Here is a 576,716-nt window from a genome sequence, read left to right as displayed (position 1 = left end):
TATATATTTATCCCCGATGTGGTTATAGTTAGCGTGTTTATCAACCGATTTTCTTGAAATACCGTACATCCAAATATTTTATGAATCTCGAAAATCTTGCAAAATATCAGCCAAATCGGTCCAGATTTAGATATAGCTCCCATATATATCTTTCGCCCGATATGGACTTATATGGCCCCAGAAGCCAGATTTTTGGCCGAATTTGGTTGAAATTTTGCACTAGAAGTACAATTAGTAGTAATGTCAAATGTGCAAAATTTGATTGAAATCGGTTCAGATTTAGATATAGCTCCCATATATATCTTTCGCCCGATATGGACTAATATGGTCCTAAAAACCAGAGTTTTGGCCCAATTTGGTTGAAATTTTGCACAGGGAGTAGATTTAGCATTGTAGCTATGCGTGCCAAATTTGATTGAAATCGGTTCAGATTTGGATATAGCTTCCATATATATTTTTCGCCCGATATGGACTTATATGCACTAGGAGTACAATTAGTAATATAGTCATGTGTGCTAAATTTTATTGAAATCGGTTCAGATTTACGTATAGCTCCCATATATATGTTTTTAAGATTTCGACAAAAATGGTCAAAATACCAACATTTTCCTTGTAAAATCGCCACTGCTTAGTCGAAAAGTTGTAAAAATGACTCTAATTTTCCTAAACTTCTAATACATATATATCGAGCGATAAACCATAAATAAACTTTTGCGAAGTTTCCTTAAAATTGCTTCAGATTTAAATGTTTCCCATATTTTTTTACTAAAATTTTGTTCCACCCTAGTGTCTATAGGGTGGGTCTATAGGTTTTGTAAAAGTCTATCAAATTCTGTCCAAATCGAGTGATATTTAAATGTATGTATTTGGGACAAACCTTTATATATAGGATGTGATATGGTATCGAAAATTTAGATCTACAAAGTGGTGCAGGGTATAATATAGTCGACCCCGCCCGACTTTAGACTTTCCTTACTTGTTTTATATAAAAATTGGTATAAATTTTATTTTTATCGAAAATTTTATCAAAATTTTATATATATATATATAGAATTTGTTGTCAACATGTTATTTCTATAGAATATTTTGTCAAATTTTTATTTCTATAGAAAATCTTGTCAAAATTGTATTTATATAGAAAATTTTGTCAACATTTTATTTCTATAGAAAATTTTAGCCAAAATATTATTTCTATTGAAAATTTAGTCAAAATTTTCTTTCTATAGAAAATGTGGTCAGAATTTTCTTTCTATGGAAAATTTAGTCAAAATTTTATGTCTGTGGAAAATTTAGTCAAAATTTTATTTTCTATACAAAATTTAGTCAAAATTGTATTTCTATAGTACATTTTATTTAATTTCTATAGAAAGATTTAGGCAAAATTTTATTTCTATGGAAAATTTAGTCAAAATTTTCTTTCTATATAAATTTTTGTCAAAACAGTTGCTTTGCACCACCAAAGGAGTTGTCCTAACAATGTATATTTCAAGATTTTTCCTGGCCAAGAAAGAACGAACGCCATTCATGAAATCGGACGATAATTTTTAAATTTTCGCGAACGCTTCAATTTGTTTTGATCTATCGTTCCTTCTCTATTTTAGTCCAGTTAAATGGCATATATTAAATTACAAACCAAAAGTCAATCGGTTTAGAAATCAAATCTGCTTATTCGTTCATACATATATAGTTATGGACCGATAGTGGTCAATTTTGGCATAGTAATTAGAGAACAAATACCCTATAGTCAAAAAGGATACAAAATAATGGTCATGCTTTGGTAAGTTGCAATGGAATGACAGAACAGTCTTAGTGAGCCTAAAATAGCCGACTGCCACTCTACCCAGTGTTGCCAGGGAAAATTTTCGGTTTACCCTACAAGAAAAAAGAAAAAAAAAATGCCTACATTCACAAAAAATTTACCCTAGAATTTCCCCTACAATTTGTTGTTAAATTTAAACAAAATATACAAAACAAAATGGTTCTATGTGTTTTATTATCTTAAAACATTAACGTATATTAATAAATTTGTATTACCACAACGGTTGTCGCAGTTGGTAGAATTCTACCAAAACTTGTCAATTTTTTATGTTTGGTAGATTGGTAGAATTCTTGATGTTTTGGTACATTAAATCTATACAGAAATACAATTTTGGAAGAAGTTAATATAAAAATAAAAAAAAAAATCCACAAAAATAAATTTTTGTATAGAAATAAAATTTTCGCAAAATTTTCTATAGAAATAAAATTTTGACAAAATTTTCTATAGAAATAAAATGTTGGCAAAATTTTCTATAGAAATAAAATTTTGGAAAAATTTTCTAAAAAAATATTTTTTTGTTTGTTATTGTTTGTTTCTCTTCAATCATTATTGTTGTTTTTTATCTCAGCTTATTGACTAAACTACAAGTGAAGCTTAACCAACAGAGAAAAAGTATGCTAGTCAAATTCTTTTGGGCAAAGCCCTATAGAATGCAAGATGGTTGGATGTACAGCTGTTTCGGAATTACCACATTCCTCATCAGCATCCTCTGCTTGCAGCAAAACTATCAACCAATTATCAGAATAAATTCGGGTAATTCACTCAACCCATGAACTACACTTGAACCTTGCGGAAAAAGGTTTGATAGTCGGCTATTCCTCAAAAACAACAATATTGATTGAAGAAAATACAACAATAACAAACAAAACGAATGAAGATAGAGGAAGCACGCTCAAAAACAAACCCATCCAACTACATTCAAATCGATGATTTGAGTTTGGCAGAGGAAAAGAGATATGCTTGCAAATTTGTTTAGGCAGTAACTTTTTTGGCAAAATTTTCTATAGAAATAAAATTTTGGCAAAACTTTCTATAAAAATAAAATTTTGGCAATAAAAGAAATAAAATTTTCACAAAATTTTCTACTGAACTAAAATTTTGAAAAATGTTCTGTATAAATAAAATTTTGGCAAAATTTTCTATATAAATAAAATTTTGCAAAATTATTCGAAAAATGTTCTATTGAAATAAAATTTGGCAACATTCTTTATAGAAAATAAAATTTTGACAAAATTTTCCATATAAAAATAAAATTTTGTCAAAATGTTCTAGAAGTAACATTTTGAGGAAAAAAGAACAGAATCAATTAAACACCTCTTGTGTGAGTGTCCTGCATTTTGTGTAAAGCGCAAGCAACTTTTAGGAGCATATAGCTTCACATTACTGGCGGATCTGGAAAACGTTAATTTAAGCAGTCTGTTAATGTTTTTGGAACAATCTGGTTGGTTCAACAAAGAAAAATAATCAAGAAGGTTCAGCGGTTAAAACTAGAAGTGCCCATATGTAATAGGTATTTTTAGTTAATGTGGTATCACAATGGACTGAATAGTCTAAGTGAGCCTGAATCTTAATCGGGCTGCCACTTTAACCTAACCTAACCTAACATTTGAAAAAATTTACTATAGAAATAAAATTTTGACAAAATCTTCTATAGAAATAAAATTTTGACAAAATCTTCTATAGAAATAAAATTTTGATAAAATTTTTGGCAAAATTTTCTATAGAAATAAAATTTTGGTAAAATTTTCTATATAAATAAAATTTTGACAAAATTTTCTATATAACTAAAATTTTGCAAAAATATTCGAAAAATGTTCTATAGAAATAAAATTTTAGCAAAATTTTCTATATAAAAAAATATTTTGTCAGAATGTTCTAGAAGTAACATATTGAAAAAATTTACTATTGAAATAAAATTTTGACGAAATTTTATATAGAAATAAAATTTAGCAAAATTTTCTATAGAAGTAACATATTGAAAAAATTTACTATTGAAATAAAATTTTGACGAAATTTTATATAGAAATAAAATTTTGTCGAAATTTTCTATAGAAATAAAATTTGAGAAAATTTTCTATAGAAATAAAATTCTGACAATAATTTCTGTAGAAATAAAATTTTGAAAAAAAAATTCTATAGAAATAAAATTCTGACAATAATTTCTGTAGAAATAAAATTTTGAAAAAAATTTTCTATAGAAATAAAATTTTGATAAAATTTTCTACAGAAATAAAATTTTGACAAAATTTTCTATAGAAATAAAATTTTCTATATAAATAAAATTTTCACAAAATTTTCTATAGAAATAAAAATTTCCCAAATTTTCTATAGAAATAAAATTTTGAAAAATTTGCTATCGGAATAAAAATTTGACAAAATTTTCTATAGGAATATTTGGTAGATTTGTGGTAAGATTTTCTTCAAATTTTGGTAGATTTTTTTGGCACGTGTGGTTACCACACATTGTTAAAGACAAGCCTGCTAAGTTGTAATTTTTTCCTCTTGAGCCACCAAAATGTAAAAATTAGCGTCTTGTGTCCCTACAAGACGCTAAATATTAGGAAAAAAACATACATGTAGGGAATTTCCTCTACTTCTCTCTGTGATATTTATGCTTCAAATTATTTATTAAATGTTCAATTTCAATGAACTTGAGTTTCGAAGGCAGTATTCAGGAAATATTTACACTCTTCTATGTAAACGAGTTAAACTTCAAATTTCACCTAAGTTTGCAATAGTTTTCACTTTTAAATTATTCCGTCATTTAAATGCTTTTTTGCCATATCCTCTCATCAATTATCAGAACTAATGGAGACAGAGAGAGGGAGAGACATACATATTTACCCGGAGCAAAAACTCTGCATGTGTTGACAATGATTTAATTACAGCAAAATGTTTGTTATTTTGAAACTCAGTGAATGGTAGCGCAAAGCTTTTACGAATATGCTATCAAACTCAGTAGCATATCAAAGTCCTTTGGCCCGCTCTACCTCCTACCTCGTCCCATCTAGCGTATTCATATTTGCATACTTTTACAGCTAGTAAAAACTGCATAGACAACGACGACATCAAAAGCTCTACTTCTTCTTCTTCTTCCTATATCTGTTGGTGATGATAAACAATTTTTGATGTCAATGTCTGCTATTTGGTTGCTGTAGAACAATTTTCAATTCTGACTAAAACTGTTGATGATAATTGCCACCGATAAGGAGGAGTGTAAGGATTCGGGGAAATGGCAACATTTATATGAGCATATTCATGAGGATGTTAGAAATGTATGCGAAAGTGTTAGTGTGTGATTTTCCCACATAGTGTTAGTCGGCGTGTGCGTGTATGTAAATTGTTGTAATTAAAACTGAAAGTATACCAAACACATTTATACAGTCATGTTACCATGTTAAATCGAAAAGAAAACTAAGTAATTTTGTTTAACAAATGATATGACAATTTCATAAAAAAATTAAAGTAAATTGAAATACTTGTAATTTAATATTTAGCCTTGCCTTCAAATGTAAGAGTATAAAAAGAGCAAATTGGGTCGTTACATATCCCAGACCGTAGGAGTTTTGTTTTTAGAAAGAAGCATTCCATGCGACGTGGACAAAATCACGCTAACTTGACACAAGAAGCTATTATTAATGTAGACCGGATGGTTTTGCGAATGGGCCCTATTGGACCCCATATAAATCGAACTCCAGATTTGGTTTGCGGAGGCTGCCAGGAAAAAAAGCGTCGCCAACACATAGAAAATTACTATTGGTATAGAAAATTTCGACAAAATTTTATTCCTATAGAAAATTTTGTCATAATTTTATTTTTATAGAAAATTTCGTCAAAATTTTATTTCTATAGAAAATTTTATCAAATTTTTATTTCTATAGAAAATTTTGTCAAAATTTTATTTCTATAGAAAATTTCGAAAAAATTTTATTTCTATTTGCTAGTTCGGCTTGAGGTGAATAAAAACAGATGTTGTTGTTTTTTGAGTTGTATTTTTATATTTAAAATTTTCCAATATTTCGAGACATCTCCGATGATCGTCTTCAACAAAAATTTATTTCTATAGAAAATTTCGACAAAATTTTATTTCTATAGAAAATTTTGACAAAATTTTATTTCTATAGAAAATTTTGTCATAATTTTATTTCTATAGAAAATTTCGTCAAAATTTTATTTCTATAGAAAATTTCGAAAAAATTTTATTTCAATAGAAAATTTCGACAAAATTTTATTTCTATAGAAAATTTTGTCAAAATCGTATTTCTACAGAAAATTTTGACAAAATTTTATTTCTATAGAAAATTTCGGAAAAAATTTATTCTATAGAAAATTTCGACAAAATTTTATTTCTATAGAAAATTTTGACAAAATTTTATTTCTATAGAAAATTTTGACAAAATTTTATTTCTATAGAAAATTTTGATAAAATTTCATTTCTATAAAAAATTCGACAACATTTTATTTGTATAGAAAATTTCGACAAAATTTTATTTCTATAGAAAATTTCGACAAAATTTTATTTCCTAGAAAATTTTGACAAAATTTTATTTCTATAGAAAATTTTTACAAAATTTTATTTCTATAGAAAATTTTGACAAAATTATATTTCTATAGAAAATTTTATCAAAATTATATTTCTATAGAAATTTTCGAAAAAATTTTATTTCTACAGAAAAGTTTGTCAAAATTTTATTTCTATAGAAAAGTTTGTCAAAATTTTATTTCTATAGAAAATATTGTCGAAATTTTATTTCTATAGGAAATTTAGTCAACATTTATTTCTATAGAAAATTTCGTAAAAATTTTGTTTCTATAGAAAATTTTGAGAAAATTTTATTTCTATAGAAAATTTTGAGAACATTTTATTTCTATAGAAAATTTTGACAAAATTTTATTTCTATAAAAAATTTCGACAAAATTTTATTTCTATAGAAAATTTCGAAAAAATTTTATTTCTATAGAAAATTTCGACAAAATTTTATTTCTATAGAAAATTTTGACAAAATTTTATTTCTATAGAAAATTTTGACAAAATTTTATTTCTATAGAAATTTTGATAAAATTTCATTTCTATAAAAAATTCGACAACATTTTATTTGTATAGAAAATTTCGACAAAATTTTATTTCTATAGAAAATTTCGACAAAATTTTATTTCCTAGAAAATTTTGACAAAATTTTATTTCTATAGAAAATTTTTACAAAATTTTATTTCTATAGAAAATTTTGACAAAATTATATTTCTATAGAAAATTTTATCAAAAATATATTTCTATAGAAAATTTCGAAAAATTTTATTTCTATAGAAAATTTCGACAAAATTTTATTTCTATAGAAAATTTTGACAAAATTTTATTTCTATAGAAAATTTTGTCATAATTTTATATCTATAGAAAATTTTGCCAAAATATTATTTCTATATAAAATTTTATCAACATTTTATTTCTATAGAAAATTTTGTCAAAATTTTATTTCTATAGAAAATTTTGTCAAAATTTTATTTCTATAGAAAATTTTGACAAAATTTTATTTCTATAAAAAATTTCGACAAAATTTTATTTCTATAGCTAATTTCGACAAAATTTTATTTCTATAGAAAATTTTGTCAAAATTTTATTTTTATAGAAAATTTCGTCAAAATTTTATTTCCATAGAACATTTTGTCAAAAATGTTATTTCTATAGAAAATTTCGACAAAACTTTATTTGTATAGAAAATTTTGACAAAATTTTATTTTTATAGAAAATTTCGACAAAATTTTATTTTTATAAAAAATTTCGACAAAATTTTATTTCTATAGAAAATTTCGACAAAATTTTATTTCTATAGAAAATTTCGTCAAAATTTTATTTCTATAGAAAATTTTATCAATATTTTATTTCTATAGAAAATTTCAACAAAATTTTATTTCTAAAGAAAATTTCGACAACATTTTATTCCATAGAAAATTTCGACAAAATTTTATTTCTATAGAAAATTTTGACAAAATTTTATTTCTATAGAAAATTTTGACAAACTTTAATTTCTATAGAAAATTTTGACAAAATTATATTGCTATAGAAAATTTTGTCGAAAGTGTATTTCTACAAAAAATTTCGACAAAATTTTATTTCTATAGAAAATTTTGACAAAATTTTATATCTATATAAAATTTCGACAAAATTTCATTTCTATAAAAAATGTCGACAAAATTTTATTTCTATAGAAAATTTCGACAAAATTTTATTTCCATAGAAAATTTCAACAAAATTTTATTTCTATGGAAAATTTCGACAAAATTTTATTTCCTAGAAAATTTTGACAAAATTTTATTTCTATAGAAAATTTTGACAAAATTTTATTTCTATAGAAAATTTTGACAAAATTTTATTTCTATAGAAAATTTTGATAAAATTTTATTTCTATAGAAAATTTTGACAAAATTTATATCTATAGAAAAATTCGAAAAAAATTTATTTCTATAGAAAATTTCGACAAAATTTTATTTCTATAGAAAATTTTGTCATAATTTTATTTCTATAGAAAATTTTGTCAAAATCGTATGTCTACAGAAAATTTTGACAAAATTTTATTTCTATAGAAAATTTCGAAAAAATTTAATTTCTATAGAAAATTTTGACAAAATTTTATTTCTATAGAAAATTTCGACAAAATTTTATTTCTATAGAAAATTTTGACAAAATTTTATTTCTATCGAAAATTTTGTCGAAATTTAGTCAAAATTTTATTTTTGTAGAATATTAACAAACAAAAAGAATTCTAACTATCTAACAAAAAAAAAAAAAAATCAACCATTTTTGGTAGAATTCTACAAATCGTTTTAACCGTGGACCATACACCAAAAAGTTGGAAGGTTTTCAGTTGGATAGGCTGTTAAAATTTTTTATAAGTGTTTCAATCTAACTCGGCTCCGGCTTAAAACGTATATCCCCTGTCATTCAGATAAACATTGGATCGGGTAGCTGTTTTTGAAAAGAGAGAAATTCATCACCATAAGCGTAAAAAATTTTTGGTCTTCTATATTTCTTGTGTATTTTAAGTGTGGTTTGTCAAGAAAAGGTATCCTTCTCCTCAACTTATCTGAAAATTAAGGACTATATTATAATTACATACAAAGAATTACTGTTTCCTATCCAATAAATCGGAAAAAGCAAAAGTAGTAAAAATTTTACCACATTAACATTTGCTAAAATGTTGGAAAATGATGCACCCTCTACGTTGGCTGCCAATTTCATGTAAATTGTAGTTCTTTACTAAAAAGAAGCCTGTGCAAAAATCATAAAATTATGTACCGAGTTCCCATTTACGGACAACCCTCTACTTTCAATTTAAGAAAAAAAAAACCGACAAAAGGGAACCCTCTCCCCACCTTCGCTCTACTCCGACCTGATATCGCACTATCACGTACCCTATATTAATTTCAAAACTACTCACTGGTCCCTATATATTCTATCGAAGTAAAACGACAAAGTTTATTTCAATTTTCCCCTTCCCCAACGAGATATCGAAAAATCATATACTAATTTAAAAATCATGTATAAATTTAATCACCTCCTCCCATGTTCCTTGTAAATTTCAAGTAGATCGGCGATGTTTACATTTTGCTCTATTGTTTTAAAGGGACATCACTTGCCCCGATACAATAACGACAAACACCGTAGTGAATAGCACCCCCTAACCTTCCCTGAAAATTCTTGAAACTTTCCTTCAAGTGTGGGGCAAGGAAGGTTGCCACTTTGTTCACAACCTTCCCCACTGCCTTTGTAAATTTCAAGAAAACTTAAGAATTTTTGTTTTTTTTTTTGCAGTTTTAGAGGAGGACCTCCTCCCCAAACAAATATCGAAAAGTTATGTAGCTTATCTTTTGTAAACGTCCCAGAAAATGTCAAGCAAATTATAAGCCTAAAGGGGCGGCCTCTTTGCCGTCCAAATATCACAAAATCAGGTATCAACTATTAATATCGTAACCTCTCCCCAGTCCTCTTTAAATTTCTAGTAAATCGGTAAAGTTTAATTGTTTCTCTGTATGTACTTAAGAGAAGCGGATGTTTCCCTATGCCCTTTTATTTTTTTTAAGAAAATCAGGAACCTGATATACATTTCATAACCTCACCCATTTTTTCCGTAAAATTTCAGTCGGGGGAATTTAGTTTTGTTTTCACTATACTTTAAACAGAAAAGTCGATCAAAGGGGTGGTCCCCCTCCCCGACCAAATATCGGAAAATAATGTAGCGGATTTTTGTCTAGATGCCAACCCCAACATTCAATGAAAATTTCAAGCAAATCGCATAATTTTGTTCCAAGTTTCAAAAAGTAGGGCAAGGGGGAGGTCTCCCTCCCCGTCCACATATGAAATCATCAGGTACACCATATTAATTCCATAACCTCATCGCATGTTCTCTGTAAATCTCAGATAATTTAGAGAATTTTCAAAAATTTCCCATCTAATTAAGCTATCAGACCTAAGGTTGTTTTCCGCAAATAAAAAGACTTTTTTTATTGCATTGTTCCCAACGTTGCGACAATTTTTGTTGTCTTCTTCAGGGGTGTTCGTCTATTAAATAAAAACACATTATAATTTTGTGCCTTAATTTAGATTTTTCACTGTACTTTAAAAAAAGTCGAACAAAGGGAAGGCCCCCCTCCGGCATCAAATATCGAAATATGAAGTAGCGGATCTTTGTCTAGATGCCAACCCAACCTTCAATGAAAATTTCAAGCAAATCGGTCAACTTTGGTCCAATTTTCAAAAAGTCCGACGAAGGGGAGGTCGCCCTCCGCGACCAGGTGTCAAAAAATGAGGTACCCTATTTTCACCACATGAACGCCCCCTACGATCTCTGAAAGTTTCAAGTAAATCGGTTCAGCCGTTTCGGAGCCAACTCGGAACATACAAACAAATAAACACATAGATTGAATTTTATATATATAGAAAACATTATTTGAACCTATAAACTCAGTTTATTAATTTTTAGCTAGGGGGGCTATAGCCCCCCTAGGGAAATTGTCTAGCTACGCTAATGTTCATCACATGTGGTATTACATTGGACTGAATACTCTAACTGAGCATAAAAATATTGCCCCGCCTATGATCTAATATAACTTTTAGTTCATATGAATGTTAAATTTCGATATAGTCTATAAAGGATCGCTAGGGATATTTGTATAAGTATTGCACTTAGTCCTTAGCGATGAACATATTTTCTAAAAATACGAGTTAGAACATTCTTACCTTTACGCATTGTAGCAATGATGACTGTCTTATTTTTCTAAGCACTCGTCATTACACTATCATGAGACGATGATAATTATCAACTTATGCATGAATGCTCATATTTAGATTTACATCTGAACTAACATATGATAAAAACCAGTAAGGAAAGTCTAAAGTCGGGCGGGGCCGACTATATTATACCCTGCACCACTTTGTAGATCTAAATTTTCGATACCATATCACATCCGTCAAATGTGTTGGGGGCTATATATAAAGGTTTGTCCCAAATACATAAATTTAAATATCACTCGATCTGCACAGAATTTGATAGACTCTACAAAATCTATAGACTTAAAATTTAAGTCGGCTAATGCACTAGGGTGGAACACAATGTTAGTAAAAAATATGGGAAACATATAAATCTGAAGCAATTTTAAGGAAATTTCGCAAAAGTTTATTTATGATTTATCGCTCGATATATATGTATAAGAAGTTTAAGAAAATTAGGGTCATTTTTTCAACTATTCGACTAAGCAGTGGCGATTTTACAAGGAAAATGTTGGTATTTTGACAATTTTGTCGAAATCAGAAAAACATATATATGGGAGCTATATCTAAATCTGAACCGATTTCAACCAAATTTGGCACGCATAGCTACAGTGATAATTCTACTCTCTGTGCAAAATTTCAACTAAATCGGAGTTAAAAATTGGCCTCTGTGTTCATATGAGTGTAAATCGGACGAAAGCTATATATGGGAGATATATCTAAATCTGAACCGATTCCAATCGAATTTGGCACGCATAGCAACAATGCTAATTCTACTCCCTGTGCAAAATTTCAACTAAATCGGAGCAAAAAATTTGCCTCTGTGGTCATATGAGTGTAAATCGGGCGAAAGCTATATATGGGAGCTATATCTAAATCTGAACCGATTTGGATGATATTTTGCAAGTTTTTCGAGACTCATAAAATATTGAGATGTACGGAATTTGAGGAAGATCGGTTGATATACACGCCAATTATGACCAGATCGGTGAAAAATATATATGGCAGCTATATCTAAATCTGAACCGATTTTTTCCAAAATCAATAGGGATCGTCTTTGAGCCGAAACAGGACCCCATACCAAATTTTAGGACAATCGGACTAAAACTGCGAGCTGTACTTTGCACACAAAAATACATCAACAGACAGACAGACGGACAGACAGACAGACAGACAGACAGACAGACAGACAGACAGACAGACAGACAGACAGACAGACAGACGGACATCGCTAAATCGACTCAGAATTTAATTCTAAGACGATCGGTATACTAAACGATGGGTCTCAGACTTTTCCTTCTTGGCGTTACATACAAATGCACAAACTTATTATACCCTGTACCACAGTAGTGGTGAAGGGTATAACTAACAACGAATCAAAGAAATTTCATTTTAATTTCCCTCTTTGTCTCTCTCGCTCTCTCTCTCTCTAAAAGCAACTAAGTAAGTTGGGTGAAAGTGTTAAATGTAGAAAATGTGAAAGTTTGCTTAAGGTTAAATTGGTAAATTATCAAATGGAATTTTGTGTCTGTCTGTCTGTATGTCTGTGTGTTGCATATGTTTTTGATTACTCTGACATCTGTACTAATTGATATGAAACAACTAACGGGTATTTGGTAAAATCAAATGTAACTTTGATGTTATTTTAAAATAAAATGCTGCCATCGCTTAGAGGATTATCAGAAGGAAATTTTGTGGGATTATATGAGCTTAACTAAATTTTCCAGGTTTGAAATAGAAGAATGTAAATAAAACGTTAATATGTACCCAGCAAAAAAAGCGTCGCCACAAAAGTAGTGAACATTTCTTTTTGGATCCGCAAGTAGTGCAAAATTACTGCAGAAGGGATGATTTAACGTGGGTTTGTCTTAGGACGGATGTCTACCATTTCAACAGACGTTGCACTGAATTTGCATCACTTGACGCCAATCCAGTTTTTTTAATATGAATTACGAAAATTTTGTGTTATTTTGACAAATGAATAATTTTCATGATTATTTATGGTTTTTAATCCATTCCAACTCTTATGTGGAATGTTTAACATCAAATGTTTTAAAAAATTCTCAATTTTTCTAGAACGGATTTAGCATTTATTCGGCAAAATTTAAACAATTTGTATTTATTATTAATTTTAAATCAGTTCTTAACCAACTTGACAAAACGACTTATAAACAAGTATATACGGCCGTAAGTTCGGCCAGGCCGAAGCTTATGTACACTCCACCATGGATTGTGTAGAAACTTCTACTGAAGACTGTCATCCACAATCGAATTACTTGGGTTGCGGTAACACTTGCCGATGGCAAGGTATCTTAAAACTTCCTAACACCGTAATATATACCACATAGTCCATACGTGGTATATATTAAACTAAACAAGTATATACGGCCATAAGTTCGGCCAGGCCGAAGCTTATGTACCCTCCATCATGGATTGCATAGAAACTTCTACTGAAGACTGTCATCCACAATCGAATTACTTAAGTTGCGGTAACGCTTGCCGATGGCAAGGTATCTTAAAAACCTCCTAACACCATCTTCTAAATTGTATGTAAGTCCATACGTGGTATATATTAAATGAAAAAAGATCGATCCAATACGTATATAATTCAGTTTGACAAAGTAGACATAAAATTTTGACAAAATTTTCTACAGAAATAAAATTTTAACAAAATTTTCTATAGAAATAAACTTTTGACAAAATTTTCTATAGAAATAAAATATTGGTAGATTATTTGTGGCTCGAGTGGCAACCATGATTATGAACCGAATAAAATTTTCTATAGAAATAAAATTTTGACAAAATTTTCTATAGAAATAAAATTTTGAAAATGATGAAAATTTTATTATGAACCGAATAAAATTTTAACAAAATTTTCTCTAGAAATAAAATTTTGACAAAGTTTTCTATAGAAATAAAATTTTGATAAAATTTTCTATAGAAATAAAATTTTTGTAGATTATTTTTGGCTCTAGTGGCAACCATGATTATGAACCGATATGGACCAATTTTTGTGTGATTGGACCAATTTTGGTATGGTTGTTAGCGACCATATACTAACACCACGTTCCTAATTTGAACCGGATCGGATGAATTTTGCTCTTCCACGAGGCTCCGCAAGCCAAATCTGGGGATCGGTTTATATGGGGGCTATATATAGTTATGGACCGATGTGGATCAATTTTTGCATGGTTGTTAGAGACCACATACCAACACCATGTACCAAATTTCAGCCGGATCGGATGAAATTTGCTTCTCTTTTAGGCTCCGCAAGCCAAATCTGGGGATCATTTTATATGGGGGCTATATATAATTATGGACCGATGTGGACCAATTTTTGCATGGTTGTTAGAGACCATATACCAACACCATGTACCAAATTTCAGCCGGATCGGATGAAATATGCTTCTGTTAGAGGCTCCACAAGCCAAATCTGAGGGTCCCTTTATATGGGGGCTATACGTAAAAGTGGACTGATATGGCCCATTTTCAATACCATCCGACCTACATCGATAACAACTACTTGTGCCAAGTTTCAAGTCGATAGCTTGTTTCGTTCGGAAGTTAGCGTGATTTCAACAGACGGACGGACGGACATGCTTAGATCGACTCAGAATTTCACCACGACCCAGAATATATATACTTTATGGGGTCTTAGAGCAACCACATAGTGGTCAGGAAATAATAAGTTTGATCGGCCAAAAAATTTGCCTACCAGAAATATTGATTTTATATATACCCCATAAAATATATACCGATCGACACTGAATCACCTCCTGAGTCGATCTAGCGCTTGGTGTCCGTCCGTCCGTCTGTCCATGTATTTGTTGTTCACAGGATTCCGGTCGCAATTATTAACCGATTTTGATGAAATTTGGTACAGGGAATTTTTTGGCACAAGAACGAACGCTACTGAATTTGGAAGAAATCGGATCAAATTTAGATATAGCTCCCATATATATGTATCGGCCGATTTCCAAAAATGGGTCACGTTGCGCGTTTTTTCAAACGGATCATCACCAAATTTGGCAAAAGGTAATCTTTTCCATCGCCCTTCAAGACTACAAAATTTCATCCAAATCGGTTCAGATTTAGATATAGCTCTCATATATATGTGTCGCCCGATTTTCCCAAATTTGGCAACAAACCTTTATTTTATCAACCGATCTTACTCAAATCTGGCTAAATGTAGTCTTTTAGAGCACTAACTATATGTGCAAAAAATCATCGAAATCGGTTCAGATTTAGATATAGCTCCCATATATATGTATAGCCCGATTTTCCCAAATTTGGCCATAGAACCCTTATTTATTAACCGATCTTACTAAAAGTTGGCTAGATCCAGTCCTCTATAGTACTAACTATATGTGCAAATTTTCATCAAAATCGGTTCAGATGTAGATATAGCTCCCATATATGTATCACCCGATTTTGAAAAATTCTCCCCTTATAACCTTATGTTTGGCCATACAGACCTCATTTCTTAACTGATCTTACTCAAATCTTGCACAAGGTAACCTTTTGTGGTATTAATCAAACCCGCAAAATATTATGCAAATAGGTTCAGATTAGATATAGCTTCCATATATATGCATCGCTCGATTTTCCCAAATTTGGCCATAGTACTCTTATTTATTTACCAATGTTACTCAAATTTCAAATTTTGATGTACTAGCCGATCGTACTTATACGTACTTGTAGCTCTTACATAAGAATATTGCTCGATTTTTACAAATTTGTATTTATTACCCACACTAATTTAACGATTTTCTCTTTTTTAATAATGGGCTCAATATTAGTGGCATACTAACTTCGTAGGCGCAATATCAACACAGCCAGTGTTGCTAGAAGTAGGGGAAATTCCCTATATGTAGGGTTTTTCTAATATTTAGCGTCTTGTAGGGCCACAATGCAGGACTTTTTCACTCAACACAATTTAGAAGCCGGCAAGGCTTGATCTTTAACAATGTGTGGTAAACTTTATTTCTGTAGAAAATTTTGTCAACATTTTATTTCTATTGAATATTTTGTCAAAATTGTATTTCTATAGAAATTTTTTTCAAAATATTATTTCTATAAAAAACTAGCGTAACCCGGCCCGCTTCGCTGCGCCTTCCGAAGCATATTTGGAGGAATATTTTGCGTTAACTTAGCCAACTATATCCTTTGTGCTGAAAACCAAATCGAAAAGATTTGAATTCTTTTAAACAAATCGGACTACTTGATTTTTCGTTTATAGGTGCACATACGGCGGGAGAGGGTGTACCTTCTTCTATATTTTTTGTGAATTTTAAGTGTGGTTTGTCAAGGAAAGGTATCCTTCTCCTCAACATATCTGAAAATTATGCTCTATATTATAATAAAATACAAAGAATTACTGTTTCCCATCCAATAAATCGGAAAAGCAAAAATAGTAACAAATTTGACCACATTAACATTTGCTAAAATGTTGGAAAATGATGTACCCTCTACGTTGGCTGCCAATTTCATGTAAATTTAAGTTCTTTACTAAAAAGAAGTCTGGCAGAAGCCTGTGCAAAAATTATAAAATTATGTACCGAGTTCCCATTTACGGACAACCCTCTACTTTCAATTTAAGAAAAAAAAAAAACGGACAAAAGGGAACCCTCCACCCACCTTCGCTCCACTCCGACCTGATATCGGACTATGACGTACCCCTATATTAATTTCACAACTACTCAATGGTCCCTATAAATTCTATCGAAGTAAATCGACAAAGTTTATTCAAATTTTCCCCTTCCCCAACCAGATATCGAAAAATCATATACTAATTTAAAAATCATGTATAAATTTAATCACCTCCTCCCACGTTCCCTGTAAATTTCAAGTAGATCGGCGATGTTTAAATTTTGCTCTATTGTTTTAAAGGGACGTCACTTTCCCCGATACAATATCGACAAACACCGTAGTGATTAGCACCCGTAGCCATCCCTGAAAATTCTTGAAACTTTCCTTCAAGTGTGGGGCAAGGAAGGTTGCCTCTTCCACCACTGCCTATGTAAATTTCAAGAAAACTTAAGAATTGTTGTTTTTTTTTTGCAGTTTTAGAGGAGGACCTCCTCCCCGACTAAATATCGAAAAGTGATGTAACGTATCTTTTGTAAACGTCCCAGAAAATGTCAAGCAAATTATAAGCCTAAAAGGGCGGCCTCTCTTCCGTCCAAATATCACAAAATCAGGTATCAACTATTAATATCGCAACCTCTCCCCAGCCCTCTGTAAATTTCAAGTAACTCGGTAAAAGTTTAATTGTTTCTGTGTATGTACTTAAGAAAAGCGGATGTCTCCCTATGCCCTTTTATTTTTATTAAAAAATTAAGAACCTGATATAAATTTCATAACCCATTTTTTCCGTAAAATTTCAGTCGGGGGAGTTTAGTTTTGTTTGTACTTTCAAAAAAAAAAAAAAAAAAAAAATCGGGCAAAGGGGTGGTCCCCCTCCCCGTCAAATATCGAAAAATAATGTAGCGGATTTTTGTCTACATGCCAACCCCAACATTCAATGAAAATTTCAAGCAAATCACATAATTTTGTTCCAAGTTTCAAAAAGTAGGGCAAGGGGGACTCCCCATCCACATATGAAATCATCGGGTACCCCATATTAATTCCATAACCTCACCACATGTTCTCTGTAAATCTCAGGTAATTTTGAGAATTTTAGTTTTTTCACTGTACTTTAAAAAAAGTCGAACAAAGGGGTGGCCGCCCTCCACCTCCAAATATCGAAATAAAAAGTAGCGGATCTTTGTCTAGATGCCAACCCCAATCTTAAATGAAAATTTCAAGCAAATCGGTCAACTTTGGTCCAATTTTCAAAAAGTCCGACGGAGGGGAGGTCCCGCTCCTTGACCAGGTGTCAAAAAATGAGGTACCCTATTTTCACCACATGAACGCCCTCCACGATCTCTGAAAGTTTCATGTAAATCGGTTCAGCCGTTTCGGAGCCAACTCGGAACATACAAACAAACAAACAAACAAACAAATAAACAAACATAGATTGAATTTTATATATATAGATAGTCCGTACGTGGTATATATATTAAACTAAAAAAGGCCGATTAAATACGTATGTAATTAACTTTGATAAAATTTTCTAACGAAATAAAATTTTGACAACATTTACTATAGAAGTAAAATTTGTACAAAATTTTCTATAGAAATACGATTTTAACAAAATTTTCTATGGAAATAAAATTTTGACAAAATTTTCAAAAGATTTAAAATTTTTCAACATTCTCTATAGAAATAAAATTTTGACAACATTTTCTATAGAAATAAAATTTTGCTAAAATTTTCTATAGATATAAAATTTGACAAAATTTTCTATAGGAATAAAATTTTGACTAAATTTTCTATAGAAATAAAATTTTTACAAAATCTTCTATAGAAATAAAATTTTGACAACATTCTCTATAGAATTAAAATTGTGACAACATTTTCTATAGAAATAAAATTTTGCCAAAATTTTCTATAGAAATAAAATTTTACAAAATTTTCTATAGGAATAAAATTTTACAAAATTTTCTATAGGAATAAAATTTAGACAAAATTTTCTATAGAAATAAAATTTTGCTAGATTATTTTTAGCTCGAGTGGCAACCATGATTATGAACCGAGATGGACTAATTTTTGTGTGATTGGGAATCGGCTATACAACTATAGACCGATATGGACCAATTTTGGCATGGTTGTTAGCGGCCATATACTAACACCACGTGGCAAATTTGAACCGGATCGGATGAATTTTGCGCCTCCAAGAGGCTCCGGAGTTCAAATCTGGGGATCGGTTTATATGGGGGCTATATATAATTATGGACTGATATGGATACATTTTTGAATGGTTGTTAGAGTCTATATACTAATACTATGTACCAAATTTCAGCCGGATCGGATGAAATTTGCTTCTCTTAGAGGAAACCAAATCTGGAAATCGGCTTATATAGTGGCTATATATAATTATCGAACAATATGGACCAATTTTTACATGATTGTTAGAGACCATATACTAACACCACGTACCAAATTTCAACCGGATCGGATGAATTTTGCTCCTCTAAGAGGCTCCGGAGTTCAAATCTGGGGATCGGTTTATATGGGGGCTATATATAATTATGGACCCATATGGACCAATTTTTGCATGGTTGTTAAAGACCATATACTAATACCATGTACCAAATTTCAGCTGTATCGATTGAAATTTGCTTCTCTGTGAGGCTCCGCAAGCCAAATCTGGGGATCGGTTTATATGGGGGCTATATATAATTATGGACCGATGTGGACCAATTTTTGCAAGATTGTTAAGAACCATATATCAACACCATGTGCCAAAGTTCAGGCGGATCGGATGAAATTTGCTTCTCTTTGAGGCTCAACAAGCCAAATCGGGGGATCGGTTTATATGTGGGCTATATATAATTATTGACCGATATGGACCGATTTTTGCATGGGTGTTAGAGACCATATACTAGCACCATGTACTAAATTTTAGCCAGATCGGATGAAATATGCTTCTCTTATAGGCTCTGCCAGCCAAATTTGGGGGTCCGTTTATATGGGGGCTATACGTAAAAGTGGACCGATATGGCCCATTTGCAATACCGTCCGACCTACATCAATAACAACTACTTGTGCCAAGTTTCAAGTTGATAGCTTGTTTCGTTCGGAAGTTAGCGTGATTTCAACAGACGGACGGACGGACATGCTCAGATCGACTCAGAAGTTCACCACGACCCAGAATATATATACTTTATGGGGTCTTAGAGCAATATTTCGATGTGTTACAAACGGAATGACAAAGTTAATATACCCCCATCCTATGGGCGAGGGTATAAAAATTCAAAGCTCTTCTTGACCCATCTTTGAAGGGAGACACTGCGTAATATTTATTAAGCCATCCTTATTTTATGAGCCCAATTAGCAAATCGTTTATGATCGTTAACCGTTCATATTGAAGATAAATTTCTCAATTTAAGCCATTTTAGCAAACATTTCGATAATATCAGAAGCGTTTATACATCATTTATAATTTCTAATTTGACACAATTTATGAGGGCCCATTTAAATATTGAACGTAAAAAAGGGGAAACTGGATAACATTTTTATGGTTTCAAATTATTACAGTGATGAAGACAGTTTTTTTAAGGTTCTTTTTCGTGTTTTTTTTTTTGTAGTAATAAACAATAAAAATACATCATCATTTTATGAGACAAAAAAATATTGACTTAAATGCTTTGTTCACGTGTAGCCCTCCCAAAAAAAGAGAAATCCCATCATACAGATATATAGCCATAAATTTCTTAAATATCCCTCTGCGAATGGTGCAGAGAAGAGGGGTAGCAGACAAGGCAAATAAAAATATATTGCCAGGAAAATATAGGCCACGTTCCCTCCGCCCTCCAACACCAGTAAGGCCATGATAATGATAACCAAATGTCCCAAAGGATATGTGACCATCGATGGTTGTTAAATATCCAAAAGGACATGTGTTCTTTTACCTATGCCAGTCCTGGATTATTGAACTATGGCCAAATAATCTGCTTTTGAGATTTATGAATGTACGTTTGGTAGGTTTCTTTTAAATATGCGATTTTACATTTAAATGTCCAGAATAATATGGGACAATCTCAATGTTATTTTAAAGGATCAGAGAACAAAGGTTATTACAGGATGCAAAGGTTAGGCACGAATTTTTGGTCCTTCGAGTAGAGGTGGAAATCAATTTTCTCTTAGTTATTTTGTGATAGCCAATGGTTAGGATGACGGGCTTTATAGATTAACGGTAATTGGTATCTTTGCTGGGATTGAGGTTATCATGTCTACTGAGGAATGGTTAATATCACTACCTGGGTATACGTCGATTAGTAGATGATCGGAAACTGGTATCTTCGCTGGGAGGAAGGCCATCGGTAGTTGATTGTCGGATCTTGGTTGGTTTACAGTTTGAATCATAGGTTGATGAAGAATTTGGTTAGTCGATGATCGGCAGTTGATCAGAAATTCATCAGGTTATACACGAATTTTTGGTCCTTCGAGTAGAGGTGGAAATCAATTTTCTCTTAGTTGTTTTATGACACCCAGTGGTTAGGATGATGGGCTTTGTAGATGATCGGTAATTGGTATCTTTGCTGGGATTAAGGTTATCATGTCTACTGAGGAATGGTTAACATCACTACCTGGGAATAAGTCGATTAGTAGATGATCGGAAACTGGTATCTTCGTTGGGAGGAAGGCCATCGGTAGTTGATTGTCGGATATTGGTTGGTTTACAGTTTGAATCAAAGGTTGATGAAGAATTTGGTTAGTCGATGATCGGCAGTTGATCAGAAATTCATCAGGTTATGCACGCTTTTTTGGTCCTTCGAGTAGAGGTGGAAATCAATTTTCTCTTAGTTGTTTTGTGATACTCAATGGTTAGGATGACGGGCTTTATAGATGATCGGTAATTGGTATCTTTGCTGGGATTATGGCTATCATATCTACTGAGGAATGGTTAAAATCTCTACTTGGGAAGACGTCGATTAGTAGATGATCGGAAACTGGTATCTTCGCTGGGAGGAAGGCCATCGGTAGTTGATTGTCGGATCTTGGTTGGTTTACAGTTTGAATCAAAGTCGTTAGTCGATGATCGGCAGTTGATCAGAAATTCATCAGGTTATACACGAATTTTTGGTCCTTCGAGTAGAGGTGGAAATCAATTTTCTCTTAGTTGTTTTATGACACCCAATGGTTAGGATGATGGGCTTTCTGATGATCGGTCATTGGTATCTTTGTTGGGTTTAAGGTTATCCTGTCTTCTGAGGAATGGTTAACATCACTACCTGGGAATAAGTCGATTAGTAGATGATCGGAAACTGGTATTTTCGCTGGGAGGAAGGCCATTGGTAGTTGATTGTCGGATATTGGTTGGTTTACAGTTTGAATCAAAGGTTGATGAAGAATTTGGTTAGTCGATGATCGGCAGTTGATCAGAAATTCATCAGATTATGCACGAATTTTTGGTCCTTCGAGTAGAGGCGGAAATCAATTTCCTCTTTGTTGTTTTGTGGCACTCAATGGTTAGGATGATGGGCTTTGTAGATAATCGGTCATCGGTCTTTGCTGGGATTAAGGTTATCATATCTACTGAGGAATGGTTAAAATCTCTACCTGGGAAGACGTCGATTAGTAGATGATCGGAAACTGGTATCTTCGCTGGGAGGAAGGCCATCGGTAGTTGATTGTCGGATCTTGGTTGGTTTACAGTTTGAATCAAAGTCGTTAGTCGATGATCGGCAGTTGATCAGAAATTCATCAGGTTATGCACGAATTTTTGGTACTTCGAGTAGAGGTGGAAATCAATTTTCTCTTAGTTGTTTTATGACATCCAGTGGTTAGGATGATGGGCTTTGTAGATGATCTGTAATTGGTATCTTTGCTGGGATTAAGGTTATCATATCTACTGAGGAATGGTTAACATCACTACCTGGATATACGTCGATTAGTAGATGATCGGAAACTGGTATCTTCGCTGGGAGGAAGGCCATTGGTAGTTGATTGTCGGATATTGGTTGGTTTACATTTTGAATCAAAGGTTGATGAAGAATTTGGTTAGTCGATGATCGGCAGTTGATCAGAAATTCATCAGATTATGCACCAATTTTTGGTCCTTCGAGTAGAGGCGGAAATCAATTTTCTCTTAGTTGTTTTATGACACCCAATGGTTAGGATGATGGGCTTTATAGATGATCTTAATTGGTATCTTTGCTGGGATTAAGGTTATCATGTCTACCGAGGAATGGTTAACATCACTACCTGGGAATACGTCGATTAGTAGATGATCGGAAACTGGTATCTTCGCTGGGAGGAATGCCATCGGTAGTTGATTGTCGGACATTGGTTGGTTTACAGTTTGAATCAAAGGTTGATGAAGAATTTGGTTAGTCGATGATGATCGGCAGTTGATCAGAAATTCAGCAGCATTACTGAGAGGGGAAAATCCAACGCTGAAAAATGTTTTGGTCGAAACTGTTAATCCAAGTTTCGACCAAAACGTTATGACACCTTGTATGCAAGGTGGGCGTGCCAACCATTGCACCACGGTGGCTCCCATGATCGATAGTTGATGAATACTCCCATTTGTTAATGATCCAAAGTTGACGAGGAAATTCGGATCGTACATAATTGGAAATTTATGAAAACTTTAGTCCATTAGTAGTTTTTGTTTTGTAGCCCTTTTGATATTTACGTATGCAAAAAACAAAGAAAAAGGACACACAAAAAACGACAAAACAATATCGATGAGTTTGATATTTAAACATCTACAACAAGTTTAAGGAAGCGAACTGTCTTTACAGGATGAGTTCAGAGTCAAGTTGGTTTCAGTTCTGTTTGGATTGCAGGACATACAAAGAGATGCCTGATACGAGACGAATGTCCACATAATTAGGGTCATTCATCTTGAATTACTGCGATCGTAAGTGAGAGGTAACTGTTTAGGTAGCTGGAGATGCCAAAATCGTAGCGCTGCGATACACAGATCTGGTCTCTCTAGACTCTGGTCATTGCAGACAAAGTGGTGGTATTCTACGCAGCACAATACTGCACCGAAAGGAAGATATTGCCTTCTGAAAAGCCTCAGTGTGTCCTGCATCACTGTCATCGCCGATCAGGTGGTTATTTGATTACAAATCTTTTCTTGGCTCGTTTAGATGGTGCTCACCAAGAGTTGGCATGGTTTGCAGAATGCTGTATTTATTGATAGGTAGATAATTGGTCGTTGTTGTTGTAGCCCCTGGTAATTTATATATGAAAATAAGACAAACAAATAGGGAAAAGACAAAAAAAACAAATTATTGGGATTAGACATTTAAGCATTAACATCCAGCTCGAGGAAGCGAGCTGCTAGTCTACTGGATGAGTCCAGAGTGAAATGGGTGTCACGTCTGTCAGTTTTGCAGGACACGCGAAGAGATGCCTCGTGATGTGAGGCGACTGTCCACAATGCGGGTAGACATCCTGGATTGCTGGGTTCAGAAGGGAGAGGTAACTATTCAAGTACCTGGAGATCCTCGATCTTAGATGAGATAGCACCGACCTGGTTTCTCTAGGAAGCCGTCTCTCATTGTCGCTGATTGGTGGTGGTGCTCTTCACCCCAGTACTATTGTCTTCTGAACCGCTGCCGTGTGCACCGCCCTCAATGCTGTCCTTATTCCCTCATCACTGTCATCGCCGATGAACTGTTCTATTGACTGAATATCCTTTCTAAAATCAAACCGAATGGGCTTGCTTCTTTCGGTTGGTACCCTCCTGGATGTGGCATGGTTTGGGTGCTTTTTCCTCCTGCACTTTATCAGGTTCTATTGGGTGAGTAGGGTGCAGTGTTGACTCACCGATAGCATTTTGGCCTCATGTTGCAGATGCTGTTCTGGTGTCTTAGAGTGACATCCAGTGACAATCCGCAATGCAGTATTTTGCACCGTCTAGAGGTTTCTCCATTGCGTATCGCTAATACTGGGAGACCACACAGGGGCTGCATAATCGATAAGGGGACGACCAATAGACCCGTAGATATTTGTATCGTATCTTTATCTTTCCCCCAGGTGCTACCAGCCAATGCCTTCAGAATCTTGTTTCTACTCCCAACGTTCTTAGTTACCATTTCCGCATGTTTACCAAAGAGGAACAGACTATCAAACGTCACACCAAGAACCTTGGGGTTCTTACACGAGGGGATAATCTGGTCACGTATGTGGATACCGAGTTCCAGGTTCACTTCTTTGGTCCACGATGTAAAAATGGTCGCTGTACATTTAGGGGCAGAACATTTCAAATTCCTGTTGACAAAGAAATCCCTAAGTACAGGTAGGTAATCATTAATCCTCACCTCAAGGTCATCTGGTGATGGTGGGAGATGCAGCCACGTAGAAATTGAAGAGGAGGGGGGACAGTACACCGCCTTGAGGTACGCCTTGTTTATTTCTCCTAGGCGACGATCTCTTTCCTCTGAATTCCACATATGATTGTCTGCCGGCCATGTTGTTCACCAACCATCTCTTAACATTATTAGGGAGGATGTTTCCCATAATATCGTGGTGTGGTTCACTGTATCAAACGCCTTAGACACTACGAACGTTTATGTGGCGTCTTCTTCTTATTCAATCCCTCTGCAACGTTGGCTGTTAATTCACACAATGCAGTGGTCGTACTCCTGCCCGAGCGGAAACCATGCTGATGTTCTGCCAACATTCGATGGCAGTAGAATAGCTTCCAGAATCTTCGTAACAGGGGAAAGTAAGAGTAATTGGTCGATACGAGTCTCCAAGATGTGCATGTTTCCTTGGTTTCAGAACGGGAATAACCTTCCCTATTTTCCAGATGTCTGGTATTTCGAGGGTGCTGAGACAGACATTGAAGGTATGAGTCAGATATCTTACGCCATTCTCTACAATGTGTTTCAGCATCCTCGTAGCCAGGTTATCTGGGCCAATTGCTGTGGAGCTTTTGGCAGCCTTTATCGCTGTCTCATTGTCCTATCGATTGTGGATGACAGTCTTTAGTAGAAGTTTCTACGCAATCCATGGTGGAGGGTACATAGCATTCGGAAATATTTTGTTGATATTTATTTCTTTGTGGGTTTTCTGTTTTACTGGACCATTCAAAGGGATTCGATACCGTCAATCACTACTTATTATCCCTGAAATGGGAAAAGTTCAGCTTCAACTTCTCTTCACGTTCTGTCTGTCTGCTGAATTCATATTTAAGCCGAAAAAACACAATCGGACGTGAGTATTTATGCCAATGCTAATATCCCTAATGACCCTCCAGGTATCCTTCGTCCTCAAGGCAAACCTAAATCGGTTCGAAAAATATGCCGATTTAGCGTGCTTTATCAGAGAATTGACATGTCTTCTCGCCTCCCGAAACTCATCATGAAGCGTCGCAGTCCTGAATCGTTTCCATCTCGAGTAGAGCAAATCCCTAGCATCAATGGCCCGTCTTATATCGTTCGTAAACCACGGATGAGACCTTGGTCTCGTAACCAAAGTCCTAACAGGGACACACAATTCATACAAATATACTATATTATTCTGAAGAAAAGATATCTGCTCATCTACATTATCCATCAAATATATCTGAGACCAGTCGATGAGATCAAATTGAGAGTAGAGGTTTCCAAAATCTATATTCCTGAAATCTCTGAAGGAAAATCTCCGTTCCACTCGCCGCATCTGTACATCGTACGATAAGAAAATGAGGTAATGTTTGGAAAAGGTATGCCGATAACGTTCAGGTCTATATAACATGGGATTCAGGATTCTGATTCAACCACGAAATTAATTGATCCAATTAATTTTTTAATTGAAATGTCTTCAATCACAGAAATGATAGTATCAATTAAAAAATTAATTGATCCAATTAAAAAATTAATTGATACTATTAATTTTTGTGATTGATTTTTGTATCAATTAAAATACTTGTTGAATCAATTAAATTTTTAATTGAATATTTTTTAAAACTCAATTAAAATTTTAATTGGAAAATTTTTGGTGAAATTTTTTCTGTGCGAGTATACTCCTTAGACTGCAGTTACGCAAATCGGTTCTGGACTCTTTAGGTTAGGTTAGGTGACAGCCCGATGTATCAGGCTCACTTAGACTATTCAGTCCATTGTGATACCACATTGGTGAACTTCTCCCTTATCACTGAGTGCTGCCCGATTCCATGTTAAGCTCAATGACAAGGGACCTCCTTTTTATAGCCGAGTCCGAACGGCGTTCCACATTGCAGCGAAACCACTTACTGAGGTGGAATAATCCACCGCTGCAAAACTTTTTGGTGTTCGGTCGAAGTAGGAATCGAACCCACGACCTTGTGTATGCAAGGCGGGCATGCTAACCATTGCACCGCGGTGGCTCCCACCTGGACTCTTTAGTCTTCAGATATTTTTTTCTATTCCACTAGAAAATTCAATTCAGTTCACGAGGTATTCTGAAGCCTTTTCATATCGTTCCTATTCTTAAGGCATACTATCCCAGTTTTATAGATCGCTGATGATTGTTTTTAGGAAGTCTTTAAACAGCCAACACTGCATGTGGGGAAAGTAACTTGAATTTAATAACACTTCATGTTGAAGTGGAAAAAAGAACAATGAACATTTCAATTTACAAGATATAATAGACTTCTCCTACTCCACACTACAATGTACTTGAATGATTGCAATGCATGTTGAACATGGTAGTCATACATGTTGCAGCTTCACATCACCAGACCAGAGTGTGGGGTTTCAGAAATAATGGGGCAGCAGCATCAAGAGTCATTGGAATTGCAATAACAGAAATATTTGGCTTGGTGCCCATTACAGTGAGATGTGTTTGTTTTTATTGGATCACAAGTAGGGTTGGGTTGCATATATCTCTCAGGCATATAAGGGAAGTTTCCTATATCAGGTTGCTTTTTTATATAAAAAAGTGAGGAATATTAAAATAAATACGAACAAATACATGCCTAGTCCCTTTTTCCTTTAAATCAATGATTTTTATTTCATTTCTATATTTAGTGACTTAATCTCAAAGGCTCATCCCTTGATCTCATATTTGGTTTCAATTTGGTCTCCCATGAATTTTCTCTTCAGCCTATGTATGTATGAGAAATACTGGTCCTTTTCCTCGTAACTCCCCTCTTTGAATTCGATTTCAAAATCCCTTTCAATATCATCAATTTATAAACATTACATTCTCGTAGCTCGTGACACAATGGCATTTTAAGGGCTTGGCAAAAGCTTTTGTTTCCCCATGTATCGAAAAAAAAAATAAATAAAATAAAAAAAAAACTATTTCTGGGAGATCCATCCATTCTGAACTGGATAGCTGTTTGTCTCATGCTTCTCCCCTTCTCTTTGTGACACTTTGTTGGCATTGCATTTTCATTTTAACCGACTTAACACTTTTACTTTATGTAACATACTCTGGTATTTTCACGCATCGTGCCCATTTCATGTGACCGAGTCCTATATATTTTAGGCTTCCCATTCAGCTCAACACCCTTTTCATCCTTGTAGTAGCGAGGGAGAGAGAGAGCTCATGTACAATGGGACATAATAAGAAATACTGGTATATACTCAATGAGATATTTCGCGAAATAATTGACAAAATTTTCTATAGAAATAAAATTTTGACAGAATTTCTATAGAAATACAATTTTGAGAAAATTTTCTATAGATATATAAATTTTAACAAATTTTTCTATAGAAATACAATTTTGACACAATTTTCTACAGAAATAAAATTTTGACAAAATTTTCTAGAGAAATAAAATTGTGACAAAATTTTCGATAGAAATAAAATTTTGACAATATTGTCTATAGAAATAAAATTTTCACAAAATTTTCTATAGAAATAAAATTTAAAAAAAATTTCGATAGAAATAGAATTTTGACAATATTTTCTATAGAAATAAAATTTTGACAAAATTTTCTATGGAAATAAAATTTTGACAAAATTTTCGATAGAAATGAAATTTTGACAATATTTTCTATAGAAATGAAATTTTCACAAAATTATCTATAGAAATAAAGTTTTCACAAAATTTTCTGTAGAAATAAAAATTTGACAAAATTTTCTGTAGAAATAGAATTTTTTGACAAAATTTTCTAAAAAAACAAAATCTTGACAAAATTTTCTATAGAAGTAAAATTTTGACAAAATTTTCTACAGAAATAAAATTTTGACAAAATTTTCTACAGAAATAAAATTTTGACAAAATTTTCTATAGAAATAAAATTTTGACGAAATTTTCTACAGATATACAATTTTGACAAAATTTTCGATAGAACTAACATTTTGACAACATTTTCTATAGAAATAATATTTTCACAAAATTTTCTATAGAAATAAAAGTTTGAAAAAATTTCCTGTAGAAATAGAATTTTTGACAAAATTTTCTAAAAAGCAAAATCTTGACAAAAGTTTCTATATAAACAAAATTTTCTATAGAAATAAAATTTTGACAAATTTTTCTTCAGAAATAAAATTTACACAAATTTTCTACAGAAATACTATTTAGACAAAATTTTCTATAGAAATAAAATTTTGACAAAATTTTCTATAGAAATAACATTTTCACAAAATTGTCTATAGAAATAAAATTTTGACAACATTTTCTATAGAAATAAAATTTTGACAAAATTTCTTATAGAAATAAAGGTTTGATAAAATTTTCTATAGAAATAAAATTTTGACAAAATTTTCTTTGGAAATATAGTTTTGAAAAATTTTTCTATAGAAATAAAATTTTGAAAAAAATTTCTATAGAAATAAAATTTTGACAAAATTTTCTATAGAAATAAAATTTTGAGAAAATTTTCTATAAAAATAAAATTTTGATAGAATTTTCTATAGAAATAGAAATTTTGGTAAAATATTCTATAGAAACAAAATTTTCTATAGACAAAAAATTTTGACAAATTTTCCTATAAAAATAAAATTTTTACAAAATTTACTATAGAAATAAAATTTTGACAAAATTTTCTATAGAAACAAAGTTTTGACAAAATATTCTATAGCAATAAAATAGTAACAACATTTTTTATAGGCGTAAAATTTTGACAAAATTTCCTATAGGAATAAAATTTTGACAAAATTTTCTGTAGCTATATAATTTTGATAAAATGTTCACAAAATGTTCTAAAGAAATTAAATTTGGACAGAATTTTCCATACAAATAAAATTTGGCAAATTTTAATAAAATTTTCACAACATTTTCTATAGATATGTAATTTTCACAACATTTTCCATAGATATACAATTTTCAGAAAATTTTCTATAGAAATAAAATTTTGACAACATTTTCTATAGAAATAAAATTTAGACAAATTTTCTATAGAAATAAAATTTTGACAAAATTTTATTTGGAAATATAGTTTTGAAAAATTTTTCTATAGAAATAAAATTAAAAAACAAAATCTATAGAAATAAAATTTTCACAAAATATTCTATAGAAATACAATTTTCGATAGAAATAAAATTTTGACAAGATTTTCTATAGAAATAATATTTTCACAAAATTTTCTATAGTAGTAAAATTTTGACAAAATTTTCTATAGGTTTGATAAAATTTTCTATAGAAATAAAATTTTGACAACATTTTCTTTGGAAATATAAAAAAAAATCTATAGAAATAAAATTTTGACACAATTTTTTATAGAAATAATATTTTCACAAAATTTTCTATAGAAATTAAAATTTGACACAATTTCCTGTAGAATTAGAATGTTTGACAAAATTTTCTAAAAAACAAAATCTTGACAAAAGTTTCTATAGACACAAAATTTTCTATAGAAATAAAAGTTTGACAAATTTTTCTACAGAAATAAAATTTAGACAAAATTTTCTACAGAAATAAAATTTTTACAAAATTTTATATAGAAAAAACACTTTGACAAAATCTTCTATAGCAATAAAATATTAACAACATTTTTTATAGACGTAAAATTTTGACAAAATTTTCTATACAAATAAAATTTTGACAAAATATTCTATAGAAATAAAATTTTGAAAAAATTTTCTATAGCAATAAAATTTTGATAAAATTTTCACAAAATTTTCCATAGAAATAAAATTTTGACAAAATTTTCAAAAAAATTTCTATAGAAATAAAATCTTGAGAAAATTTTCTATAGAAATAATATTTTGAAACAATTTTCTATAGAAATAAATTTTTGACAAACTTTTCTATAGCAATAAAATTTTGATAAAATTTTCACAACATTTTCTATAGAAAATAAATTTGGACCAAATTTTCCATAGAAATAAAATTTTGACAAAATTTTCAGAAAATTTTCTATAGAAATAAAATGTTTATAAAATTTTCACAACATTTTCTATAGAAATAAAATTTTCACAACATTTTCCATAGAAATAAAATTTTCAGAAAATTTTCTATAGAAATAAAATTTTTACGAAATTTTCTACAGAAATACAATTTTGACAAAATTTTCGATAGAAATGAAATTTTGATATAATTGTTTATACAAATAAAATGTAGACAAAATTTTCTATAGAAATAAAATTTTGACAAAATCTTCTATAGCAATAAAATATTGAAAAAAAAATTTATAAACCTAAAATTTTCTATAGAAATAATAATTTCAAAAAATTTTCTTTAGAAACAAAATTTTAACAAAATTGTCGATGCAAATAAAATTTTGACAAAATTTTCTACAGAAATAAAATTTTGACAACATTTTCTATAAAAATAAAATTGTGACAAAATTTTCTATAGAAATACAATTTTTACAAAATTTTCTATAGAAAGAAAATGTTGACAAAATGTTCTATAGAAATAAAATATTGACAAAATTTTGACAAAATTTTTTATAGAAATAAAATTTTGACAAAATTTTCTATAGAAATAAAATTTTGACAAAATTTTCTATAGAATTAAAATTTTAATAAAATTTTCACAAAGTTTTCTATAGAAATTAAATTTGGACAAAATTTTCCATAGAAATAAATTTTTGACAAAATTTTAAGAAAATTTGCTACAGAAATAAAATGTTGACAAAATTTTCTATAGAAATAAAATTTTAATAAATTTTTCACAACATTTTCTATGGAAATAAAATTTGGACAAAATTTTCCATAGAAATAAAATTTTCAGAAAAGCTTCTATAGAAATAAAATTTTCAGAAAATTTTCTATAGAAATAAAATTTTGAGAAAATTTTCTATAAAAATAAAATTTTGAAAAAATTTTCTATAAAAATAAAATTTTGACAAAATTTTCACAACATTTTCTATAGAAATAAACTTTGGACAAAATTTTCCATAGAAATTAAATTTTCAGAAAATTTTCTATAGGAATAAAATTTTGAAAATAAAATTCTATACAAATTTTGACAACATTTTCTATAGAAATAAAGTTTTGACATATTTTTCTATAGCAATAAAATCTTGGCTATTGATTTCAAATTTATTTATTCACTTTGATCCCATGGTACGTACAATGCATTTTTATGCAACTTGTATGCTATTTCCCCTCTTCAGTTTGTATTTTTTTTTTATGTTGCATATACCAAGGCGGTAGTTGTTTTGTCGATTTTCAATGTATGTACATCTGTAATAAAACAGATCTGAGTTTTTGTTTTTTATTTCCATTTCTGAGATACATGACAGAGGATTTCGTTTTTTATTTGGAGCTTCATTTTATGTTTTTTGTATTTTATCGTCCTTTTTGGCAAAAGAATTGAGAGTAGTTGGTGGTTTCATTGTCATTGTTGGTGTCATTACAATGACAGTATTTTCATGAGGGTGTATGTAAGAATTAAATTCTATGTGATCGCATTAGGTGGTGAGTAGAGCAGGTTGTGAAGTAAGAGGCCTCCATGATGATTATAGAGTTTTTATAGCCTAAACAACGTAGTGGACCATTCCTTGTAAAATCGCCATTCCAAATTCGGAATAATTGTATGAATGCCTCAAGTTTACCTATACCTCTAATTCATATTTATTACCCGATAAATCATAAAAACAAAATTTTCTATAGGAATAAAATTTTGACAAGATAACAATTTTACAAAATATTCTATAGAAATAAAATTTTGTTCTATAGAAATAAAATTTTACAAGATGTTCTATAAAATAACATTTTGACAAAATGTACTATTTATATTAAATTCTTGATAACATTTCCTATAGAAATAAAATTAAAAAAATCTACAGAAATCAAATTTTGACAAAGTTTTCTATAGAAATCAAATTTTGACAAAATTTTCTATAGAAATAAAATTATGAAGAAAAATTTAGATTTGCCTATACCTCCAATTCATATGTATTATCCGGTAAATCATAAATGCGTGCTTGCAAATTTTGTATAAAAATGACTTTATATTTCCTAACCCAGGGGTCAGGGTATAATAACTTTGATCTGCCAAAAAATGTGCCTACCAGAAAAATTGATTTTAGACCTATATAGACCGTTCGATTCAGAATCATCTCATGAGTCAATCTAGCCATTGGTGTCTGTTCATGTTTTTGTTGTTCGCAGTATTACGGTGGAATTATAAACGATTTTGATTAAATTTTGGCACAAGGATATAGTTCCCATATACACGCAAAAAAAAAATTATATTTTCCTCCAAACGAAATCTCAGACAAACAAATATCGTTTCCCTTTTGCTTTTCGCAGTAAGGATTTTTTTTGGAAGAAAAGTATGGACTTTTTGTGATAAACTTTGATTCTTTTACATGAACATTAAAACGAAAAAAATGTTTTTTTTTCTGGCTATTGTATCTTTCTCACTTCCACGAGTTTGTTTTTATTTGTAAGCACCTTTATCTGTAATACAAACAATGTAGAAGAAATTATTCAATTTCGCCTGGACAGAGAATCGAACCACGTACCATAAAGTTTGTAAGCCAAGACACTATTCACTGACCTACGTAGCTGTTATTGTCATCAACGAACAATTATCGCTATAACCACCAACGTACAAGCAAAGTAAACAGTCAATTAGTTACATTTATATAGTATAGTTTTAGGCGCCCACGCACCGATGTAAAAAACTTTAGTATGTACGCTTTGCATACAAAGGGTCGTGGGTTCAATCCCTACTTCGACCGAACACCAAAAATTTAGTTTTTTGTACATATATTCCCAAAATATTCGGTAGATTCCGAAAAGATGTTCGACATGACATAAGACTATATTATATTTTTACTATGAAACTTCAAAATGTGTCTTCTTAAAGGCTTAAAGTCAGAAAAGCACAGTGCTGTATATAAACTAAAGGGACTGTGCTTTTTTGTTCGAAAACATGTTTTTTTTTTTGGGCGAAAATAAACATTTTGTAATAAAAAAATTTTTTGGTGATAAAGGTTTGAAATTTTCAAAGAAATTAAAGAAAACTCTAACAAAAGAAAAACGCTTACTGTTTGGTTGAATTCTTGAAGTTTTGGTATATTTTGCAAAATATTCCCCCAACTAATTGTGTATAAAAATAAAAATTTGATAAATTTTCTATAACAATAAACATTTGACAAAATTATCTATAGAAATAAAATGTTGACAAAATTTTCTACAGAAATAAAATTTGGAAAAATTTTCAATAGAAATAAAATTTTCTACAGAAATAGAATGTTAACAAAATTTTTTATAGAAATAAAATTTTGACAAAATTTTCTATAGAAATAAAATGTTGACAAAATATTCTATAGAAATAAAATGTTGACAAAATTTTCTATAGAAATAAAATTTTGACAAATTTGCTATAGAAATAAATTTTTGACAAAACTAAAAAAATAAAATTGTGACAAATTTTTCTATAGAAATAAAATTTTGCAAAATTTTCTATATAAATAAAATTTTGACAAAATTTTCTATATAAATAAAATTTTGACAAAATGTTCTATATAAATAAAATTTTGACAAAATTTTCTACAGAAATAAAATGGTGACAAAATTTTCTATAGAAATAAAATGTTGACAAAATTTTCTATAGAAATAAAATGTTGACAAAATTTTCTATAGAAATAAAATTTTGACAAATTTGCTATAGAAATAAATTTTTGACAAAACTAAAAAAATAAAATTGTGACAAATTTTTCTATAGAAATAAAATTTTGCAAAATTTTCTATAGAAATAAAATTTTGCAAAATTTTCTATATAAATAAAATTTTGACAAAATTTTCTATATAAATAAAATATTGACAAAATTTTCTTTAGAAATAAAATTTTCTATAGAAATAAAAATTTATATAGAAATAAAATTTCCTGTGGAAATAAAATTTTGACAAATTTGTCAAACTAAAATTTTGACAAAACTAAAAAAACTAAATGTTGACAAATTTTTCTATAGAAATACAATTTTCAAAAAATTTAAAAAATAATAAAATTTTTTACAAAATTATATATAGAAAAAAAATTACAAAATTTTCGATAAAATTTTGACAATGAAATGAAGATTAATTAAAAAAACTTATGTTTATTAATTCAATAGGGGTTATATATATATATATATATATATATATATATATATATATATATATATATATATATATATATATATATATATATATATATATATATATATATATATATATATATATATATATATATATATATATATATATATATATATATATATATATATATATATATATATATATATACCACTACTATGGTACAGGTTATATATAATTTTGTGCATTTGTATCTAACGCCATGAACCCAAGACGCAAAGAAACCCATCTTTTAGTATCTGATCGTCTTAGAAACAGATTCTGAGTCAATTTAGCGATGTCTATCTGTCTGTTCACGTAGTTTTGTGGTGTGCAAGGGACAGCTCGCATTTTAAGTCCGATCATCTTTAAATGTGGAATAGTGGCTTACGTCGGCTCAAAGACGATCCCTTATGATTTTGCAAAAAAAAAAAATCGGTTCAGATTTAGATATAGCTGCCATATATATTTCCCATATATATCTTTCACCGGATATGCACATATATGTCCCCAGAACGCAGACTTTCTTATTGATTTCCTAAAAATTTTGCACAGAGAGTAGAATTGATAGCATGGCCAAGTGTGCCAAATTTTGTTGAAATCGGTGTTGATTTTGATATAGCCGCCATATATATTCTCCAAATTTATACAGGTTCAAATTCCAGCGGGGATGAATTTTTATTTTTTTTTATTGATTTTCTATTTTTTTTTTGCGAAATTTAACTGTTCAAAACTTAAATTTTCACTTAAAACGGCCTAATTCCGTACTTTCTAAGACTTGTCCAAAAGGACTGCATCGGAAGTGGGAAAAAATCGATAGGGGATCCCGGGATGCGCTTTAAAAGAAATGTATGTGAACTTGTCCAAAAGGACTCCATCGGAAGTGGATACATTTTTCTGGGGGATTCCGGGATGCGTTTTAAAATAAATTCTTGTGGAACAATTTCCAATTTTTGTTGCTGGGTAATTCTATAGGGGTGGTTTAGGGTATGATATAGTCGTCCGCGTCCAACTTTATACTTTACTAACTTGTTTTCGTCATAAAGTTTTTTATTCCATCAAATATTTTCCCTTTAAAATATTTACCTGTAAAACTCTATCTTTGAAAGGAGTATATCTTAAGGCCTTTAAATATAAAGTCTAACAAAATTACCCTCCCCCACCACTGTTTTCCTGTATTCTTGTCCTTTTGGTATCACCATTTATTTTGGGTTACTATAGCTCCCACCCGTATATGAGATGTGTGATGGCAGTAGTAGTGGTGGTGGTGGTAGCACTACTGCTGGGTCTAGTGAGGACTTTGGTATTTTGTTAAATTGGAAATGAAGAGTGAACATTGTTGTTACAATTTTATTTAATACGTTTTTAATATCATTTGACCATGTTGGTCGCTTGTTTACATTGATGGCAACTCTTGTCGCTTCCCTAGTTGGGTTGATCGTTGTTTCTTTTTCTTTAATGGCCTTGAAGTGAATGACTATGCATTTTGCGATGAAATGACTCGAAAGTCTATCTCGGTAAAAAAAAATGTTAATGATTTTTAAATGCTCTTCGTTAATGGAATTCGAAGAGAGTTATGCATATACTAAAATTTACCAACTACAAATAGGTTTTAGTGCTATACATTTGGAGTTGTGAATTTTGCACTGAATTAAAGGCTTCAATAGCACGGTTGCCACAGTTGGTAGAATTCCACCAAAAATGGTAGATTTTTTACTGTTTGTAGAATTTTTAATGTTTTGGTAGATTTTGCGAAATATTCCTCTCCAACTAAGAGGCACTATAATTTCCTATAGAAATACAATTTTGACAAAATTTTCTATAGAAATAAAATTTTGACAAAATTATCTATAGAAAAAAAATTTTGAAAAAATGTTCTATAGCAATAAAATTTTGGTAAAATTCTATAGGAATAAAATTTAGACAAAATTGTCTATAAAAATAAAATTTTGACAACACTTTCTATAGAAATAAAATTTTGAAAAAATTTCTATAGAAATAAAATTTTGACAAAATTTTCTATAGAAATAAAATTTTGACAAAATTATCTATAGAAATAAAATTTTGGTAAAATTATATAATTATACATAGATATAAAATTTTGACCACATTTTCTATATATATATATATATATATAAAATTTTGCCAAAAACTTCCTGTTTAAAGCGGTTTCTTCTATTTTTTAATGAATTGTTTTCAATTTTCTTGAATTGTATTGAGCTATGTTTAGTAATAAGTTGTATGAATTTCAACCATGTAATATTAATATCCCATTATTTTATTGCGTAAATATGGCAATGAAGCAAATCACTCTCTTGTTGGGAGGATGATGGGTTGAAACCGAGGCTTCTTGGTGCATTAACGAAGTGGACTCGCTCTCTTTTCATCATCACCGCCCAACATAGAGGTTGATTTCCTTTACCAGCTCACAATTGATCATAATATGTAAGTAAGAAGTCTCTAATGTACACACAAACACCCTCAATGAATATATAAATTGTGAACTCATACCTCCTCGTCTTTCATTCCAAAAGGCAAATTATAAATCTTCTCCATTTAACGAATATTTCGAATGTCTCATTTTCGAAATATTTCTATAAAATTTTGTGTTTACAAGTTTGGTCGGTTCAAATTTACTTAAATAACTACAACACCGTAGTCTACATTTTTCTTCGTATAATTTTATTCCTAATTACAAATATATTTGTTACAATCCCGTAAAAATATTGAACACTTTCTATAGAAATAAAATTTTGACCAAATTTTCTATAGATATAAAATTTTGACATAATTTTCTATAGAAATAAAATTTTGCCAAAACTTTCTATAGAAATAAAATTTTGAAATTTTTTCTATAGAAATAAAATTTTGAAAAAAAATTCTATAGAAATAAAATTGTCACAAAAATTTCTATAGAAATAAACTTGTCACAAAATTTTCTATAGAAATAAAATTTTAGTAAAAAAAAATTTTGTTTCTATAAAAAATTTTGTCAACATTTTATTTCTATAGAAAATTTTGGCAAAATTTTATTTCTAGAGAAAATTTTGTCAAAATATCACTTCTATACACATTTTTTGACAAAATTTTTTTCTATACAAAACTTTGTCAAAATTCTGTTTCTATAGAAGATTTTATTTGTATAACAATTGTTGTCAAAAATTTATTTCTATAAAAAATTTATTTTATTTGAAAAAAAGGAACTTTATTTCTATAGAAAATGTTGTACAATTTTGGGAAACTTTGTCAAAAAATTATTTCTATAACAATTTTTTTTTTAAATTTTATTTGTATTGAATATTTTTTTAAATTTAATTTTACAGAAAATTTTGTTAAAATTTAATGTCTATTAAATTTTTTTTCAACATTTTATTTATTTTATTTATTTGAAAATTTTGTAAAAATTTTTATAACCTCCATGGGGGCATATTAGCTTTGTCATTCCGTTTGTAACACATCGAAATATTGCTCTAAGACCCCATTAAGTATATATATTCTGGGTCGTGGTGAAATTCTGAGTCGAGCTGAGCATGTCCGTCCGTCTGTTGAAATCACGCTAACTTCCGAACGAAACAAGTTATCGACTTGAAATTTGGCGCAAGTAGTTGTTATTGACGTAGGTCGGATGGTATTGCAAATGGGCCATATCGGTCCACTTTTACGTATAGCCCCCATATAAACGGACCCCCATATAAACGGACCCCCAAATTTGGCTTGCGAATCCTTTAAGAGAAGCAAATTTCATCCCATCCGGCTGAAATTTGGTACATGGTGCTAACAACCATGCAAAAATTGGTTCACATCGGTCCATAATTATATATAGCCCCCATATAAACCGATCCCCCAATTTGGCTTGCGGAGCCTCTAAGAGAAGAAAATTTCATCCGATCCGGCTGATATATGGTACATGGTGTCAGCATATGATCTCTAACAACCATGCAAAAATTGGTCCACATTGGTTCATAATTATATATATGTCTATCGGACTTAAATTGTGGGATGCACTTTGAACAGAAAAATAAACAGACAGACAGAAATGCTATGTTTGGGGTAAAATGCATATTGGTAAAATCTTGAAGGACATCTTATGGACAAGATACAAACAAATCATAGAATTAAAAAAACAAACAAAAACAAGTAAGGAAAGTCTAAAGTCGGGCGGGGCCGACTATATTATACCCTGCACCACTTTGTAGATCTAAATTTTCGATACCATATCACATCCGTCAAATGTGTTGGGGGCTATATATAAAGGTTTGTCCCAAATACATACATTTAAATATCACTCGATCTGGAAGAATTTGATAGACTTCTACAAAATCTATAGACTCAAAATTTAAGTCGGCTAATGCACTAGGGTGGAACACAATGTAAGTAAAAAAACAAGTATATGCGGCCGTAAGTTCGGCCAGGCCGAAGCTTATGTACCCTCCACCATGGATTGCGTAGAAACTTCTACTGAAGACTGTCATCCACAATCGAATTACTTGGGTTGCAGTAACACTTGCGATGGCAAGGTATCTTAAAACTTCCTAACACCGTCTTCTAAATTACAAGGTAGTCCATACGTAGTGCATATTTATCTAAAAAAGGTCGATTAAATACGTATAGAATTAAGTTTAAAGTTTCTATAGAAATAAAATTTTGACAAAACAAAATTTTGACAACATTTTCTATAGAAGTAAAATTTGGAAAAAATTTTCTTTAGAAACAAAATTTGGAAAAAATTTTCTATAGAAATAACATTGTGACAAATTTTTCTATAGAAATTAAATTTTGACAAAATTTCCTATAGAAATAAATATTTTACAAAATTTTCTATAGAAATAAAATGTTGACAAAATTTTCTATAGAAATTAAATTTTGACAAAATTTCCTATAGAAATAAATATTTTACAAAATTTTCTATAGAAATAAAATGTTGACAAAATTTTCTATAGAAATGACATTTCGACAATGTTTTCTATAAAAATAAAATTTTGGTAGATTATTTTTGGCTCGGGTGGCAACCATGAATATGTACCGATATGGACCAATTTTTGTGTGATTGGGGATCGGCTATATATAACTATAGACCGATATGGACCAATTTTAGCATGGATATTAGTGGCCTTATACTAACACCACGTTGCAAATTTCAACCGGATCGGATGAATTTTGCTTCTCCAAGAGGCTCCGGAGATCAAATCTGGGGAACGGTTTATATGGGTGCTACACGCAAAAAAATAATTCTTTCCTCCCAAACGAAATTTTAGACAAACAAAGTTCGTTTCTCATTTGCTTTTCGTTGAAAGGAAGTGCATTTGGAAGAAAAGTATATACTTTTTGTGATAAACGTTTATTCTTTTCCAGGATGTAAAAACAATTTCATAAAGACTAACTCAAAAAATTTTTTTCTGGCTAATTGCATTTTCCCTCACATCTTTCTCACTTCCACGAAGTTTTTTAGTTCTTAGCACCTTTTTCTGTAATACCAACAATGTAGAAGAAATTATACGATTTTATAATATTTTATATTTTTAAAATTTTTTTACCTTTCGCCTGGACGGAGAATCGAACCGCGGACCATGCACTTTGTAAGCCAACACACTAACCACTGAGCTATGTACCTGTTATGGTCATCAATAGATAAATATCCATATAAGTTATATTTATATAGCATAGTTTGCGGCGCCCACGAACCGAATAAACAAAAATTATTTAACAGAAACAAACATTTAGTTTGGCACCGTGGAGCAGTGGTTGCTACGTCAGACTTGCCTGCCAAGGGTCGTGGGTTCGATCCCTGCTTCGACCAAAGTTTTTTTTGTATTTTTTTTACATATATTCCAGATATGTTCGGAAGATTCCGAAAAAATGTTCAACATTACATTGTAGTATATTAAATTTTGAACTGTAAACTGTGTCTTAGTAAAAACCTAAAGTCGGAAAAGAACAGTGTTTGATATAAACGAAATGGACTGTGTTGATGTTTCAAAAATAACTTTTTTTATTGAAAAAATAAAAATTTTGTAACAAACAAATTTTTTTGGTGATAAAAGTTTAAAATTTTCGAAGCAATTCAAAAAACTCTAACAAAAGAAAAACGTTTTCGGTACACGTTTTCCAAACGTTTTTTTTCTTTGCGTGTATATATAATTATGGACCGATATGGACCAATTCTTGTGTGTTTGTTAGAGACCACATTCTAACACCATGTTCCAAATTTCAACCGGATCGGATGAATTGTGCTCCTCCAAGAGGCTCCGGAGGACAAATCTGGGAATCGATTTATATGGGGCTATATATAATTATGGACCGATATGGACCAATTTTTGCATGGTCATTAGAGAACATATACCAACGCCATGTACCAAATTTCAGCTGGATCGGATGAAATTTTCGTTTCTTAGAGGCTCCGCAAGCCAAATCGGGGGATCGTTTTATATGGGGGCTATATATAATTATGGACCGATGTGGACCAATTTTTGCATGGTCATTAGAGACCGTATACCAACACCATGTACCAAATTTCAGCCGGATCGGATGAAATTTGCTTCTCTTTTAGGCTCCGCAAACCAAATATGGGGATCGGTTTATATGGGGGCTATATATAATTATGGACCGATGTGAACCAATTTTTGCATGGTTGTTAAAGACCATATACTTACACCATGTACAACATTTCAGCCGGATCGGATGAAATTTGTTTCTCTTAAAGGCTCTGCAAGCCAAGTCGGGGGATCGGTTTATATGGGGGCTATATATAATTATGGACGGATGTGGACCAATTTTTGCATGGTTATTAGAGACCATATACCAACACCATGTACCAAATTTCAACCAGATCAACCAGATGAAATATGCTTCTGTTAGAGGCTCCAAATCTGAAGATCCTTTTATATGGGGGCTATACGTAAAAGTGGACCGATATGGCCCATTTTCAATACCATCCGACCTACATCAATAACAACTACTTGTGCCAAGTTTCAAGTCGATAGTTTGTTTCGTTCGGAAGTTAGCGTGATTTCAACAGACGGACGGACGGACGGACATGCTTAGATCGACTCAGAATTTCACCACGACCCAGAATATATATACTTAATGGGGTCTTAGAGCAATATTTCGATGTGTTACAAACGGAATGACAAAGTTAATATACCCCCATCCTATGGTGGAGGGTATAAAAATCGTGAGATCGGTCTATATGGGGGCTATATCAAAACATGAACCGATACACCCTATCTTCGACACACCTCTTTATGGTCCTAAAATACCCCTAGATTCCCAAATTCACGCAAATCGGATGGAAAATACAGTTTCTAGACGCCCAAGAAGCAAAATCGGGAGATTGGTCTATATGGGGGCTATACCAAACCATGGACCGATACGGACCATTTTCGACACACCTCTTTATGGTCCTAAAATACCCCTAGATTTCCAATTTCACGCAAATCGGATAGTAAATACAGTTTATAGAAGGCCAAGATGCAAAATCGGGAGATCGGTCTATATGGGGGTTATATCAAAACATGGACCGATACCCCTCATTTTCGACACACCTCTTTATGGTCCTAAAATACCCGTAGATTTCCAATTTCACGCAAATCGGATGGAAAATACAGTTTCTAGACGCCCAAGAAGCAAAATTGGGAGATTGGTCTATATGGGGGCTATACCAAACCATGGACCGATACGGACCATTTTCGACACACCTCTTTATGGTCCTAAAATACCCCTAGATTTTCAATTTCACGCAAAACGGATGGAAAATACAGTTTCTAGACGCCCAAGAAGCAAAATCGGGAGATCGGTTTATATGGGGGCTATACCAAAAAATGGACCGATATGGACCATTTTCGATGCACCTCTTTATGGTCTCAAAATACCTCTAGATTTCCAATTTCAGGCAAATCGGAGAGTAAATACAGATTCTAGAAGCCCAAGAAGCAAAATCGGGAGATCGGTCTATATGGGGGCTATATCAAAACATGAACCGATACACCCCATTTTCGTCACACCTCTTAATGGTCCTAAACTACCTCTAGATTTTCAATTTCAAGCAAATCGGATGGAAAATACAGTTTCTAGACGCCCAAGAAGCAAAATTGGGATATCGGTCTATATGGCGACTATACAAAAACATGGACAGACACGGACCATTTTCGACACACCTCTTTATGGTCCTAAACTACCTCTCGGTTTTCAATTTGAGGCAAATCAGATGGGAAATACAGATTCTAGAAGCCCAAGAAGCAAAATCGGGAGATCGGTCTATATGGGGGCTATACCAAAACATGAACCGATACGGACCATTTTCGACACACCTCTTTATGGTCCTAAAATACCCCTAAATTTCCAATTTCACGCAAATCGGATAGTAAATACAGATACGAGAAGTCCAAGAAGCAAAATCGGGAGATCGGTCTATATGGGGGCTATATCAAAACATGGACCGATACGGACCATTTTCGACACACCTCTTTATGGTCCTAAAATACCCCTAGATTTCCAAAACATTCACCGATATGGACCATTTTCGACACACCTCTTTGTGGTCCTAAAATACCCCTAGATTTCCAATTTAACGCAAATCGGATGGAAAATACAGTTTCTAGACGCCCAAGAAGCAAAATTGGGACATCGGTCTATATGGCGACTATACCAAAACATGGACCGATGGGCACCAATTTTGGCAAACCTTTTTATGGTCCTCAAGTACCTCTAGATTTTCAATTTCAGACAAACTGGATAAAAACTACGGTTTTTATAAGCCCAAGACCCCAAATCGGAAAATCGGTTTATATGGGGACTATATCAAAACTAGGACCGATATAGCCCATCTTCGAACTTGACCTGCCTGCAAACAAAAAACGAATCTGTGCCAAATTTCATGACGATACCTCCATTATTGAAGGCAGTAGCGTGATTACAACAGACAGACGAACAGACGGACAGACGGACATGTTATATCGTCTTAGAATTTCTCACTGATCAAAAATATATATACTTTATATAGTCGGAAATCGATATTTCGATGTGTTACACACGGAATGACAAACTTATTATACCCCCATCGCCATTCTATGGTGGTGGGTATAAAATTTCAATAATTTTGAGGATTCCTATCTAAATTTTAATGCAACATTTACCTCACTTTTAAAGATTTGCCTTTTATTTATGTCAATTTAAAACTAAAACGGATGGTTCAACAATTGTTGGTCAGTTAGAAAAAGTTTATATCAGACAAATGCGTCTTCTGTTTCTGATTCATATTTTAAGGACAATAAATTTTTGTACTGACGGCAGCATTTGTTCAGTGTACCACACAACTGGTGAAGACTATAAAAATTTTAAATAAACATTTTTATTATGTCCACATGAAACAAAGTCAAAATTTAAATTTTTGCACCCATACAGATAGTTATCCTCTCTTCTCTTGCACATAATAAACCGACTACACATATTGGTGTACATATCATCTTCTCAAAAGTTTGTATTCTTTACCTTAAAGTCATATTATCATAGAAAATACCATAAATTCTTAACACTTCACAAAATCCTATAGTATTTTAACTTTAATAATAGTATTGTTGGATAACACCTGACTTTATAAGGCAAACACACCACACATGAAAAACTTTCTTATATCTATTATTTTTTATTTCAATTGTTTCCAAATTAAAGTGATTTTATCACACCTCAAAAGAACGTAGAAACAAACAAAAAAAATAAAATTTCTTGTTTTCACTAAGTTCTGAGAAATTTTCTAATTTAAACTTTTCTATTTTGCAAATCATTGTTTGGTTATTGTGAAATTTAGAAAATGTTCTACATGCCTTTTGGTTTATATTTTGTTTGTGTACCCTTCATCATATAATGGAGGTATATTAATTGTCTTATTCCGTTTGTAATACATAGAAATATTGGTCTCAGACGTTCTCATAAATAGAAAAAATAAGAAAAATTTTTATATAAATAAAATTTTGAAAAAAATTTTCTATAGAAATATAATTTTGAGACGATTTTGTATTGAGATAAAATTTGAGAAAATTTTCTATGGAAATAAAATTTTCCACAATATAAAATGTTGAAAATTTTTTCTTTAAAAATAAAATTTTGACAAAATTTTCTATAGAAATAAAATTTTGAGAATATTTTGGAAAGAAATAAACTTTTGAAAAAAATGTCTATAGAAATAAAATTTTGAGATAATTTTCGATTGAAATAGAATTTTTTTGGGAGGTTCCAGAGTAGTCCACTTTGGGTTTAGTGAATTGCCCGAATTTTTTTCTGATAATTGGTTGATAGTTTTGCTGCCAGTAGAGGATGCTGATGGGGAATGTGGTAATTCCGAAACAGCTGTCCATCCAACCGTCTTGCAGTCTATAGGGCTTTGCCCAAATAAAGTTGATCAGCATATTTTTCCTCTGTTGGTTAAACTACACTTGTAGTTTAGTGAACGCATGGTTTTAAGCTGAAATCCAAAACAACCGTAATGACTGAAGAATAAACCAACAATAACAAACAAGACAAAAGAAAATTTTCTATAAAAATAAAATTTTTTGAAAATTTAGTTTAGCAAATAAAGTTTTCTTTAGCAATAACATTTTGAGAAAATTTCTAAATATAGAAAGAAAATTTTATATAGAAATCAAATACTGTCCAAATTTTCTACATAAATAGCATTTTTAGAAAATTTTCTATAGAAATAAAATTTTGAGAAAATTTTCCATTAACCTTTAAGAAAATTTTGCATAGAAATACAATTTAGAAAAAACTTTCTGCACAAATAAAATTTTTTGAAAATTTTCTATAGAACAAAATTTTTAAAAATTTTTCTATATAAATAATATTATGAGAAAATTTCGCATAGTAATAAACCTTTGAGAAAATTTAGCATAGAAATGAAATTTTAAGAACATATTCCATAGAAATAAAATTTTGAAAAAAAAAATCTATAGAAATAACATTTGGAGAAAATTTCCAATGGAAATAAAATTTTGAGAAAATTTCCAATTGAAATAAAACTTTAAGAAAATTTTGTACAGCAATACAATTTTGAGGAAATATTCTATAGCAATAAAATTTTTAGAAAGTTTTCTATAGATGGAAAATTTTAAACAGAAATAAAACTTGGTCTATTTTTCTATATAAATAACATTTTGAGAACATTTTCTATAGAAATAAAATTCGGAGAAAATTTTCTATAGAAATAAAATTTTTAGAAAATTTTCTATAGAAATAAAATTTTTAGAAAATTTTCTATAGAAATAAAAGTTTGATAAAAATTTCAATAGCAGTAACATTTTGAGAAAATTTTATATAGCAGTAAATTTTTAATAAAATTTTGACCAAGGAATAAATAACATTTTGAGGAAATTTTCAAAAAATATAAAAATTAAAAAAAAATCTATAAAAATAAAATTTTAAAAATTATTCGATAGTAATACAATTTTAGAGAAATTGTCATAAAAGTAACATTTTGAAAAATGGAAACCAAATTTTGGAAAAATTGTCTATAGCAATAAAATTTTTGAGAAAATTTTCTATAGAAATAAAATGTTGAGAAAAATGTCCAATAGAAATGAAATTGTGGGAAAATTTCCAATAGAAATAAATTTCTAAAACAATTTTGTATAGCAATAGAACTTTTAGAACATTTTTTATGGAAAGAAAATTTTATATAGAAAAAAATTGGACATGTTTTCTATATATAACATTCTGAGACAATTTTCTCTAGAAATAAAATTTTGAACAAAATTTCTATAGAAATAAAATTTTGAGAAAATTTCCAATAGATATAAAATTTTGAGAAAATTTCCAATTGAAGTAAAAATTTAAGAAAATTTTGTAAAGAAATACAATTTTGAGAAAATATTCTGTAGCGATAAAATTTTTAGAAAGTTTTCTATAGAAGGAAAATTTTAAACAGAAATAAAATTTTGACCAAGTTTTCTATATAAATGACATTTTGAGAAAATTTTCTATAGAAATAAAATTCAGAGAAAATTTTCTATAGAAATAAAATTCGGAGAAAATTTTCTATAGAAATAAAATTTGGAGAAAATTTACAATATAAATAAGAATTTAATATAGCAATAAAAGTTCGATAACATTTTCAATAGCAGTAAAATTTTGAGAAAATTTTAATAAAATTTGAACCAAGGAATAAATAACATTTTGAGGAAATTTTCAATAGATAAAAAAATTAAAAAAAAAAAAATTCTATAGAAATAAAATTAAAAAAAAAAATATTCGATAGTAATAAAATTTTAGAGAAATTGTCTAGAGAAATATAATTTTGGAAAATGGAAATAAAATTTTGAAAAATTTTCTATAGAAATAAAATTTTGAGAATTTTTTTTTTAGAGAAATAAAATGTTGAGAAAAATGTTCAATAGAAATAAAATTGTGGGAAAGTTTCCAATAGAAATAAATTTTTACAAAATTTTGTATAGCAATAAAAATTGAAAACATTTTTTATAGAAAGAAAATTTTATATAAAAAAAAAAAATGGACAAGTTTTATATATATAAGATCCTGAGACAATTTTTTCTAGAAATAAAATTTGAACAAAATTTCCATAGAAATAAAATTTTGGAAAAATTGTCTATAGAAATAAAATGTTGAGTAAAATGTCCAATAGAAATAAAATTGTGGGAAAATTTCCAATAGAAATAAATTTTTAAAAAATTTTGTATAGCAATAAAACTTTGAGAACATTTTTTATAGAAATAAAATTTTATATGGAAAAAAAAAAATGGCCAAGTTTTCTATATATAAAATTTTGAGGCAATTTTCTCTAGAAATAAAATTTTGAACAAAATTTATATAGAAGTAAAATTTTGAGAAAATTTTCGATAGAAATAAAATAAATTTCCCATAGAAATAAAATTTTGGCAAAATTTCCTATAGAAATGAAATTTTAACAAAATTTCCTGTAGAAATGAAATTTTGACCACATTTTCTATAGAAATGAAATATTGACAAAATTTCCCATAGAAATAAAATTTGGCAGATCTTCTTCTTCTTCTATATATATAAAATTAAAAGAATGTTTGTTTATTTGTTTGTATGTTCCGGGTAAGCTGAACCGACCGACGGCTGAACCAATTTACTTGAAACTTTCGGAGATTGTAAGGGGCACTCATGTGGTGAAAATAGGATACATCTTTTGTTAACACCTGTTCACGGAGGGGTCTTCTTAAGTACATACAGAGAAACAATTAAATTTTAAACATCCAATTTATGAAATTAATATTGGATACTTGATTTTGTGATATTTGATCGGAAAGAGGTGCCGCCCCTCGCCCTTCTTTTTGAAAATTGGGCTTTACACTTTCTGGGACACAAGATACGCTACATTACTTTTTGATAATTGGTCAAAGAGGGGGACCTCCTCTAAAACTGAAAAAAACTAAAATTCTCAAGTTTTCTTGAAATTTATAATGGCCGAGGGGGAAGGTTATGAAATTAATGTGGAGTACTTTTGTTTGTTTGGAAGGGGAGAGAAACTTCTCCTTGCCCCACACTTGAAGGAAAGTTTCTAGATTTTGTTAGAATTCTCAGGGAAGATTAAGGGTGCTATTAACTTCGGTGTTTGTCGATATTTTATCGGGGAAAGCGACGTCCCTTTAAAATAATGGAGTAAAATTTAATCTTCTCGGATCTACTTGGAACGTGGGAGGAGGTTATTAAATTAATACATGAATTTTAAATTAGTACATATTTTTGAATATCTGGTTGGGGAAGGGGGAATAGTAAAATAAACTTTGTCGATTTACTTGGAATTTATAGGGACCGTTGGGTAGTTTGTGAATTTAATATAGGGTACGTGATTTTCCGATATCTGGTTGGCTTGGTGCGAAGGTGGGGAGAGGGTTCTCTTTTGTCCGGTTTTTTGAAAATTGAAAGTAGAGTAGAAATTGTCCATGAATGGGAACTCGGTACATAATTTTATGATTTTTGCGCAGGCTTCTGACAGACTTCGTTTTAGTAAAGAACTTAAAATTACATGAAATTGGCAGACAACGTAGAGGGTGCATCATTTTTCGGTGTATGTTCGGGAAAGGCATGTTCTCTTTGTCAAACATTTTGACAAAGGTTAGTGTGGTAAATTTTTTAAGTACTTTTGCTCTTTCCGATTTATGGGACGTGAAACAGTGATTCATTGTATGTTCTTGAAATATAATGCTTAATTTTCCGGTATGTTGAGGAGAAGGTTACCTTTCCTTGACAAGCCACACTTAACATAAAATTCACAGGGAATTTAGAAGATTGCCCAACTACTTGAATTCATAACATAAAAATAAAATAAAGTAAAAAATAGAATTTTGACAAAATTTCCTATAGGAATGAAATGTTGGCCAAATTTTCTATAGAAATACAATTTTGACAAAACTTTTATAGAAACGAAATTTTGACAAAACTTTTATAGAAATAAAATTTTGACAAAGTTTTGGCGAAATTTTCTATAGAACTAAAATTTTAACAAACTTTTGAATAGAAATAAAAATTTGATAAACATTTTTATATAAAAATACAACTTCGATAAAATTTTCTGTAGAAATAAAATTTTAACAAAATTTACATACAAATAAAATTTTAACGAATTTTATATAGAAATAAAATTTTAACAAAATTTTCTGTAGAAATAACATTTTGACTAAAATTTTATATAGAAATAAAATGTTAACAAACTTTTGTATAGAAACGAAATTTTGAGAAAATTTAGTTTAAAATTTTGACCAAATTTTCTATATAAATAATATTTTGAGAAAATTTTTGATAGAAATAAAATTTCTGGAAAATTTTGTATTGTAATAAAATTTGGAGAACATTTTCTAAGAAATAAAATTTTGAGAAAATTTTGCATAGAAATAAAATTTTAACAAAATTTCTATAGAAATAAAATTTTTGACAAAGTTTTGACTAACATTTTCTATAGAAATAAATGTTAACTAACTTTTGTATAGAAATGAAATTTTGTTAAAAAATATAATTTTTTCTTTATTTTTTTAAGAAATAAATTTTATTTATATTTACTTATTGTTTATTTTAATCTTACAGTAAATGTATGATAAAAAAAAGAAAACTAGCATTGGCTGCTAAGGCCATCAGCTAGAAATAAATTTTTAACCAAATGTTCTATATAAATAACATTTTGAAAATAAAATTTTTAAAAAATTTTCTAAGAAATAAAATTTTGACAAAATCTTCTATAGAAATAAAATTTAAATAAATTTTCAATAGAAATAAAATTTTGACAAAGTTTTGACTTTTTTTCTATAGAAATAAAATGTTAAAAAACTTTTGTATAGAAATGAAATTTTGAGAAAATTTTGTTAAGATATATATTTTTTTTAATTTTATAAGAAATAAATTTTTAACCAAATGTTCTATATAAATAACTTTTGAAAAAATTTTCGATAGAAATAAAAGTTTTAGAAAATTTTCTCTTGTAATAAAATTTGGAGAACATTTTTTAAGAAATAAAATTTTGACAAAATTTGCTATAGAAATAACATTGTAATACATTTTCTATAAAAATAAAATTTTGACAAAGTTTTGACTAAAATTTTCTATAGAAATAAAATGTTAACAAACTTTTGTATAGAAATGAAATTTTGAGAAAATTTTGTTTAGAAATATATATATTTTTTAATTTTATAAGAAATAAATTTTTGACCAAATATTCTATATAAATAATATTTTGAAAAAAATTTCGATAGAAATACAATTTTTAGAAAATTTTCTATAGTAGTACGAATTTGGAGAACATTTTCTTAGAAATACAGTTTTGACAAAATTTGCTATGGAAATAAAATTTTAATAAATTTTCTATAGAAATAAAATTTTGACATGGTTTGGCTAACATTTTCTATAGAAATAAAATCTTAACAAACTTTTGTATAGAAATGAAATTTTGTGAAATTTTTGTTTAGAAATATATATATATATATTTTTAATTTTATAAGAAATAAATTTTTGACAAAATATTCTATATAAATAATATTTTGAAAAAAGTTTCGATAGAATTACAATTTTTAGAAAATTTTCTATAGTAATACAAAATTGGAGAACATTTTGCATAGAAATAATTTTTTGCATAGAAATATTTTTTTTTTTTTGAAAATTTTCTATAGAAATAAAATTTTGACAAATTTTCTTATAAATTCAATTTTATAGGAAATTTATATAGCATACCCAAAAAAAGTGCAGCTGACAGGAGTGGTAATTTATTTATTAAAAGAGAAAACAATTTTATTCAAAAACTTCAAATAAAATTTTTTTAATTTGGTAGATTTTTGCTACATTTCTTCAAAGTTTGGTAGATTATTTTGTGCGAGTGGCAACCGAGCTTGTGTATCGTCTTGGATGAGTCTTGATGCGATTTGGACAATGTAGAAATCTATACGCAATCCATAGTGGAGGGTACATAATATTCGGCCTGGCCGAACTTTCGGCCGTATTTAGTTGTTGTTTTTTCGATTTTGTGTTAAATACAGAAAAAGCCACACCAATTCGTAGACAACTGCAATGCCACATTTCACTAATAGATGCCATGGTAATATTAGAGTGGGTATAAGTTGTCATTCGGTGGCAAACTCAACGGAATATATGATGACATATTTTTCCGATGGACATAATTATTTTCTCCAAATTTAAATTTAATCGAACATAATTTTTTTTAATACTGCGCTATGGTGTAATTTTTCCGTGATATAAAAAAGGAAAAATATTTTTTGTACCAATGCCACAGCTATTAATATTTCCCACTCTAGATTTGGACCAGCTTTAAGTTCTACAATCAATTCTATGGAGGGGATATTAGGCATGTTATGTGATGCTATTGTGAACAAGACCTACAAGCGATGACGATTAAGGTCTAAAAGTGAATAAATCCATTATATAAAAATTTTCTATTTTAAGTAAAATCCTTGTAATTAAATAAATTATATAGAGTTTAAAATATTTAATATGATCGTTAATATATCCATTACTAATATACTTTTTTTTAATTTTTTATTATTATTATAATAATTATTTTGTTTTTGTTTTCGTTTTTTTTTGCACTAAATCTCTTTTGCCTATTTATCATATTCAGTGCTTTGCTTGTATTATATGTTATGGGAACCACATATACAAAACCATGTCATTACATTTGTATTTTGACCTAAAAAGATATCAACAAAATATTGGCAGACCACTTAATGGCAAATTGGGTCGAGTTCGAAACGGATATCCATGTGGAGGATTTTTGTTTAATCAATTCGTAGTGCTTTTAATTTCATTTAACCACATGTATTTGTATTAAAGTCACTACTATTGGCATAGAAAAAGTAAGTCAGAAATTTAGTTATATTTTTGTTTTTTATTTATCGACATAAAAAGTCGCTTTTTTACTTTTTTCAATTTTTGGTAAAGGAAGCACTTCGAAGAACTTTTTAAAAATTTAGAAAAGTCGACTATTTGAGTTGTCGAATTTTTCAAAATTTGGAAAGTCAACATATAGAAATTTCGATAAAATTAAAAAAAAAAAAATAGAATTTTCGATATTGTAAATAATTAAAATTTTTAAGATGCGGTTAATCCGAATCATTTCGTACAGATTCACCGTATGTTTGTATATAGTTTTTGAATTTTCAAAAAATTTTCAGAGTCGGCATTGCCATTTTAAAAAATTACAAAAATTGTCGAAGCTTTAAACTTATCACATTTTAAAAATTCTTAAAAAAAAAAATAAAATTTGTATGGTTTTTAAAAAATTTGGAAAATTTCGACTTTTGATAATAAGGAAAGGTGGATTTTCCACCTTTGGACTGTTTAAAAATTAAGAAAGGTCGATTTTGACTATATAGGAAATTGGAATAGTCGACTTTACTAGTATTACACCCATTTCCATGAAGCTCCGTTAGTGCCACGTTAGCTAACGTGATATCTACATATCTGTCATCTTGCGTATATATCCCATATGCCAGCTAGAAACTTTACTGCTGAAAATTTTTCAGTTAAAGTTAACCGGAGAAAAGATATTTCCAGTTTTCTTGAAATGGAATGAAAATGACCGTTAGTCTTTTTCAAAAGATGGAAAAATTAACTTTTCGACTTTTCCAAAACTTGGAAAAATTAATTTTTGAGTTTAAATTTTCCTAAAATTTGCAAAATTGACTTTTCGAGTTTTCGACTTTTTCAAAATTTGAAAACATCGACTTTGGAATTGTCGAATTTTCGAATTTTTGAATTGAATATTGAATTTTCGCTTTTTCGTATTTTTTTTTAAATAAAAATATGAAAAAGTCGAATTTACAACTTTTTAAAATTTTGGAAATGTCGCCTTTACAAATTTTAGACTTTTTCAAAATATGGAAATAACAAAATCATTTCTATAGAAACGAAATGATGAGAAAATGACAAACGGAAAGTAATTTGCAGAAAAATTTTTTCCGAAATTAAATTTTGACAAAATTTCCTATAAAAATGAAATTTTGACAAAATATCCTATAAAAAGGAAATTTTGACATAATTTCATATAGAAATGAAATTTTGACAAAATGTTTTATAGAAATGAAATTTTGATAAAATTTCATATAGAAATTAAATTTTGAGATACTTTCCTAAAAATTCAATTTTGATAAAATTTCTTATAAAAATGCAATTTTGACAAAATATTTTACAGAAATGAAATTTTGATAAAATTTCCTATAAAAATTAAATTTTTACAAAATTTTCTATATAAATGGAATTTGTACAAAATTTCCTACAGCAGTTAAATTTTCAGAAAATTTCATATAGAAATTGTGACCAAATTTTTCTATCGAAATGAAGTTTTGACAAAATTTCGTGTACAAATTAAATTTTGACAAAATTTCCTATAAAAATTAAATTTGACAAAATTTCCTATAGAAATATAGAAAGGAAATTTTGACAAAATTTCCTATAGAAATGAAATTTGGACTTAATTTCCTACAGCAGTGAAATTTTCAGAAAATTTCCTATAGAAATTTTGACACAATTTTTCTATCGAAATGAAGTTTTGACAAAATTTCGTGTAAAATTAAATTTTGACAAAATTTCCTATAGAAATGAAATGTTGACAAAATTTCCTATAGAAATGAAATTTTGACAAAATTTTCTATAGAAATGAAATTTTGACAAAATGTCCTATAGAAATGAAATTTTGATAAAATTTCTTATAGAAATGAAATTTTGACAAAATTTCCTATAGAAATGAAATTTTGACAAAATTTTCTATAGAAATGAAATGTTGACAAAACTTTTCTATCGAAATAACGTTTTGACAAAATTTCCTATAGAAATGAAATTTTGACAAAATTTTCCATAGAAATGAAATTATGACAAAATTTTCTATGGAAATGAAATGTTGACAAAATTTCCTATAGAAATGGAACTTTGACAAAATTTCCAATAGAAATGAAATTTTGACAAAATTTCCTATAGAAATTAAATTTTGACAAAATTTTCTATAGAAATGAAATTTTGACAAAATTTTCTATATAACTGGAATTTGTACAAAATTTCCTACAGCAGTGAAATTTTCAGAAAATTTCATATAGAAATTTTGACAAAATTTTTCTATCGAAATGAAGTTTTGACATAATTTCGTGTACAAATTAAATTTTGACAAAATTTCGTGTACAAATTAAATGTTGACAAAATTTTCTATAGAAATGAAATTTTGACAAAATTTCCTATAGAAATGAAACTCTGACAAAATGTCCTATAGAAATGAAATTGTGATAAAATTACCTATAGAAATGAAATTTGGACAAAATTTCGTATAGAAATGAAATTTTGACAAAATTTCCTATAGAAATGAAATTTTGACAAAATTTCCTATAGAAATGAAATTTTGACAAAATTTCCTATAGAGATGAAATTTTGACAAAATTTTCTATAGAAATGAAATTTTGATAAAACTTTTCTATCGAAATGAAGTTTTGACAAAATTTCCTATAGAAATGAAATGTTGACAAAATTTCCTATAGAAATGGAACTTTGACAAAATTTCCAATAGAAATGAAATTTTGACAAAATTTCCTATAGAAATTAAATTTTGACAAAATTTTCTATATAACTGGAATTTGTACAAAATTTCCTACAGCAGTGAAATTTTCAGAAAATTTCATATAGAAATTTTGACAAAATTTTTCTATCGAAATGAAGTTTTGACATAATTTCGTGTACAAATTAAATTTTGACAAAATTTTCTATAGAAATGAAATTTTGACAAAATTTCCTATAGAAATGAAATTCTGACAAAATGTCCTATAGAAATGAAATTGTGATAAAATTACCTATAGAAATGAAATTTGGACAAAATTTCGTATAGAAATGAAATTTTGACAAAATTTCCTATAGAAATGAAATTTTGACAAAATTTTCTATAGAAATGAAATTTTGACAAAATTTTCTATAGAAGTGAAATGTTGACAAAGCTTTTCTATCGAAATGAAGTTTTGACAAAATTTCCTATAGAAATGGAATTTTGACAAAATTTCCAATAGAAATGAAATTTTGACAAAATTTTCTATATAAATGAAATTTTGACAAAATTTTCTATAGAAATGAAATGTTGACAAAACTTTTCTATCGAAATGAAGTTTTGACAAAATTTCCTATAGAAATGAAATTTTGACAAAATTTTCTATAGAAATGAAATTATGACAAAATTTTCTATAGAAATGAAATGTTGACAAAATTTCCTATAGAAATGGAACTTTGACAAAATTTCCAATAGAAATGAAATTTTGACAAAATTTTCTATAGAAATGAAATTTTGACAAAATTTTCTACAGCAGTGAAATTTTCAGAAAATTTCATATAGAAATTTTGACAAAATTTTCTATCGAAATGAAGTTTTGACAAAATTTCGTGTACAAATTAAATTTTGACAAAATTTCCTATAGAAATGAAAATTTGACAAAATTTTCTATAGAAATGAAATTTTGACAAAATTTTCTATAGAAGTGAAATGTTGACAAAGCTTTTCAATCGAAATGAAGTTTTGACAAAATTTCCTATAGAAATGGAATTTTGACAAAATTTCCAATAGAAATGAAATTTTGACAAAATTTTCTATATAAATGAAATTTTGACAAAATTTTCTATAGAAATGAAATGTTGACAAAACTTTTCTATCGAAATGAAGTTTTGACAAAATTTCCTATAAAAATGAAATTTTGACAAAATTTTCTATAGAAATGAAATTATGACAAAATTTTCTATAGAAATGAAATGTTGACAAAATTTCCTATAGAAATGGAACTTTGACAAAATTTCCAATAGAAATTAAATTTTGACAAAATTTCCTATAGAAATGAAATTTTGACAAAATTTTCTATAGAAATGAAATTTTGACAAAATTTTCTACAGCAGTGAAATTTTCAGAAAATTTCATATAGAAATTTTGACAAAATTTTCTATCGAAATGAAGTTTTGACAAAATTTCGTGTACAAATTAAATTTTGACAAAATTTCCTATAGAAATGAAATTTTGACAAAATTTTCTATAGAAATGAAAATTTGACAAAATTTCCTATAGAAATGAAATTTTGACAAAATTTTCTATAGAAATGAAAATTTGACAAAATTTCCTATAGAAATGAAATTCTGACAAAATGTCCTATAGAAATGAAATTTTGATAAAATTTCCTATAGAAATGAAATTTGGACAAAATTTCGTATAGAAATGAAATTTTGACAAAATTTCTATAGAGATGAAATTTTGACAAAATTTTCTATAGAAATGAAATTTTGACAAAATTTTCTATATAACTGGAATTTGTACAAAATTTCCTACAGCAGTGAAATTTTCAGAAAATTTCATATAGAAATTTTGACAAAATTTTCTATCGAAATGAAGTTTTGACAAAATTTCGTGTACAAATTAAATTTTGACAAAATTTCCTATAGAAATGAAATTTTGACAAAATTTTCTATAGAAATGAAAATTTGACAAAATTTCCTATAGAAATGAAATTCTGACAAAATGTCCTATAGAAATGAAATTTTGATAAAATTTCCTATAGAAATGAAATTTGGACAAAATTTCGTATAGAAATGAAATTTTGACAAAATTTCTATAGAGATGAAATTTTGACAAAATTTTCTATAGAAATGAAATTTTGACAAAATTTTCTATAGAAATGAAATGTTGACAAAGCTTTTCTATCGAAATGAAGTTTTGACAAATTTTCCTATAGAAATGGAATTTTGACAAAATTTCCAATAGAAATGAAATTTTGACAAAATTTCCTATAGAAATGAAATTTTGACAAAATTTTCTATACAAAAGAAATTTTGACAAAATTTTCTATATAACTGGAATTTGTACAAAATTTCCTACAGCAGTGAAATTTTCAGAAAATTTCATATAGACATTTTGACAAAATTTTTTTATCGAAATGAAGTTTTGACAAAATTTCGTGTACAAACTAAATTTTGACAAAATTTTCTATAGAAATGAAGTGTTGACAAAACTTTTCTATCGAAATGAAGTTTTGACAAAATTTCCTATAGGAATGAAATTTTGACAAAATTTTCTATAGAAATGAAATTATGACAAAATTTTCTATAGAAATGAAATGTTGACAAAATTTTCTATATAACTGGAATTTGTACAAAATTTCCTACAGCAGTGAAATTTTCAGAAAATTTCATATAGAAATTTTGACAAAATTTTTTTATCGAAATGAAGTTTTGACAAAATTTCGTGTACAAACTAAATTTTGACAAAATTTTCTATAGAAATGAAATTTTGACAAAATTTCCTACAGAAATGAAATGTTGCCAAAATTTTCTATAGAAATGAAATTCTGACAAAATGTCATATAGAAATGAAATTTTGATAAAATTTCCTATAGAAATGAAATTTGGACAAAATTTCATATAGAAATGGAATTTTGACAAAATTTTCAATAGAAATGAAATTTTGACAAAATTTCCTATAGAAATTAAGTTTTGACAAAGTTTTGTATAGAAATGAAATTCTGACAAAATGTCCTATAGAAATGAAATTTTGATAAACATTTCCTATAGAAATGAAATTTGGACAAAATTTTCTATAGAAATGAAATTTGGACAAAATTTCCTATAGAAATGAAATTTTGACAAAATTTCCTGTAGACATGGAATTTTGACAAAATTTCCTATAGAAATGAAATTTTGAAAGAATTTTCTATATAAATGGAATTTGTAAAAAATTTCCTACAGAAATGAAATTTTTAGAAAATTTCCTATAGAAATGTTGACAAAGTTTTTCTATCGAAATGAAATTTTGACAAAATTTTCTTTAGACATGGAATTGTATAGAAATGAAATTGTGACAAAGTTTCCTATAGAAATGAAATTTTGACAAAATTTCCTATAGAAATGAAATTTAGACAAAATTTCCTATAGAAATGAAATTTTGACAAAATTTCGTATTGACATGAACCTTTGACAAAAATATCGTATAATCATAAAATTTTGACACACTTTCCTATAGAAATGAAATTTTGACACAATTTCCTATTGAAATGTGGATAAAATTTCTAACAGAAATAATGGAAAATCGACTTTTTGAGATTCAGATTTTTTTAGCAATTTGAAAAACATGACTTTTCGAATTTTCCAAATTTTGGAAAAACAAAAGTTTTGAGTTTACAACTTTTTGAAAATTTGGAAAAAGCAACTTGTCGTGTTTTCGACTTTTTCAAAATTTGGAGAAATTCACTTTCGAGTTTTTGCCTTTTCACATACTTGAAAAAATAGAGTTTTCGAGTTTACTACATTGGAAAGTTGAAATTTTGGCTTATTTTAAATTTGGAAAGGTAATTGTTGAGCTGTCAACTTTTTCAAAACTTGTATAAATTAAAAAACAGAAAATAGTCGATTTGCAAAAATGTGGAATGGTCACTTTTCAAAACTTGACGAAATCGACTTTTTGAATTTACGATAGTTTTAAATTTTCGACTTTTTATACCCTCCACCATAGGATGGGGGTATATTAACTTTGTCATTCCGTTTGCAACACATCGATATATTGCTCTAAGACTCAATAAAGTATATATATTCTGGGTGGTGGTGAAATTCTGAGTCGATCTGAGCATGTCCGTCCGTCTGTTGAAATCACGCTAACTTCCGAACGAAACCAGCTATCGACTTGAAATTTGCCACAAGTAGTTGTTATTGATGTAGGTCGGATGGTATTGCAAATGGGCCATATCGGTCCACTTTTACGTATAGCCCTCATATAAACTGACGCTCAGATTTGGCTTGCGCAGCCACTTGGAGGAGCAAAATTCATCCAATCCAGTTGAAATTTGGTACATGGTGTTAGTATATGGTCTCTAATAACCATGCAAAAATTGGTTCACATCGGTCCATAATTATATATAGCCTCCATATAAACCGATCCCCACATTTGACCTCCGGAGCCCCTTGGAAGAGCAAAATTCACCTGATCCAGTTGAAATTTGGTACGTGGTGTAAGTATATGGTCTCTAACAACCATGCAAAAATTGGTCCATACGGGTCTTAATTATATATAACCCCCATTTAAACCGATCCCCAGATTTGACTTTCAGAACTATTGGAGGAGCAAAATTGATCCGACCCGGTTGAAATTTGGTACGTGGTGGAAATTGGTACATTGCGCTAGTATATGACCGCTAACAACCATGCCAAAATCGGTCCATATCGGTCTATAGTTTTATATATAACCGATACCCATAAAAATTTCTACCAAAATTTTTTTCTGTAGAAAATTTTGTCAAAATTTTACTACCATAGAAAATTTTGTCAAGATTTCATTTCAAAATTTTTAATGCTATAGACATTTTTGTCAAAATTTTATTTCTATATTTACGTATTTAATCGGTGGTAAGAAGTTTTAAGATACCTTGCCATCGGCAAGTGTTATCGCAACCCAAGTAATTCGATTGTGGATGGCAGTCTTTAGTTCAAGTTTCTATGCAATCCATGGTAGAGGGTACATAAGATTCGGCCTGGCCGAACTTACGGCCATATATACTTGTTTCCTATTGCCTTTTGCACGAGTACAAAGCTACTGTGGCTTTTCTCGCCCTTTCTTCAATATTAAGCTTAAAGTTCAGCTTCCTGTCCAAAATAACGCCAATGTATTTTGCACCATCACCAAAGGGAATTTCAATACCCCCTAAGGATATGGGCTTAACCATGGAAATTTGGCGACTAGTTTTGTCTTTGCAGGATTTACCCCAAGACCATTCTCTTTCGCCCATTTCTCAGTCATCCGTAGGGCTCTCTGTATAATATCTCTGATTGTGGATGGGAATTTTCCCCTAACTGCTAGCGCCACATCATTTGCGTATGCCACCACTTTTATCCTTTCTTTTTATAGGGAAGTTAATTTTTTAATTGACTGTCTGTTCAATGTCAAATTTCCTAAAGAAATGAAATTTTGATAAAATTTCCTATAGAAAGGAAATTTTGATAAAATTTCCTATAGAAAGGAAATTTTTACAAAATTTTTATAGAAATGAGATTTGTACAAAATGTCCTACGGCAGTGAAATTTTCAGAAAATGTAATAGAAAATGTATAGAAATTTTGACAAAATTTTGTATAGAAATGAAATTTTGACAAAATTTTGTATAGAAATGAAATTTTGACAAAATTTCTTATAGAACTGAAATTTTAATAAAAATTTCCCATAGAAAGGAAATTTTGACAAAATTTCTATAGAAATGAAATTTTGATAAAATTTCTTATGGACATGAAATTTTGATAAAATTTCTCACAGAAATGAAATTTTGATAAAAAATTTCTATAGACATGAAATTTTGACAAAATTTCCTACAGAAATGAAAATTTTACAAAATTTCCGATATGGAAAATCGACTTTTTGAGTTTCCAATTGTTTTTTTTTTTAACAATTTGGAAAATATGACTTTTCGAATTTTTCAAATTGTGGAAAAAAAGTTTTGAGTTTACAACCTTCTGAAAATTTGGAAAAAGCAACTTCAAAATTTGGAGAAATTCACTTCCAATTTTTGCCGTTTCCAATACTTGAAAAAAAAAAATTGACTTTCCGAGCTTACGACATTGGAAAGTTGAAATTTTGACTTATTTAAAATTTGGAAAGTTGACTTTTTGAGCTGTCGTCTTTTTAAAAACTTGTATAAATTAACGAAATCTACTTTTTGAATTTACGATAGTTTTAAATTTTTGGGAAAAGCGATTTTTCGATTTTTAATAAAACTGGGAAAAGTTGACATTTTGAGGTTTTGACTTTGACAAAGCTTTAGTGAATCGATTTTTGAGATAAGGTAACAATTTGAAAATCTGTTATTTTTAAATACCTAATTAGGCAACATTTTTATTAAAAATTTCTTAACGGGAAATAATTCAAACTTTTGCTAACGGAATATTCTTGAAATATATATAGTCTTATAAAAACTTGTTTTAAATTATTGATGATTTAAAATTTTAAATGCTTACAAATTACAAATTAATATATAATAAATAATTTGTTCTTAGCCCAATTTGAATCGTGATTCCATCATTAAACATTTATTTTATATTATAAATTAAATTTGTTTGTATCTGTGTAATACATTAATCGTGCATCATAATCTTTTAAAAATAATTTAGAGACTTTTCTTGAATTTAAGTTCATACATACATATATACTTCCTAGTTTTTATTGCCATGAATCATATCTAAGACAATTTTCATGTGATTCCAAAAAAAGATTTCTCTTCTTTTTTTAAATCCTGACACTCGCATTTTCCACTTATTTCCTGTTACAGTTTTATTGTGTTTAGCAACACAGCAGTTTCGTTTCATTTTTGTCTTCATGTTTTTGTTGTTGTTGTCATTGCGTTCTTTGTCAAAAGCAATTAAGTGTTGCTCTTATAAACTGCCTGCACAACTCCTCGGCAAACATGCATGCAGTGAGCCGCAGCCAACAAAAACATCCTCGACAAGAGCAACAACAAGGGCATCCTCTACATTATAGAGAAATATTAGACACAAAAACATGTATGTGGACATACATATGGAGATTTCCGTTCAAAAATTGTTGAAAAGTTTCAAAAATTTTTAAAAAATTTTCTATAGGAATGAAATTTGGTCAAAATTCTCTATAGAAGTGGAATTTTGCTAAAAGTTCCTATAGAAATAAAATTTTCACAAAATTTCCTATAGAAATGAAATTTTGACCAAATTTCCAATAGAAATGGAATTTTGGCAAATTTTTTTTATTGAAATGAAATTTAGGCAAAATTTCCTATAGAATGAAATTTTGACAAAATTTCCTATAGAATCGAAATTTTGACAAAATTTTTTATAGGAATGAAATTTGGTCAAAATTCTCAATATAAGTGGAATTTTGCTAAAAGTTCCTATAGAAATGAGATTTTGACAAAATTTCATACAGAAATAAGATTTTCACAAAATTTCCTATAGAAATTAAATTTTGACCAAATTTCCTATAGAAATGGAATTTTGACAAATTTTTTTATTGAAATGAAATTTAGACAAAATTTCCTATAAAATGAAATTTTGACAAAATTTTTCTATAGGAATGAAATTTGGTCAAAATTCTCTCTATATATAATTGACAAAATTTCCATAGGAATAAAATTTTGACAAAATTTCATACAGAAATGAAATTTCCTATGGAAATCAAACTTTGAAAAAATCTACTATAAAAATTAAGTCTTGACAAGATTTTCTTATGGATATAAAATGTTGACAAAATGTCCTATAGAAATGAAATTTGATAAAATTTCCTATTTAAATGAAATTTTGACAACATTTCCTATAGAAATGGAGTTTTGACAAAAATTTGGTATAAAAATGAAATTTATACAAAATTTCCTATAGTAACGAAATTTTGACAAAATTTCCTAAAGAAATGAAACTTGGACAAAATTTTCTATAGAGGTGGAATTTTGCTAAAAATTCCTATAGAAATGATATTTCGAAAAAATTTCATATAGAAATAAAATTTTAACAAGATTTCCTATAGAAATGAAATTTTGACAAAATTTCCTATAGAAATGAGATTTTAATAAAATTTGCTTTAGAAATGAAATTTTGATAAAATTTTCTATAGAAATGAAATTTTGACAAAATTTCCTATAAAAATGAGATTTTAATAAAATTTCCTATAGAAATGAAATTTTGACAAAATTTCCCATTGAAATGAAATTTTCAAAAAAATTCCTATAGAAATGAAATATTGACCAAATTTCCTATAGAAATGAAATTTGGACAACATTTTCTATAGAAGTGGAATCTTGTTAAAAATTCCTATAGAAATGAGATTTTGACAAAATTTGTAGGTATTATCTAACCCGGCCCGCTTCGCTGCGCCTCTCGAAGCATATTTTCGTTAACTTAGTCAATCATATCCTTCGATCTGAAAACAAATTCGAAAAGATTGGAACTCTTTTAAAGGGTAGAGTCAGATGAAGTCTGGCATAAAAACTGAAGTACTATTTAAGCACTCCATGGTTTCCAAACACGTGTCCCGTACATTTCAAAAAATCGGACTACTTGTTTTTTCGTTTATATACAGAAATAGGGCGGTTATGCAGATGTTACAACGACCGGCATAACAAACGTCGACCAATTTTTATACCCACCACCATAGAATGGTGACGGGGGTATAATAAGTTTGTCATTCCGTTTGTAACACATCGAAATATCGATTTCCGACTATATAAAGTATATATATTCTTGATCAGGGAGAAATTCTAAGACGATATAACGATGTCCGTCTGTCTGTGTGTCTGTCTGTCTGTCTGTTGTAATCACGCTACAGTCTTCAATAATGAAGCAATCGTGCTGAAATTTTGCAAAAACTTGTCTTTTGTCTGCAGGCAGGTCAAGTTCGAAGATGGGCTATATCGGTCCAGGTTTTGATATAGTCCCCATATAAACCGACCTCCCGATTTGGGGTCTTGGGCTTATAGAAATCAAAGTTTTTATCCAATTTGCCTGAAATTTGAAATCTAGAGGTATTTTATGACCATAAAGAGGTGTGCCAAAAATGGTGAGTATCGGTCCATGGTTTGGTATAGCCCCCATATAGGCCGATCTCCCGATTTTACTTCTTGGGCTTATAGAAACCGACGTTTTTATTCCATTTACCTGAAATTGGAAATCTAGAGGTACTGTAGGACCACAAATACGTGTGCCAAAAATTGTGGGTATCGGTCAATGTTTTGGTATGGTCCCTATATAAAACGACCTCCCGATTTGGGGTCTTGGGCTTATAGAAACCGTAGTTTTTATCCAATTTGTCTGAAATTGGAAATCTAGATGTATTTTAGGACCATAAAGAGGTGTGCCGAAAATGGTGAGTATCGGTCCATGTTTTGGTATAGCCCCCATATAGACCGATCTCCCGATTTTACTTCTTGGACTTATAGAAACCGCAGTTTTTATTCAATTTACCTGCAATTGGAAATATAGAGGTATTGTAGGACCACAAATACGTGTCCCCAAAATTGAGAGTATCGGTCCATGTTTTGGTATGGTCCCCATATAAAACGACCTCCCGATTTGGGGTCTTGGGCTTATGGAAACCGTAGTTTTTATCCAACTTGTCTGAAATTTGAAATCTAGAGGTATTTTATGACCATAAAGAGGTGTGCCAAAAATGGTGAGTATCGGTCCACGTTTTGGTATAGGCCCCATATAGACCGATCTCCCGATATTACTTCTTGGGCTTATAGAAACCGCAGTTTTTATTCAATTTACCTGAAATTGGAAATCTAGAGGTATTGTAGGACCACAAATAAGTGTGCCAAAAATTGTGAGTATCGGTCCATATTTTGGTATAGCCCCATATAGACCGATCTCCCGATTTTATTTCTTGGGCTTATAGAAACCGCAGTTTTTATTCAATTTACCTGAAATTGGAAATCTAGAGGTATTGTAGGACCACAAATACGTGTGCAAAAAATTGTGAGTATCGGTCCATGTTTTGGTATGGTCCCCATATAAAACGACCTCCCGGTTTGGGGTCATGGGCTTATAGAAACCGTAGTTTTTATCCAATTTGTCTGAAATTGGAAATCTAGAGGTATTTTAGGACCATAAAGAGGTGTGCCAAAAATGGTGAGTATCGGTCCATATTTTGGTATAGCCCCCATATAGACCGATTTCCCGATTTTACTTCTTGGGCTTCTAGAATCCGAAGTACTTATCTGATTTGCTTGAAATTGTAAATATTCTGGTATTTTAGGCTCACAAAAACGTGTATCGGATTAAGTTATTATCGGTCCATTTGGTAATGCCTCCATATAGGCCGACTTCACTTCTTGAGGCTGTAGAAGGCACACTGATCATGAAAATTGGTTGAAACTCAATGTAAAATTTCCAGATTTTACTTCTACAGATTTAAGATTTCAAATCAAGACGTTATTTTATAATTTTCTTGCACACTTAGAATCTGATATAGTCCTCATGGGTGAAATCTTTAAATTTATCTTCGGGAAGTGTCCTCAAGTCCTCAAGCCCTCCTGAAATTTCAAAGGAAACCCTAATATTTGGTTTATGGTGGTGGGTATTTAAGATTCGGCCCGGCCGAACTTAGTGCTGTATATACTTGTTTTTTTTTTTTTTTTTTAATTGTTCTGTATTCAAATCGGTGCGCAATCTTCTACATTTCCTGTGAATTTCAAGCGTGGTTTGTCATAGGTTAGATGTATTAGGCTCACTTAGACTATTCAGTCTATTGTGATACCACATTGATGAACTTCTCTCTTATCACTGAGCATCCCGATTGCATGTTAAGCTCAATGTCAAGGGACCTCCTTTTTAAAGCCGAGTCCGTACGGCGTTCCACATTGCAGTGAAACCACTTAGAGAAGCTTTGAAACACTGAGAAATGTTACCAGCATTACTGAGGTGGGATAATCCACCGCTGGAAAACTTTTTTGGTGTTCCGTCGAAGCAGGAATCGAACCCAGGACCTTGTGTATGCAAGGCGGGCATGCTAACCATTGCACCACGGTGGCTCCCACGGTGGTTTGTCATACTTCTCTCAACATACCGTCCAATAAATCGGAAGAAGTAAAAGTTCTTAAAAATTGACCATATTAACATTTGTTAAAGTGTTGGACATGGAGAACATGCCTTTCCCAAACATATACCGGAAAGTGAAGCACCCTCTGCGTTCTTGTCAACTTCATCTAAATTTAGGTATTTTACTTAAAAAAGCCTGTGGAAAAAGCATAAAATGATGTACCGAGTTCCCATTTATGGACAATCCTCTACTTTCTATTGTCAAAAAATCGGTCGAACGGGAACCCCCTCCTTCGCTCCGCTCCGCCCCGACCAGATATCGTAAATTCACGTATCCTACATTCATTTCACAAACTACTACCTACAAACTACCCTTCCCCAACCAGACATCGAACAATCATGTACCCTGTATAAATTTAGTCATTTTCTTCCAATTTTAAGTGAATAGGAGAAGGTTAGATTTTGCTCTATATTTTGTAAAGTGACGTCACATTCTCTGCAAATTCCAAGAAAATCTGTAAACTTTCCTTCAAGTTTCATCGTGTGGAGCCACGAGAATGTTCCCGTCCAAATACCCAAAAATCAAGCACACCATATTGATTTCATAACCTTCTCCTACGGCCTTTGTAAATTTCAAGTAAACTTTAGAAATCTAGTTTTTTCTTCAGTTTTAGAGGGGGTCTCCCTCCCCATCCCAATATCGAAAAATGATATAACGTATATTGTGTAGACGTCCCAGAAAATCTCAAGCAAATTATATGCCCAATTTTTGAACAGCAAGGCAAGGGGAGGCCCCTCTACCCTTGCGAATATCACAAAATCAGATATTCATTATAATAATATAACCTACCAAACATCCTTTGTAAATTTCAAGTAAATTGGAAAATTTTAATTGCTTCACGGTATGTACTTGAGAAGAAATGAAGTCTCCCTGCGCCCTTTTATTAAATATTAAAAAAATATATACCTCATAATCTCCCCCAAGTTCTCCGTAAAATTTCAGTAAGTCCACAAATTTTAGTTTTTTTCGTGTACTTTAAAAAAAGTTGAACAAAGGGGAGGCCTCCTCCTTGACCAAATATCCAAAAATAAAGTAGCCGTATTTTGCCTAAACGCCCCCTTCAATATTCCCTGAAAATTTCAAGCAAATCGAATAAATTTGTTTTCAAAAAGTCGGTCAACGGGGAGGTCCCCATTCTCGTTCAAATATTAAACAAGTAAGGAAAGTCTAAAGTCGGGCGGTGCCGACTATATTATACCCTGCACCACTTTGTAGATCTAAATTTTCGAGACCATATCACATCCGTCAAATGTGTGGGGGGCTATATATAAAGGTTTGTCCCAAATACATACATTTAAATATCACTCGATCTGGAAGAATTTGATAGACTTCAACAAAATCTATAGACTCAAAATTTAAGTCGGCTAATGCACTAGGGTGGAACACAATGTTAGTAAAAAAATATGGGAAACGTTTAAATCTGAAGCAATTTTAAGGAATCTTCGAAAAAGTTTATTTATGATTTATCGCTCGATATATGTGTATTAGAAGTTTAGGAAAATTAGAGTCATTTTTACAACTTTTCGACTAAGCAGTGGCGATTTTACAAGGAAAATGTTGGTATTTGACCATTTTTGTCGAAATCAGAAAAACATATATATGGGAGCTATATCTAAATCTGAACCGATTTCAACCAAATTTGGCACGCATAGTTACAATGCTAATTCTACTCCCTGTGCAAAATTTCAAATAAATCGGAGCAAAAAATTGGCCTCTGTGGTCATATGAGTGTAAATCGGGCGAAAGCTATACATGGGAGATATATCCAAATCTGAACCGATTTCAACCAAATTCGGCACGCATAGTTACAATGCTAATTCTACTCCCTATGCAAAATTTCAACTATATCGGAGCAAAAAATTGGCCTCTGTGGGCAAATGAGTGTAAATCGGGCGAAAGCTATATATGGGAGCTATATCTAACTCTGAACCGATTTGGCTGATATTTTGCAAGTTTTTCGAGACCCATAAAATATTCGGATGTACGGAATTTGAGGAAGATCGGTTGATATACACGCCAATTATGACCAGATCGGTGAAAAATATATATGGCAGCCATATCTAAATCTGAACCGATTTTTTTCCAAAATCAATAGGGATCGTCTTTGAGCCGAAACAGGACCCTATACCAAAATTTAGGACAATCGGACTAAAACTGCGAGCTGTACTTTGCACACAAAAATACATCAACAGACAGACGGACAGACAGACAGACAGACAGACGGACATCGCTAAATTGACTCAGAATTTAATTCTAAGCCGATCGGTATACTAAAAGATGGGTCTATGACCACTATTTCTTGGCGTTACATACAAATGCACAAACTTATTATACCCTGTACCACAGTAGTGGTGAAGGGTATAAAAATCAGGTAAACTCATAACTACACGGCGTGTTCTCTGTAAATATCAAGTAAATCAGAGAATTTTTGTTTTTTACTGTACTTTAAACAAAAGTCGTATAAAGGGGTGGTCTACCTCCGCGACCAAATATAAAACAAGTATATATAGTCGCAAGTTCGGCCAGGCCGAATCTTATGTACCCTCCACCAAGGATTGCGTAGAAACTTCTACTAAAGACTGTCATCCACATTCGAATTACTTGAGTTGCGGTAACACTTGCCGATGGCAAGGTATCTTAAAACTTCCTAACACCGTCTTCTTAATTGTAAGTAAGTCAATACGTGGTATATATTAAACGAAAAACGGCAGATTAAATACGTTTGTAATTCAGTTCGACAAAATTTTCTATACAAATAAAATTTCTACAAAATGTTTCTATAGAAATTAAATTTTGACAAAAATTTTCTACAGAAATATAATTTTGACAAAATTTTCTATACAAATAAAATTTTGACAAAAATTTTCTACAGAAATATAATTTTGACCAAATTTTCTATAGAAATAATATTTTGACAAAAGTTTCTATAAAAATAAAATTCTTGACAAAAGTTTCTATACAAATAAAATTTTTGACAAAATTTTCTATAGAAATAAAATTTTGACAAAATTTTTTATAGAAATAAACTTTTGACAAAAATTTTCTATAGAAATAAAATTTTGACAAAATTTTCTATAGAAATAAAATTTTGACAAAATTTTCTACAGAAATATAATTTTGAAAAAATTTTCTATAGAAATATAATTTTGACAAAGATTTTTTATAGAAATAAATTTTGACAAAATTTTCTGTAGAAATAAAATTTTGACAAACATTTTCTATAGAAATAAAATTTTGAAATTTCCAATGGAAATAAAATTTTGACATTTTCTATACAAATAAAATTTTGACAAAATTTTGTACAGAAATATAATTTTGACAAAATTTTTTATAGAAATAAAATGATGACACAATTTTCTATCGAAATAAACTTTTGACAAAAATTTTCTACAGAAATAAAATTTTGACAAAATTTTTTGTAGAAATAAAATTTTGACAAACATTTTCTATAGAAATAAATGTTTGGCATTTTCTGTAGAACTACAATTTTGACATTTTCTATAGAAATAAAATTTTGACAAAATTTTCTATAGAAATACATTTTTGAAATAAAATTTTGACAACATTTTCTATAGAAATAAAATTTTGACATTTTCTAAAGAAATAAACTTTTGACAAAATTTTTTATGCAAATAAAATTTTGACAACATTTTCTATAGAAATAAAACTTTGACAAAATTTTCTATAGAAATAAAATTTTGGTAGATTATTTTTGGCTCGAGTGGCAACCATCATTTTTGTGTAATTGGAGATCCGCTATATAAACTTTAGACCGATATGAACCAATTTTTGCATGGTTGTTAGAGACCATATACTAACTCCACCCACCAAAGTGCAACCGGATCGGGTGAATTTTGCTCCTCCAAGATGTTCCGGAAGTCAAATCTGGGGATCGGTTTATATGGGGGCTACGTATAATTATGGAACAATATTGACCAATTCCTATATGGTTTTTAGAGATCATATACTAACACCACGTACCTAATTTCAATCGAATTTTGCTCATCCATGAGGCTCCGGAGGTCAAATCTGGGGATCGGTTTATATGGGGGCTATGTATAATTATGGACCGATGTGCACCAATTTCTGCATGGTTGTGAGAGACCACACTGAAAAAACATTGAACCCACCAGGAAGAAAACTTTCGGTTAATTTTAGAAAATTTTGAATATTTGTAGAAAATTTGAACTAAACAGTATTAAAAACGTTGGCATCACGCCGATGTCATAAAAATAAGTAAATATTTTTCGACAAATTCAAGAAAATTTATTAGACATAACTAAGTTTTTTCACTTGTTAAAGAAAATTTTGTAGTTTGAAGGAAAAATTTGGAGTTCAAAATTGCAAGAATGTCTTTAGTGACATACGAAGTTCATGATGGACGCATTTTTGGTAAAATTTACAAATTTAAAGAAATTCTGAACTATTTTGTGGAAGACACGAATTTAGTTAATCTTTATGCTTCATTTGAGTATATTTTTTTCCTCGGGTTTAGTTAATTTAACTAACGTACACAAAAAATTATTAAAGTAAAGAAAACTTTCTCCAAACATAATAATTCTATGAACTAAAATAAAGTTAAATTGGCTTTAGTGAAATAGAGAGTTTACTTTTTTTTGAGTGCATATACTAACACCATGTACCTAATTTCAGCTGGATCGGATGAATTTTGCTCCTCCAAGAGGCTCCGCAAGCCACATCTGAGCGACGGTTTATACGGGGGCTATACGTAAAAGTGATCCGATATGGCCCATTTGCAATACCATCCGACCTACATCAATAACAACTATGTTACTTGTGCCAAGTTTCAAGTCAATAGCTTGTTTCGTTCGGAAGTTAGGGTGATTTCGACAGACGGGCGGACGGACGGACATGCCTAGGTCGACTCAGAATTTCACCACGACCCAGAATATATATACTTTATGGGGTCTTAGAGCAATATTTCGATGTGTTAAAAACGGAATGACAAAGTTAATATACCCCCCCCCCCCCATCCTATTGTGGAGGGTATAAAAATAAAGTAGCGGGTCTTTGTCTATACATCACCCCTAACCTTCCTTGGAAATTTCACCCAAATCGAAGAACTTTGGCGCAATTTTGAAAAAGTCCGGCAAGGGGGATGTCCCCCTCCCCGAAAGATATGAGGTACCCTTTTTTTGTACCACATGATTACCCTCTACTTACTCCGAACACTTTTCATGTGAAAAAATAAAATTATTTTATAACAAAAGCAACTGCGATGAGTTCAATTTATGAATTTTTGTAATGTGCGCTGTACGTAACAACATATTTTCCCGCTTTTCCGTTAAAACTTTTCTTGAATATTAACCTCACAGAGCCCGAGACCATTCCAACGAATGAAAAACCGTGGAAATCGGTTCGTGCGTGGAGTTGCATCAGAGATGACGCTGTATATAAAAAAAGATTTTCCCGCTTTTCTGTTGAAATTTTTTTTGAATATTCTTTGCTATAAATTTTACGGAGCCCGATACCTTTCCAACGAATCGGTTCATGCGTTCTGGAGTTAAAGCGTCAGGAAGGAAAACTAGTCTTATTTTTATATATTAGATGAAACCTTAACAAAATTTCATATAGAAATGAAATTTTGACAAAATTTCCTATAGAAATGGAATTTTGACAAAATTTCCTATGGAAATAAATTGTTGGTAATATTTCCTATATAAATTAAATTTTGGCAAATTTTCCTATAGAAATAAATTTTTACAAAACTTCCTATAGAAAGATTTTTGAAATAATTTTCTATAGAATTGGAATTTTGACAAAAATTTCAAAAAAAAAATAAAATTTTGAAATAATTTCCTATAAGTTAAATTTTGACAAAATTTCCTATAAAAATGAAATTTTCATAAAATTCATATAGAAATGAAATTTTGAAAAAATTTACTATATAAATGAAATTTTGACAAAATTTCTTATAAAAATGAAATTTTGATAAAAATTCCTATAGAAATGAAATTTTGACAAAATGAAAAAATGCAATGAAATTTTCAAAAAATTTCTTTCAGAAATGAAATTCTCAAAAAATTTCGTATGGAAATTTTGACAAAATTTCCTATAGGAAATGAAATTTTGACAAAATTTCCTATAAAAATTAAATTTTGACAAAATTTGCTATAGAAATGAAATTAAAGAAAATTCTATAGAGATGCAATTTTGACAAAATTTCTAACTTTGAAAAAAAAAATTCTATAGATATTAAATTTTAACAAAATTTTCTTTAGCATTAAAATCCATTGAATTCTAGTCTTTTTAAGAAAATGCCCATATATGCATTCACCATTGTATGCCTGGATATTTAGGGGTGATGCTGGTCGCTCGGTTGGTTAGATAGTTGATGCATACATGCAGAACATTGTGCCCCTAAAACAAATGCGGGTTTTCGGTTTCATTTTTATCCTTCGCCCTCAAATTTTTTTTCTACTCCTTGTCACAATTGTTCTCTATGTCGAGACGAGGTTCTATGCCTAAATGTCTGTGTAGTAAGTAATACGTGCCAGGATTTTCTAACTCTCTCTCTCCCTACTATACATAGATATGTGGGTACGACTGTCACACACGCACACACCTATATACACTTTCTGGCATACATCAACTCGTATCTATGTGAGGTTTGTTGCAAATGGAATGCAAAAAAAAAAACGACAATGACAACTACCACAAGTGCAACAGAAAAAGCGACCATCAACCAAAAAAAAAGGATGTTAAGGTTACAATTTGTACATGAAATTAAATGTGTAATTACATCATGGAATTGTTAAATGTTTATCCTCCTCTTCTTGTATGACAATGGATGTCACTACCAGTAAGTATTTGGTAAGGATGTGGACGTTAGAGTGGGTCGGAAAATCTACAAAAAACCAATAAAGTTTTCTTGAAGCAAATAGAAGTTAGCTTGATTTCAATAGAATGACAGACGCATGGACCCAGCTACACCGATTCAGAATTTCACCACCAAGATTATACTTAATGGGGTCCGGGACATATATTTCCATGCTTTTCAAACGGACTGACAAAATAAATATATTTCCCTCCTATGGTTCCTGTTAAAAATGAAGAAAAAATTTTGGGATTTGTTCAAATTTTATTGTTCTTCATTTCGTTCCCATCTAATATTTAATGGTGGTGTCCTACATGTTTTAGTACCAGCATAGATTTTGGTTGAGCTCTCTCTCTATCGTGTTTATACTATTTGACATTAAAGAGAACAATGTTTAATTTAATTTTTACGATACTTTTGCAAATATTAAGTTAACATGTAGAAATTAATGGGAATGGTTATATTTTATATGTAGTCAAACTGTAAACACTGTAGGGGCATAGTGTAATAAATTTGATCTGCAAGAATATATCTACTGATACATCTATTTAGTCGATAGAGGAGTATTTTAGATCAATAACGAGCTTGTTAAATGTGTTTTATATGGGTCCATGTTTTGATATAGAGCCCAAATAGAGGGATCTCCCAATCTTTGACTTCTTTAAATTTAAAACAAATAAGGAAAGTCTAAAATCGGGCGGGGCTGATTATAATAAAGGGTGATACGGTCAAAATTTGGTCAAGGGAAAACGCATGTAAATCGGTGAAATCGTTTATTTAAAAAAATCAAATTAAAATTCTTTTTCAAGCTCAATTAGTATAAAATTCAGGAAAAATAATCAGTTAGGCTTTCGCTTTTCCATATCCGAATTGCCGGGCCTCACGCTTGACACCTGCCATCAGATTTTGTACAGCCACCTTGTCCACCTTCTTCGCCGCAGAAAGCCAGTTTGCCTTGAACTGCTGCTCGTCCTTAGCAGTTTTTTTGGTCTTCTATAGGTTCCGCTTGACAATAGCCCAGTATTTCTCAATTGGGCGGAGCTCTGGCGTGTTGAAAGAGTTCTTGTCCTTGGGAACCACCTGCACGTTGTTGGCGGCGTACCACTCCATGGCCTTTTTACCGTAAACAGTACGGAACAACCGTGTTTCTTCAGGAAAGGCAGCAGACGTTTATTCAAACACTCTTTCACGTAAATTTCTTGGTTGACAGTCCCGGAAGCTATGAAAATGCTGCTTTTCAAGCCACAGGTACAGATGGCTTGCCAAACCAGATATTTCTTTGCGAACTTTGACAGTTTTATGTGCTTGAAAATATCTGCTACCTTTCCCCTTCCTTTTGCCGTATAAAACTCCTGTCCCGGAAGCTGCTTGTAGTCGGCTTTGACGTAGGTTTCGTCGTCCATTACCACGCAGTCAAACTTCGTCAGCATCGTCGTGTACAGCCTCCGGGATCGCGCTTTGGCCGTCGTATTTTGTTTATCATCGCGATTTGGAGTCACTACCTTCTTGTAAGTCGATAGTCCGGCTCGTTTTTTGGCTCGATTCACGGTTGTAGACGATACACCCAGCTTGTTTGCGGCATCTCGGAGAGAGAGGTTAGGGTTTCGCTTGAAACTACCGGCAACTCTCTTTGTCGCCTCAGCGGCTTCCGGTTTTCGATTTCCCCCCGATCCAGACTTCCTGACTGTCGACAAACGTTCCCCAAATACTTTAATTACATTTGAAATGGTTGATTTGTAAACTTTTAGCGATTTTGCCAGCTTTGCGTGCGAGTAGCTCGGATTTCGCGATGCGCGAGCAAAATTTTGATACGCTGCTCTTCTTGCTTGGACGGCATTTTGACAACTGAAGAGTGAATTCCAAAATCAAAATAGGAGCAACATTCTACACACACACACCTTCAAAATGAGGGGTGTTCAGGTTTTTATACCCACCACCATAGAATGGTGACGGGGGTATAATAAGTTTGTCATTCCGTTTGTAACACATCGAAATATCGATTTCCGACTATATAAAGTATATATATTCTTGATCAGGGAGAAATTCTAAGACGATATAACGATGTCCGTCTGTCCGTCTGTCTGTCTGTCTGTCTTGTAATCACGCTACAGTCTTCAATAATGAAGCAATCGTGCTGAAATTTTGCACAAACTCGTCTTTTGTCTGCAGGCAGGTCAAGTTCGAAGATAGGCTATATCGGTTCAGGTTTTGATATAGTCCCCATATAAACCGACCTCCCGATTTGGGGTCTTGGGCTTATAGAAATTGTAGTTTTTATCCAATTTGCCTGAAATTGGAAATCTAGAGGTATTGTAGGACCACAAATACGTGTGCCAAAAATTGTGAGTATCGATCCATATTTTGGTATAGCCCCCATATAGACCGATCTCCCGATTTTATTTCTTGGGCTTATAGAAACCGCAGTTTTTATTCAATTTATCTAAAATTGGAAATCTAGAGGTATTTTATGACCACAAATACGTGTGCCAAAAATTTTGAGTATCGATCCATATTTTGGAACAGCCCCCATATATGCCAATCTCCCGATTTTGCTTCTTGGGCTTATAGAAATCGTAGTTTTTATCCAATTTGCCTGAAATTTGAAATCTAGAGGTATGAATGGAGAGTATCGGTCCATGTTTTGGTATAGCCCCCATATAGACCGATCTCCCGATTTTACTTCTAGGGCTTATAGAAACCGCAGTTTTTATCCAATTTATCTGAATTTGGAAATCGAGAGGTACTTTAGAACCAAAGAGGTGTGCCAAAAATGGTGAGCATCGGTCCATGTTTTGGTATGGTGCCTATATAAACCGACCTCCCGATTTGGGGTCTTGGGCTTATAGAAACCGTAGTTTTTATCCAATTTCCCTGAAATTTGAAATCTAGATGTATTTTAGGACCATAAATAGGTGTGCCGAAAATGGTGAGTATCGGTCCATATTTTGGGAGCCACCGTGGTGCAATGGTTAGCATGCCCGCCTTGCATACACAAGGTCGTGGGTTCGATTCCTGCTACGACCGAACACCAAAAAGTTTTTCAGCGGTGGATTATCCCACCTCAGTAATGCTGGTGACATTTCTGAGGGTTTCAAAGCTTCTCTAAGTGGTTTCACTGGAATGTGGAACGCCGTTCGGACTCGGCTATAAAAAGGAGGTCCCTTGTCATTGAGCTTAACATGGAATCGGACAGCACTCAGTGATAAGAGAGAAGTTCACCACTGTGGTATCACAATGGACTGAATAGTCAAAGTGAGCCTGATACATCGGACTGCCACATAACCTAACCTAACCTAACCATCGGTCCATATTTTGGTATAGCCCCCATATAGACCGATTTCCCAATTTTACTTCTTGGGCTTCTAGAATCCGAAGTTTTTATCCTATTTGCCTGAAATTGGAAATCTAGAGGTATTTTCGGGTCATAAAGAGGTGTGCCGAAAACGGTGAGTATCGGTCCATATTTTAGTATAGCCCCCATAAGAACGATCTCCCGATTTAACTCTTTGGGTTTCTAGAAACCGTAGTTTTTATCTGATTTGCCTGAAATTGTAAATATTCTGGTATTGTAGGCTCACAAAAACGTGTATCGGATTAAGTTTTTATCGATCCATTTGGTAATGCCTCCATATAAACCGACTTCACTTCTTGAGGGTGTAGAAGGCCAACTGATCATGAAGATTGCTTGAAACTCAATGTAAAATTTCCAAATTTTACTTCTGGGGTGAAAATCTACAGATTTAAGATTTCAAATCAAGATTGTAATGGAGAGAGGCAGTACCAACTGCTTACAAAACATTCGAATAAGCGCTGATTAGGCAGGAATGGTTGTTAACGGCCATACACTAGCACAATGTACCAAATTTCAACTGACTCGGATGAAATTTGCTCCTCCAAGAGGTTTCAAAACCAAATCTCGGGGTCGGTTTATATGGGGGCTATATATGATTATGGACTGATATGAACAACTTTTGGCATGGTTGTTAAATATCATAGAATAACACCACATACCAAATTTCAGCGGGATCGGATGAATTTTGTCTCTCCAAAAGGCACCGGAGGCCAAATCTGGGGATCGGTTTATATGGGGGCTATATATAATTATGGACTGATATGAACCAATTCCTCCATGGTTGTTAAATATCATAGACTAACACCACGTACCAAATTTCAAACGAATCGGATGAATTTTGCTCTTCCAAGAGGCTACGAAGGTCAAATCTGGGGATCAGTTTATATGGGGGCTATATATAATTATGGACCGATTTCGACCAATTTTTGCATGGGTGTTTGAGGCCATATGTTAGCACCACGTACCAAATTTCAACTGAATCAGATGAATTTTGGTCTTCCAAAAGGCTCCGGAGGTCAAATCTGGAGATGGGGGCTATATATAATTATGGACCGATGTGGACCAATTTTTGCATGGTTATTAGAAACCATATACTTACACCATGTACCAAATTTCAACCGGATCGGATGAAATTTGCTTCTCATAAAGGCTCCGCAAACCAAATCTGGGGATGGGTTTATATGGGGCTACATATAATTACGGACCGATATGGATCAATTTCTGCGTGGTTGTGAGAGACCATATACTAGCACCATGTACCAAATTTCAACTGGATCGGATGAATTATGCTCGTCCAAGAGGCTCCGCAAGCCAAATCTGAGCGTGGGTTTGTATTAAGGCCATACGTAAAAGTGGACCGATATGGCCCATTTGCAATACCATCCGACCTACATCAATAACAACTACTTATGCCAAGTTTCAAGTCGATAGCTTGTTTCGTTCGGAAGTTAGCGTGATTTCGACAGACGGACGGACGGACGGACACGCTTAGATCCACTCAGAATTTCACCACGACCCAGAATATATGTATACTTTATGGGGTCTTAGAGCAATATTTCGATGTGTTACAAACGGAATGACAAAGTTAATATACCCCATCCTATGGTGGAGGGTATAAAAATATGGGAAACATTTAAATCTTAAGCAATTATTAGACAACTTTGCAAAAGTGTTTTTATGATTTATCGGTCGATAGACATGTCTTCGAAGTATAGGAAAACTGAAGTCAAATTTGGTATGCATAGCTATAATATTAATTCTACTGCCTGTACAAAATTTCACTTAAATCGGATTAAAATATGACGTTTGGCGTCATATAAGTCCATATCGGGAGAAAGATATATATGGAAGCTATATCTAAATATGAACCGATTTCAACCACATTCGGAACACGTTATGGCACTATCACTTGGACTCCTTATGCAAAATTTAAAGCAAATCGGGCTGAAATCAATAGGTTTCTATTCTGACGCAAAACACATATTTGTGCCAAATTTGAAGTCGATTGGACTTAAGTTGCGGCCTAGACTTACTTTAATCACAAAAATGTGTTCACAGACAGAGGGACGGACGGACGAACAGACGGACAACGCTAGATCGACTCAGGGGCCAGCCCTGAGCAATATAACCAATGACATCATATGTCTAGATCGTCTCCTTCTGGTGTTGCAAACATATGCACAAACTTATAATAACTTGCTCCACAGTGTGGTGCACGGTATAATAAAATTTTGACAAAATTTCCTATAGAAATAGAAATTTTGACAAAATTTTCTAGAGAAATAAAAATTTTGAAAAAGTTGTATTGACAAAATTTTTATAGAAATAAATTTTTGACAAACATTTCTATAGATTCTTTATGTTTTGGTAGATTTTGCCATAAGAAGAAATAAGTTTAGGTTATGTTAGGTTAGGTGGCAGCCCGATGTATCAAGCTCACTTAGACTATTCAGTCCATTGTGATACCACATTGGTGAACTTCTCTCTTATCACTGAGTGCTACCCAATTCCATGTTGAGCTCAATGAAAAGGACCTCCTTTTTATAGCCGAGTCCGAACGGCGTTCCACATTGCAGTGAAACCACTTAGAGAAGCTTTGAAAGCCTCAGAAATGCCACCAGCATTACTGAGGTGGGATAATCCATCGCTGAAAAACGTTTTGGTGTTCGGTCGAAGCAGGAATCGAACCCACGACCTTGTGTATGCAAGGCGGGCATGCTAACCATTGCACCACGGTGGCTCCCGATATGAAATTTTGACAAAATTTTCTTTAGTAATAAAATTAAAAAAAAAAAGATTCTTTAGAAATAAAATTTTGACAAAATTTTTTACAGAAATGAAATTTTGACAAAATTTTCTATAGAAATAAAATTTTGACTAAAATTTCTATAGATTCTTTATGTTTTGGTAGATTTTGCAAAGGGGAGAAATAAATTTTTGACAAAATTTTCTATAGAAATATAATTTTTAACAAAACTATCTATAGAAATAGAAATTTTGACAAAATGTTCGATAAAAATACAATTTTGACAAATTTTTTATAGAAATAAAATTTTGACAAAATTTGCTATATAAATGGAATTTTTACGAAATTTTCTAAAGAAATACAACTTTAAAATTTTCTAAAAAATACACTTTTGAGAAAATTTTCTATAGAAATAAATTTTGAGAAAATTTAGATTTTGCAAAGAGGAGAAACAAAATTTTGACAAAAATTTCTATAGAAATAGAAATTTTGACAAAATTTTTTATAGAAGTAGACATTTTGACAAAATTTTTTATAGAAGTAGAAATTTTGACAAAATTTTCTTTAGAAATAAAGTTTTGAAAAAATTTGTGTAGAAATAGAAATTTTTACAAATTTTTTTATAGAAATAGAAATTTTGATAAAAATTTTTATAGAAATAAACATTTGACAAAATTTTTTATAGAAGTAGAAATTTTGAAAAATTTTGTTTAGAAATAAAGTTTTGTCAAATTTTTATAGAAATATAATTTTGACAAAATTTTCTATAGAAATGAAATGTTGACAAAATTTTCTATAGAAATGAAATGTTGACAAAATTTTCTATAGAAATTAAATTTTGACAAAATTTTCTATAGAAATAAAATTTTCTATACAAGTAAAATTTTGACAAAACTTTCTATAGAAATAAAATTTTGACAAAATTTTCCATAGAAATAAACCTTTGACAAAATTTTTTATACAAGTAAACATTTTGACAAAATTCTCTTTAGAAATAATGTTTTGACAAAATTTTTATAGAAATAAAATTTTAACAAGATTTTCTATAGAAATAAAATGTTGACAAAATTTTCTATAGGAAATAAATTTTTGACAAAAATTTTCTATAGAAATAAAATTTTGACAAAAAATTCTATAGAAATAAAATTTTGACAAAATTTTCTATAGAAGTAAAATTTTGAAAAAAATTTTCTATAGAAATAAAATTTTCTATAGAAGTAAAATTTTGACAAAATTTGTTATAGAAATAGAATTTTTACAAAATTTTCTAAAGAAATACAACTTTAAAATTTTCTAAAAGAATAAAATTTTAAGAAAATTTTCTGTAGATTCTTTATGTTTTGGTAGATTTTGAAAAGAGGAAAAATAACATTTTGACAAAATTTTTTATAGAAATAAACGTTTGACAAAATTTATAGAAATAAAGGGTGATTCTTTTGAGGTTATGATTTTCATGCATTAGTATTTTACAGATCACGTGGGATTTCAGACATGGTGTCAAAGAGAAAGATGCTCAGTATGCTTTGACATTTCATCATGAATAGACTTACGATCTGCCACAACGTCGAATTTTCAGTGAATGGGCCCTAGAAAAGTTGGCAGAAAATCCGCTTTTTTATCGACAAATTTTGTTCAGCGATGAGGCTCATTTCTGGTTGAATGGCTACGTAAATAAGCAAAATTGCCGCATTTGGAGTGAAGAGCAACCAGAAGCCGTTCAAGAACTGCCCATGCATCCCGAAAAATGCACTGTTTGGTGTGGTTTGTACGCTGGTGGAATCATTGGACCGTATTTTTTCAAAGATGCTGTTGGACGCAACGTTACGGTGAATGGCGATCGCTATCGTTCGATTCTAACAAACTTTTTGTTGCCAAAAATGGAAGAACTGAACTTGGTTGACATGTGGTTTCAACAAGATGGCGCTACATGCCACACAGCTCGCGATTCTATGGCCATTTTGAGGGAAAACTTCGGAGAACAATTCATCTCAAGAAATGGACCGGTAAGTTGGCCACCAAGATCATGCGATTTGACGCCTTTAGACTATTTTTTGTGGGGCTACGTCAAGTCTAAAGTCTACAGAAATAAGCCAGCAACTATTCCAGCTTTGGAAGACAACATTTCCGAAGAAATTCGGGCTATTCCGGCCGAAATGCTCGAAAAAGTTGCCCAAAATTGGACTTTCCGAATGGACCACCTAAGACGCAGCCGCGGTCAACATTTAAATGAAATTATCTTCAAAAAGTAAATGTCATGGACCAATCTAACGTTTCAAATAAAGAACCGATGAGATTTTGCAAATTTTATGCGTTTTTTTTTTTAAAAAGTTATCAAGCTCTTAACAAATCACCCTTTAGAAGTTTTGACAATTTTTTTTTTAGAAATAAAGTTTTGACAAAATTTTTATAGAAATAAAATTTTGACAACATTTTCGGTAGATTCGTTATGCTTTGGTAGATTTTGCAAAGAGAAGAAATAAAATTTTGACAAAATTTTCTACAGAAATAAAATTTTGACAAAATTTTCTCTAGATATAGAAATTTTGACAAAATGTTCTATAGAGATACAAATTTTGACAAAATTTTCCATAGATTAAGAGAATTAAATTTTTGACAAAATTTTCTAAAGAAATATAATTGTTAACAAAACTATCAATAGAAATAGAAATTTTTACAAAATATTCTATAGAAATAAAATTTTGACACTATTTTCTATAGAAATAACATTTTGACAAATATTTCTAAAAAATAACAAAACTATCTATAGAAATAGAAATTTTTACAAAAAAATTTTATATAGAGATAAAATTTTGACACTATTTTCTATAGAAATAACATTTTGACAAAACTTTCTAAAGTAATAAGATTTTGACATCATTTTCTATAGAAATAAAATTTTGACAAAATTTTCTATAGAAATAAAATTTTGGTAGATTAACAGGTTGGCTGATAAGTCCCCGGTCTGACACATAGATGGTCGCTAGTATTAAAAGCATATTAATTTTATTTAGTACCAACCTTCAAATTATTCGTGTCAAAATTTGACATCTGTAAGTCAATTAGTTTGTGAGATAGAGCGTCTTTTGTCAAGCAACTTTTGTTATTGTGAAAAAATTGGAAAAAATGAATTTCGTGTTTTGATAAAATACTGTTTTCTGAAGGGAAAAAATACGGAGGAAGCAAAAACTTGGTTTGATAATGAGATTCCGGACTCTGCCCCAGGCAAATCAACAATAATTGATTGGTATGCAAAATTCAAGCGTGGTGAAATGAGCGCGGAGGACGGTGAACGCAGTGGACGCCCGAAAAAATCCACAAAATGATTTTGAATGACCGTAAAATAAAGTTGATCGAGATAGCAGAGGCCTTAAAGATATCAAAGGAACGTGTTGGTCATATCATTCATCAATATTTGGATATGCGGAAGCTCTGTGCAAGATGGGTGCTGCGCGAGCTCACATTTGACCAAAAACAACAACGTATTGATGATTCTGAGCGGTGTTTGCAGCTGTTAACTCGTAATACACCCGAGTTTTTCCGTCGATATGTGACAACGGGTGAAACATGGCCCCATCACTACACTCCTGAGTCCAATCGACAGTCGGCTGAGTGGACATCGACCGGTGAACCGTCTCCGAAGCGTGGAAGGACTCAAAAGTCCGCTGGCAAAGTAATGGCCTCTGTTTTTTGGGATGCGCATGGAATAATTTTTATCGATTAACTTGAGAAGGGAAAAACCATCAACAGTGACTATTATATGGCGTTATTGGAGCGTCGAAATCGCGGCAAAACGGCCCCATATGAAAAAGAAAAAAGTGTTGTTCCACCAAGACAACGCACCGTGCCACAAGTCATTGAGAACGATGGCAAAAATTCATGAATTGGGCTTCGAATTGCTTACCCACCCACCGTATTCAACCTAATCTGGCCCCCAGCGATTTTTTCTTGCTCTTAGACCTCAAACGGATGCTCGCAGAGAAAAAATTTGGCTGTAATGAAGCGGCGATCGCCGAAACTGAGGCCTATTTTGAGGCAAAACCGAAGGAGTACTACCAAAACGGTATCAAAAAATTGGAAGGTCGTTATAATCGTTGTATCGCTCTTGAAGGGAACTATCTTGAATAATAAAAACGAATTTTGACAAAAAATGTTTTTTTCTTTGTTAGACCGGGGACTTATCAGCCAACCTGTTATTTTTGGTTCGAGTTGCAACCATGATTATGATTATCTATAACTATAGAGCGATATGGACCAATTTGGGTATGGTTGTTAACGGCCTTATACTAACACCACGTTCCAAAATTCAAACGGATTTCGCTCCTCCAGCAGGTTCCGGAGGTCAAATCTGGGGATCGGTTTATATGGGGCCTATAAATATATAATTATCGACCGATGTGCACTAATTTTTGCACGATTGTTAGAGACCATATACCAACATCAGGTACCAAATTTCTGTCGGATCGGATGAAATTTGCTTCTCTTTGAGGCTCCGCAAGCTAAATCTGGGGATCGGTTTATATGGGGGCTATATATAATTATGAACCGATGTGGACCAATTTATGCATGTTTGGTAGAGACCACTCTACCAAACATGCATAACATCATGTACCAAATTTCAGCCGGATCGGATGAAATTTGCTTCTCTTAGAGGATCCATAAGCCAAATCTGCGGGGTCCGTTTATATAGGTCTTTAACATTCATGCAGGAATTGGTCCATATCGGTCTATAATTATATGTAGCCCCCATATAAATCGATACCCAGATTTGACCTCCGGAGCCCACATATAAAGCGACCCCGATATTTCAATTCTGGCTCTATAATTAGCGCACAAAAGTTCTTATAGGTTCGTAATTATTTCTTCCCTATATATACCGGTCAAGAACTGAATATATACGTATTTAATCGACCTTTCTTTTGACTACTATATATCAATCATGGACTAACTCACAATTTAGAAGATGATGTTAAGATGTTTTAAGATGCCTTGCCATCGGCCCAACCCAAGTAGTAATTTAACGGTGGATGACCGTCTATAGTAGAAATTTCTACGCAATTCATGGTGGAGGGTACATAAGATTCGGCCTGGCCGAACTTACGTCCGTATATACTTGTTTCCTATTTCACTAATACTTACCAATTTTGTAAAACAAATATAAACAATTGATAATTTATTTGCAATTTGGTACTGGTATTTTATTAATGTTGTTTTTTTTTCTGGGATATGCATTTTTACAATTTGCCATGATTTCATTCAATAAATAACATTTTTTTCAAAACCTTTCTATTGGGGTTTTCATTTTACAATATACTAAGCAATATATATTTTTTTTTTATTTTGGTGAAAGTGTACATAATGCAATGCCAAGGACGGGGAATGAGAAATATTTGCAATGTATTGTTAATTAACAAATAGCCACAATGAGCAAATAATTTTTTTTATAATAATAATAATATACTTAAAGAAAGAAAATTTTACAATATTAAGTTTTTATATATTTTATGTATATTTTTGTATATAAAATAAAAATATATTTTATGTTGGTAAATATTATACAACAAAATTAGATATTTTTTTAACGAAAACATTTTTTTTTGTTTGTTTAATTATAAAGCTTTAATTTTGTTTCATTTTATGAAATTGTGTTTAACCATTTTATGTTCATAGAAATAAGCTAGCTTGAAAAAAAAATTATAAAATATATTTGTAAATTAAGTTACAATATTCTTTGTAGTTATTTATATAAGTGAAAATATTTATTTTATATAATAATTTTTGCAACAGAAATTCATGAACATATAATTGCAAAATATTCTAAAATTCTTTTTTTTTGCTTCTTATTATTTGGATTCTTTGTAATCTATGATTAATGTTATCCATGAAATTACATACATATATCATAGTATAATTTTCAATATATAATATATATATTTTTTCTGGTTGTATGATTTTTTTCTGGTTTTGCAATTTTTTAACAGCAATAAATATTTTTATATGTTTATTATACCATATGTTTCCTCTTAATAGCAGACTCATTAATTTCTAAATTTTATTTATTTTTTTTTAGTTTTCTTTAGTCTATATTTTAAATTAGATATGGTAAGGATTGTATGGATATTTTTATTTTATCAATTCGATTTAATCTACAATGGGTCCTTATAATAATTTCTTAAAGTACGATATAATTTATTTTATTTTATATTTTATATACAAATTTGTTGGGATTTGATTATACATGAATAAAAAAAACAACTTCAGATGGAAAAACGGAAACACAAAGCCAAAAAATTATAATAAAGGGACCTATTTTTAAGCTGATATGATATAAGAACATCGTCGAACTATGTTAAACAGCAAAGGGAATGACGCAATAAAATTGTGGATTTTTGTGGAGAGCATGGAAAAAATTTACTCATAACTACAAATTTAATAATCTAGGGTGGTCTAATAAATACCTTCAAACGAAGACTAACTTTAGTATCAGATATAGTATTTTCACAATTTCATTCGTGCGATAGAGGAGCTAGAACTTTTTTTGTTCGACTGGTTTTTGGACCAAAGAGTACCACTTTTATATCAAATGCAAAGGATGGTAACTTTCCTATTCACCCATCAGAATGAAATCCTAAGATGATGTACAAAAGTCAGTCTGTCTGTGGTAATCTCTTTCCAGTCTTCCATATCGTACTGAAATTTTGCACAAATTCGTCTTTTAACTGCAGACAGGTTATGTTTGAAGATAGGCACACTGCTCCTTGTTCTGACATAGCCTCCATATAAACCGATCTCCCGATTAGATTTATTGAAAATATAAACACCGTTGCTTTTATCCGATTTATTTGAAATTTGAAAACTGGAATTATTTTCAGTTAGTTAAGGGCTATGCTAAATTTAGGAAATTGCGGCAAATTGCCACTATCGGACCCTATCACTCTTCATATTAAAATCTTATTGGATCTACATATTTAATGAAACACAACAGCATGATTTAATATACAACTAATATCAATAGTTTTTGGTGAGATTCCAATGCTCAACATGTGAAAGGTTCGTAAAAGTTTGTCCTAGACTTATACCACACTTCGTAAAATTTTACCTAAAATTGTAGATTTTTTAACACTTTGGTAGTTTAGTGGAATCCTTGATGGTTTGGTAGATTTTTTCAAAACATTCCTCTCTAATTTAGAGGATTTTCAAATTTCTATAGAAATAAAATTTTGTTAAAATTTTCTATAGAAAGAAAATCTTGACACAATTTTCTATAGAAATAAAGTTTTGACAAACTTTTCTATAAAAATAAAATTTTGACAATTTTTTTTTTTTGGAAATAAGATATTGACAAAATTTTCTATAGAAATAAGATCTTAACACAATTTTCTATAGAAATACAATTTTGACAAAATTTTCTACAGAAATAAAATGTTAACAATTTTTTTATGGAAATAAAATTTTGTCAAAATTTTTTATGGAAATAAAATCTCGACAAAATTTTCTATGGAAATAAAATTCTGAGAAAATTTTAAGTGGAACTAAAATTATTACAAGATTTTCTAAAAAAATAAAATTGTGTCAATTTTCTATAGAAATGAAATTTTGACAAAATTTCCTGTAGAAATAAAATTTTGACAAACTTTTATATAGAAATAAATTTTTGAAAAAAATTTCTATAGAATTAAAATGTGCAGAAATTTTTCTATAGAAATATATATATATTGACAAAAATTTATATTGAAATAAAATTTTGTTAATATTTTCTATAGACACGTTGACAAATAGAAATTTGACAAAATTTTCTTTAGACATAAAATGATGACAAAATGTTCTTTAGAAATAAAATTTTGGCAAAATTTTCTATAGAAATAGAAACTTTGACAAACATTTCTACAGAAATAAAATTTTATTAAAATTTTCTTTACAAATAAAATTTTGACAAAAATTTTTATAGAAATAGAAATTTTGAAAAAAGTTTCTATAGAAATAGAAATTTTGACAAAAGTTTCTATAGAAATAGACATTTTGACAAAAATTTTTAGAGAAATAAAATTTTGACACAATTTTCTATTGAAATAGAAATTTTGACATAATTTTTTTTACAAATAGAAATTTTGACAAAATTTTCTATAGAAATAGAAACTTTGACTAAAATTTCTACAGAAATAAAATTTTATTAAAATTTTCTATACAAATAAAATTTTCTATTAAAGTGGAAATTTTGACATAATTTTCTTTAAAAATAGAAATTTTGACAAAATTTTCTATAGAAATAAAATTTTGACAAAATGTTCTATATAAATAGAAACTTTGACAAAATTATCTATTGAAATATAAATTTTGACAAAAATTTCTACAAAAATAAAATTTTATTAAAATTTTCTATACAAATAAAATTTTATTAAAATTTTCTATACAAATAAAATTTTGACAAAATTTTCCATAGAAATAGAAATTCTGGCAAATTGTTCTATAGAAATCAAATTTTTACAAAATTTGCTATAGAAATTAAAATTTTTCAAAATTTTCTATAGAAATAAATTTGCGACAATATTTTCTATGGAATTAAAATTTGCATAATTTTAATTCTAACAAACTTTACAGAAATAAAATTTTTACAAAGTTATTTATAGAAATAGAAATTATGACAAAATTTTGTATATAAAAAAGATTTAGACAAAATGCCCTATTGAAATAAAATTTTGAAAAAAATCTATAAAAATAAAATATTGACAATATTTTCTATAGAAATTGAATTTTTACAGAATTTTCTATAGAAATAAAATTTTTAAAAAAATTTCTATAAAATAAAAATTTGACAACATTTTCTATGGAAATAAAAATTTTGACAAAATTGTCTATAGAAATAAAATTTAAACAGAATTTTCTATAGAAATAAAATTAAAACAAAATTTTCTTAAAAATAAAATTTTGACAAAATTGTCTATAGAAGTAAAATTTTGACAACATTTTCTATATAAATAAAATTTTGACAAAATTTTCTATAGAAATAAAATTTAAACAAAATTTTCTTAGAAATAAAATTTTGACAAAATTGTCTATAGAAGTAAAATTTTGACAACATTTTCTATATAAATAAAATTTTGACAAAATTTTCCATAGAAATAAAATTTTGACAAAATTTTCTATAGAAATAAAATTTTTAAAAAATTTCTATAAAATAAAAATTTGACAACATTTTCTATGGAAATAAAAATTTTGACAAAATTTTCTATAGAAATAAAATTTTCACAAAATTTTCTATAGAAATAAAATATAAACAAAATTTTCTATAGAAATAAAATTTTGACAAAATTGTCTATTGAAGTAAAATTTTGACAAAATTTTCTACAGAAATAAAATTTTGACAACATTTTCTGTAGAAATAAAATTTTGACAACATTTTCAATATAAATAAAGTTTTGACAAAATTTCCCATAGAAATAAAATTTTGACAACATTTTCTATAAAAAAAAATTTTTACAAAATTGCCCAGAAAAAAAAGCGTCACCAAAAAAGTAATGAAAATGTCCTTTTTGGATCCGGAAGTGGTGCAAAATTGACGCAGAAGCGATGAATTTAACATGGGCTTGTCATAGGATGGAAGTCCACCATTTCAACAGCCGGTGCACTGAATTTGCATCACTTCTTTAGATGTGATCCGAATTCAATGTTTTGGGTGTAAATTAAAAAATTCTGTGATATTTTGTCAAATAAATAATTTTTATAAATTTTTATAATTTTTAATGGATTCTAACGCTTGTCTGAAACGTTTGGCCTCAAATATTTTCAAAAATTCACAATTTTTTCAGATTGGAATTAGGATTTTTTTCGACAAAATTTAAACAATTTTTACCATTTTATGAGTTCTTAAACTGTTTTAAACCAATTTGAAACAAAAAAAGTTAAAATTACCCATTAAAATATGAAAAAAGCATCCCAGCAAAAAAAGCGTTGCCAAAAAAGTAATGAAAATGTTCTTTTTGGATCCGAAAGTGGTGCAAAATTGCATCACTTCTTTAGGTGTGATCCGAATTCAATGTTTTGGATGTAAATTAAAAAATTCTGTGAAATTTTGTCAAATAAATAATTTTTATAATTTTTTATAATTTTTAATGGATTCTAACGCTTGTCGGAAAGTTTTGAACTCGAATATTTTCAAGAAATCACAATGTTTTCAGATTGGATTTAGCATTTTTTTTTCGACAAAATATAAATGATTTGTACCATTTTATGAATTTTTACTCTGTTTTTAACCTATTTGAAACAAAAAAGTGAAAATTACCCATTAAAAGTATGAAAAAAACAAGTTAGAAAAAATTGAATTAAAAGAACTTCCTGGGGAGTTAAAATAAAGAACATCATTGGGAGTGCATCTTCCCGAAGTGCTTTTAAAGTTGTTCCTTTGGAAGAACTTCCAAATTTTTTTGCTGGGATGTTATAAGAAATTGAATGAAAAGAACTTCCTGTGCAGTTAAAATAAAGAACATCATTGGAAGTACATCTTCTGGAAGTGCTTTTAAAGTTGTGCCTTTGGAAGAAGTTCCAATTTTTTTTGCTGGGTGTCTAAAGAAATAAAATTTTGAAAAAAAATTTCTAGTGAAATACAATTTTGCAAAATTTGTACAAAATTTTCTATACAAAATTGTCAAACTTTTCTATAGAAATTTATCAAAGTTTTCTATAGAAATAAAATTGTGTCAATTTTTTATGGAAATAAAATTTTGACAAATTTTTTTATGGAAATAAAATGTTGACAAAATGTTCTATATAATTAACATTTTGACACAATTTTCGATGGAAATAACATTTTGACAAAAATTTCTATAGAAAAGAAATTTTGACAAAATTTCCAATAGAAATTAAATTGTGAAAAAAATTTCAATAAAATAAAATTTTGACGAAATTTTCTATAGAAATAAAAAAAATTTCCTATAGAAATTAAATGAAATATTTCCTATAGAAATTAAATTTTTCCAAGTTTCCTAGAGGAATAAAACTTTGACAACAATCCCCAAGGAAATAAAATTTTGACTTAATTGTCTATAGAAATAAAATTTTGACAGCATTTTGTATATAACTAAATTTGACAAAATTTTCGATAGATAAAAAATTCTGTATAAATAAAATTGTGATAAAATTTTCTATGAAATTTGGCTAAATTTCCTAGAGGAATATAATTTTCATTCGTTTTGTTTTGTTATTGTTGGTTTTTGTTCTTTAATCATTGTTGTTGGTTTTTTGATTTCAGCTTAAACCCATACATTGAGTAAACTACAAGTGTAGCTTAACCAACAGAGGAAAAGAATATAATTTTGACAACAATTTCCATGGAAATACAACTTTGACAAAATTGTCTATAAAAATAATATTTTAACAAAGTTTTCTATACAAGAGGAAATAAAAAATTTTCCATAGAAATATAAATTAAACTTTTTTTGGAAAAGAAATATTAACAAAATTTACTAAGGAAATAACATTTTGAAAAAAAAAATTTCTATGGAAATAAAATTTAGACACAATTGTCTATAAAAATAGAAATTTTCCAACATTGTCTTTAGGAATGAAATTTGTACCATGTTTCCTATAGAAATGAAATTAGGACAAATTTTCTATAGAAATTTTCTATATTTTACAAAATTTTCTACAAAAATATATTTGTGACAAAATTTTCTATAGAAATACAATTTTGACGAAATTTTCTATAGAAATAAAATTTTGACAAAATTTTCTGTAGAAATAAAATTTTGACAAAATTTTCTGTAGCAACAAAGTGTTAACACTTATTTTATGGAAATACAATTTTAACAAAATTTTCTATAGAAATATTCACAAAATATAGAAATACAATTTTTGCAAAATTTCTATAGAAAAAAACTTTTGACAAAAGTTTCTATAGAAATAAAATTTTCTACTACTTTTTACTACACCTTAAGTAGAGGAACACAATTAATATTTGAGAAATTATTAAAATCTTTAAATCGTTTATTTTCAATTCTAATTGTTTTTTTCCATCTTTGTACTCAGAATTGATAGAAATAAATATTAATTATTGTGTTCTATAGAAGATAGGATTTTTACTAGTGGGCCAAAAGTTAATTTACTTATTTTCCATTCCATGACAAATACAAGATAACTTAAGGATATCTAGTTCTAGGTAACAAATAAATATTTACATAAAAATGTTTAGTTGTAAATTTGGTTCTCTAGTTTTTCTTATTTGTTTAGCTTTGTAAGCATATTTATACATGAGTTTTTTTTTTATTTTTGTAGGTGATATGACTTTCAATTAGGGTATATTAAATTGATGATATGTTTTGGGGAAAGATTAAAAAACAATAATTTATTAACACATTCATGTATTTTAATTTTGTTTCATAAGATATGAAATAAATATGGATACCCGACCTATGACAAGCCCATGTTGAAATAATAGCTTCTATGGCAATTTTGCACCTCTTTCGTATCAAAAAGTAAAATATTTACACTATTTTTTTGTTGCTGGGATACTTAATGGGATCTGAGACAAATATTTAGTTGCAGAATGACAAAGTTCCTATACCACGATCATATGGAGTGGAGAGTATACAAAAATAATAATAAGAATAATAAAAATAACCATTTGTAATAATGCCAAATTATTAACAAAACTTGCTTAAATTTAACTAAAGTCTTATGCTCATATGCAATATAATTTATTGACAGATCGAAGGAATTGATATGGTAAAAGTAGGCTAGAAGTTTTCTTTAACTTTTTTGCATATGGGGGTGACATAGTACTCTTCGATATGAATATATTGTTTTTTTTTTTTTTTGTTTTTTTGGTATTTTCAGGAAAATGCTTCTACATAAATTCCCAGTTGTTGAATTTTCTTGTTTCATTCATTATATTTCTTTTAGTTTATATTTTTTTTTTGCAAATTCTATAGATCATTTTTAGTCTTTATTATGAAATTAGTTTTTTTTTTGTTTTGTCTTTCATGCTATAACTATACTATTACTATTATTTATATATTTTCTATATATCACTAAATGCAAAAAATTTGATTAACTTTCTTTTTTCTCTTAACACTAATGGGTCATATGTGGGATTTATTTGGGATTTTATACCAATAGATAGACTATAATATTTTTACAAGTAATTTATTTAATTTTGAAGATAGCAAAAAATATCATTACACTAAAATGAAAATATTAACCAATGAGTAATTCCTCCGAAAGCTTAGCCAGCCCGAATTTTAAATAACCATCAACATGAATAAAATATAATAATAGTTGTAAGAAACTCCCTCGTTTGTAGCATCCTACTTGATAATATATAGAATTTCTGATGAATTTAGTAAAACATATTCCTGATGAAAATTGCTCTAAATGGTACGGTTTGACGAAGATAAGTTAAAAATTTCAACATACCGAGACTATATATACAATTCTGGATTTTTGTTTGAGTTTTAGATGAATTTGTATTTTTCATCTTATTTGCTCGCCCAAATATATGGAATGCCAAAACTTCTGGGTATATAATGAATCCCATAATTTGTATTCAGTCCACCGTTGCCAAAATTGGTAGAATTTTACCAAAAATTTTAGATTTTTTTACTGTTTGGTAGATTGGTAGAATTCATATTGTTTAGGTAAATTTTGCAAAATATTCATTTCCAACTAAAAAATACTTCAATTTTTTTTTTTCAAATAAAATTTTGAATAGAAAAGAAAACTAAACAAGTATATATGGCAGTAAGTTCGGCCAGGACGAATCTTATGTACCCTCCACCATGGATTGCGTACAAACTTCTACGAAAGACTGTCATTCACAATCGAATTACTTGGGTTGTGGTATCTTAAACCTTCTTAACATCGTTTTCTAAATTGTGAGTTAATCCATACGTGGTATATATTAGACAAAAAAGTTATGTATAGTTAAGTCTACAAATAATTACGAATCGATATGGACTTTTTGCATGGTACGTAGAGAGCCAGAATTGAAATATGGTGGTCGCTTATATCGGGGCTATATAGAATTATGAACTTGATATGGACCAATTTTTGTGTGATTGGGGATCGATTTATCTGAGGGCTATATATAACTATAGACCGATATGGGCCTAGTTAGGTATGTTAGTTAACGGCCATATACTAGCACAATGTACCAAATTTCAATTGACTCGGATGAAATTTGCTCCTCCAAGAGGCTCCTGAGGTCAAATCTGGTGATCGGTTTATATGGGGGCTATATATGATTATGGACTGATATGGACCATTTGTGGCTTGGTTGTTAAATATCATATACTACCAACGTACCAAATTTCAACCAGATCGGATGAATTTTGCTTCTCCAAAAGGCATCAGAGGTCAAATCTGGGGATCGGTTTATATGCTATATATAATTATGGACCGATATGATCCAATTCCTGCATGGTTGTTGGATACCATATACTACCACCACGTACCAAATTTCAACCAGATCGGATGAATTTTGCTTCTCTAAAAGGCACCAGAGGTCAAATCTGGGGATCGGTTTATATGGGGCCTATATATAATTATTGACCGATTTCGACCAATTTTTGCATGGGTGTTTGAGGCCATATATTAACGCCACGTACCAATTTTCAACTGAATCAGATTAATTTTGGTCTTCCAAGAGGCTCCGGATATAATATATATAATTATGGACCGATGTGGACCAATTTTTGCGTGGTCATTAGAGACCATATACTAATACCATGTACCAAATTTAAGCTGGCTCGGATGAAATTTGCTTCTCTTAGAAGCTCCGCAAGCCAAATCGGGGGATCGGTTTATATGGGGCCTTATATAATTATGAACCGATGTGGACCAATTTTTGCATTGTTGTTAAAGACCATATACTAACACAATGTACCAAATTTCAACCGGATCGGATGAAATTTACTTCTCTTAGAGGCTCCACAAGCCAAATCGGGGGATCGGTTTGTATGGGGGCTATATGTAATTATGGACCGATGGCCCATTTGCAATACCATCCGACCTACATCAATAACAACTACTTGTGCCAAGTTTCAAGTCGATAGCTTGTTTCGCTCGGAAGTTAGCGTGATTTCAACAGACGGACGGACGGACGGACGTGCTCAGAGCGACTCAGAATTTCACCACGATCCAGAATATGTATACTTTATGGGGTCTTAGAGCAATATTTCGATGTGTTACAAACGGAATGACAAAGTTAATATACCCCTTCCTATGGTGGAGGGTATAAAAATATCAATAAAAATAAAATGTTAATAGAATTTTCTATAGAAATAAAATTTTCACCTAAAATTCCAAAGAAATAAAATTTTGAAATAATTTTCTATAGAAATAAAATTTGGCAACATTTTCTAGAGAAATAGAATTTTTTAAAAAATTTTCTCTAAAAATAGAAATTTTTACAAAATTTTCGCTAAAAATAGAAATTTTTACAAAATTTTCTATAAAAATAGAAATTTTGATTAAATTTTCCATAGAAAATTTAATCAAAAGCCGTACTTGGGGTCGTATGAGTAATTCGTAAAAGTAGCGTATACGCTACCCTATCCGTCAAAATCTCAAAAACTTTTATAGCGGCGTTTTCAATGAAACCTTACCAAATACGATGTACTTCTATCGAAATATTATTTTGAAAAAATATTCTATAGAAGTAAAATTTTGACAAAATATTCTATAGAAATAAAATTTTGACAATATTTTCTTTAGAAATAAAATTTTCACCAAATTTTCTATAAAAATAGAAATTTTGACAAAATTTTTATAGAAATAAAATTGTGACAACATTTTCTATAGAAATAAAATTTTGACAAAATTTTCTATAGAAAAACAATTTTTACAAAATTTTCTATAGAAATAAAATTTTGACAAAATTTTCTATAGAAAAACAATTTTGACAAAATTTTTTATAGAAAAACAATTTTGACAAAATTTTCTATAAAAAAACAATTTTGACAAAATTTTCTGTAGAAATAAAATTTTGACAAAATTTTCTTTAGAAATAAAATTTTGACAAAATCTTCTATAGAAATAAAATTGTGACAAAATTTTCTATATACATAAAATTTTAACAAAATTTTGTATAGAAATAAAATTTTGCAAAATTTTCCATAGAAATAAAATTTTTACAAAATATTCTATAAAAATAAGATTTTAACAAAATTTTCGTTAGAAATAAAATTTTGACAATATTTTCAATAGAAGTAAAATTTTGACATACTTTTCTATAGATATAAAATTTGGCAAAATTTTTTATAGAAATAAAATTTTTTACAAAATTCAGTATAGGAATAAAATGTTAACGTAATTTTGCATAGACATTTTCATTAGAAATAAAATTTTGACTAAATTTTCATTAGAAATAAAACTTTCATAAAATTTTCTATAGACATAAAATTTTGACAATATTTTCTATTTTTGACAAAATTTTCCACAGAAATAAAAATTTTGACAAAATTTTTTATAGAAATAAAATGTTTCCATAGAAATAACATTTTGACAAATGTTCTATAGAAATAACATTTAAACAAAATTTTGACGAAATTTTTTATTAAAATAAAATTTTGACAAAATTTTTTATAGAAATAAAGTTTTTACAAAATTTTCATTAGAAATAAAATTTTCACAAAATTTTCTATAGAAATAAAATTTTGACAAAATTTTATATAGATATAAAATTTGGCAAAATTTTCTATAGAAATAAACATTTTGACATAATGTTCTAAAGAAGTAAAATTTGTTATAGAAATACAATTTTGACAAAATTTTCTTTAGACATAAAATTTTGACTAATATTTCTATAGAAATAAAATTTGTACAAAATTTTCTATAGAAATAAAATTTTGACAAAATTTTTTGTAGAAGTAAAATTTTGCAAAAAAAATCTATAGAAAAAAATTTTCTATAGAAATAAAATTTTGGCTTTGAGAAAATTATCTACTAAAATAAAATCTTGACAAAATTTTCGATAGAAATAAATTTTTGAGAAAATTTTCTACAGAAATAATATTTTGACAAAATTTTCTACATATAAAATTGTGACAAAATTATCTACATATAAAATTTTGACAAAATTTTCTACATATCAAATTTTGACAAAATTTTCTATAGAAATAAAATTTTGACAAAATTTTCTATAGAATAAAAATTTTGACAACATTTAGTATAGAACTAAAATTTTGACAAAATTTTCTATGGAAATAAAATTTTGACAAAATCTTCTAAAAAAATAAAATTTTGAAAAAAAAATCTATAGAAAAAAAGTTTGACCAAGTCTTCTTTAGAAATAAAATTTTGATAAAATCCTGTATAGAAATAAGGCTTTAAAAAAAATATCTACAGGAATACAATTTTTACAAAATTTTCTATAGATATTAAATTTTGACTAATATTTCTATAGATATAAAATTTAGACTTATATTTCTATTGAAATAACAATTTGACAAATGATCTAAAGAAATAAAATTTGGACAAAATTTTCTATAGAAATTAAATTTTGACAAAACTTTCTATAGAAATAAATTTTTGACAAAATTTTCTATAGAAATAACATTATGACAAAGTTTTCTATATAAAAATAAAATTTTGAAAAAAAAAATTCTATATAGAAATAAAATGTTGACAAAATTTTCTATAGAAATAAAATTTTAACAAAATTTTCTATAAAAATGAAATTTTGACAATATTATCTATAGACATAAAATTTTGACAAAATTTTCTACAGATATAAAATTTGGCAAAATTTTCTATAGAAATACAATTTAGACAACATTTTCTTTAGACATTAAATTTTGACTAATATTTCTATAGAAATAAAATTTTTAGAAAATTTGCTATAGAAATAAAATTTGTCAAAATTTTCCAAAGAAATAAAAATTTTGACAAAATTTTCCATAGAAATAAAAATTTTGACAAAATTTTGAATAGAAATAAAATGTTGACAAAAATGGTATAGAAATAAAGTTTTCACAAAAGGTTGTATAGAAATAAAATTTTGACAAAATTTTCATAAAATGTTCACAAAATTTTCATTGGAAATAAAATGTTCACAAAATTTTCTATAGATATAAAATTTTGACAATATTTTCTATAGAAATAAAATTTTGCCAAGTTTTCTATAGAAATAAAAGAAAATAATAAAAGGAATAGGAAAAAAAATAATAAAAGGAATAGGAAAAAAAATTTTGTCAATATTATCTATAGAAATAAGACTTTTACAAAATTTTCTATACAAATAAAATTTTGACAAATTTCAACAAAATCGTATGAATGCTGCTCTTCCAAGGGGCTACGTAAATCAAATCTGGAGGGCGGTTTATATAGGCCAGAAGTTTGATAAATTACAAGTCAACATTTTCACTACTTTTTTTTAAATGAATACTAAAATTGAAAAACACAAAAGATTTTTATAAAACACCCAAAAAAAAAAAACTTTTTTTGAACAAATTAATTCTATTTCCAAGAGTGTGTTTTTGGCTATACATTAAATGTATTGGCCTAGGTAGAATATTCAACATTTTTTGTTGGTTCAATTTTCAATTTTTCCTTACACCAATTCACTGTTTTTTCATTGAAGTTATATTCACATTTTGTTCATTGTTGCGTATGAAGTACATTTCTTATATTATTTTGATTTGAATAACATATACGTCACCCAGTCCCTCAATAATTGTTATAACTTATACGTAACGGGGAACATGAACGTAGAAGTTGGCTACCCTTTGAAAAATGGAAATGTAATAAACATGTAATTTCGTTTTCATTTTCATCGTGGAAATCTATTTGGCTTAACTTTTTGGAGCATTTGAAGAACAATTCCATTGGGGACCATTAACGAAAGTTATAAAAAAAAAAATTAATAACAGTATCATTAAATCTAGAACATAGGTAAATATATATTTTTTTCGTTTTTTTTTCTACAATATTTTTTACTTGTGACTATTTTCATGTTGTACAATTTTAATAATTTTTGTTTTCTTTTGTCTTTGATACAAATCTCAAGGAGATTTCCATTATTCGGCTTAAAACGAAATTTCTATGAGACTAATTTTGTGTGCATGAAATTGAGCATATTCATGCTGGATGTGGGGGCAATTTGAAAGTTTGCCTTATCTTAAACATTTCATCTAGAATTAAACGATATTGTGGCGGTGAAGGTAGTGTTGTAACATGATGAGCTCAATTGAGAATTTGGTGAATCAGATGATGATAAAAATGACCACATTGTTCTCCATGTCCATAAACCTAATAATGGCAAACAGGATGTTGGCGACCATAGGAGTAAGAAAATTACTCCTAATGTTAAGAATTTAAATTTTGAATGTGATTGAATGATGTCCATAATCATAGAAATGCTCGTACATTTCCCTACGTGTAAAGGATGGCTTGAATTGCCTTCACACTTCCAAGGACTGTTTTGTATTCTAAAGGATTTTGTTTTTCTGGTTGACCAATAATGTATCTCTTTGCAGAATTTTAAATTAAAAACCATATTTAAAATAGTCCATGTAATAGGAGGCAAAAGGTGTACCATCGAGTCCTTTGTTTCACTGCCTTGAGTTATTATCACTTTCGGCCTCATTGTAGCACCAGCACCAGCAACATCCTTATCACCTTTCCTCAGACATTTGTTTGCCTTCCGTTCGATGATAGTGTTGTCGGTCTCTTGACAGAGGCTTTTTCCAGTTGCTCCTCGATTCTTGACATATGTCTCTGGCGACATTTCATTGTCATGGAACATTTTCAATTCATTTGCCATAATAAGATTTTTACGCATCGTCTCCTGTTGTTGTGCATAATGGGACTCATGATGCTCGTGAGATTCTTGAAGGCCCCGGCAATGTTCGCAGCAACTGCTGTGTAAAGGAAGTGTCGATTTTATCGAACAACATTGACATAGCTCGGCAACAAATGCTGCACAATCACTACGAGTACACCACAATGAATGGATGAGGTCCTTTTGTATTCCCTGCACGTCCTCATGGTGGTGTACTTGGTGTTTTATTGATGTTACCATCTCCCCGCTAGCTTGAGATCTCCTGGCAATGCTCCTCTGCAGCCATGTTCTTGCTATTGTTGAAAATTTATCGACTGTTGCTACCATCATAAGAAGTCGTGTTGCCAGTACCGCTTGGCTGAGTTTTACATTTGGCGTCGCTGCCTCCATTGCCTTGGCGTCACCTACAATTGAAGTGGCTTCTTTGATGGTTTGAATTAAATTCGTTAAACGCTTGAAAATCCCACATGATTGCGTTTTAATCGCTTGAATTATTCTGGCAAGTGGATTATGCTGTGCCAATGTTCCTGCCGAATTGTGAAAAGCATCGGGTGGATTACGCATGGGAGACTGATTGTTATCGCCTGAATTTCCTGTAAAGAAGAAGAACAACAAAAACAAATGGAAGAAAAGAAAAAGACATTTTTGTTTAGATAAGCAAGACAGAGCAATTCTTAGGGAAATTCTATTAATAAAGATAGGAAGTTATTCTATAAATTGGAAATCATTATCTAAATTTTACTTAAACAAAATTATGTTCTATCCGAGAAAAATCCATTTTAAGGATTAACAGCAAAATTAATGTTCTATCCGAGAAAAATCCATTTTAAGGATTTAGGTTATATTTATAACTTGAAATTAAATAATCTAATAAAACAATTTAAATTAAATCTCTTTGAGTGAAAAATATCAGTCTAAGGCCATTTTATATTAAATTTCACTATCAAATCATTGATATAATATGAACAAGTAAGTAAAGTCCAAAGTCGGGCATGGCCGATTATATTAAACTCTTCACCACTATTTAGATCGAAATTGTTTATAGCATCTCAACTTCTTCAAAGTTTACACCCTTATATACATATATTTAAATCTCAACCGATTAGGATAATTTTTTTATACCCTGCGCAACACTGTGGAACAGGGTATTATAAGTCAGTGCATATGTTTGTAACACCCAGAAGGAGACGAGATAGACACATGGTGTCTTTGGCAATAATGCTCAGGGTGGGTCCCAGAGTCGATATAACCATGTCCGTCTGTTCGTCTTTCCGTCCGTCTGTCTGTCTGTGAACACATTTTGTGATCAAAGCCTAGGTCGCAATTTAAATCCAATCGCCTTCAAATTTGGCACATGTTCCTAATTTGGTTCAGAATAGAACCCCATTGATTTTGGAAGAAATCGGTTCAGATTTAGATATAGCTCCCATATATATCTTTCGCCCGATATGTACTAATATGGACCCAGCAGCCAGAGTTTTATACCGATTTGCTTGAAATTATGTACAAACATAACACTTAGTCGTATAGTCAAGTGTGCAAAATTTGATTGAAATCGGTTCAGATTTAGATATAGCTCCCATATATATCTTTCGCCCGATATGGACTTATATGGCCCCAGAAGCCAGATTTTTGGCCGAATTTGGTTGAAATTTTGCACTAGGAGTACAATTAGTAGTATAGTCAAGTGTGCAAAATTTGATTGAAATCGGTTCAGATTTAGATATAGCTCCCATATATATGTTTCGCCCGATATGGACTAATATGGTCCTAAAAGCCAGAATTTTGGCCCAATTTGGTTAAAATTTTGAACAGAGAGTAGATTTAGCATTGTAGCTATGCGTTCCAAATTTGATTGAAATCGGTTTATATTTAGATATAGCTCCCATATATATCTTTCGCCCGATATGGACTAATATGGTCCTAAAAGCCAGAATTTTGGCCCAATTTGGTTAAAATTTTGAACAGAGAGTAGATTTAGCATTGTAACTATGCGTGCCAAATTTGATTGAAATCGGTTCAGATTTAGATATAGCTTCCATATATATCTGTCGCCCGATATGGACTAATATGGTTCTAATAGCCAGAGTTTTGGCCCAAGTTGGTTGAAATTTTGCACAGGTAGTAGATTTAGCATTGCAGCTATGCGTGCCAAATTTGATTGAAATCGGTTCAGATTTATATATAGCTCCAATATATATAGCTTTCGCCCGATTTACACTCATATGACCACAGAGGCCAATTTTTTACTTCGATTTAGTTGAAATGTTGCAGAGGGAGTAGAATTAGCATTGTAGCTATGCGTGCCAAATTTGATTGAAATCGGTTCAGATTTAGATATAGCTCCCATATATATGTTTTTCTGATTTCGACAAAAATGGTCAAAATACCAACATTTTCCTTGTAAAATCGCCACTGCTTAATCGAAAAGTTGTAAAAATGACTCTAGTTTTCCTAAACTTCTAATACATATGTATCGAGCGATAAATCATAAATAAACTTTTGCGAAATTTCCTTAAAATTGCTGCAGATTTAAATGTTTCCCATATTTTTTACTAACATTGTGTTCCACCCTAGTACATTAGCCGACTTAAATTTTGAGTCTATAGATTTTGTAAAAGTCTATCAAATTCTGTCCAAATCGAGTGATATTTAAATGTATGTATTTGGGACAAACCTTTATATATAGCACCCAACACATTTGACGAATGTAATATGGAATCGAAAATTTAGATCTACAAAGTGGTGCAGGGTATAATATAGTCGGCCCCGCCCAACTTTGGATTTTCCATACTTGTTTATTTATAGAAAATCTCCAGACTTACAATTTAAATCGGCTAACGCCCTGGACGACACACAATGTGAGTTAAAATGTTAATTTTGCTCTATTGTTTTAAATTTTGCTCTATTGTTTTAAACGGACGTCCCTCACTTTCACCGATAAAATATCGATAAAATATCGACAGTTACACCATATTGATTTCAAATCCTTTCCCCACGTCCTTTGTAAATTTCAAGAAACCTTGAGAATTTTAGTTCTTTCGGTTTTAGAGGGGGAACCTCCCCGCCTAAATATCGAAAAGTGATGTAGCCTATCTTATGTAAACGTCCCAGAAAATTTCAAGTAACTTAAAAGCCCAATTTTCAAAAAGCAGGCCAAGGGGCGGCCCCTCTTCCCGTCCAAATATCACAAAATCGGGTATCCAATATGAATTTCATAACCTCTTCCCACGGTCCTCTGTAAATTTCAAGTAAATTGGAATAGTTTAATTGTTTCACTGTATGTACTTAAGGAGAAGCGGATGTCTCCCTATGTCCTTTTCCCCGACAAACTATTAAAAAATCAGGAAACTGATATGAATATCATAACCTCACCCAGTTTTTCCGTAAAATTTCAGTCGGAGGACTTTAGTTTTGTTTTCACTGTATTTTAAAACAGTCAGGCAAACGGGAGGTCCCCGTCCCCGACAAAAAATAAATAAGCCATTCTTTGTCTAGACGCCCCTTCACCCCTCCCTGAAAATTTCAAGCAAATCGGATAATATTGTTCCAAATTTCAAAAAGTCGGGCAAGGGGACGGTCCCCCTCCCCGACGACATATGCACATATCAGGTACACAATATTAACTTCATAACCTCACCGCAAGGTATCTGTAAATCTCAGTTAATTTAGAGAATTTTATTTTTTTCACTGTACTTTAAAAAAAAGTCGAACAAAGGGGAGGTCCCCCTTCGCGATCAAATATCAAATACTAGAGTATTGGATCTTCGTCTAGATGCCAACCGCAACCTTCAATGAAAATTTCAAGCAAATTGGACAACTTTGGGAGGTCCCCCTCCGCGACCAGGTATCATAATATGAGGTGTCCTATTTTCACTACATGAGTGCCCCCTACGATCTCTGAAGATTTCAAGTAAATCGGTTCAGCCATTTTCGAGATTACCCGGAACGTACACAGAAAAAAATATCACCAAAATATTTCAAATTAAAAAATTAATTGAAGTTGAAGATGTTTTCAATTAATAAATTAATTGATACAATTTATTTTAATTTTAAAATTTTTAATTAAAAAAACAAGTATATACGGCCGTAAGTGCGGCCAGGCCGAATCTTATGTACCCTCCACCATGGATTGCGTAGAAACTTCTACGAAAGACTGTCATCCACACATTTCAACTCACATGGTTGTTAAATATCATATACTACCACCACGTACCAAATTTCAAGCAGATCGGATGAATTTTGCTTCTCCAAAAGCACCAAAAGTCAAATCTGGGGATCGGTTTATATGGGAGCTAAATATTATTATGGACTGATAGGAACCAATTCCTGCATGGTAGTTGGACCGATATCGACCAATTTTTGCATGGGTGTTTGAGGCCATATATTAACATCACGTACCAAATTTCAACTGAATCAGATGAATTTTGGTTTTCCAAGAGGCTCCGGAGGTCAAATCTGGTGATCGGTTTAAATGGGGGCTATATATAATTATGGACCGATATGGACCAACTTTTGCATGGTTGTTAGAGACCATATACTAACACCATGTACTAAATTTCAGCCGGATCGGAAGAAATTTGCTTCACTTATAGGCTCCGCAAGCCAAATCGGGGGATCGGTTTATATGGGGGCTATATATAATTATGAACCGATGCGGACCAATTTTGTTAGAGACCATAAATATCGGAATCGGATGAAATTTGCTTTTCTTAGAGGGTCTGCAAGCCAAATTTGGTGGTCCGTTTATATGGGGGGCTATACGTAAAAGTGGACCAATATGGTCCATTTGCAATACCATCCGACCTACATCAATAACAACTACTTGTGCCAAGTTTCAAATCGATAGCTTGTTTCGTTCGGAAGTTAGCGTGATTTCAACAGACGGACGGACGGACGGACATGTTCAGATCGACCCAGAATTTCACCACGACCCAGAATATATATTTATATACTTTATGGGATCTCAGAGCAATATTTCGATGTGTTACAAACGAAATGACAAAGTTAATATACCCTCATCCTATGGTGGAGAATATAAAACTATGAGAAACATTTTAATCTGAACCAATTTTGAGGCAACTTCGCAAAAGTATATTTATGATTTATCGGTCGATAGATATGTATTAGAAATGGAGGATATTTGGTCATTGGGTATTTTGGTAATTATTGCCCAAATCGGAAAAGCGTATATATGGAGGCTATATAGAAATCTGAACCGATTTCAACCAAATTTGACATGCATACTTAGTATTTTAATTCAACTCCCTGTGCAAAATTTCACGTAAATCGGACTAAAACTACACTGAAAAACAGTGAACCCACCAGGAAGAAAACTTTCGGTCAATTTTAGAAAATTTTGAATATTTATAGAAAATTTTAACTAAACTGTATTACAAACGTTTGCATCGCGCCGAGGTCATAAAAATAAGTAAATATTTTTCGACAAATTCAAGAAAATTTATTAGACATAACTAAGTTTTTTCACTTGTTAAAGAAAATTTTGTAGTTTGAAGGAAAAACTTGGATTTCAAAATTGCAAGAATGTCTTTAGTGACATACGAAGTTCATGATGGATGCATTTTTGGTAAAATTTACAAATTTAGAGAAATTCTGAACTATTTTGTGGAAGGCACGAATTTAGTTAATCTTTATGCTTCATTTGAGTATATTTTTTTCCTCGGTTTTAGTTAATTTAACTAACGTACACAAAAAATTATTAAAAGAAAGGAAACTTTCTCCAAACATAATAATTCCATGAACTAAAATAAAGTTAAATTGGCTTTAGTGAAATAGAGAGTTCACTTTTTTTTGAGTGTATGAACTCTGAGGTTATATGACGGAAAATCGGGCGTAAGTTATATATGGGAGCTATATCTAAATCTGAACCGATTTCAATCAAATTGAGTACAATTAACTATACTACTAATTGTACTCCTAGTGCAAAATTTCAACCAAATTGGGCCAAAACTCTGGCTTCTAGGACCATATTAGTCCATATCGGGCGAAAGATATATATGGGTGCTATATCTAAATCTGAACCGATTTCAATCAAATTTGGCACACATGACTATATACTAATTGTACTCCTAGTGCAAAATTTTAATCAATTTTGGCCAAAACTCTGGCTTCTGGGGCCATATAGGTCCATATCGGGCGAAAGATATATAAGGAATCTATATCTAAATCTGATCCGATTTCAATCAAATTTGGCACACATGACTATACTACTAATTTTACTCCTTGTGCAACATTTCAAGCTAATCAGGATAAAACTCTAGCTTCTGGGTCCATATAAGTGCATATCGGGCGAAATATATATATTGGAGCTATATCTAAATCTGAACCGATTTCTTCCAAAATCAATAGGGTTCTATTCTGACCCATAAGAGTAATTTGTGTCAAATTTGAAGGCGATTGGACTTAAACTGGGACCTAGATTTTGATCACAAAAATGTATTCACAGACAGACGATCGGAAGGACAGACGGACATGGCTAGATCGACTCAGGGACCCACCCTGAGCATTATTGCCAAAGACACCATGTGCCTATCTCGTCTCCTTCTGGGTGTTGCAAACATATGCACTAACTTATAATATGTTAAAACTGTGCTTGATACTATGGTATAATTTTCGTGATTGAAGACATTACAATTAAAAAATTAATTGGAGCAATTAATTTCGTGATTGAATCTGAAAAGAGAATTTTTGTGTTTATTGAAGAATATACAAATCTTATTTCGATATTATTGGTATAGGTCAAAACGAAATCATTTATCTTTAAAAATTTCTCACAATTATCTTTTCCAATCAATGATCATTAATAATTTCCAAGGTGAAGGTTATTTAAAATTACATTATAACTGTATTTACAGTATTTTTATATTAAAAAAATAAAACAAAAAGTCTTACAAATATTCTACTGGTTTAATGCCTTTGCTATAACCAACCATTACATTCATTGTGTCAGCGAATGATGGAAGTGATAATAATGATGGTATGCAATTTGATAAATTGCTTGAATGCAATAAAATAAATTAATGTTGGCATCTAGTTTTTGTGTGAACAAGTATATGTATGTGTGTGTTTGTGTGTATTTGTGTGCTGCCTTCACATTTCATCACCGTTAACACCGACATACGCAAATGCAATTTAGAATCCATTTTTATTTTAGTCCTGCTGCCACAGCTAGCCTTCAATGTGTACAGGAGCTGATTGGATAAGTGGTCACGACGGATGGTTTGTATGGCCGAATGTGGTGGCATTGTGGCAAAATGTTTAGTTTTGAATTGTGGCATAAAAAACCTCAAAACAAAAAAAAAAAAATATGTATGTTATATGGAAAGCAAGAAGAGTAAACATTAACCTACACACACTCATACCTTTAGCAGGTTTTCACAATGCTTTTGGGTGGTTCTATGGAGTTTGTTTCACACACACACACATTGATGTATATGAAATTCGTTACACTCGCGCATAAATCAAATTGAAATTCAGTGTTTTTTGTTAAACGATGTCTAACGAAACCTTACATAGATCAGAGGATTTTTTTTTCGTTTTTGTTAAGGTTACCATTAAAAATCCTCCCCCAAAAAAGGACTCAAATAAATGGGTCCGAAAAAAGCTATGCTAATAGATAGAGCATGAAAACTGAATAGCTATTTCTGTCGTAGTAACAATGAAATGGATATTGAATGCATCTTGCAAATACGTATAGAGAATTGAATTGGTTTATTGAAATCTTAACAAATTGGACCGCAAATAGCCATCATATACACAGAAAAAAATATCACCAACATTTTTATACCCTCCACCATAGGATGGGGGTATATTAACTTTGTCATTCCGTTTGTAACACATCGAAATATTGCTCTAAGAACCCATAAAGTATATATATTCTGGGTCGTGGTGAAATTCTGAGTCGATCTAAGCATGTCCGTCCGTCCGTCCGTCTGTCCGTCTGTCCGGCTGTCCGTCCGTCTGTGGAAATCACGCTAACTTCCGAACGAAACTAGCTATCGACTTGAAACTTGGCACAAGTAGTTGTTATTGATGTAGGTCGGATGGTATTGAAAATGGGTCATATCGGCCCACGTTTACGTATAGCCCCCATATAAACCGATCCCCAAATTTGGCTTGCGGATCCTTCCGGAGCAGCAAAATTCATCCGATCCGGTTGAAATTTGGTACGTGGTCTAAGTATACGGTCTCTAACAACCATGCAAAAATTGGTCCATATCGGTCCATAATTATATATAGCCCCCATATAAACCGATCCCCAGATTTGAGCTCCGGAGCCTCTTGGAGGGGCAAAATTCATCCGATCCGGTGGAAATTTGGTACCTGATGTTAGTATACGGTCTCTAACAACCATGCAAAAATTGGTCCATATCGGTCCATAAATATATATAGCTCCCATATAAACCGATCCCCAGATTTGACCTCCGGAGCCTCTTGGAGGAGCAAACTTCATCCTACCCGATTGAAATTTGGTACGTGGTCTAAGTATACGGTCTCTAACAACCATGCAAAAATTGGTCCATATCGGTCCATAATTATATATAGCCCCCATATAAACCGATCCCCAGATTTGACCTCCGGAGCCTCTTGGAGGGGCAAAATTCATCCGATCCGGTGGAAATTTGGTACCTGATATTAGTATACGGTCTCTAACAACCATGCAAAAACTGGTCCATATCGGTCCATAATTATATATAGCTCCCATATAAACCGATCCCCAGATTTGAGCTCCGGAGCCTCTTGGAGGGGCAAAATTCATCCGATCCGTTTGAAATTGGGTACCTGATGTTAGTATACGGTCTCTAACAAGCATATATATAGCTCCCATATAAACCGATCCCCAGATTTGAACTCTGGAGCCTCTTGGATGAGCAAAATTCATCCGATCCAATTGAAATTTGGTACGTGGTGTTAGTATATGGTCTCTAACAACCATGCAAAAACTGGTCCATATCGGTCCATAATTATATATAGCTCCCATATAAACCGATCCCCAGATTTGAGCTCCGGAGCTTCTTGGAGGGGCAAAATTCATCCGATCCGTTTGAAATTGGGTACCTGATGTTAGTATACGGTCTCTAACAAGCATGCAAAAATTGGTCCATATCGGTCCATAATTATATATAGCTCCCATATAAATCGATCCCCAGATTTGACCTCCGGAGCCTCTTGGAGGAGCGAAAGTCATCCGATGCGGTTGAAATTTGGTACATTTCGTTAGTATATGGCCTCTAACAGCCATGTAAAAATTGTCAAATTTTATGTAAACGTTTTGTAAAAAGTTTATTTTTATAGCAATATTTGACAACATTTTATTTCCATATAAAATTTTGTCAAAATTTTATTTCTATAGAAAATTTTGTAAAAAATTTATTTCTGTAGAAAATTTTGTCAACATTTTATTTCTATAGACAATTTTGTCAACATTTTATTTCTATAGAAAATTTTGTCAACATTTTATTTCTATAGAAAATTTTGTCAAAATTTTATTGCTATAGAAAATGTTGTCAATATTTTACTTCCATAGAAAATTTTGTCAACATTTTATTTCTATAGAACATTTTGTCAAGTTTTTATTTCTATAGAAAATTTTTTCAAAATTTTATTTCTATAGAAAATTTTGTCAAACTGAATTATATACGTATTTAATCGGCCTTTTTTTTTGTTTAATATATACCCCTTATGGACTAACTTACAATTTAGAAGACAGTGTTAAAAAGTTTTACGATACCTTGCCATCGGCAAGTGTTATCGCAACCCAAGTAATTCGATTGTGGATGACAGCCTTTAGTAGAAGTTCCTACGCAATCCATGGTGGAGGGTACATAAGATTCGGCCTGGCCGAACTTACGGCCGTATATACTTGTTTCAATTAAAATGTGGATTAAATTTGAATTTCTTTTTTTTTTCAATTAATAAATTAATTGAAACAATTAGCTTTTTAATCAAAATTAAAACATTAGGTAAATAAAGTCAATGACTGAAAAGTTTAAAGTTTTTAATTAAAAAACAAGTAAGGAAAGTCTAAAGTCGGGCGGGGTCGACTATATTATACCATGCACCACTTTGCAGATCTAAATTTTCGATACCATATCACATCCGTGTGTTGGGTGCTATATATAAAGGTTTGTCCCAAATACATACATTTAAATATCACTCGATTTGGACAGAATTTGATAGACTTTTACAAAATCTATAGACTCAAAATTTAAGTCGGCTAATGCACTAGGGTGGAACACAATTTTAGTAAAAATGGTATAAATATGGAAAACATTTAAATCTGAAGCAATTTTAAGGAAACTTCGCAAGAGTTTATTTATGATTTATCGCTCGATATATATGTATTAGAAGTTTAGGAAAATTAGAGTCATTTTTACAACTTTTCGACTAAGCAGTGGCGATTTAACAAGCAAAATGTTGGTATTTTTACCATTTTTGTCGAAATCAGAAAAACACATATATGGGAGCTATATCTAAATCTGAACCGATTTCAATCAAATTTCGTGCACTTGACTATACTACTAATTGTACTCCTAGTGCAAACTTTCAACCAAAATCGACCCAAAATCTGGCTTCTGGGGCCATATAAGTCCATATCGGGCGAAAGATATATATGGGAGCTATATCTAAATCTGAACCGATTTTAATCAAATTGTGCACAATTGACTATACGACTAAGTGTTATGTTTGTACAAAATTTCAAGGAAATCGGTATAAAACTCGGGCTGCTGGGTCCATATAAGTCCATATCGGGCGAAAGATATATGGAAGCTATATCTAAATCTGAACCGATTTCAATCAAATTTTGCACATTTGACTATACGACTAAGTATTATGTTTGTACAAAATTTCAAACAAATCAGTATAAAACTCTGGCTGCTGGGTCCATATTAGTGCATATCGGGCGAAAGATATATATGAGAGCTATATCTTAATCTGAACCGATTTCTTCCAAAATCAATAGGGTTCTATTCTGACCTAAATTAGGAACATGTGCCAAATTTGAAGGCGATTGGACTTAAATTGCGACCTAGACTTTGATCACAAAAATGTGTTCACAGACAGACGGACGGACGGACGGACGGACGGACATGGTTATATCGACTCAGGGACCCACCCTGAGCATTATTGCCAAAGACACCATGTGTCTATCTCGTCTCCTTCTGGGTGTTACAAACATATGCACTAACTTATAATACCCTGTTCCACAGTGTGGCGCAGGGTATAATTAATTGATACAATGTACTTTTTTATCAAACTCGGAAGACTAAGTCAATTGATAAAGTGAAGGAAATTTTTAAATTTTTAACTAAAAATGTATTTCAAACAATCAATTTGTATACCCTCCACCATAGGATGGGGGTTGTACTAATTTTGTCATTCCGTTTGTAACACATCGAAATATTGCTCTTAGACCCCATAAAATATATATATATATTCTGGGTCGTGAAATTATCGGTGAAATTCTGAGTCGATCTAAGCATGTCCGGCCGACTGTTGAAGTCTCGCTAACTCCGAACGAAACAAGCTATCGACTTGAATCTTGGCACAAGTAGTTGTTGTTGTTGTTCGGATGGTACTGCGAATGGGCCATATTGGACCACTTTAAAGTATAGCCACCGTATAAACCGACCACCAGATTTGGCTTGCGGGGCCTCTTAGAGAAGCAAATTTCATCCGATCCTGTTGAAATTTGGTACGTGGGGTTAGTATATGATTTCAACAACCATGCAAAAATTGGTCCATATCGGTCCATAATTTTGTTTGGAGGAGTTAAATTCATCCGATCCGGTTGAAATTTGGTACATTACTCTAGTATATGACCGCTAACAACCATGCCAAAATTGGTCCATATCGGTCTATAGTTATAAATAGCCGATCCCCAAAAATAATCTACCAAAATTATATTTCTATAGAAAATTTTGTCAAAATGTTATTACTATAGAAAATTTTGCCAAAATGTTATTCCTATAGAAAATTTTGTCAAAATTTTATTACTATAGAAAATTTTGCCAAAATTTTATTACTATAGAAAATTTTGCCAAAATTTTATTACTATACAAAATTTTGTCAAAATTTTATTTCTATAGATAGCTTTGTCAAAATTTTATTTCTATAGAAAAGTTTGCCAAAATTTTATTCCTATAGAAAATTTTGTCAAAATTTTATTACTTTAGAAAATTTTGCCAAAATTTTATTCCTATAGAAAATGTTGTCAAAATTTTATTACTATAGAAAATTTTGCCAAAATTTTATTACTATACAAAATTTTGTCAAAATTTTATTTCTATAGAAAGTTTTGTCAAAATTTTATTTCTATAGAAAATTTTGTCAAAATGTTATTATTATAGAAAATTTTGTCAAAATTTTATTACTATAGAAAATTTTGCCAAAATTTTATTACTATACAAAATTTTGCAAAATTTTATTTCTATAGAAAGTTTTGTCAAAATTTTATTTCTATAGAAAATTTTGTCAAAATTTTATTTCTATAGAAAATTTTGTCAAACTGAATTATATACCAATATTATATACGTATTTAATCGGCCTTTTTTTGTTTAATATATACCCTAATTTACAATTGAGAACACGGTGTTAAAAGTTTTAAGATACTTTGCCATCGGCTAGTGTTACCGCAACCCAAATAATTCGATTGTGGATGACAGTCCATAGTACAAGTTTCTATCCAATCCATGGTGTAGGGTACATAAGATTCGGTCGGGCCAAACTTACGTCCGTATATACTTGTTTTGTTTAATATATACCCGGTACGGACTAACTTACTATTGAGAACACGGTGTTAAGAAGTTTTACGATACCTTAGCATCGGCAAATGTTACCGCAACCCAGTGGTCAGGGTATAATAAAAATGTGCCTACCAGAAACATTGGTTGTAGACCCCACAAAGTGTATATTGACCGACTCAGAATCAGCCTTTGGTGTCCATTCGCCCGTCCCATGTATATGTTTTCGCAGGGTTCCGGTCTCCCTATTAACCGATTTTAATGAAACTTGGTACATAGCTTTCTTGGAATTGGAAGACATCAGAATTTGGAAGACATCAGATCTAAATCTGAACCGATTACACAGACAAACGGACATGGCCAGAACGACTCAGGAGCATGGTTGCAGTTGGTAGAATTCTACCAAAAACGGTAGATCATTTATTGTTTGGTAGATTGATACAATTTTTGATGTTTTTGGTAGATTTTGCAATATATAACTACACCAATTTTCTACAGAAATAAAATTATTACAAAATTTTCTAGAGAAATAAAATTTTGACAAAATTTTCTATAGAAATAAAATTTTGACAAAATTTTCTATAGAAATGAAATTTTGAAAAAGTTTTCTATAGAAATAAAATTTTGACATAATTTTCTATAGAAATGAAATTTTGACAAAATTTTCTATAGAAATAAATTTTGAAAAAAAAATTGTCTATACAAAAAAAAAAAAAAAAAAAAATTGGCAAAATTTTCTATAGAAATAAAATTTTGAAAAAAAAAATTCAATGAATTTGTATACCCTCCACCATAGGATGGGGGGTATATTAACTTTGTCATTCCGTTTGTAACACATCGAAATATTGCTCTAAGAACCCATAAAGTGTATATATTCTGGGTCGTGGTGAAATTCTGAGTCGATCTGAGCATGTCCGTCCGTCCGTCCGTCTGTAGAAATCACGCTAACTTCCGAACGAAACAAGCTATCTACTTGAAACTTGGCACAAGTAGTTGCTATTGATGTAGGTCGGACAGTATTGCAAATGGGCCATATCGGTCCACTTTCACATATAGCCCCCATATAAACGGGCCCCCAAATTTGGCTTGCGAATCCTCTAAGAGAAGCAAATTTCATGCGATCCGCCTGAAATTTGGTACATGGTGTCAGTATATGGTCTCTAACAACCATGCAAAAATTGGTCCACATCGGTCCATAATTATATATAGCCCCCATATAAACCGATCACCAGATTTGACCTCCGGAGCTTCTTGGAAGACCAAAATTCATTTGATTCAGTTCAAATTTGGGACGTGGTGTTAATATATGGCCTCAAACACCCATGCAAAAATTGGTCGAAATCGGTCCATAATTATATGTAGGCCCCATATAAACCGATCCCCAAATTTGACCTCCGGAGCCCCTTGGAAGAGCAAAATTCATCCGATTCGGTGGAAATTTGGTACGTGATGTTAGTATATTGTATCCAACAACCATGCAGGAATTGGTTCATATCAGTCCATAATTATGTATAGCTGCCATATAATCCGATCCCCAGATTTGACCTCCGGTGCCTTATGAAGAAGCAAAATTCATCCGATCTGGTTGAAATTTGGTACGTGGTGGTAGTATATGATATTTAACAACCATGCTAAAAGTAGTCCATATCAGTCCATAATCATATATAGCCCCCATATAAACCGATTCCGAGATCGGAGCTGCTTGGAGGAGCAAATTTTATCCGAGTCAGTTGAAATTTGGTGCTAGTATATGGCCGTTAACACCCATGCCTAACTAGGTCCATATCGGTCTATAGTTATATGTAGCCTTCAGATAAATCTATCCCCAATCACACAAAAATTGGTCCATATCAAGTTCATAATTGTATATAGCCCCCACATAAGCAACCCCCATATTTCAATTCTGGCTCTCTACGTATCGTGCAAAAAGTCCATATCGATTCGTAATTATTTGTAGACTTACCTACACATACCTTTTTTGTCTAATATATAGCACGTATCGACTATCTCACAATTTAGAAAACGATTTAAGATACCACAACCCAAGTAATTCGATTGTGGATGACAGTCTTTCGTAGATGTTTCTACGCAATCCATGGTGGAGTATACATAAGATTCGACCTGGCCGAACTTACGGCCATTTCTTATAAATTTTTTTTTTTTAATTTTTTATAGAAATAATGTTTTGACAAAATTTTCTATAGAAATAAAATTTTTGACAAAATTTTGTTTTTAAAATTTTTTGTAGAAATAATATTGTTGTTGTTTTTTCTGATTTTAGCTTAAAACCATTTATTGACTAAACTACAAGTGTAGCTTAACAAACAGAGGAAAATAATGTTTGTCAAATTTAGTTGGGCAAAGCCCTATAGACTGCAAGATGGTTGGATGGACGCACGTTTCGGAATTACCACATTCCTCATCAGCATCCTCTACTTGCAGCAAAACTATCAACCGATTATCAGAATAAATTCAGGCAGTTCATTAAACCCAACAATGAACCACACATGAACCTTCCGAAAAAGGTTTTGCATGATAGCCGGCTTATACCGAAATAAATTCGTACAAACATATCTCTTTTCCTATGCCACTGTCAAATCATCGATTTGAGTGCAGTTGGCTGGGTTTATTTTGAGCGTGCTTCCTCTTTTTTTCTCATTTGTTTTGTTTTGTTATTGTTGGTTTTGTTCTTTAAGCTTTGTTGTTGTTTTTTGTTTTCGGCTTAAAACCATGCATTGACTAATAAAATTCTGCTAAAATTTTCTATAGAAATAAAATTTTGCTAAAATTTTCTGTAGAAGTAAAATTTTGCTAACATTTTCTATAGAAATAAAATTTTGCAAAAATTTTCTATAGAAATAAAATTTTTCTATAGAAATAAAATTTTGACTAAATTTTCTAAAAAAAAAATTTGCAAAATTTTCCATAGAAATAACATTTTGACAAAATTTTCTATAGAAAAAAATTTTTGACAAAATTCTCTGTAGAAATATTTTGATAATAAAAATGTTGACAAATTTTTAATTTAAAATTTTCTAAAATTGTGTAGATTTTTGGTGAAATTTTCTAGAAATTTTGGTAGAATTTTTTTGACACGAGTGGCATTTGTGCTCAGGGGCCGGTGCTGAGCATTTTTGACAAAGATACCATATGTCTATCACATCTCTAAACATATGTGCTATCTTATAATATCCTTTCCACGACAGGGTATAAAAATAAGCAAAAAAAAAACCAAATAAATTTTCTGCAATAAAAATAAGCTAATTTTAGCATCAGTATAACAACGAACTTTTTTTCGGTGTACCTTATAGTTTGAACGGGAAACTGTCACATGACGAGGTTTGTCATAATATACCTCGAAAACTTAGCAGAATTTATTGGAACTCGTGAATTTCATCACGATCAACTTTATTTTTGAAAGCAATACATCGAAATGCTTTAGTAAGTTTGTAAACAATTAAATCTACTGTCACTTGAATAAGTTTTTATGACAAGCCGTTTAGAAATGCCAGCCACTTGAAATTGTTTACAAAACATATTAGCCACACTGTATAGCCATGTCATTTTTTGCCATTCGCAAACCATACTATACAGTTGCATTGAACTAGCGTCACGCATAGCTCAACCCCATTGAAATACTCCCTTCCACCGTAACGGTAATATAACGTTCAATTCTTGGTTTGATTGACACTGACATTGTTGCAAAATGGCAAAAAAAAAACTCCGACCAACATAACCCTAGTCCAGATACCATCACGTAGCGACTATTCAGTCAATTGTCATACAACGAAATTTGTAACAAAATTATTTTATATTGCCACCATGGTCATAGCACTGTTCTTTGGTCTTCCATTTGGTTGTTTTGCGAATGATGGTCACTATGTAAATTTCTGTAACTACACGAATGGGAAATGCAATGCTAGGAATCCCAGAAAAAAAAAGAAAAATTAAAGTCCAGGTAACAAGGTATTTTCTTTTTTCTAGAGGGGAAAAATTATTGAAAAAAATCTTTATCAATATGTTTTTCCTCTCACACTTGAATATTTATTCACAATTGCAATTATATTGCATATGTAAATATTTATTTAATATTTCAAATGTCAATACAACTAAATGAAATTTATACAATGGTATACAAAATTTATGGATGTGTTATTTTAGTACTTGTTTTCATATCACACTAAATACAAACATTCATCACATCATAGTCAATAGGGCGAAAGAGAAGGAGAGAGAGCGAGAGAATGAGAGAAAAATATAATAGACTTAACGTTTATGTGATGAGAGATGTCCATTGTAATACAAGTGGTGAATTTCTCTTTTATCAATGGGGACTTCCTTTTTAAAGCCAATGCCTTTTTTTCTCTGTGTAAAATAAAATCAACTGGAATAAATTCCCGCTGAATATGGGTGCAAAATATGATATTTTCTACACTGAAAAATTTTTTGTCGTGAAGTCAAATATTTCATGTCCTTAAAATGCTAATTTTGCTTAGCATAGAAGACGCATTTCTCTGATATAAATTGTTTTTTCTTGTGTAAAAAATCGATCAACTTTTCAATGAATTCGTCGTGTGTAGTTAAGTGATTCGACTTAAAAATCGATATCTTGACAAGCAAGAAAATTGTGTGTTGACTAAAGTCAACTTGGAAAATGTACACCTTCGATTTGCCGTAAGATATCAAGCGCCGCTGATGTTAATGGTGGGTAATCGCCTTAACACCTGATGGTTGTCCCCTGTAGGTATTCATCGACCCTGCGGTAGAAAAAAAAAATGCCAATCATTATCGGGAAAATGCCCTAAAGATCGTGTTGAAGCCCTGGACAGGGCAGACCAGGAATGTTGTAACAGGACTCAGCACCATCGCATTCAGAATGTACCAACCAAAAAGGCTTAAAAAGGACGATCTTTGCTTCCTTTATACTGCAAAAAATATCCGAATTAATTATTTAATTGAACTTTTGCCCCAGCATCATTATTGAAAGTATAATTGGCTCCCAAAGTCTCGATAATCTCAAAACGTCGCTTCGCAAGTGGCATGAACCTAAATGGGGTAAATCATCTTTAGTGTAATGTGTGCTGACTAATTCGACCGCCGAAGTTAGTAAATCTAAATTGATAGTAATAATTTTTATTATTTCCAATATTTTGGCATTAAAATTAAAAAAATCAAGAAAATCTGTCAATTTTAAATCAGGTTTGATGAACTCGGACAGGTAGTTCGTTCATCTCCCGTTCATATATCGAAGACTGAAAATCAGAGAACTTAAATTTTTGAAAATAAGGCCTCCCCCTTTTCTTACTTTTCGAAAAAAATGGAGTTCTCCTATTTTCAGTCTTCGATATGTGAACGGGAGACCAGATATTAACGAAAATCAAGTACCCAATATTACTTCATAATATGTCCCCACTTCCTCTCTTAGCAAAAGTTTCACAAGAGATAGAGAGAGAGAGGTTCCTCTCCCTGTACATCAGGTCTGTCAATTTTGTCGATTTATCGGCATTTTGACGATTTTTTACTCAAAAACAAGTAAGGAAAGTCTAAAGTCGGGCGGGGCCGACTATATTATACCCTGCACCACTTTGTAGATCTAAATTTTCGATACCATATCACATCCTATATATAAAGGTTTGTCCCAAATACATACATTTAAATATCACTCGATTTGGACAGAATTTGATAGACTTTTACAAAACCTATAGACTCAAAATTTAAGTCGGCTAATGCACTAGGGTGGAACACAATCTTAGTAAAAAACAAGTAAGAAAGTCTAAAGTCGGGCGGGGCCGACTATATTATACCCTGCACCACTTTGTAAATCTAAACTTTCGATACCATATCACATCCGTGAAATGTGTTGGGGGTTATATATAAAGGTTTGTCCCAAATCACTCGATCTGGACAGAATTTGATAGACTTCTACAAAATCTATAGACTCAAAATTTATGTCGGCTAATGCACTAGGGTGGAACACAATGTTAGTAAAAAAAATATGGGAAACGTTTAAATCTGAAGCAATTTAAAGGAAACTTCGCAAAAGGTTATTTATGATTTATCGCTCGATATATATGTATTAGAAGTTTAGGAAAATTAGAGTCATTTTTACAACTTTTCGACTAAGCAGTGGCGATTTTACAAGGAAAATGTTGGTATTTTGACCATTTTTGTCGAAATCAGAAAAACATATATATGGGAGCTATATCTAAATCTGAACCAATTTCAACCAAATTTGGCACGCATAGCAACAATGCTAATTCTACTCCCTGTGCAAAATTTCAACTAAATCGGAGCAAAAAATTTGCCTCTGTGGTCATATGAGTGTAAATCGGCCGAAAGCTATATATTGGAGCTATATCTAAATCTGAACCGATTTCAACCAAATTTGGCACGCATAGCTACAATACTAATTCTACTACCTGTGCAAAATTTCAACTAAATCGGAGTTAAAAATTGGCCTCTGTGGTCATATGAGTGTAAATCGGGTGAAAGCTATATATGGGAGATATATCTAAATCTGAACCGATTTCAACCAAATTTGGCACACATAGCTACAATGCTAATTCTACTCCTTGTGCAAAATTTTAACTAAATCGGAGCAAAAAATTGGCCTCTGTGGTCATTTGAGTGTAAATCGGGCGAAAGCTATATATGGGAGCTATATATAAATCTGAACCGATTTCAACCAAATTTGGCACGGATAGCTACAATGCTAATCCTACTCCCTGTGCAAAATTTCAACTAAATCGGAGCAAAAAATTGGCCTCTGTGGTCATATGAGTGTAAATCGGGCGAAAGCTATATATGGGAGCTATATCTAAATCTGAACCGATCTCAATAAAATTTGGCACACTAGACTACACCACTAATTGAACTCCTAGTGCAAAATTTCAACCAAATTGGGGTAAAACTCTGGCTCCTGGGACCGTATTAGTCCATATCGGGCGAAAGATATATATGGGAGCTATATCTAAATCTGAACCGATTCCTTCCAAAATCAATAGGTATCTATTCTGAGCCAAAACACATACTTGTGCCAAGTTTGAAGTCGATTGGACTTAAACTGCGACCTAGACTTTGATTACAAAAATGTGTTCACGGACAGACGGACAGACGGACAGACGGACATGGCTATATCGACTCAGGAGCTCACCCTGAGCATTTTTGCCAAAGACACCATGTGTCTATCTCGTCTCCTTCTGGGTGTTGCAAACATATGCACTAACTTATAATACCCTGTTCCACAGTGTGGAGCAGGGTATAAAAATATGGGAAACATTTAAATCTGAAGCAATTTTAAGGAAACTTCGCAAAAGTTTATTTATGGTTTATCGCTCGATATATATGTATTAGAAGTTTAGGAAAATTAGAGTAATTTTTACAACTTTTCGACTAAGCAGTGGCGATTTGACAAGGAAAATGTTGGTATTTTGACCATTTTTGTCGAAATCAGAAAAACATATATATGGGAACTATATCTAAATCTGAACCGATTTCAATCAAATTTGGCACACATTACTATATTTCTAATTGTACTCCTAGTGCAAAATTTCAACCAAACTCTGGCTTCTGGGGCCATATAAGTCCATAATCGACTCAGAATTTAATTCTAAGCCGATCGGTATACTAAAAGATGGGTCTATGACCACTATTTCTTGGCGTTACATACAAATGCACAAACTTATTATACCCTGTACCACAGTAGCGGTGAAGGGTATAAATAGCAAACGCCGATTTTCCGATTTTTGCCCCCAAAAATGACGATATTAGCTGCGTTCAAAAATTTTGACTAGAAGCTGTTCGTTTACACTCTTAGAGCAAGCAAATGACCGAATACATTTAACAGTTGCCAGAAAGAGAAATTGCGAGTTTTTGCTAGAGATTTCATACATGTTGGAGCTATACCTCATTTTACACCTACAGTATTAGTATCACGGTCGCCACTCGTGCCAAAAATACTCCACCAAAATTTGAAGAAAATTTTACCAAAAATCTACCAAATAAAAAAAAATATTTTTAAGTCGTTGATTGAATTTTTGTGGTTAGTATATAAAAAAATTGTTTTATTCGAAATGTTTTATATTGAATTGATAGAAAATTTTATTTTTACAGAAAATGTTGCCAAAATTTAATTTCTATAGAATATTTCGTCAAAATTTTATTTCTATAGAAAATTACGTCAACATTTTATTTCATGTTTTATATTGAACATTTTATTCGAAATGTTTTATATTGAATTGATAGAAAATTTTATTTTTACAGAAAATGTTGCCAAAATTTAATTTCTATAGAATATTTCGTCAAAATTTTATTTCTATAGAAAATTACGTCAACATTTTATTTCTATAGAAATTTTTTTCAAAAATTTATTTCAATAGAAATTTTTGTCAAAATTTTATTTCTATAGAAAATTTTGTGAAAATTTTATTTCTATAGAAAATTTTGTCAAAATTTTATTTCTATAGAAAATTTTGTCGAAATTTTAGTTCTATAGAAGATTTTGTCAAAATTTTATTTTTATTGAATACTAGCGTAACCCGGCCCGCTTCGCTGCGCATTCCGAAGCATATTTGTAGGAACAATTTGCGTTAACTTAGTCAACCATATCCTTCGTGCTGAAAACAAATTCGAAAATACGGAGGATATTCATATGTAAAACGGTTCGTCTTAATAAATGTCTAGGAGAGGGTGTACCCTTTCCTCCAAATTTTTTAAATAATGTTCTGTATTCAATTAGTTGGACAATCTTCTATATTTCTTGAGAATTTTAAGTGTGGTTTGTTTGAAAGGTATCCTTCTCCTCAAAATTAAGCACTATATTATAATAACATACAAAGAATTACTGTTTCCCATCCAATAAATCGGAAAAAGCAAAAGTAGTAAAAAAGTTTACCACATTAACCCTCTATGTTGGCTGCCAATTTAATGTAAATTTAAGTTCGTTACTAAAAAGATGTCTGGCAGAAGCCTGTGCAAAAATCATAAAATTATGTACCGAGTTCCCATTTATGGACAACCCTCTACTTTCTATTTAAGAAAAAAAAAAACGGACAAAAGGGAACCCTCTCCCCACCTTCACTCCACACCGACCTGATATCGGAATTATAAGCCTAAAGGGGCGGCCTCTCTTCCGTCCAAATATCACAAAGTCAGGTATCAACTATTAATATCGTAACCTCTCCCCACTCCTCTGTAAATTTCAAGTAACTCGGTAAAGTTTAATTGTTTCTCTGTATGTACTTAAGAGAAGCCGATGTCTCCCTATTCCCCTTTGTTTTTATTAAAAAATCAGAAACCTGATATAAATTTCATAACCTCGCCCATTTTTTCCGTAAAATTTCAGTCGGGGGAATTTAGTTTTGTTTTTGTTAAAAAAAAGTCGGGCAAAGGGGTTGATCCCAACCCACCCCCCCCCCCCCATCCAAGCAAATATCGAAAAGTAATGTAGAGGATTTTTGTCTAGATGACAACCCCAACATTCAATGAAAATTTCAAGCAAATCGCATAATTTTGTTCCAAGTTTCAAAAAGTAGGGCAAGGGGGAGGTCCCTCTCCCCGTCGACATATGAAATCATCAGGTATCCGATATTAATTAAATAACCTCACCGCATGTTCTCTGTAAATCTCAGATAATTTAGAGAATTTTAGTTTTTTCACTGTACTTTAAAAAATGTCGAACAAAGGGGAGGTCCCCCTCCGCCACCAAATATCGAAATATAAAGTAGCGGATCTTTGTCTAGCTGCCAACCCCAACCTTCAATGAAAATTTCAAGCAAATCGGTCAACTTTGGTCCAAATTTCAAAAAGTCCGACAAAGGGGAGGTCCTCCTCCGCGACCAGGTGTCAAAAAATGAGGTACCCTATTTTCACCACATGAATGCCCCCTACGATCTCTGAAAGTTTCAAGTAAATCGGTTCAGCCGTTTCGTAGCCAACTCGGACCATACAAACAAACAAAAAGTCGCTTAAGGTGAGGTACCCCCTCCCGATCAAATTTCGAAAAAAAAAATTGCGAATCTTTGTCTAGGGATCACCCCCTACTATCCCTGAAAACTTCGTGCAAATCGGTCAAGTTTGGTTTAATTTTCAAAAAGTCGGACAAAGGGGAGGTTCCTCTCCGCGACCATATGTCAAAAAATGAGGTACCCTATTTTCAGCACATGAGTGCCCCCCACGATCTCTGAAAGTTTCAAGTAAATCGGTTCAGCCGTTTTCGCGCCAACCCGGAACATACAAATAAACAAACAAACAAACAAACAAACAAATAAACAAACATAATTTGAATTTTATATATATAGATGTTGTCAAAATTATATTTTTATATAAAATTTTGTCCAAATTTTATTTCTATAGAAAATTTTGTCAAATTTTGACAAAATTTTTTATAGAAATAAAATTTTGACAAAATTTTCTATAGAAATAAAATTTTGACAAAATTTTCTAAAGAAATAAAATTTAAAAAAAAATCTATAGAAATAAAATTTTGACAAAATTTTCTATAGAAATACAATTTTGACAAAATTTTCTATAGACATAACATTTTGACAAAATTTTCTATAGAAATAACATTTTGACAAAATTTTCTATAGAAATTAAATTTTGACAAAATTTTCTATAGAAATAAAATTTTGACAAAAATTTTTATAGAAATAAAATGTTGACTAAATTTTCTATAGAAATAAAATTGCTATAAAAGTTTCCATAGACATAAAATTGCGACCAAATTTTCTACAGAAATAAAATTTTGACAAAATTTTCTACTGAAATAAAATTTTGACAAAATTTTCTACTGAGATAAAATTTTGACAAAATTCATTTAGAAAGAGAATTAAAAGAAATCAAAATAAGTGTTTTTAATTTGATAGATTTTTGTTAAAAGTTTCTTCAAATTTTGGTAGATTATATTTGGCACGAATGCAAGGCCGTATTCAGGGGGGGGGATGAGGGGGATCAAACCCCCCCCGAAATGAATGAATATTTTTATATAAAGAAATATATATTTTTAGCTGCATAGGTTTTATTTTGAAAAACGCTTACCTATAAAACTTGCACAAATCATAGAATACTAGTTGAAAAGCCCGTCAAACGACGGTCGAAAAAATCAAATTGTTTTTGTTCTCGCACTACAAATTTCATTTTTGGAAAATGTATTTCTGCTTTTTATGTGTGTTTGTTGTTCTTTTTGTGAACATGACTTGCTTTGTTCGGCCATAGCAACAACAACGAACCAGCCAAACACACATGTGTAAATGAAATGGCGCAAAACCTGCGAAAAGAACCTGCCTAATTCAGCGATGGAAGCACTTTGAGAGTGCAATAAAGAGATATTTCCAAACGTGCATATTCAATTTAAAAATTTTGGTCACTTTGCCAGTTACTCAGGGATGGAAAATACAATTTTTAAGAAAGTACAAAAAAGGTATTTTTTGAGCGGAAAGGTACTTTTTACTAAATTTCAACAAAAATGTCACTGGAAGATTATTGTCAAGAGACTGAATTTTAAAGAAAATAAAATTTTGACAAAATTTTCTATATAAATCAAATTTTGACAAAATTTTCTATATAAATAAAATTTTGCAAAAATTTTCTATAGAAATAAAATTTTGCAAAAAAATTCTATAGAAAAAAATTTTGCAAAATTTTTTCTATAGAAATAAAATTTTGCAAAATTTTCCTATAGAAATAAAATTTTTACAAACTTTTCAATTGAAATAAAATTTTGACAACATTTTCTACCGAAATTAAAAATCGATAATATAGAATCGCATTCTTTTTTCGACTAAAACATTCCTGAAGTTCAATAAAATCCTGTTTTTGACTATGTCTTTTACAAAATCGAGATTTTCTTCGCACATGAACATGTCTGTTTTGCCATATTTGTAAAAGATTATTAGCAAATAAGGTTGACAAAGACTTTCTCAAAATATTAAAATATTTTGTCAAAGCTATTGTACCATAAATCTGATATCGACTCAAAAATGTCTACACAAAAGGTACTAAATCATTCGCGGGGGTACTACGGTACTGACCGGGGTGAAAAAGTATTGAAAAAAGTACTTTCGTACTGCATTTTCCATCCCAGCAGTTACTACACACAAAAATTTTTTTTTCTGATTCAATCACGAAATTAATTGATCCAATTAATTTTTAATTGAAATGTCTTCAATCACAGAAATGATAGTATCAATTAAAAAATTAATTGAAGGTCAATTAAAAAGTTAATTGATCCAATTAAAAAATTAGTTGATACTATTATTTTTGTGATTGATTTTTGTTTCAATTAAAAAATTTGTTAAATCAATTAAATATTTTTTAAAACTCAATTAAAATTTTAATTGGAAAAATTTTCGTGAAATTTTTTTGTGTGTACGTGCTCATCCGAACGTTCATTTTCAACAATGAAGAGATTAAAGACGTATCTTAGAAATTCGACTAGCGAGAGTAGACTCAATGGATTGGCATTAATGTCGGTTCATCGCCAAATAAATGTGCCGACTGAAAAAGTCATTGATTTATTTGCTGCCCAAAAAGCCCGTCGGCTCAATTTAATATTATAACAAGTATATACAGCAGTAAGTTCGGCCGGGCCGAATCTTAAATACCCACCACCATGAACCAAATATTAGGGTTTCCTTTGAAATTTCAGGAGGGCTTGAGGACTTGAGGACACTTCCCGAAGATAAATTTAAAGATTTCACCTATGAGGACTATATCAGATTCTGGATTTATAAGAACCATTTTTGTTTGAGTTTTAGAGGAATCATCAACATCTCTTGCAAGTGTGCAAGAAAATTATAAAATAACGTCTTGATTTGAAATCTTAAATCTGAAGATTTTCACCCGAGAAGTAAAATCTGGAAATTTTACATTGAGTTTCGAGCAATTTTCATGATCAGTGCGCCTTCTATACCCTCAAGAAGTGAAGTTGGTCTATATGGAGGCATTACCAAATGGACCGATAAAAACTTAATCCGATACACGTTTTTGTGAGCCTAAAATACCAGAATATTTACAATTTCAACAAAAATCGGATAAAAACTACGGAAACCCAAGGAGTTAAATCGGGAGATCGTTCTTATGGGGGCTATACTAAAATATGGACCGATACTCACCGTTTTCGGCACACCTCTTTGTGGCCCGAAAATACCTCTAGATTTCCAATTTCAGGCAAATTGGATAAAAACTGCGGTTTCTATAAGCCCAAGACCCCAAATCGGGTGATCGGTCTATATAGGGACAATACCAAAACAAGGACCGATACTCACCATTTTTGGCACACCTTTTGATGGTCCTCAAGTACCTCTAGATTTTCAATTTCAGGCAAATTGGATAAAAACTACGGTTTCTATAAGCCCAAGACCCCAAAACGGGAGGTCGGTTTATATGGGGACCATACCAAAACATGGACCGATGCTCATCATTTTTGGCACACCTCTTTACGGTTCTAAAGTACCTCTCGATTTCCAATTTCAGGTAAATTGGTTAAAAACTGCGGTTTCTATAAGCCCAAGAAGTAAAATCGGGTGATCGGTCTATATGGGGGCTATACCAAAGTATGGACCGATACTCACCATTTTTGGCACACCTCTTTATGGTCATAATATACCTCTAGATTTCAAATTTCAGGCAAATTGGATAAAAACTACGATTTCTATAAGCCCGGTTTATATGGGTACTATATCAAAACCTGCACCGATATAGCCCATCTTCGAACTTGACCTGCCTGCAGACAAAAGACGAGTTTGTGCAAAATTTGAGCACGATTGCTTTATTATTGAAGACTGTAGCGTGATTACAACAGACAGACAGACAGACAGACAGACGGACATCGTTATATCGTCTTAGAATTTCTCCCTGATCTAGAATATATATACTTTATACAGTCGGAAATCGATATTTCGATGTGTTACAAACGGAATGACAAACTTACTATACCCCCGTCACCATTCTATGGTGTTGGGTATAAAAATATTGTATACATACCTATGCATAAATAAAATTTTCTACACATGAGATTATATGAATATTTTTTTCTAAAGTTGAACCCCCCCCGAATTAAAATCCTGGCTACGGCCTTGCACGAATGGCAACCGTGGTCTTAGCACTTTAAATTGTTTAAAGACATACACTTCCTTTTCAACTAAAATTAAAGCTGGCAAAATTTTCTTCGTCCGCTTTGCTTGGACCAGGATATTCATTATTTGACTTTTTGGTTTTTGTTTTCTCGTCGTGTTTTTTTATTCGGAGGCGATAGCAAAAAAAAAAAACCTAAGAACAAAAGTGCACATAAATAATACTTACCGGCACCATCACGCCACTCTTCGACACCATAGTCCGGCACCGAATTTGAGTCTAATTTATTTTTATTGCGTCGTTTGCCATCTACTGTTGGTTTTTATTTTGTTTTATCCGAGATTTTATTTTAGGAGCAATGTAGTTTGTTTTTTTGTCAGAGCAATTGTGTCCAGATGATGTTTATTTGTTGTATGCGAAAGTGTGTGTGAAAGTGAGTAGATTTGTATGTTGTAGAGAAAGAGAGAGTACCGTATTTCGTTTTTAGGGTGGTGTTTATTTAACATTATTTTGTTTAACGGTTGTTCAAATACAAAAAAGGGGAAACGGATATGGATAGCAGGCAGTACCACCAATACCAATTCAAACACAGTAACACAAGCGTTGAGGCGACGAGATGAATGTTGCCGTGGACATTGGTCGTGCATAAAAAGAAATTTGTTTTTCGTTGTAAAGACCCCGAGACCAGAAAACAACACCAGTCACAGAAGGATAATAGCAGCGATTTTTTTTATTTCATTGTTTTATTTGTTTGGAGAAATGCAAAAAAGGGATCCATTGATGGATGTTTTTTTTTGTGTTTGTGTGGGTTTTTTTTCGGTTGGTTGTCATCATCAACGACAACGGTTGTAGGCCGATGGAAGTTGTCCATTGAAGATTGTTAACAAATATTTTAAGTGTCCAACATGTAGGTAGGCGTTTTGTAGGTTTTTTTTTGGTTTTTAAGAAAATATGAAAAGAAAAGTTTTTTTTGGAAAATTAAATATAATTTTGTAATAAATGAATAAAAACACAATGAAATAATATTGATTTGAAAAGTTTCTAAGAAATTAACCATTAGACAAATAATAAAATTATCAAATTAGAAATTCTAAATAAAAAAGCAAGTGCAAATGAAATGCCAAATATGAGAAAACATCACTTTTTAAAGCCCACTGTAGATATATAATGTAACAGCTACATATTCCTTATGTAGGAACTATCTCAAAGGGGTCTTAAGTCAGACTAGAGATAGGTCAACATTTCCTTTAAATGATAAAGGCTAAGTTTTTGAGGGAAAGCTTTGAGAAATCTAATTAACCTTTAAATGCATAAGATCGCTGATTCCTCCGAAAAATATGTATAATATGCAAAATGGTTCAAAAAGAAAATCTACATATCAAATTAAAAAAAAACAAGTAAGGAAAATTTAAAGTCGGACGGGGCCGACTATATTATACCCTCCACCACTTTGTAAATCCACATTTTCGATACTATATCAAATCCGTCAAATGTGTTGGGTGCTATATATATAAAGGTTTTTGTCCCACATACATACATTTAAATATCACTCTATCTGGACAGAATTTGATAGACGTCTACAAAACAAGGAAAATGTTGGTATTTTAACCATTTTTGTCGAAATCAGAAAAACATATATATGGGAGCTATATCTAAATCTGAACCGATTTCAACCAAATTTGGCACGCATAGCTACAATACTAATTTTTCTCCCTGTGCAAAATTTCAACTAAATTGGAGTTAAAAATTGGCCTCTGTGGTCATATGAGTGTAAATCGGGTGAAAGCTATATATGGGAGCTATATCTAAATCTAAACCGATTTCAACCAAATTTGGCACACATAGCTACAATGCTAATTCTACTCCGTGTGCAAAATTTCAACCAAATTGGGCCACAACTCTGGCTAGTAGAAACATATTAGTCCATATCGGGCGAAAGATATATATGGGAGCTATATTTAAATCTGACCCGATTTCAATCAAATTTTGCACACTTGACTATACTACTAATTGTATATTGTATAATACTACTAAGTGTAGTGCAAAATTTCAACCAAATTCGGCCAAAAATCTGGCTTCTAGGGCCATATAAGTACATATCGGGCGAAAGATATATATGGGATCTATATCTAAATCTGAACCGATTTCAATCAAATTTTGCACACTTGACTATACGACTAAATGTTATGTTTGTACAAAATTTAAAGCAAATCGGTATAAAACTCTGGCTGCTGGGTCCATATTAGTGCATATCGGGCGAAAGATATATATATAGGAGCTATATCTAAATCTGAACCGATTTTTTCCAAAATCAATAGGCTTCTATTCTGACCCAAATTAGGAACATGTGCGAAATTTGAAGGCGATTGGGCTTAAATTGCGACCTAGACTTTGATCACAAAAATGTGTTCACAGACAAACGGACGGACGGACAGACGGACATGGCTATACCGACTCAGAAGCCCACCCTGAGCATTTTTGCCACAGACACCATGTGTCTATCTCGTCTCCTTCCGGGTGTTGCAAACATATGCACTAACTTATAATACCCTGTTCCACAGTGTGGCGCAGGGTATAGATATGGGAAACATTTTAATCATTTTTGCCCAAATCGGGAAAGCATATATATGGAAGCTATATAGAAATCTGAACCGATTTCAACCAAATTTAAGATGCATACTAAGTATTTGAATTCTACTCCCTGTGCAAAATTTCACGCAAATCGGACTACAACTTTCAACTCTGTGGTCATATGACGGAAAATCGGGCGAACGATAAATATGGGAGCTATATCTAAATCTGAACCGATTTCAATAAAATTTAGCAGACTTGGCTATAGTACTAATTGTACTCCTAGTGCAAAATTTCAACCAAATTTGGATAAAAATCTGGCTTCTGGGGCCATATAAGTCCATATCGGGTGAAAGATATATATGAGAGCTATATCTCAGTCTGAACCGATTTCAATCAAATTTAACACACTTGACTATAGTACATATTGTTCTCCTGGTGCAAAATTTCAAGCAAATTAGAGTAAAACAATGGCTTCTGTGGCCATATAAGTCCATATCGGGCGAAAGATATATATGGGAGTTATATCTAAATCTGAACCGATTTCAATCAAATTTTGCAGAATTGACTATACGACCAAGTATTATGTTTGTACAAAATTTCAAGCAAATCAGGGTAAAACTCTGGCTGCTGGGTCCATATAAGTGCATATCGGGCGCAAGGTATATATGGGAGCTATATCTAAATCTGAACCGATTTCTTCCAAAATCAATAGGGACATACAGACGAACGGACGGTTAGATGGACATGGCTAGATCGACTCAGGTTCCCACCCTGAGCATTACTGCCAAAGACACCATGTCCCAAAGACAGGAACTTGTGCCAAATTTGAAGGCGATTGGACTTAAACTGCGACCTAGACTTTGATCACAAAAATGTGTTTACAGACAGACGGACCGACAGACGAACATTTCTAGATCGACTCAGGGATTCACTCAGGGCATTATTGCCAAAGACACCATGTGTCTATCTCGTCTTCTTCTGGGTGTTGCAAACATATGCCCTAACTTATAATACCCTGTTCCACAGTGTGGCGCAGGGTATAAAAATGTGTTTTTTTTTTTTAATAGTGAATGTATCTTAAAAAATACAGTGAGCATTAAACTAAGTCTTTATTTACCAATAAATAATTTAGTTTTAATAGAGAAAAGAGATATTTTTACATTAGACAGTTTTTTAAATTAACAATCCCTTCATATCTGGTAAATATTATTTAACTTTCCAATTTGTAGTTTTTGAATTTTTTTGTAAAAATTTGATTTTCAATTTTGACTTCAGATTTTTCGAACTACTACAAATTTTGCGAAAAAAAAAAAAATTTTTTAGTAATAACGTTATGACGTTTTAATTGATTTCATAGCATTCGGTAAAAATTTTGAGACGTAAGAATTTTTTAAATACAATTTCTATTATAATTCTATATATTTGGTTGATCAGACACTACATTAAACGGCCCTTCACTTTAATAATTTTTAGTTCATTTTAGCATAAAATTTTTCTAAATTTGAAATATTTCAGAATTTCATAAATTACGAAAATTTTAACAAAAACGCATTCATATTGGACTTTGTATGGCGCTGAAGACAAGTTTGCAAAATCTGATCCCACACTCAAAAAAAAAAGTTTACTTAGATCCAAAGATGTTGTCCTTCCCTTAAGGATTTTGGTATTGATTCCGAGGCAAAGATTCGGCTTCTTGAAAATAAAGAAATTTTTACCTGGCCTTAAATCTAAGACCAATAAAATTAAAATTAGGATACAGATCTCATTTATTAAATTTTCATTCTCTTTTCGCGGTTTATTAATAAAGGCACTCACGTGCAAATAAATGCCATTTTAAAAATCCAAATTATATCGGATACTTTAAAGTAAAAAATGTTTTCTTAATTCCCAACTTTAAATCAAAGACACTAAATCAAAATTTTCTACTGAAATAAAATTTTGACGAAACTTTCTACTTAAATAAAATATTGAAAAAATTTTCTATGGAAATAAAATTTTGACAAAATTTTTTGTAGAAATAAAATCGTGGGAAAATTTTGTGCAGAAATAAAATTTTGACAAAATGTTATATAGGAACAAAATTTTGACAAAATTTCATATGGAAATTAAATTTTGACAAAATTTTCTATAGAAATTAAATTTTGACAAAATTTTCTATGGAAATCAAATGTTGACAAATGTTCTCTAGAAACAAAATTTTGACAACATTTTCTACTAAAATAAAATATTGAAAAAATTTTCTATGCAAAATAAAATCGTGGGAAAATTTTCTATAGAAATTAAATTTTGACAAAATTTTCATAGGACTAAAATGTTGACAAAATTTTTTATAGAGATAAAATCGTGAGAAAATTTTCTGCAGAAATAAATTTTTGACACAATTTTCTATAACAATAAAATTTTGACAAATATTTCTATAGAAATAAAATTTTGACAAAATTTTCTATAAGAAAAAAATTTGACAAAATTTTCTTAGAAAAAAATTAATGATGACAAAATTTTCTATAGAAATAAAATGTTGACAAAATTTTTTCATAGAAATAAAATCGTAAGAAAATTTTCTGCAGAAATAATATTTTCTATGGAAATCAAATTTTTAAAAAATTTTCTACGGAAATAAAATATTGAAAACAATTTCTATGGAAACAAAATTTTCTATAAAAAAAAATTGACAAAAATTTCAATAGAAATAAAATTTTGACAAAATTTTCTATAGAAATTAAATTTTGACAAAATTTTCTACTGAAATAAAATATTGAAAAAATTTTCTATAGAAATAAAATTTTGGCAAAATTTTTAATAGAAATAAATCGTGAGAAAGTTTTCTGCAGAAATAAAATTTGGACAAAATGTTATATAGGAACAAAATTTTGACAAAATTTCATATGGAAATTAAATTTTGACAAAATTTTCTATAGAAATTAAATTTTGACAAAATTTTCTATGGAAATCAAATGTTGACAAAATGTTCTCTAGAAACAAAATTTTGACAACATTTTCTACTAAAATAAAATATTGAAAAAATTTTCTATGCAAACAAAATTTTGACAAAATTTTCTATAAGAAAAAAAATTGACAAAATTTTTTACAGAAATAAAATTTTGACAAAATTTTTTATAGAAATAAAATCGTGAGAAAGTTTTCTGCAGAAATCAAATTTCGACAAAATGTTCTATATAAACAAAATTTTGACAGAATTCTTATAGAAATAAAATTTTGACAAAATTTTCTATGGAAATCAAATTTTGCCAAAATTTTCTTTTGAAAATAAAATTTTGACAAAATGTTCTACTGAAATAGAATATTGAAAAAACTTTATATGGAAATAAAATTTTGACAAAATTTTCGACAAGAATAAAATTTGACAACGTGTTCTATAGAAACAAAATTTTGACAAAATTTTCTATAGAAATTAAATTTTGACAGAATTTTCTATGGAAATCAAATTTTGACAAAATTTTCTTTGAAAATAAAATTTTGACAAAATGTTCTACTGAAATAAAATATTGGAAAAATTTACTATGGAAATAAAATGTTGATAAAATTTTCTATACGAAAAAAATTTGACACAATTTTCTATAGAAATAAAATGTTGACAAAGTTTTCTATAGAAATTAAATTTTGACAAAATTTTCTATGGAAATTAAATTTTAACAAAATTTTCTATGGAAATAAAATTTTGAAAAAAAAAATCTACAGAAATAAAATTTTGGCAAAATTTTTTATAGAAATCAAATCGTGCGAAAATTTTTTGCAGAAATAAAACGTTGACAAAATGTTCGATAGAAACAAAATTTTGACAAAATTTTCTATAGAAATAAAATGTTGATAAACTTTTTTATAGAAATAAAATTTTGACAAAACTTTCTATTGAAATCAAATTTTGACAAAATTTTCTATGAAAATCAAATTGTGACAAAATTTTCTATAAAAAGTGACAAAATTTTCTGTAAAAAAAGAAAATTTTGACAAAATTTTCTATTGATATAAAATTTTGACAATATTTTCTATGGAAATAAAACTTTGACAAAATTTTCTATAGAAATAAAATGTTGATAAAATTTTCTATAGAAATAAAATTTTAACAACATTTTCTATAGGAAAAAAATATTGACAAATTTGTCTACAGAATTAAAAGAATGAGTTTTCGCTTTGGGTATAAATACTTGGTATTTTAAAGGTAAATTTCTAAATTATGCGACTATTGCTGAAGATTTTAAGACATGGACCTATTGAAATTTGGTCCGAGATATTTAATGTTTTTTACTATAATTTATGTTTGTTTTGAATGATTTGTAATGAAAATATGATTATAGTGCATTTAATTGCTTATATTAAAAATATATCAACAACACTCAACATAGTGAAATAAGAAAACTTAAAAAAAATCTTATACAGAGAATTTCACAACTCTACATATAATTAATAAAATGGCAAAAAACAAACAAAAACATACCAAAACTTCGATTTAACATGGCCATTTCCGATAAGATTGCTGTGGTTGGAGCAGGCATTTCTATAAAAGATAGGAAAAAAATTGTAAACAAGCTTTGAATTTTTATGAGATCAAAGGAAGAAGAAAAAAATATTATAACACTTAAAAATGTCAATCAACGGACGAAATGAAATAATATCACGAAATTTTTTTATTATCCACGAAATTTTATTGATTTTTTTTGTACTGGGCATGAAATCAACTTCACGTTTTTGTGAATTTAGTCTTAATTTCTTTACCGAAAAAAAAACATTGCTTCAATGAACGTTTTTTAGACGATATAAATTTCTTTGAAGACAAAAACTTTAAATTGAAATTTATTTGCATTTGGAAAATTAATTTCCCATTCCTTGGTTTTACAGTGGTATAAAATTTGTTTACAAAATAATTCTACTTAGATAAAAAAAAAAACTTATACTGGCCCATTATTTCCACTTTGCCCATAAATTATTTTGGTTTTTTTTTTTAATTTCCCTCATACTCCCAGAAGTATCATTCAACTCACCATCCAATTTGATATTGCCATCCGTTTCGCCCAATGAATTTTTTGCCACGCATCGATAGGTTCCGAAATCATTGGGTCCCACATTACGAATTTTTAATTTCATATGCTTCATGTAGCCATTGACTATTGATGCTGTTTCATATTTATCACCAGCACGAGATGTATCTGTTAAGAGAAAAAAAAACGTGTATAAAAATTGTAAAAAGAAATTTTTATTCTTATGTAAAAAAGTCAATTGACATTGTTTTTTGCATAGAGTGTCAATGTTGATCCTCTCTTAAATGCTTTATTAAGAGATTATCAATAAAATTAGATCCGGCGAGGTAAATTGGCCATATAAAATGTCTGATACACTGGAAAAATATAACCTTAAATACAAAGATTTAATGTCCATAAATTATGTATAAAACAAGTAAGGGAAGTCTAAAGTCGGACGGGACCGTCTATACAATACAGTATGATACCTTCACCATTATGTAGACCAAAACTTTTGATACTATCTCAACTCGTTCAAATTTGTAAGGAGCTATATAAAATTTCGACAACATTTTCTATAGAAATAAAGTTTTGACAAAATTTTCTATTGAAATAAAATTTTGATAAAATGTTCTATAGAAATAAAATTTTGATAAAACTTTCTATAGAAATAAAATTTTGATAAAATTTTCTATAGAAATAAAACTTTTACAAATTTTTCTGAAGAAATAAAATTTTAACAAAATTTTCTATAGAAATAAAATTTTGACAAAATTTTCTATAAAAATAAAATTATGACAAAATTTTCTATAGAAATTAAATTTTGACAACATTTTCTATAGAAATAAAATTTGACAAAATTTTCAATAGTAATAAAATCTTGACAACATTTTCTATATAAATAAAATTGTGACAAAAGTTTTTATAGAAATAAAATTTTGACAAAAATTTTATATAGAAATACAATTTTGACAAAATTTTCTATAGAAATAAAATTTGGCAAAATTTTCAATAGAAATAAAATCTTGACAAAATTTTCTATAGAAATCAGATTGTAAATAAAAATTTTATGGAAATAAAATTTTGACAAAATTTTCTATAGAAATAAAATTATGATAAATTTTTTTATAGAAATAAAATTTTGACATAATTATACCCTTAAATTTCTTTTTCAAGTTCAATTAATATAAAATTCAGGAAAAATATTCAGTTAGGCTTTCGCTTTTTCCAAATCCGAATTGCCGGGCCTCACGCTTGACACCTGCCATCAGGTTTTGTACAGCCACCTTCTTCGCCGCAGAAAGCCAGATTGCCTTAAACTGCTGCTCGTCCTTATCAGTTTTTTTGGTCTTCTTTAGGTTCCGCTTGACAATAGCCCAGTATTTCTCAATTGGGTGGAGCTCTGGCGTGTTGGGAGGGTTCTTGTCCTTGAAAACCACCTGCACGTTGTTCGCGGCGTACCACTCCATGGCCTTTTGAACGTAATGGCACGATGCCAAATCCGGCCAAAACAGTACGGAACAACCGTGTTTCTTCAGGAAAGGTAGCAGACGTTTATTAAAACACTCTTTCACGTAAATTTCTTGGTTGACAGTCCCGGAAGCTATGAAAATGCTGCTTTTCAAGCCACAGGTACAGATGGCTTGCCAAACCAGATATTTCTATGCGAACTTTGACAGTTTTATGTGCTTGAAAATATCTGCTAACTTTCCCCTTCCTTTTGCCGTATAAAACTACTCTCCCGGAAGCTGCTTGTAGTCGGCTTTGACGTAGGTTTCGTCGTCCATTACCACGCAGTCAAACTTCGTCAGCATCGTCGTGTACAGCCTCCGGGATCGCGCTTTGGCCGTCGTATTTTGTTTATCATCGCGATTTGGAGTCACTACCTTCTTGTAAGTCGATAGTCCGGCTCGTTTTTTTGGCTCGATGCACGGTTGTAGACGATACACCCAGCTTATTTGCGGCATCTCGGAGAGAGGTTAGGGTTTCGCTTGAAACTACCGGCAACTCTCTTTGTCGTCTCAGCGGCTTCCGGTTTTCGATTTCCCCCCGATACAGACTTCCTGGCTGTCGACAAACGTTCCCCAAAACTTTAATTATATTTGTAACGGTTGATTTGGCAACTTTTAGCGATTTTGCCAGCTTTGCGTGCGAGTAGCTCGGATTTTCGCGATGCGCGAGCAAAATTTTGATACGCTGCTCTTCTTGCTTGGACGGCATTTTGACAATTGAAGAGTGAATTCCAAAATCAAAATAGGAGCAACATTCTACACACACACACCTTCAAAATGAGGGGTGTTTAGGTTTTTTAAATGCAAAATTGAAAGAAAAACGTCAAGTTTATATTGACCAAATTTTGACCGTATCACCCTTTACTGTGGTACAGTGTATAATAAGTTTGTGCATTTGTATGTAACGCCAAGAAGGAGTAATCATAGACCAAACTTTTAGTATACGGATCGGCTTAGAATTAAATTCTGAGTCGATTTAGCGATGTCCGTCTGTCTGTATGTCTTTTGATGTATTTTTGTGTGCAAAGTACAGCTCGCAGTTTTAGTCCGATTATCCTAAAATTTGGTATGGGGTCCTGCTTTGGCTCAAAGACGATCCCTATTGATTTTGGAAAAAATCGGTTCAGATTTAGATATAGCTGCCATATATATTTATCACCGATCTGGTCATAATTGGCGTGTATATCAAGCGATCGTCCTCAAATTCCGTACATCCGAATATTTTATGAGTCTCGAAAAACTTGCAAAATATCAGCAAAATTGGTTCAGATTTAGATATAGCTCCCATATATAGCTTTCGCCCGATTTACACTCATTTGCCCACAGAGGCCAATTTTTTGCTCCGATTTAGTTGAAATTTTGCATAGGGAGTAGAATTAGCGTTGTAACTATGCGTGCCAAATTTGCTTGAAATAAATTCAGATTTGTATATATCTCCCATATAAAGCTTTCGCCCGATTTACACTCATATGACCACAGAGGCAAATTTTTAACTCCGATTTAGTTGAAATTTTGCACAGGGAGTAGCATTGTTACTATGCGTGCCAAATTTGGTTTAAATCGGTTCATATTTAGATATAGCTCCCATATATATGTTTTTCTTATTTCGACAAAAATTGTCAAAATACCAACATTTTCCTTGTAAAATCGCCACTGCTTAGTCGAAAAGTTGTAAAAATGACTCTAATTTTCCTAAACTTCTAATACATATATATCGAGCGATAAATCATAAATAAACTTTTTCGAAATTTCCTTAAAATTGTTTCAGATTTAAACGTTTCCCATATTTATACCCTTCACCACTACTGTGGTACAGGGTATAATAAGTTTGTTTTTTGCTAACATTGTGTTCCACCCTAGTGCATAAGCCAACTTAAATTTTGAGTCTATAGATTTCGTAAAAGTCTATCAAATTCTATCCAGATCGAGTGATATTTAAATGTATGTATTTGGGACAAACTTTTATATATAGCCCCAACACATTTGACGGATGTGATATGGTATCGAAAATTTAGATCTACAAAGTGGTGCAGGGTATAATATAGTCGGCCCCGCCCGACTTAAGACTTTCCTTACTTGTTTTCTATATAAATAAAATTGTGACAAAAGTTTTTATAGAAATACAATTTTGACAAAATTTATAAAATAAAAATAAAAAATAAAATAAAAATGACTCTAATTTTCCTAAACTTCTAATACATATATATCGAGCGATAAATCATAAATAAACTTTTTCGAAATTTCCTTAAAATTGTTTCAGATTTAAACGTTTCCCATATTTATACCCTTCACCACTACTGTGGTACAGGGTATAATAAGTTTGTTTTTTGCTAACATTGTGTTCCACCCTAGTGCATAAGCCAACTTAAATTTTGAGTCTATAGATTTCGTAAAAGTCTATCAAATTCTATCCAGATCGAGTGATATTTAAATGTATGTATTTGGGACAAACTTTTATATATAGCCCCAACACATTTGACGGATGTGATATGGTATCGAAAATTTAGATCTACAAAGTGGTGCAGGGTATAATATAGTCGGCCCCGCCCGACTTAAGACTTTCCTTACTTGTTTTCTATATAAATAAAATTGTGACAAAAGTTTTTATAGAAATACAATTTTGACAAAATTTTCTATAGAAATAAAATTTTGACAAAATTTTCAATAGAAATAAAATGTTGATACAATTTTCTATAGAAATAAAATTTATTTGTTGTGTTATTGCTGGTTTGTATTTCAATCATATTTGTTGTTTCGATCTCAGCTTAAAAACCATTGCGTTGACTAAAATAGAAGAGTAACTTAACCAAAAGAGGAAAACAAATGTAAAATTTTGACAAAATTTTCTATAAAAATAATATTTTGACAAAATTTTCTATAGAAATACAATTTTGACAAAATTTTCTATAGAAATAACATTTTGACAAAATTTTCTATAGACATAAATTTTGACAAAATTTTCTATAGAAATAAAATTTTGACAAAATTTTCTATAGAAATAAAATTTTGACAAAATTTTCTATAGAAATAAAATTTTGACAAAATTTTCTATAGAAATAAAATTTTGACAAAATTTTCTATAGAAATAAAATTTTAACAAAATATTCCATAGAAATAAAATTTTGACCAAATTTTGCTATAGAAATAAAACCTTGACAACATTTTTTATAGTAATATACTTTTAAAAAAATGTGTAAAGAAATAAAATTTTGAGAAAAATCTCTATAGAAACAACATTTTGACAAAATTTGCTATAAAAATTAAATTTTGACAAAATTTGTAAGTTTTTATAGAAATAAAGTTTTGACAAAATTTTCAATAGAAATAAAATTTGACAAAATTTTCAATAGAAATAAAATTTGACAAAATTTTCAATATCTTAACAAATCTTGACAAATTTTTCTATAGAAATAAAATTGTGACAAAATTTTTTATAGAAATAAAATTTTGACAAATTTTTTTATATAAATAAAATTATGACAATTTTTTTTAGAGAAATAAAATTATGACAAAATTTGTTAGAGAAATAAAATTTTGACATAATTTTCAATATAAATAAAATTGCGACAAAAGTTTTTATAGAAATAAAGTTTTGACAAAATTTTCTATAGAAATAAAATTTTCAATTGAAATAAAATTCTGTCAAATTTTCAATTGAAATAAAATCTTGACAAAATTTTTTATAGTAATATACTTTTACAAAAATGTGTAAAGAAATAAAATTTTGAGAAAATTCTATAAAGAAACAAAATTTTGACAATTTTTGAAAATTTTTCTATAAAATAAAATTTTGAAAACATTTCCTATAGAAATAAACATTTTACCAAAATTTTGTATAGAAATAAATTTTTGACAAAATTTTGTATAGAAATAAATTTTTGACAAAATTTTTTATAAAACTAAAATTTTGACAAAATTGTTTATAGAAATAAATTTTTGACAAAATTTTCTATAGAAAAAAAATTTTGAAAAAACTTTCTATAGAAATAAAATGTTGACAAAGTTTACAATAGAAATAGAATTTTGCAAAATATTTCTAAAGAAATAAAATTTTGACAACAATTTCTACACAAATAAAAACTTGATAATATTTTCTACAGAATTAAAAAATGTACTAAATTTTCTATAGAAATAAAATTTTGACAAAATTTTGCTATAGAAATAAAATCTTGATACAATTTTCTAAAGTAATAAAATTTTTACCAAATTTACTATTAAAATAAAATTTTAACAAATTTATCTATTTAACTAAACTTTTGACCAAATTTCCATATTGAGAGTTTTACAAAAGAATTTAATAAATTGAATAATAACTTTAATTTGGACTTTTCAGTTTCTCTAAATAAGTTTATTAATACTTTAGATTTAATTTATTTAAAACAAGTATATACGGCCGTAAGTTCGGCCAGGCCGAAGCTTATGTACCCTCCATCATGGATTGCGTAGAAACTTCTTCTAAACACTGCCATCCACAATCGAATTACTTAAGTTGCGGTAACGCTTGCCGATGGCAAGGTATCTTAAACCTCCTAACACCATCTTCTAAATTGTATGACAAAATTTTCTATAGAAAGAAAATTTTGGCAAAAATTCCTACAGAAATAAAATTTTAACAAAATCTTCTATAGAAATAAACTTTTGACAAAATTTTCTATAGAAATAAAATCTTGGTAGATTATTTTTGGCTCGAGTGGTAACCATGATTATGAACCGAATAAAATTTGAACAAAATTTTCTATAGAAATACAATTTTGACAAAAATTTCTATAGAAATAAAATTTTGACAATGATGAAAATTTTATTATGAACCGAATAATATTTTAACAAAATTTTCTCTAGAAATAAAATTTTGAAAAAATTTTCTATAGAAATAAAATTTTGACAAAATTTTCTATAGAAAAAAATTTTGGTAGATTATTTTTGGCTCTAGTGGCAACCATGATTATGGACCGATATGGACCAATTTTTGTGTGATTGGACCAATTTTGGTATGGTTGTTAGCGACCATATACTAACACCACGTTCCTAATTTGAACCGGATCGGATGAATTTTGCTCCTCCAAGAGGCTCCGGAGGTCAAATCTGGAGAACGTTTTATATGGGGGCTATATATAATTATGGACCGATATGGACCAATTCTGGCACGGTTGTTAAAGATCATATACTAACACCATGTTCCAAATTACAACCGGATTGGATGAAATTTGCTTCTCTTGGAGACTTCGCAAGCCAAATCTGGGGATCGTTTTATATGGGGGCTATATATAATTATGAACCGATGTGGACCAATTTTTGCATGGTTGTTAGAGACCATATGTCAATGTCATGTACCAAATTTCAGGCGGATCGGATGAAATTTGCTTCTCTTTGAGGCTTTGCAAGCCAAATCTGGAGATCGGTTTATATGGGGGCTATATATAATTATGGACCGATGTGGACCAATTTTTGCATGGTTGTTAGAGACCATATACCAACGTTATGTACCAAATTTCAGCCGGATCGGATGAAATATGCTTATCTTAGAGGCTCCACAACCCAAATCTAGGGATCGGTTTATATGGGCGCTATATATAATTATGGACCGATATGAACCAATTTTTGCACGGTTGTTAGAGACTATATACCAACACCATGTACCAAATTTCAGCCGGATCGGATGAAATATGCTTCTCTTAGAGGCTCCACAAGCCAAATCTGGGGATCGGTTTATATGGGGGCTATACGTAACAGTGGACCGATATGGACCAATTTTCGCATGGTTGTTAGAGACCATATACCAACACCATGTACCAAATATCAGCCGGATCGGATGAAATTTGCTTCTCTTAGAGCAATCGCAAGCCAAATTTGGAGGTCCGTTTATATGGGGGCTATACGTAAAAGTGGACCGATATGGACCAATTTTCGTATGGTTGTTGGAGACCACATACCAACACCATATACCAAATTTCAGCCGGATCGGATGAAACTTGCTTCTCTTTTAGGCTCTGCAAGCTAAATCTGGGGATCGGTTTATATGGGGGCTATATATAATTATGGACCGATGTGGACCAATTTTTGCACGGTTGTTAGAGACCATATACCAACACCATTAACCAAATTTCAGCCGGATCGGATGAAATATGCTTCTGTTAGAGGCTCTACAAGCCAAATCTGAGGGTCCCTTTATATGGGGGCTATACGTAAAAGTGGACCGATATGGCCCATTTTCAATACCATCCGACCTACATCGATAACAACTACTTGTGCCAAGTTTCAAGTCGATAGCTTGTTTCGTTCGGAAGTTAGCGTGATTTCAACAGACGGACGGACGGACGGACGGACGGACGGACGGACATGCTTAGATCGACTCAGAATTTCACCACGACCCAGAATATATATACTTTATGGGGTCTTAGAGCAATATTTCGATGTGTTACAAACGGAATGACAAAGTTAATATACCCCCATCCTATGATGGAGGGTATAAAAAGACTTAAATAAATAAATAAAATAATATTTAAATTTTTTTTTTGTAAGCTTGGTAGATTTTTGGTAAAATTTTCCTCAAATTTAAATTTGGCACGAGTGGAAACAGTGCTTACACTACCAGCTATACTATGCACACACAAATACATATACAGACGGAAATCGTTAAATCGACTCAGAATTTAATTCTAAGACGATCGGTATAATAAACGGTCTTGGACTGGTCCTTCTTGGCGTTACAAACAAATTCCTAATTTGTTATACCCCAGTAGTGATGAAGGGTATAAATATGGGAAATAAAAAGGTAGAGAGATTTTGATCATTAATCAGCTTTACTCCCGTTTTACTCCCAAAAAAAAGGAAAAACATTCCAGTTTCCATAATAAATACCAAAGCTGACAAAAAAAACAACACAAACAAAATTACCTTAATGTTTAACCAAGCATTAATTTAAAAACCATTACCACAAAAATTTAAATTAAATTGAAACACACATTTTGTTTTGTTTGAAATTCCTGCAGTTGAAAATATCGTTGTAATTACCATTCATTAAAAATTATATGCCACACATATCCTGTGGTCGGTCAAAATTTAATGAATTTATTTAGCAAAGCCTAAAATTAAATTGGTAGTCGGAAAATTAAATGAAACCAAATTGTCCAAATTACCAAAATCCGCTTAAATTCATTGATTGCACATTTTTCCAATCTATTCCAATCTATTGTAAAAACTATTATTAATTTCCACTAAGTCCTTTTTGATTGCCATGCAATCTGTGCATCTACATAGCCCAAAGGCTTGTCCTATGGTAATGCTATTTAACATTTACATAGGTTTATATTTAATTTGCTTTTAACAACTGTTTATAGATATTAGGCTAAAATGCAAAAAAAAAAGATACAAGTAAGGAAAGGCCAAAGTAGCTTAACCAACAAAGAAAACAAATTTGACATTTTTTTTCTCTGATGATTAAGCTACTCTTGTAGTTTAGTCAACGCACTGGTTTTGAAGCTGAGATCAAATCAACAAATATGATTGAAATACAAACCAACAATAACAAAACAAATAAATTTTATATCTATAGAAAATTTTATCAACATTTTATTTCTATAGAAAATGTTATCAAAATTTTATTTCTATGATAAATATTGTCAACATTTTATTTCTATAGAAAATTTTGTCATAATTTTATTTCTATAGAAAATTTTGTCAAAATTTTATTTCTATAGAAAATATTGTCAAAATTTTATTTCTAAAGAAAATTTTGTCAACATTTTATTTCTATAGAAAACTTTGTCAAAATTTTATTTTTATAGAAAATTTTGTTAAAATTTTATTTCTATAGAAAATTTTGTCAAAATTTTATTTCTATAGAAAATTTTGTCAAAATGTTATTTCTATACAAAATTTTGTCAAAATTTTATTTCTAAAGAAAATTTTGTCAAAATATTATGTTTATAGAAAATTTTGTTTAAATTTTTTGATCAAAAATATTTCTTCAACATTTGACATCTGTTTTCCTCTGTTGGTTAACTTGCTCTTGTAGTTCAGTCAACGCAATGGTTTTTAAGCTGAGATCAAAACAACAAATATGATCGAAGTACAAAACAACAATAACAAAACAAATAAATTTTATTTCTATAGAAAATTTTATCCACATTTTATTTCTATAAAAAATTTTGTCAAAATTTTATTTCTATAGAAAATTTTGTCAAAATTTTATTTCTGTAGAAAATTTTGTCAAAATTTTATTTCTATAGAAATTTTTGTCGAAATTTGGTTTCTATTGAAAATTTTGTCAAAATTTTTTTTTATAGAAAATTTTGTTTAAATATTTTGATCAAAGAAAATTTTGTCAAAATTTTATTTCTATAGAAAATTTTGTTAAAATTTTATTTGTATAGAAAATTTTGTCAAAATTTTATTTCTATAGAAAATTTTGTCAAAATTTTATTTCTATAGAAAATTTTGTCAAAATTTTATTTCTATCGAAAATTTTGTCAAAATTTTATTTCTATAGAAAATTTTGTCAAAATTTGATTTCTATAGAAAATTTTTTCAAAATTTGATTTCTATAGAAAATTTTGTAAATTTTTTTTTATAGAGAATTTTGTCAAAAATTTTTTGCTATAGAAAGTTTAGTCAAAAATGTATTTCTATACAAAATTTTGTCAAAACTTTATTTCTATAGAAAATTTTGCAAAAATTTTTTTATCAATAAAAATTTTGTCAAAATTTTATTTCTAAAGAAAATGTTGTCAAAATTTTATTTCTAAAGAAAATTTTTTCAAAATTTTATTTCTATGGAAAATTTTGTTGAAATTTTTTTATCAATAGAAAAATTTGACAAATTTTTTTTTCTATAAACTTTATTTCTATAGAACATTTTGTAAATATTTTATTTCTATATAAAATATTGTCAAAATTTTATTTCTATAGAAAATTTTGTCAAAATTTTATTTCTATAGAAAATTTTGTCAAAATTTTATTTCTATAGAAAATTGTCTCAAAATTTTATTTCTTTAGAAAAATGTCTCAAAATTTTATTTCTATAGAAAATTTTGTTAAAATATTATTTCTATAGAAAATTTTCTAAAAATTTTATTTCTATAGAAAATTTGGCAACATGTTATGTCTATAGAGAATTTTTTTAAAATTATATTTCTATACAATTTATTTTTTCTAAATGTTATTTCTGTAGAAACTTTTGTCAAATTGCTATAAAAAGTTTTGCCAAAATTTTATTTCTATAGAAAATTTTGTCAAAATTTTATTTCTATAGAAAATTTTGTCAAAATTTTATTTCTATAGAAAATTTTGTGAAAATTTTATTTCTATAGAAAATTTTGTCAAAAATTTATTTCTATAGAAAATTGTGTCAAAATTTTGCTTCTTTAGAAAAATTGTATTTCTATTGAAAATTATGTCAAAATTTTATTTCTATAGAAAAATTTGTCAAAATTTTATTTTTATAGAGAATTTTGTCCAAATTTTGTTGTTTAGTCAAAAATTTATTTCTATACAAAATTTTGTCAAAACTTTATTTCTATAGAAAATTTTGTCAACATAGAAAATTTTGTCAAAATTTTATTTCTATAGAAAATTTTGTCAAATATTTTTTCTTTAGAAAATTTTGTCAAAACTTTATTTCTATAGAAAATGTTGTCAAAAATTTATTTCTGTAAAAATTTTTGTCAAAATTTTATTCAAAACCAAATCGGAGTTCGAGCAAAACTCTTCCATGGTTCTTGTTACATTGCTTAGTTGGACGTTTATTTCACGAATTCAGCGTTGAATCGGTATTGTACAGCCCTTCTGCACTTAATACGATAATTTAAAAAATTATAAATTTCCTTTGTGCCACTATTATCTCTTTAACAAAATATTTTTCCACATTTACAATTAATTTTTAATATATGTTCATACAAATAGCCATATGTTTGACATACAAATATTGTTGGATGCATGATAGTATGATATTCTGTAATACAAATGGCCCCCAAGGTGATTATGTGGAACAAGGAATTGCATTACATTTAATTATGTAATAATAACGCATAAAATTGTGGCTTAAATGATAACGCATACAATGTACAACATTTGTTTATTTGGCACACATTAACATGACTGTACACACAATTTTACAAACATGGATATTTAAGGGAGTTTTGCCGTATGGCGAGAAATATGCAAGTCTATGAATGATGAATGTTTAATTTTTAAATTTTTGGCTGATTTACATACCCTTTTCAAAATGATTGAAAAACACAATATTTTATCTATATTTGCAAAATTGTAATTTTGTATGGACGGACTCAGAATTTCACCGAAACCTCCTCCCACCTATGAGGCGATTATATAACTAGTACCCGTGAAATTAATTGCTCTATTATTCTACATAGAATCTACTGTTTGGCCTTCCATAGTAGTAAAACCTATTACCTACTGGGATAATTTTACTTTCAATTCGTACAGGCAAACAAGAGCTATGAGCGTGATGGCTTAAACATATGCATTTATGTCATTCGCGTGGCAAATGAGAAAATTGTTGGCTGTAAGCAAAACCAAAAAAAAAAAACCAACAACAAATATGGCTCAATGCCACATGTATTCATTAATTTTTTAGTAAATGTTGTTAAATAGTGCAGCACAATTTGCTACATGGAAGCATTTACGCATGCATACACAAAGCAAAAAGAGACGTTAATGGATTGCAGCCTAAAGATATGCTACGATTATGTCTATGCATTTTTAAACAGAGGCGATAAATGCACTGCAAGAGTTATAAATGTGTGTGTGTGCATGAGTGTGGCAGAGCAGAGAAGGTATAAAGATTTTGGGTAACATTTTCGCAACATTGATAAATCGAATACAGGGTGGCTGATATATATTTAAACCGTTTTTCAGAGAGCTGAATGATTTATTCCAGCTACAGTTGATTTTATTGTTTACAAGTTTACAAAAACATTGCCGTCTATTGCCTTCAAAAATAAAGAAATTCGTGATAGAATTCAAGAGTAATAGTGTGATGACTTTATATTTAGATGGCAAATCACAAGTGGCTATAGTTAGAACCCACCAGCATTTACATGTGAATAAATCCATTGCTCGTTACCGTGATACAGTCAGTGTTGTAATAAAATTGACAAAATTTTCTACATAAATAAAATGATGATTAAAATTTCTATAAAAAAAATGATGATAAAATTTTCTACGGGAATAAAACAAGACTTTCTACAGGAATAAAATTTTGAAAACATTTTCTATAGAAATAAAATTTTGACAAAATTTTCTATACAAATAAAATTTTGACAAAATTTTCTATAGAAATAAAATTTTGGCAAAATTTTCTATGGAAATAAAATTTTGACAAAAGTTTTTATAGACATAAAATTTTCTATAGAATTAAAATTTTGACACAATTTTCTATAGAAATAAAATTGTGACAAAAATTTTTATATAATTCAAATTTTGACAAAATTTTCTATAGAAATGAAGTTTTGACAAAATTTTCTATAGAAATAATATTTTGACAAAATTTTCTATAGAAATAAAATTTTGACAAAATTTTCTATAGAAATAAAATTTTGACAAAATTTTCTATAGAATTAAAATTTTGACAAAATTTTCTACAGAAAAAAATTTTGACAAAATTTTCTACAGAAAAAAATTTTGACAGAACTTTCTATAGAAATAACATTTTGACAAAATTTTCTATAGAAGTAACATTTTGACAACATTTTTTATAGAATAAAAAAGTTGACAAAATTTTCTATATAAATAAAATTTTGACCAAAATTTCTATAGACATAAAATTTTGACAAATTTTCTACTATTTACAAATTTTCTAATAAAATTTTGACAAAAACTTTTGTAGACAAAAATTTTTCTGGTATTAAAATTTTCGCAAAATTTTCTATAGAAATAAAAGTTTGACAAAATTTTTTATAGAAATAAAATCTTGACAAAATTTTCTATAGAATTAAAATTTTGACAAAATTTTCTACAGAAAAAAATTTTGACAGAATTTTCTATAGAAATAGAATTTTGGCAAAATTTTCTACAGAATTAAAATTTTGACAAAATTATCTATAAAAATAAAATTTTGACAAAGTTTTCTATATAATTAAAATTTTGACACAATTTTCTATATAATTGAAATTGTGACAAAATTTTCTATGGAAATAAAATTTTGACAAAATTTAAATTAATTAAAATTTTGACACAATTTTCTATAGAAATAAAATTTTGACACAATTTTCTATAGAAATAAAATATTGACAAAATATTTTATAGAATTAAAATTTTGACAAAATTGTCTATGGAATTAAAATTTTGACAAAATTTTCTACAAAAAAAAAAAAATTGACAAAAATTTCTATAGAATTAAAATTTTGACAAAATTTTCTATAGAATTAAAATTTTGACAAAATTTTCTACAGAAAAAATTTTAACAGAATTTTCTATAGAAATAAAATTTTGACAAAATTTTCTATAGAAGTAACATTTGACAAAATTTTTTATAGAATTAAAATTTTGACAATATTTTCCATAGAAATAAAATTTTGACAAAATTTTCTATAGAATTAAAATTTTGACAAAATTTTCTACAGAAAAAATTTTAACAGAATTTTCTATAGAAATAAAATTTTGACAAAATTTTCTATAGAAATAAAATTTTGACAAAATTTTCTATAGAAAAAAATTTTGACAAAATTTTCTATAGAAATAGATTTGACAAAATTTTTATAGAGTCAAAATTTTGACAAAATTTTCTATAGAATTAAAATTTTGACAAAATTTTATATAGAATTAAAAATTTGAAAAAAGTTTTCTACAGAATTAAAATTTTGACAAAATTTTTTATAGAATTAAAATTTTGACAAAATTTTCTATAGCAATAAAATTTTGACAAAATTTTCTATAGAATTAAAATTTTGACAAATTTTCTATAGAATTAAAATTTTGACAAAATTTTCTATAGAATTAAAATTTTGACACAATTTACTATAAAAATAAAATTTTGACTCAAATTTCTGTAGAAATAAAATGTTGACACAATTTTCAATAGATATAAAATTTTGACAAAATTTTCCATAAAAATAAAATTTTGACAAAATTTTTTATAGAATTAAAATTTTGACAAAATTTTCTATAGAAATAAAATTTTGACAGAATTTTTAATGGAAATAAAATTTTGACAAAATTTTCTATAGAAATAAAATTTTGACAAAATTTTCTATAGAAATAAAATTTTGACAAAATTTTCTATAGAAATAAAATTTTGACAAAATTTTCTATAGAAATAAAATTTTGCCAAAATTTTCTATAGAAATAAAATTTTAACAAAATTTTGACAAAGTTTTCTATAGAAATAAAATGTTGACAAAATTTTCTTTAGAAATAAAATTTTGACAATATTTTCTATAGAAATAAAATTTTGACAAAATTTTCTATAGAAATAAAATTATGACAAAATTTTCTATAGAAATAAAATGTTGACAATATTTATCATAGAAATAAAATTTTGATAACATTTTATTTTTGTTTATGTTTGTTTGTTTGTTTGTTTATTTGTATGTTCCGGGTTGGCGCGAAAACGGCTGAACCGATTTACTTGAAACTTTCAGAGATCGTGGGGGGCACTCATGTGCTGAAAATAGGGTGCCTCATTTTTTGACATATGGTCGCGGAGAGGAACCTCCCCTTTGTCCGACTTTTTGAAAATTAAACCAAACTTGACCGATTTGCACGAAGTTTTCAGGGATAGTAGGGGGTGATCCCTAGACAAAGATTCGCAATTTTTTTTTCGAAATTTGATCGGGAGGGGGTACCTCCCCTTAAGCGACTTTTTGTTTGTTTGTGTGGTCCGAGTTGGCTACGAGACGGCTGAACCGATTTACTTGAAACTTTCAGAGATCGTAGGGGGCGTTCATGTGGTGAAAATAGGGTACCTCATTTTTTGACACCTGGTCGCGGAGGGGGACCTCCCCTTTGTCGGACTTTTTGAAATTTGGACCAAAGTTGACCGATTTGCTTGAAATTTTCATTGAAGGTTGGGGTTGGCATCTAGACAAAGATCCGCCACTTTATATTTCGATATTTGGTGGCGGAGGGGGGCCTCCCCTTTGTTCGACTTTTTTTAAAGTACAGTGAAAAAACTAAAATTCTCTAAATTATCTGAGATTTACAGTGAACATGTGATGAGGTTATGGAATTAATATGGGGTACCCGATGATTTCATATGTGGATGGGGAGGGGGACCTCCCCCTTGCCCTACTTTTTGAAACTTGGAACAAAATTATGCGATTTGCTTGAAATTTTCATTGAATGTTGGGGTTGGCATCTAGACAAAAATCCGCTACATTATTTTTCGATATTTGGTCGGGGAGGGGACCACCCCTTTGCCCTACTTTTTTTTAAAGTACAGTGAAAACAAAACTAAACTCCCCCGACTGAAATTTTACGGAAAAAATGGGTGAGGTTATGAAATTTATATCAGGTTCCTGATTTTTTAATAAAAATAAAAGGGCATAGGGAGACATCCGCTTCTCTTAAGTACATGCAGAGAAACAAATAAACTTTACCGAGTTACTTGAAATTTACAGAGCACTTTGGAGAGATCGTAACCTCCGTCAACCGTAATAGTTGATACCTGATTTTGTGATATTTGGACGGAAGAGAGGCCGCCCCTTTAGGCTTATAATTTGCTTGACATTTTCTGGGACGTTTACAAAAGATACGCTTTTCGACATTTGGTCGGGGAGGAGGCCCTCCTCTAAAACTGCAAAAAAATTTAAGTTTTCTTGAAATTTACAAAAGCAGTGGGGGAAGGTTATGAACGAAGCGGCAACCTTCCTTGCCCCACACTTGAAGGAATGTTTCAAGAATTTTCAGGGAAGGTTAGGGGTGCTATTCACTACGGTGTTTGTCGATATTGTATCGGGGAAAGTGACGTCCCTTTAAAACAATAGAGCAAAATTTAAACATCGCCGATTTACTTGAAATTTACAGGGAACGTGGGAGGAGGTGATTAAATTTATACATGATTTTTAAATTAGTATATGATTTTTCGATATCTGGTTAGGGAAGGGGAAAATTGAAATAAACTTTGTCGATTTACTTCGATAGAATTTATAGGACCCATTGAGTAGTTGCGAAATTAATATAGGGTACGTGATAGTCCGATATCAGGTCGGAGTGGAGCGAAGGTGGGGGGAGGGTTCCCTTTTGTCCGTTTTTTTTTTTTTTCTTAAGTTGAAAGTAGAGGGTTGTCCGTAAATGGGAACTCGGTACATAATTTTATGATTTTTGCACAGGCTTCTGCCAGACTTCTTTTTAGTAAAGAACTTAAATTTACATGAAATTGGCAGCCAACGTATAGGGTGCATCATTTTCCAACATTTTAGCAAATGTTAATGTGGTAAAATTTTTTACTACTTTTGCTTTTTCCGATTTATTGGATGGGACACAGTAATTCTTTGTATGTTATAATAGAGTGCTTAATTTTCAGATATGTTGAGGAGAAGGATACCTTTCCTTGACAAACCACATTTAAAATTCACAAGAAATATACAAGATTGTCCAACTACTTGAATACAGAACATTATTAAAAAAATTTGGAGGAAAGGGCACACCCTCTCCCGCCGTATTTGTACGAAAAATCAAATAGTCCGTTTTGTTTAAAAGAATTGAAATCTTTTCGAATTTGTTTTCAGCACGAAGGATATAGTTGACTAAGTTAACGCAAAATGTTCCTCCAAATACGCTTCGGAAGGCGCAGCGAAGCGGGCCGGGTTACGCTAGTAGGAATAAAAATTTGACCAAAGTTTTTATAGACATAAAATTTAAAAAGAAAAAAATTCTATTGAAATAAAAATTTGCTAAATTTTCTATTGAAATAAAAATTTGCAAAATTTTCTACAGATGTAAAATTTTGACAAAATTTTTATAGACATACAATTTTGTATGGAATTAAAATGTTGACAAAATTTTCTATAGAAATAAAATGTTGACAAAATTTTCAATAGAATTAAAATTTTGACAAAATTTTCTACAGAAAAAAATTTTGGCAGAATTTTCTATTGAAATAAAGTTTTGAAAAATGTTCTACAGAATTAAAATTTTGACAAAATTTTCTATAGAATTAAAATTATTACACAATTTTCTATAGAAATAAAATTTTGACATAATTTTCTATAGAACTAAAATGTTGACAAAATTTTCTGAATATATAAAATTTTGACAAAATTTTCTATAGAAATAAAATTGTGACAAAATTTTCCATAAAAATAAAATTTTGAGAAAATTTTCTATAGAATTAAAAATTTGACAAAATTTTCTATAGAATTAAAATTTTGACACAATTTTCTATAGAAATAAAATTTTTACACACTTTGCTATAGAAATAAAATTTTGACAAAATTTTCTATATAATTAAAATTTTGACAAATACTTCTATAGAATTCAAAATTTGACAAATATTTCTATAGAAATAAAATTTTGACAAAAGTTTTTATAGACATAAAATTTTCTACAGAATTAAAATTTTGCCCCAAATTTCTATAGAAATAAAATTTGACAAAATTTTATATACAAATAAATAATCTACAGAAAAAAAAATTTGACAAAATTTTCTATAGAATTAAAATTTTGACAAATATTTCTATAGAATTAAAATTTTGACAAAATTTTCTATAGGAATAAAATTTTGACAAAATTTTCTATAGAAATAAAATTTTGACAAAAGTTTTTATAGACATAAAATTTTCTATAGAATTAAAATTTTGCCCAAAAGTTATATAGAAATAAAATTTGACAAAATTTTCGATAGAACTAAAATTTTGACAAAATTTTTTATAGAATTAAAATTTTGACAAAATTTTCTACAGAAAAAAAATTTGACAGGATTTTCTATAGAATTAGAATTGTGACAAAATTTTCTACAGAATTAAACTTTTGACAAAATTTTCTATAGAATTAAAATATTGACAAAATTTTCTATAGAATTAAAATTTTGACACAATTTTTATACAAATAAAATTTTGACACAATGTGCTATAGAAATAAAATTTTGACAAAATTTTCGATAGAAATAAAATTTTGACAAAATTTTCTAGAGAAACAAAATTTTGACAAAATTGTGTATAGAAATAAATTTTTGACAAAATTTTCTATAGAAGTAACATTTGGCAAAATTTTCTATAGAAATAAAATTTTGATAACATTTTCTATAGAAATCAAAATTATGACAAATTTTTCTATAGACATACAATTTTGACACAATTTTCTATAGAAATAAAATTTTGACAAAATTTTCCATAGAAATAAAATTTTGATAAAATTTTCTATAGAATTAAAATTTTAACAAAATTTTCTATAGAATTAAAATTTTGACAAAATTGTCTATAGAAAAAAAATTTGATACAATTTTCTATAGAAATAACATTTTGACAAAATTTTTTGAAAAAATTTTCTATTGATATAGAATTTGACAAAATTTTTTCAGAATTAAAATTTTGACAAAATTTTCTATAGAATAAAACCTTTGACAAAATTTTCTATAGAAATAAAATTTTGACAAATTTTTCGATAGACATAAAATTTTGACTAATATTCCCAAAAATTACTAATATCCCCAAAAATGTTAGAAATGAAAACTTAAGGATTTAAGAACCAAAAATATATTCAATTAAAAAATGTTATATAGAAATAAAATTTTGACCAAGTTTCCAATAGAATTAGAATATTGACTTCACAATAGTTTCTTTTTAATTTGGACGAAAGTGGTCAGTTGCGGAATTTTGGTAGCCTTTGATGACAAGCAATTCAAAATTGAACATTTTGTAAATAACAATAATGATCGGGTTACTTTAAATTAATCAGTCCGACAGATGGATTGTTTTGGGAATCAGATTATTTATCGTACCACTGATGTGGTGCGGGGTATAATAAGTTTGTGAATTTGTATGTAACGCCAAGAAGTACCAGTCTAAGACCCATCTTTGAGTATATCGATCGACTTAGAACTAAATTCTGAGTCGATTTAGCGATATCTGTCTGTCTGTTCATGTATTTATGTGTGCAGCTCGCAGTTTGGGTCCGGTTGTCCTCAAATTTGGCATATGGTTTTAATTTGGCCCAAAGACAATCGCTCTTTGATTTGGGAAAAAATCGGTGCAGATTTAGAAATAGTGGAAGTGGTGCAAAATTAACGCAGAAGCGATGAATTTAACATGGGCTTGTCATAGGACGGAAGTCCTCCATTTCAACAGACGTTGCACTGAATAAAATTAACCATTAAAAGTATGAAGAAACCAAGTTATAAAAAATTTAATTAAAAGAACTTCCTGGGTAGTTAAAATAAAGAACATCATTGGGAGTGCACCTTTTGGAAGTGCTTTTAAAATTGTGTCTTTGGTAGAACTTTCAAATTTTTTTGCTGGGTAGTTCTCACCGATCTGGTCATAATTGGGCCAAGTATAAACAATTTGTGAACCCACCTCCTATACATCTTCCCAACAATTTCAATTCATTGTCTAAAATTTTATGTCTTCCATATACATACACGCTAATGGCAAAATATTAAGCATTGTATTATGCGGTTGCCTTTGAGTTAACGGATCCGTATCTTTCAACGCCCAACCACGGTTGCCATAGTTTGTACAATACTGCCAAAACTAGAAGATGTTTTACTATTTGGTAGATTGGTAGAATTGCTAATGTTTGGGTAGATTTTGCAAATTATTCCGCTCCAATTAAGAGGTACTTCACTTATTTTCTATAGAAATTAAATTTCGACCAAATTTTCTATAAAAATAAAATTTTGACAAAATCTTCTACAAAAATAAAATTTTGACAAAATTTTCTTTAGAAACATACTATTGAGAAATTTTTCTAATGAATTAAAATTTTGATAACATTTTCTATAGAAATAAATTTAAAAAAAATTGCTAGAGAAATAAAATTTTCAGAAAATTTTCTATAGAAATAAAATAGGACTAAATTTTCTGCAAAAATACAATTTTAACTAAAATTTTCGATAGAAATACTATTTTGCCAAATTTTCTATAGATATAAAATTTTTACAAAAATTGCTATACAATTAAAATTTTTACAAATTTTTCTATAGAAATACAATTTTGACAAAATTTTCTATAGAAGTAAAATTTTTACAAAATTTTCCATAGAAATAAAATTTGGACAAAATTTTCCATAGAAATAAAATTTGGACAAAATTTTCCATAAAAATAAAATTTTGACAAAATTTTTAATAGAAATAAAATTTTGACAAAATTTTCTATAGAAATACAATTTTGACAAAATTTTCTATAGAAATAAAATTTTGACAAAATTTTCTATAGAAATAAAATTTTGACAAAATATTAAATAGAAATAACATTTTGACAAAATTTTCTATAGAAATAACATTTTGAGAAAGTTTTCTACACAAATAACATTTTGACAAAAGTTTCTATAGAAATAAAATTTTAAGAAAATTTTTATAGAAATAAAATTTTGGCAAAATTTTCTATAGAAATAAAATTTTGGCAAAATTTTCTATAGAAATAAAATTTTGACAAAATTTTCTACACAAAAAAAATTTGGCAAAATTTTTTATCGAAAAAAAAAATTGACAAAATTTTCTACACAAATAAAATTTTGACAAAAGTTTCTATAGAAGTAAAATTTTGACAAAATTTCTATAGAAATAAGATTTTGAGAAAGTTTTCTACACAAATAAAATTTTGACAAAAGTTTCTATAAAAATAAAATTTGGACAAAAAGTAAATTTTGGCAAAATTTTCTATAGAAATAAAATTTTAAGAATATTCTTATAGAAATAAAATTTTGGCAAAATTTTCTATAGAAAAATATTTTGATAAAATTTTGACAAAATTTTCGACACAAATAAAATTTTGACAAAATTTTCTATAGAAATAAAATTTGGACAAAATTTTCTATAGAAGTAAAATTTTGACAACAATTTCTATAGAAATAAAATTTTGACAAAATATTATAGAGAAATAACATTTCGATAACATTTTTTGTAGAAATAAAATTTTGACAAAATTTTCTATAAAAAAATTTTTGAGAAAATTTTCTATAAAAAAATTTTTGAGAAAATTTTCTATAGAAAAAAATTTTGACAAAATTTTCTACACAAATAAAATTTTGACAAAATTTTCTATATAAATAAAATTGTGAGAAAATTTTCTGCACAAATAAAATCTTGACAAAATTTTCTATAGAAATAAAATTTGGACAAAATTTTCTATAGAAGTAAAATTTTGAGAAAATTTTCTATAGAAATAAAATTTTGAGAAAATTTTTATAGAAATAAAATTTTGGCAAAATTTTCTATAGAACAAAATTTTGATAAAATTTTGACAAAATTTGCTACACAAATAAAATCTTGACAAAAGTTTCTATAGAAATAAAATTTGGACAAAATTTTCTATAGAAGTAAAATTGTGACAAAATTTTCCATAGAAGTAAAATTATGACAAAATTTTCTATAGAAATAAAATTTTCTACACAAATAAAATTTTGACAAAAGTTTCTATAGAAATAAAATTTGGAAAAAATTTTCTATAGAAGTAAAATTTTGACATTTTCTATAGAAGTAAAATTATGACATATTTTTCTAAAGAAATAAAATTTTCTATACAAATAAAATTTTCTATAGAAAAAAATTTTGAGAAAATTTTCTACACAAATAAAATCTTGACAAAATTTTCTATAGAAATAAAATTTGTACAAAATTTTCTATAGAAGTAAAATTTTGACAAAATTTTCTGTAGAAATAAAATTTTGAGAAAATTTTCTGTAGAAATAAAATTTTGAGAAAATTTTTATAGAAATAAAATTTTGGCAAAATTTTCTATAGAAAAAAAATGTTTATAAAATTTTGACAAAATTTTCTACACAAATCAAATCTTAACAAAAGTTTCTATAGAAATAAAATTTGGACAAAATTTTCTATAGAAGTAAAATTTTGACAAAATTTTCTATAGAAGTAAAATTATGACAAAATTTTCTATAGAAATAAAATTTTTTACACAAATAAAATTTTGACAAAGTTTTCTATAGAAGTAAAATTTGGACAAAATTTTCTATAGAAACAAAATTTTGAAAAAAATTTTCTATAGAAATAAAATTTGAACAAAAATTTCTATAGAAATAAAATTTTGAAAAAAATTTCTATAGAAATAAAATTTTGACAAAAGTTTCTATAGAAATTGAACATTTTCTAGAAAAAAAACTTTTGCGAAATACGATTGTTTTCGTGTGGTAGATTTTTGGTAAAATTTTCCCCAAATTTGTTGATTATTTTGGGCTTGAGTGGCAACCGTACTCTCAACACAAATACATTTACACAGTCCGCACATTTTATGGATAACAAGGACTATGCTTGTGATGTTTCTACATCCTAATGCTCATTCTGAATACTAACATTCATGCATGTCTAATATTTTCACAGCACACACACAGATTTCCATTTTGGCTGAGTACTTCACCACCAATATGGTTGATAAGAATCAAAATAATTTCCGGTCTTTACGCACTCATGGCAGTACAAATTCATGTTGCAAAATAATGCGTGTATTTCGATGGGAAAATTCTCCTCACTTCTCGTACCACTTAAAAACTCATGTGATACAGATGCTGCAGCAAAACTATTCTCTAATATGAGTGCTAATGATGGCTCTCATATGCCTCAATATGGGGGGTAGTGGATAAATGGCATGGCATGATTTTCATTTTTAGAGTTTTGATATTAACAACTAAACTCAAATGGATTTTTCTTGTTTGGTTTGGTGATCCTTGTTTAAGTCCCCCTCCAATTTTTGTTGGTTATAGATTTACAAGTCCTTGTTTTCATCAACGTTGAATGATTGTACTTTCGGTGGAATATGGATTTTTGTCAGTAGCGGAAAAGTGACAATGTTATATGAAACTCACAATTTAACATTAGCGAAGTATTTTACTGATGAAGAGTGGCTTACTAAAATGAAAGTAATTTCATTGAAATTTTTACTTTTATCCATCGTAATGGATGAGTTTTATTCGTTTATTATAAATTTTTTCAACATTTTATTTCTATACAAAATTTTGCCAACAGTTTATTTCTATAGAAAATTTTGTCAAAATTTTATTCTTATAGAAAACTTTGTCAAAATGTTATTCTTATAGATAATTTTGTAAAATTTTTTTATTTTTAGAAAATACTAGCGTAACCCGGCCCGCTTCGCTGCGCCTTCCGAAGCGTATTTGTAGGAACATTTTGCGTTTACTTAGTCAACCATATCCTTCGTGCTGAAAACAAATTCGAAAGGATTTGAATTCTTTCAAACAAATCGGATTACTTGCTTCTTTGTTTATAGGTACAAATACGGCGGATACGCATATGTAAAACGGTTCGTCTAAAAAAATGTCGGGGAGTAGGTGTACCCTTTCCTCCAAATTTTTTAAATAATGCTCTGTATTCAAGTAGTTGGACAATCTTCTATATTTCTTGTGAATTTTAAGTGTGGTTTGTCAATGAAAGGTATCCTTCTCCTCAACATATCTGAAAATTTACGGACAACATTACGGGAACCCTCTCCCCACCTTCGCACCACTCCGACCTGATACCCCATATTCATTTCACAACTACTCAATGGTCCCTATAAATTCTATCGAAGTAAATCGACAAAGTTTATTTCAATTTTCCCCTTCCAAAACCAGATATCGACAAATCATGTACTAATTTAAAAATCATGTATAAATTTAATCACCACCACCCACGTTCCCTGTAAATTTCAAGTAGATCGGAGATGTTTAAATTTTGCTCTATTATTTTAAAGGAACGTCACTTTCCCCGATACAATATCGACAAACACCGGCAAGGAAGGTTGCCTCTTCGTTCATAACCTTCCCCCACTGCCGTGTAAATTTCAAGAAAACTTAAGAATTTTTGTTTTTTTTTTGCAGTTTTAGAGGAGGACCTGCTCCCCGACCAAATATCGAAAAGTGATGTAGCGTATCTTTTGTAAACGTCCCAGAAAATGTCAAGCAAATTATAAGCCTAAAGAGGCGGTCTCTCTTCCGTCCAAATATCACAAAATCAGGTATCAACTATTAATATCGTAACCTCTCCTCAGTCCTCTGTAAATTTCAAGTAACTCGGTAGAGTTTAATTGTTTCAATAGAAAAGTTTAATTGTTTCTCTGTATGTACTTAAGAGAAGCGGATGTCTCCCTATGCCCTTTTATTTTTATTAAAAAATCAGGAACCTGATATAAATTTCATAACCTCACCCATTTTTTCCGTAAAATTTCAGTCGGGCGAGTTTAGTTTTGTTTTCACTGTACTTTTAAAAAAAGTAGGGCAAAGGGGTGGTCCTCCTTCCCGACCAAATATCGAAAAATAATGTAGCGGATTTTTGTCTAGATGCCAACCGCAACATTCAATGAAAATTTCAAGCAAATCGCATAATTTTGTTCAAAGTTTCAAAAAGTAGGGCAAGGGGGAGGTCCCCCTCCCCGTCCACATATGAAACCATCAGGTACCCCATATTAATTCCATAACCTCACCGCATGTTCTCTGTAAATCTCAGATAATTTAGAGAATTTTAGTTTTTTTCACTGTACTTTAAAAAAAGTCGAACAAAGGGGAGGTCCCCCTCCGCCACCAAATATCGAAATATAAAGTAGCGGATCTTTGTCTAGATACCAAACCCAACCTTCAATGAAAATTTCAAGCAAATCGGTCAACTTTGGTCCATTTTCAAAAAGTCCGACAAAGGGGAGGTCCCCCTCCGCGACCAGGTGTCAAAAAATGAGGTACCCTATTTTCACCACATGAACGCCCCCTACGATCTCTGAAAGTTTCAAGTAAATCGGTTCAGCCGTTTCGGAGCCAACTCGGTACATACAAACAAACAAACAAACAAATAAACAAACATAGATTGAATTTTATATATATAGATTGACAAAATTTTAGTTCTTTTGAAAATTTTATCTAAATTTTATTTATATAGAAAATTTTATCAAAATTTTATTTCTATAGCAAAATTTTGTCAAAATTTTATTTCATTGTTGTTGTTTTTTTGATTTCAGCCTAAAACCATACATTGACTGAACTACAAGTGTAGCTTAACCAACAGAGGAAAAGAATGTTTGTCAAAAATTATTTGGGCAAAGCCCTATAGACTGCAAGATGGTTGGATGGACGCACGTTTCGGAATTAACACATTCCTAATCAGCATCCTCTACTTGCAGCAAAACTATCAACCAATTATCAGAATAAATTCAGGCTGTTTATTACTCCCAACAATAAACCACACTTGAACCCTCCGAAAAAAAGTTTTACATTGATAGCCGGCTTATGCCGAAATAAATTCATACAAACATCTCTCTTTTCCTTTGCCACAATCAAATCATCGATTTCTGATAATTTGTTGATAGTTTTGCTGCAAGTAGAGGATGCTGATGAGGATTGTGGTAATTCCGAAACGTGCGTCCATCCAACCATCTTGCAGTCTATAGGGCTTTGCCCAAATAAATTTGACAAACATTCTTTTCCTCTGTTGGTTAAGCTACACTTGTAGTTTAGTCAATGTATGGTTTTAAGCTGAAATCAAAAAATTACACAACAATGATTAAAGAAAAAAACCAACAATAACAAAACAAAACGAATGAAAATTTTATTTCTTTAGAAAATTTTGTCAAAATTTTATTTCTATAGAAAATTTTGTAAAAATTTTACTTCTATAGAAACTTTTGTCAAAATTTTATTTCTATTGAAAATTTTGTCAAAAATGTTTCTAAAGAAAATTTTATTAAAATTTTATTTTAAAGAAAATTTTATCAGCATTTTGTCCATAAAAAATTTTGTCAAAATATTATTTTCATAGAAAATTTTGTCAGAATTGTATCTCTACATAAAATTTTGTCAAAATGTTATCTCTATAGAAACTTTTGTCAAAATTTTATTTCTAAAAAAATTTTTGTTTAAATATTGTTTCTATAGAAAAATGTGTCTAGATTTTATTTCTATAGCAAAATTTTGTCAAAATTTCCATTCTATAGAAAATTTTGTCAAATTTTTTTTTCTTTAGAAAATTTTGTCTAAATTTTATTTCTATAGAAATTTTTGTCTAAAATTAATTTCTATAGAAAATTTTGTCAAAATTTTATTCCTATAGAAAATTTTCCCAAATTTTATTTCTAAGAAAATTTTGTCAAAATTTTATTTCTAAAGAATATTTTGTCAAAATGTTATTTCTGTAGAAAATTTTGTCAAAATTTTATTTTTATAGAACATTTAGTCGCAATTTTATTTCTATAGAAAATTTTGTCAAATTTATTTCTATAGAAAATTTTGTCTTAAATTAATGTCTATAGACATTAATTTTAGTTTTGTTGGAAATTTTTTCAATATTTTATTTCTATAGAAAATTTTGTCAAAATTTTAGTTCTATAGAAAGTTAGGTTAGGTGAGGTGGCAGCCCGGTGTATCAGGCTCCCTTAGACTATTCACTTCATTACGATACCACAGTGGTGAACTACTCTCTTATCACTGAGTGCTGCTCGATTTCATGTTAAGATCAATGACAAGCGACCTCTTTTTTATAGCCGAGTCCGAACGGCGTGCCACATTTCAGTGAAACCACTTAGAGAAGCTTGGAAACACTCAGAAATGTCACTGCATTACTGAGGTGGGATAATCCACAGCTGAAAAACTTTTTGGTGTTCGGTCAGGTAGGAATCGAAAACACCGCCTTGTGTATGCAAGGTGGACATGCCCATTGCACCACATTGCTGCCAGTTATATAGAAAATTATGTCAAAATTTTATTTCTATTGAACATTTTGTCACAAATGTTTCTATCGAAAATTTTGTCATAATTTTATTTTTATAGAAAATGTAGTCAAAATTTTATTTCTATAGAATATTTTGTCTAAATTTTATTCCTATAGAAAATGTTGACTTAATTTTATTTTTAAATAATATTTTTTCAATATTTTATTTCTATAGAAAATTTTGTCAAAATTTTATTTCTATAGAAAATTTTGTATAAATTTTATTTCTGTAGAAATTTTTATCAAAATTGTATTTTTATAGAACATTCAGTCAAAATTTTATTTCTATAGAAAATTTTGTCAAATTTGTTAAAGTTTTATTTCTAAGGAAAATTTTGCCAAAGTTTTATTTCTATAGAAGATTTTGTCAAAATTTTATTTCTATAGAAAATTTTGTCAAAATTTTATTTCTATAGACAATTTTGTCAAAGTTTTATTTCTATAGAAATTTTTGTCCAAATTTTGTTTCCTTTGGAGATTTTTTCAAAATTTTATTTCTATAGAAAATGTTGTCTAAAATTAATTTCTATAGAAAATTTTGTTAAAATTTTATTCTTATAGAAAATTTTCTCAAAATTTTATTTCTAACGAAAATTTTATCAAAATTTTATTTTTCTTTCTATGGAAAATATTGTCAAAATTTTATTTTTATTTCTATGGAAAATTGTGTCAAAATGTGACTTCTATGGAAGTTTTTGTCCAAATTTTATTTGTCTAGAAAATCTTCTGAAAATTTAATAAAAGTTTTATTTCTAAGGAAAATTTTGTCAAAGTTTTATTTCTATAGAAGATTTTGTCAAAATTTTATTTCTAAACTACAAGTGTATCTTACCCAACAGAGGAAAATATGATTTGACAGTGGCATAGGAAAAGAGATATGTTTGTAGGAATTTATTTCGGCATAAGCCGGCTATCATGCAAAATTTGTTTTCGGAAGGTTCAACTATGGTTCATTGTTGTGTTTAATGAACTGCCTGAATTTATTCTGATAATTGGTTGATAGTTTTGCTGCAAGTAGAGGATGCTGATGAGGAATGTGGTAGTTCCGAAAAGTGCGTCCATCCAACCATCTTGCAGTCTATACTGCTTTGCCCAAATAAATTTTGACACACATTCTTTTCCTCTGTTGGTTAAGCTACACTTGTAGTTTAGCCAATGCATGGTTTTAAGCTGAAATCAAAAAAACAACAACAACAATGCTTAAAGAACAAACCCAACAATAACACAAAAAAACGAAATTTTATTTCTATAGAAACTTTTGTCAAAATTTTATTTCTATTGAAAGTTTTGTCAAAAATGTTTCTAAAGAAAATATCAAAATTTTATTTTTAAAGAAAATTTTGTCAGCATTTTGTCCATAGAAAATTTTGTCAAAATATTATTTTTATAGACAATTTTGTCAAAGTTGTATCTCTACATAAAATTTTGTCAAAATTTTATCTCTATAGAAAATTTTGTCAAAATTTTATTTCTAAAAAAAAATTTTTAAATTGCATTTCTTTAGAAAATTTGGTCAAAATTTTATTTCTATAAAAACTTTTGTCTAAAATTAATTTCTATAGAAAATTTTGTCAAAATTTTATTTTTATTTCTATACAAAATTTTGTCAAGATTTTATTTCTATGGACATTTTCGTCCAAATTTTATTTGTGTAGAAAATCTTTTGAAAATTTAATAAAAATTTTATTTCTAAAGAAACTTTTGTCTAAATTTTATTTCTACAGAAAAATTTTCTAAATTTTATTTCTATAGCAAAATTATATTTCTAAAAAAAATTTTGTCAGCATTTTTTCTATAGAAAATGTTGTCTAAATTTTATGTCTATAACAAAATTTTGTCAAAATTTTATCTCTATAGAAAATTTTGTAAAAAATTTATTTCTAAAGAAAATTTTGTCTAAATTTTATTTCTATAGAAAATTTTTTCTAAATTTTATTTCTATAGCAACATTTTGTCAAAATTTCATTTCTATAGAAAATTTTATTTCTATAGAATTTTTTTGTCTTAAAATTTATTTCTTTAGAAAATCGTGTCAACATTTTTTTTTCAATTGAAATTTTTTCAAAATCGTATTTCTATAGAAAAGTTTTTCAAATATTTATTTCTTTAAAAAAAAAAAATTGTCATATTTTAGATTCTATATAAAACTTTCGGAAAATTTTATTTCTATATAAAACATTCCCAAAATTGTATTTCTATAGAAAATTTTGTCAAAATTTCATTTCTATAGAAAATTTTGTCAAAATTTTATTTCTATTGAAAATTTTGTCAAAATTTTATTTCTATTGAAAATTTGATCAAAATTTTAATTCTATTGAAAATTTTGTCAGCATTTTTTTTAGAAAATTTTGTCAAAATTTTATCTCTATAGAAAATTTATTAAAAATTTTATTTCTAAACAAAATTTTGTCTAAATTTTATTTCTATAGCTAAATTTTGTCAAAATTTCATTTCTATAGAAAAATTTGTCTAAATTTTATTTCTATAGAAACATTTTGTCAAAATGTCATTTCTATAGAAAATTTTGTCAAAATTTTATTTCTATAGAATTTTTTTCTTAAAATTAATTTCTATAGAAAATTGTGTCAAAATTTTATTGTCATTGGAAATTTTTTCAAAATTCTATTTCTATAGAAAATATTCTCAAATTTTTATTTCTGTAAAAAAATTTGTCATATTTTAATTTCTATATAAAACTTTCGCAAAATTTTATTTCTATATAAAACATTCTCAAAATTTTATTTCTATAGAAAACTTTGTCAAAATTTTTTTTCTATTGAAAATTTTATCAAAATTTTATTTCTATTGAATATTTTGTCAAAATTTTATTTCTATTGGAAATTTTGTCAATACAATTCTATCATTCTGCAAAACAGTAAAGAATATCTGCCATGCTCGGTAGAATTCTACCAACTATGGCAACCGTGTTCAGGACGTCTCAACCCAGAATGGCTTTAAGCAGGAGGTCTCTTGCTCCATTTGTACCGCACCATGGCCATTAAAATCTGCAGATCTTAATCATTTTGTATTGTGCGCCTTTGGCATTTTGGAGAGTAAATTTGGCACTAAAAAATACCAAAATGTCGGTCATCTTAAGACGAGACATATTCGTATATGAGAGCTATATGTAAATTTAAACCGATTTGGATGATTTCTTGCAGGCTTAAACGCTTAAATTATTTTGTGTCAAATTTGAAGACGATGGGTTAGTAAGTAAACCTTTAAAGCTCTTATCCTTTAAAGCGATAATAAATGCGACCTGACTCTTGCTAACAAAAATATATGGAGGACCCACACATGCACGGACGAAAGGACGAACACCAACGGCAACATCCACTCAGAAGGTGATTGAAGTCGATTACTCGTCCTATTATGTTCAGTATATAAAAATATTATCCTTATTCGACTGGACACATTTATTTTTAGAATCTTTGATTTCCACAACAATGAAAACAAATTTAAATAAATAAATAAAACAAAAATAACTTGAAACATTGGAATTGAAAACCTGTCATTATTTTAAGGAAGCTACATCTTGGGCTTGGAATCAATATCAAACTCTCTAAGCAATGGTCAAAATCTTTGGATCCAAGTAAATATTTTTTTTGGTGCAGATTCGTATGGTTCTAAATATAATGGGAAATCTACGAATATCATATTTTTGTCTAGTATGTTGAAAGTTAAATAAATGTCTATTAAATTTCTTATTTACCTCGATGCTTTATAAAGAAAATGGTTTAATTTTCGTTTTTTTTTTTTTAATTAAATGAAACAACGTAAATTGATTCATACTTGATATTTTCAAATATTAAAGACTTGGCACAGCAAATAAATACACGTCACCACTCCCCGCCTCCATGAAATAATAAATTCTCGTATATTGTTTCCCGGGTTTCTGGTTTCACATGCCAATAGTTTTTTGTGATATTTTTTTTCTAATAAGCCATATGCCATCGCATGTGCATGCAACATATGAGAGTCAAAACATGCGACATGTTCGTTTGTTTGACAGAGAAAACTTTTGCCCATGGTACCATAACATTGTGTGTGTGTTTTTTTTTTTTTTGCTTTCATATCCTCTTTGTACCTTTTAAATCATCAAGAAGAGTACGAGGACATTTACCAAAAAGGAATAGAACGCAAAAAAAAGATTCTTTCACAAGTTTTGTTTGGTATTATTACGGCAATAGGAATATGTGTACGAAAATTTTAGGTTTTTTTTTGTTTGGAAGAATGAGCAATGTCATGTGAGGAACTTTTTGTCAATATTAAATGAATATTTTTGTATTATAACTAAAAGACCTCTTTTCGGAGTTAGACCAACACGCATTTGATTTCATTTATTATTTACACTGAAATATGGAAAAGTTGCAGTTAAAAGTGAGTTACATCGAAGTTTTAGTTTTACAGATATTCGTAGATTTTTTTTAGGCATATATTTTTCCATCAACATGGAAAGGTTTCTTGTCATGATAGAGAACTCAAACGTTAGACGATCTTAATGTAGTTGAAATAAAAAATACCGAATTAGATTGGAGGATATATTGACACTCATTTACGAACTTTTCTATTAATTGTGATCTATAGAAAGAATTGAAATATCAATATTTTAAGGAAGTATGTTCGTTTTACGTAATATAATTTTGACAAAATTTTCTATAGAAGTAATATCTGGACAATATTTTATATAGAGAACAATTTTGACAAAATTTTCTATAGAAATAAAATTTTTCTATTGAAATAAAATCTTGAAAAAACTTTCTATAGAAATAAAATTTTGACTAAATTTTCTATACAAATAAAATTTTGACAAAATTTTCTATAGAAATAAACTCGTGACAAAATTTTCTATAGAAACAAAATTTCGATAAAATTTTCTAAAGAAATAAAATTTTGAGAAAAATTTTTAAAGATATAGAAATTTTGCGAAAAATTTCTATAGAAATAAAATTTTGCAAAAATTTTCTGTAGAAATAAAATTTTGCAAAAATTTTCTACAATAAAAAAAATAAAAAAAAAATCTAGAAATAAAATTTTGTATAGATATAAAAATTTTACAAAATTTTCTATAGAAATAAAATTTTGAGAAAATTTTCTATAGAAAAAGAAATTTTGAAAATATTTTCTATAGAAGAAGAAATTTTGAAAAAATTTTCTATAGAAATAAAATTTTGACAAAATTTTCTATAGAAATAAAATTTTGACAAAATTTTCTATAGAAAAAAAAATTCTTTAGAAATAAAATTTGGAGAAAAGATATAGAAATACAATTTGGACAAACTTTTTTATGGAAATAAAATTTTGAGAAAATTTTCTATAAAAACAATATTTTCTTTAGAAATAAAGTTTTGATAAAATGTTCTATAGAAATAAAATGTTGACAAAATTTTCTGCAGAAATAAAATTTTGACAAAATTTTCCATCTATCTATCTTCTATCTATCTATCTATATATATAAAATTCAAATTATGTTTGTTTATTTGTTTGTTTGTTTGTTTGTTTATTTGTATGTTCCGGGTTGGCGCGAAAACGGCTGAACCGATTTACTTGAAACTTTCAGAGATCGTGGGGGGCACTCATGTGCTGAAAATAGGGTACCTCATTTTTTGACATATGGTCGCGGAGAGGAACCTCCCCTTTGTCCGACTTTTTGAAAATTAAACCAAACTTGACCGATTTGCACGAAGTTTTCAGGGATAGTAGGGGGTGATCCCTAGACAAAGATTCGCAATTTTTTTTCGAAATTTGATCGGGAGGGGGTACCTCCCCTTAAGCGACTTTTTGTTTGTTTGTGTGGTCCGAGTTGGCTACGAAACGGCTGAACCGATTTACTTGAAACTTTCAGAGATCGTAGGGGGCGTTCATGTGGTGAAAATAGGGTACCTCATTTTTTGACACCTGGTCGCGGAGGGGGACCTCCCCTTTGCCCGACTTTTTTTTAAAGTACAGTGAAAACAAAACTAAACTCCCCCGACTGAAATTTTACGGAAAAAATGGGTGAGGTTATGAAATTTATATCAGGTTCCTGATTTTTTAATAAAAATAAAAGGGCATAGGGAGACATCCGCTTCTCTTAAGTACATGCAGAGAAACAATTAAACTTTACCGAGTTACTTGAAATTTACAGAGCACTTTGGAGAGATCGTAACCTCCGTCAACCGTAATAGTTGATACCTGATTTTGTGATATTTGGACGGAAGAGAGGCCGCCCCTTTAGGCTTATAATTTGCTTGACATTTTCTGGGACGTTTACAAAAGATACGCTTTTCGACATTTGGTCGGGGAGGAGGCCCTCCTCTAAAACTGCAAAAAAAAATTTAAGTTTTCTTGAAATTTACAAAAGCAGTGGGGGAAGGTTATGAACGAAGAGGCAACCTTCCTTGCCCCACACTTGAAGGAAAGTTTCAAGAATTTTCAGGGAAGGTTAGGGGTGCTATTCACTACGGTGTTTGTCGATATTGTATCGAGGAAAGTGACGTCCCTTTAAAACAATAGAGCAAAATTTAAACATCGCCGATTTACTTGAAATTTACAGGGAATGTGGGAGGAGGTGATTAAATTTATACATGATTTTTAAATTAGTATATGATTTTTCGATATCTGGTTGGGGAAGGGGAAAATTGAAATAAACTTTGTCGATTTACTTCGATAGAATTTATAGGAACCATTGAGTAGTTGCGAAATTAATATAGGGTACGTGATAGTCCGATATCAGGTCGGAGTGGAGCGAACGTGGGGGGAGGGTTCCCTTTTGTCCGTTTTTTTTTTCTTAAATTGAAAGTAGAGGGTTGTCCGAAAATGGGAACTCGGTACATAATTTTTGATTTTTGCACAGGCTTCTTTCTTCCAGACTTCTTTTTAGTAAAGAGTGGGTTCCCTTTTGTCCGTTTTTTTTTTTTTCTTAAGTTGAAAGTAGAGTGTTGTCCGTAAATGGGAACTCGGTACATAATTTTATGATTTTTGCACAGGCTTCTGCCAGACTTCTTTTTAGTAAAGAACTTAAATTTACATGAAATTGGCAGCCAACGTATAGGGTGCATCATTTTCCAACATTTTAGCAAATGTTAATGTGGTAAAATTTTTTACTACTTTTGCTTTTTCCGATTTATTGGATGGGACACAGTAATTCTTTGTACGTTATAATAGAGTGCTTAATTTTCAGATATGTTGAGGAGAAGGATACCTTTCCTTGACAAACCACACTTAAAATTCACAAGAAATATACAAGATTGTCCAACTACTTGAGTACAGAACATTATTAAAAAAATTTGGAGGAAAGGGCACACCCTCTCCCGCCGTATTTGTACCTATAAACGAAAAATCAAGTAGTCCGTTTTGTTTAAAAGAATTGAAATCTTTTCGAATTTGTTTTCAGCACGAAGGATATAGTTGACTAAGTTAACGCAAAATGTTCCTCCAAATACGCTTCGGAAGGCGCAACGAAGCGGGCCGGGTTACGCTAGTATATATATAAAATTCAATCTATGTTTGTTTGTTTGTTTGTATGTTCCGAGTTGGCTCCGAAACGGCTGAACCGATTTACTTGAAACTTTCAGAGATCGTAGGGGGCGTTCATATGGTGAAAATAGGGTACGTCATTTTTTGACACCTGGTCGCGGAGGGGGACCTCCCCTTTGTCGGAATTTTTTGAAAATTGTACCAAAGTTGACCGATTTGATAGAAATTTTCATTGAAGATTGGGGTTGGCATCTAGACAAAGATCCGCTAATTTTTATTTCGATATTTGGTTGCGGAGGGGGGCCTCCCCTTTGTTCGACTTTTTTTTAAGTACAGTGAAAAAACAAAAATTCTCTAAATTATCTGAGATTTACAGAGAACATGTGGTGAGGTTATGGAATTAATATGAGGTACCTGATGATTTCATATGTGGATGGGGAGGGGGACCTCCCCCTTGCCCTACTTTTTGAAACTTGGAACAAAATTATGCGATTTGCTTGAAATTTTCATTGAATGTTGGGGTTGGCATCTAGACAAAAATACGCTACATTATTTTTCGATATTTGCTCGGGGAGGGACCCAACCCCTTTGCCCGATTTTCTTTTTGAAAGTACAAACAAAACTAAACTCCCCCGACTGAAATTTTACGGATTTTGTGATATTTGGACGGAAGAGAGGCCGTCTCTTTAGGCTTATAATTTGCTTGACATTTTCTGGGACGTTTACAAAAGATACGTTACATCACTTTTCGATATTTAGTCGGGGAGGAGGTCCTCCTCTAAAACTGTAAAAAAACAACAATTCTTAAGTTTTCTTGAAATTTACATAGGCAGTGGGGGAAGGTTATGAACGAAGAGGCAACCTTCCTTGCCCCACACTTGAAGGAAAGTTTCAAGAATTTTCAGGGAAGGTTAGGGGTGCTATTCACTACGGTGTTTGTCGATATTGTTTCGGGGAAAGTGACGTCCCTTTAAAACAATAGAGCAAAATTTAAACATCGCCGATCTACTTGAAATTTACAGGGACGTGGGATGAGGCGATTAAATTTATATCGATATCTGATTGGGGAAGGGGAAAATTGAAATAAACATTGTCGATTTACTTCGATAGAATTTATAGGGACCATTGAGTAGTTGCGAAATTAATATAGGGTACGTGATAGTCCGATTTCAGGTCGGTGTGGAGCGAAGGTGGGGAGAGGGTTCCCTTTTGTCCGTTTTTTTTTTTCTTAAATTGAAAGTAGAGAGTTGTCCGTAAATGGGAACTCGGTATATAATTTTATGATTTTTTGCACAGGCTTCTGCCAGACTTCTTTTTGGTAAAGAACTTAAATTTACATGAAATTGGCAGAGGGTGCATCATTTTCCAACATTTTAGCAAATGTTAATGTGGTAAAATTTTTTACTACTTTTGCTTTTTCCGATTTATTGGATGGGAAACTGTAATTCTTTGTATGTTATTATAATATAATGCTTAATTTTCAGATATGTTGTGGAGAAGGATACCTTTCCTTGACAAACTTCACTTAAAATTCACAAGAAATATAGAAGATTGTCCAGCTACTTGAATACAGAAAATTATTTAAAAAATTTGGAGGAAAGGGTACAACCTCTCCCCGACATTTTTTAAGACGAACCGTTTTACATATGCATTTCCGCCGTATTTGTACCTATAAACGAAAAATCAAGTAGTCCGATTAAATCTTTTCGAATTTCTTTTCAGCGCGAAGGATATAGTTGACTAAGTTAACGCAAAATGTTCCTCCAAATACGCTTCGGAAGGCGCAGCGAAGCGGGCCGGGTTACGCTAGTAGAAACTAAAATTTGGAGAAAAGTTCGTTTAAAAGTAAAACTTTTAAAAAATTTTCTATAGAAATAAAGTTTTGACAAAATTTCCTATAGAAATAAAAATTTTACAAAATTTTCTGTAGAAAAAGAAATTTTGAAAAAATTTTCTATAAAAAAGCAAATTTGACAAAATTTTCCACAGAAATTAAATTTTGAAAAAATTTTCCATAGAAATAAAATTTTGACAAAATTTTCTATAGAAATAAAATTTTGACAAAATTTTCGATAGAAAAAAATTCTTTGGAAATAAAATTTGGAGAAAAGTTTCTTTAAAAAGAAAGCTTTTAAAAAGTTTTCCATAGAAATACAATTTTGACAAACTTTTTTATGGAAATAAAATTTTGAAAAAATTTTCTATAAAAACAATATTTCTTTAGAAATAAAATTTGGAAGAAAGTTTCTTTAGAAAAAAATTTTGACAAAATTTTCTATAGAAATAAATTTTGACAAAATTTTCTATAGAAATAAAATGTTGACAAAATTTTCTATAGAAATAAAATTTTGACAAAATTTTCTATAGAAAAAAAATTCTTTAGAAATAAAATTTGGAGAAAAGTTTCTTTAAAAATAAAACTTTTAAAAGATTTTCTATAGGAATAAAGTTTTGACAAAATTTCCTATAGAAATAAACTTTTAACAATATTGTCTATATAATTAAAATTTTAAAAAAAATTTCTATAAATATAAAATATTGGAAAAATTTTCTATAGGTATAAAATTTTGAAAAAAAATTTTGTGAAATAAAATTTTGACAAAAATTTCTATAGAAAAAAAATTTTGGCGACATTTTCTATAGAAATAAAATTTTGGCAAAATGTTCTAAAGGAATGAAATATTGACAAAATTTTGACAAAACTTTCTATAGAAATACAATTTTGACAAAATTTTCTATAGATGTAAAATTTTGACTAAATTTTCTATAGAAATTAAATTGTGAAGAAAATTTCTATAGATATAAAATTTTGGATAAATTTTCTATAGATATAAAATTTTGGAAAAATTTTCTATAGGTATAACATTTTGAAAAAAAAAAAAATTGTGTAGATATCAAATTATTGATTAAGTTTTTTATTATATCCTTAATAGAAAATACGAAATCCAGATCTTCTTTTCACATTCTCTTTATATTATGTTGCATGCTATCATATAAATAACCCCCCGTCGCTTAGTATGTATATTCCAATAAATGTGTTAAGATATTTTATTTTGGTGAAAACGAAATTTGATCAAGCAAAACAATATAACGATTTTTTTCTCTTTTTTTTAATGACTTATTGTTGTTCTTTAGCTGAAACTCAAAACGTCCATACCAACAGGAAAAGAACACTTTGCCTTCAGTAAATACATGGAGAAATTATTGAGGGACACCATATGCTTCAACGTTTGCAGAAATTCCATTTCCTTGGAATGAAGAAAAAAATAGTATTAAGGTCAGCCTAGATATTCATTAAGAGAAGTAATGTGTAAATATTGAACAGTGGGATCATTTTTAAAAGAAGGCCGATATTACAGTTATATACACTTGTTTCTAGTTTTAAAGAAAAAAATTTCCCACTGTGCATTAGTGGCATAGAAAAGAAGTAGAACCCCGCCCCTCTGTTCGAAATAACACTGATATGTGCCATAAAAAAATGATATAATTTTTGTTTTTATACGTAAACGTATGAATCGTCTAGAGTTCCAATTGTGCCTATTTGAAGGGGGAGAGGTGAGAGTACAACTAAATCGAAAAAGAAAAATTTGCCTCCAAAAAAAACGCCGAATCGTTTTTGTTTCTATGACTAATTTTTCTTGAAAAGACAATATTTCTTACATTTTCTATCTCTCTCTCTCACACACACACTCTCTCTTATATTTTCTAAATAGAAAGAAATGAGTTTTTAATTCATTTTACATATGCATGTGTTAGAATGTTTGCATGCATGCGTGTATGTAAGTCTCCCCACTTCCTTTGTGGGCTACTTCCGTGATCCTTGTTTTGTTTTTGGTGGGAGGAAATTATTGAACAAACAATGGTTTATTGTCGTTAGTTTTATTTCTTCTTTCTTGTATTGGTTGGTGTCTTCGACATAATGTGTGCCATATGAGATGTAGACAGGACGAATATAAGAATGAGCGAACAAACGAATGTTCTTTTGGTTATTAATGATGGCTCCGATGAAAAAACAAACAAACAAATAAAAAACCTATGTTAATGACGTCAAAAAAGACATAAAACATTGGACATAAATCACGCCAGGATTTTATTGCAATAACAAGAAGATGATGTAGAAGAAGAGAAAACAAACCTTGTCTGTTTTTAATGTTTTTTGTTTGTTTTTTTTCTGGAAAAGTTTGTGTCGAAACTTTATTTCGAGGATGACGTGAAATCTTAAATAAACTTCTGAATGTAATTTCTATAAAGGTGGTTTGATTGTATCTGCTATTAAAAAGAAAAACTAAGATTGTAGGATTGGTAGTATGGGAAAATAACTAATTTTCTAGGATATAGGAGCTTGAAGTCATGTTTAGTCTGCTTAATTCTAGTTTCCATATCTATATATATAAAATTCAATCTATGTTTGTTTATTTGTTTGTTTGTTTGTTTGTAAGTACCGAGTTGGCTCCGAAACGGCTTAACCGATTTACTTGAAACTTTCAGAGATCGTAGGGGGCGTTCATGTGGTGATAATAGGGTATCTCATTTTTTGACACCTGGTCGCGAAGGGGGACCTCCCCTTTGTCGGACTTTTTGAAAATTGTACCAAAGTTGACCGATTTGCTTGAAATTTTCATTGAAGGTTGGGGGTTGGCATCTAGACAAAAATCCGCTACTTTTTATTTCGATATTTGGTGGAGGAGGGGGCCTCTCCTTTCTTCGACTTTTTTTTAAAGTACAGTGAAAAAACTATAATTCTCTAAATTATCTGAGATTTACAGGGAACATGTGGTGAGGTTATGGAATTAATATGGATTACCTGATGATTTCATATGTGGATGGGGAGGGGGACCTCCCCCTTGCCCTACTTTTTGAAACTTGGAACAAAATTATGCGATTTGCTTGAAATTTTCATTGAATGTTGGGGTTGGCATCTAGACAAAAATCCGCTACATTATTTTCCGATATTTGGTCGGGGAGGGGGACCAACCCTTTGCCCAAATTTTGTTTTTGAAAGTTCAAACAAAACTTAACTCCCCCGACTGAAATTTTACAGAAAAAATGGGATACGCAATTTATATCAGGTTCCTGATTTTTTAATAAAAATAAAAGGACATAGGGAGACATCCGCTTCTCTTAAGTACATACAGAGAAACAATTAAACTTTACCGAGTTACTTGAAATATACAGAGGACTGGGGAGAGATCGTAACCTCCGTCAACCATAATAGTTGATACCTGATTTTGTGATATTTGGACGGAAGAGAGGCCGCCCCTTTAGGCTTATAACTTGCTTGACATTTTCTGGGACGTTTACAAAAGATACGATTTTCGACATTTGATCGGGGAGGAGGTCCTCCTCTAAAACTTCAAAAAAAATAAAGTTTTCTTGAAATTTACAAAAGCAGTGGGGGAAGGTTATGAACGAAGAGGCAACCTTCCTTACCCCACACTTGAAGGAAAGTTTCAAGAATTTTCAGGGAAGGTTAGGGGTGTCGATATTGTATCGGGGAAAGTGACGTCCCTTTAAAACAATAGAGCAAAATTGAAACATCTCCGATATACTTGAAGTTTACAGGGACGTGGCAGGGGTGATTAAATTTATACATAATTTTTAAATTAGTATATGATTTTTCGATATCTGGTTGGGGAAGGGGAAAATTTAAATAAATTTCGTCGATTTACTTCGATAGAATTTATAGGGACCATTGAGTAGTTGCGAAATTAATATAGGGTACGTGATAGTCCGATATCAGGTCGGAGTGGAGCGAAGATGGGGAGGGTTCCCTTTTGTCCGTTTTTTTTTTTTCTTAAATTGAAAGTAGAGGGTTGTCCGTAAATGGGAACTCGATACATAATTTTATGATTTTTGCACAGGCTTCTGCAAGACTTCTTTTTAGTAAAGAGCTTAAATTTACATGAAATTGGCAGCCAACGTAGAGGGTGCATCATTTTCCAACATTTTAGCAAATGGTAATGTGTTAAAATTTTTTACTATTTTTGCTTTTTCCGATTCATTGGATAATATAGTGCTTAATTTTCAGATATGTTGAGGAAAAGGATACCTTTCCTTGACAAACCACACTTAAAATTCACAAGCAATATAGAAGATTGTCCAACTACTTGAATACAGAACATTATTAAAAATTTGGAGGAAAGGGTACACCCCCTCCCGCCGTATTTGTACCTATAAACGAAAAATCAAGTAGTCCGATTTGTTTAAAAGAATTCAAATCTTTTCGAATTTGTTTTCAGCACGAAGGATATAGTTGACTAAGTTGACGCAAAATGTTCCTCCAAATACGCTTCGGAAGGCGCAGCGAAGCGGGCTGGGTTACGCTATAATATATAAAAACAAGTAAGCAAAATCTAAAGTCGGGCGGGGCCGACTATATTATACCCTGCACCACTTTGTAGATCTAAATATCACATCCGTCAAATGTGTTGGGGGCTAAATATAAAGGTTTGTCCCAAATACATACATTTAAATATCACTCGGTCTGGACAGAATTTGATAGACTTCTACAAAATCTATAGACTCAAAATTTAAGTCGGCTAATGCACTAGGGTGGAACACCATGTTAGTAAAAATAAAATATGGGAAACATTTAAATCTGAAACAATTTTAAAGAAACTTCGCAAAAGTTTATTTATAATTTATCGCTCGATATAAAGGGTGATTCTTTTGAGGTTAGGATTTTCATGCATTAGTATTTGACAGATCACGTGGGATTTCAGACATGGTGTCAAAGAGAAAGATGCTCAGTATGCTTTGACATTTCATCATGAATAGACTTACGATCTGCCACAACGTCGAATTTTCAGTGAATGGGCCCTAGAAAAGTTGGCAGAAAATCCGCTTTTTATCGACAAATTTTGTTCAGCGATGAGGCTCATTTCTGGTTGAATGGCTACGTAAATAAGCAAAATTGCCGCATTTGGAGTGAAGAGCAACCAGAAGCCGTTCAAGAACTGCCCATGCATCCCGAAAAATGCACTGTTTGGTGTGGTTTGTACGCTGGTGGAATCATTGGACCGTATTTTTTCAAAGATGCTGTTGGACGCAACGTTACGGTGAATGGCGATCGCTATCGTTCGATGCTAACAAACTTTTTGTTGCCAAAAATGGAAGAACTGAACTTGGTTGACATGTGGTTTCAACAAGATGGCGCTACATGCCACACAGCTCGCGATTCTATGGCCATTTTGAGGGAAAACTTCGGAGAACAATTCATCTCAAGAAATGGACCGGTAAGTTGGCCACCAAGATCATGCGATTTGACGCCTTTAGACTATTTTTTGTGGGGCTACGTCAAGTCTAAAGTCTACAGAAATAAGCCAGCAACTATTCCAGCTTTGGAAGACAACATTTCCGAAGAAATTCGGGCTATTCCGGCCGAAATGCTCGAAAAAGTTGCCCAAAATTGGACTTTCCGAATGGACCACCTAAGACGCAGCGGCGGTCAACATTTAAATGAAATTATCTTCAAAAAGTAAATGTCATGGACCAATCTAACGTTTCAAATAAAGAACCGATGAGATTTTGCAAATTTTATGCGTTTTTTTTTTTTAAAAAGTTATCAAGCTCTTAACAAATCACCCTTTATATGTATTAGAAATTTAGGAAAATTAGAGTCATTTTTATAACTTTTCGACTAAGCAGTGGCGATTTTACAAGGAAAATGTTGGTATTTTGACCATTTTTGTCGAAATCAGAAAAACATATATATGAGAGCTATATCTAAATCTGAACCGATTTCAACCACATTTGGCACGCATAGCAACAATGCTAATTCTACACCCTGTGCAAAATTTCAACTAAATCGGAGTTAAAAATTGGCCTCTGTGGTCATATGAGTGTAAATCGGGCGAAAGCTATATATGGGAGCTATATCTAAATCTGAACCGACTTCAACCAAATTTTACACGCATAGCAACAATACTAATTCTACACCCTGTGCAAAATTTCCACAAAATCAGAGTTAAAAATTGGCCTCTGTGGTCATATGAGTGTAAATCGGGCGAAAGCTATATATTGGAGCTATATCTAAATCTGAACCGATTTCAACCAAATTTGGCAAGCATAGCTACAATGCTAATTCTACTCCCTGTGCAAAATTTCAACTCAATCGGAGCAAAAAATTGGCCTCTGTGGTCATATGAGTGTAAATCGGCCGAAAGCTATATATTGGAGCTATATCTAAATCTGAACCGATTTCAACCAAATTTGGAACGCATAGCAACAATGATAATTCTACTCCCTGTGCAAAATGTCAACTAAATCGGAGCAAAAAATTGGCCTCTGTGGTCATATGAATGTAAATCGGGCGAAAACTATATATGGGAGCAATATCTAAATCTGAACCGATTTTAACCAAATTTGGCACGCATAGCTACAATGCTAATTCTACTCGCTGTGTAAAATTTCAACCAAATTGGGGTAAAACTCTGGCTTCTGGGACAGTATTAGTCCATATCGGGCGAAAGATATATATGGGAGCAATATCCAAATCTGAACCGATTTTAACCAAATTTGGCACGCATAGCTACAATGCTAATTCTACTCGCTGTGTAAAATTTCAACCAAATTGGGGTAAAACTCTGGCTTCTGGGACAGTATTAGTCCATATCGGGCGAAAGATATATATGGGAGCTATATCTAAATCTCAACCGATTTCAATAAAATTTGGCACACTTGACTATAGTACTAATTGTTCTTCCTGTGCAAAATTTTAAGCAAATTAGGGTAAAACTCTGGCTTCTGGGGCCATATAAGTTCATACCGCTTTTCCGTTTAAACTTTTAATGAATTTTCTTTGATACAAACCCAACGGAACCCGAGACCTTTGCAACGAATTCAAAACCGTGGAAATCGATTCGTGCGTTCTGGAGTTATTGTGTCAGGAAGGAATGCCTGACTTATTATACCCTCCACCATAGGATGGAGATACCCCCCATTAACTTTGTCATTCCGTTTATAACACATCGAAATATTGTTCTAAGACCCCATAAAGTATATATATTCTGGGTCGTGGTGAAATTCTGAGTCGATCTGAGCATGTCCGTCCGTCTGTTGAAATCACGCTAACTTCCGAACGAAACAAGCTTTCGACTTGACACTTGGCACAAGTAGTTGTTATTGATGTAGGTCAGATTGTATTGCAAATGGGCCATATCGGTCCACTCTTACATATAGCCCCCATATTAACGGACCCCCAAATTTAGCTTGCAAATCCTCTAAGAGAAGCAAATTTCATCCGATCCGGTTGAAATTTGGTATGTGGTGTAAGTATATGATCTCTAACAACCATGCAAAAATTGGTCCACATCGGTCCATAATTATATATAGCCCCCATATAAAACGATCCCCAGATTTGACCTCCGGTGCCTTTTGGAGAAGCAAAATTCATCCGATCTGGTTGAAATTTGGTACGTGGTAGTATATGATATTTAACAACTATGCCAAAAAGTGGTCCATATCAGTCCATAATCATATATAGCCCCCATATAAACCAATCACGAGATTTGGTTTTGGAGCCTCTTGGAGGAGCAAATTTCATTCGAGTCTGTTGAAATTTGGTACATTGTGCTAGTATATGGCCATGTCTAACTAGGTCCATATCGGTCTATAGTTATATATAGCCCTCAGATAAATCGATCCCCAATCACACAAAAATTGGTCCATATCAAGTTTATAATTTTATATAGCCCCCATATAAGCGACCCCCATATTTCAATTCTGGCTCTCTACGTACCGTGCGAAAGTCCATATCGATTCGTAATTATTTGTAGACTTACCTATACATACCTTTTTTGTCGAAGATAGACCACGTATGGACAAACTCACAATTTAGAAAACGATGTTAAGAAGTTTTAAGATACCACAATCCAAGTAATTCGATTGTGGATGACAGTCTTTCGTAGAAGTTTCTACGCAATCCATGGTGGAGGGTACATAAGATTCGGCCTGGCCGAACTTACGGCTGTATATACTTGTTATATATTAAAAGATTTTATCAAAATTTCAGTTCTATAGGAAATTTTATCAATTTTGTCAACTTTGGTCGCACTTTCATTTCTGTAAGAAATTTTATTAAAATTTAATTTCTATAGAAAATATTGTCAAAATTTAATTTCTAAAGGAAATTTTGCCAAAATTTCATGTTTATTCGAAATTTTGTCAAAATTTCATGTTTATTCGAAATTTTGTCAAAATTTCATTTTTATTCGAAATTTTGTCAAAATTTCATTTTTATTCGAAATTTTGTCAAAATTTCATTTTTATTCGAAATTTTTTCAAAATTTCATTTTTATTCGAAATTTTGTCAAAATTTCATTTCTATAGGAAATTTTGTCAAAATTTAATTTCTATAGGAAATTTTGTCAAAATTTAATTTCTATAGGAAATTTTGTCAAAATTTAATTTCTATAGGAAATTTTGTCAAAATTTAATTTCTATAGGAAATTTTGTCAAAATTTCATTTCTATAGGAAATTTTGTCAAAATTTCATTTCTATAGGAAATTTTGTCAAAATTTAATTTCTATAGGAAATTTTGTCAACATTTCATTTCTATAGGAAATTTTGTCAAAATTTCATTTCTATATTTTTTTTATTCGAAATTTTGTCAAAATTTCATTTTTATTCGAAATTTTGTCAAAATTTCATTTTTATTCGAAATTTTGTCAAAATTTCATTTCTATAGGAAATTTTGTCAAAATTTCATTTCTATAGGAAATTTTGTCAAAATTTCATTTCTATAGGAAACTTTGTCAAAATTTCATTTCTATAGGAAATTTTGTCAAACTATAGTAAATGTTGTCAAAATTTCATTTCAATAGAAAATTTTGCCATAATTTCATTTCTATAGGAAATTTTGTCAAAATGTCATTTCTATAGGAAATTTTGTAAATTTTTCATTTTTAAAGAAACTTTGGTCGCAATTTCATTTTTATAGGGAATTTTATCAAAATTTAATTTCTATAGAAAATATTGTCAAAATTTCATTTCTATAGGAAATTTTGTAATTTTTTCATTTTTAAAGAAACTTTGATTGCAATTTCATTTTTATAGGAAATTTTATCAAAATTTAATTTTTATAGAAAATATTGTCAAAATTTCATTTTTATTCCAAATTTTGTCAAAATTTCATTTTTATTCCAAATTTTGCCAACATTTCATTTCTATAGAAAATTTTGCAAATTTTTCATTTTTAAAGAAACTTTGGTCGCAATTTTCTTTTTATAGGGAATTTTATCAAAATTTAATTTCTATAGAAAATATTGTCAAAATTTCATTTCTAAAGGAAATTTTATCAAAATTTCATTTCTAAAGGAAATTTTATCAAAATTTCATTTCTATAGGAAATTTTGTCAAAATTTCATTTCTGTAGGAAATTTTGTCATAATTTCATTTCTGCAGGAAAATTTGTAAAAATTACATTTCTATGGAAAAATCTTGCCAAATTTTCTTTCTATAGAAAATTTGTTTCTATTAGAAATTTTGTCAAAATTTAATTTCTATAGAAAATTTTGTCAAAACTGTATTACTATGAAATTTTGTCATCATTTCATTTTTATAGGAAATTTCTATAGGAAATTTTGTCAAAATTTCATTTCTTTAGAAAATTTTTTTCTATAAGAAATTTTGTCAAAATTTCATTTCAAAATTTAATTTCAATAAGAATGTTTGTCAAAATTTCATTTCTGTAGGTTAGGTTAGGTTGGGTATAGTGGCAACCCGAGATTTCAGGCTCACTTAGACTATTCAGTCCATTGTGATACCACAGTGGTGAACTTCTCTCTTATAACTGAGAGCTGTCCGATTCTATGTAAAGCTCAATGATAAGGGAGGGACCTTCTTTTTATAGCCGAGTTCGAACGGCATGCCACATTGCAGTGAAACCACTAAGAGAAGCTTTGCAAAACTCAGAAATATCACCAGCATTACTGAGGTGGAATAATCCACCGCTGAAAAACTTTTTGGTGTTAGGTCGAAGCAGGAATCGAACCCACGACCTTGAGTATGCAAGGCGGGCATGCTAACCATTGCAACACGGTGGCTCATTTCTGTAAGAAAATTTGTAAAAATTTCATTTCTGTAGAAAATCTTGCCAAATTTTATTTCTATTGAAATTTTGTTTCTATAAGAAATTTTGTCGAAATTTCATTTTAATAAGAAGTTTTGTCAAAATTTGATTTCAATAAGAAATTTTTTCAAAATTTCATTTCTATAGGAAATACCGATCGACTCAGAATCACCTTTAGAGTCCATGTAGCCCTTGGTGTTCGGTCGACTGACCACGTATTTATTGTTCGCAGAATTCCTGTCGCAATTATCAACCGATTTTGATGAAATTTGGTACAAGGTGTTCTTATGCAACAAGTCTATGGGCAATTTTGTTTAAATTTTATTTCTGTAGGAAAATTTATACAAATTTTATAAAAATTTTATTTTGTCAAAATTTTATTTCTATAGAACATTTTGTCAAAATTTTGTTTCTATAGAAAATTTGATGTACATTTTATTTCTATAAAAAATTTAGTCAAATTTTATTTTTATAGAAAATTTTGTCAAAATTTTATTTCTATAGAAAATTTTGTCAAAATTTTATTTCTATAGAAAATTTTATTTCTATAGAAAATTTTATTTCTATAGCAAATTTTGACAAAATTTTATTTCTATAGAAAATTTTGTCAAAATTTTATTTCTATAGAAAATTTTGTCAAAATTTTATTTCTATAGGAAATTTTGTCAAAATTTTATTTCTATAGGAAATTTTGTCAAAATTTTATTTCTATAGAACATTTTGTCAAAATTTTATTTCTATAGAAAATTTTGTCTAAATTTTATTTCTATAGAAAATGTTGTCAAAACTTTATTTCTATAGAAAATGTTGTCAACATTTTATTTCTATAGAAAATGTTGTCAAAACTTTATTTCTATAGGAAATTTTGTCAAAATTTTATTTCTATAGGAAATTTTGTCAAAATTTTATTTCTATAGAACATTTTGTCAAAATTTTATTTCTATAGTAAATTTTGTCAAAATTTTATTTCTATAGTAAATTTTGTTAAAATTTTATTTCTATAGAAAATTTTGTCAAAATTTTATTTCTGTAGAAAATTTTGTCAAAATTTTATTTCAATAGAAAATTTTGTCAAAATTTTATTTCTATAGAAAATTTTGTAAAAATTTTATTTCTATAGAAAATTTGTTTAAATTATATTTCTTTAGTAAATTTTGTTCAAACTTTATTTCTATAGAAAATTTAGTCAAAATTTTATTTCAAAAAAAATTTGATCATAATATTATTTCTCTAGAAAATTTGGTCAACATTTTTTTTATATCGAACATTAAAGTACTATTTTAGTCAAAATATTATTTCCATAGACAAATTAGTCATCATTTTTTTCTATAGAAAATTTGGTCAACATTTTATTTCTATCAAAAATGCGGTCAATATTTTTTTTTCTATAGAAAATTTTGTCAAAAATTTATTCCTATAGAAAATTTGGCTAAAATTTAATTTCTGTAGAAAGTACCTCTTAATTGAAAAGAATGTGTTGCAAAAACTTACCAAAACATATAGACTTCTACCAATCTACCAAACAATAAAAAATCGACCATTTTTTATATATTATTCTACCAACTGTGACAACCATGGTCGTGTATGCTCCATTGGAGAGTGTGTCAACGGTGATCACAAAAAATAAAAAAATTATATTCTTCCTAATAAACTCTTTTTCCAAATATCCATTGTTTAAATTTCTTGGCTAATCTCTGGCCAACTATGTAAATCCTCTATCTGCATTTTTTAGTACATTGTCATTACCGTAAAATGTATGCTTTAAATACATTCTTTAAGTTCTTTATATATATTATCCTAAAATAAGCCTTGATCGATTTATAAAATATTCACACTTACCTGATATAATCATATCTCCTCTTTCGGTAGTCCAATAATTGATCGAAGCCGGATATGCTTCGGTATGACATTCAAGTGTTACATCTTGTCCAATGTAGGCTCCTTCCAATTGATTTGGTATTGAAAGCATAGGAGGAACTGAAAATACACACAGAGATGCAAACCAAAAAATAATCAGGTTAACCAAACAATTAATACTTGTAGCAAAATTCAATTCAATTCAAGCAATTGCAAAAGTGTAATAAAAGTGCAAAACCAAAATGACTTTTAATTGAAATTTTCTGTTTTCGTCATTTCATTTCAATTTTATTATTTCCGTTTCCTAAAGCTTTAGCATATGAATGCATACCCAGTTGGTGGTGTGCAATGGTTCGAACGTCTTTTGAACTCGAACCATTAGAACAATTAATAGTTTTTGTTGGTTTTTGTTTCTTTTACGTTACCATTGACCACAATTTATTTCTGGTATTTTTTTTTTTGTATATAAATAAATTTGTTCGAAATACTTAATTCCATTAGTGTTGCATGGAATGAATAGTTTGCAATACCCCGAATAGAAGGAAGAGTACAAAACTAAAACCAAATCAATTGTCCTGTCAGTAACAGATTCAATATGGCATAGCTTCGATTGGGGAATGGAAGTTACCAACAATCAACTCATTGATAACAGTTTTGTTTACAATAAATACAGAGAAATAAATTGAGAAATGTTCGTGTTTTTTCCAAACCAGAATTTTTTGGGCAGTTAAGATAATTAAGTGAGAAACCAGAGGAATGTTTAAGACAAAACGAAAGAAATATGTAATGAATTAAACATCCTCAAGATATAAATTTAAACGTCCGAAAACTTCAAAAAAACAAATTTAAAGGAACCCTGTTTTGAAGTTTTTTTTTTTCAATATTTTATTTCTAAAGAAAATTTTCTCAAAATTTTATTTCTATAGAAAATTTCGTCATAATATTACTTCTATAGAAAAATTGGTCCACACTTTATTTCTACAAAAAATTTTGTAAAAATTTTGTTTTATTTCTATAGAAAATTTGGTCAACACTTTATTTCTATCGAAATTCACAAAACAAATTTAAAGGAACCCTGTTTTGGTTTTTTTTTCAAAATTTTACTTCTATAGAAAATTTTCTCTAAATTTAATTTCTATAGAAAATTTTGTCAAAATTTTATTTCGATAAAAATTTTTGTCAAAAGTTTATTTCAATAGAAAATTATCACAAAATTTGATGTCTACAGAAAATTTGGTCAAAATTTTGTCTTACTTTTCTGTCTATAGGACATTTTCTCAAAATTTTATGTTTATGTTGAAAATGTTATTTCTATAGAAAATTTGTTTTAAATTTTATTTCTATCAGGGCTGTGGAGTCGGAGTCGGAGTCTGAAGATTTTGCTGGAGTCGGAGTCGGAGTCGTAAAAATTTTGCTCGACTCCGACTCCGGCTAAACCAAATTTTTTAAAACACTTCACATATTTGTAACTAAGCAAGTTTTTACGCAAATTAGTTTCCATTGCGTTATTCATTCGATCAATGTACAACATGATTGTAAATGAAAATCAACTTCCAATTACGGCTATCTTTTTATGTTTCCTAGAATGTTTGACTAGCAGATGGGCTGGATCGATCCATTTTAATGCCCATATCAATTTATTTGAAATGTTTCGAACAATCGATATTATTTTTATTTTTTTAAGGCAATATACATATGTGGAATATTGGCAGAAAATTTTTTCAAAGTTGTTTTTATAGAAAATTTTGTCAAAATGTTATTTCTATAAAAAGTTTTGTCAAAATTTTATTTCTATAGCAAATTTTGTCAAAATTTTAATTCTATAAAAATTTTATTCAAAATTTTATTACTATAGAAATATTTTTATACCCTGCTCCACACTGTGGAACAGGGTATTATAAGTTAGTGCATATGTTTGCAACACCCAGAAGGAGACGAGATAGATACATGGTGTCTTTGGCAAAAATGCTCAGGGTGGGCTCCTGAGTCGATATAGCCATGTCCGTCTGTCCGTGAACACATTTTTGTAATCAAAGTCTAGGTCGCAGTTTTAGTCCAATCGACTTCAAATTTGGTACAAGTATGTGTTTTGACTCAGAATAGATCCCTATTGATTTTGGAAGAAATCGGTTCAGATTTAGATATATCTCCCATATATATATTTCGACCGATATGGACTTACATGGCCCCAGAAGCCAGAGTTTTACCCTTATTTGCTTAAAATTTTGCACAAGAAGAACAATTAGTACTATAGTCAAGTGTGGCAAATTTTATTGAAATCGGTTCAGATTTACATATAGCTCCCATATATATCTTTCGCCCGATATGGACTAATACGGTCCCAGAAGCCAGAGTTTTACCCCACTTTGGTTGAAATTTTGCACAGGGAGTAGAATTAGCATTATAGCTATGCGTGCCAAATTTGGTTGAAATCGGTTCAGATTTAGATATAGCTCCCATATATAGCTTTCGCCCGATTTACACTCATATGACAACAGAGGCCAATTTTTTGCTCCGATTTAGTTGAAATTTTGCACAGGGAGTAGAATTAGCATTGTAGCTATGCGTGCCAAAATTGGTTGACATCGGTTCAGATTTAGATATAGCTTCCATATATATGTTTTTCTGGTTTCGACAAAAATGGTCAAAATACCAACATTTTCCTTGTTAAATTGCCACTGCTTAGTTGAAAAGTTGTAAAAATGACTCTAATTTTGCTAAACTTCTAATACATATATATCGAGCGATAAATCATAAATGAACTATTGCGAAGTTACCTTAAAATTTTAGACTTTCCTTACGTGTTAAATGTATGTATTTGGGACAAACCTTTATATATAGCCCCCAACACATTTGACGGATGTGATATGGTATCGAAAATTTAGATCTACAAAGTGGTGCAGGGTATAATATAGTCGGCCCCGCCCGACTTTAGACTTTCCTTACTTGTTTTCTATAGAAAATTTAGTCAAAATTTTATTTCTATAGAAAATTTAGTCAAAATTTTATTTCTATAGAAAATTGAGTCAAAATTTAGTTTCTATAGAATATTTTGCAAAATTTTATTTCTATAGAAAATTTTTCAAAATTTTGTTTGTTACACAAAATTTTTTTTTAAAATTTTATTTCTATTGCTAATTTTGTTTCTATAAAAATTTAAGTTAAAATTGTATTTCTATAGAAAATTTTGCCAAAATTTTATAGTAATAGATTTTTTTATTAGAAAATTTGGTCAAAATTTTATTTCTACAGAAAATTTGGTCAACATTTTATTTCTTAGGAAATTTTGTCAACATTTTATTTCTATAGAAAATTTAGTCAAAATTTAGTCAAAATTTTGTTTCTGTAGAATATTTTGCAGAATTTTATTTACTACACAAAAATTTTTCTAAAATTGTATTTTTATTGATAATTTTTTCAAAATTTTATTTCTATAAGAAAAAATTGTCAAATTTTATTTCTATAGCAAATTTTCTCAATTTTTTTTCTTACTGATGCTCACTGATACACCCTCAAAAAAAATCGCTTCTTTAACATATGTTCCAAACATATTTTGCAGGAAGCACATATATTATTGCATACTGCCGAAACATTAATATGTTTGTTTTATGTGAACATATTATATGTTTGGAAGCATTTTGAGCCAAAAATATTATATGCTTGGAAGAATTTTTCCCAAACACGATTGTGCTCATTCCCTAACATACTCGTAATTTTCACTTCCACGAAATTTTTTAGTTATTGGCACCTTTCTCTGTAATACAAATAATGTTGAAGAAATTATTCACTTTTATAAATTTTTTAAATTTTACCTTTCGCCTGCACGGAGAATCGAACCGAGGACCATACAGTTTGTAAGCCAACACACTATCCACTGGGCTACGTAGCTGTTATAGTCACCAGTAGATAATTATCGTTTTAAGTTACATTTATATAGCATAGTTTGCAGCGCCCACGAGCCCATGCAAACATAACATTATTTAACAGAAACATACATTTGTTTGCCACGTGGAGCAGTGGTTAGCATGTCTGCCTTGCATGCAAAGGGTCGTGGGTTCAATCCCTGCTCCGACCGAACATTTTTTTTTTTTTTTTTTTTTTTTTTTTTAATTTGCACATTTATATTTATACTATATTATTTTTTTTTAATGAAACATCGAAATGTGCGTTATTAAAGATTTATAGTCAGTAACAGTGCTTGATATAAACGAAATTGAATGATTTTTGGATAAAATATTATTTTTTATTGCAAAAATAACAATCTTGTAATAAAAAACTGTTTTTGTACAAAACTTTAAAATTTGGAAGGAATTCAAAAACTAACAAAAGAAGAACGTGGAGTCGAGTATAAACATACATACATAATTTTATAATATAAACATAAATTTATTTAGGAGTGAACAGTTTTTTACTAGCATTTAACACCATCGCTCTAAAATTCCTTTTATTTTTCTTTAATAATTCATTTTAAAGAAAATAAACTTTTTAAATTGTTTTAGCTGTAAAAGTCGAACTTAATGCCCGCTTTTATATTTGATGGTGTCCGTCAACTCCTCGTGGACTAGGTTAGGTTAGGTTAGGTTAAAGTGGCAGCCCGATAAAATTTCAGGCTCACTTAGACTATTCAGTCCATTGTGATACCACATTTAACTAAAAGTACCTATTACATATGGGCACTTCTAGTCTTAACCACTGAACCTTCTCTATTATTAACTTTTGTGGAACCAACCAGATTGCTCCAAAAACATTAACAAACTGCTTAAGTTAACGTTTTCCAGGTCAGCCAGTAATCTAAAGCTATATGCTCCTAAAATTCGCTTACGCCTTACACAAAAAGCAGGACACTCACACAAGAGGTGTTTAATTGATTCCTTTTCCTCCACGTCATGACAGCTTATACAATAGTCATTATACTTCGCACCTATAGTTTTTGCAAATTCGCCTATCAGGCAGCGACCCGTTATAGCAGATATTAGGAGTGCTATCTGACGCCTTGAGAACACTAGCATATCTAGTGTGCGGTTTAAGTTTAAATGGGGCCATATTTGCTTGGTGTCGTTACAACCCTTGCAATTTTCCCATCGAATATTGGCCATCATAACGTGGACTACTTTTTAATAAAGAGAAACTAAACTTTGTTTTTTTACATTTTACTGTGTAATTTTTCACTATTTCCTCCTTATTTCATTTTACCGTCCCAACTCTAAAAAGAGTATAGTGCCCTTTCGTTATTTTTATGAAGACCCCTGATTTTTTTTAACGAACCAAGAAAAAAATAATGCCAAAATGATAAACAAAACACATGTCCACACATACATAAAATGCTGCTCTCAAGGCGAAAACATAAGCTGTTTGTTTTTCAAATGTCTATTCTCTTGGTTCAGAATGTATATTCTCTTTATTCAAATTAAATAATATTTAGACTTAAACATATCAAATTTTTGGCCTTATCATAAAACAGTTTTCCGAAACAACATACAAGCGGTTTCACAGAAATTGTTCTCTTTTGACTCTTTTGCTGTGTTATATTGATATCTTTCGTCAACTCTCCCGGTTTCCATCTCTATTTCTCTCTATACTCTCTCTGTCGCTTTGAATAAAATATCACAACATATGTATGTTTAGTTGAAATTTGTAAATTTATATATGTTTGTATTCACACATATGATTTTTATGAAACATTCATGCCCCAAACATAATATATTCTAACATATTAACATAGATGTCCCAAACATTTAGTGTTAGTTTAGGAAAATTACATGTTCGCACTTAAATATATTGTGGTTTAAAATCGTGCCCGAAACACATTTTGTTTATATCGGAACATATGAAAAACATATTTTTCTAACAGTGTACTCACTGCTATAAAAATGTATTCAAAATTTTATTATTATAGAAATATTTTTTTCTATATAAAATTTAGTCAAAATTTTACTTCTATAGAAAATTTAGTCAAAATGTTGTTTATATAGAATATTTTGCAAAATTTTATTTCTATAGAAAATTTTGCAAAATTTTGTTTGCTACACAATTTTTTTTAGATTGTATTTCTATTGATAATTTTTTAAAACTTTTTTTCTATAAAAAATTTTGTCAAATTCTATTTCTACAAAAATTTTATTCAAAATTGTATTTCTATATATTTGGTCAAAATTTGATTTCTATAGAAAATGTTGCCAAAATTTTATTTCTATAGAAAATTTAGTCAAAATTTTGTTACTGTAGAAAATTTTCCAAAATTTTATTCCTATATAAAATTTTGCAAAATTTTATTTACTAGACAAAAATTTTTCCAAAATTGTATTCAGTGAGCATACAATTTTGGAAAAATTGCTGCTAAGTCGAAAGCTTGTAGAAATGACTCAAATTTTCAAATCATAAATGCATTTTTGCGAAATTGTCTATACAATCTATATATATAAAATTCAAATTATGTTTGTTTATTTGTTTGTTTGTTTGTTTGTTTATTTGTATGTTCCGGGTTGGCGCGAAAACGGCTGAACCGATTTACTTGAAACTTTCAGAGATCGTGGGGGGCACTCATGTGCTGAAAATAGGGTACCTCATTTTTTGACATATGGTCGCGGAGAGGAACCTCTCCTTTGTCCGGCTTTTTGAAAATTAGACCAAAGGTGACCGATTTGCTTGAAATTTTCATTGAAGATTGGGGTTGGTATCTAGACAAAGATCCGCTACTTTTTATTTTGATATTTGGCGGCGGAGGGGGGCCTCCCCTTTGTTCGACTTTTTTAAAGTACAGTGAAAAAACTAAAATTCTCTAAATTATCTGAGATTTACAGAAAACATGTGGTGAGGTTATGGAATTAATATGGGGTACCTGATGATTTCATATGTGGATGGGGAGGGGGACCTCCCCCTTGCCCTACTTTTTGAAACTTGGAACAAAATTATGCGATTTGCTTGAAATTTTCATTGAATGTTGGGGTTGGCATCTAGACAAAAATCCGCCACATTATTTTTCGGTATTTGGTCGGGGAGGGGGACCTCCCCTTTACCGATTTTTTTTTGAAAGTACAAACAAAACTAAACTCCCCCGACTGAAATTTTACGGAAAAAACGGGTTATGAAATTTATATCAGGTTCCTGATTTTTTAATAAAAATAAAAGGGCATAGGGAGACATCCGCTTCTCTTAAGTACATACAGAGAAACAATTAAACTTTACCGAGTTACTTGAGGACTGGGGAGAGGTTACGATATTAATAGTTGATACCTGATTTTGTGATATTTGGACGGAAGAGAGGCCGCCCCTTTAGACTTATAATTTGCTTGACATTTTCTGGGACGTTTACAAAAGATACGCTACATCACTTTTCGATATTTGGTCGGGGAGGAGGTCCTCCTCTAAAACTGCAAACAAAAATTAAGTTTTCTTGAAATTTACAAAAGCAGTGGGGGAAGGTTATGAACGAAGAGGCAACCTTCCTTGCCCCACACTTTAAGGAAAGTTTTAAGAATTTTCAGGGAAGGTTAGGGGTGCTATTCACTACGGTGTTTGTCGATATTGTATCGGGGAAAGTGACGTCCCTTTAAAACAATAGAGCAAAATTTAAACATCGCCGATCTACTTGAAATTTGGAGGGAACGTGAGAGGAGGTGATTAAATTTATACATGATTTTTAAATTGGTATATGATTTTTCGATATCTGGTTGGGGAAGGGGAAAATTGAAATAAACTTTGCCGATTTACATCGATAGAATTTATAGGGACCATTGAGTAGTTGTGAAATTAATATAGGGTACGTGATAGTCCGATATCAAGTCGGAGTGGTGCGAAGGTGCGAAGGTAGGGAGAGGGTGCCCTTTCGTCCGTTTTTTTTTTTCTTAAATTGAAAGTAGAGGGTTGTCCATAAATGGGAACTCGGTACATAATTTTATGATTTTTGCACAGGCTTCTGCCAGACTTCTTTTTAGTAAAGAACTTAAATTTACATGAAATTGGTAGCCAACGTAGAGGGTACATCATTTTCCAACATTTTAGCAAATGTTAATGTGGTAAAATTTCTACGTTTGCTTTTTCCGATTTATTAGATAATATAGTGCTTAATTTTCAGATTTGTTGAGGAAAAGGATACCTTTCCTTGACAAACCACACTTAAAATTCACAAGAAATATAGAACATTGTCCAACTACTTGAATACAGAACATTATTAAAAAAAATTGGTGGAAAGGGTACACCCTCTCCCGCCGTATTTGTACCTATAAACGAAAAATAAAGTAGTCCGATTTTTTTAAAAGAATTCAAATCTTTTCGAATTTTTTTCAGCACGAAGGATATAGTTGACTAAGTTAACGCAAAATGTTCCTCCAAATACGCTTCGGAAGGCGCAGCGAAGCGGGCCGGGTTACGCTAGTTATAAATATTTCCAAAATATTGCCCGAGTTTTGTAGAAGTCTGATTTGAGATTTTATCAAAATGTAGATCTAAATACAAAGTTGTGCCGAGTATATTATAATCGGCCCGCCCGACTTTAGACTTCCCTTGCATTTTTATTTTTCGTTAAAATTGTGTTACGTCCCATAACGTTAGATTTAAATTTTAAGTACATAGATTTTGTAGAAGTATATACAATTTTGTCTTCAGATTCAAATTCATGCATATGGAAATATAAACCTTTATATAGCTCGCAACAAATTTAAAGGATTTGAAATAGTATCAATAATTTTGGTCCACAAATACATATACTGTAGGTATATTCTCATATTATGATGGGTATTTATATCATTATTTTATTTTTTAAACATTGCCATTAATTCGAAATATAGAATTCAATTGGCGTCTAATGTGAAATTAAGATCTTTTTTGGCACACATAAATAAACACGATACTTTATATCGTCCACTTACGGTACCCCCACAATAGAACTACAAATTAGTGGTATTAAAATGAGATTTAGTTATATTACCCGGAGTCGACTCCGGAGTCGGAGTCGGAGTCGAGCTGATGAAATATGCTGGAGTCGGAGTCGAGCAAAATTGGCTCGACTCCACAGCCCTGATTTCTATAGGAAGTTTTCGCAAAATTTTATTCTATAGAAAATTTTGTTAAACTTGTTGTATTCTCAAAATTTTATTTCTATAGAAAATTTTGTCAAAATTTTATTTCTATAGAAAATTTTATTAGAATTTTATTTCTATTGAAAATTTTGTCAAATTTTTATTTCTATAGAAAATTTTATTAGAATTTTGTTTCTATAGAAAAATTTGTCAAAAGTTTATTTCTATAGAAAATTTGGTCGACACTTTATTTATATAGAAAATTTGCTCAAAATTTTATTTCTATAGAAAATTTTGTCAAAAAAATATATGAATGTTCTTGAGCGTCTTTAAAGGAGACCATTTCACGAAGAAGAAATTGGATAAATTATCCTGGGGAATCTCAATGGATCTTTAGTGGTCTAAGTGGACGGCCACTAGAACCAATCTTAACCGAACCTAATCATGTACTGCGAATAAAATTCCCACTGAACACAAATTGAGGGGAGCTTTCCAGTCTGACGTCAGCGGGGTTGCTGGTTGTGACAACTGGTAGAAATGAGAATGGGGACTCCCATTGAAGCTAGGTAATGGACTGTATGGTGTTTGCTATAAGCTTATTTGTTCTCTCACGGACGAGAAGTAATAAGTGTAAATTGATTTCCAATTTTTGACCCCAAAATGAGAAAGTATATACGGCAGTAAGTTCGGCCAGGCCGAATCTTATGTACCCTCCACCATGGATTGCGTAGAAACTTCTACGAAAGACTGTCATCCACAAATTTCAACTCACATGGTTGTTAAATATGATATGCTACCACCACGTACCAAATTTCAGCCAGATCGGATGAATTTTGCTTCTCCAAAAAGCACCGGAAGTCAAATCTGGGGATCAGTTTATATGGGAGCTATATATTATTATGGACTGATAGGAACCAATTCCTGCATGGTTGTTGGATACCCTATACTAACATCACGTACCAAATTTCAACCGAATGGGAAGAATTTTGCTCTTCCAAGGAGCTCCGGAGGTCAAATCTGGGGATCGGTTTATATGGGGCCTATATATAATTATGGACCGATTTAGAACAATTTTTGCATGAGTGTATGAGGCCATATATTAACATCACGTACCAAATTTCAACTGAATCAGATGAATTTTGGTCTTCTAAGAGGCTCCGGAGGTCAAATCTGGTGATCGGTTTATATGGGGGCTATATATAATTATGGACCGATATGGACCAATTTTTGCATGGTTGTTAGAGACCATATACTAACACCATGTACCAAATTTCAGCCGGATCGGATGAAAATTGTTTTTCTTAGAGGCTCTGCAAGCCAAATCGGGGGATCGGTTTATATGGGGGCTATATATAATTATGGACCGATATGGACCAATTTTTGCGTGGTTGTTAGAGACTATATACTAACACCATGTACCAAATTTCAGCCGGATCGGATGAAAATTGTTTCCCTTAGAGGCTCCGCAAGCCAAATTGGGGGATCGGTTTATATGGGGGATATATATAATTATGGACCGATGCGGACCAATTTTTGCATGGTTGTTAGAGACCATATACTAACACCATGTACCAAATTTCAGCCTGGTCGGATGAAATTTGCTTCTCTTAGAGGCCTCGCAAGCCAAATTTGGGGATCGGTTTATATGGGGGCTATATATAATTATGGACCGATGTGAACCAATTTTTGCATGGTAGTTAGAGACCATATACCAACACCATATATCAAATTTCAGCCGGATCGGATGAAATGTGCTTCTCTTAGAGGCCTCGCAAGCCAAATTTGGGGGTCCGTTTATATGGGGGCTATACGAAAAAGTGGACCGATATGGCCCATTTGCAATACCATCTGACCTACATCAATAACAACTACTTGTGCCAAGTTTCAAGTTGATAGCTTGTTTCGTTCGGAAGTTAGCGTGATTTCAACAGACGGACGGACGGACGGACGGACATGCTCAGATCGACTCAGAATTTCACCACGATCCTATGGTGGAGGGTATAAAAAGGGTATAAGTATGGATATCGTGTGTTTTATTACGAAGAGTAGGGATCAAGTGGATGCTCACCTTGATGGATACGAAGTAAAACAGAACCAAATTCAAGCGATATTCTATCCATCAAACCTATGATTTTAATATTCGTTTGATTGACAATTCACAATAAAATGCACTCGATAACAATTCAGCTATATATAAATCAATAAAAACTCACAATAGAGAAAATTAACCAGAACTGATAATTCAAAAAATTCATTTAGTGGGAATTCATAAAAATATAAATCCTTAAATCTTATATCATAATTTAAGGACAAATTAAATTTGTCCACCCACAGTAAAGCACATCTCATTAGATGGTATTGAAATTCCTTTGGGTGAGTGTTAGGAAAGGAGACTAAAAAGCCCAATTAGCCCTCTACGGCAATGATTAGACATATATTGTTGTTTTGTTTGGTGATCTGGTGGTTGGCTCTTCAAAAGTCGACAAGTTTAGATAAAGGTCAGCGAATCTATCTCCGCATTCAGTAAGACATGAACATAGTCTCTTAATGGCATATTGCATCTATTGCCTTTTGACATATTGCCCATACAGCTAGCATCAACAGCGGCTGTACGGTTACGCGAGCTTCCTCTTTAAATGATATATGTTCATATCTGATAATACGGAAAATTGGTATATATGAATCGAATTATTGACGAATTTCTTTATAAACTGTTTACTACTTAAAAAAAAAGAAAATAATAAAACCCCAATATTTTAAATTTATTGCATAAATTTTCAGAAATTTTTCAATCCCTGATACTTACACTGTACTCTCAAGTTGACCCGTTTACTGATAGATGGGGGTACTCCATTTGATGCAACGCACAAATAAGCAGCCATATGCAGGCGACTCACTTTGGTTATGTGCAAATGTTCACCATCCACCACATTCACTGTGAAACAAGAGAAGAACAGAAGGAATGTTGGAAAATGTAAAGCAAGGCATTTACTCAATAGCAACGAATTATACGTTAACAAATTTTTTTATTGAAAATAAAATTTTTCTCTAGGTCTTACCATGTTCACCGCCAATCAACATTTCTTCTCCATCTTCGCGACGCCACATAACATAGGGTTCTGGATATCCTTTTGCCTTACATGTTAGCGTTACATTTAGTCCTTCTCTGGCTACAACATCATGGCTGGTTAAACCTTCCACAATCATTGGGGGCACTAAAATTATAAATATAAGCGAGTGCGAAAATTGTTTTAGTCAGATATAAAGAATTTATAAAAATATTTTTCTTTTCAAACTAACGGCGTTTTCGATTCGCACAAAATAGGTTGCCTTGGTGTTACACTACTTTTTCCCTCATTGTGATTTCGCCCAAATGATAGTGCCATTCCAAAGTAATGGTTAATTCATAATATTGTGAGGGTTACATGATCCAAAATCAATGACAGTGTCCTTTATATTTTGCAATCAATTTCGTGAATGTTGCACCTTTTTCCCCAATCGAAATCGCCATAAATTTCAATTAATCGACCAATATAAATTATTTACAATTAATTTTAACGTAAATGTTTTAATTATTAGTGAAGTAGGTTTATCAATTTGGTGATTGAAGCTAAAATAAAAATTCTTATGAATTTTTTACTTAAAAAATTTAGGCTGTTTATATTACTGAGTCTTTCGTCCTTATGGACTCAAAGCTGGGAAAAATTATTGTTATCACTGGGATGTACAATGTAACCATTATTGGGGATTTCCCAGCAAATTTACCTTCTTAGCATAGTAACCTGACCTACATTCTACAGAAAAATTTCTCAGCATTCATTCAGTCTGTACGCGTGTCCTCTTAAAGACATTAAAATATGAGAACACGGTTGCCACCCGCGCCAACAAAACTGTAACCGAATTGAGAGAAAATTTTACCAAAAAACTACCAAACAAAAAACGATTTTCTACTTCAATAGACAATTTTGTCAAAAATTTATTTCTATAGACAATTTTATAAAAATTTTAATTCTATAGAAAATGTTATGAAATTTTTTTTTCTATAGAAAATTTTGGCACGACTTTATTTTTATAGAAAATTTTGGCAAAATTTTATTTCTATAGAAAATTTTATCAAAATTTTTATTCTATTGACAATTTTATCAAAATTTTTATTCTATAGAAGATGTTGGTACAATTTTATTTTTATAGAAAATTTTGGCAAAATTTTATTCTATAGAAAATTTTGTCAAAAATTTATTTCGATAGAATATTTTATCAGAATTTTATTTCTATAGAAAATGTTTTAAAAATTTTAATTATATAGAAAATTTTGTCAAAATCTTGTTTCTATAGAAAAATTTGTCAATTTTTTTCTATAGAAAATTTTTGTCAAAATTTTATTTCTATAGAAAATTTTACAAAATTTGATTTCTATAGAAAATTAAATGAAAATTTTCTTTCTATAGAAAATTTTATTTTTATAGAAAATTGTGTCAAAATTTTATTTCTATAGAAAATTTTGCTAAAATCTTATTTCTATAGAAAATTTTGGCAAAATCGTATTTCTATAGAAAATTTTGGCAAAAATTTAGTTCTATGGAAAAATTTCTCCAAATATAATTCCATTATTGGGGATTTTCCTCCCAAATTTCCCTTCTTAGGATAGTAACCTGACCTACATTCAACAGAAAATTTTCTCAGCATTCATTCAGTCTGTACACGTGTCCTCTTAAAGACATTAAAATATGAGAACACGGTTGCCACCCGCGCCAACAAATCTGTAACCAAATTGGCAGAAAATTTTACCAAAAAACTACCAAGCACAAAACTTTTTCCTACTTCCATAGACAATTTTGTCAAAATTTTATTTCTATAGAAAATTTTATATAAAATTTTAATTCTATAGAAAACTTTATGAACATTTTATTTCTATAGAAAATTTTGGCACAATTTTATTTTTATAGAAAATTTTGGCAAAATTTTATTTCTATAGAAAATTTTATCAAAATTTTAATTCTATAGAAAATTTTATTAACATTTTATTTCTATAGAAAATTTTGGTATAATTTTATTTTTATAGAAAATTTTGGCAAAATTTTATTTCTATAGAAAATTTGTAAAAAATTTATTTCGATAGAATATTTTATTAGAATTTTATTTCAATAGAAAATGTTTTAAAAATTTTAATTATATAGAAAATTTTGTCAAAATTTTATTTCTATAGAAAAATTTGTCAATTTTTTTCTATAGAAAATTTTGTCAAAATTTTATTTCCATAGAAAATTTTACAAAATTTTATTTCTATAGAAAATTTAATGAAAATTTTCTTTCTATAGAAAATTTCATTTTTATAGAAAATTATGTCAAAATTTTATTTCTATAGAAAATTTTGCCAAAATTTTTATTTTTATAGAAAATTTTGGCAAAATTTTATTTCTATAGAAAATTTTATCAAAATTTTTATTCTATAGAAAATTTGGGAACATTTTATTTCTATAGAGAATTTTGGTACAATTTTATTTTTATAGAAAAATTTGGCAAAATTTTATTTCTATAGAAAATTTTGTCAAAAATTTATTTCGATAGAATATTTTATCAGAATTTTATTTCTATATAAAATGTTTTAAAAATTTTAATTATATAGAGATTTTTGTCAAAATTTTATTTCTATAGAAAAATTTGTCAATTTTTTTTATAGAGTTTGATTTCTATAGAAAATTTTATAAAAAGTTTATTTTTATAGAAAATTGTGTCAAAATTTTATTTCTATAGAAAATTTTGCTAAAATCTTATTTCTATAGAAAACTTTGGCAAAAATTTAGTTCTATGGAAAAATTTGTCCAAATATAATTCCTGTGCAAACATTTGTCCAAATTTTATTTCTATTGAAAATTTAAACAAAATTTTATTTTTATATTTCTACTTCCATAGACAATTTTGTCAAAATTTTATTTCTATAGAAAATTTTATTTCTACACGGACGAAAAAGACTGTTTTTCATATGTTTGGGTGTAAAAATTATATGTTTGGAACTCAAATTTTTAAACACAATATTTTTAAGTGCAAGCATATAATGTTCATAAACTAGCATATTATGTTTGGGACATATATGTTAATATGTTAGAACATATTATGTTTGGGACATAAAATGTTTGTAAATATAATATGCTTGGATGCAAACATATATTAATTTAGAAATAGACTATAAACATATATGTGTTTAGAAAGAGAGACATAAAGTGTATGCTGGAAATAAAATAATGAAAGTAACCAATTGGCGCCTTAAAAATATATATACACAAAGAAAATTCCATTAAAGACTGGAAAAATACTATGAGCGAATATAAACAAGTATAAATTTACAAATTTGGAGTAAACATATATATGTTGTGATATAAGACCGCCAAAAATTGTATATGCTTAAGTAAAAAGATTAAAATGAGTATTCGGAGAGAAAATTCATTCGGAACCAAGAGAAAAGACATTTAAAAAAAGCATGAGTTTTGTTTATCATATTCGCATTACGGGCACTTTTTTTGTTTCGTCAAAACAAATCAGAACGTACACTGAAAAAAACAATGAACCCACCAGGAAGAAAACTTTCGGTTAATTTTAGAAAATTTTAAAAATTTGTAGAAATGTTAACTAAACAGTATTACAAACGTTGGCATCACGCCGATGTCATAAAAATAAGTAAATATTTTTCGACAAATACAAGAAAATTTATTAGACATAACTAAGTTTTTTCATTTGTTAAAGAAAATTTTGTAGTTTGAAGAAAAAATTGGAGTTCAAAATTGCAAGAATGTCTTTAGTGACATACGAAGTTCACGATGGACGCATTTTTGGTAAAATTTACAAATTTAAAGAAATTCTGAACTATTTTGTGGAAGACACGAATTTAGTTAATCTTTATGCTTCATTTGAGTATATTTTTTACCTCGGGTTTAGTTAATTTAACTAACGTACGCAAAAAAGTATTAGAGTAAAGAAAACTTTCTCCAAACATAAAATTTCTATGAACTAAAAAAAAGTTAAATTGGCTTTAGTTAAATAGAGAGTTCACTTTTTGTTTTTAGTGTAGGACGAGTAAGTCAAAATATTCAAACAAAGGTAATTAAAGGGATCTTCACAAAAACTAACGAAAGGGCACTATACACTGAAAAATAGCATGCCCGGTTCCAAAGATTGTGTCTCTATTTTAAAAATTTTGGTATTGATTCCGAGCCAATGAAGCCGAGAATTCAAGTAAGGATACTTTTAAGACACAATTCTCTTTTAAATGTGGGTTTTGTGTATTTGACTCTATGAAGCAAATTTTATTTTTTCGCTTTTTCAGCTTTTTTCATGTGCTCTAAAAAGTCCGTTAAAAACAAGACAGTAGAAATTGTGCTATGTTTCAAATAAAAACGTCTTTTAAATAAAGTGCTCTTTCGAAAATAAAAGCGGGCATTGAGTTCGAGTTTTGCCGCTAAAACTCGAATCGGTAAAACCAGAATAACATTATAACTCTTTTCGGCAAATTGTATTATAACTTGGTGGGGAATGATCCAAAGCAACAATTGAATAATAAAATAAAATTAAAAATAAATTATTAAAGAAAGCAAACAATTGTTCACACCTAAATAAATTTATTTGTTGGTTGTAAAATTATTGTTTAGAATTTAAATATAATGTGCTTTTGAATGGTTATCGTTAACTTTAGGATTCGATGGAAAAATATTTATATATTAGTCGACTTCACATTCTTCCTTTGTAAGAGTTTTTTTGAATTTCTTCGAAAATTTCAAACTTGTGTACAAAACCCTTTTTTGTTACAATTTTTTTATTTTTGCAATAAAAAATAATATATGATTTGAAATCAGTCCATTTCGTTTATATCAAGCACTGTTCTTTTCTGAATTTACGTCTTTTATAAGACACACTTTACAGTTTCGTAGTAAAAAGTTAATATGGTAGTATGTAATGTTGAACACCTTTTCGGGATATTCCGAACGTATTTGGAATATACGTAAAAAATATGTAAAAAAAATAAAAAAATGGTGTCGATCGAAGCAGGGATCGAACCCAGGACCCTTGGCATGCAAGGCGGACGTACCAATCACTGCTCCACGTCGCCAACAAATGTATGTTTATCAATGTTATGTTGTTAAACAATGTTATGTTTGAATCGGCTCGTGGGCGCCGCAAGCTATGCTATATAAATATGACTTATAACGATAATTATCTCTTGATGACCATAACAGCTACGTAGCCCAGTCGTTAGTGTGCTGGCTTACAAACGGTGTGGTCCGCTGTTCGAATCCCCGTCCGGCAAAAGGTAAAATTTAAAAAAATTTAAAAATTTAATAATTTCTTCTACAATGTTTGTATTACAGAAAAAGGTGCTAAGAACTAAAAAACTCATGGAAGTGAGAAAAATGTGAGGGAATATACAATTAGGCAGAAAAAAAATTTGAGCACAATCTTCTTTGGGAGAAAATTCTTCTAAGCATATAATATTTTTGGGTTCAAAATGTTTCCAAACATATTATATGTTCACATAATAACATATAGTTTTTTGGAAGACAACATAATTGAATTTGGATGGAAAAATACAAAAATGTTTGGAACTTAGACTACCCAAATATATTATATTGTTTAGACCAATATGCTTTCAAACATATTATATATTGGAAGAAATCAAACATATAAATGTTTGGGCAATACCCAAAAATTTATATGCTTGAAGTAAAATGTGTTTGGGAGTATATGTTACAGAAGCTATTTTTTTTGAGGGTGTATAGAAAATTTTGTCAAAATTGTATTTCTACAGAAAACAATTTCATTTCTATAGAAAATGTTGTCAAGATTTTATTTCTATAGAAAATTTTATGAACAGTTTATTTCTATAGAAAATTTTGGCACAATTTTATTTTTATAGAAAATTTTGGCAAATTTTTATTTCTATAGAAAATTTTGTCAAAAATTTATTTCGAAAGAACATTTTATCAGAATTTTATTTGTATATAAAATGTTTTAAAAATTTTAATTATATAGAGAATTTTGTAAAAATTTTATTTCTATAGAAAATTTTTTCAAAATTTTATTTCTATAAAAAATTTTATAAAAAGTTTATTTTTATAGAAAATTGTGTCAAAATTTTATTTCTATAGAAAATTTTGCCAAAATCTTATTTCTATAGAAAATTTTGGCAAAAGTTTAATTCTATGGAAAAATTTGTCCAAATATAATTCCTGTGCAAACATTTGTCCTAATTTTTTCTATAGAAAATTTAAACAAAATTTTGTTTTTATAGAAAATTTTGTCCGAATTTTATTTCTATAGAAACTTTTGTTAAAATTTTATTTCTATAAAAAATTTTGACTAATCTTTAGTTATTTAGAAAAGTTTATCAAATTTTTATTTCTATAGAAAATTTTTTCAAAACTTTTATTTATACAGAAAATTTTGTTAAACTTTTATTTATATAGAAAATGTTGTAAAAATTTTATTTCTATAGAAAATGTTTCAAAATTTTATATCAATAAAAATTTTGTCTAAATTTCATTTCTACGGAAAATTTTTTCATTTTTTTTTTAGTATTTGTTGGTTTTTGGTTTCAGTATAAAATCATGCGGTGACTAAATTACAAGTGTAGCTTGTCAATGCATGATTTTAATTAAATTAAAAAACAACAATAATGATTGAATAGTACGCCAAATTTTATTGCTATAGAAAATTTTATAAAATTTTATTTTTATAGAAAATTTTGTCAAAATTTTATTTCTATAAAAAATGTTTCAAAATTTCATTTCTATCGAAAATTTTGTCAAAATTTCATTCCTATAAAAAATTTTGTGAAAATTTTATTTCTATAGAAAATTTTGTCAAAATTTTATTTCTATAGAAAATTTTATAATTGTATTTCTATAGAAAATTTCATAATTGTATTTCTATAGAAAATTTTGTCAAAATTTTATTTCTATAGAAAATTTTGTCAAAATAACTTCTGGTAATTAATGTTTTAGGGGAGTAACCCCGGCCTAACTACTATAGAAACTTTTCTGGGCATAATTTTAGGCGGGATTTGAAAATATTATGATAGTTATTGACAAGACACCGAACCCATCCGAATCTTAACGAGATTTGGGACAACAATTTATAAACCAAATATTGCAGAATACAAGGCATTAATTGAAATGTGGTGTAAAATAAAGCAAAACGATGCTACAAAAATTTAGAAATTACAAAAATTGGCTGTATACTTACCCACAACTTGTAGATATCCTTTGCGTGATCGCATTGGATCCGTATTTACTTGACACATATACCACCCTCGATCACTTTCGTCCACTTCTTTGATATGTAGGTACCATGAGCGATGGTCATTATAGGTAAGACTGATACGATTATTTTGTATAATGACATTGTGATGAATGGACAAGATAGTTTGGGTGTCGACACGTACCCAAGCAACCTGAAAAGTGGATGAAACAATTAAAGAAGAAATTAATATTAACAGGAAATTCCCTGATGAAGAATATAGTGGACAAATATTTTATGGTTTCAATTAGAGGTCTGCATCGAATAACTTTTCACTGCATGTATGCAATTCGCTGTCGAATATAGTAAGTACTCTGTCTTTCTCTCAGAGCGCAAGTAGTGAAGTGAAGAGAACACTTGCTTGTCAAATACCACCAAGTACTTATCCGAAACAATATGTGTTCCGAAAAAAAGGAACAATAAAAATGTAAGTACTTGAGAAAAAGTACAACATGGATTCTCTTCATTTCACGTGGTACCACAAGTATTTCTCAGTATGTGCGAAGCAAAACTTTCCATTATTATTAATCATAGATATGTATGTATATCACATATTTCATATATTTATGTATGTCACACACTTACCTTAACGTTTGCCCCTCTTTATAACTAACCAAAACATATATTATGGAGACTAACTGTTTTTTTTTGTATTTCTGAAACTGCATGTGGTACATGTAGTACTCTATGAAGTTTTGTTATCGCAACATACTCGACGTGATCACTCTGAGTACACTTCAATAAGAGAGAAAGAGGAATATGTGTTTGTTGGTAGTGAAGTCATCAGAGTAGCAACAAGAAGTTACTCGTGGCTTTTGGTGTTCATCAAAATGTGTACCAATTGTTTTGCGAATCTCTCAAATAGATGTACTCATGTAGCAAGTACACGTGTACTCTGCATTTACAAATGGAATTGTGCAGACCTCTAGTTTCAATCACGAAATTATTTAATGCAACCAATTCTAATTGAAATGGCTTCAATCACTGTATTAATAGTAACAATCACCGAAGCAAAAAAGTAAAAAAAACAAGTAAGTGAGGTCTAAAGTCGGGCGGGGCCGACTATATTATACCATTCATCACTATGTAGACCAAAATTCTCGATACCATCTCAATTCCTTCAAATTTGTTGGTTTACATTCCTATATACAAATATTTAAACCAGATTCGATTTGGAGAAACATTTTTAATCTTCTACAAAATCTCTAGAGTTTAAATTCAAATACTCTGGACCTCTTCTTTATTTTTTCGGACTTAAGGTGAACTTCTTGCATAGGTTCCCAGCAAAAAAAGCGTCGCCAAAAAAGTAGTGAAAATGTTCTTTTTGGATCCGGAAGTGGTGCAAAATTGATGCAGAAGCGATGATTTTAATATGGGCTTGTCATAGGACGGAAGTACTCCATTTCAACGGCCGTTGCACTGAATTTGCATCACTTCTTTAGGTGTGATTCGAATTCAATGTTTTTGACGTAAATTAAAAAATTCTGTGATATTTTGTCATAAATAATTTTTTTTTTAATTTTTAATGGATTCTAACGCTTGTCGGAAACGTTTGACCTCAAATATTTTCAAAAATTCACAATTTTTTCAGATTGGATTTAGTATTTTTTTTTTTCGACAAAATTTAAATGATTTGTACCATTTTATGAATTCTTACTCCGTTTCTAACATTTCAAACAAAAACAAGTATATACGGCCGTACGTTCGGCCATGTCGAATCTTATGTACCCTCCACCATGGATTGCGTAGAAACTTCTACGAAAGACTGTCATCCACAATCGAATTATTTGGATTCTGGTATTTTAAAACTTCTTAACATCGTTTTCTAAATTGTGAGTTAGTCCATACGTGGTCTATATTAGACAAAAAAGGTATGTATAGGTAAGTCTACAAATAATTACGAATCGATATGGACTTTTGCACGGTACGTAGAGAGCCAGAATTGAAATATGGGGGTGGCTTATATGGGGACTATATACAATTATGAACTTGATATGGACCAATTTTTGTGTGATTGGAGATCGATTTATCTGAGGGCTATATATAACTATTGGCCGATATGGACCTAGTTAGGCATGGTTGTTAACGGCCATATACTAGCACAATGTACCAAATTTCAACAGACTCGGATGAAATTTGCTTCTCCAAGAGGCTCCAAAACCAAATCTCGGGATCGGTTTATATGAGGGCTATATCTCATTATGGACTGATATGGACGACTTTTGGCATGGTTGTTAAATACCACCACGTACCAAATATCAACTGAATCAGATGAATTTTGGTCTTCCAAGAGGCTCCGAAGGTCAAATCTGGTGATCGGTTTATATGGGGGCTATATATAATTATTGACCGGTGTGGACCAATTTTTGCATAGTTGTTTGAGACTATATACTTACACCATGTACCAAATTTCAGCCGGATCGAATGAAATTTGCTTCTCTTAGAGGCTCCCCAAGCCAACTCGTGGGATCGGTTTATATGGGGGCTATATATAATTATGCACCGATGTGGACCAATTTTTGCATGGTTGGTAGAGATCATGTGCTGACACCATGCACCAAATTTCAGCCGGATCGGATAAAATTTGCCTCTCTTATGGGCTCCTCAAGCCAAATCGGGGGATCGGTTTATATGGGGGCTATATATAATTATGGACCTATAAGGACCAATTTTTGCATGGTTGTTACAGACCATATACTAACACAATGTACCAAATTTCAGCCGGATCGGATGAAATTTGCTTCTCTTAAAGGATTCGCAAGCCAAATTTGGGGGTCCGTTTATATGGGGGCTATACGTAAAAGTGGACCGATATGGCCCATTTGCAATACCATCCGACCTACATTAATAACAACAACTTGTGCCAAATTTCAAGTCGATAGCTTGTTTCGTTCGGAAGTTATCATGATTTCAACAGACGGACGGACGGACATGCTCAGATCGATTCAGAATTTCACCACGACCCAGAATATATATACTTTATGGGGTCTTAGAGCAATATTTCGATGTGTTACAAACGGAATGACAAAGTTAATATACCCCCATCCTATGGTGGAGGGTATAAAAATTTAATGTTAACCCATTAAAAGTATGAAAAAACCAAGTTATAAAAAAATTGAATTAAAAGAACTTCCTGGGTAGTTAAAATAAAGAACATCAATGGGAGTGCATCTTCTGGAAGTGCCATTAAAGTTGTGCCTTTGGAAGAACTTCGAAATTTTTTTACTGGGTTATCATATGAACTCTTTTACCAAAGTTTTTTTTAAGCTATAAAAAATTTCGTTTATTCCCTTATATCACCACTAAATATCAAAGTTTTAACCATGTTTAGTTTTTCTCAAATTATCTCCCTGAAGTTATATCAATTATAAACTCTTCGAAAAATCATTGTGGTTTTTGAAATATTGAAGTTCTACTGCATCGAATAGTCCTCGTTACAATTAAATTTCACCAGCTCATATATCCATCCATTCATCCGTCAATATGTATGTATGGTAGACAATGCATCAATTTGCATCATTAGGGAATTCCATGTTGCCCGATGATTGAATGCAATATTGATGACTGATGAAGTTTTGCATGACCCTAGTCATCATCATGGTACACATCGCCCCATCTACCACATTTCAATGGTAATGGTGAATAATTAATAACACAAGGAAATGTCTTGTGGAAGTTCCAGCCCCTTCTCCACTCTCAAATTTCACATGAGTTTAAAGCAATTCGTTCAGTGCATTCATTATTGAGGCTGACAATCAAATTACAAAAGTTTTTATTATCGTTATAATGGATGTGTTTTTGTTTTATATGAGGAGAAAAAAGTTTTGCTTTGGTTTGGAGTCTCTTTCCGGATGGAAATATACTCCAAAAGCAAGAATCTACAACGGTGGTCCAATAAGTAAAATTAGAGAGAAGTTCACCAATGTGGTATCACAATGGACTGAATAGTCTAAGTGAGCCTGATACATCGGGCTGTCACCTAACCTAACCTAACCTAACCTAAGTAATTATCTTCAAGAAAACATCAGTTGGGCCAAGCCAAAGGCGAATTATTCTCGCTGTTATATATCTTTTCCCATTTCCCTGAAAATCCCTGCCGACATGGTGGTTTTACTATAGAACTGTCTAAAAGTATGCTACACTAATATACAACAGCAGCATACTTAATTGCTTAATTTCTATCAAGGAAGTCATAAACAACCCACCTAAGGTCCAGTGTGTCTGCAAAAAACTTCAGCTAGCTATCATTTTTAAACCGCTCAACTGACAGCCAACAGATTTATTCCAGTGACAGTTCATTCTATTGTTCACAAGCTTACAGAAGAATTTTAATCAATTGTACCGTGTCCAAAAAGTGAACGAAAACAAAAACAACATCAGAAATTGAGCTGAACATATAGCGAGAATGGATGCAACACGAATTGAAAAATGAGCTAGGACAAAAGCCACCGTGGTGCAATGGTTATCATGTCCGCCTTGCATTCATAGGGTTGTAGGTTCAATTTTATTTCTATAGAAAATTCTGTTATAATTTTATTTCTATAGAAAGTTTTGTCAAAATTTTATTTCTATAATAAGTTTTTTTCAAAATTTTATTTCTTTACAAAATTTTGTCATAATTTAATTTCCATAGAAAATTTTGCAAATTTGTTGTTTTCATAAAAAATTTTATCCAAATTTTTTTTTTTTATAGAAAGTTATGTCAAATTTTTATTCCTATAGAAAATGTTCTCAAAATTTTATTTCTATAGAAAATTATGTCAAAATTTTATTTCTTTAGAAAATTACGTCAAATCTTTATTTCTTTAGAAAATTTTCTCACAATGTAATTTCTATAGAACATTTTTTCAAAATTTTATTTTTATAGAAAATTTTGTCAAAATTTTATTTCTGTAGAAAATTTTGTCTAAACTGTATTTCTATAGAAAGTAGATAGATTTTTTTTATAGATTTTATTATTATAGAAAATTTTGTCAAAATTTTATTTCTATAGAAAATTTTTTCAATATTTTATTTCTATAGAAAATTTTGGCAAAATTTCATTTCAATAGGAAATTTTGTAAAATTTTATTTTTATATAAAATTTTTTCAAAAGTTCATTTTTATAGAAAGTTTTGTCAATATTTTATTTCTATATAAAATTTTGTCAATATTTTATTTCTTTTGCTGCAAGTAGAGGATGCTGATGAGGAATGTGGTAATTCCGAAACGTGCGTCCATCCAACCATCTTGCAGTCTATAGGGCTTTGCCCAAATAAATTTGACAAACATTCTTTTCCTCTGTTGGTTAAGCTACACTTGTAGTTTAGTCAATGTATGGTTTTAAGCTGCAATAAAAAACAACAACAACATTTTATTTCTATAGAAAATTTATTTAAAATTTCATTTCTATAGGAAATTTATTTCTATAGAAATTTTTTTCAAAATTTCATTTCTATAGGAAATTTTTGCAAAATTTTATTTCTATAGAAAATTGTCGCAAAATTTCTATTACTTTAGAATTTTTTTTTCAAAATTTCATTACTATAGACAGTTTTGTCAAAATTTTATTTCTATAGAAAATTTTGTCAAAATTTTATTTCTATAGAAAATTTTGTAAAAATTTTATTTCTTTGGAACATTATGTAAAATTTTTATTTTATAGAAAATTTTGACAACATTTTAGTTCTATAGAAAATTTTTTCAAAATTGTATGCCTATAGAAAATTTTGTCAGCATTTTATTTCTATAGGAAATTTTGTCAAAATTTCATTTTTATAATAAATTTAGTCAAATTTAGTTTTATAGAAAAGTGTGTCAAACATTTTTATACCCTTCACCACTGCTGTGGTACAGGGTATAATAAGTTTGTGCATTTGTATGTAACGCCAAGAAATAGTGGTCATAGACCCATCTTTTAGTATACCGATCGGATTAGAATTAACTTCCGAGTCGATTTAGCGATGTCGGTCTGTCTGTCGGTCTGTCTGTCGGTCTGTCTGTCCGTCCGTCTGTCTGTATATGTAATTTTTTGCACAAAGTACAGCTCGCAATTTAAGTCCGATCGTCCTCAAATTTGGCATAGGGCCGTTTCTTGGGACAGAGACAATCGCTATTGGTTTTGGAAAAAATCGGTTCAGATTTAGATATAGCTGCCATATATATTTATCCCCGATTTGGTCATAGGTAGCGTGTTTATCAACCGATTTTCTTGAAATACCGTACATCCAAATATTTTGTGAATCTCAAAAATCTTGCAAAATATCAGCCAAATCGGTTCAGATTTAGATATAGCTCCCATATATATCTTTCTTCCGATTTAAACTCATATGTCCACAGAGGCCAAAGTTTACTACCGATCTTCGTGAAATTTTGCACAGAGGGTAGAATTGACATTCTACCAATGCTTGGTAAATTTGACTCAAATCAGTTCAAATTTAGATATAGCTCCCATATATATCTTTCGTCCGATTTGAACTTATATGGCCACAAAAGCCAGAGTTTTGCCCTGACTTGCTTCAAATTTTGCACAAGGAGTACGTTTAATAGTATCTTTAAGTGTGTCAAATTTTGTTAAAATCGGTTCAGATTTAGATATAGCTCACATATATATCTTTCGCCCGATTTGGACTTATATGGTCTCAAAAACCAGAGTTTTGCCCTGAATTACTTCAAATTTTGCACAAGCGGTACTTTTAACGATACTATTGTATCTGCCAAATATGGTGAAAATCGATTCAGATTTAGATATAGCTCCCATATATATCTCCGATTTGAACTTATATGGCCTCAAAATCCAGGGTTTTGCCGTGATTTGCTTCAAATTTCGCGCAAGGAGTGCGTTTAGTAGTATCGGTAATTGTGCCAAATTTGGTTGAAATCGGTTCAGATTTAGATATGGCTCCCATATATATCTTCCGTCCTATTTGCACTCATATGACCAGGGGGGCCAAAGTTATACTCCCATTTACGTGAAATTTCGCATAGATAGCAGAATTATTATTCTAACTATACATGTCAAATTTAGTCAAAATCGGTTCAGATTATATATAGCTCCCATATATACGTACACCAGAGTTGGGGAAATATGGTAGACTGTTACACACATTTTGGCCTACATAGGGGTGAAGGATATAATATAGTCGGCCCCGCCCGACTTTAGACTTTACTTACTTGTTCCATATAAAAATATTATCCAAATTTTATTTTTATAGAAAATGTTGTCAAAATTTTATTTCTATTAAAAATTTTGTTAATATTTTATTTCTGTAGAAAATTTTGTCAAAGTTTTATTTTTATGGAAACTAGCGTAACCCGGCCCGCTACGCTGCGCCTCCCGAAGCATATTTTCGTTAACTAAGTCAACCATATCCTTTGATCTGAAAGCAAATTCGAAAAGATTTGAACTGTTTTAAAGAGTAGGGTCAGGGGAAGTCTGGTACAAAAACTGAAGTACTTATTAATCACCCCATGGTTTCCACACACGTGTTCCGTATATTTCAGAAAAATCGGACCACTTTCTTTTTCGTTTATATACAGAAATAGTACGGTTTTGCAGATGTATTTTTTTTTAATTTTTCTGTATTCTAACCGTTGGACAATCTTCTACATTTCCTGTGAATTTCAAACATGGTTTGTCAAGGCGAAGTACACTTCGCTTCAACATACCGTCCAATAAATCGGAAAAAGTAAAAGTACTTAAAAATTGACAAGATTAAATTTCAAGTAAACTTGAGAATTCTATTTTTTTTCCAGTTTTAGAGGTCCCAATATTTCCCTCCCCGTCTCAATATCGAAAGATGATATAGCGTATATTGTGTAGACGTCCCAGAAAATCTCAAAATATCCATTATAATAATATAACCTACCCCACATTCTCTATAAATTTCAAGTAAATTGGAAAAGTTTAATTGTTTCACGGTATGTACTTGAGGAGAAATTAGCTCTCCCAGTGCCCTTTTAATTTTCCCCGACCAAATATTAAAAAATCATATACCTCATATAAATTTCATAATATCCCCCAAGTTCTCTGTAAAATTTCAGTAAGTATTTCAAATATTTCAAAATCAGATACCCCATAATAACTTCATATCCTCACGGCGTGATCTCTGTAAATCTCAGGTAAATAAGAGACTTTTAATTTTTTTTTTTGTTACTGTACTTACAAAAATCGTATAAATGGGTGGTCCACCTCCGCGTCCAAATATCGAAAAATAAAGTAGCAGGTCTTTGTCTAGACATCACCCCTAACCTTCCTTGGAAATTTCACCCAAATAGGAGATCTTTGGCCCAATTTTGAAAAAGACGGGCATGGGGATTTCCCCCTCCCCTACCAGATATCAAAAAATGAGGTACCCTATTTTCACCATACGATTACCCCCTATGTTCTCCGAACATTTTTCTTGCGAAAAAATAAAATTATTTATAACTATATAAATTTTTGTAATGTGCGTTGTATGTAAAAAAAAGATTTTACCGCTTTTCCGTTGAAACTTTTCTTGAATTTTCTATAAACCTCATAGAGCCCGAGACTTTTCCAACGAATGCAAAACCATGGAAATCGGTTTGTGCGTTCTGGAGTTATTGCGTCATGAAGGAAACCCCGTCTTATTTTTATATATTAGAAGATAATGTCCAAATTTTTTTCTATAGAAATTTTTTACAAATTTCATTTGTATAGGAAATTTTCAAAAAATTTTATTTCTATAGAAAATTTTGTCCAAATTTTATTTTTATAGAAAATTTTGTCAAAATGTTATTGCTATAATAAATTTTGTCAAAATTTTAGTTCCATAGCCAATTTTGTCAACATTTTATTTCTATAGAAAATGTTGTCAACATTTTATTTCTATAGAACATTTTGTCAAAATTTTATTTCTGTAGAAATTTTTTTACAGATTTTATTCCTATAAAACTTTTGTCAAAATTTTATTTCTATAGAAAATTTTGTCAATATTTTATTTCTATAGAAAGTTTTGTCAACATTTCATTTCTGTAGGATTTTTTTGAAAATTTCATTTTTATAAGAAATTTCGTCAAAATTTTATTTCTATAGGAAATTTATAAGATATAAGAAATTTCGTCAAAATTTTATTTCTATAGGAAATTTTGTGAAAATTCCATTTCTAAAGGAAATTTTGTAAAAATTTTATTTCTATAGAAAATTTTGTCAGAATTTCATTTCTTTAGGAAATTTTGTCAAAATTTCATTTCTATGGGAAATTTTGTCACCATTTTATTTCTATAGAAAATTTTGTCAAAATTTTATTTCTACAGAAAATTTTGTTTAAATTTTATTTCTACAGAAAATTTTGTTTAAATTTTCTTTCTACAGAAAATTTTATCAATTTCTATATCTCTTTTCATTTTATATTATTTCTATATCTTCTTTCCTATCAATGTATCCATACAAACAATAAAACCCACCTAATGTATATTCAATGATAGTTTCTTTACATTCTCCAAAGACTTGCAATTGCGGTGATAAAGTTTTTGAATAATTAAGCAAATAAATTTGATCATTTTCGGAAATTACTTCTTCATTAACTCACTGACATGAAGAAGAAATTGATTGTACTCTGCTGTGGAAATTTTTGATTTGTTGTTTCGTTTTTTTTTTTTTCAGGCTTACCTTGTAGTTTTTAAGATTTTCTACAACACACGCCAGCAGAGCATCTCTACCCAAAGACACTGTTACATTGGCGACAGGTTCGGCAAAGCGAGGCATATCAAGATCTATGGATGAGAGGAATCAAAAACGAAAAAAAAGGATTTGCGCAGTTGTAAGTGGGCGATACATTGCGAATCAATCAATCAATTATTTAGGCAGAAAGTTAAATTACCTTCCAGTGATGTATGTGATTTATCATTTGCATGTGAATGTTTGCCTGAAAATACAAAAAAAATTGAAATTAAACAAGTTAATTAGATTTAGTTGAAAACGTAAGTTTTTCTGATTGTATTTAATAAATGCGAAATAATTTTTAATATTACAAAAATGGTCCTTAAATAAATTTGTTTTTAGTTACGGAAATAATCGGCTTGTCAGTAAGCTCACGAGTTTATTTATCCATTGAAATGAAAAACTGCTTACCAAGAGATTTTGTGTCATAACCACGGTTGCCACAGTTGATAGAATTCTACAAAAAATGGTAGATTTTTTTCTGTTTGGTAGAAAATGGTAGAATTATTAATTTTTCAAAATATTCTCCTCCAACTAAGACGCACAAAATTTTCTATAGAAATTAAATGTTGATAAAATTGTCTATAGAAAACAAATGTTGAATTTGTTTATAAAAATTAAGATTTGACAACATTTTCTATAGAAATAAAGATTTGACATTTTTTTTATAGTAATAAAGATTTGACAAAATTTTATATAAAAACAAGTAAAGAAAGTCTAAAGTTGGGCGGGCCGACTATATTATACCCTGCACCACTTTGTAGATCTAAATTTTCGATACTATATCACATCCGTCAAATGTGTTGGGTTCTATATAAAGGTTTGTACCAAATACATACATTTAAATATCAATCGATCTGGGAAGAATTTGATAGACTTCTGCAAAATCTATAAACTCAAAATTTAAGTCGGCTAATGCACTAGGGTGAAACACGATGTTAGTAAAAAACAAGTAAGTAAAGTAGAAAGTCGGGCGGGGCCGACTATATCATACCCTAAACCACCATTACAGAATTAGTAATCATAAGCATTTGTGGGGTAGCATATAGGTCTGGGAGATAAACCGCAGTTGCATATTTAAGAAAATTAAGGGGTACATGTCTATGGGTGCTTTGTGTCAATCTGACTATAGCTCATAGTCAATGTTGCCAGGGAAAATGTTCGGTTTACCCTACAAGGACAAAAAAAGTTCCCTACTTTCCTATACATTCCCAAACAATTATCCCTACTATATTTTTCGTTAAATTTAAAAAAATTTACAAAACAAAAATGGTTCTAAGTACTTTATTATCTTAAAACATGAATATGCAACATATATGACTTAGAATATAAATTTGTATTACCACCACGGTTGCCACAGTTGGTAGAATTCTACCCAAATTAGTAATCTTTTTTGTTAAATCTCTATAAAAATAAAATTTTGGAAAAAGTTTATATAAACAAATTTTTGTGAAAAATTTTTCTATAGAAATAAAATTTTGAGAAAAAATTCCACAGAAATAAAATTTTGAGATTTTTATAGAAATAATATTTTGAAAAAAATTTCTATAGAAATACAATTTTGACAAAATGTTCTATAGAAATAAAATGTTGACAAAATTTTCTACAGGAATAAAGTTTACCACACATTGTTAAAGATCAAGTCTTGTCGGCTTCTAATTTCCTCCTCTAGAGCCACGAAAATGTAAAAATTATTACAAATTGTGTTGAGTGACGCTAAATATTAGAAAAACCCTACATATAGTGAATTTCCCCTACTTCTAGCAACACTGGCTGTGTTAATATTGCGCCTACGGAGTTAGTATGCCACTAATATTGAGCCCATTATTAAAAAAGAGAAAATCCTTAAATTAGTGTGGGTAATAAATACAAATTTGTAAAAATCGAGCAATATTCTTATGTAAGAGCTACAAGTACGTATAAGAACGATCGGCTAGTACATCGAAATTTGAAATTTGAGTAACATTGGTTAATAAATAAGAGTACTATGGCCAAATTTGGGAAAATCGAGCGATGTATATATATGGAAGCTATATCTAAATCTGAACCAATTTACATAATATTTTGCTGGTTTGATTAATACCACAAAAGGTTACCTTGTGCAAGATTTGAGTAAGATCAGTTAAGAAATGAGGCCTGTAGGGTCCAGCATAAGGTTATTAGGGGCGAATTTTTGAAAATCGGGTGATACATATATGGGAACTATATCTACATCTAAACCGATTTCGATGAAATTTTGCACATATAGTTAGTACTATAGAGGACTGGATCTAGCCAACTTTTAGTAAGATCGGTTAATAAATAAGGGTTCTATGGCCAAATTTGGGGAAATCGGGCTATACATATATATGGGTGCTATATCTAAATCTGAACCGATTTCGATGATTTTTTGCACATATAGTAAGTGCTATAGAAGACTACATTTAGCCAAATTTGGGTAAGATCGGTTGATAAATAAGGGTATTATGGTCAAATTTAGAAAAATCGGGCGAAACATATATATGGGAGCTATATCTAAATCTGCACCGATTTCTATGAGTTTTTGCACATATAGTTAGTGCTATAAAAGACTACATTTAGCCAAATTTGGGTAAGATCGGTTGATAAATAAGGGGTTTATGGCCAAATTTAGAAAAATCGGGCGATACATATATATGAGAGCTATATCTAAATCTGAACTGATTTGGATGAAATTTTGCAGACTTGAAGGGCGATGGAAAAGGTTACCTTTTGCCAAATTTGGTGACGATTCGTTTGAAAAAAACGCGCAACGTGACCCCATTTGTCGAAATCGGGCGATACATATATATGGGAGCTATATCTAAATTTGATCCGATTTCTTCCAAATTCAATAGCGTTCGTCCATGTACCCAAAAAACTCCTTGTACCAAATTTCATCCAAATCGGTTAATAATTGCGACCGGAATCCTGTGAACAACAAATACATGGACAGACGGACGGACAGACGGACGGACAGACGGACGGACAGACGGACGGACAGACGGACGGACAGACGGACGGACACCAAGCGCTAGATCGACTCAGGAGGTGATTCTGAGTCGATCGCTATATATTTTATGGGGTCTAAAATCAATATTTCTGGTAGGCACATTTTTTGGCCGATCAAACTTACCCTGACCACTATGTGGTTTAGGGTATAAAAAATATGGGAAACATTTAAATCTGAAGCCATTTTAAGGAAACTTCGAAAAAGTTTATTTATGATTTATCGCTCTATATATGTGTATTAGAAGTTTAGGAAAATTAGAGTAATTTTTACAACTTTTCGACTAAGCAGTGGCGATTTTACAAAGAAAATGTTGGTATTTTGACCATTTTTGTCGAAATCAGAAAAACATATATATAGGAGCTATATCTAAATCTGAACCGATTTCAACCAAATTTGGCACGCATAGCAACAATGCTAATTCTACTCCCTGTGCAAAATTTCAACTAAATCGGACCAAAAAATTGGCCTCTGTGGTCATATGAGTGTAAATCGGCCGAAAGCTATATATTGGAGCTATATCTAAATCTGAACCGATTTCAACCAAATTTTGCACGCATCGCTACAATGCAAATTCTACTCCCTGTGCAAAATTTCAACCAAATTGGGCTAAAACTCTGGCTTCTGGGACCGTATTAGTCCATATCTGGCGATAGATATATATGGGAGCTATATCTAAATCGGAACCGATTTCAATAAAATTTGGCGCACTTGATTATAGTACTAATTGTTCTTCTTGTGCAAAATTTTAAGTAAATTAGGGTAAAACTCTGGCTTCGGGGGCCATATAAGTCCATATCGGGCCAAAAATATATATATGGGAGCTATATCTAAATCTGAACCGATTTCTTCCAAAATCAATAGGGATCTATCCTGAGCCAAAACACATACTTGTGCCAAATTTGAAATCGATTGGACTAAAACTGCGACCTAGACTTTGATCACAAAAATGTGTTCGCAGACAGACGGACGAACGGACAGACGGGCATGGTTATATCGACTCAGGAGCCCACCCTTAGCATTTTTGCCAAAGACACCATGTGTCTATCTCGTCTCCTTCTGGGTGTTGCAAACATATGCTCTAACATATGATACCCTGTTCCACAGTGTGGCGCAGGGTATAAAAATAATAATTAGATAATTTATGCACTTGTTATTTAAACGTATTCCTTTTAAGTTAATGTCATTTGGAAATGATGCAAAAGATCCTTTCAAAGTCTGATTTATGTTAAAAATTTTACATAAATTACTCGATGGGAGTATATGCGCACACATTACTTTCTTGTTGATTATGGTCCATTCCCTTTTTCATTTATTTTTCCGAAATACAAGAATGAATGTCTTCGTTAAACATGGGCAACTTAAAAAAAAAAATATTCATATAATCTCATGTGTAGAAAATTTTATTTATGCATAGGTATGTATACAAAATTTTTATAATATTAAATTGAGCCGACGGGCTTTTTGGGCAGCAAATAAATCAATTACTTCTTCAGTCGGCACATTTATTCGGCGATGAACCGACATTAATGCCAATCCATTGAGTCTACTCTCGCTAGTCGAATTTCTAAGATACGTCTTTAATCTCTTCATTGTTGAAAATGAAAGTTCGGATGAGTACGTAGTAACTGCAGGGATGGAAAATGCAGTACTATAGTACTTTTTTCAATACTTTTTCACCCCGGTCAGTACCGTAGTACCCCCGCGAATGATTTAGTACCTTTTGTGTAGACATTTTTGAGTCGATATCAGATTTATGGTACAATAGCTTTGACAAAATATTTTAATATTTTGAGAAAGTCTTTATCAACCTTATTTGCTAATAGTCTTTTACAAATATGGCAAAACAGACATGTTCATATGGGAAGAAAATCTCGATTTTGTAAAAGACATAGTCAAAAACAGGATTTTATTGAACTTCAAGAATGTTTTAGTCGAAAAAAGAATGCGATTCTATATTATCGATTTTTTATTTCGGTAGAAAATCTTGTCAAAATTTTATTTCTATATAGAATTTTTGCAAAATTTTATTTTTATAGAAATTTTGTAAAAATTTTATTTCAATTGAAAATTGTGTACAAATTTTATTTCTATAGGAAATTGTTGCAAAATTTTATTTCTATAGAAAAAATTTTGCAACATTTTTTTCTACAGATTTTTTTTTGCAAAATTTTATTTCTATAGAAAATTTTGTCACAATTTTATTTTCTTTTGTCTCTTGACAATAATTTTCGAGTGAAATTTTTGTTGAAATTTAGTAAAAAGTACCTTTCCGCTCAAAAAATACCTTTTTGTACTTTCTTAAAAATTGTATTTTCCATCCTTGAGTAACTGGCAAAGTGACCAAAATTTTTAAAAGAATATGCACGTTTGGAAATATCTCTTTATTGCACTCTCCAAGTGCTTCCATCGCTGAATTAGGCAGGTTCTTTTCGCAGGTTTTGCGCCATTTCATTTACACATGTGTGTTTGGCTGTTTCGTTGTTGTTGCTATGGCCAAACAAAGCGAGTCATGTTCACAAAAAGAACAACAAACACAATTTTTTGTGTTTGATCCCCCTCACCCCCCCCCCTGAATACGGCCTTGGTGGTATATATTAGACAATATTACAAACGGAATGACAAAGTTAATATACCCTTATCCTATGGTGGAGGGTATAAAAAAAATATTTGAATTAATTTAATTTTAAGTAAATTTACATATCAATTTTGATTCTAATTTTTAATTACATTCTAGTTTTATTTTATTTCTTTTTATTTTAAATTTTTTTATTAAAATTTTTATACCCCACACCATAGGATGGGGGGTATATTAACTTTGTCATTCTATTTGTAACACATCGAAATTTTGGTTTCAGACCTCATATTTAAAGTCGATAGTCGATTTTAAGTAGAAGTGTAACAAATTTTGTCCAGATCGCGTCACATTTAAATGTATGTATTTAGGACAAAAACTTTTATATATATAGCACCCAACACATTTGACGGATGTGATATGGTATCGAATATGCGGATCTACAAAGTGGTGCAGGTTGTAATATAGACGTACCCGCCCGACTTTAGACTTTTCTTTCTTGTTAAGAGTAACTTAGCTACCAGAAGAATTAATTAATTTTAATTTTAATCTTATTTGTAATTTTTATTTTTATTTGAATTTATGGCATTAAATAGGCCTCACTAAACTTTATGGTGCGCGTCAATATATTTTGTTCCTCTTTCACTGAAATCTTAGCGAGGGAGTTGTGTGAGTATGTGTGATATGGTCGTCCCGTACATTCCTGTTCCATTGAATGTTTAAGGATGCAATGCCATCATGAAATATTCAAACCTCTTTCGGGTACACTTGGCTATATAAAACCGAGTGCTATTGCAACAGCGTTGGGACCATTATCTGGTGCCCAAAAATTTGTGTGTATTTCCTTTCCCAGATTCATGAGCATGTTGATAACCACTTGTGGACTATGGCTACCATATTCACATGTCGTGTTTGTTTTTATATATTTTATATTAAAAAATTTGTACATGTTACCAAAAAAATAAAATTTTATTTCATGTATCTATATGAACATCAACATCATTATAAGAAATCAGCGAAATTTTTCAAAACTCAAAAGGAATTGCTTTATCTTTTTTTTGTTCTGTTGGTTCACAAAGTGTTAAACTATCTTGGTAAGGGTTCACATTTTTATGCTACTCGTTTTATTATAAAAAAAACAGCTTACAGTAACGATAACAATTTACATATTTTATATCTAAGAGAGAGAGAGAGAGAGACTGAACAAAAGCTTCCCTTATTGGAGTGTCCTATAGTACACTTTCTGAATATACGGTGTTGATGATATGTGTTGCAACTAACATCAGGTTCTATCATTTCTAAACCGCTAATAGATTTATTCCAATGCAAGTTCGTTTACAAGCTTACAAATGCATTTTGATTTATTTCATTCGAAAAAAAAAAAAATAAGTAGAAAGTAGAAAGTCGGCCGGAACCGACTGTTTCATAAACCCTAAACCACCACTACTGAATTGGTAAACATAAGCATTTGTGGGGTATTATTTATTTTTATAAAAAATTTTATTTCTATAGAAAATTTTCTCAAAATTTTATTTCTGTAGGCAATCATCTCAAAATTTCATTCTATAGCAAATTTTCTCAAAATTTTATTTCTATAGAAAATTGTGTCAAAATTTTATTTCAATAGAGAATTTTGTTAAAATTTTATTTCTATAGAAATATTTATCAAAATTATATTTCAATTATGTAGAAAAATTTATCAAACTTTTATTCCTATAAAAAAAAATTCTCAAATAGCAAATGTTATTTCTATAGTAAATGTTTTTAAAATTTTATTTCTATAGGAAAATGTTCCCAAAATTTTATTTCTATAAAAAATTGTGCTAAAACTTTATTTCTATAGAAAATTTTATCGAAATTTTATTTGTATAGCAAATTTTCTCAATATTTTATTTTTATAGAAAATTTTGAGAAAATTGTATTCTTATAGAAAATTGTGTCACTATATCATTTCTATAGAAAATTTTGTCACTATATCATTTCTATAGAAAATTTTTTCAAAATTTTATTTCTATAGACAACTTTGTCAAAATTTTATTTCTATAGAAAATTTTGTCAAATATTTATTTGTGTAGAAAATTTTCTCGAAATTTTATTTATATAGAAAATTTTATTGAAGTTTTATTTCTATAGAAAATTTTGTCAAAATTTTATTTCTATAGAAAAATTTTATTTCTATAGAAAATGTTGTCAAATATTTATTTGTGTAGAAAATTTTATTTATATAGAAAATTTTCTCAAAATTTTAATATTATAGAAAATTTTGTCAAATTTTTATTTCTATTTATTTTTATTTTTATTTATTTCTATTTCTATTTATATTTATTTCCATAAAATAAAATTTTGAGAAAATTTGCTATAGAAATACAATTTTGGCAAAATTTTCTATAGATTAAAATTTTGAGAAAATTTTCTATTCAAATAAAATTTGAAGAAAATTTTCTATAAAATAAATTTTTGACAAAATTTTCTATAGAAATAAAATTTTTCTATAGAAATACAATTATGACAAAATTTTCTATAGAAATAAAATTTTGAAAAAGTTTTCTATAAAAATAAAATCTTGAAAAAGTTTTCTATAGAAATAAAATTTTGACAAAATGTTCAATAGAAAAATTTATTTGTATAGACAATTTTCTCAAAATTTCAAAGCTATAGAAAATTTTGTCAAAATTTTATTTTTATATATTTTATTTTATTTTATTTTATTTCTATAAAATAAAATTTTGGGAAAATTTACTATAGAAATACAATTTTGACAAAATTTTCTATAGATTAAAATTTTGAGAAAATTTTCTATTCAAATAAAATTCGAAGAAAATTTTCTATAAAATAAATTTTTGACAAAATTTTCTATAGAAATAAAATTTTTCTATAGAAATAAAATTTTGAAAAAGTTTTCTATAAAAATAAAATCTTGAAAAAGTTTTCTATAGAAATAAAATTTTGACAAAATTTTCTATAGAAATAAAATTTTGACAAAATGTTCAATAGAAAAATTTATTTGTATAGAAAATTTTCTCAAAATTTCAAAGCTTTAGAAAATTTTGTCAAAATTTTATTTTTATTTATTTTATTTTATTTTATTTTATTTTATTTTATTTTATTTTATTTTATTTATATAAAATAAAATTTTGGGAAAATTTACAATTTTGACGAAATTTTCTATAGATAAAAATTTTGACAAAATTTTCTATTTAAATAAAATTTTGAGAAAATTTTCTATTTAAATAAAATTTTGAGAAAATTTTCTATAGAAATAAAATTTTGACACAATTTTCTATAGAATTACCATTTTGAGAAAATATTCTATAGAAATAACATTTTAAGAAAATTTTCTATAGAAATAAAATTTTGACAAAATTTTCTATAGAAATAACATTTTGACAACAACATTTTAAATATATAGAAAATTTTGTAAAAATTTATTTTTTCTTGTAGAAAATTTTCTCAAAATTTTATTTCGACGGACGGAGGCAGAATTCAAAATTACCATAGAAAATGTTCTCAATTTTTTTTTGGTTTAGAAAATTTTATATATAGCAAATTACATTTCTATAGAAAATTTTCTCAAAATTTTAATTCTATAGAAATTTTTGTCAAGATTTTATTTTTATACAAAATTATCTCAAAATTTTATTTCTATAGAAAATTTTTTCAAAGTTTTATTTCTACAGAAAATATTGTGAAAAATTTATTTCTATAGAAAATTTTGTCAAATTTTTGTTTCTATAGAAAATTTTGTAAAAAATTTATTTCGTTAGAAAATTTTTTAAAAATTTTATTTCTATAGAAAATTTTGTCAACATTTTATTTCTATAGAAAATTTTGTCAAAATTTTATTTCTATAGAAAATTTTCTCAAAATTAAATTTCTATAGAAAAATTTCTCAAAATTTCAATTCTATAGAAATTTTTTTCAAGATTTTATTTCTATACAAAATTTTTATTTCTATAGAAAATTTACTCAAATTTTCATTTCTATACAAAATTTTGTCAAAATTTTATTTCTGTACAAAATTTTATCAAAATTTTATTTATATACAAAATTTTGTCAAGATTTTATTTCTATAGAAAATTTTGTCAAAGTTTTATTTCTATAGAAAAGTTTGTCAAAATTTTATTTCTAGAGAAAATTTTGTCAAAATTTTATTTCTAGAGAAAATTTTGTCAAAATTTTATTTCTATAGAAAATTTTGTCAAAATTTTATTTCTACAGAAGATGTTGTTAGCTGAATGCATATGTTATATTCGAGTAACCGAAAACATGGAGGCAACTTTAGAATCTTGAGACATTCCCTTTTCGTTAAATTCTTTAGGCATCTTATGTTTTCTAGGGTTCTAAATAATTTAACCATTCTTTGAATAACACTTTTGAGATAACTCAAATAATGAAAGAATTTTGTAACACCCAAAGCCATTGGTTTTTGTAATCTCACTTATCAGACACTCAATTAGGTGGTTCCCATTGTCTGGCCGACGAGTAGGCAGACAATTGCCTACTTAGCATATAAATAAGCGAAATAAATACAATGTCAATTTACAGAAGGTGGTCAAAAGCAAACAAACACCTTATCCTTAAATCAACAATCCGAGACTTAAAAGACACTCTTGTAAACACCAAGAAAATCATAAAAAAGCATCAGCCTTAAGCTGTTGCAAAGTTCTTTAGATTGGCTATATGCCCTTTAGTGGCAGATATAAACGATTTGGGATATTTACTTAACAGGACCACCTCTCCTAAGGGGGTGGTGGGGAAATACCAAGAAAGAAAGAAAAAAATCACAACGCATCAGAAAAAAATACAAACAAAAATCTTCAAATGAATTTTTCAAAATGTCTATCGCTTAACAGTCGTTGTGACTAAGAAGTGGCAAAACTCCGTGGACCATAAGCGAACACAAAATTCAGAAGAAGATCTTAATGTCAGGCAGCGGTATGAGTAGACACAACATCCTTCTCACACGCATAAATTCATTTTATGGTCATGTTCGTTACACTCAAGTGGAGCCTTAGCGGATTTGGGCTATGAATTGGCTTCCACAAGTCCGTGTTTTTTTCTTACCTATAAGACTTAACCACAACATTAAGAAGGACGACCAGTGTAAGGCCCTTAAGCAAGCAAGGCACATCAAAGAGGAATCATTTTGTTAGTTTTACTTTGGCTTTGGAGGATTTGTTGTTTTTTCGGATATGGCTTTGGAATAACCCAGCAAACATTTTTTTGGGTCTAAATTATTACAATCATAAGAAAGTGGTTCTTATTTTAATGCAAATCCCCGATTTAAAAATGGGAATTTCTGCCAATCATGCGAAATCATTGGCACAAAGTTATCAGTACTGGATCATTCCGAACAAACAAATGGGTCAGATCCATATGACCATATGACCTAGAGATACCAAAGTAAAAAAATGGAAATTTCTACTTTAATTTTTTTTCTATAGAAAAGTCGAAAACCAAAGCCGACTTTTAGTAATCTTAAAATTTTACTACATAAACTTCAACTTATTTTTTTGAAGACCACAATTCACAATAATTGGCAGGAAGTTCTCAGTACTGGATCAGCCCGAGGATTCCAAATCAGCAATGCGAGTCACCAGCCAGAAAATGGGTAATATCCGTTTCACCAGCCAGAAAATGGTCGTATCGGTCCGTCCATCCTAGGTATAGAAAAATCGAAAATGAACGTTTCAACAAATCATGCGAAATTCTTAGTACTGGATAAACCTGCAGACTCCAAATCATTCTCTAGCGACTTAAAATGAATCGTAAATTAAATCTTATTGATGACCATAATTCAAAATAATTGTCAGGAAATTCTCAATACTACATCACCCCGAGGAATCCTAATCAGCGATGTGAATCAGAGGTTAGAAAATGTGTCGTATCCGACCGTCCATAGACACTTTCCAGATCCGCAAGTATGTTATACTCCACCAAAATTCGCAATCATTGGCAGAAAGTTTTCAGTATTGGATCAAGCTGATAAGTCCAAACCCCCCTTTCATATATGCGGTTTTATCCGTCCGTTAGATTAGATTAAAGTGGCAGTCTGATTTGATTCCGGCTCACTTTGACTATTCAGTCCGTCCGTTTGTTCTACCGATATAAAAGTGAAAATGAAAATTTCGACAAATCAATGTTTCTTTGTCGAAAGTCGAAAAGTCAAAGTAGTCTTCTTGTTATGTTCAAATTTGATTGGTCGATTTTTGAAAATCTTCCAATAGAACTTTAACAAACAGTCGAAAATTCGAAATTATATTAAAAAGGGAAAATATTACTTTGGCATCTTTGAGAATATGCAAGTTTGTTGATATTATTTATTTTGAAAATTGTTTTAAAACTGAGTTGTATGGGCAGACATGCGGACAACAGGATATGGGTGGCTGATATGTAAGGCAACAAAGAAAAGCGCAATATTTTTATATATTTTATTTTATTGTGCAAAAGCAAATTTTCTATAGAACTAAAATTTTGACCAAATTTTCTATGGAAATTAAATTTTGACAAAATTTTCTAAGGAAATAAAATTTTGACAAAATTTACCATAGAAAGAAAATTTTGACAAAATTGTCTGTAGAAATAAAATTTTGACAAAATTTTCTATAGAAATAAAATTTTGACAAAATTTTCCATAGAAATAAAATTTTGACAAAATTTTCCATAGAAATAAAATTTTGACAAAATTTTCTAAAGAAATAAAATTTTGACAAAATTTTCTAAGGAAATAACATTTTGACAAAATTTGAAATAGAAAGAAAATTATGACAAAATTTTCTGTAGAAATACAATTTTGACCAAATTTTCCATAGAAATAAAATTTTGACAAAAGATTCTAAAGAAATAAAGTTATGACAAACTTTTCTATAGAAATAAAGTTATGACAAAATTTTCTATAGAAATAAAATTTTGACAAAATTTTCCATAAAAATAAAATTTTGACAAAAATTTCCATAGAAATAAAATTTTGACAAAATTTTCTATAGAAATAAAATTTTAACAAAATTTTCTATCAAATAAAATTTGACAAAATTTTTTAAAGAAATAAAATTTAGACCAAATTTTCAATAGAAATAAAATTTTAACAAAATTTTCTATAGAAATACAATTATGACAAAATTTTCCATAGAAATACAATTTGGAAATAACATATAGAAATAAAATTTTGACAAAATTTTCCATAGAAATAAAATTTTAACACAAAATTTCTACAGAAATAAAATTTTGACATAATTTCCTAAAGAAATAAAATTTTGACTAAAATTTTATAGGAATACAATTTTGACTAAATTTTGTATAGAAATAAAATTTTCACAAGATTTTCTATTGAAATAAAATTTTGACAAAATTTTCCATAGAAAAAAAATTTTGGAAAAAGTTTCTAAAAAAATAAAATTTTGACAAAATTTTCTATAGATATAAAATGTTGACAAAATTTCCGATCAAAATAAAATGCTGACCAAATTTTCTATATAAAACAAAATTGCACAAAAGTTTCTACACAAATGAAATGTTGACAATGTATTCCATAGAAATAAAAATTTGACAAAATTTTCAATAGAAATAAAATTTTGACAAAATTTCCTATAGATATAAAATGTTGACTAAATTTTCTATATAAATAAAATTTTACAAAGTATTCCATAGAAATAAAATTTTGATAAAACTGTCTACAGAAATAAAATAGAAATAAAATGTTGACAAAATTTTCTATAGAAATAAAATTTTGCAAAGTAAACCATGGAAATAAAATTTTGATAAAACTTTCTACAGAAATAAAATTTTGCCAAAATTTTCCATAGAAATAAAATTTTGACAAAAATTTCCATAGAAATAAAATTTTAACAAAATTTTCTATAGAAATAAAATTTGACAAAATTTTCTAAAGACATAAAATTTTGACAAAATTTTCTATAGAAATAAAATTTTAACAAAATTTCTATAAAAATAAAGTTAGACAAAATTTTTTATAGAAAATAAAAATTAGAAAAATTTCTATAGAAAAATTTTGACAAAATTTTCTATAGAAAAATTTTGACAAAATTTTCTATAGAAATAAAATTTTGACAAAATTTTCTATAGAAATAAAGTTTTGCAAAGTATTCCATAGAAATAAAATTTTTATAAAACTTTCTATAGAAATAAAATTTTGACAAAATTTTTCATAGAAATAAAATCTTGACAAAATTTCCATAGAAAAAAATTTTTGACAAAATTTTCTATAGAAATAAAATTTTAACAAAATTTTCTATAGAAATAAAATTTCACAAAAATTTCTAAAGAAATAAAGATTTGACAAAATTTTCTATAGAAATACAATTTTAACAAAATTTTTTATAGACATAAAACAACAACAATGCTTAAAGAACAAAACCAACAATAGCAAAGCAAAACGAATGGAAAAAGAAGATGAAGCACGCTCAAAATAAACCCAGCCAACTACACTCAAATCGATGATTTGACAGTGGCATAGGAAAAGAGATATGTTTGTTTCGAATTTATTTCGGCATAAGCCGTCTATCATGCAAAACATTTTTTTGGAAGGTTCAAGTGTTGTTCATTGGTGGGTTTAATGAACTGCCTGAATTTATTCTGATAATTGGTTGATAGTTTTGGTGCAAGTAGAGGATGCTGATGAGGAATGTGGTAATTCCGAAACGTGCGTCCATCGAACCATCTTGCTGTCTATACGGCTTTGCCCAAATAAATTTGACAAACATTCTTTTCCTCTGTTGGTTAAGCTACACTTGTAGTTTAGTCAATGCATGGTTTTGGGCTGAAATCAAGAAAACAACAGAAATAAAAATTTGACAAAATTTTCTATAGAAAATAAAAATTAGAAAAATTTCTGTAGAAAAATTTTGTCAAAATTTCCTATAGAAATAACATTTTGACGAAATTGTTTAAAGAAACAAAATTTTGACAAAATTTTCCATAGAAATAAAATTTTGACAAAATATTCTATAAAAATAAAATTTTGACAAAATTTTCTATAGAAATAAAATTTTGACAAATTTTCTATAGAAATAAAATTTTGCAAAGTATTCCATAGAAATAACATTTTGATAAAACTTTCTATAGGAATAAAATTTTGACAAAATTTTCCATAGAAATAAAATTTTGACAAAATTTTCTATAGAAATAAAATGTTAACAAAATTTTCTATAGAAATAAAATTTTGCAAAGTATTCCTTAGAAATAACATTTTGATAAAACTTTCTATAGGAATAAAATTTAGAAATAAAATTTGAAAAAATTTTCTAAAGAAAGAAAATTTTGACAAAATTTTCCATAGAAATAAAATTTTGATAAAATATTCCATAGAAATAAAATTTTGATAAAATATTCCATAGAAATAAAATTTTGACAAAATTTTCCATAGAAATGAAATATTGACAATATTTTCTATAGAAATAAAATTTTGGCAAAATGTTCTATAGAAATAAAATGTTGACAAAATTCTCTATAGAAATAAAATTTTGCAAAGTCTTCCATAGAAATAACATTTTGATAAAACTTTCTATAGGAATAAAATTTTGACAAAATTTTCCATAGAAATAAAATTTTGACAAAATTTTCTATAGAAATATAATGTTAACAAAATTTTCTATAGAAATAAAATTTTGCAAAGTATTCCTTAGAAATAACATTTTGATAAAACTTTCTATAGGAATAAAATTTTGATAAAATTTTCCATAGAAATAAAATTTTGACAAAATTTTCTATAGAAATAAAATGTTAACAAAATTTTCTATAGAAATAAAATTTGACAAAATTTTCTAAAGAAAGAAAATTTTGACAAAATTTTCTATAGAAATAACATTTTGATAAAACTTTCTATAGAAATAAAATTTCGACAAAATTTTCTATAGAAATAAAATTTGGCAAAATTTTCCAAAGAAATAAATTTTTGACAAAATTTTCTATAGAAATAAAATGTTGACAAAATTTTCAATTTTTGCACAATTTTCATATCGGTTCTTGGCCTATAATAATGACAATTTGATAAAACTTTCCATAGAAATAAAATTTTGACAAAATTTTCCATAGAAATAAAATTTTGACAAAATTTTCTATAGAAATTAAACTTTCCATAGAAATTAAATTTTGATAAAACTTTCTATAGAAATAAATTTTTGACAAAATTTTCAATAGAAATAAAATTTTGACAAAATTTTCTTAGAAATCAAATATTAACAAAAATTTTATAGAAATAAAATTTGACAAAATTTTTTAAAGAAACAAAATTTTGACAAAATTTTTTATAGAAATAAAATTTGACAAAATTTTCTAAAGAAATAAAATTTTGACAAAATTTTCTATAGAAATAAAATGTTAACAAAATTTTCTATAGAAATAAAATTTTGCAAAGTATTCCTTAGAAATAACATTTTGATAAAACTTTCTATAGGAATAAAAAAATAAAATTTTGACAAAATTTTCCATAGAAATAAAATTTTGACAAAATTTTCTATAGAAATAAAATGTTAACAACATTTTCTATAGAAATAAAATTTGACAAAATTTTCTAAAGAAAGAAAATTTTGACAAAATTTTCTATAGAAATAAAATGTTGAAAAAATTTTCTATAGAAATCAAATTTTGCAAAGTATTCCATAGAAATAACATTTTGATAAAACTTTCTATAGAAATAAAATTTCGACAAAATTTTCTATAGAAATAAAATTTGGCAAAATTTTCCAAATAAATAAATTTTTGACAAAATTTTCTATACAAATAAAATGTTGACAAAATTTTCAATTTTTGCACAATTTTCATATCGGTTCTTGGCCTATAATAATGACAATTTGATAAAACTTTCCATAGAAATAAAATTTTGACAAAATTTTCCATAGAAATAAAATTTTGACAAAATTTTCTATAGAAATTAAACTTTCCATAGAAATTAAATTTTGATAAAACTTTCTATAGAAATAAATTTTTGACAAAATTTTCAATAGAAATAAAATTTTGACAAAATTTTCTTAGAAATCAAATTTTAACAAAAATTTTATAGAAATAAAATTTGACAAAATTTTCTAAAGAAACAAAATTTTGACAAAATTTCCCATAGAAATAAAATTTTGACACAATTGTCTAAAGAAATAAAATTTTGACAAAATTTTCTATATATAAAATTTTGACAAAATTTTCTATACATAAAATTTTGACAAAATTTTCTATAGAAATAAAATGTTGACAAAATTTTTTATAGAAATAAAATTTTGCAAAGAATTCCATAGAAATAAAATTTTGACAAAATTTTCTATAGAAATAAAATTTTGACAAAATTTTCTATAGAAATAAAATTTTGACACAATTTTCTATAGAAATAAAATTTTGACAAAATTTTCTATAGAAATAAAATTTTGACAAAATTTTCTATAGAAATAAAATTTTGACAAAATTTTCTATAGAAATAAAATTTTACCAAAATTTTCTATAGAAATAAAATTTGACAAAATTTTTTATAGAAATAAAATTTTAACAAAATTTTCTATAGAAATAAAATTTGGCAAAATTTTCTAAAGAAATAAAGTTTTGACAAAATTTTCTATAGAAATAAAATTTTGACAAAATTTTCTATAGAAATAAAGTTTTGACAGAATTTTGCATAGAAATAAAATTTGGCAAAATTTTCTAAAGAAATAAAATTTTGACAACATTTTCTATAGAAATAAAATTTTAACAAAATTTTCTATTTGTGCACAATTTTTATATTGGGTCAATATTTTCCTGGCCTATAATAATGACAATTTGATAACAAACAAAATTGTTTGCTGGGATTTTAGTTAAATCCATGTGAAAAAACCCCCTTCAAGCCCATAAATATATTTGCCTAAAGAGCAGTACATAAGTTATCAAGCTCCGAACACTGTATATAGTATATCGTTGTAGTATCTTTCTCTGTCTCAGTGTGGAAATTGTTCCCCAAAGGCATAAAACTAAATTGGTCTTTTCAGGCAGTGTGGAATTATGTTTAGTTCTATTGTGTCTGCTCTCTTGTCTTTGTTATTCACGATTATTCATTGTGATTTGAGTAATTTTGTTAAACAGTGCCTTAGTTGTGATTTCTATGATACTCGGATAAACTGAAGTGGGATTAAATCTGTGTGGAGAAAGAAGCTTGTTAATCATAACTTATAATTAATAAAATTTGGTCTTACATTTAATCAAATTGTTGTAGCGCTTCAGTGCTGTAAAACAAAAAATATCTCAAGAGATGATACTTAGTGATGATTCAGGGAGACTGATATGTAATGCAACCAACTTCAAGCCATCATAGCTATCATTTCCCAACAAAACATTTTTCCAAAAGCACAACTTTAAAAGCACTTCCAAAAATGTCCTCCTAAAGATATTCTTTATTTCAACTACACAGGAAGTTCTTTAAATTAAATATTTTTATACCCTCCACCATAGGATGCCCGTCCCTCTGATTGTATAATTGGGTTCTAACTCTACTCCAAAAAATATATCCTTTGACTTCAAGGGAAGGATTATCCATCAAGTTGTTTTCTCTTATTTCTTTTTGAAAACAAAACTTATGACAACATTTTCTCGTCACGGACTAAAGTTAACATATTACACTGTACGTGAACATTAACTCACAAAGAAGAAACAGAAGAAAAACGAATAGAAACTCATATTTTGTAGCTCATTTGTCCATTTAACACTGAACGTGACTGTGACACCTCCACAGGACTGCTGAAAATTATAGCAGTAGTAAGGTGTCTATGCACACAAGGCATGTGGTATTGATCCGAAAAAAATATAAAGGTAAGTAATTCTTCAGAAATGAGTGTCAATCCACAACATATGCGGGGGAATTGAAAATCACTTTTCTTTCCACCGCAACCTTTCTTTATTTCAGGAACTCTAGGTCTCAAATTAAATCCCTAAATTGTTTCCAATCCCTGTTTCTCAGCTGAGTCAGATCCCGAATCACCTCTTCACCGATATGGTTAACTCTTTGCCTAGTAAAAGCAGGACAGTGAAAACGGTAGCGTTACAAGGTCTCCTAATCCTCTAAACACGCTCTACATTCACCATTTTGAAAATATTCCTCTGCCAAAATTTTCGATAGAAATAAAATTTCAACAAAATTTTCTATAGAAATAAAACTATGTCAAAATTTGAAAAAAAGACATTTGGCAAAAATTTCCATAGAAATAAAATTTTCCGAATTTTTCTATGGATATAAAATTTTGGCAAATTTTTCTATAGAATTTAAAATTTGGCAAAATTTTCTATATACAAGTAAATAAAATTTTGGCAAAATTTGAAAAAAAATATTTGGAAAAATTTTCCATAAAAATAAAATTTTTTGTAAAATTTTGTCAACTTGAGTCAATTTGAAAAAAAAAATATTTGGCAACAATTTCCATAGAAATAAAATTTTCCTCAATTTTCTATAGAAATAAAATTTTGGCCAAATTTTCCGTGTTTTTCTATGGAAATAAATTTTTGACAATATTTTCTATAGAAATAAAAATTTTGCAAACTTTTCTATAGAAATAAAATTTTGGAAAAAATTTTTACAGAAAAAACATTTCAGCAAAATTTTCGATAGAAATAAAATTTTGGCAAAATTTTCTATAGAAAAAACAAAAAATTGGCAAAATTTTCTATAGAAATTAAATTTTGGCAAAATTTTCCATAGAAATAAAATTTTCCGAAATTTTTCATAGAAATAAAATTTTGACATTACTTTCTATAAAAAAAAAATTGGGAAGCGTTACAAGGTCTCCTAATGCTCTAAACACACTCTACATCCACCATTTTGAAAATATTCTCCTGCCAAAATTTTCTATTGGAATACAATTTCAACAAAATTTTCTATAGAAATAAAACTTTGTCAACATTTGAAAAAAAGACATTTGGCAAATTTTTTCATATAAATAAAATTTTCCGAATTTTTCTATGGATATACAATTTTGGCAAAATTTTCTATAGAATTTAAAATTTGGCAAAATTTGAAATAAAAATATTTGGCAAAATTTTTCATAAAAATAAAATTTTTTGCAAAATTTTGTCAACTTGAGTCAATTTGAAAAAAAAAATATTTGGCAACAATTTTCATAGAAATAAAATTTTCCTCAATTTTCTATAGAAATAAAATTTTGGCCAAATTTTCCGTGTTTTTCTATGGAAATACATTTTTGGCAACATTTTCTATAGAAATAAAATTTTTGGAAAATTTTCTTTAGAAATAAATATTAGAAAAAAATTTTTACAGAAAAAAAAATTTTGTAAAATTTTCTATAAAAATCAATTTTTGGCAAAATTTTCTATAGCAAAAAACAAAAAATTGGCAAAATTTTCTATAGAAATAAAATTTTGGCAAAATTTTCTATAGAAATAAAATGTTGGCAAAATTTTCTATAGAAATAAAAATTTGCCAAAATTTTTTATAGAAATAAAATCTTTGCAAACTTTTCCATAGAAATAAAATTTTGGCAAAATTTTCCATAGAAATTAAATTTTGGCAAAATTTTCCATTGAAATAAAATTTTCCGAAATTTTTATAGAAATAAAATTTTGACATTACTTTCTATAAAAAAAAATTTGGGCAAATTTTGTATAGAAGTAAAATTTTGAAAAAATTAAAAAAATATTTGGCAAAATTTTCCAAAGAAATAAAATTTTCCGAAATTTTCTATAGAAATAAAATGTTTGCAAAATATTTTATAGAAATAAAATTTTCCGAAATGGCAAGATTTCCTATAGAAATACAATTTTGGCAAAAGTTTTTATAGAAATAAAATTTTGGCAAAATTTTTTATAGAAATAAAATTTTGGCAAAATTTTCTATATGCATTTTTTATTTCATTTTGGCAAAATTTTTTATAGAAAAAAAAAATTTGGCAAAATTTTCTATTGAAATAAAATTTTCCGAATTTTTCTTGGGAAATAAAATTTTGGTAACGTCTTCTATAGAAAGAAAATTTTGGCAAAATTTTCTATAGAAATAAAATTTTGGCGAAATTTTCCATAGAAATAAAATTTTCCGAAATTTTCTATAGAAATACAATTTTGGCAAAATTTGCTATAGGAATATAATTCTGGCAAAATTTTCTATAGTAATAAAATTTTCCGCAATGGCAAGATTTTCTATAGAAATAAAATTTTGCAAAAAGTTTCTATAGAAATAAAATGTTGGCAAAATTTTCTATAGAATAAAAATTTTGACATTTTTTCTTTTAATATAAAATTTTGGCAAAATTTTCAGAAGAAATAAAATTTTCCGAATTTTTCTTGGCAAATAAAATTTTGGTAAAATTTTCCATAGAAATAAAATATTGGCAAAATTTTCCCTAGAAATAAATTTTTGGCAAAATTTAAAAAAAAAAAATAATTTGCAAAATGTTCTATAGAAATAAAAATTTTCTGAAATTTTCTATAGAAATAAAAATTTTTCGAAATTTTCTATAGAAATAAAGTTTTGGCAAAATTTTCTATAGAAATAAAATTTTGGCGAAATTTTCCATAAAAGATTTTTTTGTTTGATAGTTTTTTGGAAGAATTTTCTCCAAATTTTGGTAGACTATTTTTTATAGAAATAAAATTTTGGTAAAATTTTCTATATGCATTTTTTGTTTCATTTTGGCAAAATTTTTTATAGGAAAAAAAAAAATTGGCAAAATTTTCTATTGAAATAAAATTTTCCGAATTTTTCTTGGGAAATAAAATTTTGGTAACGTCTTTTATAGAAATAAAATTTTGGCATAATTTTCTATAGAAATAAAATTTTGGCGAAATTTTCCATAGAAATAAAATTTTCCGAAATTTTCTATAGAAATACAATTTTGGCAAAATTTGCTATAGAAATATAATTCTGGTAAAATTTTCTATAGAAATAAAATTTTCCGCAATGGCAAGATTTTCTATAGAAATAGAATTTTGCAAAAAGTTTCTATAGAAATAAAATGTTGGCAAAATTTTCTATAGAATTAAAATGTTGACATTTTTTTCTATAAATATAAAATTTTGGCAAAATTTTCAGAAGAAATAAAATTTTCCGAATTTTTCTTGGCAAATAAAATTTTGGTAAAATTTTCCATAGAAATAAAATATTGGCAAAATTTTCCCTAGAAATAAATTTTTGGCAAAATTTGAAAAAAAAAAAATAATTTGCAAAATGTTCTATAGAAATAAAAATTTTCTGAAATTTTCTATAGAAATAAAAATTTTCCGAAATTTTCTATAGAAATCAAATTTTGGCAAAATTTTCTATAGAAATAAAATTATGGCGAAATTTTCCATAAAAGATTTTTTTGTTTGATAGTTTTTTGGAAGAATTTTCTCCAAAGTTTGGTAGACTATTTTTGGCTCGAGTGGCATTCGTGCCTCTGAGTCGATCTCGCCATATCCGTCTTTTTGTGACACATTTTTTTAAAAAGTCTAGGTCGCCATTTTAGTCCACTCGACTTCAAATTTGGCGTAAGTATGTGTTTTGGGTTAGAATAGAACCCTATTGATTTTGAAAGAAATCGGTTCAGATTAAGATATAGCTCCAATATATATATTTCGCCTGATTTACACTCATATGGCCACAGAAGCCAAAGTTTTACATCAATGTACTTGAAACTGAGTAGAATTAACATTCTGGCTATGTATGCTAAATTTCATTGAAATCGTCTCCGATTTAGATATAGCTCCCATATATATCTTTCGCCCGAATTACACCCATATGACCGCCGGAGGCCAAACTTTTATTTCGATTTACTTGAAAGTTTGTATTGAGAGTAGAATTAAGATTTTAGAAATGTGTGGCAAATTTCGTTAAAATTGATAAATATATGAAGAAAGTTCCCATATGTTTGCCTGATTTGGGGAAATATGGTAGAAAATTCCATATTTTACACCCATTTTCAGCTCGAATTGATTTTATTTTATATACACAGAACAAAATATCACCAAAATTTTTCTGATTACATTTTTAATTAAATTAAAAAAAAATATTCAATTAAAAATTTGATAGGTTCAACAAATTTTTTAATTGATAGATAAATCAATCACAACAAGTATAAACGGCCGTAAGTTCGGCCAGGCCGAATCTTATGTACCCTCCACCATGGATTGCGTAGAAACTTCTACGAAAGACTGTCATCCACAATCGAATTACTTGGGTTGTGGTATCTTAAATCGTTTTCTAAATTGTGAGTTAGTCTATACGTGGTATACATTAGACAAAAAAGTATGTGTAGGTAAGTCTACAAATAATTACGAATCGATATGGACTTTTGCACGGTACGTAGGGAGCCAGAATTGAAATATGGGGGTCGCTTATATGGGGGCTATATACAATTATTGATATGGACAAATTTTTGGGTGATTGGGGATCGATTTATATGAGGGCTATATAACTATAGACCGATATGGACCTACTTAGGCATGGTTGTTAACGGCCATATACTAGCACATTGTACCAAATTTCAACTGACTCGGATGAAATTAGCTCCTCCAAGAGGCTCCAAAACCAAATCTCGGGATCGGTTTATATGGGGGCTATATATGATTATGGACTGATATGGACCACTTTTGGCATGGTTGTTAAATATCATATACTACCACCACGTACAAAATTTCAACCAGATCGGACGAATTTTGGTTCTCCAAAAGGAACCGGAGGTCAAATCTGGGGATCGGTTTATATGGGTGCTGTACATAATTATGGACTGATATGAACCAATTCCTGCATGGTTATTGGATACCATATACTAACATCACGTACCAAATTTCAACCGAATCGGATGAATTTTGCTCTTCCAAGGGGTTCCGGAGGTCAAATCTGGGGATCGGTTTATATGGGGGCTATATATAATTATGGACCGATTTCGACCAATTTTTGCATGGGAGTTTGAGGCCATATATTAACACCACGTACCAAATTTCAAATGAATCAGATGAATTTTGGTCTTCCAAGAGGCTCCGGAAGTCAAATCGGGGAATCGGTTTATATGGGGGCTATATATAATTATTGACCGATGTGGACCAATTTTTGCATGGTTGTTAGAGACCATATACTAACACCATGTACCAAATTTCAGCCGGATCGGATGAAATTTGCTTCTCTTATAGGTCTCGCGAGCCAAATCGGGGGATCGGTTTATATGGGGGCTATATATAATTATTGACCGATGTGGACCAATTTTTGCATGGTTGTTAGATACCATATACTAACACCATGTACCAAATTTCAGCCGGATCGGATGAAATTTGCTTCTCTTATAGGCCTCGCGAGCCAAATCGGGGGATCGGTTTATATGGGGGCTATATATAATTATGGACCGATAAGGACCAATTTTTGCATGGTCATTACAGACCATATACTAACACCATGTACCAAATTTGAGCCGGATCGGATGAAATTTGCTTCTCTTAGAGGCCTCGCAAGCCAAATCGGGGGATCGGTTTATATGGGGGCTATATATAATTATGGACCGATGTGGACCAATTTTTGCATGATTGTTAGAGACTATATACTAACATCATGTACCAAATTTCAGCCGGATCGGATGAAAATTGCTTCTCTTAGAGGCCTCGCAAGCCAAATTTGGGGGTCCGTTTATATGGGGGCTATACGTAAAAGTGGACCGATATGGCCCATTTGCAATACCATCCGACCTACATCAATAACAACTACTTGTGCCAATTTTCAAGTCGATAGCTTGTTCCGTTCGAAAGTTAGCGTGATTCCAACAGACGGACGGACGGACGGACATGCTCAGATCGATTCAGAATTTCACCACGACCCAGAATATATATACTTTATGGGGTCTTAGAGCAATATTTCGATGTGTTACAAACGGAATGACAAAGTAAATATACCCCCCATCCTATGGTGGAGGGTATAAAAATTAATTGGATCAATTAAGTTTTTAATTTACGTTGGTGGGTTTTATTATAATTTCTGTGATAAGAGACATATCAAGTAAAAAATTGGATCAATTAATTTCGTCATTGAAGACAAAAAAAAAAACTTTTTTTCTTTGTTGAACCACTTAGAAATATCACCAGCCTTATTGAGAGAAGATAATTCAACGTTGAAAATTGTTTAGTGGTCTATCCCCTCAACTATAAACTTAGAAAATGAGAAAATAATATTTCGACTACAAATGAATGATTAAATTTTTTATTTTTTTTTATAAAATTTTCCGCTTAGATCAACGACTTGTCCCATACTCCTAGATATTTTATACTTTGTGATACTACCCATAAAAACAGGAAGTTAATTTCTCCTACTTTTTTTCTTATTAGGTGCATCCTTCGTCTTGTGGCAAAGGACAAGGAAAGTTGGAAAAATGTTTTCCATATGTCTTCTCATACCTGTACACTAACCTTGCGTGTATGAAAACTTTATTCTTTGTTTTATATTCATATACTCTCTTAGTTTCTTCGTTTTTTGGTAGTTGTGGTGGCAGCAAACTTTTTTATTATCTCCTTCCTGTAGTTTCATATAAACAAAACCAACGAAAAAAAACCAACCTCTGAGTGAAATTACCGGAAAAAATTGGCAAAGAGGGAAATGCCATAAAGGATATGATTAAAATTAACTCAGGGATTTTTTTTCTTCTTCGTCATCGCAAAAAAGGGTGATGATGGTACGTAACCATGGGTGATGGGTATTTAGCACAAAAAAAAAAAACAAAAACAAACAAAACAAAAAACGGAGAGAATTTAATTTGTTATGCAAACTTGTGAAGGAGATTTATTAAAATGAAATATGTGTGGGGTTCAGCAATCTTTATTGGAATTAAATGGTATTTAAGAATTATCGGAGAAATTTCTTTCTTGAATTCTTAAGGGAAAAATTGTATTTAATAAGGAACATGCAAAACAAAATCTTATAAATAGAAAGTCAAGACTTTTCATTAAAGTTCAACAACAACAAAATACAGAGAAATCTCTCAAACATGGACACTATGGAAACAGGACGACTTTCGAACGTGGACAGTTGGAGTGAAGCCAACGCGTCACATTAACACATTAAAATTATCCTCTCATGAATGTATACCTCCCAAATTTCTAGAGGAAATTTGGTGCAAATTTTATTTTTATAGATAATTTTGTCAAAATTTAATTTCTATAGGAAATTTTAACAAAGTTATATTTCTATAGAAAATTTTATCAACATTTTAAATATATAGAAAATTTAGCCAAAATTTTAAATCTAGAGAAAATTTTGTCACAATTTTATTTTTATAGAAAATTTTGTCAAAATTTTATTCCTACAAAAATTTTGTCAAAATTTTATTCCTACAAAAATTTTGTCAAAATTTTATTTCTATAGAACATTTTATCAAAATTTTAAATCTAGAGAAAATTTTGTCACAATTTTATTTCTATAGAAAATTTTGTTGAAATTTTATTTCTATAGAAAATTTTGTCAAAATTTTATTTCTATAGAACATTTTATCCAAATTTTAAATCTAGAGAAAATTTTGTTACAATTTTATTTCTATAGAAAATTTTGTTGAAATTTCATTATACCCTCCACCATAGGATGGGGGTATATTAACTTTGTCATTCCATTTGTAACACATCGAAATATAGCTCTAAGACCCCATAAAGTATGTCTATTCTGGGTCGTGCTGAAATTCTGAGTCGATCTGAGCATGTCCGTCCGTACGTCTGTTGAAATCACGCTAACTTCCGAACGAAACAAGCTATCCAATTGAAACTTGGCACAAGTAGTTGCTATATCGGTCCACTTTTACGTATAGCCCCCATATAAACGGACCCCCAAACTTGGCTTGCGGGGACTCTAAGAGAAGCAAATTTCATCCGATCCGGCTGAAATATGGTACATGGTGTCAGCATACGATCTCTATCAACCATGCAAAAATTGGTCCACATCGGTGCATAATTATATATAGCCCCCATATAAACCGATCCCCCGATTTGGCTTGCGGAGCCTCTAAGAGAAGCAAATTTCTTCCGATCCGGCTGAAATTTGGTACATGGTGTAAGTATATAGTCTCTAGCTACTATGCAAAAATTGGCCCACATCGATCAATAATTATATATAACCTCCATATAAACCGATCTCCCGATTTGGCTTGCGGTGCTTCTAAGAGAAGCAAATTTCGTCCGATCTGGCTAAAATTTGGTACATGGTGTAAGTATATAGTCTCTAGCTACTATGCAAAAATTGGCCCACATCGATCAATAATTATATAGCCCCCATATAAACCGATCCCCCGATTTGGCTTGCGGAGCTTCTAAGAGAAGCAAATTCCATCCGATCTGGCTAAAGTTTGGTACATGGTGTTAATATATGGCCTCAAATACCCATGCAAAAATTGGTCAAAATCGATCAATAATTATATATAGCCCCCATATAAACCGATCACCAGATTTGACCTCCTGAGCCTCTTGGAAGACCAAAATTCATCTGATTCAGTTGAAATTTGGTACATGGTGTTAATATATGGCCTCAAATACCCATGCAAAAATTGGTCAAAATCGGTCCATAATTATACATAGCCCCCATAAAAACCGATCACCAGATTTGACCTCCGGAGCCTCTTAAAAGGCCAAAATTCATCTGATTCAGTTGAAATTTGGTACGTGGTGTTAATATATGGCCTCAAACACCCATGGCAAAATTGGTCGAAATCGGTCCATAATTATATATAGCCCCCATATAAACCGATCCCCAGATTTGGCTTGCGGAGCCTCTAAAAGAAGCAAGTTTCATCCGATCCTGTTGAAAGTAGGCACATGGTGTCAGCATATGATCCCTAACAACCATTCAAAAATTGGTCCACATCGGTCCATAATTATATATAGCCCCCATATAAACCGATCCTCCGATTTGGCTTGCGGAGCCTCTAGGAGAAGCAATTTTCTTCCGATCCGGCTGAAATTTGGTACATGGTGTAAGTATATTGTCTCTAGCAACTATGCAAAAATTGGCCCACATCGGTCAATAAAACCGATCCCCCGATTTGGCTTGCGGAGCTTCTAAGAGAAGCAAATTTCATCCGATCTGGCTAAAATTTGGTACATGGTGTTAAGATATGTTCCCAAACACCCGTGCTAACATTGGTCGAAATCGGTCCATGATTATATATAGCCCCCATATAAACCGATCCCCAGATTTGACCTCCGGAGCCCCTTGGAAGAGCAAAATTCATCCGTTTCGGTTGAAATTTGGTACATTGTGCTAGTATATGGCCGTTAAAACCCATGCCTGACTAGGTCCATATCGGTCTATAGTACATTGTGCTAGTACATGGCCGTTAAAACCCATGCCTGACTAGGTCCATATCGGTCTATAGTTATATATAGCCCTCAGATAAATCGATCCCCAATCACACAAAAATTGGTCCATATCAAGTTCATAATTGTATATAGCCCCCATATAAGCGACCCCCATATTTCAATTCTGGCTCTCTACCACATTTGGACTAACTCACAATTTAGAAAACGATGTTAAGAAATTTTAAGATACCACAACCCAAGTAACTCGATTGTGGAAGACAGTCTTTCGTAGAAGTTTCTACTCAATCCATGGTGGAGGGTACATAAGATTCGGCCTTGCCGAACTTACGGCCGTATATACATGTTTCTATAGAAAATTTTGTCAAAATTTTACTTTTATAAGAAATTTTGTCAAAATTTTACTTCTATACGAAATATTGTCAAAATTTTATTTCTATAGAAAATTTAGTCAAAAGTTTTGTCAAAAGTTTATTTCTTTAGAATATTTTATTTCTATGGAAAATTTTATCAAAATTTTATTTCTATTTAAAATTTTGAAAATCTAGAGAACATTTTGTCACAATTTTATTTCTATAGAAAATTTTGTTGACATTTTATTTGGATAGAATATGTTGTCAAAATTTTATTTCTATAGAAAATTTTGCAAAAGTTTTGTCAAAATTTGATTCCTTTAGAATATTTTGTCAATATTTTATTTCTATAAAATATTTTGTCCATATTTGACTTCTATAGAAAATTTTGACAATTTCTTATATCTATAGAACATTTTGAAAAAATTTTATTTCTATCAAAAATTTTGTTAAAATTTTATTTTAATAACAAATTTTGCCCAGATTTTATTTTTTTAGAATATTTTGTCAAAAATTAATATCTATAGGAAATTTTATCAAAACTTTATTTCCACACAAAATTTTGTCAAAATTGTATTTCTATAGAAGATTTTGTCACACTTTTATTTCTATAGAAAATTTTACATAACTTTATTTCTATTGAAAACTTTGTTAAAATTTTACTTGTATAAAAAGAGTTTTCAACATTTTATTTCCAGAAAAAATTTTGTTGAAAGTTTATTAGTATAGAAAATTTTATCAAAATTAAATTTTTATAGAATATTTAATCAAAATTATAAATCTAACTAAAATTTTGTCAAAATTTTATTTCTAACTAAAATTTTGTCAAAATTTTATTTCTATAGAAAATTTTGTAAAATTTGTTGTCTATAGACAATTTTGTCAAAATTTTACTTCTATAAGAAATTTTGTCAAATTTTTATTTCTATACAAAATTTAGTCAAATTTTACTTCTTTTGAATATTTTGTCAAAATTTTATTTCTTTAAAAGATTTTGTCCACATTTTATTTCTTTAGAAAATTTTGACAAATTCTTATTTCTATAGGAAATTTTGACAAAATTTTATTTATATCGAAAATTTTGTTAAAATTTTATTTTAATAAGAAATGTTATCAACATTGTATTCCTGCAGAAATTTTTGTCCAAATTTTATTTTTTTAGAATATTTTGTCCAAAATTTATATCTAGAGGAAATTTTGCCAAAATTTTATTTACACAGAAAATTTTGTCAAAATTTTATTTCTATAGAAAAATTTGTCACAATTTTATTTCTATAGAAAAATTTACATAACTTTATTTCTATTGAATACTTTGTTAAAATTTTATTTTTATAAAAATTTTTTCAACATTTTATTTCAAGAGAAAAATTTGTTGAAATTTTACTACTATAGAAAATTTTATCTATATTTTATTTTTATAGAAAAGGTTTTGAAAATTTTATTTCATTAGGATTTTATATCTTAAATGCATATATCATCTGTGATGCGCATTTAGACTGATTGTCTGTACGAAGTACACATAGTGTACCGTAGTACATGTAATGATATAATGGCATTATTTATTAGCCCATAATTACCGGTTATTTTTATGGTGTATGGAAACGTGAAAATGTTGTTCAAAATGGTTGGGAAGACAGCTGTTTCGGATTTCCACATCCTCATCAGTTCCCTTTATTGGACGATCTACTGATCTCAATTATTAGACTATGTTGGTAAGTCATTCTTCTATTGTAAAGAACTAGCTTAAGCAAATCCAACATGTCCAAAAAAAGAAATGCAATAGAAGAATGACTTACCAACATAGTCTAATAATTGAGATCAGTAGATCGTCCAATAAAGGGAACTGATGAGGATGTGGAAATCCGAAACAGCTGTCTTCCCAACCATTTTGGACAACATTTTCACGTTTCCATACACCATAAAAATAACCGGTAATGATAGGCTAATAAATAATGTCATTATATCATTACATGTACTACGGTACACTATGTGTACTTCGTACAGACAATCAGTCTAAATGCGCATCACAGATGATATATGCATTTAAAAACAAAACGACTGAACGAAAACAACAAAAGCAAAGGATTTTATATCTTTAAGAAATTTTGTCAACATTTTAGTTCTTTAGACAGTTTTGTCAAGAGTTTATTTCTATAGAAAATTGTGTCAAAATTTTATTTTTATAGAACACTAGCGTAACCCGGCCCGCGTTATGTTAACTTAGTCAACTATATCCTTGGTGCTGAAAACAAATTCGAAAAGATTTGAATTCTTTTAAACAAATCGGACTACTTGATTTTTCGTTTATAGGTACAAATACGGCGGGAGAGGGTGTACCTTCTTCTATATTTCTTGTGAATTTTAAGTGTGGCTTGTCAAGGAAATGTATCCTTCTCCTCAACATATCTGAAAATTAAGCACTATATTATAATAACATACAAAGAATTACTGTTTCCCATCCAATAAATCGGAAAAAGCAAAAGTAGTAAAAAATTTTACCACATTAACATTTGCTAAAATGTTGGAAAATGATGCACCATCTACGTTGGCTGCCAATATCATGTAAATTTAAGTTCTTTACTAAAAAGAAGTCTGGCAGAAGCCTGTGCAAAAATCATAAAATTATGTACCGAGTTCCCATTTACGGAAAACCCTCTACTTTCAATTTAAGAAAAAAAAAACGGATAAAAGGGAACCCTCCCCCCACCTTCGCTCCACTCCGACCTGATATCGGACTATCACGTACCCTATATTAATTTCACAACACTCAATGGTCCCTACAAATTCTATCGAATAAATCGACAAAGTTTATTTGAATTTTCCCCTTCCCCAACCAGATATCGAAAAATCATATACTAATTTAAAAATCATGTATAAATTTAATCACCTCCTCCCACGTTCCCCGTAAATTTCAAGTAGATCGGCGATGTTTAAATTTTGCTCTACTGTTTTAACGGGACGTCACTTTCCCCGATACAATATCGACAAACACCGTAGTGAATAGCACCCCTAACCTTCCCGGACAATTCTTGAAACTTTCTTTAAAGTGTGGAGCAATGAAGGTTGGCTCTTCGTCATAACCTTCCCCCACTGCCTATGTAAATTTCAAGAAAACTTAAGAATTGCTGTTTTTTTGCAGTTTTAGAGGAGGACCTCCTCCCCGACTAAATATCGAAAAGTGATGTGGCGTATCTTTTGTAAACGTCCCAGAAAATATCAAGCAAATTATAAGACTAAAAGGGCGGCCTCTCTTCCGTCCAAATATCACAAAATCAGGTATCAACTATTAATATCGTAACCTCTCCCCAGTCCTCTGTAAATTTCAAGTAACTCGGTAAAGTTTAATGTTTCTCTGTATGTACTTAAGAGAAGCGGATGTCTCCCTATGCCCTTTTATTTTTATTCAAAAATCGAGAACCTGATATAAATTTCATAACCATTTTTTTCCATAAAATTTCAGTTGGGGGAGTTTAGTTTTGTTTGTACTTTCAAACAAAAAAATTCGGGCAAAGGGGTAGTCCCCCTCCCCGACCAAATATCGAAAAATAATGTAGCGGATTTTTGTCTAGATGCCAACCCCAACAATCAATGAAAAATTCTAGAAAATCGCATAATTTTGTTCCAAGTTTCAAAAACTAGGGCAAGGGGGAGGTCCCCCTCCCCATCCACATATGAAATCATCGGGTACCCCATATTAATTCCATAACCTCACCACATGTTCACTGTAAATCTCAGATAATTTAGAGAATTTTAGTTTTTTCACTGTACTTTAAAAAAAGTCAAACAAAGGGGAGGCTCCCCTCCACCATCAAATATCGAAATAAAAAGTAGCGGATCTTTGTCTAGATGCCAACCCCAATCCTCAACGAAAATTTCAACCAAACCGGTCAACTTTGGTCCAATTTTCAAAAAGTCCGAGAAGGGGAGGTCCCCCTCCGCGACCAGATGTCAAAAAATTAGGTACCCTATTTTCACCACATGAACGCCCTCTACGATCACTGAAAGTTTCAAGTAAATCGGTTCAGCCGTTTCGGAGCCAACTCGGAACATACAAACAAACAAACAAATAAACAAACATAGATTGAATTTTATATATATATATAGATTTTGTTTAACTTTTATTTCTATTCAAAACATTGTTAAAATTTTACTTTTATAAAAAATTTTGTTAACATTTTATTTACATAGAAAATTTTGTCAAAATTTTATTTCTATAGACAATTATGACAAAGATGTATTTCTGTACAAAATTTTGAAAAAAAATTATTTCTATAGAAAATTTTGTTAAAATTTTATTTCTATTGAAAACTTTGTTAAAACTTTACTTTTATAAAAAAAAATTGTCAACATTTTATTTGTATAGAAAATTTGGCCAAAATTTTAGTTCTTTAGAAGTTTTTATCAAAATTTTATTTCTATAGAAAATTTTGTAAAAATGTTATTTTTATGGAAAAGTTTGTCAACAATTTGTTTCTATAGACTATTTTGTCCAAATTTTATTTCTGTAAAAAAAATTTGTCAAAATTTTATTTCTATAGAAAATTTTTACAAAATTTTATTTCTATAGAAAATTTTTACAAAATTTTATTTCTATAGAAAATTTTTACAAAATTTTATTTCTATAGAAAATTTTTACAAAATTTTATTTCTATATTTTTGTGGACACCATGCTCTAACCAGTCCTAATTTAATACGTAGCTCATATACTAAAAATCGGGATTTTTTTTGTTCCATATATTCTTCCAACCTCCAGATTTGATTTCCAGAGCCTACTAGGGGTATCGTTGGTGGCATCCCTCATATTTTATAATGTTTTAATCAAATATTATAGTGATGGCTACCGCAATGCTTTTCATTTCTTAATAAATTTTCAACCCACATACCGAACGTGCATAAATTGCACTTTAATATTCCAATTGAATCCTTGCACTCCTTTCCACTTCGATACTCTCCAGTTCTTACACCTTTAGTGCCGCGAATGCTAAGTAATTATTTATGATGAAATGGCATTGGTGTCCGTGGTACAGGCGTACCATTTAGGGCTTTTATATGGAGATGATTGAAACAAGTGGAAGTGGAAAGTAACGAAATTGTCCAGTGTAGCTACTGTCACACAACATTGTGTGACACGGTGTGTCCCACTAATGGCTAAAATGAAGCAAAAGTGTCATGTGTGGCAAGTGAACATTGTGCAAAAAATCATACATGTTCTATTAGAAAAGAAAGGATATTGAGAGGATACACCAAAATAGAAGTGTATAAAATATGGCACACTGGCAGAGGGGCTTGGTGAATTTAAATTTTAATTTAGTTTAAATTAAATTAAAACACATAAAGAAAGTCTAATGTTAGGCGGGGCTATTGTACAGTTAACCCCGCCTAACATTAGACTTCCTTTAAATTTATTTGGAACTAACTGAAATCTGAACCGATTTCGACCAAATTTAGCATGCATTGTTGGAATGTTAATTCTACTCCCTGTCCTAAATTTCACATAAATCAGAGTAAAACTTTGGCCTCTGTGGTCATAGTAGTGTAGATCGGGCGAATGAAATATATATAGCAGCTGTATCCAAATTTGAGCCGATTTTTTTAAAATCAGTAACGATTGCATTTGAGTCATGTAAGGCCCTCTGGCAATTTTGAGGACGATAAGACTTAAACTGCGAGCTGTATTTTGCACACAAAAGTACAGGAACAGACAGATATGTTAGACGGACATCGCTAAATCGACTCCGAATCACGGTTGCCGCTCGTGCTAAAAATAAGTACTTAACTTTAAAGAAAATTTTACCAAACTTCTATCAAATTTAAAATAAAAATCTGTATAAATATCTCCTGGATTGTAAATGTGTAGAATTTTAAATGTTTAAATGATTTTAGCTTGCGGTTAAAATGGGAAAGTTACCACTTCTACAAAAAACAGGAGAACGTACTCATCATGGAAGTTTGATACTATAATTAAACGCGAAAATTAAAATATTGAATTTAAAGAAAATTTTGTCAAAATAATATTTTTAGAGAAAATAGTGTCATTATTTTTTTTATAGAAATTTTTTTCTACTAAAAATTTTATCAAAATTTTAAATTTTGTCAATTTTTTCCTATGGAAAATTTTGTCAAAATTTTATTTCAGTAGAAAATATTGTCATTTTTCTTTTTATAGAAATTTTTGTAAAAAAATTTATTTCTATAGAACATTTTGTCAAAGATTTTCTTCTATAGAAAATTTTTTTCAAAATGTTTCTTCTATAGAAAATTTTGTCAAAGTTTTATTCCTGCAGACAATTTTGACAAAATTTTATTTCCTTAGCAAATTTCTTTAGAAATGTTTATCAACATTTTATTTCCACAAAAAATTTTATCAAACTTTTATATCTAAAAAAAATTGAACCAAATTTTATTTCTATAGAAAATGTTGCAAAAATTTAATTTTTAATTTTTCTTAATTTAGTTTTATAATTTTCTTTTTTATTAATTTTATTTCAATAGAAAATTTTGTCAAAATTTTATATTTATAGAAAATTTTTTCAAAATTTTATCTTTAGAGAAAATGTTATCAAAATTTTATTTCTATAGATAATTTTGTCAAAATTTTATTTCTATAGAACATTTTTTCAACATTTTATATGCACAGAAAATTTTATTTTAATAAACAATTTTGTCAACATTGCATTTCTGTATAATGTTGCAAAATTTTATTTGTATAGACAATTTTGTCAAAATTTTATTTCATAATAAACTTTTGTCAAAATTTTATTTCAATAGGAATTTTATCAAAATTTTATTTCTATAGCAAATACGAGTATTGTCAAAGTTTTATTTTTATCAAAATTTTACTTCTATATAAAATTTATCAAAATTTTATTTTGAAAGATAATTTTTGTCAAAATTTTATTTCTATAAAAAATTTTTGTCAAAATTTTATTTCTATAGAAAATTTTGTCAAAATTTTATTTCTATAGAAAATTTTGTCAAAATTTTATTTCTATATAAAAAATTTTGTCAAAATTGTATTTCTATAGAAAATTTTATCAAAATTTTATTTCTATAGAAAATTTTGTCAAAATTTTATTTCTATAGAAAATTTTGTCAAAATTTTATTTCTATAGAAAATTTTGTCAAAATGTCATTTCTGTAGAAAATTATGTCAAAATATTATTTCCATAGAAAATTTTGTCAACATTTTATTTCTATAGAAAATATTGTCAAAATTTTATTTCTTTAGATAATTTTGTCAAAATTTTTTTTCTATAGAAAATTATGTCAAAATTTTATTTCCATAGAAAATTTTGTCAACATTTTATTTCTATAGAAAATTTTGTCAAAATTTTATTTCTATAGAAAATTTTGTCAAAATTTTATTTATTTCTATAGAAAATTTTGTAAAAATTTCATGTTATTTCTATAGAAAATTTTGTCAAAATTTGATTTCTATAGAAAATTTTGTCAAAATTTGATTTCTATAGAAAATTTTGTCAAAATTTTATTTCTATAGAAAATTTTGTCAAAATTTTATTTCTATAGAAAATTTTGTCAAAATTTGATTTCTATAGAAAATTTTGTCAAAATTTGATTTCTATAGAAAATTTTGTCAAAATTTTATTTCTATAGAAAATTTTGTCAAAATTTTATTTCTATAGAAAATTTTAAATTTTATTTCTATAGAAAATGTTGTCAAAATTTTATTTCTATTGAAATGGGAGCCACCGTGGTTCAACGGTTAGCATGCCCGCCTTGCATACACAAGGTCGTGGGTTCGATTCCTGCTTCGACCGAACACCAAAAAGTTTTTCAGCGGTAGATTATCCCACCTTAGTAATGCTGGTGACATTTCTGAGGGTTTCAAAGCTTCTCGAAGTGGTTTCACTGTAATGTGGAACGCCGTTCGGACTCGGCTATAAAAAGGAAGTCCCTTGTCATTGAGCTTGACATGGAATCGGGCAGCACTCAGTGATAAGAGAGAAGTTCACCAAAGTGGTATCACAATGGGCTGAATAGTCTAAGAGAGCCTGATACAGGTTCAGATTTAGCTATAGCTCCCATATATATGTACCGCCCGATTTTTATAAATTTGGCTATAAAACCCTTATATATCAACCGATAGTGCTCAAACTTAGCCAAATGTAGTCTTCTATAGCACTAACTGTATGTGCAAAATTTCATCGAAATCGGTTCAGATTCACATATAGCTCCCATACATATATTGCCCGATTTTGAAAAATTTGCCCCTAATAACCTTATGTTTGACCATAGAATCCTCATTTCTTAACTGATCTTACTCAAATTTTGCTCAAGTTAACCTTTTGTGGTATTAATCAAACACGCAAAATATTATGCAAATTGGTTCAGATTTACATATAGCTTCCATATATATGCATCGCTCGATTTCCCCAAATTTGGCCATAATACTCTTATTTTTTAACCAATGTTACTCAAATTTAAAATTTTGATGTACTAGCCGATCTACTTGTAGCTCTTACATAAGAATATTGCTCGATTTTTATACCCTCCATCATAGGATGGGGGTATATTAACTTTGTCATTCCGTTTGTAACACATCGAAATATTGCTCTAAGACCCCATAAAGTATATATATTCTGGGTCGTGGTGAAATTCTGAGTCGATCTAAGCATATCCGTCCGTCCGTCCGTCCGTCCGTCCGTCCGTCTGTTGAAATCACGCTAACTTCCGAACGAAACAAGCTATCGACTTGAAACTTGGCACAAGATGTTGTTATCGATGTAGGTCGGACGGTATTGAAAATGGGCCATATCGGCCCACTTTTACGTATAGCCCCCATATAAAGGGACCCTCAGATTTGGCTTGTGGAGCCTCTAACAGAAGCATATTTCATCCGATCCGGCTGAAATTTGGTATATGGTGTTGGTATATAGTCTCTAACAACCATGCAAAAATTGGTCCAAATCGGTCCATAATTATATATAGCCCCCATATAAACCGATCCCCAGATTTGCCTTGCGAAGCCTCAAAGAGAAGCAAATTTCATCCGATCCGGCTGAAATTTGGTACATGGTGTTTGTATATGGTCTCTAACAATCATGCAGAAATTGGTCCACATCGGTCCATAATTATATATAGACCCCATATAAACCGATCTCCAGATTTGGCTTGCGAAGCCTCAAAGAGAAGCAAATTGCATCCGATCCGGCTGAAATTTGGTACATGGTATTGGTATATGGTCTCTAACAACCGTGCAAAAATTGGTCCACATCGGTTCATAATTATATATAGCCCCCGTATAAACCGATCCCAGATTTGGCTTGCGAAGTCTCCAAGAGAAGCAAATTTCATCCAATCCGGTTGTAATTTGGAACATGGTGTTAGTATATGATTTTTAACAACCGTGTCAGAGTTGGTCCATATCGGTCCATAATTATATATAGCCCCCATATAAAACGTTCTCCAGATTTGACCTCCGGAGCCTCTTGGAGGAGCAAAATTCATCCGATTCGGTTCAAATTAGGAACGTGGTGTTAGTATATGGTCACTAACAACCGTACCAAAATTGGTCCAATCACACAAAAATTGGTCCATATCGGTTCATAACCATGGTTGCCACTAGAGCCAAAAATAATCTACCAAAATTTTATTTCTATAGAAAATTTTGTCAAAATTTTATTTCTATAGAAAATTTTGTTCAAATTTTATTCGGTTCATAATCATGGTTGCCAGTCGACCCAAAAATAATTTACCAAGATTTTATTTCTATAGAAAATTTTGTCAAAAGTTTATTGGTATAGAAAATTTTGTTAAAATTTTATTTCTGTAGAAATTTTTGAAACATTTATTTCTATAGAAAATTTTGTTAAAATTTTATTTCTGTAGAAAATTTTGTCAAAATTGTATGTCTACTTTGTCAAACTGAATTATATATGTATTGGATCGATCTTTTTTGATTTAATATATACCACGTATGGACTTACATACAATTTAGAAGATGGTGTTAGGAGGTCATCGGCAAGCGTTACCTCAACTTAAGTAATTCGATTGTGGATGGCAGTGTTTAGAAGAAGTTTCTACGCAATCCATGATGGAGGGTACATAAGCTTCGGCCTGGCCGAACTTACGGCCGTATATACTTGTTACAAATTTGGATTTATTACCCACACTAATTGAGCGATTTTCCCTTTTTTAATAATGGGCTCAATATTAGTGGCATACTAACCCCGTAGGTGCAATATCAACTAAAGCCAGTGTTGCTAGAAGTAGGGGAAATTCCCTATATGTAGGTTTTTCTAATATTTAGCGTCTTGTAGAACGTAGGGCCACAATGTAGGGACATTTTCACTCAACAAAATTTGTAATAATTTTTGATCTTTAACAATGTGTGGTAACAACAGTTACCACTCGTGCCAAAAAACTAATAAAATTTCAAGATTACCACAAATCTACCAAACAAATATTTCTATAGAAAATTTTGTCAAAACTTTATTCCTGTAGAAAATTTTGTCAACATTTTATTTCTGTAGAAAATTTTGTCAAAATTGTATTTTTATAGAAATTTTTTTCAAAATATTATTTCTATAAAAAATTTTCTCAAAATTTTATTTGTATGGAATTTTTTCTCAAAATTTTATTTCTATATAATTAATTATCAAAATTTAATTTCTATAGAAAATATTTCTCAAAAAAAAAAAATTGTTTATAGAAACTTTTTCCAAAATTTTATTTCTATAGAGATTTAACAAAAAAAATTACTATTTTTGGTAGAATTCTACCAACTGTGGCAACCGTGGTGGTAGTACAAATTTAAATTTAGGTTATATACGTTGTATTTTCATGTTTTAAGATAATAAAGTACTTAGAACCATTGTTTTTGTTTTGCAAAATTTGTTTAAATTTAACGAAAAATATTGTAGGGCAAACTGTTTTGAAATGTATGGGAAAGTAGGGAACTTTTTTGTCCTTGTAGGGTAAACAGAACATTTTCCCTGGCAAAACTGACTATGAGCAATAGTCAGATTGACACAAAGCACCCATAGACATGTACCCCTTAATTTTCTTAAATATGTAACTGCGGTTTATTTCCCAGACCTATATCAATGTTACCCCATAAATGCTTATGATTACTAATTCAGTAGGGTGGTTTAGGGTATGATATAGTCGGCCCCGCCCGACTTTCTACTTTACTTACTTGTTTAATAATGGACTCAATATTAGTGGCATACTAACTCTGTAGGTTCAGAATCAACTATAGCTCCTGGTATCAGATATTTCTGTTCAGATTGTGATAAAACTCCCATAACAAAGTACTTCAGTTTTTGTGCCCTGATCTTACTCTTTAAAAGAGTTCAAATCTTTTCAAATTTGTTTTAAGATCGAGGGATATGGTTAAATAAGTTAACGAAAATATGCTTCGGGAGGCGCAGCGAAGCGGGTCGAGTTACGCTAGTTTCTATATAAAATGTTGTCAAACTTTTATCTCTATAGAAGGGAGCCTCCGTGGTGTAATGGGCAGCATGACCGCCTTTCATACATGGGTTCGATCCCTGCTTCGACCGAACACCAAAAAGTTTTTCAGCGGTGGATTATCCCACCTCAGTAATGTTGGTGACAATGTGGAACGCCGTTCGACTCGGCTATAAAAAGAAGGTCCCTTGTCATTGAGCTTAACATGGAATCGGGCAGCACTCAGTGATAAGAGAGAAGTTCACTAATATGGTATCACAATGGACTGAATAGTCTAAGCGAACCTGATACATCGGGCTGCCACCTAACCTAACCTTCTATTGAAATTTTTCTCAAAATTTTATTTCTATGGAAAAATGTCATTATTGTATTTCCGTATCATTTTTTCAAAATTTTATTTGTATAGATAATTTTGTCAAAATTTTATTTCTTTAAGAAATGTTGTCAAAATTTTATCTTTGTAGAAATTTTTGTCAAAATTTTATCTCTATAGAAATTTTTGTCAATATTTTATTTCTGTAGGGAATTTTATCAAAATTTAATTTCTATAGAAAAATATTATAAAATTGTTATATCTACAGAAAATTTGGTCAAAATTTTATTTCTATAGAAAATTTTGTCAAAATTTTATTTCTATAAAAAATTATGTCAAAATTTGTTTACTATAGAAAAATTTTGTCAAAATTGTATTTCTGTAGACAATGTTGACAAAATTTTATTTCTATAGACAGTTTTGTCAAAATTTTATTTTCATACAAAATTTTGTCAAAATTTTATTTTCATACAAAATTTTGTCAAAATTTTATTTCTATTTAAATTTTTGTCAAAATTTTATTTCATTATTATTATTTTATTTTATTTTATTTATTTTTATTTTATTTCATTATTGTATTTCCGTATCATTTTGTCAAAATTTTATTTGTATAGATAATTTTGTCAAAATTTTATCTCTGTAGAATTTTTTGTCAAAATTGTATCTTTATAGAAATTTTTGTCAATATTTTATTTCTGTAGGGAATTATATCAAAATTTAATTGCTATAGAAAATATTGTCAAATTTTTATATCTACAGAAAATTTTCTCAAAATTTTATTTCTATAGAAAATTTAGTCAAAATTTTGTATGTAGAGAAAATGTAAATATCTCTTTATTGGAGAGGAATACATATATCGTTAAATCTATCAAACCATCAAAAATTCTGCCAATCTACTAAACAGTAAAAAATTTACCAGTTTTGGTAGAATTCTACCAACTTTGGCAACCGAGCTCCGACTTCAATTCTAAGACCATCAGTATATTAAACGATGGGTCTAGGACTGACCCTTCTTGTACAAACTTATTATACTGTGTACCACAGTAGTGTTGAAGGGTATAGAAGTACAAACTGAATAAAATTAAAGTATTTTTCCGTTTTTAATTTAAATTAAAATTAATATGTAAAAAAAAAACTAATTAAATAAAATGCAAAAAAAAAATAATTCTCTTGATGTAAATTAAATTAAATTAATGTATGTTAAATTTTATTTCTGTAGGAAATTTTAAACAAATGCATTAAATTAAAATCACTACACAATAAACCACCACCTAATAAAATCACACAATATGGACATTTTGTACACACCACGAAGACGTGGTTTTGTGGTTTCATGCAGTATAATAATCCATTAATGAAAAGTAAAGATTTCAACTTTAATGTAAGTGAACCCTATGATTTTATTTCGCTAATTTCCTTTAATCTGAAACACTTAAGGAATTTCTTCTGGTTTCCCCCTTCATTTCATATTTTTGCGAAAACTTTCACTTAAGCACATTAAAACTTTGTAGACGCTTTCAGTGCCAGCCAGAACTTCAATTAAAAAGTAAATCAAATTTACGAAATACAAACGTAGTGTTGGCCTTCAATCGACTTCAAGAGGGATAAAGACAACAAACTAACTTTTAAGTCGATAAAATTAATTGCTTTTAAACACTTTTGCCTTAGAGGTATACAAATTTTGTACAGTGGTTTAAAAAGTAGAGAATTTATAGGAGTGTAGAAATGTTGCCCAAATCGGTTTGGATTTAAATTGGTATATTTGGGTATATAAACCTTTAAACTTTCTATACAAATCCAATATGACAAAATGTTCCATATTAATAAAATTTTGAACAAAATTTTAAAAACAATGTTGACAAATTTTTCGATAGAAATATAATTTTGACAACACTTTTTATAGACAACAATTATTGATAAAATTTTCTATAGAAATGAAAATTTGACAAAATTTTCTATAGAAATGAAAATTTGACAAAATTTTCTATAGAAATAAAAATTTTACAAAATTTTCTATAGAACTAAAATTTTACAAAATTTTCTATAAAAATTAAATTTTGACAAATTTTTTTATAGAAATAATATTTTGACAAAATTTTCTATAGAAATAAAATTTTGACAACATTTTCTATAGAAAACAAATTTTGATGAAATTATCTATAGGAATAAAAATTTGGACAAAATTTTCTATAGAAAACAAATTTTGATAAAATTTTCTGTAGAAATAACATTTTGACAAAATTTTCTATAGAAATAAAATTTTGACAAAATTTTCTATAGAAAACAAATTTTCACATAATTTTCTATAGAAATAAAATTTTGACAAAATTTTGTTTAGAATTAAAATTTTGATAAAATAGAAATAAAATATTCTAGAGAAATAAACTTTTGACAAAATTTTTTATAGAGAACAAATTTTGACAAAATTTTCTATAGAAATCAAATTTTGACAAAATTTTCTATAGAAATCAAATTTTGACAAAATTTCTATATAAATAAAATTTTGCAAAAACTTTCTACAGAAATAAAATTTTGAGAAAATTTTCTATAGACGCAGATTTTCTATAGAAATAAAATTTTGACAAAATTTTTTATAGAAAACAAATTTTGACAAAATTGTCTATAGAAAAAAAAATGTTGACAAAATTTTTTATAGAAAACAAATTTTGACAAAATTTTCTATAGAAATAAAATGTTGACAAAATTTTCTATAGAAATAAAATTTTGACAAAATTTTCTATAGAAATAGAAATTTTGACAAAATTTTTCACAGGAAGAAAATTTTGACAAAATTTACTATAGAAATAAAATTTTGACAAGATTGGCTATAAAAGTAACATTTCGACAAAATTTTCTATAGAAACGAAATTTTGACAAAATTTTCTATAGAAACGAAATTTTGACAAAATTTTCTATAGAATTTAAATTTTACAAAATTTTCTATAGACATACAAATTTTGACAAAATTTTCTATAGAAATAAAATTTTGACAAAATTTTGTATAGAACTGCAAATTTTGACAAAATTTTCTATAGAATAAAAATTTTACAAAATTTTGATAAAATCTTCTATAGGCATGCAAATTTAAACAAAATTTTATACGGAAATAAAATTTTGACAAAATTTTCTATAGTAATAAAATTTTGACAAAATTTTCTATAAAATTTACGATTTGGTCCTTCTGTGCAAGGATCCTTATTATTAAAATAGGCCAAAGCAATTATTAACTCTCTATTAGGGTACACAAGGAAGCAATAACACTTCAAATCGTTAATGATTAAATCAAATTTGGTGGTGGAAGTGGATGCGTTGGTGTGAGCGGATAAGCGCGTATTGATTGATAAAAGGGAATCTCCATTTTCATCGCCATCATCAACACCACCGCCGTCAACAATATGGAAAATAAACTTTGCCTCGATAGAGATTAAGGAGAAGATTTCCTTATTCAAGGAAATAACAAATTAACTCTTTCTACAGACTTTACATTGATTTTAATGAGGGTAGTGCAAAAAAAAAAAAACAACGCAAGCTAAAGGATTAAATATTACGACCCTGGCATGGCACAAGATGGCAGGAAGTACTTAAGGAGGTAAATGGCTTTCAAAGGGTGTTGTGTTGTGTTGAAAAATGGGTTTCTAAAGCTCAGTTCACAATCGAAGGGAAATATAATGTTTCTAAATGATGAAGTTAAATATAGAGTGGGAAGATTCCTGTTTCCTTGCTTTCGCCCTTCCTACTTCATCCCCCCCAAACGAAGAGATAATGTTAATGATAATAATAACTTGATTATCCTTTGTAAAGTCTTTTTAGCCTTTTTGTTGTTATTTTTATCTTGTTATTGTAACAATTGTTGTTGTTGTTGCTATTTTTGTTGCTTGGTGATGATAAGACAAAAAGAAATTGCCCCGAAGAAAGAGAATATGTTTTTGATAAAGCGATTAAAATGATTTTCCTTTTAAATGGCCTTTGTTGTTATCCATTTCCGCGAGGCAGCAGGTTTCCTTTTGTTTTGAAAATTTATTAAGAATATTTTAATAATTTGTCAAAAAGGATTTCACCACTTAATTAAAATGAGAACATTAAAGAAATTCCGTACACAAGAAAATTTCAAGGATAACTTGATTTCACTTTCAAGTAATAAAAGTGATAAGAATTTTACTACTTTGGAGCATAATTGAAAATATCATGAGACTTTAGAAAAGCAAATTTATTTTCCGGCTCTTATCTGGGAAAGTATTTGGTGTTTACCGGTTACAATTAGAGCACTGAAAAAAAAAAAAAACAAAAATATCATAGCAAGCATACACATTTCAGGGCTTTAAATTATATATGCCATTTTTACTTACGCAAAATTACAGTCGGCATTTTGTGACACGAAATTTACTATAATTTTAAATAATTATTTTTAATAAAGAAATTTCAATTAAAAGAAACTTTATAGACTTCGCTTTAAATATTTTTTATACCCTGCGCTACACTGTGGAACGGGATATTATAAGTTAGTTCATATGTTTGCCCCATCCAGAAAGAGACGGGATAGACACATGGTGTCTTTGGCAATATGGCTCAGGGTCGGCCCCTGAGTCGATCTAGCCATGTTCGTCCGTCCGTCTATCTGTGACACATTTTTGTGATCAAAATCTAGATCGCAGTTTTAGTCAAATCGACTTCAAATTTGTTACAAGTTTCTGTTTTGGGTCAGAATAGAACCCTATTGATTTTGGAAGAAATCGGTTCATTTTTAGATATATCTCCCATATATATCTTTTGGCCGATATTCACTTATATTGGCCTAGAAGACAGAGTTTTACCCTGATGTGCTTGAAATTTTGCACAAGGAGAACAATTAGTACTGTAGTCAATTGTGCCAAATTTGTTTGAAATTGGATCAGATTTAGATAAAGTTCCCAGATATATGTTTATCCGGATTTACAAATTAAGATATTTTGGTCGAATTTAGGAAAATCGAATGACACATATAAATGGGAGGCTATGTGTAAATCTGAACCGATTTCGAAGACATTTCGAGTACTTGAAGAGTTCTCTAAACAAATACTTTGTGTTGATTTTGAAGATGATCGGTTAGTAAATAAGCGTAATATGGTTTTAATTATCGAAATAGAGCGATACATATATATGGGGGCTATATCTTAATTTGATAAAATTTTTTCTAAGTTTAATCGTCCTTGTCCTTGTGGGGCCATATATAAAATTCCATCAAAATCCATTAATAATTGCGACCGGAATACTGCGAACAACAAATACATGGGCAGATGGACGGACACCAAGGGCTAGATCCGCTCAGGAGCACGGTTACAACAGTTGGTACAATTCTACCAAAAATGGAAGATTTTTTACTGTTTGGTACATTGGTAGAATTCCTGATGTTGTGGTAAATTTTGATAAATATTCCTCTACAACTAAGAAGTACTCACAAATTTCCTATAGAAATAATATTTTGACAAAATTTTTGTATATAAATAAAATTTTTACAAAATTTTCTATAGAAATGAAATTTTGACAAAATTTTTATAAAGAAATAAAATTTTAACAAAATAAAAATTTTACAAAATTTTCTCTAGAATTAAAATTTTGACAAAATTTTCTAAAGAAATTATATTTTGACAAAATTTTATATTTTGACAAAAATTTTTGTATAGAAATAAAATTTAGACAAAATTTTCTACAGAAATAATATTTTGACAAAATTTTCGATATAAGCAAAATTTTCATAAAATTTTTGTATAGAAATAAAATATTGACAAAATTTTCTATAGAAATAAAATTTTTACAAAATTTTTCGATAGAAATAAAATTTTGTATAGAAATAAAATATTGACAAAAGTGTTTTAAAGAAATAAAATTTTGACAACATTTTCGATAGAAGAAAATTTTGATAAAATTTTCTATGGAAATAAAATTTTGACAAAATTTTCTATAGAAATAAAATTTGACAATATTTTCAACAGAAATAAAATTTTGACAAAATTTTCTATAGAAATAAAATTTTTACAAAATTTTTGTATAGAAATAAAATTTTGACAAAATTTTCTATAGAAATAAAATTTTGACAAAATTTTTTTTATGGAAACAAAATATTGACAAAATTTTTTTATAGAAATAAAATTGTTACAAAATTTTTTATGGAAACAAAATATTGACAAAATTTTCTATAGAAATTAAAATTTTGACAAAATTGTCTATAGAAATTAAATTTTAATAAAATATTCTATAGAAATAAAATTTTGACAAAATTTTGTATAGAAATAAAATTTTGACAAAATTTTCTAAAGAAATGCAGTTTTGACAAAATTTTCTATATAAATAAAATTTTTGACAAAATTGTCTATAGAAATTAAATTTTGATAAAACATTCTAAAAAAATAAAATTTAGACAAAATTTTGTATAGCAATAAAATTTTGACAAAATTTTCTAGAGAAATAAAATGTTGACAAAATTTTCTACAGAAATAAAATGTTGACAACATTTTCGATAGAAGCAAAAATGTTGATAAAATTTTTGTATAGAAATAAAATATTGACTAAATTTTCTATAGAAATAAAATTTTTACAAATTTTTTCTATAGATATAAAATTTTGTATAGAAATAAAATATTAACAAAAATGTTTTAAAGAAATAAGATGTTGACAACATTTTCGATGAAAGAAAATTTTGATATAGAAATAAAATTGTGATAAACATTTTTTATGGAAACAAAATATTGACAAAATTTTCTATGGAAATAAAATTTTAACAAAATTTTCTATAGAAATAAAATTTGACAATATATTCTATAGAAATATAATGTTGACAAAATTTTCTATAGAAATAAAATTTTGACAAAATTTCCTATAGAAATAAAATTTTGACAAAATTTTCTACAGAAATAAAATTTTGACAAAATTTTCTACAGAAATAAAATGTTGACAACATTTTCGATAGAAGCAAAACTTTGATAAAATTTTTGTATAGAAATAAACGATTGACAAAATTTTCTATAGAAATAAAACTTTTACAAAATTTTTGTGTAGAAATAAAATTTTGACAAAATTTTGTATAGAAATAAAATTTTGATAACATTTTTATGGAAAAAAAATATTCACAACATTTTTTTATAGAAATAAAATTTTGACAAAATTTTTTATGGAAACAAAATATTGACAACATTTTCTATAGAAATAAAATTTTGACATAAAATTTTGTATAGAAATAAAATTTGACAAAATATTCTGTAGAAATAAAATTTTGACAAAATTGTGTATAGAAATTAAATTTTGACAAAATTTTCTACAGAAATAAAATGTTGACAACATTTTCGATAGAAGCAAAATTTTGATAAAATTTTTGTATAGAAATAAATAATTGACAAAATTTTTGTATAGAAATAAAATTTTGATAACATTATTATGGAAACAAAATATTCACAAAAAGTTTTTATAGAAATAAAATTTTGACAAAAATCTTTATGGAAACAAAATATTGACAAAATTTTCTATAGAAATAAAATTTTGAAAAAAATTCCTATAGAAATAAAATTTGACAAACTATTCTAAGAAATAAAATGATGACAAAATTTTGTATAGAAACAAAATTAAAAAAAAATTTATGGAAACAAAATATTGACAAAATTTTCTATAGAAATTAAATTTTGACAAAATTTTCTATAGAAATAAACTTTTGACAAAATTTTCTATAGAAATAAAGTTTGACAATATTTTCTATAGAAATAAAATTTTGAAAAATTTTATATAGAAATAACATTTTGACAAAATTTCCTATAAAAATAAAATTTTGACAAAATATTCTGTAGAAATAAAATTTTGAAAAAATTTTTGTATAGAAATAAAATATTGACAAAATTTTCTATAGAAATAACATTTTTACAAAATGTTTGTATAGAACTAAAATTTTGATAAATTTTTTTATGGAAACAAAATATTGACAAAATTTTTTTTATAGAAATAAAATTTTTACAAAATTTTTTATGGAATCAAAATATTGACAAAATTTTCTATAGAAATTAAATGTTGACAAAATTGTCTATAGAAATTAAATTTTGATAAAATATTCTATAGAAATAAAATTGACAAAATTTTGTATAGCAATAAAATTTTGACAACATTTTCTAGAGAAATAAAATGTTGACAAAATTTTCTACAGAAATAAAATGTTGACAACATTTTCGATAGAAGCAAAAATTTTGATAACATTTTTGTATAGAAATAAAATATTGACTAAATTTTCTATAGAAATAAAATTTTTACAAAATTTTTCAATAGAAATAAAATTTGGTAAAGAAATAAAATATTGACAAAAATGTTTTAAAGAAATAAAATGTTGACAACATTTTCGATAGAAGAAAATTTTGATAAAATTTTCTATGGAAATAAAATTTTGACAAAATTTTCTATAGAAATAAATTTTTTTCAAAATTTTTCTATAGAAATAAAATTTTGACAAAATTTTTTATAGAAATAAAATTTTGACAAAATTTTTGTACAGAAACGAAATTTTGAAAAAATTTGTATAGAAATAAAATGTTGATAAAAATTTTTTATGGAAACAAAACATTGACAAAATTTTCTATAGATATTAAATTTTGACAAAATTTTCGATAGAAATAAAATTTGACAATATATTCTATAGAAATAAAATTTTGACAAAATTTTCTACAGAAATTAAATTTTGACAAAATTTCCTATAGAAATAAAATTTTGACAAAATTTTGTATAGAAATAAAATTTTGATAAAATTTTCTACAGAAATAAACTTTTGACAAAATTTTCTACAGGAATAAAATGTTGACAACATATTCGATAGAAGCAAAATTTTGATAAAATTTTTGTATAGAAATAAAATATTGACAAAATTTTCTATAGAAATAAAACTTTTACAAAATTTTTGTATAGAAATAAAATTATGACAAAATTTTTTATAGATATAACATTTTGATAAATAAATAAAATTTTTTATAGAAAAAATTTTTAATAAAAATTTTTTATGGAAACAAAATATTGACAAAATTTTCTTTAGAAATAAAATTTTGACAAAATTTTCTATAGAAATAAAATTTTGACAAAATTTCCTATAGAAATAAAATTTTGACAAAATATTGTATAGAAATAAAATGTTGACAAAATTTTGTATAGAAATAAAATTTTAATAAATTTTTTTTTATTGAAACAAAATATTCACAAAATTTTCTATAGAAATTAAATTTTGACAAAATTTTCTATACAAATAAAATTTTGACACAATTTTCTATAGAATCAAAGTTTGACAGTATTTTCTATAGAAATAAAATTTTGACAAAATTTTCTATAGAAATAATATTTTGACAAAATTTCCTATAGAAATACAATTTTGACAAAATATTCTATAGAAATAAAATTTTGACAAAATTGTGTATAGAAATAAAATTTTGACAACATTTTCTAAGAAATAAAATTTTGACAAAATGTTCTACAGAAATAAAATGTTGACAACATTTTCGATAGAAGCAAAATTTTGATAATATTTTGGTATAGAAATAGAATTTTGACAAAATTTTCTATAGAAATAAAACTTTTACAAAATTTTTGTATAGAAATAAAATTTTGATAAAATTTTGTATAGAAATACATTTTTGATAAAATTTTTTTATGGAAACAAAATATTCACAAAAATTTTTTATAGAAATAAAATTTTGACAAAATTTTTTATGGAAACAAAATATTGACAAAAATTTTTTTATAGAAATAAAATGTTGACAAAATTTTCGATAGAAATAAAATGTTGACAAAATTTTCGATAGAAAAAAAATGTTGACAAAATTTTCGATAGAAATAAAATGTTGACAAAATTTTCGATAGAAATAAAATGTTGACAAAATTTTCGATAGAAATAAAATGTTGACAAAATTTTCGATAAAAAATAAAATGTTGACAAAATTTTCGATAGAAATAAAATGTTGACAAAATTTTCGATAGAAATAAAATGTTGACAAAATTTTCGATAGAAATAAAATTTTGTACTTTGTATTATTTTTGGCTTGAGTGGCAACCGTTCTCAGAAAGTGATTCTGAGTCGATCGATCGATGGGGTTTAAAATCAATATTTCTGGTAGTTAAATTTTTTGACACATCAAAGTTATTATACCCTGACCACTATGTGGTTTACGGTATAAATACACACACAAACATACACTGTCAAAATAATTTCAATAATATCTTGGTGAAAGCATCCAGTCGAATTATCCACCCTATGCCTATAAAATTCCATATGCTGATGAATTGTAAACGACTCGTATAATTTATATTTTAATAGTTTTATTGTGTAATACGTAAAAGTCAATTATTTCAATCTGATTTTTAATTGCATTGCAATTATTTTTTGGCTGAATGCTTACGCACTATACCAGTACAATGGATAGTGCAGCATTTAATCCTCTTAATGCATTTTCGATGCGTTTTCGAGCGTAATAAATTCCAATTTACAACATTCATTTTCAAATGCATTCAATTTTCGAATCAACCAAAAAGACTATAGACATTTGCTATGTATGTATTTTTTGAGTCTTCTCGTGCAAAGCGATCAGGATGTGCCAGCCCCAAAGCTATTTCATTGGCATGACAGTAGGCGAACATGAAATCATAATAGTCAATGTTATTGGCCACAAAACAATCAACATTTTCGGCGGCGAGGAGAGTGAGAGAGGAAGAGAAAGAGAGCACAACGGTTACAGCTCAATAATGTTGCAATCATAAACAATTTATCCCCTTATGCACTGCAGAACACACACATACTCACATACTCGTATGGTAGCATGTGATTGTATAGGAATCATGGTTGCCACTTTGTAGAATTCTATCAAGAATGGTAGATTTTTTACTTTTTGGTAGATTGATAGAATTCGTGATGTTTTGGTAGATTTTGCAAAATATTCCTCTCCAACTAAGAGATATTTATTTTGTTTTTATAGAAATAACGTTTTGACAAAATATTCTATAGAAATAAAATTTTGGCAAAATTTTCTATAGAAATTAAATTTTGGCAAAATTTTCTATAGAAATTAAGTATTGGTAAAATTTGCTATAGAAATTAGATAAAGAAAATTTTGTCAAAATTTTCTATAGAAATAAAACTTTGTCAAAATTTTTTTACAATTTTCAATAGAAATAAAATTTTGCAACATTTTCTAGAGAAATAAGATTGTGCCAACTTTTCTATAGAATTAACATTTTGGTATAATTTTCTACAAAAAATACATTTTCTGTAAAATTTTCTATAGAAATTTAAAAAAAAAAGTCTATAAAAATAAAATTTCGGCAAAATTTTCTATAGAAATAAAATTTTTGGTAAAATTTTCTACAGCAATAAAATCTTGGCAAAATTTTCTAGAGAAATATAATTTCGGCAACTTTTTCTATAGAAATTAAATTTTGGTAAAATTTTCTATAAAAATAAAATTTCGGCAAAATTTTCTATAGAAATTAAATTTTGGTAAAATTTTCTATAAAAATAACATTTCGGCAAAAATTTTTGATGGAAATAAAATTTTCTATAGAAATAAAAATTTGGCAAAATTTTAATTTTGTAGAGAAATAAAATTTCGGCAACATTTTCCATGGAAATAAAATTTCGGCAACATTTTCTATGGAAATAAAATTTCGGCAACATTTTCTATAGAAATTAAATTTAGGTCGAATTTTCTATAAAAATAAAATTTCGGCAAAAGTTTCTATAGAAATAAAATTTTTGGTAAAATTTTCTATAAAAATTAAATTTTGGTAAAATTTTCTATAAAAATAAAATTTCGGCAAAATTTTCTATAGAAATAAAATTTTTGGTAAAATTTTCTATAGAAATTAAATTTAGGTAAAATTTTCGATAAAAATAAAATTTCGGCAAAATTTTCTAAAGAAATAAAATTTTTGGTAAAATTATCTATAGAAATAAAATTTTGGTAAAATTTTCTAGAGAAATAAAATTTCGGCAAAATTTTCTATGGAAATAAAATTTTCTATAGAAATAAAAACTTGGCAAAATTTTCTTTTTGTAGAGAAATAAAATTTCGTCAACATTTTCTATGGAAATAAAATTTCGGCAACGTTTTCTATGAAAATAAAATTTCGTCAAAATTTTCTATGGAAATAAAATTTCGGCAAAATTTTCTATAGAAATAAAATTTTGGCAAAAATTTTGCAATAGAAATAAAATTTTGGCAAAATTTTGAACGAAAATTTTAAAATAGAGCTCTTTCAGTTTGGTAGATTTTTGACATAAATTTCTTTTAATTTTGGTAGATTCTTTTTGGCAAGAGTGGTAGCCATTGTAGGAATTTCGAAATAATGTTATACAATGAATAACTATGTGTATATATGTGTTTGTGAGTAGTAACAGATTACAATTCAAACGCTATTCATATACAACAGATATACTTTTATACATTCTACTTTGAAGCCAGTTTCCTTTTCCACATTCATATCCATGCACTTCTTCAGCTACACAACCCCACCCTTCGCATTTTGGTTCGTTTTTCTGTTGTACTATGCTCACAGATTGTTTGGCTTTTTGCCAGTTTATAAAATCCGATATGATGAACGTATGGTGTGTGTGTGTGTGCGTATGTGTGCTCTCATAAATGGCTAAAGTATACTTCATTCAATCAAAACGAGTGGAAAAATGATTCTTTGTATGGGGTACACTGTACACAAAAACTCCTTGAAATAGGAAAACAAATAAATTTTATGTAAACATCGTTTAAAGAGATAGTATACTTGGAAAATGGAATTTTTAGTATTCGTTAAAAATAAAAGGGGAATAAGTATATTTTGTAATATATAGAGTATATAGTCTTTAGATTAAACAAGCAAAATTTTTTGATACCATCTGAAGTTCCTCGCATTTTGGAATTCTGATCATAATCTCTAGTGATCTATTCTGCTGCCTGAAAGTATGCAACGGGGTTTTATAATTGTCTATCAAAATTATCAATTTTATGCAGCAACATTTAATGAAATTGTGAATAGATGGATTGAAATTTAATTCGAAAATAAAATAAGTAAATACGGCCGAAAGTTCGGAATCTTAAGTATCCTTCTCCATGGATTGCGTACAAAAAGACATACAGTCGAACTACTTTTTTTATGTAACATTTATCTATGACAAGGAATATTAAACCTTCATAGGGGATCTTGCTAGAGCATATAGTCTTTAGATTAAACAAGCAACATTTTTGAATACCATCTGAAGTCATTCAAATTTTGGGATTCTCATTATAATTGTGCTGCCTAAAAGCATGCAACTGTTTTTTTAGAATTGTCAAGTTAGTTTTAAATTTAGGCCAATGGGCTAATCTGAACTGATTTTAGATTTAATGAAATTGTGAATAGATAAATTGAAAATTTTTCGACGCCATCTGAAGTCCTTCAAATTTTGGGATTTTCATTCTCATAATCCATAGTGGTCTTTTGTACCGCCTAAAAGTATGCAACGGCTTTTTTTATAATTGCTTACCAAAATGGTCAATTTCATGTAACAACTTTTAATGAATTTGTAAATAGAAGAATTGAAATATAATTTGAAAATAAAATAAGTAAATACGACCAGGCGGAATCTTATGGATTGCGCACAATAAGATTATGACTCACAGTCGAATTACTTGGTTTTGTGGTAACAGTTATGTATGACATGGAAAATTAAACCTTCATAGGGGATCTTTCTAGAGCATATAGTCTTTTGTGGTAACAGTTATGTATGACATGGAACATTAAACCTTCATAGGGGATCTTTAGATTAAACAAGCAACATTTTTGGATACCATCTGAAATCATTCAAATTTTGGGATTGTCATTATAATTGTCTTTTGTGCCGCCTAAAAGTATGCAACTGTTTTTTTATAATTGTCAAGTTAGTTTCAAATTTAGGCCAATGGGCCAAACTGAACTGATTTTTTCCAAACTCCATAGGGCTCTATTCTGAAACACATTCTTGTGGCAAATTTTGGAGTCGAATGGACTAAAATAAAACTGCGACCTAGACGTTGATCACAAAAATGTGTTCACAGACAAGCGGACGTGGCTACATCAAGTCGCCATGTGTCTATCTTGTCTCCTTCTGGGTTTTGAAAACATATGTACTAACTTATAATACCCTGTACCACAGTGTGGTACAATAAAAGACAAATTCTAATCAAATCAAATGTGGAGATTTCTACACGCAAAAAAAAAAATAATTCTTTCCTCCCAAAGGAAATTTTAGACAAACAAAGATCGTTTCTTATTTGCTTTTCGCTGTAAGGAAGTTTATTTGTAAGAAAAGTACATACTTTTTGTTTTTTTCCAGGATGTAAAAACAATTTCATCAAGACTAACTCAAAAAAAACTATTTTTTTCGGGCGAAAGGTAAAGGTGGGGAAAATTGTAATTCCCCACCTTTACCTTTCGCCTGGACAGAGAATCGACCATACACTGGGCTGCGTAGCTGTTATTGTCAAATATTTGTATTTATATAGCATAGTTTTCGGCGCCCACGAACCGATTAAACAAACTTTATGTAACATAAACATACATTCAGTTGGACACCGTGGAGCAATGGCTAGTACGTCTGCCTTGAATACCAATCGATTGAAGAATCACTAATCGATTGAAGAACTCAATGGAATACAATTTTCGTAAATATATGTTTAGTTACAAAAATAACAAGTATATACGGCCGTAAGTTCGGCAAGGCCGAATCTTATGTGCCCTCCACCATGGATTGCATAGAAACTTCTACGAAACACTGTCATCCACAATCGAACTACTTGAGTTGTAGTATCTTAAAAATTCTTAACACCGTTTTCTAAATTGTGAGTTTGTCCTTACGTGGTATATATCAGACAAAAAGGTTAAGTCTACAAATAATTACGATTCGATATGGACTTTTGCACGATACGTAGGGAGCCAGAATTGAAATATGGGGTCGCTTATGTGGGGGCTATATACAATTATGAACTTGATTTTTTGTGTGATTCAGGATCGATTCATCTGAGGGCTATATATAACTATAGACCGATATGGACCTAGTTAGGCATGGTTCTTAACGGCCATATACTAGCACAATGTACCAAATTTCAACTGACTCGGATGAAATTTGCTCCTCCAAGATGCTCCAAAATCAAATCTCGGGATCGTTTTATATGGGGGCTATATATGATAATGGACTGATATAGACCACTTTTGGCTTGGTTGTTAAATATCATTTACTACCACTACGTACCAAATTTCAACCAGATCGAATGAATTTTGCTTCTCCAAAAAGCACCGGAGGTCAAATCTGGGGATCGGTTTATAAGGGAGCTTTATATAATTATGGACTGATATGAACCAATTCCTGCATGCTTGTTGGATACCATATATTCTAACATCACGTACCAAATTTCAACCGAATCGGATAAATTTTGCTCTTCCAAGGGGTTCCGGAGGTCAAATCTGGGGATCAGTTTATATGGGGCCTATATAATTATGGACCGATTTCAACCAATTTTTGCATGGGTGTTTGAGGCCATATATTAACACCACGTACCAAATTTTAACTGAATCAGATTAATTTTGGTCTTCCAAGAGGCTCCGGAGGTTAAATCTGATGATCGGTTTATATGGGGGCTATATATAATTATGGACCGATGTGGACCAATTTTTGCATTGTAGTTAGAGACCAAATATTAACACCATGTATCAAATTTCAGCCGGATCGGATGAAATCTGCTTCCCTTAGAGGCTCCGCAAGCCAAATCGGGGGATCGGTTTATATGGGGGCTATATATAATTATGAACCGATGTGGACCAATTTTTGCATGGTTATTAGAGACCATATACTTACACCATGAACCAAATTTCAACCGGATCGAATGAAATTTGCTTTTCTTAGAGGATCCTCAAACCAAATTTGGGGGTCCGTTTATATGAGGGCTATACGTAAAAGTGGATCGATATGGCCCATTTGCAATACCATCTGACCTACATCAATACCAAGTACTTGTGCCAAGTTTCAAGGCGATAGCTTGTTTCGTTCGGAAGTTAGCGTGATTTCAACAGACGGACGGACGGACATGCTCAGATCGACTCAGAATTTCGCCACAACCCAGAATATATATACTTTATTGGGTCTTAGAGCAATATTTCGATGTGTTACAAACGGAATGACAAAGTTAATATATCTCCCATCCTATGGTGGAGGATATAAAAAGTGTTTCTAATATTTAGGTTTGGCCGGAGTCGGAGTTGAGCAACATTTTTCCAACTCCGACTTCAAAAAATCGTCATACTCTGACTCCGGCTCCACAGCCCTGGTTATATGACTGTAAATCGGGGGAAATATATATATGGGAGCTAGATTGACTCAGGATCGAATCAGGGGCCGGCACTTAGCAATATTGACAAAGACATCATATGTCTAGCTCGTCTCCTTCTGGGTGTTTCAAACATATGCACTAACTTATAGCAGGTTGGCTGATAAGTCCCCGGTTTAACAAAGAAAAACACATTTTTTTTTGTCAAAATTCGTTTTTATTATTTAACATAGTTCGCTTCAAGAGCGATACAACGATTATAACGACCTTCGAATTTTTTGATACCATTTTGGTAGTACTCCTTCGGTTTTGCCTCAAAATAGGCCTCACTTTCGGCGATCACCTCTTCATTGTAGCCAAAATTTTTCCCGGCAGGCATCCTTTTGAGGTCTGAGAACAAGAAAATGTCGCTGGGGGCCAGATCTGGAGAATACGGTGGCTGGGGAAGCAATTCGAAGCCCAATTCATGAATTTTTGCCATCGTTCTCAATGACTTGTGGCACGGTGAGTTGTCTTGGTGGAACAACAATTTTTTCTTCTTCATATGGGGCCGTTTTGCCGCGATTTCGAACTTCAAACGCTCCAATAACGCCATATAGTAGTCACTGTTGATGGTTTTTCCCTTCTCAAGATAAACGATAAAAATTATTCCATGCGCATCCCAAAAAACAGAGGCCATTACTTTGCCAGCGGACTTTTGAGTCTTTCCACGCTTCGGAGACGGTTCACCGGTCGCTGTCCACTCAGCCGACTGTCGATTGGACTCAGGAGTGTAGCCATGTTTCATCCATTGTCACATATCGACGGAAAAATTCGGGTGTATTACGAGTTAGCAGCTGCAAACACCGCTCAGAATCATCAACACGTTGTTGTTTTTGGTCAAATGTGAGCTCGCGCAGCACCCATTTTGCACAGAGCTTCCGCATATCCAAATAACATAATACCCTGTATAAGATATGGGAGACATTTATTTCTGAAGAAAGATGTATATGGGAGCTGTATGTACATCTGAACCGATATCAACGAAATTCGACACACTATCAATAGCACTTCTTGTGCAAAACTTTTGCAATTTTGGATCACTTCCGGATCCAAAAAGAACATTTTCACTACTTTTTTTGGCAACGCTTTTTATGCTGAGATGCTTATACTTTATCAAGACCTATATAGCCTGAATTTAAGATTTCGCTCTCATAGAAAAATGTGCTGGATAAAAAGCTTACTGGTCCTTTATTTGTTCTTCTATCCTTGTTGTCTTCTTCCCATTCAAATGAAAAAGTTATCGTCCGGTGTACTATTCCTCCATATGACGAAGTAAAGAAGAAATGCTGATGTTGAATTACTGCCACAGTGATTGTGTCCATCACGTTAGTTTTCATCTTAGTCTTCTTTTTTGCTTATTCCTAAAATATTTGGTGCATTATGCTGGACTTAAAGCTGTCTGCATACATAACAGGAAGAGCTTAACAATATTTTTATTTGAGATTTCTTTTGACGGATGTTCGGTACCACATTTAGTTTGGTAATATTTACAATCAACAGTGTTAGAAACAATGCAAATAATTTTGTATGTATCTAAGAATACAAAGATACTTAGCCAAGATACAGCGAAATTCAAAGTCATTCACTGGGTTTACTAACTTCAAGCCATCAACTGAAGTTATAAATTTGGACAATGATCAGGAGTTAGGCTCAATTAGTCGACCTGTAGACGGGTCGATAGGTGGCGAAACTTTTGGGGGAAGGAGGAAACCCCTCATGAAAGAGATTCAAGGAACGCAGAAATCCTTTGTTTCTTTGCTTAAGGAAATCTTGAAGCTGGAAAAAAGCAGAATATATTCCAAAGACCTGGAACTTCGAATAGCAAAAACAAAATTGACAAAATTTTCCATAGAAATAAAATATTGATAAAATTTCCTATAGAAATAAAATTTACACAAAAATTTCTATACAAAAATTGACAAAAATTTCTGTAGAAATAAAATTTTGATAAAATTCTCTATGGAAATAAAGTTTAGAAATAAAATTTTGACAAATTTTTTTTTTAGAAATAAAACAAAATTTACACAATATAGAAATAAAATTTACACAAAAATTTCTATAGAAAAAAAAATTACACAAAAATTTCTATAAAAAAATGACAAATATTTCTGTAGAAACAAAATTTTGATAAAATTCTTATAGAAATAAAATTTTGCAAAAAATTTCTACAGAAATAAATTTAAGAAATAAAGTTTAGAAATAAAATTTTGACAAAATTTTCTTTAGAAATAAAACAAAATTTACACAATATAGAAATAAAATTTACACAAAAATTTTCTATAGAAATAAAATTTTGACAAAAAATCTCAATAGAAATAAAGTTTTGACAAAATTTCTATAGAAAAAAAAATACTGACAAAAATTTCTTTAGAAATAATATGTTGACAAAATTTTCTTTAGAAATAAAATTTTGACAAAATTTTCTATAATTTTAAAATCTTGACAAAATTTTCTATAGTTGTAAAATTTTGACAAAAGTTTTTTTATACAAGCAGCATTTTAATAGCATTTTCTATAGAAATAAAATTTTGTCAAAATTGTCAAGAGAAATACAATTTTGTCAAAATTTTCTATAAAAATAAAATTTTGTTAAAATTTTCTATAGAAATAAAATCTTGACAAAATTTTCTATAAAAATAAAATTTTGTTAAAATTTTCTATAGAAATAAAATCTTGACAAAATTTTCTATAGTTTTAAAAATTTTAAAAATTTTCTATAGAAATAAAATCTTGACAAAATTTTCTATAGAAATAAAATTGTCATAAAATTTTCTATAGAATGACGACATTTTGTGTAGAAATAAAATGGTGATAAAATTTTCTATAGAAATAAAATTTTGACAAAAAATTTCAACAGAAATAAAGTTTTGACAAAATTTTCTATAGAAATAAAATATTGTCAAAATTTTTGGACTAATACACTTTTGACAAAATGTTGTATATAAATAAAATTTTGACAGAAGTTTCTACAGAAATAAAATTTTACAAAATTTTCTACGGAAATAAACTGTTGACAAAATTTTTGATAGAAATAAACTATTGACAAAATTTTCGATAGAAATAAAATTTCCACAAAAATGTCTAAAGAAATAAAATTTTGACAAAAATAGAAATAAAACTTTGACAAAATTTTCTATAGAAATTAAATATTGACAAAATTTTCTATAGAAATAAAATGTTGACAAAATTTTCTATAGAGATAAAATTTTGACAAAATGTTCTATAGTTTTAAATCTTGATCAAATTTCCTATAGTTTTAAAATGTTGACAAAAGTTTTTTGTAGAAGTAGCATTTTAACAACATTTTCTATAAAAATAAAATTTTGTCAAAATTGTCTATAGAAATAAAATTTTGTTAAAATTTTCTATAGAAATAAACTTTTTGTCAAAATTGTCTACAAAAATAAAATTTTTTCAAAATTGTCTTTAGAAATAAAATTTTGTCAAAATTGTCTATAGAAATAAAATTTTGTCAAAATTTCCCATAGAAATAAAAATTTGTCAAAATTTGCTATAGAAATAAACTTTTGACAAAATTTTCTACAGAAATAAAATTTCCACAAAAATTTCTATCGAATTAAAATTTTGTCAAATTTTTCTATAGAAATAAAATTTCCACAAAAATTTCTATAGAAAAAAAAACTTTGCCAAAATATTCTATAGAAATAAAATTTTGACAAAATTTTCTATAGAAATAAAACTTTGACGGCATTTTCTATAGAAATAAAATTTTGAAAAAAAATCTATAGAAATAAAGTTTTGACAAAATTTTCTATAGAAACAAAATATTGACAAAATTTTCTCTAGAAATAAAATTTTGACAAACTTTGCTATAGAAATAAAATTTTGTCAAAATTTTCTATAGAAATAAAATTTTGTCAAAATTTTATTTCGTTAAAAATAAACTTTTGACAAAATTTTCTATGGAAATTAAATTCCCACAAAAATTTCTATAGAAAAAAAATTTTGACAAAATTTTCTATAGAAATAATTTTTTGACAAAATTGTCTATAGAAATAAACTTTCCACAAAAATTTCTATAGAATTACAATTTTGACGACATTTTCTGTAGAAATAAAATTTTGATAAAATATGCTATAAAAATAAATTTTTGACAAAATTTTCATTAGAAATAAAATTTTGACAAAATTTTCTTTAGAAATAAAATTTTGCCAAAATGTTCCATAGAAATAAATTTTTGACATAACTTTCTATTGTGTAAGTGTCCTGCGTTTTGTGTTAGGCGTAAGCGAATTTGGGAGGCATATAGCTTTAGATTACTGGCGTACCTTGAAAACGTTAGCAGTCTGCTGATATTTTTGGAAAAATCTGGTTGGTTCAACAGAAGAAAATAATCGAAAAGATTTAGCGGTTAAAACAAGAAGTGTCCATATGTAATAGGTACTTTTAGTTAATGTGGTATCACAATGGACTGAATAGTCTAAGTGAGTCTGAAACTAAATCGGGCTGCCACTTTAAATACTCTTTTTTTTTCTTGCCTTTGCTGTCCACTGCGAAACCCCGCCTTTTGACGTCTCTCTGCTTTAACTAGTAGGGTGCTCAAGTGCCTTGTCTTTGGAATGAAATCCCATAGTTACAATCAATGGGAAACGATTTGGCATGTAACTCCGAATAATTTGACAAGTTCTGCTTGCGTTTGGTCCCCATCGAATAATGCCTCCAATGTAGCAACTTCAAACTTCTTCGACTATCCTAGATGTTCTTTGGCTTCCACATTAAAATCATCAGTTCTAAAGATGATCCAAATTGGTATTACTTCCGTAGGATCCATAAGATTCGTCCTGGCCTAACTTTTAGCCGTATATTCATGTTTTCTTTGTTACATGTAGTGTTTCTTCTATCATTCGTGTTTCCTCCTCATTATAAATTCCTTCGTTTTTAGTATGCCTTACATGTATATACATATATATTCGTATATATCTGTGTTTATATTTCAATTTTGTTGTTTTTTTGCCGACTAAAGGATTTGTCTCACTTGAATCACAGTCCTTCATAGTGCTATACTGGAGTGTTTGTGTATTTGATTCAGTGTGTAATCATTTTTATGAGAAATCGACGCGACTTGAAAGCAAATATAAAAAATTCAGCTTTTTTTTTTGGGATGGATATTTCTCTCTTCCATCTATGGCTGCTACAATCTGAGGGCCATTGTATCTTCGTCCATTGTGTTATTGTTATTATAAGTCTTTCGTTTCCACTTAATAAAATACGGATTTACAACGTGTTGAAATAAATTTTCGTTGAATGAAAAAAAAAAAAACAAACGAAAATGGTAAATTGAATTTTTTATAAAGGGTAAAAGCTTGAAGGAATAGGAAATCATGTTAATATTGAAAAAAGTATATACGGCCGTAAGTACGGCCAGGCCGAAGCTTATGTACCCTCCACCATGGATTGCGTAGAAACTTCTACTGAAGCCGATGACAAGGTATCTTAAAACTTCCCAACAACGTAATATATACCACATAGTCCATACGTGGTATATATTAAACTACAAAAGGGCCGATTAAATACGTATTTAATATTTTGACAAAATTTTCTATAGAAATAAAATTTGGAAAATTTTTCTATAGAAATAAAATTTTGACAAAATTTTCTATAGCAATAAAATTTTGTCAAAATTTTTTATAGAAATAAAATTTTGACAAAATATTTTCTATAGAAATAAAATTTTGACAAAATTTTCTATAGAAATAACATTTTGACAATGTTTTCTATAAAAATAAAATTTTGGTAGATTATTTTTGGTTCGAGTGGCAACCATGATTATGAACCGATATGGACCAATTTTTATGTGATTGGGGATCGGCTATATATAACTATAGACCGATATGGACCAATTTTGGCATGATTATTAGCGGCCTTATACTAACACCACGTTGCAAATTTCAACCGGATCGGATGAATTTTGCTCCTCCAAGAGGCTCCGGAGATTAAATCTGGGGAACGGTTTATATGGGGGCTATATATAATTAGGGACGATATAGACCAATTCTTGCATGGTTGTTAGAGACCATATACTAACACCACGTACCAAATTTCAACCGGATCGGATGAATTTTGCTCCTCTAAGAGGCTCCGGAGGTCAAATCTGGGGATAGGCTTATATGGGGCTATATATAATTATGGGTCGATGTGGACCAATTTTTGAATGGTCATTAGAGAACATATACCAACATCAGCCGAATCGGATGAAATTTGCTTCTCTTAGAGGCTCCGCAAGCCAAATCGGGGGATCGGTTTATATGGGGGCTATATATAATTATGGACCGATGTGGACCAATTTTTGCATAGTTGTTAGAGACCATATACTAACATCATGTACCAAATTTCAGCCGGATCGGATGAAATTTGCTTCTCTTAGAGCCATTGGCGGAGCTAGAAATTTTCTCTGGGGGGGGGGCTATGCCCCCCCCAGACATCATTCAAAATTTTGTCGAAATTTCCGAAGCGATAAATTACCCCTATTGATAAAACTATACATCCTCAATTTTATTGCGGTGTTAAAGGCAATATGCAGCAAAATCAATCAAAAACAAAAAAACTCAATCGCAAAAATTAGTTGTATTAATTAATTTTTTAATTGGCTTTGATGATTGATACTATCATTTTTTTTTTTTTGATTGAATACATTTCAATTAAAAACAAGTAAGTAAAGTCTAAAGTCGGGCGGAGCCGACTATATTATACCCTTCACCACTATGTAGACAAACATTTGTGTTACCATCTCAACTACTTAAAATTTGCTGGAAGCTATATAAGGGTTTGCATTTCCAGATACAAATACTTTTAATGAAAACAATTTTTTGTACTTCTACAAAAACTCTAGAATTAAAATTTAAATCGGCTAACGCCCTGGGATGATACACAATGTTAGTAAAAAATATGGGAAATATGAAGCGAGAGAAATTTTAATGCAATTGTACAAAAGAGATTTATGATTTTTCAGGCGATACATATGTATTCGAGATATAGGACAATTAGAGTAATATTTACAATTTTTGCTACTCAGCAGTGGCGATTTTACAAGGATATTGGTTAGATCTCGCCAAGATATGTGTAGGGCGACTTGGAGCCTTATTTAAAACTCATCCGTTCTGTGGAAATTTTGGCATTGCAGTGTGTAGGATATGGCTAAGATATGGGGAAATCATCACAGAATTTTGTGTAAACTGTGAGAATCTTGGCCATATTTGTATTCTCTGTGGAAACTATCCAGTCAATTGGAGGAAAATCCCATTGAAAATGGGTCTAAAATATGAAACAGTCGACCATATTTCCCCAACTCTGGTGTACGTATATATGGGAGCTATATACAATCTTAACCAATTTTGACTAAATTTGTCATACATAGTTAGAATAATAATTCTGCTACCTATGCGAAATTTCACGTAAATGGGAGTATAACTTTGGCCCCCTGGGTCATATGAGTGCAAATCGGACGGGAGATATATATGGGAGCCATATCTAAATCTGAATCGATTTCAACCAAATTTGGCACAATTACCTATACTACTAAACGTACTCCTTGTGCGAAATTTGAAGAAAATCACGGCAAAACCCTGGATTTTGAGGCCATATAAGTTCAAATCGGACGAAAGATATATATGGGAGCTATATCTAAATGTGAACCGATTTCAATCAAGTGTACCAAGCATTGGTAGAATGCCAATTCTACCCTCTGTGCAAAATTTCATGAAGATCGGTAGTAAACTTTGGGCTCTGTGGTCATATGAGTCTAAATCGGACGAAAGATATATATGGTAGCTATATCTAAATCTGAACCGATTTGGCTGATATTTTGCAAGATTTGCGAGATTCATTAAATATTTGGATGTACAGTATTTCAAGAAAATCGTTTGATAAACACGCTAACTATGACCACATCGTAGATAATTATATATGGCAGCTATATCTAAATCTGAACCGATTTTTTTCCAAAACCAATAGCAATTGTCTCTGTCTCAAGAAACGGCCCTATGCCAAATTTGAGGACGATCGGACTTAAATTGCGAGCTGTACTTTGTTCACAAAATTACATATACAGACAGACGGACGGACAGACAGACAGACGGACATCGCTAAATCGACTCAGATTTTAATTCTTACCCGATCGGTATACTAAAAGATGGGTTTATGACCACTATTTCTTGGCGTTATATAAAGGGTGATTCTTTTGAGGTTAGGATTTTCATGCATTAGTATTTGACAGATCACGTGGGATTTCAGACATGGTGTCAAAGAGAAAGATGCTCAGTATGCTTTGACATTTCATCATGAATAGACTTATTAACGAGCAACGCTTGCAAATCATTGAATTTTATTACCAAAATCAGTGGCAGAAAATCCGCTTTTTTATCGACAAATTTTGTTCAGCGATGAGGCTCATTTCTGGTTGAATGGCTACGTAAATAAGCAAAATTGCCGCATTTGGAGTGAAGAGCAACCAGAAGCCGTTCAAGAACTGCCCATGCATCCCGAAAAATGCACTGTTTGGTGTGGTTTGTACGCTGGTGGAATCATTGGACCGTATTTTTTCAAAGATGCTGTTGGACGCAACGTTACGGTGAATGGCGATCGCTATCGTTCGATGCTAACAAACTTTTTGTTGCCAAAAATGGAAGAACTGAACTTGGTTGACATGTGGTTTCAACAAGATGGCGCTACATGCCACACAGCTCGCGATTCTATGGCCATTTTGAGGGAAAACTTCGGAGAACAATTCATCTCAAGAAATGGACCGGTAAGTTGGCCACCAAGATCATGCGATTTGACGCCTTTAGACTATTTTTTGTGGGGCTACGTCAAGTCTAAAGTCTACAGAAATAAGCCAGCAACTATTCCAGCTTTGGAAGACAACATTTCCGAAGAAATTCGGGCTATTCCGGCCGAAATGCTCGAAAAAGTTGCCCAAAATTGGACTTTCCGAATGGACCACCTAAGACGCAGCCGCGGTCAACATTTAAATGAAATTATCTTCAAAAAGTAAATGTCATGGACCAATCTAACGTTTCAAATAAAGAACCGATGAGATTTTGCAAATTTTATGCGTTTTTTTTAAAAAAAAAGTTATCAAGCTCTTAACAAATCACCCTTTACAAATGCACAAACTTATTATACCCTGTACCATAGTAGTGGTGAAGGGTATAATTAATTAGATCAATTAATTTCATGGTTGAAGACAAAAAATATTTTATTGTGTGTGGGAGCCGGTTCCACGACACCGCTATAAATAATCAAATAGCAACTTACCATTATTTAAGATAACAAAAAATAAAAGCATTGCTTTAAGTATGTGTTTCAAAAATATTTTATTTAAAATGTGTGTTTTAAAACAGGACTAGAAATCATAAAGCAAAACATAAACTTAACATATTCATCGTGTATAAAAAATACTAAGAATAAAAAATTAAATAAAAGGCAAAAAATAAATTGAATATTATAAAACGTCTATCTTCGATTAGTTTTTAAAAATTCTGTGAGAACAGAATACAACGAAGCAACTGTTGAGAGCAGCGGTGCCAACTCTGTTGATTTTTCGTGATTTTGACGATTTTAGATGGTAAATTGGGCATGTGACGATTCATGATTTTAATCAACGTAGTTATAAATTGACTATTTTTGAAAATGTGCGTCTCAAGTTTCCTTTTAGTGTTTTTATTACGTGTTTTTAGTTGTAATGTAAATATCAATACTAAAAAATATGCTTAACATACTCTCTCTGCCACAATCTTAATTGGATTAAACACATCGCAAAGCTTGAATTAAAATATAAAACAACTGTAGCTTTGATTATTCTGGGGGGGGGCAAGAACTATTCTGGGGGGGGGGGGGCATAGCCCCCCCAGCACCCCCCTAGCTACGCCAATGCTTAGAGCCATCGCAAGCCAAATTTGGGGGGTCCGTTTATATGGGGGCTATACGTAAAAGTGGACCGATATGGACCGATTTTTGCATGGTTGTGAGAGACCATATACTAACATCATGTACCAAATTTCAGCCGGATCGGATGAAATTTGCTTCTCTTAGAGCAATCGCAAGCCAAATTTGGGAGTCCGTTTATATGGGGGCTATACGTAAAAGTGTACCGATATGGACCAATTTTTGCATGGTTGTTATAGACCATATACTAACACCATGTACCAAATTTCAGCCGGATCGGATGAAATTTGCTTCTCTTAGATCAATCTCAAGCCAAATTTGGGGGTCCGTTTATATGGGGGCTATACGTAAAAGTGGACCGATATGGCCCATTTTCAATACCGTCCGACCTACATCAATAACAACTACTTGTGCCAAGTTTCAAGTCGATTGCTTGTTTCGTTCGAAAGTTAGCGTGATTTCAACAGACTGACGGACGGACGGACATGCTCAGATGGACTCAGAATTTCACCACGACCCAGAATATGTATACTTTATAGGGTCTTAGATCAATATTTCGATGTGTTACAAACGGAATGACAAAGTTAATATACCCCCATCCTATGGTGGAGGGTATAAAAAAAGTAAGGAAAATCTAAGGTCGAGCGGAGATGACTATATTATTCGGCCTGGCCGAACTTACGGCCGTATATACTTGTTCAAAATACAACTCGTCGAAAGCGAGTTCATTGCGAAAGTGAGAAAATCAGAAGTAGAAGCCCTAATTAAGTATCAGTTGACACTCCGCAAAATGAAGGCCGCAATAAGTAGAGAAAGGAACGTAAGTAGGGATTTTCAAGAAGGAGTCTCTAAGATAGATGAACTACTTGATGTTATCGCTAACTACCGGAAATCCTGGAAGAAGGCAGAGGAGGAGAGGGAAACCGGAATATCGAGAGGGATACATGAGGATCTTGCGCAGATAACGCAATACTGCAGACCCCAAAGAACAAGAGAAGTGCACCCAGACACCAGCAGAGACAAACCTAGGAAAGAAGCAGAACAAGTGGTCGAATGAAGTTTTGGCAACTACGGGTATAAATAAAACCTCAGACATAAAGCTTGTGGGCGCAAAAGGAGAGAAAGCGAAGATTACACCTCGATTAAAGGCGCATATGACCCGATTGTCGTCATTATAAAACCCTGTGATGGCCACAGTTATGCAGACAATTTGAGAAGTTTGAGGAATAAAATGAAACCAAGAGAAGCAGAGGTGGCAGTGCGAATCGTTAGGACAGATAAGGCTGGCTCCAATCTCTAAGTGGTGGGAGAAGGAGGTTACAAAGAAGCCTTCCGTGAGCCTATATCTTTTTCACACAACATTATGAAAATGACAAAATCAGAAGAAGAAGCCTTAACTAAGTGTCAGTTGACACTCCGCAAGATGAAGGCCGCAATAAGTAGACAAAGGAAGTATGGATGTTCAACACGGAGTCTCCGAAATAGACGAATAATTTGATGTTTTCGGTAACTACCGGAAAACCTGGAAAATTGCAAAGAAAGAGAGGGAAGCCGGAATTCCGAGAAGGATATATGAGGATCTTGCGGCAGATACCCCAACACTTCAGACAGAGACAAACCCAGGAAAGAAGTATAAGAAGAGACTGAAGAGGGATAAGAAGAGGGATACATTAGGATCTTGCAGCAGATACCCCAACACTTCAGACCCCCAAGAACAAGCGAATCGCACCCAGACACCAGCAGAGACAAACCCAGGAAAGAAGACTAAAAAGACATCGAATGAAGTTTTGGCAACTACGGGCATAAATAAAATCTCAGGCATAAAGCATTCGGGTGCTAAATGAGATAAAGAGAAGGAGGTTACAAAGAAGCCTTCTGTGAGCCTACAACTTTTCCAATCTACATTATGGAGATGAGAAAATCAGAAGAGGAAGCCCCAGCAAAGTGTCAGTTGACACTCCGCAAGATGAAGGCCACACTTAGTTGACAATTCGGAGTCTCCGAGATAGACGAATAACTAATTTGATGTTTTCGGTAACTACCGGAAAACCTGGAAGATTGCAAAGAAAGAGAGGGAAGCCGGAATTCCGAGAAGGATATATGAGGATCTTTCGGCAGATACCCCAACACTTCAGACAGAGACAAACCCAGGAAAGAAACATAACAAGAGATCGTATGAAGTTTTGGTAACTACGGGATACATTAGGATCTTGCAGCAGATACACCAACACTTCAGACCCCCAAGAACAAGCGAATCGTGCCCAGACACGAGCAGAGACAAACCTAGGAAAGAAGCCTAAAAAGAGATCGAATGAAGTTTTAGCAACTACGGGCGTAAATATAACCTCTGACATAAAGTTTTTGGGTGCTAAATGAGATAAAGAGAAGGAGGTTACAAAGAAGCCTTCTGAGAGCCTATAATTTTCCAAACTACATTATGGAGATGAGAAAATCAGAATAGGAAGCCCTAGCAAAGTGTCAGTTGACACTCCGCAAGATGAAGGCCTCACTTAAAGGGTGATACGGTCAAAATTTGGTCAATATAAACTTGACATATTTCTTTCAATTTTGCATTTAAAAAACCTGAACACCCCTCATTTTGAAGGTGTGCGTGTGTGTAGAATGTTGCTCCTATTTTGATTTTGGAATTCACTCTTCAGTTGTCAAAATGCCGTCCAAGCAAGAAGAGTAGCGTATAAAAATTTTGCTCGCGCATCGCGAAAATCCGAGCTACTCGCACGCAAAGCTGGCAAAATCGCTAAAAGTTGCCAAATCAACCGTTACAAATGTAATTAAAGTGTTTGGGGAACGTTTGTCGACAGCCAGGAAGTCTGGATTGGGGGGAAATCGAAAACCGGAAGCCGCTGAAACGACAAAGAGAGTTGCCGGTAGTTTCAAGCGAAATCCTAACCTCTCTCTCCGAGATGCCGCAAATAAGCTGGGTGTATCGTCTACAACCGTGCATCGAGCCAAAAAAGAGCCGGACTATCGACTTACAAGAAGGTAGTGACTCCAAATCGCTATGATAAACAAAATACGACGGCCAAAGCGCGATCCCGGAGGCTGTACACGACGATGCTGACGAAGTTTGACTGCGTGGTAATGGACGACGAAACCTACGTCAAAGCCGACTACAAGCAGCTTCCGGGACAGGAGTTTTATACGGCAAAAGGAGGGGGAAAGGTAGCAGATATTTTCAAGCACATGAAACTGTCAAAGTTCGCAAAGAAATATCTGGTTTGGCACGCCATCTGTACCTGTGGCTTGAAAAGCAGCATTTTCATAGCTTCCGGGACTGTAAACCAAGAAATTTACGTGAAAGAGTGTTTGAATAAACGTCTGCTGCCTTTCCTGAAGAAACACGGTTGTTCCGTACTGTTTTGGCCGGATTTGGCATCTTGCCATTACGGTAAAAAGGCCATGGAGTGGTACGCCGCCAACAACGTGCAGGTGGTTCCCAAGCACGAGAACCCTCCCAACACGCCAGAGCTCCGCCCAATTGCGCAATACTGGGCTTTTGTCAAGCGGAACCTAAAGAAGACCAAAAAGAACTGCTAAGGACGAGCAGCAGTTCAAGGCAAACTGGCTTTCTGCGGCGAAGAAGGTGGACAAGGTGGCTGTACAAAATCTGATGGCAGGTGTCAAGCGTGAGGCCCAGAAATTCGGATTTGGAAAAGCGAAAGCCTAACTGAATATTTTTCCTGAATTTTATACTAATTGAACTTGAAAAAGAAATTTAATTTGATTTTTTAAATAAACGATTTCACCAATTTACACGCGTTTTCCCTTGACCAAATTTTGACCGTATCACCCTTTAGTTAACAATGGAAGTATGGATGTTCAATACGGAGTCTCCGAAATAGACGAATAATTTGATGTTTTCGGTAACTACCGGAAAACCTGGAAGATTGCAAAGAAAGAGAGGGAAGCCGGAATATCGAGAAGGATATATGAGGATCTTGCGGCAGATACCCCAACACTTCAGACAGAGACAAACCCAGGAAAGAAACATAACAAGAGATGGAATGAAGTTTTGGTTACTAAGGGATGCATTAGGATCTTGCAGCAGATACCCCAACACTTCAGACCCCCCAAGAGCAAGCGAAGTGCACCCAGACACCAGCAGAGACAAACCCAGGAAAGAAGCCTAAAAAGAGACCGAATGAAGTTTTAGCAACTACGGGCATAAATAAAATTTCAGGCAGAAAGCATTCGGGCGCTAAATGAGATAGAGAGAAGGAGGTTACAAAGAAGCGTTCTGTGAGCCTATAACTTTTCCAAACTACATTATGGAGATGAGAAAATCAGAAGAGGAAGCCCTAGCAAAGTGTCAGTTGACACTCCGCAAGATGAAGGCCACACTTAGTATACAAAGGAAGTATGGATGTTAAATGCGGAGTCTCCGAGTTAGACGAATAACTTCATGATTTCGGTAACTACCGGAAAACCTGGAAGATTGTAAAGAAAGAGACGTAAACCGGAATACTGAGAAGGATATATGAGGATCTTGCGGCAGATACCCCAACACTTCAAACAGAGACAAACCCAGGAAAGAAATATAACAAGGGACTGAAGTTTTGTTCACTACGGGATACATTAGGATCTTGCAGCAGATACCCCTACATTTCAGACCCCCAAGAACAAGCGAATCGCACCCATACACCAGAGGAGACAAACCCAGGAAAGAAGCCTAAAAAGAGGTCGAATGAAGTTTTAGAAACTACGGGATACATCAAGATCTTGCGGCACATGCCCCAACACTTCAGACCCCCAAGAACAAGCGAAATGCACCCAGACGCCAGAGGAGACAAACCTAGGAAAGAAGCCTAAAAGAGATCGACTGAAGTTTTAGCAACTACGGGCGTAAATGAAACAGACATAAAGCTTTCGGGCGCTAAATGAGATAAACCTCCGGCCAAAAACGCCAAGGGAAAGCTCTTATACCGTCGTTATAAAGCCCTGTGATGGACACAGTTATGCGGACGTTTTGAGAAGTTTGAGGGATAAAGTGAATCCATGCGAAGCAGTGGTGTCTAGGTACATTCTTTTAGTGATGGGAAAAGAAGGAGACAAGAAGCCTTCCGTGAGACTATAAAAGGCACAATGAGGGATAAGGCCGTTGTACAGACTACAAAGACGAGCGCCAAAATAGAGTTCCACGGACTTGATGTACTCACAACAGAAGAAGAAATAAGAGAGTCTATTAGGAACGTGATAACGACACCTAATGAAGAGTCTGTCTTCAATCCAAGTTAAGCAGAGGTGGCAGTCCTAAGACTAAGGAAGACTAAGACTGGCTCCATTGTCTTTGTAATCGGAAAATTAGAGAGCACAATGAAAGATAAGGCCGTTGTAACAAGTTGGCTTATAAGTCCCCGGTCTGACACATAGATGGCGTCGCTAGTATTAAATGCATATTATTTTTATATAGTACCAACCTCCAATTGATTCGTGTCAAAATTTGACGTCTGTAAGACAATTAGTTTGTGAGATAGAGCATCTTTTGTGAAGCAACTTTTGTTATTGAGAAAAAAAAAAATTCAAAAAGGAATTTCGTGTTTTGATAAAATACTGTTTTCTGAAGGGAAAAAATACGGTGGAAGCAAAAACTTGGCTTGATAATGAGTTTCCGGACTCTGCCCCAGGGAAATCAACAATAATTGATTGGTATGCAAAATTCAAGCGTGGTGAAATGAGCACAGAGTACTGCGAACGCAGTGGACGCCCGAAAGATGTGGTTACCGAATAAAACATAAAAAAAAAACAAAATGATTTTGAATGACCGTAAAATGAAGTTGATCGAGATGGCAGAGGCCTTAGAGATATCAAAGGAACATGTTGGTCATATCATTCATCAATATTTGGATATGCGGAAGCTCTGTGCAAAATGGGTGCCGCGCGAGCTCACATTTGACCAAACACAACAACGTGTTGATGATTCTGGGCGGTGTTTGCAGCTGTTAACTCGTAATACACCCGAGTTTTTCCGTCGATATGTGACAATGGATGAAACATGGCTTCATCGCTACACTCCTGAGTCCAATCGACAGTCGGCTAAGTGGACAGCGACGGTGAACCGCCTCCGAAGCGTGGAAAGACTCAAAAGTCCGCTGGCAATGTAATAGCCTCTGTTTTTTTGGGATGCGCATGGAATAATTTTTATCGATTATCTTGAGAAGGGAAAAACCATCAACAGTGACTATTATATGGTGTTATTGGAGCGTTTGAAGTTCGAAATCGCGGCAAAACGGCACCATATGAAGAAGAAAAAATTGTTGTTCCACCAAGACAACTCACCGTGCCACAAGTCATTGAGAACGATGGCAAAAATTCATGAATTTGGCTTCGAATTGCTTCCCCACCCACCGTATTCTCCAGATTTGGCCCCCAGCGAGTTTTTCTTGTTCTCAGACCTCAAAAGGATGCTCGCAGGGAAAAAATTTGGCTGCATTGAAGAGGTGATCGCTGAAACTGAGGCCTATTTTGAGGCAAAACCGAAGGAGTACTACCAAAATGGTATCAAAAAATTGGAAGGTCGTTATAATCGTTGTATCGCTCTTGAAGGGAACTGTGTTGAATAACAAAAACGAATTTTGACAAAAATAATGTGATTTTCTTTGTTAGACCGGGGACTTATCAGCCAAGCTGTTACAGACTATAAACGCGAACGCCACAATAGAGTTCCAAGTCCTGGTTGCACTCACAACAAAAAAAGAAGTAAGAGAGCCTATTAGGAACGTGACAAAGGCACCTAATGAAGAGTCTGTCTTCACTTACGACTTAAGGCGACAAACTTAATGAGGGCTCTTGTTTCACTACCGGCTGCCGATGCAAATATGTTTCTCGAGGAGACAAGAATTTTAAGAGCACCCACCACCGTGGTGCAACGGTTAGCATACCCTTCTTACATACATAGGATCGTGGGTTCACGAAAACATCAAAAAGTTTTTCAGCGGTGGATTATCGAATCTCTGTAAGACTGTTGATATTTCTGAATGTTTCAAAGCTGCCGTTCGGACTCGGCTATAAAAAGTAGGTCTCTTGTCATGGAGCTAAAACATAGAATCGGGCAGCAGTCAGTGATAGCATCCTGTTGTACCAGAATAGACTGAATAGTCAAAGTGAGCCTGAAATATCGCCTGAAGACAATTTATAAAAAGGAGGTCTCTTGTCATGGAGCTAAAACATAAAATCGGGCAGCAGTCAGTGATAGCACCCTGTTGTACCAGAATAGACTGAATATTCAAAGTGAGCCCGAAATATCGCCTGAAGACAATTTCAAAGTCTGAGACTAACCTAACATAATTGTCGCATGAAGTACAACGAAGACGTCAAAGTCTCTTTCCGTTTTTTTGAATCGGAATACATACAAAGGACCAGTAAGGTACAGAATGGGATTCTGCATAAAATGTGAAAGGATGGACTACACGATGAAGGAGTACATGAATGCCATGAAATGGGTAAAGCAACAGATAACATGGGAGCCACCGTGCTACAATGGTTAGGTTAGGTTAGGTGGCAGTCCGATGTATCAGGCTCACTTAGACTATTCAGTCCATAGTGATACCACATTGGTGAACTTCTCTCTTATCACTGAGTGCTGCCCGATTCCATGTTAAGCTCAATGACAATCCCTTGTCATTGACCGAACACCAAAAAGTTTTCCAGCGGTGGATCATCCCACCTCAGTAATGCTGGTGACATTTCTGAATGTTTCAAAGCTTCTCTAAGTGGTTTCACTGCAATGTGGAACACCGTTCGAACTCGGCTATAAAAAGGCGGTCGCTTGTCATTGAACTTAACTTGGAATCGGGCAGCACTCAGTGATAACGAGAAGTTCACCAATGTGGTATCACAATGGACTGAATAGTCGAAGTGAGCCCATCGGGCTGCCACCTTACCTAACATGCCGGCCTCGCCTAGCTGTTGCCCCATAGTAGTGAAGTTCTTACAAGCAAACATGTGAAAGAGTAGGAAATAGATTTTGTTATTATCAGTGAGCGGAGTAGGAGGATATGAGGAGGAGACGAGGCTGTGGGAATCAACAATTATTCTCTATATAGAATGGATAGAGTTATGGCTCGTGGAGTTGGAGTTTGTATGTATATACGAAAATCCTTAAAATATCGGGTAGTTTACAGAATGACGAATGACTGTATAACGGAGGGAATTTTTGTAGAAATCATGACGAATGACGGAGTAAAGGTTCTTGTTGGTATTATGTATCTGCCTCATGGGGGTCTTTCCCACTGTGAGGATCTTGTTGCGGATCTGTCTTCCAGATACACTCATACGATTATTGCAGGTGATTTTAATATAAATATTTTACATGGAAACACTCCGATTGAGGGATTTGTGAATTCATGTGGCTTCGAAGTTGTACACAATTGTTGCACCTTAATAGATTACTTTTTGGTCTACGATGGTAGGTTGGTAGAAAGGAAGGGTCAATTCTGTTTCCCAGCGTTAAACTCGCATCATGCAGCTTTTTATATATCTTATCGAATTAATACCACGTCTCCCCAAATTGTGGAATTTAGGAATTACTCTGCGTTGAACGTAAATGATTGTCTCTCCGATTTGATGAGATCTGGTATAGATTAAATCTTTAGTATTAATGATTCTGATGCCCAAGTGCACTGTTTTAACGGCATTATATCTTCAATGATCCAACGACATGTTCCCACGAAGGTAAAACGGTTTAGGAATAATTCAGATTGGTACGATCATCCCGATATAAGAGCTGCGACATATATGAGGGACCTGGCCTATAGAGCATATACGGAAATACCTAATGATGTGAACTGGAAGACATTTTCCAAGTATAGGAATAATGCGAAAAGAATGATAAGGCAGAAACGAGCTACCCACTACAATCGTTTCTTTTCTTCTACATCATCGAAGGCAGTGTGGAGTGAGTTAAGAAGGTTGGGGTATGTCCAAGGTTCTCAAAGTTCAGCTGATCTAGATGTTAATGGTTGTAATGACTCATTTGTCTTACAGCAATTGAATTGTCAACCACAATTAGTCTTTGAATCTGCTACAAGCGACGGTGTTGGCTGTTTTGAATTTAGAAACGTTGATATAGGCGAAGTTTGGGATGCGCTATGTGACATTAAATCTGACGCGGTTGGTTGCGATGGAATACCGTTAAAGTTTCTGAAGGCAATCTTCCCAGTGATAGGCAGACACAGGGTTCACATTTTTAACACAATATTAACTACCTCCAATTTTCCTAGAGGCTGGACATGTGCGAAGGTTATTCCAGTACCAAAGGTAAAATTTCCACAACGTATCACTGATTATAGGCCGATTAGTATACTTCCTGCGATTTCTAAGTGTTTCGAATTTTTAATGAATTCTCAAGTTGTCGCATTTGTAGAAGAGAACAACTTAATATCATCGTATCAATCGATATTCCGACGCGGGCATAGTACAACGACATTGATGGTAGATCTTGTCGATGAATTAAGAAGGTCGGTAGATGAAAAGAGGACCGTAGCGTTAGTAAGCTTGGACTTAAATCGGGCTTTTGACTCGATAAGTCATAACGTTTTGATGAATAAGCTGTATGAAGTATATGGGTTCTCCTCATCAGCATGCCGTTTAGTTAAATCTTTTCTAGGAAGAAGAAGGCAATTTGTCCGGCATAATGGCGTTGACTCTGAGGAGCGTCGGATATTTCGCGGAGTGCCGCAGGGGTCAATATTGGCCACTATATTATTTTCGTTGTATGTGAATGATGTATTTGACGTCCTGACGGTTAAGAGGGGGTACTTATACGCAGACGATCTGCAATTGCTTGTCCACAACAATCGCACTGACGATCAAACTTTTAAGGATAGCGTGAATAGAGATTTGGCAGCTATAGTGGACTGGTGTCGAGGAAACTTTATTGATATCAATATATCAAAGTCGCGGTCCATAGTTTTTGGATCTTTGGACTCATCGTTGCAATTCTCGTTGAATGATTTGATTATTGATAATGTAGCATCGATGAGGGTCTTAGGGTTTTACATTGATAACCATCTCAAGTTTGATGTACACATAAACAGATTAGTATCGAGAATATCGTTTTTACTTAGGAAACTATACAATACTGGTGTATCTCTTCAACCTGATGTACGGAAAATGGTTGGTTTGTCTGTACTGTTACCCCATATATTATATGGCTTAGAGGTCTACACAGGAGCTTGTATTGGTAGTCTTGAGCGCCTGAAATTGTGTTTCCACAGGATAATTCGTTTTGTGTATAATCTACGTTACAGTGACCATATTAGTTCATATGTCTATCAGTTCATAGGATGTAGTTTTGAGAATCTAGTGAAACTTAGTGTGCTTCTCCTCATGTACAAGGCCGTAAAGTATAATAGACCATCTTATTTATCTTCGAAATTCATTTTTGGCAATTCAGCCCGAACACAGTTACTGCAGGTTCCACAGTATCGGTCCATAATAATGCAAAGGTCGTTCCGTGTCCGCGCTATACAACTGTGGAATACGTTCGTTCCTTACGAGAGAAGAAATAATGCGAAGGTGATTCCGCGGTGGTAATCATATCCCGAGGGAAGAGGGATGTGTTTTAGCCGATAGCCAATTGTAACGGAGTCCGACACACGGATGGACACACTGTTAATTTTCCTACCCATACCCGGAAAACAAACAAAAATTCTTCTAAGTATACTTTGCGATTTTTCCATAAAAATCTCTAACATTAAATGTAAATTTAAATACTACAAAAAAAAAAATAAAGATCGCTCCAACAAAGAGTATCTGTAGGCCACTTCAATTTACCCATTTTTTTGCCAATAACATTTCTTCATCCCCTTCATACTTTTTCTGAAGAAGACACAATACAAAAAGTATATTTCGACATATTATAGACAATTTTTGTTTCTTTTCCTTTGGACGTTCGACGTTGGAGAACAAAGTCCTATTTAAACTTCCTTGTTGTTAAGTAATAAAGAATAAATTGCCAACCATAAGTTATTGTAAATTCCCTTAACATAATTTGTAATTATGCTATTTTTAATTTAGGGTTTAAACGAGCACGAAACAAACCGAGAAGAAAATGGAAACAAGCGCGGCAAAATATGTCCAACAATGAACAAGGAAATGAAAGCATATTTTCTTGTGAAACCATACCACCATAACGAACTCAATATTTAAAGATGTTTGCCAGAAGGGAAAAGTTTCTACCGCCTTTCGAATAAATATAATGAAACATCTTTCTTGTTTTTTCACTGTTTCTGGTGCTTGCTTTACCCACACTGAAGACAATTTCAAAGTCTGAACTTTCTGGGCAAGACAAGAGTAAAAGTAAAAGAAATAAAAAGAAAAAACACACAAATTGGCCAAAATGTTTAAATAAAATATGCTCCCCTTAAATATGGAGTAGGACCCAAATAATTTTTGTGGGAATCTCAATAATAGCGCCAAAAGGAGGCATATTCAATTGGGTATTTCATATGTTTAAGAGTAAGAGAATTTATGACATAAGTGAAGTCAAGTCAAACGCCTCATAATCGGTGTTTATGCTTCAAGCAGAAAATTTTTTCAATTTTTTTTTCGTAGAAAATTTTGTCAAAATTTTATTTCTATTGAAAATTTTGTTTCCATAGAAAATTTTCTCAAAATTTTGTTTCCATAGAAAATTTTGATAAAATTTTGTTTCCATAGAAAATTTTGTCAAAATTTTATTTCTATAAAAAATTTTGTCAAAATTTTATTTCTATTAAAAAATTTTGTCAAAATTTCATTTTTATAGTAATTTTTTTTCAAAATTTTATTTCTAGTGTTGTTTTTGATGTCAGCTTAAAACCATGAATTGACTAAACTACAAGTGTAGCTTAACCAATAAAGGAAAAGTATGCTTGTCATATTTATTTGGGCAAAGCCCTATAGACTGCAAGATGGTTGGCATCCTCTACTTGCAGCAAAACTATCAACCAATTATCAGAATAAATTCGGGTAATTCACTCATCCCAAAGTGAAGTACACTTGAACCTTCCGAAAAAAGGTTTGATAGTCGGCTACTGCCTAAACAAATTTGCAAGCATATCCATTTTCCTTTGCCAAACTCAAATCGTCAATTTGAATGTAGTTGGCTGGGTTTGTTTTTGAGCGTACTTCCTCTGTCTTCATTCCTTTTGTTTGTTATTGTTGGTTTCTCTTCAATCATTATTATTGTTGTTTTTGATCTCAGCCTAAAAACATGCATTGACAAAACTACAAGTGTAGCTTAAAAAAGCTATAAAAAAATTTTACACAATTTTATTATATAGAAAATTTTGTCAAAATTTTATTTCTATAGAAAATGTTGTCAAAAGTTTTATTTCTATAGAAAATTTTATCAAAATTTTATTCAAAATTTTATTTCTATAGAAAATGTTGTCAAAATTTTATTTCTATAGAAAATTTTGCCAAAAATTTATTTATATAGAAAATGTTGTCAAAATTTTATTTCTATAGAAAATGTTATCAAAATTTTATTTCTATAGAAAAATTTGCCAAAAACTTATTTATATAGAAATTTTTTTTCAAAAAAAATTTTTTTTCAAAATTTTAATTCTATAAAAAATGTTGTGAAAATTTTATTTCTATAAAAAAAAATTTGTGAAAATTTTATTTCTATAGAAAATTTTGTCAAAATTTTATTTCTCTCGAAAAATTATATCAAAATATTATCTCTACAGCAAATTTTGTGAAAAATTTATTTCTATAAAAAATTTTATTTCTATAAGAAATTTTGTTAAAATTTTATTTCAATAGAAAATTTTTGCAAAATTCCATTTCTATAGAAAATTTTGTTAAAATGTTATTTCTATTTTGTCAAAGTTCTATTTCTATAGAAAATTTTGTCAAAAATTTGTTTCTACAGAAAATTTGGTCAAAATTTTATTTCTATAGAAAATGTTGTCAAAATTTTATTTGTATAGAAAATTTTGCCAAAAATTTATTTATATAGAAAATGTTGTCAAAATTTTATTTCTATAGAAAATGTTATCAAAATTTTATTTCTATAGAAAAATTTGCCAAAAACTTATTTATATAGAAAATTTTTTAAAATTTTTTTTTTTTTTAAATTTTAATTCTATAAAAAATGTTGTGAAAATTGTATTTCTATAAAAAAAAATTGTGATAATTTTATTTCTATAGAAAATTTTGTCAAAATTTTATTTCTCTCGAAAAATTATATCAATATATTATCTCTACAGCAAATTTTGTGAAAAATTTATTTCTATAAAAAATGTTATTTCTATAAGAAATTTTGTTAAAATTTTATTTCAATAGAAAATTTTTGCAAAATTCCATTTCTATAGAAAATTTTGTTAAAATGTTATTTCTATTTTGTCAAGGTTCTATTTCTATAGAAAATTTTGTCAAAAATTTGTTTCTACAGAAAATTTGGTCAAAATTTTATTTCTAGAGAAAATTTTCTGAAAATTTTATTTCTATAAAAAATTGTGACAAAATTTTGTTTCTATAAAAAATTTTGTATAAATTGTATTTTTATAGAAATTTTTGTAAAAATTTTATTTCTGTAAAATTTTTATTTCTATAAAAAAATACTAAATTTTAATTCTATACAATTTTTGATTTCAAAATTTTACGTCTATAGAAAATTTTGTCAAAATTTTATTTCTATAGAAAATTTCGTCAAGACTTTATTTCTGATGCAAAATTTTATTTCTATAGAAGATTTTGTAAAAATTTTATATGTAAAGAAAATGTTGTCAAAATTTAATTGACCTTAAAAATTTTTTTAAAATTTTATATCTATAGAAAATTTTGTCATATATTAGAAATTTTGTCAAAGATTTCTTTCCGTAGAAAATATTGCCAAGATATTATTCGTAAAGAAAATTTAATAAAAAATAAAAATTTTATTTCTATAGAAAATTTTGTCAAAATTTTATTCCTAAAGAAAATTTTCTAAAATTTTTTTTCTATAGAAAATTCATTCGTTTTGTTTTGTTATTGTTGATTTTGTTCTTTAAGCATTGTTGTTGTTTTTTGATTTCATCTTAAAATCATGCATTGACTAAACTACAAGTGTAGCTTAACCAACAGAGGAAAAGAATGTTTGTCAAATTTATTTGGGCAAAGCCCTATAGACTGCAAGATGGTTGGATGGACACACGTTTCGGAATTACCACATTCCTCATAAGCATCCTCTACTTGCAGAAAAACTAACAACCAATTATCAGAATAAATTCAGGCAGTTCATTAAACCCAACAATGAACCACACTTGAACCTTCCGAAAAAAGGTTTTGCATGATAGAAATTTAAGTTGGCTAATGCACTAGGGTGGAACACAATGTTAGACTTTCCTTACTTGTTTTTTACTAAAATTGTGTTCCACCCTAGTGCATTAGCCAACTTAAATTTTGAGTCTATAGATTTTGTAGAAGTCTATCAAATTCTGTCCAGATCGAGTGATATTTAAATGTATATATTTGGGACAAACCATTATATATAGCCCCCAACACATTTGACGGATGTGATATGGTATCGAAAATTTAGATCTACAAAGTGGTGCAGGGTATAATATAGTCGGCCCCGCCCGACTTTAGACTTTCCTTACTTGTTAGTTCTATAGAAAATTTTGTATAAATTGTATTTTTATAGAATTATTATTTCTTTAAAAAATTTACTAAATTTTAATTCTATAGAATTTTTTTGCTTTCAAAATTTTATTTCTATAGAAAATTTCGTCAAGATTTTATTTATGATCCAAAATTTTATTTCTATAGAAGATTTTGTAAAAATTTTATTTCTATAGAAGATTTTGTAAAAATTTTCTTTCTACAGAAAATTTTGTAAAATATTCAAAATTTCTATAGAATTTTTTTTTTTTTCAAAATTTTCGTTTCTATAGAAAATTTTGTCCAAATTTTATTCCTACAGAAAATTTTATCAAAATTTAATTTATATAGAAAATTTTGTCACATTTTTATTTCTATATTAAATTTTGTATAAATTGTATTTTAGTAGAAATTTTTGTAAAAATTTTATTTCTGTACAACTTTTATTTCTATAAAAAAGATTTGCTAAATTGTAATTCTATAGAATTTTTGTTTTCAAAATTTTATGTTTATAGAAAATTTCGTCAAGACTTTATTTCTGATGCAAAATTTTATTTCTATAGAAGATTTTGTAAGCCTTTTATTCCTAAAGAAAATTTTGTCAAATTTTCTTTCTAAAGAAAATTTTGGCAAAATTTAATTGACGTTAAAAATTTTTGTTAAAATTTTATTTTTTTAGAAAACTGTCAAAATTTTATTTTTTTAGAAAACTGTCAAAATTTTATTTCTATAGAACATTTTGTCAAAATTTTATTTCTATAGAAAATTTTGTCATATATAAGAAATTTTGTCAAAGATTTGTTTCTGTAGAAAATAGTACCAAGATATTATTTGTAAAGAAAATTTTATAAAAAAATAAAAATTTTATTTCTATAGAAAATTTTGTCAAAATTTTATTCCTAAAGAAAATGTTCTCAAAATTGTATTTCTATAGAAAATTTTGACAAAAATTTTATTTCTAAAGAAAATTTTGTCAAATTTTCTCTCTAAAGAAAATTTTGTCAAAATTTAACTGACGTTAAAAATTTTGTTGAAATTTTATTTTTGTTGAAATCTGTCAAAATTTTGTTTCTATAGAACATTTTGTCAAAATTTTATTTCTATAGAAAATTTTGTTATATATAAGAAATTTTGTCAACGACTTCTCTCTTTAGAAAATATTGCCAAGATATTATTCGTAAAGAAAATTTTATAAAAAATAAAAAATTTATTTCTATAGAAAATTTTGTCAAAATTTTATTCCTAAAGAAAATTTTCTCAAAATTTTATCCCTAAAGAAAATTTTCTCAAAACTTTATTTCTGTAGACAATTTTGACAAAATTATTTTGTGGCATCGGCGTTATTAGATGAACAGTATTCCAGTTCAGCTAATATTTTTCACCTGTTTTCAGTTTAGGATATATTTATTGTGATTCTTCGAAACCATTAATGCTTCACTTTTTCTTAACACCGTATATTGGTCAATTTGAAATTTTTTACTCACACTTTTTTTATATTATTTGAAAATTTCGCTCTTTGCCAAAAAACAACTTTATTTCCCTCAAATTGCTTTAAAAAAGACAAATTTTACAATTCAGTGCTCATCACTTCAAAGAGTAGGAAATAAACAGCAATAAAATTATAACCATCCCTTCATTAAATCTTGACCATCTTTTTGTGTATTGTCCTTCGCAACAATGACTAAAAGAAGCAAAAAAAAAAAAAATAAGTGTCATGAAAATTAGGTGATAACAAAACCGCATTTATTTATTCGCCTTTCTTTTGACTCGAGGGAAATTCGTGTCCATATTTTCGCACACACACACAAACACACAGACAAAATAAGATGTCCCTCTCCTCTAAGGCAACAACTTTCAAAAGAGAAGAAAAAAGCGCCGTTTCAAAACAAAATATGTTTCTCCCTCCCCTGAGTAAATTTGTATGGCGAGTAAGAGATATTGTTGGCAAAAGAAATTGCCAGTCTTCTAAAGAGACCTCATAAAACCTCACAAAAACTTTGGTTACTAATTTTCCACCATAAACATTAATGACAACAACCTTTTGACAACGTTTGGTTTTTTTCTTGTTTTACAAATAGGGATGACAATCAGAAATGTTATGGCGAAAAATGGAAATTATTGTTATTTTTTGCTGGTTAATTATAGACCAATATCTGGAGTAGAGTCTATATATAATTATGGGCCCATATGAACAAATTTTTGCATCATATTTAGAGAGCATATCACAATCCAAATTTCAACCGTATAGGATGAAATTTGCTCCTCCAAGAGGATGCTGAAGCCAAATCTGGGAAGTATATGGGGGCTCTATATTAAATTATGGGCCCATATGGATAAGTTAGTGCACGGTTGGCTGAAGACATATATTGACGTCACATACCAATTGGAGGGCATAAAATTTATAAATGTTCAGGAGGCTGCTGTAGTCAAATCTAGGGATCTCCTTACATGGGGGGTATACTTACAAGTGTTGCTGTAGGATCCCAATACCCCTAAAATGCATCCCTATTTTCCTTCCCTTGTTTCTCTTTGTATTTCTCCCTATTTTCCTTCCAGTTTTCCCTATAACTCTAGTCCCCATCATCATCATAATTATTCTTAAAAGTCCTTGGACGACCTATTTGTCTTTCAATTCCGTTTTGCTTGTGAGGACGGATGTCGTTTAGGTTGTGTTCTTTGAAATGTACATTTTGGGGTTCGTTTTTTTGCTACATTCGTCTGTTTTTTTTTTTTCTTTGCAGCTTTGTTGAAAAGACTTTTGTTGTTTTTACTTTTATTAAATGCATAAATATAAATTGCTGCATAATTTGTTTTTTTTTTTTTTTGTAAATGCTATTCCTCATTCCCCATATTCACCTCGCAGTTGTTCCTTGTTCTTTATTGGTTGCTTTAGCTTGTTTTCCCTCAAAAAAAAAAAAAAAAAGAAACAAAGAGAGGCATTAGGAAAGATGAGGAAGAGTGTCGACTCAGGCCGGAATAATTTCCTCTTGGCTTTTGTGATATTGAGTGGATTTTTTCATACAAATAAGAAAACCGAGAAATTAGAATTATGTATAAAATTTAGAAGGATGGTATCATACAGTTAATATAAAACTAAGAAAGAATACTTCATAACTTACAACTCTCAGGGAAAATGTTGACAAAGTTAAAGTTTGCCAAAATTTTCTATAGAAATAAAAATTTGACAAAATTTTTTATAGAAATAAAATTTTGACAACAATTTCTATAGAAATAAATTTTTGACAAAATTTTTTATAGAAATACAATTTTGACAAAATTTTCAATAAAAATAAAATTGTGTCACAATTTTCTTTGGAAATAAAATTTTGTCAAAATTTTCTATGGAAATAAAATTTTGAGAAAATTTTCTATAGAAATAAAATATTGACAAAATTCTCTATAGAAATAAAATTTTTACAAAATTTTCTATAGATATACAATTTCGACAAAAATTTTCTATAGAAATAAAATTTGCCAAAATTTTCTATAGAAATAAAATTTTGACAAAATTTTCTATAGAAATAAAATGTTGACAAAATTTTCTATAGAAATGACATTTTGACTAAATTTTCTATAGAAATTACATTTTGACAAAATTTTCTATAGAAATAAAATTTTGACAAAATTTTCTATAGAAATACAATTTTGACAAAATTTTCTATAGAAATAAAATGTTGTCACAATTTTCTATAGAAATAAAAATTTGACACAGTTTTCATAGAAATACAATATTGTCAATGCATGGCTTAAAGCCATGCATTGACTAAACCACAAGTGTAGCTTAACCAACAGAGGAAAAGTATGCTTGTCAAATTTATTTGGGCAAAGCCCTATAGACTGCAAGATGGTTGGATGTACAGCTGTTTCGGAATTACCACATTCCTCATCAGCATCCTCTACTTGCAGCAAAAAAAAAAAAAAAAATTGTGACAAAATTTTCTATGGAAATAAAATTTTGATAAAATTTTCTATAGAAATACAATTTCGACAAAATTTTCTATAGAAATAAATTTTTGAAAAAAAATTCTATAGTAATAAAATGTGGGCAAAATTTTGACAAAATAGATTTTTCTATAGAAATACAATTTTGTCAACATTTTCTATAGAAATAATATTTTTAAGAACAATTTTTTATAGAAATAAAATTGTGACAAAATTTTCTATAGAAATAAAATTTTGACAACGTTTTCGATAGAAATAAAATTTTGACAAAGTTTACTATAGAAATAAAATTTTGACAAAATTTTCTATGGTAATAAAACTTTGACAAAATTTTCTAAAGAAATAAAATTTTGACAAAATTTTCTATAGAAATAAATTTTTGACAAAATTTTCTATAGAAATAAATTTTTGACAAAATTTTCTATAGAAAAAAAATTTTGACACAGTTTTCTATAGAAATGCAATTTTGACAAAATTTTCTATGGAAATAAAATTTTGGGAAAATTTTCTATAGAAATACAATTTTGACAAAATTTTCTATAATAATAAAATTTTGTCAAAATTTTCTATGGAAATAAAATTTTGACAAAATTTTCTATTGAAATAAAATTTTGACAAAATTTTCTATAGAAATAAAATTTTGACAAAATTTTCTATAGAACTAAAATTTTGACAAAATTTTCTATAGAAATACAATTTCGACAAAATTTTCTATAGAAATTAAATTTTGACAAAAATGTCTATAGAAATAAAATTGTGACAAAATTTTCTATATAGAAATAAAATTGTGACAAAATTTTCTATAGAAATAAAATTTTGACAAAATTTTTTATAGAAATAAAATGTTGACAAACTTTTCTATAGAAATAAAATTTTGACAAAATTTTCTATAGAAATACAATTTTGACAAAATTTTCTATAGCAATAAAATTTTGACAAAATTTTCTATAGAAATAAATTTTTGAGAAAGATATGTTTGTTAGTCATAAGCCGGCTATCATGCAAAACCTTTTTTTCGGAAGGTTCAAGGGTGGTTCATTGCTGGGTTTAATGAACTGCCTGAATTTATTCTGATAATTGGTTGATAGTTTTGCTGCAAGTAAAGGATGCTTATGAGGAATGTGGTAATTTCGAAACGTGCGTCCATCTAACCATCTTGCAGTCTACAGGGCTTTGCCCAAATAAATTTGACAAACATTCGTTTCCTCTGTTGGTTAAGCTACTCTTGTGGTTTAGTCAACACAATGGTTTTAAGCTGAAATCAGAAAACAACAACAATGATTGAAGAACAAAACCAACAATAACCAAACAAAACGAATGGAAAAATAAAATTTTGACAAAATTTTCTATAGAAAAAAAATTTTGACAAAATTTTCTATAGAAATAAAATTTTGACAAAATTTTCTATAGAAATAAAATTTTGACAAAATTTTCTATAGAAATAAAATTTTGACAAAATTTTCTATAGAAATAAAATTTTCACAAAATTTTCAATAGAAATAAATTTTTGAGAAAATTTTCTATAGTAATAAAATGTGGACAAAATAGAATTTTCGATAGAAATAAAATTTTGTCAACATTTTCTATAGAAATAGCATTTTGAGAACAATTTTTATAGAAATAAAATTTTGACAAAATTTTCTATATAAATAAATTTGTGACAAAATTTTCTATAGAAATAAAATGTTGACAAAATTTTTTATAGAAATAAAATTTTGACAAAAGTTTCTATAGAAATACAATTTTGACAAAATTTTCTATAGAAATACAATTTCAACAAAATTTTCTATAAAAATAAAATTTTGACAAAATTTTCTATAGAAATAAAATTTTGACAAAATTTTCTATAGAAATAAAACTTTCACAAAATTTTCTATAGAAATAAAGCTTTCACAAAATTTTTTATAGAAATACAATTTCGACAAAATTTTCTATAAAAATAAAATTTTGACAAAATTTTCTATAGAAACAAAATTTTGACAAAATTTTCTATAGAAATAAATTTTTGAGAAAATTTTCTATAGAAATAAATTTTTGAGAAAATTTTCTTTAGTAATAAAATGTGGACAAAATTTTGACAAAATAGAATTTTCGATAGAAATAAAATTTTGTCAACATTTTCTATAGAAATAACATTTTGAGAACAATTTTTTATAGAAATAAAATTTTGACAAAATTTTCTATATAAATAAATTTGTGACAAAATTTTCTATAGAAATAAAATGTTGACAAAATTTTTTATAGAAATAAAATTTTGACAAAATTTTCTATAGAAATACAATTGCGACAAAATTTTCTATAGAAATACAATTTCGATAAAATTTTCTATAGAAATAAAATTTTGACAAAATTTTCTATGGAAATAAATTTTTGAGAAAATTTTCTATAGAAATAAAATTTTGACAAAATTTTCTATAAAAATAAACTTTTGAGAAAATTTTCTATTGTAATAAACTGTGGACAAAATTTTGACAAAATAGAATTTTCTATAGAAATAAAATTTTTTCAACATTTTCTATAGAAATAAAATTTTGAGAACAATTTTTTATAGAAATAAAATTGTGACAAAATTTTCTACGGAAATAACATTTTCACAAAATTTTCTATAAAACTAAAATTTTGACGAAATTTTCTACAGAGATTAAATTTCGACAAAATTTAATGATATCTGTTCATAATTATTTATACTCTCCTCTATATAAACTGATCAAGAATATAGATCCCATATGGACTAACTTACAATTTAGAAGACAATGTTAATAAGTTTTAAGATATCTTTACATGAGACAAGTGTTAGCATAACTTAAGTGATTCGATTGTGGTTTCTGCGCAATCCATGGTGGAGGGTACATAATATTCGGCCTGGCCAAACTTACGGTTTTTAACACTTGTTCAAGTACAGGTCAAGAGCAAGTTTTCTACTACTGCGGTGTGGATTTCGATAATCAATTTTTGGGGACTTTTCTGGTTTTGTTATCATGTTTTTTTTTTTCTTTTCTTTTTTTTTGTCCACGATGGAAATGTCAATAAAGGTTACGAAATACTCCTGCGGACAATGACTCTTGCAATATCCTGTCTGCAAATAAAACTATTCAAGCCAACGGCAAAAAAAAAAAAAAATCAATAAATTTTGTAACATCATGGGGGATATATTAACTCGAGATCACACAAGTATTAATAATCTGACTTGTTTACATCCACATGGGATGAACTTTCATTAAAGGACGCATCAAGGAAATATTTTCATCACCAGTAAGGGCACCAAAAACATAACATACATAACTTCAACTATCACTATGAGCTGTATACTAATAATTTTTCCCATCCAAATATGATGAGAATTCCTTGCTTTATGGCATATGTAGATGAAATTGAAGAAAACCCCCAGAAATGAACAAAATTGGTTCTTGTCATACAAAAAAAAAAAAAGAAACAAACAAAAAAAAAACAAAAAATCGCATATAAAAAATCCATTCATTCATAATTTTGCGAAGGAAATAATAATAAATGAAGAGGAGGCAGCAAAGGGTTATCAAATAAAATAGTTAAAATATTAAAAAAAGAAAACAACAACAAATTGAAAATAATTAAAATTGAGAAGACCAATAAATTTTAAATTGCAGCTTCTATATCACTAGTCGATAATTCATACCATTAGGTTAGGTTAGCTATAGTGGCAGCCCGATATTTCAGGCTCACTTAGACTATTCAGTCCATTGTGATATGACAGTAGTGAACTTCTCTCTTATCACCTGGTGCTTCCCGATTCTATGTTTAGCACAATGACAAGATACCTATTTTTAAAGCCGAGTACGACCGGCGTTCCCCTTTGCGGTGAAAATAGTTTGAGAAGCTTTGAAACACTCAGAAAAATCACCAGTATTACAGGGAGGGGATAATCCACCTCTGAAAATTTTTTGGCGTTCTGTGGAAACTGAAGTTGAACCCAGGACCCTATGTATGCAAGGCGGACATGCTAATTATTGCACCATGGTGGCTCAAGTAGCTCGATTAAAGAGAATTTTGGCCGAAATCCCTACACAAATTTGAACAGGAAAATAACACAAAATACCCTATACTAACATGTGCAATAGTGGTTCTAGTACATAAATCTCGCTTTTTGTAAACCTGTGATAATTTCCATTGTAGATTTATGTGTCATGATGTATTCAGTTTAGCGAGTCACTCTCAACAAAAATCCTCAACAATGATTAACGTATTGATTAACCCTTTGGAGCAGTACTTTTATCCTCTCACAGTCACTTAAATTCTTCACACTCTCTTCACCTTAGGACTCTTCAACTACCATATGCATGTGACTGCATGTGAGAGTAGGCAGTTGGGTGAATATGAGAGTGAGAATGGATGGGCGTATATATATGCATGTGTGGTATGTGTCAGTGAGTATATTCAGTCAGTCATCATACACTTATGAATGAAACAACATTTGTATTAAAGTGCACTTTATATAGAGATTTAGTAGTTTAGTTGTTGTTGTTCGTTTTGTTTTTTTTTTGCTTTTCATCCGCCAATGTCGAGTGGCTCAAACTTATCGCAAGGATATACGAACATTTTCATCTTGCTATGGCCAAGTAGCTGATAACTGAGTATTAATATGAGAGTGATGGACATTTTCCCTTGTGTCAAAATTTTATTTCTATAGAAAATTTTGTCAAAAATTTATTCCTACAGAAAATGTTGTCACAATTTTATATCGTTAGAATATATTGTACAAATTTTATTTCTATATAAAATTTTGCCAAAATTGTATTTCTAGAGAAAGTTTTCTCAAATATTTTATTTCTATAGATAATTTTGCCAAAAATTTATTACTACATAAAATTTTGTCAAAATTTTATATCTTTAGAATATATTGTCAAAAATTTTTTATAAAAAATTCTCTCAAAAATTTTTTTTATATAGAAAACTTTGTCAAAATTTTATTTTTATAGAAAATTTTCTCAAAAATTTTATTTCTATAGAAAATTTTGTCAAAATTTTATTTCTATTGAAAAATTTTGTCACAATTTTATCTCTATTGAATATTTTGTCGAAATTTTATATCTATTGAATATTTTGTCGAAATTTTATTTCTATAGAAAATTTTGTCAAAATTTTATTTCTTTAGAATATATTGTCAAAAAATTTTGTCAACATTTTATTTCTATAGATAGAAATAGATTTTTATTTGTGTAGAAAATTTTGTCATTTTTTCGAAGTTTTGGTCGAAATTTTATTTCTATAGATTTTTTTAATTTTATTTCTACAGAAAATGTTGTCGAAATTTTATTTCTATAGCAAATTTTATTCCTACGGACAATTTTCTCAAAATTTTATTTCTATAGAAAATTTTGTTAAAATTGTATTTCTTTGGAAAATTTTCTTTAAGCTTTATTTCTGTAGAAAATTTTGTCAAAATTTTATTTCTTAAGAATATTTTGTCAAAATTTTATTTCTACATAAAGTTTTGTCAAACTTTTTTTCTATAGAAAATTTTGTCAAAATTTTATTTCTATAGGAAATTTAGTCTAAGTTTTATTTCTATAAAAAATCCAAATTCTATAGAAAATTTTCTTAAAATTTCTTTAAATTTTAAGAAAAGATTTCTATGGAAAATTTTGTCGAAATTTTTATTTCTATAGAAAATTTTCTCAAAATTTTATTTCTTCAGAAAATTTTCTCAAAATTTTATTTCTACAAACATTTCGTCAATATTTTATTAATGTAGAAAATTTTGTTAAAATTTTTTTCTATAGAAACATTTTGTAAAAATTTTATTTTTATAGAAAAAATTTTAAAATTTTATTGTTATCTTTGAAAAATCTTTGTAGTATCCCATAGTTAGAGAGGAATATTTTGAAAAATCTACCAATAAAATTTTGATAAATTGCCAAAATTTTTTTCTATAGCAAAATTTTGTCAATTTTTTTTTCTATAAAAAAATTTTCCAAAATTTTTTTATAGAAAAATTTTGTAAATTTTTTTTCTATTGAAAAAGTTTCAAAATTTTATTGTTATGGAAAATTTTTGAAGTATCCCTTAGTTAGAGAGGGATATTTTGCAAAATCTACCAAAATATTAAGAATTCTACCAATCTAACAAACAGTAAAAAATAATTTTGCCAAAAATTTATTACTACATAAAATTTTGTCAAAATTTTATATCTTTAGAATATATTGTCAAAAAAATTTTATAAAAAATTCTCTCAAAAATTTTATTTCTATAGAAAACTTTGTCAAAATTTTATTTCTATAGAAATTTTTCTCAAAAATTTTATTTCTATAGAAAATTTTGTCAAAATTTTATTTCTATTGAAAATTTTGTCACAATTTTATCTCTATTGAATATTTTGTCGAAATTTTATATCTATTGAATATTTTGTCGAAATTTTATTTCTATAGAAAATTTTGTCAAAATTTTATTTCTTTAGAATATATTGTCAAAAATTTTTTATAGAAAATTCTCTCAAAAATTTTATTTCTATAGAAAACTTTGTCAAAATTTTATTTTGATAGTAAATTTTCTCACAAAAAAATGTATTTCTGTAGAAAATTTTGTCGAAATTTTATTTCTATCGAAAATTTTGTCAAAATTTTATTTCAATAGAAACTTTTCTCAAAAATTTTATTTCTATAGAAACTTTTCTCAAAAATTTTATTTCTATAGAAAATTTTGTCAAAATTTTATTTCTCTAGAAAATTTTGTCAATATTTTATCTCTATTGAATATTTTGTCGAAATTTTTTTCTATTGAATATTTTGTCAAAATTTTATTTCTATAGAAAATTTTGTCAAAATTGTATGTCTATAGAAAATTTTTTCAAAAATTTTGTTTCTATAGAAAATTTTGTCAAAAAAAATTTTACCAAAAACTATTAAACAAAGAAATATTTCTTTGCAAAATTCTGTTTCTTCAGAATAAGTTGAAAATTTTCGTTTGTAAAGAAATTTTTTTAAAAATTTTATTTCTATAGAAAATTTTGTCAAAATTGTATTTGTAGCTGATGGCCTTAGCAGCCAATGCTACTTTTCTCTTTTTATCATACATTTACTGTATGATTAAAATAAACAATAAATAAATAAATAAATAATTTTATTTGTATAGAAATTTTGTCAACATTTATTTCTTTAGAAGATTTTGTCGAAATTTTATTTCTATAGATTTTTTAATTTTATTTCTATAGAAAATTTTCTCAAAAATTTTATTTTTATAGAAAATTTTGTCAAAAAAAAATTACCAAAAACTACCAAACAAAGAAATATTACTTTGCAAAATTCTCTTTCTTCAGAATGTTTTGCAAAAATTTTATTTTTATAGAAAATTTTTTCAAAATTTTATTTGTATAGAAAATTTGGTCAACATTTATTTTTTCGAAGATTTTGTCGAAATTTTTTTTCTATAGATTTTTTTTTAATTTTATTTCTATAGAAAATTTTTTCGAAATTTTATTTCTATAGCAAATTTTATTTCTACTGAAAAATTTCTCAAAATTTTATTTCTATAGAATTTTTTTTTTAAATTTTATTTCTATGGAAAATTTTCTCTAAGCTTTATTTCTGTAGAAAATTTTGTCAAAATTTTATTTCTAAAGAATATTTTGTCAAAATTTTATTTCTACAGAAATTTTTGTCAAACTTTTTTTCTATGGAAAATTTTGTCAACATTTTATTTCTATAGGAAATTTAGTCTAAATTTTACTTCTATAGAAAATGTTGTCAAAATTCTATAGAAAATTTTCTTAACATTTTATTTCTATGGAAAATTTTGTCGAAATTTTATTTCTATAGAAAATTTTGTCAAAATTTTATGTCTATAGAATTTTTTTTCAAAAAATTTGTTTCTATAGAAAATCTTGTAAAAAAAGATGTTTACCAAAAACTATTAAACAAAGAAATATTCTTCAGAAAGTTTTGAAAATTTTCGTTTGTAAAGAAAATTTTTTTCTATAGAAAATTTTGTCAAAATTGTATTTGTAGCTGATGGCCTTAGCAGCCAATGCTACTTTTCTCTTTTTATCATACATTTACTGTATGATTCAAATAAACAATAAATAATTTCATTTGTATAGAAAATTTTGTCAACATTTATTTTTTATAAGATTTTGTCGAAATTTTATTTCTATAGAAAATTTTGTCAACATTTATTTTTTATAAGATTTTGTCGAAATATTATTTCTATAGAAAATTTTCTCAAAAATTTTATTTCTATAGAAAATTTTGTCCAAACATTTACCAAAAATTATCAAGCAAAGAAATTTTACTTTGCAAAATTCTCTTTCTTCAGAAAGTTTTGAAAAAATTTTGTTTGTAAAGAAAATTTTGCAAAAATTTTATTTCTATAGAAAATTTTTTCAAAATTTTATTTGTGTAGAAAATTTTGTCAACATTTATTTTTTCGAAGTTTTTGTCGAAATTTTATTTCTATAGATTTTTTTAATTTTATTTCTACAGAAAATTTTGTGGAAATTTTATTTCTATAGCAAATTTTATTTCTACGGACAATTTTCTCAAAATTTTATTTCTATTGAAAATTTTGTTAAAATTGTATTTCTTTGGAAAATTTTCTTTAAGCTTTATTTCTGTAGAAAATTTTGTCAAAATTTTATTTCTACATAAAGTTTTGTCAAACTTTTTTTCTATAGAAAATTTTGTCAAAATTTTATTTCTATAGGAAATTTAGTCTAAATTTTATTTCTATAAAAAATCCAAATTCTATAGAAAATTTTCTTAAAATTTCTTTAAATTTTAAGAAAAGATTTCTATGGAAAATTTTGTCGAAATGTTTATTTCTATAGAAAATTTTCCCAAAATTTTATTTCTTCAGAAAATTTTCTCAAAATTTTATTTCTACAAACTTTTCGTCAATATTTTATTAATGTAGAAAATGTTGTCAAAATTTTTTTTTCTATAGAAAAATTTTGTAAAAATTTTATTTTTATGGAAAAAATTTCAACATTTTATTGTTATCTTTGAAAAATCTTTGTAGTATCCCATAGTTAGAGTGGAATATTTTGAAAAATCTACCAATAAAATTTTGATAAATTGTCAAAATTTTTTTCTATAGATAAAGTTTGTAATATTTTTTTTCTCTAGAAAAATTTTGTCAAAAATTTTTTTCTATAGAAAAATTTTGTCAATTTTTTTTTCTATTGAAAAAATTTCAAAATTTTATTGTTATAGAAAATTTTTGAAGTATCCCTTAGTTGGAGAGGAATATTTTGCAAAATCTACCAAAATATTAAGAATTCTACCTATCTAACAAACAGTAAAAAATTAACCAGTTTTTATTTCTTCAGAAAATGTTCTCAAAATTTTATTTCTTCAAACTTTTCGTCAATATTTTATTAATCTAGAAAATTTTGTCAAAATTTTTTCTATAGAAAAATTTTGTAAATTTTTTTTTCTCTAGAAAAATTTTGTCAAAATTTTTTTCTATTGAAAAAGTTTAAAAAATTTTATTGTTATAGAAAATCTTTGAAGTATCCCTTAGTTGGAGAGGAATATTTTGCAAAATCTTCCAAAATATCAAGAATTCTACCAATCTAACAAACGGTAAAAAATCAACCAGTTTTTATTTCTTCAGAAAATTTTCTCAAAATTTTATATCTACAAACTATTCGTCAATATTTTATTAATGTAGAAATTTTTGTCAAAATTTTTTTGCTATAGAAAAATTTTGTCAAAATTTTTTTTTTCTATAGAAAAATTTTGTCAAAAAATTTTTCTCGATACAAAAATTTTGTCAAAATTGTATTTTTATAGAAAAAAATTCAAAATTGTATTGTTATCGAAAATTTTTGAAGTATCCCTTAGTTGGAGAGGAATATTTTGCAAAATCTACCAAAATATTAAGAATTCTACCAATCTAACAAACAGTAAAAAAATCAACCAGTTTTGGTAGAATTCTACAAACTCTGGCAATCTTGGTAACATATCCGTTTTGCAGACAAAGGGTAATGAGTTCAATCCCAGTTTCGACCAAACACCACAAAGTTTTCATACGGTGGTTTATCTTCTCTCAGAAATGCTGATGAGACTTCTGAGTATTTCGAAGCTTCTCTAAGTGGTATCACCGTAGGCTAGGTTAGGTTAGGTAAGGCGGCAGCCCGATGTATCAGGGTCACTTAGACTATTCAGTCCATTGTGATACCACATTGGTGAACTTCTCTCTTATCACTGAGTGCTGCCCGATTCCATATTAAGCTCAATGACAAGGGACCTCCTTTTTATAGCCGAGTCCGTACGGCGTTGCACATTGCGGTGAAACCACTTAGAGATGCTTTGAAACCCTCAGAAATGTCACCAGCATTACTGAGGTGGCATAATCCACCGCTGAAAAACATTTTGGTGTTGGGTCGAAGCAGGAATCGAACCCACGACCTTGTGGATGCAAGGCGGACATGCTAACCATTGCACCACGGTGGCTCACCGTAATGTGAAAAACCGTTCGGACTCGACTATTAAAAGGCGGTCCCTTGTCACTGAACTAAACAACGGATCAGGCGGCACTCATTGATAAGAGAGAAGTTCAACACCACAAAGGACTGAGCTTAAAATGAAGGGCTGTCCCCATACCTGACCGAGCCTAATGTAGTTCAAATGCAGACGACTAGACTGCCATGTCCCAGATGTTAAACTGTTTAGTTTATTTTTTTTTATGCAGGAGAATTAGCTCCCCAGCAAAAAAAATTGGAAGTTCTTCCAAAGGCACAACTTTAAAAGCACTTCTAGAAGATGCACTCCCAATGATGTTCTTTATTTCAACTACCCAGGAAGTTCTTTTAATTAAATTTTTTATAGGTTGATTTTGTCATACTTTTAAGGGGTAATTTTAACTTTTTTGTTTCAAATAGGTTGAAAACAGTGTAAGCATTCATAAAATGGTACTAATTTAAATTTTGTCGAAAAAATGCTAAATCCAATTTGAAAAAATTGTGCATTTTTGAAAATATTTGTGTTCAAACGTTTCCGACAAGCGTTAGAATCCATTAAAAATTATAAAAAAATTATAAAAATTATTTATTTGACAAAATATCACAGAATTTTTTAATTTACATCCAAAACATTGAATTCGGATCACACCTAAAGAAGTGATACAAATTCAGTGCAACGGCTATTGAAATAGAGGACTTCCGTCCTATGACAAGCCCATGTTAAATTCATCGCTTCTGCGTGAATTTTGCACTGCTTCCGGATCCAAAAAGAACATTTTCATTACTTTTTTGGCGACGCTTTTTTTGCTGGGTATCTAATCTCCGGTTTGGAGGCATGCAGTCAAAATCCCAAATTTTTATATAATTTTACATGATATATGGAATATTTTATGTAAATGATTTTATTGAACTGCCATGCCAAAATAGGTTACACTTTTTAATCTGATCAAGTCATCAGAATTTCTGTGCTTGTATGTGGGTATATGAAAAATCTCTTATAACATAACATTTGTATGCCACCGATAGAGTTGTGCAGATGTATGACAACAAATGTTTTCATATTTGCTACATATAAGTATTAGTGTATGAGAACGAGTGTATGTGTGTGTATATTTGTTGATGTCCTTATAAGAAAATCCATTGTATAGAGCAATGCAAGGATATAACGTTAAGATAAAATTGTACTAGATTTAGTTATTGCTCTTGTTTTTGTTGTTGCTGTAACAGCTAGTGGTGGTGGTGCTGCTGCTGCTGCTGTTTGCTGCTCAGTTGGTGGCAGCAGTAACACTAACACTTTATGGTTTTGTTCTTGATTGTTATTGTTGTGGTATTTCTGGTGGTTATTCTCGCCGGTGTTGTTTTTGTGTTTTGTGTTCGCTTACAGGAAGAACGGAAATTTCCACTTAAACACTTTAGCCTTTAACCTTAGGCATAATACAAATCATTTACATATCTTCCTTCAATTTACGCCAACCATAGCGAAACGAAAGTATGTAAATATAAAAGAAATACAAAAAAGAAAACGAAAATGAAAACAGGAGCTGAAGCTGAAACTAAAGCACTAAAAGTAGCTAAAGTAGAAAGATAGCATAAGGGGATTCTATGGTATTTAATATGAAAATGAAGTTTTTTCTTCAATGCTAAATTTTCTAGAAATTATGTAAGAATTCTATAAGGAAATTTTCTTTAAGTTTAAGAAAATTAATTCAGATAATCGAAAGCCTGGATATTAAATCAAATCAACAATTTGTTCAATTTTAACTATGTACGCGCCATCTAGTGACATTCCTTATATTTGAATAAAAAATTTTGACAAAATTTTATTTCTATAAATAATTTTGTCAAACTTTTATTTCTTTAGAAAATTTTGTCAAAATTTTATTTCATTGTTGTTGTTTTTGATTGCAGCTTAAAACCATGCATTGACTAAACTACAAGTGTAACTTAACCAACGGAGGAAAATAATGTTTGTCAAATTTATTTGGGCAAAGCCCTATAGAAGCAAAGATGGTTGGATGGACGCACGTTTCGAAATTACCACATTCCTCATCAGCATCCTCTACTTGCAGCAAAACTATCAACCAATTATCAGAATAAATTCAGGCAGTTTATTAAACCCAACAAAAACCACACTTGAACCCTCCGAATAAAGGTTTTACATTGATAGCCGGCTTATGCCGAAATAAATTCGAAACAAACATATCTCTTTTCCTATGCCACTGTCAAATCATCGATTTGAATTCAGTTGGCTGAGTTTATTTTGAGCGTGCTTCCTCTTTTTTTTTCGTTTTGAAGAAAAAAAAAATATTTCTGTAGAAAATTTTGTCCATCTTTCATTTCTATAGAAAATTTTGTCAAATTTTTATTTCTATTTTTTGTCAAAATTTTATTTCTGTAGAAAATTTTGTCTAGAAAATTTTGTCAAACTTTAATTTGTACTGAAAATTTTATTAAAATTGTATTTCTATAAAAAATTTTGTTCAAATTTTATTTCTATAGAAATTTTTTTCAACATTTTATTTCTGTAGAAAATTTAGTCAAATTTTATGTCTATAGAAAATGTTGTCAAAATTTAATTTCTACTGAAAATTTTATTAAAATTGTATTTCTATAGAAAATTTTGTCAAAATTTAATTTCTATAAAACATTTTGTCAACATTTTATTTCTGTAGAAAATTTAGTCAAAATTTAATTTCTACTGAAAATTTTATTAAAATTATATTTCTATATAAAATTTTGTTTAAATTTTATTTCTATAGAAAATTTTGTCAACATTTTATTTCTGCAGAAAATTTAGTCAACATTTTATTTTTGTAGAAAATTTTATTTTAATTGTATAGAAAATTTTGTCAACATTCTACTTGTATAGACAAAAATTGTTCCAAACTCTTATTTCTATAAAAAATTTTGTCAAAATTTTTTTTCGATAGAAAATTTTGTCAACATTTTATTTCTATGGAAAATTTTGTCAAAAAATTATTTCTACAAAAAGTTTTGTCAAAATTTTATTTCTATAGAAAATTTTTTCAAAATTTTATTTCTATACAGAATTTTGTTACAGTTTTATATCCATAGAAAATTTTGTAAACTTTTATTCCTATAGAACATTTTGAAAAAATTTTATTTCTGTAGAAAATTCCGTCAAAATTTTATTTCTGTAGAAAATTTTGTCAAGATTTTATTTCTGTAAAAAATTTTGTCAAAATTTTATTTCTATAGAAAATTGTTTCAAAATTTTATTTCTATAGAGAATTTTGTCAAAGTTTTATATCCATAGAAAATTTTATTTCTATAGAAAATTTTGTCTAATTTTATTTCTATAGAAAATTTTGTCAAAATTTTATTTCTATAGAAAATTTTGTCAAAATTTTATTTCTATAGCAAATTCCGTCAAAATTTTATTTCTGTAGAAAATTATGTCAAAATTTAATTTCTATAAAAAATTGTGTCAACATTTTTTTCTATAGAAAATTTTGTCAAAATTTTATTTCTATAGAAAATTTTGTCAAAATTTTATTTCTATAGAAAATTTTGTCAAAATTTTATTTCTATAGAAAATTTTGTCAAAATTTTATTTCTATAGAAAATTTTGTCAAATTTTATTTCTATAAAGACATTTCTTTATATTTTATTTCTATAGAAAATTTTGTCAAAATTTTATTTCTATAGCAAATTCCGTCAAAATTTTATTTCTGTAGAAAATTATATCAAAATTTAATTTCTATAAAAAATTGTGTCAACATTTTTTTCTATAGAAATTTTGTCAAAATTTTATTTCTATAGAAAATTTTGTCAAATTTTATTTCTATAGAAAATTTTGTCAAAATTTTATTTCTATAGAAAATTTTGTCAAAATTTTATTTCTATAGAAAATTTTGTCAAAATTTTATTTCTATAGCAAATTCCGTCAAAATTTTATTTCTGTAGAAAATTATGTCAAAATTTTATTTCTATAAAAAATTGTGTCAACATTTTATTTTTATAGAAAATTTTGTCAAAATTTTATTTCTATAGAAAATTTTGTCAAAATTTTATTTCTATAGAAAATTTTGTCAAATTTTATTTCTATAGAAAATTTTGTCAAAATTTTATTTCTATAGAAAATTTTGTCAAAATTTTATTTCTATAGCAAATTCCGTCAAAATTTTATTTCTATACAAAATTTTGTCAATATTTTATTTCTATAAAAAATTGTGTCAACATTTTATTTATATAGAAAATTTTGTCAAAATTTTATTTCTATATATAATTTTCTCAAAATTTTATTACTATAGATTTTTTTTCCAAAAGTTTTCTGCGGTGGTTTATCTTCTCTCAGAAATGCCGATGAGACTTCTGAGTATTTCAAAGTTTCTCTAAGTGGTTTCACCGTAGGTTAGGTTCGGTTAGTTTAGTTAAGGCGGCAGCCCGATGTTCCAGGCTCACTTAGACTATTCAGTCCATTGTGATACGACATTGGTGAACTTCTCTCTTATCACTGAGTGCTGCCCGATTCCATATTAAGCTCAATGACAAGGGACGTCCTTTTTATAGTCGAGTCCGTACGGCGTTCCACATTGCAGTGAAACCACTTAGAAAATTTTGTCAACATTTTATTTCTATAGAAAATTTTGTCAAAATGTTAATTGTATAAAAACTTTTGTCAATATTTTATATCAAAATCTTGTTTCTATAGAAAATGTTTTCAAAATTTTATTTCCCCTAAATTTTTGCCTAAATTTTATTTCAAAAGAAAAATCTTTCAAAATTTTATTTTTATAAAAAATTTGGCAAGATTTTATTACTATAGAAAATTTTGTCAGAATTTTATTTCTATAGAAAATTTTGTCAAAATTTTAGTTCTATAGAAAATTGTGTCAAAATTGTATATATGTAGAAACTTTTGTTAAACTTTTATTTCTATAATTATATAGAATTTTGACAAAGTTACATTTCTACAGAAAATTTTGTCAAAGATTTATTTCAATGGAAAATTTTTGTAAAAAAATTAGTTTTATAGAAAACTTTTCACAATGTTACTTCTATAGAAAATATTGAAATAGAATATTTCTACAGAAAAGTCAGCATTTTATTACTGTAGACAATTTTATTTCCATATATTTAAATATAAAGATTTATAGGGTATTCTCGTCTTTTTAATACATTTTAGCCTTTTGACTAAAAAAAAATCTATTATAAATTTATATAAAACAAAATTGTATTTCTATAGAAAATTTTCTAAAAATTTTATTTCTATAGAAAATTTTGTCAAAATTTTATTTCAATGGAAAATTTTGTTAAAATTTTATTTCGACAGAAATCTCAGTGAACATTTTATTTCTATAGACAATTTTGTCAAAATTTTATTTCTACAGAAATTTTTGTCAAAATTTTATTTCAATGAAAAATTTTGCCAAAATTTTATTTCTATATTAAATTTTGTCAAAATTTAATTTATATAGAAAATTTTATCAAATTTTTATTTCTACAGAAAATTTTGTCAAAATTTTATTTTTATAGAAAATTTTTTCAGAATTTTATTTCTGTACAAAATTTTGTCAAAATTTTATTTCTATAGAAAATTTTGTCAGAGTTTTATTTCTATAGAAAATATTGTCAAACGTTTATTTGTATAAATATTTTTCAAAATTTTATTTCTAACGAAATTTTGACAAAATTTTATTTCCGCCGAAAATTTTGCCAAAATTTTATTTCTATAGAAAATTTTGTCAAAATTTTATTTCAATGGAAAATTTTGTTAAAATTTTATTTCGACAGAAATTTCTGTCAACATTTTATTTCTATAGACAATTTTGTCAAAATTTTATTTCTACAGAAAATTTTGTCAAAATTTTATTTCAATGAAAAATTTTGCCAAAATTTTATTTCAATGAAAAATTTTGCCAAAATTTTATTTCTATATTAAATTTTGTCAAAATTTAATTTATATAGAAAATTTTATCAAATTTTTATTTCTATAGAAAATTTTGTCAAAATTTTATTTCAATGGAAAATTTTGTTAAAATTTTATTTCGACAGAAATTTCTGTCAACATTTTATTTCTATAAACAAATTTGTCAAAATTTTATTTCTACAGAAAATTTTGTCAAAATTTTATTCCAATGGAAAATTTTGTTAAAATTTTATTTCGATAGAAAATTTTGTCAACATTTTATTTCTATAAAAAATTTCGTCAATATGTTATTACTATAGAAAATTTTGACAAAGTGTTATTTCTATAGAAAATTCAATATTTTCAATATTTAATTCCTGAGGAAAATTTTGTCAAAATTTTATTCCTGTAGAAAATTTTGTCAAAATTTTATTTCTCTAGAAAATTTTGTAAAAATTTTATTTCTATAGAAAATTTTGTCAAAATTTTATTTGTATAGAAAATTTCGTCAATATTTTATTTCTGTAGAAAAGTTTGTCTTCTCGAACTCTACTAAAACATAAAAAATTCTACTAAACAGTAAAAAATCTACCACTTTGGGGTAGAATTCTACCAACGGTGACAACCCTGCGAACATCTGGGGATTGGTTTTTGTGGGGGCTGTATGTAAACGTGATCCAATGTGGTCCATTTGCATTATCATCCGACCTACATCAATAGCAACTACCTGTGCCAAGTTTCATGTCGATAGCGTGTTTCATTTGGCGTGTTTTTAACAGAATCAATTCAGAATTTCACCAGGACTCAGAAAAAATGTACTTTATGGGGTCTGAGACCAATATTTCGATTTGTTACAAACGGAATGACAAAAAAGCTTGTGAACAACAAAATTAAAAAAAAATTAAAAAATATAGTACTTCACTTTGCTGCATAAAAAATTCCAGTTTTTGCAGGTTCGCAATATTGTCTCTGTATGTCTTTCAGATTTATATAAAATTGGTATATAATATAATAAAATTGGTCTATAAAGTAGTGAAAGATATATTGTAGTCGGGCCGCCTATTTTTGGACTTCTTTGTTTTTTTTTTTTTATTTTCTGCTAAATTTCTTTGTAGTCTACACAAGGTCGTTTCAATATGTCATCCTAAATTACTCTTGTAATCAGTAAATTAAAATTTAATTTTGTATAATCGATAAAAGGGTTTGTTTATTTCACTGCTTGACCTATATCTCAGAAGACATTCTTCATTTGAAATTCATCCTTTTGGCAAGTTTATTTTTAAATGCAAAACAAAATATGGATTAATTTATGAAAAGGGTGTAAAAGAGAGAGAGAGGGAAGTTAACACCCAATAGCTGCAACGATTTCAAGAAAATCTAGTGTTAATCACAAATAAAAACCAGGGAGGTTTTAGCCTATCCAAAATAAAGAAAAGAAATGTTAAAGGGGGTACTATGGCCATAGTAAAATTCTTTCATTCAATGAAATACATACATGTAGATATTTTCATGAAATACTACAAAACATATGAACCATACCAGTTGCTCTGTTATTCTGCCTTTTTACAAAGATACAGATAAACAAGTTAGTAAAGTCTAAAGTCGGGCGGCGCCGATTATGTTATACCCTTCTTTACCACTATGTATACCAAAATTTTTGATACCATCTCAACAATATGGCGGTTTATCTAAATCTGAACAGGGTTGGATATAATTCGACACAGTTAGATAGAATGTTAAATCTCTATTCTGTGTAAAGTAAAATCTATTGCAGTAAAATTTCGTTGAAATGGGGGTAAAATATGAAATTTTCTACCATATTTCCCCAAATCGGGCGTATATCTATAGCGATTCCAAACTCAATAGCGATTGTCTTTGTCCCGACAAACGATCCTATGTCAAATTTGGGGACGATCGGACTTTAACTAAGACCTGTACTTTGCACACAAAAATACATGAACAGACAGACGGACGGACAGACAGACAGACTGACGGACATAGCTAAATCGACTAAGAATTCAATTCTTAGAAGATCGGTATACTAACCGATAGGTCTCCGACTTTTCCTTCTTGGCGTTACAAACAAATACACAAACTTATTATAAAAACTGCTTAAACCAATTCCCAGAGAAAACGCAGCGACAAAAGCAATGAAAATGCGTTTTTTCAGATTTTGGCAGAGCAATCACAGTTGCCAGTCGAGCCATAAATAATCTACCAAAATTTGAAAAAAAAAAATTTACCACCAAAATATTACACTAAAAAATCTTATTTTGGAAAATATTATTTTTATAGAAAATTTTATTTTGATAAAATTTTTTCATGATGTTATTTCTATAGAAAATTTTAGAAAAATTTTATTTCCATAGACAATTTTAGAAAAATTTTATTTCCATAGAATTTTTTTTTGTTTTTTTTTTTTTTGTTCAAAATTTTATTTCTATGGAATATTTTGTCAAATTTTCATTTGAAGAGAAAATTTTGTTAAAATTTTATTTTTATAGAAAGTTTTTTTCGAAATTATATTTCCCTAGCAAATTTTATTTCAATAGAAAACTTTGTCAAAATCCTATTTATATAGAAAATTTTGTCAAAACTTTATTTCTATAGAAAATTTTGTCAAAACTTTATTTCTATAGAAAATTTTGTTAAAAATGTTACTTCCATAGAAAATGTTGTCAAGATTATTTTTATAGAAAATTTTGTCAAAATGTTATTTCTACATAGAAAATTTTGTTAAAATTTATTTCTACATAAACAATTTTGACAAAATTTTATTTCTATAGAAAATTATGTCAAACATTAATTTCTATAGAAAATTGTGTCAAAATTTTATTTCTATAGAAAATGTTGTGGAAGTTATTTTTCAAAATTTTATATCTATAGAAAATTCTGTCAAAATTTTAACTTCATTAAAAAAATTGTTAAAATTGTATTTCAATAGAAAATTGTGTCAATATTTTATTTCTATAGAACATTTTGTCAAAATTTTAGTTTTATAGACATTTTTCTTAAAATTTTATTTCTATAGGAAATTTTGTCAAAATTTTTTTTCTATAAGAAATTTTGTCAAGATGTTATTTCTATAGAAAATTTGAGAAAAATTTTATTTCCATAGAAAATTTTATCAAAATTTTAATTCCATAGAATTTTTTTTTTGTTCAAAATTTTATTTCTATGGAATATTTTGTCAAATTTTCATTTGAAGGGAATATTTTGTTAAAATTTTATTTCTATAGAAAGTTTTTTTTCCAAATTATATTTCCATAGAAAATTTTATCAAAATTTTATTTCAATAGAAAACTTTGTCAAAATCCTATTTCTATAGAAAATTTTGTCAAAATTTTATTTCTACATAGAAAATTTTGTTAAAATTTATTTCGAGGTCAAAAATTAATTTCTATAGAAAACTGCACGCAGAGAAGGAATATGATCACCTCAACCATATTTCAAGAGCAAAATGTTATTTTTGGATGGTGACCATGTAACATGTTTATGGCAAACATGTTATTTTCTCCCCAAAAATAATATGCTTGCCGAAATCAGACACATAATCTCCGAGAAAATAACATGGTTGCTACAAACATGTTACATGGTCACCATTCAAAAATAACATTTTGCTCTTGAAACATGGTTGAGGTGATCATATTCCTTCTCTGGGTGTTTGTCACAATTTTATTTCTATAGAAAATGTTGTGGAAGTTATATTTCCATAGAAAATTTTATCAGAAGATTATTTCTATAAAAAAATATTGTCAAAGTTTTATTTCTAAAGATTTTTTTCTATACATTTTTTTTTCTATGCAACATTTTGGCAAAATTTTATTTCTATAGAAATTTTGTGAAGGAGGAATATTTTGTAAAATCTACCAAAACATCTACCAATCTACCAAACAGTAAAAAATCTAAAATTTTTCGTAGAATTCTACCAACCACTAACGCCCATTTTCATGAAGCTCCGTTAGTGCTCCGTTAACTAACGAACTTTTAAACATTATTATGGACATAGCTGCCATCTAGCGTATATACTCCACACCCAGAGAAGGAATATGATCACCTCAAACATGGTTTAAGAGCAAAATGTTATTTTTGGGTGGTGACCATGTAACATGGTTTTCGCAACCGTGTTATTTTCTCGGAAAGCATGTATCTGATTTCGGCAAGCAGGTTATATTTGACGAGAAAATAATATTTTAGTGACAAACATGTTACATGGTTACCATACAAAAATAACATTTTGCTCTTGAAACATGTTTGAGGTGATCATATTCCTTCTCTGCGTGCATATGCCAGTTAGGATCTTAACTGTTAAAAAAATTTCAGTGAAATTTAACCGGAGAGAAAATATTTGGAATATACTTTCTGTTAACTGGCAGTTAAAGCCTAACGGAGCTACATGAAAATGGCCGTAAACCACATAGTGGTTATTGTATAATAACTCCCAAAAAATGCGCCCACCAGAATTATTGATTTTAGACCGGAAACCATAAAATATATACCGATCGACTCAGAATTACCTTCTGAGTCGATATAGCTCTTGGTGTCCATCAGTCCACGTATTTGGTGTTTGCAGGATTCTGGCCGAAACTGTTAACCGATTTCGATGAAACTTAGTTCACAGTGTTGTTTTTGGCGCAACGACGAACGAAACGATTAAAAAAAACAAGTATATACGGCCGTAAGTTCGGCCAGGCCGAAGCTTATGTACCCTCCATCATGGATTGCGTAGAAACTTCTTCTAAACACTGCCATCCACAATCGAATTACTTAAGTTGCGGTAACGCTTGCCGATGGCAAGGTATCTTAAAACCTCCTAACACCATCTTCTATAATGTATGTAAGTCCATACGTGGTATATATTAAATCAAAAAAGGTAGATCCAATACGTATATAATTCAGTTTGACAAATTAGACATAAAATTTTGACAAAATTTTCTACAGAAATAAAATTTTAACAAAATTTTCTATAGAAATAAAATTTTCACAAAATTTTCTATAGAAATAAACTTTTGGTAGATTATTTTTGGCTCGAGTGGCAACCATGATTATGAACCGAATAAAATTTGAATAAAATTTTCTATAGAAATACAATTTTGACAATTATGAAAATTTTATTATGAACCGAATAAAATTTTAACAAAATTTTCTCTAGAAATAAAATTTTGACAAAATTTTCTATAGAAATAAAATTTTTACAAAATTTTCTATAGAAATAAAATTTTGGTAGACTATTTTTAGCTCTAGTGGCAACCATGATTATGAACCGATATTGACCAATTTTTGTGTGATTGGACCAATATTGGTATGGTTGTTAGCGACCATATACTAACACCACGTTCCTAATTTGAACCGGATCGGATGAATTTTGCTCCTCCAAGAGGCTCCGGAGGTCAAATCTGGAGAACGTTTTATATGGGGCTATATATAACTATGGACCGATATGAACCAATTCTGGCACGCTTGTTAAAGATCATATACTAACACCATGTTCCAAATTACAACCGGATTGGATGAAATTTGCTTCTCTTGGAGACTTCGCATGCCAAATCTGGGGATCGGTTTATATGGGGTCTATATATAATTATGGACCGATGTGGACCAATTTTTGCATGGTTGTTAGAGACCATATACCAACATCATGTACCGAATTTCAGGCGGATCGGATGAAATTTGCTTCTCTTTGAGGCTCCGCAAGCCAAATCTGGGGATCGGTTTATATGGGGGCTATATATAATTATGGACCGATGTGGACCAATTTTGGCATGGTTGTTAGAGACCATATACCAACACCACGTACCTTCTCTTCTAGGCTCCGCAAACCAAATCTGGGGATCGGTTTATATGGGGGCTATATATAATTATGGACCGATGTGGACCAATTTTTGCATGGTTGTTAGAGACCATATACCAACACCATGTACCAAATTTCAGCCGGATCGGATGAAATATGCTTCTGTTAGAGGCTCCACAAGCCAAATCTGAGGGTCCCTTTATATGGGGGCTATACGTAAAAGTGGACCGATATGGCCCATTTTCAATACCATCCGACCTACATCGATAACAACTACTTGTGCCAAGTTTCAAATCGACATGCTTAGATCGACTCAGAATTTCACCACGACCCAGAATATATATACATTATGGGGTCTTAGAGCAATATTTCGATGTGTTACAAACGGAATGACAAAGTTAATATACCCCCATCCTATGATGGAGGGTATAAAAATTACATAAATTTAGATATGATCCCCAATATGTATGTATCGCCCGATATCGAGAAATGGGGTCACATTGCGGTTCTTTTCTAAACGATTGTCGTCAAATTTGGCACAAACTAATATTTCTTCAAGTGTGCAAAATTTCATCGAAATCGGTTCAGATTTAGATATAGCTCACATATATATGTGTTAACACTCCCATAAGACTGTACCCCTTATTGCTCATAAATAGAGAAATGCGATTTATCTCCCAAATCTATATCAATGATACCCCACAAATGCTTATGTAAATGCTTCAGTCAGAATATCTTTCTTTGATGAACTTCTTGTAACATAACTTCTAAAATAAAATCGCTCATATATTGTAGATATCCTAGTTGTATGACTTCTGTGCTTTGGTGCTATTCGTTTTGAAACTCCGAAAAGCTAAATCTTAATTAAGATTGATATATATTTATATGTCATGAGTGTTTCCTATGAGGGAATGTTCTAGTTTTTGGGGTAAGTCAAGTCGCATGATGCTTACTTGAATTGGTGAAATAACTACAAATGGTTCTTGACATATGGTTGGCGAGTTTGTGAGGAATGTAAAAGTACCCAACAGGTACTAATATCTAGGAGAATGTAAAACAAATATATTTTTTTTAATGATCCTTTTACCTATCTAATACTGATAAGATAGAAATTAAATTAAAAACCATTTATATAAAATTTAATGTATTTGTTATTATATAAAGTGATTATCATATTTTATATTAATGGTGTCTTTTCCTACTGACCTCTATTCTTTCCTCGCCTGCTTAGACAAGTTCTTAGCAGCATTACTATTCCAGTTAAGATTACAACGACGAAAACTTTTCTTCTTTTATTTAGTTTTTCGTTCATTCTATTGGTTTTTCGTAAAAACTTCACAAGTTTTGTATGAGAAATGTTCTATACTTGGCAGTTTCCAAAGCAAAGGTGTAGGTGTGTGTGTGTGTAGATGACCTTTTGTCTATTTTAAAAGTGTCAGTTAGATGTCAGTCAGTCACTCATTTTGTTATTTTAGTTGCATTCACTTATTCTCAAAATGTTTTGGAATTGTGTTTGCACAAACTAATAGCAGGATTACTTTTAAATCAGTAAGGAAGAAGGAAATTTTATTCAACTTGAAGTGAATATATTTAACTAATGGAAATTTACAAGATTTTCTTAAAGAAAGAAAAAATAAGAAAAAAAAATATAAACTTGTATAAATGTTAATTACAAAGGTCATTCAAAACATTATATAGAAATAAAATTTTAACAAAGTTTTTTTATAGAAATAAAATTGTGACAAAATTTTTTATAAAAATAAAATTTTGACAAAATTTGCTATAGAAATAAAATGTTGACAAAATCTGTAGCATATCCAATGTGTTGGGTGCTATATAAAGGTTTATATTCCCATACACATATATATTTAAATCTGACCAGATCTGGACAAAATTTGTCAACATTTTTTAAACTTTCACAAAATGTCTAGAATCAAAATTTAGTAAAAACAAGTAAGAAAAGTCTAAAGTCGGGAGGAGCCGACTATATTATACCCTGCACCACTTTGTAGATCTAAAGTTTCGATACCATAACACATCCGTCAAATGTGTTGGGTGCTTTATATAAAGGTTTGTCCCAAATAAATACATTTAAATATCACTCGGTTTGGACAGAATTTGATAGACTTTTACAAAATCTATAGACTCAAATTTAAGTTGGCTAATGTACTAGGGTGGTTAGTAAAAAAAATATGAGAAACGTTTAAATCTGAAGCAATTTTAAGGAAACTTCGCAAAAGTTTATTTATGATTTATCGCTCGATATATATGTTTTACAAGTTTAGGAAAATAAGAGTCAGTTTTACAACTTTTCGACTAAGCAGTGGCGATTTTACAAGGAAAATGTTGGTATTTTGACCATTTTTGTCGAAATCAGAAAAACATATATATGGGAACTATATCTAAATCTGAACCGATTTCAACCAAATTTGGCACGCATAGCAACAATGCTAATTTTACTCCCTGTGCAAAATTTCAACTAAATCGGAGCAAAAAATTGGCATCTGTGGTCATATGAGTGTAAATCGGGCGAAAGCTATATATGGGAGCTATATCTAAATCTGAACCGATTTCAACCAAATTTGGTACGCATAGCTACAATGCTAAATATACACCCTGCGCAAAATTTCAACCAAATTGGGCCAAAACTCTGGCTTCTGGGGCCATATAAGTCCATATCGGGCGGAAAATATATATGGAAGCTATATCTAAATCTGAACCGATTTCAATCAAATTTGGCACACATGACTATACTACTAATTGTACTCCTTGTGCACAATTTCAAGCTTATCGGGATAAAATTCTGGCTTCTGGGTCCATATAAGTGCATATCGGGCGAAAGATATATATGGGAGCTATATCTAAATCTCAAATTTGGCACGCATAGCTACAATGCTAAATCTACTCCCTGTGCAAAATTTCAACCAAATTGGGCCAAAACTCTGGCTTTTAGGACCATATTAGTCCATATCGGGCGAAAGATATATATGGGAGCTATATTTAAATCTGAACCGATTTCAATAAAATTCTGCACACTTGACTATACGACTAAGTGTTATGTTTGTACAAAATTTCAAGCAAATCGGTATAAAACTCTGGCTGCTGGGTCCATATTAGTGCATATCGGGCGAAAGATATATATGGGAGCTATATCTAAATCTGAACCGATTTCACTCAAATTTTGCACACTTGACAATAGTACTAACTGTTCTTCTTGTGCAAAATTTTAAGCAAATTAGGGTAAAACTCTGGCTTCTGGGGCCATATAAGTCCATATCGGGCGAAATATATATATGGGAGCTATATCTAAATCTGAACCGATTTCTTCCAAAATCAATAGGGATCTATTCTGAGCCAAAGCACATACTTGTGCTAAATTTGATGTCGATTGGACCAAAACTGCGACCTAGACTTTGATTACAAAAATATGTTCACGGACAGACGGACATGGCCATATCGACTCAGGAGCCCACCCTGAGCATTTTTGCCAAAGACACCATGTGCCTATCTCGTCTCCTTCTGGGTGTTGCAAACATATGCACTAACTTATAATACCCTGTTCCACAATGTGGCACAGGGTATAAAATTATTAAGTTAGTAACAAGTATATACGGCCGTAAGTTCGGCCAGGCCGAAGCTTATGTACCCTTCACCATGGATTGCGTAGAATCTTCTACTGAAGACTGTCATCCACAATCCAATTGGCGGTAACACTTGCCGATGGCAAGGTATCTTAAAACTTCATGGTATATATTAAACTAAAACGGCCGATTAAATACGTATATAATTAAATTTAAAGTTTCTATAGAAATAAGATTTTGACAGCATTTTCTATAGATGTAAAATTTGAAAAAAATTTTCTATAGAAATAAAATTTGGAAAAAATTTTCTATAGAAATAAAATTTTAACAAAATTTTCTATTAAAATAAATATTGGAAAATTTTTCTATAGAATTAATTTGGAAAAAATTTTCTATAGAAATAAAATTTTGACAAAATTTTCCATAGAAATAACATTTGGCAATGTTTTCTATAAAAATAAAATTTTGGTATATTATTTTTGGCTCGAGTGGCAACCATGATTATGAATCGATATGGACCAATTTTTGTGTGATTGGGGATCGGCTATATATAACTATAGACCGATACGGACCAATTTTGGCATGGTTATTAGCGGCCTTATAGTAACACCACGTTGCAAATATCAACCGGATCGGATGAATTTTGCTCCTCCAAGAGGCTCCGGAGATCAAATCTGGGGAACGGTTTATATGGGGGCTATATATAATTATGGACCGATATGGACCAATTCTTGCGTGTTTCTTAGAGACCACATTCTAACACAATGTTCCAAATTACAACCGGATCGGATGAATTTTGCTCCTCCAAGAGGCTCCGGAGGACAAATCTGGGGATCGATTTATATGGGGGCTATATATAATTATGGACCGATATGGACCAATTCTTGCATGGTTGTTAGAGATCATATACTAACACTACGTACAAAATTTCAACCGGATCGGATGAATTTTGCTCCTCTAAGAGGCTCCGGAGGTCAAATCAGGGGATCGGCTTATATGGGGGCTATATATAATTATGGACCGATATGAACCAATTTTGGCATGGTTGTTAGAGATAATATACTAACACCACGTACCAAATTTCAATCGCATCGGATGACTTTTGCTCCTCTAAGAGGCTCCGGAGATCAAATCTGGGGATCGGTTTATATGGGGGCTATATATAATTATGGGTCGATGTGGGCCAATTTTTGCATGGTTATTAGAGAACATATACCAACACCATGTACCAAATTTCAGCCGGATCGGATGAAATTTGCTTCTCTTAGGGGCTCCGCAAGCCAAATCGGGGGATCGGTTTATATGGGGGCTATATATAATTATGGACCCATGTGGACCAATTTTTGCATGGTTATTAGAGAACATATACCAACACCATGTACCAAATTTCAGCCGGATCGGATGAAATTTGCTTCTCTTAGGGGCTCCGCAAGCCAAATCGGGGGATCGGTTTATATGGGGGCTATATATAATTATGGACCCATGTGGACCAATTCTTGCATGGTTGTTAGAGACTATATACTAACACCATGTACCAAATTTCAGCCGGATCGGATGAAATTTGCTTTTCTTAGAGGCTCCGCAAGCCAAATCGGGGTATCGGTTTATATGGGGCTATACGTAAAAGTAGACTGATATGGACCAATTCTGGCATGGTTGTTATAGACCATATACTTACACCATGTACCAAATTTCAGCCAGATCGGATGAAATATGCTACTCTTATGGGCTCCGCAAGCCAAATCTGGTGGTCCGTTTATATGGGGGCTATACGTAAAAGTAGACCGATATGGACCAATTCTGGCATGGTTGTTAGAGACCATATACTTACACCATGTACCAAATTTCAGCCAGATCGGATGAAATATGCTACTCTTATGGGCCCCGCAAGCCAAATCTGGTGGTCCGTTTATATGGGGGCTATACGTAAAAGTGGACCGATATGGCCCATTTGCAATACCATCCGACCTACATCAATAACAACTACTTGTGCCAAGTTTCAAGTCGATAGCTTGTTTCGTTCGGAAGTTAACGTGATTTCAACAGACGGACGGACGGACATGCTCAGATCGACTCAGAATTTTACCACGACCCAGAATATATATACTTTATGGGGTCTTAGAGCAATATTTCGATGTGTTACAAACGGAATGACAAAGCTAATATACCCCCCATCCTATGGTGGAGGGTATAAAAATATTGGATATATTTAAATTGCAAAAATTTCGCAAATCTGCATTTATGATTTATAGGTCAATATATACGAATTAGAGTATAGGTAAATTTGAATCATTTTTGCGAGATTTCGACTTAACAGTCACGATTTTACAAGGAACATGTGAAAATTTTGGTCATATTTGTTAATATGGGAAGAACATATATATGGGGACTTTGTCTAATTCTGAGCCGATTTTGATAAAATTTGGCAAACATTGCAAAAATTTTAATTGAACTCTCAGTGAAAAACTTCAAAATTTTTGAAATGAGACTTTGGCTTCCGTGGTCACATGAATCTAAATCGGGCGAAAGATATATGGGAGTTATATCTCAATCTGAACATTGCACACAAAAATACATCAACAGACGGACAGACGGACAGACGGACAGACAGACAAACAGACACAAGGGCATCGCTAAACCGACTAGGACTTTAATTCTAAGCCGATCGATATACTAAAAGATGTGTCTATGACTACTATTTTTTGGCGTTACATACAAATGCACAAACTTATTATACCCTCTATCACAGTAATGGTGAAGGGTATAAATATGGGAAACGTTTAAATCTGGACCAATTTTGAGGCAACTTCGGTCGATAGATATGTATTTGAAATAAGGAAAAATTTGAGTCACTTTTGCAAGTTTTCGACTTGGCGATTTTATAAGGAAAATGTGGGTATTTTGGCCATTTTTGCCCACATCGGAAAAACATATATATATATATATATATATATATATATATATATATATATATATATATATATATATATATATATATATATATATATATATATATATATATATATATATATATATATATATATATATATATATATATATATATATATATATATATATATATATATATATATATATATATATATATATATATATATATATATATATATATATATATATATATATATATATATATATATATATACATATATATATATATATATATATATATATATATATATATATATATATATATATGGAGGCTATATAGAAATCTGAACCGATTTCAATCAAATTTGACAAGTATACTTAGTACTTTTAATTCTAATCCTTGTGCAAAATTTCACGTAAATTGGACTACAACTTTGACCTCTGTGGTCATATGACGCAAAATCGGACGAAAGATATATATGGGAGCTACATCGAAATCTGAACCGATTTCAATAAAATTTAGCAAACTTGACTACACAAATAATTGTAATTGTAGTGCAAATTTTCAACCAAATTGGGGTAAAACTCTGGCTTCTGGAGCCATATAAGTCCATATCGGGCGAAACATATATGTGGGAGCTATATCTTAATCTGAACCGATCTCAATCAAATTTAGCACACTTGACTATAGTACTAATTGTTCTCCTTGTGCAAAATTTCAAGCACACTTGACTATACGACCAAGTGTTATGTTTGTGCAAAAATTCAAGCAAGTCTGGGTAAAATTCTGTCTTCTGGGTCCATACAAGTGAATATCCACAGTGTGGCGCAAAGTATGAAAATTTGACAAAATTTTCTGTAAAAATAAAATTTTGACAAACTTTTCTATAGAAATAAAATTTTTACAAAATTTTCTACAGAAATAAAATTTTGACAAAACTTTCTATAGAAATAAAATTTTGACAAAATTTTCTACAGAAATAAAATTTTGACAAAATTTTCTATAGAAATAAAATTTTGACAAAATTTTCTATAGAAATAAAATTTTGACAAAATTTTCTATAGAAATAAAATTTTGACAAAATTTTCTATAGAAATAAAATTTTGACAACATCTATATATATAAAATTCAAATTATGTTTGTTTATTTGTTTGTTTGTTTGTTTGTTTATTTGTATGTTCCGGGTTGGCGCGAAAACGGCTAAACTGATTTACTTGAAACTTTCAGAGATCGTGGGGTGCACTCATGTGCTGAAAATAGGGTACCTCATATTTTGACATATGGTCGCGGAGAGGAACCTCCCCTTTGTCCGACTTTTTGAAAATTAGACCAAAGTTGACCGATTTGCTTGAAATTTTCATTGAAGATTAGGGTTGGCATCTAGACAAAGATCCGCTACTTTTTATTTCGATATTTGGCGGCGGAGGGGGGCCTCCCCTTTGTTCGACTTTTTTTTTAAGTACAGTGAAAAAACTAAAATTCTCTAAATTATCTGAGATTTAAAGAGAACATGCGGTGAGGCTATGGAATTAATATGGGGTACCTGATGATTTCATATGCGGACGGGGAGGGGGACCTCCCCCTTGCCTTACTTTTTGAAACTTGGAACAAAATTATGCGATTTGCATGAAATTTTCATTGAATGTTGGGGTTGGCATCTAGACAAAAATCCGCTTCATTATTTTTCGATATTTGGTCGGGGAGGGGGGCCACCCCTTCGCCCGACTTTTTTTTAAAGTACAGTGAAAACAAAACTAAACTGCCCCGACTGAAATTTTACGGAAAAATGGGTGAGGTTATGAAATTTATATCAGGTTCCTGATTTTTTAATAAAAATAAAAGGGCATAGGGAGACATCCGCTTCTCTTAAGTACATACAGAGAAAAAATTAAACTTTACCGAGTTACTTGAAATTTACAGAGGACTGGGGAGAGATCGTAACCTCTGTCAACCGTAATAGTTGATACCTGATTTTGTGATTTTTGGACGGAAGAGAGGCCGCCCCTTTAGGCTTATAATTTGCTTGACATTTTCTGGGACGTTTACAAAAGATACGCTTTTCGACATTTGGTCGGGGAGGAGGTCCTCCTCTAAAACTGCAAAATGGCTCTATTAACCATGTTCCTTAATCTATATCTGTCCATAAAGCTCGAAAAATAATTGTATAATTAGATATAATGCATTTGGACGTCAATTGCCTGTTTCGGTATCAGGCTAACATGAAATATAAAAAACTTTAAGTTTTCTTGAAATTTACAAAGGAAGCGGGGGAAAAGGTTATAAATGAAGAGGCAACCTTCATTGCCCCACACTTGAAGGAAAGTTTCAAGAATTTTCAGGGAAGGTTAGGGGTGCTATTCACTACGGTGTTTGTCGATATTGTATCGGGGAAAGTGACGTCCCTTTAAAACAATAGAGCAAAAATTAAACATCTCCGATCTACTTGAAATTTACAGGGAACGTGGGAGGAGGTGATGAAATTTATACATGATTTTTAAATTAATATATTAATTTTGCGATATCCGGTTGGGGAAGGGGAAAATTGAAATAAACTTTGTCGATTTACTTCGATAGAATTTATAGTGACCATTGAGTAGTTGCGAAATTAATATAGGGTACGTGATAGTCCGATATCAAGTCAGAGTGGAGCGAAGGTGGGGAGAGAGTTCCCTTTTGCCGGTTTTTTCTCTTAAATTGAAAGTGGAGGGTTGTTCGTAAATGGGAACTCGGTATATAATTTTATGATTTTTGCACAGGCTTCTTTCTTCCAGACTTCTTATTAGTAAAGAGAGCGTTCCCTTTTGTCCTTTTTTTTTCTATTAAGTTGAAAGTAGAGGGTTGTCCGTAAATGGGAACTCGGTACATAATTTATGATTTTTGCACAGGCTTCTGCCAGACTTCTTTTTAGTAAAGAACTTAAATTTATAATATAAACGAAAAATTAAGTAGTCCGATTTGTTTAAAAGAATTCAAATCTTTTCGAATTTGTTTTCAGCACGAAGGATATAGTTGACTAAGTTAACGCAAAATGTTCCTCCAAATACGCTTCGGAAGGCGCAGCGAAGCGGGCCGGGTTACGCTAGTGTGCTATAAAAATAACATTTGACAAAATTTTCTATAGAAATAAAATTTTGACAAAATTATCTATAGGAATAAAATTTTGACAACATGTGCTATAAAAATAACATTTGACAAAATTTTCTATATAAAAAAAAATTCGATAAAAAATTACATTGAAATAAAATTTTGACAAAATTTTCTATAGAAATAAAATTTTGACAAAATTTTCTATAGAAATAAAATTTTGACAAAATTTTCTATAGAAATAAAATTTTGACAATATGTGCCAAAAAATTAAAATTTGACAAAATTTTATATAGAAACAAAATTTTGACAATATTTTCTATAGAAATAAAATTTTCGTCGTGTTTTGTTTTTTATTGTTGGTTTGTACTTCAATCATATTTGTTGCTTTGATCTCAGCTTTAAAACCATTGTGTTGACTAAACTACAAGAGTAGCTTAACCAACAGAGGAAAAGAATGTTTGTCAAATTTATTTGGGAAAAGCCCTATAGACTGCATTACCACATTCCTCATCAGCATGCTCTACTTGCAGCAAAACTATCAACCAATTATCAGAATAAATTCAGGCAGTTCACTAAATCCAAAGTGAACCACACTTAAACCCTTTAAAGAATTTTGACAAAATTTTCTACAGAAATGAAATTTTGACAAAATTTTTTTATAAAAATAAAACTTTGTCAAATTTTTTTATAAAAATAAATATTTGACAAAATTTTCTATAGACATTAAAATTTTGACAAAATTTCTCTATAGAAATAAAATTTTGACAAAATTTTCTATAGAAATAAAATCTTGATAAAATTTTCTATAGGAATAAAATTTTTATAAAATTTTCTATAGAAATAAAATTTTTACAATATTTCCTGTAGAAATAAATTTTTTTTGTAAAAATTTCTAAAAGTTTTAGTAGATTATATTTGGCTAGAATGACAACTGTGGTGAGGACAAGACATCGAAAAATTGCTCTAAGATGCCATAAATTGAAATTCTGAGTCGATCGATGCATGTCAGTCCGTCCGTCCGTCCGTATGTTGAAATCACGATAACTGCCGAAACGAAACGACTTGAAACTTGGCATAAGTACTTGTTATTGTTGTAAGTCGGATGGTGTTGCAAATTGACCATATTGGACCACTTTTACGTATATCCCCCATATAAACCGACGCTCAGATTTGGCTTGCGGAGCCTCTTGGAGGAGCAAAATTTATTCGTTCCGGTTGAAATTTGGTACTTGGTGTTAGTATATGGTCTCTAACAACCATGCAAAAATTGCAAAATTTGGTCCACATAGGTCCATAATTATGTATAGCCCCCCATATAAACCGATCCCCAGATTTGGTTTGCGGTGCCTCTAAGAGAAGCAAATCTCATCCGATCCTGCTGAAATTTGGTACATCCCAGCAAAAACTGGGTAAGCACTAGTGATTCTTTCAGTACCCAGCAAAAACTGGGTAAGCACTAGTGATTCTTTCAGTAATACCGGTAATCAAAAAGTTACTACTTGCGGTATTACCTGGGATTTAAAAATAATAACTTACCTGTGCAGGCAAAAAGTGATTATTTCTATTAATACCGGTAATCAAAATCATATCTTCAGGTCCGGGTTCGGCTCTACAGTGGGCACCGTTAATAGTAGCGAAAAGTAGTGCCAAATTACATTTCAGAAAAAATTGCCAATAAAATATACCTTTGTTTTCTAAAGTTGTATAGTACATAATTTATATTACAAAATAACATCATTGAATAGATCCATGCCGTGGAGCATGGTATAGTGTGATGACTTACAAAACAACAGGGGTGAGTTCGCACTTTTTGGGTATCTTTATGGTAAAGATATTATTTTTGGAGAGCTGGTATGCTTGCGAAGAAGTACTTATTTTTCGACTGCTGGTATGCTTGCACGGAAGTACTTTCCTCCAATGTCATGCCCGTGTAAAAGTATTACTACTGATATATGTACGAGGAAGTTGTTACCAATTTGGCGCAGGCATACTTGTACTCATACCTGGTAATAGGAGTTTTTGCTGGGATGGTGTAAATATATGGTATCTAACAACGGTCCCAAAATTGGTCCACATCGGTCCATAATTATATATAGCCTCCATATAAACCGATCCCCAGATTTGACCACCAGAGCCCCTTGGAAGAGCAAAAATTCACTGGATCCGGTTAAAATTTTGGTACGTGGTGTTAGTATATGGTCTCTGACAACCGTGCAAAAATTGGTCCATACCGGTCTTAATTATAGATAACCCCATATAAACCGATCCCCAGATTTAACCTCCGAATCTCTTGGAGGAGCAAAATTCATCCGATCCGGTTGAAATTGAGTACGTGTTGAAATTTGGTACGAGATTTTATTTCTATAGAAAATTTTATTTCTATAGATTTTTTTTCATGTTCTTTATTTGCAATCTATTTACAATAAACCAGAAATATTAAGCAAATGTGTTAAAGAAATACATATAAATAAAAAAAAAAGATTTTTTAGTTAAGTTCCATTGAACTTAACAATAAATTTTAGTCTCATAGATTTCTATCTAAGTACAAATTAAGATTATAATATTCAAAATGATTTCATTTATTTTAACATTACATAAATATTATATATTAGTCTTAATTAAGTAAGAAAGGGTAGATCAAGAAAATTCAGTCGTTTTAGTCTTCGGGTTTCGTGAGTGTCATCGAGAAGTTTAATAGCGTTTATATTCGAGTGCCTATTCAACCAGTTGAGATATTTTGTGCTGAATCTTTTGATTTCTTGCTTTACTTCTTTTATTTCTACAGAAAATGTCGTCAAAATTTTATTTCTGTAGAAAATTTTTTAAAATTTTATTCCTATAGAAAATTTTGTCAAAATTTTATCACTATACAACATTTTAGCAAAATTTTATTTCTATAGAAAATTTAGTCAAAATTTTATTTCTATAGAAAATGTTGTCAAAATTGTATTTCTATAGTAAATTTTGTCAAAATTTTATTACCATACAAAATTTTTTCAAGATTTTATTTCTATAGAAAATTTTGTCAAAATTTTATTTCTATAGAAAATTTTGTCGAACTGAATTATATGCGTATTTAATCGGCGTTTTATTGTTTAATATATATCCCGTATAGACTAACTTACACTTGAGAAGACGGTGTTAAGAAGTTTTAAGATACCTTGCCATCGGCAAGTGTTACCGCAACCCAAGTAATTCGATTGTGGATGATAGTCTTTAGTACAAGTTTCTATGCAATCCATGGTGGAGGGTACATACGATTCGGCCTGGCCGAACTTACGGCCGTATATACTTGTTTTGATGCACATCATCTAAAACACTGAATAAAGATTACATCTTAAGAAGTGATGCATATTCAGTGTAATGGCTGTTAAAATGGTCGACATCGCTACTATGACAAGCCCATGTTAAATTGATCGTTTCTGGGCCAATTTGCACCACTTCCGCACCCAGAGAAGGAACATGATCACCTCAAACATGTTTTAAGAGCAAAATGTTATTTTTGGGTGGTGACCATGTAACATGGTTTTCGCAACCATGTTATTTTCTCGGAAATCATATATCTGATTTCGGCAAGCAGATTATATTTGACGAGAAAATAACATTTTAGTGACAAACATGTTACATGGTCACCATACAAAAATAACATTTTGCTCTTGAAATATGTTTGAGATGATCATATTCCTTCTCTGCGTGCGGATCCAAAAGAACATTTCACTACTTTTTGGGCAACGCTTGTTTTGCTGGGTTATTTTTTAAAGGTGAAGAAACATGTCTTTTCGTAATCGATCAACTCGAAAATTTCTGGATCTATTTGATTTTTAAGAGAGGTAGTTCAACATAAAAAATAATGGGCCAGGCACTCAGACCGGGCCCAGCTAATTTAAAATACTTACAATTTTAAAGTTTTGGAATAAGATTGATTTATAAGACATATTGAAGGTTACCTGCAAAAAAAAGAAAATAAAAAGCCTCAGTGATTTTTTATATAAAAGAAATGTTAGATTAAATTTTAATAGCCTCAACTATAGGATGCGGGTATATCCGCGGGTATACGTTTGTAACACATCGAAATATTGCTCTCAGATCCCATAAATTTATATTAAATCATATATTACTTTCCGTAACGACATGTTGATATTGCAAATAGGCCATATTCGATCTTATTTAGCTACAAATTCCCCTATATAAAACCGATTTCTGAACTACTTCTATCGGCTTAAAATTCAATGTGTGACATCAGTATTTATATCATAGTTAGAAATGAATTTTCTATGTGCCATTAAACTATCAGCAAATGAACAATCACCCCACTTAATTTCCGTCTAAACCAATTTGACCATTAAATATAAATGCCATAATTTTGAGTAGCATTATGTATCCTAATTTTATGACCAAAATTTTAACGAGAGTACTTAAAATGATATTTACCCATAAAACAATAAAATTCAAAATGATTTTCCACAACATTTAACCTATTTTTCTAAATCCTTAATGGCCGGGCCATGAATTTGTAGTTTTACCTTCTTATGGAATGACCATTAGAACTATGTTGTAGACATGGACAATAGTGAGTGTTGGTCTAGAATAAGCAAGGATATTTTTCAGTTGTATATCTGTTATGACAGATATCATTTATTTGTTAAACATTTAAATATTTTTTATGACACTACCCCCCATTTTCATGAAGCTCCGTTAGTGCTACGTTAGCTAACGAACTTTTAAACCGTGATATCTACATATCTGTCACTTTGCGTATATATTTCAAATGCCAGTTAGAAACTTAACTGTTGAAAATTTTTCAGTTAAAGTTAACCGGAGAAAAGATATTTCCATTTTTCTTTCTGTTAACTGGCAGTTAAAGCCTAACGGAGCTACATGAAAATGGCCGTACATCAATTAACAATTTGTTAAACAAATACATATAATGGGTGAATATAAATGGAAAAGAGATAACCCAAACCTATTTTTATACCCATCAACATACAATTGGGGTATAATAATATCGTCATTCAACTTGAAATAAACCTCAACCTCATTCAAATAGAAATAAAATTTCATTGAAAATGTCTATAGAACTAAATCTTAACGAAATTTTCTATAGCAGTACAAATTTGTATAGGAAAAAATTGCCAAATTTTCTATAGAAGTCAAATTTTGGCGAAATTTTCTCCGAAGATTTTTTTTTTTTTTTTTTTGCAACGAAACTTTCCATAGAAACAGATTTGCGAAAAAATTTTCTATAAAAATAAAAATTCTCTTCGGGTTTAATTAATTATCCGAATTTACTGGTAGTTCTAAAACGGCCGTTAAATTAAACAAGTAAGGAAAGTCTAAAGTCGGGCGGGCCCGACTATATTATACCCTGCACCACTTTGTAGATCCAAATTTTCGATGCCATATCACATCCGTCAAATGTGTTGGGTGCTATATATAAAGGTTTGTCCCAAATACATACATTTAAATATCACTCGATTTGGACAGAATTTGATAGACTTTTACAAAATCTATAGACTCGAAATTTAAGTTGGCTAATGCAATAGGGTGGAAAACAATTTTAGTAAAAAAATATGAGAAACATTTAAATCTGAAGCAATTTTAAGGAAACTTCGCACAAGTTTATTTATGGTTTATCGCTCGAAAAATATGTATTAGAAGTTTAGGAAAATTAGAGTCATTTTTACAACTTTTCGACTAAGCAGTGGCGACTTTACAAGGAAAATGTTGGTATTTTGACAATTTTTGTCGAAATCAGAAAAACATATATATAGGAGCTATATTTAAATCTGAACCGATTTCAACCAAATTTAGCTCGCATAGCAACAATGCTAATTCTACTCCCTGTACAAAATTTCAACTAAATCGGAGTTAAAAATTGGCCTCTGTGGTCATATGAGTGTAAATCGGGCGAAAGCTATATATGGGAGCTATATCTAAATCTGAACCGATTTCAACCAAATTTGGGATGCATAGCTACAATGCTAATTCTACTCCCTGTGCAAAATTTCAACTAATTCGGAGCACACAATTGGCCTCTGTGGTCATATGAGTGTAAATCGGGCGAAAGCTATATATGGGAGCTATATCTAAATCTGAACCGATTTCAACCAAATTTGGCGCGCATAGTAACAATGCTAATTCTACACCCTATGCAAAATTTCAACTAAATCGGAGTTAAAAATTGGCCTGTGGTCATATGAGTGTAAATCGGATGAAAGCTATATATATATATATATATATATATATATATATATATATATATATATATATATATATATATATATATATATATATATATATATATATATATATATATATATATATATATATATATATATATATATATATATATATATATATATATATATATATATATATATATATATATATATATATATATATATATATATATATATATATATATATATATATATATATATATATATATATATATATGGCAGATCGTAAGTCTATTCATGATGAAATGTCAAAGCATACTGAGCATCTTTCTCTTTGACACCATGTCTGAAATCCCACGTGATCTGTCAAATACTACTGCATGAAAATCCTAACCTCAAAAGAATCACCCTTTATATATATATATATATATATATATATATATATATATATATATATATATATATATATATATATATATATATATATATATATATATATATATATATATATATATATATATATATATATATATATATATATATATATATATATATATATATATATATATATATATATATATATATATATATATATATATATATATATATATATATATATATATATATATATATATATATATAAAATCGACTCAGAATTTAATTCTAAGCCGATCCGTATACTAAAAGGTTGGTATATGATTACTCCTTCTTGGCGTTACATACAAATGCACAAACTTATAATACCCTGTACCACAGTAGTGGTGAAGGGTATAGAAACTGAAATTAGAACAATTTTGGTTTTTCCTTGACTACCAAAATATCGTCTCATATAATTTTCTCAAATTTTTGGCGAATTTTTCAACAAAATTTTCTATAGAAATAAAATTTCAAAAAAAATTGTTATAGAAATAACAATTCGATAAAATATCCTAGAAAGAAAATTTCGACAAATTTTCCATTAAAATAAAATTCAAAATTTCAACGAAATTTTCTATAGAAATAAAATTTTAGCGAAATTTTCTATAGGATTGGAATTTTGAAGAAAGTTTCAACAGAAATATAAATTCGACGAAATTTTCCATAGAAATAAAATTTTTGACAAAATTTTCTATAGAAATAAAATGTTGACAAAAATTTTCTATAGAAATAAAGTTTTGTTAAAATTTTCTATAGAAATAAAATTTTGACAAAATTTTCTATAGAAATAAAATGTTGACAAAATTTTCTATAGAAATAAAATTTTGACAAAATTTTCTATAGTAATAAAATTTTGACAAAATGTTCCATAGAAATAAAATTTTGAAAAATTTTTTTAAAGAAATAAAATTTTAAAAAATTTTCTATGGAAACAAAATTTTGACAAAATTTTCTATAGTAATAAAATTTTGACAAAATTTTCTATAGAAATAAAATTTTGAAAAAATTTTCTATAGGAATAAAATTTTGACAAAATTTTCTATAGAAATAAAATTTTGACAAAATTTTCTATACAAATAAAATATTGACAAAATTTTCTATGGAAATAAAATTTTGAAAATTTTTCTATAGAACTAAATTTTGACAAAATTTTCTACTTGGAGCAAAAAAAGAAATAAAATTTTGACAAAATTTTCTATAGAAATAAAATTTTGACAAAATTTTCCATAGAAATAAAATTGTGATAAAATTTTCTATAGAAATAAATTTTGCCAAATTTCTACAGAAATAAAATATTGACAAAATTTTCTATAGAAATAAAATTTTGACAAAATTTTCTATAGAAATAAAATTTTGACAAAATTTTCTATAGAAATAAAATTGGTTTTGCGGCAAGTAGAGGATGCTGAAGAGGAATTTGGTAATTACGAAACAGATGTCCATCCAACCATCTTGCAGTCTATACTTTACCCAAAAAAATTTCATAAATATATTTATCCTCTTTTGGTTAAGCTTCTTTTTTAGCTTTGTCATCGCAATGATTTTAGCTGAAATCAAGACAACTAATATGAAGTAAAATGTATACAAAATTTTCTTTAGAAATAAAACTTCGATGAATTTTTCTATAGAAATAAAATTTTGATGGACTTGCCTTTATAGAAAACAAACTTCGACGAATTTTTCACTATAGAAATAAAATATCGACGAAATTTTCTTTTTAGAAATAAGATTGTTATGAAAGTTTTCACACAAATTAAATTTCCTTGGAATTTTCTATAGAAATGAAATTTCGACAAAATTTTCTATAGAAATAAAATGTCAACCAAATTTTCTGTAGAAATTAAATGTCGACAAAGTTTTCCAATGAAATAAAATCTCTACGAAAATCTCTCTATGTATAGAAATAAAGTTTTGATGAACTTGTATTTATAGAAATAACATTTTGATGCAATTTTCTATGGAAGTAAAAGTCGACGAATTGTTCTATAGAAATAAAATTTTGGGGATATTTTTAGAAATAAGATTTCGATGAAATTTTTTATACAAATAAAATTTTGACGCTATTTTATCTAGAAATAAAATTTGGACAAAATTTTCTTTTTAGAAATAAGATTGTGATTATTATTTCATAGAAATTATATTTTGATGGAATTTTCTATAGAAATAAAATTTCGGCAAAATTTTCTATAGAAATAAAATTTCAACGAAATTAAATGTCGACAAATTTTTCTACCGAAATAAAATCTCTACAAAATTTTTTGTGTGTCTATAATATAGAAATAAAATTTGGTTAACTTGTCTTTATAGAAATAAAATTTTGATGAACTTGTCTTTATAGAAATAAAATTTTGATGAACTTGTCTTTATAGAAATATAGATTGACGTTATTTTATCTAGAAATAAAATTTTGACGAAATTTTCTTTTAGAAATAAGATCGTGATGAAATTTTTCATAGAAAATAAATTTTTATGAAATTTTCTATAGAAATAACAAAATTTTCTATAAAAATAAAATTTTAACGAAATTAAATGTCGAAAAAATTTTCTACCGAAATAAAATCTCAACGAAATTTGTGTGTAAGTAATATAGGTATACAATTTTGATGAACTTGTTTTTATAGAAATAAAATTTTGGTGCAATTTTCTATGGACGTAATAGTCGACGAATTTTTCTATAGAAATAAAATTTTGACGAAATTATATTTTTAGAAATAAGATTTCAATGAAATTTTCTACAGAAATACAATTTTTACGACATATTATATAGAAATAAAATTTGAACGATGTTTTCTACAGAAATAAAATTTCAACGAAATTTTCTATAGAAATAAAATTTCCAGAAAATTTTTTATACCGAAATAACATTTTGACAAAATTTTCTAAAGAAAGCCCATGGAATTTTCTATAGAAATAAAATTTTGATGAAATTTCCTATAGAAATAAACTTTCGATGAAATATTCAATAGCAATAAAATTTTGACAAAATTTTCTACAGAAATAAAATTTTAATGAAAAATTTCGATAAAGTGTTATCTATTCAAATACAATTTTTATGAAATTTTTTATAGAAATATATTTTTGAAAAAAAATTTTTGTAGAAAAAAATTCAACGAATTTCGAGGAAATTTTCTATGGAAATAAAATTTTAGTCAAATTTTTTACGGAATTAAAATTTCTAGGAAATTTTCTATAGAAATAAAATTTAATGAAAAGTTCTATGGAAATAAAGTTTCGGTCAAATTTTCTATAGAAATAAAATTTCCACGAAATTTTCAATAGAACTAACATTTTGACCAAATTTTCTTAGGAAAATAAAATTTCGAAGAAATTTTCTATAGAAATAATATTTCGAGGAAATTTTCTATGGAAATAAAATTTCGGTCAAATTTTCTATTGAATTAAAATGTCTACAAAATTTTCTATAGAAATTAAATTTCGAGGAAATTTTCTATAGAAATAAGATTTAATGAAAAGTTCTATGGAAATAAAAATTCAGTCAAATTTTCTATAGAAATAAAATTTCTATGAAATTTTCTGTGGAACTAACATTTTCTATGGAAATAAAATTTCGGTCAAATATTCTATGGAATTAAAATTTCTACCAAATTTTCTATAGAATTAAAATTTCGAGGAAATTTTCTATAGAAATTCGAGGAAATTTTCTATGGAAATAAAATTTCGATCAAATTTTCTATGGAAATAAAATGTCAACCAAATTTTCTATAGAAATAAAATTTAATGAAATGTTCTCTGGAAATAAAATTTAGGTCAAATTTTCTATAGGAAAAAATTTCTACGAAATTTTCTGTAGAACTACCATTTTGACCAAATTTTCTATAAAAATAAAATTTTGATAAACTTGTCTTTATAGCAAAAAAATTTCGACAAATTTTTCACTATATAAATACAATTTCGACGAAATTTTCTTTTTAGAAATAAGATGGTGATGAAATTTTTCATAGAAATTAAGTGTCAATGGAATTTTCTATAAAAATAAAATTTCGACACAATTATCTATAAAATTTCGACAAAATTTTCTATATAATTTTCACGAAATTTTCTATAGAATTAATATATTGGCAAAATTTTCTATAGAAATAAAATTTCGAGGAAATTTTCTATAGAACTAACATTTTGACCACATTTTCTATGAAAAAAATGTCGAGGAAATTTTCTATAGAAATAAAATGTCGAGGAAATTTTCTATAGAAATAAAATTTCAAGGAAATTTTCTATGGAAATAAAATTTCGGTCAAATTTTTTATGGAATTAAAATTTCTACCAAATTTTCTATAGAAATAAAATTTAATGAAATGTTCTATGGAAATAAAATTTAGGTCAAATTTGCTATAGAAAAATTTCTACGAAATTTTCTGTAGAACTAACATTTTGACCAAATTTTCTATTGAAATAAAATTTTGATGAACTTGCTTTATAGAAAACAAATTTCGACAAATTTTTACTATATAAATACAATTTCGACGAAATTTTCTTTTCAGAAATAAGATGGTGATGAAATTTTTCATAGAAATTAAATTTCGATGGAATTTTCTATCGAAATAAAATTTCGACATAATTATCTATAAAATTTCGACAACATTTTCTATAAAATTTTCACGAAATTTTCTATAGAAATAACATATTGACGAAATTTTCTATAGAAATAAAATTTCGAGGAAATTTTCTATCGAAGTAAAATTTCGAGGAAATTTTCTATGGAAATAAAATTTCGAGGAAATTTTCTATGGAAATAAAATTTCGGTCAAATTTACTATGGAATTAAAATTTCAACGAAATTTTCTATAGAAATAAAATTTCGACGAAATTTTCTATGGAAATAAAATTTCGGTCAAATTTTCTATGGATTTAAAATTGCTACCAAATTTTCTATAGAACAAAAATTTAGGCCAAATTTGTTATTGAATTAAAATTTCGACGAATTGCTTTATTATCACAAAAATAATTCGTTTTTCTTTGACTATCAAAATCATCTATGAATGAAAGACCTTTTATATAGCTACCCATTAGTATAGATTCTATTTAAAATATAAAAATATTTAAAATAGTTTCTTCCAATGCTAACTAGTGTAGCATTTTAGCACTATACCCATAAAGGCAAATATTTCCAATATTGTTACCATGTGAGGGCATCTGAAAAAAAAAAAAAAAAAAAAAAAAACGACCAAACGGAAGAGGAGACCTCTTTGAATGTCGACATAAGCATATTTCTGGTGAGGTTCTAGCTACAAGCGAGTTGTGTCTGTGTGTTTGATGTGGTAATATCATTATGTCTCTATGTATCCGGTATCCTTATAGCTAGTGCAATATGTGAATATATACATGTGAGTATGTGTGTGTGTATGGATGAGTGTTCATGTCTTTTGAACATAGACTATTTTATAGTATTTGCAACACTATTTGTGTCATGCAACAATGTAATTGCCACTGTCGTTGTAATTTCCGTTTGGTCACGACACTATAAAGCAAAAAACAAAAAAAAACACACACACACACATATACATAGAAACAACACCAACAATAAGCTTTCATACAGAGAACAATTGCTGTAATGAAAATGGAATATGTTGGCTAAGTCAAAAAAGCAAGAGCCATGAGAGTGAGAGAGTAAATGAGAGCGTGTGAGAGAGGAGAGCAAAAGGGTGAGCTATAGAGGAATACGGAAACAAAAACACTGCTCATACGTTCAAATAAAACCATGGCTTCTGTTTTTAACAACCTAACAAGACCCCATGGATGGGCATTACGATGAAGGCAAGTGTGAGTTGATCCACAGAAGGTTTTAACTTCTCACTGGTGTGGTGTTTTTGTTGTTGTTGTTGTTATTGTTTTAGTTTTGGTTCATGCTGAGTTTACACGCAAAGAAGAGAAATGTAGACCATTTTGCAAAAAGGAAGTCGTTAGACAAAATGTCGGTTAGCAAATGTTGTCCTTTCCCCACCGCTTCTGAATTGTTGCACTTCCCTACCCTACGACAACCAGAGGTTGTTACAATCCCTATTCAAAGCTAAATCCCAGTTAGTGTTTTTTTTTTGCTTCAGGCTAAAGCAAAGAGTGACTGTGGGAAAAAAGATTATTTGGACATAAAATGGTAACACATACTTCCATATGAACAAAGGACGTTTATCATGTGAATACATGATGGTGGTCAGAGAAAGAGGAGAGAAAAAAATTATGTTAAGTTGAAAATAATACTCATTGATTGTTATAATGGCCATATGAGTATTTGTTTTTGTAGAATCCCTTTGTTTCTACGCGTTACTGTGAAAGGACCAATAAATGCCCCATGGACATTTTTTTTAACAAAACCAAAACTTTTTTTCAAAGTTGAAAACAGAATTGTAGCCATAGAAATGCATATTGCAACTTGTTCAATTTATGCCAAATAAAAGTTCGTGATTGATATTCAATTTCTTGTTGTGTTTGTGTGTGTGAGTGGGTTTTTGCATTTCTATGAAATATATTTTGAAACAATGCCATCCATATTTCCAATTGAAGATGCAAAATTTCAAAGTTTGTTTGACCATGGGGCAAATTTGTAACAGTCCATGGGAATTTTTGTAGTTACAATTGTTGATTTGCAATATGGTTTGCCACTTCACTGATGGCAAAAAGAATTTTGTGCTGTGGCACAATTCATCACAACGATTTATGTTGATGGAATATAAAATTTCCGAATAAGTCATTTGGACAATGTAAAGGGGATTTTAAGATCAATTTAACTTTATTCTAGCTCACGGAAATTATTTGGTTTTAATTAAAATTTTATCCAATATGAAGATGTTCCTGCACTATGGTATATATAAATTGAAAAAGTTTCAATATATATTTCGAAGCAGTAATTCGATTTAGAGATGTCCTTCTGTCTGTCTGTCCATTCGTCAGTCAGTCCATGTATTTTAATACCCTCCACAATAGGATGGGGGCGTATATTAACTTTATCATTCCGTATGTAACACATCGATATATTGCTCTAAGACCCCATAAAGTATATATATTCTGGGTCGTGGTGAAGTTCTGACTCGATCTAAGCATGTCCGTCCGTCCATCTGTTGAAATCACGCTAACTTCCGAACGACACAAGCTATTAACTTGAAACTTGGCATAAGTAGTTGTTATTGATGTAGGTCGGATGGTATTGCAAATGGGCCATATCGAACAACTTTTACGTATAGCCTCCATATAAACCGACCCCTAGAGCCTCTTGAAGGAGCAATATTCATTAGATCCGGTTGAAATTTGTTACGTGGTATTAATATATGGTCTATAACACCCATACAAAAATTGGTCCATATCGGTCCATAATATATATAGCCCCCATATAAACCGATCCCCAGATTTAACTTCCGGAGTCTATTCGAGGAGAAAAATTCATCCCAACCGGTTGAAATTTGGTATGTGACGTTAGTATATGGTCTCTAACACTCATGCAAAAATTTTTTACGTATAGCCTCCATATAAACCGATTCCCAGATTTGACTTCCGGAACCTCTTGAAGGAGCAAAATTCATCCCATTCCGTTGAAATTTGGTACATTGCGCTAGTATATGGCCGCTAAGAGCCATGCAAACATTGGTCCATATCGGTCTATAGTTATATATAGCCGATCGCCAATCACACAAAAATTGGTCCATATCGCCAAAAACAATCTACGAAAATTTTATTTCTATAGAAAATTTTGTCAAAATTTGATTACTATAGAAAATTTTGTCAAACTGAATTATATGCGTATTTAATCGGCCTTTATTTTGTTTAGTATATACCACATATGGACTAACTTACAATTTAGAAGACGGTGTTAAGAAGTTTTAAGATACCTTGCCATCGACAATTGTTACCGCAACCCAAGTAATTCGATTGTGGATGACAGTCTTTAATAGAAGTTTCTACGCTATCCATGGTGGAAGGTACATAATATTCGGCCTGGCCGAACTTACGGCCGTATATATTATTGTATTGTATTATTTTATTTCTATAGAAAATTTTTGTCAACATTTTATTTGTATAGACAGTTTTTTCAAAAATATATTTCTATAGAAAATTTTGTCAAAATATTATTTCTAAAGAAAATTTTTGTCAACATTTTTTACCCCTAGAAAATTTTGTCAAAATTTTATTTCTATAGAAAATTTTTGTCAAAATTTTATTTCTACAGAAAATTTTGTCAAAATTTTATTTCTATGTTATAGAATATTTTGACAAAATTGTATTTCTATAAAAAAAATTTTCAAAATTTTATTTCCCTAGAAAATTTTGTCAAACATTTTATTTTTATAGAACATTTTGTCAAAATTTTATTTCAATAGAAATTTTTGTCAAAATTTTATTTCTATAGATAATTTTGTCATAATTTTATTTCTATAGAACATTTTTGTAAAAATTTATTTCTATAGAAATTTTTTTGTCAAAATTTTATTTCTATAAAATATTTTGTCACAATTTTATTTCTATAGACAAATTATTAAAAATTTTATTTATATAGAAAATTTTGTCAAAATATTATTTCTATAGAAAATTTTTGTCAACATTTTGTTCTCTAGAAAATTTTGTCAAAATTTTATTTCTATAGAAAATTTTTATCAAAATTTTAATTCTATAGAAAATTTTGTCAAAATTTTATTTCTATGTTATAGAACATTTTGACAAAATTTTATTTCTATAGAAAATTTTGTCAACATTTATTTCTATAGAAAACTTTTGTCAAAATTTCATTTCTATAGACAATTTTTAAAAATTTTGTTTCTATAGAAAATTTTTGTAAAAATTTATTTCTATACAAAATTTTTGTCAAAATTTTATTTCAATAAAAAATTTTTTCAAAATTTTATTTCTATAAATTATTTTGCAAAATTTTATTTCTACAAAATTTTTGTCAAAATTTTATTTCTGTAGACAATTTTTCAAAATTTTATTTCTATAGAAAATTTTGTCTATAGAAATTTTATTTCTATAGAAAATTTTTGTCAACATTTTTTTCTCTAGAAAATTTTGTCAAAATTTTATTTCTATAGAAAATTTTTGTCAAAATTTTATTTCTATAAAAAAAATTCAAAACATTATTTCTATAGAAAATGTTGTCAAAATTTTATTTTTATAGAAAATTTTGTCAACATTTTATTTCCATTGAACATTTTGCGAAAATTGTATTTCTATAGAAAATTTTAGCAAAATTTTATTTCTATAGAAAATGTTGACAAAATTTTATTTCTATAGAAAATTTTTCAAAATTTTATTCCTATAGAAAATTTATATTTTCAAAATTTTATTTCTATAGAAAATTTTGTCAAAATTGTATTTCTATAGAAAATTTTGTCAAAATCTTATTTCTATAGAAAATTTTTGTCAAAATTTTATTTCTGTAAAAAAAAAATTTCAAAATTTTATTTCTATAGAAAATTTTTTCTAAATATTATTTCTATAGAAATTTTTGTCAAAATTTTATTTCTATAGAAATTTTTGTCAAAATTTTATTTCTATAGAAATTTTTTCAAAATTTTATTCCTACAGAAAATTTATATTTTCAAAATTTTATTTCTATAGAAAATTTTGTCAAAATTGTATTTCTATAGAAAATTTTGTCAAAATCTTATTTCTATAGAAAATTTTTGTCAAACTTTTATTTCTGTAAAAAAATTTTTTCAAAATTTTATTTCTATAGAAAATTTTTTCTAAATATTATTTCTGTAGAAATTTTTGTCAAAATTTTATTCTATAGAAATTTTTGTCAAAATTTTATTTCTATAGAAAATTATTTCAAATTTTTATTTCTATAGAACATTTTTGTCAAAATTTTATTTTTATAGAAATTTTTGTCAAAATTTTATTTCTATAGAAATTGCTGTCAAAATTTTATTTCTATAGAAAATTTATATTTTCAAAATTTTATTTCTATAGAAAATTTTGTCAAAATTTTATTTTTATAGAAAATTTTTGTCAAAATTTTATTTCTATAAAAAAAATTTCAAAATTTTATTTCTATAAAAAAATGTCAAAATTTTATTTCAATAAAAAAATGTTGTCAAAATTTAATTTCTATAGAAAATTTTGTCGAAATTTTATTACTATAGAAAATTTTGGCAAAAATTTATTTCTATAGAAAATTTTGTCAAAAACATTCCAACTACACTTTCTTCTCACTTAAGTACATATTATTTAATATTATTGATATTAATGGGGATGAATGTATATGTCTCAGTTCCTCCCCCTTGGTCCCAAGAGATTAATCTATCCAAAACGTTTCATGTGACTTTTCCAAAGCACTGTGACACCATACCACTTAATACGTTTTTGGAATCATTTCATTGCTTGTTTGTTTGACAATAATCAAACTGCGTGTTGCCTTTTATTGCCCTTTGTGTGGACATGTCCTTTGAATAAAACAAAGTATGACCTCCCCTAGATACGAGTATATATGAGTGTGTGTGTGTTTTTGTATTGTATATCCTTTTAAATGGTATATTCCTTTGTGCATGTGTAGGTATGTAGCACGCACACCCATATATATGTCCATATATCGAAATGTTTATGTGAATATATTGTCCTGCCGTTTGGCCACCCTGTTGCGGCAGGCTATCAAATTGTACAACCATCGAAGTGAGCTTTTAATTGCCACAATTAATGACCGACACTATCACATTGTGGTAAAGGCTTCATTAGTTGTCGCATTCCTTACTCCTTCCTTTTTGGAAATGAAAACCGACCACGACAAGCATATTCTATTGCCGCAATTAACATTGAAAGTTTGTTGGGAAGGGGGGTGACATTGCCGCATGGAAATGGAAAACGGACAATAGTTTCCAATGTCTTCTACTAAATAAAATTTAGTATTGCAACATGGGAGAAATATGGGAAATTTATAATCACATTAAAATGACATTTCAGATCATAGATAAAAGCTTTGCAAACGGAAAAGTATTCATAGTAGTGGTAGCAATTGGCGCCCACACATACACACGCCTACACACATAAGATATACATGTGATAGTTGATGACAGCTATTTTATTTGTAGGGGGAGTTAAGGTCATCAATGATTTGATGGACAAATAAAAATCACTCCTTTTTCAAAGGGAAATATTTTAATTAAAAGGTCAATAAATGATTGAATAGAAATTGGTAATAATAATGACAAGGAAGCATAGATGTTATTCAACGATATATTTTTTTAATATCGGAAGATAAAGTGTTAGTTTAAAGGGAGAAGGAAACATTTTGACTAAATTTTCTATAGAAATAAAATTTTGAGAAAATTTTCTATAGAAATAAAATTTTGACAACATTTTTAATAGAATTAAAATTTCGACGTAATTTTCTTTATGTATAAAATTTTCTATAGAAATAAAATTTTGACAAAATTTTGATAGAAATAAAATCTTGACAAAATTTTTGGTAGAAATACAATTTCTATACAAATAAAAGCTTGACAAATTTTTCTATAGAAATAAAATTTTGGTAAAATTTTCTATAAATATAAAATGTTGAAATTTCTGTAGAGATAAAATTTTGCCAATTTTTTTATGCAAATAAATTTTAACAAAATTTCTTATAGGAATAAAATTAAAAAAAAATCTTATAGAAATAAGATTTTTGACAAAATGTTCTATAAAAATAAAATCTTCATAAATTTTTTTAGAAATAAAATTTTGAGAAAATTTTCTATAGAAATACAATTTTGAGAAAACTTTCTATAGAAATAAAATTTTGACAAAATTTTGATAGAAATAAAATCTTGACAAAATTTTTGGTAGAAATACAATTTCTATAAAAATGAAAGCGTGACAAATTTTTCTATAGAAATAAAATTTTGATAAAATTTTCTATAAATATAAAATGTTGAAATTTCTGTAGAGATAAAATTTTGCCAAATTTTTTATGCAAATAAATTTTAACAAAATTTCTTATAGGAATAAAATTAAAAAAATCTTATAGAAATAAGATTTTTGACAAAATGTTCTATAAAAATAAAAAAAAAAATCTTCATAAATTTTTTTAGAAAAAAAATTTTGAGAAAATTTTCTATAGAAATACAATTTTGAGAAAATTTTCTATAGAAATTAAATTTTGACAAAATTTTCTATAGAATAAAATTTTGACAAAAATTGTTAATAGAAAAAAAATGTTGACAAAATTTTTAATAGAAATACGATTTCTATAAAAATAAAAGCTTGACAAATTTTTCTATAGAAATAAAATTTTGACACATTTTCTATAAAAATGTTGAAATTTCTGTAGAGATAAAATTTTACCAAAATTTTTTTTTACAAATAAATTTGAACAAAATTTCTTATAGGAATAAAATTAAAAAATTATAGAAATAAGATTTTTGACAAAATTTTCTATAAAAAAATCTTCATAAATTTGTAATAGAAACAAAATTTTGAGAAAACGTTCTATAGAAATACTATTTTGACAAAATTTTTTATACAAATAAAATTTCCATAAAATGTTTGATGGAAATAAAATTTTTGATAGAAATAAAATTTTGACAAATTTTTTTACGATTTCTATAAAAATAAAAGCTTAACAAATTTTTCTATAGAAAAAAAAAAATTTTGACAAAATTTTCTAAAAACATAAAATTTTGAATTTTCTATAGAGATAAACTTTCGACAAATTTTGAGAAAATTTTCTATAAAAATAAAATTTTGAGAGAATTTTCTATAGAAATAAAATTTTGACAAAATTTTCTATAGAAATAAATTTTTGACAAAATTTCCGTAGAAATAAAATTTGGACAAAATTTTTTATAGAAATGAAATTTTGAAAACATTTCATATAGAAATGAAATAATTGGTTTGTTGTTTGGTAGGTTTTTTTGGTATTTTTTTTCCAAATTGTACTAGATTATTTTTGGCTCGAGTGGTGTCCGTGCATGTGGGTCGAAATGTTATTTTAGCCGTTAGAATATATACAGGGTGCCTGATATGTAATGCAAAAGGATCAGAAATAAAATTGGCTACCTTATGGCATTCAAAGGACCGACAGACGCATCACAAGGTGCATTAAAGTGGCTCTGCGGTACTTGAGCCCATTCCTGGCGAAAAGCCATCATAAAATAACCGATACTTTGGTAGTTGGTAGCTTCAGCCTTTCTCTCCAAAATGCCACAGGTGCAAAAATTCAACGGATTGTGATCCGGCTGTTTTGTTGGCCATTGTGTGGTAGAGATGACGCGAGAAAGCTTCTTTTTAAGCCATTCATGGACGATGTGTGTTGAGTGCGATGGTGCTGAGATATGTCGGAATAATCATGGTCTGTGGCCAAAATGTTTGTCTGTCCAGGTCATCAATACTGTCTTTTGGACATTTTTCCGATGACTTTCGGAATTGATTTTGAATAATTAGAGCGGCTTGAGTGCTAGTGGCCAATGGAAGCAGTAAATTTTCATCTGGCATCTTTGGCAAGTGAAACCGATCATTTTGTGTGTCACAAACTGCTTACATTGAGATTGCGTCTCATCGAAGAATCCCCAACTCGCTAACTGGTCATTTTCGTGAATGCGAAGCAATTCCGATATTCGCTCGTCCAACCGTCTGCAGGATGAAAAATGCTGCATCCACCATCCAAACTCTTCGCAGTAAATACCACTGCTATGTCAATACCTTTCTCCGCCCATTACAGTTCCACTGGTGGATTATGAGGCCACTCAACTGGTTCCTATGATTGATAGGGGCTGTAGCACTCTGCCTGCTTGGATATGCTGTAGAATATGTTGGCAAGGAAGAGTGAACTATTGTCGGTTGATGGGCATACATGAGATTGTTGGGTTCTCCGGCATTAGGTTCCAAAAAATCTGGGTTATATTGGTCCGAATGTCTGAAGCCATAGCATAGCAGGTGCGTTGAAGTCTAACAAACAGAGCCCCGTATTGGTTTAGTAGCAATGGTGACCTTCCTTCTGCAAGTTCCATAAGACTCGGTAGTCACAAGAGTGAGACCCCTTCCCTATTGGTTAGAATTACTGAAGCCTGAGAATCGAAGATTTGTCGAGGTCTGGCAAACAGAGCACCGCATTGGTTTAGTAGCCTTGGCGATTTTTCTTCTGCAAGGCCCACAAGACTGTAAAGTCACAACATCGAGAACCTTTAACTATTGGTTAGAATTCCTGAAGCTTGAGCATCGCAGGTGTTTCGAGGTCTGGCTAACAGACCACCGAATTGGTTAAGTAGATTTGGTGACCTTCCTTCTGTAAGTCCCATAAGGCTCTGTAGTCACACCAGCGAGACCCCCTCCATATTGGTTAGGTCGCAGGTGTGTCGAAGTCTAGCAAACAAAGCACCGAATTGGTTAGTAGCCTTGGTGAATTTCCTTCTTCAAGTCCCAAAAGACTCTATAGACACAACTGCGAGACCTGTTCCCTATTGGTTAGAATTCCTGAAGCCTGAGCATCGCAGATGTGTCGAGGTCTAGCAAACAAAGCACCGAATTGGTTAGTAGCCTTGGTGAATTTCCTTCTTCAAGTCCCAAAAGACTCTATAGACACAACTGCGAGACCTGTTCCCTATTGGTTAGAATTCCTGAAGCCTGAGCATCGCAGATGTGTCGAGGTCTGGCAAACAGAGCACCGCATTGGTTTAGTAGCCTTGGCGATTTTTCTTCTGCAAGTCCTATAAGACTCTGTAGTCACAAGAGCGAGACCCCTTCCCTATTGGTTAGAATTCCTGAAGCCTGAGCATCGCAGGTGTGTCGAGGTCTGGCAAACAGAGCACCGAATTGGTTAAGTAGCCTTGGTGACCTTCCTTCTGCAAGTCCCATTCGATTCTGTGGTCACAACAGCGAGACCCCCTCCCTATTGGTTAGAATTCCTGAAGCCTGAGCATCGCAGGTGTGTCGAGGTCTGGCAAACAGCACCGAATAGGTTTAGCAGCCTTGGTGAATTTCCTTCTGCAAGTCCCATACGACTCTGTGGTCACAACAGCGAGACCCGCTTCCCCATTGGCGGAATTCCTGAAGCCTGAGTATCGCAGGTGTCGACGACTAGCAAACAGATCCCCGTATTGGTTTACTAAACCTGAGCATCGCAGATGTGTCGAGGTCTGGAAAACAGAGCACTGAATTGGTTAAGTAGCCTTGGCGATTTTACTTCTGCAAGTCCCATACGACTCTGTAGTCACAGCAGCGAGACTCTCTCCCTATTGGTGGAATTCCTGAAGCCTGAGCATCGCAGGTGTGTCGAAGTCTAACAAACAGAGCACCGAATTGGTTAAGTTGCTTTGGTGACCTTCCATCTGTAAGTCCCATAAGACTCTGTAGTCACAACAGCGAGACCCCTTCCCTATTGGTTAGAGTTCCTGAAGCATGACTATGGCAGGTGTTTCGAAGTCTAGCAACCAGAACAGAGAAGTGGTTAAGTAGCCTTGGTGACCTTCCTTCTGCAAGTCCCATAAGACTCTGTAGTCACAACAGCGAGACCCCTTCCCCATTGGTAGCATTCCTGAAGCCTGAGCATCGTAGTTGTGTCGAAGTCTAGCAAACATTGCTCCGTATCGGTTTAGCAGTCTTAGCGATTTTTCTTTTGCAAGTCCAATAATACTCTGTAGTCACAACAGCGAGACCCCTTCCCAATTGGTCGAATTCCTGAACCCTGAGCTTAGCAGGTGTATCGAGGTCTGGCAAACAGAGCACCGAATTAGTTTGACAGGCTTAGCGATTTTTTTCTGCAAGTCCTATAAGACTATATACTCACAACAGCGACACCCCTTCCCTATTGGTTAGAATTCCTGAAGCCTGAGCATCGCAGGTGTGTCGAGGTCTGGCTAACAGAGCACCGAATTGGTTTAGTAGCCTTGGCGATTTTTCTTCTGCAAGATGCATAAGACTCTATACTCACAACAGCGAGACGCTCTCGCTGTGGGGGGTCACACAGGTGGAACACTTGAAAGCTAAAGTGTATTCTCCAGATCCCGAGTAACTGCAGTTGTCCCAGTTCTGACATTTACTGCACATCACAGAGTAACCTACGTGCGTTATTGGTTAGAAATTGACTGGAAATACGTACTTTACTGGTCCTGAATTGCTTTCAATGTCGCTGGCACAAGGGCCGAGGATTCTGAGCGAATGGCCGCCAGTCTCAGCCCAGGAAGAAAATAAAATGGATGGGATTGGGATTTGAAACAGGGAGTGGGTTATGATCGACATACATAATTTTATTTCCATGGGGTTGTTGTAGTATTTGAACACGGTGGGACTCCTTGTATCGAATCTGGTGTGTAGGACTGACAGCACTGAGCGTTTGCCTAAAAGTGATTCTGAGTCGATCGGTCTATATATTTTATGGGGTCTAATTATACCTTCCACCATAGGATGGGAGGTATATCATCTTTGTCATTACGTTTGTAACACATCAAAATATTGCTCTAAGACCCCATAATGTATATATATTCTTGGTCGTGGTGAAATTCTGAGTCGAGCTGAGCATGTCCGTCTGTTGAAATCACGCTAACTTCCGAACGAAAAAAGCTATCGACTTGAAACTTGGCATAAGTAGTTATTATTGATGTAGGTCGAATGGTATTGCAAATGGGCCATATTGCACCACTTTTATGTATAGCCCCCATATAAGCCGATCCCCAGATTTTAACTCCGGAGCCTCTTGGAGGAGCAAAATTCATTCGATCTGATTGAAATTTGGAACATGGTGTTAGTATATGGCCGCTAACAACCATGCCAAAATTGCCGATCCCCAATCACACAAAAATTGGTCAATATCGGTTCATAATCATGGTTGCCACTCCAGCCAAAAATAATCTACCAAAATTTTATTTGTATAGAAAATTTTGTCACAGTTTTATTACTATACAAAATTTTGTCAAAATTTTATTTTCATAGAAAATTTTGTCAAAATTTTATTTCTATAGAAAATTTTGTCAAAATTGTATTTCTATAGAAAATTTTGTCAAAATTTTACTTTTATAGAAAATTTTTTTCAAAATTTTATTACTATTGAAAATTTTGTCAAAATATTATTCCTAGAGAAAATTTTGTCAAAATTTTATTTTGATAGAAGATTTTGTCAAAATTTTATTACTATAGAAAATTTTGTTAAAATATTATTTCTATAGAAAATTTTGTCAAAATTTTATTTCTGTAGAAAATTTTGTCAAAATTTTATTTCTATAGAAAATTTTGTCAAAACTTTATTTTTATAGTAAATTTTGTCAAGTTTTGTTAAAAGTGTATTTCTATAAAAAATTTTGTCAACATTTTATTTCTATTGAAAATTGTGTCAAAATTTAATTTCTATAGCAATTTTTTTTTAAATTTTATTTCTATAGAAAATGTTGTCAAAATTTTATATTTATAGAAAATTATGTCAAAGTTTTATTTCTATAGACAATTTTGTTAAAATCTTATTTCTATAAAAAATTATGTCAAAATTTTATTTCTATTCAAAATTTTGTCAAAATTATATTTCTATTGAAAATTTTGTCAAAGTTTTATTTCTGTAAAAATTTTGTTAAAATTTTATTTCTATCGAAAATGTTTCCAAAATTTTATTTCTATAGAAAATTTTGTCAAACTGAATTATATACGTATTTAATCGGCCTTTTTATACTCTCCACTAAAGGATGGGGGGTATATTAACTTTGTCATTCCATTTGTAACACATCGAAATATTGCTCTAACACCCCATAAAGTATATATATTCTAGGTCGTGGTGAAATTCTGAGTCGATTTGAGCATGTCCGTCCGTCTGTTGAAATCACGCTAACTTCCGAACGAAACAAGCTATCGACTTGAAACTTGGCATAAGTACTTGTTATTGTTGTAAGTCGGATGGTGTTGCAAATGGGCCATATCGGACCACTTTTACGTATAGCCCCCATATAAACCAACACCCAGATTTGGCTTGCGGAGCCTCTTAGCGAAGCAACTTTCATCCGATCCGGTTGAAATTTGGTACATGGTGTTAGTAGTATATGGTCTCTAACAGCCATGCAAAAATTGGTCCATATCGGTCCCTAATTATATGAAGCCCTTTGAGGAGCAAAATTCATTCGATCCGGTTGAAATTTGGAACGTGGTGTTAGTATATGGCCGCTAACAACCATGCCAAAATTAGCGATCCCCAATCACACAAAAATTGGTCAATATCGGTTCATAATCATGGTTGCCACTCCAGCCAAAAATAATCTACCAAAATTTTATTTGTATAGACAATTTTGTCACATTTTTATTACTATAGAAAATTTTGTGAAAATTTTATTTTTATAGAAAATTTTGTCAAAATTTTTATTGCCATAGAAAATTTTGTCAAAATTTTATTTCTATAGAAAATTTTGTCAAAATTTTATTACTATAGAAAATTTTGTCAAAATATTATTTCTATAGAAAATTTGTCAAAATTTTATTTCTATAGAAAATGTTGTCAAAATTTTATTTTTATAGAAAATTTTGTCAAAATTTTATTTTGATAAAAAATTTTGTCAAAATTTTATTTTGATAGAAAATTTTGTCAAAATTTTATTTCTATAGAAAATTTTGTAAAAATTTTATTTCTATAGAAATCTTTGTCAAAACTTTATTTTTATAGAAAATTTTGTCAAAATTATATTTTTATAGAAAATTTTGTTAAAATTTCATTACTATAGAAAATTTTGTCAAAATTTTATTACTATAGAAAATTTTGTCAAAATATTATTTCTATAGAAAAATTTGTCAAAATATTATTTCTATAGAAAAATTGTCAAAGTTTTGTTAAAATTTTGTTTCTATAAAAAAATTTTCAAAATTTTATTTCTATTGAAAATTGTGTCAAAATTTAATTTCTATAGCAATTTTTTTTTTAATTTTATTTCTATAGAAAATGTTGTCAAATTTTTTTTTCTATAAAAAATTTTGTCAAACTGAATTATGTACGTATTTAATCGGCCTTTTTATAGTTTAATATAAACCACGAATGGACTAACTTACAATTTAGAAGACGGTGTTAGGAGGTTTTAAGATACCTTGCCATCGGCAAGTGTTGCAGCAACCCAAATAATTCGATTGTGGATGACAGTCTTTAGAAGATCCCCAATCACACAAAAATTGGTCAATATCGGTTCATAATCATGGTTGCCACTAGAGCCAAAAATAATCTACCAAAATTTTATTTGTATAGAAAATTTTGTCACAATTTTATTACTATAGAAAATTTTGTGAAAATTTTATTTTTATAGAAAATTTTGTCAAAATTTTATTTTTATAGAAAATTTTGTCAAAATTTTATTACTATAGAAAATTTTGTCAAAATATAATTTCTATAGAAAATTTTGTCAAAATTTTATTTCTCTAGAAAATTTTGTCAACATTTTATTTTTATAGAAAATTTTGTCATAATTTTTTTTCTATAAAAACTTTTGTCAAAATTTTATTTCTATAGAAAATTTTGTCAATATTTTATTTCTATAGAAAATTTTGTCAACATTTTATTTCTATAGAAAATTTTGTGAAAATTTTATTTTTACAGAAAATTTTGTAAAAATTTTATTTTCATAGAAAATATTGTCAAAAATTTATTTCTATAGAAAATTTTGTGAAAATTTTATTTCTATAGAAAATTTTGTCAAAATTGTATTTCTATAGAAAATTTTGTGACAATTTTATTTTTATAGAAAATTTTGTCAACATTTTATTTTTATAGAAAATTTTGTCAAAATTTTATTTCTATAGAAAATGTTGTCATAATTTTTTTTCTATAAAAACTTTTGTCAAAATTTTATTTCTATAGAAAATTTTGTCAAAATTTTATTTCTATAGAAAATTTTGTCAAAATTTTATTTCTATAGAACATTTTGTCAACATTTTATTTTTATAGAAAATTTTGTCAAAATGTTATTTCTATAGAAATTTTTTTCATAATTTTATTTCTATAAAAACTTTTGTTAAAATATTATTTTTGTAGAAAATTTTGTCAAAATTTTATTACTACAGAAAATTTTGTTAAAATTTTATTTCTTAAAAAAATTTGTCAAAATTTTATTTCAATTGAAAACTGTGTCAAAATTTTGTTAAAATTTTATTTCTATAAAAAATTTTGTCAACATTTTATTTCTATTGAAAATTGTGTCAAAATTTTATTTCTATAGCATTTTTTTTTAAATTTTATTTCTATAAAAATTTTTGTCAAAATTTTATTTCTATTGAAAATTTTGTCAAAATCTTATTTCTATAGAAAATTTTGTCAAACTGCATTATATACGTATTTAATTGGCCTTTTTATAGTTTAGTATAAACCAAGTATGGACTATTTTACAATTTAGAAGACGGTGTTAGGAGGTTTTAAGATACCTTGCCATCGGCAAGTGTTACAGCAACCCAAGTAATTCGATTGTGGATGACAGTCATTAGAAGAAGTTTGTATGCAATCCATGGTGGAGGGTACATAAGCTTCGTCTTGGCCGAACTTACCGCCGTATATTGTTGTTTTAATTTTTTGGCAGATTAAATCTATTTTACTCTGACCACTATGTGATTTAGGGTATATAACTTTCTCCAAATCGTAGGTTCGAAACTTGACATATTGAGAGTCATCCTGAACATCATCATGTTTTGTCTATCCTATTATAAGTGTTTTATACTCCCAATATTTTTGAAGACGACCTCAGTAATTGCAACATTTTCAATAACATTATTCTTATAATTCTTTGTACAATGTCCCCTCTGATCTACCTAGTTTCCATGAATCATTTTTGAAATTCCATTTTTATGCTCTATATAAATTGAACATTCAATTACAATGTGGAATTTGTGTGTTTCCTCTTCACTCGATTTAATTCAATAATTCATAACTACATGAACACTCTGGGCCAAGTTAGTATCACTTACTAATTACCGGGCAATTAATTATTAATTTTCCAACAACTTCAATAACAACTTTGACACTTGTTCGAAACAAGTGTAAACTGAAATGGGGGTATGGGAAGGCAACACAAAAAAAGGACATATTCGTCGAGCTTAAGAGAATATATCCTGATTGAGTAAAGGTCTTGATATGAAATCGATAGGTTTGTAGTTGATAGTTGAGGTTGAATACATGTATTAAAGGTAAAGTTAAAATACCAAACAATTACCAAGGCGTTGACACTGGTAAGCTCATTAATAAATCATAATGTTTCCTCATATTTGATAGCATATGAAATAACTGGAGACTTGTTGGAACTTTAATGTGTAAGCTATGGAAGTGTGCAAGATTAATTTTTGAACAATGTTGAAAAATTTGACATGTGGGTAATATGTGAATATCTAATAAAAAAAATAAATATTTCAAATTATTTGAAGTATCTATAACTTGAAAAACTTCTCAATATGAACAAAGTTTTCATTTACTAGAATTTTGGTCATAAAATGTCAGTCCATTCAGTCACTGATAGACGGAAAGCAGTCAATGATAGGTAGGCACTGTTGCCAATCGATCCAAAACTAATCTACCAAAATTAAGAGGAAATTCTACCATAAAACTAGCCGACAATAAAATCTTACCAAACAAAAAAAATGTATAAAGAAAATTTTTTCAAAACTTTATTTCTATAGAAAATTTTGTCCAAATTTTATTGCGGTTGTTTGTGCAATTGATGTACATTGTGGATCGCACACTCTAAGTACAAACAATACCCTATAAAACAAAAGCAAGTATATACAGACGTAAGTTCGGCCAGGCCGAATCTTATGAACCCTCCACCATGGATTGCGTAAAAAATTCTACGACAGACTGTCATCCACAATCGAATTATTTGGGTTGTGGTATCTTAAAACTTCTTAACATCGTTTTTATACCCTTCACCACTACTGTGGTACAGGGTATAATAAGTTTGTGCATTTGTATGTAACGCCAAGAAGGAAAAGTCGGAGACCCATCGTTTAGTATACCGATCGTCTTAGAATTAAATTCTGAGTCGATTTAGCGATGTCCGTCTGTCTGTCTGTCTGTCTGTCCGTCTGTCTGTCTGTCTGTTGATGTATTTTTGTGTGCAAAGTACAGCTCGCAGTTTTAGTCCGATTGTCCTAAAATTTGGTATAGGGTCCTGTTTCGGCTAAAAGACGATCCCCATTGATTTTGGAAAAAATCGGTTCAGATTTAGATATAGCTGCCATATATATTTTTCACCGATCTGGTCATAATTGGCGTGTATATCAACCGATCTTCCTCAAATTCCGTACATCCGAATATTTTATGAGTCTCGAAAAACTTGCAAAATATCAGCCAAATCGGTTCAGATTTAGATACAGCTCCCATATATAGCTTTCGCCCGATTTACACTCATTTGCCCACAGAGGCCAATTTTTTGCTCCGATTTAGTTGAAATTTTGCACAGGGAGTAGAATTAGCATTGTAGCTATGCGTGCCAAATTTGGTTGAAATCGGTTCAGATTTAGATATAGCTCCCATATATAGCTTTCGCCCGATTTACACTCAAATGACCACAGAGGCCAATTTTTTGCTCCGATTTAGTTGAAATTTTGCGCAGGGAGTATAATTAGCATTGTAGCTATGCGTGCCAAATTTGTTTGAAATCGGTTCAGATTTAGATATAGCTCCCATATATATGTTTTTCTGATTTCGACAAAAATGGTCAAAATACCAAAATTTTCCTTGTAAAATCGCTACTGCTTAGTCGACAAGTTGTAAAAATGGCTCTAATTTTCCTAAACTTCTAATGCATATATATCGAGCGATAAATCATAAATAAACTTTTGCGAAGTTTTCTTAAAATTGCTCCAGATTTAAATGTTTCCCATATTTTTTTACTAACATTGTGTTTCACCCTAGTGCATTAGCCGACTTAAATTTTGAGTCTATAGATTTTGTAGAAGTCTATCAAATTCTTCCAGATCGAGTGATATTTAAATGTATGTATTTGGGACAAACCTTTATATATAGCCCCAACACATTTGACGGATGTGATATGGTATCGAAAATTTAGATCTACAAAGTGGTGCAGGGTGTAATATAGTCGGCCCCGCCCGACTTTAGACTTTCCTTACTTGTCTAAATTGTGAGTTAGTCCATAGGTGGTATATATTACCCAAAAAGTTTTGTATAGGTACGTCTACAAATAATTACGAATCGACATGGACTTTTGCACGGTACGTAGAGAGCCAGAATTGATATGTGGGGGTCGCTTATATGGGGGCTATATAGAATTATGAACTTGATATGGAAAAATTTTTGTGTGATTGGGTAACGATTTATCTGAGGGCTATATATAACTATAGACCGATATGGACCTAATTAGGCATGGTTGTTAACAGCCACATACTAGCACAATGTACCAAATTTCAACTGACTCGAAGAGGCTCCAAAACCAAATCTGAGGATCGGTATATATGAGGGCTATATATGATTATGAACCGATATGGACCACATTTGCCATGGTTATTAAATATCATATACTACCACCACGTACCAAATTTCAACCAGATCGGATGAATTTTGCTTCTTCAAAAGGCACCGGAGGTCAAATCTGGGGACCGGTTTATATGAGGGCTTTATAAAATTATGGGCTGATATGAACCAATTCCTGCATGGTTGTTGGATAGCATATACTAACCGAATCGGATGAATTTTGCTCTTCCAAGGGGCTCCGGAGGTCAAATCTGGGGATCGGTTTATATGGGGCCTATATATAATAATGGACCGATTTCGACAAATTTTCGCATATGTGTTTGAGGCCATATATTAACACCACGTACCAAATCTCCACTGAATCAGATGAATGTTGGTCTTCCAAGAGGCTCCGGAGGTCAAATCTGGTGATCGGTTTATATGGGGCTATATATAATTATGGACCGATGTGGACCAATTTTTGCATGGTCATTAGAGACCATATACTAACACCATGTACCAAATTTCAGCCGGATCGTATGAAATTTGCTTCTCTTAGAGGCTCCGCAAGCCGAATCTGGGGTCGGTTTATATGGACCGATGTGGACCAATTTTTGCATGGTTGTTAGAGATCATATAGTAACACCATGTACCAAATTTCAGCCAGATCGGATAAAATTTGCTTCTCTTAGAGGCCTCGCAAGCCAAATTTGGGGGTACGTTTATATGGGGGCTATACGTAAAAGTGGACCGATATGGCCCATTTGCAATACCATCCGACCTACATCAATATCAACTACTTGTGCCAAGTTTCAAGTCGATAGCTTGTTTCGTTCGGAAGTTAGCGTGATTTCAACAGACGGACGGACGGACGGACGGACATGCTCAGATCGACTCAGAACTTCACCACGACCCAGAATATATATACTTTATGGGGTCTTAGATCAATATTTTGATGTGTTACAAACGGAATGACAAAGTTAATATACCCCCCATCCTATGGTGGAGGGTATAAAAACAAGTATATACAGCAGTAAGTTTGTCCGGGCCGAATCTTAAATACCCACCACCATGATTTCCAATTTCAGGCAAATTAGACAAAAACTAGGCATTCTATAAGTCCAAGAACTACACTCTGGAGATCGGTCTATATGGGTGCTATATCAAAACATGGGCCGATACTCACCATTTTTGGCACACCTCTTTACGGTCCTAAAATACCTCCAGATTTCCAATTTTAGGCAAATTGGATAAAAACTACGGTTTCTATAAGCCCAAGAATTAAATTCGGGATATCGGTCAATATGGGGGTTATACTAAAACATGGACCGATACTCACCATTTTTGGCACACCTCTTTATGGTCCTACAATACCTCTAGATTTCCAATTTCAGGCAAATTGGATAAAAACTACGGTTTCTATAAGCCCAATAATTAAAATCGGGATATCGGTCTATATGGGGGCTATACCAAAACATGGACCAATACTCACCATTTTTGACACACTTCTTTATGGTCCTAAAATACCATTAGATTTCCAATTTGCCTGAAATTGGATAAAAACTACGGTTTCTATAAGCCCTGGACCCCAAATCGGGAGGTCGGTTTATACGGGGACTATATCAAAACCTGGACCGATATAGCTCATCTTCGAACTTGACCTGCCTGCAGACAAAAGACGAGTTTGAGCCAAATTTCAGCACGATTGCTTCATTTTTGAATTACAACAGACAGACAGACAGCTAGACAGACAGAGGGACAGACGGACATGGTTATATCGTTTTAGGATTTCTCCCTGATCAAGAATATATATATACTTTGTATAGTCGAAAATCGATATTTCGATGTGTTATAAACGGAATGACAAACTTATTATACCCCCGTCACCATTTTATGGTGGTGGGTATAATTATCATGAATTGACGCCAATAATTATACCCACCACCATAGAATGGTGACTGGGTATAATAATTATTATAATAATTATTAATAATTATAATTATTAATAATTATTATAATAATTATATTTATAATTATAATTATTAATAATTATTATACCCCGTCACATTTCTATGGTGGTGGGTATAATTATTGGCGCCAATTCATGATAATTATACCCACCACCATAGAATGGTGACGGGGTATTATAAGTTTGTCATTCCGTTTGTAACGCATCGAAATATCGATATTCGACTATACAAAGTATATATATTCGTGATCAGGGAGAAATTCTAAGACGATATAACCATGGCCGTCTGTCTGTCTGTGGTAATCATGCTACAGTCTTCAATAATGAAGCAATCGTGCTGAAATTTTGCACAAACTCGTCTTTTGTCTGCAGGCAGGTCAAGTTCGAAGATGACCTATATCGGTCCAGGTTTTGATATAGTCCCCATATAAACCGACCTCCCGATTTGGGGTCCCTGGGCTTATAGAAACCGTAGTTTTTATCCAATTTCAGTCAAATTGGAAATCTAAATATATTTTAGGACCTCAAAGTAGTGTGTCAAAAATGGTGAGTATCGGTCCGTGTTTTGGTAGCCTCCATATAGACCGATATCCCGATTTTATTTCTTGGGCTTATAGAAACCGTAGTTTTTATCCAATTTGCCAGAAATTGGAAATCTAGAGGTATTTTAGGACCATAAAGAGGTGTGTCAAAAATGGTGAGTATCGGTCAATGTTTGGTATAGCCCCCATATGGACCGATCTCCGGATTTTACTTCGTGGGCTTATATAATTTGTAGTATTTTATTGAATTTGCCCGAAATTGGAAATCTAGACGTATTTTAGAACCATAGAGAGGTGTGTGAAAAATGTTGAGTATCGGCTCATGTTTTGATATAGCACCCATATAGGCCGATCTATCGAATTTACTTCTCGGGCTTATAGAAACCGTAGTTTTTGTCCTGAAATTGGAAATCTAGACGTATTTTAGAACCATAAAGAAGTGTGTCAAAAATGGTGAGTATCAGCCCATGTTTTGATATAGCTCCCATATAGACCAATTTCCAGATTGTAGTTCTTGGACTTATAGAATGCCTAGGTTTTGTCTAATTTGCCTGAAATTGGAAATCATGGTGGTGGGCATTTCAGATTCCCACGGCCGAACTTACTGCTGTATATACATGTTTTCTTTCATTAAGTTTAGCTCATATTTTCTTCTAAAAAGATTATGGTTTTGTTGCATTGGCAACCCATTGTGGAAATCTTAAAAAGAGGAGTACAATTTCACTCAATGTTCCTACGATTTAGTTAATTTTCCCTATAAAACACTTTAGGGGTTTTTTTCAGTGCCGCTTATGTAATTATTGTTCTTATTCTGTGACATAAGTAAAAAAAATGTAATGAAACCCTTATTAACTTGATAGAATGATGAATTGCTATTTCATATGAGACACACAAAAAAAGTATATACGACTGACTGAAAGGGTGCACCAATAGAAAACACAAATTGTTTTTCTAAAAAAAAAAATCTTAAGTTATTTCCGTCACATCGGTAAGAGCTTCCTTATTGCATCGAAATGAATAATTTGCATAATAAAATTTTTATTAACGCACAATTAAGGCTAACCCAATTGGCGTTTGACATTTGCCTTACCCTGTAATCTCACATCGATTAGATATACATATGTATGTAGTTTGAAACAATCGTTAATTTGCATTTTAAATTAGTTTGTCGCTACTCATGTTAATGTTTTGCACGATTTTTCATGCTGGTATTTGATGGCTAAGAGCTGTTGATTGGATGATGTTGGCTGTGAACGAGTCTCATATGTGGCCAATAAAAGAGAATAACTGACCTTTATTATAAAGTATCTAATACAGCCAAGCAACTTTTATAGTTTGTTAGTCGCTAATAACATTTATAGCCCATTATATTGTTCACCTGAGACCATATAAATAATTTATGCGGAATTTCTATACAATCAACGAAATACATAGTTCAATGGCACGCTTCGAGACTTTAAGCACGGAGGGATTTGAAAATTCAAAAGGATTTCAATATATTTCTTTGTTGATTGAACCATAATAGAAAATAAAATTTTTGGAACAATAAAAGTGCTAATAAATTTATAATGCTAGTATAGTTAGAGACAAGGCTCATATGATGAAAAAAGGAAAGAAGTATCCTGTAAGAATTAAAAAAATGTAAACAAAAAAAAAATTAAAATAGAAAATCAAAAAGTTAAAATTCAAGATTCGAATAAACATTTATAAAATTTATTAAATTTTATTTTAAATAAATATTTAAACCTCAATTTAAAGTTAAAATAAAAACAAAATAAAAATAAAAGTAAACTTAAAATTAAATATAAATTTAAATTAAAAAAAATATTAAAATAAACTTAAAATTAGCATACAAATTAAAATTAAACTTAAAACAAAAATTAAATTAAATTCAAACTTTAATTTTGCCGACAACTAAAACTAAAAAAATACAAGTTTACATTAAATATAAATTTAAAATAAATACAATTATTTTTTTTTTTTTGCCAAAATATAGAACATTTTGCCAAATTTTTTCATAAAATAATTTTTTTTTTAGAAAATTTTGTCAAAATTTATTTTTATAGACAATTTTGTCAAAAATTTGTTTTTATAAAAATTTTGTCAAAATTTTATTTTTATAAAAAAATGTTGCCAAATTTTATTGGTATGAAAATATTTGCAAAATGTTTTTGAATTTTAATTTCTATACAAAATTTTGTCAAAATTATATATATGTATGAAAAATTTTGCCAAATTGTATTTTTATGCAAAATTTTGTTAAATTTTCACTTTTATAAATAACGTGAAAATTTTATTTTTTTTAGTAAAAAAATTTATCAAAAATTCATTATAGAAAAAAAAATTATGAATAATTTTTTTTATAGAAAATTTTGTCAAAACTTTCTTCGTATAGAAAATTTTGTCTATACTTTCTTTTTATAAAAAGTAAATTTAGTTTTTGTATAAAAAAAATATCTACGATTTATTTCAATAGTAGTTTTGTCAAAAATTTTGACAAAACTTTATTTTAATAGAAAACTTTGTTATAAATTTTATTTTTATAGAAAATTTTGTCAATTTTTCTTATCGAAAATTTTATTTGTATAGAAAAATTTGTCAAAATTGTATTTTATATATATAAAAAAGAGAAAAAACTTTTTATAAAAAATTTATACACTTTTTATAAAAAAAAAAATTATCAAAATTTTATTTGTTTTAGAAAATTTTGTCAATTTTTTCAATCGAAAATTTTATTGGTATGGACAATTTTGTCAATATTTTATTTTAATATAAAATTTTTATTTAAAAAAAATTCTCAAAAAAAAAAAAAAAAAAATATATATATATATATATATATATACACAGTCTCACATAAGTTTACATACCCTTGAGGTTTTTACCTTATAACTAAACATGTTTCTTGTTGTTGTTTATAATCCAGACTAAAAACATATTCTTGAAAATGGACAAATACTTTGTTTTTCAAATTAATTTACAAAATCTAAAGCATATATATGCATATTTTATTATATTTTAATAATTAAAGAAAATACAATTTCTTAAACCGTATGTAAACTTGTGTAAGACTGTGTATATATATATATATATATATATATATATATATATATATATATATATATATATATATATATATATATATATATATATATATATATATATATATATATATATATATATATATATATATATATTGATGTAGTGAACGACATTTCTAATATTCAAGATATAAGGCAAAACCACTTCTGTGAAATACCTTTAGAAAGATAAGAAAGAAAATTGAATATTCTTACTATTAAATAGGGAATGAATGAATAAATAAAAAATTTTCTCAAAATTTATGTTTATAGAGAATTTTGTCAAGACTTATTTTGACAGAAAATTTTGTTATTTTATTATTGTAGACAGTTTTGTTAAAATTGTATTTTTATAGAAAATTTTATTTATATTTTATTTTTATTTATATTTTATTTCAAAACAAAAATTTTGTCAAAATTCTCTTTTTATGGAAATTTTTTCACAATTTTATTTCTTAAGTCCATTCTGTCAAATTTTGTTTGTGTAGAAAATTTTGCAAAACTTTTACCTTCAATTAAATTTTGACAATTTTGTCAAAATTTTTTTATAGAAAATTTCGCAAATATTTATTTATAAAAAAATTTTGTCCAATTTTATTAACATAGACAATTTTATCAAAATTTTATTTCTATAGAAAAATTTATAAAAATTTTATTTCTGTAGAAAATGTTATCAAAATTTTTATTCTATACAAAATTTTGTTAAAATTTTATTTCTTTAGAAAATTTTGTCAAAACTTTATATGTATGGAAAATTTTACCATAGTTTTAATTCTACAAACAATTTTGTCAAAATTTTGTTTCAAAAAATTTTTGAAAAATGTATTTGTATAAAAAAATTCATCAAAACTTAATTTTTATAGAAAATAAATTTATTTTATAAAAAAAAATATTTTTATGGGAAATTGTATTTATTTTTATAGAATGTTTTTTTTATAGAAAATTTTATGTTTACAGAAAAATTTGTCAAAACACTATTGCAATATAAAACTTAGTTAAATATTTTAGTTTTATAGGAGTTTTTATCAAAATTTTATTGTATAAATTTTTCAAAACTTTATTTGTATAATTTTTTATACCCTCCACCATAGGATGGGGGGTATATTAACTTTGTCATTCCGTTTGTAACACATCGAAATATTGCTCTAAGACCCCATAAAGTATATATATTCTGGGTCGTGGTGAAATTCTGAGTCGATCCGTCCGAAATCACGCTAGCTTCCGAACGAAACAAGGTATCGACTTGAAACTTGGCACAAGTAGTTGTGATTGATATAGGTCGGATGGTATTGCAAATGACGCTCAGATTTGGCTTGTAGAGCAAATTTCATCCGATCCGCTTGAAATTTTGTACAAGGTGTTAGTATATGGTCTCTAACAACCATGCAAAAATTGGTCCACATCGGTCCATAATTATATATAGCCCCCATATAAACCGATCCCCCGATTTGGCTTCCGTAGCCTCTAAGAGAAGCAAATTTCATCCAATCCGGCTAAAATTTGGTACATGGTGTTAGTATATTGTCTCTAACAACCATGCAGGAATTGGTCCATATCGATCCATAATTATATGTAGTCCCCATATAAACCGATCCCCAGATTTGACCTCCGGAGCCCCTTGGAAGAGCAAACCGATCCGGTTGAAATTTGGTACGTGGTGTTAGTATATGATATGTAGCAACCATGCAAAAATTGGTCCATACCGGTCTTAATTATATATAACCCATATTTAAACCGATCCCTAGATTTGACCTCAGGAGCTCTTGGAGGAGCAAAATTTATGCGATCTGGTTGAAATTTGGTACATGGTGAAATTTGGTATATTGCGCTAGTATATGGCCGCTAACAACCATGCCAAAATTGGCCCATATCGGTCTATAGTTATATATAGCCGATCCCCAAAATAATTTACCAAAATTTTATTTCTATAGAAAATTTTGTCAAAATTTTATTACTATAGAAAATTTTTTCAAAATTTTATTACTATAGAAAATTTTGTCAAAATTTTATTGGTATAGAAAATTTTCTCTAGATTTTATTACTATAGAAAATCTTGTCAAAATTTTATTTCTATAGAAAATTTTGTCAAAATTTTATTTCTATAAAAAATTTTGTCGAAATTTTATTTCTATAGAAAATTTTATAAAAATTTTACTCCTATAGAAAATTTTGTCAAAATTTTATTTCTATAGAAAATTTTGTCAAAATTTTATTTCTATAGAAAATTTTGTCAAAATTTTATTTCTATAGAAAATTTTGTCAAAGTTTTATTACTATTTTATAAAAATTTTACTTCTATAGAAAATTTTGTCTATATTTTATTACTATAGAAAATCTTGTCAAAATTTTATTTCTATAGAAAATTTTGTCAAAAGTTTATTTCTATAGAAAATTTTGTCGAAATTTTATTTCTATAGAAAATTTTATAAAAATTTTACTCCTATAGAAAATTTTGTCAAAATTTTACTCCTATAGAAAATTTTGTCAAAATTTTATTTCTATAGAAAATTTTGTCAAAGTTTTATTACTATTTTATAAAAATTTTACTTCTATAGAAAATTTTGTCAAAATTTTATTTCTATAGAAAATTTTGTCAGCATTTTATTTTTATAGAAAATTTTGTCAAAAATTTATTTCTATAGAAATTTTTTTCATAATTTTATTTCTATAAAAAACTTTTGTTAAAATATTATTTTTGTAGAAAATTTTGTCAAAATTTTATTTCTATAGAAAATTTTGTCAAAATTTTATTTGTATAGAAAATTTTTCAAAATTTTATTTCTATAGAAAATTTTATAAAAATTTTACTTCTATAGAAAATTTTGTCAAAATTTTATTTCTATAGAAAATTTTGTCAAACTTTTATTTCTATAGAAAATATTGCCACATTGAATTATATACGTATTTAATCGGCCTGCTTTTGTTTAATATATACTCCGTATGGACTAACTTACAGTTGAGAAGACGGTGTAAAGAAGTTTTAAGTTACCTTGCCATCGGCAAGTGTTACCGCAACCCAAGTAATGCGATTGTGGATGACAGTCTTTAGTACACGTTTCTATGCAATCCATGGTGGAGGGTACATAAGCTTCGGCTTGGCCGAACTTACCGCCCTATATAGTTGTTTTTATTTTTATTTTTTTATTTTTATTTTTATTTTTATTTTGTTTTTTATTTTTATTTTTATTTTTATTTTATTTTTATTTATTTTTTTTTAATATTGTAATTTGATAGAAAACTTAAGCTTAAGAACCTAGCAGTAAAATCTTACAATTATAATTATATTTGTAATTAATAAAATATATAATATGGAAAATTCTATTAAAAATTTAATTTTTAGAGAAAAATTTGCCAAACTTTAGTTGTAGAAAACTATATCAAATTAAATTAAACTAAAAACTTAATTTAAAGTTAAAACAGTTAATTAAAATTATTATTAAAATTAAATAAGTTAAAACTTTAAATAAAATTAAAGTAAATTGGACGAACTTATTAAGTTACTTAATTATATTTTTCTTCAAGCTGAAATAATGCTAGTTGTTGGATATCAAGAAGCTTTTTACAAAAATTCAGCTTAAATTTAATTTTAAGTTAAAAAAATACAAGATTAAAAGTAAAAAAAAAAATAAAGATTAAAAGTAAAATAAAATTAAAATTATTGTTGTAATTGTAATTTGTGATTATACAGCCCTAGCAAGAAACAAATTTATTACAGTGTAGTAACATAAAAATTTTAATACAATACAAACTTCAAATTAATAATTTAATGAAATTAACATTTATATTAAAACAAAAATTAAAAAAAAAATAAATAAAATATATTATAATTTTAATATAGTATTATATGTTTTAAATAAAATTTATACAAAAATAAGAAGTAGCATTAAAATTAAAAATAAAATAAAATGAAAATTTATTTTAAATGCTTTCGAATGAATGAATGTATCTCTTAAATCTCATTAAATATTTCCTTCTTAATTACTCCATTCCATTCCATGTCCCATGTAAACTTTTGTTCTACCATATTACATGCAATGCCCATCATTATCATCATCCCTAACATCTCAATCCTTCTACTTTCAATAAACTCAAGCAAACTATTTCGAAAATTATCAAAGGTATTTTAAATATTTCTTAGTCTATTCTCTAGTTTTGCTGAGCATACAGTGTGGCCCCAAGTGCACTAGAGCATTTGTTGGAGAAACTTTTTCGGGATTTGCCATAGTCAAAGTTGTGTTTTTGTTTTGTCACACCCAGAGGCTTGGTGCAATTGTATATTTTGTTGGTATTTTTCCTATGTGTGTGTGTGTGGGTATGTGTTCAGGGAAAAACTTTACAACTTTTCCTCAACTATTTCATTGTGGAAAAGTTGCTCATATGGTCTTCGATCATCGTTCTTTCTCTATTGTCCTGTATATGGTATAGCCTGCAGTTACCCTAGGTGTTGAAAAGGTAAATCGGAACAAAAAGTTAAAAAAAAAAACACTCACGAAATAAAAATTGTTAAAAAAATGGTCTGAATAAATAAACCAAAGCTTTGAGTTTGCAAGGGATTTACGATTTCGTCCTCTATTATTTCTTTTAATTGGTATGGTATGGAATCTATTGTCTTGAATTGGTCATGTCCTTCATAATAGGATATTGGTTTACGGAAAAGGAGGTTGGTGTACTAAAAAATTAATCAAATGGAATTTTTATTCAATACAATTTGATGAAATTGCGATAACAGGTGATTTCAACAGGAATCTTTTAATCTTTACCTACAATTAGAAGAAAATATGAAATCACTTGGACTATAATTACAATTTAATACTGACACACGTATATTACTTTTCGAAGCATGATTGTCCTGACCTATAGAATACAGGTTCCACACGGGACTGATACTCTTTCTTACAGAGGGGTTAAAAATCAAGACAATTCAATTTGATGATGACTTGAATGACGCTGAGGAATGTCCATTGTCCTTCGCTTGAGCTAAACTCAAGTGCTTGGTAATCCAAACATATATCAATAACCTACTCCACACGTTCATAAAGAAAAAAGCTGCCCGATTATATTGCTCTTGTTATTCGATGTATATGAGTTTTAATGCAATAGAATAATATTTAATAGTCGTACGCCTTTATTATTAAATTGTGTCCAATTCTTCTATTCATAGTTTTTTTTTTCAAAATTTTATTTCTATAGAAAATGTTTGCCATGTCGAAAACCTATGTTGATAGTACCTATATTACCTGTTTACTTTCATAATTCATTATGATTTTAAATATATAAATAAATACATAAAGAAAATTTTTGCAATTTTTTATTATACCCTGCGCCACACTGTGGAACAGGGTATTATAAATTAGAGCATATGTTGGCAACACCCAGAAGGAGACGAGATAGACACATGGTGTCTTTGGCAAAAATGCTCAGGGTGGGCTCCTGACTCGATATAGCTAAGTCCGTCTGTCCGTGAACACATTTTTGTAATCAAAGTCTAGATCGAAGTTTTAGTCCAATCGACTTCAAATTTGGCACAAGTATGTGTTTTGGCTCAGAAAAGAACCCTGTTGATTTTGGAAGAAATCGATTCAGATTTAGATATAGCTCCATTATATATATTTCGCCCGATATGGACTTATATGGCCCCAGAAGCCAGAGTTTTACCCTAATTTGCTTAAAATTTAGCACAAGAAGATCAATTAGTACTATAGTTAAGTGTGCGAAATTTTATTGAAATCGGTTCAGATTTAGATATATCTCCCATATAAAGCATTCACCCGATTTACACTCATATGACCACAGACAAGGCCGTATTCAGGGGGGGGGGATGAGGGTGATCAAACCCCCCCCCCCCCTAATGAATGAATATTTTTATATAAATAAATATATGTTTTTAGCTGCATATAAAAATCTTATCGAAGATGTTGAAGAAAAGCTGGAGGTTTTATTTTGAAAAACGCTTACCTATAAAACTTGCACAAATCATAGGTAAGGTAAGGTAAGGTTAGGTGGCAGCCCGATGTATCAGGCACACTTAGACTATTCAGTCCATTGTGATACCACATTGGTGAACTTCTCTCTTATCACTGAGTGCTGCCCGATTCCATGTTAAGCTCAATGACAAGGGACCTCCTTTTTATAGCCGAGTCCGAACGGCGTTCCCCATTGCTGTGAAACCACTTAGAGAAGCTTTGAAACCCTCAGAAATGTCACCAGCATTACTGAGGTGGGATAATCCACCGTTGAAAAACTTTTTGGTGTTCGGTCGAAGCAGGAATCGAACCCACGACCTTGTGTATGCAAGGCGGGCATGCTAACCATTGCACCACGGTGGCACAAATCATAGAATACTAGTTGAAAAGCCCGTCAAACGACGGTCGAAAAAAAAACAAATTGTTTTTGTTCTCGCACCACAAATTTCATTTTTGGAAAATGTCTTTCTGCTTTTTATTTGTGTTTGTTGTTCTTTTTGTGAACATGACTCGCTTTGTTTGGCCATAGCAACAACAACGAAATAGCCAAACACACATGTGTGAATGAAATGGCGCAAAACCTGCGAAAAGAACCTGCCTAATTCAGCGATGGAAGCACTTGGAGAGTGCAATAAAGAGATATTTCCAAACGTTCATATTCTTTTAAAAATTTTGGTCACTTTACTTTTTACTAAATTTCAACAAAAATTTCACTGGAAAATTATTGTCAAGAGACTAAATTTTAAAGAAAATAAAATTTTGACAAAATTTTCTATATAAATAAAATTTTGCAAAAAAAAATCGGTAGAAAAAAAATGTTGCAAAATTTTTTCTATAGAAATAAAATGTTGCAAAAATTTCCTATAGAAATAAAATTTTTCTATAAAAATAAAATTTTGCAAAAATTCTATATAGAATAAAAATTTGACAACATTTTCTACCGAAATAAAAAATCGATAATATAGAATCTCATTCTTTTTTCGACTAAAACATTCTTGAAGTTCAATAAAATCCTGTTTACAAAATCGAGATTTTCTTCCCACATGAACATGTCTGTTTTGCCATATTTGTAAAAGACTATTAGCAAATAAGGTTGATAAAGACTTTCTCAAAATATTAAAATATTTTGTCAAGGCTATTGTACCATAAATCTGATATCGACTCAAAAATGTCTACACAAAAGGTACTAAATCATTCGCGGGGGTACTACGGTATTGACCGGGGTGAAAAAGTATTGAAAAAAATACTATAGTACTGCATTTTCCATCCCTGCAGTTACTACGTACTCATCCGAACTTTCATTTTCAACAATGAAGAGATTAAAGACGTATCTTAGAAATTCGACTAGCGAGAGTAGACTCAATGGATTGGCATTAATGTCGGTTCATCGCCGAATAAATGTGCCGACTGAAGAAGTAATTGATTTATTTGCTGCCCAAAAAGCCCGTCGGCTCAATTTAATATTATAAAAATATGGTATACATACACTGAAAAAAATATTGTCGTGAGGTCAAAGATTTCATGTCTTTAAAATACGAATACAAATTTTGCTTAGCATAGAAGACGCATTTCTCTAAAAAAAAAGTTATTTTCCTTGTCCAAAAGTCGATAAACTTTTCAATGAAGTCGTATTGTCCTTATAATTAAGTGATTTGACTTAAAAATGGGTATCTTAACATGAAAGAAAAAATGTATAGGCTAAGGTCAACTTGACTTTAATAATTCAGAAAAATTCTTTAAATTTAAGGAAATTGTTTTTAAATTTGTTGTCTTTTTGCATCGTGACTACAAAGCAAAAAATCGTTCAAATATAGGACATGTTTTTCAAAACTTTATTTTAAAGAAGTTTTTTACTTCAAACATAGCATAATTTCTACTGGAAGTCGAGTCCTAATTTGGAAAACAAAGTTGCCGTTAACTCCTTTTTAAAGGACTTTGATAGCATATGAAGAAAAAAAGCTTAGAAAGCGAAAAATTAAAATTTGCTTCCTAGAAGCAAGTACACAAAACCTAAATTTAAAAGAGAATTGTGTCTTAAAAGTATCCTTACTTGTATTCTCCGCTTCTTTGGCTCGGAATCAATACCAAATTTTTTAAAGTAAAGACAAAATCTTTGGAACCGAGTATGTTTTTTTTTTCAGTGTACCTATGCATATATAAAATTTTCTACACATGAGATTATATGAATATTTTTTTTGAAGTTGAACCCCCCCGAATTAAAATCCTGGCTACGGCCAGAGATGGTCTGTATCAAACTTTTTAAGGTTTGCGACTGTCGCAAAGTTGTAAACGTCGTAAACGTCACATACATGTCGTAAATGTAGAAAGAGTAGCAAACGTCGCAAACTCCAAATACTTCGGACCCTTCAGATAGGCAGCAAATAATATCCATATCATAAAATTATTAACGAGTTTAAAAAACTTGAGAATATAGTTATTTCAATTGGAAACTCGAAGCCAAAATTACTATAAACTACTCGACGGGCGGTACTCGCTCATAGTCAACCTTTCACAAATTACTGCAGAAACTGGAAGGAAGGAAAACTACTTAAGTCTTGCATAAGTAAATTGCTGTTTAGAGAGAATTTTATAAAATCATTTTGTTGGCGTATTAGAGCCAACCTCCATACTAATTACAAATTTTCAAAATTGTTGCTAGTCATTCGTTGATGCAGCTAAAGCTTGGATGGACATTATGGACCACGAAAACCAAGAATACTTTGAAGTTGTGAATGAGAGATGTAAATCTAGTAGAGCTTTGAATAAATACAATATATAGCATTTTTTGCATACCTTTTATCGGGGAGCTTAACTAAATTAAATTAAAAAATATTCACAATTTCTTTAATTCCAAATTAGGTTTTCTACACTAGGTTTACGACTTTTGCGACATACGTATTATACCGTCGTAAACGTATGTCGCAAAAGTCACAGTTGGCGACAGGCCAACCCTGGCTACGGCCTTGACCACAGAGGCCAATTTTTAACTCTGATTGAGTTGAAATTTTGCGCAGGGAGTAGAATTAGCATTGTTGCTATGCGTGCCAAATTTGGTTGAAATCGGTTCAGATTTAGATATAGCTCCCATATATATCGTTCGCCCGATTTACACTAATATGACCACAGTGGCCAATCTTTTACTCCGATTTAATTGAAATTTTGCACAGGGAGTTGAATTAGCATTGTAGCTATGCGTGCCAAATTTGGTTGAGATCGGTTCAGATTTGGATATAGCTCCCATATATATCGTTCGCCCGATTTACACTCATATGACCACAGTGTCCAATTTTTTACTCCGATTTAATTGAAATTTTGCACAGGGAGTAGAATTAGCATTGTAGCTATACGTGCCAAATTTGGTTGAAATCGGTTCAGATTTAGATATAGCTCCCATATATATCTTTTGCCCGATATAGACTTATATGGCCCCAGAAGCCAGAGTTTAGGCCCAATTTGGTTGAAATTTTGCACATAGAGTACGATTAGTAGTGTAGTCAAGTGTGCTAAATTTTATTGAAATCGGGCGAAAGCTATATATAGCTCCCATATATAGCTTTCGCCCGATTTACACTCATATGACCACAGAGGCCAATTTTTTACTGCGATTTAGTTGAAATTTTGCACAGGGAGTATAATAAGCATTGTTGCTATGCGTTCCAAATTTGGTTGAAATCGGTTCAGATTTAGGTATAGCTCCCATATATATGTTTTTCTGATTACGACAAAAATGGTCAAAATACCAAAAATTTCCCTTTTAAAATCGCCTCTGCTTAGTCGAAAAGTTGTAAAAATTACTCTAATTTTCCTCTACTTCTACCTTTTTATATATATACTAGCGTAACCCGGCCCGCTTCGCTGCGCCTTCCGAAGCGTATTTGGAGGAACATTTTGCGTTAACTTAGTCAACTATATCCTTCGTGCTGAAAACAAATTCGAAAAGATTTGAATTCTTTTAAACAAATCGGACTACTTGATTTTTCGTTTATGGGTAAAAATACGGCGGGAATGCATATGTAAAACGGTTCGTCTTAAAAAATGTCGGGGAGAGGGTGTACCCTTTCCTCCAAATTTTTTGAATAATGTTCTATATTCAAGTAGTTGGACAAGCTTCTATATTTCTTGTGAATTTTAAGTGTGGTTTGTCAAGGAAAGGTATCCTTCTCCCCAACATATCTGAAAATTAAGCACTATATTATAATAACATACAAAGAATTACTGTTTCCCATCCAATAAATCGGAGAAAGCAAAAGTAGTAAAAAATTTTACCACATTAACATTTGCTAAAATGTTGGAAAATAATGCACCCTCTAAGTTGACTGCCAATTTCATGTAAATTTAAATTCTTTACTAAAAAGAAGTCTGGCAGAAGCTTGTTCAAAAATCATAAAATTATGTACCGAGTTCCCATTTACGGACAACCCTCTACTTTCAATTTAAGAAAAAAAAAACGACAAAAGGGCACCCTCTCCCCACCTTCGCACCACTCCGACCTGATATCGGACTATCACGTACCCTATATTAATTTCGCAACTACTCAATGGTCCCTATAAATTCTATCGAAGTAAATCGACAAAGTTTATTTCAATTTTCCCTTCCCCAACCAGATATCGAAAAATCATATACCAATTTAAAAATCATGTATAAATTTAATCACCTCCTCCCACGTTCCCTGTAAATTTCAAGTAGATCGGCGATGTTTAAATTTTGCTCTATTGTTTTAAAGGGACGTCACTTTCCCCGACACAATATCGACAAACACCGTAGTGAATAGCACCCCTAACCTTCCCAGAAAATTCTTAAAACTTTCCTTCAAGTGTGGGGCAAGGAAGGTTGCCTCTTCGTTCATAACGTTCCCCCACTGCTTTTGTAAATTTCAAGAAAACTTAATATTTTTTTGCAGTTTTAGAGGAGGACCTCCTCCCCGACCAAATATCGAAAAGTGATGTAGCGTATCTTTTGTAAATGTCCCAAAAAATGTCAAACAAATTATAAGCCTAAAGGGGCGGCCTCTCTTCCGTCCAAATATCACAAAATCAGGTATCAACTATTAATATCGTAACCTCTCCTCAGTCCTCACGTAACTCGGTAAAGTTTAATTGTTTCTCTGTATGTACTTAATAGAAGCGGATGTCTCCCTATGCCCTTTTATTTTTATTAAAAAATCAGGAACCTGGTATAAATTTCATAACCCGTTTTTTCCGTAAAATTTCAGTCGGGGGAGTTTAGTTTTGTTTGTACTTTCAAAAAAAAAAAAAAAATCGGCAAAGGGGAGGTCCCCCTCCCCGACCAAATACCGAAAAATAATGTAGCGGATTTTTGTCTAGATGCCAACCCCAACATTCAATGAAAATTTCAAGCAAATCGCATAATTTTGTTCCAAGTTTCAAAAAGTAGGGCAAGGGGGAGGTCCCCCTCCCCATCCACATATGAAATCATCAGGTACCCCATATTAATTCCATAACCTCACCACATGTTTTCTGTAAATCTCAGATAATTTAGAGAATTTTAGTTTTTTCACAGTACTTTAAAAAAGTCGAACAAAGGGGAGGCCCCCCTCCGCCACCAAATATCGAAATAAAAAGTAGCGGATCTTTGTCTAGATGCCAACACCAATCTTCAATGAAAATTTCAAGCAAATCGGTCAACTTTGGTCTAATTTTCAAAAAGTCGGACAAAGGGGAGGTTCCTCTCCGTGACCATATGTCAAAAAATGAGGTACCCTATTTTCAGCACATGAGTGCCCCCCACGATCTCTGAAAGTTTCAAGTAAATCGGTTCAGCCGTTTTCGCGCCAACCCGGAACATACAAATAAACAAACAAACAAACAAACAAATAAACAAACATAATTTGAATTTTATATATATAGATTATGATTGTAAACAAATAAATAAAGAAAATATTTGTAGTTTTTTATTTTTATATAAAATTTTATTATACAGAAAATGTTTGCAAAACTTTCATAAAAATTTTTGTAAAATATTATTTCTATAGAAAATATTGTCAAAATTTTATTTCTATAGAAAAATTTTGCAAAATTTTATTTCCATAGACAATTTTGTAAAAATTTGATTTTTATGGAAAATTTTGTCAAAATTTCACTTTTTATAAAATATTTTATTTTTTATATTTTTTATATATTTTATATTTTATAATTTATTTTTAATGAAAAATTTGTCAAGATTTTATTTTTGTGGAAAATTTTGTCATAGTTTTATTTATATACACACCACCGTAGAATGGTGACGGGGGTATAATAAATTTGTCATTCCGTTTGTAACACACCGCAATATCGATTTCCCACTATATAAAGTATATATATTCTTGATCAGGGAAAGATTCTAAGACGATATAAGCATTTCCGTCTGTCTATCTGTTCTAATCACGCTACAGTCTTCAATAATGACGCCATCGTTCTGAAATTTGGCACAGATTTGTTTTTTGTTCAAGTTCGAAGATGGGCTATATCGCTCCAAGTTTTAAATAGTCCCCATATAGACCGATCTCCCGATCCAGGATCTTGGGCTTATATAAACCGTAGTTTTTATCCAATTTGCCTTTGGAATCTAGAGGTATTTTAGGACCATAAAAAGGTGTGCCGAAAATGGTGCCTATCGATCCATGTTTTGATATAGCCCCCATATAAACCGATCTCCCGATTTAGCTTCTTGGGCGTTTAGAAACTGTATTTTCCATTTGCCTGAAATTGAAAATCTAGAGGCATTTTGGGATCGAAAATGGGGTGTTTCTTGGGCTTATAGAAACCGTAGTTTTTATCTAATTTGCCTGAATTGGAAATCTAGAAGTATTTCAGAACCATAAAGAGGTGTGCCAAAAATGGTGAGTAGTGGTCCATGTTTTGGTATAGCCCCATATAGACCTACCTCTCGATTTTATTTCTATGTGGTGGCTGAAATGTATATTACAACTAAACCGCTACGACGAAGAATTTTCAAAGTAAACTATTATATTTGATTCATGGTGATGGGTATTTAAAATTCGGCCCGGCCGAACTTACTTCTGTATATACTTGTTGTAATTAATTTTGTCAACTTTGTTTTAATTTTGTGAACATTTTATTTTTATCAACAACTTTCTCAACATTTTATTTCTACAGAAAATAGAAAATTTTGTAAAAGTTTTATGTTTCTAGTCAATTTTATCAAAATTTTGTTTAAAGAAAAATTTGCCAACATATTATTTTTATCAAAAACTTTCACAAAATATTATTTTTACAGAATATTTTGTAAATATTTTATTTTTACAGAAAAATTTGCCAAGACTTTTTTTTACAGAAAATTGTGTCAAGATTTAATTTTTACAGAAAATTTTGTCAAGATTTTATTTCTATGGCAAATTATATAAATTTTTTTTCAACATTTTTAAGTAGAAAATTTTGTAATTTTTTCTTTTTTACAATTTCATTTGTATATTTTGTTCAATCTTTATTTTTATAGGAAATTTCGTCGAAATTTATTTCTATAGAAAATTTTGCTAAATTTTTATTTCTATAGAGAATGTTGCCAAAATTTTATTTCAATAGAAAACTGTGTAAATGTTATTCCTCAATTTCAAGTTTCTTTTTGAAAATTTTATTAAAAATTTATTTTTATAGAAAATTTTGTAAAAATGTTATTTCTATAAAAAATGTTGTCAACATTTTATTTCTATAGAAACTTTCGTCATGATTCTATTTCTATAGAAAATGTTGCTAAAATTTTATTTCTATGGAGAATTTTGCGACAATTTTATTTGTATAGAAAACTGTGTAAACTTTGTATTCCTCAAATTTCTAGTTTCTTTTTGAAAATTTTTTCAAAATTTTATTTCTATATACAATTTTGTCAAACTTTTATTTCTATAGAATATTTTGTCAAAATTTTATTTCTATAGAATATTTTGTCAAAATTTTATTTTTGAAGAAAATTTTGCCAACATTAACATATTTATAAAAAAAAATCTCAAAATTCTATTTCTATAGACAATTTTTTTACATCTTTATTTCTATAAAAAATTTTGTCAAGTTTTATTTCTATAGAAAAATTGTTCAAAATTTAATTTTTGTGGAATTTTTTTTACGTTTATTTTTTGAAAAATAGTTTTGGCAAAATTTTAGTTTTATAGAAAATTTTGTTTAATTTTTATTCCTATAGAAGAATTTGGTTTTATTGTTAAGTTTTATTTCTATAGCAAAATTGGTCAACATTTAATTTTTGTAGAAAATTTTATTTACGTATAATTTTTGAAAAATATTTTTACCAAAATTTTATTTTTATGGAAAATTTTGTTGAATTGTTATTCCTGTAGAAGAATTTGTTTTTATAGAAAATTTTATCAAAATTTTATATTCGTTTTGTTTTTATTGTTGGTTTGTTCTTCAATTCAATTTTATATTTATATAAAGTTTACTCTAGATTTTATATTTGTAGAAAATTTTCTCAAAATTTTATATTATGGAAATTTTTCTGTAAATTTTATATTGATATAAAATTTTGGCAAAATTTTGTTTTTGAGAAAATATTGCACAATTTTTTTCTCAAAAACATTTTTATTGAATTTTTTTTTTTAAATTTAATTTTTATAGAAAGTTGTTGCAAAATTTTATTTCTATAGAATATTTTGTCAAATAAATAAAAAAAAATTCTGCTGGAAAAAAATTTTCTCAAAATTTTATTTCTATAGAAAATTGTATTTTCATAAAAAATGTTGTTAAGATTTTATTTTTATAAAAAATTATGTCAAAATTTTATTTTTCTAGAAAATTTTGTCAAAAATTTTTTCTATTAAATTTTGTCAAATTTTTTTTTCTATAAAATTTTGTCACATTTTTTTTTAATCCGTTTTGTTTGTGATTGTTGGTTTCTCTTCAATCATTATTGTTGTTTTTAATTTTAGCTTAAAACCATGCATTGACTAAACTACAAATGTAGCTTAACCAACAGCGGAAAAATATGCTTGTCAAATTTATTTGGGCAAAGCCCTATAGACTGCAAGATGGTTGGATGTACAGCTGTTTCGGAATTACCACATTCCTCATCAGCATCCTCTACTGGCAGCAAAACTATCAACCAATTATCAGAAAAAATTCGGGTAATTCACTCAACCCAAAGTGAACTACACTTGAACCTTCCTTCTTTTTTTTCTAAAAAAAATTTTTCTATAAAATTTTGTCAAAATTTTTTCTATAAAATTGTGTCAAAATTTTTTTCTATAAAATTTTGTGAAAAATTTTTTTTTCCATAAAATTTTGTGAATTTTTTTTATATAAAATTTTGTCAAAATTTTATTTTTCTAGAAAAATTTTTAAACATTTTATTTCTATGGATTTTTTTTATTGGAAAATTTTTTATAAATTTCATTTCTACAGAAAATGTTGTCAAAACATTGTTGGTATAAAAACTTTTGTTAAAATTTTAATTTTTGTAGAAAATTATGTCAAAATTTTGTTTTCTATAGAAAATGTTTTTAAAATTTTATTTTTATAAGAAATTTAGGGTTAATTAAATTAAATCATTTAGTAACTTAAATGTGTTTTTTACCTCAAGCTTTAACAATACTAAACGCAGGGAATGTATCCCTACAATGAATAAGCTTAAATGTTATTTTGTAATAACATTGTTTTTATAATCGATGTCCCCCTTCAATTGGCTTTGTGCTTTAACATTTAAACATTTTACAGTCTACGCTTGTAAACAATTTCCAAATTCAGGCTAAATACGAAACCTGTTCACATGAAACAAAACAAACAAAAAAAAAAGAATGTGTGATCGACTCTATGGAATATGATTTCCCCCAACAATTAAGCACTTGTTATGATTCGCTTCCTCCAACCTCCAACCCACAACAGTTCAACCAGAGACATTCATTCATTATTGCACTCTTAACTGCTGGCAACAATGCAGTCATTTGGTCCCTATAAACAATGACCCAAAACGTCATCGCCATTCAAACTATCAACGATATCTTCAAAGCGAAAAGCTGTTGGACCACAATTTCCATATTGTGCTCACTTGGTCTGTTGTAGAAAATAATTCGCAGAGAAATTGAGCTTTAAATTAGCAATGGCAATGCATTGAGAATTTATAAATATAAGTAAACGTTTTTACAATAAATGGAATTTATAAACAAAATAATCTTAAGATAGTCCACAACAAGTTCCGCACCCATTGGTGTAGCATAACAATTCGCTTATACAAGATGCAGTTCTCCAATGGTGAACAGTCACGATCATTGTCTGCCTCGTTAGGCCAAGGCAAGGAAGGTGGCAACCAAGGTGAAGGCAAAAGCGATATTCGAATTAAAAATTATACGAATGACATGGCTTTAAAAATGGAATCCACAAATCCTCCAAATGTTTGGGAATACAACGAAATATTGGAGGTCTTTGGTAGGTGGCCATCTTTTTAGATTGAAAAATTTTTTTGTTTAATTTTCTTGATCCCTCAAGGTTTTGGCAAGGTCCAATGGCTTCTTTTGATCAATAGTGGCTTAATGACCATCACATCCATGGCAGCCCAATTAGCAGTTGGCATTATTGGAATTTCTTCTCAATGTGAATTTCAGATGACTCAAGGCGAAAAAGGTGTTATGATGGCTGCATGTGTTGCAGGTAAGTCGAACACTTGAAAAGTGAGGTGAGTTTAAACAAAAGACATCGTCATTGGTGATGATTCGCAAAAAAAGAGAAAAAGAGAAAATATTTTCTCAAGGCTAAAGATAGTGAAAGTGAAATAAATATAAACTTAATTGGTTTACTGGAATATAACTGTGGACTACGTAAGAAACATACTACCCTACACGTATTTTTAAAACGGCTGCTACCGCTGTTGGGCGTTACTAAATTGATCCGACAAGTATTAAGCCTGCAGTGTACAAATACAGGGAAATTATCCCAACATTTTTTAAAATTTTATTTCTATAGAAAATTTTGCCAAACTCCAAGTTTCAATAGAAACTTTTTCCACCATTATATTTCTATAGAAATTTTGCCAAAATTTTATTTCTATATGAAATTTTGCCATATTTTTATTTCCATAGAAAATTTTGTCAAAATATTATTTCTATAGAAAATTTTGCCAAAATGTTATTTCTGTAGAAAATTTGGCAAAAAAAAATGTATTCCTACAGAAAAATTTGCCAACATTTTATTCTTATAGAAAATTTTAACAACATTTTATTTCTACAGAAAATTTTGCCAAAATTTTATTTTTATAAGAATTTTTTGTTAATTTTACTTCTATAGAAAACTTTGGCACAATTTTATTTCTATAGAAAATTTTGCCAAAATTTTATTTCTATACAAAATTTTTACAAAAATTTTATTTCTATAAAAGTTTTTGCCAAAACTTTTTTTCTATAGAAAATTTTACCAAAATTTGGTTCCTATACAAAATTGTTGCCAAAATATTTCCAAAATTTTATTTTTATACAAAATTTTAACAAAATTTTATTTTTATACAAAATTTTAACAAAATTTTATTTCTATAGAAAATTTTGCCATATTTTTATTTCCATAGAAAATTTTTTCACAAAGTTATTTCTATAGAAAATTTTGTCAAAATGTTATTTCTATAGAAAATTTTGTCAAAATGTTATTTCTATAGAAAATTTTGTCAAAATGTTATTTATAGAACATTTTGCCAAAATTTTATTTCTATAGCGATTTTTTTTTTAATTTTACTTCTATAGAAAATTTTACCAAAATTGTTTTTCTAAACAAAATTGTTGCCAAAATTTTATTTTTAGATAAAAATTGTGCCAAAATTTTATTTCTATGAAACAATTTTTCCAAAATTTTATTTCTATAGAAAATTTTACCAAAATTTGGTTTCTAGAGAAAATTGTTGCCAAAATTTTATTTTTATACAAAATTTGACCAAAATTGTGCTTCTATAGTAAATTGTTGCCAGTATTTTATTTCTATGGAACATTTTGTCCAAATTTTATTTCTATAGAAAATTTTGCCAACATTTAAAATCTATAGAAAATTTTACCAAAAATGTGTTTCTATAGAAAATTGTTTCCAAAATTTTATTTCCCTAGAAAATTTTGTAAGAATTTTATTTCTAGAAAATGTTGCCATTTTTTTATTTCCATAGAAAATTTTGTCAAAATGTTTTTTCTATAGAAAATTTTGTCAAAATGTAATTTTCTATAGAAATATCATTTTGTCAAAATTTTCAATAGAAATAACATTTTGACAAAATGTTCTATGGAAATAAAAATATGGCAAAATTTTCAATAGAAATAACATTTTGACAAACAATTTTATTTCTATATAAAATTTTAGCAAAATTTTATTTCTATCGAAAATTTTGCCATATTTTTATTTCCATAGAAAATTTTTTCACAATGTTATTTCTATAGAAAATTTTGTCAAAATGTTGTTTCTATAGAAAATTTGGCAAAAAATGTATTCCTACAGAAAATTTTGTCAACATTTTATTCTTATAGAAAATTTTAACAACATTGTATTTCTATAGAAAATTTTGCCAAAATTTTATTTCTATAGGGATTTTTTTTTTAAATTTTACTTCTATAGAAAATTTTACCAAAATTGTGTTTCTAAACAAAATTGTTGACAAAATTTTATTTCTAGAAAAAATTGTGCCAAAATTTTATTTCTATAAAACAATTTAGCCAAAATTTTATTTCTATAGAAAATTTTACCAAAATTTGGTTTCTATAGAAAATTTTTGCCAAAATTTTATTTCTATAAAAAATTTTACCAAAATTGTGTTTCTATAGAAAATTGTTGCCAATATTTTATTTCTATGGAACATTTAATCCAATTTTTATTTCTATAGAAAATATTGCCAACATTTTAAATCTATAGAAAATTTTACCAAAACTGTGTTTCTATAAAAAATTGTTTCCAAAATTTTATTTCCATAGAAAATTTTAACAAATTTTGTTTCTAGAAAATTTAAAAAAAATTTGTTTCTAGAAAATTTTGCCATATTTTTATTTCCATAGAAAATTTTCTCAAAATGTTATTTCTATAGAAAATTTTGTCAAAATGTTATTTCTATAGAATATTTGGCAAAAAATATTTATTCCCATAGAAAATTTTGCCAAAATTTTATTTATATAGGGATTTTTTTTAATTTTACTTCTATAGAAAATTTTACCAAAATTGTGTTTCTAAACAAAATTGTTGCCAAATTCTATTATTTCTATAAAACAATTTTGCCAAAACTTTATTTCTATGGAAAATTTTACCAAAATTTAGTTCCTATAGGAAATTGCTGCCAAAATTTTATTTCTATAAAAAAAAATTCCAAAATTTTATTTCTATACAAAATTTTACCAAAATTGTGTTTCTATAGAAAATTGTTGCCAATATTTTATTTCTATAGATCATTTTGTCCAAATTTTATTTCTATAGAAAGTTTTGCCAAAATTTTATTTCTATACAAAATTTTACCAAAATTTTATTTCTATAAAAATTTTTACCAAAATTTTATTTCTATAGAAAATTTTACCAAAATTTAGTTTCTATAGAAAACTGTTGCCAAAATTTTATTTCTATAAAAAAATATTTCCAAAATTTTATTTCTATACAAAATTTTAACAAATTTTTTTTTCTATAGAAAATGTTGCCATATTTTTATTTCCATGGAAAATTTTTTCAAAATGTTATTTCTATAGAAAATTTTGTCAAAATTTTATTTCTATAGAAAATTTTGCCAAAATTTTATTTCTATAGAAAATTTTGCCAAATTTTTATTTCTATAGAAAATGATGTCAAAATTTTATTTCTATAAGAATTTTTACCAAAAATTTATTTTTATAAGTAATTTTGCCAATTTTGTCAGAATTTTATTTCTATAGCAAATTTTGCCAAAATCTTATTCCTATAGAAACTTTTGCCAAAATTTTGTTTTTGTAGAAAATTGTGCCAAAATTTTATTTCTATAGAAAATATTACCAAAATAAAAATACGAAAAAATCAATCGAAATTGTGTCCATCGCTAGCCTCTTCCTTTTTCTCATCTTTCTCGCAACATAAGAAGACTGTGATGTAAAACGTCTCGTCTTTTGACTCAATCTGCGAATTGAACTAATTTTTCGGTTCCTTATAAGGACGATACAAAATACAAAAATCCTGGAATAGTTTCAATCAATTGCTGCAGCTCATAGTTCACCAAACACATGCACAACGTAAGCTTCTTTCCATGAAAATCCGTCTTTGAGGCATGACCGGGTAACCATGGGATTTTTTTCGTTTGGCATTGTGGTAGTGTAGTGTCAGCATGCGATGTTTTTTTTCACTTTTACATTGTTGCCTTTGGTGCAGCTGTTCGCAAGTGAAAATCTCCATTCGACGACTACCAGTTTCAATTTGTACGATACCCAATTCCCTTGTTTTTGAATGGTGATGAGTAGTGGCTTGGCAAGATCTTCTTGCGTTTGAAAATTAAAAATTCTTTTGCTGCCCTCTTTTACATCAAAATCACGACTGCATCACGAAAGTGACGTTACCTAAATCCTTTGGGTCTGAAATTTCAGCATTGAGATTTATGTTTAGATGGGTCCACTTTTGTATATTTTCCTTGCATTGTTCTTCATTATAAAATTCATCAAACCATCAGCTCAGACCCCACGCACTCCTATAAATCATACAATCCCGGATGTGGGACAATCTAACCCATTTGGGACATACCACAAATTAAACAAATATAATTTAGTTATAACAAAAATATTTATAAAATTTTACGCTTAACCACAAAATGAAATGATTTTATTTATTGTATTGAGATAAAACTAAATACAATATGTGTATATTAGCCTTTCGCTTGTATTCAATAAATTATTTTATATCATTTCAGGCCTTGTCATTTCCACATACTTATGCGGTTATCTCTGTGACATTTTGGGTAGACGAGCAGTGTTAATGTGGGCCATGTTTATAGCAAATTTTTTGCAACTTTTGTCGATGTTTGTGACAAATATATGGGTATTCAATTTCTTGAATTTTCTCATTGGTATAAGGTAAGATACGATCAGAGTAAAATTTTAAGTTAATCAAAGGAAATAATTTCAAAATTGAGTGATGATTTAAAATAATAAATTTCATTTAAATTTAATGATAATAAATTTCATTTAAATTTAATGATAATAAATTTCATTTAAATTTAATGATAATAAATTTCATATAAATTTAATGATAATAAATTTACATTAAAATTTAATGATAATAAATTTCATTTAAATTTAATGATAATAAATTTACTCTAAAATTAAGTGAAAATTAAAATGTAAGATAAAAAATAAAATTAGAACTAAAATTTAATAAAAAATTTAATTTACCAATTAACAAAAATTAAAGTTAAAATTTAAATTTAATACAATTAAATGAAGCTAAAATAATAAAAAAATTACAAAATAAAATAAAAATAAAAACTAAAACTAAAAATAATATTAATATTAAAATGTTTAAAGTTTTAAAATAATTAAATTAAAAAAGCTAAAATAAAACGAGAATTAAAATAAAAATAATTTAAAATTAGAATTACTAAGTATATACGGCCGTAAGTTCGGCCAGGCCGAAGCTTATGTACCCTCCACCATGGATTGCGTGGAAACTTCTTCTAAACACTGTCTTCCACAATCGAATTACTTAAGTTGCGGTAACGCTTGGCGATGGCAAGGTCTCTTAAAACCTCCTAACACAGTCTTCTTAATTGTATGTAAGTCCATACGTGGTATATATTAAATCAAAAAATCTATAGAAATAAAATGTTAACAAAATTGTTCTATTGAAATAAAATTTTCACAAAATTTTCTAAAGAAATAAAATTTTCACAAAATTTTCTATAGAAATAAAGTTTTGACAAAATTTTCTAAAGAAATGAAATTTTAACAAAATTTTCTATAGAAATAAAATTTTAACAAAATTTTCTATAGAAATGAAATTTTAACAATATTTTCTATAGAAATAAAATTTTGACAAAATTTTTATAGAAATAAAATTTTGGTGGATTATTTTTGGCTCGAGTGGCAACCATGATTATGAACCGATATGGACCAATTTTGTTGTGATTGGAGATCGGCTATATAACTATGGACCGATATGGATCAATTTTGGTATGGTTACACGTTCCAAAGTTGAGCCGGATCGGATGAATGTTGCTCCTCCAACAGGCTACGGAGGTCAAATCTGGTGATCGGTTTATATGGGGGCTATATATAATTATGGACCGATGTGGACCAATTTTTGCATGTTTGGTATAGACCATATACTAATACCATGTACCAAATTTCAGCCGGATCGGATGAAATTTGCTTCTCTTAGCGGCCTCGTAAGCCAAATCGGGGGATCGGTTTATATGGGGGCTATATATAATTATGGACCGATGTGGACCAATTTTTGCACGGTTGTTAGAGACCATATACTAACACCATGTACCAAATTTCAGCCGGATCGGATGAAATTTGCTTCTCTTAGCGGCCTCGTAAGCCAAATCGGGGGGATCGGTTTATATGGGGGCTATATATAATTATGGACCGATGTGGACCAATTTTTGCACGGTTGTTAGAGACCATATACTAACACCATGTACCAAATTTCAGCCGGATCGGATGAAATTTGCTTCTCTTAGAAGCCTCGCAAGACAATTCGAGGGATCGGTTTATATGGGGGCCACGGCCGTAGCCAGGATTTTAATTCGGGGGGGGGGGGGGGGGGGGGGTTCAACTTAAAAAAAAAAATATTCATATAATCTCATGTGTAGAAAATTTTATTTATGCATAGGTATGTATACAATATTTTTATACCCTCCACCATAGGATGGGGGGTATATTAACTTTGTCATTACGTTTGTAACACATCGAAATATTGTTCTAAGACCCTATAAAGTATATATATTCTGGGTCGTGGTGAAACTCTGAGTCGATCTGAGCATGTCCGTCCGTCCGTCCGTCCGTCTGTTGAAATCACGCTAACTTCCGAACGAAACAAGCTATCGACTTGATACTTGGCACAAGTAGTTGTTATTGATGTAGGTCGGATGGTATTGCAAATAGGCCATATCGGACCACTTGTACGTATAGCCCCCATATAAACCGATCCCCAGATTTGGCTTGCGGAGCCTGTAAGAGAAGCAAATTTCATCCGATCCGGCTGAAATTTGGTACATGGTGTTAGTATATGGTCTCTAACAACCATGCAAAAATTGGTCCATATCGGTCTACTTTTACGTATAGCCCCCATATAAACCGATCCCCCGATTTGGCTTGCGAGGCCTCTACGAGAAGCAAATTGCATCCGATCCGGCTGAAATTTGGTACATGGTGTTAGTATATGGTCTCTAACAACCATGCAAAAATTGGTCCACATCGGTCCATAATTATATATATCCCCCATATAAACCGATCCCCCGATTTGGCTTTCGGAGCCTCTAAGAGAAACAAATTTCATCCGAACCGGTACATGGTACATGGTGTTAGTATATGGTCTCTAACAACCATGCAAAAATTGGTCCACATCGGTCCATAATTATATATAGCCCCCATATAAACCGATCCCCCGATTTGGCTTTTGGAGCCTCTTGGAAGACCAAAATTCATCTGATTCAGTTGAAATTTGGTACGTGGTGTTAATATATGGCCGCAAACTTCCATGCAAAAATTGGTCGAAATCGGTCCATAATTATATATAGCCCCCATATAAACCGATCCCCAGATTTGACCTCCGGAGCCCCTTGGAAGAGCAAACTTCATCCGATTCGGTTGAAATTTGATACCTGATGTTAGTATATGGTATCCAACAACCATGCAGGAATTGGTTCATATCAGTCCATAATTATATATAGCACCCATATAAACCGATCCCGAGATTTGGTTTTGGAGCCTCTTGGAGGAGCAAATTTCATCCGAGTTAGTTGAAATTTGGTACATTGTGCTAGTATATGCCCGTTAACAACCATGCCTAACTAGGTGCATATCGGTCTATAGTTATATATAGCCCTCAGATTAATCGATCCCCAATCACACAAAAATAGGTCCATATCAATAATTGTATATAGCCCCCATATAAGCGACCCCCATATTGCAATTCTGGCTCCCAACGTACCGTGCAAAAGTCCATATCGATTCGTAATTATTTGTAGACTTACCTACACATACTTTTTTTGTCTAATGTATACCACGTATGGACTAACACACAATTTAGAAAACGAATTAAGATACCACAACCCAAGTAATTCGATTGACGCAATCCATGGTGGAGGGTACATAAGATTCGGCCTGGCCGAACTTACGGCCGTTTATACTTGTTATAATATTAAATTGAGCCGACGTGCATATTCTTTTAAAAATGTTGGTCACTTTGCCAGTTACTCAGGGATGGACAATGCAATTTTTAAGAAAGTTCAAAAAAGGTATTTTTTTGAGCGGAAAGGTACTTTTTACTAAATTTCAACAAAAATTTCACTGGAAGATTATTGTCAAGAGACTGAATTTTAAAGAAAAGAAAATTTTGACAAAATTTTCTATATAAATAAAATTTTGACAAAATTTTCTATAGAAATAAAATTTTGCAAAAAATTTCTATAGAAAAAAAATTTGCAAAATTTTTTCTATAGAAATAAAATTTTGCAAAAATTTCCTATAGAAATAACATTTTTACAAAATTTTCAATTGAAATAAAATTTTGACAAAATTTTCTATAAAAATAAAATTTTGCAAAAATTCTATATAGAAATAAAATTTTGACAACATTTTCTACCGAAATAAAAAATCGATAATATAGAATCGCATTCTTTTTTCGACTAAAACATTCTTGAAGTTCAACAAAATCCTGTTTTTGACTATGTCTTTTACAAAATCGAGATTTTCTTCCCACATGAACATGTCTGTTTTGCCATATTTGTAAAAGACTATTAGCAAATAAGACTTTCTCAAAATATTAAAATATTTTGTCAAAGCTATTGTACCATAAATCTGATATCGACTCAAAAATGTCTACACAAAAGATACTAAATCATTCGCGGGGGTACTACGGTACTGACCGGGGTGAAAAAGTATTGAAAAAAGTACTATAGTACTGCATTTTCCATCCCTACAGTTACTACGTACTCATCCGAACTTTCATTTTCAACAATTAAGAGATTAAAGACGTATCTTAAAAATTCGACTAGTGAGAGTAGACTCAATGGATTGGCATTAATGTCGGTTCATGGCGAATAAATGAGCCGACTGAAGAAGTAATTGATTTATTTGCTGCCCAAAAAGCCCGTCGGCTCAAGTGCTTCCATCGCTGAATTAGGTATGCTCTTTTCTCAGGTTTTGCGCCATTTCATTTACACATGTGTGTTTGGCTGTTTCGTTGTTGTTGCTATGGCCAAACAAAGCGAGTCATGTTCACAAAAAGAACAACAAACACAAATCAAAAGCAGAAAGACACAGAAACAATTTGTTTTTTTCAACCGTCGTTTGACGGGATTTTCAACTAGTATTCTATGATTTGTGCAAGTTTTATAGGTAAGCGTTTTTCAAAATAAAACCTCCAGCTTTTCTTCAACATCTTCGATAAGATTTTTCTATGCAGATAAAAATATATATTTATTTATATAAAAATATTCATTCATTTCGGGGGGGTTTAATCCCCCTCACCACCCCCCCCCCCTGAATACGGCCTTGCAATGGGGGCTATATATAATTATGGACCTATGTGGACCAATTTTTGCATGGTTGCTAAAGGCCATATAATAACACCATGTACCAAATTTCAGCCGGATCGGATGAAATTTGCTTCTCTTAGAGGCCTCGCAAGCTAAATTTGGGGGTCCGTTTATATGGGGGCTATACGTAAAAGTGGACCGATATGGCCCATTTGCAATACCATGCGACCTACATCAATAGCAACTACTTGTGCCAAGTTTCAAGTCGATAGCTTGTTTCGTTCGGAAGTTAGCGTGATTTTAACAGACGGACGTACGGACGGACTTGCTCAGATCGACTCAGAATTTCACCATGACCCAGAATATATATACTTTATGGGGTCTTAGAGCAATATTTCGATGTGTTACAAACGGAATTACAAAGTTTATATACCCCCCATCCTATGGTGGAGGGTATAAAAATTACAAAATAAAATTAAAATAAAAATAAAAACTAAAACTAAAAATAATATTAATATTAACATTTTTAAATTTTTTAAAAAATTAAACCTTCATTGCAATTAAAAAAGCTAAAATTTGAACTAGAATTAAAATAAAAATTAATTAAAAATTTAAATTAGAATTAAAAATAAACTAAAATTAAACTTAAAACTAAAAGTTAAGGTTAAAATTAAAATTAAAATTAAAACTAAAATGTATACTATTTGATTATAATGTTAATTAAAACTAATATGAAAATTAAAATAAATTTTAAATAAAATATTAGAATTCAATTAAGAATAAAAATGGAAATTAATACTAAAATATAAATAAATGTATAATTAATATTATAATTTAAATTAAAATAAAAATTTTAAATTAAATTTAAATATTTTTTATTTTTATAATAGCTTTATTTCTAGTTTTTATATAATTCAAATTCTACTTTTTTTTTAATTAAAATTAAGATGAAAAAATAATTTAAAATAAAATTTAATTAAGCTGTTTTAATTCCCACCAAAAAAACATTTGCAAGTACTTCTAAGAGCACAACTTTAAAGCATTTTCAAAAATGTCCTCCCAAAGATGTTCTTTATTTTAACTAATCAGGAAGTTATTTTATTAATTAAAATTTATAATTAGTTTTTTTCATATTTTTAAAGGGTAATTTTAAATTTTTGTTTCAAATTGATTCAAAACAGAGTAAGGTTTAATAAAATGGTACATATTATTAAAATTTTGTTTAAAAAAATGAAAATTAAATTTTAAAATTAAATTTAAATATTTAAAATTTATATAGTTTAAATTTCAAAATTAATGTTAGTTTTAATTTTTATATAATTCTAATTCTACTTTTTTAAATTAAGAAAAAATAATAAAATAATTTGAAGCTTGAATTAAAATAAAATGTAATGGAGCTGTTTTAAACTTTATTGAAAATTAATAATAAAACTAAAATAAGAATGAAAGTAGAAATAAAATTATAATTAAATTTAAATTTAAATATAAAATGAAAAATGGAATTAAAAAAGAAAATAAAATTTAATGAATTTTGATTGTAATTTTAACATTAATTTTATTTTTTTATACTATTTTTATTGGTTGAATTTATTCATTTTACACAATAATTTAATAATTTCATTTCAAGAGTTCAGTTACATATCAAAACTGTGATTTTTATATAATTCCAATTTTAAGTTTTACTTAAAACAAAATCATACATAAAATCAAAAAAGCCACCACAAAAAAAAAATATTTTTTTGGATCCAAAATTAAGCAGCTGAGCTGAATGTTATAGATAATCTTGTTATGTACAACTTAACTTAAATCTTCTTAACCTGCAGACAAGCCTTAAGGCTTCGTGGGATTAAAGAATTAAGGATGAATTGTTAATGCAATATTTATGATCAATAAAGAAATTGAATTGAATTGAAAAAAAAAAAATAAAAATAAAATAAAATTTAAAATTCAAAATAAAATAAAAAATTAATTTAAAGCTTTAATTAAAATAAAATTTAGATCAGCTGTTTTTAAATGTATTGAAAATTAATATTGACATTAAAACTAAAGATGAACTAGAATTAAAATTATAATTAAAATTAAATTTAAATACAAAATGAAAACTGAAATTAAAATTAAAATAAAAATAAAAATTTAATTTAAAATTAATTGACTTTAATTTTGATTTTAATTTTAATTTTTATATAATTCAAGATTTAAAATCAGAATCAAACTTAAACTTTTAATAAAAAAAAAATAACATAAAAAAATAAATATAAATATAAAACTTGAAATAAAATAAAATGTAATTTAGCTGTTGTAAACTTTATTGAACTAAACTAAATTAGTTTATTTCTACTTATGTATTCCCTGTGTTTTTTTCAAAAGCTTGGGTGGTGTATCTGCTGCCATTTATTGTTATTTAGGTGAATTCATTTGCAACAAATACCGAGCTGTTGCCATAAATTATTCGACAATGTTTGTTAGCGTTACAGCCATTTATGTACCAGGTAAGATAATGGTATCTGCACTCCCTCCAGAAAAGGACATATTTATATCGAAGTGTTTTCTCTTTCTCCTTTTGTAGCAATTTCATGGCTAATCCTCTCGGGTCAATGGTCTTGGGAAATAACAACGACATTTACTTTTAAACCATGGCGTTTAATTATTTTATTAACTCTATTACCCGGATTTATAGCTGCCTGCATGCTTTTAGTTTTTCCCGAAAGTCCCATATTTCTCTTGGCCCAGGGAAAACATGAGCAAGCTGTAAAGGCCCTTAATTGGGTATCAAAATTAAATACGGGTTTAAATTTGGAAATTCTATTGAAAACTCCCCATATAACTTTAAAACCTGAAGAGCTCTCTGATGGTGCATTGATTATCGGAGCCAGTGGTTGCAGTATCATATCGAATATATGGAAAGCTACATTGCCCCTATTCCATAAACCCCATGGGAAAAATGTTATATTGGCTGTTACAGTTATGATGGGTATGCTCTTCTCTTCAAATGGTATGCAAATTTGGTTTCCAGAAATTGTCAATCGTTCTGCCGGTGGATCTGGGAATTCTACCATATGCAGTCTATTGGATAATTCATATGCCAGAGATCGTCTTATGGGTGTGAACAATACGGATTCTGCGGATATGGTAAGTTTAAATAGAGGATGAGAGGGGGTCGCAACGCCAGAAAGGGTCTATAATTCACTCAACTCTTGGACTAATTACGGCAGCAGCATTGAAAGTATATCTGAAGTGTCTGGCGAATAAAAAGATTTTTCTATAGAACATTTTGTCAAAATTTTATTTCTATAGGAAATTTAGCAAAAATTTTATTTATATAGGAAATCTTGTCAAAATTTTAATTTTATACAAAATTTTGGAAAAATTATATTTCTATTGAAAATTTTGTCAAACTTTTATTTCCATAGAAAATTTTGTCAAAAATTTCCATAGAAAATGTTGTCAAAATTTTATTTCTATAGAAAATTTTGTCAAAATTTTATTTCCATAGAACAGTTTGTCAAATTTGTATTTGTATAGAAACATTTGTCAAAATTTTATTTCTATAGGAAATTTAATAAAAATTATTTATATAGTAAATTTTGTCAAAATTTTATTTCTATACAAAATTTTGAAAAATTTTACTTCTATAGTAAATTTTGTCAAAGTTTTACTTCTATAGTAAATTTTGTCAAAATTTTACTTCTATAGTAAATTTTGTTAAAATTTTACTTCTATAGAAAATTTTGTCAAAATTTTACTTCTAAAGAAAATTTTCTCAAAATTTTATTTCAATAAAAATTTTTGTCAATATTTTATTTATATTGAATATTTTATCTAAATTTCATATCCATCGAAAATTTTGTCAGAACTTTACTCTTATAGAAAATTTTGTCAACATTTTTTTTATACGAAATTATCTCAGAATTTTATTTCTAAGAAAATGTTGTCAAAATTTTATTTCTATCGAAAATTTTGTCAAAATTTTACTTCTATAGTAAATTTTGAAAAAATTTTATTTTTATAGAACATTTTGTCAAAACTTTATTTCTGTAGAAAATTTTGTCAAAATTTTATTTCTATCGAAAATTTTGCCAAATTTTATTTCTGTAGAAAATTTTGTCAAAATTTAATTCTATAGAAATTTTTGTCAAAATTTAATTCTATAGAAATTTTTGTCAAAATTGTATTTTAATAGAAAATTTAGTCAAAGTTTTATTTCTATACAAATTTTGTTAAAATTTTATTTCTATAGAGGATTTTACCAAAATTTTATTTCCATAAAAAATTTTGTCAAAATTTTGTTTATATAGAAAATTTAACAAAATTTTATATCCATCGAAAATTTTATCCGAATTTTATTCCTATAGAAGATTTTATCAAAATTTTATTTCCATAGAAAATTTTGTCCAAATTTTATTTCTATAGAGAATTTTGTCAAACTTTTATTTATATGGAAGATTTTATCAAAACTCTATTTTCATAGAAAATTTTGTCAGAATTTTATTTCTATAGAAAATTTTGCCAAAATTTTTTGTATAGAAAATTTTGTCAACATTTTATTTTTATACGAAATTTTCTCAGAATTTTTTTCTGTAGAAAATGTTGTAAAAGTTTGGAAAAACTTACTTATTTATTTATTTTTTTATTATTTGTTTTTATACGAAATTTTCTCAGAATTTTATTTCTATAGAAAATGATGTCAAAATTTTGCAAAAATCTACTTCTATAGAAAATTTTTGTCAAAATTTTATTTCTATCGAAAATGTTGTCAAAATTTTATTTCTGTAGAAAATTTTGTCAAAATTTTATTTCTATAGAAAATTTTGTCAAAATTTTAATTCTATAGAAAATTTTGTCAAAATTTTAATTCTATAGAAATTTTTGTCAAAATTAAATTTTTATAGAAATTTTAGTCAAAGTTTTATTTCTATACAAATGTTTGTTAAAATTTTATTTCTATAAAAAATTTTGTCAGAATTTTATTTCTATAGAAAATTTTGTTAAAATTTTATTTTTATAAAAAATTTTGTCAGAATTTTATTTCTATAGAAAATTTTGTTAAAATTTTACTTCTATCGAAAATTTTGTAAAAATTTTATTTCTATAGAAAATTTTGTCCAAATTTTATTTCCATAGAAAATTTTGTCAAAACTTTTTTTCTATAGGAAATTTTAGTAAAAATTTTATTTCTATAGAAATTTTAATAAAAATTTTATTTCTAAAGAAAATTTTGGCAAAATTTTATTTGTATAGAAATATTTGTCAAAATTTTATTAGTATAGTAAATCTTGTCAAAATTTTATTTCAATAGAAAATTTTCTCAAAATTTTATTTATGTAGAAAATTTTGTCAAAATTTTATTTATATAGAAGATTTTATCAAAATTTTATATCTATCGAAAATTTTGTCAGAATTTTATTCTTATAGAGGATTTTATCAAAATTTTATATCCATAAAAAATTTTGTCAAAATTTTATTTATCAAAATTTTATATCCATCGAAAATTTTATCAGAATTTTATTCCTATAGAAGGTTTTATCAAAATTTTATTTCCATAGAAAATTTTGTCCAAATTTTATTTCTATAGAAAATTTTGCCAAACTTTTATTTATATAGAAGATTTTTACCAAAACTCTATTTCCATAGAAAATTTTAAGAGAATTTTATTTCTATAGAAAAGTATGTCAAATTTTTTTGTGTAGAAAATTTTGTCAACATTTTATTTTTATACGAAATTTTCTCAGAATTTTATTTCTATAGAAAATGTTGTCAAAATTTTGCAAAAATTTTATTTCTATAGCAATTTTGTCAAAACTTTTTCTTCAATAGGAAATTTAGTAAAAATTTTATTTCTATAGAAAATTTTGTCAAAATTTTATTTCTATAGAAAATGTTGCCAAAAATTTTTTGTATAGAAAATTTTGTCAGCATTTTATTTTTATACGAAATTTTGTCAGAATTTTATTTCTATAAAAGATTTTGACAAAATTTTATTTCTATAAAAGATTTTGTCAAATTTTTATTTCTATCGAAAATGTTGTCAAAGTTTTATTTCTGTAGAAACATTTGTCAACATTTTATTTCTACAGAAAACTTTGTCAAAATTGTATTTCTCTAGAAAATTTGGTCAAAACTTTTATTTTTATAGAAAACTTTGTCAAAATTTTATTTTTATAGAAAATTTAGTCAAAAATTTATTTCTTAAAAAATGTGGCAAATTTTTATTTCTATCGAAAATTTTATCAAAGTTTTATTTCTATAGAAACATTTGTCAAAACTTTATTTCTATAAAAAATTTTGTAAGAATTTTTTTTCTATAGAAAATTTTGTCAAAATTTTATTTCTATAAAAAATTTTACTTCTATAGAAAATTTTGTCAAAATTTTATTCCTATAAAAAATTTTGGAAAAGTTTTATTTCTATAGAAAATTTTGTCAAAATTTTATTCCTATAAAAAATTTTGGAAAAGTTTTATTTCTATAGAAAATTTTGTTAAAATTTGATTTCTATAGAAAATTGTGTCAACATTTTATTTTTATACGAAATTTTGTCAGAGTTTTATTTCTATTTTGTCAAAATTTTGTTTTTATAGTAAATTTAGTCAAAAGTTTATTTTTATAGTAAATTTTGTCAAAATTTTATTTTTATAGAAAATTTTGTCAAAATTGTATTTCTATAGAAAATTCGCCAAATTTTATTTCCATTGAAAATTTTGTCAAAATTTTATTTCTATAGGACATTTTATCAGCACCAGCGACGTTTAAAGAATTTATGACTGGCATCATATGTGGCCCCTTCGTCCTGGTAAATGCAATTGTCTGAGTTGTCATATGTTATTTTTGTTTTTTTTTTTTGTTATTTATGCCAAATTTTAATGGTCTTGTGCTGCTTTTGCATCACTTTATTAATTTTTGCATCTCCTATGGCGAATGACAATTTTTGTACCAGCTTTTAGAAAATTTTAAGAGTAACTCCCCAGAAAAAAAGCGTCGCCAAAAAAGTAGTGAACATTTTCTTTTTGGATCCGGAAGTGGTGCAAAATTGGCGCAGAAGCGATGAATTTAACAAGGGGTTGTCATAGGATGGGTGTCCACCATTTCAACAGCCGCTGCACTGAATTTGCATGTCTTCTTAAGGTGTGAGGCGTATTCAGTGTTTTGGATGTGAATTAAGAAATTTTTTGATATTTTGACCAAAAAATAATTTTTTAAAATTTTTTATGATTTTTTTTATACATTATAATGCTTGTCTGGAACGTTTGTCATCAAATATTTTCAAAAATTCGCAATTTTTCGAGAAAGGATTAACATTTTTTTTTTTGGCAAAATTTAAATAATTTGCATTATTTTATTAATTTTTAATCTTTTTTTAACCCATTTGAAACAATAAAATTTTAAATTTCCCATTCAAAATATGAAAAATTCGAGTTATAAAAAATTTACCCAAATGAACTTCCTGTGCAGTTAAAATAAAGGACATCTTTGGGAGGACATTTTTGGAAGTGCTTACAGAAGAACTTCCAATTTTTTTTGCTGGGAATTGTAAGAACGGATCATAATGATAGAAATTTATTGTGTTTTGACTTCATTTTTTTTTTGTTTGAGAAACTGTAACAATGGCACTCTTTGTGTCACTTTTTACAAAATTATCAAAGACAACGCAGCCACGAAACTGCAAAGCGGATAAATGGGTAGAGAATGCTACAAGGTATAGAATGAGGAGGATGACTATAAGGAGGGCCTATAATTAGCTGGTTGCACCTTTTATAGCCAGTGACACTTTTTGTGCAACCCTTAAGAACTTGCCAAAGGTAATGCTGTCATAGAACATGATAGTCAGCCAGTCAGTCGGTGGAAGATAGCATGACCAGGGATCCGGAGCGGAGCAAGCCCTTTTTTTGCCGGAGCGGGAGCGGCATTTCTAAAATCCGGAGCGGAGCGGTTTCCAAATGAAAGACCGCTCCGCTCCGAATAAAATATTACTTGAATGAAATGTGTAACTTTGAAATTACACTGTATAGGTAATTTCAAATTTAGCTAGTACTTAGCGTAGTGTGAGTAAACGTTTAAAATGTACGATATGTATTTTTGTACGTACATTGGGGAAAACACAAAAAAATATATCTAGTATGTGTTGTAAAAGTAACAACAGTACTTTCGACCAATTTCATTCCGTATTACTACAAAGATGTTTGTAATGAACGTCAAATAAATGCGATTAAATGATCTTATTTATATTTAATTTTTTAGTTTTCTACACTGAAAAAAATATTGTCGTGAAGTCAAAGATTCCATGTCCTTAGAATAAGAATGCAATTTTTGCTTAACATGGAAGACGCATTTCTCTAAAATAAAGGTTTTTTTTCTTGTCCAAAAGGCAATAAACTTTTGAATGAAGTTGTAATGTCCTTATAATTAAGTGATTTTACTTAAAAATGTGTATCATAACATGAAAGATAAAATGTTTGAGGTAAGGTCAACGTGACATTAATAATTAAGAAAAAATCTTTAAAATTAATAAAATTGTCTTTAAATTTGTTTCCTTTTTGCATCTTGCCTACAAAGCAAAAAATCGTTAAAAAAATAAGACATGTTTTTCAACACTTTATTTTAAAGACGTTTTTTACTTGAAACATAGCATAATTTCTACTGGAAGTCGAGTCTTAATATGGAAAAAAAAATAACTCGTTAACTCGTTTTTAAAGGATTTTGATAACAACGAAAAAAAAATCTAAAAAAATTAAAAATTAACATTTGCTTCCTAGAAGCAAGTACATAACCCCCAAATTTAAAAGAGAATTACGTCTTTAAAGTATCCTTACTTGTATTCTCCGCTTCTTTGGCTCGGAATTAATACCCAAACTGTTAAAGTAAAGACAAAATCTTTGGAACCGGGCATGCTTTTTTTCATTCACATTTGCTTTACTATTGTACTATATCCTAGCATTCTTTTATTTCTGATATTAGTTCTCGAAAATTTAATTAAAATTATGGATAGTTTCAATTTTGGTTGAAAAATGTGCGCATATACATTTATTATACAATAAAGGGGAAAAAAGCGAAATTAGGTAACACTAGATCTGAGTAAGAATATTCGTAGGTATACCACGGACTGATGTCAATGGAGGTTGTTGCAAACATAAACATACACACACACACATTACAAATATAACAAAACCTCTTCTCTACGTCTGTTGCAAAACAAAAAAAAACTTTCGGAGAGTAGTTACTTCTACTCTGTGTATAGACTTTCAATTTCAATCAGCGTTGCCGTTTTGGTCCGATCGGACCAAAATTGGTCCAAAAGATTTCTAATTTTTAAATTTAGTCCGATGGTCAGACCAAACAGAATTTGGTCCATTTTGGTCCATTTTCATAAATTTGGTTTCTATCACATATCAAATAGTAGATGGTGCACCGCAAATAATATTGTCGGGAGGGCAAATATTTCACATGCTTAAAATACGAATACGAATTTTGCTTAGAATAGAAGACGTATTTCTCTGAAAACAAGTTTTTCCTTGTCTAAAAGTCTCTAAACTTTTCAATGAAGTCTGTTTGTCCTTATAGCTAAGTGATTCGACATAAAAATGTGTATCCTAACATGAATGCAAATTTCGTTTTAATGAAGTCAAAATGGATTTAATATTTCTGAAAAAAATCTTCAAAATTAATAAAATATTTCAACACATTGTTTTAAAGTCATTATACCCTAAACCACATAGTGGTTAGGGTATAATAAGTTTGATCTGCCAAAAAATGTGCCTACAAGAAATATTGATTTTAGACCCCATAAAATATATACCGATCGACTCAGAATCACCTCCTGAGTCGATCTAGCGCTTGTCCATGTATTTGTCCGTCCGTCTGTCCATGTATTTGTTGTTCACAGGATTTCGGTCGCAATTATTAACCGATTTTGATGAAATTTGGTACAGGGAGTTTTTTTTTGGGCACAAGGACGAACGTTATTGAATTTGGAAGAAATCGGATCAAATTTAGATATAGCTCCCATATATATATATTGCCCGATTTCGACAAATGGGGTCACGTTGCACTTTTTTTACTAACCGATCGTCGTCAAATTTAGCACAAAATAATCTTCTGTATCACCCTTTAAGTCTGAAAATTTCATCGAAATCGGTTCAGATTTAGATATAGGTCCCATATATATACGTATCGCCCGATTTTGTCAAATTAGGTCATAAAACCCTTATTTATCAACCGATCTTACTCAAAGTTGGCGAAATGTAATCTTCTATAACACTAACTATATGTGCAAAAAATCATCGAAATCGGTTCAGATTTAGCTATAGCTCCCATATATGTACCGCCCGATTTTTCTAAATAAAATAAAACTCAATTGAACAAATAATACAATGTTTGTACTATTATTTTCTCGAAGAGGAGCGGAGCGGAGCGTGGAGCGGAGCGGACCGATTTTTTTTTCTCGGAGCGGAGCGGTTTTTTTTTCTCCGGAGCGAGAGCGGAGCGGAGCGAAAAAAATAGACCGCTCCGGATCCCTGAGCATGACTGCTTTCGCCAAATGAACTCTTTTCTAATTTAATGATTTTATTTTACCACTTTTATATATTTTATTTTATTTTTGTTTATTTTTTTGTTTTGTATTTCACAGGTTTGTGATGATACAATATCCACCAAAACCTATGTGGACAATATTGTTGTGGGCTTAGCATTTCTGGTGGGATTTTCAATACAAGGAGCCTTGTTAAATCCTCTGGGTAGGAAAAATGTTTTACTGGCCTCTCTGGTGGTGGGGTCTTTTTGTGGTCTACTATTACATGTGGTTACCGATACCACAGGAATATTAGTACTCTTTTGTTTATATATTCTATTGCCGGGACTATCGATGTCCATTATGTGTGGAGCTTTAGTGGATTTAGTACCAACACAATTAAAGTAGGAGACTTTTTGTTTCAATTTAAAAAGGCAAAATACTAATAAAAACTTTTTTTTTTTAAATTTATTTTATAGAGGCAAAACCATGAGCATGGGTTTAACTTTGGGCCGTGTTGGTCTAATAGCATCGTCAAATCTGATAGCTGCCATGCTGGAGACTTATTGTAATGGGATATTTGCCATAATAACTTTAGTGATAATAGGTAATTATATTAAAAAAAAAAAAAACAAGTATATACGGCCGCAAGTTCGGCCAGGCCGAATCTTATGTACCCACCACCATGGATTGCGTAGAAACTTCTACGAAAAACTATCATCTACAATCGAATCACTTGGGTTGTGGTATCTTAAAACTTCTTAACATCGTTTTCTAAATTGTGATTTAGTCCATACATGGTATATATCAGACAAAAAAGTTATATAGAGTTAAGTCTATAAATAATTACGAATCGATATTGACTTTTTGTACGTAGAGAGCCAGAATTGAAATATGGGGGTCGCTTATATGGGGGCTATATACAATTATGAACTTGATATGGACCAATTTTTGTGTGATTGGGGATCGATTTATCTGAGGGCCATATATAACTATAGACCGATATGGACCTAGTTAGGCATGGTTGTTAACGACCATATACTAGCACAATGTACCAAATTTCAACTCACTCGGATGAAATTTGCTCCTCCAAGAGGTTCCAAAACCAAATCTCGGGATCGGTTTATATGGGGCTATGTACGATTATGGACTGAAATGGACCACTTTTGGCATGGTTGTTAAATATCATATACGATCACCACGTACCAAATTTCAAGCAGATCGGATGAATTTTGCTTCTCCAAAAGGCACCGGAGGTCAAATCTGGGGATCGGTTTATATGGGAGCTATATATAATTATGGACTGATAGGAACCAATTCCTGCATGGTTGGTGGATACCATATACTAACATCACGTACCAAATTCCAACCGAATGGGAAGAATTTTGTTCTTCCAAGGGGCTCTGGAGGTCAAATCTGGGGATCGGTTTATATGGGGCCTATATATAATTATGGACCGATATCGACCAATTTTTGCATGGGAGTTTGAAGCCATATATTAACATCACGTACCAAATTTCAACTGAATCAGATGCATTTTGGTCTTCCAAGAGGTTCCGGAGGTCAAATCTGGTGATCGGTTTATATGGGGGCCATTAGCGTAGCTAGACAATTTCCCTAGGGGGGGCTATAGCCCCCCCCAGCTAAAACTTTATAGAGTGAACTTATAGGTTCAACTAATGTTTTATTTCATAAAATTCAATAAAAAATAGACATCAAAATAACTCGACAATCAATTTATAATAAAGCAACTAAAAGTACCCTACGGGAAATTGGTGCAAATTTCCACTGACGGACCTATCACAAAACTGGTACCTGTGCTCCAGTTAGTTGCAATTTTCGCATTTAGTGAAATAAAATTATCAGAATTACCTTTTGTTCGACATATTTCAAAAGTTTTTTTTCATTTCGGGTTCGATTAGGAGCCCAAATTGAAAGAGATTTCTAATAGTTTGTCCGAGACTGGTTCCTGAGGACCTGTTTATGGGTTGCTCCTGCTAAATTGTCCCAGGACGTGTCCTTTGGGATGAGTCCAAGACGCGTCCTAGAATGTAAGTTTACTCCGTCAACGACAAACCCATGTTAAAGTGGACGGTCCCTTCCATACGTTTTGATCAGAACTGGGACTGGTCCATGCACACCAGGGACTAGTCCTGTACCAGTTCTGTGGTTGACCCATTTCCGTGGGGTAGTTCCACACTTTTCCCAGCAAAAAATTGGGAGTTGTTCTAAAGGCACAACTTTAAAACCACTTCCAAAAATGTCTTCACAAAGAAGTTTGCAGCATTATTAAGATATTAATTTATGAAAGAATAGTTTTAATATCAATTACTATTTTTTATTCAGCTAAATCATAAGTTCAACCACAGCTTTATTTCATAAATATCAGACTTCTACCACAACCCAAGTAATTCGATTGTGCATGAAAGTCTTTAGTGAAACTTTGTGCGTTGTACGAGTATATACTTGTTTAATTTTTATAAAAATGTAAAATCGTAAATAGGTTTTCAAATTCTGGGGGGGGGGGCTAAAATTTTTCGGGGGGTCTAAGCCCCCTCCCCAGAGGCCTTCCTACGCTTATGATGGGGGCTATATATAATTATGAACCGATGTGGACCAATTTTTGCATGGTTGTTAGATACCATATACTAACATCACGTACCAAATTTCAGCCGGATCGGATGAAAATTGCTTCTCTTAGAGGCCTCGCACGCCAAATCGGGGGATCGGTTTATATGGGGGCTATATATAATTATGGACCGATGTGGACCAATTTTTGCATGGTTGTTTGAGAACATATACTGACACCATGTACTAAATTTCAGCCGGATCGGATGAAATTTGCTTCTCTTAGGGGCCTCGAAAGCCAAATCGGGGGATCGATTTATATGGGGGCTATATATAATTATGGATCGATGTGGACCAATTTTTGCATGGTTGTTAGAGACCATATACTAACACCATGCACCAAATTTCAGCCGGATCGGATGAAATTTGCTTCTCTTAGAGGCCTCGCAAGCCAAATTTTGGGGTCCGTTTATATGGGGGCTATACGTAAAAGTGGACCGATATGACCCATTTGCAACACCGTCCGACCTACATCAATAACAACTACTTGTGCAAAGTTTCAAGTCGATGGCTTGTTTCGTTCGGAAGTTAGCGTGATTTCAACAGACGGACGGACGGACGGACATGCTCAGATCGACTCAGAATTTCACCACGACTCAGAAAATATATATTTTATGGGGTCTTAGAGCAATATTTCGATGTGTTACAAACGGAAGGACAAAGTTAATATACCCCCCATCCTATGGTGGAGGTATAAAAAGCTCCCCGATTAAATTGCCCTTTGTTTTCGATGTACATGCAATATAATAATATTTAATAGTCGTACTCCTCCATTGTCAAAATTTTATTTAAAAATTTTTGTTAAATTTTTCTATTCATAGTTTTTTTTTCAAAATTTTATTTCTATACAAAATGTTTCCCAGGTCAAAAACCTATGTTATTAGTACATATATTATCTGTTTATTTTCATAATTCATTATGATTGTAAACAAATAAATAAAGAAAATGTTTGTAATTTTTTATTTTTATATAAATTTTTTTTATACAGAAAATGTTTGCAAAACTTTCATAAAAATTTTTGTAAAATATTATGTCTATAGAAAATATTGTCAAAATTTTATTTCTATAGAAAAATTTTTTAAAATTTAATTTCCATAGACAATTTTGTAAATTATTTCTATAGAAAAAATTTGCAAAATTTTATTTCCATAGACAATTTTGTAAAAATTTGATTTTTATGGAAAAGTTTCATTTCTGTAGGAAATTTTGTTGAAATTTTATTTCTATAGAAAATTTTGATTGCTACAGTAAATGTTGCCAAAATTTTATTTCTGTAGGAAATTTTTCAAAATTTTATTTCTATTTATTTTTTATCAAAATTTTTCTTCTATAGAAAATTTTATTAAAATTTTATTTCTATAGAAAATTTTTCAAAAATTTTATTTTTATAGAATTTGTTTTCAAAATTTTATTTCTATGTATTTTTTTCAAAATTTTATTCTTTAGAAAATTTTGTCAAAACTTTATTTCTATAGAAAATGTTGTCAAAACTTGATTTCTCTAGAAACGTTTGTCAAGATTTTATTTTCATAGAAAATCTTGTCCAGATTTTATTTCCATAAAATATTTTATCAAAATTTTAGTTCTCTAGAAATTTTTAAAAAATTTATTTGTATAGAAAATTTTGTCAAAAATTTATTTGTATCGGAAAATTTATCAAAATTTTATTTCTATAGAATTTTTTTTTTTTAAATTTTATTTATATAAAAATTTTCTCATAATTTTATTCCTATAGAAAATATTGTCAAAAATTTTATTTCTCTAGAAAAGTTTGTTAAAATTTTATTTCTATAGAAAAGTTTGTTTCGGTAGAAAATTTTGTTAAAATTTATTTTTTATAGAAAATTTTGTCAAAATTTTATTTTGATAGAAAATTTTGTCACAAATTTTATTTTGATAGAAAATTTTGTCACAAATTTTATTTTGATAGAAAATTTTGTCACAGTTTTTTTTTTGTGTAGAAAACTTTGTCAAAATATTATTTCTGTAGAAAAATTGCAATTTTTTTTTTTTTGGAAAATTTTATCACAATTTTTTTGGTTTAAAAATTTTTTGTCAAAATGTTATTTCTATAGAAAATTTTCTCATTTTTGTTCTATAGAAGCTTTTGTTATTTTTTTTTGTTTTATAGGAAATTTTGTCAAAATTTAATGTGTAAAATGTTTTCTGTTATTTGTTAAAGTCTTTTCTCTGCATAAGAACTGTTGTTTTTTTCATCAACATCAAGTAGTCTACCAAATTACCAAACATTTAAGAATGATAGATTTTTTTGGGGTAGAATTTTACCATCTGTGGCAATTGTGCCTGTGATCCTTATTTCAATTTAATTTTCTCTATTTGGTTAAATATTTAATAATTGTTTAATTGTTTATCTCTCTTACAGGTTGTGCTGGTTTGGTTTACTTTTTGCCCATATGACGAAATCACTCCTTAAGAATGGAACTACAATTTAAGCATCATCGTAACTTTGAATTGTTTTTCGTTTTTCGTTTTGTTATTTTTTATTGTGTTTTAATTTAATTTAATGTTTATTTTTATCAAACTGATTTAAATTTAAATATGCATATCTTTAACATAAGCTTAACCTCTTATGTTTTTGTTTTTGTTTTTGGTTTTGTTGTTATGTTTTGTTCTCTTGTGTTTGGCAATTCAATTTTATGTCCTTTGAATGAAAATTTTACAAACAGTATCCTTATATCCCAGGACTGCTAGTAAAACTCTGTGTTCTCTCTTAGAATATCACTGGGAACAATTTTCCCCATAAAATATTCATGCGACAACACCAGCAGCATCAACATCAGTGGCAGCAGTAGCAGCAAAAGTTAATCTTAGCGTTTATATTTCATGGTGTCTTTTGGGTTGCCCCCAAAAGACCTACTCAACCCCACATCGTCTCAATTCGAAGAAAAAATCACTTCACCAATTCACATATTTACTCCCCTTCTGCCATTTGTGACCCCCAAAATCCATGTGTTAACAATATTGTCAGTTTGTCAGCCAGGAACAATAACAGTAATGTTATATTGGGTAGATGTGTATTAGGGTGGAATATGAAATTTGTAAATCAGAAGTTGAGAATATTACGTGTCCTTGTCCAAAAGGCGATACATTTTTCAATGAAGTCGTTTTGTCCTTATAGTTAGGACTTTCAACTTAAAAATGAGTATCTATACATGAAAGAACATTTTGATGAACTGAGGTCAACTTGGCTTTAATACTTCGGAAAAATGCTTTAACATTAAGGGATTCATGTTTAAATTATTATCAAATATTTGGTATCTTTTCTAAAAAGGAACAAGTAGGGAAAGTCTAAAGTCGGGCGGGGCCGACTTTATTATACCCTGCACCACTTTGTAAATCCACATTTTCGATACCATATCAAATCAAATGTGTTGGATTCTATATGCGCCCATAAACATATATTCTGTATATATGACCAGATCTGGGCAGAGTTCTACAATACTTTCTACAATAATACTGAGGTGGAACACAATGTTAGTAAAAAAATATATGAAACATTTAAATATGAACCAATTTGGAGGCAACTTCGTAAAAGTGTATTTATGATTTATCGGTTGATAGATGTATTAGAAATTTTGAGTCATTTTTACAAGTTTTCGGCTTAGCAGTGGCGATTTTATAAGGAAAATGTGAGTATTTTGGTAATTTTTTTCCCAAATCGGAAAAACATATATATGGAAGCTATATCGAAATCTGAACAGATTTCAACCAAAATTGGCATATATACATAGTATGTTAATTCTACACTCTGTACAAAATTTCACGTTAATCGGACTACAACTTTGAACTCTGCGGTCATATGATGGAAAATCGGGCGAAAGATATATATGGGAACTATAGCGAAATCTGAACCGATTTCAATCGAATTTATCACACTTGACTACACTACTAATTGTACTCCTATTCAACCAAATTGGGCAAAAACTCTGGCTTCTGGGGCCATATAAGTCCATATCGGGCGAAAGATATATATGGGAGCTATATCTAAATCTGAACCGATTTGTACCAAATTTGGCATGCATAGTTAAAAAAATAATTCTATTATTTTTGCAAAAATTCATGTAAATCGGAGTATAACTTTGGCCTCCGTGGTCATATGAGTCTAAATCGGACGATAGATATATATGGGAGCTATATCAAAATCTGAACTGATTTGGCCGATATTTTGCATATTTTATGTCCCAAAAAATTTGGCTGTGCAAAATTTAAAGAATATACGTTGATAAATACGTCAATTATGACCAAATCGGCGATAAATATATATGGCAGCTATATCTAAATCTGAACCGATTTTAAAAATATATAGCGATTGTCTTTGAGCCATATTGAAACTCTGTGCCAAATTTGAAGGCGATTGGGCTTAAACTGCGAGCTGTACTTTGTACACAAAATTACATATACAGACAGACAGACAAGCGGACATCTCTAAATCGACTCAGAATTTAATTTTAAGCCCATTGGTATACTAAAAGATGGGTCTATGACTACTGTTTCTTGGCGTTACATACAAATGCACAAAATTATCATACCCTGTACCACAGTAGTGGTGAAGGGTATAAAAAAAGTATAAATAGAGCTGTTTTCAATACTTTATTTTAAAGACGTTTTTACTCAAAAATAAAACACAATTTTTACTTGAAATTGAGTCAGAATTTGAAAACTTAAGTGGCTGTTAACACGATTTGAATTGATTTTAATAGCTCATGAAGAAAACTTAAATTTTGACAACATTTTCTATAAAAAAATTTGACAACATTGTCTATAGAAGTAAAATTTTGACAAAGTTTTCTATAGAAATAAAATTTTGAGAAAATTTTCTGTAGAAATAAAATTTTGACAAAATTTTCTATAGAAATAAAATTTTGAAAAAATTTTCAATAGAAATAAAATATTGACAAAATTTTCTATAGAAATAAAATTTTTATAAAATTTTCTATAGAAATAAAATATTGACAAAATTTTCTATAGAAATAAAATTTTGAAAAAAATTTCTATAGAAGTAAAATTTTTATAAATTTTTCTATAGAAATAAAATTTTGACAAAATTTTATACAGAAATAAAATGTTGACAAACTTTTCTAAGAAATAAAATTTTGAGAAAATTTTCTATAGAAATAACATTTTGACAAAATTTTCTATAGAAATAAAATTTTGACAAAATTTTCTACAGAAATAAAATTTTGACAAAATTTTCTATAGAAATAAAATTTTGACAAAATGTTCTATAGAAACAAAATTTTGACAAATTTTTCTATAGAAATAAAATTTTGACAGAATTTTCTATAGAAATAAAATTTTGAAAAAGTTTTCAAAAAAAAAAATATATTGACAAAATTTTCTATAGAAATAAATATTGACAACATTTTCTATAGAAATAAATTTTTTACAAAATTTTCTATTAAAATAAATTTTTTAAAAAATTTTCTATAAAAATAAAGTTTTGACAAAATTTTCTATAGATATAAAATATTGACAAAATTTTGAAAAAAAATTTCTATAGAAATAAAATTTTGACAAAATGTTGCTATAGAAATTAAATTTTGACAAAATTCTCTAGAAAAATAAAATTTTGACAAAATTTTCTATAGAAATAAAATATTGACAAAATTTTCTATATAAATACACTTTTTTATAAAATTCTCTTTAAAAATAAAATTTTTAACAAAATTTTGCTATAGAAATAAAATTTTGACAAAATTCTCTAGAAAAATAAAATTTTGACAAAATTTTCTATAGAAATAAAATATTGACAAAATTTTCTATAGAAATAAAATTGGGACAAAATTTTCTATAGAAATAAAATTTTGACAAAATTTTCTGTAGAAATAAAATTTTGACAAAATTTTCTATAGAAATAAAATTTTGACAAAATTTTCTATAGAAATAAAACTTTGACAAAATTTTCTATAGAAATAAAATTTTGAAAAAAAAATTTCTATAGAAATAAAATGTTTATAAAATTTTCTTTAAAAATAAAATTTTGACAAAATTTTGCTATAAAAATTAAATATTGACAAAATTCTCTAGAAAAATAAAATTTTGACAAAATTTTCTATAGAAATACAATTTTGACAAAATTATCTATAGAAATAAAATTTTGACAAAATTTTCTATGCTTATAAAATTTTTGGAAAATTTTTTCTAGGAATAAAATGTCGGCAAAATTTTCTATATAGAAGTACAAGTTTGCCAAAATTTTCTATAGAAATACAAATGACAAATTTTTTATAGACATAAAATTTTGATAAAATTGTCTATAGAAATAAAATTTTGACAAATTTTTCTATAGAAATAAAATTTTGATAAAATACCCAATAGAAAAGGAAATTCTCTATAGAAAAAAAAATTTGAAAAATTCGTCAATAAAAATAAGATGTTGAAAAAATTTTCTATAAAGTCAATATTAAGTCAGCAACATGTAAACATTTGAATTCTCATTTTAAGTCACATTATCAAAGTCCGTTGCGGGCAAATTCTCCCTTTTTGTAGAAGTAGCAATTTTCCCTTGTTGGTGTAAGCTTAAAATATTTAAAATTTTAACATATTTATATTTCAGTAAATTGTCCTTATGGTCATAAAAGAATAAATAAATAAATCAATTATTCCGAAGAAAACTTTTTTTCAAAAAATTTCAAACTTAGTTTGTTTAGTTGGTGGTAAAAATTAGGTAATAATTAATTTACCAAAATTCGAAGATTTTTTTTTCAAATTTTGGTAAATTATTTTTGAATCGAGTGGCAACCGTGCTCCCATTACTAATAAAAAAAATGAATTTTTGAAAACGTGTCGTTGTTGAGATGTTGTAGTTGACATAACTGAATAAATAAATAAAATATTTGATTTTTGCTTAATTTCCGGTGATAACAGACAAAAAATAATAAAAGATGCATTAGTGGATACATTGATCTTTATACCCTGCGCCACACTGTGGAACAGGGTATTATAAGTTAGTGCATATGTTTGCAAAACCCAAAAGGAGACGAGATAGACACATGGTGTCTTTGGCAAAAGTGCTCAGGGTGGGCTACTGAGTCGATAAAGCCATGTCCGTCTGTCCGTGAACACATTTTTTTAATCAAAGTCTAGGTCGCAGTTTTAGTCCAATCGACTTCAAATTTGGCACAAGTATGTGTTTTGTCTAAGAATAGAATATTGATTTTGGAAGAAATCGGTTCAGATTTAGATATAGCTCCCATATATATATTTCGCCCGATATGGACTTATATGGCCCCAGAAGCCAAAGTTTTACCCTAATTTGCCTAAAATTTTGCACAAGAAGAACAATTAGTACTGTAGTCAAGTGTGCCCATTTTTATTGAAATCGGTTCAAATTTTGATATAGCTCCCATATATATCGTTCGCCCGATTTACACTCATATGACCACAGAGGCCAATCTTTTACTCCGATGTAATTGAAATTTAGCACAGGGCGTAGAATTAGCATTGTAGCTATGCGTGCCAAATTTGGTTGAAATCGGTTCAGATTTAGATATATCTCCCATATATAGCTTTCGCCCGATTTACACTCATATGACCACAGAGGCCAATTTTTTGCTCCGATTTAGTTGAAATTTTGCACAGGGAGTAGAATTAACATTGTAGCTATGCGTGCCAAATTTGGTTGAAATCGGTTCAGATTTAGATATATCTCCCATATATAGCTTTCGCCCGATTTACACTCATATGACCGTAGAGGCCAATTTTTTGCTCCGATTTAGTTGAAATTTTGCACAGGGAGTAGAATTAACATTGTAGCTATGCGTGCCAAATTTGAAATCGGTTCAGATTTAGATATAGCTCCCATATATGTATATTTTTCTGAATTCGACAATAATGGTCAAAATACCAACATTTTCCTTGTAAAATTGCCACTGCTTAGTCGAAAAGTTGTAAAAATGACTCTAATTTTCCTAAAGTTCTAATACATATATATCGAGCGATAAATCATAAATAAACTTTTGCGAAGTTTAATTAAAATTGCTTCAGATTTAAAGATTTCCCATATTTTTTTACTAACATTTTGTTCCACCCTAGTGCATTAGCCGACTTAAATTTTGAGTCTATAGATTTTGTAGAAGTCTATCAAATTCTGTCCAGATCGAGTGATATTTAAATGTATGTATTTTGGACAAACCTTTATATATAGCCCCCAACACATTTGACGGATGTGATATGGTATCGAAAATTTAGATCTACAAAGTGGTGCAGGTTATAATATAGTCGGCCCCGCCCGACTTTAGACTTTCCTTACTTATTTTTGTTAGATTCTTTAAATGTTATCCTGATGAATAATTTCGATTGAAACTATATATGTGAATCTGAGCAAGATTCATATGCTCCTGCAAATCTATAATGCAACAAACAGACCTCTCATTATATTTTGATGTCATCGCTGAATCAAAATTGACTTTAATTTGGAGTTTGTAAGAGCATATATCCCAACTCACCGTAAAATCTTTACTCGTTTAAATAAATATGCCGTTTTTTTTTTTCAATTCAAAACTCTTTTTTCACCAATTTTTTCAACCTCTCAATAAAACGCAATACGAGGATTGATGCATTAAAATAACAACAAATATTCGTGTCCTGTTACAGATAAAAATAAAATTAAAAAAAAAAAAGAAAAAAACACTCAGGAAATATTTTTATCAACATAGTTGGCATATTTGTAATTGAACTGAGTGTACACGGATACAGACATCAAAAATTGTTCAGGAAAAAACAAATCCAGCAGCCAAGTAAAAAGTTTGATTCATTCATTGAGTTGACTCACAGTCAGTGTTTTAACAATGCAAGCAAACAAGCCAACACAGAGCTATAAATGCATTGGTATTTGTTATAACACCTCTGGCTCTACACATCTGTTGAGTTTGGTAAAAATAACACACACACACACACACACACGTTTTTATTGTTGTTTTATGGATTATCGTTTTTTATGTTTACGCAAATATGACACTTCGTTTGTTTGAAGTTCCCTAAGAGCTCTATTTCTCTTTCGTTCTCCCTCTCTCTCTCTATTATATATTCCCATATAGTGAAGTATACTCTTTGTGGATATACTTGCTTGCATTTCCACAACATATTTCTGTTCATAAATAACATTTTTATAAGCTCTTCTCTGACAGGTTTCGATAAAAACAAACTTTTACATTTTGTTTTTTTTTTTTATCCAATGGGGAATTTTTACCGTGAATAACATGAAACAGCATAGTAAAAATATGCAATATTTGTTACAAGTATATTTTTATTAATGTATCGAATTTAATTTTTACAAGTAGAACGTGAGAAGAGAAAAGAGATGAGGACAGGTATGGGAAATACAACTTTTAAGAAAAAGTACCTTTCACTAAATTTCAACAAAAATTCCATTGGAAGAATATTGTCAAGAGCTCCTTTAGACTGAATACAATTTTGTTTGTAAACTCTTCAATTTTAATTTTTTACCCTAAACCACTCATAGTGGTCAGGGTATAATAAGTTTGATCTGCCAAAAAATACCAGAAATATTGATTTTAGACCCCATAAAATATATACCGATCGACTCGGTATATACGGACACCAAACGCTAGATCGACACCTGAGTCGATCTAGCGTTTGGTGTCCGTCCGTCTGACCATGTATTTGATGTACAGGATTCCAGTCGCAATTATTAACCGATTTTAATGAAATTTGGTACAGGGAGTTTTTTGGACACAAGGGCGAACGCTTTTGAATTTGGAAGACATCGGATCAAATTTAGATATAGCTCCCATATATATGTATCGCCCGATTTCGACAAATGGGGTCACGTTGCACTTTTTTACTAACCGATCTTGGTCAAATTTAGCAAAAAATAATCTTCCGCATCACCCTTTAAGTCTGCAAAATTTCATCGAAATCGGTTCAGATTTAGCTATAGCTTCCATATATATGTATCGCCCGATTTTGCCAAATTAGGTTCAAAACCCCTTATTTATCAACCGATCTTACTCAAAGTTGGCTAAATGTAATCTTCTATAGCACTAACTATATGTGCAAAAAATCATCGAAATCGGTTCAGATTTAGCTATAGCTCCCATATATATGTACTGCCCGATTTTTCTAAATTTGACTATAAAACCCTTAATTATCAACCGATCTTACTCCAAGATGGCCAAATGTAATCTTCTACAGCACTAACTATATAAGCAAAAAATCACCGAAATCGGTTCAGATATAGATATAGCCCTCATATATGTATCGCCCGATTTTGAAAAATTTGCCCCTAATAACCATATGTTTGACCATAGAGGTCCCATTTCACAACTGATCTTAGTCAAGGTAAGCTTTTGTGGTATTAATCAAACCCGCAAAATATTATGCAAATAGGTTCACATTTACACATAGCTTCCATATATATGGATCGATCGATTTTCCCAAATTTGGCCATAATACCCATATTTATTAACCAATGTTACTCAAATCTCAAATGTAGGTTTTTTCTAATATTTAGCGTCTTGTAGGGACGTAAGGCCACAATGTAGGGACATTTTCACTCAACACAATTTGTAATAATTTTTACATTTTTGTGGCTCTATACGAGGAAATTAGAAGCCGGCAAGGCTTGATCTTTAACAAGGTGTGGTAACAACAGTTACTACTCGTGCCAAAAAAAAAAGAAAATCAAAAAAATTTTGAAAATTACCACAAATCTATAGAAGTTTCTATAGAAATTTTTGTAAAAACTTTATTCCTTTAGAAAATTTTGTCAATATTTTATTTCTATAGAAAATTTTGTCAAAATTATATTTCTATAGAAATTTTTTTCAAAATATTATTTCTATAAATTTTTTTTAAAATTTTATTTCTATGGATTTTTTTTTTCAAAATGCTATTTCTAAAGAACTTATTATCAAAATTTTATTTCCATAGAAATATTCCTCAAAAAAAAATTGCTTATATAGGAACCTTTTCCAAAATTTTATTTCTATAGAATTTATTGTCAAAATTTTATTTCTATAGAAAAATTTCTCACAAAAATTTGTTTATAGAAACTTTTTCCAAAATTTTATTTTTAAAGAGATTCAACAAAAAATATTACTAATTTGGCAATCTTTATGGCAACCGTGGTGGTAATAAAAAATTTATTTTCTAGGTTATACACGTTGCATTTGCATATTTTAAGATAATAAAGTACTTAGAACCATTTTGTTTTGTAAAATTTGTTTAAATTTAACGAAAAATATTGTAGGGAAAATTGTTTGGGAATGTATGGGAAAGTAGAGAACTTGTTTTGTCTATGTAGGGTAAACCGAACATTTTCCCTGGCAACACTGACTATGAGCTATAATCAGATTGAGACAAAGCCCCTTAATTTTCTTAAATATGCAACCGCGGTTTATCTCCCAGACCTATATCAATGTTACTCCACAAATGCTTATGATTACTAATTCAGTAAGGGTGGTTTAGGGTATGATATAGTCGGCGCCGCCCGACTTTCTACTTTACTTACTTGTTTTAGTTGTAAAGGGTGATTTGTTAAGAGCTTGATAACTTTTTTTAAAAAAAAAACGCATAAAATTTGCAAAATCTCATCGGTTCTTTATTTGAAACGTTAGATTGGTCCATGACATTTACTTTTTGAAGATAATTTCATTTAAATGTTGACCGCGGCTGCGTCTTAGGTGGTCCATTCGGAAAGTCCAATTTTGGGCAACTTTTTCGAGCATTTCGGCCGGAATAGCCCGAATTTCTTCGGAAATGTTGTCTTCCAAAGCTGGAATAGTTGCTGGCTTATTTCTGTAGACTTTAGACTTGACGTAGCCCCACAAAAAATAGTCTAAAGGCGTCAAATCGCATGATCTTGGTGGCCAACTTACCGGTCCATTTCTTGAGATGAATTGTTCTCCGAAGTTTTCCCTCAAAATGGCCATAGAATCGCGAGCTGTGTGGCATGTAGCGCCACATGTCAACCAAGTTCAGTTCTTCCATTTTTGGCAACAAAAAGTTTGTTAGCATCGAACGATAGCGATCGCCATTCACCGTAACGTTGCGTCCAACAGCATCTTTGAAAAAATACGGTCCAATGATTCCACCAGCGTACAAACCACACCAAACAGTGCATTTTTCGGGATGCATGGGCAGTTCTTGAACGGCTTCTGGTTGCTCTTCACTCCAAATGCGGCAATTTTGCTTATTTACGTAGCCATTCAACCAGAAATGAGCCTCATCGCTGAACAAAATTTGTCGATAAAAAAGCGGATTTTCTGCCACTGATTTTGGTAATAAAATTCAATGATTTGCAAGCGTTGCTCGTTAGTAAGTCTATTCATGATGAAATGTCAAAGCATACTGAGCATCTTTCTCTTTGACACCATGTCTGAAATCCCACGTGATCTGTCAAATACTAATGCATGAAAATCCTAACCTCAAAAGAATCACCCTTTATATCCGCTTACAAAGACTGCCGTAGTTTTATAATCACGGTTGCCATAAAAAAATTTAAATAATTTTCTATAGAAATAAAATTTTGTCAAAATTTGTCTATAGAAATAAAATTTTGTCAAAATTTTCTATAGAAATAAAATTTTGACAAAATTTTCTATAGCACTAAAATTTTGAAAAAAAAAATTCTATAGTAATAAAATTTGGACAAAATTTTCTATAGATTTAATTTTTGACAAAATTTTCTGCCAAAAAAATGTGCGTATCAGAAATATTGATTTTAAATCCAAAAAAATATATTCCGATCCACTCAGAATTACCTCATGAGTTGACTTAGTCCCTGATGGCCACCCGTCTGTCTGTCCGTCCGTCCGTCTGTTTAAGTATTTGTTGTGCGCAGAATTCAGGTCGCAATTATCAAGCGATTTTGATGAAATTTGTCATCAAGTTACTAGTAAAAGGCACTTCTGTTCAGATTGAAATAAAGCTTCCGTCAACATATAACCCTTAATTTTCTTAAATATAGAAACACGGTTTATGATATGATACCCCACAAATGTTTATGTTAACGAATTGAGTGGTAATGGTTTAGGGTATGATGTAGTCGGTTCCGACCGACTTTCCACTTTACTTACATATTTAATAATGGGCTCAATATTAGTGGCATACTAGCTCTGTTGGTTCAAAAACAAGTACTGATCCTAATAGCATGCATTTCTTTTCAGGTTAACATAAAGCTCCCAGAAACATGTAACCCTTAATTTACTTAAATATGGATATACGGTTAATATCCCAACACTATTTCAACCATACCCCCTCCAATGCTTATATTTACTAACTTATTAGGGGTGGATTAGGGAGTAATATAGTTTGCACGTCCGACTTTATATCAATATCTGAACCGACTTTGATTTTGTTTTTCCTGATTTATTTGAGACTATTGATGATTAATTTGGGCCCACTTCGGGTAAGGTCGGTTAATAAATAAGGCTATGTTGGCCAAATTTGGGAAAAATCGGGCGACACATATATATGAGAGCTATATCTAAATTTGATTTGTAGTTTTCCAAATTCTATAGTGTTCGTCCTTGTTCCTTAAAGACACCATGTATGAAATTCCATCAACATCGGTTAATAATTGTGACAGGAATCTTGCGAACAACAAGTATACGGATAGACGGACGAACATTAGGGGCTAAGACGGCTCAGGCGAACGGCTGCCACAGTTGGTAGAATTCTTCCAAAACTGGTACATTTTGTCCGGCTACCAAGCATTGCTTGAATTCTTGATATCTTAGTAGATTTTGCAATATATTCCTCTCCAACTTAACTTAAATTTTCGAAATGAATACAATTTTGACAAAATTTTCAAGATCATTAAATTTTGACAACATTTTCTACAGGAACAAAATTGGTGAAAAATGCTCTATATAAATAAAATTTGACAAAATATTCTATTAAAATAAAATGTTGACAAAATATTTTATAGAAATAAAATGTTGTCAAAAATTTTTATGGAAATGAAATTTTCACAAATCAAAATACTCATAAAAAAGGTCAACAATGCCCAAATATACGAAATAAAACTTAGACAAAATTTCCAATATGAATAAAATTTTTACAAAATATTTTCTATATCAATGACAAATATTTCTATATGAATCAAATTAAGAAAAAATTTTCAATATGAATAAAATTTTGACAAAAATTTCTTAATGAATAAAATTTTGTAAAGAAATAAAATTTTTTAAAATTTTCCCATAGAAATAAAATTTTGACAAAATTTTTTATAGAACAAAATTTTGACAAAATGTTTTATAGAAATAAAATTTTAACAAAGTTTTCTATAGAAACGAAATTTTGAAAACATTTTCTGTAGAAAATAAAGTTTTGACACTTGATTTTCTATAGAAATAAAATGTTTACAAAATTTTCTATAGAAATAAAATTTTGACAAATTTTTCTATAGAAATAAAATTTTTAAAAAACTTTCTAAAGAACTAAAATTTTGATAAAATTTTCTATAGTAGTAAAATTTTGATAAAATTTTCTATAGTAGTAAAATTTTGATAAAATTTTCTATAGTAGTAAAATTTTGACAAAATTTTCTATAGAAATAAAATTTTGGCAAAATTTTCTATAGTAATAAAATGTTGACAACATTTTCTATAGAAATAAAGTTTGATAAAAATTCGATGGACATAAAATTAAAAAAAAAAAACAAGTATATACGGCCGTAAGTTCGGCCAGGCCGAAGCTTATGTACCCTCCATCATGGATTGCGTAGAAACTTCATCTAAACACTGCCATCCACAATCGAATTACTTAAGTTGCGGTAACGCTTGCCGATGGCATGTTATCTTAAAACCTCCTAATACCATCTTCTAAATTGTATGTAAGTCCATACGTGTTATATATTAAATCAAAAAAGATCGATCCAATACGTATATAATTCAGTTTGACAAAGTAGACATAAAATTTTGACAAAATTTTCTACAGAAATAAAATTTTAACAAAATTTTCTATAGAAATAAACTTTTGACAAAATTTTCTATAGAAATAAAATCTTGGTAGATTATTTTTGGCTCGAGTGGCAACCATGATTATGAACCGAATAAAATTTGAACAAAATTCTCTATAGAAATAAAATTTTGACAAAATTTTCTATAGAAATAAAATTTTGACAATGATGAAAATTTTATTATGAACCGAATAAAATTTTAACAAAATTTTCTCTAGAAATAAAATTCTGACAAAATTTTCTATAGACATAAAATTTTGACAAAATTTTCTATAGAAATAAAATTTTGGTAGATTATTTTTTGGTCTAGTGGCAACCACTATTATGAACCGATATGGACCAATTTTTGTGTGATTGGACCAATTTTGGTATGGTTGTTAGCGACCGGATCGGATGAATTTTGCTCCTCCAAGAGGCTCCGGAGGTCAAATCTGGAGAATGTTTTATATGGGGGCTATCTATAATTATGGACGGATATGGACCAATTCTGGCACGGTTGTTAAAGATCATATACTAACACCATGTTCCCAATTACAACCGGATTGGATGAAATTTGCTTCTCTTGGAGACTTCGCAAGCCAAATCTGGGGATCGGTTTATATGGGGGCTATATATAATTATGAACCGATGTGGACCAATTTTTGCATGGTTGTTAGAGACCATATACCAATATCATGTACCAAATTTCAGTCGGATCGGATGAAATTTGCTTCTCTTTGAGGCTCCGCAACCCAAATCTGGGGATCGGTTTATATGGGCGCCATATATAATTATGGACCGATGTGGACCAATTTTTGCATGGTTGTTAGAGACCATATACCAACATCATGTACCAAATTACAACCGGATTGGATGAAATTTGTTTCTCTTGGAGACTTCGTAAGCCAAATCTGGGGATCAGTTTATATGGGGGCTATATATAATTATGGACCGGTGTGGACCAATTTTTGCATGATTGTTAGAGACCATATACCAACACCATGTACCAAATTTCAGCCGGATCGGATGAAATATGCTTCTCTTTGAGGCTCCGCAACCCAAATCTGGGGATCGGTTTATATGGGCGCCATATATAATTATGGACCGATGTGGACCAATTTTTGCATGGTTGTTAGAGACCATATACCAACATCATATACAAAATTTCGGCCAGATCGGATGAAATTTTCTTCTCTTTGAGGCTCCGCAAGCCAAATCTGGGGATCGGTTTATATGGGGGCTATATATAATTATGGACCGATGTGGACCAATTTTTGCATGGTTGTTAAAGACCACATACCAACACCATATACCAAATTTCAGCCGGATCGGATGAAATATGCTTCTGTTAGAGGCTCCACAAGCCAAATCTGAGGGTCCTTTTATATGGGGGCTATACGTAAAAGTGGACCGATATGGCCCATTTTCAAGACCGTCCGACCTACATCGATAGCAACTACTTGTACCAAGTTTCAAGTCGATAGCTTCTTTCGTTCGGAAGTTAGCGTGATTTCAACAGACGTACGGACGGACGGACGGACGGACATGCTTAGATCGACTCAGAATTTCACCACGACCCAGAATATATATACTTTATGGGGTCTTAGAGCAATATTTCGATGTGTTACAAACGGAATGACAAAGTTAATATACCCCCATCCTATGATGGAGGGTATAAAAAAACTATAAAAATAGACTTTTGGCAAAATTTTCTATAGTAATAAAATGTTGACAACATTTTCTATAGAAATAATATTTTGAAAAAGTTTTCCACAGAAATAAAATGTTGACAAAATTTTCTATAGAAATAAAATTTTGACAAAATTTTTTATAAAAATAAAATTTTGAAAAAATTTTCAATTTTGACAAATTTTTCTATAGAAATAATATTTTTAAAAAACTTTCTAAAGAACTAAAAACTTTCTAAAAAAAATTTTCTATAGTAATAAAATGTTGACAAATTTTCTATAGAAATAAAATTTGGCAAAATATTCTACAGACATAAAACTTTTCAGAAAAAATGTATAGAAATAGACTTTTGGCAAAATTTTCTATAGTAAAAAAATGTTGACAACATTTTCTATAGAAATAAAATTTTGACAAAATTTTCAACAGAAATAAAATGCTGACAAAATTTTCTATAGAAATAAAATGTTGACAAAATTTTTTATATAAATAAAATTTTGACAAAATTTTCTATAGTAATAAAATTTTGACAAATTTTCTATTGGAATAACATTTTTACCAATTATCAATAGGAATAAAATTTTGAAAAAATTTTCTATAGACATAAACTTTTGACAAAATTTTCTATAGAAATAAAATTTTGAAAAATTTTTCTATAGAACTAAAATTTTAAAACAAAGTTCTATAGTAATAACATTTTCTGTAGAAATAAAATTTTCTGTAGAAATAAAATTTTGACAAAATTTTCAACAGAAATCAAATGTTGACAAAATTTTCTATAGAAGTAAAATGTTGACAAAATTTTTTATGGAATAAAATTTTGAAAAAAAATTCTAAAGTAATAAAATTTTGACAAAAATTTTCTATTGGAATAAAATTGTGACAAATTATCAATAGAAATAAAATTTGTAAAAAATTGTCTATACAACTAAAATTTTGAAAAAAAATCCTATAGAAATAAAATTTTGACAAAATTTTCTATAAAAATAAAATGTTGACAAAATTTTCTACAGAAATACCATTAAGACAAAATTTTTAAGATGAATACAATATTGACAAAAAATATTTAAATAAATAAAATTTTGAAAAAAATTTTGACTAAGTTAACGCAAAATGTTCCTACAAAAACACTTCGGAAGGCGCAGCGAAGCGGGCCGGGTTACGCTAGTTTATTATAAAAATGAAATTTTTACAAAACTTTCTACAGGAATAACGTTTTCGCAAAATTGTCTATAGAAATTCAATTTTGACAAAATTTTTTATAGAAATACAATTTTGACAAAATTTTATTTATAAATAAAATTGTGACAAAATTTTCTATAGTAATAAAATTTTGACCAAATTTTCTATATAAATTTTGACAAAGTTTTTTATAGAAATAAAATTTTGATAAAATTTTTTTATAGAAATAAAATTTTGACAAAATTTTCTATACAAATAAAATGTTGATAAAATTTATTATAAAAATGAAATTTTTACAAAATTTTCTATAGGAATAAAGTTTTCGCAAAATTGTTTATAGAAATAAAATTTTGACAAAATCTTATTTATAAATGACAAAATTTTCTATAGGAATAAAATTTTGACAAAATTTTCTATAGGAATAACATTTTGACAAAATTTTCTATGGTAATAAAATTTTTACAAAATTTTCAATAGGAATATAAAATTTTGACAACATTTTCTATAGAAATAAGATTTTTACAAAAGTTTCTATTGAAATATAATTATGACAAAATTGTCTATAGAAATACAATTTTGACATAATTTTCTATAAAAATATAATTATTACAAAATGTTTTTTATAAAATATAAAATTTTGACAAAATTTTGTATATGAATAAAATTTTGACAAAATTTTCTATAGAAATAAGATTTTTACAAAAGTTTCTATTGAAATATAATTTTGACAAAAATTTCTATAGAAAAAAATTTTGACATAATGTTCTACAGAAATATAATTATGACAAAATTTTCTATAAAAATAACATGTTGACAAGACATTTCCTCCCAGGAATATTATTTTTTTATTTCTTTGGAGGAAATTTCCAAAACAAAATTTGATCAAACACTGCGAAATAAAATTTTTCTATTTGGTAGTTTTTTTGTTTGGGAAAATGTTCTTAAAATTTCACTAGATTATTTTCTATTCGTGTGGCAATCGTGCTGAGAAGGTGATTCTGGGTTGACCGGTTTATATTTTCTGGGGTCTAAAATCTATATTTCTGGTAGGCACACATATTTTGTAAATTAAAGTTATTATACCCTAACCAATATGGGGTTTAGGGTATAAAAAAGCAAATAAATATAGCACTTTACTTTGTTGCATTTGATATTAGCCACCCTGTGTTTATAGCAAATTTGTATATAATGAGAATCCTGTATTTTAATTATAAAACTTTTTCTTGTTTTGCAGATAAACATTAAAAAAAAATAAATACAAATATAAAATCATTCTATAGGTCAATGATATTGCTCTTAATTGTTTACACACAAATATTAATAAAGGATATTAATTTTGTTTTTAATGATTTAAAAAAAAAAAAAAAAAAAAACATTTTATTTTTGTAACGTAAACAGCAATGTGGAATAAATAAAAAAAAATCACATTACTTACCTTTGGATGGAATTTCAGGGTAAGCCGATACCGAGACTGTTAAAAGGCAAATTATGCAGCTGACGGCAATGAGGACAAAGTGCATGGCTACCGACATTGTGCGGCAGTTGATTGCGGCCTTAATGATGGTGGTAATGTTCATTTTCATGGCAATGGTTATGGCGTTATAACGCTCTTAATGCGCTCACCTTTCTCCTCCTTCGTCTTCTTCTCCGTCTGCTCAGTTGTGGGCTTTGGTGTTAGTGCAATACTGCAGTAATTGTTGCTTGCGGTTATACAATTGTTGCTTGTTATTATTATTGGGGCAGGGCAAGAGATAGATGTGGGAGAGAGAGAGAGCGACGAATAACTATAGCAAATGTAAGCGTGAGTATGTACGATTGAAATGCCTTAATATGGCAACACTTCCGCAAAGGGGAATTACAACATGCACGATATTCACTTTTAAATCAGCATAAGCATAGAACACAAACACTCGAATTCATACTCACATTATGCTCGCACCATAATGCCCATCTATCTGTATTCCCTGTACACATAGACTCACTCTCGTACACATTTATAACACCTGTACAAATGGTTTAAGGACATTTACCACAATTTCGTGCAATGCAATGTGTGTCTATGCGGCATGTAAGTGGCTTGTGAAGCTTATTAAAAATTTAATATTTATGTGTGTTAAGGCTTTTGTGACATTTGTAATTTTTTTGATTTATTCATTTCCTTGATTTATTTTCACACTTCAAAGATCAAAAGTAATTTTTCAATTTCATTTACACTCATATGAATATGATTTCGAGATGGTCTCTATTTGTTTGTTTGTTTTTGTTTTTTTTTTATTATTTCAACGCCAAAGCTTACTTTGAAGATGTGGAGCTATTTTGTTTTTTTTTTTTTTTTGATATGTCTTCTTGTTCGTTATATGTGATGCTTCATTTCCCTTTGATGGTATTAATTTAACGACTTTTCATGGCAGTGTTACACAAGGCAACAAATTATTTGAGTCATGTGAGATTCCACTGCAAAAAGAGAGAGAAAATATTTCACATTTTTAATTTAATTTTAATAAACAAAGATAGTCGAAATTAAAAAAAAATAAATCATTTTTATAACCTAAGGATCCAAAGATTTTGACCTTCCCTTAACCCTTAAATGGGCACTGTATCTTTTAAGATACAAAGAGAAAAAAATTCTTACGTTTTAAAATTTCGACCGAATTCTATAAAAATAAAATTATTGCATTCAAAACATCATACGCTATATTCAAAAATATGTTTTTTTTTTTGTACTACTTCTTAGTAATCTGCAGTCAAAATTGAAAACTAAATTTTTACCAAAAATTTAAAAAAACTACAAATTTGAAAATAAGACATCTACCAGATTTGAAAGTAATGTTGGCAAAAACAAACTGTGTAGTATAAAAATAGTGTAATTATCTATTCCCTACTTAAAAAAGCTGTTTATTTGTAAATAAACATTTACTTTAACACGCACTGTATTTCTTAAGATATAACCAAAATTTTTTTCAAAACAACACAACAATTTTGTTTTTGAAAAATGAGGTATACAAATGCTCTAGTTTTACCACATTACATATTATATATTGGTAGAATATCAATACTGCTCTCTGTGCAAAATTTCACGAAAATCGGTAGTAAACTTTGGCCTCTGTGGTCATATGAGTCTAAATCGGACGAAAGATATATATGGGAGCTATATCTAAATCTGCACCGATTTGGGTGATATTTTGCAAGTTTTTCGAGACTCATAAAATATTCGGATGTACGGAATTTGAAGAAAATCGGTGGATAAACACGCCAACTATGACCAGATCGGGGATAAATATATATGGCCGCTATATCTAAATCTGAACCGATTTTTTCCAAAATCAATAGCGATTGTCTCTGTCCCAAAAAAAAAACACCCTGTGCCAAATTTGAGGACGATCAGATTTAAACTGCGAGCTGTACTTTGCACACAAAATTACATACACAGACAGACGGACGGACAGACAGACAGACATCGGTAAATCGTCTCAGAATTTAATTCTAAGACGATCGGTATATTAAAATATGGGTCTCAGACTTTTCCTTCTTGGCGTTACATACAAATGCACAAACTTATTATACCGCTACATTATTTTTCGATATTTGGTCGAGGAGGGGGACCACCCCTTTGCCCGACTTCTTTTTTTAAAGTACAGTGAAAATTAAACTAAACTCCCCCGACTGAAATTTTACGGAAAAAATGGGTGAGATTATGAAATTTATATTAGGTTCCTGATTTTTTAATAAAAATAAAAGGTCATAGGGAGACATCCGCTTCTCTTAAGTACATACAGAGAAACAATTAAACTTTACCGAGTTACTTGAAATTTACAGAGGACTGGGGAGAGGTTACGATACTAATAGTTGATACCTAATTTTGTGATATTTGGACGGAAAAGAGGCCGCACCTTTAGGCTTATAGTTTGCTTGACATTTTCTGGGATGTTTACAAATGCAAACTGCAAAAATAAAATTCTTAAGTTTTCTTGAAATTTACAAAGGCAGTGGGGGAAGGTTATGAATGAAGAGGCAATCTTCCTTGCTCCACACTTGAAGGAAAGTTTTAAGAACTTTCAGAGGAGGTTAGGGGTGATATTCACTACGGTGTTTGTCGATATTGTATCGGGGAAAGTGACGTCCCTTTAAAACAATAGAGCAAAATTTAACCATCTCCGATCTACTTTAAATTTAGAGGGAACGTGGGAGGAGGTGATTAAATTTATACATGATTTTTAAATTAGTATATAATTTTCCGATATCTGGTTGGGGAAGGGGAAAATTGAAATAAACTTTGTCGATTTACTTCGATAGAATTTATAGGGACCATTGAGTAGTTGTGAAATTAATATAGGGTATGTGATAGTCCGATATCAGGTTGAAGTGGAGCGAATGTGGGGAGAGGGTTCCCTTTTGTCCGTTTTTTTTTTTTTTCTTAAATTGAAAGTAGAGGGTTGTCCGTACATGGGAACTCGGTACATAATTTTATGATTTTTGCACAGGCTTCTGCCAGACTTCTTTTCAGTAAAGAACTTAAATTTACATGAAATTGGCAGCCAACGTAGAGGGTGCATCATTTTCCAACATTTTTGCAAATGTCAATGTGGTACAATTTTTTACTACTTTTGCTTTTTCCGATTTATTGGATGGGAAACAGTAATTCTTTGTATGTTATTATAATATAGTGCTTAATTTTCAGATGTGTTGAGGAGAAGGATACCTTTCCTTGACAAACCACACTTAAAATTCACAAGAAATATAGAAGATTGTCCAACTACTTGAATACAGAACATTATTTAAAAATTTGGAGGAAAGGGTACGCCCTCTCCTCGACATTTTTAAAGACGAACCGTTTTAGACGTATAGTTAAGTCTACAAATAATTACGAATCGATATGGACTTTATGCACGGTACGTAGAGAGCCAGAATTGAAATACGGGGGTCGCTTATATGGGGGCTATATAGAATTATGCACTTGATATGGACCAATTTTTGTGTGATTGGGGATCGATTCATCTGAGGGCTATATATAACTATAGACCGATATGAACCTAGTTAGGCATGGTTGTTAACGGCCATACTAGCACAATGTACCAAATTTCAAATCACTCGGATGAAATTTGCTCCTCCAAGAGTCTCCAAAACCAGATATCGGGATCGGTTTATATGGGGGCTATATATGATTATGGACTGATATGGACCACTTTTGGCATGGTTGTTAAATATCATATACGATCACCACGTACCAAATTTCAACCAGATCGGATGAATTTTGCTTCTCCAAAAGGCACCGGAGGTCAAATCTGGGGATCGGTTTATATGGGGGCTATATAAATAATTATGGACTGATATGAACCAATTCCTGCATGGTTGTTGGATACCATACACTAACATCACGTACCAAATTTCAACCGAATCGGATGAATTTTGATCTTCCAAAGGGCTCCGGAGGTAAAATCTGGGGATCGGTTTATATGGGGGCTATATATAATTATGGACCGATTTCAACCAATTTTTGCATGGGTATTTGAGACCATATACTAACACCACGTACCAAATTTCAACTGAATCACATGAATTTTGCTCATAAAGCCAAATGGGGGATCGGTTTATATGGGGGCTATATATAATTATTGAATGATGTGGACCAATTTTTGCATAGATGTTAGAGACCATATACTAACACCATGTACCAAATTTCAGCCGGATCGGATGAAATTTTCTTCTCTTAGAGACTCCGCAAGCCAAATCTGGGGATCGGTTTTTATGGGGGCTATATATAATTATGGACCGATGTGGACCAATTTTTGCATGGTTGTTTAAGATCATATACTAACACCATGTACCAAATTTCAGCCGGATCGGATGAAATTTGCTTCTCTTAGAGGGTCTGCAAGCCAAATTTGGGGGTCCGTTTATATGGGGGCAATGCAATACCATCCGACCTACATCAATAACAATTACTTGTGCCAAGTTTCAAGTCGATAGCTTCAACAGACGGACGGACGGACATGCTCAGATCGACTCAGAATTTCACCACGACCCAGAATATATATACTTTATGGGGTTTTAGAGCAATATTTCGATGTGTTACAAACGGAATGACAAAGTTAATATACCCCCATCCTATGGTGGAGGGTATAATAATAAAATAAAAATTGCGTGTTTGATTAGATTTTTGTGGCTAAAATGTTTTTTTTTTTCGAATTAAATATTTTATTATTTTATAGTTTGTTTATTATTTTATGATCACTCCTATCATCGACAATTTATTTGGGTACATAATCATCCTTTGAATAGTTAATGTGACGAATATTATAGTATGTAGGTCATGAAAAGTAACATTTTTAAAGTAATTGACATAATATTGAATTTATAGAAAATTTAGTCAAACTTTTAATTTTATAAAGAAACAAGTAATTAAATACTAAAGTCGGGCGGGCCGACTATATTATACCCTTCACCACTATGTACACCAAAATTTGTGTTACCATCTCAACTCCTTATAATTTGTTTGGAGTTATTATGAAGGTTTATATTCCCATATTCAAATATCTATATCTTAACCGATTTGAAAATATGTGGTCTATTGTGGGTTATGATATATTATTTGGCCAAGTCGGGCGATATTTCCACAAGTCGGAGCCTTATTTAAAACTGAGTCATTACGTGTAAAGTCTGGCATTACAGTGAGTAGGATATAATTACGATATTGGGAAATCGTCACAGAATTTTGTGTAAAATGTGGGTATTTTGGTAATATTTTTATAAACCGAAAGGACAACTATATTGAGCATTTATTTAAATCTGAACCAAATTAGATGACACTTGACAAATTTAAATAGCGAATTAAATATATTCTCTGTAGAAACTATCAAGGAGGAAAATGCCATTAAAAATGGGATTAAAATATGAAACATTCTACCATATTTCCCCAACTCTGGTGTACACGTACATGGGAGCTGTATCTAAATCTGAACCGATTTTGACATGCATAATAAGAATAATAATTCTGCAATCTCTGCAAAATTTCACGTAATTGGGAGTATAACTTTGGCCTCCGTGGTCATATAAGTTCTAATCGGTCGAATGATATATATGGGAGCTATATTAAAATCTGAACCGATTTCAACCAAATTTGGCACACATAACGATACCGTCAAACGTACCCCTCGTGCAAAATTTGAATCAAATCACGGCAAAACTCTGGCTTTTGAGGCCATATAAGTGCAAATCGGGCGAAAAATATATATAAGAGCTATATCTAAATCTGAACCGACTTCAATCAAATTCACCAAGCATTGGCAAAATATCAGTACTGCTCACTGTGCAAAATTTCACGAAAATCGGTAGTAAACTTTGGCCTCTGTGGTCATATGAGTCTAAATCGGACGAAAGATATATATGGGAGCTATATCTAAATCTGAACCGATTTGGCTGATATTTTGCAAGTTTTTCGAGACTCATAAAATATTCGGATGTACGGAATTTGAAGAAAATCGGTGGATAAACACGCCAACTATGACCAGATCGGGGATAAATATATATGGCAGCTATATCTAAATCTGAACCGATTTTTTCCAAAATCAATGGCGATTGTCTCTGTCCCAAAAAAAACCCCCTATGTCAAATTTGAGGACGATCAGACTTAAACTGCGTGCTGTACTTTGCACACAAAATTACATATACAGACAGACGGACGGACGGACAGACAGACAGACGGACATCGCTAAATCGACTCAGAATTTAATTCTAAGACGATCGGTATACTAAACTATGGGTCTCAGACTTTTCCTTCTTGGCGATACATACAAATGCACGAATTTATTATACACTGTACCACAGTAGTGGTGAAGGGTACAAATATCTTAAAATTTTAGTTCTATAGAAAATTTCCTATCGGAAATTTCATCAACATTTTATTTCTATTGTCAAAATTTTGGCTTGCGGAGCCTCTAAGAGAAGCAAATTTCATCCGATCCGATTGAAATTCGGAACATGGTGTTAGTATATGGTCTCTAATAACCATGCAGGAATTGGTCCATATCGGTCCATAATTATATATAGCCCCATATAAACCGATCCCCAGATTTGGCTTGTGGAGCCTCTAAGAGAAGCAAATTTTATCCGATCAGGCTGAAATTTGGTACATGGTGTTAGTATATGGTCTCTAACAACCATGCAGGAATTGGTCCATATAGTTCCATAATTATATGTAGACCCCATTTTAACCGATCCCCAGATTTGACCCCCAGAGCTGTTGGAGGAGCAAAATTCATCCGATCCGCTTGAAATATGGTACGTGGTGAAATTTGGTACAGAGCGCCAGTATATGGCCGCTAACAACCATAACAAAATTTATCCATATCGGTCTATAGTTCTATAGCCGATCCCCAAAAATAATCTACCAAAATTTTATTTCTATAGAAAATTTTGTCAAAATTTTATTACTATACAAAATTTTGTCAAGATTTTATTTTTATAGAAAATTTTGTCAAAATTTAATTTCTAATAAAAATTTTGTCAAAATTTTAGTACTATGCAAAATTTTATTCAAGATTTTATTTCTATCGAAAATTTTGTCAAAATTTTATTTCTATGGAAAATTTTGTCAAAATTGTATTTCTATAGAAAATTTTGTCAAAATTTTATTTCTATAGAAAATGTTGTCAACATTTTTTTTTTCTATAAAAAATTTTATCAAACTGAATTATATACGTACCTAATCAACTTTTTTGTTTAATTATACCCCGTATGGGCTAACTTATAATTGAGAAGACGGTGTTAAGAAGTTTTAAGAGACCTTGATATCGGCAAGTGTTACGGCAACCCAAGTAATTCGATTGTGAATGACAGTCTTTAGTGGTGGAGGGTACATAAAATACTTGTTATTTCTATAACAAATTTTTTCAAAATTTTATTTCCATAGAAAATTTGGTCCAAATTGTTATTCTCAAAAAATTTTTGCCAAAATTTTATTTCTATAGAAAACTTTGTGAAGATTCTATTTCTATAGAAAAATTTCTCAAATTTTCTCCTATAGAAAATTTTGTCAATCTTTTTTTGCTACAGAAAATGTGGTCAAAATTTAATTGTTATAGAAGAATTTGTCAAAATTTTATTTCAATAGAAAAGTTTGCCAAAATATTGTTTCTGCATAAAATTTTGTGAAACTTTTATTTCTACAGAAAATTTTGTGAAAATTTTAATTCTATAAAAATTTTGTCAAAATTTTATTTGTATAGAAAACTTTGTCAAAATTTTATTTTGATAGAAAATTTTGTCAAAAGTTTATGTTTGTAGAAAATTTTGTCAAAATTTTATGTTTATAGAAAATTTTGTCAAAATTTTTTTTCTATAAAAAATTTTGTCAAAATTTTTTTTCTATAGAAAATTTTGTTAAACTGGATTACATACGTATTAATCGGCTTTTTTGTTTAATTATACCCCGTATGGACTAACTTACAATTGAGAAGACGGTGTTAAGAAGTTTTCAGATACCTTGCCGTCGGCAAGTGTTACGGGAACCCAAATAATTCGATTGTGAATGACAGTCTTTAGGTGGAGGGTACATAAGATATTTGTTATTTCTATGACAAATTTTATCAAAATTTTATTTCTATAGAAAATTTTGTCAAAATTGTATTTCCATAGAAAATTTGGTCCAAATTGTATTTCTCAAAAAAATGTTGTCCAAATTTTATTTTTCTAGAAATTTTGTGAAAATTTTATTTCTATAGAAAATTTTATTTCTATAGAAAATTTTTTGAATTTTTTTTTTTGAAAATTTTCTCAAATTTTCTCTTATAGAAATTTTTTTAGAAATTTTTTTTTGAAAATTTTCTCAAATTTTCTCTTATAGAAAATTTTGTCAATCTTTTTTTGCTACAGAAAATGTGGTCAAAATTTTATTGTTATAGAAAATTTTGTCAAAATTTTATTAAAACTTTGTATAAAACTTTGTAAAACTTTTATTTCTACAGAAAATTTTGTAAAAATTTTAATTCTATAAAAAATTTTGTCAAAATTTTATTTCTATGGAAAATTTTCAAAATGTTATTTCTATAGAAAATTTAGTCAAAATTTCATTTCTGTTGAAAAGTTTGTAACAATTTCTTTTTTTTTTGTCACAGTTTCTTTAGACAATTTTGTTAAAATTGTTTTCTATAGAAAATTATATTTTTATAGAAAAATTTTTGAAAATTCTATTCTATAAAAATTTTTGTCAAAATTCTATTTCTATAGAAAATTTTGAAAAAAAAATTATTTCTATCCTTGTGTTGCTATAGAAAATTTTGTTGCAAAAGAAAAATTTGCAAAATTTTGTTGCTACAGAAAAATTTGTCAAAATTTTATTTCAATAGAAATTCTTGCCAAATTTTATATTTATATAAATTGTTGTCAAAATTTTATTTCTATAGAAAATTTTATCAACATTTTATTTCTATAGAAAATTTTGTGAAAATTTTATTTCTATAGAAAATTTTGTGAAAATTTTATTTCCATAGAAAATTTGCTCCAAATTGTATTTCTCTAAAAAATTACTCAAAATTTTATTTTTCTAGAAATTTTGTGAAAATTTTATTTCTATAGAAATTGTCAATCTTTGTTGCTACAGAAAATTGTGTCAAAATTTTATTGTTATAGAAAAATTTGTCAAAATTTTATTTCAATAGAAAAATTTACCAAAATATTATTTCTGTAAAAAATTTTGTGAAAATTTTATTTCTATAGAAAATTTTGTCAAAATTTTATTTCTATAGAAAATTTGGACAAAATTATATTTCTGTAGAAAATTTAGTCAAAATTTCAATTCTGTGGAAAATTTTGTCACAATTTTACATCCATAGAAAATTTTGTTAATATTCTGTTTCTGTAGAAAAATTTGTAAAAATTTTATTTTTATAGAAAAAATTTTGAAATTTTTATTCTATAAAAAATTTTGTCAAAATTCTATTTGTTTAGAAAATTTTGAGAAAATTTTATTTCTATAGATAATTTTTTCAATCTTTTTTTGCTATAGAAAATGTTGTTGCAAAAATTTTATTTTTATAGAAATTATTGTCAAAATTGTATTTCTATAGAAAATTTAGTCAAAATTTCATTTCTGTGGAAAATTTTGTTATAATTTTATATCCGTAGAAAATTTTTTCAAAATTCTGTTTCCATAGAAAATTTTGTCAAAATTTTATTTCTATAAATTTTTTTTTCAAAATTCTATTTCTATAGAAAATTTTGAGAAAATTTTATTACTATAGATAATTTTTTGAATCTTTTTTTGCAATAGAAAATTTTGTTGCTATACAAAAATTTGTCAAAAATTTATTTCAATAGAAATTTTTGCCAAATTTTATTTCTACAAAAATTATTGTCAAAATTTTATTTCTATAGAAAAATTTTAAAAAATTTTATTTCAATAGAAAATTTAGTAAAAATTTCATTTCAGTGGAAAATTTTGTCACAATTTTACATTTGTCAAAATTCTATTTCTATAGAAAATTTTGTGAAAATTTTGTGTCTGTCGAAAATTTTGTAAAATTTTTATTTCTATAGAAAATTTTGTGAAAATTTTATTTCTATAGAAAATATGGTCAAAATATCATTTCTATGGAAAATTTTCTAAATTTTATTACTGTAGAAAATTTTGTCAAAATTTTATTTCTAAAGAATTTTTTTTCACAATTTTATGTCCATTAAAAATTTGGTCAAAGTTGTATTTCTATTGAAAATTTTGTCAAAATTTTATATTTATAGAAAATTTTGGCAAATTTTATTTCAGTAAAAAAATTGTGTCAATTTTTTTAGGGAAATTGTTGTCCAAAATTTTATTTAGATTTTTGGTATAATTCCCCAACTGGGCTCAAGTCCCGAACCTTCGCATTATTGTCAAAGATTTCATGTGTCTATTGTCGCCTTCTAAGTATTACAAAGTCTGGTCTACAGACTTATGTAGTTTTATGTAGTTTTCAGAACTCTAATTTTTGCAGAAAGAAATTTATTGTAGTCTAGTGTATTAAATTCTTGTAATACAATAGTATACACACACACACATACATACACACAATTTCCGTTCTCCTTCAACGCCTTGAAACTCATGATAACTTTGACATCTAACATTCAGACATAGAGGCTAATTTGAAACTCTTGAAGCTTGATGTCGAATGCCTACACAGAGAGAAAGAAATATAATGATCTAATATTAAGTAATATGTAACCTAAATTTTAGGACATGTAATTTTTACAATATTAAGAAACCAAGTTCGTTTAAATAAAAAGTAGATTTAATTAAAATAAAGATCATAATCTCTGATTACAATTTTTTCATATTATTAAGGTTTGGAATTTTTGGAATTGCCGTCTTTTGTTAGAGTGGTATATCCTTGAAGTAAGGAAAAATTCTGTTAAAACAAAGTAAAACATTTTTTGATTTATTTTGAAATTGGGAATTCAGGGATTCGAAACAAAAAATATTCAAATAGAGGCTAAGATTTATTTTGAGAATTTTTAATGTTTGGTTTAAATATTTTTTTTATTTCATAGGATCTGTTATAATCTGGAGTTTTAAAAATTGTTTTTATTTGTACATGAATGGCATTTTTAGCATCTCACAAAATGTAAATGAGTGAATATGAGGTCTGTAGTCTACTTAAATTTTATAGAGTCAGAACTAAAATTAGATAGCTTGCTAAAAAAATCTCTCTTTTAAAAAAGCATCAGTTTTGACAGGGAAACAATACCAGAATCACTTGTATAAAAGTATTTTTTTTTTTTTGAGTGTAATATCATTCAAGTGAAAGACGTATATATCGCATGAGTGTGTTTGTAAGAGATGAGGCTCAAATATATGTGGTATTCAGGTCTAATTTCATTTCATAATTCGATTGTGAATGACAGTCTTTAGGTGGAGGGTACATAAGATATTTGTTATTTCTATGACAAATTTTATCAAAATTTTATTTCTATAGAAAATTTTGTCAAAATTGTATTTCCATAGAAAATTTGGTCCAAATTGTATTTCTCAAAAAAATGTTGTCCAAATTTTATTTTTCTAGAAATTTTGTGAAAATTTTATTTCTATAGAAAATTTTATTTCTATAGAAAATTTTTTGAATTTTTTTTTTGAAAATTTTCTCAAATTTTCTCTTATAGAAATTTTTTTAGAAATTTTTTTTTGAAAATTTTCTCAAATTTTCTCTTATAGAAAATTTTGTCAATCTTTTTTTGCTACAGAAAATGTGGTCAAAATTTTATTGTTATAGAAAATTTTGTCAAAATTTTATTAAAACTTTGTATAAAACTTTGTAAAACTTTTATTTCTACAGAAAATTTTGTAAAAATTTTAATTCTATAGAAAATTTTGTCAAAATTTTATTTCTATGGAAAATTTTCAAAATGTTATTTCTATAGAAAATTTAGTCAAAATTTCATTTCTGTTGAAAAGTTTGTAACAATTTCTTTTTTTTTTTTTGTCACAGTTTCTTTAGACAATTTTGTTAAAATTGTTTTCTATAGAAAATTATATTTTTATAGAAAAATTTTTGAAAATTCTATTCTATAAAAATTTTTGTCAAAATTCTATTTCTATAGAAAATTTTGAAAAAAAAATTATTTCTATCCTTGTGTTGCTATAGAAAATTTTGTTGCAAAAGAAAAATTTGCAAAATTTTGTTGCTACAGAAAAATTTGTCAAAATTTTATTTCAATAGAAATTCTTGCCAAATTTTATATTTATATAAATTGTTGTCAAAATTTTATTTCTATAGAAAATTTTATCAACATTTTATTTCTATAGAAAATTTTGTGAAAATTTTATTTCTATAGAAAATTTTGTGAAAATTTTATTTCCATAGAAAATTTGCTCCAAATTGTATTTCTCTAAAAAATTACTCAAAATTTTATTTTTCTAGAAATTTTGTGAAAATTTTATTTCTATAGAAATTGTCAATCTTTGTTGCTACAGAAAATTGTGTCAAAATTTTATTGTTATAGAAAAATTTGTCAAAATTTTATTTCAATAGAAAAATTTACCAAAATATTATTTCTGTAAAAAATTTTGTGAAAATTTTATTTCTATAGAAAATTTTGTCAAAATTTTATTTCTATAGAAAATTTGGACAAAATTATATTTCTGTAGAAAATTTAGTCAAAATTTCAATTCTGTGGAAAATTTTGTCACAATTTTACATCCATAGAAAATTTTGTTAATATTCTGTTTCTGTAGAAAAATTTGTAAAAATTTTATTTTTATAGAAAAAATTTTGAAATTTTTATTCTATAAAAAATTTTGTCAAAATTCTATTTGTTTAGAAAATTTTGAGAAAATTTTATTTCTATAGATAATTTTTTCAATCTTTTTTTGCTATAGAAAATGTTGTTGCAAAAATTTTATTTTTATAGAAATTATTGTCAAAATTGTATTTCTATAGAAAATTTAGTCAAAATTTCATTTCTGTGGAAAATTTTGTTATAATTTTATATCCGTAGAAAATTTTTTCAAAATTCTGTTTCCATAGAAAATTTTGTCAAAATTTTATTTCTATAAATTTTTTTTTCAAAATTCTATTTCTATAGAAAATTTTGAGAAAATTTTATTACTATAGATAATTTTTTGAATCTTTTTTTGCAATAGAAAATTTTGTTGCTATACAAAAATTTGTCAAAAATTTATTTCAATAGAAATTTTTGCCAAATTTTATTTCTACAAAAATTATTGTCAAAATTTTATTTCTATAGAAAAATTTTAAAAAATTTTATTTCAATAGAAAATTTAGTAAAAATTTCATTTCAGTGGAAAATTTTGTCACAATTTTACATTTGTCAAAATTCTATTTCTATAGAAAATTTTGTGAAAATTTTGTGTCTGTCGAAAATTTTGTAAAATTTTTATTTCTATAGAAAATTTTGTGAAAATTTTATTTCTATAGAAAATATGGTCAAAATATCATTTCTATGGAAAATTTTCTAAATTTTATTACTGTAGAAAATTTTGTCAAAATTTTATTTCTAAAGAATTTTTTTTCACAATTTTATGTCCATTAAAAATTTGGTCAAAGTTGTATTTCTATTGAAAATTTTGTCAAAATTTTATATTTATAGAAAATTTTGGCAAATTTTATTTCAGTAAAAAAATTGTGTCAATTTTTTTAGGGAAATTGTTGTCCAAAATTTTATTTAGATTTTTGGTATAATTCCCCAACTGGGCTCAAGTCCCGAACCTTCGCATTATTGTCAAAGATTTCATGTGTCTATTGTCGCCTTCTAAGTATTACAAAGTCTGGTCTACAGACTTATGTAGTTTTATGTAGTTTTCAGAACTCTAATTTTTGCAGAAAGAAATTTATTGTAGTCTAGTGTATTAAATTCTTGTAATACAATAGTATACACACACACACATACATACACACAATTTCCGTTCTCCTTCAACGCCTTGAAACTCATGATAACTTTGACATCTAACATTCAGACATAGAGGCTAATTTGAAACTCTTGAAGCTTGATGTCGAATGCCTACACAGAGAGAAAGAAATATAATGATCTAATATTAAGTAATATGTAACCTAAATTTTAGGACATGTAATTTTTACAATATTAAGAAACCAAGTTCGTTTAAATAAAAAGTAGATTTAATTAAAATAAAGATCATAATCTCTGATTACAATTTTTTCATATTATTAAGGTTTGGAATTTTTGGAATTGCCGTCTTTTGTTAGAGTGGTATATCCTTGAAGTAAGGAAAAATTCTGTTAAAACAAAGTAAAACATTTTTTGATTTATTTTGAAATTGGGAATTCAGGGATTCGAAACAAAAAATATTCAAATAGAGGCTAAGATTTATTTTGAGAATTTTTAATGTTTGGTTTAAATATTTTTTTATTTCATAGGATCTGTTATAATCTGGAGTTTTAAAAATTGTTTTTATTTGTACATGAATGGCATTTTTAGCATCTCACAAAATGTAAATGAGTGAATATGAGGTCTGTAGTCTACTTAAATTTTATAGAGTCAGAACTAAAATTAGATAGCTTGCTAAAAAAATCTCTCTTTTAAAAAAGCATCAGTTTTGACAGGGAATCAATACCAGAGTCACTTGTATAAAAGTATTTTTTTTTTGAGTGTAATATCATTCAAGTGAAAGACGTATATATCGCATGAGTGTGTTTGTAAGAGATGAGGCTCAAATATATGTGGTATTTCAGGTCTAATTTCATCTTTGTGCAATTTGTTTTATGAAAATTTTGTGTTTCCTTTTTCCGTCCGTCCGTCTGTCTGCCAGACTTCCTTCCACAATGTTTGGTGAATAATTCTCACCTTAAAATCATTTTGTATCCGTTTTTGTTGTGATTGTTGTACCTCAAGCTTTGAGTGTTGAAAGGTCTAATATGACTAACATGTGGCTGATTGTATGGTGTGTCGTTATTACTGGTGATAATAATGTATTGTCATTTATTTACAAAACATATTTGATGTAGAACCCACGGTTACCGCTTCTACCATAAATAATTTATTTAAATTTGAATAAAGTTTTACAGCAAATCTACCAAATTAAAAAAATCTCAAATAAGTTTGATAATTTTCCTCTGTTTGTTAGCTCAGCTTCAGCTTAAAACCAATGCGTTGACTACACTACAAGGTTAGTTGTCTAAATTTTATTTCTATAGAAAATTTCTTCAAAATTTTATTTCCAATGGAAATTTTGTCAAAATGTTATTTCTATAGAAATTTTTTTCAAAATATTATTTCCAGTGGAAATTTCTATAAAAATTTTATTTCTGTAGAAAAATGTTCCAAAATTTTACTTCCATACAAAATTTTATTTCTACAGAAAATTTTGTCAAAATTTTATTTTTATAGAACATTTTGTCAAAATTTTATTTCTATAGAAAATGTTGTCAAAATTTATTTTCTATAGAAAATTTTGTCAAAATTTTATTTTTATAGAACATTTTGTCAAAATTTTATTTCTATAGAAAATTTTGTCAAAATTTATTTTCTATAGAAAATTTTGTCAAAATTTTATTTCTATAGAAAATTATATTTTGTTGAAATTTTGTCCACATTTTATGTCTATAGAAAATTTTGTCAAAATTTTATTTCTATAAAAAATTGTTCTCAAAATTTTATTTCTATAGAAAATGTTGACAAAATTTTATTTCCAATGAAAATTTTTTCAAAATATTATTTCTATAGAAAATTTTGTCAAAATTTTATTTCCAGTGGAAATTTCTATAAAAATGTTACTTCTGTAGAAAAATGTTCCAAAATTTTACTTCCATACAAAATTTTATTTCTACAGAAAATTTTGTCAAAATTTTATTTTTATAGAACATTTTGCCAAAATTTTATTTCTATAGAAAATTTTGTCAAAATTTATTTTCTATAGAAAATTTTGTTAAAATTTTATTTCTATAGAAAGTTATATTTTGTTGAAATTTTGTCCACATTTTATGTCTATAGAAAATTTTGTCAAAATTTTATTTCTATAAAAAATTGTTCTCAAAATTTTTATTTCTGTAGAAAATGTTGACAAAATTTTATTTCTATAGAAAATTTTGTCAAAATTTTATTTCTATAGAAAATTTTCTCAACATTTTATTTCCAGTGGAAATTTCTATAAAAATTTTATTTCTGTAGAAAAATGTTCCAAAATTTTACTTCCATACAAAATTTTATTTCTACAGAAAATTTTGTCAAAATTTTATTTCTATAAGAAATTTCGTCAAGATTGTATATCCAATGGAGGTTATGAATTTATTATGGGGTACCCGATTTTTAAATATTTGGACCGGAAGGGGACCTCCCCTTACCCGAATTTTTGAAAATGGGAACAAAATTATTCGATTTGCTTGAAATTTTCAGGGAAGGTTGAAGGGGGCGTCTTAGCAAAGAACAGCTACTTAATTCTCCGATATTTGGTCAAGAAAGGAGCCTCCCCTTTGACCTACTGTTATTAAAGTACAGTGAAAAAACTAACATTTGTCGACTTACTAAAATTTTACGGAGAATTTGGGGATGAATTATGAAATTTATATGAGGTATATGATTTTTTAATATTTGGTCAGGGCACAGGGAGACCTCCTTCTCCCCAAGTACATACCGTGAAACAATTAAACTTTTGCCATTTACTTGAAATTTACAGAGGATGTGGGGTAGGTTATATTATTATAATGGATATCTGATTTTGTGATATTCGGAAGGGAAGGGGGGCCTCCCCTTGCACTGCTGTTTAAAAATTGGGCTTATAATTTGCTTGAGATTTTATGGGATGTCTACACAATATACGCTTTATCATTTTTCGATATTGAGACGGGGAGGGAGACCTCCTCTAAAACTGAAAAAAAAAATTGAATTCACAAGTTTACTCGAAATTTACAAAGGCCGTAGTGGAAGGTTACGAAGTCAATATGGTCTACTTGATTTTTGGGTATTTGGACGGGAACCTTCTCCTTGCCCCAAACTATGAAACTTGAAGGAAATTTACAGGTTTTCTTGGAATTTGCAGAGAAAATGACGCCCCTTTACAAAAAGTCTAACATTCTCCAATTTACTTTAAATTGGTAGAAAATGATTAAATTTATACAGGGCATATGATTTTTCGATGTGTGGTTGGGGAAGGGCAATAGTGAAGTTCGGTAATTTGTGAAATGAATATAGGGTAGTTTACGATTTCTGATCGGGGAGGAGCGAAGGAGGGGGGTTCCCTTTTGCTCGATTTTTTGAAAATAGAAAGTAGAGGATTGTCGATAAATGACAATTCGGTACATAATTTTATGAGTTTTCCACTGGCTTCTGCCAAACTTTTTTAAGTAAAAAAACTTAAATTTACATGAAGTTGAAAGGCAAAGTAGAGGCAGCTTCATTTTCTGGTATGTTATATGGTTGGTACAGCCATGTTCTCCGTGTCCACCATAAATGTTAATATGGTCAATTTTTAAGTACTTTTAATTTTTCCGATTTATTGGACGGTATGTTGAAGAGAAGAATACCGGCCCGTGACAAAGCATGCTTTAAATTCACAGGAAATGTAGAAGATTGTCCAATGATTTGAACTGAACAATTAAAAACAAAAAATTGGTTGAAAGGGAACACACTCTACCAGACGTTTCTTAAGCCGGCCCGTTTTACAACTGCATAACTGCGCTATTTCTCTATAAAAACGAGTTAAAATCTTTTCGAATTTGTTTTCAGATCGAAGGATATGGTTGACTAAGTTAACGAAACTAGGCTTCGGGAGGCTCAGCGAAGCGGGCCGGATTACTCTAATTTCTATAGGAAATTTTCTCACAATGTTATTTTTATTGAAAGTTTTGTCAAAATTTTATATATCCAATGGAAATTTTTATAAAATTTGAATTCTGTAGAAAAATGTTCCAAAATTTTATTTCTACAGAAAATTTTGCCAACATTTTACTGCTATAAAAAATTTCGTCAACATTTTACTTCTATAAAAAATTTTGTCAACATTTTACTTCTATAGAAAATTTTGTCAAAATTTTATTGCTAATGGAAATTTTTATTAAAATTTTATTTCTATTGAAAAGTGTGTATAGAACATTTTGTCAAAAAAAAAAGTTCCAAAATTTGATTTCATTAAAAAATGTTAATACTACAGAAAATTTTATCAAAATTTTATTTCTATCAAAAATGTTATGAAAATTTTATTTTTTATAGAAAATTTTGTCAAAATTTTATTTTGATAGAAAATTTTGTCAAAATATTATTTTTATAGAAAATTTTGTCAAAATTTATTTTTATAGAAAATTTTGTCAAAATTTTATTTTTATAGAAGATTTTGTCAAAATTTTATTTTTATAGAAAATGTTATCAAAAGTTTATTTTTATAGAAAAAGTTTATAGAAAAGTGTGTATAGAACATTTTGTCAACATTTTAGATCTATCGGAAATTGTGTAAAAATTTTATTTATATAGAAAATTTCGCCAAACTTTTATTTGTATAGAAAATTTTATCATTTTTTTTTTTCTATAGAAAATTTTGCTAAAATTTTATTTCTACAGAAAATTTTGTAAAAATTTTATTTCTATAGAAAATTTTGCCAACATTTTACTGCTATAAAAAATTTCGTCAACATTTTACTTCTATAAAAAATTTTGTCAACATTTTACTTCTATAGAAAATTTTGTCAAAATTTTATTGCAAATGGAAATTTTTATTAAAATTTTATTTCTATTGAAAAGTGTGTATAGAACATTTTGTCAAAAATTTTGTCAAAATTTTATTTCTATAAGAAATTTTGTCAAAATTTTATTGCTAATGGAAATTTTTATTAAAATTTTATTTCTATAGAAAAGTGAGTATAGAACATTTTTTCAAAATAAAAAGTTCCAAAATTTTATTTCATTAACAAATGCTAATACTACAGAAAATTTTATCAAAATTTAATTGTTATAGAAAATTTTGTTCAAATTTTATTTTTATAGAAAATTTTGTCAAAATTTTATTTTTATAGAAAATTTTATCAATTTTTTTCTATAGAAAATTTTGCTTAAAATTTATTTTTATAGAAAATTTTGTCAAAAAAATTTTTTTTTATAGAAAATTTTGTCAAAATTTTATTTTGACAGAAAATTTTGTCAAAATTTAATTTTTATAGAAAATTTTATCAAAATTTTATTTCCGTCAAAAATTTTGCCAAATTTTATTTTTATTGAAAATTTTGTCAAAATTTGTCAAAAAAAAAAAAAAAAAAAAGTTCCAAAATTTTATTTCATTAAAAATGTTAATACTACAGAAAATTTTATTTTTATCAAAAATGTTATGAAAATTTTATTTTGATAGAAAATGTTGTCAAAATTTTATTTTTATAAAAAAAATTTGTCAAAATTTTATTTTGATAGAAAATTTTGTCAAAATTTTATTTTTATAGAAGATTTTGTCAAAATTTTATTTTTATAGAAAATGTTATCAAAAGTTTATTTTTATAGAAAAATTTGTCAAGATTTTATTTCCATCAAAAATTTTGTCAAACTTTTATTTTTATAGAAAATTTTTTCAAAATTTTAGTTATATAGAAAAGTGTGTATAGAACATTTTTTCAACATTTTAGATCTATCGGAAATTGTATAAAAATTTTATTTATGTAGAAAATGTTGCCAAATTTTTATTTCTGTAGAAAATTTGATCAATTTTATTTCTATAGAAAATTGTGTCAAAATTTTATTTCTATAGAAAATTGTGTCAAATTTTTATTTCTATAGAAAGTTGTGTCAAAGTTTTATTTCTAGAGAAGATTTTATTTAATTATATTTTATTTTTTATAAAAAATTCTATTAAAGACTCTCATCCACAATCGAATTATTTCTAAATTCTTGATCGGTTCATATAGAACTGTCTTTAAATAATTATGAACCGATATGAAGCAATTTTTCGCATGATAATTAGGGGGCCAACTTTCAACTGGACCAATATGGACCAATTGCAGCATGAGTTCATATACTAACATCGCGCACAAGGTTTCAATTTCATGGAATTTTCCCTTTTAAAAGTGGCTCCGCAACGCAAATGTCGGGTCATTTATATGGGGCTATATCTAAAAGTTGTGCTATATGGACTTATTGCAATACCATCAGACCTACATCAATGGCAATTACTTTTTCTCAGCTTCAGGTCGATAGCTAGAAATAAAATTTTCTATAGAAATAAAATTTTGATAAAATTTTCTGTAGCAATAAAGTTGTGACAACATTTTCTATAGAAATAAAAGTTTGACAATATTTTCTATAGAAATAATATTTTGACAAAATTTTCTATAGAAATAAAGTTGTGACAAAATTTTCTATAGAAATAAAGTTGTGCTATATGGACCTATATCTAAAAGTTGTGCTATATGGACCTATTGCAATACCATCCGACCTACATCAATGCCAATTACTTTTGCCCAGCTTCAGGTCGATAGCTAGAAATAAAATTTTCTATAGAAATATAATTTTGACAAAATTTTCTATAGAAATAAAGTTGTGACAAAATTTTCTATAGAAATAAAATTTTGACAATATTTTCTATAGAAATAAAATTTTGACAAAATTTTCTGTAGAAATAAAATTTTCACAAAATTTTCTATAGAAATAAAATGTTGACAAAATTTTCTATAGAAATAAAATTTTGATAAAATTTTTTATAGAAATAAAAATTTGACAAAATTTTCTATAGAAATAAAATTTTTCGTAGAATTTTCTCCAAATTTTGCTAGACTATTTTGGCTCGAGTGCAATCGTGGTCGGAGAACAATATTTCGATGTGATACAAACTGAATGACCCATCCAATGGAGAAGGGTATAGAAATTGTTGAATGACTAGGTGGCGTATACGGTATTCAGTGCAATTATCCAAGAAATCATACGCAACAATGGACATATACATAAAATATTAACGCTACTTTGGAAAAAATGTAATGTGTTTACCAAATAGTTGAAGTACCCCATGCGAAAAATTAACTAAATTAAAAAACCAGGGAAAATTCACTTGTATTTAACTAGCAACTTGTTTTATTTATTTAGGAAATTAAACTTTCTCAAAAAATAAAAATAAAACATTTAATTAATTAATTCTGTTTATTCATTCTCATCATTTTTTATAAAGAATTTATTTGTGCTCTTATTTTTTTAATTTTTTTGGTATAAAAAAATTTCATTGGAGTGTGGAATTTATGAAATTGATATAAAAAAAAATATTCTTTTGCAATAAAAAGTTGTACAATTAAGCATCAGCATGGACTGAAATTTCTCTGTCTTGGTCACTTGGTCAAACTCATTTTCACATTTGAAGATAGAGCAAATCTCATAAAATCTTCTCGAGTTCTATGGCTCCCATTGTGGCTTCGTCTTAGTTTTTCTAAAACTCTAAAACCGTTCGAAAAACTATGATCAGTGCAAAACAAAAAAAAAATCGATTTAACATGAAGGAAAATTCGATACGTCTTTGACTTGCCATCACATCATAGTGTTTGCCAACTGAAAGCCAATGAAAGCATTGGGCGGTTAAAATGTGAAAGGTACCAATTTTCTCCATCAACATCGATTAACTTCTAAGTAGTGATTTTCCTCACCTTCCAAGCCTTATCACTCCATGTGGTTTCAAAGCTGTTGTTATTATTGCTGTGTTGTTGTTGTTTTTTGTCTTGGCCTTTCAACGTCTGGATTTACAATGTGATTATGGTATTCAACCTAAACGTTGGGGTGCCACACAATGTGTTTTAGATGATTAAGTACGAATATGTCTACCAGCGCTAAACACAAGGAATGGAAAGTGGGAGACAGGATATTGTCAATTTGTGTTTGTCTGTCTAGCCTTGTGTGTGAAAGTGTCTGTGGTTAAAAGCGCCGCTTGTTCATATTTTCCAGCCACCTACGTTTCAATTTTATCGTTAAGCACTTACAAGAGAGTGTCAAAGTAAAAAGTGAATCTCACAAAGTCTTTAAGGGCAATTACTCCATTTTATAGGTGACACACCACGGACAGTGGTCTGAAATGGGGAATAAAGAGAACAGCGAGTAAAAAAACTTCAGATCAGGAAGACTAACCACCAATTTGACAAACATTTTATTTGAAAATTTTGTCACAATTTTATTTCTCTAGAAAATTTTGTCAAAATTTTATTTCTTTAAAAATTTTTTCAATATATTATTTCTATAGACAATTTTGGCAAAATTTTATTTCTTTAAAAATTTTTTCAATATATTATTTCTATAGAAAATGTTGTCAAAATTTTATTTCCAAAGAAAATTTTGTCAAACTTTTATTTCTCTAAAAATTTTGTCACACTTTTATTTTTTTAAAAATTTATTCAATATTTTATTTCTATGGAAAATTTTGTCAAAATTTTATTTCAATAGAAAATTTTGGAAAATTTTTGGGATATAGAAAAATTTTGTCAAAATTTTATTTCTACACCCAAAAAAAAGTGACCCCACCGTGGAAGAAAATGTAGGTTTATTTTAGAAAATTTTAACTAAAATAGTTTTCTAATTGCAACATGTTACAAATAAGTTAATACTTTTTGTCAAATTGAAGAAAATTTTTTAAAAATAATTAATTTTTTTCTGTTGTTTAAGAAAATTTCATATGTTGGAAGAAAAAATTGGATTTAAAAATTGTTAAAATGTTTTTAGCGCTGTGCGAAGTTCGAGACAGGTACAATTTTAGTAAAAATTACTCATTTCAGAGACTTATGAACTCAATTTAAGCAAACTTCTGCCATTTTATTTAGGAAAATATGAACTATTTTATTTTTTAGTAAAATTGTATACAATTTTTTTCTGAATTTTAGTTCACATCATTAAAGTTAGCAAAAAATTATTCAAATACGGAACATTTACTTATATTGTGCAAAATTTGACTAAAATCAACTAATCTTCATGAACTAAACTAAAGTTCAGTTGGCATTAGAGCCCCTTTTTTCTGGGTGTATAGAAAGGTTAGGTTAGGTTAGGTGGCAGCCCGGTGTATCAGGCTCACTTAGACTATTCAGTCAATTGTGATACCACATTGGTGAACTTCTCTCTTATCACTGAGTGCTGCCCGATTCCATGTTAAGCTCAATGACAAGGACCTCCTTTTTATAGCCGAGTCCAAACGGCGTTCCACATTGCAGTGAAACCACTTAGGGAAGCTTTGAACCCCTCAGAAATGTCTCCAGCATTACTGAGGTGGGATATTCCACCGCTGAAAAACTTTTTGGTGTTCGGTCGAATCTGGAATCGAACCCACGACCTTGAAGAGTATGTCAAAATTCTATTTCTATAGAAAATTTTGCCAAATTATATTTCTAGCGAAAATTTTGTCAAAATTTTATTTCTATAGAAAATTTTATCAAAATTTTATTGCTACAGAAATTTTTTTTACAATTTTATTTCTATAGAAAATTTTATCAAAATTTTATTTCTATAGAAAATTTCGTCTTAATTTTACTTCCATTGAAAATTGTGTCAACATTTTAATTCTATAGAAGATTTTGTCAAAATTTAATTTTTTTTTGTTATTATTGGTTGGTACTTCAATCATATTTGTTGTTTTGATCTCAGCTTAAAAACCATTGCGTCGACTAAAGTACGAGAGTAGCTTAACCCAAATTTTTTTCAAAATTTTATTTCTATAGAAAATTTTCTATAGAAATAAAACTTTTCTATAGAAAAGTTTTATTTCTATAAAAAATTTTGTAAAAATTTTATTTCGACAGAAAAGTTTGTCAAAATTGTATTTCTATACAAAAATGTGTCAAAATTGTATTCCTATAGGAAATTTTGTCAAAATTTTATTTCTATTGAAAATTTTGTCAAAATTTTATTTCTATAGAAAATGTTGTCAAATTTTATTTATATAGAAAATTTTGTCAACATTTTTTATTTATAAGATATTTTTATACCCTTCACCACTACTGTGGTACAGGGTATAATAAGTTTGTGCATTTGTATGTAACGCCAAGAAGGAAAAGTCTGAGACCCATCGTTTAGTATACCGATCGTCTTAGAATTAAATTCTGAGTCGATTTAGCGATGTCCGTCTGTCTGTCTGTCTGTCTGTCTGTCCGTCTGTCCGTCTGTCTGTCTGTTGATGTATTTTTGTGTGCAAAGTACAGCTCGCAGTTTTAGTCCGCTTGTCCTAAAATTTGGTATAGGGTCCTGTTTCGGCTCAAAGACGATCACTATTGATTTTGGAAAAAATCGGTTCAGATTTAGATATAGCTGCCATATATATTTTTCACCGATTTGGTATAACAACCGATCTTCCTCAAATTCCGTACATCCGAATATTTTATGAGTCTCGAAAAACTTGCAAAATATCAGCCAAATCGGTTCAGATTTAGATATAGCTCCCATATATAGTTTTCGCCCGATTTACACTCATTTGCCCACAGAGGCCAAGTTGTTGCTCCGATTTAGTTGAAATTTTGCACAGGGAGTAGAATTAGCATTATAGCTATGCGTGCCAAATTTGGTTGAAATCGGTTCAGATTTAGATATATCTCCCATATATAGCTTTCGCCCGATTTACACTCATATGACCACAGAGGCCAATTTTTAGTATACCGATCGTCTTAGAATTAAATTCCGAGTCGATTTAGCGATGTCCGTCTGTCTGTCTGTCTGTTGATGTATTTTTGTGTGCAAAGTACAGCGCGCAGTTTTAGTCCGATTGTCCTAAAATTTGGTATAGGGTCCTATTTCGGCTCAAAGACGATCCCTATTGATTTTGGAAAAAATCGGTTCAGATTTAGATATAGCTGCCATATATATTTTTCACCGATTTGGTCATAATTGGCGTGTATATCAACCGATCTTCCTCAAATTCCGTACATCAGAATATTTTATGAGTCTCGAAAAACTTGCAAAATATCAGCCAAATCGGTTCAGATTTAGATATAGCTCCCATATATAGCTTTCACCCGATTTACACTCAAATGACCACAGAGGCCAATTTTTAACTCCGATTTATTTGAAATTTTGCACAGGGAGTATAATTAGCATTGTAGCTATACGTGCCAAATTGGGTTGAAATCGGTTCAGATTTAGATATATCTCCCATATATAGCTTTCGCCCGATTTACTCATATGACCACAGAGGCCAATTTTTAGCTCCGATTTAGTTGAAATTTTGCACAGGGAGTAGAATTAGCATTGTAGCTATGCGTGCCAAATTTGGTTGACATCGGTTCAGATTTAGATTTAGCTCCCATATATATGTTTTTCTGATTTCGACCAACATTTTCCTTGTAAGATCGCCACTGCTTAGTCGAAAAGTTGTAAAAATGACTCTAATTTTCCTAAACTTCTAATACATATATATCGAGCGATAAATCATAAATAAACTTTTGCGAAGTTTCCTTAAAATTGCTTCAGATTTAAATGTTTCCCATATTTTTTTTTACTAACATTGTGTTCCACCCTAGTGCATTAGACGACTTAAATTTTGTATCTATAGATTTTGTAGAAGTCTATCAAATTCTGTCCAAATCGAGTGATATTTAAATGTATGTATTTGGGACAAACCTTTATATATAGCCCCCAACACATTTGACGGATGTTATATGGTATCGAAAATTTAGATCTACAAAGTGGTGCAGGGTATAATATAGTCGGCCCCGCCCGACTTTAGACTTTCCTTACTTGTTTTGTTTTGTTATTGTTGGTTTTGTTCTTTAAGCATTGTTGTTGTTCTTTTATTTCAGCTTAAAACCATGCATTGATTAAACTACAAGTGTAGGTTAACCAACAGAGGAAAATAATATTTGTCAAATTTATTTGGGCAAAGCCCTATAGACTGCAAAATGGTTGGATGGACGCACGTTTCGGAATTACCACATTCCTCATCAGCATCCTCTACTTGCAGCAAAACTATCAACCAATTATCAGAATAAATTCAGGCAGTTCATTAAACCTTCCAAAAAAAAAAAAAATTTTTTTTTGCATAATAGCCGGCTTATGCCGAAATAAATTCGGACAAACATATCTCTTTTCCGTTGCCAACATCAAATCATCGAGTTGAGTGCAGTTGGCTGGGTTTATTTTGAGCGTGCTTCCTCTTACTTCATTCATTTTGTTTTATTATTGTTGGTTTGTACTTCAATCCTATTTGTTGTTTTGATCTCACCTTTTTTTGTAAAAAGGTTTGCCTAAATTTTATTTCTATACCAAATTCTCTCAAAATTTTATTTCGTTAGACAATTTTGTCAAAATGTTTTTTTTTATAGAAAATTTTGTCAAATTTTTATTTTTGTAGAAAATTGTATCAAATTTTATTTCTATAGAAAATATTGTCATAATTTTATTGCTTTAGAAAATTTTGTTAAAATTTTACTGCTATAGGAAATTTTGTCAAACTTTTATTTTAAAAGAAAATTTGTCAAAATTTTATTTTTATAGAAAATTTTCTCAAAATTTTATTGCTATAGAATATTTTGTTAAAATTTTATTTCTATAGAAAATTTTGTCAAAATTGTATTTTTATAGAGCAATTTAATTTAATTTTTATACCCTTCACCACTGCTGTGGTACAGGGTATAATAAGTTTGTGCATTTGTATGTAACGCCAAGAAATAGTGGTCAAAGACCCATCTTTTAGTATACCGATCGGCTTAGAATTAAAGTCTGAATCGACTTAGCGATGTCCGTCTGTCTGTCCGTCCGTCTGTCTGTATATGTAATTTTGTGCACAAAGTACAGCTCGAAATTTAAGTCCGATCGTCCTCAAATTTGGCATAGGGCCGTTTCAAGGGATAGAGACAATCGATATTGGTTTTGGAAAAAATCGGTTCAGATTTAGATATAGCTGCCACATATATTTATCCCCGATTTGGTTATAGTTAGCGTGTTTATCAACCGATTTTCTTGAAATACTGTACATCTCAATATAATTTATGAATCGCGAAAACCTTGCAAAATATCAGCCAAATCGGTTCAGATTTAGATATAGCTCCCATATATATCTTTCGTCCGATTTAGACTCATATGACCACAGAGGCCAAAGTTTACTACCGATCTTCGTGAAATTTTGCACAGAGGGTAGAATTGACATTCTACCAATGCTTGGTAAATTTGATTGAAATCGGTTCAAATTTAGATATAGCTCCCATATATATCTTTCGTCTGATTTGAACTAATATGGCCACAAAAGCCAGAGTTTTGCCGTGATTTGCTTCAAATTTTGCACAAGGGGTACGTTTAATAGTATCGTTAAGTGTTTAAAATTTTGTTAAAATCGGTTGAGATTTAGTATAGCTCACATATATATCTTTCGTCCGATTATGACTTATATGGTCTCAAAAGCCAGAGTTTTGCCCTGACTTACTTCAAATTTTGCACAAGCGGTACTTTTAACGATACTATTGTATGTGCCAAATATGGTCAAAATCGATTCAGATTTAGATATAGCTCCCATATATATCTTTCGTCCGATTTGAAATTATATGGCCTCAAAATCCATGGTTTTGCCGTGATTTGCTTCAAATTTCGCACAAGGAGTACGTTTGGTAGTATCGGTAATTGTGCTAAATTTGGTTGAAATCGGTTCAGATTTAGATATGGCTCCCATATATATCTTCCGTCCGATTTGCACTCATATGACTAGGGGGCCAAAGTTATACTGCCATTTACGTGAAATTTCGCATAGATAGCAGAATTATTATTCTAACTATACATGTCAAATTTAGTCAAAATCGGTTCAGATTATATATAGCTCCCATATATACGTACACCAGAGTTGGGGAAATATGGTAGACTGTTACACATTTTAGACCCATTTTCAATGGAAGTGTCCTCCAATTAACTGGATAGCGTTAGCCGATTTAAATTTTAATTCTAGAGATTTTGTAGAAGTAAATAAATTGTCTCCTTTTATAGCTTCCAGTAAATGTGAAGTAGATGAGATGGTAACACAAATTTTGGCCTACATAGGGGCGAAGGGTATAATATAGTCGGCCCCGCTCGACTTTACACTTTACTTACTTGTTTTTTTTTTTTTTTTTTTTATAAATTTCGTCAAAATTGTATTTCTATATAAAATTTAGTCACAGATTTACTTTGGAGCCCTTATTTGAAAGAAGCCGTATCTTTTGCTTGGGATCAGTACCAACTTCCTTAAGGGTAAAGGTGAGTACTATGTTCGGGTTTTTCACCAAAACACTAAATTAAAAGTACAAAAATATTTATGAAGACTATTATATTTTATCAAGTCTTATCAAATAATGGATGGAAAAGATCCAATGAATTGATTTTATTATTCATTTTATATTTCTAAATTAATTAATTAACAAAAGTAACCGTGAAAAATAGCTGGTTTTCAGCTTGAAAACTGAACATAGTACTCAGCCTAAGTCAAAATCCAAGTTTTTTTTTGCATGCATTTCAAATTTCTTTATATTTGGATTTTTAAGAGATCTCTTCCAAAGTAATTTTAATCTGGCTTTCAAACCACTGTGCCTTTTTGTTGTTGTTGTTTTTTTTAAGGTAGTTGATGTTAATTTGACTTAAAACGGCTTAAATTGTTATTTTTCGTGTGGCAAAGTTTAATTGACGATTCAGTGGCCACATAGAATACAAACACCAACAGAGACTTCCCTCCCATAGTGCGCCCACCATCTTCACATACAATCATCGGTCTCTCACACAAATGCCAGAGACCGACAATAACACTCATTTATTATGCAAAATGAATTTTGTGTGAAATGTTTGTGAGTGTATGTGCAGCCAGTCCACAATGACCAAATTCAATATGCATTTGTGAGGATTTTGTGTGCCCACCATGATACCATGATGTGTGGGCGTGAGAGAGAAATGGAGAGAGAGACAGAGAATTCTTTTAGGTGATTGAGAGTGGTTGAGTTATCAAATTGTGTCAGTTTTACAATGTACCTATCGGTGTTGTTGATGTTGCTGTTGTTTTTGTAATTGTTGTTCTTGTTGTTGTGTTAATAATGATTGAAGGGATATTTTAATTTGCTTTCATGTCCTATTGGTTCTTATTGTGGTTGTTGTTGTTGCTGCTGCTGCTGCTGTTGTTATTATACGAATTTGTTGCCTTTGTATTCGGTGTCAAAAATAAGTGTTAATTGAATTTGAACGTTATTATCACTATCACTGTCGCTATCAATATTATTGCTGTTGTTGTTGTTGTCGTCGTTGTTGTTCATGTCATTATTTTCATAGTTAATGTTCACTTTGATGGTATAATTATCGATTTATATACAATCAAAATATAATGTTTATCTGATTAAAATCCAACACTGACAGTGTTAATGTTTTATTGGTTTTTATTCAATGGCCCATTAATGAATAAGCTATAATCTGAGTCATTGGACACAAGGTTGAAGGTCAAAAGAGAATATTTAATTAATTCGTTGAGATTTGAATATTTAATACCGGCACATATTTGGTACCCGGTGGTCATATGAATCTAACTCGGGCGAAAGATAAATATGGAAGCTGTATCTAAATCTGAATCGATTTCACTGAAATTTAGCATACTTGATAGTACCATATATTTCTCACAATTGACAAGCAAAACAGGATAAAACTCTAGCTTTTGGAACCATATCGGTCGAAAAATATATAAGGGAGCTATATCTAAAACTGAACCGATTTCGCTGATATTTTACAAGTCTTTCAAGACTCGCAAAATATTTATATGTACGGAATTTAAAGAAGGTTGGTTCATAAGCACGTCAATTATGGCCAGATCGGTGAATCTGAACCGATTTGTTTCAAAGTCAATAGGGTTTGTCTATGAGCGGAAATAAGATCCTGTGCCAAATTTGAGGACAATCGGATCTACATTTCCAGCTGTAATTTGCACACAAACATACATGAACAGACAGACGTACAGACGGACGGACATCGCTAAATCAACTGAGATTATAATACTAAGACGATCGGTCCTTTTTGGTGTTACATGCAAATGCACAAACATATTATACCCCGTACCACAATAGCGGTTAAGGTTATAAAAAGCTGAAAAAACGAATAAAATAAACTTTGTTTCCTAGAATCTAATAGGCCAACCTCAAATTTAAACAAGTATATAGGGCCGTCAGTTCGACCAAGCCGAATCTTATGTACCCTCCACCATGGATTGCGTAGAAACTTCTACGAAAGACTGTCATTTACAATCGAATTATTTGGGGTGTGGAATCTTAAAACTTCTTAACATCGTTTTCTAAATTGTGAGTTAGTCCATACGTGGTACATATTAGACAAAAAAGGCATGTATAGGTAAGTCTACAAATAATTACGAATCGATATGGACTTTTGCACGGTACGTAGAGAGCCTAGAGGCTATATATAACTATAGACCGATATGGACCTAGTTAGGCATGGTTGCTAACGGCCATATACTAGCACAATGTACCAAATTTCAACTGACTCGAATGAAATTTGCTCCTCCAAGAGGCTCCAAAACCAAATCTCGGGATAGGTTTATATGGGGGCTATATATGATTATGGACTGATATGGAGCACTTTTGGCATGGTTGTTAAATATCATGTACTAACATCACGTACCAAATTTCAACCGAATCGGATGAATTTTGCTCTTCCACGAGGCTCCGGAGTTCAAATATGGGGATCGGTTTATATGGGGGCTATACATAATTATTGACCGATGTGGACCAATTTTTGCATGGTTGTTAGAGACCATATTCTAACAGCACGTACCAAATTTCAGTCGGATCGGATGAAATCTGCTTCTCTTAGAGGATCGGCAAGCCAAATTTGGGGGTCCGTTTATATGGGGGCTATACGTAAAAGTGGACCGATATGGCCCATTGCAATACCATCTGACCTACATCAATAACAACTACTTGTGCCAAGTTTCAAGTCGATAGCTTGTCTCGTTCGGAAGTTAGCGTGATTTCATCAGACGGGCGGACGGACGGATGGACATGCTCAGATCGACTCAGAATTTCACCACGACCAAGAATATATATACTTTATGGGGTCTTAGAGCAATATTTCGATGTGTTACAAACGGAATGACAAAGTTAATATACCCCCATCCTATGGTGGAGGGTTTAAAAAGAATTTTGTGTTAATGGTATTCTTACTTAAATGCTCCGCTTCTTTGGCTCGGAATCAATACCGAAATCATTCGTGTAATACCAAAATCTTTTGAAACGGTGATGCTTTTTTTTTCAATGTAGCATAAAAAATGTTTTCCAAACTTGTGATCCCTGTGTGGTGCAAATTTGGATTAACTCCAAAGAAATTTAAGCGGTGTTGTAATTAAACGTAAGCATTGCGTCTTCAGTTCCTTTAAAGTCCTTTACAAGTTATAAATCGGATGCTCATTTGAAGGAGAAAATTTATAAAATTGATCTCTACACTCAAAGAAAATTTTACTTGGATCCAAAGATTGTGACCTTCCCTTAAGGATTTGAGTATTGCTTTCGAGCTGTTTCTTTAAAATAAAGACATTTTGTACGGACCTCCCTGGCTTTAAATCTAGGATCAATAAAATTAAATTTGGATACAGATCTCATTCATCGAGTTTTTACTTTCTTTTTGTACACACAAACAAATTCCAATTTCAAAATCCAGTAAGTAAAAACAGTTTTCTTAATGCTAAACAAACTTTAAACCAAAGATGAAAATCCTTAAAATAAGTCTTAGCCTATATTTGAAGCATTTTTATCTTAAATTTAAAAAGTCACTATGTCAGTTGAGTTAAAGACGATTTCTTTAAATTAAAAATGTTTCTCTTTATTTTAAGGAAAATTTACCTTACTTCAAAGATCTACAACTTCAGCAGAGAGATGCAAAATTTCAACATTTGTGTCCTAAATTTAATGAAAAAAAAATTTTGAAGCAAGGATTATATACTTTCTTTTATTTAAGATGTCATTGTTTTAAAGAATTTTGTCATAATCTTCCATATTAGGTCAATATTTGTTTTCAGTGTATTTTCGAAATTTTCTAAGTAAAACAAGTTTATACGGCCTTTAGTTTATTTTCACTTAAAAAAGATATAAAAATATTTATAAATATTTGTTGTGAACACGCCATTAATTTTTCAAAGGCAAAATTGTGCAAAGCGTCAATGGACTTGAGAGTCTTATAACTGAAGGAAATTCTGCCACACAAAGGACGGCATTTCAACTTCATCGTGCTGCTGGCAGTAACTAGATGTTTTGCTATCATGGAACCTGTAGCAAAAAAAAAAAAAAAAAAAAAACTTTACAGATAAGGAATCTAGATTTATTGTACTGTGATAAATATATGAAAGAATCTTGTACACAGCATCTAATCATCATAAAATGTATACTTGAAAATAAAACAAGTATATACGGCCGTAAGTTCGGCCAGGCCGAAGCTTATGTACCCTACATCATGGATTGCGTAGAAACTTCTTCTAAACACTGCCATCCACAATCGAATTACTTAAGTTGCGGTAACGCTTGCCGATGGCAAGGTATCTTAAAACCTCCTAACACCATCTTCTAAATTGTATGTAAGTCCATACGTGGTATATATTAAATCAAAAAAGATCGTCCAATACGTATATAATTCAGTTTGACAAAGTAGACATAAAATCTTGACAAAATTTTGTACAGAAATAAAATTTTAACAAAATTTTCTATAGAAATAAAATTTTCACAAAATTTTCTATAGAAATAAAAATTTTGACAAAATTTTCTATAGAAAGAAAATTTTGACAAAAATTTCTACAGAAATAAAATTTTAACAAAATTTTCTATAGAAATAAACTTTTGACAAAATATTCTATAGAAATAAAATCTTGGTAGATTATTTTTGGCTCGAGTGGCAACCATGATTATGAACCGAATAAAATTTAAACAAAATTTTCTATAGAAATAAAATTTTGACAATGATGAAAATTTTATTATGAACCGAATAAAATTTTAACAAAATTTTCTCTAGAAATAAAATGTTGACAAAATTTTCTATAGAAATAAAATTTTGACAAAATTTTCTATATAAATAATATTTTGGTAGATTATTTTTGGCTCTAGTGGCAACCATGATTATGAACCGATATGGACCAATTTTTGTGTGATTGGACCAATTTTGGTATGGTTGTTAGCGACCATATACTAACACCACGTTCCTAATTTGAAACGGATCGGATGAATTTTGCTCCTCCAAGAGGCTCCGGAGGTCAAATCTGGAGAACGTTTTATATAAGGGCTATATAAATAATTATGGACCGATATGGACCAATTCTGGCACGATTGTTAAAGATCATATACTAATAGCATGTTCAAAATTACAACCGGATTGGATGAAATTTGCTTCTCCTGGAGACTTCGCAAGCCAAATCTGGGGATCGGCTTATATGGGGGCTATATATAATTATGAACCGATGTGGACCAATTTTTGCATGGTTATTAGAGACTATATAACAATATCATGTACCAAATTTCAGGCGGATCGGATGCAATTTGCTTCTCTTTGAGGCTCCGCAAGCCAAATCTGGGGATCGGTTTATATGGGGGCTATATATAATTAAGGACCGATATGGACCAATTTTTGCATGGTTGTTAGAGACCATATACCAACACCATGTACCAAATTTCAGGCGGATCGGATGCAATTTGATTCTCTTTGAGGCTTCGCAACCCAAATCTGGGGATCGGTTTATATGGGGGCTATATATAATTATGGACCTATGTGGACCAATTTTTGCATGGTTGTTAGAGACCATATACCAACACCATATACCAAATTTCAGCCGGATCGGATGAAATATGCTTCTGTTAGAGGCTCCACAAGGCAAATCTGAGGGTCCCTTTATATGGGGGCTATACGTAAAAGTGGACCGATATCGCCCATTTTCAATACCATCCGACCTACATCGATAACAAGTTTCAAGTCGATAGCTTGTTTCGTTCGGAAGTTAGCGTGATTTCAACAGACGGACGGACGGACGGACGGACATGCTTAGATCGACTCAGAATTTCACCACGACCCAGAATATATATACTTTATGGGGTCTTAGAGCAATATTTCGATGTGTTACAAACGGAATGACAAAGTTAATATACCCCCATCCTATGATGGAGGGAATTTTATTTCTATAGAAAATTTTATAAAAATTTTATTTCTATAGAAAAATTTGTCAAAATTGGATTTCTATAGAAAATGTTGTCAAAATTTTATTTCAGTAGAAAATTTTTTCAAAATTTTATTTCAGTAGAAAATTTTTTTCAAAATTTTGTTTCTATAGAAAATTTTGTCAAAATTTCATTTCTATAGAAAAATTTGTCAAAATTTTATTTCTATTGAAAATTTTGTCAAAATTTTATTTCTATAGAAAATTTTGTTAAAATTTTATTTCTATTGAAAATTTTGTCAAAATTTTATTTTTATTGAAAATTTTGTCAAGATTTTACTTCTATAGAAAATTATGACAAAATTTTATTTCTATTGAAAATTTTGTCAAGATTTTATTTCTATATAAAATTTTGTCAAAATTTTTTTCTTTAGAAAATTTTGTCAAAATTTTATTTCTATAGAAAATTTTGTCAAAATTGAATTTCTATAGAAAATTTTGTCAAAATTTTATTTCTATAGAAAATTTTGTCAAAATTTTATTTCTATTGAAAATTTTGTCGAGATTTTCTTTCTATAGAAAATTTTGTCAAAATTTTATTTCTGTAGAAAATTTTGTCAAAATTTTATTTCTATTGAAAATTTTGTCAAAATTTTATTTCCATCGAAAATTTTGTCAAAATTTTATTTCAGTAGAAAATTTTTTTCAAAATTTTGTTTCTATAGAAAATTTTGTCAAAATTTTATTTCTATAGAAAATTTTGTCAAAATTTTATTTCTATAGAAAATTTTGTCAAAATTTTATTTCAATAGAAAATATTGTCAAAATTTTATTTCTTTAGAAAATTTTGTCAAAATTTTATTTCTATAGATAATTTTGTCAAACTGAATTATATACGTATTTAATCGGCCTTTTTTGAATATACCCCGTATGTACTATATTACAATTTAGAAGACAGTGTTAAGAAGTTTTAAGATACCTTGCCATGGGCAAGTATTACCGCAACCCAGGTAATTCGATTGTGGGTGACAGTCTTTAAAAGAAGTTTCTACGCAATCCATGGTGGAGGATACATAAGATTCGGCCTGGCCGAACTTACAGCCGTATATAACATACTTGTTTTGTTTCAGATTTGTGGAAAAAATGTTAAATTCATTAGAGTAGTATACTGTAATTCCTTAAATTGGCATTTTAAAGGCTTTGAATTGCTTCAATAAATGAATGGCAAATGAATAAAGTGATTTGAAACAAGCGTTAGAATTCATTAAAAATTATAAAAAAAAAAATTATAAAAATTATTTATTTGTCAAAATATCACAAAATATTTTAATTCCCATCCAAAACACTGATTTAGTATCCCATCAAAAGAGGTGATGGGAATTTAGTGCAACGACTGTTGAAATGGTGGACATTTGTCCTATGACAAGCCCAAGTTAAATTCAGTGCTTCTGCGCCAATTTTGCTTCACTTCCGGATCGAAAAGGAAAAATTTCACTACTTTTTTGGCGAAACTTTTGTTTTGCTGGGTGCACCCTCAAAAAAATCGCTTCTGTAACATATACCCCAAACACATTTTGCTTCAAGCATATATATTTTCAGGATTGGTCCAAACAAAATCTGTATTGTTGAAACATATTATGTTTCATCTTTAGGCATACACTGGTAGTAAAAAATTTTAATGCAATTTTCTTTGTGTGGATATATTTTTAAGGCGCCAATTGGTTATTCTCATTATTTTACTTGCAGAATACTCTCTAGATCTCTCTTTCTAAACACATATATGTTTATAGGCTATTTCCAAATTAATATATGTTTGCATCTAATTTACAAACATTTTATGTTCCAAACGTAATATGTTCTAACATATTAACATATATGTCCCAAACATATTATGGTAGTTTATGAACATTATATACTTGCATTTAAAAATATTGTGTTAAAAAATTTAAGTTCCAAACATATAAATTTTACACCCAAACATATGAAAAACAGTCTTCTTCGTCCGTGTGGGATTAAACCTATGACCCTTGGTGTTCAAGGCGGGCATGCTAATCATTGTGCAATGGTGGTTGTGCAGTTCGTTTTGAGTTTTTCAAATTAATTTCTTTACAAAAATATGTTCAAAATTTTTAATTCCTATCAATAATATGTTATTAATAGGCCATGGTTAAGCCTTAATATTTCCTATACATAAGCGAAACCAATGTAATTTAAAAAAAAATTATCACAGCAAATAGTAAAATAGAAAATTGTTATGCAATCGAAAAATCACTAGTTTTTTTTTTTTTTGCTTATTTTGGGAATTATTATCATTATAGGATTTTCTAGAAGATTAAATCAAAATATGATTTCCGCTTATGACAATCATGAAATTTACATTCACAGCTATCACTATCATTGATAAATATCACAACAATAACGACAACAACAAAAAATGTCAATAAAACTAATGCATGGAAAAAACAAAAATTCCTAGAAATTTCATTTAAATAAATATAATCAAATATTCACACAAATTAAAGTAAATTTGTATTGGCTTTTGTGTTTTGTGAAATTAAATTGTATTTCATTGTGTGGACATTTAAATATACAAAGCCAAATAATTTGCCACTCAATTAATTTTTATACTAAACATTTATTTATTGTTTCCTTTTTTTGTGTGTTTTTATAAATAATACAAAATCGTTTAATTTAAATTGAAATTTATTGACAAAGCTTTAATTCATAATACATTCTATAATTAGGAGATTTCACAAATTGTTGTTTTTTTTTTTTTTTTTTGCAAATATAGATTTAGGTGCATGAAATATTATATTGAGCCACTTATTATGATAATTAGATAATGGGTGAGAAATATTGCAAATTAAAATAAATAAGTAAATAATGAGAAATAAGAAATTTTTATCTAGAGGCATTAAAGTGAAATAAAATATTGCGGATAGTAGCATATACAAAAAAAAATTACAATTTTGACAAAATTTTCTATGGAAATACAATATTGACAAAATTTTCCATAGAAAAAAAATTAATTAAATTTTCCTTAGAAATAAAATTTCTACAAAATTTTCTATAAAAATAAAATTTTGACAAAATTTTCTATAGAAATAAAATTTTGACAAAATGTACTATAAAAATAATATTTTGACAAAATTTTCTATAAAAATAAAATTCTGACAAAATTTTCTATAGAAATAAAATTTTGACAAAATTTTGTATAGAAATAAAATTTTGACAAAATTTTGTATAGAAATAAAATTTTGACAAAATTTTCTATAGAAATAAAATTTTGACAAAATTTTCTATAGAAATAAAATTTTGACAAAATTTTCTAAAGAAAAAAAATTTTGACAAAATTTTCTATAGAAATAAAATTTTGACAAAATTAATATAGAAATAATATTTTCTACAGATATTGAATTTTGACAACATATTCTATAGGTATAAAATTTTGCCAAATTTTCTATCGATATTAAATTTTGACAAAATTATCTATAAAAAGAAGTATATACGGCCGTAAGTTCGTCCAGGCCGAATCATATGTACCCTCCACCATGGATTGCGTAGAAACTTCTACGAACGGCTGTCATCCACAATCGAATTATTTGGGTTGTGGTATCTTAAAACTTCTTAACATCGCTTTCTAAATTGTGAGTTAGTCCATACGTGGTATATATTAGACAAAAACAAGTAAGGAAAGTCTAAAGTCGGGCGGGGCCGACTATATTATACCCTGCACCACTTTGTAGATCTAAATTTTCGATACCATATCACATCCGTCAAATGTTTTGGGGGCTATATATAAAGGTTTGTCCCAAATACATACATTTAAATATCACTCGATCTGAACAGAATTTGATAGACTTCTACAAAATCTATAGACTCAAAATTTAAGTCGGCTAATGCACTAGGGTGGAACACAATGTTAGTAAAAAAATATGGGAAACATTTAAATCTGGGGCAATTTAAGAAAACTTCGCAAAAGTTTATTTATGATTTATCGCTCGATATATATGCATTAGAAGTTTAGGAAAATTAGAGTCATTTTTACAACTTTTCGACTAAGCAGTGGCCATTTTACAAGGAAAATGTTGGTATTTTGACTATTTTTGTCGAAATCAGAAAAACATATATATGGGAGCTATATCTAAATCTGAACCGATTTCAACCAAATTTGGCACGCATAGCAACAATGCTAATTATACTCCCTGTGCAAAATTTCACCTAAATCGGAGCGAAAAATTGGCCTCTGTGGTCATATGAGTTTAAATCGGGCGAAAGCTATATATGGGAGATATATCTAAATCTGAACCGATTTCAACCAAATTTGGCACGCATAGCTACAATGCTAATTCTACTCCCTGTGTAAAATTTCAACTAAATCGGAGCAAAAAATTGGCCTCTACGGTCATATGAGTGTAAATCGGGCGAAAGCTATATATGGGAGCTATATCTAAATCTGAACCGATTTTGCTGATATTTTGCAAGTTTTTCGAGAGTCATAAAATATTCGGATGTACGGAATTTGAGGAAGATCGGTTGATATACACGCCAATTATGACCAGATCGGTGAAAAATATATATGGCAGCTATATCTAAATCAGAACCGATTTTTTCCAAAATCAATAGGGATAGGGGTCTTTGAGCCGAAACAGGACCCTATACCAAATTTTAGGACAATCGGACTAAAACTGCGAGCTGTACTTTGCTCACAAAAATACATCAACAGACAGACAGACGGACATCGCTAAATCGACTCAGAATTTAATTCTAAGACGATCGGTATACTAAACGATGGGTCTCAAACTTTTCCTTCTTGGCGTTACATACAAATGCACAAACTTATTATACCCTGTACCACAGTAGTGGTGAAGGGTATAAAAGGTATGTATAGGTAAGTCTACAAATAATTACGAATCGATATGGACTTTTGCACGGTACGTAGAGAGCGAGAATTGAAATATTTTGGTCGCTTATATGTGGGCTATATACAATTATGAACTTGATATAGACCAATTTTCGTGTGATTGGGCATCTATTTATCTGAGGGCTATATATAACTATAGACCGATATGGACCTAGTTAGGCATGGTTGTTAACGACCATATACTTGCCCAATGTACCAAATTTCAACTGACTCGGATGAAATTTGCTCCTCCAAGAGGCTCTAAAACCAAATCTCGGGATCGGTTTATATGGGGGCTATATATGATTATGGACTGATATGGACGACTTTTGGCATGGTTGTTAAATATCATATACTACCACCACGTACCAAATTTCAAACAGATCGGATGAATTTTGCTTCTCCAAAAGGCACCGGAGCTCAAATCTGGGGATCGGTTTATATGGGGGCTATATATTATTATGGACTGATATGAACTAATTCCTGCATGGTTGTTGGATACCATATATGTACTAACATCACGTACCAAATTTCAACCGAATCGGATGAATTTTGCTCTTCCAAGGGGTTCTGTGGTTAACACCACGTTCCAAATATGGGGGCTATATATAATTATTGACCGGTGTGGACCAATTTTTGCATAGTTGTTTGAGACTATATACTTACACCATGCACCAAATTTCAGCCGGATTGGATGAAAATGTTGACAAAGTATTCTATAGGTATAAAATTTTGCCAAATTTTCTACAGATATTAAATTTTGACAAAATTATCTATAAAAATAAAAAAATTCCACAGATGAAAAATTTTCTACAGATACGAAATGTTGACAAAATTTTCTACAAATACAAAATTTTGACAAAATTTTCTACAAATATAAAATTTTGACAAAATTTTTTATAGATAAAAAATTTTAACAAAATTTTCTACAGATATTAAATTTTGACAAAATATTCTATAGGTATAAAATTTTGCCAAATTTTCTACTGATATTAAATTTTGACAAAATTATCTAAATTTCAGACTGATCGGATAAAATTTGTCTCTCTAGTAGGCTCCTCAAACCAAATCGGGGGATCGGTTTATATGGGGGCTATATATAATAATTGACCGGTGTGGATCAATTTTTGCATAGTTGTTTGAGACTATATACTTACACCATGTACCAAATTTCAGCCGGATCGGATGAAATTTACGTCTCTTATAATCTCCGCAAACCAAATCGGGGGATCGGTATATATAGAGGCTATATATAATTATGAACCGATGTGGACCACTTTTTGCACGGTTATTAGATACCATATACTAACACCATGTACCAAATTTCAGCTGGATCGGATGAAATTTGCTTCTCTTAAAGGATTCGCAAGCCAAATTTGGGAGTCCGTTTATATGGCGGCTATACGTAAAAGTAGACCGATATGGCCCATTTGCAATACAATCTGACCTACATTAATAACAACTACTTGACCCAAATTTCAAGTTGATAGCTTGTTTCGTTCGGAAGTTAGCGTGATTTCAACAGACGGACGGAGGGACGGACGGACATGCTCAGATCGACTCAGAATTTCACCACGACCCAGAATATATATATACTTTATGGGGTCTTAGAGCAATATTTCGATGTGTTACAAACGGAATGACAAAGTTAATATACCCCCATCCTATGGTGGAGGGTACAACAAAAAAATTCTACAGATACGAAATGTTGACAAAATTTTCCATAGGTATAAAATTTTGACAAAATTTTCGATTGAAATAACATTTTGACAAAATTTTTTATAGATATAAAATTTTGACAAATTTTTCTACAGATTTTAAATTTTGACAAAATTATCTATAGAAATAAAATTTTGACAAAATTTTCTATAGAAATAACATTTTGACAAAATTTTTTATAGATATAAAATTTTGACAAAATTTTCTACGATATTAAATTTTGGCAAAATATTCCACAGGTATAAAATCTTGACAAAATTTTCTATAAAAATAAAAAAATTTTACAGATACAGACAAAATTTTCTACAGATACGAAATGTTGACAAAATTTTCCATAGATATAAAATTTTGACAAAATTTTCTATAGAAATAAAATTTTGACAAAATTTTATATCAAAATAAAATTTTGACAAAATTTTCTATAGAAATAAAATTTGACAAAATTTTCTATAGAAATAAAATTTAACAAATTTTCTGTAGATATAAAATTTTGACAAAATTTTCTACAGATATACAATTTTGACAAAAATTTCTAGAAATATTAAATTTTGACAAAATTTTCTATAGAAATAAAATTTTGACAAAATTTTCTATAGAAGTTTAATTTTGCCAAATTTTCTATTGAAATAAAATTTTGACAAAATTTTCTATATATATAAAATTTTGACAAAATTTTCTACAAATATAAAATTTTAACAAAATTTTCTACAATCATAAAATTTTGACAAAATTTTGTATAGAAATGAAATTTTGAAAAAATTTTCTATAGAAATAAAATTTAATAAAATTTTCTGTAGATATAAAATTTTGCCAAAATTTTCTACAATCATAAAATTTTGACAAAATTTTCTACAGATATTTAATTTTGAAAAAATATTCTATAGAAATAAAATTTTGACAAAATTTTCTATAGAAATAACATTTTGACAAAATTTTTTATAGATATAAAATTTTGCCAAATTTTCTACAGATATTAAATTTTGACAAAATTATCTACAGAAATAAAATTTTGACAAAATTTTTTATAGATATAATATTTTGACAAAATTTTCTACAGATATTAAATTTTGACAAAATTTTCTATAAAAATAAAAATTTTTTACAGATACAGACAAAATGTTCTACAGATACGAAATGTTGACAAAATTTTCCATAGATATAAAGTTTTGACAAAATTTACTAGAAATAAAATTTTGACAAAATTTTCTATAGAAATAAAATTTTGACAAAATTTTCTATAGAAATAAAAGTTGACAAAATTTTCTATAGAAATAAAATTTAACAAAATTTTCTGTAGATATAAAATTTTGACAAAATTTTCTACAGATATAAAATTTTGACAAAAATTTCTACAGATATTAAATTTTGACAAAATTTTCTATAGAAATAAAATTTTGACAAAATTTTCTATAGAAATAAAATTTTGCCAAATTTTCTATAGAAATAAAATTTTGACAAAATTTTCTATATAAATAAAATTTTGCCAAATTTTCTACAAATATTAAATTTTGACAAAATTATCAAAAAAAAATAAAAATATTCTACAGATACAAAATTTTCTTCAGACACGAAATGTTGACAAAATTTTCTATATATCTAAAATTTTGACAAAATTTTCTACAAAAATAAAATTTTAACAAAATTTTCTACAATCATAAAATTTTGACAAAATTTTCTATAGAAATAAAATTTTGATAAAATTTTCTATAGAAATAAAATTTTGATAAAATTTTCTATAGAAATAAAATTTTGACAAAATTTTCTATTAAAATCAAAGTTTGACAAAATTTTCTATAGAAATAAAATTTAACAAAATTTTCTACAGACATTAAATTTTGACAAAATTTTCAATAGAAATAAAATTTTAACAAAATTTTCTATAGAAATAAAAGTTTGACAAAAATTTCTATAGAAATAACATTTTGACAAAATTTTTTACAGATATAAAATTTTGATAAAATTTTCTACAGATATTAAATTTTGACAAAATTGTCTATAAATATAAAAAAAAAATCTACAGAAAAAAAAATTTTTACAGATACCAAATGTTGACAAAATTTTCCATAGATATAAAATTTTGAGAAAATTTTCTACAAATATAAAATTTTGACAAAATTTTCTACAAATATAAAATTTTTACAAATTTTTTTTTAGAAATAATGTTTGTCAATTTTTTTTATAGAAAATTTTGTCAATTTTTTTTTTTTATAGAAATTTTTCTCAAATTTTTTTTGTTATGTAGGAACTTGAATTGCCTTTTGGTTGAAGAGGAATGTTTTGCAAAATCTACCAACACATAAAGATTTCTACTAATCTACTGTAAAAATTGTACCATTATTGGTAGAATTCTACCAACTGTGACAACCGTGCATGATATGCGACAAAATCTTTTGCAGTGCATCATAAAAATTTCATTTGATATAAATTAAGTTAAATGTTTATTATTTAACAACAGCAATAGCTATTATTGTTATTGAAAATAATTTGTAGTACGAGCAAATTATTCTTCATTGTTGATACAATGAAATGATTCATTCAAAGACTCCTCTTCATTCCACTGGTCCTGTCATATATGCGGTCAAAACTTAGTAATACACAGTAATAGTTTATAGTTTTTTTTTTTGTCAAGGACATAAACTTGAAAGCTAAAAAGTTAAAAGCCCCTAATATCCGTTTCCTTTAACATCATAGGCCATACACAGTTATACATTGGCAAACAGAAGTGCGTTGAAAGTTTTCACTATCGCTATGTCTCTCTCTCTTTCATTTTGTGTTTTTGTAAAGAGATTTTTTTGTTACTTTGTATTTGTATATGTGTGTGTGTAGATTTGTTTTTGCATTGCTCTGTAAATTTATTTCATTGTTTCTGCGTGTTTCTTTTTTACTTTAAAAGTTTAATTTTATATGGACATTTTTTTCATTTAGTTTTTAATCATTCAACGAACCCCTTCGTTGGATCTCAATGGAAAAAAGTTGACATAAACAGTTGTTAAATGTTGGCTAATACTGAAAAAGTAACGACGAGCAAATTAGAGTGAGTGAGAGAGAGAGAGAGAGGGTAGGAGAAGAGTTGGCATTCAGAGTTTCCTTTTCCGGGAGGCGACAAAAAAGTTACTAATAGGCTTAACAGACTAATGGGACTTTTTGTCCTCGTGCATTTTTATTTTTTTTTTGGGTATTAACCCAAAAGGCTACAGAATTTCCATTTTATTGATATGCCTCACTTGAGGGGAAAATGTGACTACTGTAGTGAAATTATTTTGTTATCTCTTTAAAAACAACCAACAATTGAGTTGAGAAGATTTGTAAAATACGCTTCTCATCATCATCATCATGGCAACAGATGTTTAAGTGTGATAAACGTCTGTGAAGAAATGCAAATGGGAATGAGGAATATGAAATTTTATTTTGAATGATGGGAGAAGTGAATAAAAATAAAATTAATTTATGAGGACTCCTATTTGTTAGGAATTCTATTTTAAAATACTATTGCAATAGGAAGAGGAATATAACCAAATGGCTAATACTACCCTTCAGTTCTTGGGACTGGTCCCAAACCGGTCGTTTCACCTGTCCTTTATAGCCGGTACAGGTCCTTTAACTGGTTAGGTGATCGGTGAAATTAACATGGGGTTGTCATAGGAAGGGTCAATTGACCCCCACATAGATACCTACAAACCAATCATTTAACCGGTTGTTTTCAACCCATCAATTAACCAGTTCAAATAGACATGTTAGAGAGACAGTTCTAAAAAAACAAATTTTTCCACCAATTTTACTTCTTATTTCTATCAATGTTGTTTTTTACTTTTATTTGTCTTATTATCTAATTTTTACAATTTGAAAAACTTTTTCGCTCCGCCCAGGTTTTGAACCTGGGTTTACTGGCAGCATAACAGAACGCCTTAACGCATTCAGCCACAAACGCCATTGAACACACAACATTGAAACGTCAATTTAAATGTTAGTGATATTGGTAGCAAATGAACAAATGTAGGGAAAATATAATTGAAAAAAAAATCTATAAATAGAACTGTCCCTGTTATAGATGCAAAAGGGCCAGAAATGTGTTAATTAACCCTGTGATAGAGACATTTGAACCGGTTAGGGGATGGGTTCATTGTGGTCTAGAGACAAATGCATGAAGTGGCTACCAATTGGCTAAATACAACCAGTCCCATGACCGGTATAAAATTCCAATTGCTTGGAAAAAGGGGTCAATTGGCACCAAAAAAACTGAAGGGTACTGCTATACACTAGAATAAGATCGTAGATAAATTAATTCAAGGAAATATTGGTGAAAATCGGCAATGAAGGATAAGGATCACGGTTGTCACAGTTGGTAGAATTGCACCAAAATTTTGTGGATTTTTATACCCTCCACCATAGGATGGGGGTATATTAACTTTGTCATTCCGTTTGTAACACATCGAAATATTGCTCTAAGACCCCATAAAGTATATATATTCTGGGTCGTGGTGAAATTCTGAGTCGATCTAAGCATGTCCGTCCGTCTGTCCGGCTGTCCGTCCGTCTGTGGAAATCACGCTAACTTCCGAACGAAACTAGCTATCGACTTGAAACTTGGCACAAGTAGTTGTTATTGATGTAGGTAGGATGGTATTGAAAATGGGCCATATCGGCCCACGTTTACGTGTAGCCCCCATATAAACCGATCCCCAAATTTGGCTTGCGGAGCCTTCCGGAGCAGCAAAATTCATCCGATCCGGTTGAAATTTGGTACGTGGTCTAAGTATACGGTCTCTAACAACCATGTAAAAATTGGTCCATATCGGTCCATAATTATATATAGCCCCCATATAAACCGATCCCCAGATTTGACCTCCGGAGCCTCTTGGAGGGGCAAAATTCATCCGATCCGGTTGAAATTTGGTACCTGATGTTAGTATACGGTCTCTAACAACCATGCAAATTTTGGTCCATATCGGTCTATAAATATATATAGCTCCCATATAAACCGATCCCCAGATTTGACCTCCGGAGCCTCTTGGAGGAGCAAACTTCATCCTACCCGATTGAAGTATGGTACGTGGTGTTAGTATATGGTCTCTAACAACCATGCAAAAACTGGTCCATATCGGTCCATAATTATATATAGCTCCCATATAAACCGATCCCCAGATTTGACCTCCGGAGCCTCTTGGAGGGGCAAAATTCATCCGATCCGTTTGAAATTGGGTACCTGATGTTAGTATACGGTCTCTAACAAGCATGCAAAAATTGGTCCATATCGGTCCATAATTATATATAGCTCCCATATAAACCGATCCCCAGATTTGAACTCTGGAGCCTCTTGGATGAGCAAAATTCATCCGATCCAATTGAAATTTAGTACGTGGTGTTAGTATATGGTCTCTAACAACCATGCAAAAATTGGTCCATATCGGTCCATAATTATATATAGCTCCCATATAAACCGATCCCCAGATTTGACCTCCGGAGCCTCTTGGAGGAGCAAAAGTCATCCGATGCGGTTGAAATTTGGTACATTTCGTTAGTATATGGCCTCTAACAGCCATGTAAAAATTGTCAAATTTTATTACTATAGAAAGTTTTGTCAAAATTTCATTTCTATAGAAAGTTTTGTAAAAAGTTTATTTCTATAGCAATGTTTGTCAACATTTTATTTCCATAGAAAATTTTGTCAAAATTTTATTTCTATAGAAAATTTTGTAAAAAATTTATTTCTGTAGAAAATGTTGTCAACATTTTATTTCTATAGACAATTTTGTCAACATTTTATTTCTATAGAAAATTTTGTCAAAATTTTATTGCTATAGAAAATTTTGTCAACATTTTACTTCCATAGAAAATTTTGTCAACATTTTATTTCTATAGAAAATTTTGTCAAGTTTTTATTTCTATAGAAAATTTTGTCAAAATTTTATTTCTATAGAAAATTTTGTCAAACTAAATTATATACGTATTTAATCGGCTTTTTTTTTTGTTTAATATATACCCCTTATGGACTAACTTACAATTTAGAAGACAGTGTTAAAAAGTTTTACGATACCTTGCCATCGGCAAGTATTATCGCAACCCAAGTAATTCGATTGTGGATGACAGCCTTTAGTCGAAGTTCCTACGCAATCCATGGTGGAGGGTACATGAGAAAAATGTCTATATAACAGTTTGGCTGATAAGTCCCCGGCCTGGCACATAGACGGCGTCGCTAGTATTAAATGCATTTTATTTTTATATAGTACCAACCTTCAAATGATTCGTATCAAAATTTGACGTCTGCAAGTCAATTAGTTTGTGAGATAGAGCGTCTTTTGTGAAGCAACTTTTGTTATTGTGAAAAAATGGATAAAAGGAATTTCGTGTTTTGATAAAATACTGTTTCCTGAAGGGAAAAAATATGGTGGAAGCAAAAACTTGGCTTGATAATGAGTTTCCGGACTCTGCTCTAGGCAAATCAACAATAATTGATTGGTATGCAAAATTCAAGCGTGGTGAAATGAGCACGGATGACGGTGAACGCCCGAAAGAGGTGGTTACCGACGAAAACATCGAAAAAATCCACAAAATGATTTTGAATGACCGTAAAATGAAGTTGATCGAGATATCAGAAGCCTTAAGAACGTGTTGGTCATATCATTCATCAATATTTGGATATGCGGAAGCTCTGTGCAAAATGGGTGCCGCGCGAGCTCACATTTGACCAAAAACAACAACGTGTTGATGATTCTGAGCGGTGTTTGTAGCTGTTAACTCGTAATACACCCGAGTTTTTCCGTCGATATGTGACAATGGATGAAACATGGCTCAATCACTACACTCCTGAGTCCAATCGACAGTCGGCTGAGTGGACAGCGACCGGTGAACCGTCTCCGAAGCGTGGAAAGACTTAAAAGTCCGCTGGCAAAGTAATGGCCTCTGTTTTTTGAGATGCGCATGGAATAATTTTTATCGATTATCTTGAGGAGGGAAAAACCATCAATAGTGACTTTTATATGGCGTTATTGGAGCGTTTGAAGGTCGAAATCGCAACAAAACCAGTATATACGGCCGCAAGTTCGGCCAGGCCGAATCTTATGTACCCACCACCATGGATTGCGTAGAAACTTCTACGAAAGACTATCATCTACAATCGAATTACTTGGGTTGTGGTATCTTAAAACTTCTTAACATCGTTTTCTAAATTGTGATTTAGTCCATACATGGTATATATCAGACAAAAAAGTTATATAGAGTTAAGTCTACAAATAATTACGAATCGATATGGACTTTTTGTACGTAGAGAGCCAGAATTGAAATATGGGGGTCGCTTATATGGGGGCTGTATACAATTATGAACTTGATATGGACCAATTTTTATGTGCGTGAAGATAAATTGTAAATTTAACTAGTCGAGACACAAACCAGGTAGTTTTTGCCTGCGCACCTAATGGGTTAATTACAATTTGGGGAGATAAAATATTTAATGAAATTCAGCACTTTCCAACATATTTGCGCAAAATATTTTGGTATTAAACGAAAGATCTTGACAAGTACTATAAATGCAAGTGGTTGTCATGTTCGAAAGCGTCCCATAAATGTTAGTTTTGCAGCTATATTTTAAAAGTCAGTTTGTCCAACTTGAAATAAAGTTAAACTACGCCCACTGTGCAAAACCTGCTCTAGATTTTTTGGTATCAAATGAAAGCTTTTGACGAGTACTATAAACGCAAGTGGTTCTCATGTTCGAAAGCATCATAGAAATATCGATTTTTATCAAAAATATAATTAATATGTCAGAATTTAAAATATAGTGCACGCGGGCCCACTGTGCAATACCTGCTCTAGATTTTTTGGTATCAAATGAAAGCTCTTGATGAGTACTATAAATCCAAGTGGTTGCTATATTCGAAAGCATCACAGAAATATCGATTTTTATCAAAAAGAAACTTAGTTTGCACGAAGTTACAATATAGGACACCCGTGCCCACTGTGCAAAACCTGCTCTAGATTTTTTGGTATCAAATGAAAGCTTGGTATCAAATGAAAGTTCGAAAATAAAAACCACTTGCATTTATAGTACTCATCAAGAGTTTTCATTTGATACCAAACACCGTAGAGCAGGTGTTGCACAGTGGGCCAATGTGCACTTTTTTTGAAATTCTAAAAAAGTAATTTTCTTTTTTATGAAAATCGATATTTTTATGATGCTTTTGAATATAACAACCACTTGGATTTATAGTACTCATCAAGAGCTTTCATTTGATACCAAAAAATCTAGAGCAGGTATTGCACAGTGGGCGCATTTCAGTTTTATTTCAAATTGTGGCGATTAAATTTTAAAAAAATTAACAAAAACCTACATTTCTGGGATGTTCTAGAAAATAAAAACTACTTGCATTTGTAGTACTCGTCAAGAGCTTTCATTTGATACCAAAAAATCTAGAGCAGGTTTTGCACAGTGGGCACGGGTGTCCTATATTGTAACTTCGTGCAAACTAAGTTTCTTTTTGATAAAAATCGATATTTCTGTGATGCTTTCGAATATAGCAACCACTTGGATTTATAGTACTCATCAAGAGCTTTCATTTGATACCAAAAAATCTAGAGCAGGTATTGCACAGTGGGCCCGCGTGCACTATATTTTAAATTCTGACATATTAATTATATTTTTGATAAAAATCGATATTTCTATGATGCTTTCGAACATGACAACCACTTGCGTTTATAGTACTCGTCAAGAGCTTTCATTTGATACCAAAAAATCTAGAGCAGGTTTTGCACAGTGGGTGCGATATTTTCTAAAATTTCGCAAATTAATTTTACTTTTGCTTAAAAGAATTTTTTTTGGGAAACTTTCGAAAATAAAAACCACTTGCATTTATAGTACTCATCAAGAGCTTTCATTTGATACCAAAAAATCTAGAGCAGGTATTGCACAGTGGGCGTAGTTTAACTTTATTTCAAGTTGGACAAACTGACTTTTAAAATATAGCTGCAAAACTAACATTTATGGGACGCTTTCGAACATGACAACCACTTGCATTTATAGTACTTGTCAAGATCTTTCGTTTAATACCAAAATATTTTGCGCAAATATGTTGGAAAGTGCTGAATTTCATTAAATATTTTATCTCCCCAAATTGTAATTAACCCATTAGGTGCGCAGGCAAAAACTACCTGGTTTGTGTCTCGACTAGTTAAATTTACAATTTATCTTCACGCACATCCAATTTTTGTGTGATTGGGGATCGATTTATCTGAGGGCCATATATAACTATAGACCGATATGGACCTAGTTAGGCATGGTTGTTAACGACCATATACTAGCACAATGTACCAAATTTCAACAGACTCGGATGAAATTTGCTCCTCCAAGAGGTTCCAAAACCAAATCTCGGGATCGGTTTATATGGGGCTATGTACGATTATGGACTGATATGGACCACTTTTGGCATGGTTGTTAAATATCATATACTATCACCACGTACCAAATTTCAAGCAGATCGGATGAATTTTGCTTCTCCAAAAGGCACCGGAGGTCAAAACTGGGAATCGGTTTATATGGGAGCTATATATAATTATGGACTGATAGGAACCAATTCCTGCATGGTTGGTGGATACCATATACTAACATCACGTACCAAATTCCAACCGAATGGGAAGAATTTTGCTCTTCCAAGGGGCTCTGGAGGTCAAATCTGGGGATCGGTTTATATGGGGCCTATATATAATTATGGACCGATATCGACCAATTTTTGCATGGGATTTTGAGGCCATATATTAACACCACGTACCAAATTTCAACTGAATCAGATGAATTTTGGTCTTCCAAGAGGTTCCGGAGGTCAAATCTGGTGATCGGTTTATATATAATTATGAACCGATGTGGACCAATTTTTGCATGGTTTTTAGAGACCATATACTAACATCACGTACCAAATTTCAGCCGGATCGGATGAAATTTGCTTCTCTTAGGAGCCTCGCAAGCCAAATCGGGGGATCGGTTTATATGGGGGCTATATATAATTATGGACCGATGTGGGCCAATTTTTGCGTGGTTGTTAGAGACCATATACTATCACCATGTACCAAATTTCAGCCGGATCGGATGAAATTTGCTTCTCTTAGAGGCCTCGCAAGCCAAATTTTGGGGACCGTTTATATGGGGGCTATACGTAAAAGTGGACCGATATGGCCCATTTGCAATACCATCCGACCTACATCAATAACAACTACTTGTGCCAAGTTTCAAGTCGATAGCTTGTTTCGTTCGGAAGTTATCGTGATTTCAACAGACGGACGGACGGACGGACGGACATGCTCAGATCGACTCAGAATTTCACCACGATCCAGAATATATATACTTTATGGGGTCTTAGAGCAATATTTCGATGTGTTACAAACGGAATGACAATGTTAATATACCCCCCATCCTATGGTGGTGGGTATAAAAAGTGTTGTTCCACCAAGACAACGCACTGTATCACAAGTCATTGAGAACGAGGCAAAAATTCATGAATTGGGCTTCGAATTGCTTCCCCACCCACCGTATTCTCCAGATCTGGCCCCAGCGACTTTTTCTTGTTCTCTGACCTCAAAAGGATGCTCGCAGGGAAAAAAATTGGCTGCACTGAAGAGGTGATCGCCGAAACTGAGGCCTATTTTGAGGCAAAACCGAAGGAGTACCACCAAAATGGTATCAAAAAATTGGAAGGTCGTTATAATCGTTGTATCGCTCTTGAAGGGAACTATGTTGATTAATAAACACGAATTTTGACAAAAAAAGTGTTTTTCTTTCTTAGACCGGTGACTTATCAGCCAAACTGTTAGGAATAAAATTGTGAGAAAATTTTCGATAGAAATAACATTTTGTCGAAATTTTCTATAAATTACAAATATTGTAAACTATTAAAATATCTTTTAAAATTTGGGAGTAAGTTCTTCTTTTTATACCCTTCACCACTACTGTGGTACATTTGTATGTAACGCCAAGAAGGAAAAGTCTGAGACCCATCGTTTAGTATACCGATCGTCTTAGAACTAAATTCTGAGTCGATTTAGCGATGTCCGTCTGTCTGTCTGTCTGTTGATGTATTTTTGTGTGCAAAGTACAGCTCGCAGTTTTAGTCCGATTGTCCTAAAATTTGGTATAGGGTCCTGTTTCGGCTCAAAGACGATCCCTATTGATTTTGGAAAAAATCGGTTCAGATTTAGATATAGCTGCCATATATATTTTTCACCGATCTGGTCATAATTGGCGTGTATATCAAGCGATCTTCCTCAAATTCCGTACACCTGAATATTTTATGAGTCTCGAAAAACTTGCAAAATATCAGCCAAATCGGTTCAGATTTAGATATAGCTCCCATATATAGCTTTCGCCCGATTTACACTCATATGACCACAGAGGCCAATTTTTTGCTCCGATTTAGTTGAAATTTTGCACAGCGAGTATAATTAGCATTGTAGCTATGCGTGCCAAATTTGGTTGAAATCGGTTCAGATTTAGATATATCTCCCATATATAGCTTTCGCCCGATTTACACTCATATGACCGTAGAGGCCAATTTTTAACTCCGATTTAGTTGAAATTTTACACAGGGAGTAGAATTAGCATTGTAGCTATGCGTGCCAAATTTGTTGAAATCGACAAAAATGGTAAAAATACCAACATTTTCCTTGTAAAATCGCCACTGCTTAGTCGAAAAGTTGTAAAAATTACTCTAATTTCCCTAAACTTCTAATGCATATATATCGAGCGATAAATCATAAATAAACTTTTGCGAAGTTTTCTTAAAATTGCTCCAGATTTAAATGTTTCCCATATTTTTTTACTAACATTGTGTTCCACCCTAGTGCATTAGCCGACTTAAATTTTGAGTCTATAGATTTTGTAGAAGTCTCTCAAATTCTGTCCAGATCGAGTGATATTTAAATGTATGTATTTGGGACAAACCTTTATATATAGCCCCAACACATTTGACGGATGTGATATGGTATCGAAAATTTAGATCTACAAAGTGGTGCAGGGTATAATATAGTCGGCCCCACCCGACTTTAGACTTTCCTTACTGGTTTTTTACTAACATTGTGTTCCACCCTAGTGCATTAGCCGACTTAAATTTTGAGTCTATAGATTTTGTAGAAGTCTATCCAATTCTTCCAGATCGAGTGAAATTTAAATGTATGTATTTGGGACAAACCTTTATATATAGCCCCCAACACATTTGACGGATGTGATATGGTAACGAAAATTTAGATCTACAAAGTGGTGCAGGGTATAATATAGTCGGCCCCGCCCGACTTTAGACTTTCCTTACTTGTTTGTATTTAGATATTTTCTACAGAAATAAAATTTGAGAAAAATTTCTATAGAAATAAAATTTTGAGAAAAATTTCTATAGAAATAAAATTTTGACAAAATTTTCTATAGAAATAAAATTTTAATGAAAATTGACCAAACTTCCTGTAGAAATAAAATTTTGACAAAATTTTCTATAGAAATAAAATGTTAATGAAAATTTACCAAATTTTTATAAAAATAACATTTTGACAAAATTTTCTATGGAAAAAAAAATTTTAATGAAAATTGACCAAACTTCCTATAGAAATAAAATTTTGACAAAATTTTCTATAGAAATAAAATTTTAATGAAAATTGACCAAATTTTTATAGAAATAACGTTTTGAAAAAATTTGACAAAAAAACTTCCTATAGAAATAAAATTTTGAGAAAAATTTCTATAGAAATAAAATTTTGACAACATTTTCTATAAAAATTAAATTTTTAGAAAATTTTCTATAGAAATAAAATGTTGTCGAAATTTTCTACAAATTAAAAATCTTGTAAACAAAATTTTCTATAGAAATAAAATTTTAATGAAAATTGACAAAACTTCCTATAGAAATAAAATTTTGATATAACTTTCTATAAAAATAAAATTTTTACAAAATTTTCTATAAAAATAAAATTGTGACAAAATTTTCTATAGAAATAAAATTTTGACAAAATTTTATATAGAAATTAATTTTTTTCGTTTTTTTTTTGTTATTGTTAGTTTGTACTTCAACCATATTCGTTGTTTTGATCTCATCTTTAAAACCGTTGCGTTGATTAAACAACAAGAGTAGCTTTATCAACAGAGGAAAACAATGTTTGTCAAATTTATTTGGGCAAAGCCCTTTTAGACTGCAAGATGGTTGGATGGACACACGTTTCGGAATTACCACATTCCTCATCAGCATCCTCTACTTGCAAAAAGAAATGTTTGTGGACTTGCCCAAAAGGAGTGTGTCGGAAGTGGAAAAATTTTTATGGGGGATTCCGGAATGCGCTTTAAAAGAAATGTTTGTAGATCAACTTCCAATTATTTTTGCTGGGTATTTGTATATTGGAATATTTATATAGCTCCCTATAGCTCCCAATAAGAAAGAGTTAAGATGGTATAACAATTTTTGGTATACTTAGTTTTGAAGCGTATAATATTTTTTTATCGCCTCCAGAAACGATTTTAGATTATTACTTTAATCATTCACAAACTTCTCAATATATCAGCCATTCCTGAGTTAAACATCCTAAAGCATTTACATAAACTGCTTTTATATTCGCAAGTATTTCACTTTCCACAAACCACTAAATATATAGCAATACTCATTTCAAGGCCCAATTTCTTAAAGCCTTTGAATAATCTGCCATTTGATTGCCAAGTTTTTCACTTTTTACCACATACGAAAAAAAAAAAAATAATAATAAAACAAAACATTTATGAGCAAAGTCAGAACAGACTGGACCACAACATATGCATTATTAACCTCAAACTGCAAAAATGACAAACTACAGTGACTGTTGCAACAATGTCAACCCAATGTTCTTTTTTCAACATCAGTAGAAATATCAACCGCACACACACACACCTCAACATCACCTGCACCAACAACAACTGTAACTACATAAGCAGTCACACCACCACTGTCATTCAAGCTGACACTGCAATATCATTAACAACAATCATACACCAACAATGCATTGTCCAAAACCTAATGAATTCTACAGTTTGAAAAGCATTATAGAACTAAAAGAGTAAAATTGTCATAGTGATAATGGAGTTATGATCACGTTTGCCACTCGAGCCAAAAATAATCTAAAAATTTTTTAAGAAAATTTTACCAAAAAAACTGCCACATAGAAAAATTTTATTTCACAGTGTTTATTAAAATTCTTGTGGCTATTAGTTTTGTAAAAATTTTTTATCTATAGAAAATTTTGTGAAAATTTTCTATAGAAAAAAATTGTTTCTATAGAAAATTACATATATAGAAAATTTTGTCAAAATTTTATTTCTATAGAAAATTTTGTCAAATTTCTATTTCTAATAGAAAACGTTGTCAGAATTTTATTTTTATAGAAAATTTTGTCAAAAGTTTATTTTTATAGAAAATTTTGACAAGATTTTATTTCTATAGAAAATTTTGTCAAAATTTTATTTCTATAGAAAATTTTGTCAAAATTTTATATCTATAGAAAATTTTGTCAAAATTTTATTTTTATAGAAAATTTTGTCAAAATTTTATTTCTACAGAAAATTTTGTCAAAATTTTATTTCTACGGAAAATTTTGTCAAAATGTTATTCCAATAGAAAATCTTGTCAACATTTTATTTCTATAGAAAACTTTGTCAAGATTTTATTTTTTTTATTTATTTTTTTTTTATCATGATCGAAGAATTTATTTATTTATTTATTATTTCTATAGTAAATTTGGTTTTATTTCTAATAGAAAATTTTGTCAAAAGTTTATTTCTATAGAAAATTTTGTCAATAATTTATTTCTATAGTAAATTTTGTCAAAATTTTACATCTATAGAAAATGTTGTCAAAATTTTATTTCTATAGAAAATTTTGTCAAATTTCTATTTCAAATAGAAAACGTTGTCAGAATTTTATTTCTATAGACAATTTTGTCAAAAGTTTATTTCTATAGAAAATTTTGCCAAGATTTTATTTCTATAGAAAATTTTGTCAATTTTTTTTTCTATAGAAAATTTTGTCAAAATTTTATATCTATAGAAAATTTTGTCAAAATTTTATTTTTATAGAAAATTTTGTCAAAATTCTATTTCTACAGAAAATTTTGTCAAAATTTTATTTCTACGGAAAATTTTGTCAAAATTTTATTCCAATAGAAAATCTTGTCAACATTTTATTTCTATAGAAAACTTTGTCAAGATTTTATTTCTATAGTAAATTTGGTCAAAGTTTTATTTCTAATAGAAAATTTTGTCAAAAGTTTATTTCTATAGAAAATTTTGTCAAAATTTTACATCTATAGAAAATGTTGTCAAAATTTTATTTCTATAGTAAATTTTGTCAAATTTCTATTTCAAATAGAAAACGTTGTCAGAATTTTATTTCTATAGAAAATTTTGTCAAAAGTTTATTTCTATAGAAAATTTTGCCAAGATTTTATTTCTATAGAAAATTTTGCCAAGATTTTATTTCTATAGAAAATTTTGTCAAATTTTTTTTCTATAGAAAATTTTGTCAAAATTTTATATCTATAGAAAATTTTGTCAAAATTTTATTTCTATAGAAAATTTTATCAAAAGTTTATTTCTATAGAAAATTTTGTCAAGATTTTATTTCTATAGTAAATTTTGTCAACATTTTATTTCTTATAGAAAATGTTGTCAAAATTTTATTTCTATAGAAAATTTTGTTCAAAGTTTATTTCTATAGAAAATTTTGTCAAGATATTATTTCTATAGAAAATTTTGTCAAAATTTTATTTCTATAGAAAATTTTGTTAAAATTTTATTTCTATAGAAAATTTTGTCAAAATTTTATTTCTATAGGAAATTTTGTCAAAATTTTATTTCTATAGAAAATGTTGTAAGAATTTTATTTCTATGAAAAATTTTGCAAAAGTTTATTTCTATAGAAAATTTTGTCAAGATTTTATTTCTATAGTAAATTTTCTAAAAATTTTATACGTATAGCCCCCTTATAAACTTTTACGTATAGCCCCCTTATAAACGGCCCCCAAAATTTGGCTTGCGGGGACTCTAAGAGAAACAAATTTCATCCGATCCGGCTGAAATTTGGTACATGGTGTCATCATATTATCAATAACAACCACGCAAAAATTGGTCCCCATCGGTCCATAATTATATATAGCCCCAATATAAACCTATCCCCAGATTTGGTTGCGGATCCTCTAAGAGAAGCAAATTTCATCCGATCCGGTTGAAATTTGGTATATGGTGTTAGCATATGGTCTGTAACAACCGTGCGCTAGTATTTCTATAAAAAAAAATTGTCAAAATTTTATTATTATGGAAAATTTTGTCAAAACTTTATCAGTATACAAAATTTTGTCAAAATTTTATTTCTATAGAAAATTTTGTCAAAATTTTATTTCTATAGAAAATTTTGTCAAAATTTTATTTCTATAGAAAATTTTGTCAAAATTTTATTTCTATAGAAAATTTTGTCAAAATTTTATTTCTATAGAAAATTTTGTCAAAATTTTATTTCTAAAGAAAATTTTGTCAAAATTTTAATCCTATAGAAAATTTTGTCAACAATTTATTTTTATAGAAAATGTTGTCAAGATTTTATTTCTATAGTAAATTTTGTCAAAATTTTATTTCTATAGAAAATTTTTTCAAAATTTTATTTCTATAGAATATTTTGTCAAAATTTTATTTCTATAGAAAATTTTGTCAAAATTTTATTTCTATAGAAAATTTTGTCAAAATTTTATTTCTATAGAAAATTTTGTCAAAATTTTATTTCTATAGCAAATGTTGTCAAAATTTTATTTCTATAGACAATTTTGTCAAGATTTTATTTCTATAGTAAATTTTGTCAAAATTTTATTTCTATAGAAACTTATGTCAATATTTTATTTCTATAGAAAATTGTGTCAAAAGTTTATTGCTATAAAAAATTGGTGAAATACCTCTTAGTTTGAGAGGAATATTTTGCAAAATTTTGCAAAATAAAGATCGAGAATTCTACCAATCTACCAAATAGTAAAAAATCTACGATTTATGGTAGAATTCTACCAACTGGAGCAACCGTGGATAGATCTCGCCAAGGTGGTAAATTCTAGTGTTTGTGACAATATTTGGTCACATCGAGCGACATTTACACGAGTCGGAGCCTCATCTAAATCTTATCCGATTCTGAACCAATTTGAATGAAATTCGACACAGACAGGTAGAATGCAAAATCTTTTCTCTATGTACAATAAAATGAATTTAAGTAAAATCCCGTTGCAAAATGGGTATAAAATATTAGATTATCTACCAGTGAGGTAGCAGCAACAGAAATGAGAGGACAACACCAGTGACATAGGTTTTAATTTTATTTATTTATTTTATTCCCGGCGATGATTTCCGAGGGAGATCGAAATATCGAATTAAAAAAAAAAATAAAACAGAAAATAAAATTTTGACCTCAAGCTTGAATTTACAAAAAGAAAACAGAAGGTAATAAACAAAAAGGTCAAAAAAACAAAAACAACAAACTTAGATTATCTACCATATTTTCCGAAATCACGCGGGAGCTATATTTAAACTTCTAACAAAATTGAACCAAATTTGGCACACACTGCTAACATGTTAACTCTACGCCCAGCTCGAAATCGAAATTAAAATTAAAACAAGTATATACGGCCGTAAGTTCGGCCAGGCCAAATCTTATGTACCCTACACCATGGATAGCGTAGAAACTTCTACTAAAGACTGTCATCCAGAATCGAATTACTTGGGTTGCAGAAACACTTGCCGATGGCAAGGTATCTTAAAAATTCCTTAACAACGTCTTCTACATTGTAAGTTAGTCCATGCGGGGGATATATAAAACCAAAAAAGGCCGATTCAGTTCGACAAAATTTCCTATAAAGGGTGATACGGTCAAAATTTGGTCAATATAAACTTGACGTATTTCTTTCAATTTTGCATTTAAAAAACCTGCTCCTATTTTGGTTTTGGAATTCACTCTTCAGTTGTCAAAATGCCGTCCAAGCAAGAAGAGCAGCGTATCAAAATTTTGCTCGCGCATCGCGAAAATCCGAGCTACTCGCACGCAAAGCTGGCAAAATCGCTAAAAGTTGCCAAATCAACCGTTACAAATGTAATTAAAGTGTTTGGGGAACGTTTGTCGACAGCCAGGAAGTCTGGATCGGGGGGAAATCGAAAACCGGAAGCCGCTGAGACGACAAAGAGAGTTGTCGGTAGTTTCAAGCGAAACCCTAACCTCTCTCTCCGAGATGCCGCAAATAAGCTGGGTGTATCGTCTACAACCGTGCATCGAGCCAAAAAAACGAGCCGGACTATCGACTTACAAGAAGGTAGTGACTCCAAATCGCGATGATAAACAAAATACGACGGTCAAAGCGCGATCCCGGAGGCTGTACACGACGATGCTGACGAAGTTTGACTGCATGGTAATGGACGACGAAACCTACGTCAAAGCCGACTACAAGCAGCTTCCAGGACATGAGTTTTATACGGCAAAAGGAAGGGGAAAGGTAGCAGATATTTTCAAGCATATTAAAACTGTCAAAGTTCGCAAAGAAATATCTGGTTTGGCAAGCCATCTGTACCTGTGGCTTGAAAAGCAGCGTTTTCATAGCTTCCGGGACTGTCAACCAAGAAATTTACGTGAAAGAGTGTTTGAATAAACGTCTGCTGCCTTTCCTGAAGAAACACGGTTGTTCCGTACTGTTTTGACCGGATTTGGCATCTTGCCATTACGGTAAAAAGGCCATGGAGTGGTACGCCGCCAACAACGTGCAGGTGGTTCCCAAGGACAAGAACCCTCCCAACACGCCAGAGCTCAGCCCAATTGAGAAATACTAGGCTATTGTCAAGCGGAACCTAAGAACACCAAAAAACTGCTAGGGACGAGCAGCAGTTGAAGGCAAACTGGCTTTCTGCGGCGAAGAAGGTGGACAAGGTGGCTGTACAAAATCTGATGGCAGGTGTCAAGCGTTACGTATTTGGAAAAGCGAAAGCCTAACTGAATATTTTTCCTGAATTTTATACTAATTGAACTTGAAAAAGAAATTTAATTTGATTTTTTAAATTACGATTTCACCGATTTACACGCGTTTTCCCTTGACCAAATTTTGACCGTATCACCCTTTATACCCTCCACCATAGGATGGGGGGTATATTAACTTTGTCATTCCGTTTGTAACACATCGAAATATTGTTCTAAGACCCCATAAAGTATATATATTCTGGGTCGTGGAGAAATTCTGGGTCGATCTAAGCATGTCCGTCCGTCCGTCTAACTTCCGAACGAAACAAGTTATCGATTTGGAACTTGGCACATGTAGTTGTTATTGATGTGTCACTTTTGTGTATAGCCCCCATATAAACCGACGCTCAGATTTGGCTTGCGGAGTTTCTTGGAGGAGCAAAATTCATTCGATCCAGTTGAAATTTGCTAAATGGTGTAAGTATATGGTCTCTCACAATCATGCAGAAATTGGTTCACATCGGTCCAAAATTATATATAGCCCCCATATTAACCGATCCCAAATTTAACTTGCCGACCCTCCAAGAGAAGCAAATTTCATCCGATCCGGCTGAAATTTGGTACATGGTGTTTGTATATAGTATCTAACAACGATGCAAAAATGTGTCCACATCGGTCCATAATTATATAAAGCCCCCATATAAACTGAAGCCCCGATTTGGCTTGCGGAGCCTCTAAGAGAAATACATTTCATCCGAGCCGGCTGAAATTTGGTACATGGTGTTAGGTTAGGGTAGGTTAGGTGGCATCCCGATGTATCAGGCTCACTTAGACTATTCAGTCCATTGTGATATCACGTTAGTGAACTTCTCTTTTATCACTGAGTGCTGCCCGATTCCATGTTAAGCTCAATGACATGGGACCTCCTTTTTATAGCCGAGTCTGGACGGCGTTCCACATTGCATTGAAACCACTTATAGAAGCTTTGAAACCCTCAGAAATGTCACCAGCATTACTGAGGTGGGGTAATCCACCGCTGAAACACTTTTTAGTGTTCGGTCGAAGCAGGAATGGAACCCACGACCTTGTGTATGCAAGGCGGGCATGCTAAACATTGCAGCACGGTGTTAGTATGTGGTCTCTAACAACCATGCAAAAATTGGTTCACATCGGTCCATAATTATATACAGCCCCCATATAAACCGATCCCCAGATTTGACCTCTGGAGCCTTATGGATGAGCAAAATTCATCCTATCCGGCTGAAATTTGGTACATGGTGTTAGTATATGGTCTCAAATACCCATGCAAAAATTGGTTGAAATCGGTCCATAATTATATATAGCCCCCATATAAACCGATCCCCAGATTTTACCTCCGGAGCCCTTTGGAAGATCAAAATTCATCCGATTCGGTTGAAATTTGGTACGTGATGTTAGCATATGGTCTCTAACAACCATGCAGTAGTTGGTCCATATCGTTCCATAGTTATATGTAGCCCCCACATAAACCGATTCCCAGATTTGACCTCCGGAGCCCCTTGTAAGAGGAAAATTCACCCGATCCGGTTGAAATTTGGTACGTAGTGTTAGTATATGGTCTCTAACAACCATGCAGGAATTGGTCATATCGTTCCATAATTATATGTAGTTCCCATATAAACCGATCCCCAGCTTTGACCTCCGGAGCCCCTTGTAAGAGGAAAATTCACCCGATCCGGTTGAAATTTGGTACGTAGTGTTAGTATATGGTCTCTAACAACCATGCAGGAATTGGTCATATCGTTCCATAATTATATGTAGTTCCCATATAAACCGATCCCCAGCTTTGACCTCCGGAGCCCCTTGGAAGAGGAAAATTCACCCGATTCGGTTGAAATTTGGTTCGTGGTGAAATTTGGTACATTGTGCTAGTATTTCTATAAAAAAATTTTGTCAAAATTTTATCACTATAAAAAATTTTGTCAAAATTTTGTTTCCATAGAAAATTTTTTCAAAATTTTATTTCTATCGATAATTTTGTCAAAATTTTATTTCTATAGAAAATTTTTTCAAAATTTTATTACTATAAAAAAATTTGTCAAAATTTTATTACTATGGAAAATTTTGTCAAAATTTTATCACTATACAAAATTTTGCCAAAATTTTATTCCTATAGAATTTTTTTTCAAAATTTTATTACTATGGAAAATTTTGTCAAAATTTTATTTCTATAGAAAATTTTGTCAAAATTTTATTTCTATAAAAATTTTGTCAAAATTTTATTAATATATAAAATTTTGTCCAAATTTTATTTCTATAGAAAATTTTGTCAAAATTTTATTTCAATAAAAATTTTGTCAAAATTTTATTTCTATAGAAATTTTTGTCAAAATTTGATTTCTATAGAAAATTTTGTCAAACTGAATTATATACGTATTTAATCGCCCTTTTTTGTTTAACATATACTCCGTATGGACTAACTTACAATTGGGAAGACGGTGTTAAGAAGTTTTCGGATACCTTGCTATCGGCAAGTGTTACCGCAACGCAAGCAGGTAATTCGATTGTGGATGATAGTCTTTAGTAGAAGTTTCTATGCAATCCATGGTGGAGAGTACATAAGATTCGGCCTGGCCGTATATACTTTTTTTCAAATCGTTTCATATTAAATGATATGTAGATGAGAATATAAATTTTTATAAAGCACCGAGCATATGCTAAATATTTGAGATGACATGGAATATGTAGATCTACAATATGGTCAAGGGTATAAAATACCATAGTCCGCTCGTCTAGATAATTTTCGTACATGTATTCCGTATATTTGAAATGAACCCTTCAAACGGTGTTACAACTTAAAAATGAAGATGGACCCTAAATAAATTTAGGGTCGATTTTCATGCTTCAGTTACATTTTGTTGGGTCTCATTTATATGGGATTAATATTCAATATAAAGTGTGGCCTCACATTTGAGGCCATTTTTGAGACCCATATTCATAGGTTAGGTTAGGTTAGGTGGCAGCCCGATATATCAGGTTCACTTAGACTATTCAGTCCATTGTGATACCACATTGGTGAACTTCTCTCTTATCACTGAGTGCTGCCCGATTCCATGTTAAGCTCAATGACAAGGGACCTCCTTTTTATAGCCGAGTCCGAAGGGCGTTCCACATTGCAGTGAAACCACTTAGAGAAGCTTTGAAACCCTCAGAAATGTCACCAGCATTACTGAGGTGGGATAATCCACCGTTGAAAAACTTTTTGGTGTTCGGTCGAAGCAGGAATCGAACCCACGACCTTGTGTATGCAAGGCGGGCATGCTAACCATTGCACCACGGTGGCTCCCACCCATATTTATATCTCCCACCAATTTTCGCCCTCCATAAACCTCGATATGTAACTCGACTTCCTAACTTATTTCGAAAAAACAAAACTATGGCGTGTATACTAAAACCTAAACGAAAGCCCTATAAAACACAACTACAACTCCTCCAGGTTTTTTTGTTCATAGTTTGTAGTTTTTTTTAACACTTTGATGAAATATTAAACAATTTACAGGAACAAATTGTAGCATTACATGTTACAAAATAGTTTAACCACAAACTGAAATGAAAAAAAAAACTTTGAAACTGGACAACAAAAGAACAAACACTAGCTAGGAGCTTCCAAAGAAACACAAACACACACACATAAAACATATAACCACACCGGAAGTCATGAAAAATGACAATTTTCAAATACGAGGAGCAATAGAAAAAAAAAACAAACCAACAGCTGCTTTGATGGTGGGAAAGGATAAAAAACAAAAGTCATAAACACAAAACATAATGGCACTATGAGTTTTGCATTATTTCCGTTTCATAAATTGGCGCGTTATATATTTAACTGATGTCGTTGTTGTTGTTTTTTCTTTTGGCGTATTGTAGAAGGGATAATACATTAAAAGGGGGGGGGGGGGGATAACAAAACACAAACACTGCATAAAACATACTTTTGTTGTTGTTGTTGTTGTTGTCGGAGATTTTTCCTTTGTTAAATTTAAAACTGCCACTTGAAATGTATTACCTTTTTTTTTTGTAAACACTCAAACAATTTTTTTTTTTCTAGTATTTTTCAGACAATTTTTTTCTTTTTTTTTAGATTTTTTTTTTTAATTTTCATATAATATTTTATTTTGTTTTCTTTATTTTATTTTATATTATTTTTCTCTAAATCAAAGAAAATTCAATAACACGCCGTGTTAATGCACTCAACAACCGTCCATAGCAAATACCGACACAAGACTAAATTCAAACGATTGGTGGAAATTTCTGCTTTCCCTCGTATATTTTTCCCATTCACTGAAATGCCAAACTCAATGGGCACTGGTAGCTTAACAGGCGATGTGTAACTCCGTGTGTGTGCCTGTGTGTGTGTTTACTTTACTGGCTTGCCATTCGTTTGTAGGTTGTTCTGTTTACGATTGAAACGAGGACTACTACAACATGTGGGCCCCCCCTCCCCCTCACATCTAATTGTTTTGTTTGCTTCGGTTTTCGAAATTCGAATTCGATTCGTTGATTCCTCGTGCATACTATGGTTAATGAAGAGAGTGGTAAAAGAGCTGTTTAAGAGAGTTTTTAAGGTATGGTGAATTTCTTAGTATTAAACTCAAATGCACATTATACGCTACCATGAACCCTGTTACAATGCAAATGGTGAATAACTTTGTTATGGTTGTTGTTGTTGTTGTTTAACGAATGCTGCGGGCTATCCTGTGTTCCTTTTTGGAAGATTTTTTGTAGCTTTAAATGGGGTTGTGTCACATTTTTATCGTAGGTCAAGTTTAGTGTATGCATTTGTAACAAACAAAAAAGAAACTTCATTTATTAGATGATAAGAGAGTTATAATGGCTTGTTTGCTTTTGTCTCTTGATATTTTGCTCTTTTTTGTCTTTGATAACACACAAGATTAACCATGAGATTAATAGTGATGGCAGACCGTTTCTTTCTTTTCCTTTACTACGAAATTTTTGGCTATCCTTTTATTTTAAATTTAATATCCTCAGTGACGGTTTAAAGAAAGGACAACTTTATCTTAGAGACTTTAAAGGCTAACGGTGAGAGTCGTTTTGACTTTGACAGAGTGTTGGCAAATCGCCTTCTTTTTGTAAATAATTCTGCAAAGTTTGAACGGATATAGATATCAACATTTTTTTTTCCCTTTATGTGAAAACTGAGGTGTTTTGCTTTAAGTCAGCAAGTTTTTGCGACCCAAGCTGGTACACATGCTGGCCTATAGACCTTGAAACTGGCCACCATCTAAACAACTATACAGTGTTTTGGAAGCTATTAAAGTTTAAATCGACTAATGCCTGGGAAAGCTCAATGTTTTGTAAATTAATCATCCTAAAATTTATTTTGCCTAATCTTTAATATCGCGTATTTTTTTTTTTTTATCGAAAGAAACAGCTAGCGACTTGAAATTTGGTGTAAGTAGTTGTTAGTAGTAGAATTGTCTTGCGGAGTCCTCTGGTAAAGCAAATTTCATCCGATCCGGTTGAAATTTGGGACGTGATATTATTGTAAGCCCTCTAACAACTCGGCATAAATTGGTCCATATCATTGTAAAATTATTTAAAGCCCCCATATAAACCCATTCCCAAAATCGTTTGGCACTCTGAAGAGCAAATTAAAATTTTATATTTGTATAAAATTTTCTCAAAATTTTTACTTTATAGAAAATTTTGTTCAAATTTAATTTTTATAGGAAAATTTTATTTTGATAGAAAATTTTATCAAAATTTTATTTTTATGGAAAACATATTTTACAAACAATTTTATCAAAATTTTATTTCTTTCGAATATTTTTTCAAAATTTTATTTCTATGGAAAATTTTGTCAAAGTTTTATTTCGGTAGAAAATTTTGTCAAAATTTTATTTTTATAAAAAAAACAAGTATATAAAGCAGTAAATTCGGCCGGGCCGAATCTTACATACCCACCATCATGAATCAAATATAATAGTTTACTTTGAAAACTCTTCGTCGTAGTGGGTTACTTGATAATATATAGAATTGTAGGCGGTTTGATGACAAATCTTCTCCCAAGCAAGTCAGTTCCCGAAGACAAACTTTCAAGATGTTACCTATGAAGACCAGATCAGATTCTGGATTTATGAGAACCAATTTTGTTTGAGTTTTAGAGAATTACAAACATATCGTGTATATGATGAAATTACGCCTTGATTTGAAATCTTAAATCTGTAGATTTTTTCCGCCATTATTTAAACAAATACGATGAGTTAAATCTGGAAATTCTACTTTCAGTTTCAAGCAATTTTCACGACCATGAAAGAAGTGTTTTCTTTTTTGAGAAACGTAATTTTAGACAAGCAAAGTTTTTTTTGACACACATTTTAGAGACAATCGTTTAATAAACGAAAACACTTTATAAGAAAAGGAAATTTCGTATGTCTAAAATTTCATTATAGATTACTAATTTCCAGCAAATCGTATAAAAACTACGGATTCTAGAAGGCCAAGAAAGAAATAGGCATCATTTGCTACTCACATATTTGTGATCTTAAAATACCTCCAGATTTTCAATTTCAAACAAATCGGCTAAAAAATATAGTCTCTAGACGCCCAAGAAGTAAAAATCGAGAGATCAGTCTATATGGGGGTTATACCAAAAAATGGACCTCGATATACCTCAATTTCGGCACACTTATTAGTGGTCTAAAAGTACATCTCGATTTCGAATTTTAAGCAAATCGGGTAATAAATAAAGTTTATAGAAGCTCAAGAATTTCAGGCAAATCGGGTGGTAAATATAGTTTCTAGAAGCCCAAGAAGCAAAATCGAGAGATCGGTCTATATGAGGGCTATACCTAAACATGGACCGATGGGCACCATTTTCGACACACCTTTTTATGGTCCCAAAAGAACTCTAGATTTTCAATTTCAGGAAAATCGGATAGAAAATATAGCTTCTAGAAGCCCAAGAAGCAAAATCGGGAGATCAGTCTATATGGGGGCTATACCAAAACATGGACCGATGCGCACCATTTTCGGCACACCTTTTTATGGTCCTCAAATACCTCTAGGTTTCATATTTCAGGCAAATCGGATGGTAAAAATAGGTTCTAGAAGACCTAGAAGCAAAATCGGGAGATCGGTCTATATGGGGGCTATACCAAACCATGAACCGATGGGCACTATTTTCGGCACACCTTTTTACGGTCCTCAAATACCTCTATATTTTCAATTTCAGGCAAATTGGATAAAAACTACGGGTTTTCTAGGCCCAAGACTCTAAATCGGGAGGTTGGTTTATATGGGGGCTATATCAAAACATGGACCGATACGGACCATTTTTGACACACCTCTTTATAGTCCCACAATACCTCTAGATTTTCAATTTCATACAAATCGGATAGAAAATACTGTTTCTAGACGCGTAAGAAACAAAATCGGGAGATCGGTCTATATGGGGGCTATACCAAAATATGGACCGATACGGACCATTTTCGACACACCTCGTTATAGTCCCACAATACCTCTAGATTTCCAATTTCAGGCAAATCGGATGGTAAATATAGTTTCTAGACGTCCAAGAAGCAAAATCGGGAGATCGGTCTATATGGGGGCTATACCAAACCATGGACCGATACGGACCATTTTCGACACACCTCTTTACGGTTCCAAAATACCACTAGAATTTCAATTTCAGGCAAATCGGATGGTAAATATAGTTTCTAGACGCCCAAGAAGCAAAATCGGGAGATCGGTCTATATGGGGGCTATACCAAAACATGGACCGATACGGACCATTTTCGACGCACCTCTTTATGGTTCCAAAATACCTCTAGATTTCCAATTTCAGGCAAATCTGATAAAAACTACGGTTTTTATAGGCCCAAGACCCCAAATAGGGAGGTCGGTTTATATGGGGACTATATCAAAACTTGGACCGATATAGCCCATCTTCGAACTTGACCTGCCTGCAAACAAAAAACGAATATGTGCCAAATTTCGGGACGATAGCGCCATTATTGAAGGCTGTAGCGTGATTACAACAGACAGACAGACAGACAGACAGACAGACGGACATGCTTATATCGTCTTAGAATTTCTCCCTGATTAAGAATATATATACTTTATATAGCCGGAAATCGATATTTCGATGTGTTACAAACGGAATGACAAACTTATTATACCCCCGTCACCATTTTATGGTGGTGGGTATAAAAATTGACAACATTTCAGTTTGATAGAAAATTTTGTCAAAATTTTATATCTATACCCAGCAAAAAAATTTGGAAGTTCTTCCAAAGGCACAACTTTAAAAGCACTTCCAGAAGATGTACTCCCAATGATGTTCTTTATTTTAACTACCCAGGAAGTTCTTTTCATTCAATTTTTTATAACATGTTTTTTTCATACTTTTAATGGGTAATTTTAACTTTTTTTGTTTCAAATAGGTTGCAAACAGAGTAAGAAGTCATAAAATGGTACAAATTATTTAAATTTTGTCGAAAAAAATGCTAAATCCAATCTGAAAAAAATTGAAAAAATTCACAATTTTTGAAAATATTTGAGGTCAAACGTTTAAGACAAGAATTAAAATCCATTAAAAATTATACAAAATTATAAAAATTATTTATTTGCCAAAATAACACAGAATTTTTTAATTTACATCAAAAACATTGAATTCGGATCACACTTAAAGAAGTGATGCAAATTCAGTGCACCGGCTGCTGAAATGGAGGACTTCCGTCCTATGACAAGCCCATGTTAAATTCATCGCTTCTGCGTCAATTTTGCACAACTTCCGGATCCAAAAATAACATTTTCATTACTTTTTTGGCGGCGCTTTTTTCGCTGAACATTTATTTTAATTTAAAAAAAAAAAAAATTTACAGAAAACTTTGTCAAAATGTTATTTCTATAAAATTTTTGTCAAAATTTTATTTCTATGAAAATTTTGTCCAAAGTTTCATTTCTATAGAACATTTTGTCAAAATTTTATTTCTGTAGACAATTTTATCAAGATTTTAGTTCTATGGATAATTTTGTCAAAAATTTATTTCTATGCAAAATTTTTCCAAAATTTCTCAAATTTCAATTTCTCAAAATTATATTTCTATAGAAAATTCGGTGAAAATGTAAGTTTTGTAGAAAATTTTGTAAAAATTGTAGTTTTTATAGAAATGTTTCTCAAAATTTTATTCCTAAAGAAAATTTTGTCAAAAATTTTTTATCTATAATTTTTTTTCAAATTTTATATCTATAGAAACTTTGTCAAAATTTTATTTTCATAGAAAATTTTGTTAAAATTTTATATTAATAGAAACTTTTGTCAAGATGGTTATAAATGGTTAAAATTTTATTGCTATCACAAAGACTGTTTTTCATATGTTTGGGTATAAAGAAAAAGACTGTTTTTCATATGTTTGGGTATAAACATTATATGTTTGGAACTCAAATTTTTAAACACAATATTTTTGAGTGCAAACATATAATGTTCATAAACTAGCATAATATGTTTGGGACATATATGTTAATATGTTAGAACATATTATGTTTGGGACATAAAATGTTTGTAAATATAATATGCTTGGATTCAAACATATATTAATTTAGAAATAGCCCATAAACATATATGTGCTTACAAAGAGAGACAAAGTGTATGCTGGAAGTAAAATAATGAAAGTAACCAATTGGCGCCTTACAAATATATATACACAAAGAAAATTTCATTAAATATACTAAAAATACTACGTGTTAATATATAAACAAGTATAAATTTACATATTATGAGTAAACATATATATGTTGTGATATAAGACTTCGCCAAAAATTGTATATGCTTAAGTAAAATATTAAAATGAGTATTCGGAGAGAAAATTCATTCGGAACCAAGATAAAATATATTTGAAAAAAGGAGCATGAGTTTTGTTTATCATTTTCGCATTACGGGCACAATTTTTTTGTTTCGTCAAAACGAATCGGAACGTAGGACGAGTAGGTCAAAATATTCAAACTGTAATGAAGTTTTCATAACATTTATATTTTATCTACAACTGAATTATTTTGTTGATGTATTTTTGATCATAAACATTTATAAATGAATTTATTGTATACACCTTTAATTTTGTTATAAGAGAATCATATCATAGATTGTATATAGGTATATAGTAGTAGTAGATTAAGAGTAATTATAAGAGACATTTCTAGCAACAACATAAGATATTTCTCACATACATCATAACAAATAACCACTCTCGCATAAACAGCAACAACCACTCTCGCCTAAGAAGCAATATCACTGTCGGCTAGCTGTGTACATCACTACTATTTTAGTCTAGCTTGAGCGGCCGTTGTGTGCGGACGGTTATCGCAAGTTTGTGATAGCTTCGATAACAGCCACCATAGCTACCACTCATGCTAGATCGATGTAGTCCCCAGAGATGGTACTGGTATCTTACAGCCATACATCTCAGGGTTGTAGTGACTAACACATCTAACCGTAGTGCCCAGGTCATCTACTGGTGTTAATAGCCATAGTTGATCTGGTCTGGGAAAAAATCTGGTTGCTGAGTACATCGTAATAATTTATATGAAACATAGTTTATATAAAAGTTGGTTAAAATAAAATCCTTGAAGATTTATAACGTTGGAGAATTAATCTGTTTTTTTAATATCCTGGAAGGCTGAGACTATCCTGGCAAGTATCCTTATAAAACAAAGGTAATTAAAGGGATCTTCATAAAAACTAACGAAAGGGCACTATACAATGAACAAAAAGCATGTCCGGTTCCAAAGATTGTGTCTCCACTTTAACAATTTTGGTATTGATTCCGAACCAAAGAAGCGGAGAATACAAGTAAGGATGCTTTTAAGACACAATTCTCTTTTAAATGGGGTTTTGTGTACTTGGCTCTACGAAGCACATTTCAATTTTTCGCTTTTTCAGCTTTTTTCATATGCTATAAAGTGTCCGTTAAAAACAAGACTTCCAGTAGAAATGATGCTATGTTTCAAGTAAAAAATGTCTTTAAAATAAAGTATTGAAAAACATATCCTATTTTTTAATGATTTTTGCCTTATAGTCAAGATGCAAAAATGCAACAAATTTAAAGACAGTTTCATTAATTTTAAAGAATTTTTCTGAATTATTAAAGTCAAGTTGACCTTAGTCCCAAAATTTGTTCTTTCATGTTATGATACCCATTTTTAAGTCAAATCACTTAATTATAACGACAACACGACTTCATTGAAAGTATCGACCTTTGAACATGGAAAAAACTTTATATTAGAGAAATACGTCTTCTAAGCTAAGTAAAAGTTGTATTCTTATTTTAAGGACATGAACTCTTTGGCTTCACGACAATATTTTTTCAGTGCACTCTTTTTAGAGTTGTGAAAGTAAAATTAAAACAGGGCGAAACAGTGAATAATTAAACAGTAAGATCTATAAAAACAAAGATTAGTTCCTCTTTATTAATGAGTAGTCCAAGAGGAGTTGACGGATTTTTTCGAAAATAAAAGCGGGCATTGAGTTCGAGTTTTGCCGCTAAAATTATTTCTCATTTTAGCGGCAAAACCAGAAGAACATTACAACTTTTTCCGGTAAATTGTATTATAACATGGTGGGGAAAGATCCAAAGTAACAACTGAATAAGTTTATTTTCTTTAAAAGAAATTATTAAAGAAAAATAAAAGGGTAAACATGGTCATTTTAACGCGATAATACCAATTTATACCGGCCTTAAGCATTAAATTAAGTACAAAATTATTCGTTAATGAAAATTCATATTTAATTGTATTTCTAAATTAATGGTGTTACATGCTAGCAAACAATTGTTCACACCAAAATAAATGTATGTGCTGTTGTAAAATTACTGTTTAGAATTTAAATATAATGTGCTTTGAATGGTTATCGTTAGCCTTAGGATGGAAAAATATTTTTATATACTCGAATTCAAGTTCTTCTTTTGTAAGAGTTTTTGAATTTCTTCGAAAATTGTAAACTTGTATACAAAAACCTTTATTTGTTACACAATTTTTATTGTTGCAATAAAAAAATAATATTTGATTTGAACTCAGTCCATTTCGTTTATATCAAGCATTTTTCTTTTCTGACTTTATGTCTTTTATAAAACACACTTTACAATTTCGTAGTAAAAATTTAATATAATAGTATGTAATGCTGAACACCTTTTCGGGAACTTCCGAACGTATCTGGAATATATGTTAAAAAATATATTAAAAAAAATGGTGTTGGTCGAAGCAGGGATCGAACCCAGGACCCCTGTCACGCAAGGCAGGCGACCAACCACTGCTCCACGCTGCCAACAAATGTATGTTTAACAATATTATGTTGTTAAACAATGTTATGTTTGCATCGGCTCGTGGGCGCCGCAGGCTATGCTATATAAATATAACTTATAACGATAATTATCTCTTGATGACCATAACAGCTACGTAGTCCAGTGGTTAGTGTGCTGGCTTACAAACTGTGTGGTCCGCTGTTCGAATCCCCGTCCGGCAAAAGGTAAAATTGAAAAAAAAAATTATAAAATTTAATAATTTCTTCTACAATGTTTGTATTACAGAAAAAGGTGCTAAGAACTAAAAAAACTCATGGAAGTGAGAATAATGTGAGGGAATATATAATTAGGCAGAAAAAAATTTGAGCACAATCTTCTTTGGGAGAAAATTCGTCTAAGCATATAATATTTTTGGGTTCAAAATGTTTCCAAACATATTATATGTTCACATAATAACATCTAGTTCTTTGGAAGACAACATTATTGAATTTGGATGGAAAAATACAAAATGTTTGGAACTTAGACTACCCAAACATATTATATTGTTTAGACCAATATGCTTTCAAACATATTATATATTGGAAGAAATCAAACATATAAATGTTTGGGCAATACCCAAAAATGTATATGCTTGAAGCAAAATATGTTTGGGGGTATATGTTACAGAAGCGATTTTTTTTTTGAGGGTGTATAAAAAATTTTGTAAAAATTTTATCAAAATATTTTTGCTATACAAAATTTTGTCAAAATTTTATTTCTATAGAAAATTTTGTTAAATGTTTATGTCTATAGAAAATTTGGTTAACATTTTATATCTATCGAAAATTTTGTCAAAATTTTATTTCTATAGAAAACTTTGTAAAAATTTTATTTCTACAGAAAGTTTTGTCAAAATTTTATTTCTATTGAAAATTTTGTCCAAAGTTTATGTCTATAGAAAATTTTGTCAACAGTTTATATCTAAGAAAATTTTGTTAACATTTTATATCTATGGAAAATTTTGTCAAAATTTTATTTCTATAGAAAACTTTGTAAAAATTTTATTTCTACAGAAAGTTTTGTGAAAATTTTATTTCTATAGAAAATTTTGTTTTACCCTCCACCATAGGATGGGGGTATATTAACTTTGTCATTCCGTTTGGAACACATCGAAATATTGCTCTAAGACCCCATAAAGTATATATATTCTGGGTCGTGGTGAAATTCTGAGTCGATCTGAGCATGTCCGTCCGTCCGTCTGTTGAAATCACGCTAACTTCCGAACGAAACAAGCTATCGACTTGAAACTTGGCACAAGTAGTTGTTATTGATGTCGGTCGGATGGTATTGCAAATGGGCCATATCGGTCCACTTTTACATATAGCCCCCATATGAACGGACCCCCAAATTTAGCTTGCAGACCTTCTAAGAGAAGCAAATTTCATCCGAGCCGGCTGGAATTTGGTACATGGTGTTAGTATATGGTCTCTAACTACCGTGCAAAAATTGTCCACATCGGTCCATAATTATATATAGCCCCCATATAAACCGATCCCCAGATTTGACTTGCGGAGCCTCTAAGAGAAGCAAATTTCATTTGATCCAGTTGAAATTTGGTACATGGTGTTAGTATATGGTCTCTAATAACTATGCAAAAATTGGTCCATACCGGTCAATAATTATATGTAGCCCCCATATAAACCGATCGCCAGATTTGACCTCCGGATCGTCTTGGAAGACCAAAATTCATCTGATTCAGTTGATATTTGGTACGTGGTGTTAATATATGGTCTCAAACACCCATGCAAAAATTGGTCGAAATCCGTCCATAATTATTTATAGCCCCCATATAAACCGATCCCCAGATTTGACCTCCGGAGCCCCTTGGAAGAGCAAAATTCCTCCGATTCGGTTGAAATTTGGTACGTGATGTTAGTATATGGTATCCAACAACCATACCGGAATTGGTTCATATCTATCTATATATATAAAATTCAATCTATGTTTGTTTGTTTGTATGTTCCGAGTTGGCTCCGACACGGCTGAACAGATTTACTTGAAACTTTCAGAGATCGTAGGGGGCGTTCTTGTGGTGAAAATAGGGTACCTCATTTTTTGACACCTGGTCGCGGAGGGGGACCTCCCCTTTGTCGGACTTTTTGAAAATTGGACCAAAGTTGACCGATTTGGTTGAAATTTTCGTTGAAGATTGGGGTTGGCATCTAGACAAAGATCCGCTACTTTTTATTTCGATATTTGGTGGCGGAGGGGGGCCACTCTTTTGTTCGACTTTTTTTAAAGTACAGTGAAAAAACTAAAATACTCTACATTATCTGAAATTTACAGAGAACATGTGGTGAGGTTATGGAATTAATATGGAGTACTTGATGATTTCATATGTGGACGAGGAGGGGGACCTCGCCCTTGCCCTACTTTTTGAAACTTGGAACAAAATTATGCGATTTGCTTCAAATTTTCATTGAATGTTGGGGTTGGTATCTAGACAAAAATCCGCTACATGATTTTTCGATACAAAACTAAACTCCCCCGACTGAAAACAAAACTAAACTCCCCCGACTGAACATTTACGGAAACAATGGGTGAGGTTATGAAATTTATATGAGGTTCCTGATTTTTTAATAAAAATAAAAGGGCATAGGGAGACATCCGCTTCTCTTAAGTACATACAGAGAAACAATTAAACTTCACCGAGATACTTGAAATTTACAGAGGACTGGGGAGTGGTTACGATATTAATAGTTGATACCTGATTTGTAATATTTGGACGGAAGAGAGGCCGCCCCTTTAGGCTTATAATTTGCTTGACATTTTCTGGGACGTTTACAAAAGATACGCTACATCACTTTTCGATATTTGGTCGGGGAGAAGGTCCTCCCCTAAAACTGCAAAATTGAAATTTACAAAGGCAGTGGGGGTAGGTTATAAACAAAGAGGCAACCTTCCTTGTCCCACCCTTGAAGGAAAGTTTCAAGCTATTCACTACGGTGTTTGTCGATATTGTATCAGGGAAAGTGACGTCCCTTTAAAACAATAGAGCAAAATTTAAACATCTCCGATCTACTTGAAATTTATAGGGAACGTGGGAGGAGGTGATTAAATTTATACATGATTTTTAAATTAGTATATGATTTTTCGATATCTGGTTGGGGAAGGGGAAAATTGAAATAAACTTTGTCGATTTACTTCGATAGAATTTATAGGGACCACTGAGTAGTTGTGAAATTAATACAGGGTACGTGATAGTCCGATATCAGGTCTCAGTGGAGCGAAGGTGGGGAGAGGGTTCCCTTTTGTCCGTTTTTTTTTTCTTAAATTGAAAGTAGAGGGTTGTCCGTAAATGGGAACTCGGTACTTCTTTTTAGTAAAGAACATAATTTTACATGAAATTGGCAGCCAACGTAGAGGGTGCATCATTTTCCAACATTTTAGCAAAAGTTAATGTGGTAAAATTTTTTACTACATTTGCTTTTTCCGATTTATTAGATGGGAAACTGTATTTCTTTGTATGTTATTATAATATAGTGCTTAATTTTCAGATATGTTGAGGAGAAAGATAACTTTCCTTGAAAAAACACATTCACAAGAAATATAGAAGATTGTCCAACTACTTGAATACAGAACATTATTTATAAAATTTGGAGGAAAAGGTACACCCTCTCCCCGACATTTTTTAAGACGAACCATTTTACATATGCATATCCGCCGTATTTGTACCTATAAACGAAAAAGCAAGTAGTTCGATTTGTTTGAAAGAATTCAAATCTTTTCGAATTTGTTTTCAGCACGAAGGATAGGTTGACTAAGTAAACGCAAAATGTTGCTACAAATACGCTTCGGCAGGCGCAGCGAAGCGGGCCGGGTTACGCTAGTCAGTCCATAATTATATATAACCCCCATATAAACCGATCCCCAGATTTGACCTCCGGTGCCTTTTGGAGAAGCAAAATTCATCCAATCTGGTTGAAATTTGGTTCGTGGTGGTAGTATATGATATTTAACAACCATGCCAAAAGTGGTCCATATCAGTCGCGATCCCGAGATTTGGCTTTGGAGCCTCGTGGAGGAGCAAATTTCATCCGATTCACTTAAAATTTGGTACATTGTGCTAGTATATTAACAGCCATGCCTAACTAGGTCCATATCTGTCTATAGTTATATATAGCCCTCAGATAAATCGATCCCCAATCACACAAAAATTGGTCTATATCAAGTTGGTAATTGTATATGGCCCCTATATAAGCGACCCCCATATTTCAATTCTGGCTCCCTACGTACCGTGCAAAAGTCCATATCGATTCGTAATTATTTGTAGACTTACCTACACTTACCTTTTTGTGTCTAATATATACCACGTATGGACTAACTCACAATTTAGAAAACGATGTTAAGAAATTTTAAGCTAACACAACCCAAATAATTCGATTGTGGATGACAGTCTTTCGTAAAAGTTTCTACGCTATCCATGGTGGAGGGTACATAAGATTCGGCCTGGCCGAACTTACGGCCATATATACTTGTTAACATTTTATTTTATTGAAAATTTTGTCACAGTTTTATTTCTATAGAAAATTTTGTAAAAAAAAGAAAGTTTTGTCAAAATGTTAGTCGACTATCAACAAACCTTTTTTCGAAAGTTTCACATGTAATTGACTTTGGGTTTAGTGACTTATCCGAATTTGTTCCCACATGTGTTTGATAGTTTCGCTGCAAGAAGAGGATGCTGATGAGTAATATGGTATTTCCGAAATGGCCCACCATCCAACCATTTTGCTGCAGTCTTAATTGTTGTTTAAGGTACTCTTGCAGTTAAATAAACGCATGGTTGTAAGCTGAAATCAAAACAATAATAATGGTTGAAGAAAAAACAAGTATATACGGCCGTAAGTTCGGCCAGGCCGAAGCTTATGTACCCTCCATCATGGATTGCGTAGAAACTTCTTCTAAACACTGCCATCCACAATCGAATTACTTAAGTTGCGGTAACGTTTGCCGATGGCAAGGTATCTTAAAACCTCCTAACACCATCTTCTAAATTGTATGTAAGTCCATACGTGGTGTATATTAAATCAAAAAAGATCGATCCAATACGTATATAATTCAGTTTGACAAAGTGGACATACAATTTTGACAAAATTTCCTACAGAAATAAAATTTTCACAAAATTTTCTATAGAAATAAAAATTTTGACAATATTTTCTATAGAAAGAAAATTTTGACAAAAATTTCTACAGAAATAAAATTTTAACAAAATTTTCTATAGAAATAAACTTTTGACAAAATTTTCTATAGAAATAAAATCTTGGTAGATTATTTTTGGCTCGAGTGGCAACCATGATTATGAACCGAATAAAATTTGAACAAAATTTTCTATAGAAATAAAATTTTGACAAAATTTTCTATAGAAATAAAATTTTGACAATGATGAAAATTTTATTATGAACCGAATAAAATTTTAACAAAATTTTCTCTAGAAATAAAATTTTGACAAAATTTTCTATAGCAATAAAATTTTGACAAAATTTTTTATAGAAATAAAATTTTGGTAGATTATTTTTGGCTCTAGTGGCTACCATGATTATGAACAGATATGGACCAATTTTTGAGTGATTGGACCAATTTTGGTATGGTTGTTAGCGACCATATACTAACATCACGTTCCTAATTTGAACCGGATCGGATGAATTTTGCTCCTCCAAGAGGCTCCGGAGGTCAAATCTGGAGAACGTTTTATATGGGGGCTATATATAATTATGGACCGATATGGACCAATTCTGGCACGGTTGTTAAAAATCATATACTAACACCATGTTCCAAATTACAACCGGATTGGATGAAATTTGCTTCTCTTGGAGACTTCGCAAGCCAAATCTGGGGATCGGTTTATATGGGGGCTATATGTAATTATGAACCGATGTGGACCAATTTTTGCATGGTTGTTAGAGACCATATACCAATACCATGTACCAAATTTCAGGCGGATCAGATGAAATTTGCTTCTCTTTGAGGCTCCGCAACCCAAATTTCGGGATCGGTTTATATGGGCGCTATATATAATTATGGACCGATGTGGACCAATTTTTGCACGGTTGTTAGAGACCATATACCAACACCATATACCAAATTTCAGCCGGATTGGATGAAATATGCTTATGTTAGAGACTCCACAAGCCAAATCTGGGGATCGGTTTATATGGGGGCTATATATAATTAAGGACCGATATGGACCAATTTTTGCATGGTTGTTAGAGACCACATACCAATATCATGTACCAAATTTCAGCCGGATCGGATGAAATTTGCTTCTCTTTGAGGCTCCGCAAGCCAAATCTGGGGATCGGTTTATATGGGGGCTATATATAATTATGGACAGATGTAGACCAATTTTTGCATGGTTGTTAGAGACCATATACCAACACCATGTACCAAATTTCAGCCGGATCGGATGAAACTCGCTTCTTTTTTAGGCTCCGCAAGCCAAATCTGGGGATCGGTTTATATGGGGGCTATATATAATTATGGACCGATGTGGATCAATTTTTGCATGGTTGTTAGAGACCATATACCAACACTATATACCAAATTTCAGCCGGATCAGATAAAATATGCTTCTGTTAGAGGCTCCACAAGCCAATTCTGAGGGTCCCTTTATATGGGGGCTATACGTAAAAGTGGACCGATATGGCCCATTTTCAATACCATCCGACCTACATCAATAGCAACTACTTGTGCCAAGTTTCAAGTCGATAGCTTGTTTCGTTCGGAAGTTAGCGTGATTTCAACAGACGGACGGACGGACGGACATGCTTAGATCGACTCAGAATTTCACCACGATCCAGAATATATATACTTTATGGGGTCTTAGAGCAATATTTCGATGTGTTACAAACGGAATGACAAAGTTAATATACCCCCATCCTATGATGGAGGGTATAAAAAAAAACCAAGAATAGCTAAAACAAACCAAATATTTACAATGTTTTCTATACAAGAGGGTTTTGCTACATCCTACATTCCGGCTTTTAACATCAATCACCATAACCATATGCATAAGCAAATCTCTAATAAGCTTAAGCACGAAATGATCCAATTAAAATTCAAAATAACCATAATAACAACAACACTGCATAAACGTCAGTTGCTATTGTGTAATAATGTAGGAAAAAACAAATAAAATATTCCAATTATTTCATATGGACTTGTTAGATAACGAACGAAAACAATTTTCCATATTCTAGCTGGACTATAAAATGCGTAATGATTTGCGAAAATAAATTCAATGGCAAACAACCACTTTGGGCTGATTGGTATGATGGTCATCGGAACAAATAAAACGATCACAAATACGGTTGTATGGGAATAATAATGAAAGCAAGATTTTCTCTACCCCCTACCCAAACCCATAAACAATAAGGATGCTTCAATATAATATAACCAAAACAACACACCCACTCACACTCACATATAACAACGGACACTCTCTCTCTGCAATAAACATCATTAAGAGATTCATAGAGATGTGTAATGCTGTCATGGATATTTTGTTGACCTTTCTCATCAAAGTAAATGTGCGAGAGACACACACATTCACACGCACACATATACGTATCATAATAATCATTCATATTTTTATAGGTATGTTACACTCAAGTCGGTCTTATTGTCTTTGCATTACAAGTGATAGATCTGTTTGAGTACTGTTTACTATTGTAGTAAAAATTTTGGCAAAATTCTATTTCTATAGATAATTTTGTTACAATTTTATTTCTATAGAAAATTTTGTCAAAATTTTATTTCTATAGAAGATTTTGTCAAAATTTTATTTCAATGGAAATATTTGCAAATTTTAGTTCTATAGAAATTTTTGTCAAAATTGCATTTCTAAAGAAAATTTTGTCAAAATTTCATTTCTATAAAAAATGTTGTCAAAATTTAATTTCTATAGAAGTTTTTTGTTTTTATTTTTTTTTCTATAGATAATTCTGTCAAAATTTTATTTCTATAGAAAATTTTGTCAAAATTTTATTTCTATAGAAAATGTTGTCAAAATTTTATTTCTATAGAAAATGTTGTCAAAATTTTACTTCTATAGAAAACTTTGTCAAAATTTTATTTCTATAGAAAATTTTGTCAATATTTTATTTCTATGGAAAATATTTGCAAATTTTATTTCTATGGAAAATTTTGTCAAAATTTAATTTCTTGTAAATTTTATAACAAAAACGTGTTTACAGACAGACATGCGGACGGACGGACAGAAGTACATGGCTAGATCGACTGAGGGGTCCATCCTGAGCATTATTGCCAAAGACACCATATGTTATGTCTATTTCGTCTCCTTCTGGGTGTTGCAAACATATGTACTAACTTATAATACCCTCCACAACAGTGTGGCTGGCGTATAATCGTTAAAGAAACCTTTTTCATATTAACGAAATTTTAACTAGCACATAAACTTTTCACAAACTGAATTATACTGAAATTGGAGTTAGCACCAAGTTTGCCACAGGTGGTCGAATTATACCAAAAATGGTAAATTTTTTACAGTCATAGAATTCTTTATGTTTTGGTAGATATTGCAAAATATTCCTCTCACAAATTTTCTATAGAAATAAAATTTGAAAAAAAAAATATAGAAAAAAATTTTTCATTCGTTTTGTTATTGTGACAAATTTGTCTATAGAAGCAAAATTTAAAGAAAATTATCTATATAAATAAAATTTTGAGAAAATTTTATATTGAAATAAAATTTTGACAAAATTTTCTATAAAAAGAAAATTTTGACAAAATTTTCTGTAGAAATAACATTTTTACAAAATTTTCTATAGAAATAAAATTTTGACAAAATCTTCTTCAATAGAAATAAAATTTTGAGAACATTTACTATAGAAGTAAAATTTTGACAACATTTTCTTTAGAAATAAAATTTTGGGAAAATTTTCTATAAAAATAAAATTTTGACAAAAGTTCCTATAGAAATAAAATTTTGAGAAAATTTTATATTGTAATAAAATTTTGACAAAATTTTCTATAGAAATAAAATTTTTGAGAAAATTTTCTATAGAAATAAAATGTTGAAAAAATAATCTATGAAAATAAAAATTTAACAACATTATCTATGACAAAAGTTCCTATAGAAATAAAATTTTGAGAAAATTTCCAATAGAAATAAAATTTTGAGAAACTTTTCTATAGAAATAAAATTTAGAAAAAAATTTCAATAGAAATAAAATTTAGAGAAAATTTTCAATAGAAATAAAATTTTGAGAACATTTTCTTTAGAAATAAAATTTTGGGAAAATTTTCTATAAAAATAAAATTTTTTACAGTCATAGAATTCTTTATGTTTTGGTAGATATTGCAAAATATTCCTCTCACAAATTTTCTATAGAAATAAAATTTGAAAAAAAAAATATAGAAAAAAATTTTTCATTCGTTTTGTTATTGTTGGTTTTGTTGTAGTTTGGTCAATGCATGGTTTGAAGCTGAAATAAAAAAAAAAAAAAAAAAAAACAACAACAATGAAAACAAAAATTTGAAAAAAATTTCTATATAAAAAAAATTTTGACAAAATTTTTACAGCATTTTCTATAGAAATAAAATTTTGACAAAAGTTTCTATAGAAATAAAATTTTGACAAAATTTTCTATAGAACTACCATTTTGAGAAAATTTCCAATAGAAATAAAATTTTGAGAAAATTTACTATAGACATAAAATTTTGACAACATTTTCTTTATAAATAAAATTTTGGGAAAATTTTCTAAAGAAATAAAATCTTGACAAAATTATCTATAGAAATCAAATTTTGATAAAATATTCTTTAGAAATAAAATTTTGAAAAAAATTTCTATATATAAATTAAATTATAGGGAAATTTTCTATAGAAATAAACTTTTACAAAAAATTTCTATAGAAGTAAAATTTTGACAAATTTGTTTTTATAGAAATAAAATTTTAACAAAATTTTCTATAAAAATTAAGAGATATAGAAAAATTGTCACAAAATTTTCCAAAAAAAAGCTGTTGAAGTAAAAGTTAAAGAAAATATTCTATATATAAAAAAATGAAAAAAATTTCTATTGAAATAAAATTTTGACAAAATTTTCTATAGAAATAAAATTAAGACAAATATTTCTATAGAAGCAAAATTAAAAGAAAATTATCTATTATATTTCATTTTAGCCTGATACCGATACGCAATTGACGTCCAAATGCATTATATCTAATTATACAATTATTTTTCGAGCTTTATGGACAGATATAGACTAAGGAACATGGTTAATAGAGCCATTGAAAAGAAAACGCCAGATTCAAATCTATACACGCCTGGACTGAACATGTTTCGGTTCGGGCGAATGAACCTTTCCACAGCCTTTAGTATAGATCTGGCTGGGAGAGATAACTCAATTTTTGGCCCTTTATGCTAACTCCTTATGGAAAAAACATTTGGGAAATTTCCTCTTACAAATTGAATCATCTTTTTTCCCACTGTACATCATCTTTTCAAAAATTATCTATATAAATAAAATTTTGAGAAAATTTTCTATTGAAATAAAATTTTGACAAAATTTTCTATAGAAATAAAATTTTGACAAAATTTTCTATATAAATAAAATTGTAATAAAATTTTGACAAAATTTTCTATAGAAATAAAATTTTTGAGAAAATTTTCTATAGAAATAAAATGTTGAAAAAATAATCTATGAAAATAAAAATTTAACAACATTATCTATGACAAAAGTTCCTATAGAAATAAAATTTTGAGAAAATTTCCAATAGAAATAAAATTTTGAGAAACTTTTCTATAGAAATAAAATTTAGAAAAAAATTTCAATAGAAATAAAATTTAGAGAAAATTTTCAATAGAAATAAAATTTTGAGAACATTTTCTTTAGAAATAAAATTTTGGGAAAATTTTCTATAAAAATAAAATTTTTTACAGTCATAGAATTCTTTATGTTTTGGTAGATATTGCAAAATATTCCTCTCACAAATTTTCTATAGAAATAAAATTTGAAAAAAAAAATATAGAAAAAAATTTTTCATTCGTTTTGTTATTGTTGGTTTTGTTGTAGTTTGGTCAATGCATGGTTTGAAGCTGAAATAAAAAAAAAAAAAAAAAAAAAACAACAACAATGAAAACAAAAATTTGAAAAAAATTTCTATATAAAAAAAATTTTGACAAAATTTTTACAGCATTTTCTATAGAAATAAAATTTTGACAAAAGTTTCTATAGAAATAAAATTTTGACAAAATTTTCTATAGAACTACCATTTTGAGAAAATTTCCAATAGAAATAAAATTTTGAGAAAATTTACTATAGACATAAAATTTTGACAACATTTTCTTTATAAATAAAATTTTGGGAAAATTTTCTAAAGAAATAAAATCTTGACAAAATTATCTATAGAAATCAAATTTTGATAAAATATTCTTTAGAAATAAAATTTTGAAAAAAATTTCTATATATAAATTAAATTATAGGGAAATTTTCTATAGAAATAAACTTTTACAAAAAATTTCTATAGAAGTAAAATTTTGACAAATTTGTTTTTATAGAAATAAAATTTTAACAAAATTTTCTATAAAAATTAAGAGATATAGAAAAATTGTCACAAAATTTTCCAAAAAAAAGCTGTTGAAGTAAAAGTTAAAGAAAATATTCTATATATAAAAAAATGAAAAAAATTTCTATTGAAATAAAATTTTGACAAAATTTTCTATAGAAATAAAATTAAGACAAATATTTCTATAGAAGCAAAATTAAAAGAAAATTATCTATTATATTTCATTTTAGCCTGATACCGATACGCAATTGACGTCCAAATGCATTATATCTAATTATACAATTATTTTTCGAGCTTTATGGACAGATATAGACTAAGGAACATGGTTAATAGAGCCATTGAAAAGAAAACGCCAGATACAAATCTATACACGCCTGGACTGAACATGTTTCGGTTCGGGCGAATGAACCTTTCCACAGCCTTTAGTATAGATCTGGCTGGGAGAGATAACTCAATTTTTGGCCCTTTATGCTAACTCCTTATGGAAAAAACATTTGGGAAATTTCCTCTTACAAATTGAATCATCTTTTTTCCCACTGTACATCATCTTTTCAAAAATTATCTATATAAATAAAATTTTGAGAAAATTTTCTATTGAAATAAAATTTTGACAAAATTTTCTATAGAAATAAAATTTTGACAAAATTTTCTATATAAATAAAACTTTGACAAAATTTGGACAGCATTTTCTATAGAAATAAAATTTTGACAAAAGTTCCTATAGAAATAAAATTTTGAGAAAATGTCCAACAGAAGTAAAATTTTGAGAACATTTACTATAGAAATAAAATTTTGGCAACATTTTCTTTAGAAATAAAATTTTGGGAAAATTTTCTATAGAAATAAAATTTTGACAAAATTTTCTTAAGCCATAAAATTTTGAAAAAAAAAAATTCTATGTAAATAAAATTATAGGGACATTTTCTATAGAAATAAAATTTTACAAAAAATTTGTATAGAAGTAAAATTTTGACAAATTTGTTTTTATAGAAATAAAATTTTAACAAAATTTTCTATAAAAATTAAGAAATATTGAAAAATTGTCACAAAATTTTCCATGGAAGTAAACCTTTCCTAAAAATTTAAGAAGTAAAATATTGACAATATTTATTATAGAAATAAAATTTTGACTAAATTTTCTATAGAAATAAAATTCGGAGAAAATTTTCTATATAAATAAAATTTTGGGAAAATGTTCTATAAAAGTAAAATGTTAACAAAATTGTCTATAGAAATATAATTTTGAAAAAAAAAAATCAGTTGAAATAAAAGTATAAGAAAATATTCAATATAAATAACATTTTGAGAAAATTTTCTATAGAAATAAAATTTTGACAAAATTTTGTTATAGAAGTAAAATTTTAAGAAAACTATCTATATAAAAAATTTTGAGAAAATTTTCTATAGAAATAAAATCTTGAAAAAATAATCTATGAAAATAAAAATTTAACAACATTATCTATAGAAATAAAATTTTGAAAAAAATTTCCAAAAAAGTAAAAGTTTAAGAAAATATTCTATAAATAAAAAAAAAAATTAAAAAATTTTCTATTGAAATAAAATTTTGACAAAATTTTCTATAGAAATGAAATTTAGACAAATTTGTCTATAGAAGCAAAATTTAAAGAAAATTATCTATATAAATAAAATTTTGAGAAAATTTTATATTGAAATAAAATTTTGACAAAATTTTCTATAAAAAGAAAATTTTGACAAAATTTTCTGTAGAAATAACATTTTTACAAAATTTTCTATAGAAATAAAATTTTGACAAAATCTTCTTCAATAGAAATAAAATTTTGAGAACATTTACTATAGAAGTGACAAAAGTTCCTATAGAAATAAAATTTTGAGAAAATTTTATATTGTAATAAAATGTTGACAAAATTTTCTATAGAAATAAAATTTTTGAGAAAATTTTCTATAGAAATAAAATGTTGAAAAAATAATCTATGAAAATAAAAATTTAACAACATTATCTATGACAAAAGTTCCTATAGAAATAAAATTTTGAGAAAATTTCCAATAGAAATAAAATTTTGAGAAACTTTTCTATAGAAATAAAATTTAGAAAAAAATTTCAATAGAAATAAAATTTAGAGAAAATTTTCAATAGAAATAAAATTTTGAGAACATTTTCTTTAGAAATAAAATTTTGGGAAAATTTTCTATAAAAATAAAATTTTGACAAAATTTTCTTTAGAAATAAAATTTTGACAAAATTTTCTATGTAAATAAAATTATAGGGAAATTTTCTATAGAAACTAAAATTTTGACAAATTTGTTTTTATAAAAATAAAATTTTAACAAAATTTTCTATAAAAATTAAGAAATATAGAAAAATTGTCACAAAATTTTCCATGGAAGTAAACCTTTCACAAAAAATTTGAGAAGTAAAATATTGACAACATATATTATAGAAATAAAACATTGACAAAATTTTCTATAGAAATAAAATTGGGAGAAAATTTTCTATATAAATAAAATTTTGGTAAAATGTTCTATAGAAGTAAAATGTTAACAAAATTGTATATAGAAATAAAATTTAAAAAAAAAAATCTGTTGAAGTAATAGCTTAAGAAAATATTCTATATAAATAACATTTTGAGAAAATTTTCTTTAGAAATAAAATTTTGACAAAACGTTTCTATAGAAGTAAAATTATAAGAAAACTATCTAAAACTATCTAAAATGTTGACAAAATTTTCTATAGAAAGAAAATTTTGAGACAATTTTCTATAGAAATAAAATTTTGACAAAATTTTCTATAAAAAAAAATTTTGACAAAATTTTCTATAGAAATAAAATTTAGACAAATTTTTCTATAGAAGTAAAATTTAAAGAAAATTATCTATATAAATAAAATTTTGAGAAACTTTTCTATAGAAATAAAATTTAGAGAAAATTTTCAATAGGAATAAAATTTTGAGATCATTTACTATAGAAATAAAATTTTGACAACATTTTCTTTAGAAATAAAATTTTGGGAAAATTTTCTATAGAAATAAAATTTTGACAAAATTTTCGTTAGAAATAAAATTTTGAAAAAAACCATTTCTATGTAAATAAAATTATAGGGAAATTTTCTGTAGAAACAAAAATTTACAAAAATTTTTATAGAACTAAAATTTTGACAAATTTGTTTTTATAGAAATAAAATTTTAACAAAATTTTCTATAAAAATTAAGAAATATAGAAAAATTGTCACAAAATTTTCCATGGAAGTAAACCTTTCACAAAAAATTTAAGAAGTAAAATATTGACAACATTTATTATAGAAATAAAATTTTGACAAAATTTTCTATAGAAATAAAATTTTGGGAAAATTTTCTATATATATAAAATTTTGGGAAAATGTTCTATAGAAGTAAAATGTTAACAAAATTGTCTATAGAAATAAAATTTTGAAAAAAAAATCTATAGAAGTAAAAGTTTAAGAAAATATTCCATATATATAAACAAGTAAGGAAAGTCTAAAGTCGGGCGGGGCCGACTATATTATACCCTGCACCACTTTGTAGATCTAAATTTTCGATACCATATCACATCCGTCAAATGTGTTGGGGGTCCCAAATACATACATTTAAATATCGGCTAATGCACTAGGGTGGAACACAATGTTGGTAGGTTAGGTTAGGTTATGTGGCAGTCCGATGTATCAGGCTCACTTAGACTATTCAGTCCATTGTGATACCACAGTGGTGAACTTCTCTCTTATCACTGAGTGCTGCCCGATTCCATGTTAAGCTCAATGACAAGGGACCTCCTTTTTATAGCCGAGTCCGAACGGCGTTCCACATTCCAGTGAAACCACTTAGAGAAGCTTTGAAACCCTCAGAAATGTCACCAGCATTACTGAGGTGGGATAATCCACCGCCGAAAAACTTTTTGGGGTTCGGTCGTAGCAGGAATCGAACCCACGACCTTGTGTATGCAAGGCGGGCATGCTAACCATTGCACCACGGTGGCTCCCGTGGGAAACATTTAAATCTGAAGCAATTTTAAGGAAACTTCGCAAAAGTTTATTTATGATTTATCGCTCGATATACATGTATTAGAAGTTTAGGAAAATTAGAGTAATTTTTACAACTTTTCGACTAAGCAGTGGCATTTTACAAGGAAAATGTTGGTATTTTGACCATTTTTGTCGAAATCAGAAAAACTTATATATTGGAGCTATATCTTAATCTAAACCGATTTCAATCAAATTTGGCACGCATAGCTACAATGCTAATTCTACTCCCTGTGCAAAATTTCAACTAAATCGGAGCAAAAAATTGGCCTCTGTGGTCATATGAGTGTAAATCGGCCGAAAGCTATATATTGGAGCTATATCTAAATCTGAACCGATTTCAACCAAATTTGGCACGCATAGCTACAATGCAAATTCTACTCCCTGTGCAAAATTTCAACTAAATCGGAGCAAAAAAATTGGCCTCTGTGGTCATATGAGTGTAAATCGGGCGAAAGCTATATATGGGAGCTATATCTAAATCTGAACCGATTTCAATCAAATTTGGCACACATGACTATACTACCAATTGTACTCCTTGTGCAAAATTTCAAGCTAATCGGGATAAAACTCTGGCTTCTGGGTCCATATAAGTGCATATCGGGCGAAAGATATATATGGGAGCTATATCTAAATCTGAACCGATTTCAACCAAATTTGGCACGCATAGCTGCAATGCTAATTATACTCCCTGTGCAAAATTTCAACCAAATTGGGGTAAAACTCTGGCTTCTGGGACCGTATTAGTACATATCGGGCGAAATATATATATGGGAGCTATATCTAAATCTGAACCGATTTCAATAAAATTTGGCACATTTGACTACAATACTAGTTGTACTCCTAGTGCGAAATTTCAACTAAATCGGGCTAAAACTCTGGCTTCTGGTGCCATATAAGTGCATATCGGGCGATATATATATATATATATATATATATATATATATATATATATATATATATATATATATATATATATATATATATATATATATATATATATATATATATATATATATATATATATATATATATATATATATATATATATATATATATATATATATATATATATATATATATATATTATATATATATATATATATATATATATATATATATATATATAATATATATATATATATATATATATATATATATATATATATATATATGGGAGCTATATTTAAATCTGAACCGATTTAGATATAGCAAAATCAATAGGTATCTATTCTGAGCCAAAACACATACTTGTGCCAAATTTGAAGTCGATTGGACTAAAACTGCGACCTAGACTTTGATTACAAAAATGTGTTCACGGACAGACGGACATGGCTATATCGACTCAGGAGCCCATCCTGAGCATTTTTGCCAAAGACACCATGTGTCTATCTCGTCTCCTTCTGGGTGTGGCAAACATATGCACTAACTTATAATACCCTGTTCCACAGTGTGGAGCAGGGTATAAAATATGAAAAAATTTTCTATTGAAATAAAATATTGACAAAATTTTCTATAGAAGCAAAATTTTGAGAAAATTATCTACATAAATAAAATTTTGATAAAATTTTCTATAGAAATAAAATTTTGACAAAATTTTCTATAGAAGTAAAATTTAAAAAAAAATTTCTATAGAAATAAAATGTTGAAAAAATTTTCAATAGAAATAAAATGTTGATAAAATTTTTTATAGATGTAACATGTTGACAAAATTTGCTATAGAAATAAAATTTTGACAAAAGTTTCTATAGAAACAAAATTTTGAGAAAATTTTCTGTAAAAACAAAATTTTGAGAAAATTTGCTATACAAATAAAATGTTGAGAACACTTTATATAGAAATTAAATTTTGAGAAAATTGTTTGTGTAAACAACATTTTGAGAAAATTGCCTATAGAAATATAATTTTTGGGAAAATTTTCTGTTCACAAAATTGTCTATGGAAATAAAATTTTAACAATTTTTTTTTTTTGATAGAAATAAAATTTTGAGAAAAGCTTATATTAAAATAAAATTTGGCAAAATTTTCTATAGAAATAAAATTTTTAGAAAATTTTCTATAGAAATGAAATTTGAGAAAATTTTCTATAGACTTTAAAGGTGAGTCTAAAATAACCGACTGTCACTATACCTACAGTATCCTTGGAATTGCTTTATACTAAATGAACATTTAAATTCTCTTATTTTAAGCTTAAATGCTTTCCTCATTGCCTTGTTGATTCAGGCTGAAATGAAATAACCCACCTTAATAAATATGTTGTTGGTCAAGCATCTGCCCACAATGGAATTAATACTACGACTACTTTTAACATTGTCCATTGTCAACTTATTATAACGATGATGATGATTGTTATTGTTATTATTATTATTGTTATTATTTGTCAATATATCGATGCTGGTACTTTTGTTATTGTAGATGCCACTACCATTGATATTATGCTGCTTCATGATGTGCTTCATTATCCATCATCGTTAAAATGGACATGGGTATTATTAAGAAATGGAAATTTTTCGTACAATATATAATTTGCTGCATATTGAATTAAATATATTTTTTGTTTTTTTTTTTTTTTTTTTTTTTTTTTTTAATTTTTAATGAAAATTGGGTTAAATTTAATTTGTCCTTCCGTTTGTAACACTTCGAAAGTATAAATATTCTGTGTCGTGGTGAAATTTTGAGTCAATCAAAGCATTTTCTTCCATTCATCCGTCTGTTGAAATCACGCTAACTTCCGAACGAAACAAGCTATCGACTTGAAACTTGGCACAAGTAGTTGTTATTGGTGTAGGTCGGATGGTTTTGCAAATGGACCATATCGGCCCACTTTTACGTAAAAGCAAATTTCATCCCATCCGTCTAAAATGTTGCAACATAGTGTTAGTGTATGGTCTCCAACAACCATGCAAAAATTGGTCCACATCGGCCCATAATTATATATAGCCCCCATATAAACCGATCCCCAGATTTGATCTCTGAAGCCTCGTGGATGAGCAGAGTTCATCCGATTCGGTTAAAATTTGGTACGTGTTGTTAGTAAAGGGTGTTTAAAATTTCAAGGGCCGATGTTGATTTTGAATAAAACACAAACTATTTAGGAAATTATTGTAATTTTATTTTATTATACCCTAAACCACATAGTGGTTAGGGTATAATAAGTTTGAACTGCCAAAAAATGTGCCTACCACAAATATTGATTTTAGACCCCATAAAATATATACCGATAGACTCAGAATCACCTCCTGAGTCGATCTACCGCTTGGTGTCCATCCGTCTGTCCATGTATTTGTTGTTCACAGGATTCCGGTCGCAATTATTAACCGATTTTGCTGAAATTTTTGGTACAGGGAGTTTTTTCGGCACAAGGACGAACGCTATTGAATTTGGAAGAAATCGGATCACATTTAGATATAGCTCCCATATATATGTATCGCCCGATTTCGCCAAATGGGGTCACGTTGCGCTTTTTTTCAAACGGATTGTCACCAAATTTGGCAAAAGTTAATCTTTACCGTTGCCCTTCAAGTCTGCAAAATTTCATCCAAATCGGTACAGATTTAGATATAGCTCCCATATATATGTATCGCCCGATTTTCCCAAATTTGGCCACAAAACCCTTATTTATCAACCGATCTTACTCAAAGTTGGCTAAATGTAATCTTCCATTGCACTAACTATATGTGCAAAAATCATCGAAATCGGTTCAGATTTAGATATAGCTCCCATATATATGTATAGCCCGATTTTCCCAAATTTGGCCATAGAACTCTTATTTATCAACCGATCTTACTCAAAGTTGGCTAAATGTAATCTTCCATTGCACTAACTATATGTGCAAAATTTCATCGAAATCGGTTCAGATGTAGATATAGCTCCCATATATGTATCACCCGATGTTGAAAAATTCGCCCCTAATAACCTTATGTTTGACCATACAGGCCTCATTTCTTAACTGATCTTACACAAATCTTGCACAAGGTAACATTTTGCGGTATTAATCAAACCAGAAAAATATTATGCAAATTGATTCAGATTTAGATATAGCTTCCATATATATGTATCGCACTATTTTCCCAAATTTGGCCATAGTACTCTTATTTATTAACCAATGTCACTCAAATTTCAAATTTTGATGTACTAGCCTATCGTACTTATACGTACTTGTAGCTCTTATATAAGAATTTCGCTCGATTTTTACAAATTTGTATTTATTACCCACACTAATTGGGCGATTTTCTCTTTTTATACCCTCCACCATAGGATGGGGGTATATTAACTTTGTCATTCCGTTTGTAACACATCGAAATATTGCTCTAAGACCCCATAAAGTATATATATTCTGGGTCGTGGTGAAATTCTGAGTCGATCTAAGCATGTCCGTCCGTCCGTCCGTCTTTCCGTCTGTCCGGCTGTCCGTCCGTCTGTGGAAATCACGCTAACTTCCGAACGAAACTAGCTATCGACTTGAAACTTGGCACAAGTAGTTGTTATTGATGTAGGTCGGATGGTATTGAAAATGGGCCATATCGGCCCACGTTTACGTATAGCCCCCATATAAACCGATCCCCAAATTTGGCTTGCGGAGCCTTCCGGCGCAGCAAAATTCATCCGATCCGGTTAAAATTTGGTACCTGATGTTAGTATACGGCCTCTAACAACCATGCAAAAATTGGTCCATATCGGTCCATAATTATATATAGCCCCCATATAAACCGATCCCCAGATTTGACCTCCGGAGCCTCTTGGAGGGGCAAAATTCATCCGATCCGTTTGAAATTTGGTACCTGATGTTAGTATACGGTCTCTAACAACCATGCAAAAATTGGTCCATATCGGTCCATAAATATATATAGCTCCCATATAAACCGATCCCCAGATTTGACCTCCGGAGCCTCTTGGAGGAGCAAACTTCATCCTACCCGATTGAAATTTGGTACGTGGTGTTAGTATATGGTCTCTAACAACCATGCAAAAACTGGTCCATATCGGTCCATAATTATATATAGCTCCCATATAAACCGATCCCCAGATTTGACCTCCGGAGCCTCTTGGAGGGGCAAAATTCATCCGATCCGTTTGAAATTGGGTACCTGATGTTAGTATACGGTCTCTAATAAGCATGCAAAAATTGGTCCATATCGGTCCATAATTATATATAGCTCCCATATAAACCGATCCCCAGATTTGAACTCTGGAGCCTCTTGGATGAGCAAAATTCATCCGATCCAATTGAAATTTAGTACGTGGTGTTAGTATATGGTGTCTAACAACCATGCAAAAATTGGTCCATATCGGTCCATAATTATATATAGCTCCCATATAAACCGATCCCCAGATTTGACCTCCGGAGCCTCTTGGAGGAGCAAAAGTCATCCGATGCGGTTGAAATTTGGTACATTTCATTAGTATATGGCCTCTAACAGCCATGTAAAAATTGTCAAATTTTATTACTATAGAAAGTTTTGTCAAAATTTTATTTCTATAGAAAATTTTGTAAAAAATTTATTTCTGTAGAAAATTTTGTCAACATTTTATTTCTATAGAAAATTTTGTCAACATTTTATTTCTATAGAAAATTTTGTCAAGTTTTTATTTCTATAGAAAATTTTGTCAAAATTTTATTTCTATAGAAAATTTTGTCAAACTGAAATATATACGTATTTAATCGGCCTTTTTATACCCTCCATCATAGGATGGGGGTATATTAACTTTGTCATTCCGTTTGTAACACATCGAAATATTGCTCTAAGAACCCATAAAGTATATATATTCTGGATCGTGGTGAAATTCTGAGTCGATCTAAGCATGTCCGTCCGTCCGTCCGTCCGTCTGTTGAAATCACGCTAACTTCCGAACGAAACAAGCTATCGACTTGAAACTTGGCACAAGTAGTTGTTATAGATGTAGGTCGGATGGTATTGAAAATGGGACATATCGGTCCACTTTTACGTATAGCCCCCATATAAAGGGACCCTCAGATTTGGCTTGTGGAGCCTCTAACAGAAGCATATTTCATCCGATCCGGCTGAAATTTGGTATATGGTGTTGGTATATGGTCTCTAACAATCATGCAAAAATTGGTCCACATCGGTCCATAATTATATATAGCCCCCATATAAACCGATCCCCAGATTTGGCTTGCGGAGCCTAAAAGGGAGGTAAATTTAATCCGATCCGGCTGAAATTTGGTACATGGTGTTGGTATATGGTCTCTAACAACCATGCAAAAATTGGTCCACATCGGTCCATAATTATATATAGCCCCCATATAAACCGATCCCCAGATTTGGCTTGCGGAGCCTCAAAGAGAAGAAAATTTCATCCGATCCGGCTGAAATTTGGTACATGATGTTGGTATATGGTCTCTAACAACCATGCAAAAATTGGTCCATATCGGTCCTTAATTATATATAGCCCCCATATAAACCGATCTCCAGATTTGGCTTGTGGAGCCTCTAAGAGAAGCATATTTCATCCGATCCGGCTGAAATTTGGTACATGGTGTCGGTATATGGTCTCTAACAATCATGAAAAAATTGGTCCACATCGGTCCATAATTATATATAGCCCCCATATAAACCGATCCCCAGATTTGGCTTGCGGAGCCTAAAAGGGAGGTAAATTTCATCCCATCCGGCTGAAATTTGGTACATGATGTTGGTATATGGTCTCTAACAATCATGCAAAAATTGGTCCACATCGGTCCATAATTATATATAGACCCCATATAAACCGATCTCCAGATTTGGCTTGCGAAGCCTCAAAAGGAAGCAAATTGCATCCGATCCGGCTGAAATTTGGTACATGGTATTGGTATATGGTCTCTAACAACCGTGCAAAAATTGGTCCACATCGGTCCATAATTATATATAGCGCCCATATAAACCGATCCTCAGATTTGGGTTGCGGAGCCTCAAAGAGAAGCAAATTTCATCCGATCCGCCTGAAATTTGGTACATGATATTTGTATATGGTCTCTAACAACCGTGCAAAAATTGGTCCACATCGGTTCATAATTATATATAGCCCCCATATAAACCGATCCCCAGATTTGGCTTGCGGAGCCTCAAAGAGAAGCAAATTGTATCCGATCCACCTGAAATTTGGTACATGATATTGGTATATAGTCTCTAACAACCATGCAAAAATTGGTCCACATCGGTTCATAATTATATATAGCCCCCATATAAACCGATCCCCAGATTTGGCTTGCGAAGTCTCCAAGAGGAGCAAATTTCATCCAATCCGGTTGTAATTTGGAACATGGTGTTAGTATATGATCTTTAACAACCGTGCCAGAATTGGTCCATATCGGTCCATAATTATATATAGCCCCCATATAAAACGTTCTCCAGATTCGACCTCCGGAGCCTCTTGGAGGAGCAAAATTCATCCGATCCGATTCAAATTAGGAACGTGGTGTTAGTATATGGTCGCTAACAACCATACCAAAATCGTTGCCACTAGAGCCAAAAATACTCTACCAAAATTTTATTTGTATAGAAAATTTTGTCAAAAATTTTATTTCTATAGAAAATTTTGTCAAAATTTTATTTCTAGAGAAAATTTTGTTAACATTTTATTCGGTTCATCATAAAATTTTCATCATTGTCAAAATTTTATTTCTATAGAAAATTTTGTCAAAATTTTATTTCTATAGAAAATTTTGTTCAAATATTATTCGGTTCATAATCATGGTTGCCACTCGAGCCAAAAATAATCTACCAAGATTTTATTTCTATAGAATATTTTGTCAAAAGTTTATTTCTATAGAAAATTTTGTTAAAATTTTAGTTCTGTAGAAATGTTTTGTCAAAATTTTTATTTCTATAGAAAATTTTGTTAAAATTTTATTTCTGTAGAAAATTTTGTCAAAATTTTATGTCTACTTTGTCAAACTGAATTATATACGTATTGGATCAATCTTTTTTGATTTAATATATACCACGTATGGACTTACATACAATTTAGAAGATGGTGTTAGGAGGTTTTAAGATACCTTGCCATCGGCAAGCGTTACCGCAACTTAAGTAATTCGATTGTGGATGGCAGTGTATAGAAGAAGTTTCTACGCAATCCATGATGGAGGGTACATAAGCTTCGGCCTGGCCGAACTTACGGCCGTATATACTTGTTTTGTCTAATATATACCACGTATGGACTAAATCACAATCTAGAAAACGATGTTAACAAGTTTTAAGATACCACAACCCAAGTATTTCGATTGCGGATGACAGTCTTTCGTAGAAGTTTCTACGCAATCCATGGTGGAGGGTACATAAGATTCGGCCTGGCCGAACTTACGGCCGTATATACTTGTTTAATAATGGGCTCAATATTAGTGGCATACTAACTCCGTAAGCGCAATATCAACACAGCCAGTAGGGGAAATTCCCTATATGTAGGGTTTTTTTTTTAATATTTAGCGTCTTGTAGGGACGTAGGGCCACAAAGTAGGACATTTTCATTCAACACAATTTGTAATAATTTTTACATTTTGGTGGCTCTAGAGGAGGAAATTAGAAGCCGGCAAGGCTTGATCTTTAACAATGTTTGGTAAACTTTATTCCTGTAGAGAATTTTGTCAACATTTTATTTCTATAGAACATTTTGTCAAAATTGTATATAGAAATTTTTCTCAAAATATTTTTTCTATAAAAAATTTTCTCAAAATTTTATTTCTGTGGAATTTTTTCTCAAAATTTTATATCTATAGAATTTATTGTCAAAATTTCTATTTCTATAGAAAAATTTCTATAGAAAAATTTCTAACAAAAATTTGTTTATAGAAACTTTTTCCAAAATTTTATTTTTATAGAGATTTAACAAAAAAGATTACTATTTTGGGTAGAATTCTACCAACTGTGGCAACCGTGGTGGTAATACAAATTTATATTCTAAGTCATATACGTTGCATATTCATGTTGTAAGATAATAAAGTACTTAGGACCATTTTTGTTTTGTAAATTTAACGAAAAATATAGTGGGGAAAATTGTTTGGGAATGTATGGGAATGTAAGGAACTTTTTTTTGTCCTTGTAGGGTAAACCGAACATTTTCCCTGGCAACATTGACTATGAGCTTTAGTCAGATTGACACAAAGCACCCCTTAATTTTCTTAAATATGCAACTGCGGTTTATCTCCCAGACCTATATGTTACCCCACAAATGCTTATGATTACTAATTCTGTAATTGTGGTTTAGGGTATGATATAGTCGGCCCCGCCCGACTTTCTACTTTACTTACTTGTTTAATAATGGGCTCAATATTAGTGGCATACTAACTCCGTAGGTGCACACAGCCAGTGTTGATAGAAGTAGGGGTTATTCCCTATATGTAGGGTTTTTCTAATATTTAGCATCTTGTAGGGACGTAGGGCCACATTTTCACTCAACACAATTTGTAAAAGTTTTTACACTTTGGTGGCTCTAGAGGAGGAAATTAGAAGCAGGCTTGATCTTTAACAATGAGTGGTAACAACAGTTACCACTCGTGCCAAAAAAAATCTAACAAAATTTGAAGATGACCACAAATTACCACAAATCTACCAAACAAATATTTCTATAGAATTTTTTGTCAAAACTTTATTACTGTAGAACATTTTGTCAACATATTATTTCTATAGAAAATTTTGTCAAAATTGTATTTCTATAGATTTTTTTTTTCAAAATATTATTTCTATAAAAAATTTTCTCAAAGCTTTATTTCTATGGATTTTTTTTCTCAAAATTTTATTTCTATAGAAAAATTTCTAACAAAAATTTGTTTATAGAAACTTTTTTCAAAATTTTATTTTTATAGAGATTTAACAAAAAAGATTACTATTTTGGGTAGAATTCTACCAACTGTGACAACCGTGGTGGTAATACAAATTTATATTCTAAGTCATATACGTTGCATATTCATGTTGTAAGATAATAAAGTACTTAGAACCATTTTTGTTTTGTAAAATTTTTAAAATTAAACGAAAACAAGTAGGAAAAGTCTAAAGTCGGGCGGGGCCGACTATATTATACCCTGCACCACTTTGTAGATCTAAATTTTCGATACCATATCACATCCGTCAAATGTGTTGGGGGCTATATATAAAGGTTTGTCCCAAATACATACATTTAAATATCACTCGATCTGGACAGAATTTGATAGACTTCTACAAATCTATAGACTCAAAATTTAAGTCGGCTAATGCAATAGGGTGGAACACAATGTTACACTGGAAAAACAGTGAACCCACCAGGGAGAAAACTTTCGGTTAATTTTAGAAAATTTTGAATATTTATAGAAAATTTTAACTAAACAGTATTACAAACGTCGGCATCACGCCGATGTCATAAAAATAAGTAAATATTTTTCGACAAATTCAAGAAAATTTATTAGACATAACTAAGTTTTTTCACTTGTTAAAGAAAATTTTGTAGTTTCAAGAAAAAACTTGGAGTTCAAAATTGCAAGAATGTCTTTAGTGACATACGAAGTTCATGATGGACGCATTTTTAGTAAAATTTACCAATTTAAAGAAATTCTGAACTATTTTGTGGAAGACACGAATTTAGTTCATCTTTATGCTTCATTTGAGTATATTTTTGTCCTCGGTTTTAGTTAATTTAACTAACGTACACAAAAAATTATTAGAGTAAAGGAAACTTTCTCCAAACATAATAATTCCAAGAACTAAAATAAAGTTAAATTGGCTTTAGTGAAATAGAGAGTTCACTTTTTTTTGAGTGTAGCAAACAAATATGGGAAACTTCGAAAAAGTTTATTTATGATTTATCGCTCGATATATATGTATTAGAAGTTTAGGAAAATTAGAGTGGCGATTTTACAAGGAAAATGTTGGTATTTTGACCATTTTTGTCGAAATCAGAAAAACATATATATGGGAGCTATATCTAAATCTGAACCGATTTCAACCAAATTTGGCACGCATAGCAACAATGCTAATTCCACTCCCTGTGCAAAATTTCAACTAAATCGGAGCAAAAAATTGGCCTCTGTGGTCATATAGGTGTAAATCGGGCGAAAGCTATATATTGGAGCTATATCTAAATCTGAACCGATTTCAACCAAATTTGCCACACATAGCTACAATGCTAATTCTACTCCCTGTGCAAAATTTCAACTAAATCGGAGCAAAAAATTAGCCTCTGTGGTCATATGAGTGTAAATCGGGCGAAAGCTATATATGGGAGCTATATCTAAATCTGAATCGATTTCAACCAAATTTGGCACGCATAGCAACAATGCTTATTATACTCCCTGTGCAAAATTTCAACTGAATTGGAGTTAAAAATTGGCATCTGTGGTCATATGAGTGTAAATCGGGCGAAAGCTATATATGGGAGCTATATCTAAATCTGAACCGATTTCATCCAAATTTGGCACGCATAGCGACATTGCTAATTCCACTCCCTGTGCAAAATTTCAACTAAATCGGAGCAAAAAATTGGCCTCTGTGGTCATATATGTGTAAATCGGCCGAAAGCTATATATTGGAGCTATATCTAAATCTGAACCGATTTCAACCAAATTTTGCACGCATAGCTACAATGCTAATTCTACTCCCTCTGCAAAATTTCAACTAAATCGGAGCAAAAAATTAGCCTCTGTGGTCATATGAGTGTAAATCGGGCGAAAGCTATATATGGGAGCTATATCTAAATCTGAATCGATTTCAACCAAATTTAGCACGCATAGTTACAATGCTAATTCTACTCCCTGTGCAAAATTTCGACCAAATTGGGCTAAAACTCTGGCTTCTGGGACCGTATTAGTCCATATCGGGCGAAAGATATATATGTGAGCTATATCTAAATCTGAACCGATTTCAATAAAATTTGGCACACTTGACTATAGTACTAATTGTTCTTCTTGTGCAAAATTTTAAGTAAATTAGGATAAAACTCTGGCTGCTGGGGCCATATAAGTCCACATCGGGCGAAATATATATATGGGAGCTATATCTAAATCTGAACCGATTTCTTCCAAAATCAATAGGGATCTATTCTGAGCCAAAACACATACTTGTGGCAAATTTGAAGTCGATTGGACTAAAACTGCGACCTAGACTTTGATTACAAAAATGTGTTCACGGACAGACGGACATCGCTATATCGACTCAAGAGCCCACCCTGAGAATTTTTGCCAAAGACACCATGTGTCTATCTCGTCTCCTTCTGGGTGTTGCAAACATATGCACTAACTTATAATACCCTGTTCCACAGTGTGGAGCAGGGTATAAATATTGTAGGGAAAATTGTATGGGAAAGTAGGGAACTTCTTTTGTCCTTGTAGGGTAAACCGAACATTACTAATTCGGTAAGGGTGGTTTAGGGTATGATATAGTCGGCCCCGCCCGACTTTCTACTTTACTTACTTGTTATGATATATTGGTATTACTCAAATATGTATGAAACAAAATATCGGCCAAATGGGCGCCGCGACCTCGGTGGTTCAAATTTTCGATGACGCTGAGGCATAATGGAGGTTCTATGTTTAATGTGCCGAATTATCTCATTCTTTAACTCTTGAATTGTTGCTGGCTTATCGACGTACAACTTTTCTTTCAAATAACCCCATACTGTTACGAGCCCCCTATAATGGCACTAAGGTGGCTTCCGGTAGCTCACGCCATTATATCCCAGTTGGTCCCAACCCACCAACCTTAGCCCAGAGGGACGAACAATAATAGTAACATGAAAAATTCAAATTGGCAAAAAAAAAAAACGATCACTACACAAAACACACTATTTGACGGTGGGAGCTTGATCTCCTGCTCCCACACTTTGCCCGCCCTTCCATGGTCCTTGTTATCCTATGAAACCTTACTTTTGCAAGGACCCCGTATTCCACACACTCATCTCACAAGCCTATACCACTCCAACGGTGTCAAATGGCATGATCTTGGCGGCCAATTGACATCGCTATTACGTGAGATAACACGGCCATTGAATTTGTTGCGCAAAAGAGCCATTGTTTCGTTAGCCGTGTGGCAAGTGGCACCGTCCTGCTGAAACCACATATCGTCCACATCCATATCTTCCAATTCGGGCCATAAAAAGTTCGTTATCATCTCACGATAGCGAACACCATTCACAGTAACTGCCTGACCGGCCTCATTTTGGAAAAAATACGGTCCGATGATGCCGCCAGCCCATAAACCGCACCAAACAGTCACTTTTTGTGGGTGCATTGGTTTTTCGAAAATCATTCTTGGATTCTCATTCGCCCAAATGCGGCAATTCTGTTTATAGACGAATCCACTGAGGTGAAAATGTGCTCCATCACTGAAGATGATTTTCTTCGAAAATTGATCATCCACTGTTGCCATTTCTTGGAACCATTATGTCCATTCACGACGTCCATGGTTCCAATTGAGAAAGTCTGAAATAGAGAAATGTCAAATAAAATTCGGAAAATACTTGGCGTTTAGGTGTGGTTCACATTCAACATCGGCCCTTACAATTTAACCACCCTTTATATGGTCTCTAACAACCATGCAGGAATTGGTCCACATCGGTCTATAATTATATATAGCCCCCATAAAAACCGATCCCCTACGAAGCTCTTGGAGTAGCAAAATCCATCCGATCCGGTTGAAATTTGGTACGTGGTGAGATTTGGTACATTGCGCTAGTATATGGCCGCTAACAACCATGCCAAAATTAGTCCATATCGGTCTATAGTTATATATAGCCGATCCCCAAAAATAATCTACCAAAATTTTATTTCTATAGATTTTTTTTTCAAAATTTTGTTACTATAGAAAATTTTGTTACTATAGAAAATTTTGTCAAAATTTTATTTCTTTAGAAAATTTTGTCAAAATTTTATTTCTATAGAAAATTTTGTCAAAATTTTATTTCTATAGAAAATTTTGTCAAAATTTTATTTCTATAGAAAATTTTGTCAAAATTTTATTTCTATAGAAAATTTTGTCAAAATTTTATTTCTATAGAAAATTTTGTCAAAATTTTATTTCTATAGAAAATTTTGTCAAAATTTTATTACTATAGAAAATTTTGTCAAAATTTTATTTCTATAAAAAAATTTGTCAAAATTTTATTTCTATAGAAAATTTTGTCAAAATTTTATTTCTATAGAACATTTTGTCAAAATTTTATTTCTATAGAAAATTTTGTCAAAATTTTATTTCTATAGAAAATTTTGTCAAAATTTTATTACTATAGAAAATTTTGTCAAAATTTTATTTCTATAGAAAATTTTGTCAAAATTTTATTTCTATAGAAAATTTTGTCAAAATTTTATTTCTATAGAACATATTGTCAAAATTTTATTTCTATAGAAAATTTTGTCAAAATTTTATTTCTATAGAAAATTTTGTCAAAATTTTATTTCTATAGAAAATTTTGTCAAAATTTTATTTCTATAGAAAATTTTGTCAAAGTAAATTAAATACGTATTTAATCGGCCTGTTTTTCGTTAAATATATACACCGTATGGACTAACTTACAATTGAGAAGACGGTGCTTTTGAAGATGCCTTGCCATCGGTAAGTGCTACCGCAACCCAAGTAATTCAATTGTGGATGACGTTTCTTTAGTACAAGTTTGTATGCAATCCATGGTGGAGGTACATAGTATTTGGCCTGGCCGAACTTACGGTCGTATATACCTTTTCTCTTCTAAAATTTTCACAAAATTTTCTATAAAAACAAAATTTTGAAAAATTTTAGAGATATAAAATTTTGAAAAAAAAAAAAATCTAGAGATATAAAATTCTGACAAAATGTTATCTATACCCCATAAAAAGCGATCCCCCACGAAGCTCTTGGAGGAGCAAAATTCATCCGATTCGGTTGAAATTTGATACGTGGTGAGATTTGGTACATTGCGCTAGTATATGGCCGCTAACAACCATGCCAAAATTAGTCCATATCGGTCTTTAGTTACATATAACCGATCCCCAAAAATAATCTACCAAACTTTTATTTCTATAGAAAAAATTTTCAAAATTTTGTTACTATAGAAAATTTTGTTACTATAGAAAATTTTATTTTTTTTCTATAGAAAATTTTGTCAAAATTTTATCACTATAGAAAATTTTGTCAAAATTTTATTTCTATAGAAAATTTTGTCAAAATTTTATTACTATAGAAAATTTTGTCAAAATTTTATTTCTATAGAAAATTTTGTCAAAATTTTATTTCTATAGAAAATTTTGTCAAAATTTTATGTCTATAGAAAATTTTGTCAAAATTTTATGTCTATAGAAAATTTTGTCAAAACTTTATTTCTATTGAAAATTTTGTCAAAATTTTATTTCTATAGAAAATTTTGTCAAAGTAAATTAAATACGTATTTAATCGGCCTTTTTTGTTAAATATATACACCGTATGGACTAACTTACAATTGAGAAGACGGTGTTAAGAAGGTTTAAGATACCTTACCATCGGTAAGTGCTACCGCAACCCAAGTAATTCAATTGTGGATGACGTTTCTTTAGTACAAGTTTCTATGCAATCCATGGTGGAGGGTTAGGTTAGGTTAGGTTAAAGTGGCAGCCCGATTAAGATTCAGGCTCACTTAGACTATTCAGTCCATTGTGATACCACATTAACTAAAAGTACCTATTACATATGGGCACTTCTAGTTTTAACGGCTGAACTTTCTCGATTAGATTGTTCCAAAAACATTAGCAGACTGCTTAAGTTAAAGTTAAAGTTTTGTGAGTTTTGAGCAGGGCTGTGGAGTCTAGCCAATTTTGCTTCTACTACATTTTTCATCAGCTCGACTCCGACTCCGACTCCGGAGTCGACTCCGGGTAATATAACTAAATCTCATTTTAATACCACTACTTTGAAGTGCTATTGTGGGGGTACCGTAAGTGGATCGATATAAAGTAACGTATTTATTTATGTGTGCAAAAAAGGTCTTAATTTCACATTAGATGCCAATTGGACTCTTATTTCAAATTTAGGGCAATTTTTAATAAATAAAATAATGATATAAATACCCATCATTATGTGAGAAGATACCAACAGTATATGTATTTGTGGACCAAAATTATTGATACTATCTCAAATCCTTTAAATTTGTTGCGAGCTATATAAAAGTTTATATTCCCATATGCATCAATTTGAATCTGAATTGATTTAGACAAAATTGTATATACTTCTACAAAATCTATGTACTTAAAATTTATATCTAACGTTATGGGACGTAACACAATTTTAACAAAAAATAAAAATGCAAGGAAAGTCTAAAGTCGGGCGGGCCGGTTATAATATACTCTGCACAGCTTTGTATTTAGATCTACATTTTGATAAAATCTCAAATCAGACTTCTACAAAATCTCGGGCAATATTTGGGAAATATTTATAATTGTTTAGACAATTTCGCAAAAATGCATTTATGATTCATTCATTGAAAAATTTGAAAATTTGAGTCATTTCTACAAGTTTGCGACTTAGCAGTGAGTATCAGTGAGCATACAATTTTGGAAAAATTTTTGTCTAGTAAATAAAATATATATCTATATAAAATAGAAATAAAATTTTGCAAAATTTTCTACAGAAACAAAATTTTGACTAAATTTTCTATAGAAATAAAATTTTGAATAAAATTTTTATAGAAATAAAATTTGGCAAAATTTTTTATAGAAATAAGAGTTTGAAAAAATTATCAATAGAAATACAATTAAAAAAAATTGTGTAACAAACGAAATTTTGCAAAAGTTTCTATAGAAATAAAATTTTGCAAAATATTCTATAGAAACAAAATTTTGACTAAATTTTTATAGAAATAAAATTTTGACTAAATTTTATATAGAAAAAAATATTTCTATAGTAATAAAATTTTGAATACATTTTTTATAGCAGTGAGTATAAGTGAGCATCAGTAAGAAAAAAAAATTTGAGAAAATTTGCTATAGAATTAGAATTTGATAAGTTTTTCTTATAGAAATAAAATTTTGAAAAAAATTATCAATAAAAATACAATTTTAGAAAAAATTTTGTGTAGTAAATAAAATTCTGCAAAATATTCTACAGAAACAAAATTTTGACTAAATTTTCTATAGAAATAAAATTTTGACAAAATTTTCTATACAAATAAAATTTTGACAAAATTTTCTATACAAATAAAATTTTGACCAAATTTTCTAATAAAAAATCTATTACTATAAAATTTTGACAAAATGTTATATAGAAATGAAATTTTGACTTAAATTTTTATAGAAATAAAATTATCAATAGAAATAAAATTTTGACTAAATTTTCTATAGAAAAAAACTATTTCTATAGTAATAAAATGTGGAATAAATTTTTTATAGAAATAAAATTTTGACAAAATTTGCTACAGAATCAAAATTTTGACAAAACTTTTTATAGAAATAACATTTTGACAAAAATTTTCTATAAAAAACAACTTTGAAAATTTTTTTCTGTCAATATTCCACATGTTTGTATATGGCCTTAAAATAAAATTTAAAAAAATAATTTCTATTCTTCGAAATATTTCAAATAAATTGATATGGGCATTAAAATGGATCGATTCAGCCCATCTGCTAGTCTAACATTCTAGGAAACATAAAAAGATAGCCGTAATTGGAAGTTGATTTTCGTTTACTATCATGCTGTACATTGATCGAATGAATAACGCAATGGAAATTAATTTGCGTAAAAACTTGCTTAGTTACAAAAATGTGAAGTGTTTTAAAAAATTTGATTTAGCCGGAGTCGGAGTCGAGCAAAATTTTTACGACTCCGACTCCGACTCCAGCAAAATCTTCAGACTCCGACTCCAAGACTCCGACTCCGGCTCCACAGCCCTGGTTTTGAGGCAGTAGAAATCTCCTCTTGCATACGGTGTCTATCCAAGTCTGCATCTTTGGTATCTCCTTCGGCTTCGCAAGAGAATCCGCTTATATCTGATTCAGACAGAGGCTTGTCGATTTCCGAATCCTTTAGCTGATCGTTTTTATATACCTTCATTTGTATATAATGAAAGTCATAACATACATGGCCCTGAGACTTTGCTAGATGTGGCAAATACTGATTGTTCAATATAAACACTACATGCCGTCTTGGTCCATCCACTTCATCCAAACGGCCATCCTTCCAATCAGCTGTTGGAAGATCTGGATTGCATTGTTTCAGTCTATTTAAAATAGATTCAGGGTCAGGAGGGTTTACAGATATCCACGCATGTGCTCTAGGTCTAGCCGGTATGTCTTTCTTCTCGACTAACTCTAGAGCAGCTCCTTCCCAAACTTCAGCAATTAGTATCTGAGCAGCTTTAAAACATTTTATAGACCTCTGGTCCTCAAAGGCGACTAGCTTAAATCGTCCTTGATACCAACCAGCCTCTTGGTGTCGAGGATCTGGGCCGGGAAACTTTTCCAGCACCTGTGAGTAGACGACAGACAAAGCATTCTCAATTTCCTCCCATTTTTGCTTTGGAACCATACCGTCCAATGCTCCTTTATTAATGATAGCCATCACAAGGCTGTCTTTAGCAACTGAGGCAAACGATCGTTGATCCCTTTTGGAGGATGGCAGCTCATCCGGTGATCGTTCCCTTTTTCCAGACTCAAGAATTCCTTGAGCCCATTTTAAGGAATCGCTTTGTTTAGCCGACAACGTGCTTGGGTCGACTGATCCTAATTTCTTTAGGATAAACAAAGCATTTCTGCGTTCCTTGAATCTCTTTCGTGAGGGATTACCTCCTTTTGATGCCGTTACCTTGGAAAAGGTTCGACCTGTCAAAGTGTCGCCACCTGTCGACCTGTCTACAGGTCGACTAATTGGGCCTAACTCTTGGTTATTGCCCAAATTTATAACTACAGTCGCTACCCGTCCACTGGGCCCTGAAGTTAGCAACCCAGTGGATGTCTTTGAATTTCTCTGCATGGTGGCCTAATATCCCACCACACTTGAAATTCGTAGTAGGTACTTATTACGATGATTTTAGCCGCTATTAAAAAACACGTCCGTTCCGTTCGACGGTTGAATCATATGCTGGTGCAGGGTACCTAATAATTGGCCTGGCCAAACTTACGGCCTTTTTATACCCTCCACCATAGGATGGGGGGTATATTAACTTTGTCATTCCGTTTGTAACACATCGAAATATTGCTCTAAGACCCCATAAAGTATATATATTCTGGGTCGTGGTGAAATTCTGAGTCGATCTGAGCATGTCCGTCCGTCCGTCTGTTGAAATCACGCTAACTTCCGAACGAAACAAGCTATCGACTTGAAACTTGGCACAAGTAGTTGTTATTGATGTAGGTCGGATGGTATTGCAAATGGGCCATATCGGTCCACTTTTTTGTATAGCCCCCATATAAACGGACCCACAAATTTGGCTTGCAGAGCCTATAAGAGAAGAAAATTTCATCCGATCCGGCTGAAATTTTGTACATGGTGTTGGTATACGGTCTCTAACACTCATGCAAAAATTGGTTCACATTGGTCTATAATTATATATAGCCCCCATATAAACTGATCCCCAGATTTGTCTTGCGAAGCCTCAAAGAGAAGCAAATTTCATCCGATACGGCTGAAATTTGGTACATGGTATAAGAATATGGTCTCTAACAACCATGCAAAAATTGGTCCATAATTATATATAGCCCCCATATAAACCGATCCCCAGATTCAAACTCCGATCCGGTTGAAATTTGGTACGTGGTGTTAGTATATGGTCGCTAACAACCATGTAAAAATTGGTCCATATTGGTCCATAATTATATATAGCCCCCATATAAACCGATCCCCCAATTTGGCTTGTTGAGCCTCAAAGAGAAGCAAATTTCATCCGATCCGGCTGAAATTTGGCACGTGGTGTTGGTATATGGTCCTTAACATCCTTTGGTTCCATCGGTCTATAATTATATATAGCCCCCATATAAACCGATCCCCAGATTTGAACTCCGGAGCCTCTTGGAGGAGCAAAATTCATCCGATCCGGTTCAAATTTGGTGTTAGTATATGGCCGCTAATAACCATGCCAAAATTGGTCCATATCGCTCTATAGTTATATATAGCCGATCCCCAATCACACTAAAATTGGTCCATATCGAAAAATTTTATTTCTATAGTAAATTTTGTCAAAATTTTATTCCTATAGAAAATTTTGTCAAAATTTTAATTCTATAGAGAATGTTGTCAAAATTTTACATCTTTGGAAAATTTTGTCAAAATTTTATTTCTATAGAAAATTTTGTTAAAATCGTATTTCTATAGAAATTTTTTTACATCTTTTGAAAATTTTGTCAAAATTTTATTTCTATAGAAAATTTTGTTAAAATCGTATTTCTATAGAAAATTTTGTCCAAATTTTATTTCTATAGAAATTTGTGGATGACAGTCTTCAGTAGAAGTTTCTACGCAATAAATGGTGGAGGGTACATAAGCTTCGGCCTGGCCGAACTTACGGCCGTATATACTTGTTACTTTTTCTCTTCTACAATTTTCATAAAATTTTCTATAAAAACAAAATTTTGAAAAAAATTTCTAGAGATATAAAATTCTGACAAAATTTTATCTAGGAATAAAATATTGACAAAATTTTCTATAGAAATAAAATTTTGACAAGATTATCTATAAAATAAAATTTTGAAAAAAAATTTCCGTAGATATTACATTTTGCAAACATTTTCTACAGAGCTAAAAGGTACTCCACAATTTTTCTATAGAAATAAAATTTTCACAAAATCTTCTATATAAATAAAATTTTGACAAAATTTTCCATAGAAAGAAATTGTTGACAAAATTTTCTATAGAAATAAAATTTCCTATAGATATAAAACTTTACCATAATTTTAAACAGAAATAAAATTTTGACAAAATTTTCTATAGAATAGAAAATAAAATTTTGATGAATTTTCTATAGAAATAAAATGTTGACAAAATTTTCTATTGGAAAAAAAATTGACAATATTTTCTATAAAACAAAACTTTGACTAAATCTTCTATATAAATAAAATTTTGACAAAATTTCTATAGAAATAAATTTTTAACAAAATTTTCTATAGAATTAAATTTTTGACAAAATTTTCTATAGAAATAAAATTTTGATTAAATTTTCTATAGATATAAAATTTTACCATAATTTTCTACAGAATAAAAAATAAAATTTTGACCATGTTTTCTATAGAAATAAAACTTTGAAAGAATTTTCTATTGGAAAAAAATGTTTACAACAGTTTCTATAAAAAAAAAACTTTGACGAAATTTTGTATAGAAATAAAATTTTGAGCAAATTTTGTATAGAAATAAAATTTTGACAAGATTTTCATAGATATAAATTTTTGCAAATTTTTCTATAGAAATAAAATTTTGATTAAATTTTCTATAGATGTAAAATTTTACCTCCATTTTCTCTAGAAATACAATTTTGATAAATTTTTCTGTAGAATGAAAAATAAAACTTTGACGAAGTTTTCTATAAAAATAAAATTTCGACAAAATTTTCTATTGAAATAAAATATATACAAGATTTTCTATAGAAACAAAATTAAGACAAGTTTTCTATAAAAATAAATTTTTTACAAGATTTTCTATAGAAAAAAATTTTTGAAAAATTTTTCTAAAGAAATAAAATTTTGACAACATTTTTCTAAAGAAATAAAATTTTGACAAAATTTTCTGTAGAAATAAAATTTTGATTAAATTTTCTATAGAAATAAAATTTTTGACGAAATTTTCTAAAACAAAAAATAAAATCTTGACAAGTTTTCTATAGAAGTAAAATTTTCATGAAATTTTATATAGAAATGAAATTTGTTGTTGTTTTTGATTTCAGCTTAAAACCATGCATTTAATAAACTAAAGGGTGATACGGTCAAAATTTGGTCAAGGGAAAACGCGTGTAAATCGGTGAAATCGTTTATTTAAAAAATCAAATTAAATTTATTTTTCAAGATCAATTAGTATAAAATTCAGGAAAAATATTCAGTTAGGCTTTCGCTTTTCCAAATCCGAATTGCCGGGCCTCACGCTTGACACCTGCCATCAGATTTTGTACAGCCACCTTGTCTACCTTCTTCGCCGCAGAAAGCCAGTTTGCCTTGAACTGCTGCTCGTCCTTAGCAGTTTTTTTTTTTGGTCTTCTTTAGGTTCCGCTTGACAATACCCCAGTATTTCTCAATTGGGCGGAGCTCTGGCGTGTTGGGAAGGTTCTTGTCCTTGGAAACCATCTGCACGTTGTTGGCAGCGTACCACTCCATGGCCTTTTTACCGTAATGGCAAGATGCCAAATCCGGCCAAAACAGTACGGAACTACCGTGTTTCTTCAGGAAAGGCAGCAGACGTTTATTCAAACACTCTTTCACGTAAATTACTTGGTTGGCAGTCCCGGAAGCTATGAAAATGCTGATTTTCAAGCCACAGGTACAGATGGCTTGCCAAACCAGATATTTCTTTGCGAACTTTGACAGTTTTATGTGCTTCAAAATATCTGCTACCTTTCCCTTTCATTTTGCCGTATAAAACTCCTGTCCCGGAAGCTGCTTGTAGTCGGCTTTGACGTATGTTTCGTCGTCCATTACCACGCAGTCAAACTTCGTCAGCATCGTCGTGTACAGCCTCCGGGATCGCGCTTTGGCCGTCGTATTTTGTTTATCATCGCGATTTGGAGTCACTACCTTCTTGTAAGTCGATAGTCCGGCTCGTTTTTTGGCTCGATGCACGGTTGTAGACGATACACCCAGCTTATTTGTGGCATCTCGGAGAGAGAGGTTAGGGTTTCGCTTGAAACTACCGGCAACTCTCTTTGTCATCTCTGCGGCTTCCGGTTTTCGATTTCCCCCCGATCCAGACTTCCTGGCTGTCGACAAACGTTCCCCAAACACTTTAATTACATTTGTAACGATTGATTTGGCAACTTTTAGCGATTTTGACAGCTTTGCGTGCGAGTAGCTCGGATTTTCGCGATGCGCGAGCAAATTTTGATACGCTGCTCTTCTTGCTTGGACGGCATTTTGACAACTGAAGAGTGAATTCCAAAATCAAAATAGGGGCAACATTCTGCACACACACCTTCAAAATGAGGGGTGTTCAGGTTTTTTAAATGCAAAATTGAAAGAAATACGTCAAGTTTATATTGACCAAATTTTGACCGTATCACCCTTTACAAGTGTAGCTTAACCAACAGAGGAAAAGAATGTTTGTCAAATGTATTTGGGCAAAGCCCTATAGGCTGCTAGATGGTTGGATGGACGCACGTTTCGGAATTACCACATTCCTCATCAGCATCCTTTACTTGCAGCAAAACTATCAACCAATTATCAGAATAAATTCAGGCAGTTCATTAAACCCAACAATGAACTACACTGGAACCTTCCGAAAAAAGGTTTTACATGATAGCCGGCTTATGCCGAAATAAATTCGTACAAACATATAATCGTAGTCATAAGGAAAATTATCTGTGACATTTAGTTTTGTAATTATTTTTGAAATTATTTTAAATAGTTGTTTAATGTCGTGATGTTCCTGTGCCGTTGCTTTTTACAATTTAAAATTAATTTTAAACAAGTATATACGGCCGTAAGTTCGGCCAGGCCGAATCTTATGTACCCTCCACCATGGATTGCGTAGGAACTTCTACTAAAGGCTGTCATCCACAATCGAATTACTTGGGTTGCGATGGCAAGGTATCGTAAAACTTTTTAACGCTGTCTTCTAAATTGTAAGTTAGTCCATAAGGGGTATATATTAAACAAAAAAAAGGCCGATTAAATACGTATATAATTCAGTTTGACAAAATTTTCTATAGAAATAAAATTTTGACAAAATTTTCTATAGAAATAAAAACTTGACAAAATTTTCTATAGAAATAAAATGTTGACAAAATGTTCTATAGAAATTAAATGTTGACAAAATTGTCTATAGAAATAAAATGTTGACAAAATTTTCTACAGAAATAAATTTTTTACAAAATTTTCTATAGAAATAAAATTTTGACAAAATTTTCTATGGAAATAAAATGTTGACAAACATTGCTATACAAATAAACTTTTTACAAAACTTTCTATAGAAATGAAATTTTGACAAAACTTTCTATAGTAATAAAATTTGACAATTTTTACATGGCTGTTTGAGGCCATATACTAACGAAGGCCATATACCAAATTTCAACCGCATCGGATGACTTTTGCTCCTCCAAGAGGCTCCGGAGGTCAAATCTGGGGATCGGTTTATATGGGAGCTATATATAATTATGGACCGATATGGACCAATTTTTGCATGGTTGTTACAGACCATATACTAACACCACGTACCAAATTTCAATCGGCTAGGATGAAGTTTGCTCCTCCAAGAGGCTCCGGAGGTCAAATCTGGGGATCGGTTTATATGGGAGCTATATAGATTTATGGACCGATATGGACCAATTTTTGCATGGTTGTTAGAGACCGTATACTAACATCAGGTACCAAATTTCAACCGGATCGGATGAATTTTGCCCCTCCAAGAGGCTCCGGAGGTCAAATCTGGGGATCGGTTTATATGGGGGCTATATATAATTATGGACCGATATGGACCAATTTTTGCATGGTTGTTAGAGACCGTATACTTAGACCACGTACCAAATTTCAACCGGATCGGATGAATTTTGCTGCTCCGGAAGGCTCCGCAAGCCAAATTTGGGGATCGGTTTATATGGGGGCTATACGTAAACGTGGGCCGATATGGCCCATTTTCAATACCATCCGACCTACATCAATAACAACTACTTGTGCCAAGTTTCAAGTCGATAGCTAGTTTCGTTCGGAAGTTAGCGTGATTTCCACAGACGGACAGACAGCCGGACAGACGGACAGACGGACAGACGGACAGACGGACAGACGGACAGACGGACGGACGGACATGCTTAGATCGACTCAGAATTTCACCACGACCCAGAATATATATACTTTATGGGGTCTTAGAGCAATATTTCGATGTGTTACAAACGGAATGACAAAGTTAATATACCCCCATCCTATGGTGGAGGGTATAAAAATATGACAAAAGACTAAATATTTCAATAAAAAATTCATCCCAGAAGAAGTTGGAAATCACCAACGAAACGTCGGATGTAAATATGAAATAAAGTCTTTTTATTTGCATATTGAGAGATCTTTAAAGCCCTTTTTAGAAACGATCTAAAAATAACCATATCTCTTTTTATTTGACAAACATTGTTTTCCTCTGTTGGTTAAGCTACACTTGTAGTTTAGTCAATGCATGGTTTTAAGCTGAAATCAAAAACAACAACAACAATGATTAAAGAACAAAACCAACAATAACAAAACAAAACGAATGAAATGAAATTTTGACAAAATTTTCAATAGAAATAAAATTTTGACAAAAATTTTCTAAAAACTAAAAATATTCGATATAAATAAAATTTTGTCAAAAATTTTATAAAAACTAAAATTTTGCAAAATAAGTTTTTTGTTGCTTGATTGTGTTTTGGTAATGTTTTTTCCGAATTTTTCTTTGATTATTTTTGGCTCGAGTGGCAGCCTTGATTAGGAGGTGATTCTGAATCGATCGGTACATACTGCCAACCCTCCACCAGATCCCTCTAGACGAATCCCACCTTAGTCGTAAGTTCCCTGATTTGGATGCAAGCAAAATAGCAATACCAAAATGGATGATAAAAAATAAATACACACTGTTACAACAACATCCTTACAGAAATTTTATTAACCGGTAGTTTATACTCCGTATAGGTATTCAACGGAGGATAATAATCCAACCATGAGAGTTTCTGAAACAATAGAGTAAGTAACAATAAGAGTAAGCACTTATTTAAGTGAGTCACCATTTTCTTTTTGCTCTTAATGAAAATCCGCGCCCTTATTCGCCACTTAGGTTAATCCACACATCACACATAAATCAGCGAAGTAATACTCTCCCATTACTCTCTATATTCCTCATACATTGACATACATACTGATATTGGAAAGCTCTAGCCATAGAAATATTACAAATCCCCCGTTTGCTGTCAAACCCAGGCTACGCCTCTGTTCACCACTTAGGTAGGTACTTTCCGCTATACCGTTACCACTGCTTGTTGATTTGCCACTTATTTCTCGCATCCATTCAGCATATTTATCACAAATTCCTTGTAATTTGTATTGTTGCTGTATGCCTTTGGCCTAAAACTGTTTCACTTTCCACTTTTGGTCAGAGCAGGTCTGAGATGTTCTTGGTCTGTCGGTTGTTGTTGGTTGGCTGGTTGGTTTGGCTCATACAATTTACCCGTCTGATCTTTCCGCAATACATACAACACATACAAGAATGTTGGTTGGTATTATGGCCCCTTTTTTATTGGCAACATTTTAAGCTATTTATTTTTCTTGTCTTTCTCGTTTTTTTCTCATCGCATTATCCACCAATGTTCTTTTCTATTCAACATATCAACGTTAGAGCATGGACTTCGCGATATTGTTATCAGAATTAGGGTGGATCATAGGATTAAGTCAGAATAATTACTCCAAATGAATGTAAGATTGTCAAAAATTTTAAAAATATATTTCTATAGATAACTTTTGGAAAATTTTATTTCTATCGAAAATTACGTCACATTTTTATATCTATAGAAAATTTTTTCATAATTTTATTTGTATAAAAAATTTTCCAAAATTTTATTTTTTTAGAAAATTTTGTCAAAATTTTATTTCTACAGAAAATTTTGTCAAAATTTTATTTCTATAGAAAATTACCTCACATTTTTATTTCTATAGAAAATTTTTTCAAAATTTTATTTGTATAAAACAAATCTCCAAAATTTTATTTTTATAGAAAATTTTGTCAAAATTTTATTTCAATAGAAAATTTTGTTAAAATTTTCTTTTTATTTATTTTATTTCTACAGCAAATTTTGTCACAATTTTATTTCTATAGAAAATTTTGTCAAACTTTTATTTCTACTATAAATTTTGTCAAAATTTTATTTTTATAGAGAATTGTGTCACAATTTTATTTCTATAGAAAATTTTGTTAAAATTTTATTTCTATGGAAAATTTCGTCACCTTTTTATTTCTATAGCAATTTTTTTCAAAATTTTGTTTGTATAAAAAAATTTTATTTCAATAGAAGATTTTGTTAAAATTTTCTTTTTATTTATTTTATTTCTATAGCAAATTTTGACACAATTTTATTTCTATAAAAAATTTTGTCACAATTTTATTTCTACTAAAAATTTTGTCAAAATTTTTTTTTTATAGAAAATTGTGTCAAAATTTTATTTCTATAGAAAATTTTATTAAAATTTTATTTCTATGGAAAATTTCGTCAAAATTTTATTTCTTTAGAAAATTTTGTGAAAATATTATTTCTGTAGAAAATTTTGTTAAAATTTTATTTCTATGAAAATTTTTTTATCAAAATATTATTTCTTTAGAAAAATTTCAAAATTTTTTCCTATAAAAAATTTTTTCAAAATATTATTTCTATAGAAAATTTTCCCATTATTTTATTTCCATAGAAAACTTTAAAAAATTTTTTATACCCTCCACCATAGGATGGGGGTATATTAACTTTGTCATTCCGTTTGTAACACATCGAAATATTGCTCTAAGACCCCATAAAGTATATATATTCTGGGTCGTGGTGAAATTCTGAGTCGATCTAAGCATGTCCGTCCGTCCGTCCGTCTGTCCGTCTGTCCGTTTGTCCGTTTGTCCGTCCGTCCGTCTGTCCGTCTGTCCGGCTGTCCGTCCGTCTGTGGAAATCACGCTAACTTCCGAACGAAACAAGCTATCGACTTGAAACTTGGCACAAGTAGTTGTTATTGATGTAGGTCGGATGGTATTGAAAATCGGCCATATCGGACCACGTTTACGTATAGCCCCCATATAAACCGATCCCCAAATTTGGCTTGGGGAGCCTCCCGGAGCAGCAAAATTCATCCGATCCGGTTGAAATTTGGTACGTGGTCTTAGTATACGGTCTCTAACAACCATGCAAAAATTGGTCCATATCGGTCCATAATTATATATAGTCCCCATATAAACCGATCCACAGATTTGACCTCCGGAGCCTCTTGGAGGGGCAAAATTCATCCGATCCGATTGAAATTTGGTACCTGATGTTAGTATATGGTCTCTAACAACCATGCAAAAATTGGTCCATATCGGTCCATAATTATATATAGCCCCCATATAAACCGATTCCCAGATTTGACCTCCGGAGACTTTTGGAGGAGCAAAATTCATCCGATCCGGTTGAAATTTGGTACCTGATGTTAGTATACGGCCTCTAACAACCATGCAAAAATTGGTCCATATCGGTCCATAATTATATATAGCCCCCATATAAACCGATCCCCAGATTTGACCACCGGAGCCTCTTGGAGGAGCAAAATTCATCCGATCCGGTTGAAATGTAGTACGTGGTCTTAGTATACGGTTTTTAACAACCATGCAAAAATTGGTCCATATCGGTCCATAATTATATATAGCCCCCATATAAACCGATCCCCAGATTTGACCTCCGGAGCCTCTTGGAGGGGCAAAATTCATCCGATCCGGTTGAAATTTGGTACCTGATGTTAGTTTACGGCCTCTAATAACCATGCAAAAATTGGTCCATATCGGTCCATAATTATATATAGCCCCCATATAAACCGATCCCAAGATTTGACCTCCGGAGCCTCTTGGAAGAGCAAAATTCATCCGATCCAGTTGAAATTTGGTACATGGTGTTAGTATATGGTCTCTAACAACCATGCAAAAATTGGTCCATATCGGTCCATAATTATATATAGTTCCCATATAAACCGTCCCCAGATTTGACGTCCGGAACCTCTTGGAGGAGCAAAAGTCATCCGATACGGTTGAAATTTGGTACATTTTGTCAATATATGGCCTCTAACAACCATGTAAAAATTGGTCCATATCGGTCTTTAGTTATATATAGCCGATGACTTATTACACAAAAATTGGTCCATATCGCCAAAAATAATCTACCAAAACTTTATTTCCATAGAAAATTTTGTCAAATTTTATTACTATAGAAAGTTTTGTCAAAATTTCATTTCTATAGAAATTTTTGTCAAAAGTTTTTTTCTATACAAATGTTTGTCAAAATTTTATTTCCATAGAAAATTTTGTCAATATTTTATTTCTATAGAAAATTTTGTCAAAATTTTATTACTATACAACATTTTGTCAAGATTTTATTTCTATAGAACATTTTGTCAAAATTTTTACTTCTATAGAAAAAATTGTCAAAATTTTATTTCTATAGAAAATTGTGTCAAACTGAATTATTTACGTATTTAATCGGCCTTTTTTTGTTTAATATATACCCCGTATGGACTAACTTACAATTGAGAAGACGTTATTAAGAAGTTTTAAGATACCTTGCCATCAGCAAGTGTTACCGCAACCCAATTACTTCGATTGTGGATGACAGCCTTTAGTACAAGTTTCTATGCAATCCATGGTGGAGGGTACATAAGATTCGGCCTGGCCGAACTTACGGCCGTATATACTTGTTTTTTCTATAGAAAGTTTTGTCAAAATTTTATTTTTATAGAAAAGTTTGTTAAAATTCTATGTCTTTAGAAAATTTTGTCAAAATTTTATTTTTATAGAAAAATTTGCCAAAATTTTATTTCTGTAGAAAATTTTGTCAAAATTTTATTTCTGTGGAAAATTTTGTCAAACTTTTATGTCTCTTCGATCATCGCCATCCTGATTCGCTTTCAAATTCTACAGTCTCATTAAATGTGGATCAACGTAGTCTGGGGATCCATTGTTCCCCTTATGGCCGGAACAGTTCCGAAAAGAGCATCCACTCCAAGCATCGGTTATATTTCACCGAAACCGGACGATGATGGTAAATCTGTTTTCAGCAGCCCAAACAGTCTCATGGCCAAGCTTGTGCTGTATCACTGGTCTAACCAAAACCACACGAAGAAGGCTTCCCGGAATGTCCCTCCTTCAATATAATAGACGGGCAATAAAAATAGGTACGCAAATTTTTTCAAAATTTTATTCTATAGAAAATTTGGTCAAAATTTTATTCTATAGAAAATTTTGTCAAAATCTTATTTCTTTTTGTTTTGTTATTATTGGTTTTGTTCTTTAAGCATTGTTGTTGTTTTTTATTGCAGCTTTGTTTCGAATTTATTTCGGCATAAGCCGGCTATCAATGTAAAACCCTTTTTCGGAGGGTTCAAGTGTGGTTTTTGTTGGGTTTAATAAACTGCCTGAATTTATTCTGATAATTGGTTGACAGTTTTGCTGCAAGTAGAGGATGCTGATGAGGAATGTGGGAAATCCGAAACGTGCGTCCATCCAACTATCATGCAGTCTATAGGGCTTTGCCCAAATAAATTTGACAAATATTCTTTTCCTCTGTTGGTTAAGCTACACTTGTAGTCAATGTATGGTTTTAAGCTGCAATAAAAAACAACAACAAAATTTTATTTCTATAGAAAATTTTACGAACGATTTAACTCTACAGAAAATTTTGTTAAAATTTTATTTCTATCGAAAATTTTTTTAAATTTAAATTTCAATCGAAAATGTTGTCAAAATTTTATTTCTATAAAAAAATTTGTCAATATTTTATTTCTATAGAAAATTTTATCAAAATTTTATTTCAATAGAAAATTTTACCAAACTTTTATTTCTACAGAAAATTTTGTTAAATCTAAATTTCAATCAAAAATGTTGTCAAAATTTTATTACTATAAAACATTTTGTCAAAACTATGTTGCCATAGAAAATTTTGTCAAAATTTTATGTCTATCGAAAATTTTGTCAAAATATTATTTCTATAAAAAATTTGACAAAATTTAATTCTGTAGAAAATTTTGTCAAAATTACATTTCTGTCGAAAATTTGGTCAATATTTTATTTCCTTTGAAAATTTTGACAAAATTTTCTGTAGAAATAAAATTTTGACAAAATTTTCTATAGGAATAAAATTTTGATAAAATTTTCTATTGAAATAAAATTTTGATAAAATTTTTTACAGAAATAAAATTTTTGTTTCCTAGAAATAAAATTTTGATACAATTTTCTATAGAAATAAAATTTTGACAAAATTTTCCCTAAAAGTAAAATTTTGACAAAATTTTCTATAGTAATAAAATTTTGACAAATTTTCTATAGAAATAAAATTTTGAAGAAATTTTCTATAGAAATTAAATATTGACAAACTGTTAGATAGAAATAAAATTTTGAGAAATTTTTCTAATGAAATAAAATTTTGGCGAAATTACCTATAGAAATAAAATTTTTACAAAATTATCCATAGAAATAAAATTTTGACAAAATATTATATAGAAATACAATTTAGACAAAATTTTCGATAGAAATAAAATTTTGAAAAAGTTTTCTATGGAAGAAAAAATTTTACAAAAATTTCTATGGAAGTAAAATTTTGGCAAAATTACCTATCGAAATAAAATTTTCTAGAGAACTTAAATTTTGTCAAAACTTTATGTGTAGCGAAAATTTTGTCAAAATATTATTTCTATAAAGAATTTTGACAAAATTTTATCCCCCATATGCAAAAAAGTTAAAGAAAACTTCAAGCCTACTTTTGCCATATAAATTCATTGGATAAACTGTCAATAAATTGTTTTGCATATAGGCATATTTCTGTAGAAAATTTTGTCAAAATTACATTTCTGTCGAAAACTTTGTCCAGATTTTATTTACTTTGAAAATTTTGACAAATTTTTTTATAGAAATAAAATTTTTTGCAAAATATTCCCTAGAAATAAAATTTTGACAAAATTTACTATAGAAATAAAATTTTGACAACCTTTTCTATAGAAATAAAATGTTGACAAAATTTTCTATAGAAATAAAATGTTGACAAATTGACCCTAGAAATAAAATTTTGACAAAATTTTCTATAGTAAAGAAACTTTGACAAAATTTTTTATAGAAATAAAATTTTGACAAATTTTTCCCTAGAAATAAAATTTTGAGAAAATTTTATAGAGAAATAAAGTTTTGAAGAAATTTTCTATAGAAATAAAATATTGACCAAATTTCCGATAGAAATAAAATTTTGAGAAAATTTTCTGTGGAAGATAAATTTTGAAAAAATTTTCTATGGAAATAAAATGTTGGCAAAATTACCTACAGAAATAAAATTTTCTAGAGAAAAAAAAATTTGTCAAAATATTAGTTCTATAAGAAATTTTGCCAAAATTTTATTTCCATAGAATATTATGTAAAAATGTTTCTTCCATAGAGAACTTTTTCAAAATTTTATTTGTATCTAAAATTTTGTCAAAATTGTATTTCTATAAAATGTTTTGTTAAAATTTTATTTCTAGGGAAAATTTTGTCAAAATTTTATTTCTATAGAACATTTTGTCAAAATTTTGTGTCTATAAAAAATTCTGTCAAAATTTTTTTTCCATAGAAAATTTTCTCAAAATTTTATTTCTATCGAAATTTTTGTCAACATTTTATTTCTAGGGAAAATTTTGTCAAAATTTTATTTCTATAGAAAATTTTGTCAAAGTTTTATTACTATAGAAAATTTTGTCAAAATTTTATTTCTAGGGAAAATTTTGTCAAAATTTTCAAAGGAAATAAAATCTTGACAAAATTTCGACTAAAAAAATTATTTTAAAGTTTTTGATCCAATTTTTTTCAAAATGTAATTTCTATAGAAAATTTTGCAAATTTTATTTCTACAGAAAATTTTATTTCTATAGAAAAATTTGCCAAAATTTTATTTCCATAGAAAATTTTGTAAATTTTTTTTCCATAGAAAACTCTCTCGAAATGTTGTTTCTATCGCAAATTTTGTCAAAATTGTATTTCTATACAATATTTTGTCAAAATTTTATTTCTAGGGAAAATTTTGTCAAATATTTATTTCTAAAAAAAATTTTGACAAAATTTTATTTCTGTAGAAAATTTTGACAAAATTTTTTATTGAAACAAAATTTTGACAAAATGTTCTATAGAAATAAATTTTTGACAAAATTTTTTTTAGAAATAAATATTTGACAAAATTTTCCCTAGAAATAAAATTTTGACAAAATATTGTATAGAAATACAATTTTGACAAAATTTGCGATAGAAACAACATTTCGAGAGAGTTTTCTATGGAAAAAAAATTTACAAAATTTTCTATGGAAATAAAATTGTGGCAAATTTTTCTATAGAAATAAAATTTTCTGTAGAAATAAAATTTGCAAAATTTTCTATAGAAATTACATTTTGAAAAAAATTGGATCAAAAACTTTAAAATAATTTTTTTAGTCGAAATTTTGTCAAGATTTTATTTCCTTTGAAAATTTTGACAAAATTTTCCCTAGAAATAAAATTTTGACAAAATTTTCTATAGTAATAAAACTTTGACAAAATTTTCTATAGAAATAAAATTTTGACAAAATTTTCCCTAGAAATAAAATGTTGACAAAATTTTCGATAGAAATAAAATTTTGAGAAAATTTTCTATGGAAGAAAAATTTTGACAGAATTTTTTATAGAAACAAAATTTTGACAAAATGTTCTATAGAAATAAAATTTTGACAAAATTTTCCCTAGAAATAAAATTTTAACAAAACATTTTATAGAAATACAATTTTGACAAAATTTTCGATAGAAATAAAATTTTGAAAAAGTTCTCTATGGAAGAAAAATTTTTACATAATATTCTATGGAAATAAAATTTTGGCAAAATTACCTGTAGAAATAAAATTTTGGCAAAATTTTCTAAAAAAATTAAATTTTGAAAAAATTTGGTTCAACAATTTTAAAATAATTTTTTTAGTAGGGTTTTGGTAAAATTTTCTTCAAATTTTGGTAGATTGTTTTTGGCACAAGTGTGGCTGGTGGGCTTATATCAATACACCCCAAATGCGAATTTCTTTTCGCAGCCACCCTAATATCCTTTTAACCGATAGCCTTAGGGTCGTTGGGGAATTGTATCAGTTTTTTTTGCAATCATTTTTTTATATTTCGTATTTTTTTGTTATCTTTTCCTCTCTCTTTTGCTGTTCTTGTAGCATTCTGTCGTTGGTGTTCTTATGTGATTTATGCTAAGATGATTACGTAGTCCTGGTGTTAGTACAGCAATTGCTCCTTGATAGATGTTGCCTGAAGAGCGGTTAAATGTTGGGGCTAACCAAACCTTCAACACCACCACAGGCGACAGAAGTAATAGTAGCAGTAGCAGCAGCGGCTTTATATCTCAATGGAGGCCATCTATGGAAGTCTATGTGGGAAAAGTTATAGGGAAATATATAAGACCTAGCATATGTGTGAGGTATTTTCTTTTTTTTCTCGTAAATTGCCTTTGATTTTCTTGATCTATGCAGTGCCTCGAGGCATTTAGGTGTTGATTACAATCGGTAATTTATTCATGGAAAGATAATTTCGATGATGTGAAAACAATTGACATAATTTCATGAGACTCTATTTGATGCTATTTAAAATGAAATAAATTTGAAGGGAATATTTTCTATGGGCTTTTGAAAAGTTATCTGGGGAATTTTTTGATAGCTTCAATGAAGATGGATAAATAAGTTCTTATGCTGCAGCAAGATGTAGCTGTGGCACAGAGATCTCAAACGAATACTAGATGACGGTTTATAAATCTGTTAGTCTTTGTGGAATTAAAGGGGCTCGGGCTGGTGCAATATTTTATTTTTATAGCAAATTTTGTCAAAATGTTATTTCTATGGAAAATTTTGTCAAAATTTTATTTCTATGGAAAATTTTGTCAAAATTTTATTTATATGGAAACTTTTGTCAAAATTTTTTTCTATAGAATATTTTGTCAAAATTTACTTCTATAGAAATTTTTGTCAAAAGTATATTTCTATAGAAAAATTTTTCAAAGTTTTATTTCTAAAGAAAACTTTGTCAACAATTTAATTTTTATAAAAAATTTTGTCTAAATTTTATTTATACAGAAAATTTTCTCAAAATTTTATTTCTATAGAAAATTTTAGCAAAATTTTATTTCTAAGAAAATTTTGTCAATATTTTATTCCTATAGAAAATTTTCTCAAAATTTTATTTCTGTAGAAAATGTTGTTAAAATTTTATTTCTGTAGAAAATGTTGTCAAAATTGTATTTATATAGAAAATTTTGTTAAAATTTTATATTTGTAGAAAATTTTGTCATCTCTTTTCAAAAATTTCTATAGAAAATTTTGTAAACATTTTATTTCTATCGAAAATGTAGTCAAAATTTTATTTCTATTGAAAATTGTCTTAAAATGTTTGTTTTAAGAAAATTTTGTTAAAATTTTATTTCTATAGAAAATTTTCTCAAAATTTTATTTCTATAGAAAAATTTGTCAAATTTTTATTTCTATAGAAAATTTTAGCAAAATTTTATTTCTATAGAAAAATTTGTCAAATTTTTATTTCTATAGAAAATTTTAGCAAAATTTTATTTCTATAGAAAATTTTGTCAAAATTTTATTCCTATAGAAAATTTTGCCAAAACTTTATTTCTACAGAAAATTTTAGCCAAATTTTATTTCTATAGAAAATTGTGTCAAAATTTTATTTCTATAGAAAATTTTGTCAAAATTTTATTTCTATAGAAAATTTTAGCAAAATTTTATTTCTATAGAAAATTTTGTCAAAATTTTATTTCTATAGAAAATTTTGGTAAAACTTTATTTCTATAGAAAAATTAGTCAAAATTTTATTTCTATAGAAAATTGTCTTAAAATGTTAGTTCTATAGAAAATTTTACAAAATTTTATTTCTATAGAAAATTTTGTCAAAATTTCATTTCTATAGAAAATTTTGTCAAAATTTCATTTCTATAGAAAATTTTCTCAAAATTTTATTTCTAGAGAAAATTTGTCAAAATTTTATTTCTATAGAAAATTTTGTCAAAATTTAATTTATATAGAAAATTTTCTCAAAATTTTATTTCTATAGAAAGTTTTGTCAAAATTTTATTTCAATAGAAAATTTTGTCTAAATTTTATTTCTATAGAAAATTTTCTCAAAATTGTATTTCTATAGAAAATTTTCTCAAAATTTTATTTCTATAGAAGATTTTGTCAAAATTGTATTTCTATAGAAAATTTTGTCCAAATCTTATTTCTATAGCAAATTTTGTCTTAATTTTATTTCTATGGAAAATTTTGTCTAAATTTTATTTCAATAGAAAATTTTCTCAAAATTTTATTTCTTTAGAAAGTTTTGTCAAAATTTTATTTCAATAGAAAATTTTGTCTAAATTTTATTTCTATAGAAAATTTTCTCAAAATTGTATTTCTATAGAAAATTTTCTCAAAATTTTACTTCTATAGAAGATTTTGTCAAAATTTTATTTCTATTGAAAATTTTGTCAAAATGTTATTTCTATAGAAAATTTTAGCAAAATTTTATTTCTATAGAAAATTTTCTCAAAATTGTATTTCTATAGAAAAATTTCTCAAATTTTTATTTCTATAGAAAATTTTCTTGAAATTGGAAAATTTTATCAAAATCTGGAACATTGTAGTCAATATTCAATATATTTGACCCTTTTGAGTTTATAATAAAATTCCATACATTTTTGTTAAAATATTTTTCAATTGAATGAGATATCTTTACAATACTTGCCAAACATTAGGATATGGGTGTCATATCCATTTCTGTAAATGTGACAAGATAACTGTATTGTATTGTATCTTTTATAATGGAGACAATTGATTGTTTGACTACATTTCGATATGCATATGCATAAAAATTAAATCAATAAATTTTTGTTTAGACTACAAGTCATTCGAAATTGAAATTTCTATTTCTATTCTCTTTAAATAAACATATCATCAATAATACAATGTACAAATTTATTTGATAAAAGCTTTTAATTAAATGAAACCTTTTATATAACAGCAAATAATGTGAAATAGGCTCTACTGGAGTGACAAGGCAAAATGATGATGAAATATTTGCATATATTATAAATGTAAAATAAAGTTGGCAGTTATCATGTTAAACCAGTAAGGAAAGTATAAAGTCGGGCGGGGCCGACTATATTATACCCTGCACCACTTTGTAGATCTAAATTTTCGCTACCATATCACATCCGTCAAATGTGTTGGGGGCTATATATAAAGGTTTGTCCCAAATACATACATTTAAATATCACTCGATCTGGAAGAATTTGATAGACTTCTACAAAATCTATAGACTCAAAATTTAAGTCGGTTAATGCACTAGGGTTGAACACAATGTTAGTAAACAAATATGGGAAACGTTTAAATCTGAAGCAATTTTAAGGAAACTTCGAAAAAGTTTATTTATGATTTATCGCTCGATATATATGTATTAGAAGTTTAGGAAAATTAGAGTCATTTTTACAACTTTTCGACTAAGCAGTGGCGATTTTACAAGGAAAATGTTGGTATTTTGACCATTTTTGTCGAAATCAGAAAAACATATATATGGGAGCTATATGTAAATCTGAACCGATTTCAACCAAATTTGGCACGCATAGCTACAATGCTAATTCTACTCCCTGTGCAAAATTTCAACTAAATCGGAGTTAAAAATTGGCCTCTGTGGTCATATGAGTGTAAATCGGGCGAAAGCTATATATGGGAGATATATCTAAATCTGAACCGATTTCAACCAAATTTGGCACGCATAGCTACTATGCTAATTCTACTCTCTGTGCAAAATTTCAATTAAATCGGAGTAAAAGATTGGCCTCTGTGGTCATATGAGTGTAAATCGGGCGAAAGCTATATATGGGAGCTATATCTAAATCTGAACCGATTTCAACCAAATTTGGCACACATAGCTACAATGCTAATTCTACTCCCTGTGCAAAATGTCAACTAAATCGGAGCAAAAAATTGGCCTCTGTGGTCATTTGAGTGTAAATCGGGCGAAAGATATATATGGGAGCTATATCTAAATCTGAACCGATTTCCACCAAATATGACACGCATATCTATAATGCAAATTCTACTCCCTGTGCAAAATTTCAACTAAATCGGAGCAAAAAATTGGCCTCTGTGGGCAAAGGAGTGTAAATCGGGTGAAAGCTATATATGGGAGCTATATCTAAATCTGAACCGATTTGGATGATATTTTGCATTCGGATGTACGGAATTTGAGGAAGATCGGTTGATATAGACGCCAATTATGACCAGATCGGTGAAAAATATATATGGCAGCTATATCTAAATCTGAACCGATTTTTTCCCAAAATCAATAGGGATCGTCTTTGAGCCGAAACAGGGCCCTATACCAAATTTTAGGACAATCGGACTAAAACTGCGAGCTGTACTTTGCACACAAAAATACATCAACAGACAGACAGACAGACAGACGGACAGACAGACAGACAGACAGACAGACGGACAGACAGACGGACATCGCTAAATCGACTCAGAATTTAATTCTAAGCCGATCCGTATACTAAAAGGTTGGTCTATGATTACTCCTTCTTGGCGTTACATACAAATGCACAAACTTATTACACCCTGTACCACAGTAGTGGTGAAGGGTATAAAAATGAGTGTTAAAATTGTATGAACACTTTGAAAATATTCAAAAAATTTTCCATAAAAATAAATTTTTGACAAAATTGTTTATAGAAATATAATTTTGACAAAATTTTCTAAAGCAATAAAATTTTGACAAAATTTTCTATAGAAATAAAATTTTGATAAAATTTTCTATAGAAATGAAATTTTGACAAAATTTTCTATATAAATACAATTTTGACAAAATTTTCTGTAGAAATAAAATGTTGACAAAATTTGTTATAGAAATAAAGTTTTGACAAAATTTTCTATAGAACTAAAATTTTGACAAAATTTTCTATAGAAATAAAATTTTCTATAAAAATAAAATTTTGACAAAATTTTCTATAGAAATCAAAATTTTGATAAATTTTCCTATAGAAATAAAATTATGACCAAATTTTTTTATAGAACTAAAATTTTGACGAATTTTTCTATAGAACTAAAATTTTGACAACGTTTTCTATAGAAATAAAATTTTGACAAAATTTTCTATAGAGATAAAATTTTCTATAGAAATCAAAATTTTGATAAAATTTCCTATAGAAATAAAATTTTTACAAAATTTTCTATAGAAATAAAATTTAAAAAAAATGCATTGAACTAAACGTTACACAAAATTTTCTATAGAAATAAAATTGGGGTCTTAGACCAATATTTCGATGTGTTACAATCGGAATGAGAAAATTAATATACCCCCCCCCCCCCCCCATCCTATGGTGAAGGGGTATGGAAAATTATACAGTAGCATACTTTTAGCATAAAGTTCTATTTTCCAAAACTTCTTGAAAGTGAATATATATCATATCATATCAGTTCAAAATATATTCGTTTACTCGGTACACTCTAATGTTAGATTTAAGTCGGAATGAGTAAACAATAGTAGTAGCTGTGAGTAAATAATTCAAATGCAAAATTGTAAGATAAATATTTTCATAAGAATTACCATTGTCTAAAGTTAATTGAGATATGGGCAAATAGAGTAAACTACAAATTACTGTGATTCAATTATAATCAATTGAATGATTTGGAGTTGGAAGGGAGCTAAAGAGGATTAGAATTCAAATGGACTTCAAAGTATATATTGATAAATTCAAATCGATATTTTAGAAGTCCACCAACTCTGTTATTTAAATATCCCTACGGGACAGAAATCAACTCCAGTATTGCTACAGGACCATTCCCTACACTCAAAAAAAGTGAGCGAAATATGGCACTACTACTTGAATTATATTTGTAGTTCATGGAGTTATCAGGTTTTATGAATGTTTTCTTGACTTTAATAATTTTTTGCGTCAGTTTTTACATCAAATAAAAAAATTGATAAATTTTTCTATAGAAATATAATTTTGAGAAAATTTATTATAGAAATAAAATGTTGACATAATTTTCTATAGAAATACAGTTTTGACAAATTTTTCTAAGAAATAAAATTTTGACAAAATTTTTTACAGAAATAAATTTTTGGCAAAATTTTCTATAGAAATATAATTTTGACAAATTTTTCTATAGAAATAAAATGTTTATATAATTTTCTATAGAAATACAATTTTCCAAAAATTTTCTATAGAAATGAAATTTTGCAAAAATTTTCTATAGAAATGAAATTTTGCAAAAATTTTCTATAGAAATAAAATTTTTCAAAAAATTTCTATAGAAATAAAACTTTTCAAAAAATTTCTATAAAAAGAAAATTTTGACAAAATTTTCTATAGAAATACAATTTTGACAAAATTATTATAGACACACAAATGTTGACAGATTTTGGTCACAATAAATTTTTAAAGAAATTATGAGAGTATTTGAGAGTTGGGGATTGTCGTAAGAAGGCAGTTTATTATGTATAAAATCTACACGAATATAATATATTAAAAAATTTAAGATATAAAAGAATTAATATTGTGTTGTAACAAGTAGGGAAAGTCTAAAGTCGGCCGAGGCATTTTGTAAAGAAATAAAATTTTTTAAAAATTTTGTATAGTAATAAAATTTTTTAAAAATTGCCTTTAGAAATAACATTTTTTAAAAATTTTCTACACAAATAAAATCTTTTAAAAAATTTTAAAAATTTTGACAACATTTACTATAGAAATAAAATTATGACCAAATTTTTTTATAGAACTAAAATTTTGACGAATTTTTCTATAGAACTAAAATTTTGACAACGTTTTCTATAGAAATAAAATTTTGACAAAATTTTCTATAGGAATAAAATTTTGACAAAATTTTCTATAGAAATAATTTTGTCAAAATTTTCGGTAGAAATAAAATTTTGACAAAATTTTCCATAGAAGTAAAATGTTGACAAAATTTTCTATAAGAATCAAATTTTGAAAAAAAAAAAATTTCGATAGAAATATAATTTTTGAGAGAATTTTCTATAGAAGTAAACTTTTGAAAAAAATTCTGTGGAAATAAAATTTTGACAAAATTGTATATAGAAGTAAAATTTTTGAAAAATTTTTCTATGAAAATTAAATTTTGATAAATTTTTTTGTAGAAATCAAATATTGACAACATTTTCCATAGAAATAAAATTTTGAGAAAATTTTCTATAGCAACAAATTTTTGACAATTAAAAAAAAAAAAAAAAGTTGGCAATAACATTTCACAAAATTTTCTATAGAAATGGAATTTTGACAATATTTTCTATACACATAAAATTTTATCAAAATTTTCGATAGAAATAAAATATTCAAATAATTTTCTATAGAAAAAAATTTTGAGAAATCAAATATTCACAAAATTTTCTATAGAAAAAAATACTAACAACATTTTCTATAGAAATAATATACTCACAAAATTTTCTATAGAAATTTTCTATAGAAATAAAATTTTGAGAAAATTGTCTATATAAATAAAATGTTGAGAAAATTTGTTATAGAAATAAAATTTTGACATAATTTTCTATATGTAAATGTGTCGGACTGAAATGGGAACCTTCGAAGAGGAGAAAACTGGTGAATTTGGCTACCCGAAAGATTATACCCAATTGGTATACTCCAAAGATTTTGGCCCAGATAACGAAATGAAAAACGAAAAAAGGAAAACAACAAGGAGTCGGAATTAGGAATACAAATCACTTCAGATGTAATCGTAGGTTTTGTTCCTTACCAATTTATCAGTATGTGGAAGACAAAACGCAAGTATGTAATACTGGACTTGGTTAAACTTTATTGGTTGACTGTTCTATTGAGAGTGAGCGTAAGAGACTTCAGTGTTAACAAATATGTTACAAATTCAACTTAACGAAAAAATGGTTGAGTTTATCTTACGTACTAAGAGACCTCTGGAATTGAGGTTTTTTGCAGAGATGGAACCTGTCTTGGCATGAACATTTCCGCCTCCTCTTGCTGTATGCAATAAAAACTTTTTAGAAATTCAAAATTAATTGCGCAATTCAATCAAAAAAAAAATGTGTACAGATTCCTACAAAATTCAAATATGCTTAACAACTAGGACAATTTAATTCATAAGTAGATTTTTTTTTTTCATAATATCTATGTTGAACAGGACCCAGAGAGTACCCATCCAAAGATTGTGTTCAGTGCCACCGGAAGTCCCGGATTGCCCATAATCATGCCAGGTCGAATAATTTTCGTATAAACGTCAGCACCGAAAACAATTGCGAAGGGACCACTTTTATAAAATTGAGGGTCTGCTAACGTTAGGTTGGGAAATTTCGTTGCAGTTGATGCAGGAAGAGACCTTTTCGGAGTGTCCATAGATATGCGGTTGTTGATCATCATCATCGTTTCGATGGATTCATACGGAGATTGTCGTGATCAGACGGTTACACAACATATGGCCTCATCACCAAAGCGAGTTCTAGGAAGATTTAAATCCTCAACTAATTGCTTCGAAATTTTGCTGACAGATGTGCATTGGTCGATAACTACCCTTACATGATGTCGTGTTTTGCCGTTTAAAATTTCGACAACGGCAGTCGGGAAGAGAGTAGTTGAATTTGGGCTGGTTATAACCTCTAGGCTAACTGTTCCACCAATTGGTGAGATCGGGTGTGGTTTAGATAGGATCCGATTTGAACTTTGTTCTGTCTTGACTTGCCGAGAACTTTTCGGAGTGCTTTGACTATGTATGTGAAGAAACGAATGATGATGACCGCCACAGTGTTTGCAACCAAGTGAAGAGAAGCAAGACCCAGATGAATGCTGATGAGCCAAACAGTTCGGACAGTAGTTGTGGGCAACAACAATTTGTAGACGTTTTTCAACAGACATTTTTAGGAACTTTTGGCAATTTCTCAAACCGTGAACGCCCTTGCAAATTTTACAATGGAAGGAATTTTTTGTAGATTTAATTTTGGTCACTCTGCTTTGGACGGAAGGCATCCTGTAAGGAAAGAATTAGTATTGATTGAACTTAACAAGGAGGAAGAAGCACAATTTTCACAAGTGGACGTGTAATTAAACCTTTTGCTGTTAAAATATCAGCAACCCTTACTAAATTGTCTTTTCCCGGATAAACTTTCGTGACTCTTCCGAGTCTCCATTCTGTTGAAGGAAGGCAATCATCTCGAATGACGACCATTGAACCGACGTCAATGTTCTTTTGTGGAGTTTGCCATTTTACCCGTTTATGCATCTCTTTTAGGTACTCATGTTTCCAACGAATACTAAATTGTTGGCATAAAGCCTTAACTTTACGCCAACGGTTGACAATGGATAAATTGGTTTCAATCTCGGATGGTTCACATAAGGACAATATTGGACCCCCAGTTAGAAAGTGGCCGGGAGTCAATGCCAGGATATCATTCGGATCTTCGGACATAGGGGAAATTGGTCGCGAGTTCAAACATGCCTCAATCCGAACTAGGATAGTAGTGAATTCCTCGAAAGTAAAACGATAATTCCCCGCAATTTTTTTGAAGTGTGTCTTAAAACTTTTGACACCCGCCTCCCAGAGTCCCCCCATGTGTGGAGCTCCAGGTGGTATGAAATGCCAAGTGACTTCTTGGTGAGCGAAATGGGAATGAATCGAATCACGGGAACATTTTAGGACATTTTGAGCAAGTTCTTTAGACGCGCCGACGAAGTTCTTGCCATTATCAGAATAAACATTTCTAGGGCATCCACGACGTGATACGAACCTGTGGAAGGCCGCTAGAAAATCTGGAGTGGATAGATTGGTCGTTGTCTCTAAATGTATTGCCCTCGTTGCGAAGCAAACGAATACGCAAACATATCCCTTGGAACTATATACGGAACGCCCGGTGAACGCTTTGATGTCGAACGGGCCGGCAAAATCGATTCCGGTGTTCGCGAATGGTCTGGAAATTGTTGTTCGTTCGGGGGGGAGTGTGGCCATTAATTGCTTCTGGAGTTTATGCTTAGCAATTACACAAGCCTTACAGTTATGAATTGTAGATTTTATTAGATTCTTCGCTTTCGGAATCCAAAACTGTAATCGCAACATTCGGAGCATTAAATTATTTCCTCCATGAATAGTTATAATGTGAATGAATTTCAGAAGCAATCGAGAAAATTGACAGTTGTAAGGCAGGATTATCGGATATTGCTCGTCGTATGTCAGCCCTTCAGACCCGGCAATACGACTGCAAACGCGCATAATTCCATTCGAGTCAATAAAAGGATTTAGACTTGAAAGGGAGCTGGAAGACGGAATTAAACTCTTTCTAGTAAGACTTCGATATTCGTTTGGGTATATGTTCTTTTGCGCCAATACTATTAAACATCTTTTAGTATTCTCGATGTCACATGTCCGTATTTGGATGGAATCTATTGAGTCAGTCGAAGAGAATGTTTTCCGGGTTTTCGAAATAAAACGGAACACATATGTCAAGACTCTCATCGCACGACTGAAGGAAGAAAATCTATTGAGGGGATCCTCAAACTGGGCAAAATATGTAAAATTTGTGGAAATCTTAGCCTCAATGAGACTTTCGTTGATTTCTACAGGAACTGTTATTGGCCACAAACTTGGTGGAAGTTTCAGCCATGGAGGTCCACACCACCATAGATTATTATCAGATATTTTGGAAGGGTAAGCTCCGCGTGAGGCAATATCGGCTGGATTATACCTCGACTCAACGTGGGACCAGCTCTTCGTGTCAACAATTTCGGAAATTCTGGACACCCGGTTCGCTACGAAAGTTTTCCACGAGAAGGCCGGTTTTCTCAACCAAGCTAAGACAATCATAGAATCCGTCCAACAATATATCCGGATATTAGGAACTGGGAAAATTTGCATAATCGATTCAATTAATTCGGCAAGCAGAACCGCACCGCAAAGTTCGAGCCGAGGAATAGATATCGTTTTCAGTGGAGACACCCTCGATTTAGCAGTGAGTAAATGGACGTTCACCTTTCCGTCCGATGTCTCAGAACGCAAGTATACCGCTGCAGCGTACGCCTTCTCGGAAGCGTCACTAAAGCCATGTAACTGGACCTAACATTCCGGACTATACTGCACCCAACGAGGGATCCTAATATTTTCAATGCCTGAATAGTGGTCGAGAAAATTCTGCCAGTTGGTTAAAAGATCGGATGGTATTTGGTTGTCCCAATCAATTTTGCGTGACCATATGTTACGCATTAAAAGCTTTGCAGTCACAATGTAAGGACATAACCAACCAGCTGGGTCGAATAGTTTGGAAATTTCGGATAGAATTTGACGTTTTGTTGGACGCTCAGATGATTTTATGGTTTGTGCGTGAAAATAGAAATAATCATCTCTGGCGTTCCATCTTACGCCTAAGGTTTTAGCCGTGCTGCTATCATCGAACTTTAAAAAGGCATCGTTAAGTAAATGTTCTCTAGGAATTGTTTGAAGAAATTCGGGAGAATTGGAAGTCCATTTCTTTAAGGGGAACCCTGCAGAATTCAATGCGGAAATCAGTTCCTCCCGTGCCTGAATTGCGGAAGCTATATCATGGCTACCAGCCAGAACATCATCTACGTACATTGATGACATAAGGATATGACTAGCGATAGGAAACGAATCCTTTACATCAGTTGCAAGCTGCTGCAAAGTGCGTAACGCCAGATACGGAGCACAATTTAATCCGAAGGTAACCGTTTTCAATTCGTATTCACGGAGTTCTTCTTGTGGATTACTTCGGTAAATTATCTTTTGGAATGGAGTGTGTTTCGGAGTTACGAAAATCTGACGATACATTTTCTCGATATCGCTATTAAAAACGATTTTATAGATACGCCACCGAAGCAATAAACTAGTCAAATCAAGTTGCAGTGAAGGACCACAATGAAGAACATCATTCAAGCTGATTCCGTTTGAAGTGGAATTGGATGCATTAAAAACTACCCGAAGTTTGGTAGTAACGCTATCGGGACGGATAACAGAATGATGTGGCAAGTAATAGCAGCCAGTGTGATCGGTTAAATCGGAAGAAGCCTCTTTCATATGGCCCAAAGCCAAATATTCCCTTATAACTGTGTCATACTGTAGCTTAATTTCTGGGGTTCGAAGAAGGCGATTCTCAGTTCGCAGAAATTGTGCTGTTGCAATATGTTTTGAATACCCTAGCTTCAATGATTTACCGAACCCCTCTTTGAACGGAAGTTCTACAATATAACGTCCAGACGGACCTCTGGTGGTTGTACGGACAAAAAGTTCCTCACAGAATTTATCAGATTCGGACATATACTTCCGTTTAGGAAGGTCTTCCACCTCAAAAAATTTCGAAATTTGTTCGTCCAAGTTCATTTCAGTGAGATAAGACACGATAGTCCGAAATGATTTAATGATATCTGACTGGATGGGACCGGTTAAGACCCAAACAAATATGGTTTCTTGAGCCATAAGGGATCCACAAACTTGGCGTTTTATTCCGTCTAGCATAAGTTGCGGAATGAGATCAGCACCAATTAAAATGTCGACATACGAAGTTCTATAAAATTCAGGATCGGCTAATTGGATATCTGGTATTTGGGAGAACATTTCTGCATTGGCAGTGAATGTTGGTAACGAGGAAGTTAAATGTGGAAGAACTATAGCGGATGTGTTAATGGTAATTTCAGAGTTAATAGGGGAAGTAATGCAAATGTCACAGATCTTTTGAGATCGCGCTGAAATTGAACCGTTTAAACCCGAAATATGAGCAGAAATTTTATTGGCATTGAGATTGAGCAATTTGAAAATTTTTTCTGAAATAAATGAGGCCTCAGAGCCCGAATCGAATACTGCTCTCGCCATGAAAATTTCTCCCCTGTGGAGGATATGTACGATAGCCGTTCCCAACAGGACTTTCCTAGATGTAGTTGTGGCTAACGATTGAATACAATCGACAGAAGTTGCATTTGAGGTAGTGGACTGTATTTGTTGACTATTAGAACTGCCTGCTTCGGAGGATACGGGTGGAGAGCTGTTTCCCGAATCGCCTTTAGTAGTACACAGGAGTGTATGATGTCGTAGATGACACTTTAAACAATTAAAGGTGCTTTTACATTCCTTGACTGTGTGATTCTTTGCGAAGCAGTTCAAGCAAAGTTTAAGCTTTCTTATGCACTCCATTTTGTCCTTGTAGCACATATTTGCAAACTTCGGACAAAGTCTAATAGTATGTGATTGGTCAGGACACAGCTTGCATTGAGGAATAGTTAATTTATTCTGATATGCATTAATGCGTTTCGGAACTTTCGGAAAGCTTTTTGGGGGATCCGTAGATTTGCAAGACGAAGGATTGATATTGAGATCGGAAACCGTTTCCAAAGTCTGATATCTTCCCGTAAGGAATTTGTCAAGTTCCTGCCAGGAAGGACATTCGGTTTTATTGTTGACGGACTGTTCCCATAAGGATAAGGTATTTTCTGGAAGTCTTGTACAACACAAGTACACAAATATTGGATCCCAACTGTGAACATCTATACCATAAAGTTTCAAAGCGGATATGATTCCATTTATTGTACTCTGAATGGATTTTATAGAGTCACCGGACTCAACCGAAATTTTCTGCAAACCAAAAAGAAGTTTGAGCTGACTATTGATCAATAACCGCTTATTTTCATATCGGAGTTGTAATGCTTTCCATGCGATCTCGAAACCCTCATTTGTTAACGGGGCCTTTTTGACTACTTCTCGCGCCTCGTTTCTCGTTTTGTTATTTAAGTGAAACAACTTTTCAACCGGAGACAAGCGAGAATTTCGAATATAAATGGCGGTAAAAAGATCCCTAAACGACGGCCATGAAAGGTAATCGCCATGGAACAATTCGGTATCGCACGGAGGGAGATGCACGGACGAATGCTCATTTCTGTTTTGTGTGGTATTCGATTCGAAACTCGTTTCGACTACCTTTTTGGCGGCGATAGCCTCCCCTATTCTCGACATACAGTCAACGTAAGTGGCGTAAGTGGTCTGGTACCGGGCCCGAACAGTCTCCAAATCGTGCTTACTATCCTCATCGGAAGAGGCCAGTAGCTCTTGGACGCTTTCTTCGTAAGTAGGTTTAACTCTACGCCAAATATCCCGTAACTCCTCTTCATGAACTTTCAGTGAGTGAATAGAAGAGGTATTTAACATATCGCTCCCGATTTCAGAATTGAAAATAATCAGCGCGTCGGAAATCTTGGTAAACTTGGTCAATACGACAGACATTTTGGCTCAAGCAAACGGAAATGAACGTATAAAACAGATTTATTTTCTTCGCAGTTGCAGTATGAAAATGATCCAATTAGTTGAAATTGGGGTAGGCGAAAAGAATCACAAATTGGCCAAAGATTCCAAAAAGTCCAATGGCGAAATAATTTTCGATTTAAATCACTCTTGGAATTGTAAGAGAACACAAGACAAAAAAAATAAAAATAATCGCCAAATTGGAAACGTGAAAAGTTTGAAACTCAAATTTTCCAAATTCAGAACAATTTAAATAAAATTAAGTCGTGTAAACAATCTCATGCGATATAGCGTACTTCTGATTGTAATACCAAAAATACCCAATTCACATTAAAAATGCTCCCTTTATCGTAAATATCGTAGCTAAAGAAATTTTAACTTCGACAATCTGAGGCCGTACAGGAATAGAATTTAATGCAATTCCATCGGTATGAGTAACGAAAGTTGAAACCGCTCGGAGTCGGATTCTAAGTCAAAGCAACTTGTAATTGATTTGAGCGAAAATTCTATTCCCAAAGTATAGTCCAATCAAATCACAAACTGCAAAATTCAACCGAATCGGAACCTTTTGAAAATATTGTAAATAAATATTGTAATTGATTACAGCAGATTCGATGACGAAATACCTTATATATCAATAAATAAATTAATTCAAGTTAAAATTTAATTTGATGTAATTCAATTTAACACGATTTTCAATAGCGAAACACGAAATGGATGGATGGTAGGAATTCTCACTTTGATGAAATAAAAATACCGAATGTAAATTCGCTGTGAACAAAATTGAAAACTTACTAAAATCTATATATAATGGGACGTATACAGATATCGGGAAAGTTATTGATCCATGTAAACCAAAGAATTGGTTTGCCAACAATTACTACTATCGTTGTTCGTTAAACAACAAAAAATTAACTACGGTTCGCGCAGTGTACGGAATTGAATGCAAAAATATAACCTTGGATTTATTTTGGTTAATGGATTCTACCATAAATCCCAAATTTATCTTCCCGTACGCTTATTAAGAAAATATCCGAACGTTCCAGTCGAAAATTCGGAAACTCCTGGGAGAGAGAACCAATTTGTCTCAATGTAAACAAATGTTTCAGCAAATATAAAATTTCTCGTTATTACGAAACTTTATAAAATGCGTAAAGGAATAATTTAAGGAAATGCTCCTTCAGGTATCCATAAGATACCGCTAAAGTGTTCACCAACAGCACCAGAAATAAAACACTATAGAAATAAAATTTTCAGGAAACTCTCTATAGAAATAAAGTAATTTTCTATAGAAACAAAATGTTGAGAAAATTTTCCTTTAGAAATTAAATTTCGACAAATTTCCTATAGAATAAAAATCTCGACATAATTTTTATTAACAAGTAAAATTTTGAGAATATTTTCTACAGAAATAAAATGGTCACAAAAATTTTCTGTAGAAATAAAATGTTGACGAATTTGTCTATAGAATTAGTTTTTCCATAAAATTTTCTATAGAAATAAAATTTCGAAAAAATTTCTATAGAAATACAATTTTGACAAAAAATTTTTTTTATGGAAAGAAAATTTTGACAAAATTTTCTTAGAAATGAAATCTGGAGAAAACTTTTTAAACCTTCGCACAAGATGTTGATTTGGAAATTAACGTGTCGTTGGCCCCGAACACTGGCCCTCTTTTACACATCGGATTCGAAAGCTCACTGATATATAAAACCATACAATTGAATAAACACTATTCGGGCTATACCAATTAAATAATTTTGTATAATTCTGCCCCTTCAAAGCTTTAGAAATTTGGAGTGTGGAAAATGTTCAACAATTGACAATCAATCAATAACAAGCTAATTTTTGATTCCGCGAAATATGATAGGGATAACCAATATGATTCCAAAAACTTTATGGAATATATTCAGCTCGAGAACTTAACTTAATTCCGTGTAGTACTCAACAAATCGTTTTGAAAACACTTGCACTTTCACTGCATTCAACCACTGGCCAGAGCCGTGCTGTTAAATTTGGGGTTTCTATACTAGTGTACTAGTCCCGGGCAGTATACATAAAATTTCGAAACTTACATGAACTACTGAATCGTTCAAATCCAAAATATGTGGGCGAAATAATGAAAATTTCTCCAATTTGCTGGCAATTCCCCTTCTTACGATTCGGAACTTCGGGTACAATTTCACCCAAAAGTATTGTGTCGAACTCAAATTTCATGTGTCAGCACTTTCTCGTAATACCTTGAATATTGATTGGTTTATTTATTTTCCACTTGATTCGGGTTTCCCCTTTTGTCTTGGATTAATGCGTAATTTTAATTTTTAAAATGTGACCTTTTTGTAAACACTTTGCCTTCTTGCCTCAATGTTTGGTGAGTGGAACTGTCAAAATGCAATTATTAAAAACCCAAACAGCATCAAATGCCTGTAAAATGAACAGATCACTGTATGAAGGAAAAAAAACTGATCACCAATAGACTCTCAGTGATACGGGAATTATACCAGTTGATTGAAATAGAAATGCCAATACGCGCCCCTACGTATAACAGTGTCGCCAAAAGGAGGGGAAACTGTGGTATAACACATGAGATGCAAACAATGTTGTCTCAGTGAGAGTACAAGGTAATTGTTATACTCGTTATTCCCCACTGCACCAGTGAGAATTATGAGGGGAGTCGTTAGCGCAGTTGAATATAACAAACCAAAAGTGGGGAATATGGTTAAGGCAAAAACGATCGGTGTGAGAAAAAGAGAGCGCTGACAGGTAAATGCAATGATATTGTAATGTAACTTAAAATTTAATAGGAGAATATTATAGGAACATATACTTGTTGCTGTATACTGAAATATTTTACATAAATCATGTAAAATGTGACCTTATATATCGATTCTAACGGAATTTCTGAACGTGTCCAATAAACGAATTCCCCATGAATAATTAAACTCTTGCGGAGAAGTTTTTTATAGGGGAAATTTAAGTGGTGATAACATAAATTAAGATTTACACGTAAATGTCTCGAAATTTAGGAATTTTAGATTTTTCTCTCGTCACACTAAATAGCAACCAAAAGCACAAATTGCGATGATTTTTCTTTTTGTTTGGAAAGGTTTCTTTTTATTACACACACTTGTGAAAATTTAACTAAAACTTTCTGTAATAGGATATGGAAGTACTCACGTAGATTTTTAATTTTTGGCCGAAAAACGGATTTACCTTCTGAAGTGGGACAAACCTTGTTGATTCCTAGAATTAATGGGACGGTTGTATAGCTTTCAGGATTCCAAGATTCGGTTCGGAGGACCATGTAAATGTGTCGGACTGAAATGGGAACCTTCGAAGAGGAGAAAACTGGTGAATTTGGCTACCCGAAAGATTATACCCAATTGGTATACTCCAAAGATTTTGGCCCAGATAACGAAATGAAAAACGAAAAAAGGAAAACAACAAGGAGTCGGAATTAGGAATACAAATCACTTCAGATGTAATCGTAGGTTTTGTTCCTTACCAATTTATCAGTATGTGGAAGACAAAACGCAAGTATGTAATACTGGACTTGGTTAAACTTTATTGGTTGACTGTTCTATTGAGAGTGAGCGTAAGAGACTTCAGTGTTAACAAATATGTTACAAATTCAACTTAACGAAAAAATGGTTGAGTTTATCTTACGTACTAAGAGACCTCTGGAATTGAGGTTTTTTGCAGAGATGGAACCTGTCTTGGCATGAACACTATAGAAATAAAATGTTGACAAAATTTTCTATAGGAATAAAATTGTGACAAAATGTTCGATAGATATAACATTTTGAAAAAATTTTCTATAGAAATAAAATTTAGACAAAATTTTGAATAGAAATAAAATTTTGACAAAATATTCTATAGAAATAAAATTTTGATAACATTTTTGTAGAAATAAAATTTTTAGTGTCATTTATTTATTTTCTGCATTTTAATATAATAATAGATGTCTAAGTATAGTGTATATGAATTTATTATTACATAGTGTCTTTCTAAATTGTAGCTATGCATAATCATATTTGGCCTGTACTTGGCTTTTCGATTATGAAATAAAAATATATGAAATGAAATGTTGACAAATTTTTCTATTGAAAAAAAATTAAAAAAAAAATATTTCCAAAGAAATAAAATTTTTACATAATATTCCATAGAAATAAAATGTTGACAAATTTTTCTATGGAAAGAAAATTTTGACAAAATTTTCTATGGAATTAAAATTTTCACAAAATTTTCTAAAAATAAAAAATTTTGACAAAATATTCTATAGAAATACAATGTTGACAAATTTTTCTATAGAAATAAAATATTGATAAAATTTTCTATGGATAAATTTTGACAAAATTTTCTATAGAAACAAAATTTTGACAAGATTTTCTATAGAAATAAAATTTTCAAGAAATTTTCTATCAAAATGAAATTTTTAAACGATTTGAAAAAATTTCGTTATATAAAGTGGTGAGGATAGTCGGCCCCACCCGACTTTAGACTTTCCATACTTGTTACATCTCAATGTTAAGTCCTTTAGAACTTAAATTTTTTAATATATTATATTCGTATACATTTTATACATAATAAATTGCCTTCTAACGACAATCCCCAACTCTCAAATTCTCTCATAATTTCCTTTAAAATTGACTGTGACCAAAATCTGTCAACATTTGTGTGTCTATAATCGACTGACTTTATTCAAATGACTGAGTACATATGCATGTCTGATGCTCAAACACCAAAGCTAATTAAACAATGGCCAAATCAATTAAAATTAACATTGATAGCTTGCACCACATACATACGCACATACGTATTCAACTGATTGTGCACATTTGCATAGAATCTCCTAAGTACACACATGCCTCATACACACATAACCACATGAATGATACTATAAAATACAAAAACAATATGGTGTTTAAGAAGAACAAGAGATTCTGTGAGAAAACAATTGAGATGTGAGAAGGGCTTAAACAAAATAATGATGTGATTCTCACAGCATTGAAGGTTAAGGAAGAGTAGGATTTTCCAACAAGAGGTGTTATTACGAATCACCTGGTATTTCGGTATTTTTTGAAAAGTGATAATTATAAACTACGCCATCATTAGAAATGGAACGATAGGTGTTTTAGCGACTTTCTGAAATTATTAAAATTCATTGCAAAAATTACAAACATTGTATAAAGCCGAAATTCTCATTAGGGCGAACAATCATCTAAAGACTGTCATCCACAATCGATTTATTTGGGCTGTGGTACTGGTTGCCGATAGCAAAGTTTCTTAAAACTTTTTAACATTGCCTTCTAAATTGTAACTTAGTCGATATGGCATCTTTGTTAAATAAAACAAGTAAGTAAAGTAGAAAGTCGGGCGGGGTCGACTACACTGAAAAAAGTCCGTAGTTATACTAACGATAAATTTAGCTTATGTTAATTGCAAAAAAAAAAAAAAACAAGTATATATGGCCGTAAGTTCGGCCAGGCCGAAGCTTATGTACCCTCCACAATTGATTGCATAGAAACTTCTACTGAAGACTGTCATCCACAATCGAATTACTTGGGTTGCGGTAACACTTGCCGATGGCAAGGTATCTTCAAACTTCCTAACACCATCTTCTAAATTGTATGTTAGTCCATACGTGGTATATATTATATCAAAAAAGATCGATCCAATACGTATATAATTCAATTTGACAAAGTAGACATAAAATTTTGACAAAATTTTCTACAGAAATAAAATTTTAACAAAATTTTCTATAGAAATAAAATTTTCACAAAATTTTCTATAGAAATAAAAATTTTGACAAAATTTTCTATAGAAAGAAAATTTTGACAAAAATTTCTACAGAAATAAAATTTTAACAAAATTTTCTATAGAAATAAACTTTTGACAAAATTTTCTATAGAAATAAAATCTTGGTAGATTATTTTTGGCTCGAGTGGCAACCATGATTATGAACCGAATAAAATTTGAACAAAATTTTCTATAGAAATAAAATTTTGACAAAATTGTCTATAGAAATAAAATTTTGACAATGATGAAAATTTTATTATGAACCGAATAAAATTTTAACAAAATTTTCTCTAGAAATAAAATTTTAACAAAATTTTCTATAGAAATAAGTTGACAAAATTTTCTATAGAAATAAAATTTTGGTAGATTATTTTTGGCTCTAGTGGCAACCATGATTATGAACCGATATGGACCAATGTTTGTGTGACTGGACCAATTTTGGTATGGTTGTTAGCGACCATATACTAACACCACGTGCCTAATTTGAACCGGATCGGATGACTTTTGCTCCTCCAAGAGGCTCCGGAGGTCAAATCTGGAGAATGTTTTATATGGGGGATATATATAATTATGGATCGATATGGATCAATTCTGGCACGGTTATTAAAGATCATATACTAACACCATGTTCCAAATTACAACTGGATTGGATGAAATTTGCTTCTCTTGGAGACTTCGCAAGCCAAATCTGGGGATCGGTTTATATGGGGGCTATATATAATTATGGACCGATATGAACCAATTTTGGCATGGTTGTTAGAGACCATATACTAACACCACGTACCAAATTTCAACCGGATCGGATGAATTTTGCTCCTCTAAGAGGCTCCGGAGTTCAACCGGAGGGGATCGGTTTATACGGGGGCTATGTATAATTATGGATCGATATGGACCAATTCTGGCACGGTTATTAAAGATCATATACTAACACCATGTTCCAAATTACAACTGGATTGGATGAAATTTGCTTCTCTTGGAGACTTCGCAAGCCAAATCTGGGGATCGGTTTATATGGGGGCTATATATAATTATGGACCGATATGAACCAATTTTGGCATGGTTGTTAGAGACCATATACTAACACCACGTACCAAATTTCAACCGGATCGGATGAATTTTGCTCCTCTAAGAGGCTCCGGAGATCAACCGGAGGGGATCGGTTTATACGGGGGCTATATAAAATTATGGACTGATATGAACCAATTTTGGCATGGTTGTTAGAAACCATATACTAATACCATGAACCAAATTTTAGCCGGATCGGATGAAATTTGCTTCTCTTAGAGGATCCGCAACCCAATTCTGGGGATCGGTTTATATAGGGGCTATATATAATTATGGACCGATATGAACCAATTTTGGCATGGTTGTTAGAGACCATATACTAACACCACGTACCAAATTTCTACCGGATCGGATGAATTTTGCACCTCTAAGAGGCTCCGGAGGTCAACCGGAGGGGATCGGTTTATACGGGGGCAATATATAATTATGGACTGATATGAACCAATTCCTGCATGGTTGTTGGATACCATATACTAACATCACGTCCCAAATTTCAACCGAATCGGATGGATTTTTCTTTTCCAAGGGGCTCCGGAGGTCAAATCGGTGGATTGGTTTATATAGGGGCTATATATAATTATGGACCGATTTCGACCAATTATTGCATGGGTGTTTGAGGTCATATATTAACAACACGTTCCAAATTTCAACTGAATCAGATGAATTTTGGGCTTCCAAGAGGCTCCGAAGGTAAAATCTGGTGATCGGTTTATATGAGGGCTATATATAATTATGGACCAATGTGGACCAATTTTTGCGTGGGTGTTAGAGATCATATGCTGACACCATGTACCAAATTTCAGCCGGATCGGATAAAATATGGTTCTCTTAGAGGCTCCGCAAGCCAAATCGGGGGATCGGTTTATATGGGGGCTATATATAATTATGAAACGATGTGGACCAATTTTTGCATGGTTGTTAGAGACCATATACTAACACAATGTACCAAATTTCAGCCGGATCGGATGAAATTTGTTTCTCTTAGAGGGTCTGCAAGCCAAAATTGAGGGTCCGTTTTTATGGGGGCTATATATAATTATGGATCGATGTGGACCAAATTTTGCATGGTTGTTAGAGATCATATGCTGACGCCATGTACCAATTTTCAGCCGGATCGGATAAAATGTGCTTCTCTTATAGGTTCCTCAAGCCAAATCGGGGGATCGGTTTATATGGGGGATATATATAATTATGGACCGATGTGGACCAATTTTTGCATGGTTGTTAGATTCCATATACTAACACCATGTACCAAATTTCAGCCGGATCGGATGAAATTTGCTTCTCTTAGAGCAATCGCAAGCCAAATTTGTGGGCCGTTTATATGGGGGCTATACGTAAAAGTGGACCGATATGGCCCATTTGCAATACAATCTGACCTACATCAATAACAACTGCTTGTGCCAAATTGCAAGTCGATAGCTTGTTTCGTTCGGAAGTTAGCGTGAATTCAGCAGACGGCCGGACGGACATGCTCAGATCGACTCAGAATTTCACCACGACCCAGAATATATATACTTTTATGGGGTCTTAGAGCAATATTTCGATGTGTTACAAACGGAATGACAAAGTTAATATACCAGCATGCTATGGTGGAGGGAATAACAAGTTGGTAAAGACTAAAGTCGGGCGGGCGGATTGCATTATACCCTTCACCACTGTGTAGACCAAAATTTTTGATACCATCTCAACTCCTGCAAAATTATTGGGAGCTATAACATATAAAGGTTTACATTCTCATATGCAAATATTTAAATCAGAAGAGATGTGGAGAAACATTTTTAAACTTCTACAAAATCTTTAGACTTTAAATTTATAAATCGGGGGACCGCCCTGAAACGAAACACAATTAAGTAACAAAATATGGGAAATATAAAGCTAAAGTCATTTTATTTATTGCACAAAAGTCCATTTATAATTTATCCGGCGATACACATGTATTAAAGGTACACGCAAAGAAAAACAAAACTTTTGGAAAATGTAATGTTGAACATTTTTTCGGAATCTTCCGAACATATCTGGAATATATGTAAAAAAAATAAAACAAAAAACTTTGGTCGAAGCAGGGATCGAACCCACGACCCTTGGCATACAAGTCGGACGTAGCAACCACTGCTCCACGGTGTCAAACTAAATGTTTGTTTCTGTTAAATAAACTTTGTTTATTCGGTTCGTGGGCGCCGCAAGCTATGCTATATAAATATAACTTAAAATGGATAATTATCTATTGATGACCATAACAGGTACATAGCTCAGTGGTTAGCTAGAAAAAAAATTTTTTGAGGTAGTCTTTATGAAATTGTTTTTACATCCTGGAAAAGAATAAACGTTTATCACAAAAAGTATATACTTTTCTTCTAAATACACTTCCTTTCAACGAAAAGCAAATGAGAAAAGAACTTTGTCTAAAACTTCGTTTGGGAGGAAAGAATTATTTTTTTGCGTGTACATACTGGAGCCAAATTTGCAGCCGATTGGACTAAAATTTCGACCTAGACTGTGATTACAAAAATAAGTTCACAGACAGACAGACAGACAGACGGACGGACGGGCAGACGGACATGGATAGATCGACTCAGTGGCCGGCCCTGAGCAATAATGCCAAAAGCACCATATGCCTATCTCGAGAGAGGCATATGCATGGGAGCTGTATCTAAATCTTAACCGATTTGGATGATATTTTGCAAAATTTGTGCCTAATGGCTTAGCTTCAAGACATATCGCATATATGCCCCCATAGGGTCGATCACGTAATTGTACCTATTCTCCGCCCTGAAGGCTTATTTTTCACCCGAATCACCTGCAAAATTCTCTTTAAACCAATAAAAAAAAAACAAATTTGTTAAATACAATACAATTTTGCACTGTAAGAAATTGATCAACATTATAAACTTCATTAATATTATCATCACCAGCAGCGAAAACATCAGCAATACCCATCATTTACGAAACTTTTAAAACTTAATAAATTTCTCATGAATTATGCTACGACGGCTTTTGCGACAAGATATTTTGACATTAATAAACACCAAGCCAGTGGAGAAAAACACGAAAAGCAAAAAACGAGAAATACACGATAAGTGGCAAATACAACAGGCGACAACGACAAAGAAAATATAACGCGCTCCAAAAAAAAAAAAAAAAAAAAAAAAATTATCATAATTTTTGTGAACCGAAAGAAGCCTTTCATGATATAGAAAACCAAGCGTTCGACTAGGGAAATAAACGGATACCCAGACACAAAATGAGAAGATGATGATGATAAAAAAGGAAACGGAAGTGGAAAAGTTTTGCGTCTATGAAACACCCATACTAGAGTAATAAGATGCGGGAGATAGCTAGAAGACCTTATGCACTGAAAAAAAAAACATGCTCTGTTCTAAAAATTTTGTCTTTACACTAATGATTTTGGTATTGAACTGGCTCGGAAGCGGAGAATTGAAAAAAGGGTAATTTTAAGACACTTTTCAGACACTTTTAAATTTCAGTCTTAGGTTAGGTGGCAGCCCGATGTATCAGACTCACTTTGACTATTCAGTCCATTGTGATACCACATTGGTGAACTTCTCCCTTATCACTGAGTGCTGCCCGATTCCATGTTAAGCTCAATGACAAGGGACCTCCTTTTTATAGCCGAGTCAGAACGGCGTTCCACATTGCAGTGAAACCACTTATAGAAGCTTTGAAACCCTCAGAAATGTAACCAGCATTAATGAGTTGGGATAATTCACCGCTGAAAAACTTTTTAGTGTTCGGTCGAAGCAGGAATCGAACATACGACCTTGTGTATGCAAGGCGGGCATGCTAACCATTGCACCACGGTGGCTAAAATCTGAAGCTATTTCAACCAAATTTGCCACGTATAGCTAGAACGTTAATTTCATTCCCTGCGAAAAATTTCACGTTCATCGGTGTAAAACTCCGTCTTCTACGGCCATTTAAGTGCATGTTGGACGAAAGATATATATGAAAGCTATATCTGAATCTCAACAGATTTCTTTCAAAATCAAAAGTGTTATATTGTGACCCACAAAAAAAAATACTTGTACCACATCGACTGGGTTAAAATTTCGACTTAGATTTTGATCACAAAAATTTGTTTACAGACAGACGGACATGGCTGTAGATCGACTCGGGAGTCCACCCTAGTGCCATTAGTGCCAAAGTCACCATGTGCCTATCTCGCCTGCTTCTGGGTGTTGCACACATATCCACTAACTTATAATACCCCGTTCGCACACCACAAGCACGGTTGCCGCAGTTGGTAGAATTCTATCAAAAATGAACGATTTTCGATAGAAATAAAATTTTGACAAAATTTTCTATAGTAATAAAATTTTGACAACATTTTCTATAAAAATTAAATTTTGACAAAATTTTCTATAGTAATAAAATTTTGACAAAATTTTCTGTAAAAAATTAAATTTTGACAAAATTTTCTATAAAAATAAAATTTTGACAAAATTTTCTATAAAAATAAAATTTTGACAAAATTTTCTATAGAAATAAAATTTTCTATAAAAATAAAATTTTGACAAAATTTCCTATAGAAATAAAATTTTGACAAAATCTCCTATAAAAATAAAATTTTGGCAAAATTTTCCGTAAAAATAAAATTTTGACAAAATTTTCTATAGAAATAAAATTTTGACAAAATTTTCTATAAAAATAAATTTTTGACAAAAATTTTTTAGAAATAAAATTTTGACAAAATTTTCTATAATAGTAAAATTTTGGCAAAATTTTCTATAGATATAATATTGACAGCATTTTCTATAGAAAAAAATTTCTAAGAAATAAATAACAAAAATGTTTTATAGAAATAAAATTTTGGAAAAATTTTCTTTAGCTATAAAATTGACAAACTTTTCTAAAAAATTAGAATTTTGTGAAAATGTTTTATAGAAATAAAATTTTGACAAAATTTTCTATAGAAATACAAATTTGATCAATTTTTCTATAGGTATGAAATTTTGCCAAAATTTCTTATTTTTTGAACAATATTTTCTGTAGAAATAAAATTTAGCAAACTTAATTTTTTGGAAATAAAATTTTACCAAAATTTTTATAGAAATAAAATTTTGACAAAATTTTCTATCGAATTAAAATTTTGACAAAATTTTCTATAGAAATAAAATGTTGACAAAATTTTCTATAGAAATAAAATTTTGGCAAAATTTTTTATAGATATAAAATTTATAGCATTTTCTATAGAAAACAATTTTCCAAGAAATAAATAATAAGATTGTTTTATAGAAGTAAAAATTTCTAAAAAACTAAAATTTTGTGAATATGTTTTTTCGAATTAAAATTTTGACAAAATTTTCTATAGAAATACAAATTTGATCATTTTTTCTATAGATATAAAATTTTGCCAAATTTCTTATAGAAATAAAATTTTAACAAAATTTTCTGTAGAAATAAAATTTTGCAAACCAAATTATTTTATGTTTGGAAAAACAATTTTGACAACATTTTTTTGGGAAATAAAATGTTACCAAAATTTTTATAGAAATAAAATTTTGACAAAATTTTCTACAGAAATAAAATTTTTACAAAATTTTCTATAAAAACAAATTTTTCACAAAATTTTTATAGAAATAAAATTTTTACAAAATGTTCTATAAAAGTAAAATTTTGGCAAAATTTTCTATAGATATAAAAGTGACAGCATTTTCTATAGAAAAAAAAAATTTCTAAGAAATAAATATAAAATTGTTTTATAGAAATAAAATTTTGGCAAAATTTTCTATAGCTATAAAATTGAAAAAATTTTCTAAAAAAAATAAAATTTTGTGAAAATGTTTTATAGAAATAAAATTTTGACAAAATTTTCTATAGAAATACAAATTTGATAAATTTTTCTATAGATATAAAATTTTGCCAAATTTCTTATAGGAATAAAATTTTAACGATATTTTCCGTAGAAATAAAATGTTGACAAAATTTTTTGTAGATATATTGGCAAAATTTACTATAAAAATAAAATTTTGACAAAATTTTCTATAAAAATTAGATTTTGACACAATTTTCTATAGAAATTTTATGTAGATATAAAATTTTTCAAAATTTTCTATAAAAATACAATTTTGACAAAATTTTTTTGGAAATAAAATTTTACCAAAATCTTTTATAGATACATATTTTGACAATTTGTTTTTTTTTTTAATAAATTTTCTATAGAAATACAATTTAGATCAAATTTGTTATTTAAATGAAATTTTGACAGAAATTTTTATAGAAATAAAATTATTGCAAATTTTTCGATTGCTATAAAATTACGAGAAAAACTTTCTATAGAAATGAAAATTTAACAAAATTTATTATCAAAATGAAATTTTGACAACAATTAAAATTTTTACAATATTTTCTATAGATATACAATTTTTTATAGGAATAAAATTTCAACAAAATTTTCTGTAGAAATAACATTTTTCAAACCAAAATGTTTATGTTTGGAAACACAATTTTGACAAAATTTTTTTGGAAATTAAATTTTGCCAAAATCTTCTATAGATACATATTTTGACAATTTGTTTTTTAAGTAAATTTTCAATAGAAATACAATTTTGATCAAATTTGTTATATAAATGAAATTTTGACCGAAAGTTTTATAGAAATAAAATTATTGCATAGAAATGAAAATTTTACAAAATTTATTAACAAAATGAAATTTTGATAAAAATTTGTATAGAATTAAAATTTTGACAATATTTTCTATAGATATAAAATTTTTTATAGAAATAAACTTTTTACACAATTTTCTATGCAAATAAATTTTTGACAAAATTTTCTATACAAATAAAATATTGAGAAAATTCTCTATAGGAATAAAATTTTGAGAAAATTTTCTATAAAAAAAATTTTTTTGAGAAAACTTTTTATAGAAATAAAATTTTGACAAAATATTCTAAAAAAATAAAATTTTGAGAAAACTTTTTATAGAAATAAAATTTTGACAAAACTTTTTACAAAAATAACATTTTGACAAAATTTTCAAAATATTAATTTCGTTTTGACAAAATTTTCTATAGATATACAATTTTGACAAAATGTTCTGTAGAATTGTTTATAGAAATAAAATTTTGACGAAGATATCTATAGAAATGAAATTCTAACCAAATTTTTTAAAAAATACAATTTTGACAATTTTTTTATTATTTGTAGTGGTTCAAGCAGCTTGGCATTTCTATTGCCACCTAATGCCTTACTAAGGGCTCTTTAGTAGGTCTAAATATAAATTTTTGGTTTTCTGATTTTTTAAGATTTCCTAGTAAAATGGTACTCATCTAGATGAAAGGAAAATTTTTAAAGTTATTCTAATTAGGAAGAAAAATCTCAATTCCTCTGTCTCCTTCTCCCACACATAACTTTTAAAATTGTGACAATAACAAAAAAAAACAAAGTTATCACAAGGAAATTGCTAAACAAAAAAAATATGGGAATAAACTTTTGAACCAATTGGAAATATGTTTCTGTGGGAAGCCACTCGCTACCAAACCACAAAAATAATTTAATCGTGATATTCCCCAGATACAAATTTCAACAGTTCGTATTAAGGACAATGAAACTGTCAAAGTTTCCTCATTTATTCTAGCCAATCCAGTGTATAAGCTACCCTCCCTTACCTTCCTTTTAGTATCATAACTCTGATGGTCTTCGATGGAGACCAAGGACCCCTCTTCCTTTCATTAAAGTTTTCACAAAATGATTTTATCCAAAAGTATTAACATTATGAATCTTTTAATAATAATCATAGTCATAATAATCACAATGACAATGATAGTGTTAATATCCAACACTGTCAGTAAGACGACGACATCGACGACGATGATGAAGTAAGTGCGGAAGTATTGAGCAAGGGGGAGTAGGGTTTTTCTTATGATGATTTTCCTTGTCTTACCACGAAAAACTTTTCGAATGGAAAACCAAAAATGTGTCAAAGATACAATTAATCATTGTCAGTGATATAGTTCGTTGGTTGTGATTAAAGTAAAATGTGGACAAGGGATTCGTCTTTCGATATTAATCGCCCGTCAGAATAAAACTTCATAGAAATTTTATTAATTTAAATTTATTCTGTCCACATCAAATGGCTGGTAAAATTCCCCCAAAGGAGTGTTGTGTCACAGATTGCTTAGGAATAATTTAAAAATTCGCATAATTACACAAAGTGTTACGAAATGCCATGAAATAAGTTAAAAATATGCTAAACCATAGAATTTCCATAGAGAAATTTTTCAAAATTTTATTTCTATAGAAAACTTTCTTAAAATTTTATTTCCATTGAAAATTTTGTTAAAATTTTATTTCTATAGAAAATTTTGTTAAAATTTTATATCTATAGATAATGTTGTCTAAATTTTATTTCTATAGAAAATTTTGTCAAAATTTTATTTCCATATGAAATTTTGTCAACATTGTATTTTCATAGAAAATTTTGTCAAAATTTTATTTCCATATAAAATTTTGTCAAAATTTAATTTCTATAAAAAACATTTGTCAAAATTTTATTTCTATAGAAAATTTTCTCAAAATTTTATTTCTATAAAAAACTTTTGTCAAAATTTTATTTCTATAGAAAATTTTGATAAAATTTTATTTCTATAGGTAATTTTGTCTAATTTTTATTTCTTTACGACATTTTGTCAAAATTGTATTTCTATAGAAAATGTTTTGTCAAAATTTTATTTCTATAGAAGTTTTTGTCAAAATTTTTATTTCTATAGAAAAATTTCTCAAAATGCTATTTCTATAGAAAATTTTGTAAAAATTTTATTTCTATAGAAATTTTTGTCAAAACTTTATTTCTACGGAATTTTTTTCGAAATTTTATTTCAATTTAAAATTTTCTCAAAATTTTATTCCTATAGAAAATTTTGTAGATATTTTATTTCATTATAGAAAATTTTGTTAAAATTGTATTTCTATAGAAATTTTTGTGAAAATTTTTATTTCTATAGAAAATTTTGTAAACATTTTACCTCTGTAGAACTTCTCCCAAAATTTTAGTTTTATAGAAAATTTTGTAAAAATTTTATTTCTATAATATTTTTTCAAAGATCTATTCCTATAGAAAATGTTGTAAAAATTTTATTTCTATAAAAAAAAAACTTTCAAAATTCTATTTCAATAAAAAATTTTTTTCGGCATAAAAAATGTTGTCAAAATTGTATTTCTACATGTTGTCAAAATTTTACCTCTATAGAGCTTTTCTCAACATTTTATTTCTATAGAAAATTTTGTCAAAATTTAATATGGGTGCCTGCACGGATGAAAAAGACTGTTTTTCATATGTTTGGTTATAAACATTATATGTTTGGAACACAAATTTTTAAACACAATATTTTTGAGTGCAAGCATATAATGTTCATAAACTAGCATAACATGTTTGGGACATATATGTTAATATGTTAGAACATATTATGTTTGGGACATAAAATGTTTGTAAATATAATATGCTTGGATGCAAACATACATTAATTTAGAAATAGCCTATAAACATATATGTATTTAGTAGCTTGGAGCGCTATTTAAAATGGAGCGATATTGAATTAAGTTGGTGGTTGTTGCTTGTTATTACAAAATTAACATTTTATTTTTCCTTGGGCAATTGATCAGCTACTTCTTTGATCCTTACAAACTGTGTGGTCCGCTGTTCGAATCCCCGTCCGGCAAAAGGTAAAATTAAAATAAAAAAATCATACAATTGAATAATTTCTTCTACAATGTTTGTATTACAGAAAAAGGTGCTAAGAACTAAAAAATGTCGTGGAAGTGAGAAAGATGTGAGGGAATATACAATTAGGCAGAAACAAAATTTTGAGCATTCAGGTCGAAAACCTATGTTGTTAGCACCTATGTTACCTGTTTATTTTCATAATTCATTATGATTGCAAATATATAAATAAATAAATAAAATTGTGAGCACAATATTGTTTGGGAGAATTTTTTTAAGCATATAATATTTTTGGGTGCAAAATGCTTCCAAACATATTATATGTTCACATAATAACATATTGTTTTTTGGAAGACAACATTATTGAATTTGGATGCAAAAATACAAAATGTTTGGAACTTAGATTACCCAAACATATATTGTTTAGACTAATATGCTTTCAAACATATTATATATTGGAAGAGATCAAACATATAAATGTTTGGGCAATACCCAAAAATGTATATGCTTGAAGCAAAATATGTTTGGGAGTATATGTTACAGAAGCGATTTTTTATGAGCGTGTGGTCATAGGAACATACCGGGGAACTGTGAAGCAGATGTGTTAGCAAGGCTAGGAACTACCTTACATATTCCAGGGGAACTAGAATCTGTTGGTATGCCTCTGGCCACCTGCAAGCTCTTACTGCGTGAGAAGGCTGTTATGATGGTCAATATTCGATGGGAAAATTGCATGGGTTGTAACGACACCAAGCAAATATGGCCCCATTTAAACTTAAACCGCACACTAGATATGCTAGTGTTCTCAAGGCGTCAGATAGCACTCCTAATATCTGCTATAACGGGTCGCTGCCTGATAGGCGATTTTGCAAAAACTATAGGCGCGAAGTATAATGACTATTGTATGAGCTGTCATGACGTGGAGGAAAAGGAATCAATTAAACACCTCTTGTGTGAGTGTCCTGCTTTTTGTGTAAGGCGTAAGCGAATTTTAGGAGCATATAGCTTTAGATTACTGGCTGACCTGGAAAACGTTAACTTAAGCAGTTTGTTAATGTTTTTGGAGCAATCTGGTTGGTTCCACAAAAGTAAATAATAGAGAAGGTTCAGTGGTTAAGACTAGAAGTGCCCATATGTAATAGGTACTTTTAGTTAAATGTGGTATCACAATGGACTGAATAGTCTAAGTGAACCTGAAATTTAATCGGGCTGCCACTTTAACCTAACCTAACCTTGTCAAAATTTTATTTCCATATGAAATTTTGTCAACATTGTATTTCCATAGAAAATTTTGTCAAAATTTTATTTCCTTATGAAATTTTGTCAACATTTTATTTCCATAGAAAATTTTGTTTAAATTTTATTTCCATATAAAATTTTGTCAAAATTTTATTTCTATAAAAAACTTTTGTCAAAATTTTATTTCTATAGAAAATTTTCTGAAAATTTTATTTCTATAGGTAATTTTGTCAAACTTAAGAAAGAAATAATCTTTACGACGTTTTGTCAAAATTGTATTTCTATAGAAAATGTTTTGTCAAAATTTTATTTCTAAAGAAGTTTTTGTCAAAATTTTTATTTCTATAGAAAAATTTCTAAAAATGCTATTTCTATAGAAAATTTTGTAAAAATTTTATTTCTATAGAAATTTTTGTCAAAACTTTATTTCTACGGAAAATTTGTCGAAATTTTATTCCAATTTAAAATTTTCTCAAAATTTTATTTCTATAGAAAATTTTGTAGATATTTTATTCCATTACAGAAAATTTTGTTAAAATTGTATTTCTACATTTTGTCAAAATTTGACCTCTATAGAGCTTTTCTCAAAATGCTATTTCTATAGAAAATTTTGTAAAAAATTTGTTTCTATAAAAAACTTGTCAAAATTTTATTTCTATAGAAAATTTTGTCCAAATTTTATTTCTATAGAAAATTTTGTCAGAATTTTATTTCTACAGAAAATTTTGTAAAAATTTTATTTCTATAGAAAATTTTTTCAAAGTTTTACTCCTACAGAAAATGATGTAAAAATTTGATTTCTATAAAACAAACTTGTCCAAATTTTATTTCTCTGGAAAATTTTGCAAAAATTTTATTTCTATAGCAAATTTTGTCAAAATTTTTTCCTATAGAAGGTTTTGTCAACATTTTATTTCTATAGAAAATTTGGTCAAAATTTTATTTCTACAGAAAATTTTGTCAAAATTTTTTTTCTATAGAAAATTTTTTCAAAGTTTTATTCCTATAGAAAATGTTGTAAAAAATTTAAATCTTTAAAAAAAAGTTGTCAAAATTTTATTTCTATAGAAAATTTTGCAAAAATTTTATTTCCATAGAATATTTTATGCAAATGTTATTTCTACAGAAAAATTTTGTTAAAATTTAATTTCTATAAAAAATTTTTTTCCAAATTTTATTTCCATAGAAAACTTTGTCAAAATTTAATATCTGCAGAAAATTTTGTCAAAATTTTATTTCTATAAAAAAACTAGCGAAGCCCGGCCCGCTTCGCTGCGCCTCCCGAAGGATATTTTCGTTAATTAGTAAACCATATTCTTCGATCTGAAAACAAATTCCAAAAGATTTGAACTCTTTTACAAAGTAGGGTCAGGGGAAGTCTGTCACAAAAATTGAAGTACTGATTAATCACTCCAGGGTTTCCACACACGTGACCCGTACATTTCAAAAAAATTGGGCTCTCTACTTTGCCTTTCAACTTCATGTAAATTTAAGTGTTTTGCTTAAAAAAGTCTGGTAGAAGCCTGTAGAAAAAATCATAAAATTATGTACCGAGTTCCCATTTATCGACAATCTTCTACTTTCCATTTTCAAAAAATCGGGCAAAGGGATCCCCCCATCCTTCACTCCTCCCAGACCAGATATCATAAATTCACGCACCCTATATTCATTTCACAAACTACCCAACTACACTATTCCCCTTCCCCAACCAGACATCGGAAAATCATGTACCATGATTCATATTTAAATATTTTTATATTTAAATATAAACCTTTATATAGCTCCTATCAAATTTGAAGGTGTTAAGCTGGTATCAAAAATGTCGGTACACATAGTGGTGAAAAGTATAATATAGTCGGCTCTGACCGACTTTAGACTTTCCTTACTTGTTTTTCTATAGACATTTTTGTCAACATTTTATTTCTATAGAGATTTTTGTCAAATTTGTATTTTAATAGAAAATGTTGTCAAAATTTTATTGCAATAAAAAATTGTGTCAAAATTTTATTTCCATAGAAAATTGTATCAAAATTTTATTTTAATAGTAATTTTTGTCAAAATTTTTTTCTATAGAAAATTTTGACAACATTTTATTTCTACAGAAAATTTCGTTAAAACTTTTTTGCTATAGAAAATATTTTGTCAATTTTTGTTTCTATAGATTTTTTTAAATTTTGTTTCTATAGAGAATTTTGTCAAAATTTTATTTGTATAGAAATTTTTGACCAACTCTTATTTCTGTAGAAAATTTTCTCAAAATATTATTTCTACAGAAATTTTTGTCAAAATTTTTTTCCTACACACAAAAAAATATTTTCCTGATTCAATCACGAAATTAATTGATCCAATTAATTTTTTAATTGAAATGTCTTAAATCACGAAAATGATAGTATCAATCACAGTTTTAATTGGGCATAGAAAAAATCCTTGATTAAAAAATTAATTGATGTCATTAGCAATTTTCAATTAATTTTTTAATTGATTCAATTAAAAATTTAATTGATTTTGAGTGCTAACCCCAATTAATTTTTTATTTAAAAAGGTAACTATTTTCAACTACTTTCTGAATTGGCTTAGAGTTTTTATTTTGATTAAGAAATGTTCATCACTTTTTATACCCTCCACCATAGGATGGGGGTATATTAACTTTGTCATTCCGTTTGT

At 29.7% G+C, this 576,716-nt stretch overlaps 4 protein-coding genes across 5 annotated transcripts; 1 reads left to right on the top strand and 3 right to left on the bottom strand.

Annotated features, from left to right (window-relative positions):
- Positions 1-98,050: 98,050 nt before the first annotated feature.
- Positions 98,051-484,576, bottom strand: DIP-kappa (Dpr-interacting protein kappa). Of its 2 annotated transcripts, none has more exons than XM_075293821.1 (12): positions 484,315-484,576; positions 420,713-421,731; positions 211,073-211,117; positions 210,862-210,965; positions 201,198-201,405; positions 194,024-194,179; positions 193,771-193,899; positions 181,930-182,067; positions 133,259-133,423; positions 132,715-132,774; positions 125,913-125,996; positions 98,051-99,440 (listed from the first exon to the last, which is right to left on the bottom strand). In XM_075293821.1, the coding sequence occupies exons 2-12, from the start codon at positions 420,858-420,860 to the stop codon at positions 98,194-98,196; spliced, it is 2,484 nt and encodes an 827-aa protein (XP_075149936.1). In that variant the 5' UTR covers positions 420,861-421,731; positions 484,315-484,576; the 3' UTR covers positions 98,051-98,193. The 2 variants fall into 2 exon arrangements, with proteins under 2 accessions (XP_075149936.1, XP_075149937.1); XM_075293822.1 differs by lacking the exon at positions 484,315-484,576 and adding an exon at positions 449,617-449,748.
- Positions 378,845-404,067, top strand: LOC142224012 (synaptic vesicle glycoprotein 2A). Its single transcript, XM_075293820.1, has 8 exons — positions 378,845-379,117; positions 379,178-379,339; positions 383,562-383,724; positions 390,723-390,844; positions 390,922-391,484; positions 398,976-399,259; positions 399,335-399,462; positions 403,867-404,067. The coding sequence occupies exons 1-8, from the start codon at positions 378,928-378,930 to the stop codon at positions 403,899-403,901; spliced, it is 1,647 nt and encodes a 548-aa protein (XP_075149935.1). The 5' UTR covers positions 378,845-378,927; the 3' UTR covers positions 403,902-404,067.
- Positions 484,577-551,038: 66,462 nt separating the features above from the next.
- Positions 551,039-552,244, bottom strand: LOC142224536 (uncharacterized). The gene has a single exon (XM_075294317.1). The coding sequence runs from the start codon at positions 552,242-552,244 to the stop codon at positions 551,039-551,041; it is 1,206 nt and encodes a 401-aa protein (XP_075150432.1).
- An 840-nt stretch (positions 552,245-553,084) lies between these two features.
- On the bottom strand, positions 553,085-556,177 carry LOC142224535 (uncharacterized). Its single transcript, XM_075294316.1, has one exon. It carries the CDS (start codon positions 556,175-556,177, stop codon positions 553,085-553,087), a length of 3,093 nt encoding a protein of 1,030 aa, XP_075150431.1.
- Positions 556,178-576,716: the final 20,539 nt, after the last annotated feature.

The sequence above is a fragment of the Haematobia irritans genome, chromosome 2 (genome assembly GCF_050003625.1).
Source record: "Haematobia irritans isolate KBUSLIRL chromosome 2, ASM5000362v1, whole genome shotgun sequence".
Lineage (NCBI taxonomy): Eukaryota > Metazoa > Arthropoda > Insecta > Diptera > Muscidae > Haematobia > Haematobia irritans.
Note: the sequence above shows the minus strand (reverse complement) of the source record. Positions and strands in the feature narration are given on the sequence as shown.

Bases quoted from the DNA above. Each gene is read 5' to 3' on its own strand.
- LOC142224535 (XM_075294316.1), bottom strand. From the start codon at position 556,177: ATGTTAAATACCTCTTCTATTCACTCACTGAAAGTTCATGAAGAGGAG.
- LOC142224536 (XM_075294317.1), bottom strand. From the start codon at position 552,244: ATGCGCGTTTGCAGTCGTATTGCCGGGTCTGAAGGGCTGACATACGAC.
- DIP-kappa (XM_075293821.1), bottom strand. From the start codon at position 420,860: ATGAAAATGAACATTACCACCATCATTAAGGCCGCAATCAACTGCCGC. The intron at 201,406-210,861 runs GTAAGCCTGAAA...TCCACTTTTCAG, and splicing joins AAAATCTTAAAAACTACAAG to GTTGCTTGGGTACGTGTCGA. The intron at 99,441-125,912 runs GTAAGTATTATT...TCTTCTTTACAG, and splicing joins AGAGTGGCGTGATGGTGCCG to GAAATTCAGGCGATAACAAT.
- LOC142224012 (XM_075293820.1), top strand. From the start codon at position 378,928: ATGCAGTTCTCCAATGGTGAACAGTCACGATCATTGTCTGCCTCGTTA. The intron at 390,845-390,921 runs GTAAGATAATGG...CTCCTTTTGTAG, and splicing joins TACAGCCATTTATGTACCAG to CAATTTCATGGCTAATCCTC. The intron at 391,485-398,975 runs GTAAGTTTAAAT...TGTATTTCACAG, and splicing joins ATACGGATTCTGCGGATATG to GTTTGTGATGATACAATATC.